At 39.5% G+C, this 555,562-nt stretch overlaps 4 protein-coding genes and 2 long non-coding RNA genes across 8 annotated transcripts; 2 read left to right on the forward strand and 4 right to left on the reverse strand.

The window, feature by feature from the left end:
- Positions 1-20,151: 20,151 nt before the first annotated feature.
- On the reverse strand, positions 20,152-29,486 carry LOC119485712 (nuclear factor 7, ovary-like). Its single transcript, XM_037765454.1, has 4 exons — positions 29,349-29,486; positions 28,589-29,239; positions 28,172-28,306; positions 20,152-20,270 (listed from the first exon to the last, which is right to left on the reverse strand). Exons 2-4 carry the CDS (start codon positions 29,220-29,222, stop codon positions 20,152-20,154), a joined length of 888 nt encoding a protein of 295 aa, XP_037621382.1. The 5' UTR covers positions 29,223-29,239; positions 29,349-29,486.
- Positions 29,487-33,755: 4,269 nt separating this feature from the next.
- On the reverse strand, positions 33,756-35,623 carry LOC119500473 (nuclear factor 7, brain-like). The gene is made up of 2 exons (XM_037790237.1): positions 35,512-35,623; positions 33,756-35,403 (listed from the first exon to the last, which is right to left on the reverse strand). Exon 2 carries the CDS (start codon positions 35,384-35,386, stop codon positions 33,998-34,000), a length of 1,389 nt encoding a protein of 462 aa, XP_037646165.1. The 5' UTR covers positions 35,387-35,403; positions 35,512-35,623; the 3' UTR covers positions 33,756-33,997.
- A 55,555-nt stretch (positions 35,624-91,178) lies between these two features.
- On the forward strand, positions 91,179-425,884 carry LOC119485726 (metabotropic glutamate receptor 7). 3 transcript variants are annotated; one of them, XM_037765486.1, is made up of 11 exons: positions 91,179-92,839; positions 205,662-205,878; positions 266,073-266,208; positions 267,518-267,672; positions 295,980-296,117; positions 323,445-323,645; positions 334,702-334,841; positions 364,158-365,093; positions 412,258-412,504; positions 414,677-414,699; positions 422,810-425,884. In XM_037765486.1, the coding sequence occupies exons 1-10, from the start codon at positions 92,315-92,317 to the stop codon at positions 414,679-414,681; spliced, it is 2,700 nt and encodes an 899-aa protein (XP_037621414.1). In that variant the 5' UTR covers positions 91,179-92,314; the 3' UTR covers positions 414,682-414,699; positions 422,810-425,884. The 3 variants fall into 3 exon arrangements, with proteins under 3 accessions (XP_037621414.1, XP_037621406.1, XP_037621422.1); XM_037765478.1 differs by lacking the exon at positions 414,677-414,699; XM_037765494.1 differs by lacking the exons at positions 412,258-412,504; positions 414,677-414,699; positions 422,810-425,884 and adding an exon at positions 366,404-366,532.
- Positions 253,901-264,584, reverse strand: LOC119485746. Its single transcript, XR_005206349.1, has 3 exons — positions 264,574-264,584; positions 257,225-257,228; positions 253,901-253,962 (listed from the first exon to the last, which is right to left on the reverse strand). It is a non-coding gene; the product is annotated as an uncharacterized LOC119485746 (long non-coding RNA).
- Positions 297,796-308,237, forward strand: LOC119485752. The gene is made up of 3 exons (XR_005206359.1): positions 297,796-297,985; positions 306,367-306,369; positions 308,227-308,237. It is a non-coding gene; the product is annotated as an uncharacterized LOC119485752 (long non-coding RNA).
- Positions 425,885-498,522: 72,638 nt separating the features above from the next.
- LOC119493596 (voltage-dependent calcium channel subunit alpha-2/delta-2-like) lies at positions 498,523-548,357 on the reverse strand. Its single transcript, XM_037779056.1, has 38 exons — positions 547,675-548,357; positions 534,259-534,340; positions 528,665-528,781; positions 527,009-527,068; positions 524,447-524,491; positions 524,056-524,191; positions 523,816-523,947; positions 523,674-523,731; positions 523,532-523,582; positions 520,748-520,847; positions 520,444-520,605; positions 520,205-520,315; positions 520,010-520,088; positions 517,278-517,327; positions 517,000-517,089; positions 516,793-516,858; positions 515,781-515,855; positions 515,589-515,663; positions 514,701-514,772; positions 514,466-514,537; positions 512,410-512,471; positions 512,185-512,261; positions 512,047-512,107; positions 511,854-511,951; positions 511,677-511,767; positions 511,514-511,576; positions 511,287-511,390; positions 510,015-510,113; positions 509,753-509,844; positions 509,597-509,644; positions 508,468-508,539; positions 507,880-508,032; positions 507,730-507,782; positions 507,471-507,526; positions 506,997-507,120; positions 506,792-506,901; positions 506,591-506,673; positions 498,523-505,299 (listed from the first exon to the last, which is right to left on the reverse strand). Exons 1-38 carry the CDS (start codon positions 547,788-547,790, stop codon positions 505,204-505,206), a joined length of 3,291 nt encoding a protein of 1,096 aa, XP_037634984.1. The 5' UTR covers positions 547,791-548,357; the 3' UTR covers positions 498,523-505,203.
- Positions 548,358-555,562: the final 7,205 nt, after the last annotated feature.

Genomic DNA, 555,562 nt, shown 5'->3' on the forward strand with positions numbered 1-555,562 from the left:
GTATGTGAGAGTATTGCAATGTCATCAGCAAAGTCAAGGTCCTCAAGATGTTCTGTCAGACTCCACTGGATGCCAGTCTTTTTATTGTTGGTTGTTTGTTTGATGATCCAGTCGATGCAGAAGAGGAAGAAGAAAGGGGAAAGCAAGCAGCCCCGTCTCACTCCAGTGTGCACTTCAAACTTGTCTCGTGCGCATCCATGGTGGATCACTTGGTAATGTTGATTTATTTCATGGGGATTCCATAGTGTGCCACGAGTTTCCATAGCAGCTCACGGTCTACGCTGTCAAATGCCTTTTCAAAGTCAATGAAATTTACATAAACAGGTGTGTGCCATTCTATGGATTGCTCAATGATGATTAAGAGGGTAGCAATTTGGTAACTACATGATCTTCCAGTCCTGAAACCCGCCTAGTTTTCTCTCAGTTCTTCATCAACCCCCTCCCGCAGTCTTTCCTAGATAATGTGTTTGAGCACTGTGCCTGGTGTTGATAGCAGCATGATCCCTCTGTAATTGTTACAATCCCTGAGGTCTCCTTTCTTGGGTAGGACAGCGATGAGCCCATCTTTCCAGTCTGTTGGAATGTTTCTTTCTTCGTCCCATATATTTTTGATCAGCTGGTGTGGCATGGTAGTTGAGATTTAAACGGCAGCCTGCAGATCCTATGCAGGGATCTCGAAATGACCCTAAACTTAACAGAAAACGCACTGGTAATTTTCTGCCAGTACATTATCTGTTTTTCTACGGATTTTTTTTTCTTTCAGTAATGATAGCTTACCAAACGAACATCCCTCCATGAATGGAAGGCCCGGCCGATGTTGATCCTAGTGTTAACTTCTCCTGCTTCAGCCTCCCGACCTTGGTCAGAAGACACAGGGGAGACACGGTAGTTTTGCGTTAGTTGCTCTGGAGTTATCCGCTGTCACTTCACTCAGCAGCAGGGAAACAAGACACAGGAAACCTCTGATGGTCTTGAGGAGCTGCAGCATTTATTTCTGCACAAACTGCAACATCCACTGAACATTCACTTGATTTTTCTCAGAGCTAAATTAACTCTCTTCTCTTCTGCTCGCTCGCTTTTCGCACACACTTGCCGTCGCTCTCTCTCCTGCTTCACCACACACGTCCTACATGCAGACACACTCTTTGCACTGGCTCTGCTATTTTCCTACAACACTAGTTTTCCCCACGACGACGGTCAAATTCCTATTTTGCAAGACGGGCTTCACTAGATATAACTTAGGTTTTTTTTGTGCTTCCGTGGAGTTTGTGCTGGAGTCTGAGTTATGGTGAGGGCTGGTCATTTATTTGTTAGCGGACTCCATTTCTAACCGAACGTTAGCTATGGTTGCACACTATTAGCTCTGAAGCGGAATTGAAGAGAGTAAAGGCACTTGCAAGCGCGTCGCAAACGCTGGATTTTCCAGGAAAAAACAGCCCGGATTTGTCACATTAAAAGCAGTCTACAGGCTGATAAGAGGAACCCCAGAAAATCACGGGAGGTCTCATTTCTTAGGTTAGGTTACTGTTCACACATTGGCAATAAAAAAAACAGAAAAAAAAAACGTACATACAGTACTTTTAAAGTTCACATTTCAATCCCGGTTGATTTGGCATCATCTGTGGTTACTATGGTAACATAAAGTGCACTGCAATACTGCAGCAAATAGTGGTTGGTTATATAGAGAGATAATTACTCAATGTAAATACATTAAATGCAAAAACAAGTTTTGCTTTCATTAAAAAAAATCTGCAGGATTCTAAATTCAATAAAAAAGAATTTAACTGTATTTGCGTTTCATCCCCTGAAGACTCGATGTTTTGAGAACAGCTTGTCCCCGTTTTTGTGCCGTAGTTACAATCCGGATCTCACATGGAGATGCATGCATTTTAATCACAATTTAATCTGACAAGGGGCTCTCACTGTATATCACGATAATAATGCTTTGTGGGCTCACAGAAAATCTATACAGCATTAGTTAAAACTCTGCTCGGGGTCATATGTTACGTTTGAGTAATCAACTGAAACATAGGATTAATATCATTAACCTGATTACATCGAAATGAAAACATGCTATAGAGTATTGCTCTTCAGAACAAGTAACCTGTGTGTGTGTGTGTGTGTTTGCACATGTCATATGACTGTATGCGCGCATGTCTTTGTGTACCTGTTTTTGAGCCATAGCACTTTTCCCTGTATAGTTAATTTTCATTTGAGCATTTGGATATAAAACAAATTATACCTGAAGGTAAACAACAACAAAGTCTTCCATTCCCTGGAGCCCAGTCATATAAAATGATTCCCAGTCACACAGCCAGCGCTTAAAGTGGAAAAACACAAGTGCCAGTACTCTCTTATTCACATATTGGTGTGCGTATCAGCCAGTATCAGCAATCTCTTGCGACTTATTCCTATTTATAAATTATTTATTTAAGCATGTTATACTGTGTCCGTCATAATCAGCTGTTTATTGCTATATTATTATACTTGGGCTTTGCATCTTCTATAGTAGGCCTATAATACTCCAATAATATTACAACTGGAACATTATAGGGTTAAGGTGGTGCGTTTAGTGTTAATAAAGTGTTTTCCTGTGTTATTTGTAGCCTATAGTAGGGTATCATTCAGGTCCCAGTCAGGATGCTCCTACATGTTATGCAGCAGGATAAAGAGACACATTCTGAATTCCTAGAGTATTGGGTTTGGGGTTCCTCCAAGACAATTCAAAAATTTTGGACTTAAAACTATGTAATTTTACATCATTTGGGGCCATTATTAAAGCAGCAGTAGGTAAGCTTGGAGTAAATATGACTAAGAAAAGTTATTTTTATAAAACGGTCACTATATCCGTCAACCATTGCTCCTAATGGCATCTGCAAGATTTCACAGACCGGAGGAAAACAACCAATCAGAACCGAGCTGGAGCCTTGTCGTCTCTGAGCAGCTGTCAATCACTCGCAAACGCCAATGAAACGGTCAAAGTAGACTGCGCTAATCAAATATGAATCAATATTCTGTTACAGTAATAACTATGTCTCACCTCAGATGTTTTCAGAAACATCTTGTAGTGTACTGTTTAGCTGTAAAATGAGAAAGTTTGTGACCCGGCAGCCATGTTGAGATCAGTTGAGGAAATACCAAGCATCGCCCACCAGGCGGAGCAAACATTAATTCTCTCTTCCTCTCTCACTCTCAGAATCAACTATCACAAAACTTCCCTCAATATGTATTTAAATTCATTGTGACCCTCTGCCCCTTACACAAAACAGCATAACCAAACATTTAGTTGTGGCAGCTATTAAAATCACTTGACTTGCAGATCTCCTGATATCACAGCTTAGCTTTGCCCCTGCCCTCGACCTTTGGAGTCGGGAATCATAATATGTTTAACCATTTTCACAACATGTACTGCATGCTGCTGGGACACACTGCTCTCGTTCTTCTGAAACTAAAATGATTTACTCCTCACACCATGAATTCTTTGGAGCCATGAGTTTAGTTTCACATTTTAAACATTTAAGAAATAATAGGATGGATTTTTCACAGATGACTTAACATAATCAACATCATCATCATCATCATCATCAACATCATCATCACAAAGTTTGGAACAGAATCATTCTTATACGTATTTTTTTAATAATTTGTTTACAGTAATCAAGTAGTCAATTTACAGTGTTCATGTTGTTCTCCATAACAACATATGTAAAAACATTTTAAAACTACATTAGACTAACTTTTTTTACCTTACTCCCTTACTTTGCCTCGTGTACCGCCTGCTTTCCAGCTGGATACCCTGAAGCTGATACTGCATTCACATTGATATCATGACAGGAAACAGAAAAGTCATCTCTGAATGAAAAACGAATGTGCATAGGGAAAGCACCTGTGGTTGAAGCCGCCCTTGTCAAGTGATTGATAATGCCTGGTCACGTAATGCCCCCAGAGTGAAACTTTTTCAGATTCTCAACCGGCTCTGCGGCACACATGCAGGCCGTCTCCCTCCATGCCGCTCCCGGGTGAGAGAACGAGGAGCCCGGCAAAGAGGCACTGTTCATCTGCAAGCACGCTCGCGCTGCAGAGCCGGCCAAAAACGGCAGGAAACAAATTGACAGGAAGCCAGTAAATAGCGAAGCGGCCCGCTTCATTACTTTGTATTCATGTAATAAATGTGCAAATGTCAATTAGAGGGTAATCTGCTTGAGAAATGATGCACAGTATTAAAATTTGGTAATAATAATCATTCACTTATTGTGATCAATTTGACCCGGACAGACGTGATCACTCTCAGCGATTTCCACTATTCTTTTTCAGCTTTAGTCAATGAAGACATATAAATGAAATGTTTAGCTTCACTAGAGGCAGAAAGCGACTACCGTTCAACGTATTGAAAAATAAAAATATTATAAGTATGCATACTATTATAACTATTTACTTACTTACTCATGTATTTATTAAACTTGTTTTGCTCTGCAGCTTCCCAGAGGAGCATATAGTGAGAGATGGACATAAATGGAAGTGAGAAAAATCCCGCAGACAGATTTTGAGAGCAATCTCAAACTTTTTTCATGTCAAGTACCTCCAAAATCGATGTCCAATAGACCACAGACCATGGATGTTTAAGAAGTTGTGTCCTGTGCTTTTGCCCGGTGTGTTAGTAAATAGCCTACAACTACATTAAATTCAGTTCATGTCATACTACTAGCAGTACTAGCTACTGGCCGATAGTCGGTTATTTGGGAACAGAGACGTAAATACATCCACCACGGTACAAGCGTACAGCATACAGCCCATGGGTGTATTAGAAGATAATAAAAGTGATGAATTACAGCCAATATATCCATTATTACAGCCGCATAAAGATAGCAGGAAGTCGGCAGAAAAGGATATGTCATATGAGCGTACAGGGCGGTGCAGTCCCGTGGGTCTGATGCACGTTCATTATGTCGAGGAAAATAATTGTGGATTATTTATTACTATTACATAATTTTACAACTTTTAGGACATAACGATATAAATGAGGGCTATTTCAGTGTTCATACGGGGAAGTTGATTTACCTAAAAAAAAACTCATTGCCGTTTTCAGTCCAAGATGGCGGCAGTGGCTGCTGTTCAAAAAACACAAGTTTCATCTCTTTGCTTCTATACTCTTTGGGCAGGACCTACAATTAAACTCACCACTGTTGGCGGTGAAACACATTTTGACAGAAATGTGCTGCAGATATTCAGATGAACACTAATGTTTTCGATGACCTCTCATCTCTCTTCTAGCCAAACCATCAGGCTTCAGTTATCATTTGTACACAAGCAATATCTACATGGAAGGTGCAGATTACTGTGACATTTACTAAACAATGATATGATGGTTGGGGTGATGTAGCACGGCTCACTAATCAAGGGATCTTATAGACAGGAGGTTTTCCGTGAATGACATGTTTAAGAGCTTGAAAATGAATACTTAATGACTCTTAAATGCATTGCTGTTTCTGTTTAAATCTTGCATTAAAAGCTAATTAACCCATGACCTGTGTGGTGCATCTGAAGAGCGTTGCTCAGTGCATTTCTGTGTACCCGCGAAGACAAGATTAGACTGCAGGTTCAGGGTATTATGGGTATTAGTGTAAAAGCTCAGGTGTCACATGAACATTGATCTGGGGTCAGCTTTTTAAATCCTTCCAACATCGTCAGGATTAAAGCCGTGAAAAGTGAATAAACGTGTCGTCTGCTCTGAAGGGCATCGCCATGACACACACACATATTAGGTACCAGTATAATCCAATATGATAGAGATGACTTGTGTTGCCTGGGGAGGAAGCACAGCCTTAAAGCGTCTATAATCAATATTCTTATTATAACAATGTATGAAATGACAATGTGAATTCAATATGAAAGGTGTATCTGGTAGTGCAGTCCATTCTCATTCCCAAAGACTAAATTACTTACGTTTTGTCACGCCCACCGGAGTGTGATCAGCTGTTTGTTTGTGTCCCGTGTTCACAACGTCAAGGCACATTTTCACTTTACAAACAGTAATTTTAAGCCCAACCAAGTTGTTTTTTACCTAAATCTAAGTAAGTGTTTTTATTTAATTCACCTAAGGCACGTGTTTACGGTGACCGAAAAGGGGATTTGACAAAATGTGAGTATTTTCTGATGACTTCCTATGTGTGAAACCCTTTGATTTGTGTTGATGTGGTATGTGGTCTGAAAGGGTTAAAATTCCAGTGAACCATTAGTGTAAGTACTCCCAAGGCTTCTGGCAAAGGTTTAATATTATCCGTCTTACTTATGACTTGAGAAAATAACTTCTACCTTAATTGATCATTCTTTGTGAACCCTTCAGAACCCCCCTGAGCTCAGTGCGCGACAGCAATCATAAACAAAGCGGTTAATCCGACCAAGAGAGCTGGAGCGCCCCATTAAATACGATGTTTTTGAACCAGGTTTAGAGCAAAGATACAAACAGGTAGTAATTAGTCTGGTCTGCAGGTAGGAGTATGTAAACACAAGTCAGTCATGAACATGAACGTTGCATATTTAAGTGTCTCCAAAGTGAAGTATACACAAAACAGTCAGGATGCATGACAAAAATAAAAGTAAAAGTAAGATCCCCAAATGTTTTAAGACAAATTAATATATTATGTTTTGAATAATAATTTGTGTCTTCTATAAAACAAAGTTCAATGACGTTGTTCAAAATTAAGTCTTCTCCCCCTCCTGCAGGTTTGTCCAGACATGCTAAATTTGAAATTCAGAGCATGTCTTTTGCCTCCACACGGCTCTCAACATGGCGACGGCTGAGCCGGCTCAAATTGTAGGTCGTGTCTAGAAGGGAGTCTCGCAAATTATGAAATATGATCTGAGTTCTGCAAAAACTTTTGAGAGACTCTCTGCCTGACAACCTATCCTAACTTAAACATTCAAGGTCAATGCTTAACCTTAACTCTTCAAGATCATTGCCTAACTTTAACTATTCAAGTTCAACGCCTAACCTTAACTATTCAAAGTCAATGCTTAACCTTAACTATTAAAGTTCAATGCCTAACCTTAACTATTAGAGGTAAATGCCTAACCTTAACTATTCAAGGTTGATGCTTAACCTTAACTATTCATGGTCAATGCCTAACTTTAACTTTCCAAGGTCAATGGCCAACCTTAACAATCTCATGAAAGTTTCCCCAGTGCTAGCTCCCTTCTAACCACTACCCAAACTGTATGACCAATGACAATGATCACGCTATTAGACAATCAGTTGGATTTCTGGCAGATCATAAACCTTTTGTCAGCTGTCTGCAGTTTGAGCTATTCAGATTTACAACATGGCTGCTGTCAAAATATGTCAAATGAGCTTGTTTTGATATTATGCAGTCATATTTTGCATGCTGTGCACATGGCCAAAAAGACTATAACAACAGTTGGAATATAGTGTGTGCTGTATAGAATTATTCTTCTCTAGGATGGATTTAGGACACACTTTATGTGTTTGATCCCGCTCTTGTTTCCCCTCATCATCCCTCCTCTCCCTCCCATACCCGGACACAATAACTAAAGTTGTAATTTACTGTCTTTGTGTCAGAATCTTCACTAAACTGCTTAGCAGCATCTAATTACCTCTATGTGTTTGGTTTGTCAGGGATGTTTTATTCTTATTTTTTTTTTTTAATAATCCAAATAAGCCTTTACAAGTGAACCACTGGGATGTGACATGTAGTCTGGTCCATAATTCTGAAAGAATTGTTTACCTCTGAGAATACGGGAGTGATTGTCTTGCTGGAGCCTTAGAGCTTATTATTGGTGTGGTATTAAGGGGGGAACGGTTGCTAAAAAGGGAAACCACAGGAACATGAACGATCTGCCTGCCAAAGAAAGCAATGAGGTTCACAGAGATAGAGAGACAGAAGCTGAGGGATAAGAAAGAAAGGAAAAGATATATTTAAAGAAAAACACTGTGTAACTACCACAGTCACTGTGAGGCCCTGCAATTAGGGCCAATGACTGAACACTCCACAAACGATGAAGAAAGAAGGAAAAACAAACAACCCTCTCTGCCTCTGGTGTTATTAATGTTACTCTATCTACACAGCCAGGAAGTGATGATTGAGGAAATTACATTTATTAGCTTTATGTTTAATATCATAAGAAAAGCTATAGTGAAGACACTGGCATCATATGAAACCTAAGGAATCCAACAATGTAGTACTAGCTCGTCGCGAAGGAGGCTAAATAACGCTTTTACCTGTTGGACTTGAGTTTGCCATGTTATGATTTGAGCATATTTTTAATGCTAAATGCAGTACCTGTGAGGGTTTCTGGACAAAATTTGTCATTATTTTGTGTTGTTCATTTTCAATAATAAATATATACTGTACATACATTTGTATAAAGCAAGCATATTTGCCCACTCTCATGTTGATAAGAGTTAAATACTTAACAAATCTCTTTCTAAGGTACATTTTGAACAGATACAAAATGTGCACTTCATGTGATTAATAGTGATTAAATATTTTAATCGATCGACAGTCCTGCTGCCACCATTTCACAACGTTAACCATGGGCGCAACTTCAGCGTCAAGAAACTACCCAAAAAGGTTGCCCCCTAAGCCAGAGGTTTCTGCCAAAATAATGAGTAGGGATGAGATCACATTGCTCAGTGATACCTCTCGTGGTTAAAAAGTAGATTTGGTGACAAAGATTGTTACAAATTGATAGATCACCAATAGAGTAAAATAATATAATCACAAATGTCCATGTACTGGCAAGCAACTACAGAAAAAAATCAAAACAAACAGGAAGAAGAAAAAAAACCAAAACAACAAAAAAACATTTAAATAAAAACCTCTGCGCCACCCCTCCACCCCCAAATCCCTCCCTTTTGGTCCCTTCCATCCCACCCACCCTAGACCTTGGGGACACGGAGAACAATTATAAGAAGGATTTAATTATAATGATTGCTTGTTTCCAATGTGATATATTTTCTCTCTTTTCCAAGCGCATGTTTGCAGCCCAGTGTTCCATACCTGCTATATCTATGAAGTCAAGAGGCCATCTTTGTATATTGACAGAATGTGGAGCTTTCCATCTGCAAGCTATTAGTCACTTTGCAGCTGTAAGGCCAGCTAACCAGAGACGTCTCTGCTTAACACAGAGTTCCAGGTTGGAGCTGTAATTAAGTAACAGGACTTCAGGTAAATAAGGAATTGTTTTCGACAATATGTTTGATAGCATCTCTGCAACCTTCTTCCAGAACTCTGCAACCCTTGGACACCACCAAACCATATGAAAAAAAAGTACCTAATGCATTTTGAATGTTTGGTGTATGAAAATTGGTGTATGAAATTGAAATGTATAACTTGATGGTTGGGGTTCCTGGAAGATAGTTGGATGTTCTGCCAGATTAGTTTCCAATTTAGTTTGAAGTTATTTGGAGAGAGGTCCGTCCTCCACAGTCTATCAATGGTTAGTGGCTTACAGGAGGCCTTATGTAAAATAGAGTATATTTTTGAGACCAGTCCAGTAGGAGTGGTCAGAGCTGTGTGAAATGCATGTATGGGAAGAGACATGTTCCAAGGCACACCATAAGTGCACATCGCTTTGCGGAGTTGAAGGTAGAAAAAGAATGATGTGCCAGGTAGATTAAAATGTTTCTGGATGTCTTGGAATGCTCGTAGGCCCTGAGGATCATAGATGTCACCACAAGTGTGCACCCCTTTACTTCTCCATTGAGAAAACGAAATTGGTTGGCTCCCCAAATGGAGGTTAACATTATTAAAAATGGGAGAGTGAAGATACCACTAAACACAATTTTGCAGTGCTTTTCGGCAAGACGCCAGGTAGAGATTACTTCGGTTATAATTGAGCCAAATTTCTCTTTTGATTGTATGAGTGGATTGTTGGAGTATATCGGGTCTTGAAACCTGTGAGGGTGCACCCAGTTTTCTTCCATTGGCCTCCAAGACACCCAAGAAGCAGGATTTAAGCATTTGGAGACAGGACGCAGTACAAACGACCAATGATACCACTGGAAGTAAGGTACACCGAGGCCCCCTTTCATCTTTTGGCATATAGAGAAATAAAGTGCTTGGTGTTATGCATATTGATAGGTTCATGTCTAACTGATTGTCGGACAGCCTGGGCCACAGGTTCCAGAGAGAGGGCAAATAACAAAGGAGAAAGAGGGCAGCCCTGGCGGGAGCTACGAGATACATGGAACTGTTTAGAACAGATGTTCCCCGTCAATACCATAGCAGTGGGATTTGAGTAAAGAACTTGAACCATAGTAATAAAATGATTACCAAAGCCCAAGCGGCGTAGTACTGACCATAGAAAATGCCACTCGAGGCGATCAAAGGCCTTCTCCGCATCGAGAGAAAGGACAGCTGTGAAGAATCAGTGTTATTAGAAAACTCAATGATATGAAGAAGACGGCGTACATTGACTGAGGCGAGGCGTTTTTGATAAAGCCTGTCTGATCCTCATGAATGAGATAATTCATATGCGGTTCCAATCGAGAGGCTAATGCTTTGGCATATAGCTTGATATCAGTATTCAGTAATGATAGTGGTCGATAATTTGAGCAATCCTGTGGAGTCTTGCCTTTTTTTTAAAATAAAGAGATAATGGCTAGGTTATTATTTTTACAAAATGAACCCTTAGAAATTGCAGAAAGAATCATATCCAGCAAGACAGGTCCTACTTGGGGCCAGAAGGCTAAATAGAATTCTGGAGATAACCCGTCTAAGCCTGGTGACTTGCCTTTGTTCATTGACAGGAGAGCTTTATGGAGTTCAAGTAAAGATAAAGGGGCATCAAGAATAACACGATCCTCCTGAGAAAACTGTGGAAGCTGCAGGGGGTTTAAAAAGCTAGAGCAGGATTGACTGTCATAATTTATCTCTGATGTATATAGAGATGAGTAGACGGCCGTGAAGTTATCATTGATTTATATTGGGTCTGTCTACAATTTACCAGTGGCGGATTTAAAAGAAGTTATATTTGCTCGTCTTTCGTTGGTTTTAAGTTTTAGTGCCAGCAAGTGTCTTGGTTTTGCACCATTTAGATAATAATTTTGTCTCGTTCTATGCATGACGAAGGCTGCTCTATGTGTAAGTAAACAATTTAGGTCTTTAATGAGTAACTCCCTCTTAAATACTAACTCCGGTGTAACATTCAAGGTCATCATGTTTTCAACTTCAGAGATGTCTTTTTCTAATTTCTGAATATGCTGCTGTCTAGATTTATTTAGATTGGAAGCAAACCCAATTGTTTTATCTCTGATGCATCCCTTCAATGCCTCCCACAGAACACCAGGATCATTCACTGACGGTTTATTAATTGCTATAATTCATCTAAATGTTCTTTCATTTCACTTAGGAAGATTTCATTCTGCCATAGTGTGGAGTTAAAACGCCAACGTGCTGCACATTTTGGGATAGAGAGAATGGTTATTTTACCATTCACAGCACTGTGATCTTAGAGAGACATGGGAAGTAATTTGAGATCTGAAATCTTATCATACAGCTGTGTAGAGACACAAATGTTGTCAATACGGGAAAAAGATTGATGTCGTGAAGAGAAACAGGTAGATTCTCTCACTGAGGGGTGTAACATTCGCCAAGCATCTACAACTGAACAATCTATAACCCATTTCATTAATGCACTAGATGCCAGACGTTGTTCTCTTGACTCAGTAATCCTAGTTCTGTCCAAAGAGTGTAGCCGAACTACATTAAAGTCACCCCCTATTATTAGAGACAATTCAGATAATTTGAGTATTGTATTGATTAAGTAGTTGTAGAATTCAGAATCAAATACATTCGGTGCATAAATAGAAATAAATGCTATTCTTAATCCATTTATTAATGTTTTTATAGCCTACAAGCAACTCTCCCTTCAGTATCTCTCCCAGATCCTAGATCCGTATATTGAAAGGTGCATTTGGTGAGGATTATTACACCTCTTTTCTTTTTTGTCTCTGAAGAAGATTCATAACATGGTAGAATCTAAGACAGTCTGGAAATATAGGGGAAAAAGAACCCACCTCACCGCCTCCCCTTAAGTTGATCCCTTATCTGAGTGGAATATAGTTTAACAAAAACAAACAGGGGCAAAATTGCCCATCTTCAAACAGAAATATCTTGCTATTAATATTTATACTCTGATAAAGTCTGGCATGAATCAGGAAAAACCTAAGTACTGAATATCAAACATCCAACATAAATTGGTATAATTTTGTTCCCATTAGAAAATAATTAACCAAATAGCAGATGGCAGACTTTAAGTGTGCAGCAAATTCCTGCAGTATGAGTTTGAGAGTCATACAACGTCATCTCCGTCATGCAACGTCACTCGTCACTTGACGCGGAAGTAAACAAACCAGCATGAGTACAGTGCAGTAGAGTTGATGTGGAGCGCTCAGATTGTGAGTCTTACCAGTTACGAAGATTGGAAACTATTCTTCGTGGGTTCGAGGGAATTGAGAAACGTCTCTGCCTTCGACGGTTCGTTGAAAAAGATGTTACTCAGTGCCGTGGATTAGTTTGATGATGGGAGAGTACAGCAGGAAAGCCTCGAAGCCCAGACCGCGAGCCCCGTTCGTGGTGTCTTCAGCGTTCTTGATCTGTGCCTGCAGCGTTGCAGTGATTGTGCACTGGGCCTTGATATCCTCAGCATGCTTGGATAGGGTCTCTTGTATGGTTCCCAGTTGAGTTTCTAGATGTTCGAATCTTCCTTTGGAGTTTGTCTCAGCCTGACTGAATAACTTTTCCAAAGTAGCTTCCAGATAGGCCACCGTCAGCTGGCCTGCGGCGGCGGTCTCATCATCATCCATTGTTTGTAGTTTGTCAGCCATCTCTTTGGGTTTGGAATTGCGGGATTGCGTCGACAGACAGGCATAAATGAATCTTCTTGTTTGCAAGTTCGATTGACTAAAACGAGGTCTGATCAAAGTTTTTTTAGGAGAAAAGTTTGGATCTTTTAAATGTCATGAAAAATATTCTATTTTAAATCCAGAATAACTGTGAACATTTATTATTATTTATTTATTGCATTTGAATCAATCATCCATCCATCCATTAATCAATTTTCTTCCGCTCATCCGGGACCGGGTCGCGGGGGCAGCTGGCTTAGCAGGGAATTCCAGACGTCCCTCTACCCAGCAACATTTTCCAGCTCTTCCTGGGGGACCCTGAGGCGTTCACAGGCCAGACGAGATATATAATCTCTCCACTGTGTTCTGGGTCGACCCCAGGACCAGTTGGACGTGCCCATAAAACCTCCAAAGAGAGGCCTCAATCATTATAGCAGCAATCATTACAACCAATGAGACATTTTTGTCAATGTCGTAGTTTACCATCCAAGGACACAACGCTGTCATAGAGAGAGACTATAGTTGTAGAGTCCTGGCCTGTTTCCAGTAGATGTGTCATCAGAGCTGAAATGAAAATTACATCCTTGATCACAGCTGACAAAACATGCTGTGTGTGTGTGTGTGTGTGTGTGTGTGTGTGTGTGTGTGTGTGTGTGTGTGTGTGTGTGCGTGTGTGTGTGCGTGTGTGTGTGTATGTGTGAGTGTGTGTGTGAGAAAGAGAGAGGGGGAGAGCGAGCGAGCAAGTGTGTTTTGTACTATACGTAACTACAATAGCATGTATCCAACACAATCAAAATAAATTAAAGTTTCATAATCTCCCAATTACTGTTATCATCATGTGATCTCATCTAATCAGATAAAACTTAATGAAACCTGTGAACAGTAATTAGCCTCCAGTTCTTTCCCCTTCATTTACAATCACTGTAGTTTGTGTTTAAACACACACACACACACAGTGTTGGGCAGAATCTTGCGTACACTTTTGGACCTGAACGTTACTGAAGATTGTCTCAATATACTGTGTAAATTTAAACTGCATCTGAAAAGTAATTTTAAAAATACACAAGACGCGTCAACCTAAATCACAAGGTGGGACTGATTTTCTGTCCCTCTCTTTGTTCAGAGATGCAATCAAAGTGTATAAACTAGGGCTGTCGAAGTTAACGCCATTATAACTCGTTAATGCAAATTTGTTTTAACGTCACTAATTTCTTTAACGCATTAACGCAAACAATCTTTCGGAGGTTGTAGCGGGCTAGAGTGAAGAAAAACTAAGGAATCCATTAGTACCAACTATGTCATACGCTGTCATGAAGGAGGCTAAATAACGCTCCAAACTTGCGCTAAGTTTTGGCGAGGAAAAACTGTCATGGCCATTTTCAAAGGGGTCCTTTGACCTCTGACCTCAAGATATGTGTATGAAAATGGGTTCTGTGGGTACCCACGAGTCTCCGCTTTACAGACATGCCCACTTTATGATAATCACATGCAGTTTGGGGCAAGTCATATTCAAGTCAGCACACTGACACACTGACAGCTGTTGTTGTCTGTTGGGCTTGAGTTTGCCATGTTATGATTTGAGCATATTATCTATGCTAATGCAGTACCTGTGAGGGTTTCTGGACAATATTTGTCAGTGTTTTGTGTTGTTAATTGATTTACAATAATAAATATATACATACATTTGCATAAAGCAAGCATATTTGCTGATAAGAGTATTAAATACTTGAAAAATGTCTCTTTAAGGTACATTTTGAACAGATAGAGAATGTGGGATTAATTTGTGATTAATGTCGACTATCTATGGACAATCATGAGATTAATAACGAATAAATATTTGAATCGATTGACAGCCGTAGTATAAAGACTGGCAGGGAATCGGTGTCCATATGTAGTGATCAATCAGGACTCCTCAGCAGCTCAAAGTGAACTCTCCCTCCATAGAAAGGTAGAATCACACATGATTTGACTGCACTCTCTTCCAATTGGTATTTTTTAGCATCACAGAACTGAGAGTGCTGTGTGCCATTTACTGACATCATAATACAACATTTATGGATATTCCGCATCAAACTGTTTTTATCTGTCATTTGGAACGAATGTTTGCTTTCACGCTCCATGTTTGATCTCTTTTAATGAAATATTATGTATTAAATATAAAACTTACAGTCATCTTTTTATGCATTATGATTTGCATACAGCATAAAACCCTGGGACAGAGGCTGCACTATAGGATGATGTTTAACAGTGAAAAAAATGAAAGTTTCTGCATCATTTCTAAGGTAAAATCCTGTATATTTACAAGTCATTCAAACTCCTTTAATAGCCTACTATTAATTACTATAGGCACACTGTGTGACATGTGGTGAAACTCAATAATAATCTTAGGACACACAAATATCGGCCAGTATTTTACAGGTAGTAGTAGTAGTTTAGGGTTGTCAATCGATTAAAATATTTAATCGCGATTAATTGCAAATTAATCTCACACTTTGTATCTGTTCAACATGTACCTTAAAGGGAGATTTGTCAAGTATTTAATATTTTTATCAACATGGGAGTGGGCAAATATGCTTGCTTTATGCAAATGTATGTATATATTTATTATTGGAAATCAATTAACTACACAAAACAACGACAAATATTGTACATAAAACCCTCACAGGTACTGCATTTAGTATAATTTTATTTTTTATTTTTTTTAAATCATAACATGTTAAACTGCAGCCCAATAGGCAACAACAGCTGTCAGTGTGCTGACTTGACTATGACTTGCCCAAACCATTTCATTCCATTTTCATTCACATATCTTGAGGTCAGAGGTCAAAGGACCCCTTTGAAAATGGCCATGCCCGTTTTTCCTCGCCAAATTTAGCACAAGTTTGGAGTGTTATTTAGCCTTCTTCACGACAAGGTAGTGTAACACGGTTGGTACCAATTGATTCCCTAGGATTTCTAGTTTCATATGATACCAGTATCTTCGCTCTAGCTTTAAAACCGATCGCAAGTTGCTTTCATGCGTTCAAGACATTAGTGGCGTTAAAACGATTTAGCATTAACGCGTTATCATTGCGTTATCTTTGACAGCCCTAATTCAAATACTTGAATGACGCACCATTCCTGTACAGTGTGTATGACTAGTGTGTATGACTAGTGTGTATGACTTGTGTGTAGGACCAAACATATGTAAGTTCTATCTCCACATTGTTAGTATTCCCCTCTGCATCGGCTCTATATTTAGAATACACATTTCTTTATGGCAGCATATATAGCATTAAAAAATACAGTTTTATGGCCTCCGATTCTCTTGCTACATAGATTTTTTGGGCCAAGGTTAAGGAATATTAATGTGATACTTTATCGCTCCCCACAGGGCAAATTCCTCAACCAGCACCAAGCAGCAGATCAGAGCGCGGGGTCAGTCACAGCACCCATAGCTGGCAGGGCTTCAGTGTCCATGGTCGTTTCAGAAGCACAGATGCTTGCTGACACTGGGTCATGAACTCAGTTTAAATGCAGACTCGCAGTCCAACAGGCTTTTCCTTCCAAGAAGGCTGTTCTAATGCTAACACCAGGCCGATGCATAGAAACAATGTGGAATGCTCTTAATTTTACTATGCCAAAAATTTGCTTAAAGTTCCTACCACAGGTGTTTTAATCTGTTTCGGCTGATTAAACGTCTGTTCATGTTAAAGTGAGGCAGAGCTATGCAGGTAAATGTGCACAGTCACAGGTAAGAGAAGTGTGTGTATATACTATACCATACACTGACAGACGGGGGGGGAAACAATGTCCAACACTCATTATAGGATGGAAGCTCAATATCCACATCAAAAATAAAAAAAACAATGCGTGGCATATTGGGAAAATAACAAAAAATATTAGTCTTTATTACATGGCTTTGTTGAATACTCAATTCTGATTGGTCAATCACAGTGTTCTATAGTCTGTTATTTCTTTATATCAGTCCGTCTCTATGTATAACAGACCGTTGCTATGGGCGCAGTTCTAATGGCGGACCATTTTCGTGTCAAATTATTGATTTCTTAAATAAGTAACTGTGTTATAAGCGGGATAATGTACAGTGAGCAGGTCATTGTTGTGAAATAAACCCCGACAGGGCGATACGATGCATCACTCTGAACAATGACCAGCTTGCTGTACATTATCCCTTACATAGCGACCTGTAATCACTGATGTTAAATGAGTATCAGTTCTGTAATTAATTTGGTTATTATGCTTTTCATAATAATGGTAGAATTAAAAAAATCCAAATATTAAAAACAAACTGTATTGTTAATACACTTACCTAGATGAAATCATGGTTGCTTTCCTTTATCAATAAATTATGTTAAGTTTGTTGCCAAGCAACCCTGTTTCTTACAAAATGAAGTTCCCATACAACTAAACTGCATTCTCAATTACGTTTCGAGGGAAACTTGTTTTCTACTGTGGTTAACATTGTAAATTGAAACAAAACAAAACAAAAAAAGTGCAACAAAACTACTTGGTTGGTAAAAAAAAATCATAGTTTGGCTTAAAATCACTGTGTGTAACAATTAGGCCTATTTGTCCTATTGGAAAGAATGTGATGTAATATTAATAACTATGTTTTATTTTGTGAGTAATCACCTGAAAATAAGAATCATTGTGTTTTCATTATAGCTTAGGATGAGCTTCTTTATATCTACATAGGGAGCGGGTCCTCTTCACGGAGTCCGCCATGTTTCTACATTAGCACAGAACGGACAAACCAAACACTGTTAACTTTTCGTGTTTGAGCCAGACTCGGTAACGTTAGTCGCTCCCGTCTCCTGGTTGAAAGTCCTTTTGTTTGTTTGTTCCATCTATTTGTGATACGTCAAAAACAAACGTCATCCGTAACCAAATACGTTTCCCTCGAAATGTAATTCACAATGTGGTTTAGTTGTATGGGAACGTCATTTTTAGGAGACAGGACTGTGCTGAATGCTCAACATATTAACTGAGAGTGACTCAGATGAGCATAACAACATTTTATCAACTCCTCTTTTCTCTCACCTGAATTTTGGCAGTTATACAGTCGAAGGACACGGTTTTAGAGAAATGTTTTTAAACCTGCAATAACTGATGTTTTTATCCACTTGCTTTGAGCAGAAACAAGTGGTGAACACAACATTAACATATCATAATTTTTTACATTGATATGTTAAACTTGCTGCTTATTTCCACATCCAGCAGTTCCAGAGCAACATGATGATTCATCAGAAGTCTTTGTGTTTGTGTCACCTGATGACTGGGGAATGTTGTTGACCGGTGTTTTATTTTGTAATTGACCTTAGTGACGTTTGTCACATGTCTTTTGTAGTTGTGTTGTGTTTTTTCCGTACGTATTGTTCTTAATTTACTTATTTTAAACCCAACCATGACATTTTTCCACCTAACTAAATGGTTTTCTTAAACTAAACTGCAGAGGTTTACGTGGCATACAAATCACACGCAAAAAAGCTAAATGCATACACATGACTAAGGATGTCACGAGAACCGATCGTACCAAATCGATGCTAAAAATAAAAAAAAAAAGTGACGGTACTCTTTTACTACAGTACCGAAGGTACCGTACGATGCCTGTAATGGTCGTTGGTAAGGATGTAACGGTGAGGAAAATTTTCCCACCGGTTAATTAACTTGTGTCAACACCGGTGTCATCGATTACACCGGACATTTTACAAGAAAGATTACGGTCAATATGTGCAAAGCGCTGACTCTGATCTTTACTGTCGGGTGACGGTGTGCCTGGCCTCTCCGGCAGCGCTTTTGCTGTGGGGCACCGCTGCGGAGGTCTACCTGGCGCCGCTGCTCCGTGCACACCAGCTGTGACGGCTCAATCCACCTCGCGGCGATTATCTCATTAATGTTATGGTTCCCTAATAGCATTGACATTAAACGTGAAATTTTCCCAAATAGGTGCGTTTGCTTTTCACTTTGACAACAAATCCTCTGCTCCTACACCTGCTACTCTGAGCTGACGAACCAGATGCATTCATGGTCAGTATAGTGTCCGTCGTCTGACTATCGATTAATAACATGTCGCTGATACGCCAAAATGAACAAAATGGGTCAATTATTTTTATGTATTACTTAAAGGCTACATGCCTTTGTTTTTTGTAATGTTCAAATGTTTTTAATAAAAGAGTATGTGTTGAATTACATGGGATTTATTGTTGTTTTGTTTTGTTTTTACCGTGGTATCGAGAATCGTGGAAACCTGTATTTGTATCAACTATTAGATTTCTGGTAACGTGACACCCCTACTCATGACATGTCCATGTAATGTAGTGATATTTATACACCTTCCTGTGAGACCGGGTTGTTTTTGCTGCAGTAAAGTTGTGGAACGGACAGATGAAAAATGAGCTGAAACTCACTATGAAGCTCTGTAAAGCCGAGGGGAGCTGCAGTTTTCGCTGATTATTATCTGGAGGTTCATCACTACCAGAGACTCCTTCTACATCGTCATATTGAATCATTGTCATTTAATGACTATATACATAGTTGTTTTATAATACAAACTTAACAAATATGAAAGCGACGGGGACATGTCCTCCCTGTCCCCAGTGGAAACGATGCCCGTGAATGTATGGAAAGTTGATGGCTGGTGTTGGGTCATGTGTCTCCGGTCAGTCTGAAACATAGCAAGCAAATGCGAATTAGCCTTTACTCCACGGCATCCGGGCTCCCAAGGCTAACATCCAGCCTTTACACTTGACTTACAGCCAGTCCCTGCGTGGCGTTGCCATGGCATCGGGCTGTAGGATGAAGGAATTCACCCACCATTGGTGGAAGTCTGCCTGGAGGCTCCTCAGGATTCTCTCATGCGTCACTCTCCGCAAGCTGCTCTGATTTCTTCTCTCTCTCTTTCACACCTAGACAGCTCCGACTTTGCTAGTTAGCACAAAATCATCCATTCCCTTTCAGCATTTGCAGCTCGCACATTCCTTCCCTCCATCTCCCACTCTCTTTCTTTTCTCACGTATCCCAGCTGCCGTTCATTCTTCCTCCTCTGTTCTGTATCTCACCATCACCATCACTGTCACTTTCCCTCTGGCTTCTTCTACACTTCCATCCTTCTCTTTCCAAATTTGATTTTGCTCCCCCTCTCTCATTTAGCTTCCTCCTTTCCTCATGCCTCACCTTCCATCAATCCATTCATCTACCCTCCATCTGCCTCTTGCTTTTTATTCTTTCTCCCTGCCCCTGCATCTTCCTCCGTGCGTGCTTTCATGCCTCCATCATTTTCTCCCGACCTACTCTTTCTCCCCCTCGCTCACTATCTCAGCTGCCGCCTCCGGCCTCCTCTCATCACGGCTAACACCCCGCTGAGGGTAGGAAGGGACTGTCACGCAGCCAAGAGCAAAGTAGCACGCTGGGGGAACAGAAACGTCTCATGAGGAATAAGAGGGGCATCATGGGAAAATCTCTTTTCGTCTATTCAAACTCCCTTTGTGCTTCTCTATTTTCTCCTCCCTTCATTCTTTTCTTCTTGCTTTATCTGTATGTTGTTCCATTTCGTTGTTTCTTAGTTTTAACCCGGTCTTTCTGGAGCAGCATGTGCTGTTATCTCAACATGTTGCCTTCCCACGCGTGCAAACTCTTTTTCTAATAAAGTCATGCAATTTTCATTTCTACACACTGCCTGGAGAGAAGTAACTGTGTTATCATTCAGAAGAGGCTTACACTTACACTTCAAGTTATTCCTCTCTTGATTTTTAAACCAGATGAAAGCTGATCTATCATTATACAGTCGGTACGGTGTTGTCTTACTGCTGAGTAGGATGTGGCTCAGAGTCCTTTATTGGTACATTTGATTACCCCAGGGTCTAAAACAGCCTTTCAAAAACTATCATTAAATAATCTGGTGCTATCTGCCTCTATTTCTTATCTCACAAAATATCTGTATTCACATTTATACCAGAAAAGGGCATACCCTGGAAGTTGTCCGTGCTTAGCTGCCACCAATATACAAAATAACATAATATTTAAAGCAGCAGTAGGCAGATAATATGAACATATGATTAAAACATATATTTGTACTATATCCTGACAGTAGTGCATGAGACAGGTAATCTGAAAAAAAATGATGTGCCTCTGTGTCCTCCGGTGTTCCTAATGGCATCTGCAAGATTTCACAGACTAGAGGAAAACAACCAATCATAGCCGAGCTGGAGCCTTGCCGTCTCTGAGCAGCTGTCAATCACTCGTGAACTTCGATCAAACGGTCAAACTAGGCAGCGCTGATCAAATATGAATCAATATTCTGTTTCTGTAATGCCTATTTCTCACCTCAAATGTTGAGTTTTAATTACATTACAGTTCCAAACCAACCTGTTCTCACTCCCAACTCGTCAAATACCACCATTTGGTCAGTGCCCCTCGGCATTGGAAACCGAAGCACGGGGGCACCCTTTAGAACCAGTACGTGATGAACCGGGCTTTGAACTCACGCCAATGTAAACCAACCTGCTTCATTATTCAACGGTTGAAGCAAGTGAATCAAAAACAGGACTTTTAACAAGGAGATCAGTGACTTATTTTGTCATGTCAGTCTTTAATCATGTGACTCGTTGGTATCGTCAGTCCTGTGAGTCATTAGTCAGTGATGGTAAAGTCAACCAGGACCATTTCTAACCCTACCTAAGTGGTTGTGTTGCCTAAACCTAACTTTCTGTGAAAACAGAAGCTAATTTTGAAAGGACACGTGCATGTAACGAGCGAATATTTGCAAGCCATCCCTGGACCGTCCAAAAGTACCGCAAGAGGGGTACCCCGTGCGTCGGTCTCGAAGCGCAATATTTGACGAGTTCGGAGTGAGAATGTCTTGGTCTAAACATTTCCTTATTTCTTCTGTCAAGTTCTACAGCAAAATAGACGCGCAGGAGTTCCCTGCTGGTTAGAAAGATTGGCCGGTTTGCCGAAAGGTTAAAATGTCAATCCCCTCCACGGCTGTATGATAAATTGCTCCGTCCATGACTCTGAGACTAAAACCCTACCTGCTCACTTACTGTGCAGCAGTCACCCACTGTAGAGTGTCAGCTAAATGTCATCAATTAAGTGTTCACATGTAACCCAACACCAAAATGCTGTACCACCTTGTAGGTGTCTGGATACTTGACAGAGCACCATTAAGGATGTAAAGGTCATCACCCGAAACACTCCAGCACCTCTTGGCCACAAGGGAATACGGGATGATATTAGCTCTCCTTTGGAGATGCACTAAACTGTAAATCATTGAGGGCACCAGTAAATCATCACATAATGGCGTGAGTGAGTACAGATTTAATGGGACACCATCTGGTTTACCTCAAATAATACACATTGAATTTGACACTTTGAAGAGATTTTACAGAGACCTGATAATCCGTCACTACTCTGTGACTTTTACATCATAAAGAGCCAAAGTTGATGGAACTAAACAGAGTGCAGGTTAAGCATCAACAGGCCAGACAGTATCATACATTTTAAATCAGATCTTTTTATGTGATGACCTTTATCTGATACGAGTTTCTGGTGTGCAATGTTTCATAAATCACTGAGGGTGTGACAGCCAGAGTGACAGGACATTTTACCACAGGCTATGAGTTCTTCATTGCCGTGTATCGGTTTATTTGGTACACATAGCTAAAACTAATATAGTCCAATACAACAGTCCTGCAATAAATCCTCCCTTCATGAAGGTTATAATGTTCAGTGTGTGTTGAAACTCTGTTTCAGAGAGGCGTTGATTCAACTGGATCATTTCAGAGGATGCAGTATATGTTGCTGCTGGACTGTGTTAGGTTATACTGTATTTTTTTTATTGTTGTATCACTAAGGGTATAGACTGAATAATAGAAACACATAAAAATAAAGTGTTCACAGCAGAGTGATGAGTCAGCCCATTCTCAATCCCAGGGCGTCAAATACAGAGGCTTTGTCATGGTCGTCGGCATATGATACTTATGCACAAGCCACCCTCTAGCGCCGGTGTGAGACGCACAGGGCTTTCCATTAACTACAATGTAAACCCATCCACGTCAATATTAAACTCTCCGGGAAAGTGCCCTGGGAGTGACTTTGGTAGTTTAAAGAGCAAAAACACACACTCAGGGCAGGAGGGAGGGGTGGTCGATTGGTCCAACAAAAACAAGGCTTTCATCCAGGAGACCGCTGTTGGTGAGAGTTTTAAGCCCAACCATGTAGTTGTTACCTAAACCTAACTACATGCTTTTGTTTCCTAAACCTAAAGTGACGCCAAGGGTTACTATAAACCTAACTGTGGCCGTTTCACGGTAACGATATGGCGTTAAAGGACCAGTGTGTAGCATTTAAGGGTATATATGGGCAGAAATGGAATACATTAGTAATAAGTATGTTTTCTTTCAACACACTCTCACTCCCAACTCGTCAAATACCGCCGCTTGTTCAGTGCCCCTCGGCGTCGGAGACCGACGCACAGGGTACCGCTCTTGCATTACTTTTGGACGGACCAGGGACGGCGTGTAAATATACTCTTGTTACATGAACGTGTCCTTTAAAAAAAAACGTCTGTTTTCACAGGAAGTTAGGTTTATGCAACACAACCACTTAGGTAGGGTTAGGAAATGTTCATTGTTGATGTTGATGATGACTAGCGACTCACGTTACAAGTGACTGACATGACAAAAGAAGTCAACGACACGAACACCAGTCTCCTGGTTGAAAGTCTTGTGTATGTTTGACGCATCCACCACCCTTCCCGGTCGCCCTTAGTGGACTGTCACGATATTAATAATACGTCATTTGCTATGATCGTTGAATAACGCGGCGAGTGGGTTTACATTGGAGTTAGTTGAAAGCCCGGTTCGTCACATACTGTTGCTAAAGGGTGCCTCCGAGCGACGGTTTCCTGGGGCACTGACCGAACGGCGGTATTTGACAAGTTGGGAGTGAGCACGGATTGTTTCTTTAGCTCATAATCACCTGAAAATAAGAATAATTGTATTTTTACTACCTTGGAATGAGCCCTTCATATCTACATAGGGAGCCGGTCCCCTCTCCACGGAGTCCGCCATGTTGCACCGCCATGTTTCTACAGTAGACCAGACTGGCTTGGGCCGAAGTCGATAATGTTACTCGTTCCTGTAGCCGCCTCTCTTTCTCTTGCTTCACCACTCACTTCCCACCTAAACACACTCTAAGCACCGGCTCTGCTCCAAATGACCTACGTTACTCGTACAAGCATCAATTGGTTGCAATAGGCAACCTCACCGCTAGATACCGCTAGATCCTACACACTGCACCTTTTAAAAGACATGCAAAAAGCCTAAAATGCATTATCATGACATGTGGAATGTCCTTAAAATGTCGTGCTTTTTATACGCCTTCCCATGAGATCATGTTGGGTGAGTAGGTTTAGAAGAAAAGCTTTGTAATATATACAGTATATACAGTATATAAAACATCAGTAAGAAAGTGCAAACTCCAAAAATTACAAAAAAAGATTACAACACATTACGAATGCAAACATTGTACAACTTAGATCAAGTATAATGATGTGCTGTTTCTGGCGTGTAATAAACCCTAAATCACTGTGGCCATGCTTAAAGTGGGATCTCCATTTAAAGGTGGTCACATTCCTCTAGCTAACCTCGTATCGTGAGATAACCGCTGATGCAGACTGACCCTTGGGCTGACCATGCCTCTGCTCGGCTCTAATTTGCTGCTTATCTGGTCTCCAGTGCACCTTCAGATGCCTGCAAGCTGTCCCGTATCTGTTAGCTAGCTAACAGGCGGGACACGAGGACGTAGAGATAAGATGCATAGCACCCTGGGGAACGTCCGGATCGGCGTGGATGGCCTTTCGCAGGGCACTTGTGTATTTGTACGTGTGTGAGCACACCCTCATTTGACCAAATGGCTGTTAGGTGTTGATGTGTTCTGCTGGCGTCATGATGATTGTATTTATGTGCACCCTTGTGTGTGTGTTTGTGTTTTCATTGAACATGGCAGTGTAAGCAGACTGTATCAGAGCGTCGGCCCTACATCAGAGATATTTGGCTTCGGGTCAAGGGAACCAGCTGATCTCACTGGTTTACAGAGACACAGCGTGGACAGTTGTCAGTAACATTGATTTATTACCCATAGTACAATGCTTGGCTGCTACACCGCATCGCTTAAACGGGATATCAGTTTATTGTTTCTCCTCTCTATTGGATTTCATGGCATTTTATTTTCACTACATTCAATGGATCCACACGGAGAAATGGAGAAAAACAAAATCAATAAGAGAAAGTATAACACACTCCCAGATTCTCCACCACACTGTTTCATTTTTATAGCAAACTATATCTAAGAAAATACTTTGTGTTTAACTCTCTCCACTGTCAACAAATGGATACCATATATATAAAAAATTATCAATTAATTTGCATAAAGTAAAAATGGCTTTGCTCCAGAGCTACTCCAAAGGTCTGTCTGTATTGGCCTATTCAGTGGGAAAGTCACGACCAGTCAAGATAATCCAACAGAAATTGTGTATCAACCCACGCTGCTGCAAATGTAGTTTTAGGGCAGTTTGAACTCCTGAGCTACGAGGTTGCATCGATGTTCTCTTCTGGTTGTAAAACTAGTACGCTGATTAACTGCTGTGATCTTAAAGCCTGCAAGAAAACATTTAAACTTTTTAAAGAAACAATTGTACTAAATGTCAGCATTACATAATGAATAAATAAATAATGAGATAGAAAAACGCCCTCTTTAGAACTTTCCTATACAACTTCCTCATGCTGCAGTCCCAATATAAGCACAAGAAAGACCTTTGGGAACACACTGGGTCTGTACCTATTAATGTTCAGGCTGTTCTCATACAACATTCGTAGATATACCTACAAAAAGTACTGTATATATATATATATATATATATATATATCCCCTGACTTTTCTTCTAGTGCCACCAGCAGGACAACTACTTATTCTGTGAAATATCTGAACATTGACAAGGTGGATCGGCTCAACATTTTGTACAGATATTTATAGTCACCAGAAAGTTAATCCCGATGACTTTGGTGATCCTCTGACTTTCCCTCTAGCGCCACCATGAGGTTGACATTCAGTATGTAGTTTTTTAGAGAAATGTCTCAACAACTATTGGATGGATTGTGATGAAATGTGGTTCAAACATTCCTATTCCCCTCAGGATGAATCGGAAAAACTTTGGTGATCCTCTGACTTTTCATCTAGCGCCATCATTTTAAACCAATACTTTGGTTTAAAATGCATTGGTTGGACCAAATACCTGCAGAACTAATGGCATTCCCATCAGCAATCAAACATTGATTAAACTCCGAATAGATGTTACTTGTAGTTATTGGTGTTTTGGACATTTTTCAGTTGTTTTCCTTTTGTTCCTATTAATTTGTGACAATTCTGTTTTAGTTTCCATTGCAACATTCTATTGTCGAAATTATTCGACTTATTCGGATATCTTTATATTCAGTGTGTTTTGCCTTTTCTCGTTTTATGAAGGGAGAAACAGCAGAGAACGATTCAGTCACCAACATTACACAAGGTCTGAACCCAAACTGAGACATCTACCTTACAGCTGAGATGTCCACCTTAAATAGAACAATTCTTCTTCTGAAGCAGAGAGCAGAATTCAACTGGTGGAAACTGAATGAAAACACGTTGAGACATAATCATATTTTCTTTATTGGATCTAATCAAACATATTTCATATATTTAGGATCATTTAAAACATATATTGTATAAATTGTAAACATTCCGTATATGTGACCTGCTCCATCATTATGAGTCACATTGACCCCGAAGCACATTTTGAGTTATCTGTCTGACTGTAAAGATGAAAGTCTCAGCTTTATGGCAATACCAAGATTATCTTTCTACGCCAAATATTCAATGAGATATGCTCTTTCAAAGTTCGACTGTCATGAAACATTACTTAATGCCCCACTAAAAAGGGCATTAAAGATAATAATTCATATTCAGCCATGTTTTGCATTGATTAAAACACATTTATTAAGACTCAAGTCTAAATGAACACAATATGTTTTGGTCAAAAGTGACACCCAACATTTCATAATGTAGCCTACACATACCTTCATGCATACATGTGCACGTAGCCATGTGCATGTGATGTGCACGTGGCCACGTGCACGCATATGACCACAAGCAGTACAGTAGATAGGGCTAGAAGTCCATGTAGAAAATAATCCAAAATGTATGGAATAAAATCGATAAAATATAAAAAAATATACTGTACATATGATATAATATATAGTATATATGTTTATTTCAATATAATAATAATTAGATAAATAATACATCATTAAAAATATTAAATATGGAGCCATGTGCACACAGGTACATGCACAAACTTGCAAGTCCATATCCAAACAATAAAAAACATACTAGAAAATGGATAGAATATGAACAAATATTATGTACATAATGTAATCACACATTGATTGTAATGTTTGGAAATTTAATAATCTGGACTAGAATTTAAAATAAAGTTTGTTGGATCTGAACAATTATTGGCTGATAAAACATACAGTTATTGAGAAATAGATTATTTCTTCTTCTATTTGAATCTCATCAGCTTCCACACAGTGGTTGTTGGTCTTCATGGCTCCACACACAAGTCCAAATAATCAATTTAAAATGAAACAATATCTCGAACAAAAAAAAGAAAAAAGCTAAATGAACCAAACATAAAGATCAGAAATAATAAGTGAAATCATTTTGTGAAAAGGTAACAATATAAACAAAAAGCAGATGTTAACCTAAATAACAGAAAACAGAAAATAATTATTTATAAAAATAGTAAGTGATACAAACATCAACATATCTTTGGAGTAATGAGACAGCAGGAGGACAGGTGCAGCTTAAGGGGTTAAATTCAGACACTTTTACCTTTAAGAAATAAACATCATGCACATAATCATCTACTTTATCTCTGACCGCTCTGCTCCACTGTCACACAGACCTTCAGTGGTAATATATTCAGTTTATCCACAGTGGTAAAGAATGGAAACATCCTCTCAGTGAAAGTGTGTGTGAAGGTGTGTATGTGTGTTTTAGTTTCAAGATCAGAGAACGACAGCTTTCCTCTGTTCCAGTCCAGATTCACTCTGATCCTCTGGAGCTTCTTCTGCATTAGAAGAGCAGTGGCTGGAGCTGATGGTGATATACGGTATTTACCTTTTAAGAGCCCTAATGTCAATAATCCAGACTCTAAGCGTGCTTTCCTCTGGACAGACTCTGCTGACACACCCAGTAACCAGCCTGTACTGTTTCCAACCTCGACATCCCAGCTGTGAGTCCCAGAGTTAAAGCCCTCAGAGCCCAGGACAAAGATGCGTGAATCAAACCTCTCTGAATTATCAGGAAGCTGCTGTGCCTCTCCACCTATCACACTGGTCAGATCTTCAGACAGGATGAGTTTTGGATGAGCAGTGTTTGGATCCAGAATCAGAGGAGTGTAGGAGACCATCTCCTTCAACTTGTTCCAGATGTTGAAGGTCAGGTTGCCCAGGTGTTTGGCCTCGTCTATCAGAGCTCCTGAGAGCAGCTGTGGATCCTCCAGCAGGGGGCGCTGCTGGACTCTTTCCACTGCAGCCTTGTAGTTGTGCAGGAATGAGACGTCTTCAGCTCTCAGCTCATCCTCTGTGGCTCTGACTGTGTCTGAAAGAGCTGCTATCTCTCTGCTCAGAGCCTCAACCTTCTCCTTCATCATCTGACTCTTCTGCTCCTCTTCCTCCCTCAGTGCAGAGATCCTGGTCTCCTCTTCCTCTACTAGAAACTGGTGAAGCTTCTTAAACTGCTCCTTAATATGCCTCTCTGTGCGTCGGACCTGGACCTTCATGTGTTCTGCTGTTTGATCAGACATCACTTTAACTTGTTCAAAAACCTTTAACTTCTCCTTTAAGGTCTCCAGAGTTTCCTGAAGTTCCTTCTTGTGTTGTCGTGCAGCTTCATCGATGGGTCTGAATCTGTGGTTGGTGTGTTTCTCTGAATCTCTACAGATGTGACACACTGGCTGCTGATGGTCCAGACAGAAGAGTTTGAGTTTCTCAGAGTGCAGACTGCAGAGAGCCTCTGAAGCTCTCTGATCTCTCTCCAGTAAAAAGGCCTCACACAAGTTCTTTAACACCCGGTTTAAAGGTGGTTCTGAGGTTGAAGATATCGTCTTACAAATTGGACACTCGCGTGTTAGTTTCTCTCTCCACCAGTTCTTCAGACAGTCTTTACAGAAGCTGTGGCTACATGACAGAACAACAGGATGTCTAAAGATGCCACGACAGACCGGACAGCAGAGATCCTCCTCTAATCTGGAAGCCATTTTGTCTCTGAGTGAAGCTGAAAACACAGCAGACAGAAAGTACAGTCAGTCATGGCTCCCCTCCCTCCTCTACTAGCTTCACTGACATTTACTTTCATTTTGAGTCGTGTTTTTAGTCAAACTCACCTTCAGTGTGTGGAGCGTCAGCAGGTTAAAGCATCAGTGTTGTAGTTTTCCACTTTTATCTCGTGTAGCTGAACTCACTCAGAGGATGCTGTTAGTTTGGTCTGAATGTGAATCTGATCGTCTGTTTTTCAGTCTGTGCATCTCTCATTAAAGAGGAAGTATAACAATGTGTTTCCTGATTTGTCCCGGGTGAATCTGGTGAGGGGTGGAGCTTCGTCACACATCCAGTGCTGAATGCTGTTCCTTCATCTATAACACAGGTGTGTGTTTCATTCCGGAGTACAGATCCACCACTGGGTGTAGACAGCAGGCTGTTTATGTTTATTTTCATAAGTAGTTTGAATGTAGGTTGAATATAGCAGAGGAGTTAAAATATAACTTAAACACAATAGAGTGAATATATAGATCAGCGAGTGGGGGGGCGAAGAAATTAATTAAATGTCTGTATGAGATCAAGTTTGCAATAGTTGCAGCCATTGTGACTCTTTGAGTAAACATATGTGTTTTTTATTCCTGTCCTTAATAGTCTAAATACAAACTGATATTAAACCAGAACCATCTCTATTATTTTTGCAGCTTTGTAACGTTGTTATCTGTCAGTCCACCACTTTGGTTCAGACTGAAATATATCAACATTTATTGGATGGATTGTGAAGAAATGTAGTTCATCATTCATGTTCCCCTCAAGATGAATTGGAATCATCTGACTTTTCCTCCAGTGTAATCATCAGGTCAACATTTTAATGTGTCCAATACTTTGGTTTATGACCAAATTAGCTAATGGCATTCCCATCAGCCTCATGTGTTTACTGCTAATTAGCAAATGTTAGCATGCTAACATGCTAGAGTAAGGTATTGAGGGTGCTAAACGTCAGCATGTTAGCATTGTCACTGTGAGCATCAAGCCCACAGAAAGAGTGCCGGTCGTTGATGCCAATGTTCGTAGTGGCCAAACGGTGGTACTACAACTTTTGTGTCCGTTACGTGATGCCATCAGGCCCAAAAATACTTCCTCCGATAGACTTACGTTGGGAAAGAGACGTCTGTAGCTCGGCGGATAATTTTTTTTGAGGTGAATCAATTTCTCAGTATGACCACTTGAATAGCCCTTTTTTTAAATCAGTAGGTCCTAAAAGTTGTAAAATGCACTAACAGACGAATCCCGAGTTATTTCCCTCCGTTCATGTGAATGAGACCCAGACCGAGGCTGGAGCGAGGGCTAGGAGGCAGAGTTAAAGGAAACGCTACTGCGCCTGCTCTATGGGCTCAATAGGATGCGGAAGATCGCCGGATGATCCGGGGACTTTATCACTGTCGAGCCATTTTGGCTTCATGTGCCACTTAGCAACTCTCATAGGAATGAACGGGAGCCCGCCTACAACGCTGCATCCACTTCTCTTTATGCATCCATGGTGAGTATGTTAGCATGCTGACATTAGCATTTAGCTCAAAGCACCACTGTTGTTGTGGACTAGTAGACCAGCTGATCTCACTGGTTTACAGAGACACAGCGTGGACAGTTGTCAGTAACATTGATTTATTACCCATAGTGCAGTGCTTGGCTGCTACACCGTATGCTTAAATGGGATATCAGTTTGTTGTTTTTCCTCTCTATTGGATTTCATAGCATTTTATTTTCCCTACATTCAATGGATCCACACGGAGAAATGGAGAAAAAAAAAAAACAATAAGAGAAAGTATAACAATCACAGATTCTCCACCACACCGTTTCATTTTTTATAGCAAACTAAATCTAAGAGAATACTTTGTGTTTAACTCTCTCCACTGTCAACAAATGGATACCATATATATCAAAAATTATCAATTAATTTGCATAAGGTAAAGATGGCTTTGCTCCAGAGCTACTCCAAAGGTCTGCCTGTATCTTGGCCTATTCAGTGGGAAAGTCACGACCAGTCAAGATAATCCAACAGAAATTGTGTATCAACCCACGCTGCTGCAAATGTAGTTTTAGGGCAGTTTGAACTCCTGAGCTACGAGGTTGCACCGATGTTCTCCTCTGGTTGTAAAACTAGTCCGCTGATTAACTGCTGTGATCTTAAAGCCTGCAAGAAAACATTTAAACTTTTTAAAGAAACAATTGTACTAAATGTCAGCATTACATAATGAATAAATAAATAATGAGATAGAAAAACGCCCTCTTTAGAACTTTCCTATAAAAGTTCCTCATGTTGCAGTGCCACTATAAGCACAAGAAAGGCCTTTGGGAACACACTGGGTCTGTACCTATAAATGTGCAGGCTGTTCTCGTACACCGTTCATAGCTATACCTACAAAAAGTAATGCACTGTAATTTGTATATATCCCAGAAAATCAATTTGTATGTAATCCGTATAGGCTAATCGTGAACCAGGAAGTATAAAGAGCAACAAATGATGCGAAAGGAGGAGGTCGGGGTGGTTGGGTGGTTGGGTGGGTCAAAAAACATAAGATTTGCGTCCAGGAGACAAGTGTTCATGTCCCATGTGAAACCAGAAATCTATGTTGATTATCTGTCACGTCTGTACTTCAGTGACGCCACTTCTGTAGTTATTTTAACCCTAACTTTGACTTATTTGTCACGTAACTTCTGTACTTATGTGACGCCACTTCCGTAGTTATTTGACAACAAGTTTTCAGTGAGCTCAACTAAGTAGTTTTAAGTCATGCTTGTGACAGGGCTCGATGTAAGGCTGTCCAACACATTCTCACTCCCAACTCGTCAAATACCGCCGCTTGGTCAGTGCCCCTCGGCATCAAGGACCAAAGCACTGGGTACCCCTATTGCATTACTTTTGGACAGATCAGGGACGGTGTGTCAATATGCGCTTTTTATATGCATAGTATCCTTTCAAAATAAAATTATGTTTGCACAGGAAGTTAAGTTTAGGCAACACAACCACTTATGTAGGGTTGGTCGTGGTTGATGTTAACCTCACTAAGTAATGACTCATGTGACTAGTGACTTCCGTGACTCAACGGACTGACGATATTAATGAGTCACATGACTATCAACTGACGTGACAAAATAAGTCAGTCTACGCTATTAATACTACGTCACTTGCTCTGACAGTCGAATAACGTCGCGGGTGTGTTTACATTGGAGTTAGTTGAAAGCCCGGTTCCTTACATACTGTTGCTAAAGGGTGCCTCTGTGCATCAGTTTCCGATGCCGAGGGGCACTGCCCAATCGGCGGTATTTGACAAGATGGAACTGAGAACGAGTTGGTCTGTCGGTCGGTTCACCACTGCAGCCCAGACTGAAACATCTCAACAGCTACTGGATAGATTGTCATGAAAGTTTGCTCAGACATTCATGTTCCCCAGAGGACGAATCCTACTGTCCTATCCTAATGAAATGCCTTGACAACTGTCAGATGGATTGCCACAACATTTGATTCAGATATCCACGGTGCCCAAAGGATTAATTTTACTGATATATCCCCTGACTTTTCTTCTGGTGCCACCAGCAGGACGACTACTTATTCTGTGAAATATCTGAACATTGACAAGTTGGATTGGCACAACATTTTGTACAGATATTTATAGTCACCAGAAAGTTAATCCCGATGACTTTGGTGATCCTCTGACTTTCCCTCTAGCGCCACCATGAAGTTGACATACAGTATGTAGTTTTTTAGTGAAATGTTTCAACAACTATTGGATGGATTGTCATGAAATGTGATACAAACATGCCTGTTCCCCTCAGGATGAATTGGAAAAACTTTGGTGATCCTCTGACTTTTCATCTAGCGCCATCATTTTAAACCAATGCATTTTAAACCAATACTTTGTTTTAATATACATTGGTTGAACCAAATACCTGCAGAATTATTGACATTCCCATCAGCAATCAAACATTGATTAAACTTCCATAGATGTTACTTGTAGTTATTGGTGTTTTGGACATTTTTCAGTTGTTTTCCTTTTGTTCCTATTAATTTGTGACAATTCTGTTTTAGTTTCCATTGCAACATTCTATTGTCGAAATTATTCGACTTATTCGGATATCTTTATATTCAGTGTGTTTTGCCTTTTCTCGTTTTATGAAGGGAGAAACAGCAGAGAAAGATTCAGTCACAAAAATTACACAAAGTCTGAACCCAAACTGAAACATCTACCTTACAGCTGAGATGTCCACCTTAAATAGAACAATTCTTCTTCTGAAGCAGAGAGCAGAATTCAACTGATGGAAACTGAATGAAAACACGTACAGACAGAATCATCTTTTCTTTATTGGATCTAATCGGACATATTTCATATATATTTAGGATTATTTAAAATATATATTGTATAAATTGTAAACATTCCGTATATGTAATCACACATTGATTGTAATGTTTGGAAATAATCAATTTAAAATGAAACAATATCTCCAAAAGAAAAAAGCTAAATGAACCAAACATAAAGATCAGAAATAATAAGTGAAATAAGTTTGTGAAAAGGTAACAATATAAACAAAAAGCAGATGTTAACCTAAATAACAGAAAACAGAAAATAATAATTTATAAACATAGTAAGTGAAACAAAAATAAACATATCTTTGGAGTAATGAGACAGCAGGAGGACAGGTGCAGCTTAAGGGGTTAAATTCAGACACTTTTACTTTTAAGAAATAAACATAATGCCTATAATCAGCTTCTTTATCTCTAACTGCTCTGTTCCACTGTCACACACACCTTCAGTGGTAATATATTCAGTTTATCCACAGTGAGAATGATTGGAAACAGCTTCTCAGTGAAAGTGTGTGTGAAGGTGTGTATGTGTGTGTTAGTTTCAAGATCCGAGAACGACAGCTTTCCTCTGTTCCAGTCCAGATTCACTCTGATCCTCTGGAGCTTCTTCTGGACTCTGATTTCAGTGGCTGGAGTTGATGGTGACAGTGCAAAGTATTTACCTTTACAGAACCCTACTGTCCATAATCCAGACTGTAAGCGTCCCTTCCTCTGGACAGACTCTGCTGACACACCCAGTGCCCACCCTGTACTGTCTCCAACCTCGACATCCCAGCTGTGAGTCCCAGAGTTAAAGCCCTCAGAGCCCAGGACAGACCTGTTTTCATCAAACCTCTCTGGATTATCAGGAAGCTGCTGTTCCTCTCCTCGTCTCACACTGGTCAGATCTTCAGACAGGATGAGTTTTGGATGAGCAGTGTTTGGATCCAGAATCAGAGGAGTGTAGGAGATCACCTCCTTCATCTTGTTCCAGATGTTGAAGGTCAGGTTGCCCAGGTGTTTGGCCTCGTCTATCAGAGCTCCTGAGAGCAGCTGTGGATCCTCCAGCAGGGGGCGCTGCTGGACTCTTTCCACTGCAGCCTTGTAGTTGTGCAGGAATGAGACGTCTTCAGCTCTCAGCTCCTCCTCTGTGGCTCTGACTGTGTCTGAAAGAGCTGCTATCTCTCTGCTCAGAGCCTCCATCTTCTCCTTCATCATCTTACTCTTCTGCTCCTCTTCCTCCCTCAGAGCAGAGATCCTGGCCTCCTCTTCCTCTTCTAGAAATTGGTGAAGCTTCTTAAACTGCTCCTTAATCTGCCTCTCTGTGTGTCGGGCCTGGACCTTCATGTGTTCTGCTGTTTGATCAGACTTCACTTTAACTTGTTCAAAAACCTTTAACTTCTCCTTTAAGGTCTCCAGAGTTTCCTGAAGTTCCTTCTTGTGTTGTCGTGCAGCTTCATCGATGGGTCTGAATCTGTGGTTGGTGTGTTTTTCTGAATCTCTGCAGACGACACAAACTGGCTGCTGATGGTCCAGACAGAAGAGTTTGAGTTTCTCAGAGTGCAGACTGCAGAGAGCCTCTGAAGCTCTCTGATTTCTCTCCGGTAAAAAGGTCTCACACAGGTTCTTTAACGCCCGGTTTAAAGGTGGTTTTGATGTTGAAGATATTGTTTTACAAAGTGGACACTCACGTGTTGGTTTCTCTCTCCAAGAGCTCTTCAGGCAGTCTTTACAGAAACTTTGGCTACATGACAGAACAACAGGATCTCTAAAGACGTCACGACAGACCGGACAGCAGAGATCCTCCTCTAATCTGGAAGCCATTTCGTCTCTGAGTGAAGCTGAAAACACAGCAGACAGAAGTATATTTAGTCCTGGCTCCCCTCCCTCCTCTACTAGCTTCACTGACATTTACTTTCACTTTGAGTCGTGTTTTTAGTCAAACTCACCTTCAGTGTGTGGAGCGTCAGCAGGTTGAAGCAGCAGTGTTGTAGTTTTCCACTTTTCTCTCCTGTAGATGAACTCACTCAGAGGATGTTGTTAGTTTGGTAGCTTGGAAGTATAACAATGTGTTTCCTGATTTGTCCCGGGTGAGTCTGGAGAGGGGTGGAGCTTCGTCCCACATCCTGTGCTGAATGCTGTTCCTTCATCTATAACACAAGGGTGTGTTTCATTCCGAAGTACAGATCCACCACTGGGTATAGACAGCAGGCTGTTTATGTTTATTTTCATAAGTAGTTTGAATGTAGATTGAATATAGCGGAGGAGTTAAAATATAACTTAAACACAATAGAGTGAATATATAGATCATATATATATGAGATCAAGTTTGCAATAGTTGCAGCCATTGTGACTCTTTGAGTAAACATATGTCTTTTTTATTCCTGTCCTTAATAGTCTAAATACAAACTGATATTAAACCAGAACCATCTCTATTACTTTCGCAGCTTTGTAACATTTTTATCGGTCATTCCACCACTTTGGTTCAGACTGAAATATATCAACAATTATTGAATGGATTGTGAAGAAATGTAGTTCATGATTCATGCTAAATGCTAAATATAAACTCAAACTACAATCTTTTCCTGATCATAACAAACTAGTTTTTGTGCATAAACGTACTCAACCATTAACCTTAGCGGTAACAGTTTTAGAAATGAGGTTGTCTTCCCAGTAAGGATGATGACACACTGCATTTTTTTTTTTGTTTAAAGTTACTACAAGGAATTTAATATTGTGTTGATTTTGGCGGTCCCTGTGGACAGAAGTGGTAGTGTTTCCGAGCACCAGAGTCCCTTTAGAAACCTCTTGTTTTACTGCAACAGCTCTGACAGTCTGCTTTACGCAGACCTGGTTCTGGTTCTCCTGTGCCTCTCTCTGATCATCAATATGGCCTGGCCCTCCAGCAGCGTGGTGTTGGTGTTGGCTCCCAGCGGGGACCGACGGAGCAGTGAGGCGACGCTCTGTTCCAGAGCAGAGCTCTCCACCTCCCGCCAGAGCCACGCTGGAGTCTGAAATGAAGGAGTTTCTGGTGACAACACATTCTCACTCCCAACTCGTCAAAAAACGGCGCTTGGTCAGTGCCCCTCTGCATCAGAGATAGATGCTCGGGATGCCCCTCTTGCATTACTTTTGGACGGACCAGGGATGGCGTGTCAATATACGTTCATTACATGCATGGTGTCCTTTCAAAATAAACTTCAGTTTTCACAGGAATTTAGGTTTAGGCAACACAATAACTTAGGTAGGGTTAGGAAACGGTCGTGGTAGACGTTAACTTCACTTACTAGTGACTCACAGGACTGATGATACAGATGAGTCATGTGACTAAAGACTGACGTGACAAAATAAGTTAATGGCAAGAACACCGGTCTCCTGGTTGAATGTCTTGTGTTTGTTTGACCCATCCACCACGCCTCCCACCCGCCCTTAGCGGACTCACGCTATTGATACTGCGTCACTTGCTCCGACTGTTGAATAACGCCGCTTGTCGGTTTACATTGGAGTTAGTCTAAGGCCCGGATCGTCACATAATGTTCCTGAAGGGCGCCTTCGTGGGTCGGTTTCTGATGCCGAGAGGCACACACACGGGAGTGAGAACGGGTTGCTGGTGAACCTGCATGATTTCGTCTGATTTTGTGCGGAATCCGACCCGGTGGCACCAATGACAAGCATTAAGAATCATCTCGCTGATGGTCTTGCTTATTTATGAAGGTCATATAGTGGGATTAGTATTATATTGAGACTGTTTTATAACCAGTTGTAGTTCCTCACAGTATATTTAATTCAGAGAGTTTGTTGAGCTTGGAGCTCTTCCTGGCTGGTGTAGATACAACTACAATTTTTGTATTATTTTCCCTTTAAAATTGAAAGCAGTATACCTTCAACTGAATATCTGTCAAGGTGTTTGCTTGAAATATCTGGAGACCCCTTAAAAGAACAGTGCGTAACATTTCGGGGAATCTATTAGCAGAAAGGGAATATAATATTCATATGTTTTTATTAGTGTTTAATCACCTGAAAGTAAGAATCACCGCGTTACCTTAGAATGAGCCCTTCATGTCTACATGGGGAGCGGGTCCTCTTTACGGACTCAGCCATGTTGCTCCACCATGTTTTTTACAGTAGCCCAGAACAGACAAACCAAACACTGACTCTAGAGAGAGCCTTTCACGTTTTTACGTTCCCTGAAGGCCACCGTAGTTCTCCGAGACACTTGTGAAACTGCGGTAATGCGAGCCTCAGTGTGCAAAACCGTAGTACCGCCAGCCGTCGTCTGACTTCAGTTTCTCCTAAAGTAGTGTTATTATGGTAAGGATGACCTTTGAGCAGGTCTAACGGCGTTACCACGGTTTTGCACTTCGCGGCTCACGTTACCGCAGTCTTGGAAAGGGAGGAGTGAGTGAAAGGGCACTGAGTTGGTTGCAATCTGCAACCACACCACTAGATGCCACGAAATCCTACACGCTGCACTTTTATTTGAAACATTCCCTTTAAAATCCAAAGCCAGTTGATTGCATACTGTTTGCACTCACCTTACAGAGCACAGATTTTCCATTTGAACCATCCACGCTCTTCAAGACTTCAATTTCTGGACTTCAATATTTGTCGGAGGGTGTGTTTATTACAGATAATTACCAGTAGCTGTATGTCATTTGCAGTGTGGAGGGGAATTTCCTGAATATGTTTGTGTTTTCAAAACCAGGAAGTCACGGAAATTATATTTGTTCAATTAACCTGCAAGCACCAAGCAACATTTCCTGTATAAAACCAACTGAAAGGAAGGTTTCCATTTTTTTATATTTAATATAATGAGTTCCAATTATATTTCTAATTAAAATATAGAACAGAATATGTGTGTTCCATTGTTGGGTGAAGCCAAGGTTTTTTTTTTTTGATGAGTAATATCTCCAAGTGAGAATGAGTCAGGCACAGATTCTGATAGAGAATGAGAATTAATTGGCTTTTGAGTGCAGTGGGACAACATATGATGTGATTCAGACCAAAAAATTACAGACTCAACCTTCTGATAGCCTGTAATATCAATTAGAAATACCTTTTCTTTAAAGTGATGTATCCACACTGGGATATTGTTCACAATGAATTCCCCTCGGTGTGTTTTCCAGACTACAAAATGACATTAGTCACTGTGGGCTGATATGAATCATCAAATTAAATCAAGAATGACCTCATTATAATCTCTTCTATATGTTTGAGTGTGGAAGTTTATTCTTGACCTTGGGAACACATATATGCATTTGTTACGTCTAGGCTAGATTATTGCAACTTCTTGTTATCAGGCTGCCCCAATAATTCCCAATTTAAGACTCTCCAGTTGGTCCAGAATGCTGCGAATCATATTTCTCCCGTATTAGCTTCTCTGCACTGGCTCGCTGTAAAACCCAGAATATAATTTAAAATCCTTCTCCTCCCCAAAGCCCTTAATGATCAGGCACCATATTATATTAAAGAGGTCGTAGTACCCTATTACCCCACTGGAACACTGTGCTCTCAGAATGCAGGGGTAATCAGTGTTGTACAAGTTCCCTCTTTACTAGAGCAAGCCCAAAGTTCAGTTCACACAGAATAAAGTGAAATAGTTCACGATCATAGTTCACAATTTCTAATTTTGAACTAAGTTCACAGTCTCAAAAAAATGAACTAGTTCAAGTTAATTTGTTCTGTTTTGTTTTTTGTTTTTTTTAATCTGGTCGGATGCTATGGCTTTACATTTTTATAATTTGGTTTTGTTTTGTTTTTCAGATTTATTTTCAGCACCTGGTACCTCAGCTTCATACCACAGACCTTACGACTTTTAACCTGTTGAGTTCTTGACATTTTACCCTCAAACTGTCTCTTAACCTCGATATACAGTGGAAACCGCTTATGGTAATCACATCTGTCCGGGTCAAATTGATCACTATAAGCGGACGATTATTATAACCACATTTTTGTTGTTGTCATTTCTAATGCAGATTACCGTCTACTTGACATTTGTATATTTATTACATGAATACCAAGTAATGAAACGGACAGCTTTTCTATTTACTTGTTCACTGCCAATTCTTCTGCCTTTTCCTTCACCAAGGGTAGTGCGAGTGTTCATGCAGATGAACGGTGGAAATATTAATTTACTGTAAAGAGGACCGTTTAGCTTTAGAATGAGAAAATTTGCTCCGACTGGCGGGCGGTGCTTGGTATTTCCTCAACTGATCTCAACATGGCTGCAGGGTCACAAACCCTCTCATTTTACAGCCAAACAGTGCACTACAAGATGTTTCTGAAAACATTTGAGGCGAGAAATAGGCATGACAGTAACAAACAATTGATTCATATTTGATCAGAGCTGCCTAATTTGACTTTTTGATCGGAGTTTGCGAGTGATTGACAGCAGCTGGACAGCAGACTCCAGATCAGCTCTGACTGGTTGTTTTCCTCCGGTCTGTGAAATCTTGCAGATGCCATTAGGAACACCGGAGGACACAGAGGCACATGACTTTTTTCAGATTACCTTTCTCATGAACTACTGTCAGGATATAGTGAACGTTTTATAAAAATAACTTTTTTAATCATATTTGCTCCATTTCCACCTACTGCTGCTTTTAAGGGGATGTCTTCATTGCCGTCGTTGCCCAAATGCTTTCTCATGGGGGAATTTGGGTCTAGAAGAGTACGATCTAGTCCACTTCTATATGAAAAATGTCATGAGATTACTTCTGTTGTGATATATATATATATATATATATATATATATTAGGGCTGTCAAAGTTAACGCGGCAATAACGCATTAAAGCAAATTTGTTTTAACGTCACTGATTTCTTTAATGCATTAATGTAACTTGCGATTTTTAGGTTGGAGCTGGCTCAGTTTTAAAGATAGAGTGAAGATACTGATTTATGAAACTATAAAAACCTAAGGAATCCATTGGTACCAACCATATCATACTAGGTTAAAGAGGTCCCTTGACCTCTGACCTTAAGATATGTGAATGAAAATGGGTTCTATGGGTACCCACGAGTCTCCCCTTTACAGACATGACCACTTTATGATAATCACATGCAGTCTTTGGGCAAGTCATAGTCAAGTCAGCACACTGACACACTGACAGCTGTTGTTGCCTGTTGGGCTTGAGTTTGCCATGTTATGATTTGAGCATATTTTGTATGCTAAATGCAGTACCTTGTTGTTGATAAACCTTCTAAATTCAAGGTTCACTAATTTAGCTCAAAGACTACCTGTTATCAATCACATGACAGAAGTCCCGTACTTTGGTCATGCGATGACACCTGAGCAAGAAGTAGAAGGAATTAGGATACGGTTGGAGGCATTTTGTCTCTGTATGTGAGAGTGGACAGTAAAGAGAGGACAGGAGAGATATGGGGAAGAGCCGGGAAACAAATTGACATTGTGGTTCATAGTCAGCACCATTTGAGCGCCCCCTGTTAAGATCGTTTGCTAACACTTCATTTTACAAGTCCGCAAATTTAATGATAATTAGGTGATAATTAGCAGGTAACCTGTTTGAAATTTCTCTGGACTTGCTGCCAAATTACCTCAATATTTACCTCAAAATTTATTGAAAATTACTTTATTATAAACATTATTTACTAATTATATTCCACTATTTCCCAATAACTGGTAATGTATTTAATAAATTTCCAGGAAAAGAATACACTCCATGAATCATTACATCACTTAAGAGGTTATACTGGTGTTCGTCAATAAGTCACACGATGTAGAGATTTGTGTCTGATCAGAAGTATCTTCTATTAGTTTTGGTTTTCCACCTCCGATGAAGAGCAGAGCACAGTCTGTTCTCAAGCCTAAGGGCCCTATTTTAACAATTACATGTTATTTTAGCATATAATTATTATGTAATGTTTATTATAAAGTAATTTTTTATACATTTTAAGGTAAATATTGGGATAATTTGTCAGTAATTCCAAAGATAGTCCAAATAGGCCACTTGTTCATTATCATCAAATTACCATGAAATTTGCTGACCTGTAAAATTAAGTGTTACCGATAGTTGTTGGAAATGGTCTGCATAGTAATACATCTAAATATAAAAATATTCAGAGCCATGCCGCTACATGAAGAATCCATACATTCACACAAGTCTGACAAAAAATCAGAAAGATTCAGCTCAAAGGAAACAGATCAGTGGAGGCCTTTACTCAACTTTATTTGCTCCCGTTTTGTTTTGATCGTGCTCTTTAAAGGAATCCACTCTCCAAATTTAATCTACTTTGATGTCATGTATGTCTGACACCTAACAGGCATAACCACATTTTCTCACGTCTGCCTTTTCACACAAACAGGTTTCCATCTCACTCTATTCTGGCCTTTAGCACCTCGCTGCCTCGTATCCTCCTCAGGGATGCTTGAGGCACATAAAGGTGCCGAGGTGGGGACCAAAACACACGGTAACAGGGAGACCTGATAATTGTTACAACACACATGTACCTGTTAGACAGCCACACACACACACACACACACACACACATCTAAGATTAGTGCTTTCAATATTTCAGTGAACACTGTACGCCATGAGAGTAAAATGAATAAATAAATCAAAAGGACTCCTCCTCTCCATTTCTCAATTCATGTCCTTATTCTCTCACTTTGCACCTCCTCCGCAGCCTCTCTGTCTCGGTGAGAACTGATACATAATGGCAGTGGTGGGACTGTGAAGTCAAAGTCTGCAAATAACAACACGTATATTGCCTGGGTTGCCATGGCGACGAACTCTGAGCCCACAAGGTGCGATGGGAGCTGCTGTAACAGCGCAGGTGATGTCACACGGGCCTTTCCCTTGAAGTAGTAGTGAGATTATGAATGTGAGTTTTGTTCTAAAACGCTGTATTTTGGAGGAAAGTAATCACCATTGCTGTTACAAATTGTCTTATTGTTTCAGGCATCCTGTCACGGTAACACTTAATTTTACAGGTCTTCAAATTATTGATAATTAGGTGATAATTAGCTAGTAACCTATTCAAAATTTCTTTGGAATTACTGCCAAATTGCCCCAATATTTACCTCAAGATTTATTGAAAATGACTTTGTTATAAAAATGATTTAATCATTTTATGCTAAAATAGCATATAATGGTTATAATAGGGCCCTCAGGCTTGAGAAGAGGCTGTGCGCTGCTCTTCATCGGAGGTGGAAACCCAAAACTAATAGAAGACACTTCTGATCAGACACAAATCTCACCATTGTGTGACTTATTTTCTACACAAATGTAACCTGGTAGCTGATGTAAGGATTCAGGGAGTTTTTTAAGAAATTTCAAAGAAGTTATTTGCTGATTATTTGACCTTGAGATATGTGAATGAAAATGGGTTCTATGGGTACCCACGAGTCTACCCTTTACAGACATGCCCAATTTCTGATAATCACATGCAGTTCTTTTGAATGCAGTATAAATGTGTTATTTTTGCCAATTCTCAAATGGTGTATTTGAACATTTCTGCATACTGGGGTCCCTAAACAGTCTTGGAATTACATCAATTGGTTTGACTGTAAAGCTGAGACTCTTGTGGATCCAATGAGCCCAACTGTATTCATGTGTGATGTTAGTCCCCATAGTAGTCATTTAATTGTCGTGAGACCATTTATTGAAACGTGACCTCACCGTGTAAAATGACCTGTTGTGACCTCTAGGATAATCGCAGCTTCATGAAACTTTACAGCCACAAACTAAAGACCTAAAGCATTCAGAGGATGGATGGCTTTCCTAAGTGGATTCACAATAAGGGGGTTTCTGAGCAGTTTCCAGAACCGAAGTGCTCGCCATATAGTCGCTGAAAAATGCAATTCTTGCAGAAACCTCCAAAAGTCAAAATATTTGAAATCAAATCACAGCATGGCTTTTTCCTATGGTGTTTCATCAAGGTCTTGGTGTCTTAATGTGGTAATTTGGAGGGATTGTTGATCATTTTTATAAATTCTCGAGTGATAAAAAATTATTAAATCAAGCACCAAATCTGTGTAACAAATGGTATCAACTCCAAACATTGTTCAACTTATGAGACATAATAGAGCATGGGGATCATATACTTATATCATCATTTTCTAAGCCCTTAGACACTTTCAAAATTTATGTTATTCATTTATTAATTAGATTCCCAGCTTTCAAATGATGTACATATCTTCTATGTGACATATGCTGACTGACCTGCTATCGCCCCCTCAAGACCCACTGTACCCCCCTAAAAAAGATATAAACAGGTCTAAGTGGGTGTCAGAGGGTTAATGGCTGAGTTTGATTACACTGACAACTACAAGGGCCCAGACCTCCGCCAAGGCCATTTCCTTAAGGGGAGACACCCCAGGCCAAAACATTGTTTTTCTTGCATTGGTATTTTGAGATTTTGGGATATTTTGAGTTGAGTTATTTTTCTCATACTCTGAGCCAGAAATCTCCACTTCAGTAGCATGTACATCCACCAAACTTTCCAGTTTAATTCTGAAGGTTTTTACTGAGGGGTTTGTTCATATATCATTCATAGCCCGATTTATCAAACATTTTATTCCTAAAAAGTTTCTTTGGGCTGTTAACGGTATTTTCTGATTTATGGAGTGATAAAAAGAGATCAAAAACCTTTGGTCAACAAAACTAAACTAGAAGTTTGAACCTGACTTTATCCAATGTTCAGATTTCTGTTCTGAAAATGTATGAAAATTAGCACATACTTAAGAAGAAAACGCCTCATTTACATATTTAAACATACATTTTCAACCAATAATTGTCTTAATGTAAGTAATGCAATGGGGAAGTTTCATGGTGTCATGGTCCTGGGTTTTTGTTGTCGTTTGTTTCTTGTTTTATTTTGAGAAGTTCACTCCTCTTGGGTCTTGTCAGGTTTTACTTCCTGCATCTGTTTGTTTCCCGCCTTTTGTGATGTCTGCCCTGCCCTGATTTTTTCCACCTGTGTTGAATCACCCTACTCTCCTAGTGTATTTAGTCTGTGGCTATATTCGAAACTGCATACTATACTAGTAGTACATACTGATTTGGCCAAAATGTAGCATGTAGTATGTAGTATGCAAACAAAAGCAAAATCTACTGTATGCCAAAAATACCCAGAAAAAAGAAAGAGGCGAGGGAAAGAGCTGCCTCTGACGGGGCAGAGAGATACTAGCTGAGACAATATGACTCTTTTACTCTAATATTTGTAGATTTATCAGTCTACTGTTTTGTTACTGTAACTGAAAAAGACGTTTGAATTACGTAAATTTTGTCGAGCAATGTTTTATATTTACCGTCTATCGTCGTTGATGATCCTGTTTGTCTTACCTCAATATGAGCTGTTAGAATATTTTTTATAAACCATTCTAAAGTAAACAAACATAACATAAACAACAAATTCAAAGTTGTATATTTTTGATAATATGCACTACTCTCAGGATATAGTGACTGTTTTATAAAAATAACTTTTTGTATTCCTATTTGCTCCATTTCTACCCACTGCAGCTTTAAGTACAGTTTTGAGTTACTTGTACTTTATGTATGCTTCTTCTTACTTCCACTCCAGTACATTTCAGAGGGAAATCTGATAGATAAACTGGTTGCATAATCACAATCTGTTTGGTTTGTAATTTCTTGCAAAAGAAAAAAAAAGGTGTCTATTTGTGTCTCTTGTTATGTTTCAGATGTCTCTGAGTTGTCGTCATTTCCACCCAAGAGACATTTTTGTCCTTTAAACTCCTCACATGATTTTATTTCAATAACTGTCCAAATCATAAATATCTATTTTTTTTCCTGAAACTGAAAACAGATTTGTATCAGAACCTAATTTAGTCTTTTTCTTCTCTCCCATTAATCATCTCACGACCCCCTCAGATTTATCCGGTGACCCTTTGGAGGGTCCCGACCCCTAGGTTTGGAACCACTGGATTAAACTAGCTAACTGTATAAAGCAGTTAAAACTAGCTCCACATGGAACAGCTACAACAGTAACAACCTGCTCTAACATTGATGCTTCACTATTAACGATCTAATAATATAGAACATAGAATAGACACATAGAATCAGATATCAGTCACACATCAGACATTTTACTGCACAATGAGTACTTTTACTGCAAAAACTGATAATAGGTGTATACTTTTATTGCTGATGCTTTAACTACATGAAGCTGATAATACTTGTGTATTTTTACTTTAACTAAATGAAACTGACAATACCGCCGTATTTTTACTACTCATACTTTAACTACTTGAAGCTGATAATACTTGTGTCTTTTTACTACTGATACATTAACTACAGGACACTGACGATACTGCTGTACTTTTACTGCTGATAATTTAACTACTTGAAGCTGGTAATACTTGTGTAATTTTACTACTGATACTTTAACTTCATGAAGCTGATAATACTTGTGTATTTTTCACAAATTTGAATACTTTATCCACCACTGAAATGAGTAAAAGTCTCCTCAGTTGAAGTGCTACTCACATTTTCACCTTTAAATGATGCAATAAGTCAAATTGAAAGCGCAGAGCTGTTGAGTTTGTCTTGTTCATTATGAAGGTGGAAATCTATGGTGATTTCTACCATATTGAATGATAATTGAAGGAGGATGGAACACTCACAGGTTTGTTTCCCGTCACTGCACTGAGTTATGGCTTTGTCATGAATTGATTAACGTTTCAAAAATAGCCCGTTAAGGACTGTAATTCAGCGGGGTCCGACTGGGCTCGCTGTGTGATGTGATCATTAATTTGTATTACAGAGATTCTCAAATGCCGATAATTCCCCCAGTTTTGTTTTTTGACAGTGAACTCGGAGGCAATCATAAATCATACTTTTCTCGTACGAGGCGGTACAAGATGTCCCGTCCAAAAGCAATTCATCATATTAATAAATGTGTCACCACTGTGCTCTCCTATATTCTCACTTTTTCTTCTCGCTGAACTCAAAGATGGAAGAGTTAATCTCCAGACGTGAGATTTAAAGTGCACAGATCAAAGTGAACCGAAATTAAAGCAGAAAAATGTAACTTTTATCCTAACTTTGCTCCTCTGTGACAACTTCAGGAACAAAATATTAGCAGATTGTTGGAGGAACAGTTGGTGCTTTCTTTTTCAGGTGGAGGGGAGGTCGTGAAAGTCGAGCACTAGGACCCAGGGAAGGGGCAGAGTTCATAAAAAGGGGCTGGAAGCTCACCTGGGCTCGTCTTCCTGCATTGAGACAAACCTGAGAAGCAGAAGCCGAGGCCGGCCATTGTTTGGTGTCAATTTGATGGGTACCTTTTTAATTTGGTTAGCAGCAAAATTTGAATATTTAATTTGGACCATTGGAGTTAGTTGAAAGCTGGGTTTGTCACATACTGTTGCTAAAGGGTGCCTCCGTGCGTCGGTTTCCGATAACGAGGGGCACTTACCAAATGGCAGTATTTGACGAGTTGGGAGTGTTTTTTCCTAAACCTAACTAAGTGGTTTTTGTCGCCTAAACCTAAGCAAGTGTTTTTGTTTAAATCAGAACATTAGGCATGTGTTTACTTTGACCAAAAAGTGACGCCGAAGGGTCTGATAAAGCGTCAGTATGAAACAAAGTGGGATGAGAACATGTTGACTGGTTGAGTACGTCTGTTGTAGAGATTCTGGGAGACGAAAACTCATGCAAAACAACGTATATCGGGGTGAGCTGTGAGAAATAAACCAGATTTTACATTTCCCTTTAAGCCTCCTCGATATTACTTAATCAAAGGAGAAACTCATTTGAATTAATTGTAAATAAGATATTTTGGTGTAGCAGTCTCTGGCTTTGGGCCTTGTCTTTCTGGGTACAATCCTTCATTTACAGGAAGCACTTTTTTTGTCTCAGTGTTTTCAGCAGACTTCTGCTGCTCAGTGAAAACCACTGTCTCCTGCTGTATTGCAATAGAGCTTTGGCCATCGCCCAAACCCACTGTGACTGACTGAAGGTTAAGTGACTTCCTCAAGGTCAGCAGAAACTACTTGTTCAATTTCCTCTCCGGGATTTCCCAGTCAGTCTGAGGGTTCAAACTGGTATCTGTGCTGTCACAAACGTACCACCTTGAACCCGAGTGTCGCGTTGGCTCACGGCTGTCATTTCATTTCACCGTGACTTAGCGCCTGATCACAAACCATAACGCATTAAGTCTGCACCCGCCTCTCTAACAGGCCGACTCATTCCCATTCACAACCTGCCGGAGGAGCATCACCCGGAGGTGTGATGATAAGAACGGCTGATTAACAGGAGTGGCATCTCCATAGTGACAAACACAGAGATTTCCCTGCCAACCCTTCAACGTTGTTGAAGGGTTTAGTGGATCAGTTAAGTGGATGTTTAATTCTTTATTATACATTTTACTAACAGCATATCTATTAGCAGTGGAAAAAAATCCTATGTATCACTTATATTAACATCATACCCGCTACAGTACTACAGTTTTGAGGTCTATCTGTAGAATATGTTTCGGAGATGAAAAAAAGTAAAGACTTATTTTTAAATCAACTCTTCCTGCTTTCATTTCAAAATAAAAGCCCTCAAGCGTTTTTTCTGTGGACAGAATTCCTTCATTTGTTAACACGAGGCTTTTATTCTGAAATGTGAGCAGTCAGTGCTGTGGAATTTGCAGTGACTTGGAGAGCTCCATGAATTGATAAAGTATGGGGTTTAAATCAACACTTCCTGCTTTCATTTCAAAATAAAAGCCCTCACGCGTTTTTTATGTGGACAGAATTCCTTCATTTGTTAATGAGGCTTTTATTCTGAAATATGTTCCGGACAGTGTTCTAGAACATAAAGTGACTTGGAGAGCTCAATGAATGAATATAGTACGGAGTTTTAATTGTGGATTATTACTATTATTTACAAATTACCCACACGTTTCTTAACCTTTCTCGGTCTACAATAAATATACATTTTATTTATAATGAAATGAAATGGTCATTAAAAGGCAAACTCTATGTAGAAAGAAAGGGCTGACAGCAGCATCAGAAATGCAGCACACGCGCAGCTGGTGTGAACGCCCGACGCGTGTATCATGCAGCCACCGCGCGACGCAGCCACCACGCAACGCAGCCGCCACACGCTCCTGACGTTCCATGTGTGTCCACAGCTTTAGTTGCATTCTTGGGCTCAGGCTTCAGCCACAGTGTATATGTGAATTCATAATCTCTAATATTGGGTAGAGAATTAAGAAAAAAAAAAGAAAACTATTGTGTGCAGAGTAATAATTACATCATTCCACAGGCCCTGACACTTATGATATAGCTGGGTAACTGTGCACCATTTAGCAGATTTGTTCAAGGTTTTGTCTTCAGTGACACAAGTATTGGAGAACCATAATGACCTTAGTTCTTAACAATATACCTGTCAGCCAAACAGTCATGTTTTGGCACACTACAGAGACATTCAGGGAAATCACTCTAAATGGAACAACTGTGACCTGCACGCTTCTTTCTCCCGCTGCTTTTCTTTCCCCCCATGTACCGAACACTGCAACGTTTGCAACAGAAGCTATAATCAGCAGTAGCAGCCGAGGTATTCTAACCAGATGATTATCAGCTCTGTCTTTCTAATATTGTATTCAAATGTTGGAACGAGCGCTCTGCAATTACAGCCAACCCATGTGGGATTATTCCGAATAAGTCAAATGAATTGTGTGAATAGCGGTGACGTGCCACCGCCCCCCTGTTCTGTGTGCTCCTTTCTAAAGGCTTATTTCATTTCCCCTCATTGTGGCTTTCAGTGTGGAACTCCTCAATGTGCCACGGTGGGTGTTTTTCATATTTATCAGGGATTCGAAGCAGGAAAATTACCGAATGAAAGGACAAAGCTCATCATTCAGACTTTCTATGATAAAAGTATTTTTTTCGGAGCATTAGAGTTGTCGACTATCATCACTGTAGTTTCTAAAATTGAAAATCACAAACCTCTGACCCTTTATTACCGAAGAGACGAATGTTGAAAGAATAAATCCGAAGCACTGCGCTATAAATCTAGTTTCTATAATTACACACTTTGTTTTTATTCAGTTATAAAGGAAAGTAATGATAAAGCAGACAGGTCGATAAATCGTATGAAATAATTTCTCTTCTAAAACATTTGAGAAAACATGACAAGTATGGGCGCCTACTTATAGTTATGTAAAAGTGGGTGCAAGACAAGTGAAAAGCAAGGGGAGGTATGGCAAGAACATTTTCATTTAATTAACACCTGGAAGTGTCATTTCCTGACATATAGTGCTTTCAATTACGATAAATAAACCAGCTCTTTAAGCTATGCACTATGTATTAAAATATTCCGTTTTCTATAGTGCTCTGTACTTTCAGCAGAGTTAGAGATGAAATTGTGTCTCAGAGTGTATAATGCATATATTCCCTAGTTTTTTCCAAGACAAAGTTAGCATTTCATACACAGTGCTTGAAGTGGAAAAAAATAAGGACTCTCTTACTCACATGTTGCCATGTGTATCGGCCGGTATCAGCAATCTCTTGCGACTTATTCCCATTTATTCATAATTTTGTTAAGCATGTTATACTATATCTGCTATAGTAGGCCTATAATACTCCAATAATATTGTGTGTTTACAGGCCATTTCTGACCTCCCCACTATGGCAGCAACGTTGAGGTACGATCCAAAGGCCAATGCGGCATCTATGCGTATATATATATACATAATTACTGTCAGAGATAGGAAGCAGACACAGATCCTAACCAAATACAGGCTCAGTGTCCACAAACTGGCAATAGAAACAGGATAGATATAAAAAAGAGAAGAGAAAACAGAATACGTGGAGACAAAGCACTAGACCTCACTGTCCTCTTCACTTTCCAAAAATGTCCTCACTCTGAAGGTCTAAAAGTCATATTGGTCGTCACAAAGATAGCTGTACCAGAATATAGCCACACACACACACACACACACACACTAATTAATTATAATACTGTATATATATATACATATATATACTGTATATCATTGATATATAAGAACTGTAATCTTGCTTTAATATTCATAATAATATTATTGTGTATTTGTGATTTGTATTGTGATGTTTTAGCAATATTGTTTTCTGAAACTTTCATGCCAATAAAGCCACTTTTAGGTGAATTGAATAATAATTACAATAGTAATTGGTTAGATTACAATAGTAGTTTTACCTCGTTTCACTTTGTACAACTGATCATATTTAACCAGTTTTATAATTTTTTCATAAAGTGACAATGCTAGTTGTTCACCTAATTTCTTACTCTGTTTTTAGCCTGACTTGGATGTAGAGGGACAGGAAGTTGTGTGTTTTCAGGTGTGTGATGATGTCCCATTAGCCAGTGAGCAGCAGCAGCAGCTCAGCTCAGAGCTTTGGAGACCAGCACCATCTGGCTCAGTGTCGCTGCCACACGATGGATGACACTGTTCGCCTGCCTGCTTCCCAAAACCTGACAGCAAAGGCAGGACAGCATCCTCACAGACAGTAACAGTGGGGGGATTTTACACATGTGCAGGCCACGTTACTGGCAGAGCACTAGAAGTGAAAATGAGACTGTTCAGCTGGGCTGGGAGAGCCAATTTTCCCACCTTTAAATTCACTGCCACATTTCTACACAAACACATGAAAGAGGAAACTGCTTCTTCATGTCATATCTGTAATTTGCACCATGACTACAGGGTGCCCCAGAGCAGGTGCAGTAGAGATGATGTCTGATTCATTACTGTCCTTAAATTATTACTGGGGATGTGAGTAACTCCAAGTTTCTGTTCAGTACAATTGATAAACTGGTTAATCCTCCACTTAGTGCCATGTTGCCAACACTCTATCTCTAGCTAAATTCTGCAACATCTGATCTTAATCCAGTGCCTACTAAGTTGTTCAAAACTGTTTTCAGCTGTGTGGTAGATGATGTCCTTGAGATTGTTAATGCCTCCCTACTTTCTGGAATTTCCCCCACGTCTCAAACATGCTATTACTACACCACTTTTCGAAAAGAGTAATCTTGATCCAATTGTTTTTGAGAACTACAGACCAATTTCAATCCTTCCATTCCTGGGAAAAATTCTAGAAAAGGTTGTACACCAACAATTACATATGAATATGTCATATAACGATTTATTTGAGGTTTACCAGTCTGAGTTAACCACAGTACAGAAACTGCCCTGGTCAGAGATGTTAATGATCTTAAAATTAACTCAGATAACCATAAAGTTGCTGTTCTGGTTCTTCTCGATACTGTTCACCATGCTATCCGTCTTCAGCACCTTGAACACTGTTTAGGCCTGCGAGGCACAGTTCCCAACTGTCTTTCTTCCTATCTTACTGGAAGATCTTTCTCTGTTTCCATTGATAGGTTTGAATCAGATGATGCCAGCATCCCATATGGAGTCCCTCAAGGTCTATTCTTGGTCCACTGCTGTTTAATTTGTATATGCTCCCACTTAGGTTCATCATTCAGCAATACAAGGTTTCATATCACACCTATGCTGATGACACACAGTTATACATATCTGTTTCTGTACATCATCTGAAAATGCCTTTATTTAAAAGCAGACTCAAAACATATATTTTTTCGTAAGCTTTTAGTTATGTTTAGTGTGTGGTTAATGGGTACAACTTTTATTTTAAAATTAGTATTATTATTCCATTTTAAATAATAATAATAATATATTATTATCTTATTCCCTTTTACTGTAATACCTTCTTATCGTATATGTTTATATCTTATACATTTTATATATGTAATACCTTCCTATCTTATATGTTCTTATTTTATATTTTTGTTTTATATGATCTTTGCCTGTTTTTTCAGTTTTTATTTGAAGCACATTGAGTCTACGTCTGTTGTATGAAATGTGCTATATTAATACATTTTATTTTATTTTGATTTAACTGTTGCACTACAAAAGGCTCACCTGAAAATAAAATAAAACTGTATTGCATACACGAAAATCAAATGAATTTTAACTTTGTGAAGGTCTCCTGCCATTTCTATCATTCGGGTCCTACAGCAAACTGCAGAAAAACACCGATCAAACAAGGTTTTACTCTTTTCTGCCCTTGAGCAAGGCAGTGCACCTGCAGCCTGCTTCAGAGGTGCTGCTGTGCTTTCCGTTGCTTTCAACTGGTCTGTGTTATGCATGCTGATCCAGCTCTTGTTAAAACCTTCCCAGATGAGCATTTAAAGCTTGAATACAGTTTAGCAGCAGTGCACTGCTAATGCATTCTGTGTCATTGTGAGGAAATGGAAGACAGCAGCGAAACCTTTCAGATTTTTAATTATGCATTTGAAGCGTTGGTGCTGTACACTCACACCCATGTGGATTCCATACTCTCTCCATCCTTTTAATGTTCTAAACAGCATGATGTCATGTTTTTTTTCTCCCACTGGCATTTATCTGTACACTGAGGAAGGAGGGCAGAGTGAAAATATGTTGTGTGACTATGAAACCTTTACTTTATGGAACAACTGTCCATGAATCAACATTCAATTGAAGTATATGTTAGTTTTTGTCTGACAGTCATCAGGCAAGCAAGACTGTAAATTCACTAGTAGTCATCCCTTTGGTAGCACGGGAGTGGTAGGGAGGTGGATGGTGGGCGTACAGAGTGCAGGACTTTGTCATCAGAGAACGGGATTCACATCCTGCAACCGTGTCCCCTACAAAATTGTATTCACATACAACTAAACTGCATTCTCAATTACGTTTCGAGGGAAACATATTTTCTCTCAGATTACGGTTGCAGTTTTAAACACGTGGTTAACGTTGTATATCGAAACAAATCAAAAATGGTAACAGCATTACTTGTAGGCAACAAAACTACCTGCTTAGGTTTAGGAGAAAAACATCATGGTTTGTTACGTTATTTAAAATAAGTGAACATTGACTTTTAGTTTCATGCGGTCTCTTGGGGGAAAGTCCTGTGTTTGTTTGACCCATCCACCATCCCATATTCCCACCCACCTGTAGTGGAGTTTTTTGCTTGTTATACTCGTTATTATACCACGTAACTTTCAATAACATTGTTTTACCACATAACTTTAATTAACAGTCGCTCGATATACTACGTCGCCTGCTCTGCGTGTCACTTGTACTACGTCACTTGCTGATGTCTTCCAAGGAATATCATTACAAACGTCAAAGGCCAACGTAATACGCGAAAAAAAAAAAAACGTTTCCCTGCAAAAATAATCGAGAATGCAGTTTATCTGTAAGAGAAGGTCATTTTTAGGAGACAGGGCTGCATCCTGAGTCCTTAAGCACAAACAGTTATCCACAGACAATTCTTTAAGTCAATGTTCTGCATGAGACAGTTTACTGAAAACATCATAGCCTTTTATACTATAATGCTGCATGTTTGGTGTCACAACTCTGAAGCTCTCGGGCAACAACACTATCTCCTTCTAAAATCAGATGTAGACTTTCCCTCTGGTTGTCATTGATTGGTTAACAAGATAATCACACACTCCCATTCATATTCCATTTCATCTGACCCTTTTGTGCTTAGTTCACATCAACTATATGAAGGACAATAGAGTGGGTTATTGCAGTAAATAAGCTCTGTGGCAAACAAACGTTTATGATACTTACAAGTTTTGTTCATTAAGATAATCTCCACAAATGAACACCACGTTGGACGAGTCGGCGTGATGATGTTTTGTAGTCTCATTTAGCCACTTGTTAGCAACCGCCTTTTTAAAGACACATAAAGGCTGCAAAATTCACGAGTGGGGATATTTACTGACATATTTTATATCGTAGAACCAAACAGTAAAATCTCTTAAGCTTGTGGTAACCACAGACTTTATTTCAGGCATCTAACTAAAAACCCATTGACTTCCAGACGAGGGAACCGGAAGTGTTAAAATGCTAGCTCATTTCCGGGTTTTAGGACTCATTCCTTTAGTGCTCTATAGCAGGTGGGATTGCATAAACCTTCATTGACCTTTTGCGCTGGTCTTCAGGATCGCATTAGTAAATAGAGCCCATTGACAGAGTATTAGACTCTCAATAACTGACTCATCACATGAGCTGTAGAGGATTCCCAAGTGCCTCTATTCCCCACAGAATATCAGCATCAGAATGATATGATAACACTTGCTACATCCAATCAATATTTTAAAATGTATCACTCACTAACCTCATCTCAGGTTCAGGCTATTACTGTGAAATTGACCTTTTTAATGGTTGTAAATATAAGTATTTGTGAGAAGAAATCAATGGTTGAAATTTGTTTGGCTGCAGTGAATCAATATCTGATACATGGGATGGCCCAAATAACGTCAGGTTAATGTTGCAGGCTGCAAAGATAATGCTGAATGATTTTTATAATCTCTTTTTAATCTCATATGCGAAGCATTCCAATCAAGTGAATTTAGTGTTTTATACATTTATCTGAGAAATGTGTTGCAGTGCATTCCCAGCCTGTTCTAATTTTACCACTGAAACGGAAAGTCAAGTCCTGCTCAAAGGCACAAAGAAAACAGAAACATTCACAGTAGTTACTAATGAAAATTACATTTGAATGCTGTAAAATGTCCTAAAATAGATAGACTCAGTGTTTCCAAGTTTTAGATTTGTGAAACATAGATTAAAGCATGCATGGTCAAAGAAAAGCAGCAGAGCCAAGGTATCCTGCCTTTTAAAGCTTCAAATTTGCTGGTTCCTACACTTCCCATAATGCAATTCACTCATTTGAGGCTTTTCATTAGACTCTTAATTGCTGCATGTTGAACACCTACACCTATAACACCTACTCTACTATTGTGTACCTGACTATCAAACTCGCCCAAAACAAAAAAAATAGATTTAGTTTAAAATGTCCGCTGTCTCGTCCCTGCTGCAACTGAGAGCAAGTGATGTATAAACAGGCTCACACATTTTGATTTGTTAGATATCTAAATTTGTGACCTAATCTAAATAGTGTAGGGTGGTTTGTGTGTGTGGTTATCAGTTATCAATTAGCGTGACCCTACTAAACACTATGGAGGAAACATTTCTAGCAACCATCAAAATATAGTGTGATAAATTATAATAAAAACATTTTACTTACATATTTGCTTACTCCGAAATGTTTAAATTGTTTATTACTTACCTTTATGTTTCAACTTTATTGAATTCAAATGTTGTTGAGTAGATTAATCCCACAGTAGGAAGAATATAAAATATGTGTCATATCTCCAGTCAGTAGGTCAGTGGAAGCACTCATGGGTCATTTCAGAAGGTATGTTGTTGTTTATGTCGTATGACTTTTAATGGAAAGAGGGCATAGAAGAAAAGCTCCGGTGTTACCTTAAACCTATGTGTTATTTAAATGAAACATATTACCATAACATGCTGATGTTAATATAGGTCAGGGCTGAAAATTGTGTGGCAAAGGCAAAACAGAAACAAGTGTGGACAAATATACAGAAATACATTTTTCTCTTCTAAATTACATTTATGTAGTCTTATTAAATGTTTCAAATTAAATATTACGTGCCACAGAAGACAGCCATACTATAAATCTCTTAATAAAAGAGGTGTACTCTTCTTGTCCCAAGCCATGAAAAATAAACACCAATTTTCAGGAAGCTGGCTGAGATCCATGGAATTAAAATCCCTGATGAGCATGTATTGCTAATTACGGCAGGGGCTTAGGGATTTCACATGGACGTGTAACATAAACTCCCCAGTATTGTACAGATGACTCAACATCTGAAATCAGTGTGTGGATTATGAGGGATTATATACAGTCCAATCATCTCACGTACACAGTCATACCTTGTCAGGGCTGCAGAATGCCATGTTTTGTTTTGCAGTGAAGCGCTGCAGAGGTACATGTACATACTGAGTCACTGCACAATATACAGTACAACCCAGTGAGAACTGGTTTAACTCCCAGTAGAATTATGTATTGCCAATTAGCCCATTTTAAAATGGGTTCACTGTTTAAGAATATCAGCTTTTTCTTTATAATAGGTCACCCAAAAATAACTCAAAATGTCATGGATCTCTATTTAGCCATGCTAGTGCCATAGCTCTGTGGATACAAATGTCTGTCTGTCCATTGCTTTGGTCCAGATTAAACAACAATATTTTAACAACTATTGGATGGATTACCATGATATTTAGTTCAGACATCTATGTTCCCCTCAGGATCTATTGTAATAATGTTGTTGATCCCACAAAGGCCCTGAAAACCTATTTTCTCAATCAGCTTCCAACTATTAGCATTCTTAGTGGAAAACACAAACAGTTTTCATTGAATTGGAAAAAGACAATGTCACATATGTCTGAGTACCAATCAGGGTCAATCAAAATCGGATGACAGCTAACTTGGCTAAAGCACATTTAGTAGGCCTAATTAATATTTAATTTCATAGAGAAATACCGTCAGACATCATTTAACTTTTCATCTAGTGCCATCATCAGGTCAACATTTTAACTTGTCCAATACTTTGGTTTATGATCAAATACCTGCAGAACTAATGACATTCCTCATCAGCCTCAGCTGTACTTTGTGTTTACTGCTAATTATCAAATGTTAGCATGCTAACACACTGAACTGAGATGGTGAATCTGGCAGAACCGGATATGTCATATGAGCGTGCAGGGCGGTGCAGTCCCGTGGGTCTGATGCACGTTCATTATGCCAAGGAAAATAACTCTGGATTCAGCCATTAGTTAATTTTACAACTTTTAGGACATAATGATTTATATGAGGAAGCGTTCGTACTGGGAAGTTGATTTACCTAAAGAAAAATGATCAGCTGATTTACAGTCGTGTCTTTATACATCCATGACCACAGACTCATTGCCGAGTCTGCCGCAGCGCCATCTAGCGGCTGTTGTCAAACTCTTTGCTTCTATACTCATTGATTTAGCTCTCAGGTATGGAACAACATTGTGAAAGGAGAGAGGGACCATCGTACTCGGGCACGGCACAAATCAATAGAACCTAATATGAAAACGCCCTACGTCACAAACTCTATATCGATGTTTGTATGCCCTCTCTGTATTCTGACCAGGCCAAATTGAATTCCCTGCTTCGACTTTGACCCCGGTGTTTACTTGTCCCTATCAATACTCCTTCCTGCATTATCTCAGCCTTCATCACCTCTCTCTCTTTTCCTCACCTCAATGGGTGGCAAATTAATCCTGTTTGCCTTGTTCCTTTTAATCAAAGGACCGTCACACACCGTGCCAGGTCGTCATTAAAGGTCAACGCAGTGGGCAGGTGAGAAGCACAGAAGCTGCTGATTTACAGCTAAATGATGCAGTTTGTGATTACAGTGTTCTCATTAATATGACTCGTTTGACAAACATAGAAAGTAAATGGTGATGATGTGTCCTGCTGTGGAAATGGTTCAAAGGAGTTGAATTGATGTCAGTCTGAATACACATACAGTAAATAATCTGATGTGACTTCTTTAGTCTTCTTTAGTTCTGACAGAGCTGACAGCATTTACCTGAGGGGGAACCGGAGGTTGGACAATACACTTCCGCGATGATCGACGGTCATAACGCTGTTATCCGCCGTATGAGAGCAGCGCTGTGTAGTGGCCGTGAGCTAGCCAGTGTGTTACACTCACATGCACTAACATGCACTAAAAGGCACTCGGGGCGGAGCTTGGATTACAACACACACAGAGGGAGAGTGACTTCATTCTCTGCTCAGGTAGACGTTACTCCTCTATATCTTTACATATACAATAGTTTTTTGCTGCTATATTAATGCTCTGGATATCACATAGAGAACTTTTAAAGTTTCTTATACACAAATCTGTTTTTCGTTGTTGGACTTTTCTGTTTATGTGAAATATTTAATTGTATTGTCTTGAAATGAAACCATGGGAGAAGTTTAGAGAGGAAATGTCTCTTTGGTGGAACTTGTGGGCCCCATTAGGCAATGCTGTCAAGGGTCACAATTTAAAAAGGCTGGGAACCACTGTTTTAATCTGTAATGCGTGTTATATATCTATATGTCTTTTTATATAAAATCTTAATCAGAGCAGTTAAAGTGTTCTTGAGCAAGATACTGAACCATAAGTGCTCCTGGTGGTTATGCAGGCAGCTTGTGTGTGTGTGTGTGTGTGTGTGTGTGTGCGTGTGTGTGTGTGTGTGTGTGTGTGTGTGTGTGTGTGTGTGTGTGTGTGTGTGCGTGCGTGCGTGCGTGCGTGCGTGAGAGAGGCCAATTGTAAAGCACTTTGGATAAAAGTGCTACATAAATACAGTCCATAAGTGTAGTGTAGTGAAAAGTACAGCAATATAATCATGGAGTAAAGGTATTGGCGCTTTAAATGGAAAATGCAAAGTCCATGTAAGTAAATGCACTTAGTTAGGATCCACCACTAAAGGGACAACACTGTCTCCTACGTTCCCATACAACTAAACAGCATTATCAATTACATTAAGGAGGAATCATATTATCTCCCGGATAACAGTCAAAGTTATAAACAGCTTTAAACATGTGGTTAACGTTTTAAATTGAAACGTCTCCTGTGTTTGTTTGACCCATCAACCCTTTTCTCCCACCCATATGCAGTGGTCTTTCTTATACTCGTTATTATACCACATACCTTTCATCGCTTGATATACAACGTCACCTGCTCTGCATGTCACTCGTTGTATTACGTCACTTGCTGCGGCCTTCTGCAGACTATCATTACAAACGTATTTATGATCACGTCAAAGATAAACGTAATCCACGACAAAATACATTTCCCTCCAAACGTAATTCAGAATGCTGTTTAGTTGTATAGGAACTAAGGCTGTCAAAGTTAATGCGATAATAAAGTGTTAACGCAAATTTGTTTTAATGCCACTAATTTTGGGGGTTGGAGGGTTTCTGGACAATATTTGTCATTGTTTTGTGTTGTTAATAGATTTCCAGCTATAAATAAATATATACACAAATTTGCATAAAGGAGCAAATTTGTCCACTCCCAGGCTGATAAGAGTATTAAATACTTGACAAATCTCCCTTTAAGGTACATTATGAACAGATACAAATATGTGATTAATTTGCGTTTAATCACGATTAACTATGGACAATCATGTGATTATTCTCGATTAAATACAATAGATTGATAGCCCTAATGGGAACGTAATTTTTAGGAGACAGGGCTGGAAGTGCACATCACAAACAAAATATTCAGTTAAAATCCTATAATATCACAAATTACACTCAATTCATAATGTAAATGATTTTTATATGTACAAATGACTGTACGTAGAAGGCCAGGACATTAAGATAAAACAGTTAAAAATGAGAGTGGGCAAGCACATTGCAACGCTTTGATAATTGAGACCAACGGGAAACATTTTCATCAGTCTACCTGCTGATTCTGACAAAGGATTTTGAAATCTTCCCCCCACAGAGGTCTTTTCAATCGGCAAACACAACAAAAGCTGCTCTTCCTCTTCTGAGAGTCTCTTTCTCAGTGTGAATGGCTGGGCAGCTCCCGGCTACCTCTTTGTTGACTTTTTGAGAGGCGCTGTGATCAACAGCGCTGCTGTGAGATCTCACCGAGGCGATAAAAGTGAAGCCTCATAATGATGTGATTATTTTTCAAATTGCATTTTAAGCTTCAAAGAGCAGCTGGAGAATGGAGGTGACATTTATTGTCACACTCCGATCACTTGCATGACAAACTGGACACTGCTAATGGAATAATGTGTTGTAATCTGCTGTTTATTCATTAAAAGTAACATTTCAATTAATCGAGCATTCATGATGAATTCCCTCATTGTTGCTCATACAAATATAACAGCGGTTCTTTGGAGTCAGCTGTTTCTTTCCTTCCTTCGATCATATTTGTAGTGTTTCTTGAGTATTCCTTGTTTTCATATTAGGAAGCCTACAGTGTGCCTTGCCCGAGTGATATTGATTTTTTTCTTTTTTTTCTCAGGTAAAGATGGAAGCTTTTGGGATGCCACATATAAACATTTAGACCAAGAAACCTTAAACAGAGTTCTCCATAAGGAATTTATCTGACCCCTCACCTCCAGCTGAGATGTCGAGAGGGAAGTAAACAACAAACTCAAACCACTCATGTTTGTGGAGAAGGCACACTTCAATATCAGGGTTGTATTTTTATTTTTATTTTTAAATGGAGTTTTCCTGGACTATTTCTGAGCTGTTGCATCACAAATCTTAAAGCCGAATTTGCCAGAGATGCATTAGAAAACTGTGTCAAAATAATGCCAAGATATTGACGACAACAGTGACCTTCTAAAACATCTCACAAGATTTTGATCTCTGATTATTTTCAAATCATTGGTCACCTCGCGTCTTCCTGTAGGATGCTCCTTATTTCTCTCTATGTCATTGTTGCTTCTGTGTATCTGCAGTCATCACAGTCAAATGAGTCAGGAGAGCGATATTCCTTCGCTTCTCACCCAAGTCATTTTATTACCCGTGAATGCTCAGATATAGTCCAAAAATGGACGTGGACACAGTTCTGTTTACAGTATAATACATTTGGTGTTTGCCTACACTGATGTGTTCACACATTTGTTGGCATGAACGTTCCAAGGGTACAGTCCAATCCTGTCTCCTACAAAATTATGTTCCCATACAACTAAACTGCTTTATTTTGGCTTAAAATCACTACGAAATTGAAATAAAACAAAACTACTTGGTTAGGTTTAGTGAAAAAAACATCATGGTTTGAGAATGTTGACTTTTAGTTCCACACCGGGCACAGACAGGGGCCTTCTGGGAGAAACAGCTGTGTTTGTTTGACTGAATGAATCAGTGACAAAGGAAACCAAAAAAAAACTTTTTTGCTTTTCAAGGCTGTTCATCATTTTGTGTCAAGTGCTGCTGGCAGAGGATACTGAGGAAGCGCTCACATGAATTCACCTGTTTGAGTTGTTGCGTTACGGAACTGAATTATTTCAAAGTAATGATATTGGTAGTCCTTAGCAAGTTTCTTCAAAGTGACAGTATATACTTGCTTGGAATTTAATTTTGGCTATGAAAACATTGATTACTATTTTCTACCCAGCCTAACTAGATGAAAAGCTTTTATTTTTTAGCCCAAATTTCTCCAAATATCACTGACAGAGACACATGTGTCAGATGTTTCTACAGCTGCTGTAATGTTTTATTTCCACATACTGTATATAAGAAGTGGACGTAGTCACCCTGACGTCACCCATTGGTTTGTGGACTGCTGTTTTGAAGCCTTGAGTTCGGCATTTTTGCCGTTGCCATCTTGTTTTTTGGCAACCAGAAGTGACATGAGAGGGTGGAGCTAAGAGCAACCGAACGCTGAATAAGACATTTTTAGGTGACCGAAATATTACAATTAACTGAAAACACCCTGTGAAACAACACGTGATGCTTTTTCCAGACCCCTCGGCGTCACTATTTGCTCACAGTAAACACATACTTAATGTTGTGAAATAAACAAAAACACTTGCTTAGGATCAGGCAATAAAACCACTATAGTTAGGTTTAGGAAATAACAACATGGTTGAGCTTAAAATGACTATGTTTGTTCAGTGAAAATGACACTGAATGTTGTGAACACGGAACACGAACGAACAGCTGATTGTAACGTAACGCACGGGACATGAACAGCAGTCTCCTGGATGAAAGCTTTGTGTTTGTTGGACCCATCCACCTACCCTCCTGCGTTTAGTATTGGCTGGGTATACATTGTAGTTAATGGAAAAGCGGGTGCGTCACATACCAATGCTAAAAGGGTGCCTTGTGCGTTGACTTGAACTCTGACGGCTGTGACAAAGCATCGGAATTTGATGCCCTAGGAATGAGAACAAGCTGTGTGAAAGGGTTAAAGTTCTTACACGAAAACACGGACAACTCCCAGACCTGACAATGCCGTGGTAGCGACCTGTCAATTACAAGGAGGCCACGCCCTAAAGTATACCCAGCTTTATGTATTTGACTCTAAATGGGACCATAATTTACTAAATGAACATCATGCTGTATTGAAGAAGTAGAAAATTAAAGATTGAGACCATCAATTCATGTTTACAATGTTTAATGAGGTAATAAATCAAGTGAGAAGTAGGCTCATTTTCTCATAGACTTCTATACAATCAGACTTCTTTTTGCAACCAAAGGAGTCGCCCCCTGCTGACTATTAGAAAGAATGCAGTGTTAAGGCACTTCCACATTGGCTTCCCTTTTCAGATCCCGGAGTTGCCCACTGCTTATATCGCAGGATTTCCTTGTGTAGATGTTGGGGGGTGCCTGAGGTAATGTCCAACATGACATGCAGGAATGGTAACATCAGGGTTGACATGTGAAGGACACAGAAAATCCTTCAAATAAATAAATAAAAAGATAAATGCATAAACCATGAAAGCAGATAGTGAGAACATCTTTACATGTACGCTCTGTAGCTCAGTAACATGCACCATGTGCCAGGATGTGTCTGTCATGATAAACATTATACTACGTGACAGTGTTACAATTTTTCCTATAAACTTGGAGTGGAAAGCCAACACTCCAATTACATGAAGCGTCACTTTAGTGGCCTCAGCCTAACATTATTGATGTCATGAAGTGCTGTCCTATTCCTCATACAGCATTTTGAGCCTTTATAGCCTCTCTTGCCCTCAGACATTTACGCTGAGCACGCAGGTGACATCAGTTAAAGTCTGTTCAGGTTCAGTGCTTTGGACCAAGAGTGCACAATGAGATTGGTCCAAAGAGTCTGCAGTATCACTCCACTCTAGTGTGTGATTCAGCTGATACAATGAGCCCAGGCTGCTGCTGTGGAAAGAAATACTGGAGTGGTTAATGAAAGAGAGAAAAAAAAAGAGCGAAAAAACAATGAGATACACAGAAAGAGAAAGAAATACTTCAACTGGCTGACATATAGCCATCAAAGCAGCTATAATTGATATGTTTAGCCATGCTAGGAGCATGTGGCTCTCAATGTCAATGTCTGTCTGTTGGTCAGTCCATCACCGACTGAAATACCTCAACATCTATTGGATGGATTGTCATGACATGGTTCATCTCTCCTGTTGCCTTCAGGATGAATTGTGATAACTTTAGTGATCCTCAGACTTTTCATCTAGCACCACCATCAGGTCAACATCTAATATGTCCAATACTTTGTTTCATGACCACAGACTGTATATTATAGATGGATGGACGACGCGTCTCCACTTCCTCCCACTGTACAAAAGTGAAGCCAAAATATCCCGTATACGGGAGCTGCCATCTTGAGATTTTCATGTAATTTGGATCCAGAGTCTGTGCAGTAGTGATCCGGGAGCTGGAGCGACAGTCTCGAGCTCCCGCCCACGCACACACCCGAGCCAAGTTACATCTCCTTTCTCGTACAATTCTCGAGCCGCCGCTTGCGACTACGTCACTCCGAGCAGCTGTCGATCACAGCTGTCAATCATGATGTGTCACCCCTTTTTTTATAACATCAAATAACTAATTTAAACCACACTTATCAGAAAAATTAAGACTTGAACATAAATCAGCATGATAAGAACTACTTAAAATGATAGAAACCATATTTGGGAAAATTTTATTTGATATGTACTTTGACTTTTTAGTTTCGCTCATGTCCCTTCCGCTAAATACATACTGCAACCAGCCACCAGGGGGCAATCCAGATGTTTTGGCTTCACTTTTGGGGAGCTGTCTTGTCATTCATCTTTTTGTACAGTCTAGGTTTATGATGAAATACCTGCAGAACTCATGGCATTTAAAGCAGCAGTGGGTATAATTGGAGCAAATATGATTACAAAAATGTATTTTTATAAAACGGTCAATATATCCTGACAGTGGTGCATAAGACAGGTAATCTGAAACAAATCATGTGTTTCTGTGTCCTCTGGTGCTCTTAATGGCATCTGCAAGATTTCACAGACCGGAGCCAATCATTACCAGCTGGAGCTTTGCCGTCTCTGAGCAGCTGTCAATCACTCGTGAACTCCGATCAAACAGTCAGACTAGGCAGCGCTGATCAAATATGAATCAATTCAATCGATTTTCATATTAGATCTAGTCGGTTCTGTAATCATTAGGGTAAGATTTAACTCAGTACACATATCTTTCAAGTCATCAGCTGCATGGTACATCCAATCTAATAAAATATCCTAGGATGACAGCTTCAGAGCTGATCAGAGAGAAAAAAAGCTCAAATTAACCGTTTAGTGCATCTGGACTAGCAGAGGGCGGATGGTATACGCCTCCAATAACCAGAGGACATCCATGATGACCCAGTTTGATGCTGATGGCTATTAGCTCAAACTGACCTGGGACAGAGGTGCAGAATTTTGCAGATGTGCTTAAATTGTTTCTACAACCCGTTCTCACTCCCAACTCGTCAAATTCCGCTGTTTGGTAAGTGCATCGGAAACCAACGCTCCGAAGCACCTTTTGGCAACAGTATGTGACGAACCGAGCTTTCAACCATCTCCAATGTAAACCCGCCGCAGCGTTATTCGACGGTCAAGTGACATAGTATTAATAATGTAAGAGTCCGCTAAGGGCAGGTGGGAGGGGTGGTGGATGGGTCAAACAAACAACACTTTCAACCAGGAGACCGGAGTTTGTGTCCCATGTGAAACTAAAAGCAACGTTGACTTATTTTGTCACGTCAATCGTTAGTCACGTGACTTGTCGGTCCGTATCGTCACTCCCGGGAATCACTTGAGTCAAGTTGGGAGTGAGAATGTGCTGGTTTCTAGCATAAATATCCAGGATTCTGAGATTACAATAATGTCAGCATCTGATCTTTGGTAAAAGGCTCCTAGCATTTAAGTGCACGATCCCAAGCCCTTTACAGGCTTTAAAATTATGAGCAATGTCCAATCCATCAGTACCCTTGGCAGGAACCCCATCATCAGACGAGCATGTGCCTCTCCATAGGCAGTGCACTCCTGAAGCAGTGGTGAGGAGCGGCTGCATAGGGGAAGGCTGCTCCCCAGAGTCTCACTGATCAAGAGTCTGCCTTTTAATTTCATTGACAGTGTTCATGACAGCGCCATTAGGTCTGTTTTCAGACGAGGCATGAGTGCATTTAGTCCAGTGACAATTACAATATGATGAATATTATATTGCATTTCTGTTGGGCTTGTGTGGTGTTCATTTATCAGCACACTATAGCTAATAAGCACCACTCCAATAATGCTTTAAACTAGGGCTGTCAAAGTTAACACGATAATAACGCAAATTTGTTTTAACGCAACCATTTTTTTTAAAGCATTAACGCAACTTTCGATTTTTAAGTTGTAGCGGGCTCAGTTTTAAAGCTAGAGTGAAGACCCTGGTAATATATGAAGCTAAAAAGAACCTAAGTAATCCATTGGTACCAACCATGTCATACTAGCTTGTCATAACGGAGGTTAAATAACGCTACAAACTTACACTAAATTTTGGCAAGGAAAAACTGGCAGGGACATTTTTAGAGGGGTCCCTTGACCTCTGACCTCAAGATATGTGAATGAAAATGGGTTCTATGGGTACCCACGAGTCTCCCCTTTACAGACATGCCCACTTTATGATAATCACGTGCAGTTTGGGGCACGTAATAGTCAAGTCAGCACACTGACACACTGACAGCTGTTGTTGCCTGTTGGGCTGCAGTTTACCATGTTATGATTTGAGCATATTTTTTTTTATGCTAAATGCAGTACCTGTGAGGGTTTCTGGACAATATTTGTCATTGTTTTATGTTGTTAACTGATTTCCAATATTAAATACTTACATTTGCATGAAGCAAGCATTTACCCACTCCCATGTTGATAGTATTAAATACTTGACAAATCTCCCTTTAAGGTACATTTTGAACAGATAAATGATGTGAGATCAATTTGCGATTAATCGGGATTAACTATGAACATGTGATTAATCACAATTAAATATTTTAATCGATTGACAGCCATTTCATTTAAACATATGAATATGCATTTAGATTGAACACAAAGCATGTTTCCACTTCATGTCATTGACCATAATGTTTTTTTTTTCGGCTGGTGTTCATTCACATCTAACAGCAGACATACTATACACGCTAACTGTGTAGTTTTGTGGAACAGCTCAGACTCAAAATGCAGGAACTCCGATTCTTTCTTTCCTCTCGTTATTCTCATGTATGAAGTGGGGCCCTATATGTTATATATTTGCATCCACTCTGGGTTTCATATGCAGTTGCATCATCTGTAAAATTTGCTTAAAAGGGTACTCGTGTGGTTTCATTAGAGCCCATTATGTTACATAATGTTTCATCAGTTAAAAGAAAAACAGGTTTTTCTGTACCGAAGCAGGTTCTCCCCACAGTAAAGATTCCATAACAGTAAATATAGATTACTATCATCACCGCTGTCCACCTTCATAATTCAATTTTTGTTCTGTTTATACAACTTTTTTTTTTCTTTTTTAACTGAAATAAATGTAATAATACCAGTGCTCCCACAACCCACACAAACTTTTTTCCTCTCCCACGGGAAGATGAGTTAGACGCTGATATGGGTTTTCTTTCAGACTCAGGAGGTTGAATAATCTGTGTATAATTATGTGCAAAAAGGCAGGGAACAGCGGTAATTGGCACCTGATATTCCCCTCTTCCCCTCCTCTAACAGCTGAATTTGAATAATCTTGACAGTAGGGCACAGACACAGGGAGATAAGTGCGTCTTGAGGAAAAGAGCTGGAAGTCTGGAGATATGAGAGAAAATGACACATATTCACTGTCATACACGCACTCAGACACTGATGGACACTAAATCCTTTCTACTGTAGTTTGTCATGTTTATTGCTTTTCCTGCTGTTTGGCTCTTACATATAAATACAGGAACACTGTCAGAGTGTAACCACTTAAAGATTTCAGCTATTTTGCAACTCTTGCTTGTTTACAGTAAAATGTTGTAATATGGGAACTGAACCTCCCTCTGTCTTATTTCCTCTGGATGCTTATTCGCATATGAAATCTGTCTAAAATATAAGTGCAAATACACGACAGACACAAATAAAAATACACAAAGATTCTGTACCCATATGCCAGCTCTGTCTCCTAAAAATGATGTTCCCATAGAAAAAAAACTGCATTACATTTCGAGGGAAATGTATTTTTTGGCGGATTATGTTTGTTTTGAAAGTATCACAAATACGTTTGTAATGATTCCGCGGAAGTCCACGTATGAAGGAGATCTTGGTGGATGACCAGGAGACCGCTGTTAGTGTTCTGTTGGAAACTAAAAGTCTGTAGCTTAATTAATGTGACAAACGGAATCATTTTAAGTCAAACCATGATGTTCTAAAAATCTGTGTTTTTTGTTTTGTTTAGTCTCAATTTACAACGTTAACCACGTGTTTAAAACTGTTTAAAACTGCGATCGTTATCCAGGAGAAAATACATTTCCCTCAAAACGTAATTGAGAACGCAGTTTAGTTGTATGGGCAACCAGAGGAGTCGCCCCCTGCTGGCTATTAAAATAATGCAAGTTTAAAGCACTTCCGCATTGGCTTCACTTTTCAGACCCGGAGGTATTGAACAAATTAAAACATTGACCTGATGATGGTGGTAGAATAAAAGTCGTAATCACCAAAGTTAGTAGGATTACCATTCTGGTACCATAATTGCCTGTACCAGATTTTGTTCCAATCCATTAGGTAGATGTTGAGATATTTTATAGGATAAGTGACAACCTGCTGGTGGCGCTAGGGGGAGCATCAGGGGATCACCAAGGTATTTAGAATACATCCGCTTGGCACCATAAATGTCTGTACAAAATTCCATGGTTATTCATCAAGTAGTTGTTGAGAATTGTTTTTAGTGTGGACCAAAATGCAGCGACGGTTTATGAAGCATCATTAGAACCCACACAAAGGATTTACACTCTTTTTAGAGCAAGCTTTTACAACTCCGTAAACGTCATCACGGCAGCGCTGGTTTTCTGCTTTGCCTCCATACTGGAGAGATTAGCACAGCGCTACAAGTCACACTGTACAAGGTTTTTTATCTGGCATGTGCACTTGTACAGGACTCCCTGCTGTGACAGCGTAGGAGTCCCATTGAAATGAATGTGGAAGCCTGTGGTTTGAGCTGCAGTGCTATTGTCGGCATTCAAGGGCATTTAAATTGCCCACTGTATGTGGCCTCCGCATTTTCAAGTGAAGTGACATATCTTTGTTGCATGCTGATAAGGTTAAAATCAGTCTCTTGGAAAATCCATCTTTCAATATGCTTTGAAATATATATTAAGTCTCCCAAGACCTTTATGAATAACAGCGCAGCAAGTTAAATCCATCAGCTGGGTTTGGAACAAATGTTCACATGAGGGCAGAAAGACGAGAGAAATCCCAAAGACATTTTGGTTGGTTTCATTTCTGATGTTGCTTTTAGTTTATCTCAGGGTTAATGCTGTTACTTTATTCAAATGAAACCACGTGAGGAGTTTAGAGGGAAAATGTCTCTTTGGAGGAACTGATAACAACTCAGAGACGTCTGAGACATGACGAGGAGACACAATTGCACACTGATTTTATAGAAGAGCTCACAAGACAGAAGGTTGAGAAAATCTGGTTTAATCCCTAACATGTTGTATTTTATACACTTATGTTTTCTTATTTAAAGGGGACCTGTTGTGCTTTTGTGCTTCCCCCCTTTCCTTTAGTGTGTTCTACAGTTTTTCGTGCAAGGTGTACAAAGTTACAATGCCCAAAGTCCACGCCAAAGGGAGTTACTCTCCCTCACAAAAACACTGCTCCTGAACTGCCTGAAACACCTTGCTTCAAGTCCCGCCTTTTCCTTTGTAACGTAGTGATGTCATCAAGTAACACATTTGGGTAACGGCTAATTTGGCATGCCCTCAAAGAAAGCTAGTTAGAGCTGGTTAGTGCGAAGCTGGAGCGAAGTCTGAAGAGTTTGGTCAACAGTGGGCCAGCTGGGTAAAGGACGTGCAGCAGGACAGCCGGAATGAGTAAAGCATTTTTTGAACATTAAAGCATGTAAACATGTTTTAGTAGAAACCCAAAATACAAGTATTCGCCTGAATATAAGCACAATAGGTCATCTTTAAACTCTTAATTTGAAAAGTAACTAGTAGCTATAGCTGTAACAAAGTACAATATTTCCCTCTGAAATGTAGTCAAGCAGAAGTATAAGGTAGCATAAAATGTATACTCAAGTAAAGTACCTTGAGTAGATGTACTGAGTTACTTTCCCTTTCTAGTGTTATTTTTCTCTTGTGTTGCCTCCCTTCTGTACTGCATATTTGGGAGATGTGTTAAAATAAATCAAATAAGGCTGTATGTGCACAGCCATAAAACTAGTTTTATAAGCATGAGCAGTAACAAAGAAGATTAATTCTGGCCTGTGGGGAAAGATTATTTTGAAATGGTTGGTCTCCAGTGAAAAACCCCCAATGGTTTCAAATATCAATTTATGCAATGTGCTAAATCATTTTGGATCAGAAGAATACAAATTACAAAATAATACAACTTTGTTCTCTTCCAATTAGGTTCTTTGGGCGATTCATCCATCCATCATCTGAAACCACTTATCCCGTTAGGGGTGGCTGGGGGTCTGGAGCCGATCCCAGCTGACATTGGGGGAAGGCGTGGTACACCCTGGACAGGTACACCAGCTAGTAGGTTACTCTGTGTAACGTTGTGAGAAACTTTATACTAATGTTACCCTGGCACAGTCAAACGATAACAGTTTAAAATCCAACCAAACCATCAGTGTACTAAATACAGGCCGGGAGCATCTTGGACAGCACAACGTGATCTCATCCCTACTGGTAGCAGCCTTTTCCATACTATGTTGACGCAAAAGGTTTGTGCATGGTTAATGTTGTAACACATATTTGATGTTGTCAATTGATCGCGGTTAGGTTTAGGCACCCGATTCGACTGTTATCAGGCCATTAAATAGCCATTATCGGTCGCTAAAAGCACCATAAACGTGGGTCATTACGAGCCCACTACGGCCACTACGTTGTAAAAGTGAAAGTGAAACTTAAAAAGCAACACGTTCTACCATGTAAAACTGAATGAAACACAAACAAAAAAGCTTCTTTAGGTTTAGGCAACAAAGCTATGTGTTATTCTGGATTATGTGTTTAACTTCTTTGTATTTATCTTTTATTATAGTTTGCTCTTGGTTTGTAAAATGTGCCGCTCTACTCACAGTAGACTTTTCCACAACAGCCAGATTGAGAAACCCTGGGTTGACTTACTGAGTTGATAACCACCATCGTTGGACCGCTTAGCGGGATCTCGTTGCCAGATAACGAGAACATAACCTGGGTTTGTTAAACTTGCTTCGTAGTACAGGCCTCGGGTGACTTCATTGAACCACACACCAAGTCAAATATTGTATTTATCTTGTTTTAGATAAATTATTGTTGTGAACTTCAGCCATATCTCTGAGTATCTTTTATTCACTGTAGAAATTCAAAACAAAGTACATAATGTGTTTTCCTCCACTTGTGCTATAGCAGTTATTATTTCATGAATCAAATGAATATATACTTATGTCTTTTCCCCCATTGTTTAGTATTTCTTTGAATCAAAACTACATTCAGCAGTTTGCAGGTCTCCACTCAGTTACCCACTCATCAATTTACAAAAACATCCATATTTCACAACAAGAAATAGCGGTTTGAAAAGCCTGCATTGATCGCCCACTCAGACATAATCATGTTCTCACTCTCAGTTACCATGAAAGCCATTGAAACGAGTTTACATCAGCACCCCTTATTGTCTCATATGCAGGAGACACAAGAGGGTTGGTAGTATAACAGCAAGGTCATTACAGAGCGCAGCGTTACCAGAAGATGACTGCAGAGTGGATATGAAAACAATGTTTACGCTGATCTTTGACCCCATGAAGTGCAATGATTGATCGGCTCCATCCTTCAACAAAACACCATCCATACAGTGTGGCGTCAGTGTCTACCTTCTGAATTCATCTCGTGAATAAGTAATGTTTTAATAGTGGGAGGTTGTTTCCCCCTCTGCTCTGTCCTAACCTTTAACACACACTCAGGCATGTATAACTATACGGTGCCTTTGACCATAGCTTCTCAAACTGCCTGCATTATTCACGATGTTGTTCCTATGCTACTTCAAACACTGATAGGCCACAATGCTTTAAAATATTCATCAGCGCTATAAAATAACAATCAATACAGGAAAATGTGAGAATACATCAGTAGACCCGCTGTATATTTAACTACAGCTGCACATCTTTTAGAGGAGGCCATGTTTATGAGATCATTTAAAATAGATAATATTGTGGTAGTAGAGATGCTTTACGTTGTTCCATATACTCCTTTGAATTGACTTTAAATATATATAAACTATTATACCATGGGCTGTTGTCGGATCAGGGGATATTCAGGCTCAGAATCTTTGAATGAGTCTGAGGTCATGCTTTGCTCAATAAATATTGCAATATAAACAAGTGCTATATACATAATTATTATCACTTCAAAGTTTTGCATCCATTAACGCTCTCAGACCCACAATAGACCCGTTTTTGTCTTTTTTAGGTGGTGCGGGGGTTCTTGAGGGGTAAGTTGTGTACATCATCTGAAAGCTGCGTATCTGAAGATTATTTAATTTTTTAATTAAAATAAATTATGAAAGTGTATAAGGACTTAGGACATTATGATATAAGTATATGATGGCTATCCCCATGCTCTACTATGTTTCATAAGTTGTTGCAGCAATTTTTGTGGTTGATACCATTTGTTACACTGATTTGGTGCTTAATTTAACTATTTTTACTGCTCAAGAATTAATAAAAATGATCAGTAATCCTTCAAAAATACCACGTTAAGACACCAAGACTTTGAGGAACACAATATAAAAAGTCATGCTCTGATTTGGTATGAACAACTTTTAACATTTGGTGATTTCTGCAAGAATTGCGTTTTTCGGTAATTGGATGGCGAGCACGTCTGTTGTGTAAACTGCTCAGAGACCCCCTTATTGTCAATCTACCTAGGAAAGCCACCCAGCTTCTGAATGCCCTAGGTCTGTAGTTTGTGGCTGTAAAGTTTAATGAGGCTGTTATTATCCTAGAGGTCACCACTGAATTACTTTATTTGACTTCCTTTTATAAGTTGGTATACCTTATGAATATTTTCTCCTCTGACCTCTCTGTTTAAAACACATTGGCAGTTCTGATCTGAGTTTAGTATAAAAAATGACACACGTGATGAACTTGGAATGGAAAGTATCTGGATGTTTCAACTATGTATCCATTACAGTTTTAGTTCTTTCGACTCTTTATCATGTGTTGTTAAAGCTGCCCTGTGGAGTTTTTTGTAAACACACAAAGTTACTGTTTGCATTCAGTTTCTCACCAGCATGGAGCATATATTGTTGACTGTAACTCTACATTATTACAGAGAATTCTGATCTCTGACTCAGGACAGAAGAGCAGAAACTGAAGGAAGAATACTAAGCTACAAACTGGTCAGTTTATGACCCCACCCTGGCCGGAACTCTGCTGCATGGACGTGCTGAAGGCCGCCATCCAGCAACTCTTGAAAGAAAAGAGACACTCTGAGTTGAACGAGGTCTGGCAAGAGCTGCCACAACTCCCCCCCCCCACCTCAGCTGAAGGGAGGGTGAGAAGATGACTCCAGCTGCCCGTTGAGAGAGAGAGAGAGAGACATGGAGAAGATAAATTCAAATGGAATCGCCAGGTGTCAGCCAACAATGTCTGAAAATGCCCGAGAGCGCCAGAAAGAACCTGCTGCCACTCCCACCAGCACAACAGTTTTGTTCTTCAAACACAACATGTCTTGTTTCTCAGCAAGAAATCAAATAAACATATTCACACAAACTATTCCTGTAAGGTTTTCTCAAAACAAACCTTGTATGGCCATGTGAGAAAAAAAATTCCACAACACAATGAATAATTAATATAGTAAAAAAAAAAGAAAGGCTGAATCAGAGATTTGATGTAAAGAGTAAAGAGCTTTGGTCTTTTCCTTCATATCAGCAGCTCTCAAACTGAACATGAGCATATTTTGACATGGCACAAGTTATCCTGTTGTGTGTCAATTTATAGATTGTATTTACCTTTGATGTTTTCCGGATCATCAGGACGGTACATTTCTACATAAATGAGAAAATTATGTAAAATCAAATTGTATGTCAAACCACACCCCATTTCTTAGTTTCTAGTCTACAGATTATTTTTCCTGTCTCTCGTACTAATCCACGCTTACATGTCTGAAAAGTATCTACCAAGTTTTTTATGATTATTGTGACGATGTTGTAAATTGTGTGGTTTTGCTGAAGTCTGGCAGACTGGAAACCATTTGGCTGCTTGTAGTTATATTGCTTCGGTATACTCCAGTCATGTCATGTGATGTCGTCCATACAGTCTATGGTACCAAACTTCATTTATCTTTTGCCAGCACTAGCTGAATGGCTGAGAGGTGTGGTAAAAGGTAATCCATGTGTGCATAGTATCTACTCAAACACACCTCCACAAGGTGCTTCACCTTTGTGTGACTGCTGAGCAGACAGTACAAACTCCCCTGCTAGATTAATACATTTTACATTATGGTTCAGCCGTGACAAGAAATTGATTTCCTCCACTTATGTGACATGAAAATTCTTCAAGTGCAGGTCTGTCAGGTAGGCAAAACGCTAAAGCAAATGTAACCTTTACTTCCCTTCATGTCACATTTATTAAAGTTACTCTCGAGCTATTAGACGGTTTGATGTTTCTGTAAGGTTGATACTGTACTGTACTTCTGAACCATTTCCTCTGTGACGTCCTGACACAGTTGTTGAGGTGAGTTTCTGCAGTGTGTTTGGCGCAGTTGGCAGCAGTCAGCCGACTGAGCATGTTAAATCAGTGGCTGAAGCAGTCTGAGCGAGAGAGAGAGCTGTCTGACTGTTAAAGACCGGGTCCATCTGGGTTTTTTTCCATTTATTTTTCAAATGGAAACGCCCAACACCCAATGGAAACTCCATTAGCAAAAAGCAGTGACATAGGCTACCAAAGTAAGCTAATCAATGATTAATTATGATTAATGTGAATGCTAGTACTAGCTGAGTCAAAGTTAGCTGTGCAAAGTTTGGAAAAAACTGATAGGGTTCATTTGAATTTTTTGAAGTGGGGTTATATGTATACTCCTGTGTTCGGTAAGGTAAAATTACTGTTTTTGAGATTCATGTCATGACAGATTGAAGAGAGCAATTACCCCCCCCGTCGGAAAGGGCTGTCTGACAGTGAAGTTGTAGAAGGGTGCAGCAGAAAAATATATTTTAGTCACCTAAAAAGGCCCACCTAAAAAAATCAATATCAGTTTTAGTGTATGCTATAATTCTAATATTTTCAGTTTTTTTTTAGGTTTAAACAACAAAACTGCAACTTATTTAGGTTTAAGCAAAGAAGAAAAACAGATTCAGATAATAAAACTACAACTTTTTTAGGAGAAACATTGTGTTATGGGTTGAAATAACTGTGAACAGAAAGACAACTACACATTGTTGGTTTCACACGGTATGCAAACTCTAATCTCCTGGGAAAAAAACCCTGTGTTTTCATCCAGGGTGAAAACCGTGTGTTTTGTGTCCCACCTATCGTCCCCGACCTCAACCCCATATGGGGTTTCATGCTGTCTATATCGCCTGACTTCCACTTCTGATCTTGTGAGAATTAATACGGTCGCTAGAGGTCGCTGTTTTGTTCTCTTATACCTTCTTTTGGTGATCTACCAGGTGAATATATGATAAAACCTACTGGTGTAGTAGCCCCTATTGACCCACATCTATGGGGCTTTAGCGACTGATAACACCTATTTAATAGTCTGACAAGTCTCATTGGCTGGATTTGTGTATCAGCACTGTTTTTATCTTCTTTCTCCACTTAAACAAGCTAACTGTATACAAAGTAGTTAAAGTAGCTCCAAAACAGTAACATGCTGCTCTAACATTGATGCTTCAGTATTAACTATCTAATTATGTCATATAAAATCAGATATCAGTCACAGGAGATATTTTACTTTTACTTGTGATGAAGTACAATTTGCTGATGATACTTGTAGTTTTACTTTGAACTGCTTCCACCACTGGTGACAATGTAAGTGCAAGCAAAGCAAAAACATTTGTATTATATACAGTATATTTTATGTATTCAGAATTTGTATTCTGACCATTCAGCAAGCAGCATAACATATTCACAGTGGTGTGAAAATGAAAGGCTAGTTTGAGTCCTACCAGTTTTCTCTTTTGTATGACAAACACAGAATACTGAGTACGTTTCCTCTCACAGCAGACAGTCAGCCGTCAGATGTTGTCTTTGTGATGTGTTCAAGTGCAACTTTTAACTGAAGACATGAGGTAACATGAGGTAATCTGGGCCGACGCAAAGCATTTGATCTGTCAGCCTTTGTCTGCACTAGTTCTTTGAGGTCGGCTCGGCGTGTCAGGGCTCTGACAGTGTCAATTAGAGATTCGAATCAGGAGTAAACGCAACATGAACGCGCCAGAGACGGGCAGGATGTGGCATACTAAAATCAATTTCAGGCACTGGTGTGTGTAAGAAAAGTAAATTGCATACACCTCTTGGCTTGTTCAGGATAGCTTTTAAGGTGACACGTTTAGCCGACAAGGTTGTTGGTTTGAGAATAGAAAAAAAATAGAAAAATGTCTTTAACTCACCAAAACATAAAAGAAGCACAAGGACATGTAACGTAGAGTAAAGCCAAGTTCACACTGCACGACTTTCAAAGTGGTCAGATCGCTGTACTGTTCACACTACACAACTTGCTGTCTTGCAATCGGGAGTCTTGAAGTCGTTGTGGTTTTCATACATGACTGACCAGCAACAGGGGGGTCACACACTACAAGATCTTTCACCAGGAGGAATCCACGATGAGTCTCGATGTCTGGTCTCCGAGAAGTGACATGTCATGCTTTTTGATGTTGTCATGTGTTCACCTGTTTCCACACGTCTTTACTATTTCCCCTATGTAGATCAGTCACTATGTTATATGTTATGTGTATTCATGGCCGCAGTCCCCGACAAGTCCAGATATTTAGCATGCTAGATATCTGGAATGTGTCTGAAAGGTGGGGACTGCCCATTCTTCCGACAACACATTATTCCGAAAAATGCACCAACAGCCCGTTATTCCAAAAACAAACACTCATTTGTTCCAAAATCCCGTTGTTCCGAAAATACACACTCTCTCGCACCGCTGTCTTAATGCACAGGCTTACCTGACCACATAAAAAGGCCCACGATGGGGAGAAAATATCAATATAATTCACAGGGAGAAGCGTTACCGGGCGCGCAACGGGATGCTCAATGCGTAAGACGTGGTGTTTTTTACTCCGACACAACCTGCCAGGAGAGAAAAATGCCTTTTTCTAGCAGCTGTACATCTGACTGAGATCTGTTTGTCTTACTGACTGACTGACTAACTGATGTGAAGGTTTCCGAGGGAAGGGCTTTCAAAAGGCCTGTAGCCAGAGGACCCAACGTAATATTAAGGATATTATATTATTGAGTAATAATGAGTATAGCCCTCACTCATATCACTGCTGCATGAAGCCAACCAAGAAGGATTGTTAGATTAAATATCATACCGCGAGGTCCGACAGCAGTTGCACCAGGAAGGTCCGATGACATCATTCTGCGTAATGAGTAGCCATGGACAGATGGAGAAAGATAAATCTGCTTTAGAGTACATTCATTTCATTCTAGTTATTATTGTGAATGTTTGTTGAAAAGATAGTTAACCTAATTTGCTGGCTTGTTTCATATAATAATGATCTGAGGACAAATGATGGGATTTAGGCCTAATTCATTTTATTTGTTTAGGATATTTCCTTGTTATTCATTTACTTTTTCTGTGTATCTCCAGCACATCAGAATGAATTGTAAATAAATAGTGCATGACTGCTGGCCCTGTCCATGGTGCTGAATCGGCAGGGGCCTTACACTAAACTACATTTCAAGCAATTTTACTGTTGCGGAAAAATTTCCAATTTCACCATTCAAAGATATCTGAAACTTTCACCAGTTTTTGTCAAAGCTGTCTGTTGAATTAGGCAGGTCCTGTCATTAAATCCTGTTTTTAACAACTAATCATTTCTTCAGTCTTGTCTGTTTTCATTTTATTTTATTCAACAGAATTGCAAAGTGTAAAGCAAAACAAAAGTCAATATCTGCCAAGTAGGAATTACGTAGACAACACCTTACAAGAGCTAATAAACATAAATGATTTTTCTCTGGACGTTTCCCTGAGGCACAGCGTGAGTGCTGCAGTAAAGAGGAACTACATCTGTATGTATATTTAATCTGCAGCGCTAACCAACCGTGACAATGTTCATGATGTCGGCACTTACCGTCTAACTGCTTCAGTGATGCTGGACTGCTGCTTACCCTGCACCCTGACATTTCTGTGAATCAATGATGCTGAATGTATTTGGGAAAGATATATTAGTCCTAACGTAACAACGTTCAGTACATAAGCTCATGACTTGTATTCAGAGTATTCAACCTGGAGCAGGTTATCACTTCATATCCACCACCGATTTCCTCCCTTTATCCGGCAGTCTCGTAGGAACGACGTCAATAAAGACATTTTGAAGGAAATGTATACTTGTGTACTTTTACAAGTAATGCTTTAACTACACGAAGCTGATAATACTTGTATACTTTTACTACTGATGCTGTCACGTGTGGTGTGTGAATTTACAAGGGGACCCAAAACGCAGAGTTACAGGCAGGAAAGTAGTTGAAAATAAAAGCGAGCTTTAATAATTACAAGCTGAAAAAATCCAAAAACAACCAAAGGCAGGGAGCTGAAAAATCCAAACAACAAAAGGCAGGGAGGGGAACAAAATACAAAAGAACAAAACCAAAAATCACAAACCAGGGAAACATCAGGATCAGAGCAGGAGGTAACAGGTAACACGGAGGACAAGGTAGACGGGGCTGGAGAGACAAACTAACCGACAAGGACAGAGGGGAACACACAGGCTTAAATACAAGACATGATTACACACAGGTGAAACAAATCAGGGCGGGGCAGACAATCAACAAAAGGCGGGAAAACAAACAAAGGTGGGAAGTAAAACCAGACAAGACACAGGAGGAGTGAATTACAAAATAAAACAGGAAACACCGGAATAATATAAAAGAAACCAAATCCAAAATCACATAAAAGTAAATAATAACAAGAGACATTCTTAACTATATCAAAAGGGAAAAAAGTTCAATGTTCTGGCTGTGCCAGAACATGACAGATACTTTATCATGAAGCTGATAATACTTGTGTACTTTTACTGCTGATATGTTTACTACATGAAGCTGATGATACTTGTATATTTTTACTGCTGATACTTTAACTACAATAAGCTGATAATACTTGTGTACTTTTACTACTGATACTTAAACTACATGAAGCTAATAATAGGTTACTTGTGTACTTTTACCACGAATACTTTAACTGCAAGAAGCTGATAATACTTCTCTACTTTTACTGCTGATACTTAAACTACATGAAGCTAATAATAAGCTACTTCTGTAATTTTACTACTAATACTTTAACTACAACAAGCTAATAATACGTGTGTACTTTAACTGCTGATATTTTAACTACATAAAGGTAAAAATAGGCTACTTGTGTACTTTTACTACTAATACTTTAACTACAAGAAGCTGATACTACCTACCTACTTTTACTTAAGTAGGATGTTGAATGCAGGGCTTTTACTTCCTTTTACATTGCTGTATTGGTATTTTTACTGCAGTAAAGGATCTGAGTATTTCTTCCACTACTCCATGCATTCCATCTGTTTAAACATATGGCTGAAAGCACAAACAGATATACTAAAGTTGATGTAATTATAGCCTTTTAGTTCCCCTTCTCTTTGGGGAGCCCTGGTGAAGAACCACCACAGGCTGCGAGCGCTTTATCAACACAAACAAGCCGTAAACATGGAGATGATAGATAGTATAGACAGTACTGCATGTTTGATAACTTTTGGGAGCATTTACCCCAGGAAGATAAGATAAGAAGTTGCTGGTGGCTCGGCTCCAACACAGCACTACAGTCGCTCCTCCTGCCATCTGATTACAACCGAGGTCTGCCAACAGAGCTGCTCTGTCTACCTTGAGACGTGTGCTGGTGATTAATTATGCTTATGTTTCATTTTACACTTGTTAAATGTCAGCCAACTGATCAAATAACAGCTACCTAATCACGATTTGAAGGCTTTTTATTCAGACTTAAGTTATGCATTAAATTAGTGTACTCAGTGAGAAGCCACCGGCTCCCAGAGCTTCCCTGACCTTTCATTGATAAAAAAAAAATGCCAGTAACCTTTGATTGAATGCAGGAATATGGGCAAGCTCAGCGCTGCCTCACAGTTAGCAGAATAAATGCAATTATCTTTATTTTGTGCAGGCGGCCAAATCATGAAGAATGACTTCAACAAGGAGTTAGAGATTAAATACATAAATAAATTATATAGAGTCATTTATTATGTTTATACTTAGCTGCCTTTAGAGATTAAAAGTGATATACAAACAAGAACATAGCGCAGGCCCAGAGAATGAAAAAATAACCTTCTAGTCAGTAATGATATGTGGTGATATTACGTATTTATAGAGCCCCATTCAAAATGCCAGTTACAAAGTTACCTCACAGATACAAAGAAAGCAACGAGACCAGGTTAAAATAAAGCTAGCAGCTCTGTGAGGCTCTACTTGGACACAGCACTTTTTAGAACTTTTTTGTTCTGTGACTTTTTTTTTACATGCCACTGTATACAATGAACTTTTTTGCCCTTTTTTGAACACACTCTGCTGTGTTTTTTTTCGACATACTATACTATGACTTTGTTTTCATTTTTTTTTACATACTCTACTGTGACATTTTTTTGCATTTTTTCAAAAAACTGAACTTTGACTTTTTTTTTTACTTTTTTTTCAACACACTACTGTGAATTTTTTCAACGTACTATACTATGACTTTTTACTTTTTTTTTGGCGCACTATATTGTGACTTTTTTTGTATTTTTTTGACCTACTATACTATGATTTATTTGAATTTTTTTTTCGATATATATTAATTTTCAACATAATATACTATGACTTTTTTTCCGTCATACTGTGCTATGAATTTCTTTATTTTTTTTTTACATATACAATGTTTTTTTGACACATTTTTATACAAACTATACTGTGATTTTTTTTTTTACATACTCTACTATGACATTTTTGCATTTTTTTGACATACTGCAGTATACTATGTTTGTTTTTCGACACACTATACTATGACTTTTTGCCATTTGTTTGACGTACTATACTGTGACTTTTTGGAATTTTTTGCGACACACAATAATGTGACTTTTTAGCATTTTTTTTTTACATACTATACTATGAAATTGTTTAGCATACTATACTCTGACTTTTTTGCATTTTTTCGACATGCTGTACTATTACCTTTTTTCAACATACTATACTATGAATTTTTTGCTTTTTTTTCCCGACATAAAATACAATGACTTTTTTTCACCATACTACAGTAAGACTTTTTTGCATTTTTTCGACATGCTATATTATGACTTTTCAAAAAAAACATTTCAACATTGCATTTTTTTTTTGACGTACTATAATGTGACATTTACATTTTTTTATTGACACATTATACTATGACTTATTTTGCAACATACTAACAAGGGCTATTTTTTGGCATAATATACTTTGACTTTTTTGATTTTTTTTTCTAGGTATTATACTATGATTTTTTGTAATGGCATATTATAATATGATTTTTTTCAAAAATTATGATGTGAATTATTTTTGACATACTACACCGTGAATATTTAGCAATTTGTTTGAGGTACTATATTGGGACTTTTAAAAAAAAATTATGACACACTATACTATGATTTTTTTTTAAATACTATATTACGATTTTTTTGTTTGTTTTTTTTTTTTTTTTTCAACATACTGTACTATGACTTTTTTTTTTGACATACTATAATGTTATTTTTTTTTTTTTTTCACATACTATACTTTGACTTTTTTTGGCATTTTTTTCGACATACTATACTATGACTTCTTTGCATTTTTGCGACGTAATATACTATGACTTTTTTGCATTTTCTTTTGACATACTATACTAAGATTTCTTTGCATTGTTTTCTATACACTATTCTATGACTTTTTTCTGACATACTACGACTTTTTTTTATGAAAAGTTTCGGCATTCTATACTATGACTTGTTTTCCATTACATTTTTCGACACACTATACTATGACTTTTTTTTATAAATTTTTTGACATAATTTACTTTGACTTTTTTTCCATTAACTTTTTTGACATACTATACTATAACTTTTTGTATGACATTTTTCGACATACTATACTATGAATTCTTTGTCCAAATTATTTTTTGCCATACTATTCTATGACTTTTTTTTCCATTTCATTTTTAGACATACTATAATATGACTTATTTTCCGTTACATTTTTCGACACACTATACTATGACAGTTTTTTTAATGACATTTTTCGAAATACTATTCTATGAATTCGTTGTCCAAAATATTTTTTGACATACTTTACTATGACTTTTTTAATGAAATTTTTCGACATACAATACTATGACTTTTCTTTTCATGAAATTGTTCGACATACTATATTATAACTGGTTTATGAGTTTTGCCGATGTACTATACTATGACTTTTTTTTTACATATAATAGTAGGCTTTTTTATTTTGTATTTTTTTGACATATTTTACTTTGTCTTTTTTGCATTTTTTTTTACTTTTATTTGACTTTTCTTTACATACTATACTATGACTTTTTTCAATATACTATATGACTTTTTTTTACTTTTTTCGACATGGTATTCTCTGACTTTTTTTTTTTTTTGATAAAAAATACAAAGCCAAAAAGACGGCCTGGTGCAGAAGGTTAGATAAACCTGAATGTAGCCAATAAAAAGAGACTCAACACTGCTGCTAAATCTACTCCACCCTCCTCTAACTTCATCCTGTAAATCTTGAATGAATGAATGACGCTGTATATCACTTCACTACATCATCATAATCATGTTTCACTCCATATTTCAGGGAAGCTGATTCTTCTGCGGATACAAGCAACCCCTCCATCTGGACAGAGAAGGAACAAGCTTGTATCCAGGGTGACCGGTGCAGTGAGCGGGCGGATCCGTCAAGGACACTCTGACAGGATGTGTGAAATATGATGGACTCAGCGGTATCAAACATGTGACCCATCATTTCTCTTACTGCTCCTGTAATTATACTGGGGCAGCTTACCAGCTTATACCAGCCCTCCTCTCTGTGTAGCTGTGAGCATCTGGCAGTAGTGGCTGTTCAAGTGAGGGGTTCATTATATTTCGTCTGATAGCTGAGTGCAGCAGTCTGACTGAAACTCAATACCACAATTCAATTACCAAGTAATGCGTTAACAAATTTGCACTTACAGCATTTTCCTATGGAATCAAACAAGAAACATTTTGTCTGAGATTTGACAGAAACACTTGTACCATTTATCAAATGTGTTTTGGCTCAGCGAGTGTCCTTGAGCGCTGAACTTGCTCACTCTCTATAAGTCACTCTGGCTGAGACCATCAGCCAAATGCCTAAAAGATCTAAATGGAAGAATGGCCTGTCTTGTTGTTGTAATATTATGGTGGCTCATTTTTCATTTCCTCGAAGGTCGTTTTTACATCTCTCCAGCTGCACTGTATGAATCCAGTGAAAAAGTGCCAGGAAGCAGGTGAAACACATGAAATGATGGGTCATGATGTAGGCCACGTTTGGACTCATTGTTACATAGTCTGACTCACCGGATGTAGACTGAAGGTGTAAGCCTGCCATCAGCCGCCTATTTCAGCCACCATTCTCCTCCCCTTCTGCTATCTGCACTATCTATTTAGCAAGGGACTTGCACTTCGCTGCATCCTATGCTTAGCGCCGCCCAAGACGATTGTGAATGGTTTAAAGAAATACAAACAAGCTAGAGCATTTTTTTATACCATACCAGAATGATAATGTTTGGAGCCAGGCACTGACAGTGCTGTCGAGATAGGTCTGGCTATGCAAGACTATTGTATTCGTGACGCATTTTACAGTTTTAACCAAACTGACTTCACCAAAAAACAGACTTAAAGCAAAAGGCGTAGGTTTCGTTTCCACATTTTCAAGCACATATTAAAGTTGCAGTGGGTAGAAATGGAGCAAATATGATTAAAAAAAGTAATTTCTAAATAAAAATACAATATAATTGAAGGCAGTAAGACTCCCAGGCATTAGATGTAGATAGACTTTTCTTATTTAATGTACGTAGAAACTACGCTACGTAACAAAAAAACGTATTTTAACCCAAACCACAATTTTTTCCTAAACCGAACCAAGTAGTGCCATTTCACAACATTAACCACGTGTTTAAAACTGCGACCGTTTCACAACGTTAAATAACATGGTCATATACGTTGTTTCAGGAGTCATTGGCAAACAATCTATATTCTGACGTTTAAATATGAGGACCTGTTGGTTTTAACTCACATACCTTTCAGAAAAGGGTTTCCTGTTGTAGAGCTTTCAATGTCAGGACACGCTGTACCAGCAATCTGTTGGCCTCCCACCAGACTGCTGATTTCTGATGTCCCCTGCTCTCCTGAGGTGAATCCTGGGGCAGCGAGTGTTACGGTAGCAAAGACAATAGAACAGAAAAGTGTCAACAGGAATTACAAGCGTTGAAAACATTTCCCGTGTGGAAGTGCAGGACTCTGGGGGTTAGGAACAAGGCTGCTACAATATACCTACAAGAGTTAAAGGGAAATTACAAAACATGAACAACTCTCTCCCAAATCCAAAAACTAGAGTGCTAAAACTCAAACGTGTGATGTCATAGGTATAAAGTGAGAAACTGCTCCATTGACAATGAATTGGGAGAGATGTTCTAGATGACACTGAGAGAACGCAGGGGAATGTTCTGAGTACATGGTTGCATTTTCTGTTTCACAACTGAGATCACTAGTATAGAATAAAGCTCATTTGGGTATAAAAAAGAAAACAAACATTCTGTGAGTCCATAAAACCCGTCTACTATTCATTGTCTATTGAGCAGCTCCACACTTTATACCCTATGACATCACAAGTTTGAGACAAAGGTTGTATTCTAAACCGCCTACTACATACTAATGAGTAATGCAGTGTGCAGTATACAGTATGCGATATACAGTATACTGTACATAGTGCATACGGCATTCCTCAGTAGTGTGCAGTATGAAACGGTTAAAACGATGTATCTTACTGATCCTTGTAAGGTGTCCTTGGGTGTCCAGAAAGGCGCCACTAAATAAAATGTATTATTATTATTATTATTATTTTGCAGTATGCTAGGCCTGGCTTTAGCCTTTTAATCAGCTCTTAAAGCGATGGACAGAAAAACAAACTCGTACCACTATTTCAATATTATCGAAAAATACAACTTTGATCTTTTGGTTCATGTTATATTTCTTTACTTTATAAGATACTGCAGGTTTAAACTATTTATTCTAACAGCTCATAGTGAAGTGGTGACAAACAGGATCATCAACGAGGGGAGACGGGAAATATAAAACATTGATCCACAAAAATTACTCAAACTGCTTTTTCAGTTGCAGCAACAAAACAGTGGAATGATATCCCTACAGATATTAGAGTAATATGTTCTCTCAGCAGGTATCTCTCTGCCCCGTCAGAGGCAGCTCTGTCCCTCGCCTCTTAGCCGGTCTGAGCGTCACTGGCCGGCTGGCGAGCGAGCTACGCCCGCAGGCAATTGTGGAGCTTTTCATCTCCAAAAAGACAGAGAAACACAGGTTCCCGTTCATTTCTAATGGACATTTGTGTTGTGATATTTAAACAAACCATCTGTCAACAAGGAAATAAAAGCCCCTTGTCCAAAAGACCGGTCTCTCTTGAGAGCTCCAGCCAGCTCATAGCGATCTGTGAGCATTACTGCCCAGCTGGCGAGGTAGCGACCCCGGCAGGCGCTAGCTAGCTGTCACGGCAGTTTGTGGAGCTTCTAAACTCTGAAAACGGTGGAGCAAATGTTCGATTAGCCTTCTAATATCGTTAAACTGCCAATATTCAAAATCTACAAGGTCGATTTCTCACCCCAATGAAATAGCTACAAAAAATGTAAAAAAAAAACTATCCGTTTTTGGATGCTGTTGTAACTGTAACCTGTACCGTTCCAGCGCTTTGCATTGTGGGATACTGTAGGCGTGGTAGAGTAGTTCGATGCATACTGGAGATTTTAACCTAATCAGTAAGACATCTGGGTATTTTTGGCATACTGTAGAATTTGCTTTTGTTGGCATATTGCAAACTACATGCTACATTTTGGCCAAATCAGTATGTATCAATAGTATGCCATATCACATACACAGATATCTCTGGTTTCTGGCTTTGAGAGAGAGGAGCTCATGAGCAAATATTGATTGAACTTGGGAATCGTATAGTTGATTTCTCTCCTTCCGTGTTTACATACACAGGCTTCTTGTATCTCAGACTTTCCATCAAAGAACCATATATAATATTTTTCTAACTCAAAGGATTGAGCTTATTGAGAACTTATTCTGATTTAGAGTGTCAATTTACATAAAAAAAATAAAAATGTTGTCCCTGATGGTTGAGATGATTTGAATGATTTAATTCATCAATAAATTGCCATAATTAGGATACAAACATGTTGCTGAACATAGTTTAGTGGTAACGAATGCACCTCCAGGGTCACAAAAGAATAAGGGAGGTTCTTGTTTCTTGGTTGGACTGTTATGTAGGAAAATGCCTTTTTGCAAAAATGTGCGTCATATATTATACACAATGTAAATCAGATTTGAACTCACAATGCTTCTTTCATCAAACATCCTTATTATTGTTATATTATTTCTGCTGTTAAAGGTGAATGTACACCAACTGAAAAAAAACATTCTAGTTGTTAATAACATGAAGTGAAAAATTGCTTTGTATTAAATCTAAATGCACATTCAGATCTAAACTATTAGACTAGGGCTGTCGAACGATGAAAATATTTAATCGCAATTAATCACATGATTTTCCATAGTTAATCGTGATTAATCGCAAATTATTCGCATATTTTGTATCTGTTCAAAATGTACCTTAAAGGGAGATTTGTCAAGCATTAAATAGTCTTATCAACATGGGAGTCTGCAAATATGCTGGCTTTATGCTAATGTATGTAATTAACAACACAAAACAATGACAAATATTGTCAAGAAACCCTCACAGGTACTGCATTTAGCATAAAAAATATGCTCAAATCATAACATGGTAAACCGAAGCCCAACAGGCAAAAACAACTGTCAGTGTGTCAGTGTGCTGACTTGACTATGACTTGCCCCAAACTGCATGTGATTATCATAAAGTGGGCATATCTGTAAAGGGGAGACTCGTGGGTACTCATAGAACCCATTTTCATTCACATATCTTGAGGTCAGAGGTCAAGGGACCCCTTTGAAAATGGCCATGCCAGTTTTTGTTTGCCAAAATTTAGAGTAAGTTCGGAGTGTTATTTAGCCTCCTCTTCGACAAACTAGTCTGACATGGGTGGTACCAATGGATTCCTTAGATTTTTTGTAGTTTCATATGATACAAGTATCTTCAATTTAGCTTTAAAACTGAGCCTGCTACAATCGTATGATCGCAAGTTGTGTTAACGCTTTAAAGAAATTAGTGACGTTAAAACAAATTTGCGTTAATGCGTTATTATCGCGTTAATGTTGATCCTTACCCATCTGAGGTATGAGGGCTTGCTGACCAATATGTGGAAAAAGTGTCCACATACTTTTGTCTACTTCTGTTCTGGGGCTTTTTGGGAAAGCTACAGCCTATAATAATATTTTAGACAAAATTTGCTCCCAAAGTTGGGGAAGCACAAAGCAACATCCAAGAAATGCTTTTAAGATTTCGGTGGGAAAGAACCTGAGTAAATGTAATTGATCCAGGTCACAGAGAACCTGAGCAGATGCAGTCGTCTGGCATGCACACTGCAGACCTGTAAGGAAATAATATATATATTTATATATATATATATATATATATATATATATATATATATTTTTTTTTTTTTTTTTTTTTTAATTCAATCTTTATATATTCAGGCAGTCTCATTGAGATTAACATCTCTTTTCCAAAAGAGACATGAGAACAAGAAACGTTCACACAATCAGCAAAACAGAAACCACACAACACAATAAACAGAAATTAAAAACAGTTACAAGAATCGTAAAAAAAACATCGGATAATAAAGCTTTAAAATCTCTAAGGGGTATGCAGGACTCTTACATTATTCTAAAGAAATAACATTATTAGTGAACATTGTGAATTAGTTCCTATTCACAATGAGCTGATCTCTTTTACACTCAGTGGCACTGAATCTTTAATGTGACTCTTGTCATTAATCGAATCAGTCATTCAGACCGGAGCTGATTTCAGCTTCAGGAGCAAAATGTGAAGCATGTATTGCCTCAGGGGAACCACGGCTGCATTCCAATACTGTACGGATGCACCCTTCCTTTACTGCCCTCCACATGTCCTACCATAGAAACAGAATAGGAGTAGAACGGAAAATAAAATAAAATGAAAATATAACTTCCATATAAACTAAACAGATTTACGGCAAGTCACGGACTCACTGAGGTGAGGTTTTGCAGTAACGACTAAAACGAGCAGTGTAGTATTAATGTTACGAAGCATAGAGAGCCAGAGTAAATGAGTCAAATTGAACAACAATGCTTCATCCACACACTCTGACACAGCGGAGGAAAGCACATTGCTATAGGGAATGGGAATGTGACCTCACGGAGAGCAAGTCGGACATTTTTGGAGGATAAAGGGTAAGAGTGACATCCACTGGCTGTTTAGTGCAAGTGTCAAAAGATATACAAAACACTACGCAGTGAATACTTATATATAGCGTACAGTCAGACACAAAGGTAGGCTAACGTTATGGGTTTCATTTTGCAAGATACCGGTAGATTAAATATGTAGTATTAGCCAATATTTTGTTAGTATTCCATTAGCATAACATTAGATAGTTTATCTTTGTCCAGGTTATTGTGTAGTTGGCATTTGGCTTGTATAATGTCACATACCTACATGTTTGTAAATTAGACATTGGCCTCCAAAGATTTACATCTTTTGAACTGCTGACAGGTGTTCACTAACGCCAAGACACATCAGTGACAGTAAAGGGTGGCAAACTGTCAAGGTCCTCCTAATTCGTAAGGATCGATATCATAAATTAACTTCAATTTTGTAATATATAGCCCTCTTTGTCTCTGTCAGCTTCTCTTTATATGGGCATTTGTCTTTCGCACATACTTTATACGTTGAATACATGAATGATTGACAGATGACAGATGAATAGACCGGTGACAGATAATGATAGTCTACCGTAGCTCCATACGTTATACCCTCCTAAAATGGCGGCGCACCCCAGAATGCTCTGCGACTCCCATTCCCTATTGCCAGATGAGCGACAACTTTGTTTGGCTCATTTACTGTAACCAGTGTAGCATTAAAGCATGGTGGAATTAGCACGCAATGTTCATTCTACTCCTGTTCTATTTCTGTGTCCTACTCTGTTCTCTGTCATTCTGGTTTTAGTGGTTAATAACGACGTCTGTCCTCTTGCGGCCTCGTATGAAAATATGTAATTGAGTCTATGAAGGCTAAAATCAATCATCAGCAAATCTTGTGCTCAGCCGCCCATTTCATGTTTGCCTCAACATTTGACACTGACTTTATTTCCTTGTTGTTTGTCACTGATATGTTTAAAAAAATCAATTGCAAAGTTAACTATTTCCTCTCAAATATTTGATATAGTTTGTTTTACTTCTGATCTCTTTAAATCACAATATCTAGAAAAGTATTGAAGTAATGAAGAGGTGACTAAAGCTTTGGTATGACCCCAAATTAGGAAACAATTCATATTTTATAGGTAATGTGGTATATGTATAAACTATTTATTTTGTTTGTCCAAAAGTAATTCACAGACACGTTACAGGATGAAATTATTTAAAGAGGGACATATATTATTTTGAAGTTCATACTTGCATTTGGGGTTTCTGCTAAAACATATGTACATGTTTTAATGTAAAAAAAAAATAAAAAATAAAAATATATTTTTCTCACACTGTCTGTCTTAATATACCTGTATTCACTCTCTCTCTGAAACACTCCGTTTTAGTAACCGTCTCTTTAAGGCCAGAAATATACATGTTTACAGCCTGGTACAAAAAACGGTTTTGGTCTCTACACAGAATAGCACAGGCATATAGCCTGTTGGCCTAGCTTCTTAGCTTTGCTTGTTAGCCTTTGCTGAGGCAGGCTTCATTCAGTCTGCCTCAGCTCTATCCATGCTCCACCCCTTTGCCCATTTTTGGATTAGCCGCAGTCGTCACTGTCAAGATGGCGATGCCAGAAGCGGTCCACTTTGAGCTTCATTTCTGCTTTTCAGAAACCCACCAGTGACGTCACAGGGACTATGCCCATATTTTCACGTTTTCTGATCTTTAATCTTATTTTATAGTTCTCATGTGTATTTGTATTGTACCACTCTTATCTGTTTTGTATGTGCTGCTTCTCTTTTCCCTGGATTCTTTGTGGCTTGTATTACAGCCCAGTCCCACAGCAGTTTGTGAAATAGTCACAAAATATAATGTATAGATTTGTGTACATAGACACGAATTTCACATTTTTTTTGTGATGTCAGCACAAAATCAATTTATATCCACGTAATCGTGAACCGGGAAGTATAAAGAGCGGTAAACGCCAGATGGGGAGAAGGTCAGGGTGGATGGGTGGGACAAAAACACAGGACTTTCACTCAAGAGACCGGTGTTCATGTCCCATCTGAAACCACAAGTCAGAGTTGATTTATTTATCACGTAACTTCTGTACTTAAGTTACAGCACTTACAGAGTTATTTTAATCCAAACCACAATATTTTCCTAAAGTTATCTAAGTATTTTTTTTGCCTAAGCATAACCAAGTCAATATTTTCCTAAACCTAACTGAGTATTTTTTCTTTTTTTTAAGAATGGAGTGGAAATTTACATGTGCGCCACATGTTGCTGGCCATTTGTAGGAAAATACATCAAAAATACTCTGTTGAAAGTCGTGCATAGAAAAAAAGGAAAATTTGTGTCTACTTACACAAATCAAATAGATTCAATTCATTGACTATTCCACGAACTGCCGTGAGACTGTCTAGTATATTATCATCTTGTCAATAAAAAAAAAGACCCAGGAAAAAAAAAAAAGTTGTTCTGATCTAGGCAGCCCACAAAAAAAAACAAACTGACTGGATTGTCATGATACCCTTTAAGTTAGTCTGACTCCATGTTAGAGACAGTATCTGATGAACACAAATCTCATTATTTAGGATTCATGGAGGAGGAGGAGGAGGAAGTGAGTCATTCTCTGTTGCTGACTTCTGAAATATGACATCAGGTTGATAAGTAATTCACCAAGTCACGAAGTATCAAGCTGATAAAAACAATATTATGTGTTGGAACAGAAGGCGAACGACAAAACATTGGAGTTATTTCTGGAAAACAACACACTCTATTCTATTACATTCTATTCTATTCTATTCTATTACATTCTATTCTATTCTATTATATTCTATTCTTATGAATGCAGTCATTCATAATAACAGGAGGAGATTTTTTCATTATTCAAAATGTGTTTTTTATTTTTTCAGTGTGCAAATTGTTTTGGCACCTTTGATAATTACGCGAAGGGCGCGTGGGTGGATTGTGCACGTGTGATTGCGTGTGAATGTGTGTAGAGAGAGAGGGTTGGTGGGTGGCAGAGAGAGAGAGAGAGAGAGAGAGAGAGAAGAGGGAAGATCTCGCTCTTGTTGTCGTTATTCGGACAGTTTCAGCGCAGAAATCCTGAACACCACACAACTACACTTCTGTGCTTCTTCTTCTTCTGCGCTGCAGACAGGTGACTGAGTGAGTGAGTGTGGACCCGGACTGCTGGAGGAAGAGGAGGAGGAGAGGATGAGGAGTCTGTCACACACACACTGGCTCGGCTCTCAGCAGAGTTATTTCGTTCACTCGGCAGCGCGTTTCAACGCCTTCTCTCCTTTTTTTCCTCTCCTCACATCTTCTCTCCGGGCTCTCTCAGGAAACTATTGCCTGATATTCATCTGCAAGGTGTGATCATTTATTTTTTTTAATTATTATTATTATTTTTTTTTTTAATATGACATCAGTGCCGAACGTGTGGGCTGGGTTATTATTCACATCTCCAAAGACGGAATATACCAGGATATAGGACTTAAACGGAGTGCGTCTTTTTCCTTCCTCTCGCTTGCTGCCCTTTAATGAACAACCCGATGGTGCGGTTTATTCTCTTTCTTTCTTTCTTTCTTCTCCTCTGAAATCCTCTGGAATGGGTGCTCAAGCAACAAGCGACCATGGCTGTGTGCAGCAGCAGCAGCAGCAGCAGCTCTGCGCACACTTCAGGATGATAACAACGCATTGGTGAATCAGTCGCTGGGTTTTGGTTTTTGGATGTTTGTGCGTGAGTGCATAACGCATCTGCTGCACCTGCGTGGATTTACAGGAGGTCTAATAATCTGAGACACCTGTGTTTATTGTTTCTGTGCTGGATCGAGGACAGGAATGAACAGTTGGATTCGTAAAACTCTCCTAAAAAAAAAAAAAGTGTCTCTACGTTTTTTTATTTCTAATCCTTATTTCTAAGCTTTTTGGTTGAAACTGCTGAACGTGAAAATCATGGGAAGACACTGTGCTCCTCAACTAAAACCGGGTTTTATTACATTCCGGGTGTTGTGGATGCTGCATGCTTTCCTGGACCTGGACCTTGCAGGCTCCCAGGAGATTTACGCGCCGCACTCGATCCGTGTGGAGGGCGACGTGACGCTTGGGGGGCTCTTCCCGGTCCACGCCAGAGGGGTGGGGGGGGTCCCGGGGATGCCGTGCGGGGACATCAAGAAGGAGAACGGCATCCACCGGCTGGAGGCCATGATGTACGCCCTGGACCAGATCAACGGCGACGAGGAGCTGCTGCCCAACGTCACCCTGGGCGCCCGCATCCTGGACACCTGCTCGCGGGACACGTACGCGCTGGAGCAGTCACTGACGTTCGTCCAGGCGCTCATCCAGAAGGACACGTCGGACGTGAGGTGCACCAACGGGGAGCCGCCGGTGTTCGTCAAGCCGGAGAAAGTTGTCGGGGTCGTAGGAGCGTCGGCCAGCTCTGTGTCCATCATGGTGGCCAACATACTGCGCCTCTTCCAGGTAGGGGAGACCGGAACTCATGGTACGTGTCCACAGGATCCGTGCTTTCCACTGCTTCCCATTCATTGTCTATGGTAGCGTAGCGTCGCGATTCGAGAAACGGAGAGTCACGACCCCTCTCCTCATTTGCATAAAGTTGAGGTCTATAGTCTACTTTATGCAAATCACGGGGGCGTCCGACGCGACTCGCCACCTCTCGAAAACTCCCGAGAATCTTTTAAAATAAACTTTGTCGGTCCAAAATGAAGGTTAATTGTGGACTCTAAATTGCCCGTAGGTGTGAATGTGAGCGTGAATGGTTGTCTGTCTATATGTGTCAGCCCTGCGATGGACTGGCGACCTGTCCAGGGTGTACCCTGCCTTCGCCCAATGTCGGCTGGGATCGGCTCCAGCCCCCCCGCGACACCTAACGGGATAAGCGGTTGCAGATAGATGGATGGATGGTCCAAAATGAAGACAGATTCAGCAACCGCGTGGCTTATTTCTCGCCTCAAATGTTCTCAGAAACACATTTCGTGAACTATTTTCGTGAAATAAGAGAAGAAAGTTTTCAAACGAGCCTCCATATTGTTTCTGGTTTGAAAGCTGGGAGCAGCAGCCAACAGAGGGAAAGCGTTCGTCCAATCAGGTGGGGAGAGCCTGTGTCTAGCAACGCGCCCACCAAGTGTCCAATGTTGGGAAGCGTTGTGTCCCCTCGCGATAAAAACGCCCCTGTGGACACGTACCAACAGGCTGTCCCCACCTGATTGGACGAAAGCTTTCCCGGCGAGAAATAAGCCACGCAGTTGCTGAATCTGTCTTTATTTTGGATCGACAACATTTATTTTAAAAGATTCTCGGGAGTTTCGAGAGGCGGTGAGTCGCGTCGGACGCCCGTGATTTGCATAAAGTAGACTAGGCCTCAACTTTATGCAAATGAGGAGCGGGCGTCGCGACACTCCGTTTCTCGAATCGCAACGCTACTCTACCAGAATGCATCACGCGGCTGCATACATAGACAATGAATGGGAAGCATGGAAAGCACGGAGCCTGTGGACACGTACCATTATTTACCAGCGTTATCATTATTAGTGGCAGCCCGCTTCTTATTATGTAAGCCCGCTTTTTCTCATGCAGCTGTTGGGCTCCAGCTGCACAGCATCAGATGCTGAAGGCTGGCCTGTTCTCTATACGAATCCTCACCCACCCAGTAATTCCTCCACAACAGAGTCCCCTCATCCGTTTGCACCGCCTGCAGTGTGAGCTGGTTTTAAGGAAAACCCTCTCAGAGGCACGCGTGGTGTGACTGAGAGGCTGGGGCAAGTTGGCTCAGTGGGCTGCTATAGCTGGAGGATTCCATCAGTGGCTTTAGCTTGTGTGTGTGTGTGTGTGTGTGTGTGTGTGCGTGTGCGTGTGTGTGTGTGTGTTGCCTTGCTATCCCTGTGAGACCTGTGTATATTAAGTGCTGGTTGTTGACTTCCAAAAAGAGGAAAGATGAACCATCACCATCTCCATCTCCATCGAATATCATCAGCAGGTTGAACTTGTATCCGCTCACACAATTTCTTTCACAAAGAAAAAAGCTAAATAATTGCCAACAACAACATCAGCAATGTGTTTCGCGTCATTTACCGTGTATTTCTCACATGTTTTGCTGACAAAACGTAGTTTGGAGACCTCATTGGGGATTCCTCCTGGTGAAAGATATTGTAGTGTGTGACCCCCTGTCTCCGGTGAGTCATGTGGGAAAACCATAACGACCTAAAGACTCCCAATTAAGACAGCAAGTTGTGTAGTGTTAACAGTACTGTGATCTGACGACTTTGGAAGTCGTGCAGTGTGAACTTTGCTTAGGATTTCTTTCGTCGATTATTTATTTATTCTAAGTTCTTTGTTTAATCTAAGAATTTCTTTGGTTTCTTCGGTCTGCTCTATTTTAGAAGACAGAGTAAGATGGAGAGGAAAGCACAGAACATGAATGTGTGTGAGAAACATGGACAGCATCGCTGGTTTTGCCGCTGCTGCTGGTTGAACACCTCTCCTTCATTCTGTTGCTCCGATGACGGTCCGTCAGACTGAAAGCTCAAATGCAGTGCAACACTGCATGGATCGGAGTATCTCTTTTATCAGTTTATCTCCTTCATTCTGCTGAAACCCTCACAGCTCTTCAGAGTCTTAATATGTCCCATAATTAGAGGATAGTACTTTAAGTTAAAGACCTCAAACAATCCTCTCTATCTGTCTCCTCAGAGCTCCTTATTTCTTATCTCTTCTTATTATGTCAAAGCTTCGTGATGTGCAGCCTTAAAGGGTAACTTTACGCCCAACCCACAATCTTTAAGTAAATGACATGTACAGTCACACAGTACGGTTTTACAGTGTGCATTTTCCCAAGAAAATCCAGTAATTGTGTTCTCTAGACCCCAAAAATCTATGATAAATCTACTGTATGACTCTCCAAGGTGACGTCATGTCCAGAAATGGTCTGACAGAGTGAGTGCAACACAATCTCACTGCAGTTCGTCAAATAGTCATGAATTTTGTGTACATAGACATGACTTTCCTTTTTTTTCGTGATGCTCAGCACGACTTGGAGCAACATATCTTTCATGCGTTTTCCTACGAATCTCCAAATCTCCAGTCTTTTCAAAGTCTTTTAAAACTACTTTGTTAGGTTTAGGAATAGTTTGACTTGGTTAGGCTTAGGCAACAAACTACTTATAGATCTACTAACTAGATCGTGTTTTGGGTTAAAATAACTCAGGACGTGCAGTAACTTAAGTACGGAAGTTACTTGACGAAAACTACTCAGTTTTAGGAAATGATTGTGGTTAGGGTTAAAATAACACCAGATTTCATGACTGATTCACAAACTGCTGTGCGACTGGGCTGGTGGTGTCGCAGCAGTATGTATGACAGGGGTGGGGGGTGGAGGTGAGGGTGTGTGTCACGGCGCAAATTTTTGATTTTATTTGTGAAGGTGGCGTGTTGAAGCTAAAACGGGGAGTTAAGTTCTGCTAAATTCTTCTAAATATTGCATTAACCCTGGTTGTTTCAGGCTCTGACACTCATCTTGTATTTCTTTAATTGGAGATACTGGTAATGTAATCCATTCTGACTTGCGTCAGATATCTCCCCTCCCACACACCTCATTTCCTCATCTGCTTAAGATACAGTATATATTCTTTATTTATTTCTGAGCCACAGCTTAGTGACTTTTGTAAGCTTTTCAAAGCTTCAGCTTCCAGGCCGGGCTAACTCTCACCAGTTAAAAGCTGATTTTGAAAAGAATTTAATGGCCAGGAAGCTTCAGAACTTAATGGTCGCCAAGCTCAGGATGGTTTTAATAACAGACTTTGAAAGGCTGTTTCTCACAGGGAGCTGGAAGTGTTTCTTTTATCACACATTTTTCAAAACACACAGCATGGAGATGGTGCTGTTTTTTTCCGCAGTGTGAAGGCCAATAAAAAAAAAAAAACGAACTAAACTGTGACCTCGAGTCAAATAAAGAAATAAACGAAAATGAGATTTATTTTCAGATGAGTATGCATGGTTGCCTCAGATTGTCCAGAGCCCCGTTTCAGAGAGCAGGTTTATCAAAGTCTGACTCTAACCCTGAACTCTGAGTTGATGAATCCTGAAGAGCTGATCAGAGTCGGTTCAATAAACACTGAGTAGGTTGAACCTAAACTTAAAAAGACATCATCAATGGAGCTCTGATACTACAATTCACCATGGCAATAGGTAAATAAAAGCCAAAGCCTCCATTTTAATCCAGTCGACGTAGAGATATTAATGCATGTTAATGCTGACTGTGCACATTTATCTTTAAAAAAGTCAGAGCGGGGAAAAGTGTCAATAATATAATACAGTTTTATTCAGTTGTCCATTAATTCAACAGACTGACATTTCCTTAATGGATGATAAAGTGGTGGAATCTGACTGTAGCCTACATTATCTTTTTAATGTATTTATTCAGCTTTAATCTGCCGGGGATAAAATGCACTGACGATGAACAATATAAAATATACTGATTAAAGACATAGAGACATGATTGTTAACTCACATTTTTGTGATGGTCATCACACAATCAATTTATATGTAATCCACTTAATTGTGAACCAGGAAGTATAGAGAGCAGCGAACGCAACGTAGCGAGGAGGTCGGTGTAGATGGGTGGGTCAAAAAACACAGGACTTTCGCTCAGGCGATGTTCTGTTTTTGTGTTTGTGTCCCGTGTGAGACCAGAAGGCAAAGTTGATTTATTTGTCACGTAACTTAAGTACTTGAGTTACGGCACCTCCAGAGTTATTTAAACCCAAACCACGATCTTTTTCTAAACCTAACTAAGTAGTTTTATTATACCCCATTGACAACTTAGTCGGGGGTATATAGCGCTCCGCGTGTCCTTCTGTCCTTCCGATTGCTCGTTCACGTGTCACACTCGTTTCCGGAGTAGTACTCGGAAACTATTTAACTTAGGAACTTCAAATTTGGTATGATGGCAGTGTGGTCTAGTTTTGCCTTTCATGGTAAGAAGTCCAGGGTGCCCAAAATTTCTAAAATTCAAATTAATTCCATTGCTTCCAAAAGGCAAAACCTTTGGCCCTACTTTAGTAGGGGTCAAGCAGTGAGCGGGGGTATGTGAGCCACGCTCACTTCTGCCGTGTTTTGAAAAGACTGGGGCAGAAATTGACACGTGTATTGCTGGACATTCGTAGGAAAACGCACTAACAATACATTGTTGAAAGTCGTGCTGAGCGCCCCAAAAGAGATGACATTTGTGTCTATGTACACAAATGAAATAGATTCAATTTTGTGACTATTTCACGACTGCCATGAGACTGTGTTGAATATTTGAATGTTCAAAGAAATGACTGACAGCAGATAAAAGCGGTAACTTTAGATATTCCTGAGTATCAAACTAACATCCAACCAGGATTTAGATTCTGACATACAGTAAACCTTTGATATGCGCTTTGATACAAATTGAAAGAATGTGGAAATAAGTCTAGCTCTGTAAGAGGGAGGAGACAGAGAGAAACGTGGGTTAGGTTCAGTTGCCATAGTAACTGACCCAGAGTTTCCCTCATCTCAGAGTTAACTAACTCAGGGTTTTCACTAGACACGGTTTCTGAAACAGGGCTCTGATATTTGACTGTAAATTTAAGTGTAAAAAGAATGAATGGAATGAATTGTTACTCTACTACATCCTCGTTTGTTCAAGAAGCCTATCGTCTAGCTCTAGTAAGAGTCTAAATGTTCCATTTTAATTCATACTACAAACAATTTGTATTAATTTTGCAGGTTTATTGCGGGGGTAAATGGGTCGGATATTGAGGACAATGGGAGGGGGGATACACCAGAAAGCCAGTAAGCTGAAGCCGTTTTTTTGCATCCTTTCAGCGTAACACTCTTTGGAATGAAATGGGAGGGAAATTAATTCCCCCTCTGATAGAACAGTCATCTGTTCAACAGCTGTTTTCACTTCATTACACCCCTGATGTTCCTAACTGGCCTAGTTGGCTCTGGAGTCACACCACAAACACATTAAGAATTCACTCTCCAGACTGCCCCCCCGCCTCCCAATTGGATAATGGGTCAGGTCTGAGCCAGAAAAAAAAAATATTTATACAGTACATGTAGGGCAATGGGGTGGCAGCAAATGGGGCGTGTACCAGTATCAATAATTAGACTGAAGAATTGTCACATCCTCACATCATTATTAAAGACGGAACGGCATCACATATTCACACTAAAATATCAGTGGCCACATCAGGATATTCCTGAAATACTATTATTAGAGCTGGAATGTAGTAAAAATACCTCACAATTTGCTTTGACATTCATCAAACAGACAACAAACCCTGAATTGAGAACCTTGAAACTTTATTGAAGGTAACAGGATAAACACTACTGTAGCAGGTTGGTTAAGTTCAGGACATTTGACTACTAATTACTTTGCAGAGCTGCATCTCTTGGATCTTACACGTCTATTATTTTTTTCACACATGTTCTGATTAGGGTTGCAACTAACAGTTATCTTCATTATCCATTAAGTTCAGTTATTTTCTCGATTAAACGTTGAGTCTATGAAATGTCAAAGTAGTGAAATCCCAGTTACTGACAAGTAAATGTTTGGCAGTTGATCAGTCGATTGACTGCAACTATTTTAATAATCGATGAATTGTTTCATTTTTTTCAGCTGCTCAACTGTGAGATATTGCTGCTCTTCTTTGTTAGAAGTGATAGTTAACTGAATATTTTTTTTGTTTTTGACCAAACAAACAATTTAAAGCAGGAGTGTGTTGCATTAAAGGCCCAGACACACCAAGCCGACGTCAAAGAACTAGCTGCGATGAAGGCCGACTGTTGCGTCGCCTCATGTCGCCTTTGTCTTGGCCGACAAGTTGCACTTGAACACATCGCAAAGACTACAGCTGACGGCCACTTAGCATGTACGTGCTGCGCCTGGGTGAGATGTCATAACTCCACAGCAGCATGACTGTATTTGTCATTCAAAAAGGGAAACAGGAAGACCGAGGATGGCGGATATACAAGCTGTTGTTATGATACGTACATGAAACAAAGCGGCGTCTGCCGACCATTTTCACACCACTCTCACTCACCACTTAGCTTCATTCCAGATGACCCTGTCGTTGTGAAAATATCCGTGTATCAGAATAATCAGATGAGATGACGATGAAACATGAGAAGAGTTATCTGTGTATGTCCTCTTGACTTTACTCGTTGGCTTGCTTTCCTCACTTCCGTTTCTCTTTTGGTGCACTGATTCGCAATTATAGTGTTTTCTTTCACTGACAATCTCCGCCGTCAATCTAGCATACTGTCCAATAACTGACCGTGGGCTTGGTGTGTCAGGGCTTAGAATGAGACGTTTATATCTACATAGGGAGCTGGTCCTCTTCACGAAGCTGGCCGCCATGTTTCTACAGTAGCCCAGAACAGACAAACCAAACACTGGCTCTAGAGAGGGCCAATAGCGTTTTCACATTTTCACGTTGGCCACCATAATTCTCCTACACGCTTGGCGCATGGTAGAAGTTTTAGTTGGGTTCAATCTGCAACCTCACCACTAGATGCCGCCAAATCCTACACAATACATCTTTTTAAAACGTCATTCTGGGCTCTGGGAAAATGTAATGGGCATGTTTTCTATCCTGTGACATTTTATAGACAAAACGATTAATCGATGAATCAAATAATCGGCAGATTAATCAATATTGAAAATAGTAGCTCGTAGCCAGTATACCAGCACGCCTCTACTCCTTTCTCACTTTTTCAGTTTTTCACCTATCAAGACTTTTACGTCCCTTTTTTTCTTTTGTTTGCTTCTCTTTCTCTCGGTTTGTCTTTCCCTTTCTCTCTAGATGCGCTTCATTAGTCCATAACACCGGTCGGCTCAGCACAGGTGCACGTTGACGAGAAGATACAGCGTCATTAAATCCACCTGTCACTGCACATTATGGAGTATCCCCCCTTTGTTGGCCATAAATTTTAGCGAGCATGAGAGAAAAATGAAAATGTAACGTCTCCCTGTCTCTCTTGTATAAAAACAAAACTATTTGGCTGCAGCAGCTTTTTACGAGTACTGCTGGTGTTGTTTTTTTTAATTGAGAGGCTGGGTATTGTTACTGGCCTTCCACATGTGCCACATAATGAGAGCGCTATGTGGGTTTGGTTGGATATGTTTTGGTAATGGGAGTTAGTGGGAGGGCTGTGGGCTGCAGCTCATTAGGTACCTGCACCGTATTATGACTCCACCATATGTGACCGTATTCATTTTCATAATGGGATATCCATGCTTTTTGCAGAAAAACACATGTAGAATCAGGATTGCTTTTTCCACTCTGTTCACCAAGAACAGGGACTGCGACTTGGCTAATTGCTTCTTGCACATAACGAGACAGTTACACATGATTAGACAGTTAAAGGTGCAAAGCAAAATGCAACAGACCAAATATGCAATTTGACAGAAGAGGAAATATTAGCAGGTGGACGAAGCACTGAATGTGTCAGGAGATTCATAATAATAGGGAGATGTTTACTAAGCCTGTCACAGATCAACATCAGTGGCGGAAATTGTTGTAACCTCAGCTTAGGAGGATATTCACTGAAACTGAAGCTGTTAATGAGACACATCCGATTTGTATAAAGTGACGCTGAATACGATCTGAAGATGGGCTGTTTTGACGCTTGAAAGAAAGTGTTTATGCAGCTGAACTATTGGTTGAAGAGAAGTATGACTGCAATGAAAAGTCAAGTAGTCAAACTATTTTTAGAATCAACATCGTTTGAGTGATATTTTAAGCAATAATGTGGACACAATGTAAAATGTGAAAAAAATGACTGCTGTTTATCATATATGACAATCCGTTCTCACTCCTAATCCATCAATTTCCACAGTTTGGTAAGTGCCCCTCGGCATTAGAAACCGACACACGGATGCACCCTATAGCAACAGTATGTGACGAACCGGGCTTTCAACTAACTCCAATGTAAACCCACCAGCAGCGTTATTCGACGGTCGAAGCATGTGACGAGATATGCATGGATGTCATGATATAAAGGAACTATAAACCAATAAGTTCATAAAGGAGTTCTTTATTTTAATCTGACCACACTTAATGAGAAAACTATGACTTTATTTACCGACTCTCGATGTCTGACCTGGATGATTCACCCAATGACTCATGTTGTGCTGCGCTGTGTGGAAGTTGAACTTACGGGTTTACTTTCGTAAAGCCTGAAGTTGCAGCTGCAGAAAATGACACTAATATGACTGTAAGCAGCAGCAGAGTTTGCGTCCTGGTAGGAGTATTTAAACTGCGTGGTAAGAAGATTCTCCATTCACACCACAACAAATCCTGTTAGCTGGCGTGGCTGTGACTCCAGGCAGGATAGCCACCCTGTCTGCTCAGTGTGGAGTGGAAACACTTTGGGCTGTTTAAAGTGCTAAATATCAGACCCGGGTCAAACATTATTTACATAATTCTGTGTGGAATATCCGACTGGTGGGTATATCAGCATAAATATTGAGTATCAGGCAGTTTAGCCTATTAAAAATGAGGAGGTACAGTTTTTGGTGGCTGAAATGGACCTGACAGTCGGTATAATGGCTCAGTTTGTCGCTGTTGCCTCACAGGAAAAAGGTCCCCGCAGGGTGAATCCCTGGTGGTGCTTTCTGTGTGGAGTCCTCTCAGTGCTCCAGTTTCCTCCTGCAGGCCTGCAGTATATGCAGGTCAGGCGTAGCAGACACTAAACGTGGGCCAAGCAGTGGCTGGAAAACAGGGCAAGGACTTTTTTTCCCCCCTAAACTTTGTTAAACATCCGGACGGAGCTTGGTGTAGAACTGCTGCTCCTTTGCGTCGAAAGGGGCCAGTTGAGGTGGTTTGGGCATCTGATCAGGATGCCTCCTGGACGCCGCCCTTTGGAGGTTTTCGAGGCACGTCCAACTGGTAAGAGGCCCCAGGGTAGACCCAGAACAGAGAGATTATTCAATTCAATTCAATTTATTTTTATATAGCGTCAAATCATAACAGACGTTATCTCGTCTGGCCTGGGAACGCCTCGGGGTCCCCCGGGAAGAGCTGGAAAACGTTGCTGGCGAGAGGGACGTCTGGAATACCCTGCTAAGCCTTCTGCCCCCGAAAGAGAATCGATGGATATCTGTGTCTTTCGGAGCGGTGGTCGTCCAATATGGGTCTACTTTGAGGGCCCCTATCTCCTAAATGGCTTGTCATTCTGGTTAATCAATCCACGTCTCTCATATGTGGGAAAAAATTAATTCAAATCGAAAGGGGTGACAATCGAAAGTGATTGACGGACTGCCATGTTATCTTCAGTATCAGGATTTTTGAGATTTGCCAGATATTTAATGAATTCCACATTATGTTAACAGAAAACATAATCCAGGTAGCATTATGTTTCTTTTAAAGCATATTTGCTGTTGTATATTAGTTGTATATAAACAGAACGTCTAGGAGACAGTTGCAGAGTGAGATCTAGGACCACCATTTCGAATTGACGACCATAGATTTTACCACGTTTCTTTCAACTGAGGCAGTTAAAATTCGCACAGTGTAGAGGGGCATTCCATGTATTATGAATGTGAGTGGGTTTTATCGATCAATCTGACTCCTCTGTTTGTCTGCTGTTTGATGGACTAGTGACTGTTATTTCCTTACAAGCTGGAACAGGCTGCAGCTCCCTGAGATCCTTGATAGGAATCAGCAGTTATGAACGATTGATGAGATGACAGAATTTGAATGGGATTGATCTGAAACACCTGGATGTGGACACTTCATCCAGAAAAATCTGCTCCCTCTACAGGCCTTTACACAACGGGGGTGTGACAAATACATGACACAAAAATGTGAACTACTCACCTGCGCATATTATATATCTAGTGATTTTATTGTGAAAGGTAAGAACGGAAGGAGTGGATCTGGTTTGCCCTGCCTTTGACAAGGTTGAAAGGAGTAATAAAGTTTGCTGTCCTGGGTTCTGACTACGGAGGCACCATGTTGTTGTATCATAAATATAGGTCAGTGGGCAACGGAAAAGTGAAGCCAATGCAGAAGTGCATTAAACTTGCATTCTTTCTTACAGTCAGCAGGGGGCGACTCCTCTGGTTGCAAAAAGAAGTCTGATTGTATAGAAGTCTATGAGAAAATGGCCCTACTTCTCTCTTGATTTATTACCTCAGCAAACATTGTAAACATGAATTTATGGTCTCAATCGCTAGTGTTAAGTCTTCTTCAATACAGCACGATATTCATTTCTTAAATTATGGTCCCATTTAGAGTCAAATAGATCATAAAGCAGGGGATGCTTTAGGGTGTGGCTACCTTGTGATTGACAGGTCGCTTCCATGGTGTTGTCCGGTCTGGGTGTTGTCTGTCTTTTCGTCAGTTCATGAAAGTTAATTATAACCTTTTTGGTTGCCTAAAAACGTCTTATTCAGCGTTCGGTTGTACTTAGCTCCAGCCTCTAGTGTCAAAAACCAAGATGTCGACTGACAAAATGCTGAACACTTTTTCACCGTGTAATATTCATGTTCTGTGTGAAAGTACTCATGACAAAAGCAACAGTTCTAAAAAATATATTGACGTGTGAATTAATAGCACAAAAAAAACAAAATCAAACCCCCCCCCGGTGTGTAAAGGCCTTACTTCACGCAATATAGCTAACCACGGCACTGACTTTGAGTAAAGGCTTTGCTACTTTCTGGGACTGTAAACTATATTTTGGGATACCAGACAAACTCGTAACTCATGGATACATTTTGTCTGACCTATATTCATTGAAGTTGCCCCAACAAGAGTGCTGACTCATTAAAACTACACTCGTGTTGGTTGTAGATGCCACATCTTTTAGTACTTTCCAGGTGGAAGTGGAGCCTCACTGCAGAGGCTGTGCAGAGAAAAAAGATAAAACCAGACTCAGAAAGGAGGCAGTCAGTAACATTTTTGAGGTCATGATGCATTTCAAAACAAATTTGGCAGCTGTGATTGGCAAAATAAAATACAAAATAACTTCCCAGGTAACTTCCTCAGCATGGCTGCTTTCATCGCACAGGAAGCTCCTGTTTCTAGAGACTGTTTGAAAGGAGTTTTTGATCTTGGCTCACTTTGTTGCCTGTACCTGGGAGAATTGCCTTTCTCCATGACTGAAAAAAAACCCCAGCATTAATGAATATGAATGACTTACGTTCCAAACGGGTACAAAACTCTTTTCTATGAGGCAACATTATGCATTAAATTTAGTATCCAATATTATTATTCCACACATCACAATGTTCCGCTAATGAAGTCGCTGCAGGTCTGTGGAACAAATCGTACATCATCCAATATCATAGCCCAAGTCCTCCTTTTATTATAACTGGTCAGAGGCTATTTTTGCTGTCATATTGGAGAAATTAATAAGAGGAACAGGGTATCTGCATGTCTTGGGAAGTCTTAAATTGCCTTGCATTTAGTTTCCTTTAAAACGGCTTAGAAGGTAATTTAAAAGTCTTGAATTTCATTTACAATAGTCTTAAATATTTTGTCTTGCCTGCTGTTGGCAGTGATGTTATATATCAAACTATAATCTATATTTTGTAATAACAATGTATACATGACAATGTGTTCTGTGTCTTTGGTAGTGTATGATCAGCTGACTAGCGATTGAGTCGCCCCCTGCTGGATATTAGAAATAATGCAAGTTTAAGGCACTTACGGCTTCACTTGTCAGAAGCGGAGGTTGCCACCTGGATTTCCATCATACTTTCATACTTTGGCTGGTATATTATGATGTCATTAGATTGCATTCTGTGAGGTATTAAAAAGGCCTTTAAGCCTTAAATTGAACTTGGTAAATCTTGCAGAAACCCTGGAGGAAGCAGTAGCAGAAACAGGTTCCTGTCTCCTTGTCTTCTCCCTCCTCTCCCCATTTCAACCCTCAGTCCTCTAGCCGCCACCTCACAAAGCTGCAACCCTCGCATTCTATTAATCCAACACCCAGGAGAGGCCGGTTCCACTCTCAGCTGCTTCTCTCCTTGTTTTGGGGCGTCTTTGTGTTGTTTCTCAGACTGTCACGGCTGCTTGGGAAGCCTCTTTCTCCTCGCTGTCTTTGCTAAGTATAAAAGAATCGCTGTGGTAGACTCAGTCAGCCCGCTGAGACACATGCAGCCACACTGGCCCATCTATTACCGGCAGGAAAGCTCCTGTGGGTCTGGACGCTCCTCAGACTCTATTTCCTTTGTTAGTTGGTGCCATTTTAGGATTAAAAAGCCTTGTTCCAGCTTGTTGATAGTGATTTGACATCGATGCAGGTTTGGGCTCCGATCTATTTAGTTCAGTGATTCTGAGTGTTTTTTTATCCTTAGGCTTAAATTGAGCAAATTAACTGTCACCACGGGACAGACTTATTTAAACATAAATTTAAGCTCCACACTTGTGTCTGTCTTCTTCAAACACATATTATATTACTGTTCGAGGATTGAGAGAATGAATTCCTTGTACAAAGACAACATAAGAGTTGCTCTTAATGGAGACCAGAATTTGTCTTTGTGTAGACTTACATGTGTCTGATTAATGTTGGTCCACAATGACCTTCATCTCTGAACAGTTGAAATCCATCACATTCAGTAATTAGTTAATTATATGACACAGAAAATACTGTGGAAGTGGTGAGACATTTTTCGGACATGAACATATATTCTTAGCCTAACGCATTAAATTACAAATAAATATTGTATGTTACAAACTCTACAAATAAAATCGGACAATTAAAAATGTTCCTCACTAAAACACAACTCGAATTTTGTTTTTTAATCATCCAAACAGAAGGGCTCATCAAAAATGTAATTTTACTTTAGTGTAGCCCTTAAATCATCAAACAATGAGCAATAAAACATGAAATGAACTTTAGAGTTTTCCCCCGCCCCTCCGAAAGAAATAAACTAAATATTGTATTTACCTAATTTAAGTGCACTCATTTCATTTCAGTATAGTGTGGGAGTCTTTTACTGCTTCTTCACTGTCATTTACTGTCCCGCTAGTTTCCTTCCTCTGATCTCTGTGTTTAACCAGCTTGTTTGCACAAAAAGGCGTATAAATGCCACGATAATGGGCAAGGCGTTTGATTTCCGAGTGTCATTTGTATGCTATGTATCCTGTACTGAATGCAATGTAAACACACAGTGGGCGGCTGGGGAGATGAATGGGTCCAACAAACCACAGACTTTTAACCAGGAAACCCATGGTCGAGACCATTGTTGACTGGTGTTTAGTTTTGTGAGTAAGTTTGTCACATGTTTTTTTATTGAAGTTTGTGACGTGTTTACTGTAGTTGTTTCTACACGTGTTTTTACTTATTTTAAGCCGCACTCGCCACTTCATCCCTGCCAACTGAGAAGTTTTTTTCCCCCCGATAACTTTATTTGAAGTTGTTTTTTTCTGCGCAGGCCCTTTTTGACTGAAAACTGTGAGGCTGTTCCCCATTTGTAGTGTGACAATAAAAGGGAGCCAAACTCTACATGAAAAGAAGCACACAATGGGCCTCATAACCTATTTCAAATGAAACGAACAATTCATACACAACCCGAACAGTGACTAGCGAACTGAACGGTTTTCACGGTTTTTCCCCTGAACTGTTCCATCCCTATATATATATATATATATATATATGTAAATACATATATATATATATATATATATATATATATATAGTTGTTGCTACATGAAAGCATGTCCCCAGGTGCGGGCCGGTGACCACCCACAGTTTCAAGCACCGTGCTAGAGTGTTCAAAGACAAAGTAGTGTGCCAGACTACGGCATCCCCTTGAGGCATGCAGAGCCACACAGGTTCATCTGTAACGGGCAGAAAAGCCTGTCTGTGTCAACGCTATTCATCTGAGAGCTCACCACAGGTTGGATCCTGTGTCTGGATAAAACCCCCAGATGGATGCAAAGATCAGGATCTGGCTTCAAGTTTGGTTGTAGATGTCAGGGAATCACTTTTATTATAAACTGGAGTTATTGGTGGTGATGTTAGTGTATATATATATATACATATATATATATATATCACACTACAGTAAAGCATAGATGATGGAGCATCTACTGTTGAGTTTTTACAGCTCGCTCTTGTGCACGGGTCGTGAAAACGCCAGCTAACGTGAACACTAAAATATACCTACACGACACTGGTGCAGCTGGACAAGCCAATCAACATCTTTCAGTAGCAGAATGTAAGGCACAAATATCGTCACACATTAATTTGAGCAATGGTCACTGTGGGCTCCTGGATCTGATTCTGTGGCAGCGCGAGAAAAAATACAGCAGTGAGCAGTGAGCTGCCAATTTACTGCTGTAAAAACTCACTGTGGTATTTTTTGCACATTATGTTTCTCTCAGTCAAAGATAGAGTAGTATACAGAGGACACAAGGGCTGCGGGACCAGATGATGCTTGTTGCTATGGATACCACTCAATGCTATAACCACTGCATCTTGTGCCACTTAATTACCAGTCAATATATGTGACGGGATCGCATCTCCTTGGCATTTCTATACATTGGTTTTATAGTGAAAACAGGGAGCATGCAGTAATACTATATGGTCTTGTTTTAGCTAATCTCAGGCAGTGATGGAAGAAGTACTACTGAAGTAGAAATACCAATACAACATTATGAAAATACTCTATTACAAGTAAAAGTCCTGCATGCAAAGTCCTACTTAAGCTGTCTATAGACAAGTTTTTTAGCTTTAATTTATAATTATGAAGTAAATGTTGATTGCACAATATGATGGCTATAAATAATGACACCAGATTATTTCACTGTGCAATTCCGTCTGCCACCGGGTACGATCTCCCGGGAAAATGAAGGCTCCATTTACGGCACAAAGGAAGTGCGTTAACGATTTCTCAACCAAAACAGGAAGAGGAAAGCGCTTTTGTTTTCCCCAGTAACTATCCCTTGTTACCAAAGAGCATCACTCTCCAGTAGAGGAAAGGGCAGACACCCGAAGTGACTGTGGAAAACTGAATGCAGTGTGCCCTTTGTTCTTGGTCAGCCCGTTCGCACAAAAAGGCGTATGAATGACACGATAATTTGCAAGGCATTTATGATGCAAAAAGAAGGACGTTCATGCTTTTGGCGTGTCATTTGTAAGCCAAGTAGTCTGTACTGACTGCAATGCAAACGCATCCATGTAAATATGCTACACTCAGAGCTAGTGATGTAGAATAAAAAGGGAGAGAGACTGCTTATGGTGTTTGGGAGAGAAGGTGGATGAGTCCAACAAACAGGACTCTCAGCCGGGAGACCTCTGTTTAGTTTTGTAAGTTACGTTTTTGACGGGTTTTTGTACTTATTTTACGTTGTTTCTGTACGTATTTTACTTATTGTACTTATTTTAAGCCCAACCACGGCGTTTTTCCTAAACCTAAGTGAGTGGTTTTGTTGCCTAAAACTAACTGTGTACATTACCGTAGTTTTGTTTCGTGGCGTACAAATGACATGCAAAAAGCTTGAAATGCGTCCTCATGAAACGCACAATCATGCTATATATAAGCCTTCCGGGCTGTGTTGGTAGTTGCAAGGCTTTGAGGTGGAATGAAAAGCGATCCAGTTGTCTTTGCGACATCGGCGCCAACAGTAATACCACTTGGAAACGCCGGAGAGATAAAAGTTGAAAAGTTGTGTTTCCACTTTAACTATATAAATCTGATAAAACTACTGTACTTTCACTTAAAGTACGTAAAGTAAAGTTAGTAAAGTAATGTAAATGGTCAAGTAAAGTACAACTACCTCAAAATTGTACTTATGTATTGTACTTGAAAAAACATAATTATTTATTTTGCACCACTGATGTGACATTAATATTTCTGTCTCACACACCTGTGTGTGTGTGTGTGTGTGTGTGTGTGTGAGTTGACAGTAGTAGTTCTTCTGCCAACACGCTGCACATCAAGTATCCTCTTGGTGTCAAGGATTTCAGGACACACGGAGCAGGGCCAGACAGATCTCCCTCAGACTTCTGGGTAAATAAGGTTTTTTGGAGGGGAAGCAGGACTGAAGTTTTGCCAGCTCAGTCAGTCAGCAAGTGAAGGACGGTTCAGAGGCTCTCTCACGCTGCTCTAGCCAGAGAAGTCCAGCTTGTCACTGCATGCACTGCACGTCTGACCTGCTGCTCCACTGGCGGGAAACACACATTTATTTGGGATTTCAGCAGTGAAACACCCGGCTGTCAGACATGTGGTTACCCACTGGTCCGTTGGATTTGTCTTTGAATATGACTCTGAAGTATTACATGTCAACAGCAGTGTAAAATAGCAGTGACCTTTGCTGTAACGACTATTTCTCTTTCCTTCTCACATAAATCAGTATTTGACCTGTTTGACTGACCTCTTTGAGAAAAGACCACAGAAACATAGAGGTGATTTCGCAACACATATGAACAATAAAGCCCCTTTCCCACTGGACAAAAAAACTTAATAACATTTGTTTTTTGTCCTTAGTGGGAAAGGTTACAATCAGAATTCATTCCCGGAGCAAATGACTAGTAGTCTGACATGATCGGCCGTTCGGCCCCTTTTCCGGTGCGATATTATGTGACACTTGTTGAAGTGAATATTTATAATGAATAAAACCAACAGGGATTTGGACAGTTATTATAATTTATCAGCATACAAAACATGCAATTATTGTGCTCTCTTCAAAGCCATTAGACTCCAGTCAGACAACAGTCATTATACCTCACTGATCGTCTTAAAACACACTTCATTCAAGCTCAACAAAAACACAATAAAACTCATCAAAAATGTCTTTGTTAGTATTTCCACAGTTCCAATAATCACCAACTCTGGTTTGGTTAAAATACACCCTTAATTCACCCAGTAAGATGTGAAAAGAAACAGCTTTTATTTGCTCTCCTCAAAGCCAGCAGACTCCATTGACAGAAACTATCATTTTTATCTTACTTATTATTGTAAAACATGCTTCATTCAAAATCGACAGAAACAATACTCATCAAAATCATCTCTTAGTCTTTCCACTGTTCCAAAAATCACCAACTCTGGTTTGAGAGTTTGAAAGAGAGACTGAATAAGTATCAGTTTTAAAAAAAGAACGCCTATTATTAGTGTTTTTTCCCGTGCTTAAAAACCTGCATCGCCTATACGTGCTAATTTTGGTGGGAAAAGGGTTTAATTATTTTCTTTAGTTCTATTTTAACTTTGCAGCAGAGCTTCCTCCTCCTCTTCCTCCCACTCTCAAGCTGCCTGTTACTTTGCCTGAGCTGTCACTGTTGTCACCACTTCCAAACACTGCATCCAGACTGCAGCCTGCATACAGATGTTACATGTTTACACTCTCCTCCCTCCCCCATTAAAGAAATGAAGTCAAATAATCTGAAACAAGCAGTCAAAAATTGAGACAAAGCTTTGAACAGGAGTGCGTGTTTGGTGCCTAACAGGTGGTGAGAGACAATCTCTCACATCACTGATATGATGAGGTAAAAAATTATGGCTGCAGCATTACAGTAGGCAGACAAAGCAGCCGTGTAATTATTGTGAGTGCATATTGATGTAGTTGTACCTGGCATGATTGCAGTTGCGAGGCAATAAACTGAGTGTGGAATTAACCTGTATCAAAACAGTGTTATCATTATAGTCTTTAAATCCAGGTTTATTTTGTAGAGCTGTTACAGAAAATTATACATGTATTGAGTCGCTTTCCTCCTGGTGGTAACAATTACAAAACAACACACTAGCAGCTTGAAAGTAGCTGTGTAATGTCTGAACAGCAAAACACTAGACTGTCAACATTAATAGTGCAATGTGTTCAATTTTATCAACATTAAATAGATCAATAGATTATTATTTTTTATTTCTATTTCTATTTAGTATTTGTATTTATATTAATCAAAGTAAAACTAAAGTAGAAAAAAATTGAAATAATTAAAAAAAAATGCAATTTATCCTGAACACATTTTATTTTAAATGTATGCTTTAATGCTTATAACAGGAATTAAATTTCACTTGCAAGTAATGGATATTTTTATATCACTAATAGTATTGTCGAAATCTGTTTTATCCAGTATTTTCTATTTCCAGAACATGCGGAGTCAGTCCACAGAGAAGGACAGTTTTTGGGTACTTATTTCCTATGTCTTTGTATCGGTGTCGGTTGTTTCGGATGGGAGCACGATAACTGACATGCTTTTATGGATGAATATGTTGAACCTTGAACAATCTGTAGGGGAGTGTGATCTTAATTTTGAAAAAAATGTAAAATACTACTGCATGCATAGCATCTTCTGAAAACAAACAACAGTAGCGGGTGCAAGGGTCAGAGCAAATATTCATCTGACTGAAAAAAAAATCATGCATGATAAAGCACGGTGGCATTATGCACAGGGAAACCTCTCTGGGGTCAAAACCTCATGTCAGCAAACATCATGTACCAGGTTCCAGGCTGACTGTGACCTCTGATCTCCACACTGATAAACCTCGGTGGATCAGTACCTCGTGGTAGATGCAAAAATTCATGTTTTAAGTGTCAAATACAAACACATAAGCAACAACACAAACAGTCTACAACCACATTACATTCAGTGTCAATGAACAGTAGTAATAATAATAGTAGTATTCTTCCCTGCAGTCTTTGCAAAACGCTCTGTTTGGATCTCGTAAGGCAGCAATGATCCATGGGTATTTTTCTTCCCACTCTTCCGCAACGCAACGTAACGCAACGTTACATAAAGATTTCTATTTTTTGGCTGGATGTTCACCAGGTCCCAGGTCACCGGGCTCCATGTCAGCAATGGAAGGTTTAATTTCTCTCTGTGAATGTTTTATTCAACGATGCCGCTATGCGTCGCTACTATGCATAGTTGTTTATCAATTTGTGGCACTACTGTAAACGGCTAAAAAAAAAGAACTACAACAGCCATAATTCATGTAGGCTACAGACATGACAGTGCCCGTCTATGGACAACATCAAAATAACGTCATAATTTCATGTTTTATTAGGCTATAACTAATCAAAACGCTGGTTTAGTCTCGAGCCCTGATCCCCGTCAGCTGCGGTAGGCTACTGTAGAAAAACGAGTATTGTCATGTTTGCAGAATTTTGCCATTGACTTGGTATTGGTTCTTGTGATTTCCCTTTTGGTCACCCTAGATGAACATGAATGTCTGAGCCAAATTACATCACAATCCATCCAAAAGTTAATTTTACATTTTGCTTTCACATTTCACTGAAAGTCAACACCAGAGTAAAAGTCAGGGGATCACCAAAGTCAAGATTTATCTTCTGAAAATCATGAATGTCTGTATAAAATTGCATGGCAATCCTCTGAATAGCTGTTGAGCACTAAATTTCAGTCTGAACCAAAGGATGCTGTTACCATGGCTAAAGAATACTCTGCTCTGGAGACATTGGTTACATAAATAGCTATAAAAGCAGCATAATGAACACTGGATGAGAAGAACAAAGGGGTGAAATTATAATGACATCACTGTATAATGAGAGAACAAGACAAAAAAGAAACATCAGCTTCAAACGTGGATGTAATGACTCAGAGAAATAATGAAATCGTTAATTAGACCGTGTAGCCAGGGTTCTGTCCCAGGTGATTATTCTGCATATCTGTTGGGACTGAAAAAACAATGACTTGCTGTGGTGCCCTTTTATGCTTTGTTCTTTGTCTTACATGCAGATTAATCCACTGTGGTGGTCTCACCATTCACACTGGACACACACTGAATTACTGCTGGACTTGCTGTTTGCAAAATTCAGACAAATTATTTAAGCTACTTCTTAGCTGTCAGCAGGCATATGCTATTGACAGTCCACTGGCTGATGTAGATTCAGGAGCTCTATGACCCAGTAATACCAGTTTTCCCTCTCTGAAGATGATGATTAAGGTTGTGTGCATGATATGGCTCCTGAAATGCGATCCTAAATTGATTAGTAGCCACAATAATGTCCCTGTTGCATGGTTGTGGGAAAAAGTTTGTGGGGTTTCTTTGGGTTTATCAGTTCAGGAAGTCAACATAAAGAAGTCAAAAGTAGAGCAACTGTGTACCTTGGGCAAAAGAGCTTCAGTGAATCAGTCAAGCAATCTGAGCAGCACTGACAGTGTGAGAGCTGAAATGTTGGCTGCCATTATTCTTCTGTTTGTGAACCCAAGCTCCTTTTAGCCACGCTAGTGGCAATGTTGGTCTTCTGGTCAGCCGGTCGGCCAGTTGGTTGGTTCGTCCACCACTTTGGTCCAGACTGGAATATTTTTACCTACTCGATGGATTGCCATTAAATTATCTACTGGACAGACATTCATGTTTCCAGGAGGAAATCTACTGAGTCATCCTCTGACTCTTCCTCTAGCTCCGTCTTCAGGTCAACACCTGCAGCGCTAATGAAATTCCCATCAGCCTCAGCTGCACTTTGTGTTTAGTACCAACTAGCAAACACACAAAACTAAGATGGTGAACATTATATCTGCTGAACATCAACATGTTAGCTTTTAAACCAATAAGTTGTACAGCCCTAACCTAAAGAGTAGTTTCAATGGGGACATTGCCTATTCATACAACTTGGGGCTTAGGTTCATAGTTTTTGTCATTGCTATCAGTTATAGTAACATTGTATTCACTAAGTTAATTGCTGATATATTTTTGGGGTGGAGGGGCTGATGGATGACATGACAGTTCCTCCTTTCTGAAATGTTTGTTTTAATTAGATAGTTGATGCTATAAAAAGAAGGGTGAGACGCCATGATTGTCGTGGAGCCAGAGGCTCGGGAATTGTACGAGAGAGGAGATGTAAATTTCCATAGCCTAACCGTCTGTATAATAGGACATGTGCCAATTTGATCATGAATATAGTTATAGAGATATTATGGTTAGTTGTTGTGTCTTTTTAGCCAAACAACTACCGCGGTGCTAATGTAGCAGCTAGGTGGCTCGCGCTAACAAGCTGTGGCCGTGCTCAGCTTGTGATTGGCTCGGGCGGGTGTGTATGCAGCACCTTTGATACTGCGGCTCCAGCCCTCTCGATCACTACAGCACAGACTCTAGCTCCAAATGAAGTCCAAATCTCAAGATGGCAGCTCCCGTATCCGGGATATTTTGGGGTCGTATCGAGAAGGCATCCCACAAATTGCGAAAACTTCCAAAAACTTGCGAGACTAGCTGCCCGAAGACTTATCCCAACCTTAACCATTCAAAGTCAATGCCTAACGTTAACCATTTGAGGTCAATGGCTAACCTTATCTTGCAAGAGTTTCGCAACTTGTTGATTACCTTCTAGACACAACCATATGTTAGCTTCACTTTTGTACAGTGGGAGGAAGTAAAGACGCGTCTTCCACCAATTTTATTTTTTCCGCCTATTTCTTTTGAGCTTAACTAAGATGTGTTAGAATTTAGCTTACAGCACAACTGTTAGCTATCACTTTAAAGGCATGCAAATGGCTCCATGTTTCAGGATCCTGTCCATGTTAACATGCTGAAGTAATGAGATAATCATTTCAAGATGTTCCATCATTTTCAGATGTTTTTTTGTTTTGCTGTGTATTTCTTTGCACTTCACACAAACACAGACATAGAGAGAAAACACAAAATGTGAATTGGTCTGGTCTTGTTCTTCCTCTGTGTTTTTTATCCCTTTATCTCCCACACAAACACACACCATCAACCTTTGTCTGCTCTCCCCTTCTCCCCTCTCTTGTTTCAAACAAATGCACACTTCACATAACCTCACTTTGTCTAGCCTCTTTTCTTCCGCTCATTAATGTCATAAACTAGGGCACTGGGACCGCTTGTCAGCCTGTCATCGCCTTTGTCTTCCTCGTTGGTGCCGTAACGAGGATCCCCCCGCAGAGGGAAGCTGCCAAAAATCGTTACAGCCCTCTGATCACTCAGCTCAATCCTCCAAGTATTAGCTGATGATGCATAATGACAGTAATGAATGAAGCATCTTCCCCTCCTCTCTTTCTGTCTTAAACATATGCACATGCACACACTCATACATTCCCACTCAGACTGTGATCAATAGCAACCACGGAGTCCCCGCAGACTGACTCCTTTCTCGCTCTGACATTCATCAAGCTCGCTCAAGTCGAAACTATTAATTTGTTTCTGCATTAATTCACAATGAGAGAAAATCACAGGGCTGATGTGTCCATCAGTGTGAGGCTGAGAGGACACTTAGGGGGAAGATTATTACCTTCATGTTTTTTTTTTTTCTTCTTGTTGTCAAAAGGTCAGTTGTCCAAAAAGGTTCACTTCATACTTGAAATTTACTTATTTTGTCAAATGAGTCGTTAGTCAGTCAAGTTAACATCAAACACGCTCTTTTCCTAACCCTAAGTGTTTTTTGTTGCCTAAACCTAACGTCCTGTGAAGACGGAAGTTTATTTTGAAAAGACAATACGCATGTAATGAGCAGAAACTAGACTCGCCGTCCCTGACCACTGATGTCACAAGAACCGATACTTCGGTACCAAGTCGATCCTGTCAGGGCTCGAGACTAATGTTGTCTCGTCGTCCCATGGACGATAAAAAATGTCCTTGATAATACTACATTGCGAACAACAAATCTGTGTTGAAATTGGCAGGAGGAGAGCTAGTAACGTAAGCTGTTAGCAGCTGATGGGCAGCACAGTCCTGCTTGTCTAAATAACGTAGCTAACAGCTAACGTATGGAGGTTACACTGAGTTACATTATGATGAAAACATGTTATTGGGCGAAGGTAAATTATAAAATGATCATGATGTGTTCAAATGTCATCTTGTAAAATGCAGGTCTGGGTGAGAAACTTTAAAAAAAAAATTTTATCGTGGTATTGAATTGGTATTGAGAATCGTGGAATTTCACTAGTATTGTATCGATTACTACATTTCTGGTATCATAACATCCCTATTCCTGACACGTTCAAAACTGACGCTAGAAGGGTACCTAGAGCGTCATAGTTTGAAGCTTAGGGCCACTGATCAAGCTGCTGTATTTGACGAGTTGGGAGTGAGAATGTGTTGGATATTGAGAGCTGTAGTGAAACAGGAAGTTCAAGGTTCTGTTTCAGAAGTAAGAAAACCTTGCTCATAATCAAAGTGACAATTGTAATTACTCTAATTACTAAAGGTCCAGCCTGCCAGAGGCTTTCTCAACAGTAGTGTGGTTCACTCCATATGTCTGGATAAGGACAGTGTTTATATAGACAGGAAGTAAAATGACAAAAAGACGTAGTTCCATGTTGCTGAAACACTAGTTACATAATTTATAGACCATTTGCAAATCCAATGCCATTTCACAGACTGGGATTTATACTGTGAATGAATTGTGCCATAATATTCTTGGATTGAGGCGGTCACTAATCCTCTGTGGAGCCCCGCGGTGCAGCTAATTTGGTGGAGAATGACATTAAAGGATAATACCGCTGTTTTAGGTCAGTGGAAGTGTTCCTGGTTTCCTCCTTTCCTTTATACTACTTCAATGGTGGAATGTAACCCAGTACATTTGCCTACAATACAGTGCACTTTTGAGGTACTGTTAAGGTACCAGTATATAATATTTCCATTTTATGCCACTTTATACTTCTAGTACTACACATTTCAGAGGGATATATTGTATATTTGTCCTTTACTACATTTATTTCACAGCTAAATTATCTACTTTTCAAATGTCTCCTGTGACTGATATCTGATTCTATTTGACATTATTAGATAGTAAATAGTGAAGCATCAATGTTAGAGCAGCTTGTTGCCGTTAGCTTAACTACTTTATACACAGTTAAGTAGTTTAGTCCAGTGGTTTCCAGCCTAGGGGTCAGGCCACTCCAATGGGGGAGAAAAGAAGAAGACACTAAGGTCTAAAATATAAATCTGTTTTCAGTTTCTGGACTTATCTCTAATCTTTGAATTGTAGTGAAATATTGATCATCAGTTATTGAAATGAAACCATGTGAGAAGTTCAGAGGAGAAAAGTCTGTCAACAACTCAAATTTTTATCGCGAGGGATTGCCTCGCTTCCCAACATGGGACACTTGATGGGCTGCCACTAAACACAAAGCACTAGGCACCTGATTGGATGAAAGTTTTTCCTCGTGGGCTGCTGCTCCCAGCTTTCAAACCGGAACCAACATGGTGGCTCTTTGGAAACTTTCTTCTCTTATATTATGAAAATAGTTCACCCAAATGTGTTTCTGGAAACATTTTATGCAAGAAATAAGCTCTGCAGTTGCTGAATCTGATTGGCAACGGTTAGGTTAAAAGTTTCTAGGGAGTTTCCAAAGGCGGCGAGTCGAGTCGGACGAGCCTGATTTACATAAAGAAGCTGAGACCTCAACGTAATGCAAATGAGGAGTGGCGTACATGAAACCTGCCTTGGCGGAGGTCTGCACTCTCCGAGTGCACGTCTAGTTTATAAAGTAAATAACTACAGCTGGTAGATATACTGTACATCTAGGTTATTCTCCACTACTAAATGTAGGTTAGAGTGTATCTGTGTTTGTCCACCACTCCAACAATGCCATTAGATTAATGATGAACACACAAATCCCATCTGTCACTGTCACATAATAACCAGATTTCAGGTACAGCTCAGTCTGGAAAAAAAACACTCTCAATCCCTCCGGAGCTTTCTGAACAGCACAGTTTCCATGGCAGTTTCTGAAATAGTCACAAAATTGAATCATCAATGATTAATAATCACAAAATGTTATGTACTGATTTGTGTACATAGACAAGAATTTTCTTTTTTTTCGCACGACTTTCTACAACTTATTTTTCGTGCATTTTCCTACGAATGTCCAGCAACACGTGATGAAGGTGTCAATTTCCGCTCCAGGCTTTTCAAAATAAAACTACTTAGTTAGGTTTAGGAAAAGATCAACTTGGTTAGGATTAGGCAATAAACTACTTTCTTAGGTTGAGGGAAAAGATCAACTTGGTTAGGCTTAGGCAACAAAACTACTAGTTAGGTTTCGGAAAAGATCGCAGTTTGGGTTAAGTTAACAACGGAAGTGCTGTATCTTAAGGATGGAAGTTATGTGACAAATAAATCAATGCAACTAGATTAATGATGAACACACAAATCCTATCTGATCACTGTCACATAATAATATGATCCAGATTTCAGGACCAGCTCAGATTTGCATTCAGTCTGGATATAAAACCATCACTCCGAAGTTTTCCGAAGCAGGCACGTACAGCTTTTGTCTTGACCCAAAACTTGCAATTAGTAAGGATTGTCTTTTGGCAAAGTGTCCACTGAACAACACAGTACAGCTGCCAGAGTCACCATAAATTATCAGCTGTGTAAGAACATGGCACAAGGCCATCAGCAGTCGCAGGCAGTAAGCCACTAGACTTGGCCCAAATTGAATTAACCTGGAGGAAAATGGTTTGATTATACATTCATTAAATCAGAATTTAATGAAGTAAGTGTAATCAATTTGTTTGACATTGATTTTCTTTCCATCGGAGCGCAGTCTGTGCGAGGCCCACCTGAGCTCTCCGGCTTGTTGATTGACAAACAAATAGTGCAAGTCTCTAATCAACGGGCCAGAACGCCACTGTGCTTTAATGTCTGCTAAATGAATGGACGAGAACAATGCGTTCCTAATTGGACATTGAAGAGTCGAGACCATGCACTAAATCCCCCCCTGGCAAATTCAAGGTTCATTTGCTCCTGTTTAACACCGGCGATGTGATGCGGTGTATTCCTGTGTGTGTGTGTGTTATCTTATACTTTCCACATGTGCACACACAAACACACAAAGGCACTTAGGGAAATGAGGAGGGAAGAGGAGCACTGGAGCGAGAGGAAGTAACTGTATAAACATGAGACGAGTGAGAGGGAGACGAGGGGGACTGGGACGAGATTTTCATGCACTTTTTCCCCCACACAGAAACACAGACGCCAAAAAACATCAGTTGGGCGTGTCGTCTTGGCCGGGCCAATACAGTCATTTGCACACTGTGCCCGTTCTTACATTCCAGTGTGACTGCACGTCTTAAGACGGTTCACTTGACAGTAGGGGTGACACACTTTCGATTCTAAATCGGAAATCGGCTTCCGATCTCGACCATCGAAATCAGAAGCAAGATTGACGATAATTTTTTTTTTATTCCTCTTCGACTCCACCCACATGTTTAGAAGGAAAGAAAACCCAGCTGCACTGAAGAAATGTAACAGCAATCTCTCTCAAGGTTTGAACTTAAAAGAAAATAAACCAGCACAAAAATCACTATTACCAACATAAGCCACCATGTTCTGACTAGACACATTACATTACAAACACTAACAAAAGTAACATTTGCATTTTGGAACATAACACAGCAAACTACTCAGTCCAGCACTCGGGACGAGGCAGGCATGATGGGAAATGTGGGCCATCCCTGTCGCTATGATACTCAGGACACTTCCTGCATTTGGCTATAGAGAGCCAAAGTCACGCCCCCCTCTGATGGACCCCATGGTGACCTTATTTCGGAAAACATATGAACGGCAGTCAATGGCGAGAGACAAATATTTTTTTGGATCCCATTTGAATTGCGCCAAAATATGATGTTTATCAATTTAACACATCATTTTTGCAAGTCAAGAAAGCACGGTTCGTAGCGCTAGCTATCTTAGCTATGTTCCACACACAAAAGAAACATTCTTACTTAAGTGTTTTATCCACTCCTGACTCCTGGTCTTTTTATCAGCCGGGAAGCTAAAGAACGAGCAAGACCCGTTTTCTCATGTGAGTAGGCCTACATCCCAGTAAGAAAACACACATGCATTGTAGCTTCAGAGAGAGAGACATCACTTATGCAACTTTTTGGTGTGTAGAATTTCTAATTATGTATTTTCACAGTCTGATACTTCAACAGTTTTACAACAAACTGCGACTTTCTTGACTTGCAAAATTATGCTGAAAATTGACAAACATCTTATGTGTGATTCATGGCGCAATTCAAACGGAATCAAAACATATTTATCTCTCTCCGTTGACAACCGTTAATATTTTTTCCGAAATAAGGTCCCATGGTGGTCGATCGGAAAGGGCGTGACTTAGGCTCTCATGAATTAGGCTAGTGACTAGTGGACTTTAGTGAGTTAGTTAGTTAGTTTCCTCACTCATCATAGCTCTTCTACTTTTACTTGTTTTAACTTTAAGTAACTGCATCTCCCGAGAGAACAACACCACGGTTCAATTTCAGCCTACATGCACGTTTTTTCAGCTCAACATTGTTGAATCAGAGCAGCTGATATTGGTAGTGAGAGCAACAAGCTAGCGGGCTGCTGAGTGTCGTCTCACTGCACACAGACTGTGTACAAAGCTACGCCTCCACCCTCAGTGACAAACAGCGATCAGGGGAGTTAGATAGAGGAGAGAAACAAGCGTGACAGTAAATGACAACAACACTGTATTTTTGTAGATTGCAGCACACTCTAATGCACTGCAGAAGGATTTATGGTTTTTATTTTGCAATGATTATGTACTGAGGTGAGTCACACAGATACTAATATTGACAAGATTCAGCTTTTTATATTGTAGACTTTGGAAGTCTAATTTCTGAAACACTTTCTAAATAAAAAGAGAGTTCAGTTCTCTTTTTAATGAATCATTTGAAAGTGTAAATGATAGTTATCAGGGGCATAAAACCAATGGTCTGTTTATCTTTACAAATCAAGACTCCATAGTCTAACAATGACATGTTTAAATCGAAATTTAATCGAATCGTGGATTTGGAGAATCGTGATCCCTACTTGACAGGCAGGTCCATGCTCCACCTCTGTAAGGTTCCCAGTCTTTTCGTGTTGCCTAAATAATTAAAACCAGAACAACACCTATTATCTCCTTCATCTATAAGTTACTACAACACTACACTAACACTGTTAAACATTCACTACTCCCCTTTTAATATGATATCCTTAAGAAATTATGAAAAATGTAATGTAGCCCTTGGCAATGAATGTCTGAAAATGCTAAAATGTTATGACTTAATAGTAATAACCCCTTGAGACCCGCCAGCGATCCCGACCGACTTTACTGTCTTTCAGAGGCTGTAGCAGGTTCAGTTTTAAAGGTTGAGTGAAGGCACAGATGTGAAACTAGAAAACCTAAGGAATCCATTGGTACCAATCATACTGCCTTGTCAGGATGGAGGTTAAATAACGCTCCAAACTTGCGCTAAGTTTTGGCGAGGAAAAACTTGCATGGCCATTTTCAAAGGGGTCCCTTGACCTCTGACCTCAAGATATGTGAATGAAAATGGGTTTTATGGGTAGCCACGAGTCTCCCCTTTACAGACATGCAAATATGGGATTATGCTAATCCCATGCAGTTTTGGGCAAAAAACATTTCTGCATACTGGGGTCCCTACACAGTCTTGAATTACATAAATTGGGTATCACTGTAAAGCTGAGACTCTTGTGGATCCAATGAGCCCAACGGTATTCATGTGTGATGATGTTAGTCCCCACAGTAGATATTTCATATAAAATGACCTGTGGTGACCTCTAGGATAATCACAGCCATATGAAACTTTACAGCCACAAACTAAACACCTAGGGCATTCAGAGGATGGATGGCTTTCCTAGGTAGATTGACAATAAAGGGGTTTCTGAGCAGTTTCCAGAAGAGAAATGCCCGCCTTCCAATTGCCGAAAGAAATGCAATTCTTGCACCAATCTCCAAATCTCAAAAGTTTTTTAAACCAAATCACAGCATGGCTTTTTATATGGTGTTTCTCAAGGTCTTGGTGTCTTAATGTGGTATTTTGGAGGGATAATTGATAATTTTTTTCAGTTCTCGAGGCATAAAAAAATGATCAAATTTACCACAGAATCTGCGTAACAAATGGTATCAACCCCAAAAAATTGCTGCAACAGCTTATGAGACATAATAGACATCATATACTTTGATCATAATGTTCTAAACCTTTAAACACTTTTCACAATTTATTATAATTAATGGATTAATTAATTAATTCCTGTTTATTTCTTATTAATGACTAGAACAACTTGACACACAGTGCTGAGCTGCATCTCAAATTAATCTTCAGGTTCTCAGCTTTCAGATGATGTACACCACTTCTATGTCACATCTACAGTTATACACCTGATATCGCCTCCTAAAAAAAGACAAAAACGGGTCTATTGTGGGTGTCAGAGGGTTAATGGCATGTATATGTTTAATTACAAGACCAAAAATTGTGCAGGTGTTCGTACTGTAAGTAAAACACATTTCGGTGCAGGAAAGAGATGAACAATTATATTTCCAAAGTCTTTATATCCAATGTAAGAGAAGAAAGTATTTTTTTTCTGAAGGTCGACATTCAAAATCTCTAACTTATTATGTATCCGGTCTATAAAAGGGCCTCTCTCAACCAAGGACGTCCAGTAAATGACCTGCACAAATCAATTCTCTTGTGTTAACACTCCGAGCAGGCATGACATTTTCAAGAAGTGGATGTCTCATTTTGGAACAAAGGGTTATGTGGGTGGAGTAGTACGGGAGGCCAGCTTGTTCATTATCGATGCGTGGATTTAAAAGTTAGATGTTACTGTGTGATCACGGAGAAAAGTCATGTCACTGAAGAGCCACTGATTACACACCGCCATGTGAACAGTAGCGATCCTTCATCTTAAGATAAATCTTTACATCTTTATCCTGCTGTTTCTGCCATTTAAAGTGGAAGTAGGCAGAATGTTTTGGCCTCATTAGGCAAAAATTCCATAAAAACCTTTCAGCATATTGTGTTGCATTGGAACAAACAATTGACTTTCACTTCTTGGCAATATTCATTCTTTGTCTTGGCTCTGTTTTCTGGCTTTAAAAAAATCGAGACTTTGGCCAATCACAGGTCATTTCAGAGAGAGAAAGCATTCCTATTCGCTGTTAGCTACGGAGGCAGCTGTCAATCACTGGAAAACTCAGATCAACCGGTCAAACTAGGCAGCGCTGATCAAATATGAATCAATATTCTGTTACTGTAATGACCAGTTCTCGCATAAAATGTTTTCAGAAACATCTTGTAGTGTACTGTTTAGTTGTAAAATGAGAAGGTTTGCTCCGGCCGGTGGGCGGTGCTTGGTATTTCCTCAACTGATCTCAACATGGCTGCCGGGTCACAAACTTTCTCATTTTACAGCTCAACGGTACACTACAAGATGATTCTGAAAACATTGTATGTGAAAGGATATAGTGACCGTTATATAAATTTTTTTAATCATATTTCTTCCAACCTGTCTACTTCAGCTTTAAAGCTAAATTCATCAGGAATGTTATTAGCTATTGAGTATAATCAAATCTAGTCACAATGACATTGTGTTTGACATTTTAAAGTAGGTTTCCTTGACCAGGATGCAGTATGGATGCAGGATAAATAGCACTCCGTCCAGCGTACACAGTGTTTTCATATTAAATATTAATGTTCCCTACAGCTTGTGCATTGCATGTGTATTGCAGTATGCTAGTTATGTATGCTGCACTGTTTACTGTGAGAATTTCCCTTTAGGGACAATTAAGTTTGAACTTGAACTTATGCTGTAATCTTTTTTTTTTTAAGTTATTTTTTTGGGGGCATTTTCCATTTTTTTATGACAGGACAGTGGATAGAGTCTTGAAAGGGGGGAGAGAGAGAGAGTGGATGCAGAAAGGGCCACAGGCCGGATTCGAACCCGGGCCGCCGCGGTCAGGACCAAGCCTTAATACATGGACGCCCGCTCTACCAACTGAGCTAACCCAGGCGCCCTTATCCTGTAATCTTATGTTTTCATTAAGTCTGTTGGCTCAGCACCAGGTGGCCTTGTTACAGAGCAGATAGTGACACCGTGATGTGAGGCTCTGTGTCTCTCTCAGATCAAAATGCGCCACCACCTCCAGCGAGTGAATGGATGGATGTGGATGAACAGTGGTTGTAGGATAGAGATGTGTACTCTTCATATGGAGGTTTCCATCATTACAAACACTTTTATCAACCTATGTTTCTCTCTTGGTTTTCTCTGTAAAGACGACAGTGTCTGTGTAGCTTCCGGTTGCAGTGAGTCAGCTGGCCTCAGATCACACTGCTGTGGCTTGGAATGTGAATCATCCTGTCAGTAATCATTTTTTCTGTCCGTCTGAATCAGGGGGGAACAACCCGGCGGTCTCACTCCCGACTTGTCAAATACCGACGCTTGGTCAGTATCCCTCGGCGCCTGATACCGATGCACCGAGGCACACTTTAGTGTGGGCTTTCAACTAACTCAAATGTAAACCCACCCACAGCGTTATTAGACAATCAGAGCAACTGACGTAGTATAAAGAGTAGGGTTGTAATGATACACCTATTTCTCGATTCAATACTATCACGATACTTGGGTGCCGATTCATTATTATTTATTAATTTATTAATTTTTTAGGTATTGCAATTCTACAAGTATTGTGATTTTTGTTCACTTTTTTGACCATGGGAAAAAGTTGGACTTTTACCTTGGAAAATATCTAAATTGATCCTTCAGTTTACCATCCATAATCTATGACAAATTGGCTTTCACTACAGCTCCAGCTATTATATATTAAAACCTTTGTGATTGAAACAAAGTGAAACAATTACTTTGTCCATCCATCCATCCCTTATCTGTAACCGCTTATCCTACAATTACTTTGTTTTCATACAAAATACGCCCATGACATTTACGTTTATGACAATATGACGGATAATTATGTTATTACTGGATGCAGGTATCTTGGTTGTGTCCATATCTCCATATGTGAACTAACCACAGACAGACTTGACTGTTCTGCTGTTATTACAGATGTGATTTTATAAATTAATCTTCAGATTATTTCATTCAGTACTTGTTTCTATAAAATGTCATAAATGCCTGTCAGAGTCTTCTAAAGCCTGAGGTGACTCTTCAGATATTTTGTATTCTCCGACCAACAGTCCAAAAGTCTAGTAGCCATCAGCAAGGGCTCCTAAATGCCATATTTCTTCAAGATGGAATAATCACATTCAAAATGATCTTAAGGCAAAGTCATTCTGCTCTCCAAAGAAGGGAGATGCCCGACAGAGACAGATGATAATATTATAAACTAAGAAAAAATAATGGACTGGAAAAAAGCGGTGCCAATGAACAAAATCCATACAGATGTACTTTTAGGGGATAGGTGTTTTAAAGGATTCTATATTGTTATTGATCAATTGTGTTCATGTGCAACCATCCATTCATCATCTAAACAATTACTCCCAGTGCTTTTTTTTTGCCAGAATAAAATACCAACTGTTTTCATTCAATAATTTATTCTTTAGGTTTAGAGCTCTGCAACCAATTTCAGGTCCGGGTCCATTCTCACATGCTGCAGGTTCGGGACTAAAATATAAATGTCAAAGTATGAAATAAAATTAGGGCTGTCAATTAATGAAAATATTTAATCGTGGTTAATCACAAATGAATCTCACATTTTTTATCTTTTCAAAATGTACCTTAAAGGGAGATTTGTCAAGTACTTAATACTCTCATCAACGTGGGAGTGGGCAAATATGCTACTTTATGCAAATGTATGTATATATTTATTATTGGAAATCAATTAACAACACAAAACAATGACAAATATAGTCCAGAAACCCTCACAGGTACTGCATTTAGCATAAACTATATGCTCAAATCATAACATGGCAAACTCAAGCCTAACAGGCAACAACAGCTGTCAGTGTGTCAGTGTGCTGACTTGACTATGATTTGGCCCAAACTGCATGTGATTATCATAAAGTGGGCATATCTGTAAAGGGGAGACTCGCGGGTACCCATAGAACCCATTTTCATTCACATATCTTGAGGTCAGAGGTCAAGGGACCCCTTTGAAAATGGCAATGACAGTTTTTCCTTGCTTTTTCTCTTGTTTTTCCTTGCTCCTTTAAAACCTGCTACAACCTCCAAAAGATTTATTGCGTTAATGTGTTAAAGAAATTAGTGACCTTAACACAAATTTGCGTTAACGCATTACGGCGTTAACTTTGACAACCCTAAATAAAACGGAATGAAATACTCATGTAAAGTGCAATTTACTGCAAAATTGTACATACTTTCACTACTGTAAAAGTAAATTCATTAGTTACTCTCCACCATTGCATTTGTTTTCGTCAATCAATTCCAGTGTGAGTGGATCAATCAGTGAGATAATCATCCCTTCAGTCAGTCAGTCAGTCAGTCAACGCTGTCCTCTCTCAAAGTCTCTCTGAGTTTCCCTCCGTTGACTCAGAGTGAATCTCATCAGTTCATCAGTTGACTGGTCTGCCACTGCACATTAGCCCTGCCGACCCCCCCCCCAAGGAGGAGCTGTACACGGCTGGACAGCGAACACACACACACACACACACACACACACACACACACACACACACAATGTTACCATTGAACAGAATTCCTCAGAGCCTGACATGCATTTATTCTCAATGGTCCTTATCTTGGCTGTTGAACCAGCAGTGTTATCATTTGCACTCCGAAAATTGTCGGTAATCACCCTGTTTACAGGGGAATATCTCGTCTTTTTGCGTGTGTGTGTGTGTGTGTGTGTGTGTGTGTGTGCGTGTATTCCAGCTTAGTCATACGCCATACACAGTTCACAGTGACTTATCCTGTCATCAGAAAACACACACAGTCACACGCCACCATTGACTGACTTGAGTATCTTGGCCCAACATTATTCACACCAGCATCACTCAGCGGATATATATTGATTTTATGTGACGGTGAAACACTAAAACAAATGTTACCTACAGTACGGATCATCAGGGAAATGTCACTAAGCAGGGAAAACAAACCCTGATGTTGTGTTTGGATCTCTTTAACAGCTCAAAAAACACACTTAAAAGGAACAGTGTGTAGCACTTTGGGGATGTCTTGACAGAAATAAAATATAATATTAAAAAGTATGTTTTCTTTAGTGTATAATCACATGAAAATAAGACTTGCTATGTTTTTGTTAATAAATCCTCCACACTAGACTCCCGACTGCAACAAACAAACAGTACAACAAAATGATAGCACAATACACTTGTTAAAAATAACGATAAATTCACAAATAATCACAAATCAGCTTTACAAACTTTCTCTTAATTGTGAATTAAGCTAACTTCTTCTCAGACCGTTGAAAACGAAAGTCTATCTTGATAGTCTGTCATTTGATTTTCTATTAATCTCTTTGAAAAAGATGATTGAATGTTAAATTTATCTTCTTGATTGAATTTTGGACTTTTGTAGTATTGTATTTGAGAATACATGCAGGATTTTATGAAAAAGCATGATCTCGCTAATAATAAACCCAAACTTATTGAGCACACTGCTTTTTTTTAACCATGTAAAAACTTAGAAGAAAGTAAAAAGTAGTAGCAGAAAGTGCGTTGTTTGTTATCCACACAGTTCACCCAAAACACAGTGCACAGAATTAAGCGAGAAAGAATAATGAATCCACTTATAGAGTTGCTGTCAGACACTGGTGGACTCCCAATGATCGCTGCCACTGATGTTTAGCATCAAATTCTGCATGATCAAATGCAAGAGTTTTTTTTTTTCTTTTTGAATCTGGCCTCTGAGGAGCACAGGGTCAGTCCAGCCTTCTTTAAGATCTGATAATATATAAATTACTATAAGACTACTGTATCCAGATGAGAGTTAAAGGGGACATATCATGCTCATTTCCAGGTTCATACTTGTATTTTGGGTTTCTTTTCGAACATGTTTTAATGTCCAAAAACACATTATTTGTCACATACTGTCTGTCTGAATATACCTGTATTCAAGCTCAGTTACACAGAAGTTTGTGAAATAGACAAAAAATTGAATGTATTGATTCATGTACACAGACACGAATTTCACATTTTTTTTGTGATGGTCAACACAAAATCAATTCTTATGTAATCAATGTAATTGTGAACTGGGAGATATAGAGAGCGACGAATGCCGCGTAGGGAGGAGGGCGAGGTGGATGGGTCAAAAAACACAGGACTTTCGCCCAGGAGACCAGTATTCGTGTCACGTGTAAAACCATAATTCAGAGTTGATTTATTTGTCACGTAACTTCCGTACTTAAGTTATGGCACTTCCAGTGTTACTTAAACCCAAACCACAATCTATTCCTAAACCTAAATGAGTCATTTTATTTTGAAAAGACTGGAGTGGAAATTGACACGTGTGTAACGTGTTGCTGGACATTCTTAGGAAAAGCACGAAAAATCCATTGTTGAAAGTCGTGCTGAAAGTCACGAAAAAAAAGCGAAATTCTTGTCTATGTACACGAATCAAATAGATTCAATTCCGTGACTTTTTCACGAACTGCCGTGACACTGAGTTGTGTATTCACCCTTTGTTTGAAACGCTCTGTTTTAAAAAGTCCAGTCTGCTCTGATTGGCTTGCCAGAAAAATATGGCACACCTTTGCAAAGGTAGTTCTCAAGCTGTGGGTGGTATATTTCAATGAGCCTGCATGTGGCTCATAGGAAGGGGAGCAAAATCTGAATCGCGTGTTGAATCACAAAAACTCTTACTGGGTTGTCTTATGTCACAGTTTGTGGGTTGGTAGGCAATCCAGATACACAAATGTATGAGCACAAGCACTGAAAAAGTGAGTTTTTCATGATATATCCGCTTTAAGATGCTTTCATTTACAATCCACTCAGTCAGTAGGTGTGTCTCTGTTGGTCAAATCATAAATCTGAATACAATTTGTCTTTGTTTTTTTCAGCTACATGTCTACATGTAGTGTAGGATGCATTTTTACCTTTTCAACATCTGGCTAAAATGTGTCTCAATCCTCCCCCAGAGGTGTTTTTTATCAGTCTCGAATGCTTCTCGGATGCATTTTCACTGAGCTTTCTTGATATCTGATACCTATCCGATCCAGGTTCCCGCAGGTTCTGCTTCAAAGGGCACTCTGTAAGTTGTGAAGGTCCAGTGAGATCAGAGGATCCTGTTGTGCTCCTGTGGACCTTTGATGGAATACTGTCCTGCAGCAGCTAATGTTTGACAAGCTGCCAGTCAGCTCCTACTGTCTCCTCTGACTGTGGTCTCTTAATGAATCGCAATGACTGATGCAACTGAGGGGTTGCTGTAGGGCATTTGGAAATAAGTGGAGTGGCACTGTTGGAAAAGGGGGGAATTCACTTAGTGTGTTCGTAACACAAACACCTCTTGAGTCAACAAAGTCTCACGGCAGTTTGTGAAATAGTCACAAAATTTAATCTACTTGATTCATGCACATACTGTAGACACAAGGGATGTTAACAATTAACCGTTTAACCGTTAACCAGCATTAAGAACTTCAACCGATTAACGCTATCGGTTAAAACGGTTAAAAGAAGTCTTAATAATTAATTAAAAAGCCGAGAAAAACTCAGAGGAGCGGCTTGTCTCTTTAAGGAGAAAAGCTGTCCATTGTTTTTTTATAGGCCTATCATAATACCAAGGTGAAATGTATTTGAGGAATACGGTTAGAATGGCACCTCACGAGGCACTACACACGTCTTTTATAAGTCACGAGTACCGAAAAGACTTCCGCAAAGGATACACCGATGTATCCTCGCTTATAGGTCGTCCGGCAAGCTCCTCGGTCCTCGCTCCTCGATATGCATTTCAGGAATTGGGATGTCTTTCAAGATGGAGCGCTGAGATCGATTTCCGTGTCACAAGCAGGAAAAGTGAGGAGACGAGGAGGCACAAAATCGGGAAGTGAGAATCAGCTCATGAACTACCCAAAAAACCTGTGCTTCTGCATCTACAGACTGTGTGAATGTCTCATTGTTGCTTTATGTTCAGAACTGAAATTTAGAGAAGATGCGTTCACACATCAAAATCGTGTCCGCATGCTGCTTTGTACTGGATGTGAAACCAGTGTAATAAGTGTTATCTGTGTGAGCCAGGATCCTTGTCCTGCTCCCGTGACGGCCAGCTGCGGTGTTGTCTGTGTTACTAGCGGAGCCAAATCCAAACTGCACTCTTAATTTGGATGAGAGATGGTAATTTCTCCCAGAGGAGTGAAATTAAGCATCAACTCCAACTGCAAAACAACTTTTCCATCCAGTACTCCTCACAGCGTGATAATGAGCGCATAAACACCAGGGAGGACTGTTGTTCTAGCTGAGGCATGCAATACAGAGATGGCAGGAGGATCCCGAGGATTAGGAGGGAAGGTAATTCAATAACTCTCTCCCCACACGCAGCAGCCGCCATCGGTGTGCCCCTGAGCCATGCGTGAAACCCGAATGTTAAACAGATCTGCTCAGCGGTGAGAACTAGGAGACTGCAGTTTGACTTGGCAGACTCCGGTTGTCCTGACAAACTTTTAAAAGCTTTATTTGATTTTTTTATGAGCCCTGTTGGCCCTTTGCATGGATTTCACAATCTGGCACACATCTTGGTTTATCTTGAGGTCTGTCCAAAGCTTGTGATGAGTGCTCTGGATCAGTGGCACCGGCCCAACAATGTCATAACAAAGCCTGGAGCGGGACTGTCAATGAGCAAATGCATTGGGACATGTATCATAATGATAAAGTAAATCAATAGGATAGTAAATTAATTCATCAATAATTATATTACTGTTGACAAAAGTTGATTACAGGCCTTGTTGCATTTTACGTGATATGAGATTATTATTTAATAATGACCTGGGTCCTAGAATTCAGTTAAATACTCATCCTGTATACATACAGTATATTATACCTGCTGTACATAAGATAAAGTGCACATCAAATACATGTTTTCCCAAAGAAAACATAACAAACATTCAGCAACTAGATTACGCACTCTGCCTCCCCTGTTTCATTGCATTCACTTCACAACAAGTGGTTGCCAGTTTGTTGCACAACCTGCATATTTTATGTTCGAGTGGAGTGAGACTCAGACATGTGATACCAACATTGTTTTACCATCAACTCACAAGCCTTGTTAGAAGTGGGAACCAAACGTTGGATATCTCCCACAGAGATAAACAAAACATTAATTTTGGACCCATCAAAATGTTCAAAATGCTTAATTCACAATCATATGATTTTTAGGATAAAAGCCATACTTTTATCCTGCACCTTTCTCAAAGCTCTTTGGATGTGTTGTCTTTTTTTTATAGATTATTTGTCAACATAAAAATGTTATCAATAAGACCTTTAATTGAGTCTAATTTTACCATATCATTAACAAACTAATTAAAACTAGTCAAGTGTTAAGTGTCCTTGTGTTTCTATTCATGATATACAGCAAAACAATTGCAGCAAATTGAAAACATGTTGATCCATGTCTTGTATTTGGCAGAGCGAGGTCTCTCTGTGTACCGCGGAGCAACTAATTAAACATGCAAGCATATTAAAGTGGGGTTGTTAAAAATATTTGTTATTTGAATTCAGTTTGACGTGCAGCACATCATATTATTGGGCAGAAACCACCCCAGCCTGCTCATATACAGTAAGCCAATTATACGTGCGATACCTACAATGATGCGTGTCCTGGCTTAGCCACGGTGTTAGAAATGAAGAGTCGTCTGATTAAAAGTTGCGACGCCGTCTGCTGTGATGAGCATATGCAACTGGGTCAGAGAGGTAGTGAGAGGAAGAGACAGAGGATGAGGGGACAGATTGATGAAGATGGAGGGAAAGAGAATGACAGTGAGAGAAGCTTGAATCCAGCCGATTAGACTGTTGTCAGGCTATTAAATTTAGTCGCTATAAGCCCCATAGATGTGTCAATAGGTAGGTATAAAAAAAACACAACAGCGACCTTAGTAATTATGACAGGAGCAGAAGTGGAAGTCAGGTGCTGTAGTATAGACAGTGTGAAACTTCTTAAGGGTTGGTGGTCAGGGAAGACCGGAGTTTGCATCCCTTGTGAAACCAACAATGTGTAGTTGTTAATTGTGTTCATAGTTATTTTAACCCAAAACACAAAGTTTTTCCCTAAACTTAACTAAGTGTTTTTTTTTTTGCCTAAATGTAAAGAAGTTGTAGTTGTGTTGCCTAAACCTAACTCTGTTTTTTCCTAATCCTGAATTTGTAGTTTTGTTGCCTAAGCCTAAAGAGATTGTAGTTTTGTTGCCTAAACTTAAAGATGTTGTACTTTTGTTGCCTAAACCTAGATAAATTCTAGTTTTGTTGCCTAAATTTAAAGAAGTTGTAGTTTTGTTGCCTAAACCTAACTCTGTTTTTTCCTAATCCTGAATTTGTAGCTTTGTTGCCTAAGCCTAAAGAGGTTGTAGTTTTGTTGCCTAAACTTAAAGATGTTGTACTTTTGTTGCCTAAACCTAAAGAAGTTATAGTTTTGTTGCCTAAACCTAAAGAAGCCTTTTTGTTTGTGTTCAAAATGTAATGGTTCATTCAGTTTCACATGATAGAACATGTTGCTTTTAAGTTTCACTTTCACTTTTACAACGTATTAGTTGTAGTAAGGCCATAATGACCCACATCTATGGTGCTTATAATGACTGATTTATTGGCCTGACAACAGTCGAACCGGGTGTTGAATCAGTTACAGCTCCATTCTGAGCGTCCTGTTTCTACTAAGTCGCCCATGAAGAGCTGGATTTCACTGTAGTGCCTTCAACTTTCCCAGTCAACTTTCCCAGTGTGTTAATGCTGCTCTTGTGTGTGCGTTTGTGAATTCAGCATCTGTTGTTTTTAGACTGCTAGCCTTAGGGCACGGGCCTGCATACTAATAACACTGCTAATAATGACGAAGCAAGCAAGCAAACAAAGATAGCAGAGAAGAAGAGGGCAGGCAGAGAAGAGTAGAACAAATAAAGAAACAAGGCAGAGGAAGGAACAATGAGGAAAGGAAGAACTGAATGAGGGGAAGAAAGAGTTGAGGAGGGAAGACAGGGGAGAATAGTTAGTATCATTGAGATAATGATGACGGAAACAAAAGCAGGCACTGATGTCTCTCTGAGTTTCCCCGTGAATGTAAATGCCCCCAGTGGTCTTTGTGAACCTACTAACAAAGAAAAATGTGGACTTTGTGGTGCATTCAGGAGCTGCAGAGTGACCTCTCTTTTCAATTAGAGAGAACAGGTGGAGAACAAACCAGGTAGAACTCTAAACCCCCATCATGCAGATACTGTAAACTTGTGCCCGTCTTTTCAAATAGGTAGGCTGAGCCATGATGGCAGCTTACTTTTAGGGTAATGGCTGTTATCATCATTATTTGGAGGGTTCTGATTATGTATTCATCCTCATTCAGCAGATCAAGAGAGGATGGTCAGAGCGGTGGACATTTTTTATGTGTGTCGTTGCCATTGCAAAGAACGTAGGGTGCTACTTCCGTATAAACTTACATATAAACCGACTTGTGGCAAATCACAGACTCCCCAGGACTCACTTATGTCGGCTTGACGTGCAACACAACAGTATCCGCATCTAGTGAGTGTGTTTCGGCAAGTGGGAAACCTCCGTGTCTAAGAAGTGAAGCCTGTGAGGAAGTGCCTTAAACCTGCATTCTATCGAATAGCCAGCAGGGGGCGACTCCGCTGGATGCAAAAAGAAGTGAGATTGTATAGAAGTCTATGAGAAAATGAGCCTACTTCTCAATTGATTTATTACCTCAGTAAACAGGAAGAGCGCCGGGCTTTGAAGCACATTTTCGTAATGGCCCAAACAGTGGTACTATAACTTCCATGTCCGTCACGTGATGCGTCTGACAGGGTTATAATGCTAGGTCAGTGGTACAACAGACTCTTCTCCATTCCCTGACTATAATGTTATATATGATAAAATGTTAAAATTGGAAAATGACTACAGATTGGAAATCAAAGTAGAATTAAAAAATGAACTTGGGGGTAATTCATTTTATCCTCATACAATGGTTTGTATGATATCTTAAGAAAAGTTATCCCTCATGTTTTCTGCGATTTCGACGAATGTCCAGCAACACGTGCCAATTTACGCTCGTTACATGTATACAGTCTTTTCAAAATAAACTTCCATCTTCACAGGAAATAACTTGGTTAGGTTTAGGTAATACAACTACTTACTTAGGTTTAGGAGAAGATTGTGGTTTTGAGTTGAAATAACACCAGAAGTGCCGTTACATAAGTACGGAAGTTACATGACAAATAAATCAACGTCGACTTATGGTTTCACACGGGACACGAACACCGGTCTCCTGGGAGAAAGTTTGTTTCCACTCACCCATGCACCCCGACTTCCTCCCTATACGCAGCGTTTGTCGCTGTTTATACTTCCTGATTCACAATTATGTGGATTACATATGATTTGATTTTGTGGGATATACACAAATTACAGTTAATTACTTTTTGTAGGTGTAGCTACGACCAGTGTTTGAGAACAGCCTGATTAATTTGACGCCTGAGTGGTTCTGTCTGAAACTGCCGTGTCGGTGACGTCAGATCAGTCCAATCACCATCAGATTTTAAAAAAAAGGGGCACGTTGGTCTGATTAAAAAGAGTTCCGTGGAGGCTGATCTTGTGTATCCTCGCTCGAGCCTCCCGAGAAGCGAGGAGTCATAAAACGTGGCAAAACGAGAGGCAGGCTATTTAGCTGGAGATCAAAACTAGACATGTTTGCTTTCAGCTAGTCTGTCATCCCTCCAACATAAACAGTGCCATGCATGAATCAAAAATATGAGTCACTGCTGTTGTCTAACAGTCTCTGTTTCCTGTTTGTATTTTGAGCAAAATTATATCATTCAAGTCTGCCAGGCAGCCAACAGTTTGAAGCCTTAAACCTCAGTGGGCAGATCATCCAGTATTGCAACGTCAAGAGCACCTCTGCCTTTTAGAGATAAACTCTTGACATGTGATGAAAGGAGAGGAGGAGGAGGGTGAGAACGGGAGGAAGGGCAAGAACAACCCGGGGATGGCAGGAGGGAAGAGGAGAGAGAGAGAGAAAAAAAAGTTATCTGAATGTATTTAAAGTCATCGTCGAGACAAAATTACCCACTCATGGAATGCAGCCCCACTGATTTTATGATGCCATCAATTCTGTGTGTCAGTGCCTCCACACCCCACTTCCTGTCTCGCTCATCCCCGTTCGCTCCTCTCATCCCCTCCTCCGTCTCCACGCAATATTATCTTATTCTCTCTATTCTCTTATTTATATATTTTCCCCGGTATTAAAGTGATTTATCTTCTGTGTTACATTTCTACAGTGGCAAATTAATTATAGATCACAGCCGTCATCACATGGCTTTGCTCCATGGAGACGGTGCGTGGACACGTGTGTGTGTGTGTGTGTGTGTGTGTGTGTGTGTGTGTTTTCTATCATTGTCACTTAGTTCTCTACAGTGGAATCATCCAGAAAATAAGGTGCGCCAAGAACAAGTATATCATGTCAGAGAAGCAGCAGACCCCGGCGCAGGCAGAGTCAAATAAAGCCCAGCTACCTCCAGCTGAATTTACATGAGCACACAAAGAGCTCATTCTCAGACAGCACGCATCTGATCCTTTCATGGCTGTTGAAACTGTTTGAAATTAATAAAAGAGTGTGAAATTGTCCCTTTGTTAAACATTCACTGTGAGGTTAAACTCTGCTTATAGATAGGTGTTCATGTGTGTACATATATCCATTGTTTGACATGGCAATGGCATAATATTGAAAAATCTGAAATAACTTCCTGAGGGTGAAAAGGTCATATGTAAATAAAGCTGCTACTGAGCTTTTTAGTAAATCCATCACAAATCAAAGAGACAATCATCAGATGGTTCAGACGTTCCGGCAGCACTGGCAGCATTGCTTCCAGGTCATGAAAATGTTACATTTATTGATTTAAAATGTTTTCTTTTAGTATAAATAATTCATTCAGGGTGAAAACTTCTTAGGTCAAACATAATTTATTTAAGTTGTATAGATTTCAGTCCTGGTTGCATTGGCAACACCTGTGGTTACCGAGGTAACAGCGTGTGGTTGAATCATAGAAATAAAATAGGAGTAGAATGGACATTCCCATTCAAAACAACTTAACAGTAGCTGGTGTTTCTGTTTACACTGCAGCTGAACAAACTCAAGTTGTTGTGACCCTAGACTGGCCCACTTTGGTTTTCTTGACTGACATTTTGAAGCCTTGAGTTCAGCATTTTGGCCGTCACCATCTTGTTTTTTTGCAACCTCAAGTGACACGAGAGGGTGTAGCTAAGTACGACCGAATGCTGAATAAGACATATTTAGGCGACCAAAATGTGACAATTAACTTTCAAGAACTGAAAACACACTGTGAAAAGGTTAAGGTTCTAAGACGAAAACACGGATAACACCCAGACTGGACAACCTGTGGTACCGACGTGTCAATCACAAAGACAGAGATCAATATTGGTGTGAAGTATCGGGGTCTTTGGACTGCACAGACAAATTGTCCTTTTCCTGATGTGACAGGAATGTCGCGCTAAGTGCTGCTTACCCAGCCTAGCATAAAGAAGGTAATTATACTGACATCTCATTGCCTCTGAATTTATGCTTGTGTAATGGCTTAGACACACTGATCCACTGCTGCAGAGACTGAGCCCTCCAAATGACACTTGGACCATTGTATCCGCCACTTTATTGTTATTTTCCACTCTTAGTTTTTGTCACCTTTAGGTCTCACTGTAATGATATGCAGTTAGCTCACCTGCACTTGATGATTGTGCTCTTTTTAACTCCGTGCTTGTGCACACTAAATGACTGAAATGTAAATGTGATTGCGATCACACATGCAGAGAGAACAATTGGCCCCACGGTTTGCATAAAATGCCTTCATTTGTGGAAGCGAACAACACCCTTGGTGTTAGCAATTGCTGGAATAAATGTTCAGAGGCAATTTCACACGTCAGTCAGTTGACTTTACTGTTTCTCTTTATTTGCATACTATAAAGATATGTGAGGGGAGAGAGGCCTAGAGAATGTGATATGTAACCAAGAGGTCACGTGTTTAGAGCCTCACATGAGCTGAGGAGTGTCCATTAACAAGCACGCGTCCTGCAGATGGATGTCTGAAATTCAAATGGTTCAGAATAGGGATGTAAATAAATAACCGTTTAACAGTTAACCGTTAAGACTTTTATCAGATTAACGCTACGGAAATCAACAAATGTACAAATAAAGAAGGAAAGAAAGAAATAAATACACTTTTCACCCTTGTAACTTTATTGCTCTCATCTGCCTGCCTGCACTTATTTGTTGATCAAAGTGTAGCTTGACAACTATAAAAGGGGGATGGGGGGGTTTCCACATCCAAATTTTGCCTAGGGCTAGAACCGGCCATGGCGCAACCTCTTATACCTCCACGGTCTGTGGTCTATTGGACATCCATTTTGGAGGTCCTTGACATGAAAAAATGTTGAGATTGCTCTCAAAATCTGTGTGCTGGATTTTTCTAACTTCCATTTATATCCATCGCTCACTATATGCTCCTCTGGGAAGCGGTCGAGCAAAAACAGCTTAGTAAATAAATAAGTACGGAAATAGTTATAATTGTTGTTCAACACAGGCCATTTCAGTATAGCTATTAAATAAGACAATAGAATACAAATAATTTAGTTTTACTTTTGTACGGCACTTTGTAGGCGGACGTTTTACTGGCGTCTGGTAGTCGCTTTCAGTCCAAAATTGCGGAACCGTAGCTCTGTTGCTAGGCGCTGATGTTGGAATGGAACGAACAATTAGCTTTCACTTCTTAGTAATATGCTGTACGTTCATTGCTAAACCCTCTCAGAACATTTTCCTCTGAAGAGTTGTTGATACAAATGTTGATACCTCGTGTCCTATAGCTCACTGGTTGAGGTTGTATGTAGCTATATAAGAAAAATGCAGCAGCAAATGCAATAGTTGTTACAATGAATGTTATATTATAAAAAAGACATTGGGTGCAGATGTTGGAGCAGAGTGGAGCCTGCTGTTTGACGCACAACTCATGTATGGGTTTTAAATACTCTCTGCTTTAACAGTGTGAATGAGACGACCAGACGCTTTCTCACAGTCTGTATTTTCACATCATGTGTTTAAACTGGGAACACACAGTGAGGCATCAGAACTCTGTCAGTCATTTATCTGCATGACATGTCTTCATGCCACGCCAGCAGCTCACATTGCACCAGTCACTGTTGAAACTAATTAAAGCCACAGCTAAATGTTGTGAAAGAATATGAATATTCTCCCCGGTTGATAACCAGACTCTGCAGCCATTATATGATACAGTGTTTCATCTCTATCGCAGAGTGGGTTCCCTCATATTTTACTAAAATCACTCCTGCTGGCTGCACACAAACCAGCAGCTTCCTCTCTGCTGCAGCTGCTGATTTGGCGAGTCCTGTTCGTTCCATGCTCCCAGTTTATTCCGACTTTTGTTGTTACTCTTTAATTGATGCGACATAAAATGTAGCAGATACGTGGATAGAATACTCCAAAAAATACAAGTACGCGAAAAATGGCAAGTAACAAGAATGTAATCTATGACTTACATACCTGTCTGTATTTAGATAATAGTAATTCTTCATTTTAATATTTAATGATAATAATAATTATGTTAAATAGTTATTTTTATACTTTAGACCCATGTCGGCTGCACAGCTCTGATCAAATCATACTGTATATAATGTATAGTCACTGTGATGTCGCCCATTGGTTTGTGGACTACGGTTTTGAAGCCTCGAGCATTTTAGCCATCACCATCTTGGTTTTTGCCTGTCGCCATCTTGGTTTTTGGCCATTGCCATTTTGGTTTTTAGCTGTCATCGTTTTGGTTTTTGGCTGTGGCCATCTCTGCTTTTGGTCCATAATTTACTAAATGAACATCATGCTGTATTGAAGACTTGAAACTAGCGATTGAGACCATAAACTCATGTTTACAATGTTTACTGAGGCAATAAATCAAGTGAGAAGTAGGCTCATTTTCTCATACACTCACAGACGTTTCATTTATACGCGGATGCGTTTAAATTGCAGTCAGTACAGGATACTTGGTGTACAAATGACACACGGAAATCAAGAAAGGCATATGGCGCGCTAAACGCCTTGCACATTATCGTGGCATTTAGATGCCTTTTTGTGTGAACGGGCTGGAAAGCCAATTGTGAGAAACCATAAAGGATCTCAGAAGTTAGTCAAATGGGTTTCCAGAGCACACTGGACCTCGTGTAACCACTTAAATGTACAGTGTACTCAATTGGTTTAATATTCTCCTTTGTCCCCACAGCAGTTTGTTCTTCTCAGGCTTACAATACAGCAAACAAACAGAAACACAGCAGACTTCCTTTTCTACTTCAAAACATGAAATACATGCCGTATAAAACAAATTACATGAATAAAGATGTTGCTTTTGTCAGCCACTTCACCTGAACCTCTCAACTGTGTTGGGACACATAATAGCAAAATTGTGCTCTAGGCAAGTTTGGCACCAAATGAATGCTGGCACTGAGTATCAGGAGCTCAATTATGCAGCGCTGCGACTCAAACTGAAAGGATTCTGTCATTCTGTCAGCCCCAGTTTGACATCACCGCCTACATGCGGGCCGACCACTTCAGCAGTACCTGAAAGGATAGTCATTTGCACACGGGACTCGTCGCAACACAAAAGTGTCTCTGTTGTTTTGAACAAAAACATGTTTGGTGTCAGAGATGAATATTACATTTTGATGTATTAAACCTAGCTTGTGTGATACTCCAGGGAGTTTTATTTTATCTTGTTTGAGTACCTCTGTGGCACCTGTTGTTTTTTCTTTTTCTAAATTTCTTCTTCTCTCTTCTTCTTCAGGTCTTTCCTTCTGTCTTTTCCTTCTCTGTAACTTCTACACAAACATACATTTCCCATTTTGAAAATATGTGTTGTTTGTTGACAGCAGGGAAGCTGCAGCGGAGACGTAATTTGCCAGCATGTGTGATAACTTTTTTAGGAACATGACAATTAAGTAATGGGATGTCAACAAGCGAACCTGCTATTAGTGTCTCTGTCTTGTCATAGTTGTCCAGCTGGAGACAGTGACACGGTGAAAGGGAGAGGAGGAGGAAATTAAAGGGTTGTGAGGAGGAGGAGGGAGAGCTGTAGAGGAAGACACTACAACAAGAGAAAGTTTCTTCAATTACAGACAAAAATATACATTGGAACCAGACTAGCAGTCGTGTTCGAAGCTTTGCCAGGCTGTACATTAGCTAATTAGCAGTAAACACAAAGTACAGCTGAGGCTGATGGGAATGTCATTAGTTCTGCAGGTTGTGAGGAATTTTTAACTGGTTATGAGGGAGGGAAGGGAGGCACGGGAAAACCAGAACCAGGACTGCATGGGGCAGACTGTCAGACCCTGTTGCAGTAAAATGAGAGGTTTTCTAAAGGGAAAACACTACTGCTTTTGTCCACGGGGACCGCCAAAATCAACACAAAATGAAAGTTCCTGGTAGTAGCTTTAACCTTTCCACTAATACCACAGATTTGGAATGACAGTAGTTATCAGCAATTATGAGTTGTGATGTTCCAATACGGAGAAATGCTTTCAAACACATATTGCATTTATTCCGTGATCTGTACACTGAGTACCGTGCAGCCTGTGCTAATAGTAGGTGTCTGTATTTACGACTGAGCATGTCATTTAGTGCACTTTGTATGTAATGATAGCTTTTTGTTTGTAAAGGTAAGCGTTCATCAAGTTTCTAAGAACATCAATAAGAAAGAAAGAAGGACATTACGTCAAAATTGGAGACTTAGTAGTGAATGGATTTAATCAGGACACGAAGAGACGGGGGAATAAACAGGAAGAGAGATGAAGGAGACGAGGAAGAGATGGGTGAGGGAGCAAAGTAACCAACCAACAGTCAAATCTTCAGATTTGAACCTCACAATATCTATGGAGGACTGAACCTGCCCAAATCAAAAAACAATAAATAAATTACTCGATAAATAAATAAAATAATATGCCATTAAACCTACCAAAAATAATTTTGTATTAATTCCCTTATTTATTTACTCCTCTGTTTAAATTTTACTTTTCATTTTTTAAATCGATTTACTTATTTTTGCATGTATCTTCTATTTATTTAATATTTATTTTTAAATGTATGTATTTATTTATATACAGTATTTATTTGTTTATGCATGATTTTGCATGAAACACCAAGATCAATTTATGTCACATTTTATCAATTAATTAATGATTACATTTACCTTTGATGCATTTAATAGTTTATTTATTTGTAATATTTAATATTTATAATGTTTATTCCATCATATTTATTTATTTATTTATTATCGAGTCATTTATTTATTTATTCATTTTTTATTTTGGCAGGTTCCGTCCTCCAGAAATGTCAGCTGACACTGATCAGCCACTAAACCAACACTTTACTTTCATTTCGTCGGAGTTCCACAGAATACTTAAATGGAGAGGAGCTCACTTCAGCAGGAGTTTTGTTTTTTCTCCAATTAGCAGCCTTGAACAATCTGCCTCGCTGACATTGCTGTGAGCCGTAGTCATAAATGAATACGTGAAGATTTGGTGTACTGTAAATATATATGTATGTTGCCATGTGTATACCTGTATGTTTCTGTGTACTGGCATTGAAAACTAATATCCCCCTGGGACGATAAATCTAAGTAGGAAACCTGCAGAGAAGGACAGGTGAGGAAGCGACGAGGCAGACACTCTGACTGGTCATTAGTGCTGGAGGTGTTTGTGTCAGAGCTGCTCTGGATTAGACGTCCTCCTCTGACACATCATATTTCCTCACCTTTTAATTGGACTGTCACGCCTCGGACCACCCACCCTCGGGCGCGTGGGCCATGACGTGCTGCTGGATGGGCGCCCGGTTGCGTTACCTCACCCCATCTTCCCAGTTTGACTTAAAATGATCACCAGCAATTCTAGAAACAACACTTTTCACATCTGCTTCCCTCCGAGGTGGCTGATTTGATAAATGCTTATTGTGAACCTGCACTCATAAACACACCGAACACGCATATGAGTTTATATTATAATCATACTCCTCCTGTTAAATCAGTTGATCAGGTCTCACAATTTCACTTGAATCAAGTAGCATCTTATTAGCTGCTAATAAGATATTTCGATTCAAGCGACATCTTTTCTGCTCTGATCTGTTTTCAACCTTTCATTTGAAGCAGGGAGGGTCTATCCTTTCGCCATGGTAAGAAAAAAAATATCGCGACCGGGAAGGTCCGATGACACAATCTGGCATAATAATTAGCCACGTGTTTCTGTTCAGGTTAACAGGCTGTCGGGAGATTTTTCAGACTATTACCATAAATTGCCGTCGAAGCAATGGCTTGGCACCATAACCAGTCAGTTCACACATGCATCTCCACATGAGGCTCAAGTGACCACTTGGGATCGGATCTCGCTTATATTCAAATAAACACATAGCCTACATCATTTCCGATTGCAAAGACCAAATATATTATTTTTAACCAATGGGAGACAGCAGTACACTACATATTCATGAATTTGGGTACATTTTCTGAACATAAAAATAGAAGGTTATTTTCTACCGGTGGTCTCCCCCTCCCCCTCCCGGTACCCGCCTTTGCCAAGCAACAGTGAGGCCTCAGAGAGCCTGGGATGTGAGTGGGCGGGCGGGTGTCAGATCTGTGCAGAGCACCAGAACAAGAAACACAGACACATCACCGACAAGTTATTAAGCTGTATAACTATTAAGCTATTTTGTTGAGTTGCCTCTTGATGCAGTGTATATGTCTAGGGCTTTTACTGTGAAAGGTCTAGGGATGCACTGATCTGACTTATTCAGTCCCGATAGCGATACCTGGACAAAATTAAACAAATAAATACATTTTATTTATTAAAATAATAAATCGTACACCAACAACTTGGTAAAAAATCTGAACAGGAATTACAGTTCAAGTGTAAACCTATTTAATGCAGCAACAAGTTGGTCAAACCTTAAACAGGAATTCAAATATCAGTATATAATGTATTTAGTATTTAAACATAGAATTGAATTGAATAGAGCGGCCCTATGTCACCGATATTCTATCCAGCTATTTGAGTCAGTATCGGCCCAATATCCGATCTGTCAGTTGAGTAAGGTGCACATTTGCGTACACACTGCTAAAAGAATGTGTTCATATGTGGCCCAGGGCACCTCCAAATGTGGCCTGAGCGATCGGATCTCCATGCATCTTGAGTGCATTCCCACCTTTCCACTTGTGATTGGATCCACAAGACTTTTCTTGTGATTGGATCCACAAGAGTCAAGTTTTTCAGCCGTTTTGGGGATTTGAACCGGTGCCCTCCCGGTCCCAGGCTCACTTCAGAACAAGACCAAATCACCAAGTCTCACATCAGAACAGCCTTTTAACATTTACCAGCTCTGAAACACAGAGAGAGATATTGAGAAATCGCTGGAGCGCACTCACACTCACACAGCTCGACCAACATTAAATGCCAAGGCTCAAGAGGGCACCACCGACTGGCCGCGCTCCTTCCAGGAAAATCAATTTTCACTTTTTGTCCTGGCTTTAAGTGGATCATAACTGTCAATCACCACACGGCCGCATGGACTTACTATGTGAACCACAAGTAATGCTCCTTCGTGTTTTCCACTACGTGAACCACAAGTAATATTCTTCTAGTGACATTTTCCATTTTCCACAACTCTAACCACTGTGTTGTACCAAAGAATCTGGGAAACATCCCTGAAGAATAAAGTACTAGAGTAGGCTACTGATAGTTATGATGTTGAACCAAACGGGAACATTGTTTTTCAGTGAAGTATACCTTCAAACATCAAGGTTCTTCGTCACATTGATGCAAATATGCTGTAAATCCAATATTGTCATATAGCAGTCATGATCACTTATTTGCAACATTGCCCGAAAGGCTGAATAAAAAGGGTCGGTGTAAAAGGTATGGAAAGTTGTAGGTGATTTCACACCTGTGTTGGTCCATTAAGTGCAGTTTATTTGGACTGGGGTCAAACCTGTCAATCAAATGCTGCTGTGAACGGACCAGCCACAGGATGATAGGATGTGATATTAGTAAAAATTAAAGTGCTAAACTGCCATAAAATCCATCTTATAAGCATTCCGTAGGCTTAAGCAGCGTCTTTGGCTATTTATCCAAGATCGATTTGTAATTCAGATAACAAGTATGACGTATAAGCGCCACAACATGAATGCAGGATTTGGTGTGTTGTGTTTGTAAATGTAAATCAGCTTTTTATTGTCACACATTGTATTGTACACAGCACAGCACATAGTTAAATTCAGTCTCTGCATTTAACCGATCCTAGTATTAGGAGCAGTGGGCAGCTACTATACAGTATTGCGATTCAATATTACGATTTATTGCAATTATTTTTTAGTGTGAGTTTACTTTTTTAACACTAGACCATTGGAAAAAGTTGAATCATATACTTCTAGGGACATTTACTTTGGAAAATATCTAAATTGATTCAGTAAAAATGTTTGATTTTCAGCATGTATGTAGTTAGAGAAGTCCTGAAGTCAAATATATTTGTCAGGAATTGTTTATAATTTTTTTCCAGCAACCCAAAAATCATAGAATAAAGACATTTCCCTCACAAATTAGTTGTATTTTCTTTTTAAATTATATGGGACATGTAATGTTTTATACTTCTGGTAAATATAATCCATTAATCTTATTTACATATATGTATTTTGTATATACAGTTCCCTTTGTTAACACCTTATTTTGAAAACCGGACTTAGTCCCACATGTAGACTTCCGCTAACTTTGCCAAGTCCGTCGCAACCTCTCCCGTCAGCTCCGTTCTCCTTATACATCCATGGTCAGCTCCATCGGGCCGTTAGAATGCGTGTAACATAAATGTCAGTATATGGGTGCTCTAAAGTTGTAGCGTTGGCCCATTTAAGCACGGAGATGAAAGTGACGGCTGGCTTGACCGCACGTTACCGCAATACGATAACTTTCCCTGTCCATGACAGAGTTAGCATGCAGCTTTAGCCATTATGTCTAGTTCTGCTTTTCCTGACGATGTGTGAAACCCAAAGTGTTTCTATACTTTCCTTTCCTTGATGGCTTTGTGTAAACACAGCAGTTGGAGACACTAATGGTGGAAACATCCTGTGAGAAATCAGCAGCTGGACCAGTCAGCAGACTGGGGAGTTCTATGGATGATGACCAAAACTAGCAGATGTGCATGTTGACTTTAGACTGAGCACCCACTCACTTCTCCACTTCTGAACCTTGTGAACAACTACTTAACAACTGCAGGAGTCCCTCTGTTATTGTGGAGGGTTTGGACCTGGCAGGATGCTTCAGATAGCACAAATCTCCTACACATTAAGAGGAGGCTATTTGTCCTGTCTGAAGCATCTGACAATTTGGCTTGTTATCTTTTTGACAAAGTGAATGAGTAGAGCTCCCCTACCATCAGTAACCGCTCCCGAGGGTAGTCTTTACCCCAAACTTCTTGTATAGAGTCTTTCTCCTCAGTATTCAGATTATTACAATGTTGTTTGTGTTAGTTAGTGTAGAGGCGGTGGTTTATGTGGGGTCATCACTTTCTCCTGCTGCAGCCTGGATGGTGCCAGAGGTTTTTTTTATGGTTTCAGGCTGCATGCTTGGCTCTTTAAAGATTAAAACCCTCTCCATTTGTCTCGCCCACGATGCCCAGTAAAGAATCCCCGGGTTCGAGGCTCCAGAGGATCAGCTGGAGGGGTACATCGGGGACAGCAATAATGAGAACTTCAAACTTTGTTTATAGAGCACTTTTCCAAACTTCCTTGTCTGGCAGCAAAACAGAGAAAACAGCACAACCACCCTAAACGGGGTAACTTCGGAAATGGGAAGTGTTAGAAGCTAATTTTACACAGACTGTTGCGTTCTCATAGCGTCGTTTCCAGAGAAAAAGCTGTAAAACTCCACAACACACGACCTGCTCAGCAGCAGACAGACACAGTTAGAGACTAACTGGTGAACATAGTGGAGCATTTAGCAGCTAAAGAGACAGATATTTCCCTCAGGGCTTGGTGGTGACCAAAAGCAGAGATAAAAGAGAGAGCATATTGGACTCACATTCATCAGGTGACACAAACACAAAGACTCCTAATGAATCATCATGTTGCTTTGTAACTGCTAGATGTGGAAATAAGCAGCTGTTTGCTAACAAGCTCAACATATCAACTATGATATGTTAAAGGGGACATAACATGCTCATTTTCAGGTCCATACCTGTATTTTGTGTTTCTACTAGAACATGTTTACATGCTTTAATGTTCAAAAAACACATTATTCTTCTCATAGTGTCTGTCTGACTATACCTGTATTCACCTTCTGTGTGAAACGATTCATTTTAGCGCCTGTCTCTTTAAGACCCCCTCCTGAAAAAGCCCAGTCTGCTCTGATTGACAGCCACTCCAGATACCCAAATGTATGTGCACAAGCACCGACAAAGAGAATTTTTCCCCTTTAAGGTTGTCAACAGTGCTGAGATCAGGATGTGAAACAGATATGTGGAGTTGTATATCATCTGCATAATAGTTGAAGCTGACAAGAGAAACAGAGTTGTTTTTCAGTGATATGTCCCCCTTTAATGCTGTGTTCAATACTTGTTTCTACTGAAAACAAGTAGACAAAACAATCAGTTATTGCAGGTTTAAGTACTTGAATCTGGCTCCACCTCGACCAACTGCAACAAACATACTGCTCATACATTAATGCATCAGTGAAAATAGTCTGTACTTTTACTTAACCTGTTAAGCCCTAGCCCTATCCTTTGGGGAAAAAAACGCCTAAAATAACTACCCAAAATGATTCAGCACCAGCTCCTCTAAAACAGGGCTTAGATGTATATATCTGGTCTCATTTGAAAGATAAGAAGCTAAGGAACAGGAATAAATTGTAAGTTAACTAAACTATATTTCCATGGAGATTACAATTGAGAAGCAATAAAAAAAGAAAAAGAAGATTTTTTATCCTCGCCTAGTATGAAATCTTAATTTCAAAGGCAAAATCACCATAAAACCAAAGGTCCCATAGACAATGTTGCAACTGAATGCAATCTACTACGCTTTACTACAACTGGGACTATAAATTTGATGAAAATACACTAAAATGCACCATTTATGATACAATTTATAAAGATATACTCAGGCGCTCTCTATGTTTTGTTCATGTATACGGTATACATATTGACTGTTTTCTGGGACTTTTACTTCAAAACACTATTTATTTGGCCATGTTACAAATAACATACATATCCCCAAAACTTTGAAATAGTAATAAACACAATGAAAACTGATCAATATTCCTATATGAGCAAAGAGCTTGATGCTATACTAGTTTTACTGAAGTAAAGAATCAGAATTATTTTTCCAACTCTGCTCATTTTATTTACTTAACTATTAACTTGGTGGTCCTTTGCGCTCTACTATAATGCTTTGTCCGACTCACTTCGACCACATGTATGTTTTTCCTCCTGACACCTAGAGAAATGAATGGACAGCAAGGTGATACAGTGTGTCAGGAGTGCTCCTATGTGTTTCTGACCGTTTTCTATACAAAAGGACAGTGACTTTAATTGTGTACTGGATGTTAAGAGTTAATCTGGCTGGTATACCTCAGTCCGACCAGCCCCGCACCACTGACAGCCCACTGGGATCTTTGCTATATGGGTTATAGCGGTGTCTATCCTGGCCACATAGCCCACCACAGCTAAATTATTCATTCACCTCCTGACTGCTGCCTGCCTTTCACTGCTACAGTCATGTGCGGAGATTATTGGCGGTGAAAGGCACGGCCACTGTGCGAGGTGGCCAACAGCCCACACAGCAACGAGAGCAGCCAGAGACCAGAGGAGATCAAGTGGAAGAGGACAGACTGAAGAGATGTCAACAACAGCAGAAGCAGTGAGACGGGTACAGAGAGTCCTCATTCATTCACATCGCTGCAGAGATCCTCTAATGGAACTGCAGATGACCTTTACTTTGTGTACTGTCACATAAAACATGTGGGCAATAGTTTATAATAACCACCATTTATACATGGTAAATTGATATTTAATTAAACATAGTTATTTTTTACTGTTAAAAAACAACAAAATGATAATTAATGTTTTACTAATTATTAGTAATGCTATAATTTATGTTGTCCCAACCGTTTATTGTTGCACACATTATAACATTTACTGTATATAAACGTATTTATTAATGATTAAGATATGATTTGTAAACCTTAAAAGAATTGTTTGTTAAACATCTATAAATAGACAGATATTTGTAAGATGTTGTTAATTGTTAATAATAGGATTGTAAACCATCTATAACATTATTTGGATGGCTATTATGCTATGGCTATTGATTACCTTGTTAAATACTTTGTAAAACATCTATACACATTATATAGATATATCTTTGTAACACTTTGTTAATTGTTAATAATTGGTTTAGAAACCATCTATAACATTATTTGGAGGGCTATTATAAAGTTGCAACTGATGATTATAATACCTTGTTAAATGGTTGTAAAATACTTTGTAAATATATAAACATTATTTAAATAGATAGTTTATTCTTTGTTAATGGTTAATAATTGGTTTCTGGTCCATCTATCTATGTAATGTTTATAGATGTTTTAAACTGATACAATAAATACTTTACTGATGTAATCAGAATGTAATTGTTATCGTCTCTCATCAGCTATGATACAATATAGAATGTATGAACTAATTATTAGATATTATAAAAACTACTGATAAAATAACATGAAATATAGCACTACTAATAATTAATTAACATTATTAATTATCATTTCATCTTTTGTTAACAGTAATATAACTATTGACTGTAAACTATCAATTTACCATTTATAAATGATGGTTATTATAAAATGTTACCAACACTTCTGGTGAGCCGATGAGGTTAAATGGGTAGCTGTGCAGCACAGGATCAGCAGCTCAGGGCCAACACTGTTGTCTTTGGGTGTTGATGGTAATTATGTTTCTGGGTGGCAGCAGCTATATTTTAGAAAATGCAGTTCCCTCAGTAGCTTTAAAGCCAAATTGAAAAGTTTGCTAAAGGCTTCTGGACTCCGTGAGCACTAACTCTGCAATTTATTGGTTTCGCTTCATAAACAAATATCCTAACTTTTACTTTGTCTAACATCCGTGTGCTGCTGACGTGGTGTGTGTGTAGTGATGTACTGTGTGTCCTGTTTGTTTAGTCACTGTGTGCATGTTTAATTGTGACCTGCTGGGACTGCAGATGAAAAAGAGCTTTCAGCTAAATCTGGTGCAGTTTCTGTTCAACGTCGTCCCACAAACTAAATAAATCAAACCGCTAGCAGCTGATGATGCTCGGTGTGCAGCAGAGGAACAGGCGTTTCTAGCTCACATTCCCTAGTTTAGTTTATTTTGCAGGACTTTTTCAGAACCCAACGGTCCATTCATTGTCTCTGTGCCCATGCACACTGTGATTTCTGGCTACTGATGTGCAGCTGTAGCAGCAGGCATAAAAACAAGGTGGGAATTCTAATTCTAGGAAAGACTTCTTATACAAATATAATTGGTATATTTATGGAATTTCTTTGAACAGGCTTGCTGGAAAGTGTTGATCTTAACTTTGAAAGGCTCCCATGAGATGAGTTGCAATTCTTTTTATGAATATCTAAATATGTGTCCAAATATTTTAATTGGTTGTTTTGTTGTCTCCATTTCAGCATAAGTACTATAACGACACAAAGTGTGAAGACGGAGTTGACTTTCCACATGTAAAACATTTAAACTAGCTATGACAGGAAGCAAAGATTGTGTGTGAGGTGAGAGGAACAGGTGCATGCAGGTGTTGTAAAAGACAACAGGAAGTTAGTTTTTGTTGTTTGGCTGCTGATTTGACCATTTACTACCACAGTCAGCAGGTGGAGCTGCAGCACAGACACACAGATCATTGAGGAGATCCAGATCATTTAACACATCGCCACAGTTTGCGTCAAAAATCAAACTCCTTCTCAGAGTCATAACTCTGAGACGTTTCAATCTACTCTGTTCGCAGTCTCATCCACCGCCGCTATGTTTACACAAGCACATGTTTGTGCTAGCTCGGCTAATAGCAAATTGTTACAAACAAGCTAAAACCAAAGCAGTCTGTATGTAGTCCAACTGTTTTGCTTAGTTTTCCACGTATCTTAGATAACTAATCAGAAGGACAGAGATGTGTCAGTCTTTCTTAACTTCAGTCAGAATATGATATATTTTATTGACATCCTAGATTAGTTTCTAGTAAGATATTATTGAGTTTGTATAGTGATTTGCTGTTGTAAACATTACTGTTGCTACTCTAAAACAACATTTAGTTATACTTAAAATATACATAAATTCTAATCCTGTTCTGAATTTAGTCTTTTTTTAAATAATATATTAATAAGCAATTATTCAGTAATGATCAATAACTGATGAGAGTATCGATAAAGAACCGAACTGATATGGAGTATTGATAAGAGTAGTAGTATTAATAAAATCCTAACGATACCCATCCCTAGTGGTCGACGCAAAAATGTGACTGGCTCTATATAGAGTCAGTGTTTGGTTTGTCCGTTCTGGGCTACCGTAGAAACATGGCGACCGGCTCCGTGAAGAGGACCTGCTCCCTTTGTAGATATAAACGGCTCATTCTAAGGTAATGAAAACACGACTCCTATTTCCAGGTGATTATACACTAAATAAAACACATTATTAATATTATATTCCATATCTGCCAATAGATCCCCTTACATGCTAAACACTGATCCTTTAATGGAGCCAGTTGTCCAAAATGTTAACGAATATAAAACATGTTGTCAGAGGGAGGGCCCACAGTGTCAGACTACGAAAACCCCTCTTCTAAGATTATTGTAAAACCAAAAAAAAGGAAGCAAACAGCAAAAAGGCTGAGCGTCCTCAATTTCACTCTAGCAATAATTCCATCTGTGAACATAACAATCAGCGATGAACATTGTTATAGTGATAATAAAAAAAAAAATTATCAGCAGCTGTTCTGCCGTGAGCTCTCCTGGAGACGTTGTGGAGTATGAGGTGTAGTTATAATCTCTCTGGTGGAGTTAAAGGTCACTGCAACTGTTTGAGAAATCATGCTGTATGAATGCACAATAGATGCACGCTGATGGGTATCTGCATTGGGACTGCTGCTGTGCAAAATTATAACTGTACATAAATACAAATGATAGCTGCTGTAGGCTGTGTTTGACCACATGTGGTTATTATTACTGCAGCTGCACACATTAAGCCCGCCCTTAGGTTATTGCTCAGTGTAACTACTGTATGCTGCAGAAGTGCTTTATGTTCAGTCAGAACATTCAGTGTCTTTGCACGATATTCAAGAAACAGCAAGGGGAGCAGAAACAGATATTAATTACCATTTTAGGGATGCTATTAATTAACAGTTTAATTGTTAACCGACATTAAGAACATTAACTAATTAATGCGTATCGTCAGTCCCATGAGGCATCTGAGTCGCTAGTCAGTGAAGTTAACATCAACCACGACTGTTTATTAACCCTAAACAAGTGGTTGTTTTGCCTAAACCTAACTTCCTGTGAAAACGGAAGTTTATTTTGAAAGGACTGTGCATGTAACGAGCAAATATTGACACGCCATCCTTGGGTCGAGTTGGGAGTGAGAATGTGTTGCAAATACACAAACACATGAAAATACATGGAGTCATATGAATACATATGAATATATGTATCCTGTCAGTCCACACTTGTTACAGAAGCACATAAAAGTGAGTGAGCATCCGTTGGATGTTCTTTAACATAAATGTAACTGTCAAATGAACTCATACATTAGTTCCCTTATAGCAGCATTTTTTTTCATCAGTTCCCCTCCTTGCTGCTTTTGATGCATGACTTATCAGCCTGCCAGATGGTAGAGTAGAATATTTCATCACTGTTAATTTCAGCAATACAGCAAAACATTAACGAGGGTTCCGACAAATCACATCTGGAGCAGGTGCCGTGCAGCGAGAATATTCAACTAAGCTTTTATTCAAATTTGTCATTTCCATGTTTGGTTGGACGAGAGCGTGTAGAACAAGAGGTCGGAGCGGCGGTGATGAGGGACATGATGGTGTGTGGGTGTGTGTTTAAAGCCAGTGTGTTTGTACGATTTGTCTTTCCCCGGCAGACAAGATCACTCATAGATCATCTTTGAAAAGTTGTGATGCTGTTTATAATATTCATCTCCAGCTCACAGTGTATTTTCAGTGTGTTTCTGTAGATCATAGTACACCATTTAAGTTCCAGTGGGGAGAAATGGAGAAAATATGATTAAAAAAAGTTATTTTTATGAAACGGTCCTTATATCCTGACAGTAGTATATGAGACAGGTATCTGAAAAAAAGCAAGTGCCTCTGTGTCCTGACCGGAGGAAAAGATCCAATCAGAGCCGAGCTGGAGTCTGCGGTCCAGCAGCCGTCTATGAGAGCTGGATGTCAATCACTCGCAAACTCCGATCAAATGGTCAAACTAGGCAGCTCTGATCAAATATGAATCAATATTCTGTTACTGTGATGCCTATTTCTCGCTTCAAATGTTTTCAGAACATCTTGTCGTGAACTGTTTAGCTGTAAAATGAGAAGGTTTGTGACCCAGCAGCCATGTTGAGACAGATATTTCCCTCAGGAGTTGGTGGGGACCAAACACAGAGCTAAAAGAGAGAGTATATTGGACTTCTATTCACAAAGACACGTCATCATGTTGCTCTGTAACCGCTGGATGTGGAAATAGGCAGCTGTTTTTTAATAAGATCAACATATCAACTTAAAAAAGTGATGACTTGTTATATTTTGAGCCTCGCCGTGGTCTTCAGAAAGCAACATTTTAATGAAGAGGAACTATACTCGAACAGTCAAAGGTAGGGGGATTATGGTGGGGGTAGGCAGTATATTATTTAATCGTTGGGCAAAAAATCCATAATAACTCTTCAGCATATTGTAAATCAAATGTTCTGAGAGATAATTCAAATTCTGCACCTCTTCATGGCTCTGTTTTCAGGCTTTTTTTCAGATTATCTGTCTCATGAACTACAGTCAGGATATAGTGACCGTTTTATAAAACAACTTTTTAAAATCATATTTGCTCCATTTCTACCCACTGCAGCTTGGCAGTTGGTAAAGGTGTATTGACACTAGCTGTTGCCGCCACTACCTCCAGTGTTCCCAGTATAAACATGACAGCAGGAGGTAGGCAGTGGTGGTCAGGCTTTCGTGTTTGTGCAGGCCTGTTTGCAGCCACAGAGGAAAGCTGCTTGTCACGGGCAATAAAAAAAGCAGGAGACCACGCAGACAATTCAGGAGTTGAGAGTGAGACAGTTAGACATGGCAGGTTAAAAAAGATGAGCTTGTAAACAATATATGAAACTTGTACAAAAAAGACTATGCTGTGTCTTTCGAAACCATATAGAAATGCCTCATCATGTCCCTGACAGAAGACTAAATATGAAACATGACACAACATTGTATTAAAAGGGCCAGTGCATCCCATCAGACACAGTTATCTGATGATGTTACATCTTATTAGGATGCTACGGATCTACTACTTCACATCGGACAGGATCACACATTAATTACCCTTAGCTGAGCAGGCAATTTGTTCCTCAAAAGCAGTTCAAGTCATATACATCAAGTGAAGTAGTTATCTATCCTTAAATGAAATATTTAATGGCTGTAATCTCATTATCTAAGGGAGGCAGTAGTGTAAATTGCCTCTAAGAGCATAGATAACCCTAACAACTGGGAGTCATGCTTTTAATTTGAAGCTCTACAGCTGAAGTTCCTGTTCTGCCATAACTTAAAGACACTAAAAAAGTAAAGTCTAATGGTTGCAGGTCAAAATATATCTTTCTGCATCGAGATGTCATTCTGACAATCAACTCCTTATAAGCCACTCCTGATACGACCAAACAATGACAAATATTGTCCAGAAACCCTCACAGGCACTGCATTTAGCATAAAAATATGCTCAAATCATAACATGGCAAACTCAAACTTGCTGACTTGCCACAAACTCTATGTGATTTTGGAGCGTTATTTAGCCTCCTTCACAAGCTAGTATGACATGTTGGTACCAGTGGATTCCTTAGTTTTTTTAGATTCATATGATACCAGTATCTTCACCCTAGCTTTAAAACTAAGCCCGCTACAACCTAAAATACACAAGTTACGTTAATGTGTTAATGAAATTTGTAGCGTTAAAACAAGTTTTCGTTAACGTGTTATTATCGCGTTAAATTTGACAGCCCTAGTACTAATTTTAAGCCCAATCATGATGGTTTTCCTTAACCTAACTGCAGCCGTTTTGTTGCCCATACATAACCGCGATTGTTTCACGGTAACAGCGTGGAACTAAATGACGCAAAAATCCGTTTCACAACGTTAATCCCGTGGCGTGTAAATTAAGCTTAAAATGTGTTATCATGACACTCGGAATTTTCTTATTAATGTGATATTTATACGCCTTCCCATGAGACCCGGGTTGCGTTCCAGCAGGTCAACTGATGTTCAGTCCACACTGACGGACAAACAGTGAAGCTGCTTCTCTTGGTGAATTACCCACACTGCACTGCACTGAGCTGGCTATTATTACCTCTTTCTTTCCACTCCTCGAGCCTCAAGGATAAATTCTGCTGCCGTGCATTTCATAATCATCACAACAAGAAGCTTTTCACCGCGAGTCGCTGGTTAACAGAGAGAGAGAAAGAAGCAGAGAGACATGGAAAATAATTGAGCGGGATACAAAAACGTTATATTCTCCTGTTACGTCTCACATAAGGAGTGCAGTCTGCTGAGAGATGGACGACACAATCAAACCAGTTTTAGTCAGAAGATCCACGTATTCATCCGCACACTATCACATACTCCCCTTCATGTCAAGAAAACACACACACACACACACATAGTATCCTCAAATAGAGTGTGTGTATGCATGTCCTGATGTGAATGATGGGAGGGAAAATCACCAGGGTCACAAGAAAGAAATGCATAATGAGAGATGACTGTATTTTTTACTCTCTGTCAAAGAGTCCCTGTAGAGACAGGCCATCACTCCATGTTGAATATTTGCACATGTTATGGCAAATGTAAAGGGACGGACACTAAGTGAGTTTCCATCAACCTGATTTTATGTGCATAACTTTGTGCAGAATGATGTATGGGCAGAGTTTGTTTTCACTTCATTCATCTGCTGAAGGGGAAAAGTTTATCTGAGCTCACCTTAAAGCCCCCCTCCAGCCAGTTTTACTTCCTGTTTTTTGGTTAACGTTCTTTCTCAAACAGAGAATGGGGGTGTGGTTAATAGTCAGACGTAATTCGTAACCATGGCAACCAGATTGCATCGTTTTTCAAACCAGTTTAGATGAAACCAGTTTAGATGAATTTACTGTTTATCATACCATAAATGAGACAAGATTAGCGCAACACAACAACTCTCTCTCACTCGCTCTCTTCTTTACCGTCTCCTCCTGGCGAGGCGGCCGTCTGCTCTCTGCAGACCGTCTGCTCTCACCTCAGCTCCAGCACCGACACAGCACCGGGCTGCAATGTGATTTGTTTATTTCTCTAACGGGACTTTTCGCTTGTTTTTGGGGGACTGAGAGTTGGGCGCTCCCGTCATTCAGACCTGTTAGAGGCCCGCAAACTTGCAGTATCTGCTGCTCTCCGTTAATTTATCACCGAGAGGAGATGGTAAAGAACAGAGTGAGTGAGAGAGACAGTCAGTGTGTTGTGCTAATTCTGCCGGTGGTATTTTGTGTAATTCACTGCGTTGATTGCACCCGTTCACCACGCCATTTTGAAAATAAACACACTAAACTAAGGTAGAGGAAACTAAAAACTAAAATGAAAACCCTCAGTTAGCTAATGCAACAAGTTGGGCTAGCTAGTTATATCTAACTAGCTAACTAACTAGAAAGACAAACTGACGGACAGATAAACAGATTTTGTGCCTGCACAAGTTTGGAGGATGACGTCTGAGTTGCAGCTTCTACTATAAGTCATATTCCCATTTTAGCAACAACCTTTTTTTAACTGTGAGCACAAAATTAAGCTCCATTGCAATGAAATTAGATTGTGAATTCTGTTTTGAGTATTTTGCCAAAAGTCAACGTTCACTTATTTTAAATGATGTCCGTAGCTAATAACGTAACAACTGTAGTCATTTTAAGCAAGCCATTTTTTACTAAACCTAACCAAGTAGTTTTGTTGTATTTTTTTTTTTGTTTTGTTTCAATTTACAACGTTACGTGTTTAAAACCACCCAATCTGACTGTTATCAGGCCATTAAATAGGCGTTATCAGTTGCTATAAGCACCATATATGTGGGACATCATGGGCCTACTATGCCTATTTTGTTGTAATGAGAAAGTGAAACTTAAAAGCAACACGTTATAACAGGCTTCTTCAGGTTTGGGCAACAAAACTACAACTTCTTTAGGTTTAGCCCAATAAAAAAACAGTTAAGTTTAGGGTGAAGTAATGTGTAACACGACTACACATTGTTGGTTTCACACAGGATGCAAAGTCCGGTCTCCTCACCCTCTTTTATTTATCATATGCAGCTGTAAAACAGAATTGGCAGTAATATTGCAATCATTATTTAAGGTCAGTTTATAGCACAATCTGAGCTGTTAACTGAGGGTTTACTGCTCGTTTTTGGCACTAAACAGTCAAACTTCATTTGTCTTGATTTACTAAAAGACCACACCCGTGTTGATGTTTTGCATAAGTAAAATGGAAGAAAAGCTGCCCAGGTGAAAATTGCATGTCTGGTCTCATGTAATATGTATTTCAAGGTGTTGCTATTGAGAGGCGCAAAATATGAGAGAATGGAATGTAAATTTATACAAATAACATCTGCAGGTGGAAAATCTGCAGCTCTGTTTCATTAGACAAACACAGAGGCTGAGAGACTGAACACAAATTAAAAGATACTTTATAAAATGGCTTTACCGCAGCTCCTGAACATCAGACAAAAGAGCAACAACTTGTTGATTTCACACGACTTTACCTTTCTGTTTCCCTCAGTGGCCTCTTTTTTGCTGAGCTGACAACCTCAGGCTGTTTACCATCCCCTCACAATAAAGACTGCAAATCAGATAACTGTGGCTCATTTACATCTGTAGTCTTAATACTGAAACATTTTACGTTGCAGTAAAATGGAAATTTGTGACAGGCCCATCGCAAACATCCCCCAATAAATCCTGGTCATAAACACAGGGAAGTAAAATGATGCCTCCAGTGTTCATTTGTTCATTACATTTGTGTGACCAATCTCATCATTCTTTTTATTAAGCTTATACGCGCCTTTGATTGCTATTTTACAGATCACTGTGTTGACTGCAAAGAAAATCATAACCAGTGAAATTGGCTAACAACCCGAACCACCAATCTTGTTTTATCATAATTTGCATTTCAACTTTTATCGCCGTCAAATTGTTTTAGAAAGAAATGTGTTCTCAGTCTGAAGTCTGGATGATAGTTTGCTTTTATAAATATCTGTTTATGTGTGGGAAATGATCCTACATCTGCCTCCTGGTCTCTCTATTAAACCTCGAAAACATCGTAGATGTGGATATACATCAGGCCGGCACACATCAATTTATATACAGTTTATATATATATCTATAGTATATAGATATATATATATAGATAGATAGAAAACTGAAGATCCCATAGACTCAGTCCTGCCATTAGGAATTATGGGCAGGGGGACAGACTTTCCAAATTGGGACCCTCATCCACCCCCCGACTCCGGGTCGCCCAGTTTCATATGATACCAATATCTTTAGCTTTAAAACTGAGCAGGTTTTATACTCTGATTAACTCCTCATCTTTATATGTCCAGCTTCCCCTGTCATACCTGGTGCTTCTGCAGGAATTTGGTCATTGCCTCTCTGATACTTTCATTTTTCTTGTTCTCTCTGTAACCTGGCTTTTATTTTTTGAGTCCCCGATCAGGGCTTTCCACAAGTATATGGAGTAGCAAGCCAGTGGTAAACAGTAGCCAGCTAGGGGGGTCCGGGGTCCGGGGTTCGGGGGCTTTAAATTTGGTGCCTGGCTGTGGTACATTCTAACACTACTATACACTTATCTTAATTATTACGTATTGTAATTAGTTTGCCTGCCTGATTGTAATCCAACAATGTGTTTATGTCCGTAGTTTTTTTTAACACAAAACACAATGGTTGTCCCTTAAGTTAAGTGTTTTTTGTTGCCTGAACCTAAAGAAGTTGTAGTTTTGTTGCCTAAACCTAAATAAGTTGTAGTTGTATTGCTTAAACTTAGAGAATTCTTTTTTTTTGTGTTCAAAACGTAACTTTTCAGATTTACAACATGTTAGAACATGTTGCTTTTAAGTTTCACATTCACTCTTACAATGTAGTAGGCGTACTAGGCCCCTACTGACCCACATCTATGGTGCTTATAGCGACTGATAATACCTAATTAATGGCCTGATAACAGTCAAATCGGGTGCATTTACCACACCGACAGTGCATATGCACGTATCGTATGTGCCTCAAATCTCAGTGTGAAAGCCTCAGTTAACCCACTACGCAACAGCTTTTCATAATTTTCTCTCCAGTGACAGCAAGTTTCTTTTCCCCAAAAGGGAGCACATCCTCGGCGATGACGCCATACTGGTCTGGTCTATAGTTTGGAGCTATAAAGCCCCTCTATTATATGTTTTTTAGGACATGGCAGGGGAACAAATGGGAAATCAGTGTTTTGGGATTTATTGTTGTTGCAACCAACTACACAGTAACTCTTGGGCATAGCGTTATTACTATTACCGGTTTGTTTAAAGTAGAAGTTTGGAGACATGTTTCAACTTCTTCTGTTTACTCTGTTACCATCTACGAGGGACACAGGATTGTTTTCCCCCAAAAGGGGGCGTGGTCATGAGAGCCTACTCTGGATGCGGTATTGCCGGTTCGATGTGTAGAAGAATGCTGAACAGCATGCAGCTGGAGATGGGATGGAATGAGACGGCTGATTTTAAAGACATCACATTCTTAACAAAAGCTTTCCCAGATCCCTGACGCTGTTGTGAATGTGCTGACGTAGATAATTAGCCGCAGATAAAGTATTACACAGTCGACAGCAGCTGAGATTATCCTGCCAACTCCTGATACATCACAGCCAGACCCTGCTGGCTCTGCCCGTCTCAGCGCCGGCTGTGTTTTCATGGTCTACATGGCACACGTCGGGTCATAAATATCAAACATGCGAGGTAGCATCGGGCCGGCTGGGATCAGTCTGTTGAGATTGAATCTGTAAACCTCTCACATCATTCAAAGCTAATTTATGCTGACCGTCAACCCCCGACTCTCTGAACGGGGGGTCCTGCTCCGATCTTCGGGTTTGGATAATCGACCATCCGTAGAATCAGGATTTCTCCAAGCGGCGGGCTTACACAGCACCTTAGACAAGGAGAGATTTGAGGCAAGCAGTTAGCCATTTTCCCACCCTCTTATCCACACACACACAAAACCGAAAAGAGTCGCCAAGTGAGCCTGCCAGCTACGGCTAATGACTCCTGCTGTGCCCCAATCCTCCAGACCCCACTGTCAATTATGCTCACTGGCTCAGGGAGAGAGAGGGAGTGAGACAAAGAGAGAGAGAGCGAGAGAGAGAGGGGTGAAAAGAGCAAGAAAGGGAGAAAGAGAATTATGATTGGCAGGCCGATGGCTGCAGCTTGAAACGTGTGTGTTTGTGTGACGGAAGCTTCCGTTCAATAATGTGATAAAGGGAGTGATGACAAGTTAGTGATGTAATGTTGATGTTATGGAGAATACGCATGTTACATTAAAGGGGAAGTGTGCCAATTTACCCTGCCTAAGTCCCGCCCCTCCTCACTTTGTGCTCCAATAACAGCTGAGCGAGCCTGGAACCTGGCTGAACCTCGGTCAACTTCCCTCATTCCGTTATACTTATGCCTCGTTTCCACATGTACTGTATACTGTGTACGTATGCGAGTCAACCGGAAGTTCATTCATTCCTATGGGAACCTCCGTGATCTCCGATGTGTTTGCAAGAATCAATTGATTGATTGATGAATGTAATAATACAATAGTAATTAAGGCCTATACATTTTTTTGAAGTGAAAAGTTTGACAGCATTTTTAGCAGTTTTGTGAACTACTTTGTTAAAAGATGTATAAACCACACAGCCAGCATGCAACCAATGTTAGATAAATATGCCGTCAAACTTTTTTCAGAGAGAAATAATGTGACGTTATAAATTTGACTCATTAGACTGGGAGGCGAAAAACAGACAGTAACTCATAGATATAACAACACTGTTTTACATATTTTATACAGTCGAAGGTTGTGAGCTGCTTTTCTCTGTCTTTTGTGATAGTAAAGTGAATATTTAAGTTTTGTGCTGTTGGTCAGGACAAGACATTTGATGACAATCCCTAAGGCTTTTAGGAAATTGTGATTATATGATATTTTATATGTGACTAATCGATTAATTGAGATTAATTGATAATAAAAAAAAAAGTTAGTTGCATCCCCAATCATGATGCATTTTCACCGCTGAGACCAAAATGCAGAAGCAGTGAGAAGTCATAAAGAGAGAAATATCCACAAAAGCTCCACAACCTCAGGCGTGCCAGTACCATGTGGTACGGCAGCATTGTCTATTAAAGGAGGAATGGTGTCTTAAAGGAGGATGGGTGTCTATTAAAGGAGGAATGGTGTCCAGTAAAGAACAGATAGACTTGAATAGAGAGCAGCGAGCCCTGAAGGCAACACCCAGCCACAGCAGGTCAGACGGCCCCACAGCAGCAGCACATTTGTGGGAATAATCCCGAGTGGAATAATGGAGGAAGAGGTGATATTGGAGGGGAGACGGAGATGGTGAGGTGGAGCAGGAAGGTAGTGTTCAGCCCACGGCAACATGCTGCAGCAAAGACCATCTCTAATGTACACTGCCTCTTTCACTGGAGTATTCCCAAAGGACGATTTGAGAAGGGAGGGAAGGGGGGGGGGGGCACACGGAAAATGTGATTCAGCCCAGAGCAGCACACTAACACATCTGAGGGGTGTTATTCCCCACATTGCCTTATTCACTGCAACTGTCCATCACTACATACCTCCTCTCTCTCTTCCAGCTCTCCCTCTCTTCCATCTCTCTCTTTCTCTCTCTCTCTCTATTTTATTTCCTAACAGTCTCATTCTGGGGCTCGTTAGTTCTTTCCAGGTCTCTAAGCAGCACAGGAGCAGTTAAAAAACACCTTTAGAATACATTTACATGAAGGCTTCTTCTTCTCTCTGTGATGAGATGCTCTCTCAAGACTTCATTTGTTTGCTTTATCCATCTAACCATCATCACTTTTATCTTTTTTTTGCCCCATTCTGTCATTCACTCATTCCTATTCCCTTTTTTATTTCTGTCTCTCTCTCTATCTCTCTCTGTATCTGTCTCTCCCTCTCTATCTCTATCTCTCTCTGTCTCTCTCTCTGTCTCTGTCTGTCTGTCTGTCTCTCTGTCTCTCTCTCTCTCTGTCTCTGTCTCTCTCTGTCTCTGTCTCTGCTTCTGTCTCTCTCTCTCTCTCTCTCTCTCTCCGTCTTTCTCTGTCTCTCTGTCTCCGTCTCTCTCTGTATATCTCTCTCTCTGCACTTTGAAGGCGTTTGTATTCTGATCAGCTCCTTTAGAAGGAGCCCACCAGGATTTCCATTTCCAGCCTGATATAAAATTTATTGCTTGTTGGCCGCTGAGATCAAATGCATGTTGCATGCTTGGCCCGGTCTTTGTTGGGCACAGAGTAATTCAGACACACTGAATCTATGCACACGCACAGCATACGCTGTGTACTGCAGCACACTTCCACTCATATAAACACATGCACACACACACACACACATGCACACTAACAGCTTCCACAAAGCACACATGTATCATACAAACACACAGATGACATGTCGTAATAAAAATAGAGCCGAGATCAAAGCTATTTCATGCCTCTTCCCTTTGACTGTGTGTGTTTGTGCGCCATTTACAGTGGCATTCAGTACAGGGCTGTGTGTGCCTGTGAGTCTTTGTGTGTTGTGTGTGTGTCTGTGTGTGTCCATTTGCATCTGTGCTTTCCTGTTATTGTGGGAATAAGAGGCAGCTCTAGTTTTTCCTCTACTGGGTAAGAGGGACGTGTCCTTCTTTGTTCCAATAATCTGTAGAATAAATGTCAAAGAATCAACAGAACAATCAACGTTATCAAAATGCAGCCCATTCACACAGTAGTACGTGAAATAGTCACGAAATCAATTTGTATGTAATCCACGTAATTGTGAACCGGGAAGTAACGCGGCATATGAAGGAGGTTGGGGGGGATGGGTGGGACCAAAGGCCAGAGGAAACCAGAAGTCAAAGTCGATTTATTTGTCCCATAACTACCGTACTTAAGTTACGGCACTTCAGGAGTTATTTCAACCCAAACCACAATCTTTTTATAAAGGTATCTATAGTTTTGTTGCCTAAACCTAACCAAGTTGATCTATTCCTAAACCTAACTGAGTCATTTTGAATGTTGAGCGGAAATTGACACGTGCATCATGTGTTTCTGGATTTAGTAGGAAAACGCACAAAAAATACATTGTTGAAAAACGCTTAGAGCGTCACGAAAAAAAAAGGAGAATTTTTGTCTATGTACACGAATCAAATAGATTCAATTTTGTGACTGTTTCACAAACTGCCGTGAGACTGTCTTGAGACTGTGTTGAAGCTGGAATCTGTGATTTATTTATTCATTCAATTCATTACAATTAATCCCAAGGGGGATATTTAACTGGAGATTGTACTGGAGTAAAATAATTAGTGAATTGTTTGGCATAACTTATTTTTAGTTATGAACAAATATAATTAATGAAACATTATTTAAAAAATGTTCTGAATCTGCTCTTATGATTTACAGAATATGATTTTACAGGGCAAACATTTCCAGAAGAATTAAATATTCAGAGGAAGGCTGTGATCTGTCTAAATAATAAAATAATTATTCAATGATAGCAAGGTTTGATGAGGCAAGGTCTTTAAGCTTTTTTGGAGTTATCTATGGTAATAATAATGGTCCAAAATAATTTAAAATTAGTTTTAAGTCAAAAACCTTCAAATGTCCTTGGGTGCTCTATACTATGGGTTACAGGAAAACACTTTAACTGTTAACACTATGGGTAAATACTGTATACAAACACACCACCTTAACCCTATAATGTTCCAGTTGGAATATTATTGGAGTAGTATAAGCCTACTATAGAATATGGATAGCCCAAGTATAATAATATAGCAATAAAACCACAGCTGGTTGTGACTGACACAGTATAACATGCTTAAAGAAATAATGAATAAATAGGAATAAGTTGCAAGAGATTGCTGATACCGGCCGATACACACACCAACATGAATAAGAGGAGTACTGGCACTTATTTATTTCAACTTCAAGCAGTGAAGTGTCGGAAGTATCTAAGTGGCAGCCGTGATAAGAGCTGGTTGAATTCTTTAAAAGCTAAGGAACAGTACTTCAAAGCTTCCTTTTTTATCTCCTTTTGCCAGCCTGGTCTCACCAAATGGCGTATGAATGACACAGCAATTTGTAAATCATTTTGTAGCAATAACAATGGCGTTCTTGCTTAGGTGTGTCATTTCACGCTGAGTAATCTGTACTGACTGCAATGTAAACGCATCTGCGTGAATATGCTTCGCTCAAAGCTAGTGACGTAGAGAGACTGCTTATTGAGGGAAGGTGGATGGGTCCAACAAACACAGGACTTTCAACCAGGAGACTGGTGGTTGTGTCCCTAAGTGTTGTTGCGTTATTTTGAAGTGACCTTAGTGTCGTGTTTTCCGTACTTATGTTACATTGTTCAAGTATGTATTTTACATCCTAAACCTAACTAAGTGGTTTTGTGGTCTAAACATATAACTGCAGCCGTTACTGTAGTTTTGTTGCCTAACTATGAACCGCAAAAAGCCAAAAATGCATTATCATGACATGCGGAATTGACACCGTCAATAACATCACCATTGCTGTTTAATTATACATTGTGGATAAATAGAAAACATAGTTACACCTTCTTAAGAGGTGTGATTCTGTTTTGGACAGGAATCCTTACCTGGATTGTACAACATTGAGTTTGTCAGTGTTCTCATTTTGTATGTGTTAAAAAAACAAAAAAGCATCCGCTTTCAGTGCAGTTCCATTCTTTTAACACCCCGGTTGTATTCTCCTAAATCTTCATGAATTTTCCCTCACATCTTTCCATGATCTCATGACATTTTCCATCAAGGTCAAGGAAAAGTGGTTAGGGAAAATCATAGGATGTCATATTTTTGACTATTCATCTGCAGCCAAAGCGTGTGAATTGCACTGAATTGTTTACCTCAATCACCAACCAGTCAACCCAGGTTCAATAAACCCATTCCTGGCTCTCGTTGTTCCAGTTCATGTTCTCACAGCAGTGAATTTGTTTACTTGATTTTATAATGGACTTTATAGAGCAACTGCCTTTTGCTTTGACTTTATAGCTCTTTCTAATTCTCTGAGCATCCTCTCTGACCCGTCTTACAGTGCACAGCATCCACACATCACACTAAACATCCAGTCCTGCCAGCTCAGAAATGCTTTCAGCACATTGCACTGCAGGAGAGGCGGGCAGGGTTTAATATTATCTGTCTCGGGTGACACAAAACAACATACAATATGTGTATTTCACTACTTGAGGTTGTCATCACTGACATCCTGTTGTTTCTTTTTAGTAGAAACCTCCACATGTGGTGATAGGAAGACATGTTGTGATTGTGCAAATGTCCAGACTGTTTTTTTTTTTTATATTATTTGAGTGTTGAGGTGAAGTACAATTTAGTAGAGGTGATTTTCAATGGTTGAGTGTTTTGACTGTATCCACTCTTTCCTTAGACTGCTTCCTGTAAAATGGAATTTGTTTTTAGTCAACCTGCCTGATTAGGATATGACTAAATGCCCTTATTTCTATATTTTACATGATGTATTTTGGTTGCGAAGGGAACAACAGAAGCAGCAGAGGTGAGGAATCCAAATTTGGAATCACGATATTTTGGCATGACATGTTGGCCCACCAGGACATGCTACATGCTAATAAGATGTATAAATAATGGCAGAGATTTGTAGAACAAATTTGGATGCTAGAAACTAGGGGTGGGAAAAACAAATGTATTCACCTGTGTATCGTGATTTTTTTTTTTAAGATTTTGAAATAGATTTTTTTAATGCCAGAATCAATATGTTTCCTTAATTTGAGTTTATGCGGAGGTAGAAGGAAGTTATCGCTTTTATTGTTGTAGTCTGAGTAACGTGACGTCATATCTGTTTTGTATCCCTCAATCAAAATAAACCACAGCCGGTTGCAAGAAAGTAGAAAACAGCAGAGGGTCGACATGGATACGACCTGCACCCTCACATGTTAAATCCAAAGTGCTATACATACAGTAAAGTATGGAAACACTTTGGGTTTCACACATTGCAGGAAAGCCGAGCTAGACATCATGGCTAAAAATGCATGCTAACTCTGTCATGTACAGGAAATGTTATTGTATTGCGGTAACATGCGGTCAAGCCAGCCGTCACTCTCATCTTTGACTTCACCTTGACTTCAGGACATCTCTGACTACATACATGCTGAAAATCAAACATTCTTACTATATTAATTTAAAAATTTTCCAAAATAAAAGTCCCTAGAAGTGTATGATTCAACTTTTTCCCATGGTCTAGTGTTAAAAAATATTGACAAAAAGTGCATTAATCGTAATATTGAATCGCAATACTTGTAGAATTGCAATATTTAAAAATCGCAATACACATCGAATCAGCACCCAAGTATGGGGATAGTATTGAATTGGGGGATAGGTGTAGCGTCCCAGCCCTTCTTGAAACATATAGATCTGAGGCTGAGAGAAAACACAATATATAGTTAGTTGCAGTTGATCCTGATTACAAGTTTGGAAATCTGCGATAGCGTTTGGTTGGTTTGGATTAAACTTTAGGGGTCAAAGCGTTTTCTCTTGTCAGCTTCATATTATATGAGCTTTATGCAGATGATATACAGCTCTACATATCTCTTTCACTTCCTGATCTCAGCACTGTTGACAACCTTAAAAGTGACATATCATGAAAAACTCACTTTTCAGTGCTTGTGCACATACATGTGGGTATCTAGAGTCTCCTACCAACCCACAAACTGTGAAATACGACAACCAGTTTTTTGGGGGGCTGCCTAGATCAGAAAACATGTGATTCAACAAACCATTTGGATTCGGCTCCGGTTCCTTTGTCACATGCAGGCTCATTAGAATATACCACCCACAGAAATTATGTGTTTTTTGAATATTAAAGCATGTAAACATGTTCCAGCAGAAACACAAAATACAAGTATGAACCTGAAAATGAGCATACAGTATGTGCCCTTTAACTCCATTTCAGATAATGGTGAATGGATGGCTCATAAACGCCATCAAGCAGTTAAATAAGGATTGATTGTTTATGGCAAACAGAGAATCTCATGTTTTATCTGATTGCACATTAGCTGAACACTAAATCTGGAACATATTTTTTACTGCAAATAATTGTACTACAATAAGGCATTTAACTGGCGCAACACACTGCAGCAAAGAAATGCACAGTAATTTGCATTATATTTTGCAGATTTTCTGGAAATTCTCTTAAAATTTCTACATGACATTTAATCACCCTTTGTTTTATCAATTTATGGCTTAATTGCTTTTACAATATGTTACAACATGCTTTTGGTAAAACAAAACTTGACACCAGAAAGAAACAGAAGCAGATGTCTCATACTTGACTAATAAATTGTCTGTATATTGAATCAGATTTTTTATCCGAGTCTTGAGGTTTATTTAAGAGTACACCCTTCCCTTCCTCCCCATGGCAGGCTTTTGTTCAAACAACGAGCTACAAGGTTGTAAAGTAAATGTGGAGGAGAGATTAATATACTGTGGCGCTGAGCAGTCTTAAACTTTCTTCATCCCAGGACCTAATTATGATAATTTATTCTCACCCAGAGACCAGGGCTCATTAAACCATACAGGTAGCCTTGTCAAGTCAAGGCCCATCACAAACAAGCTTGTGGCCCATTTTGCACCTCGACCCAGTGCTTAATAAATGCTGCCAGAGAGCAAGATATTACATTTTTTTGCTACATCCACCAGTTCCTTGTTAGTACAGTCACCTCAGTATGCTGTGCTGGCCTGTAGCACTGCTTTTTAAGTCCAGTAGTCAGGTATGAAGAGGGATTAATGCTGAGGTTACAAATTCTTGGGAACACCTGCTCTTTTCATAAAATAAACTGGGTGCAGAGAATCCAGATGACAATTATGAGCCGTTATAGATTTCATCCATTATAGCTACACTCAGCAAGATTTTTATTAAAAAAATACATCTGTCTTATCAGCCTCAACCACAAAGTGAGGCTGCAACAGAGACGAGGGCTCCGTCTCCCCTTAATGAAACTCTGTGGATTACCAGACGATCTCAAATTAAATTCAAATGTACTCAGAAGTGGCAGAAAACCAGGTTAGGACTTTTAGTATGTGTGAAATGCAGAAAAATAAAAGCTAAACAGCAGTTAGTGTTTCATTCTGACCAAGCTGGACTCACCAAAAATCTATATTATTTATTGAAGTTGTGTTACATGCTTTTACGATTTTGCCCTCACCTAAAGTATTTTTCAAATAATTAATTGTAGCTATTCTTAACATTGTGCTGAGTTCTCTAGTACATTTTAATAGAGCTCAGTTGATGTGGAGGTGGAGGTGGAGGATGTACTTGGCGTAATGTTTCACATTGTAACAACAACAACACACGTATCTAACAATTTTCTATTTTACATTACATTTCATTATATTACCTGTATCACTATATAAAAATACTGTTGTATTATTATCATATTATGTGATACGCAATGATCAGGACCCCTGGGTGTCATTTTTTTATGCAATGGCATCACTTTGGTTTAAAAAACAAAACTATTTGGTTAGGTTTAGTAAAAGATCGTGGTTTGGGTTAAAATCCCAAAAGCTCAGTAAATCATATAGCCTATGTTAAATTACATTTAGGGCTCTCAAAGTTAATGCAATAATAACACATTGATGCTAATTTGTTTTAACAGCACTAATTTGTTTAACGCATTAGCGCAATTTGCGATTTTTAGGTTGTAGCTGTGGTATATTTTCAGGTCTTGCACCGGATAGTGGGGCCCCTAATTGTAAACAGATGTGTGAGAAGCATACATGGAGACCTAGGGTCAGAGGATATGGCCAGGGGCTGAAAGATAAGCATTTAGGACAAAGGAGCCATACAGGGTCATATCCTCAGAGCAGATGCTGCATGACATGACCCCGTTATAAGGAGGTGCGAGAGCCCTGAAGTGCAGGACTTTCAGATTTGACTTGAGACCTCCGGACGCTCTAGACGTTCGTTATGACATTTGTTGCTTGTTTGTAATAAACTCTATTATACCAGCAAGAACAGTGTCCGCGGAGCATCCTTTCTCATCACTTCAACAGCACTGTCGCAGGCAAGATACTACATAGCGGACTCAATTTTAAAGCTGGATGCAAAATACTGGTATCATATGAAACTAGAAGAAACCTAAAGAATATATTGGTACCAACCATATCATACTAGCTTGTCACGAAAGAGGCTAAACAATGATCCAATCTTGTGCTAAATTTTATTGGGGAAAAACTGGCATGGCCATTTTCACTAACCTCTAGATATGTGAATGAAAATGGGTTCTATGGGTACCCACGAGTCTCCCCTTTACAGATATGACCACTTTATGATAATCACATGCAATTTGGGGCAAGTCATAGTCAAGTCAGCACACTGACACACTGACAGCTGTTGTTGCATGTTGGGCTCGAGTTTGCCCCGATATGATTTGAGCTTATGTTTTATGCTAAATGCAGTGCCTGTGAGGGTTTCTGTGCAATATTTGTCATGGTTTTGTGTTGTTAATTGATTTCCAGAAATATATATAAACATACATTTGCATAAAGCAACATATTTGCCCACTTTAATGTTGATAAGAGTCTTAAATACTTTACAAATCTCTCTTTAAGGTACATTTTGAAAAGATAAAAATCTGTGATGAATTTGCGGTTAATCTCGATTAACTATCGACAATCATGCGATTAATAGCAGTTAAATATTTTAATCGATTGACAGCCCTAATCACTATATAAAACTACTATTGTATTATTATCATATTATATAAAATGCCATGATCAGGACCCCTTTGAATACCCTTTTAAAGCACTGGTGTCACTTAGGTTTAGGCAACAAAACTACTTGGTTATGTTTAGGAAAAGATTGTGGTTTGGGTTAAATTTACATAATTTCAGTAAATTATGTAGCCCATGTTACATTACATTATGTAAATTAAGAATGTTACATCACATAGCCTACTTACGCTACTTGAAATAAGTCAATGTTGACTTTCACTTGGGGACTAAAAGTGTGAACAGCAGGGTGAAAGTCCTGTGTTTGTTTGTTCACAGGGGCCATTTTTCTGCACTGAGTACTTTTACTTTTGATACTTTAAGTTGCTTTTGCTGATAGTATTTATACTTAGGTTACATTTTCTATCCAGGATTTTTACTTGTAATGGAGTATTTCTACTGTCTGGTATTGCTACTTTTACATAACAGAGTTGTACTGTGGGATTTATTTTGCACAAATATGTGCGCAATTCACGGATATAGTCTTAGATATTGTAGTGTACATTTTTATCTGTTTTTTATTTCTTATTTTATTTTAATTTATTCAAGTCAAATAGTTTGTATGTGCTTTTTCTTAGCTTTCAACGTTTGCGATGCTATAACATATGAATTTCCCTCCGGGTATTAATTAAGTTGGATTTTATCTCATCTTATCTTAAGATAGTAAAGTGAAGAAGAATACCAGAGCTTTGTGACATGAAGTAAACAAAAGGAGGAGCAGTTCATCACAGATGCTCATCATGTTTTTTTTTACATTAATTGTGTCACTAAACCAGAAGTTGGAGATGACAGGGCAGGATATGCAATTTAACAGAGCCGTGTGTCAACACGTCATGATACGTTTTTTTCTTCTCTTCTCTCCTCATCAACCTCCATGTGTTTCTACACCTACTCCTCCTCACACACTTCATTAGTGAGAGAGATATATAATCAAAGAATGAGAGCAGTTTTGCTGTACCCAATTAAAATGTGCAGCACTGTAGAGTTAGAGCTGAGGATGCAGTACGACTCATTAGAATCTAAGTTCATTAGCAAGTTTTGTGTTAATGTCTTATGCGTGCTGTTGACTACAGTTTGTAGCAAACCATGACAATTCTAACTCACTTCAGATGGTCAGTTTGGTAGCATACTGTATTTACATTGGGATTATGGTTAATGGACTTGCATTCATATAGCGCCATTCTAGACTTCAATTTCACCATTTCATAACAGTCATTTGTCATTTCAATTTTCAATATGACCTCCTTTTCCTTTTTTAACATTTAATTATATTCTGATTATCCTGAGTACTAAAATATAATAAGTAGGACTGTCAAAGTTAACACGAGTGAAGATACTTATACTCATAAGATCATGAAACTTTAAAACCTAAGGAATCCATTTCATACCAACCATGCCATACTAGCTTGTCGCAAAGGAGGTTTAATAACGCTCCGAACTTACGCTAAATTTCGGCGAGAAAAAACTGTCATGTCCATTTTCAAAGGGGTCCCTTGACCTTTTACCTCAAGATATTTCAATGAAAATGAGTTATTTGGGCACGATTCTCCCCTTTACAGACATGCCCACTTTATGATAATCACATGAAATTTTGGGCAAGTCATAGTCAAGTCAGCACACTGACACACTGACAGCTGTTGTTGTCTGTTGGGCTTGAGTTTGCCATGTTATGATTTGAGCATATTTTTTATGCTAAATACAGTATCTGTGAAAGTTTCTGGACAATATTTGTCATTGTTTTGTGTTTTTCATTGATTTCTAACAATAAATACATTAATTTGCATAAAGGAGGCATATTTATCCACTCCCATGTTGATTGCAGTATTACTTACTTGACAAATCTCCCTTTAAGGTACATTTTGATCAGATAAAAAACGTGTGATTAATTTGCAAGTTTTTCTTTTAATTAAAATTGTTGGTGGAATGATCCTCCCTATAAATGCTGTAGAAAATGAGTCATGCTGGAATCACCCTTCAAACGTCGAACTACGTCAGTGGCGGCTGCTTTGGTGCATGAAGAAAGCAGGTGGTCCTAATATTTCCATGCAGGGACAAACCCTCATTATCAGCTCCAGTACAAGTGTCCTTGTTAGCGCCGTCCAGGCCCTGTATGTGTCTGCTCTGATGCTGGCGTGCTTCATGAGTGGAGTGAGTCAGGTACAGATGGTGGTCTCACCCCGCGGGTCACCCTCTGTTCCCGTTGGCTCGCCGGAGGGACTCGACAGCAAAGCAAATATAGAACACTTCAGAACTGGCGCTGACACATGAGTCCGAACGGGAGCCTCGGTGCAGTGTGAAGGCAGCTGTGTGGGACCAGTGTGAGTGAGAGGGGTTGCAGGTACTGTGTTATTTCAACGTCCATAAAGGAAGATATAAATTGTCATAATACATCTACAGGGGGTTAATTGATTGAGGTTTGTTGATTAATGACTCCATGGCTACTTGGCCAGAGACTCACTTCCCACCTGAAAGTCATTGAGCAGTTTAAACTGCACACAGGACGGCATCTCCTTCACATGTTCGCAGCAGGTTCCTCATCTGCTCAGAGATGGAGGATGATGCTGTGAACGACTCACACATCCTCACACACGTGTGCAGCACAGACCAACAAGCCTCATTCTTAATGCAAAAAAAGATCTGACGAAGCAGGGTAGTTAGCATGACAACATCTTTCTTTCTCTTTGTCCTGGTTTAATAAACTAGCTCACTCTTTTGTTGTGACGTTTGAGTCAATTATAGTGAGCAATGATGTGAGATGATGGGATGACTGAAAGTGTGGCGATGTGAGTAGAGTACACCAAAACATGCACCCATGTAACAGCTATGTTAGACGGTATGGATTTATTCCATGTGCATGCTATATATAATAATATGATGTGGTTATTTTTACCTGGGTTATAAGGACAGGTGTTGAGCCGTGTGCAAATACTCAAAGAACAAAGTAAACGTAATTTTCACAACCTAATCTAATGGGAAGGTGTGTAAATAGCACAACATTACAAGGACATTCCGCATGTCATGAGAAACTATTTCAGCCTTTTTGTGTGTAATTTTTTACACCATACAACAAAAGTACCGTAAGTTGGGTTTAGGCAACAAAACCACTCACTTAGGTTTGGCAATTAAACTACTTAGTTAGGTTCATGCAACAAAACCACTTAGGTTTAGGAAAAACATCACGGTTGGGCTTAAAATAAGTATGTAAACTATTTAAAATATGCTCGGAAACAACGTAATAGAAGTATGGAAAACATGTCACAAACTTAAAAACTAAAAAACACATCATATACTTCACTAACATGACTTCAAAGTAACTTAATAATAAGAATAGGTAATAATAACAACACTTTGGGTCTCCTGGTTGAAAGTGCTGTGTTTGTTGGACCCATCCACCTCCCCTCCCACCCACCATAAACAGTCTCTCACTTTTTATGTCAGCTCTGAGCGAAGCATATTCACGCAGATGCATTGCTGTCAGTACAGACTACATGGCGTACAAATGACGCGCCAAAAGCAAGAACGGCATTCTTATTGCACGGAAAATTACATTCATATGCCCTTTTGTGTGCCTGGGCTGGATTTTCCAAAGCGTCAGTACTGGCTGTATTACAGGAAAATCAAAACGCATCCAAGAGCAGTATGTAAGCTATTCAGACGCTGAATGCATGCAATATCATCCAAGAGTTTTTATAGTCTTAATTGTGATCAATGGACCAATAGACACCCTGAATCATTACCCAACCAATGGTGAATAAATCAGAAATCAGTGGGTACTAACAAAATAACAACAAATCGTGGATATGAAAAAATATAAGAGGAAATTTGTTCTTATATCACTTCCTGCATGAGACCCAACGATCATAGAAGATAATAGCACTTGTATATTATACATCACATACAATGACAGACTTGTATGCTATGTACAGTGCTTTCGGGGCATTCATTTATTAATGACATTTTTTTAACCTGTGAGATGCATCACTTATGTACATTCATAAATACACATAAATGAGGTCTGAAGCAGCATCCGCAGCGTTATACCAATCTGAGATTAAACATGTGGCTCTCCAGTATAATTGATACTCACCACACATCCCCTCCACTACTGGGCTTGTTGATTGATGTCTCCACCTACTCTGCTATGCTTTTATAAATAGATCACTTGGAGTGGAGTAGTTCCCCGATGCCTGAGCCTCCACCAGGGAATTTCCTCAATTAACAGAGAAGAATTAGCATATTAGTGCCACTTTAGAGCCAATCCCACAAACTGATCGTGCCAAGCCTCATCCTTATTCCACCGGAGTTGTGCCAGTGCAGCCAGCCAAGTAAGACAGAGAGTAGGACAGAGAGAGATAGAGAAGATCAGAGAGTTTCACTTCTTCCCATCTTCACCCACCTCACACACACACCCCCACAATGCTCCTCTTTTAGCATTTTCCCTACTGTCAGTGTGCTGCTTTTGTCCATTACTGTTATGAGCTTACAGCAAAGACATACAGCAGGAATTCCCTCCATTAGTGTAACGGAGCGACAGTTCGTTGCCGCAGCATTGTTGATTTAACTTCGGACAGAAGGCTCGTCTCTGCAGCGCCCGATGGGCTTATAGAGAGGAGCAGCGTCATTAGTCTTTGTGGTTGACTTGTTCATTTATCTGCCAGACTGTGAATGTGTGGTAATTCAATAGCTTGTCATTACATTTTCTCTCGTATTACATGGAGGGAATTCATAATTCATGTTTGAGTTTTAGTTTGAGAACAACTCTGCAAAGTTTTGGAATGACTTTCGGTCGGGAGCAAACAAGAGACGTTTCAGACATGAAGCGCTATCACGTGCTTTTCTTCATGACTCTGGAAACCAATATTATATTCACTGCATGTATTATTCTGCCTGCAATTCATGATTGATCTGCAAATAGAAGTGATCATTATCATGGCTGCAGCTAACATTTTTTTTTTCTTTTATCAGATATCAATTCATCTACCAATTTGTTTTCTATTTATAGATTCATTAGTCTATACAATGTCAGAAAGTAGTAAAAAAAAAAGCTCATTACATTTTTCTTAACTGTCTGAGAAAACTGACTTTATTATCTTTCAAAGGGTGTAGTAGGTTCAGTTTTAGAGCTAACCTAAGGAATAAATTGGTACCAACCATGTCATGCTAGCTTGATGGGAAGGAGGCTAAATAACGCTCCAAAGTGGTGTGGCCATTTTAAAAGGGGTCCCTTGACCTTTGACCTCAAGATATGTGAATGCAAATGTGTTCTATGGGTACCCACGAGTCTCCCCTTTACAGACATGCCCACTTTATGATGATCACATGCAGTTTAGGGCAAAAAACATGCAGTTTTTTGAATGCAGTATACATGTTATTTTTGCCTTTACTAAAAATGGTGTATTTGAATATTTCTGCATACTGGGGACCCTAAACAGTCTTGGATTACATAAATTGGGTATCACTGTAAAGCTACGATTCTTGTGGATCCAATGAGCCAATTGTATTCATGTGTGATGATGTTAGTCCCCATAGTAGCCATTTCATTGTAGTGAGACCATTTTTATTTTTAAAATTTGACCTCACTATATAAAATGACCTGTGGTGACCTCTAGGATAATCACAGCCTCATGGAACTTTACAGCCACAAACTATAGACCTAGAGCATTCAGAGGATGGATGGATTTTCTAGGTAGATTGACAATAAGGGGGTTTCTGAGAAGTTTCCAGAATAGAAGTGCTCGCCATCCAATCGTTGAAAAATGCAATTCTTGCAGAAATCTCAAATGTCGAAAGTTTTTGATGCCAAATCACAGAATTGCTTTTTCTATGTTGTTCCTCAAAGTCTGGGTGTCCTAATGTAGTATTTTGGAGGGCATTTTAATCATTTTTATCAATTCTCGATTGGTAAAAAAAGGTTAAATTTAGTACCAAATCTATGTGACAAATGGTATCAGCCCAAAAATTGCTACAACAACATATAATAGAGCATGGGAATTGACATCATATACTTCTACTGACTACTGACAAGAACAACTTGACATACAGTGCTGAGCAGCATCTCAAATTAATCTTCAGGTTCCAAGCTTTCAGATGATGTACACCACTTCTATGTGACATCTACTGTTGACCTGCTAAATCCCGCCAAAACCCCCCTGAAACCCCCTAAAAGAGACAAAAACGGGTGAATTGCGGGTCTCGGAGGGTTAAAGCCCACAGAGACTTTTTCAAAAATATTGAGTTTATTTATATGAGTCGAAGAAAGACCGCAGGTTCTCACATTTAGGAAGCACGAAAAATATAGTTTCGTATGTTTACTTGAAAAAAAGGGCGATTAATTATCTAAATGGTTGCTGATTAATTTTCTTTTTTGGCAGATTGTCCTTGTTATTTTATACATTTTTCAGAAAAGAGGATATTCAGATTTCCAAATAAGTGTTAAATATTTTCTTGCAGCTGAAAATTATTAATTTAAAATTCTTTCTCCTTGAACTCATCTCAAGAGTCTGATTTGCTTGTGGCGATTAAAGGAAAGGAAAGGTGACATTGGTATATCAGAGTGGAGACATCAGGAAAAGTTATTACTTGCAGAGCTGCAAAAGGGCGATTAGTTTTCTGACCTCTAATTGATTAATCGACTAATTGTTTCAGCTCTAGATATTACTAATACAGGAATTCTGTATGCTGTAGACAACATAACTAGAACATAATGACCAATTATCCTCAAATGGATGTTCTGTTATTGTATTATCATAATTGTTGTTTCTGCGAGTGGATGTTTGTAAAGCAAGTACTGAATGTCAGTATTTTCTTGCATCTGTTTTTCTTTCTTGAGGTTGTAAAAATGCTAATTGTCCCACGGGAAATGGCTTGCTTTACATCAGACTGTATATGTGTCTCTGTAGGCTAATCACTTCTTAGTCATTACTGCTCAAATGAAACGCTCAGTGATATTATTGTAAAACACTTTGAAGGTAACAGAATACTTTATTGTCCCCGTTGGGAAATCTAGTTGCAACTATAAAACACATAAACAGAGATAGCAATAAATAAAGATCACAGCCAATCCATACAGTACATAGGGCTTCAAGCAAGAACAAGTCGTATGAACAGATTTGTACGAGTGATCGTGGTTTTTTCAATTTGAAGTGCGGCAACTTTTTAGGCTTTTATTGGGAAATTTCCGCACCTTCTGTAGTTCAGAAGTTGTTAGGAAATTTCTCTCACCCGCTGTATAATATTATCACATCCAATACTTCAACTGTCGCTGCCTCCCATTAAGATATCTGTATGTAGATAAACATGTAGATCCTCTTACTTTTCATCAGGTCAGCATTTTAATGTGTCGAAACACTTTGGTTTATGACCAAATACCAGTAGAACTAATGACATTCCCATCAGCCTCAGCTGTGTTTACTGCTGATAAGCTAATGTTACCATGCTATAATGCTAAACTAAGACAGTGAACATTATACCTGCTAAACATCAGCATTTTCCTGCTGACATTTTCTTTTGAAGGTCCAGCAACATGTGATGCACGTGTCAATTTCCACTCCAGTCTTTTCAAAATAAAACTACTTAGATAGCTTTAGGAAAAGATCGTCTTTGTTAGGCTTAGGCAACAAAACTACTTAGTTAGGTTAAGGAAAAGGTTGCGATTTGGTTTAAAATAACTCAAAGTGCTGTGACTCATTTACCCATCCTGACCTCCTCCCATCATGGCGTTCGCCACTCCTTATACTTCCCTGTTCACAATTACGTGGATTACATATGAATTGATTTTGTGCTGACCATCACAAAAAAAAGTGAAATTCGTATCTATGTACACGAATCGATACATAACATTTCGTGACTATTTCATTAACTGCTGTGCAACTCGGCTGGACCGGCGGAGCAGTGAGGCGAAGCTCTGCTCCTGGCTGGAGGAAGAGCCACCGAAGCTCAAAAGGCGGGTCAAAGGCCGCAGCGAAACCCGATCTGGGTCCGTCCACGGTGGGCTGGTCGCTGCTGGAGGCCCCGCTGGATTCAGGGCTGAAGGAGTTTCTGGTAAAACTGAGTGATTTCGTCTGATTTTGCGTGGAATCTGACCCAGTGGCACCGATTACAAGCATTCAAAATATAGAAATAGCCAATCTTCTCGCTGATGGTCTTGTTTACTTATACGTCATATAGAGGCATCAGTATCAAATTGAGACTGTTTCATAACCAGTTAAAAGTTCCTCACAGTAACTGTATCTTGTAATATTGTTAATACCACCTGAAGATTGTGTCCTTTTGGACATCTGGTCAGAGATTTATGTATCTTAGTTCGGCAGTTAATAGTTCTTCTTTACAATATATTCAGTGCCAAATGTTCTGTCGGTAAAAAAGAACAGATGCTTGTGTTATCGTTCGTGCCCCTTCGGGGCTGTAGTCTGAGTTAGAAGTAAAAATGAGGTCGTATCTGAGAGTTCACTCGGGTACAAGCTCCTGTCTGCCGCTTCATGTTCCAACAAGGCACTAATATAAAGTGAGCTTGTTAGGCAAGAAGCCCGTCTGTGAACGATGTCTTCATTAGCCAAGCGTCGGGAAGAGTTCCTGTCTATCTCTATTTGTGTCTGTCTCTCTCCCTATCTCTGTCTCCCGTCTGTCTCTCGGTTATATTTGTCCCCTGCTCGGTGCCTCTGGTGCCGCTTCCCCACAGACACTCGGTGGATGATTGGCCATTCAATATTTAATCTGTCTGAATCAAACTTTGGCAGAGCTCTCACTGTTGTCTCTATCTGCAGTGCGGGCCCTCTGCCACGGCCTTCATTGTGAGCGGGAACATAAAGAAGGACAATGCCATAAAGAGGGGACAACTTGTATTCTTCGGTCTATAGCTCAGTGGAATGTGCCATAAGAAAGAGCCATTTGCTCCTCATTTAGAGGGATGGCGTAACAAGATCACCTTTACTTTTTCACTTGTAGTGAGAGTCGTGTGCAGTACAAAAGAAGATGCCTCTGCAAGTTGAGTTTTTACAATCACCAAAGAAGTTGGAAGTTAGTGATTTTTCATGTCTTTTTAGTCCGAACTGTTATGTTGCATTCAGTTTTCATGAAGAAAGTAAGAAATTGAGGACTTTCCTTTCTAGTCATTCAGTCAGTATTTATTTGAGAATTTCTCTCAAAATTGAACCTTTAAGAAACTTGAAGAAATCACTGACTGCACATATGCAAATTGGAAAATTTGAAAACTGATCAATTTTAGGTGGAGCTAGTTTGAACTACTTTATATAGCCTAAAATCAGTGGTTCCCAACCTAGGGGTCAGGCTGCTCCAAAGGGTCACCAGATAAATTCAAAGGGGAGGTGTGATGCTTGATGGGAGAGAGAAGAAGAAACTAACTTGTGATACACAAGTCCGTTCACAATCTTTGTGAAATATACCATATGTCCATACATAATTTCTCCAGGTTAGGATAAATATCACGCTACTGTGCTGGTCAATCAGTATGCTCTTTCCTTAAGTTAGTGTGAGTGGATATCCAACCTGGTCGCACCAAATGTCGTATGAATGACCAACGTATTCTCATGCAACAGTTCACAATATATCTTGTGAAAAAGTTATTTCTACTTTTTCGTGTCAATTTCACGAGAAACGACTTCCTTAGGTTTAGGCAAGAAAACTGTTTAGTTAGGTTTAGGAAAAGATTGGCTTGGTTAGAATAAGGAAACAAATCTACTTAGTTAGGCTTAGGAAAAGATTGACTTGAACCACCAACCACCGTGACCTCTTCCCTACGCGGCGTTCAGCGCTCTTTATATTTCCTATAGCTATGAATAGTGTATTAGACTAGCCTGGAATGACACGCTATTTCATTTTGCATACAATAAGAACGCCGTTCTTGCTTTTGGCGTGTCATTTGTACGCTATCTGTAGTCTGTATTGACTGCAATGTAAACGCATTCACGTAAATATGCTACACTCTGAGCTAGTGAGGTAGAATAAAAAGTGAGAGGGACTGTTGGTGGTGGAAGTTGGAGGTGGATGGGTCTAACAAACACAGGACTTTCAACCAAGAGGCAGGTGTTTGTGTCTCAAAGTGCTGTTGAGTTATTTTGAAGTTACGTTAGTGACATATATGTTATGATCAGATGAGGTTTGGACCCAGACGCAGACACAGACAACTGAGTGGAAGTTGAACAAAGGGCTTTATTGCCAAAAGCAGGAATGGTGGAATGTAATGTGGGAATGACAAGGCTGGGGCTGAGCAGAGCAGGCAGGAAGGCAGACAGCAGGCAGGCGATGATCCTAAGCACAGTAGAATACTGTTAGCACAGGAGAACAAAATCACACTGGAAACAAGATACTCAGACAAAACTTCAGCTGAACAGCCGAGACGAAACTACCACTTGAGTTGATGCAACGATCTGGCAAAGAGTGACTGGAGAACTGGGGTAGATATACTGTGGTTGATGAGTTGATGGCAAGCAGCTGGGCAGGTTGATCAGGTGAGTTGATACAATCAGGAAGGGAGAGAGTCTGCAGGGAAGGAGAACCTTGCACATACGCACACACCACAAGACACGCCCACACAGAGACAGAAACTGGGCACGCAGGGACAAGGGGAAAGGACACTCTGGGAAGGCTGATAGCACGGGTGGAACCATAACAATTTATTCCATACTTATGTTGTTTTCGTACGTATTTTACTTAGTTTACGTACTTATTTTAAGCCCAACCATGACCTATGTTTTTCCTAAACCTAACTAAGTGCTTTTGCTCAACCTCAAGACCGGGTGTTTCTGTCCCAAAGTGTTGTTGAGATATTTTGAAGTTCCGTACTTCATTTACATTGTTTCCATATATATTTTTTCTTAGTTTGCAATGCATTTTGCTTAGTTTACATACTTATTTTAAGCCCAGCCATGATATTTTTCCTAAACCTAAGTGGTTTTTGTTTCGCCGTTCCCGTAGTTTTGTTGTGTGGCATAAAAATGATGCAAAAAGAGGCGTTCAAATGGCACGCAAAAAGGCAAATGTGTGTTCTGATGACAGGTGGAGTGTAATGTGCTATTTTTACGCCTTCCCAAAAGATCGGGTTGGGATATCACTTTTCTCAACTTTGTATGCACTGAAAAAACACTGGAGCCTGAAAGCTTTGTATGTAAGAAATGTGAACACAATATCTTCCCGACTGAAGACACAGATGAGCATCAAACAGTCCAAAAACAGTTAAAAGCTTGTATTTCTTACCTTGAATAACACAAGAGTCGAGTCGAAGTATCAAAAGCTCAAAAGGGATGAGTCGCTTCTTCTTCACCCTATGTTATGAACAGCAAGAAAGAGGTTCAGTGTGTTTGTGGTGTTCCTTTGATTCAGTGATTTCATGCACAGTTTAGTTGTTTTCCCTCCCAGGAGTTTGTTTATAAGACATCTCCATTCACGAGGAAACTCGCAGGTCAAAAACAGAACAGGCAGTGTCTTAAAGTGTTTAGAAGGGATCTGTCGGGAATATCTCTGGAGACGAAGAGGAGAAGCTTTCCCTTCTCTTCCCTCAGTGATCTCTGTTGTCCTCCATTCCCTCCCTCTGTTTTATCTGCTCATTATACCCACCTGTTTCCCTCAGCTTAATCCTTGAGAGCCCTGAGACACAGGAGCGTACAGCAGGTGTTAAACATATTGAGCGCAGAGTGGAGTGAAACAGAATTGACTGTGGTTTGATCAGGAGGGGACCTGGCAAGGGACTTGTATGGGCAAGTGTATGAAAAATAGTCTGCATGCAATTATGTGAGCTGGAAAAAGCATCCCTTGCCAAGAGTCGTGTCAGGTCTGCACAGCATGCAACCTTTCGCATTACTTTTACACTTCTTCTAACTGGAAAATGGCCGCGACACGGGAGTTTGATTGAGCTCAAAGGGCTCTTACTTACACAGCAGGTGCAACACATTGACGAAAATAGGGCAGAAACGAGTGCTCTTTAAAGTGAGCATCTTTTATAAAGTCTAATTCTCACACACAAACAGGCACATCACAGACTTTACTTGACCCATTTCTGCAAGAGTCTGCGTAGTATTTACGTGTTTCATTAGACCTCTAAAGCTGTTCACTAAACCTTGGGAGTGCCTCCATGTTTGTGAGCCTGCTGCAGTAATGATGTTTTCATTAGGCGCTCATAAACTTGATAAAGCCCTCGGAGAGCCACAGGAGAATACATGTTTTTTTTACTAGACGTCTATAAATCTATGTTTATGTAGCCATGTTGGGAGCAGCGCTGATGGCTCATTCTGATGGGCAAACACGGCACATATGGTCAGGATAACATTCTCATAATCAATTTAACTCACCTGCTGTCATGTGTGTGTGTGTGTGTGTGTGTGTGTGTGTACGTGCGTTTTGGCAAATGGAGTATAATTTTGTTCTTAAAGTGTGTGTGTTGGTGTTGTGTAAAAGAGAGAGACTGAAAGATCCAAATGCCCCTAAAATACAATTAACTCCATATAACATACCCAGATATAGATGAGTAAAAGTACCAATACAACGATGTAAAAACACTTTATTACGAGTAAAAGTCCTGCATTCAGAATCCTACTTAAAGGGGCAGTGTGTACCTGGCGGAGTCTAGTGGTAAGGTTGCAGATTGCAACCAACTGAAACTTGCCAAGCGTGTAGATCTACGGTGGCTGAGGTGAAAACATGAATGGCCCTATCCAGAGCCAGTGTTTGGTTTGTCCGTTCTGGGTTACTGCAGAAACATAGCGGCTGGCTCCGTGAAGAGGACCCGCTCCCTATGTAGATATAAATGACTCATTCTAAGATACAAGAACAATTCTTATCTTCATTATACACTAAAGAAAACAAACCTAATAATATTATATTCCATTTCTGCCAATAGATCCCCCTAAATGCTACAAACTGTTCCCATAAGAAAGTAATAAGTACGTAACACCTGTGTATTAATTCAGAGAATAGGCAAACACCACTAACCAGCCAGAAAGTTTAGCGGCAGACGTGTCGCGCCGCGTCCATGCCCCATGTAGCCTTTTTGTTTGTGATCAAAATGTGACGTTTCATTCAGTTTTACATGTTAGAACGTGTTGCTTTTAAGTTTCACTTTCACTTTTACAACATAGTAGGCGTAGTAGGCATCTATGGTGCTTATAGTGACTGATAACGTCTATTTAATGGCCTTATAACAGTAATGAACACAATGTGGTTGTTTTATTGGTGCAAATGGTTTCCATCTGTAGATTTGCATTTTTTAATGATACAGCATGGTTTTATAATTTATGGCAAATTATGTCACGGATGCCTTGGCAAAGTGCCATGGACCCCTGAGGGTCCCCGGACTCCACTTTGAGAGTCACTGATGTACACCATCACTCACTCATTCTGCATTTGTGCCACTTTGCTTTCTTGTTAAATGTTAATTTCTGCAGAAAATTGTGTGAAATTCTCTTCCCTGTAGGCAAATCTTGAAGTCTTCATCGTGTTGTTTTTGAATTGTTGTCTTCACAAGAATACAACTACACACACACACACACACGCATGCACACACTCAGAACAGGTACTGCGGTGACAAAAGATCCAACCCAGATAAAATCACAGTGTTTCATCCTGTCATTTTCCATTTCAACCTTTTATCCGCCATTTACAATACCAGCAATTTAACACCGTCCACTTCTCAGCGCTGTGTCCATCACAGTGCTCTCCTGAACAAAGCGCCTCAGATTTCCAGGCCATCTCTGCTCTCTTTGTGAACTGCCGATGTTTCTGAGGGTGTAATCTGTCTCCGCTTTAGCCCGCGCGACAGGCAGGGGACCAAACTTAATCTGGCCTGTGATAGCTAGCGAGCTAGCTGCGTTCGAGAATGGGCCGGCATCACTAGAGCAAATCACTGAGGGGAGATTCATTGTCGGCGCTGCTGTGTGAAGCAACTATCTCCCTGAAACACGCCTGGCGCTGAGCTGAACGACATTTAAAAAGCCCGCAGAGAGCTGGATGCTGAGAGGAGTGTGTGTGTTTATGCGAGAGAGCGATACTGAGAGCCTGGAGCATATCCACTCAACAGTCAAGTGTTTCATTGCTGCTTTTAGCAGAATGCTGCTGCTCTTAACGGCACTTTGCGAGTGAATGCAGTGTACTCACACCATGAAACCGCTGGATCAATATGGATGGGTGCATGTGTTTGCGAGAGGCGTCAGAAACAAAATGAATGAATGAGCTGCCATTTTGTTGATGATTGCTTAATGGGTTCTGGGCAGACCAACAGAATGGAGAGTACGTGGCTTTGGCAGGGGAAGGGAGAGAATCAGAGAGAGAGAGAGAGAGAAGCAGAAGAGACTGGAGAAGTCAGAGGGCAAGAGGGATGCTGACGGGGTGAGAGAGACTGACAAAAGAGGCTGAGAGACGGAGCCAGAGAGAGGGATGAGCAGGAGAGGCTCTGAATGAAGGATGGAGCAGGTTGAGGCACATAAAGCCAAACGTATAATACCTCTTCAGCCTCCTTTATTGACTTCACAATAACTGTTTCATTACAGCAAAGCTAAAATGTGGTAGAAGTGACTTCAAAGGAAGAAGAAAATAAGATTTCTCAAATCATACCTCAGTGTCACCTAGACTCTCTGGGGGCCTTTGTCAAACCTGACCCTCCTCTCTCCCACTCCGTGACGGAGTGAACTCCGTTTGTAGTGAACTCTATTTGTAGTCACACTTACAGCTGAATGACGCACCCTTCTTTAAGGTGCAGGGTATACATACAGCGGCAAGCTTTGAAAATATTATATATATATATTAGGGCTGTCAATCAATTGAAATATTTAATCGATTAATTGCATGGTTGTCCATAGTTGATTGCAAATTAATCACACATATCTCTTAAAATGTACCTTAAAAGGAGATTTGCCAAGTATTTCATACTCTTATCAACATGGGAGTGAACAAATAGGCTGCTTTATGCAAATGTATGTATATATTTATTTTTTTAAATCAATCACCAACACAAAACAATGACAAATATTGTCCAAAAACCCTCACAGGTACTGCATTTAGAATAAAAAATATGCTCAAATCATAACATGGCAAACTCAAGCCCACAGTGTGCTGACTTGACTATGACTTGCCCCCAAACTGCATGTGATTATCAGAAAGTGGGTATGTCTGTAAAGGAGAGACTCGTGGGTACCCATAGAACCTATTTTCATTCACATATCTTGAGGTCAGAGGTCAAAGGACCCCTTTGAAAATGGCCATGCCAGTTCTTCCTTGCCAAAATTTAGCGCACGTTTGGAGCGTTATTTAGCCTCCTTGATGACCAACTAGTATGACACGTATGGATTCCTTACGTTTTCTAGTTTCATATGATGCCAGTATCTTCGCTTAAAACTGAGCCCACTAGAACCTCAGAAAGATTGATTGCATTAATGTGTGCTTTAAAAAGAAGAATTTGCGTTATAATCGCGTTATATATAATGTCACTTCTCATCATGCAGTTTTCACAAGTTACACATCTACATTTACATTACTATTATATATTTACTGATGTTTATATTCAAGCTCTATGTTTTAACTGCATCGTTTTATGCCTTAGATAATCATTTTCGCTTCTACTTTTACACGTGTGATTTCCCCTTTTATATATACATATTTTATGAGCATTGTTGAAGGAACTTGAAACCAAAGACTTTCATTGCCACTGACGGCTTTGCCAGAATTGACAAAAGACAAATAAAGAACCTTGCACTGTGTATACTGTATATGGCTTTTTCATGTCATTCCTCCCCTTAGTTTCTTATTTTATTTTATTTATTTCATTTAAATGGTCCATCATCTGTTTTTCTTAGGGATAATAAAACATTATCGCATCTTATTGTATTAAACATTTGAAGTTTAGATGGAAAAACAGCACCCAGTCAGCAGCATTTCAGTGTAAAAACTCCCTAAGGACTCGCTAAAATTTCACAAAAAAAACCCATTTCATACAAGTTTTAGTTTCACTTGTATTATTCAAAAAAGTAATTTTTAAGAAATATTAAATCCTAATTGTAGTTGAATCAAATCAGAAAGAATCTACTTTACTAAGATGAATTTTTAATGAAAAAATGAAAAACACTTTTTTTATCAGAGCATGTATGATTGTGTATCTGAATACAAATTTGCAAACATGGGTTAGTAATGATGTTCAACGATCATATTCTTTTGACCATTTTGTCAATATTGTATAACTTAATTTGTTCCTAAATGAAGTTGTCAAACCAAGCAGAGCAGCCATTACCACAGTGACGCTGTATCACTGTTGACACGAGACATTTTCTTAGTAGTAATGTCAAAATACCACGCCATCCAACCCCGAGTTCTCAGCCCTTCATCCATCCATCATCTCTTTCCACTCCTCCCTCCTGGTTAAGCCAATCCTTAGAGCATCAAACCGCTCCACCTCAGCCACAACCTCTACACACTCTCCAATAAATCATTGAACCCATCAGACGAGGTGCGGCCTTTACTGGTGTGAGAGAATTACGAGAGGAGATTTGAGGTGTGACCAAACAGCTTCATTTGGCCCAATCCTCACACCGTATATAGTCAGACACTATTCATCAAAGAGTTTATCAGTCGCCATGGATACTGCGCACATGTAAAAGCCCCCCCAAACTCCTACATAGGAGCAATACACCCAGATACCATTGTGGTGGTTTTGCATCTCTTTATGGCAGTTTTGCATCTCTTTGTGGTCGCTTTGCCTCTCTTTGCATCTCTTTGTGGTCATTTTGCATCCCTTTGTGGTAGTTTTGCATCTATTTGTGGTAATTTTGTGTCCTTTGTGGTAGTTTTGCGTCTATTTGTGGTCGCTTTGCCTCTCCGCTTCTCTTTGTGGTAGTTTTGTGTCTCTTCGTGGTCGCTTTGCATCTCGTTGTGGTAGTTTTGCATCTGTTTGTGGTAGTTTTGCATCCCTTTGAGGTAGATTTGTGTCTCTTCGCTTCTCTTTGTGGTAGTTTTGTGTCTCTTCGTGGTCGCTTTGCATATCTTTGTGGCAGTTTTGCATCAGTTTGTGGTAGTTTTTACCTGCTTGTGGTCGTTTTGCGTCCCTTTGTGGTAGTTTTGTGTCTATTTGCGGTCACATTGTATCTCTATGTGGTCGTTTTGCATCTCTTTATGGTAGCTTTGCATCTGTGTGTGGTAGTTTTGTGTATCTTTGTAGTTGTTTTGCATCTCATTGTGGTCACTTTGGATCTCTTTGTGGTAGTTTTGCATCTCTCTGTTATCACTTTGCATCTCTTTGGACATATTGCATCAGTTTGTGTACATTTTGTGTCTCTTTGTGTACATTTTGTGTCTCTTTGTCATTGTTGTGTGCCTCTTTCCGCGGCATTTTCCATGTGAAGCCCAGGGGCCCAGGGGCCCAGGGGCCCCCTAAAGCCACTGGGCCTGTGTCTGGTAGACCCGTTCAGTAATCCATCCATGTCAACAACAGTGAGTTGTGAGGAGAATAGTCTTGAGAGGAAGTTGTTTAAATGTATAGCATACATTTCAGTAATTGATGTAACTGTATGAAGATTAGATTGGGAATCAATGCAGTGAAAAACTGTTCAAAACTGGTCTTATTCAACATGTGTAAAGCCAGATTTACATGTCACAGTGTCCGTTATTCACACTGAGTAAACCTAGAGCAGCTCGAAGTCCAAATTTAAAATTTAGAATTCAAATGAATTTGAAGTAAAACAATGTGGGAGCCCCTTCCTCCCAGCTTTCCAAATGGGCTTAATTAAAATATCCATTGTAACTGGAAGTGTGCCATTCAATTACACGAGGTCATTCACATTTAATTGGCAGCTAGGTCATTACTTAAAAGTCTGAGTGGGTTTGGCCCCTTCACCTCGCCTCTCCTCTTCAATATCCCTCCTCTAATGACCTGTTCTCTCCTCTCCTTTATCCTTAAACCATGTCCTCATCTTCCTGTCCACCTCTTTCATCCTTCCTCCTCTGCCTCACCTGTGTTACACCCCCCTCCTCCTCTCCTTCTCCGTTTCAGGTGACAGCGAGGTGAGTATCGAGGGCGATGTAGGACAAATGAATTAACAACATCAGATTAAATAGGATTACTCCACTCAGTGACTTGGTGCTCCTAATGAATTATGTAAGCACAAAGAGTCATGACCAGATTTAATGGCATGCCACTGAGCTGCTGCTGCGATGAGTGTGTGTGTCTGGTGTCTGTAGGTGTGTGTGTCAGATATTAGAGGGCAGGTATCGGCTGATATTCTTTGTCGGAGAATAAAGTGATGGATTGGAGAACAGAAATGCAAGTGAGGCCATCTATGTGTGTGTGTGTGTGTAGTTTTACATCTAATCTGTATGAATCAGTCAACAGCGACTTATCTAACAACTCAGGCAGCACCCACTTGAGTCGACCCTCAAGTGGGTGCAACGAGGTATTATTAGGCTTTATGCAAGAATTAAAGTATAGGCCATATATATAATCCTACACAGACATGCAGGAGCTCACACACACTTAGCGAGCACTGGGACAGAAAATAGCACTGTGTTCAAATAAATGTCTATGAATGATTGATGCTAAAACACTGCACTTTGGTTTACAATAGGCTACTACGGAACAGTTGTATGCAACTGTTTGTGTTTAAAAGTAATCTACCAGGATTTGATTTAATTTGATTGTCAACGCCAGTGCTTCGATAGACCCTTTGACAGCCGACGACATGATTACGTCATGGGGCTGGATGCAAAACAAAGTAAAGACTGAAGGCAAACATGAATCACCTCAGAGTAATAGGCTAAACTTATACATTTATGTGCTGTGTTGTTGGGTTACAGAATCGACAAACTACTGAGCTTCACTAGTAATATACAGTTAATTTTGTTAACACCTTATTTGAAAACCGGATGTGTAGTAGTAATCACACGTGTATACTTGTAATTTCGCCAAGTCCGTCTCTAGCTCTCCCGTCAGCTCCGTTCACTTTATACATCCATGGTCAGCTCCATCGGGGCCGTTTGAATGCATTTAACATAAATGTCAGTATATGGGTGCTCTACAGTCGTAGTGTCGGCCGATTTGACCACAGAGATGAGGGTGACGGCTACGATAACGTTTCCTGTCCATGGCAGAGTTAGCATGCAACTTTAGCCATGATGTCTAGCTCTGCTTTTCCTGCAACGTGTGAAACCCAAAGTGTTTCCATACTTTACTGTTTGTGTAGTGTTTACAACTTTGGATTTAAATGTGAGGATGCAGGTCATATCCACGCAGACCCTCCACTGTTTTCTGCTTTTTAGTTTCAGCTCGCTGCGGCTGGCTTGTTTGTTTTGATTTTTGAAACGGATATGACATCACGTTACCAAGACTACAACAATAAAAGTGGTAACTTCCTTCTATCTCCGCATAATTTCAAATGAAGTAAATATATCAATTCTGGCATTAAAAAAAAAAAAAAAAAAAGGAAATTGCGATACACAGGATCAATTTTTTTCCCACCCCTAGTCTCTCCAGGAAGAGGTTCATAGGGTTGCCCTCAGTTGTTCACATGAAAAGTGACAGAAATAGTCATGGAAAGAATGACAAAACAGAGCTGAGAGAGAAGTTCAGACTCAGCCTCCTTTCTCACCTCCACACAGCCGCAATCACCGTGTGAAGTGGGTATGAATGTCGGATTGTAGGTTTCTTGAAGTGACAGAATTGGTCGGACACAGTCCCCCCGGTTCCTACGTCGAAACGACGTGGAATCCACTTTCATCCCGTTGTGTGTTGCCAAATGAGTTCCTCGCTCCTCGGAGAAACAGCAAGAAACTGAGACGAACGAGGAAGATTAGAAGAGGGGAGTGGGGAGTGGGTAGAATAGAAAGGGGATGAGTGAGGAGAAAGACACGAAGAGGATAAAAGGATGAAGAAAGTGAGCAGGGGGGGCTTTGTCAGACTCTTTTTCCTGCGTGAATCACAGTCTAGCTGAATGCTGATGCACTGTTTTACAAATATAATGATAATAACAATGTACCCACATGAAATGACACGTACAAACACACACACACACACACACACACACGCAGTGACTCAGAGAGTGTATAACCGTGCAGTAGCTTGTAGCTTTCTGCTTCATTTACCCGTCCGTCGGCAGGCTGGGAAAATAACAGCATGTTGATGAATGCATGCGCCTACGTGTGTGTATTTTTGTATGAGTGTGTTTTTGTGCCAAAATGTCAGACTGTGTGTGTGTGTGTGTGTGTGTGTGTTAGTGTGTGAGAGAGAGAGAGATAGAGTGAGAGAGGGGAGGAGGATATGACAGAAAATGAGAGGTTGTAATGAAATCAGTGATTGCTGTACCCCGAGCTACCAGGGTCACTGTAATTAAGTGTGATTAGGACACAATGTTTCTCTTCCCCCACCCCCCTCTCCCCCACACCTCTCTCTCTCTCTCTCTCTCTTTCTTCCATCACAGAAACAAAACACACTATGAGGGGTGATCCATGCCATTTTTTTCCCACACATGATTGCCTGCTTCTTTTCCTTTAAGGCCCCCCTCCAGAAAGTTGTATTTCCTCTTTTTTTTTTAATGTTCTTTCTCAAACAGAGGATGAGGGTGTGGTTAATAGTTAGACGTAATTCATTACCATGGCAACCAGATTGCATTGATTTCAACCCAGTTTAGATGAAACCAGTTTAGATGAATTTACTGTTAATCAGACCACAAATGAGACAATAATTGGCGCAACACGCCGACTCTCTCTCACTCGCTCTCTTCCTTACCGTCTCCTCCTCACAACACACCAGTGGACGGACAGACATGTTGCCGTGGTCTGCCGTTTGAAATGCTGTTTCGGGATATTTTTACATAATTCTGTTGTTTTTGTACATATTTTACTTAGTTTACATACATATTTTAAGCCCAACCATTATGTTTTTTCTTAAACCTAACTAAGTGGTTTAGTTGTCTGAACTGCGGCCATTACCGTAGCTTTGTTGCTTAAACATAACCGTGACCGCTTCACTGTAACGATGTGGCGTTAAATGACATGTGAAAAGATGTTTCACAGCGTTAACTCCATGGCGTGGAAGGGCACGCGAAAAGCCTAAAATACGTTATCATGAGGCGCAGAATGTCTTTAAAATGTTGTGCTATTTACACTAAGGCTGTCAATCGATTAAAATATTTAATCATATCATATTATAATGTGGGCATGTCTGCAAAGGGGAGACTCGTGAGTACCCATAGAACCCATTTTCATTCAAATATCTGGAGGTCAGAGGTCAAGAGAGCCGTTTCCTTGCCAAAATTTTGCCTAACTTTGGAGCGTTATTTAGCCTCCTCCACGACAAGCTAGCATGTCATGGTTAGTATCAGTAACAGGATCTTCACTAGCTTCGAAACTGAGCCCGCTACAACCTTAAAAATTGCAAGTTGCATTTATGTGTTAAAGAAATTAGTGGCATTAAAAATAATTTGCATTAACGCGTTATCACGTTAACTTTGAAAGCCCTAATTATAAGTTACATTATTGACAAATTGTCCATACTTACATAGTTTATGTACATATTTTACTTAGTTTACGTGTTTATTTTAAGCCAAACCATGATGTCTTTCCTAAACCTAACTAAGTGGCTTTGTTGCCTAAACTGCTTAAACAACTTTTTTGATTGAACACAACCGCAACTGTTTCGCAGTAACAACGTGGCATTAAATGACACGTGAACATTTTTTTCACAGCATTAACTCTGTGGCATGAAATGCCACATGGAATGTCTTTAAAATGTTGTGGTATTATACGCCTTCCCATGATATCAGGTTGCTGCAGGGCGATACTGTAGAGCCTTGTTGTGTTGAGTTTATGCAACCGTGGTGTAGTTTGTCTATACCCTAACGTTAGCTCTTTACTTCTGGTGATTGCTTTTACCCTTCAAAAATCATAAAAGTGGTGTTCTTTTGTAGAGATTATCTTAAAAAAAACGTGTAAGTATCAAAAATGGGTTTTTGCCACAGAGCTTACTTTCTGTAATAATTCCAGGGCGAAGCTAACTTCCTGTTGAGCCTACAAAAATGCGTCATCCCTGCAGCACTATTGAAACAAAACAACTTTAGATTTAGGCAACAAAACTAATTGGGTAGGTTTAGGAAATACGTCGTAATTACTACAGCCACTAGAGGTTGTCTGCGTTGTCTTGTTGTATTCGTATCGGTGATAAACCATGTGAATAGATGATAACGACCTTCTGAACCTACTAGTATGTGTAGCAGGCCCCTTCTAAACCAGATCTATGAGGCTGATAGCATCCATTCAATCAGCTGATAACATTTGTATCAGGTGTTTGTGACTCACTCTGTTGAAAAGGTGTAAATGAAAGTAAAGGTGTGAATGAATGCTAAACTGTTATTATTGTGCATCAATTCTTCTTCTTCTAGTGTTTTTGTCAGTTACCAAACAGCATCAGGTGCATCACCACTCCCTTCTGAACTGGATGAGGACCATTTTATCTGGTTATGAAACACTTGAAATGACAATTGGAGACTTCACACAAATTACTACTCATACTCAATCACACACACCCACGCATACACACACACATACATTCACACAGACGTTGACATAGCAGGATATCACTATATGAAGCAGTAATCAGCAGGGCTCTGCCTGTGTAGCTGGTATGTGTTCCAAGTAATTATAATTTCCTTTGACTGCAGTCTTCAAAAACACAAACAGTGAGCTACTGGAGCCTGCTGGGCCCAAATGTAGTCTCATAGATTTTTGATAATTTAGGGGAGAATTTAGTCTTTTGTATTCTTCTCATATGCTGTTATCACAAACATTTTATTAATTTATATTCAGGATTTGGATCTTCTGAATTATGACCAGATGATGTGTTTTAAACCTCTTTTCATCAATATGGCCTCCTACAGTTTAACAGCTGTCAATTATAATTTCCCTTTAACTATGATTTTAGAAAGTTTCCTTTTTTTATGTCTTTAGAATATTTTCTTTCTTTCTAAGAATTATAATTGACAGCATAGACAAACATTTTTGTAACTATTTTTTTATAATAAAACATTGACTATTAAATAACTTGCATTTCATTATGAAAGACAGACCAGACCATACCGTGGTAGCGACCTGTCAATCACAAGGTAGCCACGCCCTAAAGCATCCCCTGCTTTATGGTCTATTTGACTCTAAATGGGACCATAATTTACTAAATGAACATCATGCTGTATTGAAGAAGACTTGAAACTAAAGATTGAGACCATCAATTCATGTTTACAATGTTTAATGAGGTAATAAATCAAGTGAGAAGTAGGGTCATTTTCTCACAGACTTCTATACAATCAGACTTCTTTTTGCAACCAGAGGAGTCGCCCCCTGCTGGCTATTAGAAATAATGCAGGTTTAAGGCATTGGCTTCACTTTTCAGACCCGGAGTTGCCCACTGGTGTGTTTGTGTGTGTGTGTCACGGCTCTGGCTGTATATTGAAATGTATTTTTGTCAGAGTAAGTGTCTCTCCATCACGTGAGGATCTTTGTAGACTGTGTTTTGTGTGAGTGAGTGTCTATGTCTGGTGAAGATCTTTAATTTCCCATTTAGGTGCTCGCTCTCTGATTGGCTGGAGGTGTGGGTTTGGGCTGGGCTGTGTCGGCTGCTGATTGGTCCCTCCATCATCTCTGCAGTTTAAATGCTCTGGTGCCCTGCAGTCCGGTGACAGCTAACTGACAGCAGCCTCATTCTGTCCTCGGCCTCCAAACCTTATAGTTAAACTTGTTACTTAGAGTGTGTTGATTAGTAGCCTTAGTGCCCTAGTGGCTTTTGTAATTGTATGACTTGTAGTAGTTTTGAGTTTTAGTAATAAATCCTTTTTACTTAACTCAAAATCTAGTCCTAAAACTGTTGTTTGGGGACCGGGGAGGGATTATCCTTAATATTTTTATGTTGCGCTCCGACCCCCCTAGACAGGGGTGTAACAGTGTGTGTGTATGTTTGGTTGTGATGTTACACAGCTGGCTGGTGGAAGATTGCCAGGGAGGTGGAAATCGCTACTAACAACCTACTTGCTGTTGGCTACATCATTTCCAGTAAATATCATAATACAAAACATATTTTTTGTAAGGAAAATACCAAGTATTACCCATCTTTTAAATGGTTATGTTTCCAGTGTGATCTCGATAGGTATGTGGTTTGTTTACATGATGTAACAGAAGTACATATTTAATGGATTCAGAGTGGACAGGGAGCATGAAATGCTACGCAATATAATGCGATAGTTGGACGCTCACTTGCTGTTAGGTCGTGTTGCTGTCTGTCAATTTGACGGCAAAAAATCGGATATTTGAGACTGATAGGCTGGTCGCAGGCGGGCATTCAGAGGATGGATGGCTTTCCTAGGTAGATTGACAATAAGGGGGTTTCTGAACAGTTTACAGAACAGAAATTCTCGCCATCCAATCGCTGAAAAATGCAATTCTTCATTCTCAAGTTGTAAAAAATGGTTAATTTTGGTAAAGTGTTAACACTGTCCACTTGTGATCTAATCACCCAACACACATTTTAAAACCAAGTGTAAACAGGCTCTCCGAATGTCTCATTAACATGGTTCTTACATTCCTGGAACACTGACACTCGCCTTTCTCCACTCATACACAGATATTCATCCTCTATTGAAAACCTGTATAATAATGACACATTCAAACACACTCACTCACCACATTCACAGACGCCTATTACTGCTGAGTGACGTCCGGTCAGTGCATCAACACCATCCTCAGTGCTTGGTGCCATATGTGCTGCGTGGGCCCTGTCAACTCCATTTGGTTCAGAGATCACACCGTCTAACACTGTACCAGATGTGGCCCGCTGGCTAATTACCAGAGAACAGAGAGATCTGTCACAGATATAGAAGTACAGTGATGAGAGAGAAATCGGGGCTGTGAATAGAGTGATGTAACACACTATGTACACACTAACCCACACATGTACACACTTGTGAGCATTAATAGACAGTGTTTGATCAATGTAATTAATGTTCAGTTCTGCCCTTTTTGAGAGCTACTGTGGTTGCCGTGGTAATTAAAAACTCCCATTTTTTGATTTAGATTCTTTTTTTTTTTCATTTTTTGAGCTACACCACCCGTCCTACAAACACAGACACTCACACAAGCCGATAAGACTGGTGTCAGGCTATTAACTAGGCGTTATCAGTTGCTATAAGCCCCATAGATGTGGGTCAATAGGGGCCTACCACACCCACTAGTAGGTTTTATCATCTATTCACATGGTAGATCACCGAAAGAAGGTATACAAGAACATGCCAGCGACCTCTAGCGACCATAGTAATTATGACAGGAACAGAAGTGGAAGTCAGGCACTGTAGTATAGACTGTGTGAAACTTCATAAGGGTTGGAGGTCGGGGATGATGGACGAGACTCAAAAACAATGCAAAGTTGTTTTTGTGTTTGTAGTTATTTGAACCCAAAACACAATGTTTTTTTTTTTCCTAAACCTAAAGAAGTTTTAGTTTTGTTGCCTACACCTAAAGACGTTGTAGTTTTATTGTCAAAATTGAACTGTTTTTTTTTTTTTTTGCCTAAACCTTAAGAATATGTAGTTTTGTTGCCTAAACCTAAAGAAGTATTTTTGTTTGTGTTCAAAACATGATGTTTCATTCAGTTTTACAACATGTTAGAACATGTTGCTTTTAAGTTTCACTTTCACTTTTATAACATAGTAGGTGTAGTAGGCCCATAATGATCTATGGTGCTTATAGCAACTGATAACGCCTATTTAATGGCCTGATAACAGTCAAATTGGGTGTTTCCTCCAATCTTTCAGCTACCATTAGGAGCACTGGAGGACACAGAAGCACATGATTTATGTCAGATTACTTGTCTCATGCACTACTGTCATGGTAGAGTAGCCGTTTTATAAAAAAACTTTTTTAAATCCTATTTACTCAAATTCTACCTACTGCTGCTTTAATAGACACCTGCCAGCCAATAAAGGACTCCTTTCACAAGTCATAACAGCATAAACTGAAGTTTTAGAAAAGTCCAAAACCTCCATCCTTCCACCTGTTTTGTACCCAGAGCCATGCTGCGGCCACTAACACTGGGATCTGACCCCTCTTACAAACACACACATGTAAACTGAAAGGCCACAGGACACAAGCAATACCAGCTGTCACAAATCACACAGACAAACACACTCATTTAATAGACATCATCGTTCAGCAGAAGGTCAATAACTTCAAGTCCTGTGCCATTGAAGGCATGCGCAAATGTCAGATGGAAATGTCAATAAGCGTGTTCGGTGCATCATTGTGGCCACCCAGACTGTTTTCTCTCACTCCGTCTTCCTCTCTTTCTGAATGACTTTGTCTACTTTCTTATTCCGCTCAGGTACAGAGAAGCTTCTGGGCCCCTGAATCAATTTCGGATCTCTCTGTTGCATTGTCATTCGCGCTTTTCCTCCTCCTCCCCTTTCACTGTTTCTCCGTCCCCGTGCTTCCTTCTCTCTGCCGTCGATCCCTCTGTCTTCGATGTCCATCACTTCTCCCTCCTCTTCGTTTCTATTGCCATCTGTCTTGGATCAATGCGGCTTTAGTCGCTGTCACCTTCCAGCTCAGGTCATGTTTGCTTCCCTCAGACTGCTCCCCCCACCCCGCCTTCTGCCTCTGTGTCTCGGATCAATGCAGGGTTTAGCCATTGTCACATTGTAGCGCAGGTTGTGTTTTATTGAAGCTGTCAAGGTGCTGACCTTTCCGTGTCCAGGGGAAGAAAGAGGGATGCCAGCAGGCAGGTATGATCGAGGCAGAGAGGGACGACCGAGCCGCTTATGAGTCTAATCTATCAAAGGGGCAGAGGGTGGAGGGTTTGGTTGTCTGCCAAACTTTGGGCTTCAAACACACTGCTCCTTTTTATTCCTCACGTCACTCACCTCTATTTGTATTTGTTTCTGTGTCCTGTGTTTTTTGGAACGCACTGGGCTTATTCAACATCAGAACATGCACATTCAGTCTTAACCTTCAGTGGTATTGTTATTTTCTGTATGTAATCAAAGACACATCGCATGCACTCAGGATCAAGCTGTCTATAATTATCAAATCACATAATTAAAATGAAGCTCAAAGAAAGGCTGAGGATGAGGAGGTCCGGCCGTTTACATTGTTTTCTCTTTTTTTCTTCTTCTTGTAGCCTGTTGACCAACTTAAACAGAGGTTTGGGATGTGCACAACCAGACCAGTTGCACAGCAGTTTGTGAAATAGTCATGACATTTAATCTACTGATTCATGTACATAGACACGAATTTCACTTTTTTTTCGTGATGGTCCCCACAAAATTAATTTGAATGTAATCTACGTAATTATGAACCGGGAAGTATAAAGAGCGGCGAACGCTGCGTAGGGAGAAGCTCAGGGTTGATGGGTTGGGTCAAAAACACAAAGGGAAAAAAGGAAAAACAGAAGGATCTTCTCATTTTTCATCTTCATCTCATCTGATCATTCCAATAGTATAGAAGTTCAGTTCTTTTCTGACTAAGTTTACCACTGCAACGTTATTTTGGGGATCTTCTACATCCATTTGCATGCCACAATAAATAACATACCTAGTGTTAAAGCTGAGCAGCGGTCTTACCCATGAGTTGAGAAAATTGAGTCAGTTTCTGCTCACACTGGGGCTTCACAAAATGTGGAGATGATACCCCCCTCTGTGGACTCACCATGTGGGCTCCCACAGTAACCAGCACAGCCTTGATGAGTCCTCTCAGCTGTCCCAGGGACACCAGTGTGCTGTGTAAGCTCGCTGGGGATTTTCCAGAACCTCATTCCTGCAGGCCACAGTGGAGGTTTCAGCTTCCATTTATTAGATCAGAGAGAGGGAGAGACAGGTACAGAGAGAGAGAGAGAGAGAGAGGATTGTCCTCAACCTGAGAAAGACACCACTGGTGGACCCACGCACGATGATGTTTTTTGGACACTGGACGTTGCCACTTGTCAGTACAAAAATGAAAGACATCTACAGTATTTGACTCAACTATAACTCTCTTGATGCAACATATTCTTATACAACGGTTCGTATGATATCTTCCGAAAAAGTCATTCCTCCTTTTTCATTCGTTTTCCGATGAATGTCCGGCAACACGTGTCAATTTACGCTCGTTACATGCATAATCTTTTCAAAATAAACTTCCGTCTCCACAGGAAACAACTTCCTTAGAGTTAAGCAACAAAACTACTTAATTAGGTTTAAGGTAACAAAACAACTTAGTTAGGCTTAGGAAAGGATTAATCTGGTTAGGCTCATGCAACAAAACTACTTAGGCCTCAGAAAAGATCGACTTGGTTAAGTTTAGGCAACAGAACTACTTAGTTAGGCTTAGTATGTACAGACAACTATCACTGGATCAATTTGATACTGAAGAAAAACCCATGAAACGGAAGGTAAAGCGTCTCCAACTGATGTACTGTGACATATCTCTCAGTGAAACAGAATATTTAAGCGGTGTAAAGTTAATAGAGGGATTTAAATCAAATCGTTCGCATTCGATTGGGCCGCTAAAAAGTGGGCGTGCTTAGAGTTAACCTTGATTACGGCGCTACAGAGCCAAGGACTGTTGGCTCCACACACACACACACCTCCCTCACCTGTTGTTAGATCAGGCAGAGGATGAGGTAGAGATGAAAGGGAACGGCGCCCGGAGCCCCCCGCTCACCCACTGGCAAAACTCCAGCGGTCGCTTCGCGTCATCATCCAGTGGATAGTCACTGCATGTACTGACGCACTGCAGTGACACAGAGTCGGTTGAAAATTGGTAGAGTTTCTCTTGAATGAATTCGACCTCAGCCACATAGTTTTGTAAACCAGTCTTTTTGCCAACTGATATCCAAAAACACATCTCTTACTGTCTCTCTCCATAACTACTTTGATCAAAGAACGCATATTGATTCAATCCATAAACGATTGGCTGGCTTGTTGCCCAAAGTCTCATTTGATTGGATGATTTTTGTAAACGCCCCTGAGTGCAGGATGATTCTGAAACCGTTTAATAGGACAAGAAAAGACAGGGATTTTGATCCGATTTTGATGTAAAAATACTCTGATCTTTTTTTGACATATATTTGCCATATAACAAATGATAAATGAACAATTATTACAGGGACACAGGTGACTCTCATGATGATTGTGAAAAACATGATGATTCTCTGGCAAATTCTGCAGCGTCTTTTTTCTATGATTTCTACGTGGATTTATAGACGTTTATTCTGGATGGACATCAGAGATAATGATATCCTCGAGAAGTCACACTGACGTTTCTGTCCTCAGACTTGACTCAGTTATGACTCTGAGGAGAAGGAATGCGATTTTTGACACAAATTGTGGCAATCTGGTTAAAGCACATTAACGTCCTCCATATGTGTGTCTGTGTTGCAGCAGTCAAATCAGCAGCCAAACTACAAAAACTAACTTCCTGCATGCACCTGTCTCTTTCTCCTCACACAGTATCTTTACTTTACATCAACCCTCCGAGGTGCCTCACAGTTCGGAAACCTCTGGCTTAGCGCATTAACTGAGATGATAAATGTAAGAATGGTTTTCCTACCCTAAATCACTATTTTGGGAGATGGAGGTGATGGAGGTGCCAGCCCAAATTCAGCTAGCGTGAACCATCTACACTTGGTGACACTTGGACAGCTGACCGTCACTGGAGCAGTGAGAGAAAGAGATGAGGCTGTTCAACACCAAATCCATCAGCTCGAAAGGTTATTTTGGCTCCTGAAAGCATGGAGACCTGAGAAAAGATTATCTTTTGAGAGGATCGCTTGCAGGTGAGGAAATGACAGAAGAGTGACCGAGCTTGTCTTGTCGGGGATGAGGTGTAGGTGGAACATACAATATGAAAAAGCCTGCAATAGAGAGGAGGGCATCTTGGATCTTCGGCTACAGAATATTGCATTGTTGGTGCAGCAAGCGGACATACAGTAGGAGTTTACATCATTCCAATAAATTAGCATATAAACTTAATATTCCTGGCATAAGTTTCTATGACTTTACTGGTTTGCAGTATTGGGTTAACTTATATCGCTGCTCTATTTGAATGTGGCTGCTTGTTAATTGATGGATCATCATGCTGCCGCTGTTGGTGTTCTCTGCTTCAGGGTCTGTTCAGGTCGACTACATTTTTGATCGAGCCATTTAATACCTAATTATTATCGGATCTATTTGGGTCTGGCTGTGCTTGGGTCTTTCTTTTTTTTAAAAATGTATTTCGGGGCTGGGAAAGTTATCGCTTTTATTGTTGTAGTCTGAGTAACGTGACGTCATATAGGCTGTATTCCATTTCCGTCACCAACACAAATCGCAAAACTGATATATTTGACCTCAGGACATCTCTGACTATATACATGCTGAAAATCAACCATTTTTACTTGATTAATTTAAATATTATCCAGAGTAAAAGTCCATTGAAATGTATGATTCAACTTTTTCCCATGGTCGTCAAAATCACAATCAATCGTAATATCGAATTGCTATACTTGTAGAATCGCAATACATATTGAATCGGCACTTAAGTATCGTCACAGTATCAAATAAATGTGTATATAAATAATATAAATATATATATATATATATATATATATATACATATATATATATATATATATATATATATATATATATATATAAAATATAGTGCAATGTCCCAGCCCTATTTTCTACAGGTCAGTCTGGGCCGTGCTTATTCGGCTGAAAATGTATACATGGGTCGAGAGTAGGTTGTATATTTTGTCCTGAAATCAGTTTGTAGTCTGTAGTCTTACTTTCTCTCTGTCTTTGTGACAGGAACTGTGTTTCCATTCCCATATTTGAATGCCCATTTTGAAGCATTGCATTAGAAAAGCTGTATTGAAACAGCGAAATTTGATGAAACTTCCTCAATTGACCCTTCCTAAGTCCCGCCCCTTTCAGTCAGTTGAGCAAGCTTGGAACCTGGCAGAACCTCGGTCAACTTTCCACTTTTCTGTTGAATTGTACTATATGCTATGTCTGTTCAAAGGTGAGATTACTATGTATGTCAGATTATGGGGTTGTCACAATCTTCACAGATACATTACACTGTATATAGTGACAGTTACTACGAGGAACTTTCATTTTGTGTTAATTTTGGCGGTCCCTGTAGACAAGTTTACGGTAGTGTTTCCGACCACCAGAGTTCCTTTTTGTCAAGCTTGTCCTACCTAGCAACAGTAACTACGTTTTTATAGTTGCTTGAGGTGTTTTTTTGCCTTTGTTGAAAAAGAGTTAAATGGGATATGGAAACGCCTTTGCCGAATAAATTCTGATGAAGCAAACATTTACCTCACGTGACTGATCAGCTGTTTCCGCTGTTGCCATCTTGCCGGATGAATATTTATATTGTCTTCGTCTGCATGAAACATGGTCAATTCTAGCTGAAACAACAATTACAACTTGCCTAACTGAAACAAATTTCTGAAGACCTCTCTCCATTTTTCTCCCGTAGATGGTTAGATGGCCAAGGCGACTTGTTTTCTTTCCAGTTTGCAACCTCCACTTCTAATTTTACTCTGTTTAATGTTGGATTACAGCCATGCGTAGCCTATAGCGCCAACTTCTAAAAAACCTACGCTGTAGCCCATGTTATTCGCTATAAACCAGTTGATGGAAAGGCAACTTATTCACAATTCTGTTTTTGCGACATTTCAAAAGTTCACTTGAAATTCGCTTGACTATTGAATGAAATCACAAATATTAGATTTCCTCTCTCCTCTCTCTCTGGGACGATAATGGCCTCGGAAAGTGTCAGCGCTTCCAGTAGCTGTGATGAACCAGCACAAAATGTACATTCCTGAATGACTCTGTGTGTGTGTGCGTGTGCGTGTGCGTGTGCATGTGCATGTGCGTGTGTGTGTGAGGAGAGGAGCATGGTGCAGAATAAAGCAGGAGCAGCAGGTTGAAGGTGTTTCTGGTTCCCTGAGGTTTTACTGTGTTTTCATGCCGTAGGCCTCCACCCCAGATTCAGCAAAAAACTACCCCACACTGTGTGTTTGTGTGTGTGTGTGTGTGTGTCACATCTGCATATTAATGTGCTTGCATGCTTTTCTCTGTGCTCTGCGTGGTTTGTGCAACAGTACTTTGACTCAATGACTTGTTTGTGTGTGCTTTTCATTTTGTGAGGGTGTTTTTATGTGTTTGTGTTCAACGGAGTGTGTGTTTTTATGGCTGTGTGTGTGTGTGTGTGCGGGCATGATGCAGCATCTATCACCGCAGGCCAGATGAGGTGGCCTTTGTGACATGTTGAGTCAGAAGCCATAGAAGCCCAAACCCATTTCAGCTACGTTTCAAGGACATAACCACTAAAGCAGCACAGTTTGGTAAAAGAGCTCAGGGCTCTGCGACTGCATCACGGTGACAGGTGACTGTGAGCGTCACTGGAGCTTTGGAGAAACACTTTCATCTAACTTTGCTCTCCATTGTAAATGTCAGGCCTCATAGCATACAGTATGTAGACCATTTGAAGCACCTGACCTTAATTTGTCCTCCAACCCTAATTTATATATAGCTTCATTAGAACGCATAACAACACATAGCTTCAGAACAACACATAGTTTCATCACAACACATAGCAACACATAGCTTCATCAGAATGCATAACAACACATAGCTTCATAACAACACATAGCTTCATCACAACACATAGCTTCATCACAACACATAGCAACACATAGGTTCATCAGAACACATAACAACACATAGCTTCATAACAACACATAGCAACACATAGGTTCATCACAACACATAGCAACACATACCTTCATAACAACACATAGATTTACAAAAACACAAAGCCTCATAACATGACATAACACATAGCTTCATAACAACACATAGCTTCATAAAAACTCAAAGTTTCATAACAACACATAACAACCAGGGCTATGCAAATTCATTTTAACGCCACTATGTTTTTATTGTTTATTCTAACGCATTAACGCAATCAATATTTTGGAGGTTCTAGCGGGCTCAGTTTTAGTGAGTGAAGATACTGGTATCATATGCAACTAGAAAACCTAAAGAATCCATTGGGATCCATGGATTGATGGATAATCCATAATACTACCTTGTCGCAAAGGAAGTTTAATAACGCTCCAAACTTACGTTAAATTGTGGCGAGGAAAAACTGTCATGTCCATTTTCAAAGGGGTCCCTTGACCTCTGACCTCTATATATGTGAATAAAAATGGGTTCTATGGCTACCCACGAGTCTCCCCTTTACAGACATGCCCACTTTATGATAATCACATGCAGTTTGGGGCAAGTCATTGTCAAGTCAGCATACTGACACACTGACAGCTGTTGTTGCCTGTTGGGCCTGAGTTTGCCATGTTATGATTTGAGCATATTTTTATGCTAAATGCAGTACCTGTGAGGGTTTCTTGACAATATTTGTCTTTGTTTTGTGTTATTAATTGATTTCCAATAATAAACATATTCATACATTTGCATGAAGCAGTCATATTTGCCCACTCCTATGTTGATAAGAGTATTAAATACTTGAAAAATCTCCCTTTCAGTTACATTTTGAACCGATGAAATACAATATAAGATTAATTTGTGATTATTCAAGATTATATAATTTAATCGACTGTCAGCCCTAGTTTAAAGTATATTTGTTTGTACCTCCTGCAAAAATGACACTGATCCCCACAATTTAAAGTAAATGAGGTTCTGTGTTGATGTATGCAGCTCAGGAAATCTCTCTGGTCATAGAAACTGAATAAAAATAAGGAGAAAGTGCAAATAAGCTGCTGATTATGTTAAAGAAAAAGTGTTTATGCGGCAAATGCTATTTCCAAAATCCTATTATTCCCCAGATCTTTGTGTTATACATTTCATTTTTTAAATAAAAAAACAAACAAAAGTAATGAGCCGTCTGTAATACACTGTGGATTGACAGGAATGTGTCTAAGTGTTTAACCTTCCACAGAGAAAGAGCAACATTCTTCTGCATGCGTCAAACTTTCAACCCATACATAATGTGAGCGTGAGTGCATCTCCCAACAGATCAAAGGCTAATTGGAAGAAATCTCTAGTGGGGGGATTTGCAACTTTAAGAGTTTCTCAGAGAATTTCCTGAGGGATGGAATTTAATTTTGACTGGCCATTAGTGAACACTTTGATGGACAGAGATCAAATAATCCCTGACCTCTCACACATTTTGTGTAATTACCATTACCATTACCAACACATTCACTCTTTGCTGTGTCAAACTAATCTTCCAGCAAACGGAGGAAATCTGCTCTCATCTCCCACATTTATTATCAGCTTCTTACATATATTAGCACTGGCTCTGAGAAAAAGTTAATTCTTACCTGAACCAAAACTCAATTCCAGTTAAATCATTTAAGCTGCAGCTCCATGTTTTAAAGACCCATCTGTTTATCAGCCAACTTTCAAACAAAGTTTCTCTCTCAAATTTACTGTTTTCCTTATTTCTAAACCTTCAGGTTTCAGTCATTTGAAAACAGTTCAGTTTAGCTGGATAATGCTGTAGTGCTAGAATTAATTAATTTACTCAATAGTCTCCATACCTTGTTTTATTCCATCTTCTTGTCTGTACCTGTCAGTCACAGTGCTGCTCAAGTAGCAGAAATATATAAAAAAAATCTATATTTCAGTCCTTTAATTCTTGCTGTGGTCAACATTGTGACAGGATGGTGCCTGATATAAATGCTAGCTTTTTTCCCTAGCCTTTTTTGTTTTTCAATCTTCACTCATCCAGAGAAGATTTACTAAGCAACAACATCCTACCTCACATATATTAGGGCTGTCAAAGTTAACGCGATAACAACGCATTAACGCAATCGATATTTTGGAGGTTGTAGCGGGTGCAGTTTTAAAGTTACAGCGAAGATACTGGCATCATCCCGAAGGAGGTAAAATAACGCCCCAAAGTTATTCTAAATTTTGGCGAGGAAAAACTGTCATGGCCCTTTTCAAAGGGGTCCCTTGACCTCCGACCTCAAAATATGTGAATAAGAATTGGAGTTATGGGTACCCACGTGTCACATATTTTTTATGCCAAAGGCACAACCTGTAAGGTTTTCTGGACAATATCTGTCATTGTTTTATGTTGTTAATGGATTTCCGATATATTCCGAAATATATAGCTAAATTTGCATAAAGCAGCATATTTGCCGCTATAGTATTAAATACTTGACCATTCTATCTTTGTGGTACATTTTGAACAGATAAAAAAATGTGTGATTGATTTGCGAATAATCTCGAGAATCTTGAAATATTTTAATCGATTGACAGCCCAAATATATATATTGCAGTATTCTAAGTAGGATATGACGTTGTATAATAAAAACTGGAAAAAATGTAATTTGTCAATCGTGGATCAGCTCAGAAATTTTACTATACCTGGCAGTCCCTCTTATCTTATTTTGACCGACTGACAGTGCTTCCCTATGATTGAAACCACTTGTATTTTATTGTAGTATATTCTTTAATTTGAATTGGACGGAGTGTATTTGTGCAGTCTAATAGACTGATAGCATATGAGATGCATTTCTCTCCATCAGCAAAAATGTATGACATCATGAAGTTTGAATTATGCAAACAAAAATGACTACTAAGAGTCAATTTGTCCATTTGTATATGGTGCTTTGTACTTGATGTCACTGAGCCTGGTATTATGAGACGACTGAATGCATCTTGTTTGAAGCATTGAGTATTTGATGTAAAGTTGATCAGCCTATTTTATTTCTAGTTTGGGATTTATACTAAAATTATTATTACTGTCAATGTCTACTCTACTTATTATTATTTATTTTATTTGAATTAATTATTTTTTATCTTATTTTGTTTTGTTTCTTCTTTATTTTGATTTAACTTTGTTTTTTGTTCTTAATCCTTTTTGTATCAGCAATAGGTGAGGGTTGGTTGGGAGAGGGCTTTGGAGGGACAATCATTTACAGTTGTGCTTTATTTGTATGTTTCTGTACACCTGATATTATTTTCAATAATTATCATTGGAAAAAAAAGACAGTACTCTAACATTACAGTACTCTCCGAATCCCCCACAGGAACAGACTGATCCATCACGCTTCCACCGTCCTAACTCCTCATCCTCTTTCTCCCCTCTCTCCCCCCAGATCCCTCAGATCAGCTATGCATCCACTGCCCCAGAGCTAAGTGACGACCGGCGCTACGACTTCTTCTCTCGGGTGGTCCCTCCGGACAGTTTCCAGGCCCAGGCGATGGTGGACATCGTCAAGGCCATGGGCTGGAACTACGTCTCCACGGTGGCCTCGGAGGGCAGCTATGGGGAGAAGGGGGTGGACGCCTTCATGCAGCTCTCCAGGGAAGCAGGTAGGACTGGTGATGAGCCGTGACTTTCTGTATCAATCAATGGAAGAGTCTCTTTTATAATTTGTTTACCAGGTTTATATCTGAGTGGCATTTTGCTGCACTATCAATGGAAGAGCTCAGAATTTCCCATCGGGGGACGCAGCTGTCTTGAGTTTGTCTGAGGAGAGGCCACAGTGCTAAACCCCTTTATTAACATGATGGAGTGCAAATTGTTTAAAAGACTGAAGTCTGACACCCTCTCACAACTAAAGACAATGTGTCCAGCAGCGTAACAAAGTTGCGATTGGCCCCGGTGCAAATTTTTTTCTTTGGCCCTTGCTCCAAACACAAGCTCACGTTCATGCGCACACACACACATAAACACACAACCACTCCAGACAATTGCTATGCCGCCATGGAGCGGCTCACCCTGCAACTCCCATACTGCAAACCAGCCTTAGATCAGCACCACAGACAGCAGCCAGAGCGCCAATATATGAGACGTAACATTTACAGTGTTATAGATTTAAATCCCTGATCCCACTCCATAATACGGCACGCCGTTTTGAGCTGAACGTTTATCAGACGCCTAGCTGTTGGTATTTATTCTTGTCGCTCGCCTTGAAATTGCCACAATGGACCAGGAGCGGCTGATTGGTGAAGTTGAAATGAGGAGTTATTTATACAACACCTCCTCATTTCACTACCAAAACCCAAATAAGGTGGCAGGTGGCTGGAGGGAGATCGCCAAAGAGCTGAAAGTTCCCTACTGCTGTTGGCTATATTGTATGTCATTTCCAGTAAATATCACACTATTAAATGTGTTTTCTGTTTAAAACGAACAAACAAAGGAAGATAAGTTATTCCGTCTCCAGTCTGATCTCGAGAGCACAGCTGATAGGTAGCCCATGTGGTTTGTTTACGTGACGTAACAGAAGTGCATATAACGGATTCAGTGTGGACACGGTGTAGGAAGGCAATTTTTGGGCCCCTGACAGCTTCTGTGCCCCGGTGTTGATATTTACGCCACTGAATGCGTCTTAAGTCACAGAGTTTTGGTCACAGACTATAAGATTTTGCAAAGACTGGCGATTTGCAGGCTCACTATTAATAAGACAAGATTCCTTTTGAGATGATTTCCATCCTGCTCCTGGTGGAAATTTAAAAAAAATTGTTGAAAAAGTTCCTCCATGCTTACTTTCTACCCCGTTTGCTGCTTCCTGTTTGGCGCTGGAGAGAGCGCACCTATTGGTTGCTGACAATGTGTGCGTCATTGAACTTACGATATATTAAAGTTGTTTGATTTTATTGGAATTTTGAGACAAGAAAAAGACTTAAGACAGTTTGGACTGAGTTTTATGACCACCTTACACTAGACGATCAAGATCACGGGAGAGCGCCGCAACTCTAGCAGAACTCTCGTGATTTTATTCCGACATTGGAAATATATCTGCGACAGTGAAATCACTTAAAAAGTCGTTTGGTGTAAGGTCGGCATAACTTGAAATGATTGTCCTGGTCTTTACGCCCCCAAAACTCAGAAACATGTTTTTCTTAATGTAAAAGTAAAATATGTGCATATATACCTATAAATAAACATAAAGCAGATCAGATATAAATCGTTGAGTCACAGAAGCTTGAAAGGAATTAATTAGAGTATACAGTGGTGTTGATTGCTCCCCGAATAATCTCAGTGACATTTAGAGCAATTTGATGACTCTTCACATCTCACCAGTTAGGATGTGTCCTGACATTTATGTGCTGCAGTTTTTAGAGGATTATTAAAGGACACAGCGCTGCCAGGGTGCACAGAGGGCGCCCAGAAATCTTTTAACTGTGCGAACACCAAACAGTTGGCCAATATTTCCGCATGGATAAGTCCTTGATCATTGATCTGTGGCGGGTTTTGAACCTTGATTTGATAAAATGAATTGCACAGCAGACGTTCTCAGTGTCACCCCAAGCAGTGTTCACACTCTTTATCCTTCAACAAGTTCTGTTTGAAATGATATTTAGGAAATGATATTTGGCCTTAACCTCTGGCTGTATTCTTGTTTGTAAAGGTAACTCGAAAGGCACTCACAGACTGCAGACATCTGCCAAGGCTCTTAAAATAATGCCTGTATCCGTACTGTGATTCGGATCCCCTCCAAAATGAAATGAGTTCTTACTTGACCCATGGTACACTCTTCCTTCAAGTTTTACCTAAATTGGGCCATAATCCTGCTGACAGACAGACAAACAAACCCGATCGAAAACATAACCTCCTTGACGGAGGTAATGAGCAGATAAATCAATAACCAGACTATCACCTGTAAGAAAGTTATTCATGCATTCAAAAGATGGAAAAAAGCAAGAGAAAAATAGACCATGTATGGGAGTTATATAATCAAATTTTAAAGTTTAAGTGCAAATTGTTACTTTTGCAACAAGTACATTAATTTACTTGTTAAATTAAAGTTGATACAAAACTTTCAATAAGTGGTGTGTTACAATTTCTCCTTGATTGAAGTGTATTTTTAAGTATCTATATTGACTGCAGACATGCCATTTACCCCCATTTCATGTTTGGAACACGTCATACATTCCTTAATGTAGACGACTGAGCATATCTGCTACAGTTACATATCATATATTGCTGGATTCAGCACAGTCACACCATTCCAGCAAACCCTGATTGGTGATATTGAGACAATCACAGCCAAAGCTGCCCAAAAAGTAAATTAATATATTCATCATATACTTTCATATTTGATATTTCCACTTATTATACTTATGTGTTTGTAGTATTGTATTTCCTCAATGCATCAATATATTCACATTCTGTTTCTTTACACATGTATAGTAACCCCCTGGCCACTATCACACTACATTTGGGATCAATCGGAGATTGCATTATGAAATGACATGAGTTTTGGTGTATCATCTCCCATTCAGCCTGGCTTTATTTCGCATTTCTTTTATTTATGGGGTGTGTCACAATATCTGTCAATTTAACCGCATTTTCTGTAAAATATTTTTATACAATAATCCATTTCATAATAAGGAGACCTAAGAGAATATGAAAAACATTGTTGTGCTTTGTTCTATCTCAAGATTTTGGGTGTCTTTCCACTAGCCTATTATTGTGAGAGCACACAATAACAAAGACAACTTTACAAACAGCCACTTAGTGTTGATGCAAATATGAACAGAAAATGTTTGCAAACTTTTGTAAGGATAATTGCAGAATTAATTATTTTTTGTTTTATCAGTGTGGGTTCCCAATATCAGGGCAGTGAAGGGAGAAAGTGGTTTCCTTTAAGCTGTATTATTTGATTGGCTATATCGTTCTATGTTATAAATCAAATTTGATGTTCTTCTATTCACTCAAGAAGGCAGTATATTTTTGGCATCATTGGGCAAAAATTCCACAATAACTTTTCAGCATTTTGTAATTCAAGTGTTCTGAGGGAAAACTAGACTTCTGCACCTCCTCTTGGCTCTGTAATTTCCTCCTCAGGTTTTAAAAAATATAGCCTGTGATGGGAGACTTTGGCCAATCACAGATCATTTCAGAGAGAGATCGTTCCTATTGGTTGTTTTGTTTGTTTGCATATGCGTGTGTATGTCCCTTTAGATGGTGAAAGCAAGCCTCCAGGAAGAGCGCCGGGCTTTGAAGCAAGTTTTCGTAGTGGCCAAACTGCGGAACAACAACTTCCGTCATGTGATGCCATTGGACCCAAAAATACTTTTTCCCATAGACTTACACTGGGAAAGAGACGTCTGTAACTCAGAGGATAATATTTTTAGGTAAATCAACTTCCCAGTATGAACACTTGAATAGCCCTTATTTAAATAATTAGGACCTAAAAGTTGTAAAATGCACTAAAAGCCAAATCCAGAGTTATTTCCCTTCCTCCGTTCATGTGAATGAGACCCAGAACGAGGCTGGAGTGAGGGCTGGGAGGCAGAGTTAAAGGAAACGCTACTGCGCCTGCTCTATGGGCCCAATGGATGCAAATGATTCGCCGGAAGATCCGGCAGTCATGCCATTTTGGCTTCATGCGCCACTGCGCAACTCTCATAGGAATGAACGGGAGCCCACTTCCAACACTGTAGCCATTTCTCTTTATACATCCATGGGTTAAAGCCTGATTCTGTGGCGGAATATCCTGCAGGAAAAGTTGGCATACAGGTTACTCTGCATCCCTCTCCACAAAGTATTTGTCCACAGTTAAATCATCATCGCTGGTGTTACTGGATCCTTATTAACTCACATGCCATTAAGATAGCCTCTTAAAAGTTTAACATCATTGGGTTTTTACAAAGCGTTGGAGATTCATTACCTGCAGCAGCCGACTGACAGTGAGCCCGGACTGGACCTCTAACTTTCAGCTACTTTTAGCCTGAGGATGTCTTGTGAATATGAACTCCTGATTTTGAAACAATGGAAAAGACATATATTTTTTTCTCTACATGCACAAATACAGCTGCATGCATACAGCACGTCAAAGTGGCCACGTCTCGAAAGGAACAAAAGGACATCACACACAGTATAAAGGGACAGTAGAGGCCATACTGTTGACAGTAGACCAAACATCCAGTCACCGTACTGTGTCCCTGCAGGCAGTGTGACATAACACATGGTTATATGGTTACAATTCTGCAGCGTCCAGTAGTACAGGCCACTATCAGGCAGTAAGGAACAGGCTGAGATCACAAAACTAATGTTAAATCCATGAGAACTGCATTATTAAGAGAGTCTGGTCATTGAGCAGGTCTTGTAATTGCTCCTAAATCCCCTTATTCCTGATGCTATCAATCGTTCTACGCCTTCTTAGTTGACTATCCAGCTGATAAATATCTGATAAAAGAGCTCTCTGTGTGTGTGCGTGTGTGAAATGTAGTCAGGTCTTTCTGGGTTATCTACAGATTTGTGAGTAATCCACCATGTATTGATTGCGGGAGGTTCCTTCTATCAGTCGACAGACACACATCCACACGTTAACTCTTGCACACACACCAACATGCAGAGCCGGTAATATAATTAGACGCGTTCATTTCCAGCGGGGCGTTGAAGATAGGAGCCTGCACACACTGGTACGCACCCACACACACACACACACACTGGCGGTAATGCAGGGAGGACACATCCAGAGTGATTAGTCAGGTGGTAGGAGACTGATTAGCAGGGAAAGAGTTTCTCTCTTATCTAAAGTTTTCTCAGGCTTCTCTCACAACTTCTCTTCGTCTCTGCTGTCGACTCTAAACTAGCTGGATCCTGCAACAGCAGAGCCTCAAGTAAAAACAAAGTGTCAGTGCAAACCCACGGTACATGCACTGTGATGACAAACAGGAATTTCATATTTAGGTTGCCATTAGGGCTGTCAATCGATTAAAATATTTAATCGCAGTTAATTTGCTTGATTGTTCATATCGCGATTATGTGTAAATTAATTACACATGATCTATCTGTTCATAATGCATCCTAAAGGGAGATTTGTCATGTATGTAATACTCTTATCAACATGGAAGTGGACAAATATGATGCTAAATGTATGGATGTATTTATTATTGGAAATCAATTAACAACACAAAACAATGTCAAATATTGTCCAGGTACTGCATTTAGCATAAAACATATGCTCAAATCATAACATGGCAAACTCAGCACTTTATATATATATATATATATATACAGTATATACGGCATATGGCATATACTGTATATATATATATATATATATATATTTATATATATATATATATATATATTGCATATGGCATATATATATATATATATAATAATGTGTGCAACTGATAAAATAACATAAATCATAGCATTACTAATAATTCATATTATAATTATAAGAAAGTTGCCTGAAGTTTTTATTGCAGAAGAAAAGAGAATCTATATTTTCAAAAACTGTTCTTTTATTTAGATAGAATGTGTTCCAAAACCAATAAATAATATAATAAAAGTATACGAGACATCGGAGAAGATGCGTTCTACTTTTAGTGGCGACATTTTATAGCCGATATATACACCCACTTTATGAAACCTCTTTTTCTCCAGTGCTAGAAATATTGACAGGTTGACATGGAAGTACCATTTTCACGCCAGTCTGTTGTTTTATGTGAAGGCTAAAGCCCTGAAGATTTCATCTTCGCAGACCGGGTGTGAGATAAAAACGAGCTCATGAAGCACAGGAGTCGATACTCGCCCTAGTTAGGATGGAAGTATATGCTGAACTGTCTTGTTGATGTAAGTAAGTACTCCATAAGCTTGCCCATAGATTTAATTAAAAATAAATGAGTACACAAATAAAGCCAATTTCAGTAGGAGCCACAAATTCTAACTGGATTTCTTGTCCCAACATCCACCTTAGTCGGGCCGAAAGTTGTTCGTTAAATCTCTGAGTTTGGACTCATTTAACCAAACATGTCTCAACTGTCAGACCTTGGCTTTAAGTGCAAAGCATTTACCAAGATAAAAGTTCAGATCAGTTTGTGTTTGTTCGTGAAATAAAAGCTAAACTGCACACATGGGGAAGAATTTGTGGAGTCTCAGAGAGGCTTTCTGATCAGGGGTTATTATTCTGCAGCTTCCAGAATACAGACGCATTTCAAAAGACCCTCAGGAACCTGCCCTTAGTATCTCTGAATCAGCAGGATTGTGAAGAAAACTGCTGTGAGATATTTGCTTTTCATTCCTTCAGAGGTTGAGAATGCTGACTGGGTAACTGGGCCCCTGAATACCATTTGAACTGAGTACTGGCAGCAGATAGCAGGAGGGAATAACGTCTCCCAGCTATTTACCATGTGAAGCATTAGAGTGAACACTAACAATCACATGAGGGGTGAAAGACTACCTGCCGCTACTGTTTGGTTTGAAAAGAAACTGTTTTCATTGTTAGGTTTCTTACATGAGCAATACTGCCATTGTCAGCATTATTTATATCATCAATCATACATCTCACAATAGGCTGCAATATCACAGTGTCGACAAATCTGTCGTGATATCTGAACGTTGAGCTTAAAATCTTTGCAATTTCCTGTAAAAAACTAAAGCTACTCAAATAAATCTTTTGAATATAGCCAAAGAGTCAACATATAGACTGAGTTGCTACTAGTGGTTTGACTTTGCATCTTGTAGTGACTCTGAGGATACATGTGCAACCCGTTCTCAATCAGACCTCGTCAAATACCGTTGATTGGGCAGCGCCCCTCGGCATCGGAAACCAAAGTATCATTGAAAGTGAGTCACGTGAGTCATTAGTATCGCCAGTCCTGTGAGTCGTTAGTCCCGTGAGTCGGTAGTCCTGTGAGTCGTTAGTCCTGTGAGTTGTTAGTATCGCCAGTCCCGTGAGTCACGTAAAGGAAAATAAATCGCCAGTCCCGTGAGTCGTTCGTATTGCCAGTCCTGTGAGTTGTTAGTATCGCCAGTTCCGTGAGTAACGTGAGTCGCTAGTCACGTTAGTTGCTAGTATCGTTTGAGTTTGTAGTCACATGAGTCGTTAGTCATGTGAGTCATTAGTATCACTAGTCCCATGAGTTATGTGAGTTGGTAGTCACGTGAGTCGTTAGTCACGTGAGTTGCTAGTAAGCTTTTGATATATGCAGTTGATATTTATGTGAGTCATTAGTATCGTCAGTCAAGTGAGTCACATGGGTCGCTATTCACGTGAGTCACATGAGTCGTTAGTATTGTCAGTCACGTGAGTCATGTGAGTCATTAGTCATGTAAGTGGTTAGTATCATCGTTCCATGAATCGCTAGTCAGTGAAGTTAACATCAACCACGACTGTTTCCTTACCCTACCTAAGTGGTTGTGTTGCCTAAACCTAACTTCCTGTGAAAACAGATGTTTATTTTGAAAGGACACTATCCATGTAACGACCGTGTATTGACATGCTGTCCCCGGTCCGTCCAAAAGTAACACAAAAGCGGTACCCCGTGCGTCGGTCTCCGATGCCGAGGGGCACTGACCAAGCGGCGGTATTGGATGAGTTGGAAATGTGTTGACATGAGAGACTTTAACATTGGTTAAACCCCACCCTCAATTTCAAATTGTTTTTGTCTGTATATCCACGTTTTTAACACGGAATATATCTGTAAATGAGTGTTGGCCTATAGAGGAGATTGCTAATGTTACTGGAATATAAGAAGAAACAAATCACAGTCACTCATAAATAAAGGCTCTTTCTTAGTTTATTATGGGCAAACAAACAAGCGTGTTTCAGCTAGGTGATTTGTTTCTTCTAATCTTACTACTACCTGGCATCCGATACAAGATTTGGAGATGTGCTCGCTGCTACTTTCTATTTTAACTGGAATATAAGAACTAACCAAAAAGTACATATTGATAGTGCAACATAAGGTAATATGAATGGATTTTGTCACTTCTATAACGTTGCAAAGGAGTCAGGTAGGTGTTGGCTACAATTTGAGCCCCATGTTTTAGCCTATATTTGTTTACATTTAGTCCAACTGTCACCATTAAAAGTATGCTGAATGATCTATAAGCAGCTCCTGTTTGCAGTGTAGCCATGGATGTACAGACAACTATCACTGGATTACAATGATACTGAAAAAAACTTTTCTCAGAAATCTAGAACAAAGAAGCTCCTTAGAATTGCAGAACTTGCCTGAGTGTATTTATTTATTTACGATGGACATCAGATGATCAATGATATTCTTGGAAAGGATAAGTCGCACTGAATCAGAAGAAATACATAAATCTGAAACACGTGATTCTGTAAAAGTTGAATGTCGGCCAGACAGCATAGCACCGTCGGCCCAGTGTAGGCAGACGGCTCGGTCTTTAGTGCTCCCTGCTCGGTAGCCCATCAGCATGCTGCTCAGAGGATTAATGGAGATGAATAGAAGGGAAATTAATTTCATGGAGCAGAGGCTTGTGGATTTTGGGTCCATTCCAAGTGTCAGTTTGTTGTTGGAGCAGCTGATAACAGCACACAGAACAGAGAAGACGTCTAGTCCTCTGTTAGCCATTTTTTGAAACTTGCCCGCACTGCATAAAATGAGCTGTTGTGACATTCTACTTCTATCATAAATTATCAAAGTGTTTTCATAATTTGTTTTAAAACTGGACCAAACTTCATTGAAAAACTAAAGATTTTTACATTATAACATTATAACCTGAGGGTGGGTGCTATGCTTCCGCGACGGTTATCAGCTGTAACCGTGGTATGCAACACATTCTCACTCCCAACTCGTCAAATACCGCCACTTGGTCAGTGACCACATACGGGGTACCCCTCTTGTGTTACTTTTGGATGAGCCGGGGACGGCGTGTCAATATACGCTCGTTACATGCATAGTGCCCTTTCAAAATAAACTTCTGTTTTCACAGGAAGTTAGGTTTAGGCAACACAACCAATTAATTAGGGTTAGGAAATGGTCATGGTTGACGTTAACTTCACTGACTCACAGGGGTTTATGATACCGACAAGTCACGTGACTAAAGACTGACGTGACAAAATAAGTCAACGTTACTTTTAGTTTCACACGACACATGAACACTGGTGTCCTGGTTGAAAATCTTGTGTTTGTTTGATCCATCCACCACCCCTCTTCACCGCCCTCAGTGGAGTCTCTTGCATGCTCTCTCTCACTTGCTCCAACCGTTGAATAACGCGGCAGGTGGGTTTACATTGGAGTTAGCTGAAAGCCTGATTCGTCGCATACTGTTGCTAAAGGGTGCCTCCATGCATCGGGTTCCGATGCCGATGGGCGCTTACCAAATTGCGGTATTTGACGAGTTGGGAGTGAGACTGGTTTGCCGTATGAGAGCAGTGCAGAGTATCGGCAGTGAGCGAGCCAGTGGGGCACGCTCACATGCACGTATATTCCTTAAAAGGCACACATGCCAGGGATGTCAACAAAGCAAGGAGAAGCTCTGATTATAACACAAACAGAGGGAGAGTGACTTCATTCTCTGCTCAGGTAGACATTACTTCTCTATATCTTTACATAGACAAGAGTTGTTTGCTGCTATATTAATGCTCTGAATATCAAATTTAGCACCTTCAAGAAGTGACACATCACAGTGTTATGTACAAATCTTCAGTGAAGTTCCGCTGCAGTGATGTTGGCTTGTTTACTGCCTCCTACAAACCACATTTGTCGACATGGACATCAGTAGCGTGCTGTTCGGACTCCTTTGGTTTTGTTTCCATGGTGGCTCCATAACTTCTCATCTCTGCAGCTGTTTGCCTCTTCATCTTCCTTCCATCTTCGTTTCAAACAACCATCCCCCTCAGTGTGTTTATTTATAAATTCATTAGTCTGGAGGAATATTAGAAGCAACACACCAGTTAATGCAGCGCATAATTAGCCTATTTGATTACCTTAGAATCCCGGATGGCATGCATGAGACATTTATTAGCCTCTTCTGCTCCCGTAAACACAGAGTGGTGACACATACTTATCACTATAGTAGGAGCTGCAGGGTGTGTGTGTGTGGGAGGGTTTGAGTGGGTGGGGATGTAAAGAAGGATACTAAAAAAGGAAAGAGAGGTGGTTTCACTTTACTTCATCAGACCATGGTGTGTTACTCCGGGAGTGATCGCCAGTCTGAAACGATTCAGGGAGAGATCAGTCAACGAGAGGAAACATATGGCATTGGTGTTCAGTAATACAGTTCATCGTTGCACAGCCTGTACTAATGTTTCCTCAGATTATCTCAGTACAGCGCGGCTGCCATTCATCAAAATAACTTGTCTGCTTCCCTCTAAATATTCCATTTTGTAAAATAAATCCATCCCTTCTTTTTCTGTCTTCCACACAGCTCAGTCATGATCACCGAACAGCAATGAGCAACACCGACTGATCCCTTTTCATGCTGCGCTCTTGTTTCAAACGCATACGCAAATATTCCAGATTTCATTCTGAGTAATTTCAAAATAAGCGTTTCAAAGAGGAGGTTGGCGGCGTCCCGCGGGCTGCGGTATTGAGTCGAAGCAGCATCAATATTTCAAGGTGGAGTCTTCGTGGGAACTGTCGTCATTGTGTAAAATTCGAGGAGGTTGCTGCTTTTGATGCACATCAGCTCAATATCAGGTCGACATCAAGGACTTTGAAAGAGAAAAGAGGCAGGAAAGGGAAGACAGATCAAGTTGTTTGTACTGGAGTGTACATGTGTGTTTAGTGGTTAGTTTAGCCCAATACAAATCTGCATCTTCCCTACTTCCTGGTTCACAATTACATGGATTACATACAAATTAACATTGTGCTGACCATCACGAAAAAAAATATGAAATTGTATCTATGTGCACGAATCAATACATTGAATTTCGTGACTATTTCATGAACTGATTTGTGACTGGGCTGATATAGTACAAAGTACTTTTACACCAGCATCCCATAGTCTACATGGGAGCTAGTTATAGCAGTTACCAGGTTATGAAACCGTCTTGTCAGTCACTCCATCAAAGTGCAACTCACTGCTTTAATGACTAGCACCGCGGGAGGCTGCCGACAGAGCGTCAGCCAAGTCCCAGGTCATTAAGAGGAAGGTGTAGTCTCGCTCAGTGACTCATCTGCTCAGCCACTGTGATTCGTGACTCGTCTGATTTTAGCTCTCGCTGAACAACAGCAAACCAAGAAGCCGAGCAGCACGATGTTGGATCTCATTACTGCCTTTAAAAGTTTGAATAGTTTCAATTCCAATTAAATCCAGTCCAAGTCCTTGAAGAAGTTCTGCACTTCCTGTATGTCTTGCGTCCTACAGTTAGTCTGACTGAACGCGGTGATGGGCTTCAGTGACTGAACTGCTCTTTGCAGCGCTGAGTTTCTCTAGTTTGGCTGTGGAGCACGACCTACTGAAATATCCTGTTGTTGTAACATTCATATTACAGCTGGTAGACTGATACATTCACACAGACTTAGACAGTTTATCCAAAATGGCTTCTAACCAACAGCTACGTCGTTTGTAACAGTGTAGTGTTATTATGGTAAGGATGGCCTCTAAGGCGAACAGCGTTAACACGGTTTTGCATTCGGCGGCTAACGTTCCCGCAGTCTTGGAAAGGGAGGAGTTAGCTGAGGGGTACTCAGTTGGTTGCAATCTGCAACCATAGCGCTAGATGCTGCCAAATCCTACAGACTGTACCTTTAAATCTTCACACATTTTGATGCTCAGCTTCCAGTTTCTTTCACCAATGATTTCTTCTATTCTTATTCAACTGTTGCTCAGAGGGATCTTTGTCTTTCTGCCCTTTCAATTATCAGTCTGGTTGAACCATTGGACAGCGTTTTGTTCTCCATGTACAAAACAAACCCTTCACACTAAATAACATGTATTTGTAAAGAGGACTTTCTACAACCTCAAAGCATGAAAGATCAGTCAGACATATAGAGTAGTCCTCTCAGACATCTGCGGTAAAACGAGTGACAACTTTGGTTTTGTTGTGACATTTAAAACTGTACTCACTACAGATGTGTTAATCAATAAATGCACCATTAAACATGTTGTAGATTTATGAGTAATAGTGATGACTATATTACTATATACTACTACTATATATATACTGATGACTCAAAAGCTCTGTCTCTGAATCTCGGAGTGCATCTCTTATGTTTGTGCCACATAATTCACTCTGGATGGTTGTGGGCCAAAGTGAAGGAGAAGCTCTTCCACAATCGCTCTGCATCCGTCGCGACTCTAGGCCAAAGAGGAAAGATAAGTGCAAGACAACATCCTTTCAAATCAGCCTGTAGGCCTTCCTTCAGATAAGCTAAGGAGCTTAAAATGGGAGTCAAAAGACTGGAACTGGGATAAAGTAAGCTAATACAGCACTTTTCACAGCAACAACATTTCCTGTTTTGCAATGTGTAGTACACACTTTCCTGTAAAACCACATCAGAAGCTGGTGTGAGCAATTTAAAATGCCGCGAAGCAGCAGCATATCTTCTAAGTGGTGGTGGTTTGTTTCAGGACAACAATCGAGACACTGATGTCATGTCCTCCATACTTATGGGCAGAGGTGGGAGCAAGTCACTCATGTGCACATCACAAGTCTTAACCTCAGGTCTCAAGCAAGTCCCAAGTTACTGTGGTGAGAATCAAGCAAGTCCAGTTGAATCCCTGCTATAAGTCCAACAAGACAAGTCAAGTCATATGAATTTTTGTCTACCCTAATTGAACCCATCCCAAAGTAAATGCTGACCGCCCCAATTATAAAATGACTGTTTTTCTACTATAATAGTATTTCAGCAATTAAAAGTGATGCGCGGCATGAATGAAACACAATGGAAATGATTAAATTGTAAATTTCATTAAAATATTTGTTACATAATCCTATACATATTCATTGATTTGTTCATATCTCTTGCACTCACTTCAGAAATCAACAGGGTTTTCTTTTTTTATCCTAATATCTGTCAACTTTGCGTTACTGTTTTTATCTTAACATTTGTAAACACTGTTGGTTTGTGCACATGAAAGAAAGAGACACACAGAAAGAGAAAGAGAGCACATTTGGACATTGTTTCCAACTGTTCTGTTCTGTGATATGCTTTGTCAGTTGAGCCGCCAGTGAAACCAGAAAATGTAAAATTCCACCACGCTTCAGGATGCCATTGTAACTGCCTGACAGCAGCGGTTCATCTCCTTGCTGTGTGTGCGCGTGTTTAGTTTAGTTTATTAGGATTCCCATTAGCTGACGCCATGATGCCAGCTAGTCTTCCTGGGGTCCGACAAAGAAATCACAAACAATTTTATACATTATATACATTCAAACAACAGTGTCACATACAAAAATCAGGAAACATTTCAATTTAAAGGTCCACAAATGTCATGGTAATTAGGTGATAATAAGCAAGTAACCTGTCTGAAATTTCTTTGGAATTACTGCCAAATTACCCCAATATTTACCTCAAGATTTATCCAAAATGTCTTTGTTATAAACACGATTTAATAATTATATTCCGTTATTTCCCAATAGCTGGTAATTTATTTAATACATATCCAGGAAAAGAATACAAAGTTAATTTATATGCTTTATGTCCATGTCTGCTGGTAAAAGATGATGTTTATCAAATAACATATTGGAAATTTCTTAAAAAACTCCCTGAATCATTTCATCAGCTACCAGGTTACATTTGTGTCGACAATAAGTCACACGAAGGTGAGATTTGTGTCTGATCAGAAGTTTCTTAGTTTTTCTTCTATTAGTTTTAGTTTTTTATCTGTTCAAAATGTACCTCACAGGGAGATTTGTCAAGTATTTGATACTCTCACAAAACAATAACAGATATTTTCCAGAAACCCTCACAGGTACTGTTTAGCATAACAGGTTTAGCAGGTTTAGCATAAAAAATATGCTCAAATCATAACATGGCAAACTGCAGCCCAACAGGCAACAACAGCTGTCAGTGTGTCAGTGTGCTGACTTGACTATGACTTGCCCCAAACTCCATGTGATTATCATGAAGGGGAGACTCGTGGGTACTCATAGAACCCATTTTCATTCACATATCTTGAGGTCAGAGGTCAAGGGACCCCTTTGAAAATGGCCAAAATTTTGCCTCGGTTTGGAGTGTGATTTAACCTCCTTCAAGACAAGCTAGTATGACATACCAATGATAGTACCAATGGATTCCTTAGGTTTTCTAATTTCATATGATGTCAGCATCTTCACACTAGCTTTAAAACTGAGCTCAGTACAACCTCCGAAAGATTGATTGCATTAATGCGTTAAAGAAATTATTGGCGTTAAAACAAATTTGCGAACGCGTTTTAACAGCTCTAAAAAATGCTAATATTTAGTACATAATAGTCAAGTCCTTTCGAGTCATGCCTCAAGTCTAAGTCAACTCTCAAGTCCTCAAATTTGCGACTGGAGTGTGACTCGAGTCCCCCATCGCTGCTTATAGGACAACAAAAAGTCCAAGATTAAGTATTTCCCCACCAGAATTGTATTCCTTGAAGTTTGGATTTGGTTTTGAAGCAGCATTTTCATCTTCATGTTTGGAAAAAAATACAGAAATCACAATTGATTAGTTAAAAGGTAGATTTTTTGGTGAATTGGGGAAACTTAGACTCAGTATTTCTAAATCCCTGCCTATACTCCTGCTCTGTATTGTACATAGATGTTCTCATTAAAACTTGGTGATTCCAAAAAAGACCCAGAGATATGTACAAGCTGAGAATAACCTCATTTATCAGTTCATATGCTACAGTGACAATGCAGTCATAACATCACATATTAGTCTATCCATCACCCTGACATACACACACACACTAGACACACACACACACAACACACTGTTTTGCTTGTACATTACCTCCTTTATCCAAAATGTATTTTCTACTCAGGATAATTTGTGAGCTGGCGTGATCAGACCGAGCCTAATAAATGATTTAGTTGTTTTCAGGAAAAGTTTTCACAGCTTTGGTTACTGTGAAAACAAGTGGAAAATTATGATTCTCATTGCAAATTAAGTTAAAGTGTGAAACTGCAGGAGACGGCTCGAGTGGTGCTGCACTGATCCATCGGCTGCTCCCCGCGGGTCGGAGGAGTTGCACTGATTTCACACACTGATTTCAACATTTGGATGCCGTTCCACATGAAGTAATACAAGCACATGTTTGCCACTAAGAGACTCAGTAATTGGACAAGGACCATGAACTAACAAGAAAAATAAAAAATAACCCACACTGCTATCTGTGATATATTCACTGTATATACTATATATACATTATAGACTGGAATAATTTGTATTCCTGTTTAAGATTTGACTAATTTGTTGCTGCATTAAAAAGGTTTAGCGTACACTTTATTTGTAATTCCTGTAATTTTCAAAGCCTTTCAAGAAGTTGCTGGTTTGATGCATTATTATTTAAATAATAAATAAACAATCTATGAAACTATCTATGTATTTATTTGTTACATTTTGTTTTAAAAAGTTAGTAAAGCAGTTTAAGTCAAGCCTGATGTTGCTTTACACATAAAATAATTATCCCATTCACTTCCACACATACAGATTATTAATTAAACACTGGTATCGGGTCGGTACTCAGTATTCCCAGGTATCGCTATCGGTATCAGGACTGAAAAAGTCAGATTGTTGCATCCCTAGATTTTGAAGCTGATTTACGCCATTGGATTTAGTTGAAAGCCCGGTTCGGCACTCATCAAACAACGGTATTTGATGAGGTGGGAGTGAGAAAAGGTTGACTTTGTCACAATACACATCAGAGATAATAATATCCTCAGAAAGTGTAAGCCACAGTGAATCTAAATATACAGTATTAGTATAATGTCTGTGATTTAAAATTTGACTGAGTTAAGACTCCTAGTAGGAGAGAGATTTTTGCGCGAATTGCAGCAATCGTGTGTCTCTTAAAGGAATACTTCAACCAAAAAATTACCATTCGATGTCAATTACTCACCATATCTTACCTTGAATTCCTGAATTCCATGTCTCCACAGTGTCTGCGCTGGCGAACAACTCACAAGCGCGTCTGTGCAAGCAAGAAACGGTAGTGGCAGAAGTGTTTTAAATAGTACGATTTTGGCGAAAATGCATGTTTGTGAAGTAGTGAGCATACAATTAGATAAACAAGACGTGGAATATACTGCAGGAGTTGTGTGAGAGTTTGTAAATGGATGTTTGATATAGTTTTGCTGTTGTTAAACCTGGACCCAATTTACATAAATTCATGAAGGGTTAACTCTGTTTTCTGGATACTTTGTTCCCCGTGGAGGCGTGCGAGAAAAACTTGCATGCCTCCACCACATGTTCTTTCTTGAATTCAAGGTAACATGCGGTGAGTAATTGATATATAAATAGTCATTTTATGGGTGAAATATTCCTTTAATTGCCTGCCTGAGCTGTGTGTCTCAGCCATTGCTGCTGCTCCAGCAATTACTGAAAAACTCAGACTGAGAAGTGGACGTAGTCATCGTGACATCACCCATTGGTTTCTGGACTGCTGTTTTGAAGCCTCAAGTTCGGCATTTTGGCTGTCGCCATGTTTAGACTTCTTTACAACCAGACTTCTTTTTGCAACCAGAGGAGTCGCCCCCTGCTTATTATTAGAAAGAATGCAGGTTTAAGGCACTTCAGTATTGGATTCACTTTTCAGACCCTGGAGTTGCCCAGGGGAAAAACTAAATATTAACTTCCTGTTGATTCTAAAACAATAGTGACAAAGTGATTTTTTTTTTTTTATTGTCATATAATCAAGTCAAACTTTAAGAAGATTATTTTGCATTCAAAATGAACCACATGTCTGTGAGCCAAACTGTATTTGGTGGGACCAGGACAATACTGAAATACTGAAACAAAAACAAAGGTGTTGGTGATGGTCACTACTCATACTACACAGTATTAGAGAAACGCTCAGAGCGCACTGTTCCATTTTTATATCATATAATTATTTCACAATGATTTTCATGGTTTGCATGTCATAGGCTACATACCGTACGGCGTGTACCTCCACTCATAATGGGATATGTAAACAACCTCAAAGCACGGTAACTAATGCGTGCTGCAGGCATGTAATAATTTTAATCTGACTAAACAGATGAATAAATCAACAGTGCTTCATGGTAAAAATGACATTTTGGCATTTCTTAAGCATTATCTACGCTCCTCAGATCACACAGCATCAGGACGCGATACAATCATTGTGAATGCTTTGTTATAGAATGTCTCATACTATGATATTAAGATATTGAATTGAGTATTGAGTTATAGATATTAGATGACACAAAGTCATGGATATTGAACCTGTAGCCCCAAAATATCTGAGCTAGCCTTTAAGAACACATATCAGTCCAACCATAGAGAATATGCAGTTTTACTTAATCAAAAGATATATATGTATATATATATATATATATATATATATATATATATACCTTAAAGGGAAATTTGTCAAGTATGTAATACTCTTATCAAGATTAGAAATCAACGAACACAGTTGTCAGTGTGTCAGTGTGCTGACATCATAAAGTGGGCATGTCTGTAAAGGGGAGACTCGTAGGTACCCTTAAAACCCATTTTCATTCACATATCTTGAGGTCAGAGGTCAAGGGACCCCTTTGAAAATGACCATGCCAAAATTGAGTGTAAGTTTGGAGCATTATTTATCCTCCTGCAAGTGAGCATTACTTGGTTGGTACCAATGGATTTCTTAGATTTTCTAGTTTCATATGATGCCAGTATCTTCACTCTAGCTTTTAAACCCGCTACAACCTCTGAATGATTGATTGCGTTAATGTGTTAAAGAAATTAGTGGCGCGTAATTATCACGTTAACTTTGACAGCCTTTTATATGTATACAGTATATGTATATAGAGCTGAAATCAGAGTTGTAAATTGAAAGGTTCCTGCTGTAACAGTCTTATTCACTTTCCTCATTGATGATTTTAGGTGACTCACAGCTGGAGCTCTTCTACGGCTTCAATCAGCCTGAAGGTCTCAGTTGAATAAAGATGAAAATACCTGGTTGTTTGAAAAAAAGTCAAAGACACATGAAGCCTGTGGACAATGGTGTAAATATCAGTGGTGCATCCGATGCAGCTGCACAGAGGCCCATGCAGGACAACAATTTTTTTGCAGCTTTATTATTGTAGCTGGGCCCTCTTGCGCATCAACTGTCTTCAACGATAATGCTGAAAATACTTGAAAACAAGATAGCTTACTATACCACCTTCCCACCTTGTGTAAAACAATCAGGGTTTCTGTCTGTTGTTTCTGATCAGTGGCCGGTGTGTCCCTGTGTGCGCAGAAGAGGCGCTTTGGCTGCTGTCCATGGTGCTGATCTGAGGCTGGTTAGCAATATGGGAGTTGAATGGTGACATTGCCATTGTCTGTAGTGGTTGTCTGTGTGCACATGAGAGTGTTCTTAATTTTAGGGGTGAGCGCCCAAGAAAAGAACATTTCACAGCCATGTTACGCTGCTGCCTGTGGACAGTAAAAAAACTGAGGGACAGAAGTCAACTACGACTCCCAAGGTGCATTTTGTCAAGAGCCATCCAATCACAGAGCCTCAAATTCTGTGATGTTCGCGCGTCAGTGTTGAGAAAACTGAATTTTGTCAATTTTGGATGAATTCAATAACCATGGCAACATGTTTCGTTCTCTACGAAGCTTTTAAAATTACCTTGTTCTCCATAGCAAGTGCAGCTGAGGCTCATGGGTAATGTAGTGTTTAGGGCCGCCCACCAAACTGACAGATAAATACTTATTAATCAGAATCAAACTTTTGGTCGGAACATGTATGATGGTTACGTGATCCTGGAGAGTTTCTGTGGTCAGCAACACTGAGGAGGTTGTTTAAAGAAAAAAACAAATGTGAACACAGAATGGTGGAAAAAAACAGTTATGTAATGTAACTAAGTAAATTTACTCAAATACTGTATGTACAATATCGAGGTGCTTGTTCTGTACTTAAGTATTTCCATTATATGCTACTATATACTTCACTGGTTTCACTGGCAGTAGGGGGAGGTTGTTACGGGGCTGAGGATATGTCCATGTGTGTTTGTATGTACAGTGGTTTGTGTTTAAAGGGTAGGTGAGTGATATTGATGAATGGTGTCCAACATCTGTGAAATTAAGTTGTTTTTAGTGCTATTTGTCTTTATGTTGAAATGTACTCAGATAGTAGAAATTGCCACTGGGATGTTGAAAGGTTAATTCTGTCGTTCCAGTTAAGTAATATTATTTTTTTAGTGAACACCTTGTTTAAATCATTGATCAAGCACAAAACATGTCAAACATTTGATGGTTCTATCCTCTCAAATGTGAGATTTAGCCTTTTAGATTAAATAAACTGAATATTTCTGGGTTTTGGACAGATGGTCGAACAAAGTGAGTCATTTGAAGCTGTCACTTTGGACTCAAGGAGCATCCGATGGGCATTTTTCACTATTTCCTGATATTTTATGGACCAAACAGTTGGTTAAGTATTGAGAAAACAGTAGTTACTTGCAGCCTGAGTGTATTACAGTAAATGTGTAATGCTTATATAAAAAGTAGCATGGTGTGCCAGTGAGGTTTCACTGTATCTACGTTGTATCTGCAGCCGTTGCTTTGAGTTTTGGGGCCTCTAAGTGATGAATGGGAGATTCCCATTATCCCTTTTTCCCCCAAGGCACAAGACCTTGTCGTGACCTCAGTTTGCCATATGCTTTGCACTCAATCAAATGAAAAACACCTCTCCATCTCTCTCTCTTTCTCTCTCTCACTCTTTGTGAATGGTAAACATGCTTTCTCTCTCAGCTCCTGTCTCCGTCTCCGATCCCGTTAGTGTTCCTGTGTGGCTGTCCTTTTCTTACTCTATCGTCTTCCTGCTTTCTCAGTTTTACAATCTTCAGTATGTTTATCTGTGCTGAGTGGAAATCTTTCACCTGTTTATCTTGTGTTCATCGCCGGTCATTTTTGCCTCATGCTGTTATTAGCTGTTATTTCCCCCCTTTTTTACTCACTGTGTGGCACACCCACGTAGAAAATTGGTCACTCATTAACCCATTTGTGCCCGTAACTGGTGGAAGTGTTCTCTGGGCTTGCCTAAGCACAAATGTGACTTTGTGAAATAGGTTTTTGCTTAAAGGTGAATTTTTTTTATCATACTATATAATTTGGGCGCATTATATGAACAAATTCTAGCTGTAGTATGAGAAGAAAATATATTTATACAGGATGGTCCAATGATGGCAATTCAAGATCTTTTGCATGAGCAACATATGTTCAATATACTGAACCCTAATGGCTGTGCTATGTGAGCGTGTGAATGTTTATCCTGATGAGCAGGTGGCACCTCGTATGGTAGCCTCTTCCACCGGTGTGTGAATGCCGGCTTATGTTGTAAAGTGTTTTGAGTGGTAGCTTAGACTAGAAAAGTGCTACATAAATGTAGTCCATTGACCATTCATAGGAAAATAAAAGCAAACATCCAACATTTAGACAACATTAAAATTTGCAAAACTGCCAATAACAAATAAGTATACAATTTACAAAAGACTTCAAGCCAGGATGAAACAAAATCTGTAATAAAGGGAGAAAAACAACAGCATTCGTCGTTTCAGCAAATATCCAAAAATGACATCTATAATTCTACAATTTCATTTAGCAGACGCTTTTGTCAAAGGCGACGTACATCTGAGAACTCGTACAACACAAGTAAGATCTAGATAGGAGGGAACAACGAGAGTAAGCTTCAAGTCCGATCGGACACAGATGCCGACAAGTAGTGCACAATGGCAATGCACAGGGTGGATAGAAGCAGATTTTGTGTTTGTTTTTTGTCATCATCATCATCAATTAACAAAATCAACAATGTCATCAATGTCATCATGAATATCCTAATCAACATCCTCAATATCCTCATCATCAATATCATCATCATCAACATCAGTGTGCGGAGGTGTTCATGAAAGAGCTATGTAATTAGCTTTTTCTTAAAGGTGGAAAACGACTGAGTTTGGTAACTCATTCCACCACCGGGGGACTACAGAGGGGAAGAGTCTAGCTAGTGACTTAGGGCCCTCTCACTAACCAGACCAATAACTTTCCCTCAGCCTAACAAAGATACAATATGTGTATGCCTAAACGGGAGGAGGTCCGGTCAAATAAACACAGGCCTTTCACCCAGGAGACCGCTGTTTGTGTCCCGTGTGAAACCAAGACAACTTTTACTTTTCTGTACTTTTGTTTCATAAATTCCTGACTTTATTAATGCCAGTTACGTAATGTGTAGTTATTTTACATAACAAACATACTTATTTGACACAATCGACAATCTTTTCTGAAACCTAACCACATAGTTTTGTTGCATAAGTAAACCTAAAAACAAAGTAAACCTACGTTGGAAGTTTATTTTGTATAGAGACTGTATGCATGTAACAAGGGGAAACCATACCATTCCTGTGAGCTCGGAAGATTATTTTGAAAAGACACTATTTAAGGAGAAGAAACTTCACACGCCGACCTGGGTCCAAAATTGACACTAGAGGGGTACCTAGAGCTTCATAGTTTCAAGTGTAATGCCACAGATATGCGGTATTTGACAAATTGGGAGTGAGAATGTGTTGTGGAGTTTCAGTGACCAGGTTACTACAGTGATCTAGACTAGCCCAGACTAGACCAGATGTTCCCATTCAACAAAACTGCATTGTGAATTACATTTCGAGGGAACATATTTTGTCTTGGATTACATTTGTTTTATCACAACTACGTTTCAAATGACAGACTGCAAACGTCTGTGTAAGGAGGAGGTCAGGGTGGTGGACGGAAACAAACACAGGACTTTCACCCAGGAATCCGCTGTACACGTCCCATGGGAAAATAAACGTCAACGTTCACTTATTTTGATTTATAACCGTAGCTGAATCATAGCCTCAACCGGTGGGTGTGAACTTCCATGTTCAACCATGCAGAATCTGCGAAGATTCAGAAGAAACCTGAAGGAATGCTGCTTCAGGTTTTGTTGTCTCCATTTGCCAACAAAAGAACAGACCTCGGTGCTCGCTTTAGGGCAGAACTAGTGTGAGACGTATGATGGCTGCGGCTGTGTGTGTTTGTGTTCACAAAATGGCAATTTCTCTCATTCTCTCTCTCATTCTCTCTCTCTCTCCCTGAGCCCTGGAGAAAATAGAAATGCTGCTTGTTGTGTCCCCTGACTATCAGCACCTCATCAGATGTTCATTTCTCTGGTCAATAATTGACTCTGGCCGTTTATTAGCCTTATGTTAGCAGAAAGATTAGAGAAGGGATCTGCTGTTGAGCATCTCCTCTTTCATTAGCAGAGATGAGGAACAGCACGGGATTGATTACAAATCCAGAGCTGTGTGTGTGTGTGTGTGTGTGTGTGTGTGTGTGTGTGTGTATGTGTGAGTTCGGAGTAGGGGGTGATTGTACATCCGTGCCCATCAGTGTATCTATGCTCTGAATGGGGTATTATTGTATGTATGAACTTTTAGTATAGCATTACATGATGAAGAAATATTAATATTATGTCTGAAGCCATGACAAATGCATTCATGATGTAATCATTATTCGCTGGATTTTCTGCTGAACCGTAGAAAAAGCTGTGCAGCTGACATGGATGTACATCACACTCCATTCAATTATTATAAAGGAAACTTGTCAGAGTAAATTGGCAACACAGTCTCACGGCAAATTGTGAAATAGTCACACAATGTAATCTATTTCTTTCATGTTACGCTCAGCATGTCTTCCTACAGCGTCATTTATTCTTTGTTTTCCTACAAATGTCCAGCAAAACGTGACGCACGTGTCAATTTCCCACTCCAGTCTTTTCAAAATAAGGCAGGCACGGTGGCGTCCGCTAGGTCACATTGCTCGGTCACGGGGTCACAGCCGTCACGCTGTCGTCATGGCTTGCTAACTCCGCCTCCCAGCCCTCGCTCCAGCCTCAGTCTTGGTCTTGTTCACATGAACGAAAGAAGAGAAATAACTCTGGATTCATCTATGAGTGCATTTTACAATTTTTTTTTTTTTTTAATTATTATTTTGGGGGCATTTTTTTTTAAGCGTTTTATTGATAGGACAGTGGATAGAGTCTTGGAAAGGGGGAGAGAGAGAGATGACATGCGGAAAGGTCCACAGGCCGGATTCGAACCCAGGTCCACCGCTGCCAGGACTGAGCCTTGGCCACACATGGGCGCCCGCTCTACCGACTGAGCTAGCCAGGCGCCCTGCATTTTACAATTTTTAGGACCTAATGATTTAAATAAGGACTATTCAAGTGTTTGTACTGGGAAGTTGATTCACCTAAAAAAAAAATATCCGCTGAGTGACAGACGTCTCTCTCCCAATGTAAGTCTATGGGAAAACGTATTTTTGGGCCCAATGGCATCATGTGACGGTCACAGAAGTTGTAGTACTGCCGTTTGGCCACTACGAAAAAATTTGCTTCAAAGCCCGCCGCTCTTCTTTTGGGCTTGGATCATATTGGACAGGTAGTGTATGTGAGGGCATATCTAATGGTAATAAAACCCAAACCATTGACAGTGATAGGATTTATACTGAAGTTCTTTTTTGCTCACTAACATGTTGGAGAACAGGAGTTTTCAAATTCTGACACTGGGCCCAACCTTGGACACAATGCGCTACACAACTTATTTAACTTTTACTTGAGTATTTGTAGTTATCTTTCCATCCTTGGTTAAAAAACAACTATTTAATAATTGAGCCACTCTTAATCAAAAACCCAGTGATTTGTCATGTGAGTTATGTTCTAATGCTTCTTTCAGCCCTTCAGGGGCTTTCAGCACATCATTGCAGTGTATACACTACATTATCTACTGTATATACTGTGTTTTTATGTGCAGTCTTCCATCAGCTCTCTCATCCCTGGTCCCTGTGTGTCAATATGAATGGTAGTTACTGTGAGATGGCAAAGCCTGAATGACTCTGTAGCAATTTCTGTAAACCTCTACAGTCTTCTGTATGAAATACACCCATAATTTCCCTAAGCTATGTCTGCCACAGGCAAGATCCCAACTACACAATATGAAGCCTTCAGCTATACAACTGCAGCCAGGGGCCAATTCTAGCAGGAATGAAAGAGGATGTGATTTTCCCCGTGAATACATGATATGGAATTGATCCCCTCTTTCGAACAGTGCACTTAATGTAAATGCCAGTGAGGAGCTGATTCTGCCTTATTTTCAGACAAGAATATTTTACAAATACATTGTTTAGGTGCAGTATTGCAGTTCTGACATGGTGACGTTTATAACCTGGAGAAATTAGTCTTTAGTTACGATACCAGAAAGAGATGACAGCAGGATTAGTTAGGGCTCAACGGGATCTCCTCCTCCAAGAAGAAGATTTGTAAAAAAAAAAAAAAATGTAAAATGTTTTTCAGAATGCATTTGGATTTAGACAAATTATAAATTTGTAATTAATAAAATCCTGTAGCGTACAGTAGTTGCTGTTCAGGGCCACCATGTTTTGCTGCAAAACATGCTGCACAATAAAATTAAATTTAATGAACCTCTTTAAGTCTTCATCACCAGCATTTAAAACAGCAAAATGTGGTGGCAACTTCAATTAATTCCAATGTAATCGCAGCAGGGATCAAGTGTGGTGTATTATCATGGTTGGGCTTGAAATAAGTACGTAAACTAAGTAAAATACATACGTAAACAATGTAACATGAGTACAAAAAACACGTCACTAACGTAACTTCAAAATAACTCAACAATACACAAACACCGGCCTGCTGGTTGAAAGTCCTGTGTTTGTTGGACCCATCCACCTCCCCTCCCCTCCCACCTGCCATAAGCAGTCTTTCTTTCACTTTTTTATTCTACATCACTAGCTCTGAGTGTAGCATATTCACACGGATGACTTTACATTGCAGTCAATATAGACTACATGGCATGAAATGACACGCCAAAAGCAAGGTATTGTGATTGGACGCAAAATTACTTAACAAATTGTTGTGTCATTCATACGCCATTTGGTGAGACCAGTCTTTAAAATACATATATATATATTGTGACTAAGTATTTGGCTCTATAGCGTGTTTGCTGTCACCAGCGACAGTAGTTCACCAATTAGAGAGAGTACAGTTGCTATATGTCATGACGCCTCTGAAACCAAATTTAACCCTAACCTTCCTTCTTTAGGTCCTGCACAAATACTCAATGTAATGCATGATAATTTTGTTTAAGCCCTAATACTAAAAATAATAAATTGAACAGGAAAAAATGTTTAGAACAATGATTACTGTCTTGTTCATAAATCTATGGCTTATATGATTATGCAGGCTATTAGGAATGTGATGACTAATGCTCTGAATTTCATTATCGCCAAAGCCACTGAGACACCAGCTCTGCCATTTGAGTCATTATATTTTTATTCACTGGTAATAGTCCTAATTAGCTGTGATCATTAATAAAACTACATTAATGAGAAACTAGTCCGTTTTAAATATAGCACCTGCATTCTCCACCAAAAGAGACTATAACTGTAACATGACACACTAACAAAGACAATCAGGAGACACTCGCCTACTTGAAAGAGATGTAGGTTTGTCATGGAAGCTCACAAATGCCACAGTAGAACAAACTCGACATCTGCTTGCAGCATACTGCACCTGCAGACTGTTGGGCCACTGCGTAGCTTGCAGCTAATGTAGCCTGTAGTTATTTACTGCCCGGTCGCACGAAAAGCCGTGTGAATGACATAATAATGCAAAAGCGTGTAATAAGAACACCGTTCTTGCTTTAGGCATGTCATTTGTACGCCATGTAATCTGTACTGACTGCAACGTAAGCGCATCTGTGTGAATACGCAGCCCTTTCTCATTCCCAGGGTGTTAAATACCAAGGCTTTTTCACAGCCGCCGAGTTCAGTACAAGGCACCTTCAGCGTCAGTAAACAGTAAACGCTCCGGTAAAGTTCGCCGGGACTGTGGTGATGTAGTTTTACAAACCGCTTTCACGCTAAAGCGTGTAATAGACCATAGAGAACCAGAGGATAGCTTGTCAGTGTCATGTTTTGCCTCACCGAGACATGAATATTACACACCTGTATTAAAGTGCAGTACTAGCAGGGGGCAACAAAGCCATGGAAAACCACTTAGTTAGGTTAAGGGAAAACGTCATGGTTGGGCTTAAAACGTATGCAAATACGTACATAAACAATGTAACATCTGTGCGGAAAACGTTTGTCATCTGACAAACGTCATTAACGTAACTTACAAAACAAAACACGGGTCTCTCTGGATTATGTTACACCTTAGTGACGTAGCATGAAAAGGGAAAAAGACCGCATATGGTGGGCGGGAGGGGAAGTGGATGGGTCCAACAAACACAGGTCTTTCAACCAGGAGACCGGTGTTCGAGACCGGTGTTTTGTTTTGCAAGTTGCGTCAGCGACATTTGTAACGTGTTTTGTAGTGACGTTTGTGATGTGTTTTCCGTACTGATGTTTTACTTAGTTAACATACTTATTTTAAGGCCAACCATGACGTTTTTCCTAAACCCAACTAATTGGTTTCATTACGCCCTGCTGGTAGCCTACTGCACCTTCATACATTGTCTGATATGAATGCCTCGCCGAGGTGAAACCTGACACTGACACGCCGTCCTATGGTGGACAGGCGGGTCTTTTACACGCTTTTGCGTGATAGCAGGTTGCTATATAAATACATGCAAGAATAACGTTAGGTATGCCAGAATCTAACAAAGTGTCCAACCAGTTGGCATCCTCAGGTCTGAAAAGTGAAGCCAATGCTGAAGTGCCTTAAACGTGCATTCTTTCTAACAGCCAGCAGGGGGTGACTCCTCTGTTTGAAAAAATAAGTCTGATTGTATAGAAGTCTTTGAGAAAATGACCCTACTTCTCACTTGATTTATTACCTCAGTAAACATTGTAAACATGAGTTTATGATCTCAATCACTAGTTTCAAGTCTTCAATACAGCATGATGTTCATTTAGTAAATTATGGTCCCATTTAGAGTCAAATAGACCATAAAGCAAGGTATGCTTCAGGGCGTTGCTACCTTGTGATTGATCGTTTGCTAACACGGCGTGGTCCGGTCTGGGAGTTGGGTGACGTCATGGGGACTACGTCCACTTCTTACAGTCTATGTGTCCAACAGAAGGCACTGCAGTTTTCTAGCCACCTACTAGCTACACACAGCCTGCCCTAAAGCCCTGAACTTGATTCAAATTCACTGGGTACCTTCTGGCTTATCGTGCAGGATCCACAGGAACATCCCATGACACTGGAGCACAATAGAGACTCCTAACTACTTCAAATGACCATTTATCACGCTAGCTTCCTCCATGTCATCCCATGCAGCAGAGGAGCGTGTAACCAGCTCTTAGATACTGAACCAGAACACTTTGATGCAGGACACGTAGGCCGTGGGGAGTTTACAGTCCCATGAGCTGATAATCACAAGCACAATTACACAGCAGTCCATTTAACATGACCTGCCTCCACACTCATTCAGGCTGCAAACATGCACACTGCTGGAAGCTGTTAGCCTAACCTGCAGACTGAAGACTTAAATTAGCTTCACAAATTAAGATCATCTGGAGACTGCAATGTTTGGCTTACTAAAATATGCATGAAAAGAAATGAATGTGGGCAGGAAGGAAAACACTCTCCGATGCGCAAGTTCTTTTTGTGTCTTTTGTATTTTTAGACTCAGCAATTAACACTCAGCAGATTCACTCAGAGAAAAACCCATTACAAAAGAGACTGAGGCCAGTTTCTCAACCAACAGCAGCCTGTGTGTACAGTAGAGCTGCCGCCCCTGCAGTAAAAGTCTCATTCATTACACTAGACAGTGTGGTGATGGACATGAAAGTCTGCTGGTTGAATCATCACAACAAAAGATGAACAGCTGTGTTACAAAATATCTGCTTCTTTGATAAAAACCTACAAGAAGCCTGTGGGCATAAAAACTGAAGGGGAGAAGTAAACTACGACTACCATGGTGCATTTCGGCAAACAACATCCAATCACAGAGCTTGGAATTCTGTGACACACACCCGTAACAGCAGGTGGAATCTAAAAATTAGAAAAACGATTTTACAATCTCAAATCAATGTACTGTTAGATTCTAAATCTTTTTTAAAACATTTTTTTATGAACTCAATAACCATGACGATGTGTATTGTTCACGTCCGAAAGTCCATACTAACATGCTATTTAGTAGGCTAAAACACTACGCGCAAATTGTCAGCTTGTTCGTCGCTAATGTTACTCGCTACCGCCGCCCTCTCTCTCTCTCTTGCTTCACCACTCACTTCCCACATACACACACACTCTACTCGCTGGCTCTGCTCCAAATGACCTACGCTACCATAACAAAAACTGGCTCTAGAGAGGTTCCATTCGCATTTTTGCGTCGGCCACCAAGTGATGCTCCATGCTTTGCACACGGGAGAGGCTTCAGTTCAATCTGCCACCTTACCGCAAGATTCTGCCAGATCCTACACACTGAACCTTTAAATCAGACTTTGATTCTCACAAATCAGAGTTTTGGTCTCATGAGGTTGGCATGAGTTACCATGGTTACATGTCTCCAACCAGCAATGAGGCTCTCAGGAAGTGAGGACGTAAATTACTACTCAGTGCGTCCGAAAAGATACATAATACTGTTTATTCGATAGTACACCTATTGGGTATGTATAGTGCATAGTATACAATTTGTTTTTATTTCAATTGTATTTGAAACACCAACAAAGCATTTAATTTGCTACAGATTTGTGCCTCTGACTGGCTTCTTCTCCATAGCAACAGCAGCTGAGGCTCATGGCTGTTAGAGTTGTTGAAATAAGTAAAACTGATGGCCAGAACATAAACATTTATGATGGTTGCATCCTCCAGGAGAGTTTCTGTGGTCGGTAGCACTGAGGAGATAGTGTAAAGAAGAATCTGAAATGGGAACACAGAACGGGGAGAAACACATACGAAGCCATATAGGTTGAAATTGACTCATATTCTGAGTAAGAACCTGCTGTTTGTCTGTTAGTCACACAATTTAAGAGTGAAATACAAATTCCATCTGTGACTGAGCAAGAAAATCAAATCCAACACCAACAAATGTAAAACACCTACAGAGCACTCCAGATGTTTTTTCTGATGTCAGCAAAGGTTTACCACTGACTCATTTTCTTTATTTAGCACCCGGTGTGTTCCCATAAGACATGAAAAGAGAACAGAGCTGATGCAGATTTGCAGCACTTCTCCTCCAGAGTGCTTCTCGCAGCCTGAACGGGAAAATCCAGCACAGAGCTGAGACTGATAGAGTATACTTTATAAGGATGGAGCCACAGAGAGCAGGTGTAGATCTTTGAGGTGAGGCTGAGCATCAAATCCAGCTTTAGCACCTTCCACAGGGGCTCCAATACTCACCTGAGTGTCTTCTGATGGAGATCTACAGGTTGATCCACGACAGATTAAACTTCTGAGCTGCAGCCAAGATATATGATCTCGCTTTGTTTCAAATCTCTTTTCATGTTATTTCTAACATTTTACAATTGTATTGATTCATTTCAGCCCAGTCGCAAAGCAGTTCATGAAATAGTGATAAAATGTAATGTATTGATTCGTGTACAAAGACACAAATTTCGAATTTTTTTCATGATGGTCAGCACAAAATCAATTTGTATGTAATCCACATAACTGTGAACCGTGAAGTATAAATAGTGCCATGTAGGGAGGAGGTCAAGGTGGATGGGTGGGTCAAAAAACACAGGACTTTCACCCAGGAGACTGGTGTTTGTGTCTTTACTTTTAAACACAATCAAAATGTCTCCCACTTGTTGAACTCAAAGCTCAGTTAAACATTTAGTGTGAACATTTTAATCCGTGGCAAAGTGATACCTTGATTTTAATTTAATTCTCCTCATCTTTGGCATAGTTTATGACTAATTTAAGTCCAATATGGGAGTAATATTAAAAAGGTCAGTGGTTAATTTAAAGTGTGAATTAGGTCTCAGATGAGAGATGGTTTGATATTACTCACTCCTTACATTTAATCAGTGTGACTGCTCCTTTCAACTGATTTTTTATTACATATAATTTATTCCGTACCGTTGTATTATTGTGTCAAAGATGTCATAATTTAACAGAACCATTCAGCTGATGATTTCTGCTAAAATGTGTCCATCACATCCTGAGTGGAGAAATCTCCCAGTATCTCTAGAGCTCTCGTTATCAACAACATAGGCATCATCACACATCATTAATCCATATTGGTTCACAACCCAGAGGGGGCTGCTAGAAATGATAAAGATCATCTTTTTATGGCAGGTTGTTACATTAGTGACGCTTGTGACGTTTTTATTGACGCTTGTGACGTGTTTTCTGTAGTTGCGTTACATTGTTTCCATACGTATTTTACTTAGTTTACTTACCTATTTTAAGCCCAACCATGATGTTTTCCCCCACCCTTACCCTCGTGGTTTTCTTGCCTGAACCTGAGTTAGTGTTTGTTTTTGCCTAAACCTAACTGCGGACGTTTGCGTGGCGTACAAATGACAAGTGAAAAGCGGCGTGATTTACCATTGCTCTCCTATAACACAGCAAGACTCATGAAAAACAGTTTTATAAAATAGATCCAGCAGCTACAGGAGTTGCCCTAAAGTTTAGAGGTTTATTTAATGATCTTTACGTTTAAACGTCAAAGAGAGGCGAGTGAACAGAAGTACCAATAAACAGAAACAGTCACAAGTAAAAATGGTTGTACTTGCCCTTTAATCTTCTCCTTTCCTCTCAATATTTGTTGTTTTTCCACATTCAGAGGTGGTCTGGGCCACATATGGTCACATTGTTTTAGTAGTTTGTACATAAATGTGTCATGGGCCACATTGAGGACTGCCTACTCAACTTACGTCCCACTTGGGGTCTCACTCATACTTGCCAACCTTGAGAACTCAAAAAAGGGGAGGATCTCTAAATCAAAGTAGGGGATCTGGAAAATCCAGAAAACTTTGAGATTTAGAGACTTTTTTCCTGCATTCTGGTGACTCTTAAAGAATGAACTAGCAGAAATAATCAGCTACACTGCAACTGCATTTTTAAATATTAAATACTTTTCATTTCACTTTTAATTATCAGGAAAGAATGCAGAATAATTTGCCCTTTTGCCGTGAACTTGAATGAAACTCTTTCTCTATTTATCAGTTTTATTTTTCATTAATTTTGTGCCCCTACTTTAGTATTTCTTTCTCTTAGTACTCTCCATTTCCCTCTCCCTCTCTCACTCACTGAAGGTCCTTTCAGACACAACGTGACAATGGCACCACTGCGCTCTGAAACCAATTTTTTTTACATTGGCTTGTGTTTTGCGCTTTTCCCTGCGTCAAGCAAAGCCAAACTTTGGGTGCTGCGTGTTGTGATGTGCGGCAAGCGCAGCTTAAACCACATTGTATTGTGAGCGGCTCTCTTCTGCCAGTAAACAACATCAGGTGTAGCTGTATTGTTGTTCGGGTGGAAACAGTAGAGCTTATACAGACTGTACAGTGCCAGGAACAGGTTTAGATGAAGAAAAAAAAAAAAAGGTGTTAACATTTGTCATAAATCGGGAGAAATATGGGATAATTGTGACACCGGGAGGAAACCGGGAGAGAGCAATGAAAAACGTGAGTCTCGTGGGGAAATTGGGAGTATTGGCAAGTATGGTCTCACTGCACCCCTCATGTGAGTAGACAGGCAGACGCGAGCGCTTGTCTGCCTCGCTGCATGGAAACGGCCTATGTGTTCTACTGTATCCTGTCGGTACAATTGTATTTTGTTAAAATATATCTTATCTATAGGCTACATATGTACAGACTATCAGATTAAGGACAGGAAATGCATTATTATTATACTGTCGGATATGTTTCTGTGGTTTTGTTCCGGTGCTCTGCACTGATCTGACAGCCACCCACTCACCGCTCTCATCCCCGGCTCTCTGAAGCTCTGTACCCCACTGCTATCTGGCAAAGGCAGCGGTGTCAGCGCCACAGAGGTCCCGCTGGTACAATAACCTTATAATTCTATGTTAATAAAATGTACCTGGTTTCAGGAACATGTAGGATATCACTACTGACGTTCATGTAATATTACATCCCAACGTCTGTTGTGATAACCGTGTGTTTACTACGTGTTTATTTGCATATAGAGTGGGGAAGTGAGATTCGATCCCAAGTGGTCACTGGAGACACATTCTAATGGCAGGTGTGAACAGACGTACTTAAAGCTGTCCACTTTCGATCGGATCGATCAGGACGCATGTTAATGCCAGCTCTGAACACGGCCAAAGATCATCGCACACACACACACACACACGCACACCCTGCAGTGTGACTCCCCCAGAGTCTGTAAACTTTCACTTCATCAAACGTCTGTGGGTCATTACCACTCTGCCTCTCAGATAAAGCCTGTTAAAGACAAGGAGCTGGAGAATTGATCAGGCTGTCAGGCAGCTCCTTTAGAGATGGATCTATGAGGTGCTAATGTGTCTCAACTGTGCGTGGGTGTGTGTGTGTGTGTGTGTGTGTGTGTGTGTGTAGGCATTTGTAGTTCCGCTGCATGGATGTTTTAGAATTGTTATGAACAGCCAACATGCATGTCACAACTTCTGCGTGTGCGTGTGTGTGTGTGTGTGTGTGTGTGTTGGTACAGGTGTTTTAAAGTGTATTTAAACCCAACCTTAGGAGTCACAGCTGCTGTTTGTGTACGTGTGTGTGTGTGTGTGTTTGTTTGCGACTCCAAACCAGGGGGCTCATTCTTCTTGCTGGCATTTATTGCAGCAAATTCAGTGTCAATTGATGAGCTCCCCGGGGTGAATGGCTCTACCGGGGTGGGGGGATGGTTGGCTGGGCCCGGGGCCCCCAGAACTGTTTATTTCTCCCCACTCATCACCAGAAGCACCGAGACAAAGTAATAAAGGAGAGGAAGGAGGAGGAGGAACAAAGGAAAGGAAATGTTAGAAATTATGAGGAGGAAGAGATGGAAGAAAGGAGGAATGAAGAAGAAGAGTAAATAGCTTTGCTTTGTTTATTTGAGATTCGGATTTTGACCTAATTTAAAACAAATCTCCATCTTCTGTGCAAACAAGCGAATTGTGCTTTGAACAACATGAATATGTGATACAAGATAAAGATGAAAAAGCCTAAAAAGCATATAAAGAGATGTGACATACACCACCATTCAAAAGTCTGGAATCAAAACAACCAGGAGACCGGTTTTAAAAAACGTTGTTGACCGGTGTTTTGATTTGTGAGTTACGTTAGTGATGTTTGTCACATGTTTTTTATTGACATTTGTGACGTGTTTTCCATAGTTGTATCTGTACTTGTTTTACTTAATTTACTTACGTATTTTAATCCCAACCATGACATTTTCCCTTACTCTAACTAAGTGTTTTTTGTTCCTGAAACTAACTCCGGACGTTTGCATGGCGTACAAATGGCACTCGAAAAGGCTAAAATGCGTAATCATGACACGTGAAATGTCCGTGTAATGTTGTGGTATTTATACACCTTCCTGTGAGACCGGGTTGGAAATGTCAATGATCGTCGGCTAGAAATGAGAAGCTGCTTTTGTCTTCCTTTGTATGAATTCAAGGACCCATTGTGTCAAACATCAGTCTGAATTATGATGCTAAATGGGTCACCGTTATCACAGTAAACGTTATAAAAGAGCAGGCAGAAGAAGGATTTATTCATTTGTCTTACGGTGTTTCACTGTCTGAGTATGCAAATGTAACAATTCAATTGTGAATGAAAAGCATCTCAATATACATTACGTTTTACTCAAATTACCTGCATTAATGCAGATGTGTCCTGGATATGCGAGTGTCTGTGTGTGGGGGGTGGGGGAATATTAAGAGTGAATGGAGCTGCAGTGGTTTAACTTAACTGGTCGTCTGCCTCCCAGTGCTTCTCCCCATTCATCATCTCTAATGAGGCAAAGCCCTTTCTGAGACCCAGCAGCTTCCTCAGCTATGAAAGGCCTCGTGCCCTTATGGAGTCCTCCACCCTTCATGTATGATGCATCTTCCCTGAGCCTCATGGGAAATCAGTACTGGCACTATTTGTACAAAATGTCTGTTTTGCAGTGGATATGGGCAACAATTCATGGACTCCACTAGCAAAGTGTTCTACTTCAAATCAAGCAACCCCACGACCAAAAGCTTAAACTCAGATTATTATTATAACCTTTATTATTAGGTAATGAGACCTGAGTCACAAAACTGTAGATAAATCAAATCCATTACAGTGTAGAAACTGGACACAAGCTAAACTCTGAAATAAGTGTAGCTTCTAGCTGCCTACAGTAGCTAGTACAGTCTTCACTGGCTTGCTTGGCGCACGTGAGCATAGAAGAACGCAAGCCACTGCAACTCAGGCAGACGTTCAACTAACGTCAAGGTTAAGAAATGGTGTGGTTCACTTTATGACAAGATTTTTCCAGGCATGATTATGAGAAATGTATCATAGTTAGGGTTGTCAATTGATTTAAATATGTAAACGTGATTAATCGCATGATTATCTATAATTTTGTACAATTGTGCATTTTATATCATTACATGGGGGTGGGTAAATATGCTTAATTTCTGCAAATGTATGTATATATTTGTTATTGGAAATCAATTACCAACACAAACAATGACAAATATTGTCATGGCAAACTCAAGCCCAACAGGCAACAACAGCTGTCAGTGTGTCAGTGTGCTGACTTGACTATGACTTGCCCCAAACTGTATGTGATGATCATAAAGTGGGCATGTCTGTAAAGGGGAGACTCGTGGGTACCCATAAAAAACATTTTCATTCACATATCTTGAGGTCAGAGGTCAAGGGACCCTTTTGAAAATGGCCATGACAGTTTTTCAAATTTATCCTAAGTTTGGAGCAGTTTTTGGCCTCCTTTGTGACAAGCTAGTATGACATGTTTGGTACCAATGGATTTCTTAGGTTTCATAGTTTCATTTGATGTTAGTATCTTCACTCTAGCATCAACAGTGAGTCCAGCACAATGTAAAAGTCCTGTCAATGTGTTAAATAAATAAAAGCTGTTAAAACTCATTTTTAAACGCTATAATCGTGTTAACTTTGACCGTCTTAATATATATATATATATATATATATATATACAGTATACTGTATATACACACAATAACCTCACACAATAACTGCTCATGACTTTTTTTCCAGATTTTTTTCCAGCTAAATGTGTGTGTCGTTGACAACTTCCACTAGTAGAAATATAAAATGGCTGCAGATGGATTGTGGCAGGTTGTTTTGCCCAGTTATAGCAACTCGTTTCAGAAAGGCTATAACTAATATCCTGCATCTGATTTGTGGGTGTCCTTGTGGCTATGCCATTGAGCTGTCAAGCTAGCAGCTTGTGGAAGAGTCCGCTGATGCACAATGAGTGCATTGACAATGAAATGATTGGACAGGTTTATTAAAGTCCTGGAACAGCAACAGATACCGGATTTTTAACTTTTTTTCATCAGAGCATTCGATTTATTGATTGCTGTTGGGATGTAATGAGAATTTATAACAAAAAAAATGTTTTTGAAGAACATTACCAACCCCAGCTTTAATCTGTATCAATTCCTCATATTTACAAAGTTATCAAACTCTGTCTCATCTCAAAACCTATTTACTCTCAAAGGTATTTTTTATCGATGCTCCTTTCCCTAATTTGTTATTATCCTCTTATCGGTTTTTGCTTGTGTTTGTTTTAATTATTTATTCAAATGCCTTTATTCTCTTTTTTGTAACTGCGAAGCACTTTGTTATCAGGGTTTATAAAAGTGCAATATAAATAAAGCTTTATATATATATATATGCTTCAGCTGTTCTCAGTAACTACAGCTATAAAATAAATGTAGTGAAGTAAAAAGAACATATTTTCCTCTCAAATGTTACTAGAATTAAAATAAAATTAAAATACTCACTTAAAGTACTAAGTAAAAAATATAGCTTAGATATAGGAGATTGCATGGGAGTGACTACCTTTCAAGTTACTTATTGTTTCTGCTGAGAGCAGAGAAACTGACTAAATAGGACTTTTCATTTAGAAATGTTCCTCCTGGGTAAAGCAGCAGCAGTGCAGCAGTAGTTCATCACTGTGTTTGGAGAGAGGTGGGATTTCCAGCACGGCGAGCATCTGTGGTTGTTTGTGGTCCCATGTGACAGAACCGGGTTGGAATCTCTTTGATCGCACAATAAAACTGAAAATAGCTGTAAAATCCCCAGTGCTCACCAGTACCATGTAGCATCCCGAAGACGCCTACTCTTCCTTTAGCATGCAGTGTTGTAAAGTCATTATTAATCAGGTTTTTTACACATAAAAAAACACAGATTATTTTGCATATATTTACAGTACATGTACACGTGAATTCACAGAACCCAACAGTAATGTTACCCATGCATGCATCTTCAGTAGAGATATCCATGGTGAAACTAAACCTCATATAGACTGCATAGGAATGTAATCAGGTGTGATGTAGAGATTTAAAGAAGATGATGATGGAAAGAAAAGAAATGAGGATCAGGACTCTTCATGATGTTAGAGGGAAAATTTGCCACCTTTTATATGGATGTCCGATCAGTGCTGATGGTTAATGTAGTCCACTGAAGAAATAAATTCCCTAGTTTGTGCTATAATGACTGAGAAAAGCTGATTTCTCCTGCTGCAAAGCCTTGCCGGCTGTGCCTACATGTACCAGGATGCATTGCGCCATTGGCGATCTAGACTCCTTTAAGGGGCCGCGTCTTTTGCACACTCAAACCCATTGTTGTCAATGTAGACATGCGCTCAAACGCGGGGCACAAGCGTTCCCGAGCATCTTTTTTCGCGGCTGCACCACAAGATAAAAATAGTTCAACTTTTGAGACGCTGCAGCGCGCACCACATGTCATGTGACGAGGAACAACCAATCACAGCCGGCAGATATCTTTTTTCTTTTTCGGAAATATCCATCTACTGTAAATATATGGAGGAGAAATTAATCATTTTACTGCAGGGCTACCCAGAGCTTTATGATCTGTCCCACGGACTATTTTACTTCTTCATCCTATTCGAGGACGTCACAACATCCGGTTGAAAGGTCAGCTAGACTGACACAGAAAAATCAAGAAGAAAAGCAACTGTGAGGGATTCACGGTGCTGCAAATGCATTTATATTTGTTTTGATTTTGTTTAATTTAGTCAGAGAGGCTTTTCCTGATGAATCACCCTAACTTCATCATCATCGTCATTGCAGTGCGGTTTTGGTTGCTTAGTAACGGCAGGCACAACAGTAGCGCAACCTCCCAAGCACCTTGGATAAAAGGTTGAAAGCGGCACAGCTGGCGTTTTCCACATGTTTTTAGATGCAGCATGTGTATGGCCAACCTAAAAATCACATTTTGTGTTAACGCATTAAAGAAATTAGTGGCGTTAATAAGAATTTGCGTTTACGCGTTGTTATCACGTTAACTTTGACATCCCTGATTCTCACACTTAAGCAGAAAAATACAACTGTCACCTTCTGAATTCCAGTTTGGAGCGGCGTTGCACCCCACAGCTACCTGCAGTAGCACTCCGGAAGAACAACAGATTTTGCAGCTGGAGAACAGCAGCTTTCTCGATCAATATAGCATGCACTGAGGAATGATCTGATTCAATCGACTGCGTTTACCATCAATTATGGTACATTATGGACATTTCTCTCGCTTTTAAACATGAGAAAGAGAGGGCAGAGAGTAATAAAAGATGAAATGAGGTGAAAAGAACCAGAGACGAGTAGAGCAGGATTGTAAGAAAAGGAGAAGAGGACAATAAGATGAAAGTAGACAGGGAGGAATAGAAGATTTGGTTAAAAACAGTGTGCGAGAGGACCGTTTGTAGAGGTCTCTTCAAGAAATGAGAGGGAAAAACAGCTCCTTCCACACTAGTGTCACACTAAATCACTCCTACAGAGTGTGGAGAAAGCATGTTGTCTCCACTAGTTGGCAGGAGGAGCAGGGTTATTAGACTGGCTGCAGTTTAATTTCCATACGGTGTTATGTTGCTAGAGAGCAGGGCTTCTTGATACCTCGCCTCTCATCTCTTCCCTGTTTCTCCGAGCCTCACTCTAACGGGCTCCTTCATTGATGTTTTAACTCCAGAGCAACTCTGCTTCTGGGAAATGTTTGTAAAACCAAAACTCCAATCTGCAAAGGTGAGTATAGGATGGAAGCTTTGGGAGGAGAGGCTGCAGCGGGCAGCTCAAGGGAGAAAGGGGATGAAGAGGCTAATAGCATGATGGACACCGAGAGGTGGGAGGATGAAAGTCACATTGAGCCGCTTCCTCCCAGATCTCCCTCAGTGGGTGAGAGAGGACGAGAGGTCTTGATCTTGACCGTCAGCTGTCACACACACACACACACACACACACAACCACAGATGTAGTCTAGCCACACTCACACACATATGGACATATCTACCAACACAACCACATTCCCGACTTAGTTCAAACTTTGCAGCTCATGCACATACAGTGTGAAACACTTCCATAAACACTCAGCCTATGGATACAGCATGATGGGAGTGGAGTTTGGAGTGGTTCCAAACTCCACTTTTGTGAAGCTGTTTTGTGGAGGCATAATGTGCCTTCACTTGATAGCTAACAGCAGAGTGATGATAGGAAAAGCTCTCTGGCTGGTCAGTTTATGGTCGGTGCTTTAACCCCTCGGCCACCAAGGTGCCCCGACCTTGCAAGCACAGTTCCCTGCTTCCTAGTGAGTATCGGCGGCCGCTACAACATGTTTACAGTACAAGTAGCCGATCGATCTCTGTCAGTCATGTGGCCTTCTCTTCACAAGTCTGGTGATCGTAACGTTTTTCCAGAGTGTCTCCTGCTGGTAGCAGAAACTAGGGCTGGGCCATTAAACAAATTATATTTTCAACTACACTTTTGGCTTCCAATGATTGTATAGAAGTCTATGAGAAAATGACCCTACTTCTCACTTGATTTATTACTTTGGTAAACATTGTAAACTAGTTTTAAGTCTTCTTCAATACAGCATGATGTTCATTTAGTAAATTCTGGTCCCATTTAGAGTCAAATAGACCATAAAGCAGGGTATGCTTTAGGGCGTGGCTACCTTGTGATTGGCAGGTCATTATCACAGCGTTGTCCGGTCTGGGAGTTCTCCATGTTTTCGTCTTCGAACGTTCGATTGTACTTAGCTCCACCCTCTCAAATCACTTCCTGTTCCAAAAAAACAAGATGGCGACGACCAAAATGTCCAACTCGAGGCTTCAAAGCGGCAGTCCACAAACCAATGTTTGATGTCACGGTGACTACGTCCACGTCCGCTGAATACCCCTGAATTAGTTGTACCTAATTCATCAATGCTTAAAATGTTTTCTTAAATGTTTTTTTTTTTTATTGCTCTGTTGCTGCAATGCGTCAGTGGTAGATGGTCGAGATCAATGTCCAATCCACACCTGTGCATATTTAGGTGAAGTCTACATAAGTGTGGGATGTACTGAAGTAACAGCATTTCTAACAGTTTATTTTTTTTAGATATATACACTTTGCAGCATGAATGTGAAGAAATGAAAAGGAAGTAGATGAAACCAGAGGGGAAGAAAAGGAAGAGAGAAAAGAATAGAGGCAGCAGAGAAATACAGTATGTAGGCTACAGAGAAAAGGTATGCAGTATCATAAGCATAACAAGATACAGCATGCATGTTTAAATCATGTTCTTATTCCATTTTTTTTGGTGCCTCATCATTAATATTTCACAGTTCAATCTCCCGGATGCTTGTTGTAGCACAGCAGAAGGGCCTCACACTGACACAGAGAACGACAGCACGGCTCAAGTCCTCAAATGACACCATCAACCCAGAACTAAAGAAGCTGCATTAGATTCAGAACTAATGAGTATTTGGATCATCAGTTGATTAATTCATTATGAATATATTAATTGTGTGGTCTATAAAATGACAAAAACAATCAAGGTCTCAATGCCAAGGTGACATCTTCAGATTATTTGTTTTGTCCGACCAAAAGTAAATGGACTTGCCTTTATGACCTTGCTGCCATCTTGAGATCAGTTGAATAAATACCAAGCACCGCCCACCAGCCAGAGCAAACTTTCTCATTTTACAGCTAAGCAGTACAATACAAGATGTTTCTGAATGGAATGACCTGTGATTGTTTAAAGTCTCCCGTCACGGGCTAGATTTTTTAAAGCCTGAAAACAGAGCCATGAGGAGGTGCAGAAGTCTAGATTCCTATCAGAATATTTGAATTACAATATGCTGAAAGGTTATTTGGAATTTTTGCCCAATGATGCCAAAAATATTCTGCCAACCTGTAACTCCAAGGTCTTTGTTTTGGGTCACATTATACTCCACTGTTAATGCCCACCCCTTTGTCTTCTGCCATCTATTCTTTATCATGCAGTCTGTCCATTTGGCTGTCTGTTTCTGTTCCCATCCCAGCCTCTTTCGTTACGCTTTCAGTCGTATTTAGACACTCTGACCCACTTAGGCCAATCTCTGCGATTTACTGCCTCTTCAGCTCGTAATTTATCTTCCAATTTCCCAGCTTCTGTCTTTTTACTTTATTGCCTGTTGTTTCATCTCCACGCCTCCCTTTCCCTCCCGTTACCACAGCAGCTCAGCTCATTGTGTCCAGAACTACATTCAATAGAACTCTCTTTTTTCCCAATTCCTTCTTGTCTCATAGTCTGACATTAACTACCGGTTTATACTTATTTCTAGTCAGCAGAATGAAGCCGTTCCTGCTATAATAAAGAGTCGTCCGGTAGAAGGAGAGAATATGAATCACAAGTATCTTTACTATCTATTACTTAGTAATATTACTGAATGTCCAGATCACAATCACCCGCCATGCTGAGATTCTGCTGAGCAATTTAAGCTTGCTGATTGTTGGATGGAACACCAGTGATATTTCATGACATGATAGGTGATGCCAGTACATGATGAGCTTTTGATGGGAAATGGTATCAAACTATTCTAAAAGTTGTAAAATGCACTAATAGCTGAATTCCGAGTTGTTTCCCTTCCTCCGTTCATGTGAATGAGACCCAGATGTGATTGGCTGATTAGCTATTTGTATTAACAAGCAATTGAACAGGTGTGCCTAATAAAGTGGCCGGTGAGTGTATATGATGTGACAACACTGTGGTTAAGGTTTGGTTAGGTTTAGGGAAAGTAGTAGAAGTAAATGAGCAATGGTGGTTAAAGAACACATCTTTGACTGTTGACTGTGAACAGTGGTCTTTGCTGTTAAAGTATGATGTTTTCTTGACCTCCTTCCTCAAAGGACTTTGTGTCTCTATAGCGTCAACTGACATCCTTTTTAGCGATTAATCGTGATTAACTACAGACCATCATCGATTTATCATGATTAAATATTTTAATCGATTGACGGCCTTAATCATGTTACCTGGCACAATTAAAAATGCACAGCTTTAATCAGTATTGGCCTGATACAGAGGATAAATGCAGTAGACATGCTTGTACTGTGGAGCAACATCTCTCACTGTGTCACCCTCTTCTTCTTCTGAAAGGCAAAGGAAAAAAAGATGTAACATAAATACACAAATATATATTAAAAAGCATTTTTTGGTGGGGTAGATGTGTTTGGGTCGGCTGGCCAAACATATTGTCTGCATAGAAAACACAACTGATATGTACAAAATATTGAAGACTTTTATCTGATTATGACTTAAAGCAGATTTTGCAAAATCCAGATTTCAGATGTTTCAAAGCCTAAAATCCTTCCTCTAACTCTTGTGCATCTGTTTATCTGCGTAGCTCCTGCTACGGGATTCACTCGGATCAAAAGAAACCAACTAGGCCTAATTGATTTTTTTACTCTCCTTCCATCTGTTTAAGTGATGAAAACGTGTCTCTAATATTTGTGTGAAGTGAAACCGAATGTTATCCGGCGTAACATTAACAGCTGAAGCACAACATCTGTGTTTACAGCTGAGAGTAGTCAGTGCCCTCCGTTCGGTAGTGAATTGTCCAATATCACTGTTCTTTTAGCGCTCAGTGTTGTGACATTTTGTAAATTGTCACCAAATGCTGTGAAGTGCGGTATGTAAATCCATTTGACCTGGAGTTGACCAGTGCTATCGCCTGCGTATCACTAACAAGCGCAGTCAGCCTGTTATGGCTTCTCTCTCAGTGTGAATACAAATGCAGAGCTTTGATATTCTGATGATGGCCGGAGTGTAAAATAGCTCTGGTGATGAAAGAAAACGTATCTCTCTCTCTCTCCGATTCATCCACACTCAAAGCAAACCATTCATAACTCATTTGATCAAACACTGTAAAATATGCATGATGTTTCTACATATTTCTACATTTTTAAAGAGAGAACATTGCAGACTTTTTACACGGTTTCAGTCCATGTTCTGGACCAAATTCTGACTTGATTTAATCCAATCAGCTTCCTCAAATATTATTTAAACAAGACCTGAAATCAAATTAGCCTTTTCAGGCTGTAACAATAATCTAATCTAAAATGATTTCCCCAACTGCAATCAATCTGTGCTAATCCTGATTGGAGTTATTTTGTCAAAGGGGAATTTATCAGAACTTAAAACTGCAGTAGGCCAAATATTTTTGGCATCATTGGGCAAAAATTCCATAATAACCTTTCAGTATATTGTAATTCAAGTGTTCTGAGAGAAAACTAGACTTCTGCATCTCCTCATGGCTCTGTTTTCAGGCTTTATAAAACCTATTGGCTGTGCTCCGGCTGGTGGGCGGTGCTTGGTATTTCCTCAAATTGATCTCAACATGGCTGCCGGGTCACAAACTTTCTCATTTTACAGCTAAACAGTACACAACAAGATGTTTCTGAAAACATTTGTTGTGAGAAAGAGGCATGACAGTAACAGAATATTGATTCATATTTGATCAGCGCTGCCTAGTTTGACCGTTCGATCGGAGTTTGCGAGTGATTGACAGTTGCTCAGAGACAGCAAGGCTACAGCTCGGCTCTGATTGGTTCTTTTCCTCCGGTCTGTGAAATCTTGCAGATGCCATTAGAAGCACAGGAGGACACAGAGGCACATGATTTTTTTTTTATCAGATTACCTGTCTCGTTCACTACTGTCAGGATATAGCGACCGTTTTATAAAAATAACTTTTTTTAATCTGATTTGCTCCAATCTTGCCTACTTCAGCTTTAATGCTTCTGAAAACTTGGTTTAAAATCTAGTGTTTTTCTGTAACATGAAATATGTGTGTCTAAATAAGCAAGAATCAAAGTTAAAACGCAACTGTAAGGTTTTGAGGGCGGTAAACCTTCACAAACAGGATGAAAGCCAGCAGGATTAAAGTGTAAAGCGTAATAGGCAACATAATAAACTCAAGAGATACCAAAAACAACTTATCAAAGAAGCCTCTCGCCACTCCTCTCTCTCTTCCCTGGCTCTTGGTTCAGCCTAACAAGCTAATTGAAACTAGCTGGAGACCCGTGTTTTCAGGTGTGTGCTTCTTTATCCATAAATAAAGAAGTACTCTAGTATCGATTTAGGAGCATTTTAGAACGAGGGGAGAACATGTCTCTTTGTCTGATAACATTAAAAGTAAAGTTCTGCTGTTGGCTTCCTGATTCATTTAAAAAAAAGACATAAAAAGAGAGAGAGATCGTACGAGCGAGCTGAGAGGGTTAGCGGTAGAAGAGAGAGACGTAGCATAGCGGAGCTGTGAATGAGAGAAAAAAAAGGGATTTTCTCTGCGGTTACGTTCTCAAGCACAAATACATAACCATCAAACACTCAACAGATGATTTACTGTGGAGACCGACGTTTCATTTTCCTCTGCTGCATTTCATTCATTACATCCAACGTCCATCAGTAAATATTTGCAGCAGTAAATATCGTCGCAGTGAGACAAAAGGTAATTATTTTCAACGTGTTTTATAGATGAAACAGGCAGACACACTGAACTGCAGGCTGCAGAGTGTGTTTGCCAGGGACTAAAAAGTCAGTTCAGCTTAACTGAAACCAGCTGGAAACCTGTGGCTCAGTTTTCAGGTGTGTGCTCCCGGAAGTAGACCTCAAAGAGAGAGTGACTAGTGGAGTTTCCAAAATAAAAGCACAACATAGTAACATGAACTTCCTGTATTAGTCCTTTTTGTTGTTGTAGTGAGGGAGATGATTTCCGTTTCCCTCAGAGCAAAAAAAAAAAACTAGTAGTCAACTGGAATCTCAGTGCCTAACACAGATGAAGTTATGGATTGCCAGTTCCAAGTAAATGCTACAGGACCATCAAGCAAATCAAATCAGAAAAATAACAACGCCTTTTTGTCATTTGTTGTTCCTACATCCTCAAATTTTAAACAAACTTTTGAAATGTCACCAAAAAAGACATGCGAAATAGGAGCGTTTCCATCAACTGGTTTGAAACTGGGCTAAAGCGTAGTTTGGTCAGAAGTTGGCGCTATAGGCTACGCATGGCTGTAATCCAAAATGGAGTAAAAGAAGAAGTAGAGGTCGTGAACCAGAAACAAAACAAGTCGCCTTGGTCATCTAACCATCTACGAGAGAGAAACTGGAGCGAGGCCTTCAGGAATTTGTTTTAATTGTCCTTTCACGTATTGGTCATGGTTCATGCTGTCTAGAGACAAAGACAATGCAGACCTATATCTGGGAAGACGCCAACAGTGGAAACAACTGCAGTCGTATGAGTTAAATGTTTGCTATGTCAGAATTCATCTTGCAAAGGCGTTTCCAAAATCCATTTAGTGCATCCACTCTTTTTCAAAGTTTTATCTAATTTTGCCGTTTCCATACAGCTTTTCTAATGCAATACTTCAAAACATGCATAACAATATGTGACGGCTGTCATTTGTACAATTTGCTTTCCTTTACATCAGACTCACATATTGTATTTCTTCTTTTTCCCTCAAAGAGCTCTTTTCTTTTGTCAGACTGATGTTCCTCATGTATTTTGAAACAGTTTTTTATGTTTTCCGGAGGGAAACTTTACCAGGTACATTCTGTGGAACACAGGAAGTACATCAGAGGGAAAGTTTTAAGTGCTTTCTGAGTCCAGACTGAAAGATTAGTATGTGTCTGTACCGCGTATAGTGTGTTTGTGTGTGTTGGGTTGAGGCACAGTTTCCATGCTACAACAGACACAGAGATAAGGAGAGTAACAGAAACACAGAGTGACACATTCACTTTCTCTGCTTTGGATTTGGTTGTTTTTCACCACGACACTAAAAGAATGTGACTTCCTTTTAGCTCAGAAAAGAAGATATAAAGGTATAAGACTCGAGGTCAGTGGATCATTCCTTTGAAATGGGCTCCCTCAGGACCAGAACAGTCATAACACTGAGATCCAGTTTTCTTTCAGGTAGATGTTTCTGTCTGCAATCTGCTGAAGTCCACATTGGCATTTAGAGTTCCCTCCTTGACCTACACTATAAAGACTTAAGTGGCCTGGCTCCATCAGTCTGTGAGCCCTCACATGTTATTTTTTTCCAGAAAATTTCCAATAACAGACGTGCAGTTGTGAAATTGGTATTTTTGAAAGGGTACACATCTCAAGTCATTACTTTATTTCATCTTTGAAATGATTGTGGAGACGTTTTTAGAAATATTTTTTGTAAGAAAAATGCTAGTCTCTTCTAAAACAAGAAGCAAATATTAGCAAAATTAAAAATGCACTGCTTTCCCAGAGAAGAAGAGGCTAAAAGAACGACAGAAATTGAAGAATTTCAGGGACAAAATGACATCAATGCTCCTCAAAATATGTTTTTGATTTTCTTAATTCTTTAGTAATGGTCTTCTCTGCTGTTTGGTAGAACACATTTGAGTTGTGATACCTTCTTAAAAATTGCTTGTACTTGAAGTTTCTAACAAGGAACACTTTAAAATAACTATCATTTCTAAGTTCTAATTTCTAAATGGTAAAATCATAGTTAATTAAAATGTAGTTAATAATTAATTTACTGTTAACAAACAAAGAAATACTAATTTGTAAAACATCTATAAACATTAGACAGATATTTGTAACACTTTGTTAATGGTTAATAAATACTTTGTAAAGCATCTATAAACATTATTCAGATAGATAGTTAATACTTTGTCAATGGTTAATAATTAGTTCCTGGTCAATCTGTCTATTTAATGTTTATATATGTTTTACAAAATATTTTTTTTCCCTAAACTGTTTTTTTTTTTTGCCTAAACCTGAAAAAGTTGTTGTTTTGTTGCCTAAACCTAAAGAAGCCTTGTTGTTTGTGTTCAGAAGGTGATTTTTCATTCAGTTTTACATGTTAGAACTTGTTGCTTTTAAGTTTCACTTTCACTTACAACATAGTCGGCGTAGTAGGCCCCTAATGACCCACATCTATGGTGTTTATAGCGACTGATAATGCCTATTTAATGGCCTGATAACAGTTGAAGATGGCCCACCAGATATTAATAAATCAAAAATTATTACAACATAACAGATAATGGATGGATAGATTATTCCAGCGTGTATTTGTTGAAAGTATTTTATCAACATTATCAACAATTTTTCAAAGAATTTACAGTGATAGTATAGTTAAATCCAGGGTGATTAAAGCTCGATAACAGTTGTTATTGACCACTTCCCTCTGATCACTGGGGTGGAGGAACCTCTGCCAGTTGGCCTCGTGTTATACTGAACCGCGACAGCCTGATGAGGGTGTGATAAGGTGCTTTGGATCCCGACATTGTGCTCCCTTCCAGCAGTCGTTGTGACCATTCAGCCCTGACAGCACCCCGGCAGTGCCTCACACTTCGACCTTGCAAGTTTTGACACTCGCCGCCATAACTTCAACGCTCGGTGGTTGGAGTGGAATGAGACCATAATTCAGTCCAATGCACGGCCCTGCTACACACACTCACCCCGATGTGGACGTACTTTAAGCGAAGAGTGATCACCTGGATCAATATTTAGTCATGGGTAACACAGATAAATTCAAAGGATGGCTCCGAGCGGAAGTGTCGTTAGCGTGTGAGCTGCTGAGGAGGCAATGAGTCATTGTTGGTCTTTGTGAGCGCTGCCTGGCTGGGAATCCTCTAGATCGCAGAGTACAGTATAGAAGTAGTGGTTGTAGTAGTGATCTGCTATTTACTGAAAGACATGTCCATCTGAGAAGGACATTAAAGAGGGTTTCTTTGGCTGTAGATTCATGATGCTTGCTGGAAACTTTATAGGATTGTGTGTGACTTACGGCCAAGTTTTCTCCAGGAAGCTGATTTGTTAAACGTCATGTAAGAGGATTAGAAAAACCTGACTTCCAGCTTTTTGTCTCCTGGAGAAATAATTTCTCTGTCATGTGTACATGTAACCAGGTTTGTTTGAAAGTGAGCATGTGCAGGACAAAAGACTGCAGACAGGGAAAGTAACAGAGGAGCAGCTGGATGAAAGGAGATATAATCAAACCCAGAGATGCGTTCTTGTGTTTGTGTTTGACTCAAAGTGAAACTAACAGAGTAGCTTCTACAAGTCTAAGTACCGTACATTGTCAAATAAATGTATAATAGTATAATCATTTGAGTGTTGGGAAGACTAAAAAAGCGCTATATAAATGCAAGTCCATTTACCATAATAATAAATTGATATATAAGTGGCAAGTAGCACCAGTCCTTTCACACAGAGTCCTGTTTCATTCAGCTGAGACATTTAACCCTGATCTTTCCATGGTCATTACTTTTATTTGCAAATCTAGAGAAATTCATCCATACTTTTATCTCCTCCAGACTTGACTATTGCATCGCACTTTATTCTAGTCTGAGCAGGCAAAATGTCCTAATTCTAAAAGGTATTTTGATTACTTTATCTTATTTAATCTTTAATTTTCATTTTATCTTTTATCATAACCCTCTGAGATACACAATGCACATTTTTTGTCTTTTTTAAGGGGGGTTCAGGAGGTATTTAGGGGGGAGATAGCAGGTCAACAGTAGATGTCACCTAGAAGTGGTGTGCATCATCTGAAAGCTGGGAACCTGAAGATTAATTTGAGGTGTGTCAAGTTGTTCTAGTCATTTATAAGAAATACAAAATAATTATTAATTGAAATGAATTGTGAAAGTGTATACGGGTTTAGAACATTATGATATAAGTATATGATGGCCATTACCATGCTCTATTATGTCTCATAAGTTGTTGCATTAATTTGGGTTGATACCATTTGTTACACAGATTTGGTGCTAAATTTAACAATTTTTTACAACTCGAAAATTAATAAAAAATTATCAATAATCCCTCCAAAATACCACATTAAGACACCAAGACCTCAAGGAACACCATAGAAAAAGACATGCTGTGATTTGGTATCGAAAACTTTTGATGTTTGGAGATTTCTGCGAGAATTGCTTTTTTCGGTGATTGGAAGGCGAGCACTTATGTTGTGTAAACTGCTCAGAAACCTCCGTATTGTCAGTCGTCCTAGAAAAGCCATCCATTCTCTGAATGCCCTAGGTCTCGAGTTTGTGGTTGTAAATTGTCATGAGGCTGTGATTACCCTAGAGGTCACAGCATGTAATTTTATACAGTGAGGTCAAGTTTAAAAAATGGTCTCACTGTGAAATGACTACTATGGGGACTAACATCATCACACATCAATAATCTTTGGATCCACAAGAGTCTCAGCTTTACAGTGATACCCAATTTATGTAATTCAGGATTTTTTAGGGACCTCAGTATGCAGAAATATTCAAACACACCGTTTTAGAATGGGCGGAAATCAAACATTTATACTGCATGAAAAAAACTGCATGTGATTATTATGAAGTAAGCATGTCTGTAAAGGAGAGACTCATGGGTACCCATAGAACCCATTTTCATTCACATATCTTGAGGTCAGAGGTCAAGGGACCCCTTTTGAAAATGGCCATGCATTATGTAGCCTCCTTCCCGACTAGCTAGCATGACATGGTTCTAAAACTGAATCTGCTCCAGCCTCTGAAAGACAGTAAAGTTGGTCAGGATCGCTGGTCTCGAGGGGTTAATTTTTGGAATTTATTGACTTTTTAAAGCCTTGTTTTATTGTAAAGCACTGTATGTTGAAAAGAAAGCTTTCACTTAAAATGAACCTCAGCACAGCTTTGTAATATAATAAATACATATAGATATTTAATAATATTTAGTTTATCCCTGAAATTAAAATCTGTTAAAGACAGATTTTAAATATGACCTTTGGTGTATGTGATATATGTACATTATTATAAAACTACAGCATCTCCCACCAGACTGATGGAGGTATTTGCCTGTCATAAGATCTACAGTGCACCGCATCATACAGCAGCAGCTGATGGATGGACGACAGACATCCAATATGTGATCGGGGGGGACATGCTTTTTTATACTCAGTTTGATTGGACATGACACCACAGCATACTACTGATCACTCTGATGGATTCTTCATGCTTGAGAGAAGAGATTACAGGCTGATCAGTAGCGTTGTGTGTGTAACTCTCCCGGAGACATTATGACAGTAATCTATCTGGACAAGTCAATCTTACTGGAGCTCAGTGGTTCCGCAGGTTGCTGCTGCCGTCGTGACTTCTGTTTCCAAACAGACGCTTGGCTGTGAGCAGCACGGACAGTAGGGATGGAAACAAATGAAGTATTCAGAACATCTTCTGAATTCGTTTTTCAGTTGTTTGATGTTCACTGCAGGATGAATTTTGACTGATGTTCCACAGGTGATCTGATGCTTCACACATGATCAGACTTAACTTTACAGAAGCAAAGAAGCTGAAGTTAGGGACTGTCTCAAAAGTGCATGCAAATAAGACAAGGGCACCAGTGTTTCGGTTATCAGCTGACTGAATGGCCATTATCAGTGGTTATCAGCCTCATAGATATGGGTTAGACGGGACTTGCTACACCTACTAGTACGTTCAGAAGACCGTTATCATCTATTGACATGGTTGATCACCGATACGAATGCAAGAAGTCAACGCCAACCTCTAGTGGCAGTAGTAATTACGACAGGAACAAAGGAGGAAGTCAGGTGATGTAGTATAAAGAGCGACAAAGGCCGCTTTGGGTGGTGGCCTGCGTGGATGGAGGGGTCAAACAAACACAGGACTTTCACCCAGGAAGCCGCTGTTAGTGTCCCGTGTGAAGCCAAAAGTTAACATTGACATATTTTACCGTAGTTTTGTTACGTAACTTACATTACTTTTTTTAACCCACTGTGACCTCACCCATTGGTTTGTGCACTTCTGAGTTGTGGTTCTGTTGCCTAAACCTCCTGTGAAAATGGAAGTTTACTTTGAAAAGACACAATGAATGTACCGAGTGTATATTGACACACGGTCCCCGTCCATCCAAAAGCAACGCAAGAGGGGTACCTCGTGCATCGGTCTCCAATGCCAATGGCGGTTGTATTTGATGAGTTTGGAGTGAGAATGTGTTGATCTGCACGAGACTCGTCTGACAGTTCTGACCACTTGGGAATATTGTTCGTATTTAAGAGAACATTTTAAGTAAGTTCTCTTAAATCACTCATACGTGGCACTTATGAACACATCTGTATCCATGAGTGGTTCATTTATGAGGTCCATTGTACCGCTGGGTCATTGAGAAAAGACACTCAGATCCATATATGATCAATTTGTAAAAGCAATCTGTGCTTTTATTCACACTTGAGTTGCAAAGACTGGAGAATAAACTCACCAAGACTTTTATGCAAATTCTTATCTGTAGCATAAGTAAGCCCTCAAAAAAAATACATAAAGTAAATAGCCTCCTTCAGCACCACCAGTCTACCCCAGTTGGTCTCACAAGACCAATCAACCAAACATACCAAAATTCGCTTTACTAAGTGCACTGTTCTCTGATGTAATTTGAGATTTGTGTATTGAAAATCATCCTGTTTGCTTGCCTGACTTCAACCTCACTGAGCCAACATGTGGAACGATTCCAGCTGGGATGCTCAGAAGCATAAAGTAGGCTATTTCTACCTAGTCCAGTAACTTCTTTGAATCAACTCACGAACCAAAGCAGAAAAGTCTCAAACACAAAAATATAACGTTCTTACATTGTGCTCCTTCACGTAAGAAAAGATAAAGATAACATCAGGTGTTGGAGCAACACAATAACACAAAGTACAGATAAATAGATACAAATAAAAAATAAATAATTAGAAGTATATAACATAAAAATAAAGAGGAAATTAAACTCAAACCTGCTCTTGTATCAAAATAAAGCAACAATGTTCAAACCACATCTATTTTAATGTCTTTGTAGACACTTTGGGACTCAGTCTTTCTGTCTCTGTCTTTTACTGATTACAATATAATCATGATATACGATGTATAATGTGGTCCAAATAATGTGATTCACTTAGAATTTAAATATTAAGTCGAGCAAAATGAGAGTCTTCGGATTCCCTCAATTTTTCTCATCATTAAAGATGTGTATATACACACAGGCAAGTATAGAACCATGTTCATTTTTTGAAATGCTGTAACCCTTTTTAAATTTTATCGACCATGAAAGACTGTTCTATTGTCTGGAGGCGTGAAGGTAATTTAGTCGTGATGCAGAGATGTATTTATAAAGATTCAGTATAAATATGAGTTCTGGGAGGATTAGCATGGGTTTGACCACAGCATACCCAATGCCAGATGTTTTATTCATAGATTCCCTTTTCTCGTACATATATTTGATCTAGCACGCTTCACTTTTTCAATTGAATTTGAGATGAGGAGTCATAGCGATTTATTATGAAGGCTTGCGTGGAGTTTTTAACAGATGGAAGGAATATTCTTTCATCTTCTTTTGTCCTTGGTCTGCAGCCAAATGAATGATTTGGAGGCACATACGCATTTCAGTATTATCACATAAAAATAACTGACACAATTCTGACATTTAATCTGTTTTGTTTGTAAAAGACCAGATCTTCTGTTTTCAATCTTAAACATCAGAAATAATTCATCTCTCAGAAAATCTAAGATACTAGTCTCTTAGATTGTGTCATTAATCATGCAGAACATGTTGTATATTTATATAATACCAATGTATGAACTGTGTCTATGTGTTGTGTGTTTCTGGTAGTGAATGATCAGCTGAATCTTCACGGAGCTTTATAGTGACTTTCAGCTCATTGTTTATCTGTCCGGTCCACAACTTTACTGTTCTGGTTCACTCTCAGCGCTCTCATAGCGTTGTTTTCAGAGAAAAATTGGTAAAAAGCCACTATACACTACAGGAAACAGCAGACTTACACATTTAGATTCTAGCTGGTGAACATAGTGGAGCATTTAGCAGCTAAAGAGACAGCTATTTCCCTCAGTAGTTGGTGGAAACCAAAAACAGAGCTAAAAGAGAGAGAATATTGGACTGACATTCATAAGGTGACTCAAACAAAAAAGACTCCTAAGGAATCATCATGTTGCTCTGGAACTGATGGATGTGGAAATAAGCAACTGCTTGTTAACAAGTTCAACATATCAGCTTATCTACTTAAAATGTGATGATGTATTATGGTCACTACTTGTTTCTGCTAAAAAAAAAAAGGCACAACACCATAAGTTATTGCAGGTTTAACACTTTAAAGCTACATCACAATAAATGTTAATACTTCATTTTATATGTCTGCAAATTTGTCTGAAATTTTCAATACATTTTGAGGTAAATATTGGGGTAATTTGTCAGTAATTTCAAAGAAATTCTAAATAGATAACTTGCTAATTATCAATTAATTACCATGAACTTTTTGGATCTGCAAAGTGAAGTGTTACCCAATAAATATCTTCGTCTGGACTTTACCATTGCCACTTTACCTTCACTTACATCATACTGTTGTAATCAAACTATTACAACTGTGTGTATGTGTGTATATATGTATTTTTTACTTCTCTATACATACTACATTCCAGTTCACACCCCTGTATATATATATTTATACTCCTCATTATTACATACTACATCTTCATGCCTGTTTACACCTCTGTGTACATGTATTACTTCTCATCATGCATATATATACTACATCCTCTTTACATTCAGTTTTCCCATCTGAAATACTGTCGTCAACTAAATTACAAATCTACATTTGCATTACTATTTTATATTTACTTATATGTATTTTTATTTTAACTGCATTATTTTATATTTTAGATTATCATTTTGCTTTTACATTTAATTTTGTGATTTCCCCTTTTATATATACATATTTTATGAGCATTGTTGAAGGAACCTGAGACCAAAGATTTTCATAGCTTTAGTGGAATTGACAAATGACAAATAAAGAACCTTGAACCAAATCCAGCTTAAAACCACAAATGACTTATTCATGATTGTTGTTTCTAATCCCTCATTTGATTTTAATGTGTACTCCATAATGGATGTGGCCATGGATCTAGGCAGCATCGCTTTAAATTTAGAATATGACTGCAGCTTCCTGCCACATGTGGGAGCAGAGCACATATAGATCAGCTAGTAATGATGAGAAGTATCCGGTACGATAAACATTTGTTTTCCCCGAACACTGTGAATGCTACTAAAGCACCGTGATAAGGTAATACATCAACAGCCAGTGAAGAACCTAATTAAGGCGGGTTGTCTATCAACTTAATGTTTCTCTCTCACTTCACTGCCAGCTACACGAGGGTTGTAAATGTGTCTTTCCTGCATTAACAGATAAGCTCTGTGCTGCAGCAGAGGAATGGGGTTCGGTATCTAATCAAATGATAAAACTTGAGGTAAAATAACGTCGTCATGAGTGACAGCCATATTTTACAGTGAGTTTCACCAACACACATTGGTATTTGTTGACAATGGATGATGATAAACCTCCCCCGAGTGAAATACCAAGGTTTTAGGGAGTCCCCTGTATCGACAGCCTGTAAGATCATCAACTACTGACAGGCAGTAAAATATATATCTTATGTGTACAGTGTGATTTCAGTTTTTAATGAAACCATCACAACGCTGGGAAATCTTCCTCTTCTTCTACTCCAGAAAATAAGAGAAGCTCTCCGTTCCTCAGCTCAGTTTTTCTTCCCTGATGAGAGAAAAGACTTGATGTAGCAGTCAAAAGCTGAAAAAGATGTTTCTTCATTCCACTGCTGGAACAAGCAGATACAGAATGGATTGTGCAACACAAAGATGTAACTAAGAATATAAATCACTTATCAGATGATGTTGTTTATATGCAACTGTGATGCAGAGATGAATCTTTTTACAGAAAGAAAGAAAGAAAGAAAACAAGAAAATGAACAGAGAAAGAGGAGAGAGAACATGAAAGAAGCAGAGAAAGACAGGAAGGATGAAAAGAAAGGAAGACAGGATAGAAGAGAACAGAATAAGGAGAAACAATTTACTTAAAGGAAGAAGAGTCAGAACTTAGAGGAAAGAAGTAGAGGGAGATAGACGGAAGGGAGGGAGGAAGGAAGGAAGGAAGAAAGGAAGAAAGGTAGAAAGAAAGAAAGACAGGGCAGAAAAGGACAGAATGTACTTCAATAAAGTAAAAGAAGAAAAAAAAAAAAACTGAAGAAAATGCAGAATAAGGAGAAACATAATGTACTTGAATGAAGAAGAGAGTGAACTAACATGAAATAAGAGAGGGAGGAAGAAATGATGGAATAAAAGAATGGCAGGACAGAAAAACAGAAGAAAACAATAAAATAGAGAAAGAATATACCTTGAAAAAGTACAAGAAAGAAAGAAAGAAAGCAACGAAAGGACAGGAAAACAAAAGAAAACAGAATAAAGAGAAACATGATTTACTTGAAGGAATAGGAGACAGAACTAACATGAAAACAAGAAAGACAGGACAGAAAAACAGAAGAAAACAATAAACAATAGAAAGAATATACCTTGAAAAAGTACAAGAAAGAAAGAAAGCATGAAAAGGACAGGAAAACAAAAGAAAACAGATGAAGGACATTATCCTGAAAGAAAGGAGTGACGAAAGTGCCCCTAAATGAAGGAGATGAGACAAAGTGACTCAGGTTTGTTTCACATTGCTGCTTTAGTGCGAGTGATAAAGCTGTGGACTCCCCGTGAACATTGTATTAACCTCTGAACACTGGAATGAAGTTCCCAGTTGGTGGTTCATTGCAATCCGCTGGCACATGTTCTTTATTGATAGAAGACAGAAACGGAGGAGCGGAGGTGAAGAGGCTAGTGAAATAAACATTTCTCCTCCTGAGACAACTTTCTGTTGTTTGATTTGTCATGTGGACACCGACCATGCTGAGAAATGAAGGACTCTTATTGACCTTGTATTGTTATTGTGTCTTTTTAACTTCCTGCAAGTGAGAATGTGTTGTATTGCAGCCTGTTCGCACAAAAAGGTGTAGAAATGCCACGATAGTGCGCTAGGCGTTTAACGTGCAATAAGTACGCCTTTCTTGATTTCTGTCTGTCATTTGTATGCCATGTATCCTGTACTGACTGCAATGTAAATGCGTCCGCATATATTTTTATCTTTTATTTTTATTTAACCTTTATTTAACCAGGTTAGTCCCAATGAGATTAAGAACCTCTTTTCCAAAGGAGACCTTGCCAAGACAGTCAGCAGCAAGAACACAAAGTTGCAGACACAAATAAAGACAAAATACAATTCACAAACACTAAAAGCACTAAACATTTCCATTAAAAGAGAACTATCTTAAAACAAATGGGGGGACAAAAATGAACTTTTCTGGGAGTCAGCTGTACAACAAGCGAGCTAAAAACATTAGCATGGCATAGAGTCTCCTTCTAAAGCCTTCATTCTAGATTTAAATAGTTTAATGATACCAGCTCCTTGATTTTCAGGTCATTTTGGAGCAAATTCCAGGATGAGGGTGTAGAATATGCAAAAACCCTTTCCCCAATTTTTGTCCGAGCTTTTTTGACAGAGAGCACAAAGAAGTCCTGTGAGTTTAAATGCTACGATAAGAGTTAGTGACGTAGTATAAAAAGGAAAAAAGACCACTTATGGTGGATGGGCCTAACAAACACCAGACAAAAACCCAATTTCGAGACAGTTGTTGACAGGTGTTTTGTTTTTATAGTGACGTTAGTGACGTTTGTCACATGTTTTTTTGTTGACGTTTGTGACGTGTTTTCGGTGGTTGTGTTATGTTGTTTCCGTACATTTTTTACTTAGTTTACTAATCTATTTTAAGCCCAACCATGCCATTTTCCCTTACCCTAACTAAGTGGTTTTCTTGGCTAAACCTAACTGCGGATGTTTGCGTGGCGTACAAATGACACGCAAAAAGGCTAAAATGCTTCCTCATGACACGCAGAATGTGAGTGTAATTTTGCAGTATTTATACGCCTTCCTGTAAGACCAGGTTGTGAATTGTGATTATCTTTATCTTAATTTTTTTTCAAACATCTGATCAGTTTTATAATCTAACATACAGCGTGAAGGACTGAAGGAGCTCTGGGTTCAGCTGAGCACAATATCTGATCTAATTTATGATTCTCGGAGGACTGAAACCCTCTGACTCTCTGGCCTTGCCCTCCTCTCACCACAGTGACAGTAGCTGCTCTTAAAGGCCAAACTCTTTGTGCAAATTCCTCACACTACTTTGCATTAGATCCTGCGTGAGACAAATGTCATTGGTGCACGCGGGTGTTGCAAAGAGTTAGTGAATGGGTCAGAATGTGGATCTGCATGACTGCACGAGCACATCTTTCTGAAGTGGGCATGTGATTCAAATATGTATGATCAGTGCCGGGGAGATGACAGCACAAGAAGTGCCATTTTCAAACTGCAAATCAAAATGTTTTTAGCCATGTTAGCAGTGTGGTTCTATTGATGGTAATTCTGTCTTTAGTCCAGACTGAAATTTCTCAACAACTACTGAATGCATTGTAATGAAATTGTGTACAGACATTCATATTCCCCTCAGGATGAATCCTACTGACGTGGTGATCCTCTGACTTTTCGTCTAGCGCCATCATGAGGTTCCCATTTGTGGTTTTGAGTGAAATATCTATACAATGTAACAACTATTGGATTGATTGCCACAATATTTTGGATGCGAAAATGCTGGAGGGATTAAATCAGCCTGCATTACTCTACCATTTAACATATAACAAAACTTGACCATGATTTCTGTCATTTTAATCAGAAACAAATACATAATTTATTAATTCAAACCACACAATGCTGTAAAAGTGGGAACATTTGAGAGTACCAAGCTAACAGAGATCAGCACGGTGGTGGCTTACCATCAGCAGACTGATCGTCTTTAGCGGCCCCCCGTTGGCCCGTTGTCGGCATGCCATTCAGAATATAAACATGAGGATTTAATGGAGACTTATAAAATAGTAATTGATTTCATGAATCAGAGGATTGTGGGTTTTACTCTCTGATTTTTCTGTCAGTTTGTTGTTGGAGCAGCTGACAACAGAGCAGAGGATGTCAAGCGGTCTCAGGTTGAACTTTGCACTCTGGACTAAATTTCACTGAAGACTGAAGTTTTGTAGATTATAAACTTTATTATAATTCGATGACTATATTTTCAACATGTAACACGTCAACGTATTCTCATACAAGAATCATATGATATCTTACGAGAAAGTTATTTCTCGTTTTTTCGTTCATTTTCCTACGAGTGTCCAGCGACAAGTGTCAATTTACGCTCGTTATTGGATACAGTCTTCAAAATAAAATTCCATCTACACAGAAAACAACTTCTTTGGGTTTAGGCAAGACAACTACTTAGTTAGGCTCAAGAAAGGATCGTGGTTTCGCTTAAAATAACTAAGTACGTAACTTACGTGACAAAATAAATCAACGTTGGCTGATTTCACACGGGACACGAACGCCAGTCTCTTGGGCAAAAGTCTGTTTTTTTTTTGACCCACCCATCCCCCCCAACCTCCTCCCTATGTGGCATTTGCCGCTATGTATATTTCCTTGTTTACGTAAATTACACACAAATTGATTTTGTGGGATATTCCTGATTTACAGTGCATTACTTTTCATAGGTATAGCTACGAACAGTTTATGAGATCAGCCTGATCAAGTTCTACAGGATTTCCTTGACAGATTTCTGAGCAAAAACAGTTCAAAAATTAAATCCTATACAGATGTTATAACGTGTATAGTGTGTACGCAGGTTTAAAACTGCCAAGCCATTGCAGTAATGGAGGGTTAGGGTTAGGTCTAGAGTGCAATATCCATCATGCATGTGAAGTCAGAAATGATGAATTCATCATACTGATCAAGACGTTTAGAGTCTTCATTACAAGTTGTCAACTCTGGATATGTAATAAGACCTATAATTTACAATGATTATGCACTCGAGTGCGTGCTGGCAAATGAGGCATGCTCAGAAAAGAAAAGTTAAAAAAAAAACTGCATACTTTCTTCGTGCAGTTGAGTGACATTTATTGAAACTTGCGATGTCACAGCCTGGAGCTCCCACAGCCTTTTTCCTCACACTTTTAGGACGGCTGTGTGCAGAAATGTCAGACAGCTCTCTTTCTTCTTTTAGGTTCTTCGATTGCAGTAACTTTCACTTCAACCTTTAGGACAAACGCTTGGAAGAACCTTTTAAAAATGTTTATTGAACATTAAAGTCACTGACAAGAAAAACAAATGAACAAATACCACATCTTTTACTTTATGTCCCACCAGCTCTTAGAAATAAAGGTGCTATCTAGAACCATGTTGGGTTCTTTGGCTTGTTCCCATTGGAGAACCCATTTTGGTCCCTGATAGAACCTTTTATAAAGGTTCCAACTGGATCCCTTTCAGAGGGTTCTACCTAGAACCCAACATAAGGGGTTACACTTACGTATAACCATCTGCGAAAAGTTTAATCGAGAACCCCCTATGAGAGGTTCTACAGAGAACCCTTCTATAGTGTAATGGTTCCATCCAGAACCCTCTTTGGAGGTTCTATCCAGAACCTTTCCACCTTTTAAGGGTGCCAACAAGAACCCAGAGGGGGTTTTACCGATGACCCTTTTATATTCCAAGGGTTTCATCTCGAACCCACCCAGTGTTCTGGCCTGAGGAAAAGGAACTTTCAGTTATTTTTCGCAGCCACTAGGGGTTGCTCTTTATTTTTACTAAAGGCTTTATCTCTTGTCCTTTGACCCTGGTGGCCATCTTTGTTTTTCATCTTTGTTGGAACTGTCTAGTCAGCATCTACATCCATCTTCTTTTGGTATCATTTTTAGAAGCATTGTCTGTAAGCACTGCTTTTATAAGATGCCCATATTTACATCAATGTTTATATTTTGTGTGGATGGCTAAATTAAACCATGTTTTTTATGTGTTATGCACTACTCATTGTTCACAATGTAACCAGTTCTGTTAATGGCTTTCCGCTAACTATATTAATAGCCAGATATATCATATAGGCTTTATGAGGCATATGATAGGCATGATGGAAATGTACATTAATGAGGCTTATCTCATTCATTGTTTCTTTTATTTCTTTTTTCATTTCAGTTTTACTCCATTCTCATGTTGTCAATAATAACGGTGGTGCACAATAAATCCATCATTTATTGACTACGGTGTGTTGAAGAGTTATCTGTCTGTCTAGTTAAGGAAGGGGACTCTTTGATGAGGGCAGAACACCCAGGGTTCCTAATGAAGAACTCTTTTGATGTAAAGCATTCTTAACGGAACCTTTAGTTCTTGAGAAGCAAATGGTTCTTGGTCAAACCTTAGCCCTTCACGAAGAACCCTTTTGGAACCCTCATTGCTAAGTGCAATGAGGTGAGATGGTCTGTGATTCACTGTATTTACTGTATTTGTTTTGTGTCTACTCAGGTGGAATCTGTATCGCTCAGTCACTGAAGATCCCCCACGACCACAAACCCTCCGACTTTGATAAAATCATCCGTCTGCTGCTGGACACTCGGTACGCCAGGGCAGTCATCCTGTTTGCCTCTGATGAGGATATCAGGTAAATAATCCACTTTATCAAACACCATTGAGTTTGAATTATAGGTATAATGTTGACAGGTATAGGCTAAAGCTTGGATGATGGAACTGAATTGTTTGACTGTGCAACGTAATTAGACAGGACAAAGTACATTTGCCAAGAAATGTGAATACAACTTTGACCGTATAATTCACCTTATTATTTATTTTTTTGTTTTGCTTTTTGCTGCAGTGCTTCATTAACTCTAGTCTACTAACTTTACTCAGTACCTGTGGTTAGAAAACCACACTAAGACAAGACAATGGCCTTATCCCAAAGTCCACACTCAAAGATTCACTATGAGGGTTTAGGGCTGTGCCACTGTCAAATCGTCAAGTCCTTGAGGACTCTCTCTCACAGACATTTAGAGCCCTTTATGAACACTTAACATAAGTCCACATTCCTGCAGACTTTGTCTGAGGGAATTGCCTTCAATTTATAGAGTTGTCACATTAAAACAGGGTTAACACGGTTACCAGGGGAAGCCCGTAGGCGTAAAAAAAAAAAAACATAAACAAGAAGGACGGCACACGGGTGTTCAGCCAGGCATACTTAAAATGAAACAGAAACATTAACATTAAAGATTTAAAATGGAACATAAAAAACACAGGAAATCAGCGTAATGCAAGCATTAGATTATATTACACATCTGGTTTATTCATCAACCACTTCTTTTAATTTTGCTGAATGAATTTTGACAAAAACAAGTAAATTGATTTTTCGACAGTTTGGGTAAATTTGGGTAAATCGGATTGGGCCAATGGCTTGTTTTGACCCAGTGTTAATGTTATTTTTATTATATTACTGTTGTTGTTTACCCAAACTAAAATATGGTTGTGACTAACATGTCACAATTTGATATTGATTGTTAATATTATGTGTATCCTTTGCACACTGTTTTGTTGACTAACAATAGATTTGTGGCATTTTTAAGGTAAACAACCCCTTGGTACTCGATGAAGTTGACCCTGTATTGTGTCGGTGCTATATTGACCTCAACCCGGTCTCACAGGAAGGTGTATAAATACTACAACATTCAACAGACATTCCACATATCATGTGGAATTTTTGCATTTCCGTGTGTCATTTATACGCTACGCAGACGTCTGCAACCACTCACTTAGCCTTTTCTTGCGAATGGGCTGATCGACTTACTGTAGACACAAAGATTTTTTTTGTGTGAAACATTGATTAAAATCTCAGATACATTTTCAGTACCATGATTAAAACTTCCTGTGAATTTGTAAGGCTGCCTGCATGTGACTCAGTGATGCTGTGTGTTTGGATCCAGGGGTATCCTGAATGCCAGTAAGCGAGCGGACCAGGTCGGTCACTTCCTGTGGATCGGCTCGGACAGCTGGGGGGCCAAGAACAGTCCCATCCACCAGCTGGAGGACGCTGCTGTGGGAGCCGTCACTATCCTGCCAAAGAGAGCCACCATCAGCGGTAGGTTCAATTACAAATCTTTTATATTCATGTCACCTAACTGGTCACCTGTAGGAATATGTCAAAATGTGCTTATTTTTTCCTTCCTTTCTTGGTTGCTTGCACACTTTCATGTTCTCATCTCGGGAGTTGTCTGACTGAGCAGAACGCTCAATCAGTTAGAACATTCACTTTTTCCCATTTTGTGGTTTCCAAAGACAAAACATTGCACACAACTTTTTTAATCATGATTTTATATCATCATCAGCACTACTGTATCTGCACTAAATTAATATCTTAGTCAGGCATACAGGGATTTTATTAAATTTGTATTCCTTGAAGGATGAAGAAAAAACTTATTGTTGTTGTTGTTAGTTTAAAGGCAAAATTGTCATCTGTAAATATATAAGTCCAAAACATATTTATCTAGTCATAGAAGCTGTAACCAACCAGAAACAGGCCACACCATTGAAAGCAATATTTAGTTTGCCATTTTGGGAAATTATTCAGATTATTGCTGAGACTTAGATTTTCATATCTGTCCGGCAAAAATGAAGCTACAGCCGGCAGCCAGTACAAATTAAGCAAACTAGATATAACGTGAGCAAACTAGATATATCGTGAGCTATATATAACGTGAGCTATATATAACATGACCCCCCCCCTACATATTTTCTGACATCATAACCCTAAAAAAAATTCCAAAAACTCTAACAAAATCCTCAAAGTGATTCAGTGTATTAAAATTAGTTAATTTTATTTTTTAATAAATCAACTTCGGCTGTGAAAATATTGTGTAGCCTGATCTTTATCTGACACTGTGCACAAATACTGGGTTCAAACTCAATTTGGCCTACTAAGTAACAAAAAAAAAAGAAGCTTTAAAATCATTTTATCTAGACTTTTGTATAACTGTTTCAGTATGTGTGTTATTATGATTTTAGTTGTACATGTGCAAATCTAATTTTGACAACCTCAGAGCAGACAAATCTTCGCAACATCCCCTGTGATCTTTGGCTCCCCAGGCTGGCCCGGACCCCAGATTGGGAAGCGCTGCTTTTAGGTGCCAAAGACTACAGTGAAGAGAGATTTACAGAATACTGACCTTCTGTTTGACTCTTGTGTGAGAGACGACACTGACATCATAAAGATGTACAAAATGTAGATCAGAGAAAACATAACTTATGTTTCGGCTGTATTCTAGTATACACAGAATGTTCCTGTCTGCCGTATTCATGCTAATGACCGCCTTTAGATTAAGATGCATCTGTAGCACTGTTTAGTAACTACAGACACCTCGGAGCGCGGCTGTCATATCAAACAAAGATTGTTGACAAGGATATAAAACTGCTTTTGCTGTGGCAATTCAGTTAAAATGAAGATTTTCACTTCAAATAAAACATGAGCCCTTTGTTCTTTTTTTCTTGATACACAACAGTGAGGAGCTTAATGGGAAGCAGCCAAAATCAGATTTTCTTTTCACGAATCAAAATCCTCCTGCACACGTTTAAAAGCCTCGCTAATCGTGTTGCCAATGTTTTGTTGTTACATCAATTTCTGCCCTTTTCCTCGCCTCGGAAACATATTTCACAGACATGCGGTGCACTTTCAGAAACACAAGGCCTGCCAGGAGCAGCTCAGTGTGTAACCTTGGATCTGCCGTCGGTGGTGCACTAATAAACATTGTTCCCTTCGATGTGCTCTGTGATACCCTCGTTTTTGACAAGTGATTGATGGAAATGGGCATTTTCTGGGCATAAAGACAGTAGGAGAAAATACTGGGCCGTGACGGGCAGTCTGGGTAACTCATGTATAAAGGCAGCAGACCCATTCCATCAGAGTGTGTAAGACAAAACAGAAAGGTGAGCGGGGACGAAGTGTGCCTTTATGATGAGAGTCATGACCAGATTAACTTGCTGCAGGGCTCCCATCATCTCCTCCCACTCTGCACAGATTGTCTTTGCTAGAACATTACCTGGCCACAAAGGTTGTGTGGTAAATTGATTAAACACAGTTTAATGTATCAATGTGCACCATGTCAGCACAAAACTGTAATAAAGAAGGTCTTAAAATTAGATTTTGACACAACGATCCTCCTCAAGACGGCCCTTTAAGATCAGAACTTACGATATTGTGCTGCACATTTCCTTTTTGTTTCCTTTAGTTTCATTGTTGCAGTCAGTCTTTGGTGAAGGTTTTGTCTGCAGACATTTCAATTAGAGGTTGACCGATTATTAGTTTTGGCCCATTGATTGGCTCCGATAGGATGTTTTACAAACTATCGTTAGAAGTAGGGGTTATTTTAACCCAAACTGATCTTTTTAACTTCTTTAGGCTTTGTAAGAAGTTACATAACGAACGCAGTTCTTTTAATCCAAAAGGGAGTTTTTTTTTTAACTTGCGTATAGGCTACGTAAGAAGTTATGTAACAAACACAGTTTTTTTTAACCCAAACTGATTTTTTTAACTTACGTAGACTACGTGAGAAGTTACGTAACAAACAAAGGTCTTTTGACCCAAACTGATCTTTTTAACTTACGTGACTACGTAAGAAGTTGCGTGACAAATAATCCGTTTAACCCTGATGTTTTCTTTCCAATACCTAACCAAGTATATTTGTTGCCTAAACCCAACAAAGTAGTTTTATTGCCTAAACGTAATGTTAAATTGCTTAAAGTAACAACGTAGTTGTGTTGCCTAATCCTAACAAAGTAGTTTTAATACCTAAACTATGCGTTAAATTATTTAAGCTAACAACATTGTTTTGTTGCCTAAACCTAAATTGTTTCCCTGGTTGCAACATTACATTTTTTAACACAATACAAACCACCACCATTCAATAAAGGTCGTGGTCATTTCATGTATTTCTGGGAAATCATGTTGTACAGGACAGTATCTGTGGCAGTACATTTATTTCTATTGTTTCAATTTGGTTTGAAATGTCTTGCGGTAATAAAACCCAGAAAGGTTGACTTTAATTGTCTTAACAACAGAAACATAGTTACTTTGGTACATTTGGGAAATGTCTTTGTGTTGCACATTTTAAACAAACAGTAAGCCTTGAGACTTCAGGGCTCTGGGGCAGTCTGATATCACAGCTACATGTCACTGGCTTGCTTCTGCATGTTCAAACCATACTGGCACTTGGTGTCATAACTGGTTGTCAGTGTGTAATAACGATGCAGATGTGAAGAAGTCTGGGTGCCTGCAACAGGTTAGTATGGAAATGTATGCAGTGAGAGGAAGGAAAAACTCCTCATTTATCCAGTCCTCATTTTTCTCTGCACACTCTCCCTCTATGTTAGTGTTTCTTGGCTTCACTAATCATAGTGTGTGATTTTACATGCATTTCAATATGGGGAGCAAGGAACAAAACATTAAATCTAGTCTGTTTTTTATCAGACTGTGATTATAGATAATTCAAAATCTATTCTCAAATCTACTGTGAGTTTTTTTTTGGTTTTGATCCAGACTGCAAATGTCACATTCCCTTTCATTGTCTTCTCAGACCTCTGAAAATTTATGTTTGTCATGTAAATGCAAATTTGAGCAGCCTGTCTGAACACAGCCATGGTACAGTAGCTGTTAATTGCTGAGACTGAACCCAAGAGAGAGAGCGAGGGAAAGATGGAAAATATGAGTTTGGAGGATGAAAGTCTGATGGAAGAACATGGGGAAAACAAAAGAGAGACAGAGGAAAGACAAAGGAGCTAAAATCCAGGAAGAAGAAGAAGAAGGAGATAGCCAGAGATGAGGAGAAGCAGGTGGATAATGAGTTGAAGATGAGGCAGGATGAAGGCTGCAGGCTGTGGGAAGTTTTCCCCCGTGGCAGATGATCCCTGCTGAGTCAGAGGCCTCCAGCTGAGATGGATCCACTTCCCAGAGTCAATTATGCCCTCTAATCCACAAATCTCCAGCTTTTAATATCAGGCTGCTGAGAAACTACTAAACCAATGGACTGTATACAACAACAAAGAATAAATTAACACATTATTATATAGTGGCATTTTTATAAAACGTTGGAAAACATACATAAACATACTGAGTTGTTCTGGTTCTGGGGTATTAGCCCTCTTATACCACGTAAAGAACCAAGATGCCACAATAATTTGCTCATAAGTAGTTTTGATCACGCTTTTCTGTACATCTACAGGAGCTACACATGAAGGGGTTCACAAGGCTGAGATTTGAGTTGTTAAAGGACCAGTGTGTAACATTATGGGGGATCTATTGACAGAAATGCAATATAATATTAATAAGTATGTTTTCTTTAGTGTATGATCACCTAAAACTAAGAATTATCGTGTTTTTGTTACTTTAAAGTGAGCCATTTATATCTACATACAGTACAGAGCGGGTCCTCTTCACGGAGCCGGCCGACATGTTAATACAGTGGCCCAGATCGGAAAAAAACACTGTGTTAACTTTTCCTGCTTTGGCCGGAGTCGATAACATTACTCGCTCCGGAGTTAACCCGAATTACTCCACTCAGCCGCCAGGAAACAAGACACGGGAGACCTCTGTTGGTCTTGAGGAGCTGCAGCATTTATTTCTGCACAAACTGCAACTTCCACTGAACATTCACTTGATATCCTCAGAGCTAAACTAACTGTCTTCTGCTCTACAGCAAACAATCTCTCTTTCTTTTACTACACTGCTCACTTCACGTACACACACTCTACACACTAACTATGCTATTCTCCAAATGACCTCCACTACTCTTACAACAACTGGCTCTACAGAGGGCCATTTGCGTTTTCTCGTCAGCCACCGTAGTTCTCCTACACGCTTGGCACATGGAAGAGGTTGCAATCTGCAACCTCACCGCTAGATGTTACAAAATGTACCTTTAAATCCCACACGGCATATTTTAATATTGGCTAAAATAAAGCCATCCAATCCTGTTATTGTTGCAGTGCTGCTCTCCTTTATGAGAGTGCAGCATTTCACTGCATATGAGAGTAAACATTTTAGTGTGTGCATGTTTCTTTTGTGAGAAATGAGAAATAAGATGTTAATCAGTGAGGCCCAGACACACCATGCTGACATCAAAGAACTAGCAGCGATGAAGGCCGACTGTTGCATCGCCTCACGTCGCCTTTGTCTTGACCGACAAGTTGCATTTGAACACACTGCAAAGACTACAGCCGATGGCCAGTTAGCACGTACCTTCTGCGCCTGCGTGACAGGAAATAACTCTTCACACCAGCAGGTGATGATAGTCTGTATTTGTCATTCAAAAAGAGAAACTGAAGACCAAAGACACGGATATACAAGCTGTTCTTATGATACGTATGTAAAACAAAGCGGCGTTTGCTGACCATTTTCACGCCACTATCACTCACCACTTGGTTTCATTCCAGATGGCCATGTCATGGAAATATCCGTGTATTGGAATGATCAGATGAGATGAAGATGAAAAATTAGAAGAGCATTCTGTGTTTTTTCTCTTGACTTTACTCGTTGGCTTGCTTTCTTCACTTCCGTTTCTCTTCTCGTGCACTGATTTGTTTAAGCTGAACAGCCAATCAGAGTGATTTCTCTCACCGACGAGCTCCGTCGGCGATTCAACACGCTGAATTGGCTGAAAAACCTCTGACACAGGCAGACTAGAGAAGCGGTGCGGTAAACACTGCAAAAACTAGGCCGACAGACGCTCACTGACGGCCCCAAACTGTCCGACGGCCGACCGTCGGCTTGGTATGTCAGGGTTTTTAGAGGTGTTGGTAGGTTTCAGTTCCCTTTTGAACAGAGCCAGGCTAGCTGTTTCCCCCTGTCTCCAGTCTTTATGCTAAACTAGATTAACAAGCTGCTGCCTGTAGTTTCATATTTAGCATACAGACGTGACAGTGGAATCAATCTGAACACATAACTCTCACCTTTGCTGTTTAACTAATCCACAGTATGGATGCTGAGGCCGGTCAGTACGTGCCTATTTATCTACAGCTATAAGAGTCCAGAATGATTTTGTTTGACTCCTCCACCTCACAGGAAGGCAAGGTACCAAACTTTGTGCGACTTTTGCTTTCAAGCCTCACTTCACAAATTTGAGTCTGTGTGAGACTAAACAAACCAAATCTAAAATGCAGCAAAGTCAACTCTTCCTCTGCGGCTCAGTCACGAGAAAACATAACTGTCGGTGTGACTGCAGGCAGAGACGAGGAAGAGGAAATGAACCAGAGAGAGGATAGTGAGGATAGATGTAGATGCCCACACGCCTCCCTCCCTCCCTCCTCCACCCACTCCTCTCCATCTTCTTTGTTTGAAACACAGAGATGGTGGGTTTAGTGTACCCATGTGTACGCGGGAGATAGGAGGATGTGGATTTTAATCTGGCACTATGTTTAAAACATGATCAGTATCCGTCAAGATGGATGTCCTCCTGCACACATTTGCCAGAGAAAACAGGAAGTGACTGTAAGCTCACCGTAAGCACAGAGAAAATACGTATTCTTGATATTATGCATGAAAGATAGGCAACCACAGAAATAAAGTAGAAGGGTCATTGAACTGGTAATTTAACTAGTACAAAAGAAAATGGCGATTGTTGTTAGGTGTTGTGATGACAACAGAACCCATAGTCAGTCTGCTCCAATGCCACACTGGTTACAGAAAAGAAGCCGAACAAAATTTTCATTCATCTGGCGATAGCAATGTACTTCCCTCCACTGTGACAAGAGTGTGTGGATGAAGCATTAAGTTGTTAAACTGAACTCATTTACATTTTCTATGTGCCTCGTAACGTTACTACTCCACTGCTCGTTTAGTCGGCGTTACTGCAAGACTTCACCTCAGTGAGTCCGCAACTTGCTGCAAGTCGGTTTAGATTATGTGGAAGTCAGGCCGCTACGACGGTCGCTATTGCAAAGGTACATATAATGTTGATTTGAATGGGAATGTCCGTTCGACTCCTACAACATTTCATGGCTATAGACTTGAGGTGCAAAATTCCAATCTCTTCTTACTCCCAACTCGTCAAAATTAACATTAACTTGTTTTTTCATGCCATGCCATGTCATGTCTTTAGTCAACTCGTAAGGTAACTCGTTTGTATCGTCAGTTCTGTGAGTCGCTAGTCAGTGAAGTTAGCGTCAACCATGACCGTTTCCTAACCCCACCTAAGTGGTTGTGAACCTAACTTCCTGTGAAAATGGAAGTTTATTTTGGAAGGACACTATGTATGTATATAACAAACGTATATTGTCACGCTGTCCCCAGTCCGTCCAAAAGTAACGCAAGAGAGGTAACCGTGCGTCTTTCTCCGATGCCGAGGGGCACTGACCAAACGGCGGTATTTGACGGGTTTAGAGTGAGAATGTGTTGAAAATACATGAGAATAGAGGGTTAGTATTACTCCATTTATGACATTTTATATTGCACCAAAATTTGATCGGTACATGGTGCAAAGTACATAGTACATAGTGACTTGGATGTCTCACCGTCTGTTTGCTCAGACAGCACAGTAGTTCATCTTTTCACTGTTCAGTAAAAAAGCAATATTTAGCTGCAGAGGACAAATGACAAAATTATATACATTAATCTCATACGAATGCCCCACAGGGGATGCAGCATGACCAGCATTTTACAGAAAAATGAAGACTTAATGTAAGATACTGAAGTTTCACAGTTTGACAAAGAGAGTTTTAAATGAATGTGTCCAGGAACAGCAGCTCATCCTCCAAACAATGATCTCCTGAGTCTGACAGCGCTGCATATTATAAGTGATGCTTTATAATTAGAGACTATTTATCTTGCACCGCTGCCTCTGCTGTCAACATCTCTTACTGTTATTTAACTGTGGAAACTGAATGGAGCCTCATGCTGTTGTAACCGTCCTGTAATGCAGCATTAGCAAGTGTATTAGAGAACTAGTGCTATCCAGGCCATTATTATCGCAACAGTGGTGCTTTAACTGTGACTAGTTTACCAGTGTGTTTCACATCAACACCAGTCTAGTTTGCTCTGTTAGTTTTGTGCTACACTTGAACTATTCTGTTGTGTATACATCATAGCTGTAGTGCAAACACGTCAGCTTTCGGCAGAATGTGCCGTTTTGGATGTAAAATATAGACGCGTGATTCGTGTAGATCTCAGGAGGGTTTAGGAGAGTGTCTGTACTTCGCCTGGACAAATCACAGACACACCTGCACTTGATTCTGCTTGACCTCATGTTTGTGATGCAAACTGTTTAGTTAGTTGAAATGTGTTCTGACCTACTGTAATGTTATCTTCTCCAAAGTAATATCTTTGTCTGGTTGGTGACCTGCTGAAAGCAGCGTGTTGCCAAATGAAGTTCGCTCCCCTTTACAGGGTATGACACACAGCGTATGATACGCATGGCCGTGCCCTATTGTTTTCTGTAAAAAACTCCACACAGCAGTGGCTTGTCAACACACTTCAGAAAAACACTTATTTTATCACATCCGCTCCCAGGATCAACATGCGTCAGCTACTCTGCCCTGACTGGCGCTTATGTCTGTGCAGTTCGTTCAAGGTCTGCGCAAGGCATCGGTAAATGACGACATGACTCTCCGCAATGCAGTCTGCAAGAGAAAGAGAGTGCGAGAGAGGCACATGGCTAGGCCCTTGAAATCTTGTTACAGGTCAAAAGACAGAGAGACTGATGAGGGCTGCAAAGGTCAGATAATAATAAGTGAAAAATGTCCTCCATAAATTCCCAAAGTCTAAGGTAAGGTCTTCAAATGTCTTGTCCAACCAATAGTCAGTTTACTGAGATATAAGAAAGAGAAAAGCAGCTTCTCATTGGAGAAGCTGGAACCAGATAAATGTTGGACATTTTTGCTGAATAGATAAATAATCTAGTATAATTGATAATCAAAATTGTCGGTGATGGTTTCAGTCGTCACCTATTTCATCCTTGTGATTTCAGCCCTGTGAGGTCTTGTGCATGAGCCCCTGTACGGCCCTGTGTATGAGCCTGTGTATGAGCTTGTATACGGCCCTGTGTACGGTCCCGTGTATGAGCCTGTGTGTGGCCCTCTTTGGCCCTGCTTGGCCTCCGTTGTAACAGCGTCTGGATGGCCTGTTTCCTGGAGAACGTATCTAATTCAGTGGGAATACTCTCTGGCAGCCTGTCACAATGGATTCGTGTGGCTCTGCCGTGAGACTGAACACTAATCTGACAAACGGCAAAGAGATGGGAGGAGGAGACGCTTAGCCACTGACACTGATCATGCTAAGCATCCTCTCTCCTGCTTCACACCAAAGTCTTTTTCTATCATTACATCTTTTATTTCTTTTTTCTTACATTGAACTGTCACTTGTTCAACGAGCCTTGTTACTTTACCTTCCTCTGCCCTTAAAGTGTCCCCGAAACCTCCTCCGTCTACTCCAAGTGTTGACTTTTTCTCTTTTTAGATTACACTGTAATTCTTTCTTTTGCTGGGTCCCTAATGGCTATAACTACAATATACTTTGTTATTTAGATCTAAAACGGTTACTTCAATACTTGAGAAATTGTACTTAGTGATTTTTCAATTGCCGAGGTGTAAATGATTGTATCCATAAAACCCCCCGAATTATGAATCCACCCCTGTTAGCATGGGTCTCCAAAGAGTGTAATGGCACACTACATAAATATGGCTCCAACATATTATGTGGATTGTTTTCTAAAATAGTATGAAAACATGAATTTATATTTCGATGGTGCATCACCATTGTCCTGTTCATGTAGGAAAGCCACAAGTAAATCTTATTACCAGTCTTGTTTTTGTCTCCTCTTCCGTCCTCGTATGAAACCACTCTCACCTCACAATCTTCTGTTTTCCTCTCAAACCAAGGATTAGTCTTATCTTAAATAAGGGCATTAAACGATTTTTTCCCATTGTTGTCCCCACTCAAGGCACAGCTAATTTAGGGCCAGTAATTGACTTTTTTCTCTTGTTTACTGGCTGCGGCCCCAGCAGCAGTTCTGGCTGTTGCTAGAGCCCTTGGCAGTTTGTTTTAATTTTGGCCCTTAGAGTCGGAGCTTGGCTGCAGCTTTAGCTGTGACCCCTCATGGCTTCTGTTTTTTTGGCTACTTATTGTTTTGTAGTTTTTGGACTATCCTGTACAGCAGTGAAGAACTGTGTCTTACAAGGAAACATTTTACCCCACATGAGATAGCTAAGAAAGAGCTCAAAACACAGATCATCAGCATGAGCACAAGATCTCTGAAAACACTTCCACACTGCTCCAGGAAGCACCGATGCACCAGTCCCACAACACATCTAAGGTAGCATTTCTACCAGAGATACTGTGTATCATGCCAGTTCTGAGAAAAGGAAGCCAATGCAGAGCCCTAAACATTATTTCTAATAGCCAGCAGGGGGCGACTCCTCTGGTTGCAAAAACAAGTCTGATTGTATAGAAGTCTATGAGGAAATGAGCCTACTTCTCACTTGATTTATTTTACTACTTCTTATTCTATTTTATTCCATTTATTGCCTCCCGTAATGGGTCGCCGCAGCGGAACATCTGTTCCCATCTTTTTGGTAACGTGGTACGGAAATCAGATGTTATGATACGCATATTTGATTTGGCATAAGTTTTACGCCGGATGCCCTTTCTGACGCAAAAACCGGAATCCAACATATTACTTCAGTTAATATTGTAAACATGAGTTTATGGTCTCAATCTCGAGTTTCAAGTCTTCTTCAATACAGCATGATGTTCATTTAGTAAATTATGGTCCCATTTAGAGTTACATAGACCATCAAGCCGGGGATGCTTTTGTGATTGACAGGTCTGGGAGTTGTCCGTGTTTTCATCTTACAATTTTAACCCTTTCACAGTGTGTTTTCAGTTCTTGAAAGTTAATTGTAACATTTTGGTTGCCTAAAAATGTCACTTCTGATAGTAAAAAACCAAGATGGCAATGACCAAAAACAAAAATGGTGTCGGCCAAAAAAACAGGTTGGCGATGGCCAAAGCAAAGATGGCGACAGCCAAAATGACGAACGAGAGGCTTCAAAACAGCAGTCCACAAACCAATGGGTGATGTCACGGTGACTACGTCCACTTCTTATATACAGTGTATGGTTAATATGTATATACTGTACATACAGTCATGCACACAAACTAGGAGTGTAAAAGGACACAAATATGTCACTCGGATGATGCACTCTGATTAATATGATTTGTTTGCAGTCATATTAGTAGCAGAAACGTTTTAGAGTTATTTTCCGTTTTTTGAAGGTGAGGTTCAAACACATATCACGCTTTATTATTTGATGTATTCAGAAAAGATAATATTCTTTTGTTGGCAGCTAAACCTTTGTGACATACACCGATAGAAAGTAGCTTTGTGTTGCACTCCTAATGTAAACACAGCTGGACAAGCACAGACAACATCTGTTTCTCTGTGACACACCCATGAGACTGTGGTCAAGTCATGCGTAAGAGGATGTTTTGTTTGCTCACTTTTCAGGCACAGTCTTGAAACTTGCTAATAAATTCTGCTGCAAGACCTGCAGAGTGCAGAGCCATATAGAGCCTGCCCCGAGCAAACACTCCGTTCACCAGTACACACATCCAACGGTATGAGCGTGACACATGTTTGCAAAGCACATATTTTCCCGCGCTGTTAAAATGAACTCTGGGACCTAAAGCTTGCCTCATCCAGCCGGTGTTAGCTGAAGAGGTAAGCTTCCCTCAGGAGCGTGAAGGAGCACTTCTGCCTTCGAGCCTTTCAATTCAATTGGCCGTGGGTGGAAATGTTTCATCATCAACCCGCTAAGAGAGGAAATCTCCGAAGGGCTCCAGATTGTGCCGTTCACTCAAGGCTTCCACATTCAGAGATGGTGTTTATGTTCAAAAATAAAATGAGGGAAGATGGTAAAATGCCCCCGAGTGAGGTATATATTTTCATTTTAAAGACACCGCTACAACCTCTTAAAACATTTGTCTAACAGTTTTGTGAAACGGAACATCTTCAGCAGCTACACGGCTCGTGGCGGCAACACCTTTTTTTGTGTGCGTTCCCCCACCACTTCACAAAGGCTCTGTACCCGGCAACACAAGCACTACACACCCTGAGAGATAAATCACGTACCCTGCAGCACCAAATACCGTGTGAGCAAAAATATGCACCCACTCGTAGATTCCCCCAAACACTTCACAAAACCTCTGAGCAACATTTGGATCTTTGCACAACTGAACTGCTAGCCTCACGTATATACTGAGACATGCATCAGGTATAAATACATCCGCTTCTATGGATCTAATAAAATGCAGCAGAGGCAATACATTTGTTTACAAGACTGTGTACTTCACCCTTCTCAAAAAAAGTCAGTATTTAAGAAGAACAACGCCATACTAAAAGGAAAAACGCTGTTAGATTTGAATCGTGATATATATACAGTATATATATGGGCTTAATGGAAGAAGCAATCTATCCAAACCGTTATTAACCTGCTTTGGTCATTCTAGTGATCAGCTCTCCGTTGCATTCCTCTCCTTCTCATCACAATGACAACATAGACTACAACCCCCAGGAGAGGGTGTTATCTTTGTACTGCAGAAAACTACCAAAAGAGAGGAAAGAACAAATGAGGGAAATTAAACACACTGACACAGGTTTGGTGCTGTTTTCTAACATGGTTTGCATCCAGAATATCCCTCGAATGTTAAAAAATGTCCAACTTAACAGTGCCCTGGTAGTTTCAACTTTTTTTCCTTTGTTTTTGCTTTACCCAAATACCCAGTTCCCTAATGGCTTTAAGGCCCTGACAAACCAAGCCGACGGTCAGCTGTCGGACAGTTTGGGGCCGTCGGTGAGCATCTGTAGGACTAGTTTTTGCGGTGTGTCGTCACCGTCGGCTCTAGTTGTAGTGTCAGTTCAAAAGCTAGAGATCCTATTATCATATGTAACTAGAAAACCTAAGGAATCCATTGGTACCAACCATGTCATACTAGCTTGTCGCGAAGGAGGCTAAATAACGCTCCAAAATTGTGCTAAATTTTGATCGAGGAAAAACTGTCATGGTCATTTTCAAAGGGGTGCCTTGACCTCTGACCTCAGGATATGTGAATGAAAATGGGTTCTATGGATACCCACGAGTCTCCCCCTTTAGAGACATGCACACTTTATGTTAATCACATGCAGTTTGGTGCCAGTCATAGTCAAGTCAGCACACTGACAGCTGTCGGGCTTGAATTTTCTCATGTTATGATTTGAGCATATTTGAGCAATTCATTTGCGATTAATTGCCATTCAATATTTTAATCAATTGACAGCCCTAGTTTTAAGATTCACACACTCTGAAGACCGTTTTGCAGAAGCTCAAAGTTTGGTCGAGAAAAGAGGGCTGAGACTGAGAGAAAAAGCTTAATTTATAAATTTATACACACAACCTCCCTACATGTAACAGTATCCCACGTTAGCACAGCTGCCTCCTCCACCTGGCTCTAACCGTCTCCTCAGTTTAGTCTTTTCCTTCATGAACAGGGTTTGATCATTTAGACACACACACACATACACACACACACATTCACACACTACAGCCTCTCATCTACACTCATGCTCTAACCAGGAGTACTGGGGCATGCTGGTGCTTACCGATGATTACAGCTTCTGCCTCTGGGAGCGTTTAAAGAAAAACTAGCTGCACACTTCAATGAGCAAAATGGGCCCTTAGCAAAGATTTTCTGTCAGATTCATTATGATGTTCTTCATATCCCCCAAAACAGCACGCTGCACACATCAACACGCAGATTAGTTTAAGAAACTGTTGGAGTTTTACAGCTTTCAAATACAGAATGATGTAAAAACATAAAAAAAATTGACTTGTATTTCATTCTGTTTTAACCTCCTGTGTATTTCCACCATTAATTGTTACAGCTTTTATTTAGACACTATTTAGATTTACTTGTTTTTCTTTGAATGTGTGCATCAAATAAAAGTGATGATTTATGACCAATGATAAAAATATCAAAGTAATTCAAGTAAAACATAAAGTACACATGAAGTGATGAAAAGACTAAAACTCTTTAGCTTTTTCAGTGGAGTTCTACATTAAAAACAGAAAAAGTAAAAAACATGTACAAAGTGGGTCGTCCAATCAGATGAGCCGGCTGCTTGCATGGTGAGCTGTGATTGGTGGATGAAGCTCTACAGCGTTAATTCAGGTACATGGTTACGGTTATTTTGTAGGATTTTGTCGTCAACTAAACTTACGTCCTGTGTATATAAGATGAGTGTATCAGAATCAGAAATACATTATTGATCCTGGGGGAGGGGGGAAATTGGGGCATTACAGTTGCTCTTGTATAAACATAAAGAACTCAAAGAAAATGGAAATTAAAGAGTATGTACATAATGCTACAATATAAACAAAATATGTGTAAAGAAATATAAGTACTAAAAATAAAAATAAGAATATAAAAACTATGAAATATGTACAAATATTTGCATTAAGACGTGCAATATAGAGCATATAACCACAGTGCAAAAACAATGAATACAAAATGCTTATTAGGCAGCAGAGAACAGTTAACCATGGAAAATGAAGCAGACTACTTTTGGCATTCATTTGAATAATAGACATTTTTGTGACATAAACAAATACAGACTGTGTTACACCCATAGTGTCTCCTGCCCACTGCTTTATATGCATAAGAAACATTTATAACCAGCCTACAAACTCTACATTACAGCATCTTCTGGAGAACAACAGCCCTGTTGTGTTTTGAATCCTAAAGGGCAGTGCCCACCAAAACTCACATTACAGCGCCTGCATTACAGAAAAGCACTACATGTTAGTTTTGGGTTGCAGAGCGTGAAGTTGGACGGGCAGAGCGGAAACAGGTTGGCCTCTCAGCACCAGATGGCTACTCGTGAAGCTAGCCACAGCAAGCAGCGATCATGTTGTAGCAGGGATTTGATGGGACACACACACACACACACATATACACACACAGAGGTTACGATGACATGGAAATGGTTTAACACTGCCCTGTGCCCCGCAGGTGAGAGGGCTAGCAGAGCAGGTCGCTACACAGCAGTGATAACTGCACACACGTCACAGCCTATTCTAGGATCGCTGCCTCGCGCTCGGCGAACAGCGCTGCTGCCCAGGAGTGACCTCGGCTCACAAGGTCTTTTCATCTGTGTGAAAGTACCCTCTGCCTTTCCAGATTTGAAGCATGGTGGAAGTCCTTTTACTCTGTTATCAGGAAAGAAAAGGGGAAGGGAAAGACAGGATGTGTTAGGTCACCAGTTAGAGTCAGACCTCAGCCAATAGTGAGTCATCTTAAATTCTCAAAGAGACTCCAAAGGTAACATGTTGATGCTGAATCTCACTCTGATTTCCCTGTTCCAATTCACCCTTCACTAACTCCCGCCCCTCGAACGCAGACTGGCCAATGATAGCGTAGCATGAGCCAGCTTCAACCAGGGTCCAACAACTATCTGTCTCTGCTCCATAGAATCGCGTACAATTGTTTACAGTTTTCTTCATTTTCAGGATGATTTTGTGGATTTCGAGTGTGATTATTATTTCATGGCACACAGTATTGGCCATGTTTCATGTTGTCTGGAGACAAAGATGAGCATTTGTACGATATGGGAATATACGAGGACGCCGACCGCGGAAACAGCTGATTAGCCATTTGAGTTAAATGTTTGCTACGTCAGAATTTATTCGACAATTTGGTTTTTTTTCGGTCACAAATGGCAGGGGGCAGGGACACGGCTTTCCACAATTACTTTTACCTTTACCTTTTTTGCAACAACATTTTTTAAACATGGGAAAACACACTAAAATGGGCCCATTTCCCGTAGGCGAGTATTCCCTTCAGTTTTTTTTTTTTTTTTTTTTCTGGTTTGCCATGTCACATCTGTTAGTTATTCAGTCTCTCAAACCAGATTTGGTGATTGTTGGAACAGTGGAAAAACTAACAGACGGTTTCCGTGAGTTTTGTTTCTGTCGAGTTTGAATGAAGCATGTTTTACAATAATTAGCAAGGTAAAATGACTGTTTCTGTCAATGGAGTCTGGTGGCTTTGAGGAGAGAATGTAGCAGCTAATTCAAAAACATCTAATTTGGTGAATTAGAGTTTATTTTGACCAAATGTTTTCTGGTTTTATATGATGCCAGTATCTTCACTCCAGCTTTAAAATGGAGCCCGCTACAACCTAAAAATCGCAAGTTGCGTTAATGCGTTAAAGAAATGAATGGCGTTAAAATTAATTTGCATTATCACGTTAATTTTGACAGCCCTTAATATCAAAGTTATTTCAGCGTTTCATTTTCTGTGTATTGTGTTTCCCAATTTAGTTACTGTATGTGAATATATTTGTTTTCCACATCATTATTTCTTGTATGAACTTTAATGTGTTCTGATCTGTCACCGTAAACAACAGAACACATGGTTTTTCCCAGCTCGAATCCAGCTTTCTCTCAGATCAATTGTCAACAGAACTGAAAATGTATCACTCTGCAGAGTAGAAGTTCACAGTTACAGTCAAAGGGAAGCTTCACAGTCATTATTTGTTGTTGTTTGTGTCACAATTAAGAGCATGAAAAGTCCTCTTGACAGAAGAGAGACGGGAAGGTGGCACTTAAAGTGAAAGAGGCAGAGAGCTGTGAAAGACGAGAGGAGTCAGAGAGGAACGCCAATTAATGGCGTCATTAAAAGGCAGACGACGGAGGTGTGTGTGTGTGTGCGTGTGTGTGAGAGAGAGAGAGAGAGAGAGAGAGAGAGAGAGAGAGAGAGAGAGAGAGAGAGAAGCTGGGTTGTTCAATCAATAACTCGGCAGCAGAGAGTTCAGATGAAACTCCTCCCGGTTCTCTTCAGAGACTTCTTCATTATGCATGTGCTGCAATTACCTGACGTCTGTGAGGAAATGTAGCGAGCCAAATTACACTCTGATTAGTTGTTGCAATCACAGGGTCAGAGTGGCAGCTTCACTCAACATTGGAGTGTGGAGACACACATCTAACTTCAAGACTGATGGTGGCTTCAGTGTACAGGAAGACACTGCCATCGTTATACCTCTTCTTTTTTCTTTTTCTTCTGCTTGTTCTTCTTCCTCTTCTCTGGAAGATCCGATGTGAATACAGCTCAGTGTAAATGCAAACAATAAGCATTCAAGACATATTGAAAACACCTCTGGAGGAGGTTTGACTCTCATTCAAGTCAGGTGTTGAAATGATGTAAATGCATTTGTCTCTCCACGACGCATAGGTCATTGTTACTCCGCCAACCCAATCTCATGCAAGGCGTATAAATAGCACGACATTACAAGGACATTAAAAGATGCATTTTAGCCTTTTTGTGTCATTTCTACACCACGCAACAAAACTAACAAACAAAAAACATCCGCAGTTAGGTTTAGGCAACAAAATCACCTAGTTAGGTTCAGGAATAACATCATGGATGGGCGTAAAATATGTACATAAATTAAGTAAAATATGTACAGAAACAACGTAACAAGTCAGAAAAACATCTCACAAACGTCACAAAAAAATACCGGTCTTGGACACCGGTATGGTTAAAAGTCCTGTGTTTGTTGGACCCATCCACCTCCCCTCCTGCCCAGCATAAGCAGTCTTTCTCAATTTTTTATTCTACGTCACTAGCTCTGACTGTAGCATATTTATGCGGATGCATTTACATTGCAGTCAGTATAGACTACATGACGTACACATAACATACCAAAAGCAAGAACAGAATTCTTATTGCATTGTTATTGCAAATTATCGTGTCATTCATACACCTTTTCAGCCCAGTCTCACAGCAGTTCGTGAAATAGTCAAGAAATTTAATGTATGGATTTGTGTAAATAGACATGAATTTAATTTTTTTTCGTGATGGTTAGCACGAAATCTATTTGTACGTAATCCACGTAATTGTGAACCGGGAAGTTTAAAGAGCAGAGAACACCCCATATGGAGGAGGTCAGGGTGGATGGGTGGGTTAGAAAATACAGGACTTTTACCCAGGAGACCGGTATTTGTGTCCCATGCGAAACCAGCAGTCAACATTGATTTATTTTTCACGTAACTTTCGTACTTCTGGAGTAATCTTTTCCTAAAGCTAATTAAGTATTTTGTTGCCTAACGCAAACCAAGTCGATCTATTCCTAAACCTAACTAAGTAGTTTTTATTTTGCAAAGACTGGAGCGGAAATTGACATGTGCATCAAGTGTTGCTGGACATTAGGAAAACGCACAAAAAATACGTTGTCGAAAGTCGTGCTGAGTGTTACGAGGAAAAAAAAGGGAAATTTGTGTCTATGTACATGAATCAAATAGATTCAATTTCATGACTATTTCAAGAACTGCCATGAGACTCTGTTGGCCTTTTTTGTTCGACCGGGCTGGCATAGGTAATCTTTACCCCTCCAACAGTGTAACTACGTCATTCCTCCATGTGTTTGTGTTAGCTTATGGATAATTGTTAGCTCGCTGCTAAACCATTGCTGTTGTTGTTGTTGTTTTTGTCAGTTACCAAACAGCTTCAGGTGCATCAGCACCTCTTTGTGGACAGGAGGAGGACCGACCCTAATTTACATGCAACCCAGAAAACAAAGACGGACTGTAATCCGATCTGTGAGACACATATAAGTGTCTTCAACCTCATCTGGATTTGATCTGATACGAGACATTTGAAATTACAAGTGGAAGTTAAGCCTTTGATTAGAATTGTATCTTCGAGGACAGAAGCTGCTGTGAGACTGTGTGAAACCCTGCTGCTTTATTACGAGGGTCCCAGAGGTGTCACTGCTCCTATTAGTGGAGCACTTAAAGCTTGATAACTGGCAGCAAGGCAAGTAAACAAACTCTTATTGGTTTGTTTCCTCTCTCAGCAGAAACACCCTGTTCTCACATGTGATATGTCTAAAATATTGAGTTGGTGATGGCAGCTATAATAAGAGAGTTTCAGATTGGTGTGAGGGCAGCAAGTTCACCAGATCATCACAAGAAGTTCAGAGGAGCTGTCAGCTTTTTAATTCATAGTTTTATTGCATTCTCATATTGTTTTCTAACAGTTTACTAATCCACTCTTGTGGCAATTTACTTAACACTTATAACACTGCATCTTCATGCACACTGATATTCCACTATTATTCCAAATATGACAATATTGTAAATTTGATCATGTAAGCAGTATATTCCGTTTGGATATTCTGAATGAGGCCTTATTCTGAATGGAGCATTTTCTGATAAAGACATGTGGGATATGGATACATTCTTTCACTTGTGTACAGCACATTCAGAATATGCGTCTCAGTTGGGCTTTTTACGGCAGGTTGCGGCACACGGCCTCATGCCTGTTTGCAGCCAGCACTGTGTGTTGTACACAAACTAACTAGCCAACAGTTTGCAGAGATGCATGCCCAAAAGAAAAGCCCTATTTGGGATTAAATATCCCAATCTCTATAAATGTGCTTCAGTTACCACCGACTCTTTGCTAATAATTTCACTGTGCAGGGCATTTCACACAGAATGGGGCAATGGCACAACTGCACACTGCACTGTGAACCCAGCGGCGAGCGCAGCGCAAACCACGTTCTGTGTGAAAGGCCTATAACTGGGTGTGGTTATTAGCGCTGGTCTTTGTCAGTTGGACTCAGCAGTGTAACATAATTGTGATTGTTGCAAACTTTTTTCTTGGGCCTTCACTCCAAACACAAGCGCATGCTCATGCGCACACACGCAAGTACAAACACGACCACTCCAGACAATTGCTGTACCACCATGGAGAGGCTCATCATGCAACTCCCATCCTGCAAAACCAGCCTTAGATCAGCGCCACGGAGAGCAGCCGAAGTGCCAAATTGATCAACGCTAACTTAACAGCCTGCCCTGGACTCAGCGGACAAATGTTATCCTACAGATCTTGTGCTCTGCAAATTCAATAACACTAATAAAGAACCTTTTTTTATTGGGATGTCCTGGCAGTGAGCAACGCAGCGCAACGTGGCAGGCCGTTTTTTAGCTTAACTTAGCTGTTTCTATGTATTCCTTTCGCTCCCCTTGAAATCGCCTCAATGGACCAGGAGCGGCTGATTGATGAAGTTGAAATGAGGAGTTATCTATACGATACCTCCTCATTTTACTACAAAAACCTAAATAAGGAGGCAGCTGCTGGAGGGAGATCGCCAGAAAGCTAAGCATAAACGTCTTTTTCATAGAGAAAAGCCTTCAGTGCCGTTTTTTTCTCTATTTTCAATGAAGAAATATTCTCCAGTTCTGATATAATTGATGCTATTGCAACATATACACTAACTTATTCAGAAGCCGCCATTGTCGTTTAGATGTGAATGCTTTTTTTTTTCTGTACTTATATATTTCAATCAAATAACACTGTATTATGAAATTAGTTGTGAGACTTTCCAGATTGATGATAAACATCAATATAATACATTAGAAATGCTTTGCACATTGTGGTAATATTACATTGTATCATACATTAACGCCAATTAAAATCACATTTAGTTTTCATTGATAGAGACCGAGCACTGTCCTTTACTGCTGTATCTTTGACTAATGTCCACTTCTAGCATAATTAACCGGCTATTGACTGTTGTAAATAGAAAAGTGATTATTACAGCCCCGCGGTCTTCCTCTCTCTGCTGTTACAACCTCAGTAACCTGTATGTAGCTCTCTACCTGTGTTTGTAAAGCTTCATTATTGTGAGTGTAAGGTAATAATAAAAACTGACGGAGCAACGTTTTTATCAGCTCCGCTCTCGTCTGAATTACAGCAGCTGGCCAGTCGAGCACTTCTTTTCTGGAAACTGCTCAGAAACCCCCTTATTGTCAATCTAGTTCTCACAATTCTCGCTACTATGGGGACTAACATCATCACACATGAATACAATTGGGCTCATTGGATCCAGCTTTACAGTGAAACCCAATGTATTCATCAAGACTGTTTAGGGACCCCAGTATGAAGAAATATCCAAACACCATTTCAGAATAGATGGAAATAACACATTTAAAAACTGTATGGTTTTTGCCCCAAACTGCATGTGATTATCATAAAGTGGGCATGTCTGTAAAGGGGAGACTCGTGGGTACCCATAGAACCTATTTACATTCACATATCTTGAGGTCAGAGGTCAAGACACCCCTTTGAAAATGGCCAGTTTTTCCCTCGCTAAAAATTTTGCCTAACTTCCTAACCCTTTCCCGACAAGTCAGCATGACAGAGGGTTAAACTTTATTTTATGTGTTTCCTCTGCAAAATGTAATTTATAGTGAAAACATTTCAGGTACACCTGATGAAAGGAAGTTCAAAACAGCACATTTTAGCTTTCATTTTGAATAGCTGTTAACTATCAATGTTCCTTTTCACTTTTGTTCCATATTTTCATCAACACTTTGTCAGGGTCTCCGTTAAAATCAAGGATAAGTTTTTGTTTTCCAGCGCTGTGCCAGCTGGAAATAAATTGCTATTTACTCCCACGCTGGCATGGCTTTCAAAATAAAATACAATTTGCTCAAAAGTGGATATTTCTTTCAGAGTAAAACCGAGAAACAAATCAATAGAAGGTGACATTGTTGTCAGGAACAGAGACTGCTTCGCCAACCGCAGCAGACTCCGTATCTGACCCTGAAAATGTCAGACTTTGTTCTCCGCAGTGGGTGACACTGTGGTGGTGGTAACTCACTGGGATAACATGCCACAATAGTCTGACACTCCTTCACACTGTCACTGAAATCCCTGACCCAGAAAATGTTAGACATTTCTCAGCAAACAAGAAGTGTAAAAAAACAAACTGCAGACAGGTGGAATCACTAACCTCCGTTGTCCAACATGGATATCTGGCTTCACTCCTGATTCCTGTCAAAACAACATCTACTCTGTTTCTCTTTAGACCAGCTATTATTGTACATAACAACATTACACCTTTTTAAATAATAAAACATTTTTGTTCATGTAGAACATTCGACCCAACGCTTTGGGGGGATGTAAACAGGAAGTATCATTTACAGTGATTTAGCCGTGCACTTCACCTGCGTGGGGCCCGTATTCTTTACAGCCTATATTTGTTTACATTTAGTCAAATTAGGCTCCATTAAAAGTAAGCCGAAATATCTCTTAGCAGCTCTTGTTTGCAGTGTAGCCATGGATGTACTGACAGCTATCACTGGATGACTTTGATACTGAAGAAAACTTAAAAACATGATGATTCTCAGGCAAGTTCAGCAGCGTCTTCTGTGGATTTATGGACATTTATTCTGGATGGACATTAGAGATAACAGCCCAGTTGCACAGCAGTTCATGAAATAGTCACGAAATGTCAATTGAATGTATTGATTTGAGTACATAGACACAAATTTAAAAAACATTTCGTGATGGTCAGCACGAAATCAATTTGTAAGTAATCCACGTAATTGCGAACCAGCAAGTATATAGCAAACACCATGTAAGGAAAACACAGGACTTTGCCCAGGAGACTGGTGTTCGTGTCCCGTGTGAAACCACAAGTCAAAGTTGATTTATTTGTCACGTAACTTCCGTACTTAAGCTACAGCACTTCTGCAGTTATTTTTACCCAAACTATGATCTTTTCCTAAATCTAACTAAGTAGTTTTGTTGCCTAAGCCTAACCAAGTCGATCTATTCCTAAGACTAACTAAGTAGTTTTATTTTGAAAACACTGGAGCGGAAATTGACACGCGCATCACATGTTGCTGGAAATTCTAAGGAAATTGCTCAAAATATATGTTGTTGAAAGTCGCGCTGAGCGTCAAAAAAAAAAAAAGGGAAATACGCGTCTATGTACAAGAATCCAATAGAATACATTTCATGAACATTTACCGAACTGCTGTGAGCAGGGCCGGACTGGCCATCTGGCATACTGGGCGTTTTCCCCGCCGGGCCGACGTCCTTTTGGGCCGACGTATGTCTTTTTCTTTTTTTTTTGGGCCATAAAACAGGTAAATCGGCCCATTTATTTTCCTTAATTGACACTGGGCTGGCCCAATCGCTCTGTGCCGGGCGGCCACAGTGAGGAAGAGAGGAGTGCTCAAAGTGGGCCGGTACGTAGCAGTACGCAGTACTTTACTCATTTTACTCCTTGGCGTGGCATGACTTTTTCATGCGTACCAGAGCTTCTCACAAGCTGCCGGTATTCTCGTCTACCCTCCCCATATCAGGTTCTCTGAGAGATTCATAATGGTGATACATAACGGCGCAGAGCCAGCGGATTTGCGCCACGTGCGTTCCCATAGTGAACGGAAGCGCCGCGCTATTAATCTCAGCACAAGCTGAAGCCTGGCTGTTCACATCATTGGCAGCATGGCATCATTTAAGCCAGAGGGGCAATTTATTCAGTCTTCTTTCCTGAGATTTAAAGGTAAAATTAGAAGTTTACCATAAAAATGCTGTTGCAGTGTACTTATTATTTTGTTATTTTCATTGTTTTAAAGTCACCAGAATTCAGGAAACAAAGTCTCTGAAACTCAAATTTTCCCAAACGCAAACCACAAAACGTGGTACACACAGCACAAATGGGCGGTGATGGGGCCGGTCTGGGCCAAAATGCCAGGGCCGATTATTTGTCCCAGTCCAGCCCTGGCTGTGAGACTGTGTTGGAGATAATGATATCCTCGGGAAGTGTAAGTCGCACAGAATGATATCAATATGTGTTTCATGTCTGTGTGTTCACATTTCACTGAGTTATAACTCGGAGAAACAGTGCAATTTTTGACTCAAATTCACCTCCTGCAGTATCTTTGGCTCCCCTTGAACTCTTATGTTCTCATTTTTCTTGGAAGGACAGTCTCGTGAGAGGCCTTACAGGAAGCAGGGAGGGGGTTGGGTAAGAGTCTAGGTGGTTGATGCACATATAATAATAAGAATAATAATAAGAAGAAGAAGGAATAATACTGATCATTATAAGGGATGTGCACCTTGCAAACAGACAAGTACGAGTCAATTTTAAGGATGCTGCTGCAGATATGAAGCCTCTCTCATACAGGCGATGGGGAAATCTGAATAACTAAACAAGAGCAGAAAAACCTGTTTCACTGTGCAGCCTGTTAATAAAACAGCTCTTAGTGTTTATCGAACTATAGTCGGAGTGGTTGTTATTGTAGTCAGCGCTACGGCAGCTTCTCCTCGGGACCCAAAGACAAACTCCGATCTGACATTATATGCTCCATAAAGTAGGCTAAGCCCCATCAGGGATTCATATAAATTAAGATCAAACACCGCGTTCGCCCTTCAGGGTACATCCAGATGCAATTATTGTTGAATCCCCACTTTTTCAAATGCATGCTCTGCGTTCTGTTGCACTAATGCTCCTTTCCAAAGAGTAATTACAAGGACATTTCTAATTTAGTTTTCTTTCAAGCTGCGAGGAGATGCCGCAGGAATAATCTGCCCTTCAGTCAGACAATTTAATGTCGATTCATTTGTTCTTTGTAGCTTCGAGGAGAGAATAAGCCGGCTGAAGAGCTCATGGAGAGTAAATGCATATAGACTACTATAACAGAAAGTACGGTGAATTTAGGAGTGGAAATCATGACATTACATCATTGTCCTCCTGCTGTTTAAGGTTAGCTGAAGCATAAGCTACCATGGCATGTATCAGAATACATCAGTGTGTGGAATAACAGCTGAGTTTTTCTGTTAACATTCATTATTCATCAACTCAAAAAAGAGAAACCTTTAAATAGATGTTAGCAGCACAGCTGTCCCTCTCCAGCTCGTCGAGACTGGGACTGAAAACCGTGTCAGTCAAAGTATCTTGAGAGATAGTCATCATTTCTGCCCTAGTTTCTGCATCCACGCCGCCTGTCTGTTGCATTGAAGCTCCACTCACAAGAGGGATATGAAGAAAAGCCCGCAGAAGCATGAGATGGATGATTTGTTTCTCCTGGAGAAAGGGTACCATTTTGATGATTGATGTGTGACAGATGCAGAGCTGGTGTGCGTCTAACGTTACGGCAGTGATTCCTAAACAGGTACACGTTAGGAGCTTCTGCAGTTGCCAGGGGAACATGGTAAGATTGCACTTTAAAAAAGAAAAGTAATAATTAGACTCTACTAGAGTACAGGTACTGAGTAACAGAGTACAGAATGAAATATAGAATAAACAGTAAGGGGTATAAAAACGCTATATATACAGTATGAGCAGTATGAACAGCAGTTACAATAAGCAGTGTAGGTAGAAGTATAAGTAAAGTGCGCTTGACCCGCCTTCAAGCGGGTCGAGGTGATGTCTCACTTGCCGCAGTGTTTACCTGAGGTGGAACCAGAGGGTGGGCGCTATGCTTCCGCAACGCCACCGTCAGTCAGGATGGCGTCATCAGCTGTTACCACCGTGCGCGAACATGTACTAAAAGGCACGCGTGGCCGAGCTCAGATTACAACACACACAGAGGGAGAGCGACTTCATTCTCTGCTCAGGTAGACATTACGCCTCTATATCTTTACATACATCAGACCGGCAATACATCATCCATAGTGGGCTTGCATGACCACGCCCCCTTTTGGGGGAAACCAATCCCGTATCCCTCGTAGACAGTAAGAGCATAACCGTAAGAAATCAAAACATGTCTCCAAATTTCTACTTTAAACAAAGCGCTTATTGTAATAACGCTATGCCCAAGAGTTGCTGTGTAGTTGGTTGCAATAAATCCAAAAACGCTGATCTCCGATTTGTTCCCCTGCCATGTCTTAAAGAAAGATATAATGCATGGCTAGCTTGAGTGGGAGGCTGCTGTAGTTATACAGTCATACATTAACGTTATAGCAGCATCAGACTGATCTATAGGCTGAGATTTAGTTGAACACGACAAACAGTTGGCTATTAGCATGTTGGTTATTTACAGACAACACTTAGCCTAACTTTGTGAGGCTTGTGATTCAAATTGTGATTCAATCAGATATGTATATATGTCTGGATAAGCAATATCCGGCCACTGTGTTGGACGGGGGAAGACTGAAGGGACATGACGGTGATCAACCTTAATTTATTAAGTTATCGCGAACGCTCAGGTTCAGGTAAGGTCGCAAAATGATTCTGAAAAATATGTATAAAACAGTCGTTCGTATAACAATAGATGAATGCATACAAACTTGTCAAAATTACAATCCAAACATACGTCAAACTGCATTGAAGTCTATGGGTTCTTCAGTTTTTTATCCTCTGAAAGGGGGCGCGGCCTTGACTTTTTGAAAAGTACCCGTAAATGCCGGTCTGATGTATAGCAAAGAGTTGTTTGATGCAATATTAATGCTCCGGATATCATATAGAGAGCCTTTAAATCCATTCAAGTAAACACATTTGTAAAATGTCGGTCTACTTGAATTCATCTGACAGGGCTGTGGGGGTCCGTCTGTCTGCAGTATATGAGATACCACTCTTTGTAACACACTGGGTGTGTTATGCAAAGGAAACATGGGCGCAGGCTGTGAGAGCTGTCCGGCCTCAGAGTCCCTCAGATGAAATGTGCGCCCCTGGCAGGAGGAGGAGGAGGCAGCTCACCAACTTCCCTCCCAGAGTCACTGTCAGCCCGTCTTACAGCCACATCACTTCACTGACTGAATTATGAATTACATCTCTCACTGTAATGGAGTCCTTTCAAGTTTTATTCTCTTGTCGTCTTTTCTGTGTTTCTCTTTTACGTGTGCCTTTAACCCCCATTATCGTCAGCGCCGCTTCCCTTTACAAACCTCCCCTGACGTCCTCCACTCTGCTGACTTGGAGCTCCACGCGGAGAAACTTATAGAGGTCAAGATCCTAATTTTAGACTGTCAGAAATTATTAAAATGCATGCATCAGTGACAGGGTGTCAAGGACATCTCAGCAGCGTTAGTGATAGCGAGAGACTGCCTATCATTTTAAACGCAATACTTAGAGGGAGAATAGAGACATGATTAAGTGCAGTTCTTAAGATAAAGGACTCTTCTCCTTATAACTCAATTTCCTGTTCTGAATATTGTGAGGATCTGAATGATAGAGTGCAGGAGACGAGCTGTCAACAGAGAAAGAAAGAAATTCTGACTCGATTGCTAATGCTTTTTTGAAATATTATCCATTCTCCAGGCTGAAGTGATTTGATTGGAAGGACTTGGTTTTAAAATGATCACAGAGAGCAGGTTGGGAGTCTGTCATTATCGGTCAAGCTCTTCTAAAACATAGTCATAACCCATACATCATAAAAAACATCTTCTCTACCAACCCTGTCATATAAACATTCCACATGCTAAAACATGAAATATTTCCTTATTTGGTGTATGGTCGTGTCTGGAAGGTAACCTGCAAATTACAAAGCTTGCAAAAAATCTTGCAAGACTCGCTGCCCGACAACCTAACTTTAACCATTCAAGGTCAATGTCTAACTTTAACCATTCAAGGTCAATGTCTAACTTTAACCATTAGAGGTCAATGCCTAACCTGAAGCATTAGAGGTCAATGCCTAACGTTAACCATTAGAGGTCAATGCCTAACCTGAAACATTAGAGGTCAATGCCTAACCTTAACCATTAGAGGTCAATGCCTAACCTGAAGCATTAGAGGTCAATGCCTAATCTTAACCATTAGAGGTCAATGCCTAACCTTAACCATTAGAGGTCAATGCCTAACCTTAACCAAGTTCATAATGTATTATATAATAGCTTAATACTGATATAGTGTTGTTTTGGTATTGCACATGATTTTATAATTTGTGTTATTTGTTTGAGGTTGAATACATTTATTTTATTGCATGTGACCTGTTTTGAAGTCTGTTTATCGTCATAGTTACCCATAATCTCTTAATAGACTTATGTGATTAGAAACCTACACACCACCTTCTACATTCCCAGGCCCATTGGGATTTATGCATAGGTTATATGTTTGCAGCTATTTCTGGTGATCCAGAGCTCCGTTTCTATTCATTCCCCCATAAATCTTCATGTCCTGCCAAACATTTTGTGACCATATGTGAAGCTTTACTGTTGTCTTGGCATGTGTTTGGCCAGCGCTAAACAAGGCAACGTTAACCAGTAAGAGAGCTTAAGGTGCTGTCTTAACATGGATTGTTTTTACATCTACAGAAGGTGCAGAAGACATTTTTGAACTTGTACGCTTGTTGTTGCTGGGGAGGCCGACCCTCCACTCTGATAATGTTTACTCATGTTATTTGTCTCTCTTGGCGAGGTGAACCTGTCTCTGAGAGCACTTTAGATGTATTACATAAAAGCAGAAGAGATGAGCAGACTAACACGTCTACATTAAGGAACACATCTTGTTTGTTGTTGCCGTTTACGCTCGAGTGCTGCCGTCACATCCAGCGCTGGCACGATTGGGATTGTTAAATCCTAATGAATGAAGCTCTTTTAGTTTTGTTGACCTGTTTGTTTGTTTGTTCGCCCTTCAGGGTTCGATGCGTACTTCACGTCACGGACTCTGGAGAACAACAGGAGGAACGTGTGGTTTGCTGAGTACTGGGAGGAGAACTTCAACTGCAAACTGATGAGCTCCTCCAAGAAAGACGAGAGCAGCAGAAAGTGTACAGGTAAGGTGTGAGTGTGTGTGCATGACAATATTCTAATACTTTTTTGTACGTCTGCAAAAGAAAGCCCTGTTCTGTCCTCCTTGCTTAAATTGTTTCTGGTTGATTTTCTTACTAAAGTCTCTCTGAACGATGTCCAGCCCTCATGGTCCACATGAGAAAAGAACTGAGTTGATAACATTCACCAGAGTCCCGATCAGTTACTGCCTACGTCCACAGCAATAAGCCAGTGTTGCCAGATCTCGCGAGAGAAACAAGCAACCAGGTCTATAGAAACAAGCCCAAAAGAAGCGACCTTACCTACCTACCACAATATGAGAGAGAGAGGCTGCCACTTATATATATATGTATGAATTTATTTTGGATTGTATGCATTTCATTTCATTTTTGCATTGAATTTTTATATCCATTTTTAGCTTGTAACTTTACATTTTTCTTGTTATGAACTTAAAGAAGTTGAACGTTTCAGCCAGGTCTTTGGAAAAAGCCTAAAACAAGCGACCTTACCTACCCACCACAATATGAGAGAGAGAGGCGGCCACTTTATCACTTCATGTATGAATTTATTTTGGTATGCATGCATTTCATTTTTGCATTGCTTTGCATTTTATTTTTCATTTATTTTTAGCTTGTAACTTTGCATTTTTCTTGTTAACTAAACTTAAAGAAGTTAAAAATGAATTGTTGAACACAAAAACTGCCTTCAAATCGTCCCCCGCTTGAGGGCAAATCCAATCTTTAGGTATCTCCTTTTCCCAGTCTTTGTTGTACTTTTTGCCATATTTTACCTATTTAACTTAGAACCTGGCATTGTTAGCTAAACTTCATCAACCCCACGAAGATTTGACTGCAAAGACAACACTCTGAGTGGTGGTGGCGACAGTGGCGGTGAGCAACTGTCAGTCATCTGTGTGTGTGTGTGTGTGTGTGGGGTGTGCTTTGATGGCTTTTCATTCACAGTTAATATTCTCCGTAAAAGACTCCAGAACTGACCACCAGTAACAGATAAGACAGGAAAGCACAAAGCTTTATATTGTTTTGTTGTTATTATAGAAGGCACAATAAGCAATTTTATCTTAATCTGCTATTCACTAGATTGATTTAAATGCAAATGCAGGAAATAACATATATATATTATTACATCTATTTGCAGTACTCTCAGTTGCTGCTGAAAAACTGCTGAACTTCAATAATTATACCGGAGATGATGAGAGGTTTCAATATGAAGAGAAAAAAATCAACAGAAACAAATATTGGATTGGAATTAATTGGCAAATACTCAATGTTAATGGACTGATCTGGAGGAGTTAAAAAAAAAAAAAAACACCATCAGGACCTCCCTACTTTTAATATATTTTAATATAAGATACAACTCTATTTATGCGGAGGGAAACAGCTATGCTGCATTTGCAATACAAAGTAGGAGCAGTGCATTAACAACTAGAGGGGCACTCGGAGAGCGCAGACTTCTGCCAAGCCCAAATGTCCTATCTCACAATGTTAACAGTAGTGAAAAATAGTGCGTGTATCCGCCCCGTGAGCTGGATCCGCTCCAAAATGTAATTGGTTCTTCCTTGACCCATGCTACACTCGAGTTTCATGACAATTGGGCCAGTAGTTTTTCCCTAATCCTGCTGACAAACAAACAAACAAACAAACCAAACCGAAAACATAACCTCCTTGTAGGAGATAATAAGGTTAAAATCCAAAATATATACAATGCCAAAATCACAGTATGATACAACCACAACGTTTTCCCTTACCCTAACTATGTGGTTTTCTTGCTTGAACCTAACTGTAGACATTTGCGTGGCGTACAAATGACACGCAAAAAGGATAAAATGTGTACTCGTGACACGCAGAATGTCCATGTAATGTCGTGGTATTTATACACCTTCCTGTCAGACCAGGTTGGCGGATACAGTCTTCCAGCAGAGAACAAAATGAGTGCTTTTTGAATTTCCAACAGAAAGTGAGAGGGAGGCCAGTGTGGTGGAAATGATCCACTACATCCTGAGCTGGACAGGAGAAAGACTTAGAGAAAGACTGACTTCAGCCAGAGACAGGGCCAATATCACAGCTCTAATGAACACTATTTATCACATATTGACTTTTTGCATACACTTGGTCTTTTCCTTGTAGAGGCTGTTGGGAACGTATGGCTGTACTTGCAATGGTAAACAGAAACTCATATGTCTCCCTGGTCTACAATCAATAATGCATAGCAATTAGTGACCCAATATGATAGTGTGGACCAGACCTTGAACACTAATGAACCTGTTCTATTAACAGTATCGATTGAAGCCACAAAAGAAGATATTATCTTGTCTCACTTGTTATTTGTTAGATTTGTCTCATTTCATGTCTCCAACCTTTCACTCTCCTCTCTTATTCCTCTGATTAATGATACTATTATGATTGATATTTAACCCCTTACCATTCCGCCCTCTTTTTTAGAGGGGTATGGGTGGGACACAGAGGATGTTCAGGGGTAAATAAAAACACAGCAGTATATGTCACATAGAAGTGGTGTTTCAAGTTGTTCTAGTCATTGATAAGAAATTAAAATACATTTTAACAGTGTATAAGGGCTTAGAAAATGATGATATAAGTATGTGTCTCATAAGTTGTTGCAGCAATGTTTAGCTTGATATCACTTTTTACCCAGATTTGGTGCTGAATTTAACCTTTTTTTTACCATTCGACAATTGATAAAAAATCATCAATAAACCCTCCAAAATACCACATTAAGACACCAAGACCTTGACGAACACCATAGAAAATGCCATGCTGTGATTTGGTATCAAAAACTTTTGACATTTGGAGATTTAAATTTTTTTGGTAATTGGATGGTGAGCACTTCTGTTCTGGAAACAGGTCTCTAGTTTGTGTTTGTAAAGTTTCATGAGGCTGTGATTATCCGAGAGGACAACACAGGTGATTTTATACAGTGACGTCAAGTTTAAACTACAATGAAATGGCTACTATGGGGACTAACATTATCAAACATGAATATAATTGGGCTCATTGGATCCACAAGAGTCTGAGCTTTACAGTCATACCCATTTTATGTAAATAGGCAAAACATTACACATTTATACTGCATGCAAAAATAAATTGCCTGGATTTTGCCCAGAACTGCATGTGATTATCATAAAGTGGGCATTTCTGTAAAGGGGAGACTCGTGGGTACCCATAGAACCCATTTTCATCCACATATCTTGAGGTCAGAGGTCAAGGGACCCCTTTGAAAATGGCCATGAGAGTTTTTCCACGCCAAAGTTTTGTGTATGTTTGGAGCGTTATTTAGCCTCCTTCCTGACAACCTAGTATGTCATGGTTGGTACCATAGATCCCTTATGTTTTCTAGTGTCATATGATACCAGTATCTTCACTCTAGCTTTAAAACTGAGCCCACTGCAACCTCTGAAAGATCAATTGCGTTAATGGGTTAAAAAATTGCCTGGATTTTGCCCCAAACTGCATGTGATTATCATAAAGTGGGCATTTCTGTAAAAGGGAGACTCGTGGGTACCCATGAAACCCATTTTCATCCACATATCTTGAGGTCAGAGTTCAAGGGACCACTTTGAATATCACAATGCCAGTTTTTCCTCGCCAAAATTTAACGTATCGTTGTTACGTTATTTATCTTTATCTTTCCAACCACGTAGTATGACATGGTTGGTACCAATGGATTCATTAGGTTTTCCACTTTCATATGATACCAGTATCTTCACTCTAGCTCTAAAACCCGAGCCCGCTACAACCTCTGAAAGACAGAACAGGGCTGTTGGAGTGTTAAGGGGTTAAAGATATGAATTTCACCAACTATCCAAATACATTTCCAGTCCCTAATTTATCGTCACATTGTAACTCTTTGTTCTCCTTTCTCTGCCTTGACTTCCTCCCCCCACACATTATGATTTCAACCACAGAGACGGCTGGGATCATTTTTGCCCCCTAGAACTAAACCTTCAATTACATAATGAACACGCCTTCTGTGCCATTTCACAATGACTGACTCCCTCTGTACCCTCAAAGCAGCAGGCGTGGAGACAAGACACACCAGCAGACAGCTTTATTCTCTGAAACTACCCTAATGGCTCAGACAGGGAGAAATTCAGCCAAACTCGCTAAGTAGTAAAGGTACGGCATGCTGAGGAGGTCAGGGTTTCTTTGTACAATCAAAGGAACACAAAGGAATGATCATTATTTCCCTATATTTGCAGAGAAATAGGATAGGATAATACTTATACCTTGACATCATGCTGTTCTTTAAAGCTTTTTAGTACCAAGACCTTTAAAGGCATAGTTGGACCCAGTGGTAACCCACTCCTGCAGAGTGAAGTGCTCTGCTTGTTCCAAGTAACAGTCCCAGACTGTTAAAGACTCAAAACTTTGTTCATGCCTTTGTCTCTTTGTAGTTGTTTTGAGTTTCTTTGTGGTAGTCTTGCATCTTTTTGTGGTTGTTTTGTGTCTCTTTGACATAGTTTTGCATCCCTGGAGTTGTTTTGCATATCTTTGTGGTCCTTTTGCATCTCTTTTTAGACGTTTTGCATCTATCTGTGGTTGTTTTTTGCAATTCCTTGTGGTCGTTTTGTGTCTTTTTGTGGTTGTGCGTATCTTTGTGGTCATTTTGCTTCTCATTGTGGTTGTTTTGCATCTCTTTGTGGACATTTTGTGTATGCATCTGGTTATATTGCATCTCTATAGTTGTTTTGCATCTCTTTGTGGTTGTTTTGTATCTTTTTGTGGTCGTTGGGTGTCTCTCTGTGGTCAATTTACGTCTCTTTGTGGTTGTTTTATGTCTCTTTGTGGTCGTTTTGTCTCTTTGTTGTAGTATTGCTTATCTTTGTGATCATTTTGCATCTCTTTTGTGATCATTTTGTGTCTACTTGAGTCATTTTGCATTTCTTTGTGGTAGTTTTGCATCTCTGTTGTCATTTTGCGTCTCTCTCTGTGTACTTTTTATGTCTCCTTGTGGTTGTTTTATGTCTCTGTGTGGTAGTTTTTTGCATCCCTGTAGTCGTTTGCATATCTTTGTGGTCATTTGCATTTCTTTGTGGTTGTTTTGTGTTTACTTGGCGTCATTTTGCATTTCTTTGCGGCAGTTTTGCTTCCCTGGAGTAAGTTTGTGTGTCTTTGAGGTAGTTTTGCATCCCTGGAGTTGTTTTGCGAATCTTTGTGGTCATTTTTCATCTCTTTGTAGACATTTTGCGTTTCAGAAGTTGTTTTGAGTCTCTCTTTAGTCATTTTTGCAATTATTTGTGGTTGTTTTGTGTTTTTTGTGGTTGTTTTGTGTTTACTTGGCGTCATTTTGCATTTCTTTGCGGCAGTTTTGCTTCCCTGGAGTAAGTTTGTGTGTCTTTGAGGTAGTTTTGCATCCCTGGAGTTGTTTTGCGAATCTTTGTGGTCATTTTTCATCTCTTTGTAGACATTTTGCGTTTCAGAAGTTGTTTTGAGTCTCTCTTTAGTCATTTTTGCAATTGTTTGTGGTTGTTTTGTGTTTTTTGTGGTTGTGCACATCTTTTTTGTCATTTTGCGTATATTTGTGGTCATTCTTTGTTGTTGTTTTGCATCTCTTTCTGGGCGTTTTGTCTCTTTCTGGTCACTTTGTGTCTTTTTGTGGTCGTTTTGCATCCCTTTGTGGTCATTTCATGTCTCTTTGTAGTTGTTTTGCAACTTGTTGTGGTCATTTTGCGTCTCTTTGTATTTGTTTTGTGTCTCTTTCAGTGGTATTCTGCAGGTGAATCAGAACTCTCAGCTACTGCTGTTGTTAGTTCAAAAAACGGCGGCTAAACTTAATTTTCCATACTGGAGATGAAGAGACCTACTTTTAATTGAGTTCTATGCCTTTTTGAAAAAATCTGAGCAGCCACTTCAAACAGAGGCTCCGGCCCAGGGGCCCCGTGACCCCTCGGGCATGTGCCCTGTAGGCCCGTTCAGGATTTTATAGCTTGCAGTGTTTCTCAGCTTTACCATTTGAAACATTGAAGATGTCAAAGAGGTGGCATCAAGTGTCATAAATTAAGTTATTTTGGTAAGTCAAACAGGAAAATGACAAATCAGTATTGTTGAACATTATAACATTGCCTCTTCACTTAAAGTTAGATGTTTGCTCTAATTATCTGACTTAGTTGTAACTTCTTAGCTGGAAGCCTAAAAGTAACTCTGGTAGCTCGTTATGGACAGAGACCAATCAGTATTTTGGCATTTCTCAGTGTTCACTGAAACGCATGAATAAAACATGCAGCTGTGTGGCAGCACTGTGTCTCAGCAGTGAGCACTGTCGCCCCACAGCAAGAAGGTTCAAATCTGTGCCCTCATCATATCTGTGTGGAAATGATAATGAATCAACACGCTCAGCTTCAGTATGAGTGTCGAGTTCTCACAAAGAGATAAACATCCGGACAGTTTACTGCCTACAGTTACAAACAGCACGCTGGAATCATTTAATTGGAGTTCTGTCTCATAGTGATTCATATATCTGTGTGAAGTTTACATGTTCTATCTGTGTCTGTGTGGGTTCCCTCTGAGTTTTTAAAGATGAGAGAGAAACCCAACAGACCTGTTTGAGCAAAGGTAACAGGTCATATACAGATGGATATATAGATGCATGGATGGTGGGATGTATAGTAATCTCTGTAATAGGGATCAAAATGGTGCAAAAATGAATTGCATCAGGACAAAATTGCCAAAAGCTAGTTGGTTTAGGGTGACCATATTTTCAAACCCCCAAACCGGGACCCTTAAGTGTCCCGCATTAATGCACGCGCTAATATGCACGCACCATAGGCGTTTTCATCAGGATGGCTAACTTGGCGCATTTGAGCATGGAGTGGGATCAGAAAGAAGGCTTTATTATAGGGGGTTCATTGGAGTCTGTGACAGTCATGATTTATCACATTCACTACTTTCTCCCTCTTTAATCACAGGGCTATCCCCCTCATGACGCACTGACAGTTTGGGAGTCCTGTAGAGAGTTTTCCTCAGAGGAAACTTATTGTTGTCTGGGACTAAGGATATTATTATTCAACTTTGGTTTTGAATCCAAACAATCTCTATCACATAATGTTGCTTGCCACAACCTCAGGCTATTATAATAAACAATTGTGGAGCTCAGACAACTTTTTGGCCGGGATGGAGACACCGGGTGAAAGACTGACAGGAACGGACGGTCCTGAGGAGCGGAGCGAAATGCCTGTTGATACGCAGAAGGAACTGTGTAGAATAATTAATCAAAATGACACGTTTGATGTGCACATAAGCACGGGGGGTTCTGTGATTCAAAATTGCACAAAATGTAACCAGAAGATCTGCTGTGTCCGTGCGTAATTGTGGCTTGACAGCGTGCAACATCACTCTAGTTAGAGACTGCAGTGGGGTGCGCTGTGCTGGCTTCATGTATACTTATCTCATGCGCACAAATTAATTAATGAGTGGAACACGATAAACGTTTATGGAAGTATAATATTGTTATTATCATAATTGTAGTGAAAACTGGGACAAATTAATGTTATTGACAGTTAAAAACCGGGACATTTGAGTGTTTTACAGATATTTGTTGGGACTCGGAACATCCAGCTTGAAACCGGGACAGTCCCGGTCTCTCCATCTCTGTAATAGTTTAGCCTTCTGCGCTGTGGTGCATCAGCCTTGACTGCTTATTACGGATAGCAGAAGGCTTAGCTAAACTAATAGCAACATTTTCTCTCCATCTCTGAAACACTTCACCGATATTGTAGCTCAGTAGAACCTCGAATCACAGTTTGTCATCTCAAACGTAGGCTATTTGATATCAATTCTGTCACCCAAAAAATCAGCAAGATGGCATTTTCAATGTGTAAGTTTAGCCTACTACTCTGAGGTGATTCGTGTGCCTCCAGTCTTTCCTTCGTTTCGCCTTCAGCTAACATTGTGAAGTAATCATGACGCCGGCTATAAAAGGGTCTATACCACTGTTCCCTTCTGTTGTCCTCGAATAAGTCGTTGACCTGCAACGTGAGTTTTATTGACGGTGTGATTAAGTTTCACACCACAACATAACTGGGAAAACAAGTTAGTAGTAAGCACCATTTCAGGGTTGTTACCATGTATCAGCAGGGACAGACTCTGGGTCGGTGATCAGCACTGCCACCGGGACGGGGATTTGAGTCGGCTGACTGGAGACCTTTCTGTGTGGAGTTTGTCTCCATCACCCTTTGGTTTCCTCCCACAGTGCAGAGACTCGCATTTTAGGAGAATTTGTGACTGCAAGCTGAACTCTAGGTGTGAATCTGAGTGTGTGTTATCCCTGTGGTGGACGCCCTGCCTCTCCCCTGGTGCATCCTGGGATAATCCCAAGCCCTCTGCGACCCTGAACAGGATGAATGGATGGACGTTTTCCCCCCTTTAAAAACAGCCCACATGCTTTTACAAGCCTTGTAGAAAATAAACATGACAGCCTCAACAATGCTGTTTTATGTATCGTGGTGAGTCGGTGGCCACACATCAGCGTCATGCCCATAATCTCAGTAAAGGACAGTCCATCAGCTCTTATTGGTGTAATAAAGCTGCCACATGCTGCGGCATTGGGAGGCTGGCTCCTGGTTTGTTTAGAGGAGGTGGCAACTTTACAATGCACCGTTAGTCACACTCAGTGGCTTTATGTTGCTTCGATTGACGCTTTGTTATCCGCATGAAAAGATGAAAGTAATTGTATTTGCCAATATGATGATGTTTTGTACTGTACGATTTTGTTTATTCCATCTGATGATTAAGGATAAATACACGGTATATGATTCCAGTAATCCAGGATGGAGTCTGATAAAATATGTGATACACCACCGGGGTATAGTCCGCACCCATCTGCGAACGGCAGGTAGGGAGGAGGTCGGGATGGGTGTGTCGGTCAAAAAACACAGGACTTTCGCCCAGGAGACCGCTGCTTGTGTCCCGTGTGAAACCAGAAGTCAACATTGATTTACTGTTGCTGGACATTCGTAAGAAAATTCATGAAAAGCATCTTGTTGAAAGTTATGCTGAGCGCCACAACAAAAAAGGACATTTGTGTCTATGCATACAAATCAAATAGTTTAAATTTTGAGACTATTTCACAAACTGCCGGTAAACTGTGTTGCATATTCAGACAGACAGTATGAAAAAAATAATTAGACCAGTGTTCCTGAAGTTAACATTGATTTATTTGTCACGTAACGTCCGTACTTAAGTTACGCCACTTCAGATGTCATTTTAACCTAAATCGTGACTTTTTACTAAACCTAAGTAGTTTTGTTGCCTAAGCCTAACCAAGTCGATCTTTTCCTAAACCTAAGTAGTTTTATTTTGAAAAGACTACAGTAGAGTGGAAGTTGACACGTGCATCCCGTGTTGCTGAACATTCGTGCTGAGCGTCACAAATCAAATAGATTAAATTCCGTGACTGTTTCACAAACGGCCGTGAGACTGTTCTCATATCATTATGAGCACATAGCCTACTTATATAGTTTATGTAAAAAGTAACTAAAAGTATCTAATGTAGTGAAATAACAAGTATAATAATTACCTATGAGATGTAATGGAGTAGAAGTATAAAGTAACAGAAAATGAATACAATCAAGTAAAGTACCAGTACGTCAAAATTGTACTAAAGTAGAGAGTGAATTTATCTACCACTGGTATCTTGCTTACGTCTCCCCAGCTTATTACGACTATCTATAAAGTTAAAGACAATCACTGTTAATATGTCATTGCAATATATATAAAGCAAGGAATCTTTCCATGCTGCTATAAATGGATGATGAATAAATGATGGATGATGGATGGGGATGATGCACAGCAGGTTGGCCGCCCCTCAGGCAGCAGCATGGTGACCTGTTTTCTTTACTGATGCCCCCAACTGAATTTCACTACAACAACTGGGGCAATTATTTGCGTTATTAACCCATTTACCAAAACTGTAAGGGGGGGGGGGGGGTTATATGAACTAAAATCAATGTGGCATCTGGTTAAAATAATTTAATTCTCTAGACATTAACTTCTTCATTAGGATGTTTTTTCTATGCATTTAGAAATTGCATGCGTGCTTTCATCAATCAGGGAATGAAACCTCAAATGTATCCAGGAAAGCTATTGATCAATTTAGTTATTCCTTAAGAAGACTTACTGTATTGTGCGCTGATATACTCTCCTAAATATGAGGCTTCAAAAACTGAATGTAGCCATTCACTTCATGTTGTGTCTTGCTCGTTAGCACAAGAGTCCAAAACAGCTGGTTTCCAATTTACCACTAATACAAATGATGATTGGCTAAAATCAGCGGTAAATCACTCAAGAGCAGGTCAGCAACAGAAACAGGCTGCATGAAGAGTCTCTTGGGGCTGGAGCCATGTAGCTCTTTTCCACTGCAGGAACGTAGTGATCCACAACCTGGAGCTTCATAACCTGAACCAGTAAGGTTCTAGGTTCTGCCTTGTGTGTCCTCTGTGTTCTACAGACCAAAAGGTTTTGTATTTACGCCACCGAAAAGGTTACAGATGGAAAAACGTCGTCATTTTTACGTTGTATTTGGTTGGGGAGAGCAGCTTAGTTGTGAGACCAACACATTCTCAATCTCAAATTGCCAAATACCGCTGAATGGTCATTGACCCTCGGCATCGGAAACCGCGCAGGGTACCCCTCTTAAGTTAAATTAGTTTTAGACAGACCAGGGACAGCGTGTCAATATACACTTGTTACATGCATAGTGTCCTTTCAAAATAAACTTCTGTTTTTCCATCCGGCATCTGAAACCGCGCGGGGTACCCGTCTTGCGTTACTTTTGGACGGACCAGGGACGGAGTGTCAATATGCGCTCGTTACATGCATAGTGTCCTTTCAAAATAAACTTCCGTTTTCACAGGAAGTTAGCTGACGTGACCAAATAAGTCAACGTTACTTTTAGTTTCACACAGGACACGATCACGGGTCTCCTAGTTGAAAGTCTTGTGTTTGTTTGACCCATCCTCCACCCCTTCTCTACGCCCTGAACGGACTCTTACGTTATTAATACTACTACTACTATTACTAATACTATGTCATCAGCTCTGACCATCAAATAACGCCTCAGGTGGGTTTGCATTGGACTTGAAAAGCCCCGTTCCTCACATACTATTGCTAAAGGGTGCCTCCGTGCATCGGTTTCCGATGCCAAGGGGCACTGACCAAATGGTGGTATTTGACAAGTTGGGAGTGAGAACTGGTTGATGAGACAGACAACAGCAAATACATTAATATCATATTTTTCTTGCGATTACTTTTAAACATCTGTATTGTAAAAGTAATAGAACATCACCAGCCACAGAACGGAGCAAAAAGAGAGAACACGAGATTGACTCCAGACCAGCTTGATCCTTCAGGAAAGGTCAATGTCTATCTGGCTCTCAGTCTGCTCTGAACCATCAGACCAGCAGCAAACACAGGACTTTCACCCAGGAGACCGCTGTTTATGACTTTACGCTTGTTATGTAACATTACTTAAGAAAGTCTGCTAAGGGCGGTTAATGCTACAGTAGTTACATTACATTGTTACGTTATCATTTCAACATGTTTTTTTTCTAACCATAACAAGTACTTTTGTTGCCTAAACCTATCTAATCATTTTGCAACGTTAACCGCGTGGCATTGCGTGTTTCTGCAAGCATAAAGGTATTTCTAAAACCTTTTTTGGGGGGGGTTCAGAAACGTCAACATTCAACGTATCCCATGGTTTGCAGAAACAGTACAATGCCAAAAAAAAATGCTGGCGACTGGATTGATGTCCTATGTTATTAATAGCTGTGTTTTAAACCAGCTGTTGCATTTGTTCCCCCTGAGAGAATCTGAACTTGGATTTAGAATATCTTCCTAATCGTCCTCAGAGCGGTGGGGGGAAAACACAGGAAACAAAAGCAGAACCAGAGGCAGAAGATCCACCTGAAGTTACAGGTGGAACAGGTCTTATAGCCTGCAGTCGGTGGGTGAGGACAGTTTACACACAACAGTAGCTGGGGGCAGCAACAAGCTGTCAGGATAACATTATGCTCTAGGTGCCTTTGAAGGCTGGAGCCTAGATAAAATTATGCCAATGGGGTCCGACGGGCATCCTGTTTAGTGTGTGTTTGTGTGTGCTTGTGAGTGAGAGAGAGATATGAGCAGGTCATAGAGAGAAGAGAGGGACTGAGAGACTCCTGTTTATAAGATAACATAAAGCTCTAGGTCCCTTTGCCACAGGCAAGGAAATAGAGAGGGGTTAGAGTATAGTATAGTCGGGGCCTCCGGAGGCCTCCTAACAGGAGATAGGAGGACTCCGATCAGCGTCTGCTCAGAGCTGCAGCCACATGGCAGCAGATACCCAGAGTAATTATTGGTGCTGTCAGTGCAGGGAGCCCGTTGATAGCTGAGCTGAGAACAGTCTGCTCCCCTCACACTTTAACTAAAACAGCTTCTAACAATGTCACGGCACAAGGCGCTCACAGGTCAGTAGGAGTCATTCTTTAAAGCAGATGGCGTGGCTGTTATTAAGGATAACAATTAGTGCTGAGAGCAAAGGGAGCCAGTTGTTAAATGGGTATGAACATCTGCTTCTGGTGTTACAGCACATTGTATTTCTGAGCTGGTTATTTATAGTAAATCCTGGTTATTGTGTCTTCAAAAGTTGTTTTCAGGTTTGTCAGGCACCAATAACAGTTTTGTATTAGTTGAATTCGCCACAGGCATCTTCTGCTATGCAGGGTGGAATGATATTATTTAATTACATGATAGTGTTCAAGCTACATTAATGTTCAGAGGCTGGAAACTCACTTCCATCTCAGAAACCTATAAAGTGTATCATCCTGCACTGATGTGAAGTCATGGTGGGAATATATGGAGTTGCTAACACAAAATAAAAATAAGGTTTTACAAAAGCAATACTTTTGTCGGAGGTGAAAACATGCTCTGCTGTTTAAGCAGAAATTACTATTCAATTAAATTTCAATTAAATGTATTTATATCGCGTCAAATTATCCCTTTTAATTGGTAGAAACCCTGGGCAGTATCTCTGCCTCAACCGATTGGGTTGAGAGAGAGAGAGAGAGAGATGCACAGCAACAACAATAAGAGCACAACAGCTATAATAATAATACAAATAAGACTAATAACAATAATAATAGTAGCAGTGGATATAATAGAATGATTTTAATAGTAGTAGTAATATTAATAGAAGTATGGCTGATAATAATGATAGTAGCAGTGGATATAATAGAATGATAATAATAATAGCAGTAATAGTAGCAGTAATAATAATAGAAACAGGACTAATAACAAAAAATAATAGTAGTGTGGATATAATAGTATGATGATAATAATAATAATAATAGCAGTAATATTAGTAGAAATATGACTAATAACAATATAATAGTTGTGTGGATATAATAGAATGATAATAACAATAGCAGTAATAGTAGCAGTAATATTAAAAGCAATAGGAGTAATAACAATAATAATAGTAGTCTGAATATTATAGAACGGTAATAATGATAGCAGTAATATTAATAGAAATATGGCCGATATTGATAATAGTTGCGTGGCTATAAAAGAACGGTGATAATAATAGTAGCAGTAATAATAATAGAAATAGTTCTAATAATAATAATAGTAGTGTAGATATAACTGAACAATAATAATAATAATAGCAGTAACATTAATAGAAATATTGCTGATAATAATAGTAGCATGTATATAAATGAACAATAGTAATAATAGCAGTAATGGTAGCAGTAATAATACTAGAATTAAGATGAAAACAGCACAGAAAAGAAAAGATGTAACCTTTATGTTAAGATAAAGGATCCCAACATCCTTATTACTGTTTGTTTGTGGTGAAGAGTTGACTACTCTGACTTGAACCTTGTAAACCAGATGAAGATATTACAGTAAGGTGAGGATGAGTATGAATACTGTGTGGTAAAACATCAGCACAATAATAATAATAATCAGTATCAGAGTGAGTCAGCTGGAGCTCCCTGTTGGAGCTGTGATTTGTAGCGCTAACGGGCTCCTGATGTCGTGCCATTGGCTGCCTGGCTAGCTCTGCTGCTCCTGTGCCTTTAATGGGATTATTTGGGAGCGGTACTGATAGCATGTCTCCTTCTGTGTTTCACTCATCCTCCGCCAAACTGCTTCTTCCATTTTATTTCCTCTCATTATTTATGTATGAGACTGCACACCAAAGACAAATAAAGAACACAACAAACGGCGTACGCCGCTCCAGCTCTGCCTTTTGATTTATTTTGTTTTTTTGTTTTTCATTTTGTGTGCTGCTCATCGTGTGCTCCTCCAGAGGCCATTTTCATTCAACCTGTTTGATGGAGGGTGAAAGTTTTGAGTGAAGTTGAATTGAATGTAAATGCAGGTTGTTTCGCTGCCACATTCATCCCAGCCTCCTTCAATATAAAGTATTTTTTCAGCCAACAATTCACTGTGAAAACAGTCATCTAGGTTTATTCAGTAAAAATGATAAAAAATAAAAATAAAAGTCTTGGTTTAAGGCTGTTTATTTTTTTATGTTTTTCCTCTCTGATTCCTTCTATCCTCTGCTCTCTGCCTCCTCTGTGTGCGTGAAAATGCCTTATGCTATTACTGTGAGCAGGTTATTATCGTTCATATTTTATGCATGAAGTAAATAAAGTATATCTGCTTCCCTGGTTACTGTGGTAACAGCTGAATATAAGCTTAGAATTAACATAGGGAAAGATTTTTTTAATTCTCAGAATGTGGATTTTCCTCACTTAATTCATTTGCATTAGTTTATGTAATGCATGATAGTGCCTTTGAATCATAGTTATTAACTACTTACCATTCCGCCCTCTTTTTTTTAGAGGGGTAGGGGTGGGGGGACAGGGGTAGTTCAGGGTTACATAAATAGTCAACAGTACATGTCACATAGAAGTGGAGTACATCATCTGAAAGCTGGGAACCTGAAGATTAATTTGAGATGCAGCTGTATCGAGTTGTTTTAGACATACACATTATGTCTAGAGCTACAAATCAATTACTAAATGAATTAATCAATTAGAATAAATTGTGAAAGTGTATAATGGTTTAAAACATTATGATAGAAGTATATGATGTCCGTCCCCATGCTTTATATTGTCTCATAAATTGTTGCAGCAATTTTTCACTTGATACCATTTGTTACACAGATTTGGTGCTAAATTTAAAAAAAATTTAACATTTGAGAATTGATAAAAATGATCAATAAACCCTCCAAAATAGCACATTAAGACACCAAGACCTTGAGGAACACCATAGAAAAAGCCATGCTGGGATTTGGTATCAAAAACCTTTGACCTTTTGCCATATTTTTCTCGCAAGCCAATCAGAGCTGACTGGGTTTTTTCAGGAGGGCCCTCTTAAAGAGACAGGCGCTAAAACGGAGCGTTTCAGACAGAGGGGGAATACAGGTATATTCAGACGGACAGTATGAGAAAAATAATGTGTATTTTGAATATTAAAGCATGTAAACATGTTCTAGTAGAAACCCAAAATACAAGTATGAACTTGGAAATGAGCATGATATGTCCCATTTAAAAAACTCTGACCAAAATGACTTGATTGGGACATCCCTTGAATAAAAGTAGTCACGTTTCTTTCCTCACTACGACACCACAACCGTTCTTTTGGCTCTTCATTTCAGAGGTGGAAAATTTGAGTAACTCCAGCGGAATACATAATCAGCCTCTGTTAACTTTTCTACTGCTATTATTTGCAAAAAGCAGAGGGATGCACTTTCCAAACACAAATCACACACAAACTGGTGAGTCTGCTTGATGAACACACCACGTGTCTGGAGAAGAACCATCACATCTGCACCTGAAAAACCAACACTTTAAGCTGCAGTGAATCTGTTTGACCTCGTTCCATTTATACCAGCCTTCACATGTCTATCCACACACTGCGCTGCCATGTATATCTCTGTTGCTCAGGCCAACAGATCCCACTCTCTCACACAATGCTGCCATTGTTGCGAGCATTAACAAAGCCATGCGCTATGTTTGTATGTACGCATAAAGTATGTACCCAAATTCTTAAGAATATGCTTAATTTTGAACTGTGAGAGTGAGAGGTTTGATATACATGTGATACAGGTATCTGTGTTAAAATGATGATCTTACAGTTACACAATATGCTGAAACAGCAAAGAGACGGAAGGTGTATAATTACCATGACATTGAACAGACATTCTGCATGTCACCAGTATGCATTTTAGCGTTTTAGCGTATCATTTGTATGTCACGAAAACGTTAGGTCTAGGCAAAAAAAACACTTAGTTAGGGTCACACAGGGAATGTCGGTAGCGTGCTGCGGAACCTATTTTTTATTTCGGCAGCAATGTTAACAGGTTAGAGCAGCCACACAGCCCGCGTGAGCAGCGCGGCTTGGTTGCGTATCAGCTGTGTCTCTTCTAGAGATTTGAGGTTTTGCCTATTTTTACCGCGAGCCAGTGAAAATGATCATTTTGACAGTGTATTGACATCATGCCAGCAATATTACTACAGTTTCAATGTCTAGACATCTGTAGAATATCTAACAGACACAAAAAAAGTAAAGATTTCTTTTTATATCAACATTCATTCATTTCAAAATAAAAGCCCTCAAGCATTTTTTTTCTGTGGACAGAATTCCTACATTTGTTAACACAAGGCTTTTATTCTGAAATATTTGCAGGACAGTGTTGTAGGAAATGCAGTGAATTGCAGGGCTCCATGAATGAATAAAGAACGGGTTTTTAATTGTGGATTATTACTATTATTTACAAATCAGCGCAGGCTTCTTATACTTTTTCTGTCTAGAATAAATATAAATTATATTTATAATGAAAAGAAATGGCCATTATGAAAGGCAACCTCTATGTGGAAAGTAAGAGCTGGCAGTAGCAGCAGAAATGCTGATTGTGTGGACACCACACGTGAGAGACACACAGCAGTTCAGCGAGGCAGCCGTCATGCACTACTCACGCGGGAAAATGTCATGGATGGGCTCAAAATAAGTAAGTAAACTGCAGATAACACGTCTCAAACGTCAACAAAAAACGACTAATGCCACTAACGTAATTTACAAAACAAAAAATGGTCAGCAATGGTCTTAAACACCGGTCTCCTTAAAAGTCCTGTGTTTGTTGGACCCATCCACCTTCCCACCTGCCTTTTTTCCGCAGTAATCAATAAAGCCGTACTTAGTGCACATTATCGTGGCATTTATACGTCTTTTTGTGCGAACGGGCTGGAAGGACAAGTCTATTGTTAGCAGATGAAGTACAAACTAAGATACAATGCTGGTTTGTTTACAGTTTGTTGCTTTTCAACTTAAAGTTCGAGTTGGCACATTACATGATGACTGATGCAAAGTGTTTCCAGCGGCTCAGAAATGTCTTGTGGGATTTTGTGCGCTTCAGTTCACAAGGGATGTTGATATAAACAGAGCAACACCGAAATCAACATGAGATTGTTCTGCAGGCTAATCTGCTTTTTCCTGCCTTTAGTTTTGTGTTTTGGTTGCCGGCGCTACAATAAGAGTGCAGTCTTTGTCGGATCATGTTGTGGTGCAAGCAAGCCCTCTACAAATACATTGTATTTAATACAGTAAAACAACTTGCGTCATCGCTCGCTGAGGGAATAAATAGTGTCTGTGAACTGAGATTAATCCTGTATAATTGGAGCCTTCTCTGACCTTAGATTCTGGGATGGAAAGTCTCCTTTGACTGCTGCAGCTACAGTTCTGAATAACAAAATGCTGTTTGGAAACATTTTGAATAAAACACAATAATTGGGTGGCAATTGAATTCTTTGCAGTCTTGATTTACATGGCTCCATCCGGAAAGACAGTCCGTTCAAAAGGCATATACATGCCCCAATAACGCGTAAAGCGTTTAGTGTTTAACTTAGTTTACCTACCTATTTCAAGCCCAAACACGACGTTCTCCCTTACCCTAACTAAGTGGTTTTCTTGCCTAAACATAACTGCGGACGTTTGCGTAGCGACACGCAAAAACACTAAAATACATATTTTAAAACAAATTTTGTGTTAACACATTAACTTTGAAAGCCCTAGATTAAATATGTAAATGAGGCATTATCAAATGCTAAATTTTGATGAATTTAGGAGAAATCTACAGATGCAAAATTAACTCCTAGATATATATCTTGGAGTAATCTGTACTCTAAAAGAATTATGGACACAAAATAGCCCAAAATCTCCAAATTGATGAGGGCATGAAAAACATGTTGTCTCCCCTTAATGTAACATTATCAATGTTTAGCAGCTCAGGTAAAGGGACAATTTTTTACCTGATCTTTTTTATTTAGCCTCGTCTCTCAGCTTTGTGAAAACATCTGAAGAAGAAGCTCTTAGTTCAGAACGTTTAGTGGCCATTTAGGAGTTGGTGAGATCAGATTTTTTGGTGTGTTTCACATGTTCATATATCAGGCCAAGACAGTCTCACGGCAGTTTGTGAAATAGTCACGAAATTTAATCTATTTGATTTGTGTACAAAGACACAAGTTTCCCTATGTTTCATGACCCTCGGCACAACTTTCAACAACGTATTTTTAACAACGCTCCAGTCTTTTCAAAAGAAAACTACTTAGTTAGGTTTAGGAATAGATTGACTTGGTTACGCTAAGGCAACAAACTACTCAGTTAGGTTTAGGAAAAGATCTGTGGTTTGGGTTAAAATAACTCCGGAAGTGACAAATAAATCAACTTAGACTTGCTATTTCGCACAGGACACAAACAACAGTCTCCTGGGCGAAAAGTCCTGTGTTCGCCGCAAAGGGAGGAGGTGGTTCACAATTCCATGGATTATATACAAATTGATTTTGTGATGAAGCTGGCTGTATCTTAAATTTTACATTATTTACTCTGGACATTTATCCCTTAGTAATATTCTTTTTTAATATTTCACAGGATTCTGAATATTCTGGAGGAAAATGTGTTTATGAGACGAGCAGAGGTTAAACTGGGATTTGTTTGTTTGGAGGAGAGAGGGGGGTTCCATACATAATTCAGCTCTTTTGTGATTATTCAAGAAATATATTCAGTGATACAGTGCGATGCATAGTTGACAGTGTCAGTTAATGAGATCCCAGCTGAGGCTGAGGCTCTGAACAACACTACATATTTGTCTGCATGCACACCATTGCATAATTATTGTTTTTTTAACATATTTTGTTTTGGTTAAAAACTAAACACAACTTAAAGATTCATTGTCCCAAATGTCTTCTCAGCTCAGGGGACATGTGGTATGTCTGTCTGCTTGGTGCTTGTACAAAACCCTCTAATATCTACATGTAAAGAGTTGGAGGGAATGAAAGCATGAATAACATATTGAAATAATTCCTTTTGGAATTTATCTTCAGGTGAAGAAAACTGAAAATAAAAATACAATTAAATCAGCGCAAATGAAGTAGCGCCTCATTTATGTAGAGATCATGGATGTATTAATGAGAACTGCCTTCAAACATGGTGCTTCAGTCATGAAAGTTGCTCACTGGGCGTATTCACTGAAGAAGCCTCTGTGAGCTTCTTCACGCTTCCATGTTCTTTGAGTTCCTGTAGTCTCCCCGTATACATGAATAGTATGAAAATAATTGAATCATACTGCGTACCATTATTCCAAAGCCCTAATAGTCCAAAAAATGTCCCGACACCCCGTTATCCCGAATAGAAGCCAATGGACCTTACCCTGATATTCTTACCGTACAACTAATCTCACTCCTCATGATTAAACCTAACCAATCCAACCAACAAAGGCATTTAAGGCAAGGAGACGGGAAGGTCCGATGATGTCATTCTGCATAATAATTAGCCATGTGCTTCTGTTTGTTGCTTGGAGAGTGTATTTTTGGAACAATGGGCATTCCCCAATGGAACCTTGCATTGAAATAAAATGCTTTTCCTTACCTTTTACTTGATTCTGTCTATTTGTTATTGTGTCCAAGGACTCTTTCCAAAATGTGAGACAAAAATCAGAGCCCGTCATGTAAAAAAAAAGCACTTTTAGTAGACGTAAATGACGGTGCCAGCTTGCCCCAAAAAGATTACATTGCCGCCCATGAGCGGCTGCCGTCTACAGCACTCTCTCTCAATACTGGACCAATTTCAGAAACTGTTGTCCCTGTAAGTCAGTTACACACAAAAACATGGGAAAAAAGGGTCCAGGTTGAAAAATACCAAAGTTGACCTTTAAGACCCTCAGATTAAGTGCACAGTCTAACATTTCTAAAGCTTTTTTGAATGAAACGGAGCATCTGAAGGAGACCAAACCTCTCAAGGACTTTTGCTAAACATGTTTTTGAGATTTGTCGGAAAAAATACAAAGAGCCGGAGGGTCGAGGGTTGGTCTTTGAAGGAGTGATTATACAACTTCTTTCTGTGAAATGTGTCGTGACAGAACTGTTGAGAAATGGCAGAAAACTTCCATCAAATGTACAAAACTCATGTGTGGAGTCCAGATGGAGCAAGTTGTCAGTGTTTCACAAGTGTCTGAGGGTTTCTAAGAGAGAGAGAGATGATCCAGATTACAGATATTAGCCGGTTAACAAACAGACGACCCCCTCATTTCTAGTGTTGAGCTCACCTCTCTGAGACTGATGGTGTCTGTCTGACTGTAGGAGACAAATGTAGCACAATCAACTTTATGCGTCTCAGCAACAAGGAAGAGCGGATATTCCGTGTGTCATGGGTGCGCATTTTAGCGTTTTTGCTTGTCATTTGTACGCCACGCAAACGTCCAAAACTTTAAGCAAGAAAACCACTTAGTTAGGTTATGGGTTATGATAATCACAAGCAGTTTGGGGCAAGTCATAGTAAAGTCAGCACACTGACACACTGACAGCTGTTGTTGCCTGTTGGGCTTGAGTTTACAACGTTATGATTTGAGCATATTTTTTATGCTAAATGCAGTACCTGGGAGGGTTTCTGGACAATATTTGTCATTGTTTTTTGTTGTTAAATGATTTCCAATAATAAATATATACATACATTTGCATAAATCAAGCATATTGGCCCACTCCAATGTTGATAAGAGTGTTAAAATACTACAACGAATCTCCCTTTAAGATACATTTTGAACAGATAAAAAATGTGTGATTAATTTGCGATTAAAAGTGATTGGGCAATTATGCGATTAATCGCGATACAATATTATAATATAAGCATGTGCATCTGTGTGTGTGTTTATAGAAGAGATAGTGTTGGGGGTTGAAGAGAAAGAAAGAGGAGGAAGACAGATACAATGAAAAGAGATTGCATGAGAGAGAGGGAGTGATGAAGAGACACTGTAGCATGAAAGCAAATTACAACTGGGAAAAAAAGGGCACACAAGAAAGTTAATGGGGTGGATCGAAAAAATCCCAGCAGTCTCTGCTGCTCTCTCTCTCACATGCACACATGATCTTAATGAACTCGTATATTTGCTCCGATGCTGCTGCCTTTCCTGCATGCCACCAAACACCAGCCATCACGTAGTCTCACTCAGATGCGTGTGTTGCTCAGCTGCTCGTTCTTCTTCATTCTTTCTTAACACCAACAGTTCTCACTAGTTCACTTTGAAAGGCCTGTTGGGTATGCAGGGGATCAAAGGGAGAGCTGGGGCGAGGACATATTACCATGGAGATGTGGATGGGGTTTTCACATTCCTTGGCTTCAGCCAAATTTTTCCTTTGTTTGGCGTTATTTATGTTTTTTTCATACAAAGAAGCATTCATTTGAGGTCAGAGGTTAAGGGACCCCCTTTGAAAATAGCCATGCCAGTTTTTCTTCAGCAAAATTTAGCCTAACTTTGGAGCGTTATTTAGCCTCCTTCCCGACAAGCTAGCATGACATGGCATCTGAAGGACAGTAAAGTCGGTCGGGATTGCACGCAATCCTGCGGGTCTCAGAGGACACGTAAAAGCTTCAAAATGACTGGTGTATTTACTGACGTATATAACAAAACAAAACGTAGAACAAACTGTGAAAGTCTCTTAAGCTTGTGTTAACCACAGACCTTATTTCAGGCATCTAACCAAAAACCCATTGACTTCAAAACGAGGGAACCAGAAGAGTCCTAAACCCTGGAAATCTAAACTCATTTATAGGGTTTAGGACTCATTCTTGCGGCACTCTATGAGGCCGCAGAATAAACTTCTCCTTAAGTGTGAAATAACAAAATATCAAAGTCTTTTTTCTTTTTATTGTTTTAGAACCCAGTCGTTTTGTGTAAGCTGAGGCCTGGCAGATGCTGCCATTTAAACTGCTTCAGTTATTTTGCTGCATAATGTTTCCACCAGTCTCATGAAACACCATGAGAACAATTCTAAGTAATTGTGCATCACAGTAATATGCGCTGCAATTTCACCCAGCAACAATCTACCCCACTGTCTTTGTGATTGTCTGAATTTATTTCTATCTCTCCCTCTCGTTGTCATCATTAGGCAATTTAATCATCACACAAGCTTCTTGGTTTTCTTTTTAATTACGTATCTTTTGCAAAGATTACCAAAGGCTCTGTCTCATTCTTAGCAAATTGTGAAGTTGTAGTTAAACAAAGTGGTTGTGGTTCTAGCCTCATCATAAGATTTCTATTTATTTTCATCATGCTGCTGCTTCAGTATTAGAGACGCCAAAACAGGATTACCTGGATGTTCTAATCAGGCTTTTTTATGCAGTGCTAAGGTCGACTAGCTTATATTTGACATAAAAAGTCCTGTTTGATTTCCTTTATTTGGCTGTTTCTCTCATTCTCCAGTTGATTCAGTCTAAAATAAAACCCCAAATCATAAAACCATTACACATTGGAATCCAACACGTTCTCATCCCAACTCGGCACATACCGCAGCTTTGAACAAATAAAAAATGTGCAATTAATTTGTGATTAATCACGATTAACTATGGACAATCATGCGATTAATCGCAATTAAATATTTTAATCGATTGATGGTATTTACTAGTACCCTAGTATTTACTCAAGTAAAGTGCTATTCAATTGGCTTTGGTTATAAAATGCATCGTTTCACCATAAAACAACCGTCAGGAACAAAACCAATGAAATTGAGAAAGTGAAGGCTGAGAGAGAGAAAGAGAGAGAGAGAAAAAGGGGTCCTGGCAATGCTGTTAGCGATGTTAGCTGGCCGTTAGTGACATTAGGAGGCTGTTAGCGATGTAAACTGGCCGTTAGTGATATTAGGAGGCTGTTAGCAATGTTAGCCGGCCAATACCAGTTCTCATTGAGCTCTGATCTGGGCAGGATTCTTAAGCCGGAGATATACAGTACTTGCATTTAACTACGTGTGCACATGATGGTGTTGGTTATGCACATCCTCAGAAATTAACGCTACGCGTCTGTAAGGTGCAATATAAACATGAACAGTAAGGGCAGTGTAGGGGCGAGTGAGAAAAACATACGTGCTATCGTCACAACATGCTTGGTTTAGGAACCCTACCATCTACGATGACGCCACTGCCGCTTTTTTGGGATTTGCTTTTTTTGCAAATCCACAAGTTCTATATGGTCTGAGTTCTCTGGTGCGCCCTCTAGTGGAACCCTCCAATAACACATAGGCAAGTAGCCTATGTTAACAATTCCGTTCACGATGCAGCTGGTTGTATACGTGGCGAAAAGTGAGTATATCTCCAGCCTTAGCTGGAATATTTTGTTACTAAAGATTAAACTTTTTTGTAGACATTTCCCACAGTCGCTGTCTGTGCTTCTCGAAATGTGAGCGATGTAGTTTCTCTGTTATTCTGTCTGTAGTTTTTCAAGCAGTTTTAAACTGTTGTCTATTTCCACATCTGCCTGTCCCTCTCTCTGCATTACATTTTTTTTTACATAAAAGAAGTATGTTTGAGTGATCAGAAGTGTTGGTAGTAGGTATAGGCTTATGATGCTGATGATACAAATGCCAAAAATCTTGAAACAACTACTGATCAGTTTCATTTACATAAATGTATGTAATATTTAAAACAACATATAACAGTGAGTGTCAGAGAGGCCGCTGTGTCCTATCAGCATGGACCATATGTCCAGCCAGCAGTTAATAAAAGGCCTTTTTATTGGCCGACTGACACAGCAGACATCATAATCCTGTTATCGGACTCTACATGAATGCAAACTGCTGCTGTTTAGGGAGCGTGTAACTTTGGCCACGCTCATCTTTTCTGCTGAGACAGGCTCAGGTTTCACTCCCTCGGGCTTCACCACCAGCCGGGAGAACGGCACTCACGTATAAAAGCTTTAATGTCTCACCAGGCGGCTCAGCACTTCTCTCAATGCTCTGTTCAAGATTTTATAAATGTCTCACTTTTGCACTTTGTGCTCACAAAAAGACAGAATAATATACTGTATCAATGCCATTAATCTGAGGAAGGAGAACACTTTCAATTATTCTTTAAATTACACTTATGTCATTCCTATTCACATGTACAAGTATTGATATCTCTATTTCCTGTTAAGCCCAGTCTCACCAAATGGCGTATGAATGACACATTTTTTGTGCAATAACAGCGCCTTTGTTGCTTTTGACGTTTCACATGTAGTTTGTACTGACTGTGTGAATATGCTACCCCCAGAGTTAGTGATGTAGAATAAAAAGTGAGAAAGACTGCTTATGGTGGGCAGAAGGGGAGATGGTGGATGGGTCCAACAAACACAGGACTTTCAACCAGGAGACCGATGTTTGTGTCCAAAGCAACATATTCTCATACAACAGTTCTTATGATATCTTACAAAAAGTTATTCCTCATTTTTCACACGTTTTCCTACAAATTTCCAATGTCAATTTCCGCTCCAGTCTTTTCAGAATAAACTTCCGTCTTCACAGTAAACAACTTAGTTAGGTTTGGGCAACAAAACCACTTAGTTAGGTTTAGGAAAAGATCGTGGTTAGTTTACGCCACACCGGAAGTGGTTACGTCGCACCAGAAGAGGCGTAACTTAAGTACGGAAGTTCCATGACAAAAACGACTTAGTTAGGTTTAGGAAAAGATCGCGGAAGCGGCGTAACTTAAGTACGTAAGGTACGTGACAAATAAGACAATGTTGACTTCTGGTTTCACACGGGACACGAATGCCGGTCTCCTGGGCGAAAGTCTAATGTTTTTTGACCTGTCCCATCCACCCCAACCTCCTCCCAATCGCTGCTCTTTATATTTGTTCACAATAACGTGGATTACATACAAATTGTTTTTGTGGGATTTATATAACTGTATAGCTACAAACAGTGTATGAGAACAGTCTGTTGTTCAACAAATGTTGTTGAGATATTTTGAAGTTACGTTAGTGATATTTGTGATGTTTTCCGTACTTATGTTACATTGTTGAAAGACATACTTTACTTAGTTGACGTAGTTATTTTAAGCCCAACCATGATGTTTTTCCTAAACCTAAATAACATTTACAAGTTTCACAACGCTAAGCCCGTGGTGATAAATGTGTTATCATGAAATGCAGAATGTCCTTTAAATGTTGTGCTATTTATACGCCTTCCCATGAGATCAGGTTGTTCCTGTTATAATGTTGTTATAATGTTAATATTGTACTTTTTACTGCATTATATATATTTGACAGCAGCAGTTACTATTCAGATCAAGACTTTACATTCAAAATATAAGATTACAAAATAAATCACATTGTTAAAGACTAAACCAGAGGTTCCCATCCTTTTGACTTGTGGCCCTTTGCAGTAAAATGTCTTTTGAGGCCCTCTGTCATGCTTCAGATGTCTATGAGTTATTGTTTTAGTATTTAAAACAATTTGTCTAGAGTGAACATAAAACGCTGTCAAAGCTTTTTTTGTGACAGAGAATCTGGTTTGTTTGAGATAAAAGTCGAGTCAGTATGCATGACAAAGTACAACAGTCTTCTCATTTTTAGCTGACTGATGATATCAGCTGTCGCTAATTAACGTTAATGCTGTGAGTCAGCCAAACTACTTAATGAAACGCTTGGCTGTTGTCTCTAAAATGAGCTCTGGAAGCCGGTGTGTGCAACATTAACATTCATCCAAAGAACACAGGAAGAAACAACACTACATCCATGGTTTAGTCGCTCTACTCAGTACTTGTACTTTATTTGAATCTTTACTTTTCATGCCACTTTATATTTATACTCCACTACATTTATTTCACAGCTATAATATATACTTTTAGCTAATAAATATTATGTTTTGTTTCAAATTAATATTAGATTAATCGATTCATCAGTCGATTGACAGAAAATTAATCAGCAACTATTTTGAAAGTTAAAGTCATTTTTAATTTAAAAACATTTCATGGTTCCAGAAGATTTGTTGTTTTTCCTGCTATTAAGATTGCACCAGCCATGTTGCTGCAGCTAAGATGACCTATTGAATATTGATACATAGTAGGGCTGTCAAAGTTAAAGCAATAATACTGTATTAAAGCCAATTAGTTTTAACGCCACTCATTTCTTTAACGCATTAATGCAATTGATCTTTCGGAGGTTGTAGGGGCTCAGTTTTAAAGCTAGAGTGAAGATACAGGCATTATATGGAATTTAATAAACCTAAGGAATCCATTAGTACCAACCATGTCATAGCTTATCGCGAAGGACGTTAAATAACACTCCAAACTGTCATGGCCATTTTCAAAGGGGTCCCTTGACCTCTGACCTCAAGATATGTGAATGAAAAAATTGGTAATATATATATACATGTATAAATATATACATACATTTGCATAAAGCAAGCATATTTGAATGTTAAATGCTTGACAAATCTCCCTTTGGGGTACATTTTGAACAGATAAATCGAATAATAATGATGGAAAATCATGTCACTAATCGCGATTAAATATTTTAATCAATTGACAGCCCTACTATATAGACTATATAATGAAGGCCACATAATGGTCTCATAATTAAAGTGTTCTTTATACTACAAGTGTTGATGGAGTTTTGACCTTTGTCTCTTCTCCATGCACCTCGGAAGTTGGTGAAATTGTACCAGAAACACCTAATCTGGGAAAATTCCCAAACTTCCTGATGGCCAGTCCACCCCTGGGCTGATGGGAATTAGAATTATTTGGTCATGAACCCAAATATCACCAAAGTTATTACAATTCTTCCTGAGAGAAACATGGATGTTTTTAAAGAATTCCAAGGCAATCCATTAAATGGTTGTTGAGATATTTCAGTCTGGAACAAGTGGACAGACTGTCAGGCCGACGTCACCATCCATGGGAAAAAGACTGTTTTAAAATGTGTTTCAAGAGAAGACATATATGGATCTATGATTATATTTCCATTTCCCCAGTTTATATATTGAATCTATCATCTCTTCCTGTGTCTCTCAGGTCAGGAGCGGATCAGCATTGATTCCAAGTATGAGCAGGAGGGTAAGGTCCAGTTTGTGATCGATGCAGTGTACGCCATGGCCCACGCCCTCCACAACATGCAGAGGGACCTGTGTCCAGAGAACTCCGGCATCTGCCCCGAGATGGACCTGGCTGGAGGGAAGAAACTACTCAAGTACATCCGCAGCGTCAGCTTCAATGGTGAGTGGACGGATGGTTATGTCCTTCTGCGGCCCATAAAGTGTGCTTTTTACAATACATGCTGTGTAATCCAAGGCCAAGATACACAAGTGAATCTTTGAGACATGAGCAGCTTCAGATGGAATCAATTCTAAATCTACCAAAGTAGCCAACTGACGCTGATCATAAAAACACTCCCGGTTATAAAATTGTCTTGATTGTCTCATAAAATTGCCTCTGCATCATGGTCTTAAGTGTTTTTATCGTCCATCATAACCACACTCTTCATCATGCCTTATATGGAGTTGTTTTATTCTCTTTTTTTATGAATTTACATCAAAAAAGCAAAACTCCGTCATGTAGACTGAAGTTCAGACCGTACAGACTGAGGCTCATGATCTATTCACAGAGTGAAGGAGCAACGCTGCAATATATGGCCGTGTGAACTACATGTTACTGTTTGATCTCACAATGCAACTCATGTTTTATATAACACTGAATATCTGCATTGGTTTTAAGATGATCAAAGCTGCTCTGTCCTGAACGTCTTATTTTAAATCTCAGAAAAAGAGTCTTATCTCCAGCTGAGAGCAACTTTATATCCTCTGAATTAGAAATACACGCTCAGTTACTGTTGTCCAATTTTGACGTACTTGTACTTCGCTTGAGTATTTCCATTTTCTACTACTTTATACTTCTACTCCACTATATCTCAGAGGGCAAACTGATGTCATGAAGGCTTATGAATAGCAAAACATTACAGGACATACTGTGTGTCATGAGGACGCATTTTAGGCTTTTTGCACGTCATTTGTACGCTACTTTTTGTGTGTCAATTGTGCGCCGGAGTTAGGTTTACACAACAAAACAATTTAGTTAGGTTAGGAAAAAAAAAATGGTTGGGTTTAAAATAAGTAGAAAACCCTAACCCTACCTCAGTAAAATACGTACAGAAACATCATAAACGTAGTACGAAAACACACCAAAAACGTTGTTAAAAAACACGTCACTAATGTAACTTACAAAACAAAACACCAATCTCTTGATTGAAAGTCCTGTGTTTGTTGGGCATCTGAAATCTGATGTTTCTACCACTTCTGGATGATGTTTGAGACTCATTCGTGGACACGTCTGTAATCTTTACTCCTCTCATATGTCAGCAAGCAGCCTGTGGAAATAACCTCTCCAGGGTCTGTTACTGCGATAACAGGAGCTTAAAGCTGTCGCTCTCTCAGTCTCATTAAAATCGCTCCAGTGATTTCAAGACAGAAGACGCACTGAGCTGCTGTAGCGTTTATCCGTTCCCTGATCAGTTTTATCATTGAATGATCTCTATTGGTAAGTGTGCACAGGGGCGTTTTTGGACGCAAAGGGCCGTGCCGCTTCCCAGCATTGAACGCTTGATGGATGTGCCACTAGGGACTAGGCACCTGAATGGACGAAGGCTTTCACTCATGGGCTACCTGTTCAAGGATTTCAAACTGGACCAACATGGCGGCTCGTTTGGAAACTTTTTGTTTCTTTTATATTACAAAAATAGTTAACCGGAATGCGTTTCTGAAAATATTTGAGATGAGAAATAAGCTACGCAGTTGTTGAATCTGTCAGTTTTTGAGAGTTTCCAAAGCAGCAAATTTATGTAAATGAGGAGCGGCCAACGTGACGTCTCTTGAAATGCAACACGGCGCTACCAGAATGCATTGCACGGCTGCTTACATAGACAATGAATGGGAAGCCTGGAAATGATGGATCCTGTGGGCACGTACCATAAAAAGCTGTTTCTCACCAGTGCGATGTGAAAATGCGGAACAATTTGCATCCGGATTTTCTGCATTCCCGTACCGCATTTTCAACAACTATTGACAACTATACATACCAGATCCGGTGTCGTGTTCCATTTTCTCAATGAGTTTCCTCCTAAATATTTCTGTTTCCACTCCACACAACAGGAACCTATCCAGACAGAGAGTGTCTAATGGGCTAACGTTAACTACACAATACATGAACTAATCAGACCCCAAATGTGATGCTAACGCTAATGTAAGCTGTTGTGGCTAGCCTCCTTCCGTGACCAAAATATAACATTATTAAGTGCATATCAGCTACATTACCATCTTCATCGTATACCAGGTGCTGAGCAATCTCAAGCAATACATTGTCCTTTATTTGGTTGTTGAGGCAGTAAAAACGGCCATTAATCCAAGGCCCCAAAAATAATCACTCTCCTTGCAACAAACAGAAGCACATGGCTACTTAATATGCAGAATGACTGTGATCAAAGGATTTTATTGGTCAAAAATATATTTCTGCAAGCAGAAATACTCTGAAATGTTCCGCAGGAGTGAGCAAGAATTCATATGAACTAACGGCTTTAAAAGTGAGAGCGACGTGAGTTAGAGCCATGAAGACGATAAAATGTTTGTCTAACTCATAGATTATGTGTTTTTTGTTTATGATAGCTACTAAGGATCAGGAATTCTTCTTCTTCTGGTGTTTTTTGTCAGTTGCCAAAAAAGAACTTAAGGTGCATCAGCGCCTCCTTCTTGACTGGAGGACTAACCCTGATTTACATATAGCCCAGAAAACAAAGACTGTCTGTAATCTGATTAATGATCTGACCAACAGTGTAAAGTGAGTGTAAACTGATTTCCCTTCTGGGGATCAATAAAGACTCATCTTATCGTAGAGTCCATAGACTATTATGGTTTATTCAGATTCAGTATCTGGAGGGGCCAAGGAGTACAACTCTCAGAGAAAATAAAAGTGAACACTGAATTTGGGTCACAATTATGCTTGAAGCAACAGGCCTATATGGAATTGAACTAATTTAATGCTATGTGCTGCAACATGTATAGTGTATGGTGCAGTGGAATGTACATGTACATACTGGTATCACAGAGAATAACACATTATTCATCCATTTAATTTCTAACCTTGTGAAATGGCCGCCCGGTCGCACAAAATGGCGTATGAATTTGCAGGGGCATTTAGCATGCAATAAGAACGCCATTCTTGCTTTTGGCGTGTCATTTGTACGCTATATAGTCTGTACTGACTGCAATGTAAATGCATCTGCTTAAATATGCTACACTCAGAGCTAGTGATGTAGAATAAAAAGTGAGAGACTGCTTAAAGTGGGAGGGAGGGGAGTTGGATGGGTCCAACAAACACAGGACTTTCAACTGGAGACTGGTGTTTCGTTGTATAGGTTTTAACTCACACAAGCTCCACCCTCCACTTGACTGGGTAATACTCTCCTCCAATCACAAGCACGCATTCGCCCACTGAACTTCGCATGAATGTACCCGGCCAATCAGGATGTGCCTACCCGAATACGTGTGGACCCAACAGTATATATGGCAGAATCCACTGCTGTCAGACCATCCCACTCCCTCTTCAGCTAGCGGCGCAGGAGCAACAAGTCATCCTTGGTAGAGGGCTCCCCTCTGTGCTTATAGAACTAGGGTTACAACATTGTAACCTTCGTTACCTTAGTGACATTTGTGAGGTGTTTTTTAGTGACGTTAGTGACATGTTTTTCATACTTAGGTTACGTTGTTTGTGTACGTTTTTATTTTGCTTAGTTTACATACTTACAGTATTTTAAGCCAAACCATGAAGAGACTCCTAAACCTAACTAAGGGGTTTTGTTACCTAAATCTAAGTTTGGACTTTAACAATAGTTAAATAAACAATAGTTTTTTTGGGTGGCGAATGACACGCGTGAAGCACACAATCTCACTCCCAACTCCTCAAATACCGCAGCTTGGTCAGTGCCCCTCGGCATCGGAGATCGATGTACAGGGTACCCCTCTTACGTTTGGATGGACCAAGGACGGCGTGTCAATATACGCTCGTTACATGCATAGTGTCCTTTCAAAATAAACTTCTGTTTTCACAGGACCTTAGGTTTAGGCAACAAAACCACTTAGTTAGGGTTAGGAAACGGTTGTGGTTGACGTTAACTTGGGACCCACGGGACCTACGGGACTGATGATGCCGACTAGTCACGTGACTACGAACTGATGTGACAAAATAAGTCAAAGTTACTTTTAGTTTTACACGAGACACAAACACTTGTCTCCTGCTTGAAAGTCTTGTATTTGTTTGACTCATCCACCACCTCTCCCGCCTGCCTGCCCGGTTCGTCACATACTGTCGCTAAAAGGGTGCCTCTATGCCTTGGTTTCCGATGTCGAGCTGCGCTTACCAAAGGGTGGTATTTGACGAGTTGGGATTGAGAACAGGTTGAAAATGGAGTATAAAATATATATTAAATGTGTAGTGGTGCATTAATCTAATTTACCATGAGGAGGTTCTACAGACTTAAGATGCACAGAATCAACTGAGCAGTGGTGGAACTCCATTTTTAGGGCAGAAAGTGTGTTGGTGAACAGGTGTTGTAAAGTGAGATGATGTATAGCTTTGGTCTTAAAGGGGCAATCATTAAGACTTTTATAGCCCCATAGCACAAAATGACTGCTCTCTGAAGTCGGTCATTAAGTCAGTGGCTGACTGTGCCAGGTGGTAAGATTTCTCTTTCCTAACTTACTTTCCATGCAGTACACAGTTTTGGAACATAAACCGCCCGAGGAACCGCTCCTCTTTTCAAATCTCCAATAATGGAAGAGCGAGCTCTTTAGTGAGCAAGCATTGGCCTTCGAAGACATTTCTTTCTCCAGCCAAAATGCAAATGAAATGCAGAGTTATTACAGCGTGACATTATTGTCTTTACTTTGGCAGCCTCGAGCTGAAGGGGTGAGGTGTGTATTTTTAACCCTGCCTCCTAAAAATCACATTTCAATATTTCTCATTTGCGTTACCTTATACATTCTGAAAGGAGCATTGTGCCGTCTGGATTATATCTTTTATCAGCATAATTAGGAGATGATATTCAACACATAATGCAAGCTGTTGCAACTAAAACATTATTACACTTTTTATGGTTTTGTTAAGATACTCACAGGACTTTAGTTACGATGAGGGAAAGATTGTTGTCTGCAGTGATGGAGGCATGAGACAAACGTTCATTAAAGTGTTTTTGTTGCATAAACCGAAGGGACTGTACACAAATTATTGTTGTGGTGAGAAAGACTGAACCTCACGTTTCACACTGTAAGAAAACAGCTGCTTAGACTGTTGTCAGGCCATCAGTCTAACTATAAGCCCCATAAATGTGGGTCAGTAGGGGCCTACTACACACACTAGTAGGTTTTATCATCTATTCACATGGTAGATCACCGAAAGAAGGTATAAAAGACACCTCTAGTGAGGGTAATAATTATGACAAAAGCAGAAGTCAGGCACTGTAGTAAAGACAGCATGAAACTCCATAAGGGGTGGAGGTCAGAGATGAGGGATGGGACACAAAACACAGGACCGAGAAAAAACTCAATTTAGGATGAAAAAATTCGAATATCGTCAGTTTTACGAAAATTGATGGCAAATCCAAAATGTGCTGGCTGGATCACATCTGGTTTGTGGAGCTTCTCAACTCCAAAAATGTTGGAGCAAATTTTACAACTTTTAATTATATAAAATATAATATATATACATTATTCAAAGTAGAGCAGCTCCACAAACTGGTGCACCAGATGAGATCCAGCTATCATTTTTTTGTAAAACTGCCAACATTCTAAATAACACAGTTAATTTCTCACCTCAAAAATTCTCAGAAGTGAATTTAATGATGAAAAATAGCATATGAAATTGCAAAAAATGTACCGTTTTTGGTCATTTCTCTGCAATTCTTGGTGCTCGGCCCATTGGTATCTTCGGACTGGCTAGCATACCTTTGGACCACTGGGAATATATATATATATATATATATATATTATGGCTATCAGTCAATTTAATTATTTAATCGTGATTAATCGCAAATTAATTGCACATTTCTCATCTCTTTAAGATGTACCTTAAAAGGAGATTTGTCAAGTATTTGATACTCTTAACAACATGGGAGGGGGAATACCAGTGGATTCCTTATGTTTTCTAGTTTCCTATGATACCAGTATCTTCACTCTAGATACTCAGCCCGCTAAACCTAAAAATCACAAGTTATGTTAATGCATTAAAAAAATGTGTGACGTTAAAACAAATTTGCGTTAACATGTTATTATACCTTTTGACAGCCCTGATATATACAGTATATAAATATATTAAATGAATAAATAAATAAATTAAAACATTAAATTTGTTTATTTATTTATGGTGACAATTAAGCATTACAATACGTAATTATTCATGAATTTAATCGTTTAATTATATAATGAGTTATGTATTTATATATTTAGTTTTGGCCCTTTTATACCCTCCAAAGTAATAAGTTGTAACAGGTAATATAATGTAATATATGCAAAAGGTTTAACACTAATTTTCACAATAAGCTATTTTGCAGTTTCACCTGTTTTATTATTTGCATAGTTTTATAGCACAAGACAGGGCTGCAGAAATGTGCCTCTCCAGAGAGATCCGTTTATCAGGTAATTAGCAAAGCCTGCAGTGTGCTAATTTAAAATCAAAGTGGCAGTTGAACTGCTCACTCACCGTTTATTAGAGTCTTAATAATTACAAAAGAAGTGAAGGAATCAGCCCACAGCATGTCTGCCTTCACCTGCTGAATGTTTCCTGCCTGACCTTCTTTATAAACAGATATTTTCTGAGATAACAATGTATTTCTGTCAGATCACAATCAATTAAAAAATTGATTACTATAAAGAAAGAAAATTATTGATACAAAACATAAAACTCTCCATTTTCCACCAGAGACAGAAGATTTCTTGCCTTTTGTTTTTTCCCGGCATCCGTATTGAAACAAACATGAGCCAAATATCGACTGAGAAACAAAATACATTTTATATCAAGAGGTCGGCCCGTGTTGCCTGTGGTAGCTATTAACCTGAGTATTGATCTGAAGCAGTTGTCTGGTCATGGCAGGAATTAGTAATTGAGCTACTCAACAGCAGACAGACAACAGATAGACTAAAAAGTCTGCTTTTCTCTAAGATTGGGGGTCTATTTCTTTGTGATCCCAGCTGTCGATCAATCTCTCTGTTTGACACAGTAAGAGTTCTGATTAAAGGCAGTCACATTTTTCATTAAACTGAAGCACTTTGAGCCGGAGACACCAAGATAGAAGATAAGATGTGGAAGCTCGATCATGAGACTCAGATTCTTGATAACAGTTATTAAAACACTCCATGATGCTTTTTACCCATAAAATGTCAAGTTATAAAAGGTTTTTATTCTTTTACTTTCTTCTGTCTTTGCTCTTGAACCCTCTGAGACCCACAATAGAACTGTTGTTGTCTCTTTTAGGGGGGTACATGAGGTCTTTAGGGGGAGTTAGCAGGTCAACAGTAGACGTCACATAGAATTGGTGTACATCATCTGAAAGCTGAAGATTAATTTAAGATGCAGCTCAGCACTGTGTGTCAAGTTGTTCTAGTCATAAATCATAAATAAACATTAATTAATTAATTAATTAATTAATTAATTAATTAATTATTTGAAATAAATTGTGAAAGTGTATCAGGGTTTAGAACATTATGATAGAAGTATATGATGTCCATTCCCATGCTCTATTATGTCTCATAAGTTGTGGCAGCAATTTTTGGGTTGATACAATTTGTTACACAGATTTGGTGCTAAATTTAATAATTTTTTACCACTCGAGAATTGATAAAAATGATCAATAATCGCCCCAAAATACCACATTAAGACACCAAGACCTCGAGGAACACCATAGAAAAAGCCATGCTGGGATTTGGTATCAGAATTTCTTGACATTTGGAGATTTCTGCAGAAATTGTGTTTTTCAGTGATTCGATGGCAAGCACTTCGGTTCTGGAAAATGCTCAGAAACCCATTTTTTGTCAATCTACCTAAGAAAGCAATTCATCCTCTGAATGCCCTAGGTCTCTAGTGTGTGGTTGTAAAGCTTCATGAGGCTGTGATTATCCTAGAGGTCACAACAAGTCATTTTATACAGTGAGGTCACGTTTCAAAAAATGGTCTCAATACAATGAAATGGCTACTATGGGGACTAACATCATCACACATTAATACAGTTGGGCTCATTGGATCCTAACCACTCTCAGCTTTCTAGTCATATCCAATTATGTTATTCCAAGACTGTTTAGGGACCCCAGTATGCAGAAATATTCAAATACACCATTTTAGAATAGGTGAAAATAACTAATTTATACTGCATTCAAAAATTGCATGTGATTATCATAAAGAAGGCGTGTCTTTTAAGAGGAGGCATGTGGGTAAACAAAGAACCCATTTTCATTTACTTATCTTGAGGTCAGAGGTCAAAGGACCCCTTTGAAAATGTCCATGCCAGTTCTTCCTCGCCAAATTTAGCCCAACTTTGAAGCATTATTTAGCCTCTTTCCCGACAAGCTAGCATGACATGGTTGGTACCAGTGGATTTCAATATCTTGCCTCTAGCTCTAAAACTGAATCTGCTACAGCCTCTGAAAGACAGTAAAGTCGGTCGGGATTGCCCGCGATCCCGCGGGTCTCAAAGGGTTAAAAATATTTCCAATTCAACTCTTTTCGAACAACAGTCTAAGTGACTTTTTCAAAGGTTTACTGACATAACCTGGACAGCACTGGGGAGGCAATACAAGGCTAAAAGCTTGATGAAAAAAGCTTTTTCTTTCCGAACTTCGCAATGTCACATATATAGTAAGCCCCATGCTACCTGTATGTACTGCAACCACACATGTTCCGTTATTGCTTTCCACTTTAGATAAATAGACGGCCACTTTGCTTTAACTTCAGTCTGCTACTCTAAAAGCACTCGTACATACAGCCCATCATCTTCATCCTCAGCAGCAGCATCATCAGCTGTAGTTGTGTCATCTGAAAAAAACACACATAAATGTATTGAAATGTGATGGATTCAGAAGGAACGGGAGAGGCGATTAGAACCAGTTTGCTGTTTCAGATTCATGTAGACCTGCAATCCCAGATAAGTGCTCCTCTTCTGGGAACATACGTAATTGCTTTCAATCTCCAGTCCTGGATGAGTGGGATCACGTTTGGAAATTAAAAAAACTGGATGGGTCCAACAAACACAGGGCTTTCATCCAGGAGACCGCTGTTGGTTCATTACATTTCACTTTCACTTTACAATCAGCTGTTCGTTTGTGTCAAGTGTTCAGAATGTCAAGTCACATGAAGTTTATTTTGAAAGGACACTATGCATGTAACGAATGTATATTGACATGCTGTCCCTGGTCCCACCAAAAGTAACGCAAGAGGGATACCCCGTTTGCCGGTCTCCGATGCTGAGGGGCACTGACCAAGCGGCGGTATTTGATGAGTTGGAGTGTGTGTTGAATGAACACATTCTCATTAATGTCACTGAAAATTTGCTGCACAATTCATAAAAGACAATATAAAATGACGGAAGTCGGTGTATCGATAAAAACTAAATGTGACAAAGTGCAATGCAAACAGATCAATTAGACATTTAAGTGGTTGAACAGGAAGCAGACTGGAGTTAACACACGGAGAGAATTCATTCTTGTGTTATGTGGGATGACAGTCTGCCTACATTAATGCAGAGATCTCGGTACATTAGCATGAGCCAGCCATCCCACCAAACACGTAAGCACAGAATCATAACCATGGCTGCACTAATGCATGCATGCATGCTCTCATACACTTTATTCTTGCAGAGATGAATAATGCGTCAAGCAAACAAATAAGATCCACATCTTAGCATGTATCATTAGACAGGGAAAGGCACGCACTATCTGGCTCTCTGTGACATGCAAGTATTATACATAATGCTGCAAACACAAAATATGAAATGTTTTAAAAGTAAATTCAAAGCATGGTAAAATATTAAAGAGAAAAATAAAAAAAAGAGTTAGTTGTGTTAGTGTGTAGGTGCTGAGGACGGTTCAAACTTCAGAAGAGAAAAACATAATAATAAAGGAGCTGCAGAGTTTCCTGCCAAAACAGTTATTTTTGACCGGAGGAAATTTCTCTTTGTGTTTCATTTTGAGCAGAGGAAGCCCAACACTATCTGTCCCCTCTCCTCCGCCTGTCAGCCTTTTCCTGCTCTTTCTTTCTCTCTTTTAACCACATTTCTATTTTCCTCTCTATCTGCCTCCCACCCTTTCACTCTAAATTAAATGCAGACTTGAAAGAGACTCCTGGCCCACACCAAAAGCCACGACGAGCCAAAGTAAATAAACACAGTGTCTTTCAGGGCGGCTCGCAGCGTCGCAGAGTAGAAAGAACAGAGGAATAATAAAAGAGAAAGAGAGAGAGAGGACAGGGAGGTCAGAGAGACAACCCATACTGAGAGAGAAGTCTGAGAAAGTGCCAAAAACTATTTACTGTCAGGTGTTTACCACGCTACAGGCTAGAGGGGAGGCTGGTATTCAAACTAACAAGCTATTGATAAATAAAGCCATGTTAATTATTCTTCCATACACATTCATTCAGTGCTTTTATCCACTTCATTTAAAGTCATGAAGTCCCATTCATTTCTCCATAGACAGTGACTCAGTTGGAGCTCTTCAAACAGTCCTTTCCAACGGGGAACTGAAGTGTTACATCAGTGTCTTCTAAGCCACCTGACTCCATTCACAAAAACTGTTATTTTACCTGCATCAATCGGTTAGTTTGTTTGTGTTATTGTGTGACTTTAGTTTTCAAACTAACGTGGCGTCCACACTTAGCTTCCCTGCTGGTTCTCCTGTCTGCTTCTCCAAACAGGGAGCATGCCGACCGCCATCTAAGTTAATGTAGGGAATACACACGGACTATATTATATACACACATACTGGATATATATCACCATCAAACTTGAACAGTGAACCCAAAACCTCTCCTGATGGTCATCCTTTGCAGGGTAGCTCACTGCCATCAGTACATTAAAGCTTAAAGCGGTTTGGATATACGCAAGCTATAAATGCAGTCCATTTACCGCTTAACCAATCTACGTGGTGACCTTTAAAGTGTGGCTTGATTGACTGATTTATTGATTTACCGGTTGGCTGATTTATTGCTCAAGTGACCCAGTAACTAAATGGCTATTTGTCCTCCACAGGAAGTGCTGGTACTTCAGTGACCTTCAACCGTAATGGCGATGCCCCCGGACGCTACGACCTGTTTCAGTACCAGTGGAACAACGCCACCGGGTCGGGCTACCGCGTGATTGGACAGTGGACCGAGACCCTGCAGCTCAATGTGAGTTTATATCACATTTAAATATTTGGTTGTTTTTAAGTGTACATGAACTAAATACACATTAGTGGGCAAAAAATGAAAATCTAAAAAAACAACAACAATAAAAAAAGGTTCTGTATTTATACTGTGTATAGATCAATGGAACCACAGTGTGTAAATTACTTCAGGCTTCCGATGCATTTTTAAAATTTGAATGAATTGCGGCTAGATTTCTTTATATTTTCTTTGTAAATTCATTATTTAAAGGGCGGCTCCCTCTGCATTGTTTTTTTTTTTCAAATGGAAAAAGCTACTTTACCTTGCACGGCAGCTGTATTCTCGTAATGCCACCAGATTACGTGAGATTCGTGGGATCACATATCACACGAAAATCCATCTTGTTAGACTACAAGGAGTGCATTTGTGGCCGGCAAGCCAGACCACGGACCAATCAGCATCTTGTGAGGAGCTACTGCAGCTACAGGCGTGGTTTAGTTGTGTGTGTGAGGCAATACAGAGAGGCGACTATTTGTTCTAAACAGCAATGGTGGCTCCTGAAGAGGTTAGCATAGATGCTGCAATAGCATCAGTTATATCAGAACTGGAGAGTATTTCTTCATTGAAAGAAGAGCAAAGAACTGCACTGCAGGCTTTTCTTGATGAAAAAGATGTTTTTGCTCTTCACCCGACTGTCTTAGGCAAGAGTTTGATTTACAGATGGTGTGTCCAGTATTTTTTTGAAGTGCCTGCCCTTTTCCAAACAGTTTACAATGACGGCTTCTCAAATGGTTCTGTAACCATCTGGTGGGTAAGGTTAACACCAATTCAGCCATTAGCAAAAAGCAGTGACGTAGGTTACCAAAGTAAGCTAATCAACAAGGATATGAACAATGTGGACTATAGCACTAGCTGAGTGGAAATAACTGAAAGGGATGGTTCGGATTTTTCAAAGTGGGGTTTTATGTATACTACCGTGTTCAGCGAGGTAAAATTAATTGAGGCTTGAGACAGCCCTCTCTGACGGGGAACTGAAGCTGTTATATCACTGTCTTCAAAGCCGCCAGACTCCATTCACAAAAACAGTAATTTTACCTCGCAGAGCAGGAGTTGCTGGTCTATCTCGGCATCGATAGGTTAGTTTGTTTGTGTTATTGTGTGACTTTCCGATCCAAACTAACGTGGCGTCCACATCAATATATTGCTTAGCTTTCTGCTGGTACTCCTGTCTGTTTTTCCAAACAGGGAGCATGGCGACCGCCATCTAAGTTACTGTATGCAATACACTGACCATATTGTATATGTAGCAGTATCATGCAAAAACCTACGTCAGGTCACGTGGGGAAAGCGTTTTTTGAAGGGCTTGGGAAAATAGCATTTTGACGCTAAAACCTACATACTTTGACCAAAATTTGAATGTTCGGATTTGAATACAAACACCACTGTGAATGACATAAAAACTTAAAACAAACTCAAAAATAATGGACGATCAGACTATAATGTCTACCCGATGTGCGGATCTCCAGTCATGTTAAACTGCTGAATGGAAATGGCGATGGAGAATTAAAATATGTTTTTGCTGAAAGACAACACTCTCCTGCTCTGCCTGACTGTAATATTATCCATGTCGTAGGTTAAAAAGAAGAAAAAAACAGATCATGATGAGAAAAATCTTTCCAAAGATTGAAGACAGTTGTTGGTTCTTTTGTTGATCAGATGGCAGACTGACGGGAGGAGAGTTAGCAGAATGAAAAACACCCACAGATGTATGACACCTGATCCATAGGACAAAAATATACCTTTGCTTATGCACGCAGGTGCATCTATCAATGCATTACATGTGTCAATTACTGCAGTTTTAAAGGGGAACAGAGCAAACATCCCTCTCACCAGATCTAAACTATTTGCATCCAACTATATTAATAACTCCCTTTGAAATACTGACTGGTGTTACATTTGCTTTCCCTGTAATGTGTTTTTATCCGAGCCAGACTGGGACACACTGGAGGATTATCAGGCCAGTTCACACCACATTCGTCCATCCTCACATTTCCTAATTGGCGGCTTGCTCAGGACAGATAGTCAGAGGAGATTATCTGATAGTGTGAAGGGTTTACAAATTTATTAGTCTGTTTGATCCGGCTCGGCACAACGGAGCCAAATGGACCACACTAAAGGAATGTGTTCAGCAGGGAGAGAACAAAGTATAAAGTGAATGAAGGAATAGAACACTACATTTCAGACGTATTTACATTGGTTGTATTTATCATCCATCGTCCACCCTCTAAACCGCTACTCTTGTTCCGCTCATGGACGTAGTAGAAGAACTGGGTTGCAGTTGACTGAATTGGCGTGTTTACAGTGGAATCTAGATACATCCTATGTCAAGCCGTTTTAACATCTAATAGCTAGACAGGATATTCATTAGAGATATCTGCAACATCACTTTGACTAGTAAAAACTCTAATTCAAGATATCCCTAATTTTATTTTGACTTGGCAAAACTCTAATTTTAGATATCCGTAATCAAATTTGGACTAGTATGATTCAAACTGCTTTTGCCATTCAGATGTATGGGGTTTCTCATTACGGATATCAACGATTCAGTTGTGGATATCCGTAATTCACATTGCGGATATCCGCAACTGAATTATGACTAGTCAAAATTCCAGTTCAAAATATCTGTAATTCCCTTCATTTGTAGATATCTATATAGTCTTTTTTAGATATCTAAAATAAAATTTTGACTAGGCAGAATAATGTTGTAGATATCTTGAACTGGAATTATGACTAGTCGAAATGACGTAGCAGATATCTCAAACTGGAGTTAGGGATAGTCAAAATGTAATTACAGATATCTTGAATTAGAGTTTTGACTAGGCGAAATGACGTTGCAGATATCTGTAATTACATCAGCAGCAACAGCAAGTGGGAGGCGGAAGCTATTCAATCATACTATGGCGTTGCACTGCAGCCGTGTGAATTTGTAAAGTGTGTCTGGAGACAATAAATCTACAATATGCTGTAAATTGCTACCACAACTCTTAAGCAAACAGCTCTCGTTCGCTACAAATTCCTTGATTCAGATGCTTTGTTGGGCCAATAGCCAATGGGAACAATTCTGACTAGTCATAATGACGTTTGCGGTATCTGTAACTCTTATTTAGGATAGTCAGAACTGAATTATGGATGTCTCTAACTGTCGTTTTGACTAGTCAGAATAACGTTATAGATATCTTGAATACAAATTCTGACTAGTCACAACGTAATTACAACTAGTCAAAATTAAATTGTGGATATCTCTAATGTTAATTCCGGATAGTCAAGCTTAGCTATTCAATTTTAAAATGGTTTGCCATACACACCCTGTCTGGAAACAGAAGGGGGGGACTCCCAGCGGTTTGGATCCGCCTGGCGTTCGGCTGGAACAAAGCTGGGAAGGGAAATTCTAGGTGGCTGCATCTGTACATTGAGATGACGTCACACACATTAAAATAGCTTTTCTAGAAAGTTTTACGAATATAAAACCTACATGGATAGAAAATGTATAATACAAAAATTAATAATTGACTTGCAGTTTGTCTTGTTCACAGATGTGTCTTTTATAATGGAGTTCTATGGGGGAATGTTTTTTGGGCCGCAGAGAATTTTTTTATTTGCAGTACAATGCGTAGCATCTGGGACAAAATATTAGCATGCTAACAGGCTAAACTAAAATGATGAACATGATAAACATTATACCTGCTAAACATCAGCATGTTGGCATTAACATTATGGGCATATTAGCATGCTGATGTTGGCATTTAGCTCAAAGCAGCGCTGTATCTAAGTACAGCCTCACAGAGCTGCTATAGCATGATTGTAGGTGGAGTCTTTGTTTTGTCAGTAGACATTTGTTCAGTGCATAGACAGAAAAGCAAAGGAAGCAGAACAAGTGGATGTCTGCATTTGTTTAAAGTCTATTCTGATAAAACATGTACTTAAAACATCCATTTTCCTCAGTGAAGAGACGAAAAAGTCAGAATTAGGAAGAATTTCCATTTCTTCACCTGTGGAGTAGCGTCTGTGTTTTTAAGCTTCCATATACTCGCAGCTGATAGTGTTTGATTATTCTACTCAGAGGCTCGTGTTCTGTTTTTCAGTTTCCAGAGATACTGTATGCTCAAAAGCAAAGTGATGTTGAATTATTAACCAGAGTTATCCTCCAGTAACAGCCGCTGCGTTCCAGAAAGTTGGGCTAAGTCCCTGTGTTGCTCTGGAGAATACAGTTTCTCGAGCAGCATCATTCATGAATCTATCTGAACACGCTGGTTTCGGCTGTGTATATGAGTGCGTGTGTGATCCCAGCAAGAGTTTACAATGTGTTGAATCAGAGGAGATCAATCTGCAAGAGAACTGCATTCATATTATGGGATGTACACTGATGTATAGTAAAACTGTGGAGGTGTGCACAGCATGAAAATCCTGCACATGCATAGTGAAAACACATAATAGGCTACCAAGTCGTGTTGATTCCACATCCTAATAGATACCAAAGTATGACTTCAAGCCAGTACAACACTGGTGTGTTGGTAGGTGGGTCTACTATGGATTCACTTTGTTTTAGATGAAACTACTCAGTAGTATAAAGCCTACATTATCTAAGACTAGTTCCACCTCGACCAGCTACAACAATAAAATTGTACTTATACATCAATGCATCAGAAATAAGAAGCCAATAATATAATACAGACTTAAATAGTATAACACTGAAAAGGGGCATTTTTGTAGTACTTTTACTTTTGACACTGCTAGCTGGAGTATTTCCTGAAAGATACTGCATAGGCTATATACCAACCCGTTCTTACTCTCAACTTATCAAACACCGCCGTTTTGTAAGCGCCCCTCGGCATCGGAAACCGACGCACGGAGGCGCCCTTTAGCAACAGTATGTGATGAACTGGGTTTTCAACTAACTCCAATGTAAACCCACCCACACCATTATTCAACGGTCGGAGCAAGTGATATAGTATTAACAGCGGGGCGGGGTGGAGGGGTGGTGGATGGGTCAAACAAACACAAGACTTTCAACCAGGAGACCGGTGTTGGTGTCCCGTGTGAAACTAAAAGTAACGTTGATTTATTTTGCCACGTCAGTCTTTAGTCATGTGACTCGTTGCTATAGTCAGTCCCATGAGTCATTATTCAGTATAGTAAAATGTCATCCACGACCATTTCCTAACACTAACTAAGTGGTTGTGTTGCTTAACCCTAACTTCCTGTGGAAATGGAAGTTTATTTTAAAAGGACACTATGCATGTAAGGAGCGTATATTGACACGCCATTCCTGGTCCGTCCAAAAGTAACTCAAGAGGGGTACCCCGTGCAAAACTGGAAAAATTAAAATGGGTTCTATAGGTACCCACGAGTCTCCCCTTTACAGACATGCCCACTTTATGATATAGTCAAGTCAGCACACTGACACACTGTTGTTGCCTGTTGGGCTTGAGTTTACATGGTATGATTTGAGCATATTTTTAATGTTAAATGCAGTACCTGTGAGGGTTTCTGGACAATATTTGTCATTGTTTTGTGTTGTTAATTGATTTCCAATAATAACTATATACATACATATGCATACAGCAAGCATATTTTCTGACTCCCATGTTGATAAGAGTATTACATACTTGACAAATCTCCCTTTAAGGTACATTTTGAACAGTTATTAATTTGCGATTAGTCGTGATTGCCTATGGATAATCATGCGATCAATCGCGAAGAAAAATTTTAGTCGATTGACAGCCCTAAATTATAAGTATAAAAACTTACATACAGTCCCTTTAATGTGAAGAATGCGGGCCGTTTATGAATGTGATGTCATGGAACAGTCAAGGAATAAAAGTCAGCTAACACAACAGATTACATGAAATGTGGTCAGTATGCACTGTATTCATGCGTATACACACCTCTACACGTCTGCTTTAAACTTTCAAAACTTGTTTTAAAATGTTGATTTCAGTTCCTTACTCTCCCACCACTGTGTATTGTTTTCTTACAATTGTTGAGGATCAAATATTCTGGTGTCGGAGAGAAAGATATCACATATGCGTCATGTGTCACTCCTGTCGTTGTGTCCTCAGCAGGTATAAAGCAGTCATGTTTCCGAACGCTATAGCTGTGATTGGATCCGCAGCATTCTTATGCTTCTGCATTCAAGGCCATGCCTCTGCTTCTTCACAATACTAAATTATTCACCTCCATAGCCCCCGGTAAGCCAGATGTGGCAGAGCTGTTGCTATTAGGCCTCCCATTATTGCTCCTTTCCCTCTATCCCCATAATTCCTTTGTGTGCATTTTGTGGTGTGTGCTGCTCTCCACATTACAAAGGGGAGCTATTACTGAAACTATATGTTCAAGCGTGACAGTCGAAGCTAATATGATTTAGCCGAGGTACATGTACACTGACTTTCCGTGGCAATTCGAGATCAAGGCGCAGAAGAGCAATCAGCATATTTAGAAGATTAGTAACCTTTGTTTGAACTTGCTGCTAACAGAGTCGGAGAAGAAGGAAACCCCGGCCCTGGGGGGGCTTTCTGCCATGTTATGTATGAATCAATTATCCTAATGTACCACACTGACATACATGATCTGCCCTACATGTCCTATTATATCATGCGTCTGGTGATATATTCATGGACTAGAGGGAAAAAAAATGTCAAGTGATTCTGCTACATAAGACTATTTCTACACATTATATGTTTTTAATAATCCCAGTCGCACAGCAGTTCGTGAAATAGTCACACAATTTAATGTATTGATTCGTGTACATAGACACAAATTTAAAATTTTTCCGTGATGGTCAGCACAAAATCAATTTGTATGTAATCCATGTAATTGTGTACCGGGAAGTATAAAGAGTGGCGAATGCTGCGTAGAGAGGAGGTCGGGGTGGATGGGTGGGTCAAAAGACACAGGACTTTTGTCCCTATGCCTAACCGAGTCGATCTTTTCCTAAGCCTACCTAAGTAGTTTTGTTGCCTAAGCCTAACCAAGTCAATCTATTCCTAAACCTAACTAAGTAGTTTGTTGCCTAAGCTTAACCAACTCGATCTTTCACTAAGCCTAACTTAGTAGTTTGTTGCCTAAGCCTAACCAACTTGATCTTTCACTAAACCTAACCAAGTCGATCTTTCACCAAGCCTAAGTTAGTAGTTTGTTGCCTAAGCCTAACCAAGTCGATCTCTTCCTAAACCTAAAAAGTAGTTTTATTTTATTTTATTAAGACTAGAGCAGAAATTGACACGTGCATCACGTGTTGCTGGACATTCGTAGGAAAACGCAAGAAAAACACGTTATTGAAAGTCGTGCTAAGTGTCACATAAAAAAAGGGAAATTTGTGTCTATGTACATGAATCAAATAAATTAAATTCCATGACTATTTCACGAAGTGCCGTGAGACTATTGTTTTAATCCTTGAAAACAAAATAACTTCTAGTAAACTGAGTTTTACTTGTTACAAATGTAGAAAAGCAGCATTTTATTTCTCCCATGCACACGTCCTTCTTCTTCTCTCTGTCTGTAGTTCCCTGCTGGCAGGGCTTTGCTGTGGCTTAATGGGTCAATCAGACTAGGTTTCGGTCTGATGGGTCTCTGTCAGGGTTTATGTGGCCATAATCTGCACCAGGACAGCTCTCTCACTCTGCTGCTAGAATCCACCCAGGACCACTCTTTTAACTTTGTAGCTGAAAACTCCTCAGGACAAATCACATGTATTAGTATATTCACACACACACACACACACACGCACACACGCACACACACACACACACACACACACACTTCTGTGTTTTTTCTATCCCAGCTAGATTGTGTTATTCATAACCTAACAGTCATGATAATGTTTGAATGTTAAGTAGAATTTTAGGATTTACAAACTCAAAAAGAAGGAGAAGAGGTTTTTTTCTCCAGCCTGGTCTCACTCCCAGTGGGCCTCAGCGTCTTGATACCGACGCATATGACACCCTTTGGCATCTGTATCAGACTAACTCCAACATGACTCCAATGTCAACCCACCGTGTCATTATTCAACCCGGTGTATAAATAGCACGATATTTCCATCCATTTCACGATAACACATTTTAGGCTTTTCGCATGTCATTTATACGCCACAGGTTTAACGTCGTGAAACAGCTATTTGTGTGTCATTTAGACGCCACATTGTGACTGTGAAATGATCGCGGTCAGGTTTAGGCAACAAAATTACAGTAACGGCCGCAGTTAGGTTTAAGTCCGTCTCTAGTCAAAGAACTAGAGGCGGTGAAGACCAACTGTTGCGTTACCTCACGTCGCCTTTGTCTTGACCGACTAGTTGCATTTGAACACACAGCAAAGACTACAGCTGGCGACCAGTTAACACGTACTGTACGTTCTGCGCCTGCGTGAGAGGAATAAGTCTCCACACCAGTAAATGGCGGTAGTCTGTATTCGTCATTCCAAAAGGGAAACAGGAAGGCAGAGGACGGCGGATATACAAGCTGTTGTTGTGATACGTACATGTTAAACATTATTTAATAATCATATTCCGCTGTATTTATTTAATACATTTCTAGGAAAAGAATACAAAGTTAATTGATATTCTTTATTTCCATGTCTGATGGTAAATAGATAATAATTAGCAAATAACTTCTTTGAAATTTCTTTAAAAAAGCTCCCTGAATCATTACATCAGCTACCAGGTTACATTTATGTTGACAATAAGTCACACAGTGGTGAGATTTGTGCCTGATCAGAAGTTTCTTCAATTAGTTTCATTATCCACCTCCGATGACGAGCAGTGCACAACAAGCGCACAGGAATGCATATATTTTAACAATTATATGCTATTTTAGCATATGATTATGAAATCATGTTTATTATAAAGTAATTTTCGATACATTTTGAGGTAAATATTGAGGTAATTTGGCAGTAATTCCCAAAAATTTAAATAGGTTACTTGCTAATTATCACCTAATTACCATGAAATTTGCAGACCTGTAAAATGATGTGTTACCAAAGTATTCATTCATGAGTTGACAGCGCAGCAAAAGTCTGGTAAAACAAATAAATTATGGAAAATCTAAGCGGACAATGAAACTAGGAACATGTTGGATTACCTCGTCAAAGCTGCCACAATGTAATCTCACTCACTGTGGAATTTATATGGGAGGATTAAATTGTTCATATCCATGATACAGGATTACCAGCTTCATTTAGAAAATGGGAGCTTCCGATGATGACTCTGCACATTCCTACGACACAACAAAAGCCCTGTGGAACTGTGTTTAGTATCCACAGCCCTGGATAGGGAAACAATATAACATAGAGATAATGCGTAATATGAAGAGTTTGCACTTTGTCAGTCGCAGTAGACTTCCTGAAGTCTTTAAACTGTTCACAAAGGGGGAAGGTGTAATTTCTTATCATTAAAGAGAAGGACGCCACAGGACACAGACAATATTTTTGCCTCATTCATTCCCCTCCTCTCTCTCTTGACATCTGCTGCTAATCCTCTCCAGGCTGGAGACCCCGTTTCATCCCATTCCCAGCCTCAATTGAGATTAATTCAATTCATCAGTTGTAATTTCTTTTCCCCCTCAGTAAACGCCTTGTGTATTAGCCTGGCAGTTGGTCTCTTCAGAGGGCCAATGTGATTATGCATGCTACGTGATACTTTGTGCATTCGGGGTATGTTCATGTGTCGTCTGAAGCAGCGAAGGCCGTGAGGCGACGGGAAGTCTTCCACATGGCTCTCGTTGCCACTGAATGAGACACAAATTACTCTGCGAGCATCTGCCCTAGCTCCCCTCCCTCACTGTAGTCCTTAATGATATCTCTCGGTTTGAATATATTCAGTTTATAACACTGTAATCACCTATAATAGATATTTTGTATAATAACAATGTCTCTGGTAGTGTTGAACCTCCAGAATGATCAGCTGAATCTGCAGCTCCCCTCAGCTTCTCTGAGCTTTATAGTGGCTTTCAGCTCATTGTTTATCTGTCCAGCCCACAACTTTACTGTACTGGTTCACTCTCAGCGCTCTTATAGCGTCATTTTCAGAGAAAAATCTGTAAAAAGCCACTGTTCTCATCCCAACTCGTCACATACCGCCGCTTTGGCATCACTTTTTTATTTAATTTAGGCAATACAACCACTATAGAAATAAATACATGGTTGGGCTTAAACTACTAGGTTTGTACAGTGAAAATGACACTGAACGTTGTGAACACGGGACATGAACAGCTGATTGTAATGTGAAAGTGAAACTTAGTGCACGGGACACGAACAGCAGTCTCCTGGATGAAAGCCCTGTGTCTGTTGGACCCATCCACCTCCCCTCCCGTCCGCCTGGTGTGTGTCTTTTCACTCTTCAAACTACGTCGCCACACTCCTGGCGCACTTTCTCGGAGCGTTTACTGTTGCCGTGGATGGGTTTACATCGTAGTTAATGGAACGTGCGTGCATTTCTTACCAGCGCAAAGGGTGCCTTGTGCAGCGGTACAGAATGCCGACGGCCGTGACAAAGCCTTGGTATTGAACGCCCTGGGAATGAGAAAGGGCTGGCTCAGCTGCAACCAATATAGATAGACTCAGTTAGAGACTAGCTGGTGAACGTACTGGAGATATATAGCAGCTAAAGAGACAGATATTTATTTTTGAATTGCTTCTCCTTTCACTTAGGCAAATCAAAAATGTGCATGAAACGTGGATGGAAATACCGACATATCCCCTCTAAACTTCTCACATGGTTTAATTACAATGTCAACTCTTGAACCAGAAATAAAATAATCAGTTTGAGGCCCAAACCATCACAGTGTGGCGCAAAATAGTGATATTTATAATCATCTTTCTTGATCTGATGCTTTTGTCCAAGACAAAATAAAACACTGACTAAGATCAGACACACAGACGGAAGGAAACCTATTTGGATCTTAGCTGTCCTACCGTGTCCTCCCTCCCTCCCTCTGTACTGTAGCTGGGAGAGACAGAAGCTGTCACGATGGCACATCAGTGTCACTTCAAGAGACGAAGGTCACTGGAAGCAAATGCCACAAAGCAGACAATGAGAAAGTGGGAAGAAATGGAGAAACAGACAGAAAGGGGGAGAAATATGATGAACTCATCTCCCAACAAGTCCAGGCCTGTCTGTATATTCATGGTGTGGAAGATGGAAAATGAAAGTGTCGGTGAAATGGTGTAAAATGAAGGAGAAGCAGAGGAATCTTGCCTTTCTATGACCCTAAAAGCCTGCATGCTTCTTGCTATAATTTTGGCAAAAGCATTTAGACGGCCTATCAGATGCAGTTTAGGAAAGGAGGATCAAGGATGGGAGCTGCAATGCAGACAATAAGCTGGGGCAATAAACGGGCACACATTATGGTATGGCATCTTCTATGCCTGTGTGATTAGCTTTATTGGAGAAGAAAGAGATTAAAATTCTCCTCACTTTTTGTGTGAGGAACTATAAACTTTAATACCACTGCAGCTATTATGATTATGTTTATATAACGTATTTGTGGAAATAGTTTTTTCCCTCTTTATTTACAGGCTTTTAGCAGAGTCACTACATGTCTTAGTTGAGCATGACATATATTATTTTAACAGTAAGTAAGGCTACTCAGTTTATATGGAAAACAAAATAGTTCTATGTGATTTAAAGGTAATACTTTATAATAGCTATCATTTATAGATGGTGAATTGGTTGTTAATAAAGAAGAAGAAGAATAAGGCACTTTTATTGATCCACTGAGGGTAAATTAAATTTTAAAGTATGCTGAATTATCTATTAGCAGCTCCTGTTAACAGTGTACCCATGGATGTACAGACAACTATCACTGGATCACTTTGATACAGAAGAAAACTTGTGATGTTTCTCAGGCATGTATGCAGTGTTTTTTCTATGATTTCTAAGTGGATTTATGGACGTTTATTCTTGATGGACATCAGATATAATGATATTCTTGGAAGGTGTAAGTGACACTGAATCTAAAAATGTGTGTATCAAGTCTGTGTGTTCAAATTTCACTGAGTTATGACTCCGAGAAGGAGGAGTGCAATTTTGTTTTTTAATTTTTTTAAAATTTCGTGTTGTGCTACTGACTGGAGAATCATAGATGTGTATAGGGGTGGGAAAAAAAATGATTCACCTATGTATCGCAATTTATATTTTTACGATTTTTTAATTTATTTTGTAATGCCAAAATCAATATATTTGCTTCATTTGAGTCTATGCGGAGGGAGAAGGAAGTTAGCGCTTGTATTGTTGTAGTCTGAGTAACGTGACGTCATATCCGTTCCGTATCAGTTAACCATAACAAATCGCAGCCGACTGCAGTGAGCCGAGACAAGAGAGAAGAAAACTGCAGCACTAGCTCCAAAAGTCCCTAAATCTAGAGAGAAAGTCTCCAAGTTGGAAACACTGACAGTCCGTCCCTTCAGGCCTCCCTCCAAAGCCACTCCCCAAAATGTATCATTATAAACAATTAACATGGCCATTGTTAGTAATCACAGCTGTCAAGCTAGCAGCTTGTGGAAGACTCCGGTAACGCGCAATGTGTGCACAGGCTTATTACAGTCCTGCGACAGCTACAGACACCGGATATTTTTTTCTTTTGTCAGAGCATTTTATTTATTGATTTTCCGATTGAGATGTAATGAGAATTTCAACATTTATAACAAAAAATATTTTTGAAGAAGATTACCAACACTAGTTTTAAGTGAAACCAGATACAAACTGTGTATATATTATTTTAAATTAGATTTAAACAGAACCTCAGATTGGAAAACAGAGGGAAAATGCAGACAGAAACAGATGGACACTTCAGCATGGGACCTTGTCTTTCCTTAATCCTACATGTCTCTGTCAATAATGTGAGTAAATGAGTAGAGAAATAAACAAGCATCTTTCTGGATTTCACTGACGGCAGATGACAAAAGTAAATGCCATAGTATAAGCATTTAATCACGGCCTTCTGACTACATGTTTGTCTGTAAAGTATGATAAAAGCAACTGAATATCACATTGTAAGTATGAGGTTATAAGAGTGTTCGAAACAGAGCTGGCTGCTGGTATAGCTGATAATACTTTTGTACTTTTACTCAAATGGCATTTTTAATGCAGAACTTTAACTTCCCTTACGAAACAGTAGTATACTTCAAGTTTATTTTATGAAGTAAACTTAAGTAAAGTTCAAGTATATTTCCCCGAAGTATCCTTTATGTAGTAAGTACACTAATATCAATGTACTAGTAGTATACTGTACTTGTAATCATGGTTGGACAGTGAAAATTAAACCTAACGTTGTGAACAAAGGACATGAACAGCGGTCTCCTGGATGAAAGTCCTGTGTTTATTGGACCCATCCACCTCCCCTTTTACCCACCCCGTGTGTCTCTTTTCGCTCTTTAAACTACGTAACCACAATCCGGAAGCACTTTGTCTGAGCGGGTTGTTTATATTGTAGTTACCTGAAAGCCTGATGCGTTGTTATTTTACGCCCAGGGAATGAGAACGGGCTTGATATTTTTACGTAAAGGTGCAGTCTGTATTTAGCTGCATCTAGTGGTAACTAAAACTTGTCCTGTGCGCCAAGTGTATAGGAGAACTACAGTGGCCGGTGCAAAAACTTGAAAATGCGAATGGCCCTATCTAGAGCCAGTGTTTGGTTTGTCCGTTCTGGGCTACTGTAGAAACATGGCGGACAGCTCCGTGAAGAGGACCTGCTCCCTATGTAGATATAAACGGTTCATTCTAAGATAACGAAAACTAGATAATTGCGTTACCTTACGTTATTCGCTGTTTCTTTAAAGGGAATTTAACTAATAGATATCACCATTAAACTTCCCCAGTTGTTTACCTAGATTAAGACAACATATATTTTTGAATTACAGGCTTTCTGAAACTGTATGTTTAAATATGCAAATGAGGCATTATCTTCTCAAATGAATATTGGATAAAGTCAGGTTCCAAATTTGTGTTTCATCTTGTTGACATATTAGAGTCAAAAGTTTTTATGGAGCGAATTTTGGATATCTCTTTTTATCACTCCATAAATCAGAAAATACTGTCAACAGCCATAAAAAAATCAATTTTCGCCATGAATTTAGGAATGAAAAGGTGTATAAATCAGGTTATGAATGATATATGAACAATCCCCTCAGCAGAAACCTTTAGAATATAGATAGGAATGAAACTGGAATGTTTGGTGGAGTGGAGATCTCTGGCTCAGAGTCTAAGAAAAAACAAATTTAGAGAAAACGGCCTTTAAAGATATGGATTTTAAAAATTACATTCATTTGGTGAGACACTCCAGGTGAATAAGGTACAAAATGTTAACTAATAGATATCACAATGAAACTTCCCCAGTTGATTACCTACATTAAGACAATTAGTTTTTGTATTACAAGCTTTCTGAAATGTTATGTTTAAACATGCAATTGAGGCAGTATCGAATGCTTAAAGCAGACAATTTTTAGATGTAGCCCTCATTGTTTTCCAGAATAAACCTGTACACATCATGTGCACACTGAGAAAGGTTCCCTGACATCTTGTTGAATAACATGCTGTATATTAAGGATGCACCGATCCGACTTTTTCAGTCCCGATACCGATAGCGATACATGGGCTTTGGGTATCGGCCGATAATGAGTACCAATCCAATACTAGGGGTGTAAGAAAATATCGAAAAAATCGAAATATACTATGTTTTGTGAATCCGTATCAATTCTCAAAAACACTATCAATTTTTAATTAATATTTTACATGCAAAGATTAACTCAGTCAATACTTTATTTCACTGGCAAAGAGATGTCCCATCTCAAAGTAGTACTATGATGTTGGATGTTACAGGGACTGTGATAAATGCAATGAAGATCCCACTGTTCTAATTGCAGAAAAAAGTAAACTTTTTTAACTCAGATTTTATGCATATGGTGGTGTGTTCTTTATTATGTGACAGTTTCCCAAAAATTAGATTAAAAAAGTGCAGTATATCGCCTTGATTACAGTATTACAATATCATAATATATTGAATAGTAACCCCTGTATCGTGATACGTATCATATTGCCAGATTCTTGCTAATAACACAGCCCTATCCGATACCAGTGTTTAATTAATAAGCTGTATGCCTCACTGTGTGGAAGTGACCGGGATCATTCTGTTATGGGTATGGCAACATCAGGATTGTCTTAAACATTAATGTCCTAACTTTCTAAAACAAATGTGACCAATAAATATATAGATAATAATAATAATATGTAGATAATAATTTATTTGATTGGTATTTATCATTAAAATGATAAATTGTACACCAACAACCAAAATACATAACATTAACAGGAACTATAATTCAAGTGTTAATCTTTTTATTACATCAACAAATTTGTCAAAATTTAAAAAGGAATTGAAATTACAGTATATAATGTATATAATATATAAACATAACATTTTATTGAATAAAGCGGCCCCATTGTCACCGATACTCGATCAAGCTATTTGAGTTAGTATCGGCCCAATGTCCGATCCGGTATCGGTGCATCTCTTCTGTATTTTATTAGTAAATGGATATTATTTTTAGCTTTTGATGAGGGTTAGATCCGGCACTGGATAGACAAAGAGCGGTGATATGACCTCACTGCTTTATGAATCTAAACTCGACACATTTCTATAATGAGAGCAAACGTAAAGCTAACTTTAGAGGATGAGACACGACACATTTTGATGTCCTGAGATTCTCCAATCTCCATAACGTCTGTACAGCTGGTGATGGAAACACATGCTCCATGCTTGAGAAACACACAATCTGACAGGATGATTACAGCATCTATCAAAGAGGACTGCTGGAGCTCAGCAGGGAGACACATAGAAATGCACACATGCATACTTGTATATATATATATATATACACACATACAGTACACCAATACACACACACCCTAGGCACGCAAATAATGACAGCATCATAGATGCATTTCCTGTTTTGACAGAGAAAAGGAGGTAGTTTATTCAGACATTAATACTCTACATTTCATTTTCTTGCAGAGCAGAAAACACATTATTCCTGAAATTACACACAATCTCATTTGCTTGAAATTACAATTTTCTTAAAAAGCTTTTGGGGCTTCTTTTTTCTTTTTTTTTTAGAAGAGACTGGCTAATGTTGCGGCAGGAAAACAACGTCTTTACTCTGTCTTCAGCTTCTGTTCTCAGAGATCAGAAATACCCGAAACTATTTTCAAAAGGGGGGAAAAGTCTCCAGTGGAATGTACTTGACAATTAAAGGTGATTCTGACCCAGCAGCAGTGGCAGGAGTGTTATCTGTAGCGGCTCAGAAATGTGCTGCTGCTTGTCTTTCATGTCTGAGAGCCAGAGAGAGATGGAGAGGAGAGATTCTGATGGGTGCTAAGCCTCATTAGGAGTAATGGAATTTGACCTTGATCTCTGCATGAGCAATCCCTCACAGCCCCTCTAGCTGTGTTAGGAGTCAGATGGAGAGATTTGGACTGGAGAGAGATCACCCTTCGTCATCCCTGAACAGGTCCAGGGTCAGCCAGGAGGGTTAATGAAGCCAAGTCCTTCCACTGATTAGCTGAGAAAATCTCTCATGGCGATTTTCTGACTCTAAAACTGAGCTTTTACAAAACAATGATGTGAGCCCCATAGACCTCTAGAATTGTTTTTTTTTAACAAGTGTCTGACTTCTTATCTCAATGTAATAATAATTCATTTATTCATTATTCGTAACCGCTTATCCCGTTAGGGGTCGCGGGGGGACTGGAGCCGATCCCAGCTGACATTAAGTGAAGGTGGGATACACCCTGGACAGGTCGCCAGACTATCACAGGGCTGACACATAGAGACAGACAACCAATCACACTCACATTCACAACTACGGGCAATTTAGAGTCAATAATTAACCTAAACTGCATGATTGAACTGTGGGAGGAAGCTGGAGAACCTGGAGAAAACCCAAGCTAACACAGGAAGGTGCTCGAAGCCCGATTCGAAGCTGTGACCCTCTTGCTGTGCATTTTCAAAGGGGTCCCTTGACCTCTGACCTCCAGATATGTGAATGAAAATGGGTTCTATGGGTACCCACGAGTCTCCCCTTTACAGACAAGACATTATGATAATCACAAGCAGTTTTGGGAAAGTCATAGTCAAGTCAGCACACTGACACACTGACAGCTGTTGTTGCCTGTTGGGTTTGAGTTTGCAATGTTATGATTTGAGCATATTTTTGATGCTAAATGCAGTACCTGTGAGGGTTTCTGGCCTTCAAACAAAGCTAGTTAGAGCGGAGATGGAGTGGAGTTGGAGCAGACTGGGCTTTTCAAGAAATACAAGTATGCACCTGGAAATAAGCATAATGGGTGAATAAAATACCCCGAACACAGTCAAATCTACAAAAAAAATACATAAAATTTAGTGGAACTGGAAAAATAAACAACACATTCTCACTCCCAACTCATCAAATACTGCCGCTTGGTCAGTGCCTCTCGACATCGGGTACCGCTCTTACGTTACTTTTGGACGGACCGGGGACGGCGTGTCAAAATACGCTCGTTACACGCATAGTGTCCTTTCAAAATAAACTTCTGTTTTTACAGGAAGTGAGGTTTAGGCAACACAACCACTTAGTCAGGGTTAGGAAACGGTTGTGGTTTACTTCACTGACTAGAAACTCATGTGACTCACGGGACTGACGATACCGATGAGTCACGTAATTAGACTGACTTGAAAAAATAAGTCAATGTACGAAATTTACTGAACCACAATAGTTCTCATGTCCGCTCGATGGGAAGAAATCAAAAGTGTTTGTATGTATTGATTCATTGATTTTATTTCCCCGTCCACCATAGCGCGTGAGGGGAATCTGCCTGTAGTGAAACAGGCGAGCTCACAGACAGACTGGGAGCCTTGATCATTCAATTTAGATACGGTTAATAAGTTCAAAACCCAAATACAGCGGGATATTTGTGTAGTCAAGTCAACATCAAAAGAGCAACAGAGGAGGGATCCCCCTTCCAGGATGGACAGACGTGCAATAGATGTCTTGTGTACAGAGTAACAACATAATGAAAATACAACGTAGACAATCCATATGACAAAAATTAATGCATATAATGTGGACATATTTGAGAAGGTGGATCCAGGAGGATATCAAGCAGCCTCCTCGTGTCGCCAAACAGATAGAGCCAGAGCAACCCGACCTCCTCTCCATCATGGAACCTAGAAAGAGGACCAGAGTTTTGCTTTTAGGTCACAGTTGCTTGGTAATGTAAACGTATGTTCCCCATGCCAATAAGCCCCTTTGGACTGAATGAAATTGATAGAGAGGCTAAATCTCCTGATGGAGAGAGTAGGTGTGAGGAGTGTAGGGTGCCTGTAAATAAAGAAAGCATGGTAAAGTGGCCTCTAGGGGGCCCTTCCAGTAGAGAACACATGATGCAGTGTCATATAAGCTGCCCTATATGGTAGAAAACTCTCTATGGTGGTGCTCCACCGTATGCAGCTGGTGCCCTTTTTATTTTTTCCGCCCCTGCCCCTCAGACAGCCTGAGTCCACCCCTGCATACATACATACATTGTTTTCCAGCGTCACTTTTCAGCTATATTGTGTCGCTCTTTCTGGAGTTTGTCTTGCCCTGTTGTGTCTTGGGAATGCAGCTGAAAGGAATATAATTATTTAAATTTTCTTGTTTTTTTTCCCCAACTGTAACTTCTCTTTGAAGAAGGGTTAGAAGAGTGTTTTATTCAGATTTATTCAACGCCCGAATGAAAGAACAAAGGCAGTCCATTTCTCACCTGTGGAGGCAAAACACTGCACTTCCTTCCAATTAATGTACACAACGTTTTCATCATCTCCTTTTAAATAATCCTGAGTCACAGAAGGTCATCCAAGACTGCAGCATTTAACACTTGAAATAATGTTGAAATAAAAGTGAAGTAAACCTCATGCGTTGCCCCTGGGATTATGATACAGGCTGAGGTGACTGAAGATATTTTCATCTCCGTTGTAAATTAGTTTTAATCCCCTCTGTTCAGAAAGTATCGCAGTTGTTAAAGAGAAGATCTCTTGTTTTAAAACTCACCGTGTGTCCAACGTACTAAACAACTACATCATGTCTCAAAGGATTCCTCCTGGTGCTGGAGAGCATTCAAATGAGTTGGCACTCCTTTGCTATATTAAAGCAGCAGTGGGGAGAAATTAAGCAAATGTGATTAAAAAAAGTTATTTTTATAAAACGGTGTCCTCCGGTGCTCCTAATGACATCTGCAAGATTTCACAGACCGGAGGAAAACAACCAGTCAGAGCTGATCTGGAGCCTGCTGTAAAACCTAAGGATTCCATTGATACCAACCATGTCATACTAGCTTTTTGCGAAGGAGGTTAAATAACACTACAAACTTACACTAAATTTTAGCATTTTCAAAGGGGTCTTTGACCTCTGACCTCAAGATATGTGAATGAAAATGGGTTTTATGGGTACCCATGAGTATCCCCTTTACAGCTGTTGTTGCCTGTTGGGCTTGAGTTTGCCATGTTAAGATCTGAGCATATTTGTATGTAAAATGCAGTACCTGTGAGGGTTTCTGGACAATATTTGTCATTGTTTTGTGTTGTTAATTGATATCCAATAATAAATATACATATATTTGCATAAAGCAAGCATATTAACATACTCCCATGTTGATTCGAGTATTAAATATTTGACAAATCTCCCTTTAAGGTACATTTTGAACAGATAAAAAATATGTGATTCATTTGTGATTAATCGCGATTGGCAGCACTAAATAATGTTAACGCTATTTATCCTATATGGTCAGGTTTATAGTTTACATTTCACAACGACCACATGTCCTTTCTGACACATATGATGTCCATAGCATAACGTTAGTTAATGCACTTGAAATAAAGGGTTCTCCATACATTACCTTGACCCCCGTTTTTAACCTTCCCAAGATGTTCTCTTTATGTTCGTTCTCTTTATAATATGTACTTTTTCATTTTGTCACAGAAATCAGTCGATTAATATCCAAGTCTATTGTTGTGTGACAGTATGAATAACGGAATTATGACTGGTCACAATGATGACGTCCGAGAAAATCTATTGATCGCGTGAGCAAAAGTAAGCATTTTACTGGCTGGCTTGTTTTTCTCGGCACCCGGAATTCGCAGCAATAAAGCCAGCTGGGAAATAGGAAAGTTTCGGATTCGGTGTGGATAGGCTAAGTGGGTTCCAATTTTTAAATCATCATAATCATAACAAATGTATTTGGATATTTTTTTATTATTATTTTAGCCTTGTACTGTTCTGGTCTTATTTTATTTCATTATTACCCCCCCACCCTCTCCACACACACACCAGAGCACTTTCACAGCTAATCATAATGACGTCTGCATGGAAGGAAATTGGTTCCGTGCTGTGTATTTGTCATATGATTGCAGCCAAACTATGTTAAAATGTATTGTTGAAGCATGCAATGACGCAGTCGCCATGGTGATGCTGTTGGGGCGGTGACATTTGTCTGATTAGTCTGTTTCTCATTTGGTTCTGCTAATCTGCTAACTGTGTACATTCCAGTGCACACGGCCTGGCAGGGAGCCGGGGGATTTATTTCCTTTTCCATTCAATTAATCAATTTAATCATGATCCACAGTCACCACGTTAACGACTGTGGCACACAGTAATGGGAAGGAAGCTAGACTGTGTATGTGTGTGTGTGTATGTGTATGCTGATGAGATCTCAGTTGACTCAGCTGAGAGATGCCGGAGTTTTGACGACTTTTATAATTAAAGGTGCTAAATGCGAGATTGGGAGCATTTCTGTTGCCTCCGCACAGCTCTCAACATGGCGACGGCTGAGCTGGCGGCTAACGGTGCTAACAGCACTAACAGTGAAAACACAGACAACAGTGCTGACAGAGCTAACAGGGATACCAGAGGGGGAACCGGTGGGTGGGTGATACGCTTCCGCAACGACGCCATCGGTCGGGATGACGTTATCAGCTGTAACCGCCGTTTGACAGCAGTGCAGAGCGGCGGCAGGGAGCTAGCCGGTGGGACACGCTCACATGCACGGACATGCACTAAAAGCATGCACGGCCGGCCCAGCGCTGTCAACAAAGCACAGAGAAACTGGGATTACAACACACATAGAGAGACTTCTTACTCCTCTATACTCTGGGGCGCAGCAGTAGCTCAGTCTACACATGGACCAAGTATGGATTGTGGACTGGTAGCTGGTGAGATGCCAGTTCACTGGCACTGCTGAGGTGCACTTGAGCAAGGCACCAGACTCCCAAACTGGGGGGTGCTATATAGTAGCTACAAACTATGATTTAAAAAAATATCCACATATTTGTGATAAGGAAGAATATATACTAAACAAGTATTAATGCAGATTAGTGTTAGATGCTTAACCAATGAACCACCAGCTACTATAAATCAGCTGTAAGACCAAAAACACCATGAAAATGTTATTTTCTTTCTATTAGACAGGACATGTTTGGTTATTCTATAAGAGATTTATGTTTTGTCTTTGTGCTTTTCTCACCGGTTTGAAGTGGAAAGGTGACATCACATACGTCTATGCACCAATCACACACAAACATAATCCTGATGAAGCAGATTCATTTTTGAGTGTTAAACTCTTAATTAAGTTTTGTGTTGTCTCATGGTTGCTTATTGAGTCCTGAAAATTTAATGTCAAAGAGACACACTTCCTTTTCATGGGCTTTAAGGGAAAGACAGCACATTTTATTACTCCTTTCAACCTTGAAAAAGACAGCGCAGACCAGAGCCACTCCTTTGTTTCTTACCTTTCACAATAAAATCCCTAGACATATACACTGCATAACTGTTAACCAGAGGCACATTCACTCAGAGCATTTTGCTAAAAGGAAACTCAATAAAATAGCTCACAGTAGTTTAGGCTGTACAACAGCTTACCTCAGACAGACTGCCAGACACTGCTGTGGGTCAACAGGATCCGGTAGTTCTGCCTGTGCCGATCTATTCAAACCTTTTACTGAAAAAGTGTTGCACATTAATCTGCGGAAGTTTCTCTGAGCTCCCTTAAAGCTGAAGTGGGCAAGTTGGAACAAATAGGATTTAAAAAGTTATTTTTATAAAACGGGGTCACTATGAGGAGTACATGAGACAGGTAATCTGAAAAAAATCATGTTCCTCTGTGTCCACCGGTGCTCCTAATGGCATCTGCAAGATTTCACAGACCGGAGTAAAACAACTAATCAGAGCTGATCTGGAGCCTTGCCTTCTCTGAGCAGCTGTCAATCACTCGCTAACTCCGATCACGGTCAAACTAGGCAGCGCTGATCAAATATGAATCAATATTCTGTTTCTGTAATGCCTATTCCTCTCCTCAAATGTTTTCAGAAACATCTTGTAGTGTACTGTTTAGCTATAAAATGAGAAAGTTCGTGACCCGGCAGCCATGTTGAGATCAGTTGAGGAAATACCAAGCACCGCCCACCAGCCGGAGCAAACTTGATCGGAGTTTGCGAGTGATTGACAGCTGCCTCTGTTGAATGAACAGCCAATAGGAATGCGCTCTATCTGAAATGACGTGTGATTGGTCAAAGTCCCCCGTCGTGGGCTAGATTTTTTAAAGCCTGAAAACAGAGCCATGAGGAGGTGCAGAAGTCTAGTTTTCTCTCAGAACACTTTAATTACAATACGCTGAAAGGTTATTATGGAGTTTTTGCCCAATGATGCCAAAAAATGTCTGCCTACTGCAGGTTTAAATCTCAGTTTAACACATGAACGTAACTGCATCATTTAGAGCCAATCAGGGTCCAGTATGAAACGCGAAGAGACTGGACTTTTCAGTGCAGTAGGAGACATCTTGTGTCCAGATGTTGAACTTCAGAAATGAACAATATTTGCATATTCAATATATTCTGGATTGTACAATGAGGAGTAAATGTCATATTTAGAATTTTGAACGAGCTGATCGAACATTTTATCAGACAGAAATTACGATTTAATGCGCAGTATCTTTATATGTCTAGAGGGGGTCTTTAAACTCTTTTGACAGGATTGAGGGGGGGTACATCAAATAATAAAAAAGGCTGCACTACAGCATGTGTGGACAGAAGGAAGGAGGAAAAAAGGAAAACAATTATCCGGAAAAGTCAGACGCCATATTTTAGCAGTTTCCTGCAGTTGTGTTGTAATGAACCAACAGCGGCAGGATGGAAACAGAGAGCAAGAAGGCAGAAGGAGAGGCGGTGGGGGTGCGGGGCAATGAAGACGAGATGGATCCTGCATCGTATCCATGGCAACGCTGCGTCGATGCGCTCTCTGTTTCCTCTGAGGTTTTCATGACCAGCTCAGGGAGCGGGGGCCCCCTAAAGGCTGGATAATGAACTGCTGCGTCTGGTTGGCTGCTGTGTGAAGAATGGAGGAGGAGGACGAGGAGGCTGCTAATGAGCGCGTGGATTAACAGCTCCCAGCTAACAGTCAGCGGACGGAGAACAGCCACCCACATGCACCAAACACAACCCCGTTTGATTAGGTTTGACCCTTATTGGAAGACTTGTGCTATTGTTGATTCATTATTGAATTTGATAGCACAAACACGTGCGGAGTCCCTGGACAATACTTTGAGAAATAGAGGAGCATGTATACATGACAAGAGACAGAAAACAAGCGGATTAGACGGATGTGACAGGACTTCACACAAACGCGGTGAAAGAGATGCTGAAAGAGAAGCTCCTCCAGTAATCTGCAGAGCCAGGACACGTTTCCCTTTCTTCTTCCTCACAGGTGGTCGGTTTGTTCTGGACAGGTTACAGCGTCTTTATTCACATGGAAGCTAATGTCGGCCCATGTTAAGTGCTCACCCGACCCGCGGCCTATAATGACATCAAGGTGGGCAGACGGTTTATCGACAGCAGAGCGGAGGAGCAAAGCGGAGGAGCAAAGGTCTGCCCGGGACTGATAAGAAAAAACAGAGGGACGGAGGTAGAGAGAGGCCGACGCAAAGAGAGAAAGAGACGGAGAGCGATGAGGACAAACAAACATCGAGAACCCTCACTTCTCTCATCCTCTGCAGAATACTACTCAAAGAAATACATAATCTGCTCCCGTTTCTTGCTTTTTTTTAGTTTTGCACTTTCTGGTTCTCCTAATCCTTCACTCCTCTGCGTTCTCTCTCCTTTTGTGTCTTCCCTTTAATGCTGTCAACCGTCCTCCCAAGGAAAAAAACGACAGCATCAGTCATTTCAGCAAATTCCACAAAACTTTTTTACACTCCCGTGATAGCGCCCTCTAGTGGCTGTAGGAACAACCTGGTTATTATCTTTCCTTAAAGCTCCAATTGGTAACTTTGAGAAGTCATGATGAAAAGGTTATTTTGGTAACACTTCATTTTAGAGTTCCGCAAATTTCATGGTAATTAGGTGATGATTGGCAAGTAATCAATTTGAAATTTCTTTGGAATTTCTGCCAAATTACCCAAAATGTACCTAAAAATGTATCAAAAATTACTTTGTTTGGCTGTCTTGACTTGGAAACTGGCTCTGGACTTTTATTATTATCATTTTATATCTATTGTAAACATTATTTAATAATTATATTCTGCTATTTCCCAATAAGCCGTAATAAATAGCTGGCAATTTATTTATTTAATAATTAGCAAATAACTTCTTTGAAATTTCTTTAAAAAACTCCCTGAATCATAACATAAGCTACCAGGTTACATTTGTGTAATCAATAAGTCACACAATGGTGAGATTTGTGCCTGATCAGAAGTTTCTTCTATACAATTTGGTTTTCCACCTCCGATAAAGAGCAGCGCACAGCCACTTCACAAGCTAAAGGCCCTATTTTAACAATTATATGCTATTTAGGCATATCATTATTGAATAATGTTTATAATCAAGTAATTTTCGATAATAATTTTGAGGTAAATATTTGGGTACGTTGTCAGTAATTCCAAAGAAATTCCAAATAGGTTACTTGCTATTCGCACCTAATTACTTTGAAATTTGCAGACCTGTAAAATGAAGTGTAACTGTTATTTTTATAAAACTTTCACTATAAGTAAATCAGCTTTTATTGTCACACAGTACATTGTACACAGCACAGCACATAGTGAAATTTACTCTCTGCATTTAACCCATAGTATTAGGAGCAGTGGGCAGCTACTATACAAGTGTCTGTACTAAAGGTCTATGCTAAATGTAACGTTGACTTATTTTGTCACGTCAGTCTTTAGTCATGTGACTCGTCAGTATTGTCAGTCCCGTGAGTCACATGAGTCGTCAGTCACGTGAGTCACTAGTCAGTGAAGTTAACGTCAACCACAACTGTTTCCTAACCCTAACTTGGTTGTGCTGCCTGAAACTAACTTCCTGTGAAAACCAAAGTTTATTTTTGAAAGGACACTATGCATGTAACGAGCGTGTATATGACACAAGAGGGGTACCTAAAGGACTTATTACAGTCGTCTGATATTCAAGCTATTGAAATCATATAGAGCAGCCGTTGTGCTCCTCGTATTTTTCCTTTTAACCTCTGAGATGAAGTCCATGCCGCAACACACAGTTCTCCTCATTATTTTCATCTCTTTGACAACGAATGTCAGAGTATAGGCTGAGTTCAGGACCCTGGGACTTAATCACCTGCTCGGACTGATCTTCAGCTGAAGGGGAGAAGGAGCATGTGGACTTTTGTACGGGCACCTAGTCAGAGATTTAAAACCATAGAGACCTCTCGTCCATGTCCGTCTACCAGCTGAGACACTTCTTCAAAGACCTGAGTGAATTATTGAACACGCCACAGTGGCTGGCAGTCCTCCTGACCGTTACGGAGGCGAGAAGACGGATGGCGTTTCCATTTAAATGACTGACCCGACGTTGCTCCTGGCATTTTGAATCCCATTTGAACCTCAAGTCTGAAATCCTTTTGGATTTGCGAAGCCGTGAGTCATTCTATAACCAGGCACAAGTCTGCCACTCATCAATTCTGTGTTGTAATGCTTGCTTCTTACATGACAGATTTTAATACATTTCATATGCTAAATGGGGAAGCGTATTCACCTGGCTTTGAGCTATTACTGAGGAGGAGCAGCGGGGATTTGTGTCAGCCAGTCATGTAGTTTTTGATGTGTTGTTGTGTTCGGTGTACAATAAAACGCTTAGTGTGAAGTGGATACAGAGTGATGGATGTGTGGAAGCAAGTGCTGATGAATGTGATCAGATAATAGAAAAGAGGTGAAGTAAAAGAAATAGTGTGACATGTGCCAACACATTCTCACTCCCAACTCGTCAAATACTTGGTCAGTGCCCCACCGATGCACGTTGTACCCATCTTGCGTTACTTTTGGACGGCGTGTCAATATACGCTCGTTACATGCATAGTGTCCTTTCAAAATAAACTTCCGTTTTCACAGGAAGTTAGGTTGAGAACAGGTTGCATGTGCAGCAGATGTCTTCTCCTTCTCCTCAGAGTCAGCCTGCCGCCTTTGGGAGGGAGGACGATTAGAGGGCTGTTTGGAGTTGGCCTTTTTGTTGTGGTGCTGAATCCTCACCGTGGCCAAAGACAAGCCTTGGGCTGACTCAGGCTGTTAGCTCCATACAGCATTTTATAGCCCGACCGTCCCAGGTTATCAACTTGGCTTTTTGGTGGCACACAGGGTGCCCGGGGAGAGTCTGGTTGATAGTGGGTGGCGATAACATCCAGTGTCAATTTTTTTTCTTTCTTCTCAAGCGTAGCCTCCGGCTGCTGGAACCAAAGACTGATTCAGATTGGCCTTTGTAGATAATCTGTTTGAGGATGTCCTTAGCACTGTGTAATTGATCGGCTCTGGGTCACAGTAGCATTTGAAATCTCTCCAAGTCCTTTCAAATCCTTTAAACAGAAAGCAGCTATCTGCCAAGATAATCAACATCAATACACAATAACAGGGATTTTTGGCCACCGTCAGTCACTGGAGCTCCTTCCAAGGTCTGGGCATAGTTTCAAGAAGCGCCTAGAACTGTTGAGAGGACGTGAACGGATTTACTGAGCCTTTTGACACTTTAGCTAATTTCCCATTTCACAAAATAGCATATTGAAATTGTAGTATTCTGGATACTTCTGACTAATCGGATCAGCCCCCTTTCAAATGTAATATTAAAAATAATGTAATGCTTTCTGTGAAGACTTTTTATTCCTGTTTGTTTCCAGAGGTTTAGTGGAGTTTATATGCAGCTATAATAATAAGCATACCTCCTCACAAATAGCCACATGTTGAAAGGTAAGGATGCAGCCAATCATATTACAGTCTTTTCATGTAATCTGTGGTGTTTACTGTGGACAAGAGACCTTTGTTCCTTGACTTCGGTCTTTAAGACGGACATTCAACTGTTCGCCGTCGTCATTTGATTAGTTCAAAAGAAAAAGGTGATTGTTGTTAGTTGCTATGGTGACAGCACACGTAGGTGGGGCCGTAAAGTGTGTCACACGTAGCCGATGTCTGTGTGGCGGGACTAGAAGTTGATTTATACAGAAGTTGCCCGCTACATTCTTTGCTATGGTACACATAAAAATGAATGTGAATATCCGTTCTACTCCTATTCTATTTCTATGCAGGCAACATAAGTTTCTGGGTAAAATGGCTCTAAGCCTGGAGACATTATTGAACTATGTGTCACAGTCTGGCTCTGTTCCCTGAGGTCCTTGGGCTTTTTGTTATGTCTTTTTTTAGAACTTTAAGCTATCTTGTTTTTATCTTTTTAGTGGCCTCTATTTTGTCTAATGGATTTTGGTTTCTAGGTTATGGGTTTTTCTGTTATATTCCTTGTTTCATTCATTTAGTGTTTTGTGTTCTATTTTTATATACTCACTGTGTATCATGTATAGTATTACTTCCTGCCTTTGTATTTTATCGCCTTTCGGATTGTCTGCCCCGCACCGATTGGTGTCACCTCCCAGTTTATTTAGTCTGTGTGTTTCCCTGTCTCTGTGTCAATTCCTCATATCTAGTGTTTCACTCTTCTTTTTCCCAGTGTTTGAGTTTCAAGTTTATTTCTTGTGACTTTACTTTGTGGATTGGCTTTTTTTGTAACCTGTCTGCCGGACCAGCAGCATTTTTGTATGTTTTTCTTAAATCATTGTACTCTACCTGCTGCCTCCTCGTCCTTATCTGCATTTGGGTCAAAACGTATTATCCGGAAAACCGTGACACTATGTCAACAAGAAAAAACAGTCTGAGAACCATGATCTAGAGTTGATTAGGAGATAGATATAACGTTAGATAAAGTCTTAACTACAGGTGATCTGTTGTCGAGGAAGTGTTATGATCCTGAAAGCACCAATGCTGCAGTATAACAATACTTCATTTATACTTACAAGTAAATGTGGTGCATTGGAAAAGTCAGAAAAATGAAGAAAAAAAAAGTCCCATAATTCAGAAAAATGGTCCCTGTGGTTCAGTGGAGGCTGGTCCATAGAGGCAGAGGAGGTTGCTCCTTCTCTATTTTCTTGAGAGGAAAGAAGGAAATCAAAATATAAAATAGAGTAATTGGATTATTGTCAATGATGCATAAATGTGGGAGCAGCATTTTTGTATGTGATCATTTTGTATGTAACCTCTCAAACTAGTAACTAAAGTTCATTACATTATATAACTTGCAAATGTAGTATAAGGTAGACCGTCTGCTTCTTTATTAAAGTCTGTCAGCTACAGACAGGAACTTCTCATCCTGGTTAAACTCCATACCTTGCTCGAAGACTCCTTGAGTAGCAGGGTTGGTCTTGAAAAGCTCATTATCATCATTAAATGGTGGAAATTGCAGATAGCTAAGATGTCCACTCAGTGCAGAGCTATGATCCAGGTGGAATTTATCCATATCGATGTTCCACTAATAGAGTAGTCATTACTCATTAGCAGCAGTCAAACTGTCAAATCAATGAGACCTTTGATTCAGTAACAAGCCAGAGCCAAAGCAAGCCCCTTGTTTAACAGCAGCGCTACACACTACAAGATAAAATCTCAGCTATAAATCTGAGACTGAGACAGCAAAACCTCGGAGTCGATTTCTTACAATGTCATTACTTAAAACTGTTTTTTCAGTGAAGTTTGAAGTTTTACAGTGTATGGGATGTACTCACACACAAAGCAAATATTTTTGTTTCAGATCATTTTTTCCCCTTCAGTTAATGGTCAAGTTGAAGAAAATTGCCATTTTCGACCAAGTTAACATTTCAGAAGCAGACAAGATCTTTATTATATTCCTGACTAGAGGCTCTGTTTAACAAAGTTTGGGACCCACTGATCTAACCATTCATTGTCTCATGCTCTCTCTCCAGATCGAGGACATGCAGTGGCCTCGGGGGGAGCAGGACATGCCCAGCTCCGTGTGCAGCCTTCCCTGTAAAAGTGGTGAGAGGAAGAAGGTGGTGAAAGGTATGCCCTGCTGCTGGCACTGTGAGCCCTGCGACGGCTACCAGTATCAGTTCGACGAGTTCACCTGCAAGCTCTGCTCCTACAACATGAGGCCCAATGCCAACCGCACAGCATGCCAGCCTATACCCATCATTAAGCTGGAATGGCACTCGCCCTGGGCAGTGATTCCGGTTTTCCTGGCAATGCTCGGCATAATCGCTACAATCTCCGTCATGGCTACGTTCATACGGTACAACGATACGCCGATTGTCCGAGCATCCGGCAGGGAGCTGAGCTACGTTCTCCTGACTGGGATATTTTTGTGCTATATCATTACATTCCTCATGATCGCCAAGCCAGATGTAGGCGTGTGCTCGTTCCGAAGGATTTTCCTGGGTCTGGGTATGTGCATCATGTACGCCGCCCTCCTCACCAAAACCAACCGCATCTACCGGATCTTCGAGCAGGGCAAGAAGTCGGTGACGGCACCAAGGCTGATCAGCCCCACCTCACAGCTGGCAATCACCTCCAGCCTCATCTCAGTCCAGCTGTTGGGGGTGTTCATCTGGTTTGTGGTGGATCCGCCAAACACCATCATAGACTATGATGAGCAGAAGACCTTCAACCCGTATCTAGCACGAGGGGTGTTGAAATGTGACATCACGGATCTTCAGATTATCTGTTCGTTGGGTTACAGCATCTTATTGATGGTGACGTGTACTGTTTACGCTATAAAGACCCGCGGGGTCCCGGAGAATTTTAACGAGGCCAAGCCCATCGGGTTCACCATGTACACCACCTGCATCGTATGGTTGGCTTTTATACCCATCTTCTTCGGCACGGCGCAATCTGCAGAAAAGGTAAGAACCAATGGATGAATGGGCGACAGGGTGGATGAAAGATCTGCAGAGATGGATGAACTGCTGGATGGTTTGATGGCTGGATGGTTACAGTATTTTATCTTCATTTGATGGTAGAGTCACATATTCTCAATACATATTCTCATATTCTTGCTTTTATTTCCAATAATACATCAAACCAGTGGAGACAAACTGTAAAAAGAAAGGCGATAATAAATGTGGAGGGTTATGTTTCACGTCATAAAATGTGTAAACTCCCTTTAGCAAGCCTCTTTAGCTCCGAGAGCTTTATTTCCCCCTTCAAAACTTCTTTTATTGAACTAAATGGTAAAATGGGGAACAAAATGTCAGGGAGAGTAAACAGAACAGTGCAGAGAAAATAGAAAGAAGCTCAGTGAGCTATTGTGACTGACTAGCAGTTAGCAATTAGCTCGCCAGCTAAGGTAGTTCACCAACTGGCCGTGCAAATAGTCACTCAGTCACAGTCCAGAAACAAATATTTCGGGAAGACACGCCGATTAATTTCGCTGTGACCAGGACTTTACGCCTCATTTCAACACAGTTTTGTTATGTGTCCGTAAATCCACATAGTGTACAGATTCCGCCCCCTAGTGTTCAACGCAAGGAAATGGATCTCTTTACGGATGGATAGAAACACCAACGCAGATATGAGAGAGAAATTACTACATAGATATTTTCTATGAGTTACTGTTTTTCGCCATCCAGTCTAGATGAGTCACATTTATAACGTTACATGTTTTCTTCCAGTTGATACGCATACGTACACAAAGCTATGTGGAAACGAGATGTTAGCATCAAGTCCATGACCTCTGACTGTGACATTGACATGAGATTAGCGTTTGATTTGTTTGGTCACATCTTGAACTGCTGCACTACAGTCTGAACAGAAAACTGATATTACCTTATTACTGATATACCTTTTTTTCACACACTCCTACATCACAGCTGGTTTCCCTACTCTCTTTGCATCCGTTTTGTCTTAGCAAATTCCAGGTAACCAACATGCAGCTACTCTTTACATGTCACTTTATACTGATAATTGATTATGGAGTCAAAGGCAGGGGCCGGTACAGTCCGGTACTCCGTACCACTATAAAATTCTGGTACGCAGTATCAGGAAAAGGGGACAGCAGCTGCCTGCCAAAACCTACATACAACCCATCCCTCAGGATCACATTTCCAACAAGAAAACACATCTGCTAACATCAGGTCAACATACAGTTAGTTACCTCCGCCAAGGAGGTTCTGTTTTCCGTTCGGTTTGTCTGTTTGTTTTTACACGCATTAAGGTCTTTTCAGACGGGGATCGACACTCCGCCTGCATACTTGCTTGGATCCGCAGGGTTTGACTGCGCTCCTCATGCAGACAAGTGCTCTGCGAGTAAACGCCAGGCGTTCTGCGTGGCAACCATGGAAACAACATCTGAGCACTACTGTAGGCTTTGTATCCCTGCCGGTACAACTGTGTGGTATATCAAATATCCCTAATAACAGCTTGATTTGTTGACACATCTGCCAATGCTGTTTCGCTTTCATTAACATTGCCAGATAGGGCATTGGTGCCTCATTCATGTGGTGTCGAAATAATCTTAAATACGAGTTTTCGACTGGTAAAATTCATGTGAATGCCCCATTAAGTAAAAACAACAACTCAAAACTTGAAAAGTTTTGTCAACATTTACAAATGATTCTGCAGCACTTTCACCATTTAAATAAATCATTTGCTATACATGATGTCAAGAGTTTCTAATTTCTTTCTCCACCATAAAGGCATTGAATCGTGTTCAGAGACGCATGAAGCTGGGGGGTGGGAGGAGAACAATATCAAGCGATCAAGGTTGGGGTAGCCTAGTACTACCGACAAGAACTTCAATCTACTTTAACCCCTGGTCAAAGGTTTTGTACCTTCAGTGAGTCTTGTTCCACAGTCTTCATAACTCCTATTATCAGCCACAGAAAATATCCTTATATAACAACATCCCTGTTTCCCTCGGTTTTAAAATAAGAGAATCAAGCACACGCTCTGTTATGCTGCTATTACAAATCACCAGCAAATCATAATAGAGAAAATATCCATGTCAACAGAGCACTACTGAATCATTCATAATGGGTGACGATCACTGTTGTGTCCCATTTTATCAGCTGAAAGGCTTCCAGACGAGCCTGATCTGCCACTAGAAAATAATCTCATCCCCATTCGTGCAGAAAGAGGAAGGCTTTGATATGAAACTCAATGATCCACATGTTGCAGTGAAATGATGTGAAAATTATGTTCTTGTGTAGGAATCCTGATGAAATTTAATGTGCATGTGGTTGGTAAAATATTGCATAAAGAAAGCGTCACATTTCTTATTATCTGTTTGTTACAACCCCGGGCGTTGTTTGTTCTCATCAGCTACTGGGTCCTGATGAAGCAAATGTAGTGTGGAGATTTAATAAAGGACAACAGCTGCAATCCCCAGGTGTTAACACTCCTCAGAGACTCAGTGTGATCGTGTTGCCCCGGTTGTTTTGGGGTCACAACAGGTTATAAAAGCACCCGGAAGCTGACACAATTAGCTAATTTTCCCCAAAGGCTCAAACTGAAATGTGTTATATTGTGAGGAAAGTTACATGTTGGCAACTTGTTAACAAAGTTTAAAGGTTCTTGCCATAATTGTGTGACCTTTAAGTCTTATCAAAATGTTATGAAAACTATTGCTAAACAAAATGAGTCTCTGCATTTAGGCGTCAGTGAAATGTGGAATGCAATCTGCTCAACGGTGTTAATAAGCTTTAGCAAAACTCCATCATGCACTGCAGGGATAAATAATGATTATGTGTTGAACTGGTTTGTGTCCCCAAAGATCTATTTAACTTCTGTTTGTTATTCCAGGAACTAAAAAACATTAATTCTCCTTGTTGTATAACTGATTAGGAGGAAACGACAAATACTGTACATCAGTTTTTGCAAGGATGTATTAATTCTATTTTACTAGGGCTGCCAATCGATTAAAATATTTAATCACGATTAATCACATGATTGTCCATAGTTAATTGTGATTAATTGCAAATTAATCACGATGGACAAAATGTACCTTAAAGGGAGATTTGTTAAGTATTTAATACTCTTATCAACATGGGAGTGGACAAATATGCTTACTTTATGCAAATGTATGTATATAGTTATTATAAGAAATCAATTAACAGCACAAAACAATGACAAATATTGTCCAAAAACCCTCACAGGTACTACATTTAGCATACAAATATGCTGACCATGCTGGCCATGCCAGTTTTTCCTTGCCAGAATTTAGCGCATGTTTGGAGCATTATTTAGCTTCCTTCACGTTCGGTTGGTATCAATGGATTCCTTAGGTTTTCTAGTTTCATATGATACCAGTACCTTCACTCTACAGTAGCTTTAAAACTGAGCCCACTACAGCCTAAATTATGCAAGTTGCTTTAATGCGTTAAAGAAATTAATGGTGTAAAAATGAATTTGCGTTAATGCGTTATTATTGTGTTAACTTTGACAGCCCTACATTTTACTGAATCCATACAGAAAAACTGGATACCACCTGAATTTGCTTTCAAAACTCTTCACAATTTTCAAAATGTTGAAAAGGTCTCTCTACCAACATGCAGCTAAGCACAACAGTTAATCTCATGTAACACAACCAAAAACACTTTTGTACCAGAATATTTGTCAGTCATAAGTCAAATGTATTTAAAGCACATTTATTAAAAACAAAAGGTGTTAACCAAAGTGCTTTACAGAGGAATTTAAATGCAATAAAACATTTCAAACCAAAATAGATGAAAAGGTAACATACTAAATTTAAACATTGTCATTATTATATTAACAATTAAATAACTAAAATGCAGTTTTAAGGTGTGTCTTTTGGATTTTGAAGTGGTGAGATGAAAAAGATCTGACAGTAAACTTTAAAGGTATAATATTTTACAGTTATCGGTTGATGTTTCTAAACACACAGTCATACACACTCACACATCTGACGACCCTGCAGGAAAGTGTTGAGTTGCTGGATTTTTAATGAAAGCAGCTGAGGGGCAGGCTTCATCCTGTCCTCTCAGCTTGGTGTGTGCACCTTGGTCAAACTGACACACCGATATTGGCACACAGCAGAGGAGAAAGCGAGGAGCACGGGAAAAAACTGATGAAAACACACAGCGATGTAACAACCCATTCTCGTCCGTCAAATTTGGCCGCTTTGTATCTGACAGAGCAGTGGTATTTAACCTGGGAATGGGACTTGGCTGCACACCATGTTTATTGGCTGGGGGTAACACCCCCACGTGGGGCACAAAGCCTCTTTGCTGATGCCCTAACACATTCTCATCCCAACACTTCACATACCGCTGCTTTGTCACGCACCTTGGCATCACTTTTTCGTCATCAAAACCACTATGGTTCCCCTTGGCGTCATTTTAGGATTAGGCAACAAAACCACCATAGCTAGGTTTAGGAAAGGAACAAATGGTTGGGCTTAAAACTACTACGTTTCTACAGTGAAAATGACATTGACCATTGTGAACATGGGACACGAACAAACAGCTGATTGTAATGTGACACACGAGACACAAACTTCGGTCTCGTGGAGGAAAGCCTTGTGTTTGTTGGACCCATTCACCTCCCCTCCTGCCTGCCCGGTGTGTCTCTTTTGCTCTTTAAACTACGTCACCATACTCCCGGCGCATTCTCTCAGAGCGTTTACTGTTGCAGCAGATGGAACGCCTGGTGCTTCATACCGGCGCTAAAGGGTGCTTTGTGATCGAACGCCAGTGGCCGTGTCAAAGCCTCGGTATTTGACGCCCTGGGAATGACAATGGGCTGGACGCCCAGAATAGTCCCGTCTACAGCAAAATAAGAAGAAAAGAGAGGGATGCCACAAGCTTGTAGTGGGTCAGAAGTGATGACTGTGAGGGATTATTTTTGTATGAGTCTATACATTGTTTGAGGAAAATGTTGCATAGTATACCTTTAAAAACAAAATTAATTATATATTTCACTGGTAACCAGTGAAGGGAGGCCAGTACACTACTACAGGGGAGATGTCGTCTCTGTTCTTGGTACCAGTGAGGAGAAATTTTCGTTCCCAATAACAGTAACTTAAACTTTTGGCCATCCAGCATTTCACATCCTCAGGACAACTTAAAAGAGACTGAAGATTCTGTGTTTTGAGGAAGTATAGCAGCGTGTCATCAGCATAGAAGTGAAACGTAAGAACAAAGTGGAAGCCCAACAGCAGTCAGTGTGTACTACACTGTGGAAAACCTTTCCCCGCTTTGACACAAAATGCATTCAGTGGCCAAACATTTAAAAATTCATGAATTACTTTCTGACTCAAAACTCAACCACCACCAAACCTCTGTGTATTTACACTCCGTTTTACATGTTTACTATTTTAAAAATGTATGTTGTGAGGTTAACTGTTGTCCTGAGCAGGTTGTTACATACAGCAGTGTCTTCTCATCCACATCACACCTTCTGTCCTCTCTTGGCTCCTTTCTTCACCTTTCACTCTTTCACAGATGTGATGGGGAAACAAACATATGTGTATATATGTTTAATCTCAATACTCATATGAAGATGACATGAACATAGTAACTGTATTGTACTGCAAACAAAACACACTATATTGCAATTGCAGTCCTCTAACAATCTCTCCAAAATTGTCCTCCATTGCAACCCGTTCTCACTCCCAACTCGTCAAATATCTGGACAATATTTGTCATTGCTTTGTGTTGTTAATTAATTTCCAATAGTAAATATATACATACATTTGCATAAATCAAGCATGTTTGCCCACTCCCATGTTGATAAGAGTATTAAATACTTGACAAATCTCATTTTAAGGTACATTTTGAACAGACAAAAAATGTGCGATTAATCGCAATTCAATATTTTAAAAGATTGACAGCCCTAGTAAATACACAGAGGTTTGGTGGTGGTTGAGTTTGAGAGAAAAATCAATTCATATCATTTGTTTGAATGCATTTTGTGTCAATGAAAAAGTTCTCCACAGTTTAGTTCACATTGATTGTTGTTGTGCTGACTGTGTGAAGAGTTTTGACAAATTTTAAAAATCTGCTAAATAAAGTAGAGTCAGGCATACACGCTGTTCTTGATCGATGAACTTCTTCAGCAGTAGAGTGGATTTAAATTTTGAATGAGCACAAATACTTTTCGAATACCTAAGTTGCCAATGATTGAAGTTTTGGTGAAGAGCTGTAAACCCAGCCAGTGGCAGAGATTAAGAAGTTTCTGCTGTTCCCCACGTCCCTCAGGCCCAGGTAAGAGTGTCCGGCCTGACACTGTGAGCTCCGGGGTTTGATCCCGTTTGAAAGACTAAGCTTCTCTGCTCGGCACTCGGCATTGAAGAAATGGATTGGAGTAAACCCCTCTGATGGACTTGTGTCCTGTCCACAGGGATACATTTGTCCACCTAAACTGCTTCAGGCCACAGAGGTAGCTGATAAGCTCCCAGCCTCTGAGCTGCCTAACAGGGCTGTCAGTGCACGGCGAGGGGAATCCTGCAGCCTGTGGCACAGAGCTCCAACGGCATACAGTTCATCAAGAAAGTTTTTAACCTTTAGTACTCACTTATATATGAAGCTACAAGAAGCCACACATTTTCCTAAAGGGAAAGGTGTGTTCAAACAAGATGCTTTCTCACCTGTAGTTGAGTTTGGTTCAGACAAAAGAGCATTGTTAGTTCAGTTCTTATTCACACTGAATTCTAACTAACTCACTGATTGGACAGTCTTCGTGATGTCATCCTGCATCATCAGCTCATTACCCACAGAGTTAAATCAGACTCAGATATTGGCGTTAGATGTCATATTAAACTACTTGCACCGGCTGAATTTGTGTTACTAGAGCTCTGCTAAGTGAAGGTCCATCTCTCAGGGCAAGTCTCCTGCTGGCGTGGAGGACGAAGCGAAAATACAAGTAATTTTCTCATTTATGCCACTTTGGATTTAATGCAATAAACAATCTAACAAAACCTACACGGACCTTATAGCCCCGGTCAGTGGCGCAGTAAACACACAGATGCTAAAGTAAACTATATATTAGGGCTGTCAATCAAAAATATTTTATCGCATGATTGTCCATAATAATCGTGATTTATCGCAAAATGACTGCACATTTGTTATCTGTACAACATGTACCTTAAAGGGAGATTTGTCAAGTATTTGATACTCTTATCAACATGGGAGGGGGCAAATATGCTGCTTTATGCAAATGTATGTATATATTTATTATTGGAAATCAATTAACAACACAAAACAATGACAAATATTGTCCAGAAACCCTCACAGGTACTGCACTTAGCAAAAAAAGATATGCTCAAATCATAACATGGCAAACTGCAGCCCAACAGGCAACAACAGCTGTCAGTGTGTCAGTGTGCTGACTTGACTATGACTTGCCCCGAACTGCAAGTGATTATCATAAAGTGGGCATGTCTGTAAAGGGGAGACTCGTGGCTACCTATAGAACTATAGACATTTTAAAATGGCCATGACAGTTTTTCCTTGCCGAAATTAAACGTAAGTTTGGAGCTTTATTTAATCTCCTTCCCGACGAGCTACTATGACATTATCTTCACTCTAGCTTTAAAACTGAGCCCATTACAACCTCCAGAAGATCGATTGCGTTAATGTGCTAAAGAAATTAGTGGCGTTAAAATGGTTATTAACACCTTAACTTTGACAGTCCTATTATATATATGAAGATTATAAGATAGCAGTGTTATTTTGACCGTCTCTCAAAGTTTCAGCAGTTTGGGTGAGTTTTCGTATTCTTGCCCTGCTGTTAATTAGTAGTTGGCTGTAAGCTAACTGTAAATTTAGATTGTATTGACCAAGTAGTAGAGGTGAAATGCTGCACCCTATTTGTTTGGAGCATGAGGCCATATCTTATACGTTGCACCGTTAAAGAAGTTAGAGAATCAAAAACAATCATATTACAAACAAATTATTTTCAGGAAGCTGGAAAATGATCCCTGTATACTATAGGACAAATATGAGTAGGCCTAATGGTGTTTGTGTCATGTGTTTGGGTTTCTTGGTTGCATAAATGACATAAGGAATGTTGTTTTATATTAAGAGTTGGATCTGTATTAGAAAAGGATCTTGCCGTCTACAAAGTAAGCAGGAGGCAGATAAAAGATATGTGGGGAAGCCAGAGATAAAGCAAGAAAGTACAGTGTGATCTGCAGTGGAGTAAATTAGGAGACTGGGGAGAAAAAGGAAGGAGAGCACAGTGTGATCTGTGGCGGGAGGAGAAAAGACAGGAGGTGGAAGAAGAGAATGACAGGGAGACAAAGAGAAACAGAGAAGACAACAGAGAACAAGAGAGGCAGAGATTGAAAGAGGAGAGAAATATGCGGACATGTCTGATATCCGGATGGCTCCGAGGCTTTTTCCTTCAGCCCCGCGGAGCTGAAGACTGAAAGTGTTGCTGCACTCAAGGAGGTGAGAGGCTGCATCATTAGGATGGAGAAAGACGGGGGGGGGGGAGAGAGAAAGAAATCTTTTTTATTTAATTTCAAATGTTCTTTATTCGCTCACATCACATTAAAAAAAAACTGCAGCAAAACCCAGGAAGAAAAAGAAATATGTTAAAGACACCTTTCTTAACCCAACCCCAGTCCAAAGAGCATCCCAAATCTTTATATCAGCAGATGCTTATGAACGTCTCCACATCATTCATCATACTGTAATTATTGTTCTCAACTTTCCACAGAATGGTGTGGAGATGCGGAGTGAAACAGCCCAGTCGCACAGCATTTCATGAGATAGTCATGAAATTTATGTATTGATTCCTGTACATAGACACAAATTTCACTTTTTTTTCGTGAAGGTCAGCAATAAAGCAATTCGTATGTAATCCATGTAATTGTGAACCAGGTAATATAGAGACACAGGACTTTCACCCAGGAGACCGGTGTTCATGTCCTGTGTGAAACTACAAGTCAATGTTGATTTATTTGTCACGTAACTTCCATACTTAAGTTACGGCACTTCCGGTGTTATTTAAACCCAAACTGCGATCTTTTTCTTAACCTAACTAAGTAGTTTGTTGCCTAAGCCTAACCAAGTCGATCTATTCCTAAACCTAATTAAGTAGTTTTATTTTGAAAATACTGGAGCATAAATTGACACGTGAGCGCCACGGAAAAAAAGGGAAATTAGTGTCTGTGTACACAAATCAAATAGATACAATTTTGTGACTATTTCATCAACTGCCGTGAGACTGTGTTGCGTGTGCAGGTGTGTCTTGATTTGTCATTGTCTCAGTCACTCATTTCTCTATTGACTGCTCTACTCTTCTATTATTGAAGAGTTCAGAAACTTGGATCAGTTGTTTACATGCCAAGATTTCCTGGTTCCTATCAGAGTACGGCAGGTAGCATATCCTGGTTTCTCACAACCGGGACAAGGTCTTATCCAGGTTTCTGAAACAAGGATATTGTGTTTACCACCAGGATACTAGTGCACATGTAAATGCACTCATTGATGAACTGTAACAAACTGTATTTAATGTGGATCACATCTGCTCAACACTAAATTTGAATTTATTGTATAGGGATGATGCAATTTAACATAGTTCCAACACAGATCATGAAACCGATGTGCTGCACAGATAGTTTATAGCTATTGCTTAATGTTCAACTCTTGTACAGTGTAATGAAAATACACAGTGTTCTATATCATAAAACCATAATACACTACAAATATGGAAATACAATAAAATAAACATCACACAATATACCAATACATACAGTATACACCAATCAGCCAGAAATGGGTACAGCTCTGGTTTGCTTTTAGCCATCACTTAAAGCTGAAGTAGGCCAGATTGGAGCAAATATGATTAAAAAAAAGTTATTTTTGTAAAACGGTCGCTATATCCTGACAGTGGTGCATGAACAGGTAACCTGAAAAACACTCCTAACAGAATCTGCAAGATTTCACAGACCGGAGGAAAATAAGCAGTCAGAGCTGAGCTGAGGTCTACTGTCCATCTGTTGTCTATGAGAATAAACATAAACATAAACAATCTCCATGTTCAAATTAAAGACTATCAGATCTGTTATTTTGTCACATAGACCTTCAGTGGTAATATCTTCAGTTCACCCCAAATGTCAATGTATGGAAACATCCTCTCAGTGAAAGTGTGTGTGAAGGTGTGTATGTGTGTGTTAGTATCAAGATCAGAGAACGACAGCTTTCCTCTGTTCCAGTCCAGATTCACTCTGATCCTCTGGAGCTTCTTCTGCACTAGAAGAGCAGTCGTTGGAGCTGGTGGTGACCATGCACAGTATTTACCTTCATCGAACATTATGCTCCATAATCCAGACTGTATGACTCCCTTTCTCTTGACAGACTCTCTTAACACACCCAGTATCCAGTATGTACTGTCTCCAACCTCGACATCCCAGCTGTGAGTGCCTGAGTTAAAGCCCTCAGAGCCTAGGACAGAGCAGTAAGACTCAAACCTCTCTGGATTATCAGGGAGCTGCTGTCCACCCCCTCGTATCCCACTGGTCAGATCTTCAGACAGGATGAGTTCTGGATGAGCACTGTTTGGATCCAGAATCAGAGGAGTGTAGGAGACCACCTCCTTCATCTTGTTCCAGATGTTGAAGGTCAGGTTGCCCAGGTGGTTGGCCTTGTCTATTAGAGCTCCTGAGAGCAGCTGTGGATCCTCCAGCAGGGGGCGCTGCTGGACTCTTTCCACTGCAGCCTTGTAGTTGTGCAGGAATGAGACGTCTTCAGCTCTCAGCTCCTCCTCTGTGGCTCTGACTGTGTCTGAAAGAGCTGCTATCTCTCTGCTCAGAGCCTCCATCTTCTCCTTCATCATCTGGCTCTTCTGCTCCTCTTCCTCCCTCAGAGCAGAGATCTTGGCCTCCTCTTCCTCTTCTAGAAACTGGTGAAGCTTCTTAAACTTCTCCTTAATCTTCCTCTCTGTGCTTCGGGCCTGGACCTTCATGTGTTCTGCTGTTTGATCAGACTTCACTTTAACTTGTTCAAAAACCTTCAATTTCTCTTTTAAGAGCTTAAGAGTCTCCTGAAATTCCTTCTTGTGTTGTCGTGCAGCTTCATCGATGGGTCTGATTCTGTGGTTGGTGTGTTGTTCTGAATCTCTGCAGACGACACAAACTGGCTGCTGATGGTCCAGACAGAAGAGTTTGAGTTTCTCAGAGTGCAGACTGCAGAGAGCCTCTGAAGCTCTCTGATTTCTCTCCAGTAAAAAGGCCTCACACAGGTTCTTTAACACCCGGTTTAAAGGTGGTTCTGAGGTTGAAGATATCGTATTACAAACTGGACACTCGCGTGTTGGTTTCTCTCTCCAAGAGCTCTTCAGACAGTCTTTACAGAAACTGTGGCTACATGACAGAATGACCGGATGTCTAAAGACGTCACGACAGACCGGACAGCAGAGATCCTCCTCTAATCTGAAAGCCATTTCGTCATCTGAGTGAAGCTGAAAACACAGCAGACAGAAGTATATTTAGTCCTGGCTCCCCTCCCTCCTCTACTAGCTTCACTGACATTTACTTTCACTTTGAGTTGTGTTTTTAGTTAAACTCACATTCAGTGTGTGGAGCGTCAGCAGGTTGAAGCAGCAGTGTTGTAGTTTTCCACTTTTCTCTCCTGTAGATGAACTCACTCAAAGGATGCTGTTAGTTTGGTAGCTTGGAAGTATAACAATGTGTTTCCTGATTTGTCCCGGGTGAGTCTGGAGAGGGGTGGAGCTTCGTCCCACATCCTGTGCTGAATGCTGTTCCTTCATCTATAACACAAGGGTGCGTTTCATTCCGAAGTACAGATCCACCACTGGGTGTAGACAGCAGGCTGTTTATGTTTATTTTCATAAGTAGTTTGAATGTAGGTTGAATATAGCGGAGGAGTTAAAATATAACTTAAACACAATAGAGTGAATATATAGATCAGCGAGTGGGGGGGCGAAGAAATTAATTAAATGTCTTATGAGATCAAGTTTGCAATAGTTGCAGCCATTGTGACTTTTTGAGTAAACATATCTGTGTTTTTTATTCCTGTCCTTAATAGTCTAATTGTCGTTATTCGTTGAGGCCAATTTTCGTAGTGGCCAAACGGTGGCCAACTACAGCTTCCGTGTCCGTCACGTGATGCCATTGGGCCCAAAAATACTTTTTCCCATAGACTTACATTGGGAAAGAGACGTCTGTAACTCAGTGGATAATTATTTTTGAGGTTAATCAACTTCTCAGTATGAACACTTGAATAGCCCTTATTTAAATCATTAGGTCCTAAAAGTTGTAAAATGCACAAACAGACAAATCCAGAGTTATTTCCCTATGTTCATGTGAATGAGATCCAGACCGAGGCTGGAGCGAAGCTGCGAGGCGGAGTTAAAGGAAACGCTACTGCGCCTGCTCTATGGGCTCAATAGAATGCGGAAGATCGCCGGATGATCCGGGGACTTTATCACTTTCGAGCCATTTTGGCTTCATGTGCCACTTAGCAACTCTCATATGAATGAACGGGAGCCCGCCTACAACGCTGCATCCACTTCTCTTTATGCATCCATGGTGAGCATGTTAGCATGCTGACATTAGCATTTAGCTCAAAGCACCACTGTTGTTGTAGACTATTAGTCTGGTATAAACTCAAACTACAATCTTTTCCTGATCATAACAGATTAGTTTTTGTGCATAAACGTACTCAAACATTAACCTTAGCGGTAACAGTTTTAGAAATGAGGTTGTCTTCCCAGTAAGGATGATGACACACAGCATTTTCTGTTTTGTTTAAAGCTACTACAAGGAATTTGATTTTGTGTTGATTTTGGCGGTCCCTGTGGACAGAAGTGGTAGTGTTTCCGAGCACCAGAATCCCTTTAGAAAACCTCTCATTTTACTGCAACAGCTCTGACAGTCTCCTTCGCGCAGTCCTGGTTCTGGTTCTCCTATGCCTCTCTCTTGCGTGGTGTTGGTGTTGGCTCCCAGCGGGGACCGACGGAGCAGTGATGCGACGCTCTGTGTGGAGTGTCAGCAGGTTGAAGCAGCAGTGTTGTAGTTTTCCACTTTTCTCTCCTGTAGATAAATTCACTTAGATTAAGTTGTTAGTTTGGTCTTCCTGGTTTGTCTCAGGTGAGTCAGGTGATGTTTGCTTCACCAACACAGGGGTGTGATTCATTCCAAAGTTCAAAAGAGAACGCATACCAGTGAAAGTAACAGCTTAACAGGTGTAATTTCTTTTCATCCTTCAAGGAGCTTATAAAATATCATTCATTGGGGCTGAACAGGGAATGTCTGGCTGAGGCCCCTGTCCACGAGGTCTTTAACTCCCACCTCTGGAAGAATTGTTCATGCATCCCGGAGGAGACTGGGGACATTGAATCTGAGTGGGTTATGTTCAAAACCTCCAATGTAGAAGTGAGTGCTAGGAGTTGTGGTCAGAAGGTCATCAGTGCCTGTTGTGGCAGCAACCTAAGAACCCACTGTTGGACAACAGCGGAGGCTGTCAAGCTGAAGAATGAGGCCCGGGGATCTCCGGAAACAGCAGACGGGTACTACAGCTGCGGCGGTTGCCAAAAGCAAAACCCTGGGTGAGGATGGAGCTCGGGGAGTCTATGGAGTATGACTTTCGGTTGGCCTCATGGAAGTTCTGGCAAAACCGACGACTCAGAAAGGGAAAGCAGGGCTTGGCTCGGGCTCTCTTTCAGCAAGGGAGGAGAACTGCGGACCCGGACTGGGGATATTGTCGAGCGGTGGAAAGAGCACTTTGAGGAATTCCTGAACCCGACCAACACATCCTCCCTCGCGAGGCTGTTGGAGGGGTCATGGGAGTTTTCCCATCCAGGCTACTTGTATTTTGGAAAAGGCTTATGACTATGTCCCCCAGAGAGTCCTGCGGGTGTCACAAACTTTTGCTAAAGGGTGCCTCCGTGCATCGGTTTCCGTTGCCGAGGGGCACTTACCAAACGGTATTTGAAGAGTTGGGAAGGAGAACGGTTTGGGTGGACAGATCTAGCTCTTCTTTCATCCCACAACCGAATGTAAACAAATACAGAATAAAACACAGGGCTCAAGTTGTAGCCCACAGCATACCTCACTGAATCCACAGCAATGTTTTACTTCCCAAAGCATTATGGGAACTGTAGTACCAAAACTTAGAGCATGATTATCCCCCAGAAACAAGACAAAGAATAATAATAATAGATGTGACGAAATCAATTAATATATTTTTTTTTCATGTTACACTATCAATATATCTTTTTGACATTTCTATGATTGTCTCATCAACATAGTTTTTATATTCCTGGAACATAATCTCCTCTATACATATTGTTATACAGATATACAGTGTCAAAATTCAAAAACTGTTCCTTCTAATAACACAAATATTCAGCTACAATAGTTGCATGCATCCATGTGTGGGTTTGTACAGTACATGTGTGTTTAGTGGGTGTGTAAGCTGCAAGGGTGTGTGTGTGTGTGTGTGTGTGTTTGCAGAGGCTTGACGTCAGCAGGCAGCCAGCCGCTGAGTGGAGCGGTGACATCCTGGCCTTTGCTGCTTGTCATTACCTACCTGGTCCAAGAAGAGCAGAATACAAATGAGGAGAGAAGAAGGGGATACACGCGATGCGCACACACACACACACACACACACACAGGCTGAGACACACTGAAGCGCATAACTTACACATGCAAACATACACAGAGGCAGACAGCGAGGCCGAGAGCAATGCAGTCGTGAGGGAAGGAAAGAAGAGCTAAGAGACAGGCAACATGGACGGAGTGATGCAATGTATGATGGAGAGAGAGGGAGGGAGGGAATGCGGGTGAAGAGAGGAGGATGTGAAGGAGGCTTGTTGCTGCGTTCAAGAGGCCAGTTTGAGGAACAAAACACAAAAGCAAACAGAAGGAAGGGAAGAGAGGCACAAATATCCTCCCACGCAGAGCAGGTGCAACACTTAGAAGTAACTGACACTAATGAATGGGAGAGAACCCATATAGAACATGCACTCATACCGCCTGTATATTTATGTATGTACACACATGAACATTCACATGTATAACACTGACACAAAAAGAGAACGAAACTCCATTAAAATCTAATGCAAGCCACATGAGACATAATAAAGATGATTTGAGGATCAAGATTTAAATATTTAATAAGGTAAACATAACTAGAGTAGGTTTGGAGACAATAGGATTAACAGCAGGATGTGCTTATTATATATCTGCTGGAACCTGCTTCATTATTTTCATGTAATTACAAAGCAGCAGAGTAGAAATGAAGCATACAAACATGAAATAAACTGATTGGTGTTGAGCTGCAAACGTAGCTGCCATCGTCACGTGCTACGGTGTAGTAAAGTACATTTAAAGAGGTCGTAACTGTTGTGTCCTGGTTCACCCTGTATTCACATACAGTGCCATTGCACTGAATCTAGCAAGCCACACGTCGCTACTGCAGTATGAACCCAAAATAAACAGATTGTGCTGTGATTAATTCCAATATACGGATCAAAAGGATGCAGAAATAACTAAATAATAATGTATTTGTAAAAAGTATGACTTTATGCTTCGGCAGGTCTGTCAGGTCTGTCTGCAAGACGACAAGAAAAAAAACTTAAATTGCTTGTTTTGTGAATGGAGTTCGGATTGATAAGTGCCAGGCTATGAAGCTGCTGTATCAATAATCAGCATAAAGTCATCTAGGCATAAATACGGCAGCAATGGTGTTGTTTATACCATAGACAATTATAGGTTTATACACATACATTTATACACAGAGTTTTGTCCGGTCTATGTCCAGATATGATGTACTATCATAGATAGCTCCGGGTGACCACAGACAACTATATGTTTTTCCTCCATTTCTGATTCAACAACGTCAGGATGTCAGTGACGACAGCAGGAGAATGTCAACGCTGATAAGCTTTCACAACACAGCGTCACACAAATGTCTTTCATAAATGGCCATTCGGGTCTATTCACATCTATTTGCCTCTTTGCATTGTCTTTGTATGTAATTGCGCCACATGAAAAGTTCACTTTGCTGTCTTGGTGTGATTGTGCCATAAGCCCTGAGGAGAGGTCTAATCAGGAAAAACATGTTAGAAACATATTTGTGGATGTATGGGCCACAACTTAAACCCACATTACCACACAACAATAAAACTTTACAACAAACATAACTTTTAGATAAATAAACAAAAACACTTTTTAGTTAAATGCTTTAAATGTAAAATGTAACTGAGGGAACCTGAGTGTTTCAGGTTTTAAGTGATACACAAGACCTGAAGTGTCTCTTCTTTTTTTGGGATTTGAAAGAGCAAAGTGCCCCTGGCTTTGACTGCAACAGGAGGTGAGCTATTGAATATTTGATCTGCTGAATTTGAATCAGAATACATAAAGCTTGTGCACCCACATATGTACGTTTCATCTTAGCTAAGTGGATCATACATTTTTTACGCTGCTTCACTTGTTTCGTAAACCTCAAACAAACTTCTGCAGTTTATTTTCCACACATAACTCAACTTTTTTGAAGTTAAACACACAAACTCACGCACACTCCCACAGATGCATAGACGTCCGCCTCTGTGTACTCTAGCGCAGGGTTTGTAATATCAAATAATGTAGAGGGATTAGCCCCTGTGTGCTTAACAGGGTCCCATTCTCACGCTGATAAAAGCTGTTTGCTGTACTCTGAATGGGGATTTGCTGTATCTAAATGTAACAGAAGTATATTGTGTGCATTCTCTGATGTGAATGCAATGGCTGACTCATTCAGGATTAAGCACTGAAAGAATGTGCTTTAAGTTCAGGGTCCCAGGTGACACAAGGCATGTAGGCTACAATGGACAGGTGAGATGTGTTTGTGTGTGAAAGGAAATACGCCTCACAGCCGAGACGGAAAAATCCTCCCTCAGATCAACATATTCTGACATCATATTATTTTGTAGCGTTACCTTGAATAACAGCAGTCCAAATTCAAAACAAGAATCATGTATATCCCACAAAATCAATGCATATTTAATCCACTTAATCATGAACAAGGACGTATAAAGAGCGTCTAATGAAGTGCCGCCCTGTACACAAATCAATACATTAAATTTCGTGATTAATTCACAAACCACTGTGCGACTGGGCTGAAACAGATGTTTAGGCTGAAATGACTGATGCTGTCGTCTTTCTTGAGAGGACAGTCTCGATGTTGTTAAGATATCCACCTACCTTAGGGTTCCCTCAGCCTTTCTTGTCTACATCACATTACATCGATCAGTCCTCAGTGAGTAAAACAAGAAGCACACACACGTGCATATCAACGAACTTCATGAATATTGAGTACGCCTGTTAGTATTTCAGATAAATGAGTAACAGCTGCTATCAAACTCCACTGTAGCTGCTGAAAATATCTCAACATGATGTCATCTACACGCACTTTTTATGAAAACATAAATGATTTACCATCACAGGTTTCAGAATCAGTTTTATTAGCGTGGCGTTTTAATGGAGAGCTCTTGTATACGGTGACATCCGAGATTAGAAGACAGAATCTGCTGTGATACGTACGCACTTCATGAATTAATCAGCAGAGGAAAAGTGTTTTCTTCAACCCCTCAGAATAGCTCATTTCCCAGGAGACTCATGCATCTCCTTATGTGAAATGCCAAGGTCAAACAGCAGACACTTGTTCTAGTCATTTCGGCTGAAACTGCCACCGTCCGACTTGATTAAACTGCATGTTTTAGAAGGTAGATCCACTGGTGTATAGAGACACCAGTGAGCAGGGTGGAGGAGGAAGAGGAGGAGGTCAGAGGGGAGGACAATATTTGCAATGCTAATATCATTTCTTCATGCAGCATGCATTTTATGGCACCTATTAATGTTTGTGTTTTCCACCCGTCTATCCTCTCCTCCTCCTCTCCTCCTCCTCTCTCCTCGCTTGTCTGATTTCCTATTTATTGTCTTCTCCTCTCTCATGTGTTCTACCTTTCTTTACTTCTCTCCTCAAAGCATCGCTGTGTCTCTGTACGACCTCAGAGCTGCTAGCACGGATGGAAACTCTCAGTCTGTGTTTTTTTTCAGTTGCCATGACTGTCGCTGTGTTGCTCCGCTGACATTTGTAATACACAAAAGTTTACACAAAATCCATCTAAAGCTAAAATGTAGTTTGTGAAAGAACCTTCTGATCACTAAAATTACAAAAAAAAGAGAGAATAGTAACTCTTTTCTATCTTCCGAACATTTATTGGTATCTAGTCAGGATTTTCTGCCTTCACCCCGACACAATAGAAGTCAGTGAAATTGGGTTTGTGCTGCCAACAGCTCTGAGAAAAAGTAAATTAAAAAACTTTAACAGCAACATTTCTTTTCACAAAAAGATTGACCTCACTGTTTAATTGCTGACCTAGCTTTCTACTATTTTGGTAGAAAGAATTTCCAATGAAAACTTTTCACAGCAAGGTCGAAGAATTATCCACCGAACCAGAACCAGGTCATTTTCTCTGTCAATGCTTTTTGCGTATTTAAAGGGTGAAGTGACCCTTTTTACATGTAAAATACATGTTTTCTACATTTTGTTGTCATTTTTGCTATTTATGTTGCCTTATTCATAAAGATCTTTTCATCATTTTCTTAAAGGGACTATTTGTAACTTTGTACACGCATAAATGTAGCGGGTCGTCACACATGCGCGTTCGTATATGCGTGCTCGCGTGTGGCTGGAGCCTCGTCTCCGCTGCATGCTCTCCTTCACTCAGAATGCGCGCGCGTCCTCGCTGTCTCGCTCCACCTCTAGACGTGAACACGCGCTCACTACACACTGCAGAAGAGTTAGTTTAGCTCTGAGAATATCTAGTGAATGCACAGGGGACGTTTGTGCAGAAATAAATTCTGCAGTTCCTCCAGACCAACAGAGCTTTCCCATGTCTTGTGAAGTGACGGAGCTCTTCAGAGAGTTATGTTACCCTCTCGTTACCGACCGGGTGCCGGTGTCTCCTCTGGTCTCTCCGGCTGCGGGCGGAGAGAGCAGAGGAGACACGCTGCAGAGCCCCGCTGCATCAGCCTGCACTTAGGCAGGAAAAGCCAACACTAGGACCAGATCTAAATCATGTTCATGGAGAGACCTTCGTCTGGTCAGCTAACATTACTGCCAAGCAGCTGAAATATAGAGTGATATTGTGCTTTTAGCTGACGTGTGTCGCCTCACTGTTTTGAGCGATGCTCGTTCAGGTATATTTAGAGTGAGCAAGCGCGAGCCCGACGCTGACTTTCATTGATTTCACGGCCACAGGTGTCGCTGTTAAGAAGCATTTCTGAAAGTTACAAATAGTCCCTTTAAATAGCAGTCTGTTGAGCTTTCAGGGCAACTGTACAGTTGCGCTGGATACTGAAAACAGACAACACACACACACACACTTGTAAGGGGTGCAGCTGCTGCCTGTGATCTGAGGTTGTATTTAATATTATTGCCAAGGTAAGGAACATGACCTCTTGGTTGGGGCCCAGCTGTGCAGCGGCTTCACATAAATCAATGAGTTATTCATCTCTGCAGACATAGTCTGGAGTCCTGTACTGTACATGTGCTGCTGCTTTTTAAAAGGGACATATCGAGAAAAAGCTCACTTTTTCAGTGCTTGCGCCTAACCAACCCACAAAATGTGAAATATGACAACGCAGTCATTTTTTTATGGGCTGCCTAGATCAGAAAACATGTGATTCAACAAGCCATTCAGATTTGGCTCCCCTTCCTATGTCACATGCAGGCTCATTGGCATATATCGCCCACAACTTGAGAACTACCTTTGCAAAGGTGCACCATGTTTTTCTCACAAGCCAATCAGAGCAGACTGGGCCTTTATTATGAGGGGGTCTTAAAGAGACAGGTGCTACAACAGAGCGTTTCAGACAGAGGGTGAATACAGGTATATTCAGACAGACAGTATGAGGAAAATAATGTGTTCTTTGAACATTAAAGCATGTATACATGTTCTAGTAGAAACACAAAATACAAGTATGAGCCTGAAAGGAGCATGATATGTCCCCTTTAAAAGTGTCCAGCAGCTTTCCTGCCTTTTAAGCATCTGAATGGAAACATGGAGATGAGCTGCAGGACTGTTCGAGTGGACCATTTGTTAAACAATATAGTTGTACGGCGTAACATTGTTACGTTATTATTCAAACATAAACCATGATCTTTTTTCTAACCTTAACCAAGTAGATTTGTTGCCTGAACCTAACCAATCATTTCACAACGTTAACCACATGGCATTGTGCATTTCTGCAAGCATATGATGCTAATGAAAATATTCATGAAACATATTCTTGATTCAGAAAAGTTGACATTCAACGTATCCCGGGGGTTTACAGAAATGTCTTTTGCCAACATTTTTCTGGCAATTGGGTTGTTTCGTCCTTATCTGAACAAGGGTCTGAGGTTTGAGGGTCTCGTTGGGTTGATTGCAAAGCCCTCTGAGACAAATTTGTGATTTGGGGATCTATAGATAAGTTGACTTAACTGTTTTGCATACAAACATATAGATAAATGCAGCAGTTGTCTGGTACTTACAGTAGTCACCCTGCTGATGAGATTTTTATAGCTAAAGGGTATTCAATATGCAATGAGAGGTTGCAGAAGAGGAAGAGGGGGTGGCTGAGTGCTTCGAGAGAGGATTCAGTTATAGAGACTCGTTGGTTGGTGTGAGATGGAGATTATTTCTGATGTAACAGAGTGAAGAGATGAAAACATAAAGAAGGCAGAGAGATGGAGAGACTTAGACAGATGTCAGAGACAAAAAGAAAAGCAGACACACTGAAGCGGGGAGAGAGAGAGAGAGAGAGAGATGGTTGTGGCCTTTTTGCACTGAGGTGTCAGTTTGCAGCAGAAGTCCCTCCAAAGTCAACTTCTAAAGCTGTCAATCTGCAGCTGCACACAAACAGAGGGTGAACTGTCTGCACTGCCTTCTATTAACTGTGGTTCATCTGGTTTCAGTTTCAGGTAGAAAAATGAGATGCGTCAGAGGATAGCTCAGAATAGTATAACACATACTTCCCGTACTACCAGTTGTCCTGATCGGGGACGGCTGAAAACTTTCAAGGTGTTATTTAAGTGGTAATATGTTGTTATTGGGGCTGCCAATTTAATACATATTTAATTATAATTAATCACGATTGTCCATAGTTAATCGTGATTGATCGAAAATTAATCACACATTTTTTATCTGTTCAAAATGTACATTAAAGGGAGATTTGTCAAGTATTTGATACTCTTATCAACATGGGAGTGGACAAATCTGCTGCTTTATGCAAATGTGTGTATATATTTATTATTGGAAATCAATTAACAACACAAAACAATGACAAATATTGTCCAGAAACCCTCACAGGTACTGCATTTAGCATAAAAATATGCTCAAATCATAACATCGCAAACTCAAGCCCAACAGGAAGATTGTTTCTTATAAAATAACAAAGTGTCAAACATCAGCAGGCAAACTGTTCCATTCTTCAGGTGCATAAATGCTAAATGCTACCTCACCAGACTTTCTGTCCTTTAAAAAGCAATTGTAAGGGGGCTGCATCAGGTATTTAGAGCTAACAGCCCTTTAACCCTAGATCACCTCCTGCTGCAACACACAAATGAACACAAGCGAGGCTCCGCTGGTGTCACATCGACCTGCGATCCAACACCGTGTAATCTGGTGAAACAGTCCATCAACATCATCCACCGACTTTCTCTAACTAAGGTGTATTGATTATATGCCATGGTGTGTGCGTGTGTGCGTGTGTGTGTGTGTATGTGTGCGTTTGCGTGTGTGTGTGTGTGTGTGTGTGTGTGTGTGTGTGTGTGTGTGTGTGTGTGTGTGATACTCGTACAGCTATCTTTGTGGGGACCATTTTGGCCTGTTTGAGGGTTCAGACTTGGTTTTATGGTTCAGGTTATAATTAGGTTTAGGTTAGGGTTAGGGTTAGGGTAAAGGTCAGGGTCAGGCATTTAGTTGTGATGACACAGTTTGGGGAAAGGGGCTAGGGAATGCATTATGTCATTGAGTGTCCTCACAAAGATAGTATAAGTACAAGGTTGTGTGTGTGTATGTGTGTCAGTGAAAGACACTCACTGCTGTAAGTAATGCAGATAATAGTTTAGAACAAAACCAACACATGTACACACACCCCTACACTCACACACACACACAAACACACACACACCCACGCCTACACTCTCACACACACACACACACACACATACACACGAACACACACACTCATGTCCTCACTCTGAAGGTCTAAAACTTAAAATGCTGTACAAGAAACACAAGCACCCACAAACACACACACACACATTCGCACAACCTCTTAAAACTCAAATCAAGTAAAAACACTGATAACACACACACATTTATAACAGCAGACACAGACCTATACTTGTGTACTTTTACTTTTCTCTCATTTTAATATATATTATATATAATATATATTATATAATAGATATATTGTACATATGTCTGTATGTATCGTATATATATTTATTGTAATTTCTTCCTATTCTATATTTTTCTTTTATTTTCTCTTACTATTTTTCTTGTGTATGCACCAAACACCAAAGCAAACTCCATCCATCCATTATTTGTAACCGCTTACCCCATTCGTGGTCACGGCGGGGCTGGAGCCGATCCCAGCTGACATTGGGCGAAGGCGAGGTACACTCTGGACAGGTCGCCAGACTATCACAGGGCTGACACATAGAGACAGACATCCATTCAGGCCCACATTCACACCTACGGGCAATTTAGAGTCAACAATCAACCTAACCTGCATTTCTTTGGACTGTGGGAGGAAACCGGAAAACCCGGAGAAAACCCACGCTAACAGGGGGAGAACATGCAAACTCCAGCTGGATTCGACCCTCTTGCTGTGAGGCGATAGTGCTAACCACTGCACCACTGCCCAAAAGCAAACCCCCTGTATGTTTTTTATTCTGATACTTTTACTACATGAAACTGGTAGTACTTGAAGTACGATTTTATATGCAGGAGTTTTACTTTTGATGTAGTATTTTTTACATTGTTGTATTGGTATTTTACTTCAGTAAAGGATCTAAGTACTAAGTACAGACATTCTGCACATGCAGAGAAAAAACACAAAGTCCAATGCAGACACACACACACACCATGTGTGGTAAGCAAGCTCCAGCAGAGACGGGGGAGGGTGGGAGGAAAATAGGAGGAGATTTAAAGACTCAACCTGCAATTGTGACTGTCGTCCCCCACCAACTGCAGCTGAGGGATGTGTTGGGGCGGTCAGCTGGAAACACTCCTCTGCTGGAAATAATAAAATAATTAGAAAAAAACTCTTATTTTCTTTTTCCACGCATTCTCGTATGATGGATTGCCATTTTTGTCAAATGTGTCCAAGCTTCAGGTTTTATGAGTCCATGAGTTCAGAAAACTGTAGGGGACGTTGTCGATTCTGCGTCCAGAAACACCAAATGTACACAGCATCCGGCCGGGTCGTGTTAAGGCTGTGCTCCGGCTCAGTCCCGCTTTAAATGTCCACAGGAAATGTTTCAGGACTGGAACTTCTCTTATTCAGAAGACACATTTATATAGTTTATAGGGCTGTCAATCGATTAAAAAATGTAAAAAAAAAAAAAAGTGTAATCGTGATTAATAGCAAATTAAGAACACATTTTTTTTTACTTTAAAGGGAGATTTGTCAAGTATTTAATACTGTTATCAACATGGGAGTGGGCAAATATGTTGCTTTATGCAAATGTATGTATATATTTATTATTGGAAATTAATTAACAACCCAAAATAATGACAAATATTGTCCAGAAAACCTCACAGCTACTGCATTTAGTATAACAAATATGCTCAAATCATAAAATGGTAAACTGCAGCCCAACAGGCAACAACAGCTGTCAGTGTGTCAGTGTGCTGACTTGACTATGACTTGCCCCAAACTGCATGTGATTATCATAAAGTGGGCATGTCTGTAAAGGGGAGACTTGTGGGTACCCATAGAACCCATTTTCATTCACATATCTTGAGGTCAGAGGTCGGTCAAGGGACCCCTTTTGAAATGAGCATTACAGTTTCTTCTCGCCAAAATTTATCGCAAGTTTGGAACGTTAACAAGCTAGAATGACATGGTTGGTACCAATGGTTTTCTAGTTTCATATGATGCCAGTATCTTCACTCTAGCTTTAAAACTGAGCCTACTACAGCCTACAAAGTTGTGTTAATACATTAAACAAATGACTGGCTTTAAAACAAATTTGCGTTCCGGTGTTATTATCTTGTTAACTTTGACAGCCCTAACCGTTTATAATTAAAGTTAAAGACATTTTTCATATTTTACAGCATAAATTCACATCTGCAGCTCATTTGGATGCTAACAGATGTTTTGTGGCTTAACTTAACCTTTTGTTGTTTTTCTCAAATTGGAAGGCAAGAGGCTTTCTGTTCTTTAACCAACATTTCAGTCATGTAATTTTGCCTTCTCATCACATCTGCAAGAACATTGCTGTTGGTAATTGGGACACTTAGTTCTGCATGAGCATGGCTGTTAATCGGGGCAGCAATTGGTTTCTATTTTCAATGAACGGCGTTTTGTCAAGGGTCCCTTTAAAGATAATGGAGCCTTCTTTGGTTCTGGTGTTTCCTGTGTTTCAGCAGAGGAGGGTTTAGATGTGGCAGAGTGCTGACTTCTTCTCTCTGACATCCTACACAGTGAGCCTGTTTCAGATTGTCTCAATATTATAACATGCTATAACTCTCATTTTAAATGTCAGCACCGTCAGTCTCACAGCTGCTTTTATTAAACTGAATCTATGTTATGTCTGTCTGACGATGTTCCGTTATGTAAAATAATGATTTCATCTGCAGCTCAGCAGCTCGTTAATGACCGCTGGTTGTCTGACAACAGAAACAGAAATATATGATGAAATATAATGTTGATATATAATGTTGAATTGAGCTGCATTAAAGCAAGAGGAGACATTTCATTCCACTGCTTATTTTCTTTTCCTCCTCTCTTGATAATTATGAAAACAAGGCTACAACTACAAGAATAAGTGTATCATTTAAAAGTAATTTAATTCAATTGCCAGTGAATAAAGGCATTAAGTAAGTAAGTTAGGAGTGAAACTGGGTTGCAAAAAACGTTTAATAAATGTTGCGTATAGTAACAACGTTGCATGTAACAACATTGCGTTAAAAGCATAACAAAGTTATCAAAAACAATTTTATGTAAAACAACTTTCCGTAACAACTTAGCGTAAAACAACTTAACATAAAAGAACTTAATGTAAAACAACTTAACGTAAAACAACGTTGCGTATAACAACGTTGCGTATAACAACGTTGCGTATAACAACGTTGCGTATAACAACGTTGCGTATAACAACGTTCTGTATAACAACGTTGCATATAACAACGTCGCGTATAACAACGTTGGGTAAAAAGCATAACAGCGTTATCTAAAACAACTTCATGTAAAACAACTTCACACAAAATGTTACGTAAAACAACTTTATGTAAAACAAAGTTACGTAAAACGTAAAACAACCTTGCGTAAAACAACCTTGCGTAATACGTTACGTAAAACAACGTTACGTAAAACAACGTTACTTAAAACAACGTTACTTAAAACAACGTTACTTAAAACAACGTTACGTACAGTGACAAGTGACGAGTCAAAACATGTTATGTGTATTTGTGAGGTCAACAAACATGTTGAATGCATTTCCTTATCAAGCATTTGCTAAGCTTATATTTTTAATATTTAAAATCATGTATTGTTTACATCCATGTTTATTTGCCAGCAGTGTCTGCCTTTGTTGCTGCGTTATGTTACAATTCTGCTTACCACCACCAACTGTTGGTCAGTGGAGCGCGAAACATTCATAAAAACATTTCTCCACAGCTCTCCTAGTGGTCAAAAACTCTACAGGGTACCTTTAATTAAAGTGGATGGACTTCTTGAAAGGGGTGCCGTTTATTTTTTGAGATGACATTATTACATACTGTTTAGTTTATATTGAAAATAGCCAAGTTACATCTCAGTTGTACGCCTGTAAAATACATTGAATTATCACTGTAGATCTGAGTAGTTTTGTTATTTCCAATGCTCACGTTGCTTTTTGAAACATAGCTTCATTAAGCCTAAAATGAAGAAACAGCTCTCTTGTCCATTATATCTTTATCTTTTTTATTATCTTTCTCTACTGTGTGAGAAGAAGCTCATCAGTGTTACCAAGTGAGAGTCACATGCTTTAAAGAAGATATGCAGTCGCCCAAACCCATCCCTGAAATTTGTGGTCCGTTAATGAAAGTAAATTCCTTCTCCAACAGAGCCTTTATTGCATTTTCAATGGAGTCGATCACACAAATGATACTATGCGAACAAACAGTGATTGCCGTAAATTGCCTTTTGTTGCTGAGCAGTTCACCCGCAGCGAGATGAAAAAGAAGCTGCCAAAATATCCCTGTGATATGTATGCTGTGTATTTCTCTAGCAATTTAATGGCACGGTAATTATTGTGTCATCAACTATGTTTTTTTCAAAACATTTTATTGGAAAAAAACACATTATGCCAAGAATTTAATAATAAAAAGTACCATGATTAATTTCCTCTGTGAATTTATAATTTGTAATGTTTATAGCTTTAGAACAAGCTTGAATTAAAATTAATAAAAGAGGTAGTGTTTTTCTGTGTTTAACTGTGGTAGATTATCAGTTCCAAACGGCTGTGTATAATATCATACTTTTAAAACACAGATGGTTTTACTTGTTTTAGCTAAACCTTATTTTTTTGTTCTTTGCTGGAGATGCAGATGTGTTACAGTGTTTACCACAGAGGAGAATATAATTACTGTCAGAGAAACACTGGACGTTTAGTTTTCGTTCATCAGAATGACATCTTGATGTGAAATTGCACGGATGTGTTAAACCTGTTCCTTTGGGGAAAAGTAAATACTCCTGCAGACGTAATGTGACCCAGGTGCTCATTAATGATGCTTATAAGAGCAACTGAACACCCTTCTTTTAGCTTGAACATGCCCCCTACCCAATTTAAACAAGACTCGGGTATAAAAAACGAGTTAATGGCTGGACTGTGTATGGTCCGTCTGGGAATTTGTGGCTAAATTGTAAAACAAATAGTCAGTGGTCATGCCTATAATGTTTCAATTTATCTTTACAGTGCTGCCATTGGTCACCAGTCCGCTGGTCGGACGGCTGGCTACTTAGCTAGCCTGTTAATTCCGTCATGCTTTCATGCAACACTGGTTACAGAAAATTAGCCAAGCAGCGGGCTGTTGGCCAGCAGCAGTCCTGGGTCTAACGTCCCTCTTCCTCACTCCTCGTCACTAGGAGACCACTTTGCTGGAAGGAGAGCAGGCTTTAGCTATCTTTTCATTGTCTGGACAAACTAGCTAACGAGCCAGTCGTCCTCTCCTCCTGAAGAAACAGTCTGTCAGTGGCGTATGGGTCAGCTAATCTTGTCCAATTGGTTAGTGTTAACTTTCTCTGAGTTCTGAGTTTTCTCTCTTAGTGACAGTTGGCTACATATACAGAGAAACTAGTATTTTCTTCAGCCATTGTTAAAAAGACAAGCCAACAAAACTTTCTAGCCAGTGTTAACTAACATGTTCAGAGAATGATTCTGCCTCCACTTAACGCTCCGCCCACAAAATACGTCATCATGTTTAATAACAGAAAAGAGTTCTATTGACACCCATCCCTGGTCCGTCCAAAAGTAGTGCAATCGGGGCACTGACCAAGCAGCGGTATTTGACGTTGAAGTTGTGAGTGAGAATGTGTTGTCTGAGCGAGGCAAACAGCGTCACCATGGTTCTGAACTCTGCACGTTACGCCTTGGAAAGGGAGGAGTGAGCGGAGGGTTGCAATCTGCAACCACACCACTAGATGCCGCCAGTTCGTACACACTGTACCTTTAAAGAACAGCTCACAACTGCTTCCCTATGGGAACCATCTGGGACTGTCTCCCATGCAGTAGATGAGATCTTTCCTCCAGACTGTCCCGCTATCGCTCACTTCTTTACTCACACATTAATAAACTGATGTTTTAACATGCTCTCATCTTCCCTTTAAATCTATTATCATTCTCTCCCGTACTTTCCCTCTCTTTTCTTTGTGTTGAACCCATTCCTGCTCCTCCTCCTCCTCCTCCCTCTCTCTCAGACATTCCTCTCCCCTCTGCTGCTCCACCTCTCTCCCAACCTCTAACACCTCCACTGCTCCTCTCATCTATCTCTCTCGACACTCTCCAACATCTTTTTTTATCATAAACGACACTCTGTGACTTTGCCATCAATCTTCCACTGCTGTCCGAAGCCTCTTAAAAACTTTCCAACCTCTCCTCTCCTCTCCCTTTCTTTCACTCCTCACCTATTCTCTCCTCCATTCATCATTTACAGCTCTCTTACCTTACCTGCCTTTGCACTCACTATTCTGCTGCTGTCTCATCCCACTTAACCTTTTCTCGCCAATCTCCCACTCGTCTCTCCTTCTTTCTCCAACTCTTTCTCTCTGGGCCTTGCCAACCTTTATTTCCCTATCTCAGCTCTGTCATCCCTTCACCTCCTTACTTCTCATTCCTCTCTCTCTCACCATCACTCTCCTCTCACCTGTCTTTCTTTCCAACTCGTCCTTCAGTCACAGCGTTCTCTCATATACCATTTTATAAGCTCCCTCTTGTTATACAGCCATGGTCTACTCTCTTACCAACTCTTACATAGTTCTTTCTTAAGATCTTACTTGATACCTCTGTGGCCACTGTATGACCTTCCTTTCTCCATGTATCTGCTGTATAGCATGGAGCTCTTCGTTCATAGCAATATTGCTCAATATTGATTGTGTTTATTACTATTTCAATGTTTTTTGAGATATTTTTGTTATTTATAATGTGGTTATATGGAAATAAATAGTTTTTCTAAGTCCCAGTAAACAAAAAGTATGACCAAAACATGGAGAGCGTCTGAGTATAAGTTGTATCGTAAATGTTGGATTTTAGTGTATTTTCATCACATTTATAGTAACAGTTGTAGTCAAAGAGTAGTAGAACACATTCAGTTACATCATTGTCTATGGGATCTTTGTTTTAATGGTGATATTGCCTTTGAAATTAAGATTTTATACTGGGAGAGGATGGGAATCTTATTTTTTTTGTCTTTATTGCATCTCCATCATAATCTCTATGGTAATATAGTTTATTATACTTACAATTTATTCATATTCCTTAGATTTTTACCTTTCAAATGAGACCAAATATATGCATATAAGCCTTATGGTTGAGGAGCTAGTCCTGATTCATTTTGGGTAAGTATTTTAGGTGTTGAATGAAAATATACACACGTTTTTAAGAGGTTAAACATCTGCTGCTGGTTCATGTCGCCGCTGTGTTCACCACTCTTCAGTCATTTTGTTCCTTCATGTGGTGCTAGAGCGGCATTAGTATAACTGTTATAGGTGAACTTTAGAAGTTACTACAAGAAGGTTACAGTTCAGGTTTAAGGTCAGCACAACTGAAGCACAGCCATCACTTCTTACCCCTCCTGTCTCTTTGTGTAACAGTGGTGCACATCAGTCAATCATTTCAATTATGAGGGTGGATTTGTGCAGTCTTTCATCTGATGACACTACAGGTGGAAATGCCTTCAGTCAGTAACATAATGTGAATCCATTCAGGCTCAAATTTGGAGATTACTTTATCAAAAAACATCCACCCAAAAAATAATATGTCAGCTCCCTCGGAGGCTGGCCGTTCAATTCCCAGAGTGTAAAATACAAACACTTTCACGCTCCTTAGAGTGTGATAGCAACATACTAGACACCCTTTGGCACCTGTATGAAACAATGTAAACCCATCCACTGAAACAGTAAACGCTCATAGAAAATGCTCCAGGAGTGTGGTGACGTAGTTTAAAGAGCAAAAAGACACACACCTGTCAGGCAGGAGGGGAGGGGAGGTGAATGGGTCCAACAAACACAGGGCTTTTATCCAGGAGATCTGTTCGGCTGTTCGTGTCCCCTGCACCACGTTATAATCAGCTGTTCATTTGTGTCCTGTGTTCACAGCTTTCAGTGTCATTTTCATTGTACAAACATAGTAGTTTTAAGGCCAACCATGCAGTTCTTTCCTAAACCTGGTGGTTTTGTTGCCTAACCCTAAAGTGACGGAACCCGAGGGGAACTATAGTGGTTTTGATGCTGAAAATAAAGTGATGCCAAGGGGCGTGACAAAGCGGCACTATGTAACGAGTTGGGATGAGAACGTGTAAATTTTCTAGCCCAAAAATGTTGTTTTTTCCTAAACCTAACCTAGTGGTTTTGTTGCCTAATCCTAAGAAGGTGATTTTGTTTAATCACAACTTTAATCATGTGTTTACCGAGACCGTAATGTCACACTGAGGAGTCTGACAAAGCGTTAGTATGTGATGAATTGGGAGGGACCCCTGAAGGGAAGGAAATTTGTCTTCACAATGTGCACATGCTGAGGTCTCACAAGAAAACATTACACATTCAGTGGACATATAGTCCTCCCTGTATCCCCCACATATACTTATACACACAAGCTCACATATTTACCCATATCTACACAGAATATTCAGTGTGGTATTTTTTAATGAAAATTCCTATAACTTTGTTTGGGAAATTAACCCGGAAGCTATTATTCAGACCTGCATGCATCACCAACGCGTTCTCAACTCAACTCGTCATTAACTGACCCTTTGTCAGACCCCTTGGAGTCACTTTTTGGTCGCATACTACCCAGCATTTTCATGTCATGTGACATAAGCCTCGGATGTTTTCCAGACTGCCATCCTATACGTATAAAGGACTTCCTTTCAAAGTAAGCTGGACAGTCACTGTTTATTTATTGTTAACTGTTCAGAGATTATGGCTGACAAAAAGTGTAGCCCACTGACCAACGAGCACCTAAAAACTGCAAACGGTAAAATCATTTAAAGAAAAAAAAGACGAAGCCAGCAAAGTGATTGATTAATAATTGTAATGCTTTAGTTGTTTTTCTGTCTGTTTGGACGTTGTGTCCTAAAGGTCTCATTGCAGCCCTTTAAACACCATCCTTCCGTAGTTGAGCAGCTGAAACTGAGACAGCAGGTAGAAGAAGGAGACTGGAAGTGTTTCATTTTCACCAGGCAGTATTGTTGTAAACAGATGAAGAAAAAAGATATCCTCCAGCTTTAAGTTCAGGAGGACGGCCCTCCGACACACTCTGCAAAATACACTCTGTAAAACAGTGAAACAGACTCTGAATCTCTATCTTGTCTCTAACTCTAACTCTTCTGGCTGAATCTGAAAACTGTACCAGTCCCATCCTCACCCAGTCACTACCAACACGGTTCCATAATCTGACTGTGTGCTGAGCTCTGGTTTTTTGGACTCTATTTAAAGCTCTTAATACTTCACAAGCAATTGTGACGCAGACTAATAAGCTCATATTATCATAAAAAGCAGCTTTTTTATATTCTAGTTCTTGCACAGATGCTCTTAAAGATTGCGAAGCTTTCAGCCGGATCAGAAGGATGTGTTCATAACACCGCTGCCCTTGACTCCATGTAGTCTTTATACTTTATAGGAGTGAAGGAGGGCGACAATATAAAAGTGGAGCCATTAGGAGACAAATATCCACTGTGAATATCCTAAATGCCTGCAATAAATCTAAACACAGGTAGCATAATGTTGACGGTGACAGTACCAGGCCGTGTCCTGAGGGATATTAATCAGACATGAATAATCATTAATCAGCCAGGGGCCATAGAGGACCTCGGGATGACCATCTCAACCCACAAGCAGCTCGCGAGGCCACTCGTGATACATGTCGCTGAGAGCCCATGGGGACATCCTCCGCACTGTGTGTGTACTTCAGGGACAGTTATTTCACGTCACCTTTGACCAAGCAGCGGCGGTCTCGTCATCCCATTCATTATCCACCAGGGACAGAACTCACAGTCCAATTAAGAGCTGCAGGCAGACAGCATCCTTATGTACAGTCAGCACGTTGCCCTCTGCTGGTGATATTTAAAGCATGTGTGGAACATGCATGGATTCTCCACAGATAGATTAACATTTTATTTTCAATCGTGTCTTAAAACAGCAGTCAAACACCAACATTTTTCCAACACAGAGCAATCGCCTGACTTTTATTAGACATAGATCAACCATGTTTCTTTCTCTATGAGTGAGAGAATTGTCTGGATAAATGCTCAATATATATAACTGATAACTTAATGGTATTGGAGAAGAAGTAATTTGAGAGATATATCGTATCACAGAGGTCCAAAATCGCTGAACCTCCGCACTTTCCCACAAGCAATGATATAAACACTTATAGCATTGGTCAGGGATATTCGCATCAAATTTGTTTAACATTACAGGGGTGATGTATGTTCTCATAATCCAGTTATATTGTATTAATCTTAGTTGTGTGTTGATGGTTTGTGTATGTACCTTTAAACATATTATACCCCATTCATCCACTAATATGTCCTCTTGTAAAGGGATTTTAATGGAAGTGATGTGATATCAAATCCACACTGTGTAACAATCTAATATGAGGCTGCAAACAAATCAAGAGGGTTTTTCTACTTACTGTCTGTTGAGTATTAAGTTTCCAGTGATGCATTGTAATGAAAAGGGGGGAATTTAAGATAAGATAATATAAACCTTTATTGATTCCCAGTGGGGAAATTTGGTTGTTGCAGTGGCCCAAAGACAGAATTAAGTTCAGATAAATAGAGAAAGTAAAAGAAATAAATAAGTGCTATATAAAAAAAACTAAAATAAGAATAAAAATAAAAAATATAAAACTATTCAGAGCATATGGAGACAACGATTTCAAGGTAAAGTGACAGTAGTATTAAATTTGGCAACTCTGTAACTTAATATTAATAAGAAGAATCTTTATTTGTATGACACTTGAATTACAATATGCTGAAAAGTTATTATGGAATCTTTGTCCAATGATGCCAAAAAAGTGTTGCCTATTGAAGCTTTAATGTATCATGTCAGCCTTTGCTTGTCTCCTTCATAATAATTTGTATTTAGTGCATGCAATGCTTTTAAATCTGAATTATAATATCCCTCATGTTCTTTGACCCACGCATATATATGTACACATGAATATTAGAGTAGTCATCTGCAGCTGGAGCAGGACTGTGTGTATGTAGGTCAGTGAACACAGGTTCCTTCATGTAAATTCAGTCCAACATCCATAAAGCACGCAGAGCTCGTCAGCTGGCCGACCAGCAGCAGAATTCACCGAGCTTTAAAAAAATAATAGAACCATGCACGGCTTCATGCAAACCCTCTGCTGCAGCTCCAATATCCTAATGGTGGCTCGAGCCTTTACTCAAATCATACAGAGAGAGAGGCTGGTGCATTTAGATCAATACCGACTCTACACGAGATGAACAAATAGAGCAGATAATCCTCATTATCTCTCCTTTCAAATAGAACGGGGGCAGCAGAGAACATCCAGAGACATCGACACCAATATACCAACACAGTCTTGGTTCATGAAATGGACACAAATTTAATCTATTTGATTCGTGTACATAGACACGAATTTCCCTTTTTTTTCGTGATGCTCAGCACGACTTTCAACAACTTATTTTTTGTGCGTTTTCCGATGAATGTCCAGCAACATGTGACGCATGTGTCAATTTCTGCTCCAGTCTTTTCAAAATAAAACTACTTAGGCTTAGGCAACAAATAACTTGGTTAGGTTCAAGAAAAGATCGACTTGGTTAGGCTTAGGCAACAAACTACTTAGTTAGGTTTAGGAAAAGATCGACTTGGTTAGGCTTAGGCAACAAACTACTTAGTTAGGTTTAGGAAAAGATCGACTTGATTAGGCTTAGGCAACAAACTACTTAGTTAGGTTTAGGAAAAGATCGACTTGGTTAGGCTTAGGCAACAAACTACTTAGTTAGGCTTAGGAAAAGGGTTAAAATAACACCAGAAGTGCTGTAACTTAAGTACGAGAGTACCCACCCACCCGCACAAAATCAATCAATCAGTACAAACTCAATTTGTCTGTAATCCACATAATTGTGAACTGGGAAGTACAGAGAGCAGCGAACGCTGCGTAGGGAGGAGGTCAAGGTGGATGGGTGAGTCAAAAAACACAGGACTTTCACCCAGGAGGCCGGTGTCCGTGTGAAACTAGAAGTCAGAGTTGATTTATTTGTCACGTAACGTTCGTACTGAAGTTACAGCATTTCCGTTGTTACTTTATGTTACGGTCACATCCGGGCCATCAGCCTTCCTAGTGTGTCTATTCCCTTTTTCCCTGTTTCCCTATTCCCTGTCTGTCTAGGCTGTCTGGCTGTTTGTGTGTGTGAGGATCTCCTCCTCTGCAGGCTCTGCTTCTGCCGCGCTCTGAGGCAATCAACCCACCTGATCAAATCATGCACGGCTGCTTCCAATCAGATCATTAACTCCAGTTCAAATAGCCCGGTTCTCCAGTCACTCATCGCCAGATCGTTGACTCAACCCAAGTGGTAGTTTCGCCTCGGCTGCTCAGCAATATTTCTGAGATATCTTGTTCCTAGTCTTTTTGATCTTTGCTCGACAACTAATGTTTTTTTCCTGTTTACAATTCCTGCTTTTGGCAATAAAAGCCTTTTTGTTCCACTGCAACTCCGCTGTCTGTGTCTGCATTTGGGTCCAAAATCTTACTGATGGTAACACTTTAACCCAAACCGCAATCTAAGAAGGTTTATTTTGAACAGACTAAAGCGGAAATTGACACGTGTTACCTTTTCCTGGACATTTGTGTATCAAATAGATTAAAGACTGTGTTGTTAAATGTGATGAGCAATATTTCATAAATGTTGGTGTGGCCACATCTTAAAGCAAACATCCCTGTATTCTTCTCCCTTCTTTTGTTTTTGTTTCACTCTCTTTGTCACACACCTCTTTTCATCCTCCTTTTCTTATATGTATTTTTTCCTCCCTGTTCATGGCTTCATTCTTTTACCCTTTTAAAGTTTTAAATATTATTTCCTTAACATTTGCCTTCTGTTTCATATCTTTTTCCACATCACCTTGTATTTCTCTATATCCATTCATCTATATTGAATGGTTTTGAATGATAACAGAAAAGATAATGTGAGCGGACATTTTCTAAATCACACATTGTTAGTTGTTGAATGTAGTTTTTCTCTGGAAGCCAAATTAACAGTGTTTTCTCTGGCAGGTCGATGAGATATTTAGTCTCTTCTCTTTGTTATATGTTCCGTATATATTTCAGACATCCAGCTGAGCAGACACATCATTACGCCCCCCGCTGCCCTGATATTGTTTTGTTACATCATTGTTGTTACTGTAGATTGTTTGCCTCCATATTGGGCCAAATGCTGTGTTCCTCCTATTGCTCTCATAAAATGACACGGTGTCCTCCTGCGAGCAGATTCAGCCCACGCCGATGGGATGGAAATAATTTTAAAAAATTTACTCTGGAATAAAACTGTGCAGCACCATATTCACTTATTATTATTATTATTATTATTTATCAATAACTAACTCCAGACAACGTTATGAATAAGAATAAGTATAGTTTACTGATGGCTCAGTTGTGAATTTTTTATAATATTATGCCTTATTCATTTCTAATTGAACAAAAATAAATTCCAGAACAATGCAAATTAGACCTGTTTAAGACAAAAAGAGAAATACAAATAACCTAGACTATCTGTAAACTTCACAGTAACAAAATATATAAATAAACGTCAGCAATCATTATAATAAAAAAAAAGTTAAGCTCATTCAATATTTCAGTTTGATACTTTCTTTTTGACAAATATGTTTATTGAAATTTTTCACATAACATAAAAAACATACGCACATAAAAGGTGCACAAAAAAACAAGGGCAAATCTTAAAACAACAGATAAAGGCACTTTGAATATAAAGTAATTAAGGCACATTCTGCTGTTGTACTTGCTGACAAGGTACTAAGATCACATCTCGGTGAAAAAAAAAAATCTGACTCATATTAATAACAAAACCACTCATAATTAAAAAAAAATGAAATATATATAAAATAGGAAAATGAAATAAAAAAAGAACAGTAGATCACTAGATTGATATATTTGGATGTAAAAATGTGAGTTTCTTCTCTGACAGGAAACAGATGTGATCAGCAAGTGTTCACGTTGTTGAGTTTTATTTGCTGTTTCCTCGATCAGTTAATTTTACAGTCAGTCCTGCAGTGACACATAAAGTCTGTTTCCATCTGTTTTTATGGACATTTTCAATATGGGCATAAAATACCAGAGTGGAAACGTTCATCTGTCTGAAGTGTAAAAGCTGTTGTGTATAGATAAAAGCAGAAACAGATCATGTTCTCCACATGGTTCTCCATAGTTTGAGCTTCAACTATAGCTCTTTTAATCACCTCATCTCATTGTGTCCTCTTCTTCGTCTGCGGTGGTTTAATGGCACTGACTGGAGAATTAGCTCCATCAGCTGTTTATATAGGTTAAACTAATATTCACACAACAGTAGTGGATGGAAACGAGCATTCAGTCATGTTTCATTTTCATGATTTTCTGGTTAAAATCTGCGCTACGTTTGGATGAAACTTGACTAGAGAGAACAGGTACTTATTAATTAATTTAACTTATTCTGTGTACATTACAATCAAATACCTGCAATTGGTCTGTCAATCGATTAAAATATTCAATCACAATTAATCGCATGATTGTCCGTAGTTAATCGCGATAAATCGCAAATTAATCACAGATTTTTTATCTGTTCAAAATGTACCTTAAAGGGAGATAGTATTTAATACTCTTATCAGCATGGGAGTGGACAAATATGCTTCTTTATGCAAACATATATATATATTTATTATTGGCAATGAATTAACAACACAGAACAATGACAAATATTATCCAGAAACCCTACTGCATTTAGCATAAGAAATATGCTCAAATCACAACATGGTAAACTGCAGCCCAACACGCAACAACAGCTGTCAGTGTGTCAGTGTACTGACTTGACTGCGACTTGCCCAAAACTGCATGGGATTATCGTAACGTGGGCATGACTGTAAAGGGGAGACTCGTGGGTACCCATCGAACCCATTTTTATTCACATATCTTAAGGTCAGAGGTCAAGGGACCCCTTTGGAAATGACCATGAAAGTTTTTCATCACCAAAATTTAGCGTAAATTTGAAGCGTTATTTAACCTCCTTCGCAACAAGCCAGTATGACATGGTTGATACCAATGGATTCCTAGGTTTTCTATGGAATCTTAAGTTTCATATGATACCAGTATCTTTATTCTAGCTTTAAAACTGAGTCCACTACAACATAAAAAATAAAAAAATCACAAGTTGCCTCAATGTGTTTAAGGAATTTGTGGCATTAAAACAATTTAGCATTATTTTTTTATTATTGCGTTGAATTGACAGCCCTAATTTATGCCTGACTTGTTTTCATCCATGTTGTTGAAATGAAATGGAAATATATATATATATATATTTTTATATATATATATTTATTTTTATAAGTCAGATGCCTGTCCAATTAGTTTCCTAATTGGCCTATAGCTAGGCAGTTAGTATACATATTCCTGTTACCTTAGAAGCTAACAAGCACACATGTTCAGTAGGTTACAAATGTCCGTACTGCACAGGGACACACAAGCACCAACATCCAGTCTGATGAGCTGAAATAAACGAGAGAAAAGTGGATCTAAACCTACTGCTGCTATTCCTTCCTCTTAAAGTTACAATATTGCCAAAGACAAATAATTGAATAATTACGTTTTAAAACAAAATAGATTGTCACAAGTTATCTCTAATTAGTTTATTTTGACAGCAGCTAAAAGTGGACAGAACAGAAGAAGAATGTGTAACTGTTGTTGGCGAGTTATCATGAACAACAAGTTTGGCCCACTTTCCCAGCATGCTGCAGTGTTTTCTCCTCCCACACTGAATGGTATCTGTCACCGCTCCAGAGCAGAGTCATAATGAGTCCTCCCCCCTGTTTAGAGATCCCAGGGAAGGCTAATTAATGGACTTTGTTTGCGCCCACGCCGCGGCTCCCCGCTGAGACAGTTTGACACACAAACTCTTCAAACACAAAAGATGAGACATGATATGAAAGCCTTTGACGATGTGAGTTATGTACAAACTGTGATTTTAGCAACAGTTGGCTGATAAAAATGTGTTTGGCTTCTTTGAAATGGGATCAAAGATGTTTTACTGAGGTGTGCAGCTGGATGAGGCTTTGCTTGGCTTTGTTTGTGTCACGTCAGTGTTCTCTCTTTTAATGCAACATAAACCAAACAACAGAGGTGATCTTAAAGCTGTCGACAAAGCAGCAAAACAACATGTGTCCACATTATGAGAGTCTTGAGACGTTTGTCCACAGTGAGACAGACAGGTGAGAAATGAGACAGGTCTCGTAGAAAAAGCTGTAAAAAGCCACTGTAAACTATCTGCACATCAGCAACCAGCAGACAGACACAGTTAGAGACTAGCTGGTGAACATTGTGGAGCATTTAGCAGCTAAAGAGACATTTCCCTCAGGAGTTGGTGGAGACCAATAACAGAGCTAAAAGAGGCAGATTTTAGCAACAGTTAGCTGATAAAAATGTGTTAAACCTTTTTGAAATGGGATCAAAGATGTTCTACTGAGGTGTGGAGCTGGATGAGGCAGATATTTCTCTCAGGAAATCGGCTGCGTGTCAGCTGCATCTCTTCTGAAGATTCGAAGTCTCGCCTATTTTTACAGCGAGCCGCGCAGTTTACAGCAACAACAGCCAGTGAAAGTGATCTATTGACTGTATATTGACATCATACCAGCTAGATTGCTACAGTTTCAATGTCTAGATATCTGTAGAATATGTCACAGACATGAAAAAAAGTAAAGATTTATTTGTAAAACAACAATTCCTGCTTCCTTTTCAAAATAAAAGTGCTCTCGCATTTTTTTTCTGTGGACAGAAATCCTTCATTTGTCAACACAAGGCTTTTATTCTGAAATATTTACAGGAGAGTGTTGTAGAAAATGCAGTGACTTGCACGGCTCCATGAATGAATAAAGAACAGGGTTTTAATTGTGGATTATTACTATTATTTACAAATTACCACACTGTTCTTAACCTTTTTCTGTCTAAAATAAATATAAATTAGATTTATAATGAAATGAAATGGCCATTATGAAAGGCAAACTCAATGTAGAAAGAAAGGGCTGACAGCAGCAGCACAGCAGCAGAAACACTGCCAGTGTGGACGCCACACGCGTGAAACACGCAGCAATTCAGCGAGGCAGCCGTCACGCGCTGCTCACACGGGCAGTGTGGCCAAGCGTCACACTCATCAGGTGGACACAAACACAAAGGGCCCATTCTTCATTGGCATTGGCAAAGCGGCACACAGCACAACAGTCATTGCTAGTTTCAGACCGTCACGGTTGTCATTTTCACGCCCACGTTGTGTAAGCAGCAGATGTAGATCTAACGAATCATAATGTTGCTCTGGAACTGCTGGATGTGAAAATAAGCAGCTGTTTGTTAACCTCAACATATCAATGTGAAAGGTATGTCAGTGTTGTGTCCATAACAATCAGTACAGTATGTACAGGTTTAAGTTTAAGATACATTTTAGTATCCAGTTCCATGCTATGGTTTGCTAATTTACAGTAATACTGAAGGGAAACCAGAGCTCCACATTGAACTCCTCGATCCACTTCAAGGTTGGATTTTGTAAGTTTGTGATGTCTCATCGTCTTTGTTGTCATCCCACTGTGGATTATGCAGTACGTGTGTCATAGTCTCTTATTTTACAACTTAGTCAGAATCCTATTGATTCATTGAAGGACACTGTAATGACTTCCTCCAACTGGATTTATTTACTGAAGAACCGCAGAGCTGTAAGTGATTAATAAAGATTAGTTATGGTTTCAGTCTGAACTTGAATGTGAGATGTGCTGTTGGAATCAACTTGAATGAGATGGTCCTCATCAGAGACGAGCTGTCTGCAGGAATAAGCAGGATACATGTGGAATATATTAATGAAAGAGGATGGCAGCTCTGACTGCTGTTCTGTGAAACAGATATCATTCTCTGTGACATGGATTATATTCAAGTCCTGATTCTGACGGAACAAATGATTCAAATGTAATATCTTTTATTGTTGTTTTAATTGAGAGTTTCGTTCAGGGAAGTCACTCAGTGTCTGTGGTCCTGAGAGGAACTCATTAACGTCATAATAAGAAGTGTTTGTTACTTTAATTTGAATGAGCGGGATCATTTGTATCTCACAATTATTAACAATAATTTGCACTCATTTACACAACAGAAGGGAAGTTTATTTGTACAGCACCTTTCAATAACAAGACAATTCAAAGTGATTATATTAGACATAAAAGGCACGAAGAAACAAAAGATTAGAAATGACAGTTCAGTGTAAGATATGAATAAATAGTCACACTGAATGATTATTAAGGCTTTCAAATGATTAAAATAGTGGAGTATTTGTGAGTATTTAATACTCTTAACAACATGGGAGTGGGCAAAAGTGCTTTATAGTGTTGGAAGCCAATTAACAACACAAAAAAATGACAAATATTGTCCAGAAACCCTCACAGGTTCTGCATTTAGTATGAGAAGTATGTTCAAATCATAACATGGCAAACTCAAGTCCAACAGGCAACAACAGCTGTCAGTGTGTCAGTATGTTGACTTGACTATGACTTGCCCCAAACTGCATGTGATTATCATAAAGTGGGCATGTCTGTAAAGGGGAGACTTGTTGGTACCCATAGAACCCATTTGCATTCACATATCTTGAGGTCAGAGGTCAAGGGACCCATTACAGTTTCATAATGAACCGGAAATATTTTTACACTTCTCAACTGGTGGACTGGCCCTCGTTGCGGCCGAGCTCTGCTTGGAAAGGCCAGTTTTACAGCAACCCTCACCCGGACCTCACCGCTGCCCGGGACCATTGAGTTCTCGCTGAGCAGTGCGCCCTCTCTCCCGTTGGGGAGGGACGGGGTTCCCGGCACAACTGTCAACCGGGTTGGACTGTACTCAGTGTGAGGGGTCTGCAGCGTCTCGTTTACCAAGCTTATGCTGGGTGACTTTTTGCCATTAGCATTCATAACCACCTTATGATTAAATTGTTTACAAGAGCACCAAGTTCTTCAGAGATCTAGACTCGTAATTTTGCTTTGAAAGTGATCCAGATTGATGCATTTAACTTTAATATCTTCAAAATTCTCTTCTGGGGGAGCATGCCCCCGAACCCACCTAGAGGGTCTGAGGTCATCCACCACAGTCTCTCAAAGTCATTGTATTACGTCATCCAAAGCTGGGCCCCCACTTCAAAACTTATTCTAGCACCACTGTCTGGGTCTGTTTGCAGTGCACTGATTGCTGCTGGAGGCCCCGCTGGGTTTCTGGTGAACCTGCATGATTTTTTCAGAATCCGAACTGGTGGCACCGATGAGCATTATGAATAACTATATAGAAATAGCCGATCTTCTCACTGTTGGTCTCGTTTACTGATAAAGGTCATATAGAGGCATCAGTATTACATTGAGACCGTTTTCAGTAAATGAAAATACAGTACTTGAGTAGATGTACTTTTTTATTTAATCCATGGAATTAATCCTGTCTTCTTCCAGGAAAGAGCATGTTATTTAATCTAATAATTACAGCCCAGTCGTCCTCGTCTGTGTTTTTTGATAAGGACCTGAGTAACTCACAGGAGGAGGCTGACAAGATAAATGATCCACTTAACCTTGCCTGTGGTCCAGCTCTCAGCTTCATCTACAATCTCACGTAGCCTTTATCGTCCGATAACAAGGAAACAATGAGATTAGGTTTGTTTTCCCCCCTCAGATCCTGCAACGTGCTGCGTCAGGCCTCTTCTGTCTGACATGATGGAGGGAAGGAGACTCCTGATTACAGCCTCTTGCTTCCTCTTCACTTTCCATTTTTCAATCTCCTTATCTTCACATCCTGCTTGCTCTCCCCAATCTAGTTAACATTTACTGAAAACTTTGAACATACATGCACCGTCAGAAACCAGCAGACTCACACAGTAAAATGCAGACGTACAAAGACACAAATTATAAAAAGATGTGATATGATTAATTGAATCCTGAGGTGATGTGTTTCTGTATCTGACAAGTCATCTTATCATCGTGCTGTTGTCTCATCACACTGATTTATATCAGACAGACAAACAGCTGCTGTGTTCATAGTGTTTATTGTGCTGCTGAGAACTGATGGGAGATACAAGACACTCTGCTTCCAGTCAAAAGTGTGCGTGTGTGTATCTACATATAGTTAAATCAAGTTGGGTCAATTTTATTTGTATAGGCCAAAATCACAAATCACAAATTTGCCTCACGGGGCTTTATATCTGTACAGGATCTATGTTCACAGAGGGTCATACTGTAAAAGATAGAGGGTGTCGTCCTCTATCTTTTACAGTACGACCCTCTGATCGGATAAGGAAAAACTCCCCAAAAAAAAACTTTCATCAGGGAAAAAAGAAAAAGATGGAAGAAACCTCAGGAAGTGTAACAGAGGAGGGATCCCCCTTCCAGGATGGACAGATGTGCCGTAGATGTCGTGTGCACAGAGTAACAACATAATGAAAATACAACATAGACAATCCATATGACAAATTGAATACATGTGAACATATGTGAGAAAGTGGATCCAGGAGGATGTCAAGCAGCTTCCCGGCGTCGCCAAACAGATAGAGCCAGAGCAACACGACCTCCTCTCCACGCCAAATAGATAAAGCCAGAGCAACACAACCTCCTCTCCACACCAAATAGATAGAGCCAGAGCAACACAACCTCCTCTCCACACCAAATAGATAGAGCCAGAGCAACACAACCTCCTCTCCACCATGGAACCAAAGAAAAAACAACAAAACCAAAATACGGCAGTGGGCTATGAATTCCAACAAGTTTCACCAAACACATGTGGAACTTCCTGGAGATTGCACAATTGAGAAAAGAGTGGTCGATAACTGGCACCCAAAATTCCAGGACATGAGTTCCAGTATTTCCCTCTCAAGTAGAAGTATAAAGAAGAATACAATGGAAATACTACTTACAAATAAAGCACAAGTACCTCAAAATTGTACTTAGCTGTACTTGGAGCCTACATTCTTCCAGTACACACGTGTGAAATACAGAGTATTTAGTTTAGTTACTCCTGCTGTTTCTCCAGGCAGCACTGTGTTCGTTTTCTGTAACAAAGTCTTTTAATTAACACATTTACCAAAACATCTACAGACACGAAGAGAGAAAACATCTGATCCTTTCTGCTGGTTTAATCCCGTCTAGACACCACTGCTGCTATCTTAACTCCCACATCGGTTCCCTCTGAACCTCCTGTAAGTCGGCCTGGGACTTCTCACTGTAAATGGCATTCATCAGACTGTGACAGCAGGGCCATAACACATAAAGACAGTGAGACTGAACTCTGTGAAACCCACTCTGGGAAGCCCATTACACTACAGCACGGCCCGAGCCTCTTTATGCATTCATCCCAGGCCGATATTGGGTTCAGAGGGCCACGGCTTCGGATGCAGCTGCAATATACACAGCCCATAAAACATTTACGCCGTGCCCCAGCTGTCTGCTTCTGTTCCCTGCTGTAGGTGAGGGTCGGGAACACACAGGATCATAAAAAAACAATCCTTCATCAGCTCATAAAAAGTGTCAAGAGTTTGGTTGTCAAACAAATCTCTGTCCGGGATTATTACTGCAATGTTTCCCGGGTCAGCCAGGCGCTTTTATTGACCAAAAAACAGATGGAGTTAGTTAAAATAGGTCTTTAATGCAGAGAGGATAACAGTCCGTTTCTATTGTGTTGTTCACAAACATGGCTAAATACTGACATCGGTTGATCCATTTTTTGAGAGCACTAATTTTTCTGCAGAAGAAGCATCCTAAAAAGCTTAAAATCACCTGTTTGGTTTTATTGATTTATTTATGGCCATATTTTATTACTTAATGAGTGCACTGACGGTGTCCACCTGCTGTTTTGGTTCATGTAGATGCAGGACAACAAAGTGTTAGCGGACTGGGTGAAAGTGAAGATGGATCAGAGGGATTCATAAATATACTCTCAGACAATCACATCACTGGCCTCATCGCTCTGAAACACCCGAGCCAATCCAACACATTCTCATGCCAAACCCATCAAATTGGTCAGTGCCCCTCAGCATCGGAGACCGACGCACGGGTTACGTGCCTAACGGCTCACATGACTAACAGCTCACAGGACTGACGTACTAACGACTCACGTGATAAGCGACTCACGTGACAAGTGACTCATGTGGCTTGCGACTCGTGACTTACGTGACTGACAATACTAAGGGCTCATGTGAATAACGACTCACGTGATTCACAGGACTGACGATACCGACCAGTCATGTGACTAAAGACTAATGCGAAAATAGGTCATTACTTTGAGTTTCACATGAGACACAAACACCGATCTCCTGGTTGAAAGTCTTGTGTTTGTTTGTCTCATCCACCATCACTCCTGGCTGCCCTGAACGGACTCTCACGCCATGAATACTACGTCACTTACTCCGACCGTCGAATAACGCAAGGGGTGGGTTTACATTGGAGTAAGTTGAAAGCCTGTTTTGTCACATGCTGTTGCTAAAGCTTGCTTCTGTGCGTCGGTTTCCGATACCGAGAGACACTTATCAAACGGCGGTATTTGACGAGTTGGGAATGAGAACGGGTTGAAAGGACTGGGTGAAAGTGAAGATGGATCAGAGAGTGTTAATAAATACACTCTCAGCCAATCACATCACTGCTCTTATCACTCTGAAACAACCGAGCCAATCACAGTGAGGCATGATGACAGCAGCTCAACAAATTAAAAATCGCTTCTTGAGGATATCATGTTGTCTGGATGTTGCAGAGTGGCACGGTGAACAGCAGAGGCAGATGGTGTTTTTATTAGTACGATGACGATGAAAATAATAGTTTGGTGAAGCAGGTTATATGATCGCATTAATCCAACGCTGTTTCGGTCATAATTCTAATCTCAGCTCGTAAAACAACACATCTTATTGTAATTGATGTGACACGACAGTGTTTGCATAGTAATACTTTTCAGGAATAAAACATAAATTGGAAAGAAGGCAGAGGATTGATGATCCTGTTAATCTGGTGCACCTAGTTATAAACATCTGATGTGTGTGTGTGTGTGTGTGTGTGTGTTTATTCTGTAGTAGCAGTCAGATATGAGCATGTACTAGTTTAGCCTCAATATCACTTCACTTAACTTTAATAGCCATGTGACTAGAGTAGGTAGATTTAGTTTTCAGTACAGCGTGGGAGAAAAAAACTCACAGTACACAGTACTGTGTCATAACATATGACACAATAAATGATAATTACCATATTACTAAACAATGAAGAGCTGCATGTATTACGATGCGAGGACTAGAAATGATGAGGCAGAGTTTGATTTTCCTTTGTGGATTCATCCTGGATCTTTAAAGAAATAAATACTTTATACAGTACTTCTGCTCAACTACATTGATTTTTGAATTTCTGAAATTGAGTCTGAGTCTGAGGTTTTATTTGAAAAAAAAAAAATCTGCCAATGTACTGTAGTAGGAATACTTCAACCTGTTTCTGTTTCTAAAATCAACTTTATCATAACTCCTTTTTTAACCTTTTATTTATTGATTCATTTAATCAATACATGTACTTTGTTCTCCAAGATACAAACTCATTTCATCATAGAATATAAATAAAAAAGACGTAGAACATAACATAACATAAGCGTCATATAAAACATAAAACACAATTTTTATTATACTTAATGGTCACTTATACTGTATATTATAGCATGTACTGTGTTTTTATTGTCTATTATAGAATATCTATATCTATATTTGCCCTTGTTTGAATGTGTTTTCATTTTAATTTCTTTTGTAAAGTCCTTTGAAATACATCTCTTGTATGAAATGTTCTCTATAAATAAAGTTATGATAATAATTATTATTATCCCGTAACATTTGAAGGGCAAACATCTGGTAGTCTAACGGGGCAGCCGCTCCTCCTCCCCCGCGGTCACAACAACAAGCAGCTGTGGAAGCTAACGTTAGCTAATGTTCGGTTAAATTTTAATCGGACATATTGTATTGACTTTTGTTACGTTTCCGACTGAGGGCTAACTGCTAACGTTAGTTAAAAATGAGCAGCATGTTATCTCATAGACAGCTGTCAGGGGTCTATGTTAATGTTCACCTGCCCAACATACAAAGAGCTGCAGTGTGACTGGTTGTACCAATAACAACACCAAAATCCAAGACTCCAGTTTTATATTGACGTTATACCTGTTGAGGAGTCACTAGGGAAAAAGTGGTGGCCATCAAGAGGGACTCACGTAACTTAAACTGCGACCAGAGTGTCAACCAAACAGTCCCTGGTCCTCCAAGTCAAATCACACTTATGTCTGATCTAACGTCACCCATTTTATGACAGGTGATAATATTTAACAAATCTCATACAAATACGTCATGTGATAATGGTTACCTGGTGGTCGGACTCTGCAGCGGTCTAGTACAGTCAACAAGAATGTACAAACAATGTGATATTTGCGTTGATTACAACGACTACCAAGGCGGTTTTGCCCCCTGAATGGGCATGCATCTAGTAATGTATCTATACAAGAAACCCGTCAATCACACATTACATTAAATCAAAGAATGCTTGTGGTGATTGGCTGCCAGCAAAACCATACAAATAATTACTTTTTTGTAGATCTGGGTACAACAAGTATGGAATGCAGGTATCGTTTGACTGGAGAAGTTTCGATACCAATTGGTACTGGGTTATTTTGGTTGATAACTTAAAGGTATCGAGTACGATACCCAGCCCTAGTGTCCAGGCTGCCGTACCAAACTGTCGCAGGTGAAGTGAGGATACTTTCACTGATGGTGGTATACATCTGTAGTGTTTCAGCATTAGTGTTGTCTACACACTAAACTATACAGAAACACTATGACCTTTTTATGTTATGTTAATATAACAGATTTAATTTCTTTGTTCCCCCCCAGCTGTACATCCAGACGACCACACTGACCATCTCCATGAACCTGAGTGCGTCCGTGGCCCTCGGGATGCTCTACATGCCCAAAGTCTATGTCATCATCTTCCACCCGGAGCTCAACGTGCAGAAGAGGAAACGTTCCTTCAAAGCCGTCGCCACAGCCGCCACCATGTCATCCCGACTCTCCCACAAGGCCAGCGACAGACCCAACGGAGAGGCTAAGACGGAGCTTTGTGAGAACGTCGACCCCAACAGTAAGTCCACATCTGCTCAATGTCATGTCATTCAAAACTGGGATCTTCATTAGGAATTTGAAAACTAAATGAAATGAGTCTAAAACACTGTATATTAACTCTGCAGTTACATATAGACTGTGTTAAATGAGCTGTAAAAGTGGAGCTGAAATCAATTGAAACGTAATAAAGCATGTTATTATTTTACTCATCCAACCATATATTTATTTCACCTCCTGAACTAACTGGATTTTAATGTGGCTGTTTGATGGATGAGATGTAATACTGTGCCAGCACTGTTTTAGGTCTTATTTCCTGGACTGAGGCACTGAAACACCTGAAGTAGTTTAAAATAAAAGGAGTCCCTCTTAGAGTTAGATGTTCAGATTGATTTCACTGACTGTATGTTCAATATGAGGCGACAGCCAGTAGCCGCTTAGCTTAGCTTAGCATAAAGACTGGAAACAGGGGGAACAGCTAACCTGACTCTGTTGAAAGGTAACAAAATCCAAGAAACAGTCCAGCACACTTAGATTTTTGTACAGATTAAACAAACAAGATATAAGATGTTTCCCAACTAAATGTAATTGGGAAAACAAATAGTAGTAGCCTATATGAACTTAACTTCTTACAGATTGATTGATAGAGGTTGATTCATATGAAAGGAGTTTATTATGGGAGCCCTTCCACTGATGTTAATCTTTGTACAAACAGAATTCTATAGGCTAAAAAGGTGTCTTAAGGTGCAGGAAAACGGTCCTGTCTAAACATGTACAGATATTTTTGAAAAAAAATGTCCTCTCTTTTTAAAGTAAAAATTCTGTTGACATGACTTTCTTTTTACAAAATATCTCTGTCCACACTAGAACGCAAAAACGAATCAAATCACCAGGGTCGTGTCTAGAAGGTAAACCCACAAGTTGCAAAAACATGTGAAAACTCTTGCGAGACTCGCTGCCCGACGACCTATCCTAACCATAACCATTCGAGGTCAATGCCTAACCGATCGAGGCTAATGCCTAACCTTTACCATTCGAGGCCAATGCCAAACAATTACCATTTCGCAATTTAGGGATTACCTTCTACACACAAACCTGGGCCAGTAGGTGGCGATGAAGGCTTCTTCAACGATACGTCAAATATTAGAGAAGAAGATTCTGAGCATGCATAGTTAGCTTATTTTCCTTTGGCGGTAGTAACAAATCAAACAAAATTATAACTAGTAGCTGATTATTTATTTATTTATACATATTTGTTACCTATTTATTTAAACTGTTTCTGGTACACGGCCCAAGGTGCTATGGCGAATTGTGACTCGTGTAAACGGACAAGGAGCTGGAGTTGCTGCTTAGCTTCACCTTACAAGGTGCTTATGATAGAATTGGGTGCAGCCGTATGTCCGTGAAGTGGTGCAGCAATACTAAGTTAGATGTAAAGTAGTGATTAAACCTAGCAGTGCAAACAAAAAAACCCTAAGCAAACCGGTAGTTCGCCGATGTTGTTGTTACTCATTACACAAAGCAACAACCTGTATGTACGAATTGAGGAGATCGTTTCCGAAATACTCAGTTTTTTTTGTAGAGGAAAATTTCTAAAAATATCCGTCTACGTGTAGACAGGGCCAAAGACATTGAGGTGTCTTCTTTTAATGACTTCCACAAAACACCCACTCAGCTGTCACCTCAATCCCATAATTAGGTTATACACTCTTTATACACTGCATGTCTCATTGCTTATGTTCAATGAGGATTTGTGAAATCAAATGTTGTTTCTGTATTGAAGGTTATTTGGGTGTGAACAACATCACATGAAGATTTACATATGGCACATCTGGGATAGACATCAAATTTAGTGTCTATAAACCTCCCACATCTAGCTCTGTGATGCTCAATCCATAACTTCTTCTATGCTGAATTTCCAAAACAAAGACAAGCATGCAAAATTGCAAAATTAAAGCATGCATGCAAATGTTCTTTGAAATGAAAATAAAATCACAAAACTTGCGCTCATGCTCCACAGGAAATCAGAACTGCAATAAAAGAGATTTTTAAAAAATAACTTGAATGTTCCCAGAAATAAAAAGTGCACAAATTGAAATTACATGGCATGTGATCAAATTACCACCTCGCAGTGGGATTCCCTTTGGGGCTCTCAGGGACAACTCACCAAATAATGTTTTTCTCCCCCTGACAGGCTAATTTCATAATTTATCAGAGGTAAGAGCAAATTAATCTTCTACTTCTGCTTTGCCGTCCTGACCTTGATCCATTTTCTTCTGGAGGTTTGAGGAGATGGGGAGAGAGCCGGTCCAGAGAGAGAGAGAGAGAGAGAGAGAGAGATAAGGGGAATGCGTTTGAGTGGGAGAGAGGAGGGAGTGTGTGGAGGGAATGTTAAGTATACTTCCACAGCTCTTTATCGCCATCTTTCAATTGACTCATAACTTTTACATGAGGAGGGAGAGATGAGTATAATATGACCATTTGAGTGGCAGATTTACAGTCTGTCTCTGCTGCTGCGTGCCTGCTATTTTGGGTGGCATTTTAACAGCGTTTGACCCCCAAGACCTCCGATTTTATTGCACTGCTCCTGCACTCGTCAGTGCATTAAACTGTGCATGTGGCAATCCCTTTTCCAACACTTGTGAGTGATATCGTGAGAGAGAGGACGAACCTGTTGAGATATTCCTCTGTGGATCCTGTACAGGCAGGGCTAACGTGGGGTTAAGGTGGGGTTGCAGCATCTTTATTCGGCCGCTGTTTCTCCAGTCGATCCGGCCCAATCGTGCCCTAATCACCGTAACAACCCTCTACACAGTGGAGACACCTGGATGAGTTCAAACTGCTTATGTCACATGTGATAAAATGCATTGTTTCATCATCAGACAACCTTGACCAGAGGAACCAGAACTAATGAACGAGAAAGTGAAGGCAGAGAGAGAGCGAAGTGGTGTGTGTGTGTGTTTGGGGGGGACAACTCTCGACATTTAAGCCGCTGCTTACTCCTGGCAGCACTGTTAGCAATGTTAGCAGACTCTTGGCAATGTTAGCAGACTCTTAGCGATGTTAGAAGGCTGTTAGCAATGTTAGCAGACTCTTAGCAACGTTTAGCCGACTGAAAGCAATGTTAGTCAGTTCTTAGCGATGTTAGCAGACTCTTGGCGATGTTAGCCGACTGTTAGCGATGTTAGCCACGTGCTTCTGTTTCTTGCACGGCGAGTGTGCATTTTCGGAAAGGATAGGCCATCAGAGCAACACTTCCTATCGGTGCTAGGGGCGGCACTTGACGTGCGTCATATGATGCGCAACTGCGCTGCAGCACCAATGTGCGTTGCACTTTAGTGAATAAATGATGATGTACGTACATGAAGAATGAAGAGCTGTAAACATTAGATCGGTTTGAGCGATGAGGAGACTAGTAACCTTCCTCACATTAATACATGAAACAAAGAGAAATGTCATATTTCCATCATTTTCTCCACATGGTTTTCCATCATTTGAGCTTTGACTGGAGCTCTTCTAATAACACCATCTCGTTGTGTCCTCCTCTTCTTCTGTGGTGGTTTAATGGCACCGACAGGAGAATTAGCTCCACCATCGTCCATCAACCAATGAAGTCATCTTCACACCACAGTAGTGGATAGAAACAAGAAATTCATTCATGTTTTATTTTGATTTTCTGGAATTGTTTGCGCTACATTTGGAATGAAACTTATGATACTTGAAATTGACTTTCAAATGCCAAAGATCTGCACATATCCTTGTTCATTGGTGTATTTGAGTCTCACCAATAAATAATTAAGACTCTGAAAGGAAAACCTGCCTCTGGGATCTTGATGATCACGGCTCATCAGTCACTCGATCAGTTGTTGTTGGGGGGTTTCCCGGTGTGTTATCAAGATTGCAGGGACTCTGGAGCACAGCGTGTTTTACTATTCAGAGTCAATTCACGGTAGAGGAGACACAGCAGTACGGGAGCGTCGTTGGCAGACTGCAGCTCAGTCATGACTCCCTGAAGACATGCAGAGCCATCTGTCCACTCCCCCCTCGTTTCTCACTCCATTTCTCTCTTTCTAAACTCGTTCAGCCTCAGGTTTACTGGTTTTCCCCCTCACTCGATTTTTAAATCCTCTCTCTTTTCAATCTCGCTCTCTCGCCTCCCCTCACCTGCTGCCGCTGTCCCCCCCTTTTCTTTCACCAGTAATAGCCCTCAGTCACTTATGATGGCTTCATTTCTACTTCTCTGCACTCATGGCCCTCTCTCCTTCTCCTTCCTCTCTGCTCCTACAGCTGATTCCCCGACAACAAAGACTTCTATCTCTCGCCGTTCTTCTGGCTTCAGTCGCTCTTCAAAGGCCAAATCTCTTTGATTCTGCTCTTATAAGGCCTCTCTGCCTTTCTTCAAAAGCTGATTCTCATACAACAAAGGCTTCTATATATCTCTTAACACTCATATGGCCCTGGCTGCTCTCAGAAACAATCCCTATACAAGAAGTATTCGCAAATCTCACCCCCTTTCTTAGCGTTGCCCCGGATGCCAGCAGCAGTGAAGTATTTCTGCTACATGTATTTCTTTGGGGATTAGCCTTTCTAACGTACATGTGACACTAGCTTCAAATCCTTTTTTGAGGAATGAATGTAGGAGTGCAGCAGCAGTGAGTTTAAAATGTCAACAAATGAATTCACCTGAAAATAAAAATGTAATAAAAGTAAACTAATAGAGCAAAGCGGTTGCAAAATATTCCCAAAGAAATGTGTCTGTTATATTCAAATATCCTACGTGTACACAGGGGAAGATGTGGGAAGATGCCTCTCCATGTATAAAGAAAGGCAATTTAGAGAATTAAATGTAGTTCTTAAAGGTTCTCTATATGATATTCAGAGCATTAATAGAGCAGCAAACTATTATTTCCAATGTAAAGATATAGTGGAGTAATGTCTACCCAAGCAGAGATTTAAGTCTCTCTCCCTCTGTGTGTGCAGCCCGTGGATGTATAAAGAGAACTGGATACAGTGCTGGATCCCATTTATTCCTATGAGAGTTGCTCAGTGGCGCATGAAGCTAAATTGACTCCACTGCCGAGTGATAAAATACCCGGATCATCCGACGATCTTCCGCATCCATTGGGCCAGAACAGGCGCAGTAGCGTTTCCTTTAACTCCGCCTGCCAGCCCTCGCTGCAGCCTTGGTCTGGGTCTCATTCACATGAACGGAGGAAGGGAAATAACTCTGGATTCAACTATTAGTGCATTTTGCAACTTTTAGGTCCTAAGGATTTAAATAAGGACTATTAACGTGTTTGTACGGGGAAGTTTACCCAAAAAAAAATGATCTGCTTAATTACAGACGTCTCTTTCCCAATATAAATCTATGAGAAAAAGTATTTTTGGGCCTGATGGCATCACGTGACGGACTTAGAGGTTGTAGTAACACTGTTTGGCCACTACGTAAATTTGCTTCAAAGCCTGGGGCACTTCCTGGGGGCTTGGTGCAGCCATGTCTCCTGAAAATTTCATTCCCATAAAACGAATCTGCATTGTGAAACATGTTTCGAGGAAAGATATTTTGTATATACTGTATATGCGGATTATGCTTGTTTTTGATGTATCAGAAATATGTTTCTAATAGTCCGGTTGCACTAAATGGCGTATGAATGACGCAAGTCATTTCGTGTGCAATAGGAACTTGCTTTTGCCGTGTCATACGACAAGTAATGTGTTTTACTGCAATATGAATGCAACCGCGTAAATAGAGTGTTCCAGGGATGACGTATCTTTGTAGGCCAACCAGGAAGTTAGCATCGTCGTGGTTCCTTCGACAAAAAGCCAAAGGGATCTTTTTCATTGGGTTTTGGCTTAATACCGAGGAGGCAATAGATATGCTCTGAATTTCAAATTTAGCACCTTTACAATGATTACAAAAAATAACCTAATTGGTTGTCCTGCTCCCAGTAAGATGCCTCCAGGAGGAATTTTGATTTTAAATATCTACAGATTTTATAATTTACGTAATGGTTATTATTTTATCTAGAGCATTTGTTTTTTATTGGTTTCTCTTTAATACTGAGTAAAATAACATTGACATTTTAAGATTTATATTTAAAAACACTCCATTACTGTGAGGGTCATTTGCCACTCAGCAGGCTGGTTGGGTTAATTATCTCTGAGCAGAGCCAGCTGTGGAGCCTAATTGTCCCTGATGAGGATCAGGTGGTTGAAGCCTATTATGTACCGCTGGTTTCAGTGCTCAGATTCTGACTCATTGTCTCTTTGTCAGAGGTAGTGAGAGTGCTGTCCTGTTTTTGCTCTATCTCTATATTGGTGTGTGAATCTGCAGAAGTACCATGTGAACCTATCTGTGAGATTCACTCACCATTTAGCTTCATCTCAGAGCTGGAGTCTGTGTGGCCTGCCTTCACTGGTTCTTTTCATTCATTTATGTTCTAGTCAGCTGCTGCTATGTTCTGAATCGCTTGCGATTTTAGTGGTTATCCTTTGGGATTAACTTTAAGATTCCCCTGATCCGCAATTGCATCCCTCCCCCTGTTACCCTGACAATTACAAGTCATTCAAAAGTGTACGCCTACTGTAAGTATTATCAGCATGTTATTTTAGTTAGCTAGTTTAGTCCAGTGGTTCCTAACCTAGGGGTCAGGGCCCTCCAAAGAGTCACCAGATAAATGGGAGTGGTCGTGAGATGATTAATGGGAGAGAATAAGAAGAAACTAAGTTCTGATACTGGGCTGTCAATCGATTAAAATATTTAAGCGCAATTGATCACATAATTGTCCATAGTAAATCGCAATTAATCACACTTTTTTTATCTGTTCAAAATGTAGAGAAACTAGTCAAGTAAAGGGAGATTTGTATTTAGTATTTAAGTATTTAATACTCTTATCAATATTGGAGTGGGCAAATATGCTGCTTTATGCAAATGTATGTATATATTTGCCAGTATCTTCACTGTAACACTTCTACCTGAAAGATCGATTGCGCTAATGCGTAAACAAAATTTGTGGTGTTAAAACAAATTTGCATTTACCAGTTGTTATTATCACGTTAACTTTGACAGCCCTATCTGATACATAAATCTGTTTTCAGTTTTTGTACTTAATTTGAAAAGTAACTAACTTTAGCTGTCAGATAAATGTAGTGGAGCAGCAGTATAAAGTATAAAATCTTCCTCCATCTTCCCCTGTTCATCCTAAACACCTCAAGAGAAAAAACACGTTTTAATACAAATCCTCTCAAATCCCAACCTCAGGCTGTAGGATGTAAATGGCTGTCACCAATCTGTCAATCCAATAAATTGAGCTTGTTGTCAGTATACTGCTCAGGGATGTATAACACAGTCCTGATTGGACAGTTGGGCCTGTCAGACTCTAATGATTTCTCTCTCTGTGAAGACGACACATTATGACAAAGTCAGGGAGGTTCACTGACACTTTCAGGCCTTAATATGCATATTATGCCATTTTCTCTTTTATCTCCCTGCCATGATTGATGATGGGCTTTTGGCTTGAAGCCATTCGTCACTGGATGAACACCGAGGGCCAAGTGGTGTCCAGTAAAGGGGGGGAGGGTTAGGTACAGCTGCAAGGGGGAGATAGGAAGGTGGTCATAACTAAAAGGAGCATATACCACCTGTTCTACCTGCTCATTTGACATCTGAGGGTCTTATTTTCATATCGCCACAACGACCAGCACAAGCCTCGACCTTGAAATTCTGACAGGCGGCGCAAAGAGAGCTGTATTTTGGTGGAAATCGGCTCATAGACGTCTCAGAAGCAATCTGATGATTTGGTCGACGACACCAACATAAATGCTCGCTGCAGGCACACAGAACCAACTGAATAATGCTCAACAAATAAATGTGTAAACTAAATTTACAAAGCCCAAAGTCCATGACAAAGGGAGTTACTCTCCCCCACAGAAACAATGCTCCTGAACTGCCTGAAATGTCTTGCTTTAAGTCCTGCCTTTTTTTCCGTAATGTGGTGATGTCACCAAGTAACATATCTGCATAAAGGCTAGTTTGGCACGCACTCAAACAACAACAGTGAGCCAGCCGACCAATCAGAGTAGACTGGGCTTTGTAAACAGTGTTTTAGACAGAGCATGAAAAGAGGTGCTGCAGCGCAGCCGGTATGAGAAAAGCAAAAAGTTTTTTGAACATTAAAGCATGTCAACATGTTCTAGTAGAAACCTAAAATACAAGCATGCACCTGAAAATAAGCATAATAGGTCCTCTTTAAATTTCAGTTTATCTTCCGGAAACTGAAGAAGGTCTCCAGCACACCTCTGTGCATGTGAGGAGAAAAACGTTCATGCATGCTAACGCACACAGACTCTCTCTCGAGGTTAAGTGGCGTCGACGACAGCATCCAACAAAAACTGCCCACGCTGATATTCATTGCAGCAGAATGATTCAATTTCCATTGGCATCGGAGCGCAATTTGAGCAAAGGCTCCACCAGTCAGTGTTTGATCTTGAAAGTTCAGGTTCTGGAGGCTCCCTGCAGGTCACACCCTGGACGTTGCAACACGGGACACGAACATTGGTCTCCTGGATGAAAGCCTTGTGGTTGTTGGACCACCTCCCCTCCCTCCCGCCCGCCCTGTGTGTCTTTTCACTCTTTAAACTATGTCACCACAGCACTTTCTCTGAGCCGCGGATGGGTTTACATTATAGTTAATGAAAAGCCTGGTGCGTCACATACCAGCGCTAAAGGTTTCAATAAGTTCAATAAGTATGGAACGCCAATGGCAGTGACAAAACATCGGTATTTGACACCCTGGGAATGAGAACGGGCTGCTTATTCTCTGGTCAATCTGTGCTGGTTGTTGCGATTTAAAATATGGCTCTTAACAAAAGGTTCTTGTTCTGCAGGAGCTGAAAGTTTTCTCAGATAGATTTGGATTTTCTTTCCTTTTTTTTTCTTCTGCTGCAGATGCTTTTGCTTTTGAATTACTCTATACTGAGTAAACATCCCATCCCCACATTGCACGGAATTATAAAAGAAGAGAAGCTGATTCTCTTAGTGATGAAGCTGTGCTGTCAGTCATCTCAGACACTGCACACCGGCCCTGTCTCCTACAAAATTGCATTCCTATCTAAACTGCACTGTGAATTACGTTTCCAGGGACATGTTTTTTCTGCGGTATTACGGTCGCACTTTTGCACAGTTTTAAACACAGAGTTAACGCTGTAAAGTTAAACTAAACAAAACAAAAACGCAACTAATCTACTTGGTTAGGTTTAGTAAAAAAACAAAAAAACAGTGGTCTCCCAACGCGGTATCACGGGAAGGCGTATAAATACCACAACATTACACGGAAATTCCGCCTGTCATGAGTTTGCATTTTAGTGATTTTGTGTGTCATTTGTACGCTGCTTCTTTGCGTGTCATTAACATGCCGCTCAAACGTCCGCAGTTAGGTCCACGCAAGAAGGTTAGACGAAGCTCCTGAGGATATGCTACTTTCAAATTATGCTAGCTTTCCAACATTGTCGTCCCTATCTTTAAGATAAGGGAAAACGTCATGGTTAGGCTTAATATAAGTAAGTAAACCAAGTAAAACACGTACTACGTATGGAAACAACTATGGACACGTCACAAACGGCAACAAAAAAGACATGACAAGCGTCACTAATGTATTTTACAAAACAAACCACCGTTCAACAACGGTCTCGAAAACAGGTCTCCTGTTTTAAAGTCCGCTGTTTGTTGGGCCCACTCACTTCCCAACCGACCCACCATAAGTGGTCATTCTAGCTCATGGCGTAGTATTTATACATGGATGCGTTTACATTGCAGTCAGTACAGGATACATGGCGTACAAAAGACGTGGAAGTCAAGAAAAGCGTACTTGTTGCACACTAATCGCATTTATCATGGCATACGCCTTTTCCTGTGAATGGGCTGGGTCTCCAGGGCAAAAGTCCAGTGTTCGTTGCCCCATCAACCACCCCAACCTCCTCCCTACAGTATGCGGACTTCCGCGGTCTATCATTACAAACATATTTGCGAAATGTCAAAAACAAACGTAATCTGCGACAAAATAAGTCTCCCCCGAATCGTAATTCACAGTGCAATTTATGGAAACATAATTTTTCGAAGACAGGGCTATTGCAAACACTCCAAACTGCACTATCATCACTCTTCGAGAGTTCATAATTCAAGCCTTCTTTTAAAACTTTGGGATCATTTAATTTACGTCTACCATTAACTCTCATTTCACCTCGATCACAACATTAACCTTCAGCTAAAAGAGAAAGCCACAAGGACTGAAGCTCATCTCTGTTTTGTCCATTGTCTCTCCTTTTTCAGGTCCAGCAGCAAAGAAGAAATTTGTGAGCTACAACGACCTTGTGATCTAACGGCATCAGAGCGAGAGACTGAAAAGAGAGTGATAGTCGGAGATGTCTGGTTTCCTGCCCCGCTGGCTAAAAACAAGAAAAGTGAAGGAAAAAAGAAAGGAGAGAAGTATGTTTTTTTTTCTTGTTGTTTAGTTCTTTGGTCTCATGTGCTTCATTGCCAACCACAGACTTTCAGATTCTGAAGCAAAGCCTTGTGGGACTTTCCTCTGGGCAAAGACTTTGGGCACACACACACATTCAGTCCGTCAAAGAGACCCGAGGAAGCAAAGAAAGACAAGACGTGAGGATGTTCAGTAAATTAAAAAAATAAATCCAGAGTATTTTTGTTTGTGAGGCGGCGATGATGATGATGGTACTGACAACAAACATGACGGACATCTTGCAGCCTCACGGAGCTCCATGTTGATCTCTCTCTGCCGTTGATGTCAAACCAAGCCGCCGTTTCGGCCTGACGTGACCTTTCTACGGAGCCCGCCTCCTCTTGTCTTTTAATGTACTTCCAAACTGCAAGTTTTCCAACCCGTCCTCCCGCGTGTGGTTCTTTATGGCTTATATGTTACTTTGGTTGTTGGTTTTGTTTCTTTTCTTTTTGTTTTCTTTCAAAGGCGACGATGGTTATGACGTCGATGATGAATCTATTTTGCTCTTTGCTTCTTGGATGCACATTGTTTTTTATTAAAGCCATATTCTTCGCTTAGAGATTTTGAGGGCTTTGCTCACGCTGCCACCTGGAATCTGATTGTTGCCACTAAAACGTCCTTAAAGGCCCTGAAAACATGTTTTCTCAATCAGCTTCTTGCTATGAGTGATGGGATCCTACATGAAAACACTATTTTCATTAACACTTTAGATTAGGCCTACAGTGTAATGCTGAAGTACAGGGGATCTCAAAACGCTGCCTATATTTGTCAATTAAGTCAAATAGTCTCCATTAAAAGTATGCTGAATGATCTTTTAGCAGCTCCTGTTTGCAGTGTAGCCATGTATGTGGACAACTATCACTGGATTACTTGATACTGAATAAAACCTAAAAAGTGATAATTCTCAGGCAAGTTCTGCAGTTATAAGGAGAGTCTTTGTTTCTATGAATTCTAAGTGGATTTATGGACATTTATTTGTAATGGACATTAACGTTAATGATATCCCCAGAAAGTCTAACCACCACTGAATCTAATAATAAGTGTATAATGTGTGTGTGTTTAAATTTGACTCAGTTATGACTCGGAGAAAGAGGGTGATGTCTGATTTACATTGTAGCAATTAGGGTGCTGAAGTGCTGACAGGAAACCCAGAATCGGGAATTTGTGGGGCTTAATAGGTGTTAATTATGTATGTTGTCTTGCCATCTTCTATGTTGTTTTTTTAACCTGAATTTTATCATCTCTATTATCTGTTTTAAGCCTGTTTGGCAAAGTTCCGTCACAGGGATAAACTTGTGTGTGTGTGTAGCTCCTAAATCATTTCCCTGTAATTTAAAAGTCTCTTAATCTCCTCCATGATCTGTGTGTCTCTGCTGCAGCTCCACCTGCTGACAAACAATAGTGTACAATACAATAACTAACTTCCTGTTGTTGTTACAAACGCCTGCATGCATACGTCCCACTCACCTCACACGGTATCTTTCAGCCCAGTCGCCCAGCAGTTCGTTAAATAGTCACGAAACTTAATGTATTGATTTGCGTACAGAGACACAAATTTCAATTTTTTTTCTTGATGTCAGCACAAAAGCAATTTGTATGTAATCCATGTAATTATGAAGTATAGAGAGCGACGACCACTGCGTAGGGAGGAGGTCAGGATGAATGGGTGGGTCAAAAAACACAGGACTTTGCAACAAAGTTGATTTATTTGTCACATGACTTCTGTACTTAAATTACAGCACTTCTGGAGTTATTTTAACCCAAACCGCGATTTTTTTCCTAAACCTAACTAAGTAGTGTTTTCACGTAACTTCCGTACATAAGTTATGGCACTTCCGGAGTTATTTTAACCCAAACCGCGATCTTTTCCTGGAATTTCTTAGGAAAAAGCACCAAAAATATGTTGTTGAAAGTCGTGCTGAGCATCACGAAAAAAGGAGAAATTTGTGTCTGTGTACACAAATCAAAAAGTTTAAATTTCAGGACTAGTTCACAAACTGCCGTGAGACTGTGTTGTATCTTTACCTCACTATGTCTCTCCTCAGGGTTTAAAAGCCTCTGTTTTAAAGAAACACTTAGAATTGAAGCCATGTTTTCAGGGGCATTAACTATGTACGATTAGGAATGTGGATATAAGACCAGGTTGCTTCCAGTGTTCTCTTAATTATGTGACTGGGAATGAGATCTGAAGGTACCCGTTTTCTCAGAAACTTGTAATAAATCCGGGCTGTGAACTTTGCATGGCTAACCCAAAAAAAAGATGAGATGTCGAGCAAAACATCAGAGATTTGCTTTCTATTGAAAGGTCAGCAACGTGGTAAATATCAGATTCCTCAGCAGGCCGCAGACACAAAGCCAAAAAGAAAAAGAAAAACAGGCGTGTTTTTAAAGGCTTTTTTGTTTGAACTGTTTGAAATGTTTGTGGTCCCATGATGAAAGCATTATCATCCCAACATGTGTGTTCCTTCTCCACATGCACATACATGATGACTTCTCCAGTATTTTGTAGGTGTATGATGATGATGATGATGATGATGACCCTTAACTGTGTTGTAGCCGACTTAAAAAGAACCTAATGGGTCCAGACTTCACTGGACTACTGATACAACAAAAGGTGTTGATGTCGAGGTTGTCAATGCATGCCTGATATGTTCGATGTTGAATCAGAAAAAAAAAAAGTTTCAAATAATGAAATTCTCACAACACAGTTGATTCCACCTGTCTGCTCTGAATTGTACTGTTTTTGATTTCCTTTCTGTTTCTTTATTTCACTGATACTTTCTCACACAGCAGAATATGGCTTTGATTGGTTTCTTATTTTCCTGGAAACTATGGGAATTGGAGAAAAAGATGAATATATATTTAAAAAAAAAAAAATACTTGTTTAAAAAAAAAAAGGAAGCATGTATGTTTTCTACTGTTTGTACTAGGTATATTCATGTTGCCCTTGCTGCTTATGTGCCAATGTTGTGGGAGAGATTTACATTTGGCCACTCATGCAACTATTCTGTGGTGTTGTCCAAGAATGTATCAACATGAAATAAAAAAAAACATTTGGTTATTTTTTTATATATATTCCCTGAGGAAACGCAGTTTGGTGCTCGTGTCTTACTCACTTGATTTGCCTTGAGAGATATGTGATTTATTTCAGCCCTCAGTCACTGGAACAATGAAACCAGTGTGATCTTTGCCTGAAAAAAATGGTCTTGTCTTCATTTTATTTGCTCTAACTGAGATTTAGCATGGTTGCTTTTGTGGAGAAAATAGGCATTGAAGAAACTGTTGGGAATTTAAAAAAAAAAAACTCAACCGCATGGGTGATTTTCAGAAAATGAGCCACTCGATCTCAATTCCTAAGAAGCTTGTTTTTCATTGAATGTCATCAATAAAACAAAACCTACAGATCCTGAATGCATGGCGGCACAGATAACTCTGCACACTCACCTGGCCCTTTGTGCTATATATTCTAAAAATGGTTACCCTTCACATTGAGATAAGTTGGTGTTACATGGGCAGAATAAATGTGGAGAGGAGAGGGAGCTCTGTTAAATGAGTGCATCTGTTTTGCTCACACTGGCCATCTGCCAAACATGGTGGTCCAGAGGCATCCAGGGCAGGACGAATATTGTATGCTAGTAAAAGTGGAATTAGTTGGATAAAATATACTCAGGTTAAAAAAAAAAAGTATGTCAGTTAAAATGTACTCTGAGTAAATATTTTTAATATATACAGTATATATATTGTAAATCACTTTGAGTAGTTGGAAGACTAGAGAGGCGCTATATAAATGCAAGTCCATATTTCTGCATTATGTTTTTAAAACGGATGAAGAAAAAATTCTATATATAAATACTAAAGTAAAAAAACAACAACACACATTTAAGCTACAAAAAAAGTTCATTAGGCTATAATCACAACACATGGTCCTGTGGATACCTGTGATTTATTTAGAGCTTCAGTAGATATCCAGGGCTGAGGAACGGAAACGCTGAATTAACTATACTGGCACATCTCCACAGTGGGAGAGCCTCTGGTAGTACAGCCGCTATCCGAAATGTCTGACTGACCTTGGTTTCCTCCTTCTTTTACGGTCAGCTAAGCAGCTGGCTGCATTGAGTGCTACAGGAATCGGTCCTAAAACCCGGAAATGAGTTAGCATTTTAGAACTTACTGTTCCTTCGTCTGGAAGTCAATGGGTTTTTTTAATTAGTTTTTAGTTAGTTGCCTGAAATAAAGTCTGTGGTTAACACAAAGTGAAGAGATTTTAACGTTTTGTTCTATGACATAAAATACACCAATAACTATCCCACTCGTGAAGCCTATAATTGTATCTTAAAAAAGGCTGTTGCTAACAAGTGGTTAAATGAGACTACTTAACGTCATCACGGCGACTCATCCACTATTACAGCCTCGTTGTGTATACTCACATTCATGTGTCTGTAGTGTAGTTCGTTTATAGCCTAACGTTAGCTTTTTACTTCTGGCGATTGCATTCACGCTTCAAAAATAAAAAAAGTGGTTTATTTGTGAAGATTATCTTGATGAACAAAACGTTTAAGTATCATAAACGTTTGTTTGCCACAGAGCTTATTTTCTGCAATAATCCAAAACCCAATGGAAAAATCCCATTGGCTTTTTGTTGAAGGAACCCAGGGCAATAACTTCCTTATTGGCCTGCAAAAATATTTCATCCCTGGAGCATTATATGTGTCAAATAAATGTTAGGAGTAAAAAGTGCAGTATTTACCTCTGAGATGAGTAGAAGTAAAAGCAGCACAAAATGAAAATACTCAGGTAAAGTATCTCAAAATACATTACATGGGTAATTGTACATAGTTACAATTCACCAGTGTTTTTTACTGTTAGAATAGTTACCCAAACTAAAATATGGTTTTGAACTAATCTACTCTTGCAGTTTTGAAAGTCACATTATTTTGGACATTTTTTACAGTATTAACGTCAAACATGTTGTGTCTAACGCTGGGTTGAAATAACCCATTGGCACTGGGTAAAGTCAACCCAGCATTGCATTGGTGTTATATTGACCCAAACCCAGTGATTTTTACTGTGTAAATACTATTTTTGTAAAATCTTGTTGACAAACCGTCGGTGGTAAAAACATAAGCTCTGATGTGGTAATAAAATGACCCTAAACATAGTTGGAAATGAGTCAACACCACTACCAGATAGTAGATTCCTTTGTCAGAATGAGTTTGGTGCACATAAAGTTGCTTGAAAAGCACTATAATAAGTATTCTAACACATTAATCTGACACAGTGATTCTCGCTTCCATCCAGTTTTTGCTTACAAGTGTGGTTTTCTCGGGATAGGAAATGCATTCCAGATCCTCAGACTAATTAATGCCAAAGGTTGCAGTTCCACCCAAATTTTCTCTACACTTTATTTTTGTTCCTAGTTCAAAAACTTTTTTTCTATTATTATGTTAGCAAAAAAAAGACAGCATTTTCCACTGCAGTGGCTACTGAAGAGCTTTGTCAGCATGTTCAGAGCACTAATACGACTACTGGCGTCTCATCCCCCCTCCCAGTTACAATAATTGGTTTGGCGGCGACTAATCTAATTGGACACTGAAGGTTGGTTATGTGAATCCACACAGCATCCACACACTCCCCATCATAGCTTATCGCTCAGAAAGAGGCTCAGAGACAGAGAACCCTTACTGTATAGAGGGGGTGAGGGACGAGGGAAGAAGAGTGAGAGTAATTGTACAGCAGTGGGAAGGGACGGTCATGGAAAAGACAGAAATGTAAACGTTTGTTTACGGCAGCTTTTATGAACACAACTGGTTTCATGTCAATGTAAAGTCTTAATGATCCCCTCGGGTAATATTAATCCTCTAAAATTGTCCCAAAGAGAAACTCAACTTTGATGTTGTTTACATATAATCACATAGACTGATGTATTATATTAATGCAAGGCATGCTTCAACAATTAACATACTGTGTGGAAAATTTGTTTTAGAAAGCTCGCCTTATTAGAGTTGTTTTGTAAATCTGTGGAGTTTTTTTTTTTTGTCTCTTTATGGTTGTTTTGTGTTTCCTTTAGGTCTAATTGTCAAGTCAAGTCATGTTCATTTTATTTGGATAGCCCGAAACCAATTTGCCTCAGGGGGCTTTAAAATCTGCATAGGATACGACACCCTCCGTCTTTTACAGGGCGACCCTCTCATTGGATAAGGAAAAACTCCCTACCAAAAAAAAACCTTTTAACAGGGAAAAAAATCTCAAATTGCATCTCTTTGTGGTTGTTTTGTCTCTTTGTGGTCGTTTTGTGTCTCTTTGTGTTCATTTTGTGGTCACTTGGTGTCTCTTTTTGGTTGTTTTGTGTCTCTGTGGTCGTTTTGTGTCTCTTTGTGTTCATATTGTGTCTCTTTGTGGTCACTTGGTGTCTCTTTTTGGTTGTTTTGTGTCTCTGTGGTCATTTTGTGTCTGTTTGTGGTCGTTTTGTGTCTCTTTGTGTTCATATTGTGTCTCTTTGTGTTCATATTGTGTCTCTTTGTGGTCACTTGGTGTCTCTTTTTGGTTGTTTTGTGACACTTTGTGTCTCTGTGATCCTTTTGTGTCTCTTTCTGGTCGTTTTGTGACACTTTGTGTCTCTGTGGTCATTTTGTGTCTCTTTCTGGTCGTTTTGTGTCTCTGTTGTCATTTTGTGTCTCTTTGTGGTCACTTTGTGTCGGCAAAATTACTTTTGCACCAATGATCAACTGGTTTCCAACCTTTGAGGCTTGTGACCCTTTACAGCTCAGCTGTTACTCACAATCCCTTATTACAGGCTGCGTTATGTTTCGCCGGTTCAACCAAAGAGTGGTGTTTTTAATGAGTCTTCTAGAATGAATTCCAGTATTTCAAAATGAAGCTAAGGTTTTAGAAAACACTTGGGGAAAAAATATATTTTTCTACAGCAGCAGAAATGTTCTTCTCTCCTGTCTTGTTAACCATCATGCAGCGTCCTCCCCTCTCTGGAGCCACTGCCAGAATCCAAAGAGATATATTCACTGGGTGCTTGTTAGAGTTGTTGATCAATACCAATGACTCACTGATTACTTTGCCAAGTGCTGACTGACTTTTAAAAATAAGAACAGTGAGACATATTCTCTGGCAGACGGCACACAAGAAGAAAAACAGCAAGACGGAATGAAACCTGTGTTCTGAATTACTCGCTGGACTCAACGCTGTTATTGAGCCACAGGGCGTACAATCCCCTCTCTGTCTCTTTCACACCGTGTGTAGTCGGTGAATGATGGAAACGTTCACAGACAAACACATTCACTGTCTGACACTTTGCCAGCTCAGTCCGAACACTCCAAACTGTCAGAGGCTGATTCGATTGCATCTCAGGATGAGAAACAACAGATAGGAAGAGGATATGAGGAATTATAGAGGATTCCTCACTCCATGACCTTGATGTTCAACTTTTGTGTCAAATTGCAGCTCTCTGGTTCTTTACTGTTCCTTTCACTTCCCTCTCACTCACACACTCACTTTTTTTCTCACATAATTTACTTAAATCTACAAGAAACTTAATTTAGATTAACATTTCTTCCATATCTTTTAGTAAATCCTAATCCCCTCCTTTTGATCGATCCTTGCTCCTCAATCCGCAGGTACAGTAACCTGGAAATTGTTCCAGTCCAGACTTGCGGTCCTCTGAGGAGAGATGATACATGAGAGTAGCCTTCACCAAGGTCTTTTATCAGATCAAATCACACCATTATTGTAAATCTGTTGATAGTGGGTGAGGATAACATATTCTCATTCCCAACTCGTTAAATAACGCGGCTTGGTCAGTGCCCCTTGGCATCGGAGACCGACACACAGGGTACCCCTCTTGAGTTACCTTTGGACGGACCAGGGACGGCATGTCAATATATGTCTGTTACATAGTTTCCTTTCAAAATAAACTTCTGTTTTCACAGGAAGTTAGGTTTAGGCAACACAACCACTTGGTAAGGGTTAGGAAACGGTAGTGGTTGATGACAACTTCACTGACTAGCGACTCACGGGACTGACGAGTCACGTGACTAAAGACTGACGTGACAAAATAAGTCAACTTTACTTTTAGTTTCACAGGGGACACTAACAGTGGTCCAGTGGTCTCCTGGTTCAAAGTCTTGTGTTTATTCGACCCATCCACCACCGCTCCTGCCCGCCCTGAACGGACTCTCACAATATCAATACTACGTCACTTGCTCCGACCGTCGAATAAGTATAAAGAGCGACGAACGCTGCGCATGAGGAGACCTGGGTGGATGGATGGGTCAAAAAACACAGGACTTTCAACCAGGAGACTGGTGTTCATGTACCGTATGAAAGCAGAAGTCAAAGTTGATTTATTTGTTACACCACTTATGGTGTTATTTTAAACCCAACCCGCTATCTTTTCTTAAACCTAACAAAGTAGTTTTGTTGCCTAAGCCTAACCGAGTCAATCTTTTCCTAAGACTAAGTAGTTTTACTTTGAAAAGACACGTGTGTCACCTGTTGCTGGACATTTGTAGGAAGATGGACTAAAAAGACATTGAAAGTTGTGCTTAGCGTCACGAAAAAAAGGGAAATTTGTGTCTATGTACACAAATCAAATGGAATAAATTTCGTAACTATTTCACAAACTGTTGTGAAGTGGGCATTTTAACATGGGAGTCTTTGGGGATTGACTCGCTTCTGGAGCCAACCTTGAGTGGCCATTGGAGGAACTGCAGTTTTTGGCACTTCTTCATTGGCTTAATTTTTCAGCACTCGAGGTTGCCACTTGTTTAAAACCAAGTGTCTGAACCAGGAAATAAATATGTAAGTAAAGAAACAACATAAGAGCAGTTAAGTCAATGGCATTAACTCCGGACTATTCTAAAAGATGATGGCACAAACACACATAGAAAGCACATATTAAACTCCATGAGTTTCCTGTACCTTTAACTTTTTCCTCCTTTTTTTACTTTTCTCTCTCAGCAGACATCCGTCTCTTCCTCTGCTGCCCCGCGCCGGATTATCTTTCCTTTCTGACAAAAGAAGAAGCCAGATAATGACATATATTTCAATATTTGAACGTCTAATTTGAGATAAGCCCAACCTCGTGGCAAGGCAATTAAAAAGCGTGAATGGAAATGAATGGTTTATCTTAATAAGGCATCGAAGGCGGCTGAAAAGTGACGGAGACACAGAACATCATCACCGGAGGAGGAACAAAAGTCAGGGATTTGACATGGCAACAATAAGAGCTGCGTATATATGGAATGGAAGTTATTGCTCTACAGTGGGTTATTTGGCTCCCCGCCATCGGTGTCTTTACACTTGATGAGGTCCTCTCTGCTATCTACTGAGAGATAGCAGGTGTCAATGGAAACCAATTTAAAGCATCCAGAGCAAAGCAAGTTATTAACCCGCCTGCCTCTCTCTCTCTTCTGTATGTTGGGAAGAGCAAGAGAAAGAGAGAGGGACAGCAGAGCAGGGCTGAGCTGCTCAAACTGGAGTTAAAGTAGAAGATTAGTCGTTTGACATTTTGCATTTTCAAATGACTAAAAGCTTCCCAGAGGAGACGGATGCAGCAGGACGGAAAGACATACAGAGGATGGAAAGACATGCTTGTGTCCTTCAGACACCATTGCCAAGTCTCTGAGATTGACATAACAGAGGTTTGTCCCTGCACAGCCCAAAACTGCCACTTAGAATACAACCATGGTTCAACTATGGTTCATAGGAATAAACTGAGAGGACACAAGTCTTGTTTAATAAACACACCTCCTATTTGACATATTTCATATTTATTTAATGTCTCCAGTCAAAGTTGACTGCTGTACTTGCTGACCAGCCCTCACTTCTCTCTCTCTCTTCCATTTTTACAAAGAACATCCAGTAATCTGCCTTTTTTTGTACATAGTGTTTATTAATTTACCTATGCTGTTTTTAGCCATTTTCTCATGTGTTTGTCATACTGTATTGTATCTGTGCTGTTTGTGTCACTTGTGTGGACTATGCTACTGCCTCTTGGCCAGGTCATCATTGTAAATGAGAATTGGTTCTCAATTGATTTTACCTGGTTAAATAAAGGTCAAATAAAAAAAAAATAAAGACTTACTGACATTTTTTCTGGGTTTCAGCAAATATAGTCCGTTCCAAATTAGTGCTGGGAAGTTCAATCAAAGAACGTGTATTGCTAAGTTAAAGTCAATTGAACGTTCCATTGCAACATCAGCACCCAGAAGCAGAGCTACGCCACCGCCATTTTGGACTGAAAGCGACTACTGGACGCCAGAAAAACATACACCTACAAAGTGCTGTACAAAAGTAAAAATAAATGATTTCTGTTCTATTTTCATATTTAATGTCTCTACTTAAATGTCCTGTGTTGAACAATAAAAATAGTATTAATATGCATACTATTATAACTATTTACTTACTTATTTATTAAACTTTTTGGCTGCTTCCCAGAGGAGCATAAAGTGAGCCATGGACATAAATGGAAGTTTGAAAAATCCAGCTCACAGATTTTGAGACCAATTTCAAACTTTTCATGTCAATGACCTCCAAAATGGATGTCCAATAGAGCACAGATCATGGATGTATAAGAGGTTGTGTCCTGTGCTTTTTATCTGCGTATTAGTAAGTAGCTTATTGTATAGTTTATGTCATGATACTAGCACTACTAGCTACTGGCCGATAGCCGGTTGTTTGGGAAGAAAGACGTTAATACATCCAGCACGGTACAGGCTTACAGCACACAGCCCATGGGTGTATTAGAAGATAATAAAAGTGATGAATTACAGCCAATATATCCATTATTACAGCCACATACAGCTAGCAGGATGCTGGCAGAACTGGATATGTCATATAAGCGTGCAGGGCGGTGCAATCCCGTGGGTCTGATGTACGTTAATTTTACAACTTTTAGGAAATAATATATCCTCTGATTTACAGAAGTCTCTTTATATATCCATGGCCATGGACTCATTGGCGTCCAAAATGGCGGCAGCGGCTGTTGTCAATAAAGCACTGGAGTTTCGACTCTTTGCTTCTATACTCTTTGGTTCAACTGTTAGGTTGCCTCAGTCAGCAATGGAAGTGAGATAGGCGGTGTCTTGGCATCAGGGCCAATCATACACCAGGGATCACACATTTTGATTTACATAGTACACGCTAAAGACCAAAGGTCAATTAGTCACACGGGGCACCGGCAGAGACCTTAACATGTTTATATGATTATTTTTAACACGTTTATATAACTATTTTTACTGTGTTCACTGAGCATCTCTTTGTGATTAAGGATTTGGGTAAATAGAAGAATCAGATGTTATCCGCAGGTCAGGTCCAAAAAAAATACCTGTTGGGGAGCTTCGCCAACTATGCTTTTTATTATTAATTTTTATGTCAAAGGCAAGTGGAGCATCTGACAGCTGAATTATTGTTTTCTCTGTTGACCTTACAGTGTTAATGGCTTACAGGTGTTTAGTGTGCTTATGGAAATGTCAGACAACCTGCTGCTCAGCTGCTGCTCGTGTGACATATTGTCCCAATGCAACAAAATTAGCCTCCGCCAGGAGCTCAGCGAGAGAGGAAGACACCCGGAGACGACTCAGGGCGTAATCATCATTTTCTGCTGCGGGTCCTTTTACAGCCAACACTGGCTCTAAAGAATATCATGTGTCCATCTAGACTGAACAGGAGTGAGAATGTTGCACCACATTAGCATGTTGTCTTTAAGGTCTGGTCTGTTTCATGTTCACATTGACTTTACAAACAAACCAAGAGGAGCAAACAGGAAGCCCAACCTGGTCTCACAGGAAGGCGTATAAATACCAAGACGTTACACGGACATTCGACGTGTCATGCGTACATAATTTAGCCTTTTCGCGTGTCATTTGTACGTCATGCAAACGTCCACAGTTAGTTTTTGGCAAGAAAACCATTAACTTGGGTTCAGGCAAGAAAACCACTTAGTTAAGTAAAACATGTACGGAAGCAACATAACAAAACTACAGAAAACACGTCACAAACGTCAATAAAAACACACGACAATCGTCCTGTGACAATAAAAGTCGAAGTAAAATATCAGCCGAAATTAAAAGTCTTGATTTAGGAGTCATAAAAGCCAGATATGATTTACATTATGCTTTATATGTTATTTGTGAAATTGAACAATAAGGGAGTCTGTAGTAGTAAGGCTGGCAGTCACTGAACTCCAACCCCAGGGTGTGTATTTTAGGAGCAACGGGCCTTCGGAGCGGTGGGCTTTTGTTTTTGGGCATAACAGGCTGTTGGACTATGTGGGCTTTCAATCCAATAGGACACTTTTCAAACTATTAGGGTTTCAGAGTAATGGGCCTTCGGACCAATGGGCAGTACCCAGCTCCTTACTAACTGCGGATGTTTGTGTGCCGTACAAATGTCACACAGTGTACAAATTATACGTGAAAAGGCTCAAATACATACTCATGACACGCAAAATGTCTGTGTAATGTCATGGTATTTATACGCCTTCTCGTGAGACCATGTTGGTAAAAACAGGATAGTGCAGATTTGATGTTTGCTTAAATGAATTGTCCACTGACAAACTATAGCAATAGCAACATCAAAATTATGTTTTCTAAATGCTGTAATGAATTCATAAATAATTAAATGAATGAATGACCTCATGTTAATTTAAATCATAGCTGGCATTCCTGTCTCTTTTCTGCAGCACACAGTGAAGAAGTGAAATGTCCACAAGCATGAAAGATTTTATTTCGAGACAAACAAACAATATTTAGAACTCGATCCATCTTGCCACTTTAAATGTACAACCTGAAACAGCAGTAATTCTCTAATCAATCAATCTGCGCTGTCGCTTTCAGTGTCTCACAACATGCCCAAAAACCTTGGAAACCTCCAAAAAAAACACATCACATTTAAAGCACCACACAGCACCATTTCATTCCACACACTCCACTCTTTTTGTTCTCAACATTAGTATTGACAGATTTTCTCACCGAGCAATATCAGGCAAACCAACGCTGCACATTCCCTGTAAAAGCCTTTAAATCTTACAACAAAACCACAGCATCAGCCGACCCCATTTCATCCCAAAACTCCATTTTTTTGTTGTTGTTATTAACATGAATATTGACAGGTTCTCCCAGCGAGGTGCATCCAGCTCGCCGGCGGCCGCAGCCCCCTCATCCATTCTCCTATCCTCCCAGTGCACACATCATCTGTTTTGGGCTCCTGGGCTATACATCAATGTGGCGGGGCAGAGAAAAGCTCTTTAAGTTGCATAAACACAATGTCGCCCGGGCACCCACCGGCTGCTGGTGATGGATGGGGACCGCACACAGAAAAGAGAGGGTGGGATTCTTCCAGAAGACCAATTGACTGTCACTACTTTACACTTTTAACTGGAGAGGCCGCTCTGATCGCTGCTGATGGAGGGAAGTGACAAGAGGTGGCCATTAGTAGGTTTATAGCTGAATATGACACTAACAACTCAATCTGATGCTATAAACTAGAACCCCTTTTAGACATGCAGTTCGATACATTGATCTGGTGGCAATCTTACCTTTCGGTCCAACATATTCTCACTCCCAACTCGTCAAATACCACCGCTTGGTCAGTGTACCTTCCCTGACAAACGACTCACGGGACTGACAATACCAAAGAGTCACGCCAATAAAGACTGACGTGACAAAATAAGTCAACGTTACTCTTAGTTTCACACAGGACACAAACGCCGGTGTCCTGGTTGAAAGTCTTGTGTGTTTCTTTGACCCATCCACCGCCGCTACCTCCCGCCTTGGCTATTAATACTACGTCACTTGCTCCGACAGTCGAATAACGCCGTGGTGGGATTACGTTGGAGTTAGTTGAAAGCGCAGTTAGTCACATACTGTTGCTAAAGGGTGCCTCGGTGCATCGGTTCCAAACGGCGGGATTTCACAAGTTGGGAGTGAGAACGGGTTTGCCGGTCACATGTCTTAATGAGCTGTTTTTTGTGTAAAAGTCACGATGGCAATCTTGATAATAACAATAAAACGTATTCTAGCAAATTTCATACAAAAAGATGCCAACTGACATATAGCATAAAAAGGCAAGATTTTTCAAAAGGAAAATGAACCAGTGGAAGTAATAAAGTTTGAGGAGCCAGCTGTACTATAGGAGTTATAGGAGTTAATGTGTTGGGAACCACAGATAGAAGAAAAATGAATCAGTAAAATATTCACTGATAACATATTTCACATTTTTCCAACAAAAAAAATCCAGTCTTATACAATATCCATTAGTGGCTTCAGCATTATTCTAACTTGTTCTGGTCATGAGACCCTCGCAGCTCTTGGTTAAGGTTATAAGGAAAAATCGTTGTCTGTTTTAATACAGACAAACTCTGCAGCGACTTTTATTAACATTCAAACAAACCCACAGACAGGATTCAGCATGTGAACCTGGTCTCTGGTGTCCTGAACTCTTCATTCACTCTGAAAAACGTTCCTTCTGAACATAATTACTTTTCACTACAACGTAGGGGGAACAAATCAGAACTACATAGACGTAATTTCCAGGAGATAGGATTGTCAGTCTATAAAAAAAGATTTGCTGAACAAAAGAGATTCAACTAATAAATGATAATTGAAATGAAAATGTGTTTGAGGCTTGACTAAAGAGGGCAGGAACAGTCCAGACACACAGCAGTTTGTGAAATAGTCATGAAATTGAATGTATTGATTCGTGTACATAGACACGAATTTCACATCAATTTGTATGTAAGCCACTTAAGAGACGTATGGAGAGCAGCGAACGCTGCAGGGAAGCGGTTGGGGTGGATGGGTGGGTCAAAAAACACAGGATTTTTGCCCAGGAGACCCGTGTTCATGTCCTGTGTGAAACCACTAGTCAGAGTTGATTTATTTGTCACATAACTTCGGTAGATAAATTTTGGCATTTCCGGTGTTAATTTAACCCAAACCGCGATCTTTTCCTAAAGCTAACTAAGTAGTTTTTGTCACCTAACTTGTACTGAAGTTACGTCACTTCCGCTGTTATTTTAACACAAATCCCAAACTTTTCCAAAAACTAAGTAGTTTTGTTGCCTGATCCTAATTAAGTTGATCTTTTCGTAAACTCAGTAGTTTTATTTTTGAAAGACTGGAGCGGATATTGACAGATGCGTCACGTGTTGCTGGACATTCATAGAAAAATGCACAAAAAACCTGTTGTTGAAAGTCGTGCTGAGCATTACAAAAAAAAAAGGGAAATTTGTGTCTGCGTACACAAATCAAATAGATTACATTTTGTGACTATTTCACAAACTGCTGTGAGACTGTGTTGACACGAGTGTCATTAATCAAGGCTTCAACGGTAAAATAAGAGCTGCAGTCTAGGAGGGAACGCAAAACGTCTTCCTTCATATCATTAAACTTTTGAACTGCTCCTCGCACACCAGCTGACAAATATCACTCAAGCATGTTGCTGTTTCTGTAAATATCCTGTCATGTCTGAATGAAGCCGCACGGACCAGTGACTTGGACAGCTTGATGAAACCAGCAGTGTTTCATATTCCACGGGTTAGGGCTCCACCACCAAGCCCCCAGGAAGTGCGCCCCGGTCGTCGATCCCAACTTACGTAGTGGCCAAAAGGCGGTACTGCAACTTCCGTGTCAGTCACGTGATGCCGTTGGGCCCAAAAATACTTTTCCCCATAGACTTACATTGGGAAAGAGATGTCTGTAACTCAGCGGATAATTTTTTTGGAGGTGAATCAACTTCCCAGTACGAACACCTAAATAGCCCTTATTAAAAAAATTACGTTTTTAAAGTTGTAAAACGCACTAATAGCTGAATCCAGAGTTATTTTCCTTCCTCCGTTCATGTAAATAAGACCCAGACCGAGGCTGGAGCGCAAGCCGTGACGACAGCGTGACGAAGGGCCCCCTGTGACCGAATCATGTGACCGAGCAGACGCTACTGCGCATGTTCCGTGTGCCCAAGATCCGGGTACTTTTCCAGACGGAAGTCGAGCCATTTAGGCTTCATGCGCCACTGAGCAATTTTCATAGGAATGAACGGGGCCCCGCCTCCAACGCTGTATCCAGTTCTCTTAATACATCTACGTCCACCACAGGTACAGATTTAATACCGTCTCCTCGGCAGCAGCACCTGGAGACAATGCTTTCAGAGTCAAGTGCCTATTCAGTGCAGATACTCATGTAAATATTTATAGGTCAGTAAGTATGTCGCCCTTTTTCTCTTCTTCAATTCAATCCAAAGCCAACGTCTAAAGGAGCTGCAGTTACCATGACAACACAAGCCTGGCTGGTGTGTGGTATGTGCTTTTGTAACATAGGAGATCCTCGCACACAGCGAGACATGTGAGTGTAGCTATTCATAAAGCACTTTAATGTGCAGTTAATGCGAGTCTGCTGGCAGACATATAAAGTGTGAACTCAGTGAGTGTGTGAGTTGTGTTTGCACAGTGGAGGTAAATCCTGAGTAGGTTGCTGAAATGATTTCATGCAGACAGGGATGTTGCAGTGAATAATAAAGATCCCTTTAATTTCTCACTATGGTCGCACAGCTCTTAATCCAAATCACAGCACAAATATGACACATTCATTTAAAGACAAATGTACATGTGTTTGTGGTTAGAAATCAGTATAGATATCCTCAGTGTAATTATTTGGCCAAGATTCTAATATACAAAAAGAAGAAAATTAAGTTTGATTCTTTTTTTCAGCAGTGATAGCGCCCCCTACATTACTGTTCTCCAAATTTTTATAGTGGATAAACGGTGGTTCTACAACTGTCCATCATGATGCCATTGGGGCCAAAAAGACTTGCACTGGGAAAGTGACGTCCGTAACTCAGCGGACTTTTTTTTTTTTAGGTGAATCAACTTCCCAGTACGAACACTTAAATAGCCCTTATTTAAATCATTGGGTCTTAAAAGTTGAGTTGAGTCCAGAGTTATTTCCTTTCCTCCGTTCATGTGAATGAGACGCAGACCGAGGCTGGAGCGAGGGCTGGGAGGCAGAGTTAAAGGAAACACTACTGCGCCTGCTCTATGGGCCCAATGGATGCGGAAGATTGCCAAAAGATGCAAGTACTCTATCACTCAGCAGTCAAGCCATGCTTCATGCGCCACTGAGCAACTCTCATAGGAATGAACAGGAGACCACCTCCAATGCTGTATCCAGTTCTCTTTAATACATCCATGGTCCTCATCCCAGCTTGTTACATACAGACAGCAAATGGCATCACTTTATTTTTGGCATCAAAACCACTATAGTTAGGTTTAGGAAAGAAATACGTTTGTATAGTGAAAATGACACTTTACATTATGAACATGGGACATGAACAAACAGCTGATTGTAACGTGACGCACGGGACAGGAACAGCGGTCTCCTGGATGAAAGCCTTGTGTTTGTTGGACCCGCCTGCCCGTTGTGTTTCTTTTCCCTCTTTAAACTACGTCACCACACTCCCGGCACACCTTTACTGTTGCCCCCATTGGTTTACATTACAGCTAATGGAAAGCCCGGTGCTTTTCATACCGGCGCTAACGGGCGCCTTGAGCGGTGGTAACACACGAAAAATCATGTGCCTCTGTGTCCTCCAGTGCTCCTAATGGCATCTAGCTGATCTGCCGTCCAGCTGTCGCCTCTGAGCAGCTGTCAATCACTTGCAAACTCCGATCAAACTGTCAAACTAGGCAGCGCTGATCAAATATGAATCAATAATCTGTTACTGTAATGCCTATTTCTCGATTCAAATGTTTTCAGAAACATCTTGTAGTGTACTGTTTAGCTGTAAAATTAGAAAGTTTGTGACCTGGCAGCCATGTTGAGATCTGTTGAGGAAATACCAACATCGAATAGTGAGGAAGTTGAGGTGGATGGCTGGGTCAAAAAACACAGGAGACCAGTGTTTGTGTCCCGTGTGTACCCACACGTTAAAGTTGATTTATTTGTCACGTAACTTCCGGATTTATGTTACGCCACCTCTGGTGTTAAAACCGCGATCTTTTCCTAAAGATAACTAAGTAGTTTTGTTGCTTTAAAGCCTAACGAAGTGGATCTTTTCCTAAGCCTAACTAAGTAGTTTGTTGCCTAAGCCTAACCAAGTCAATCTATTCCTAAAATTAATTAGGTAGTGTTGCTGGACATTCGTAGGAAAATGTACGAAAAATAAATTTTTGAAAGTCGTGCTAAGCATCTCGAGAAAAAAGGGAAATTTGTGTCTACTGTATGTACACGAATCTAATAGGTTCAATTCCGTGACTATTTCTGCCATGAGACTGTGTTGAGCATTCACAAAGCTTTATGTCACCAGGTACATACCATTTATTTTTGTTTGCATGTAAACTTACGAGTCCGTTGTTTCTTGCCCCCATGTATTTTCTGGAGCTTGTTACCACAAAGACCTAAAATCATTCAGTTGTTACACAACACAAACAGTGTGTTAACGTTCAACATGCCTCCTCTCAGCGTTCACAGTAATACATGCAATTATGTGTTCAGTCAATAGCTGCCAAGTGGAACACCCACCCAGACGTTTAAAGCTGTCTCCACTAATATGTTCAAACAGGTTTTTATCCTCTTTGGAAAAATATGCACAATAGCTGTCATATGATTATAGTTTATATTTCCACACAAAAGGTGAGGAGAAATGTTGGTGTTATTCACTTATTTATTGTCTTTGGAAGGACGCCTTATTATGTTATTGTAGAATTGAGTTTGCGTATATGTAGGCCTACTTGCTGTTTATATAAGTGAGGAAATGTGACTGCCGGCTGAGGTTCTTTCAGGTCTCTTGCTGTCGCTCTGCTGGTAACTGGCTTAGAGACTGATGTATTCCCTCATACGAGCTCAGGGGGTATTACAGAGTATTACTAACTGATTGGTAAATACTTTGAATCCAGTCGGTGTTAGTGCAGCAGAAGTGACACAACTCTCATTAACAGAGTCACGAAGGAATTAGTGTTCAGAGGGGAGTCCTTGAATGGCAGAGAGACTTTTTATCTGTAACACAAAAACAGAAAGCTTTACTTCTGGCACCTATAAATGCTCAGCGTGTTACATCCTAACAGTTTCCTTAATCGGATCCAGTACTTGTAGATCATCCAGCTCTTTTTTAACTAGTTTTATCGAGGTGCTTGTCCACACTGTTCATTCTCTCGGCGCATACGCTGCTCACAGGGATCCATTACCATACATTCTGTAATAGCGATGGGTTTCTAATTCTACTAGTTTACAGGGTAACAGGTTCAATCAGTCTTATAATTCGAGATGGGCCATATATTCCCTCTGTTTCATAAGGGTCTGTTATAATATAGCAAACTCCCGGTTGCACAGGTATTCTCGTACAACATCATGCCGTCATAGCCTACAATTATCACTTGCATCATTCATAAAGCATCACACTTTATGTGGTACTTGCAATATGTGTATTGTGGTAAATCCATAAGCTGCAAGGTCTCATGCTTTCATCGCTGTTCCATCTTGTGGCACTCGTACGTTCCTACGAGTTCTGTTGGATGGGAATTAAAGGACCAAGCGTAATCAAATACAATGTTAGTTAATACATTATGGTCCTTATATTGATGTTGTTGAATATTGATAAGTATTGACTAAGCAATAGAAGGACTTATGCCAAATGGTATACATTCACTACATGCACAGAGTTTATCTACCTCGTTCAGTGCAGCTTATAAAGCAAATCACCCAGTAACGATAAGCCGGTGAATGATAGCGCCTTGAATGTTAAAATTATTAAATAAATAGTAATAATGATCAAAACTAATAATTAAAGATGGTTAGCCGACTTGATTCACACGGGATGGTCTAATGTGATCCCACTCTTTGCACTGGTCCCACTTGACTTCTCTTTGCAGTTTTCCCACTTGATCTAACTCATTGCAAATGTTCTATACGACATCACTCATTGCACTGGTTTAATGGATCCTCGTTCGCACATCGTGGGGTTATGCAAGCATAACTATAACTGTTTTACTTTTGAAAGTTTTCTTCCATGTCTAATTTCTAATTCTGCTTATGAATCCACATTTACAGTAAGGTAATGTATTAGTGTAGTGCAGAAAACACTACATGAATATACCTAGTCTCACCACGGCATCATTACCCCTTTTGATATACTACGTCACGATGGAGTCTAATCGACTTTGCCCTGTTCTTCTTATCATGCACCATGTAATAAATTATTTTTCATTTCATATGGGGTCTCTCCTGATTGAACTAATTGGCTACAGATAATTCCCTGTTGAAAAAATGCCTTTGTGGATTAGGGTGCAATCAAGTTCACACGACGAGCAGTTTGTAAATGTAGGTTTCAACAGTTTATATATGAATGTTACAACATCCAAATATGTTTTGGATGAAAATTGCAAATACTTTTAAATTCAGATATTTGTGGATTTCTATTACATTTATTTAATACAAGAAAGATTTGTGTGTGCATCAGAAATATATTTGTGAAACTTGTTTTTTTTAATGTGGATTTTTTTTTTTTACATTTAGATACAACGCTAATTATTTTTGTGTGCATTGAAAAATATTTTTGTGGAAAGAGTCATTTATATATACATCACAAAAACTTCTGCATGCATTCATTAATATTGAGACTGATCTGACTCCATACTTTCTCATGTTTTTGTAAGTGCCGCAGTGAAGGCCGAGCAATGATCCGAGGATCAGAGACTCTGCACAGTTGGTAAGTGAGTGTAAGTGCGCGCATAACATACTGTAGGCTTTCCTCCCCGGGATGATCGAGTGTGTCTCTAAGTCCCACATTAAAGCTAGAAGCTGTGAGACATTGCATACCAATGTGTTTTTACTCCTTCCTTATTCCCCCTTTACATCATCTACTCTGCTGCTTTACTTTGTTGCCTTTAAATAACTTTTGAACTAACTTCAGAAACGTCTTCTTCACTCAATTTTTCTGCCAACCTTCGCTCTGATATACAACGCTGATAAGGGCAAACATTTCAACATTTTCTGAAGGGAAAAAGCTTTGAGGTGTTTCAGTGATTCAGAACAGCGTTACTCGAGCAAGAGAAGGGCCAGCCAACCACTGCTAAGTGAAAGTCATGGATACACACTGTATACAACACAGTCTCACAGCAGTTTGTGAAATAGTCACAAAATATAATGTATTTAATTTGTGTACATAAATTTCCCTTTTTTTCATGATGATCAGCACGACTTTCAACAACATAGCGTGTTCCTACGAATGACCAGCAACACGTGATGCACGTGTCGATTTCAGCTCAAGTCCAGTCTTTTGGGGGAAAAAAAATGTCATTATTGAGTAGAGTAGAGTAGATTTTAATTTAAAATTAGGCATTATAACGTTATTCATATACAGAATGCTCCAGTTTAGTTTTCCTTTTGTTTTTATTTTAGCCAATTTTGTATTATTTCATTCTTATTTATGTGTTTATCCTTTAAAAATGTATTAGATTATTGCTATAAATCATTACATTTTGTGGGGGAGATGAAGTTTAGATCGTTATCTCTGATATTTTTTTTTCTTTTTCAGCACAGAGTATACATATAATTATAGGAGTAGTCATTTTAAGAGGTTATTAGTCAAGTTTCTTGACACTGACCTGTAATGCGATGGATAAAAGGCACATTTATATTGGTGTGAACTTGAGGGTTTGTTGTGACTTATCTACTGCTGCACGTTGGTTTGTGTGTTGGAAAAAGTGTGTTTTTGTTTAAGCTAAATAGTTGGTATGACAGACGTGCTACGATACCACCGGGAGCAACAACTCCGTTCCAGTCAGTGTTTATGTGACAAAGTGACTCCACTGACTTCAGCAAAAACTCAGATGTTCCACCGCCGCCTGATACAGTTCAGTCCGCTGGGAAAACAGTAGCCACCCCGAACCTGTCAATCCAGCCTCTGTGAGCACTGCTGATAGACTGTGAAATATGACATAATGCAGCAGCATGGAGAAAAGAGCAGTGCTGGTTGAAGACTGTAGAGCTGACTCAACAACAGATCGAACTGGAGCTCATGTGAGAGGAACGCTGCATTATACTTCTTTTTACAAGATTTGATTGCTGATAAAAGTTGTAGTTTTAACAGTAATCACTGCTATTTCTTTAATCTGATGCCTGCTTTTCACATGTTCAAACATGTATAAGTCTTACTAATAGTGCTAGTGTTTGTCCAGTGCTTGAAAACAAGATTACTTTGAAAGAGGTGCTTTCTAGTGGCAGCAAAAAGTGATATACATCCAGGTGAAAGATATACAACATCACACAACGACATCAGAAAAACAACAATAAGAAATATTAGGAATACAAATCAGGTGTGTGGGAGTGCAAGTCTAAGTGTTAATTTACATAACTTGCTCACACACATTTCTGTACCTTGTGTTTAGAGCATGGATATATAAAGAGAATTGGATACAGCGTTGGAGCCCGTTCAAACCTACGAGAGTTGCTCAATGGTGCATGAAGCCAAAATGTCAATTAAACTTAAATTAATGTTCCTTATTGGTTACAATGCTATATAAATCTTTTAATTAACTCAAAATGTTCTTCTTTGTATCACTTTGCTGCTTGTTTTCCCGACCTGCTGCTCAGCAGTCAGCCATTGTGCATGTAGTTACATTTACACATATCTTATGTTCTCCTTTACCTCAAGAGCCTTGAGGAAGATGCTGCGCCACAGGGTCTTCATCATCCCAATTGCCCTCTCCACCACACATCTGGCCTTGGAATGATGCCGGTTATAACTCCCCTGGACTGGGTTCTGCACCGGCTCCCTGTATGGGGTCATCAGGCTGATGGGTGCAGCCAGGCATGGGTGCCCTCCATCCCCAATGATGCACCAACCAGGAGGCAGGTAGAGCTGCTGCACATAGCTGGAGCTCAACCGCAGGACCCGTGTATCATGCACAGAACCAGGTAGTCCTGTAAATGGTCATTGTGAAAAAAAGAAAAGAGAAACAGCTTTTAAAAAAGGCTGGAAAAACTTCCTGTTGAAAAAAAATTATATAATGTAGTCACTGATAGTTGACATTGATATGAGATTAAAGCAGGCCATTATATATTTGTGTAAAGTGGCAATTTGTATGCAAAGTATCTATTCAGGTAGGGTCTTCCTTGTTTGCTGCAGGTGGCTTGATTCTGATGTGCGTTCCATCTATGCTTCCAGCTACTCGACGGAAGGCACGGGAGCCAGCCAGCTGGGCAAAACCTTCCCAAATCCCATCCAGCTCATCTACAGCAGGAAAATGAACCACTCTTTTATAGCTGGCCATGATGCTGCCTGCGACCCGATGCACGACATCATGGACCGTGCTGATGGGGACATCAAATGCCTCCGACACCACGCGATAGGAGGTGGCACTCGTCAGCCAATACAAATAAAAGGCAACCTCCAGGTCATTTCTCCATCCATGGTCCTTGGCGTACCCAAGACACTCAACCAAGGCATTTGCGGTCTGCCTTGAAAGACGGAAGTTTTTTTTTTAAGTCTTCCTCTCCCAGGCTGAGGCGGACTACAGGGATGTGGGCATTTCATTGTAAATACTGCCCTCGTAGCGCAGTAGGAGGAGAAGATGTGTTAATTTTTCCAACGTTTTTAAACAGTTATAAAATGTTATTGTTTGTGTGTACTGAAAATCTATAGTCTATATATATATATATATATATAAAAATGCAAATAAAATTAATATAATGTTTTTTCTACTCTCTACTGTAACAGGTTTTTTTTCCACATAGTTCACTTTCATTAAGGAATAAACAGTTTTCTAATAAACATGTTTGTCAGAGAATATTATTTATTGACTTATCCGATAGTAGCTACAGTATGTAAGGTTAAGAGCCCAAGTCTACCACTTTACCTAACCGTAGCTAACCTTTAAAGAAAGCTTGATATGAACTTACATGGGATTCATATTCACTTATGATGGCCAAAATACTTCTCCTGGTGGCATCCTTCTATCGCCGTCTTATGGGCATTTACCAAAGACAGGTATGACATTTTTAAAATTCTGTCTACTAGGTTGCTATACATTTCCCCCTTATCTTTATCTATCGTTTTTTTCTTTCTTTATTTCAATCTTTCTTTCTTAGCAGAAGGGGTTGCTAAAGTAGCGGAGGTTTGCTGTTGTCTGTGCTGTTTACTTCCATTTTTCCAAAACCTGAAACCCGCGAAACTCTGCCTCACGTACTACAAAATAAATAGATTTACGTTCCGTACTACTGACGAATGCAGTATACAGTATACAGTACATGCTGCATACTGCGTTCTTCAGTAGCATGTAGTAGGCTTTCAGATACAGTTTAAGTAATGTATTTACGAATGGCTGCCTCCCGATGAAGGATGGCATGTAATACACTGACCCAAACATTACTGCTGTTTTTAAAAACAAGGCTTTAATTATTTTTCTTGACAGTTGGATTTCCACCTTTTAGATGTAGAAAAAGAACCCCAGTTCCAGCTTGATGGTGATGGATGATGAATGGATGGAGACACTGATTGATGACAGGAACATTTGAATGTGCTGTTTTCTTCTACATTAATATTTAAAGGACAAAGCCTTTGTCACAGTTATGTAATGTCGGCTGAAAAGCACTGACGGATGCACCGTTGACAGAGAAGAATCAGAAGTGCATGTTTTTTGTTGGGTATATGAAGCGCTGTAGTGATAAACTTTGTAAACTATTTGTGTGAGGAAGGAGAGAGAGAACATGCCAAAAGTCATTAAGCTTTGTGAAAGTTTCCAGCAGCCCAAGGTCAGGTGCGTTCCCTCTGTTCAGCGTCACACTGAAAGGAAAATAGAAAGACATGTTTTAAAAACAGTCACGATGTCAGAACAGGCTGGGAGAAGTGTGACGGCAGGATTTAAAGGATTTGGGCAGCATCGTTTGATGGTGTTCGTCTTTTTCAAAGAACTTAAATATTTCTGACTGCTTTGGGTTGTTTTTTTTCAGACATTGTTCGATTTTTGGAATGCTTTGGTCTTTGACGGATAAAGACCTTGGAAAACATACGAAACAATATAATAATATAACACCACAACATTCATAAATGCAATACTTTCTACTAAACATGGGACATTATTTCAACCTTAAATGTCAAGTTTATTTCTTAATATATATAAATTTATTTATGTATTTAACTGCTGTTCAAAATGTCCCTTAAAGGGAGATTTGTCAAGTATTTAATACTCTTATCAACATGGCAGTGGGTTAATATGCTGCTTTATGCAAATGTATGTATATATTTATCATTGGAAATCAATTAACAACACAAAACAATGACAAATATTGTCCAGAAACCCTCACAGGTACTGCATTTTGCATAACAAATATGCTTAATCCATAACACGGCAAACTGAAGCCCAACAGGCAACAACAGCTGTCAGTGTGTCAGTGTGCTGACTTGACTATGACTTGCCCCAAACTGCATGTGATTATCATAAAGTGGGCATGTCTTTAAAGGGGAGACTCGTGGGTACTCATAGAACCCATTTTCATTCACATATCTTGAGGTCAAGGGTCAAGGGACCCCTTCGAAAATGGCCATGCCAGTTTTTTTCTCAGCAAAATTAAACGTAAATTTTGATTGTCTTTTTGCCTCCTTTGCGACAAGTTAGCATGACATGGATGGACCAATGGATTTCTTAAGTTTTTTATAGTTTCATATGATGCCAGTATCTTCACTCTAGCTTTAAAACTGAAAACTTTTACAACCTAAAAATCACAAGTTGCATCATTTATATTGTGTAAATGCGTTATTATCGCGTTAACTTTGACAGCCCTATTTATTTATTATAAAACATAAATGAATCAATATTTCTTCGTTTGTCAGGCCTCAATATAATGGTGGAGGAAACACTGGAAAGAGATTATATTTCTTTTGCAGACCGTCGACAGAAAAACAGCAGCCTCACCGTTTGTTCAAACACTTGAAATGACAGCTTTGTGTTTTCTCTGTTATCTGTCAGAATCAAAAGAAAAACAAGTGTAACAATCTCTTTCGGTGAAGGCCCACTGGAAGCAAACAAATCACATAACTTGGCCTACATCACTTCATCACTGTGGGGACACGTGTAAATACTTCCACCAATAATTGATAATTTTCTCCCAAGCAGCACCTTTTTTTTGTTTTTATCCGTGAACCAAAGCCTTTTCCCAGACATTAAATACGTAACATTACTAGTTTCATCAAGCTTTTAAAGTGACACCATTTTATGCCTCCGTGGCCGGAGGCATAAATAGCCAGATGGAGAAACCCTGGGTTGGTTTACCGAGTTGATAACCACCGTCGTAGAACCGCTTAGCGGGATCTCGTTTGTTAGGGTTAGTTAAACCAGATAACGAGAAGATACCATGGGTATGTTGAACTCGATTTTTCAGTACAGGCTTCAGGACTTAAATACAAACTCATCTGACGAGAGGCTGAAGTGCAGGTGGAGAGATGAGGCGGAGAAGCTCAGGTGAGGGGAATGAGGTGATTGAATGAGGCAAGTGAATGGGCAGGGGAAAAACACTGGGAACAGGAAAGTAGCTGATTGGTTTGGAAGAACTAACAAGGCTGATTCAGAGGAGGTGTGTAGATGGGCAAGGGAGAGAAATCCAGTACATGAACACAAGAGGAAAAACCCCAAACACAGAAGTCTGTATACACAGTCCGGTATACAAAAGGTCTGAAATCACCTGGACACAGTGCCAGACTGTGACAACTTTGGTGTTAGTTGAAAGCCCGGGTCGTTACATGTTGATGCTAAAGGGTGCCTCTGTGCGTCGGTTTTCGATGCCTAGGGGCAATGACCAAATGTTGGTATTTGACGAGTTGGGTGTGAGAACGAGTTGGATAAAATGATGAAGTGATGACATTTTTTACAGACATGGATGTAAACTGTAAGTTGACTGGTTGGCGAAGACATACAACCATATGGCGGTAGTTCTAGTTGTCATTCAAACAGCTGACTTCTACGCTAATGTTCCTTATGGCTTTATTCTGACGTAAAAGGATATTAATGGACACAATGTTTGGTCGCTATTTATCAGCTGGTGAGAGAGAGAAACCTCTTCTGCTCCAGTCTTTACAGACTGATCTGAGAAGAATCTCAGATTTTTTGCACAAGAGATGATAATTGAGATAACCTCAGCTGTTTCCAGATGTCGCACACAGTCGTGCTCGTCATAATACATTTAAAAACAACGTTTTTTTTCCCTCAGATATACCTGTGTATCAGATATGAGGGGATATTTTCTTCTTTAAGAAAGTACTGAATATCTAAAGATGCATTTATGTCCTCATCAGATAATAGACATGGTGTGAACAGATATTTTATATAACTAGCAGCATTTGTGTTTGTCTTTGTGTGTGTGTGTGTGTGTGTGTGTGTGTGTGTGTGTGTGTGTGGGCTGCTGTGATGCATTGGGACATTGATTCTCTTAGTCTCTTTTCATTCACTCAGCAGGGAGGCAGACAGTCTGCTGCTGCTAACAGCTCTTTTCCATCCCATCAGGTGTGACTGTGTATGTGTGTGTGTTTGTGTTCCGTGTGTGTGCGTGTATGTGTATGTGTGTGTGTTTGTGTTCCGTGTGTGTGTGCGTGTGCGTGTGTGTGTGTGTGTCTAACCCTAACCCTTGGGACAGGTTTCTACTGAAGTGTTTGAGACTGTTGATGTAAGTATGAGATAAGTAACAAACAAACACACCTCCTTCTTCCTTCCTTCCATCCTTCTCAACATCAATCCATCCGTCCATCCCTCCATCCATTCTCCCAACCATCCCTTCATCCTTCCTTACATCCCTTCATCCCTCCCTCCCTCCCTCAACCAATCCCTCCATCCTTTCTTCCATCCTTCCCTCACTCAATCCCTCCAGCCTTCCTTCCGTCCTTCCATCCCTCCATCCATTCATCCCTCCCTCAAGCTATCCGTTTTTTCATCCCTCCATACATCCCTTCCTCAATCCCCCAATCCATCCCCCCTCCCTCAATCCTTCCATCCATCTCTCTTCCTTTCCATCTGTCCGCAGCCTCCTGTGTCTTTCTTTTTCAGTCTCTGTTCAGCTGGTATTATCTCCGGGTCTCCAGATGAGCTCCGGTGTAAAAGACTTTAGAGCCCAGCAGACTGATGACGTCTCAGTGTTTTAGAGAAACTGAACTCTCTCATTCTCCCTGTTTCTGTGTGAAGACGCGTATACATCAGTGAGGAGAAGAGAGACAGCCAGAGGATGGCTGCAGCAGCAGTTATTTTGGGTAACAGATGGCCTGAGCAGCTTAGAAGTTTGATAACACTTTTGCTCATAGCTTTGCGGTCGGCAGGAATGTTTCTTGGCTGCATTAAAAGGAGATTTACAGGACAAGAGAATAACATTATAAAGCAGTCTGGGTTGGCTGGTGGCTTTACACTTATTTACAGAGTTGTCAATGATGGAGAAATAAAATGTTCTGTCAGCTACTGAAGGTGGTTAGAGTTGGGGATGAATTTGTTCTTCCAGGTCTTCCCGATCTTTCACCTGCAGTGTTTCAAACATGAGAAAGTAATGGGCATCACATTTATATACACTTCAAACTAAATTGTATAGAAGCAAAGAGACGAAACTCCGGTGCTTTTTTGACACCAGTCACTAGATGGCACTGCGGTAGCGCTGCCGCCATTATGGACTGAAAACACCAATGAGTCCGTGGCCATGGATGTATAAAGAGATGTCTGTAAATTAGAGAATAATTGTTTTTTAGGTAAATCAGCTTCCCAGTTTGAACACTTTAAATCATTATGTCCTAAAAGTTGTAAACGTAACTAATAGCTGAATCCAGAGTTATTTTCCTTGACATAATGAACGTGCATTAGACCAACGGGATTGCACCACTCTGCACGCTCATATGACATATCCAGTTCTGCCAGCTTCTTGCTGGCTGAATGCGGCTGTAATAATGGATATATTGGCTGTAATTCAGCACTTTTATTATCCTATAATACACCCATGAGCTGTGTGCTGTAAGCCTGTACTGTGGTGGATGTATTAATGTCTCTGTTCCCAAACAACCGGCTATCGGCCAGTAGCTAGTAGTGTTAGTAGCATGACATAAACAGAATTTAATTTAGTTGTAGGCTATTTACTAACACACAGGGGAAAAGCACAGGGCACAACCTCTTATACACCCATGGCCTGTGGTCTATTGGACATCGATTTTGGAGATCCTTGACATGAAAAAGATTGAGATTGCTCTCAAAATCTGTGTGCTGGATTTTTCCAACTTCCGTTTATGTCCATCGCTCACTTTATGCTACTCTGGGAAGCGGCCGGGCAAAAAAGTGTAATAAATAAATAAGTAAGTAGACAGTTATAATAGTATGCATATATATAATAATTGTATTGTTCAACACAGGCCATTTTGGTAGAGACATTAAAATATGAAAATAGAATATAAGTAATTTTGTTTTACTTTTGTACGGCACTTTGTAGGCGCACGTTCTTCAATGATTGAGATTTATAAAACAGAACCAGGCATACATGCTGCTTTATAAATCTGATGAAAATGATGTGTCTTCATATTTCTGGATTTGTGTTGTTTTTAATTGTGAATCCACAGAGCTGTATGCATCTGTCCCCGGGTCTATTTATCCCAGAGCAGCTTGAATCTCTGAAGCGTGAAATTCGCTTTTGAATTCATATAAATGTCTGTATTTGAAAACAATTGATGTGAATCTTATTGCCATGCCTTCATTAGTTATTGATGTTGTCTTTATGTACAACATCAGTTGTTCTTGTTTGTATATGCAACCTTTCCGGTAAGGTCTGTGAAGCAGCAGAAAGGATGCTGCAGGATATACCGTTGCAAGAGAACTAAACCCACACAAAGAGAATACAGAGAAGACGTGTCTCATACAGTAAAGTGAAAAGTGTTACCAAATCCATCATAAAGAAGCTGCCACCATTCAATATGCTTAACACAAGACTAGGAATCTGCAGTAGTGATGGGAATTCCGTCTGTTTTTAATGAGCCAGATCATTTGGCTCAGCTCTCCTCTGGACCTTAAACGGAGGGGAATGTAACACTCCTGCAAAATACATTGCTTTAACTTGCATACTGCATACTACTCAGGAACGCAGTCTGCAGTATGTACTGTATACTGCAGACTGCGTTCGTCAGTAGTATGTAGAAGGCGGTTTCGAATACAGCCAATCACAAAGACACAAGAGGAGTGAACTTATAAAAATAAAACAGTACAAATTGGAATGAATGAGACCAGGAATATAACAGGAAACTCAAAACAGAACTAATAGTATAAGTCACCAAAAGATATAAACACAAAATAATCTATATATATATATACACACACATTGGACCACCTGTGTGAGCTGAGGATTGGTGATGCAGCTGCCAACCATCTACAGATAAACATTCTAGTATTTTCATGCACAGCTCAGGCTGCCGTTCACGAAGAGGAAACGACTTCTCCCTGCTCAGCCCAGATAAGGCCCCACACTGAGCCACTGTATGGGGTACAGCAGCTGCTGTATTTTGGTCCAGGCTTTGATCTCCTGCATCCCCATGTTCTGACTACAAAATAGGGTCCCGACAAGGCGGCCACATATTCCCAGCTGGAGGACTGCAGCACAGGGAAATACATAAAGACAGCTAAAATCAAAGTAAAAAAATGAAATACTTATTTTTTCTGTTTTAAAAAGCAAAACATGTCAGTCAAAACAGAAAAAATAATAATTTGATATCTCTGTTTATTATTTATATTTGTAGTAATGCTAGTGGCATGTCTGTCGGTCCAACACTTTGGTTCACACTGATATACCTCAACAACTACTTTCATGAAACAAACATTTGTGTTTCCCAGAGGATGAATCCTACTGACTGAACCCCTGACTTTTCCTCTACCGCCATGTTGAGATCAGTTCAGGAAACACCAAGCACCGCCCAGCAGTCGGAGCAAAACTTTCTCATTTTACAGCTACGCAATTGTTTAGATGTTTCTGAAAGCATCTCAGTCGAGAAATAGGCATTACAGTAAAAGAATATTGATTCATATTTTATCAGCGCTGCCTAGTTTGACTGTTTGATCGGAGTTTGTGAATGATTTACAGCTGCCTCTGTTGAATGAACAGCCAATAGGAACACTCTCTCTCTCTGAAATGACCTGTGATTGGTCAAAGTATCCCAACCCGTCAAAGCCGGAAAACAGAGCCAAGAGGAGGTGCAGAAGTCTAGTTTTCTCTCAGAAGACTTGAATTACAATATGCTGAAAGGTTATTATGGAATTTTTGCCCAATGATGCACAAAACATTCTGCCTACTGCAGGTTTAAATATCTCCATTTTCCATATTTTTATTAGCATTTCAAGTACATGACATTTATGGGGCAACCTAACTAACACTGGAAACATAATACATCCATCCATCCATTTTCTTCCGCTTATCTGGATATCGTTCGCGATATATATATATATACTGTATATCGCGAACGTTTCATCCCACCCTTAGTTCCGATGAGTAAAACTGAACGCAAACATCACTGTTTGTTTACAAGAAATCTCCACGGGTGCCCTGTGTAAACGCTGAGCTGCAGACTGTTCCAGTGACCCTGTCTAACTGCTGATTAGTGTTCATACCACATGAGTCTGATCAGCACTGTGTCGGTACATCTGAGGGTCAGTCTGTGGTGCACACAGAGCAGAGAAGAAAGAGAGCCTGTGTTGTACTGTGTGTCTGCTCAGACTCGCATGCTGCTTCCTGTCTGTCAGAGTCAGTGATCCACCAACAGACCGGGTCAGACGCAATCAGCTGGGAGAGCTCAACCTGCAGGAGCTCCGGGTAGATTGTGTTACAGGCAGCAGAGCTGAAGTGAAGACGAGGAAGAGTGAAGTTGCAGAGGGGTGAAGTGAAGTTTGCATCATGCTTGGATGTGTTGACCTACTGTAGTAGAGTGTTCTAGGAGAACTACAGGGGGTTCATTCTCTTATTTGATAACTCCTCTGTCATCATTCGGTGACTGTGTCCACTTCTTATTTACAGTTTATGGTACAAACATCCACTTGGACTCAAGGATGAACTGATTAGATTCTGGTGGTCAAAGATCAAGGTCACTGTGACCTTATAAAAGAATTCATATGACAATTTCCAACACAGCAAACTTTGAAATCCCCACACTTGACAAAACACATCTGTCAGAAAGCAATACACGGAGGTGCTCTCCCTCCTGTTGTTTCCTTCATATCTCAGACGTACCTTATCTCTGTTTCACTCGCTCCGTCACCCCATCTGGCTTTTGTGTTAAACCTTTAACAATTACATATGAGAAGCTGGATCATGTTATCTGTGAAAGCCTGCAGTGTGTGAGGTGAGATAGATTCAGACACTTCAGAACCCGGATAAAGAACAAAGAGGCTGACACACTTCACTGAGAGGTAGGAGAGGAGGATTATTGTAGCTGGAGATCTGGATCTCTCTAAATGTAAGTATATCTATTTGAACTGGAGACATCTGACATTTATGGTTTTCCCCTTTTCACGTGAGTGGCTGCAGTTTATTCCAACATATTCAGCAAACAGCAGAACACCAAGGGATAGATGCATAAAACTCTGTAGATTCACGCCTAAAACAATTATGCACAAAGATAGAAAAATGCAGACACATTTTATTCCTCAGATTTATAAACTTTTATAAACTTTTATAAATGTTAATCATTGTGGAACTGGGTGTACTTGCACAAGCCTCATTTCCACTTCCACAATTTGCCATAAATGAATGTAGAAATGCCCTTAAACATCTGCCCCACCTCTCTTTAGACCTGCCAATGAGAAATACCAACGCAGTCTCACAGCAGTTTGTGAAATAGTCACGAAATTGAATCTATTTGATTCATGTACTTAGACACGAAGTTCCGTTTTTTTTTTTTCGTGACGCTCAGCACAACTTTCAACAAAGTATTTTAGTGCGTTTTTCCTACAAATGTCCCGCAACATGTGATGCACGTGTCAATTTCCAATCCAATCTTTTCAAAATAAAATTACTCAGTTAGGTTCAGGAATAGATTGACTTTTTCGACTCAATACATTCAATTTCGTGACTATTACACAAACGGCTGTGCGACTGGGCTGGAAATACGGCAAAGAAAGTGCAATTTCACCGACTGTGTCGCATCAGCAAGGTTCTCCTTATTTATTTATTATTTCTTTAAGCACGTTATACTGTCAGTCATAATCAGCTGTGATTTTATTGCAATATTATACTTGGGCTATGCATCTTCTATAGTACGCCTACAATACTCCAATAATATTCCGACTGAAACTAATGTTATAGCCTACTTTTTATCTGTGTAGACGCGTAAAGCGGTGCGTTTGGGAAACGATGACGTCCTCTCCTCATTTCTTTTTTCCCATTTTGTTAGCGCTGCTCGGACTGATTACTACTTTACATTTGAAAAATGTTCCATTGAATGTCCTTTTGGGCGATCGAAGGTGAGGTTTGGAGCACACAGAAGGGTTACGGACATAAACCTGAATGACCTCCCTTTCCTCATTTATACATAAAGAGACAGTTGATGACAGCAGTGATGACAGTCATGCAGTTGGACCAGTCTTGTGGACAGATGCGTTTTTAAAAATATCTGTATTTGTGTAGACAAGGCCTAATTTAAAGGACGTTAACATTGTATTGATAAATTACAGCACCCTCGTTGTCACCCTCAGTTCTGGTGAGTACCGATCCACTTCGAGCACTGAGTTTATACATCAAAAAGCACATATAGACCATTTCTTACAAATTAACTACACATCAAAACAGAATGTGCTGTAAAAGTGTGGCAGCTCACAAAAATGGTTTACTGAAGCGATCAGAGGCGGATATGATGAAGAGTGATGAAATATAATGAGAGACAGAATCTGAATAATAAAACACTTTTTGTTTGGGTTGATTTTACTGATGGTGTGATTTTATCGCAGTCAATCAAAGGCTCGTTTATACAATTAAATTAGATTTGTTTGTGCTCAGTTTTATATCGGAGGCATAATTTTTCATTTTATCTTGTTGTGGAGCTCTTAAAGTTTCAGCACTGAGGAAGAAATGAGGGATTACCTTTGTGATGTTTGGTTATGATTGATGAAGATATGAGTGGTGCATGTATGTGTGGTGAATATATTAATAGCCACAGTCACATATGGCAGCCCTGTTGTACAGCCCTGTCTAAGTGACACAGTGGGGGAAACTGCACTTCTTCTTTGCTGTTGTTTTTCATTGACATAAGTATTGTCGTGCAAACAGGTGATCATGTAATGTCCCCTGTTTCAGCCTTTACAATGCTGCAGCTTCACTCTTGTGAGCTCACAGTTCACTCTGAGTTCTCTTCATGTCTGAGCCGCTGAGACCTGAAGTGCTGATGTCATGTAAACTCTAATGATTATGGGATTTCATTGAGTCAGCACTCCTCCTCCTCAGAAGGTTACTCTATTCAGACTCTCAAGTTAACTCATGCAACTTGGTCAAAGTGAGAATAGTCCTAAATTCCTGCATCGCCAACATTACACTATGGAAAAAGCACTCAAGAGTCAGAGCAGCTGCTGCTGTATGGAAACAAATAATAAGCATTGAATCTTATAAGACCTGAATACCTGTAATCAGGATTAAATACTCTGTTCAAATTTAAATACTGAAAGATTTTACTTTGAAAACCATCTGTCGGAATTTATGTAGTTGGAAGTTATCAAAAATCAATTTCAAGTTCAAAAACGTAATGTTGTGTGTATATCGAGGGCTTGGAGCCAAATGGGCGGAAGTGCCATGTTGGGCGAATAGGAGTATTATATATTAAAGCGGCATTAGGCAGAATATCTTTGGCATCATTGGTCAAAAATTCCATAATAACCTTTCAGCTTATTGTAATGCAAGTGTTCTGAGAAAAAACTACACTTCTACCTCCTCATGGCTCTTTTTTCAGGCTTTAAAAAATCTAGACAGTGACGGAAGACTTTGGCCAATCACAGGTCATTTCAGAGAGAGAGTGTTCCTATTGGCTGTACAGTTTATAATCAGAAGACTTTAGATATTCAGCTTCTTTTTTCCAAATATTTATAGTAATACAGCAGTTTACCATTAATGGGAATTTCTACCAACATGGAAAATGTTTTTGAAAAGAATTATTGCAAAATCATGAGAGTTCTGGGCTATTGATTTACACAATTTTGTCCAGTCAGCCCTCTAAAACTAAACAACAAAAAAAACGATATAAAAAAATATATATATAATGAGTTATGGATCTGAAGAAAACAGTGCACACTGGAGGTTTAATGTCCAAAACCCACATTATATCATGAAAAATTGTGTGATGATTCTGTTAGTTTTGTTTTTGGTTGTTGGATTTTTTTGTGTTTGCCTTCTCTCTCTCTCTCTCTCCTCATCCCCTCTGTCTTTTCCTCATGGAAGGCCATGTGTGTGGCAGTGGGTGTGGCTGGCTCTGCCTTCAGCAGCAGACGAGGCACACCAGGTTCCCCTCACCTCATCAACCTCCCCATAAAAGCCCGGTCTTCACTCCACTACGTTGCCAGATAATTCCGTCTCGTTCGGTAGTGCTTCGCGATCCTTCTTACTTAGTGTTTTTTCAAGATTGCTATTTTTCTAGTGTCTGCTCGTGACCTCTTTACTTACCTGTGTTTTTCCTGTGCGCAGATCATCCGGTTTGCCTCGCTACTGCTGCTGCTTCCGCGTCTCCAGTGGCCGAGATATCCCATGTGCTCAGTCCTCGTGTTCCATTCTCTACTCGCCAGGAGCCGGCCAGCCCCCTGCCCTCCTGCTTGTGTTTTTCCTCTTCGATGGAAAATAAGCTCTGTTTATGTCTTTACTTACCTGTGTCAGTCTCTGCTTTGGGGTCCAAACGAAAACAGATTGGCTCAAATGTGATTTTTTTGTGACACATAATTAAAGTATATGTTCCTGTGATTGTTTGGGAAAACTGACAGTATTATAAACTCCATATAGGCCTACGTGCCACGCTGCAGTAACTCTACTTGACCCATATCTGTAGTCCTCTTCACCCCCTGCTGTTGCTCATCTTTGTCCCATATGGACAACATGCAGGTGCTGGAGGCTGCAGGACCTCAGCAGCTCCACAAACCATTAAAAAGTGATTATGAGGGCGTTAACACGATGAACAGCAGCCATCTAAAAGCAGCCAGGAGTGAAATAGTCTGGATCGGATGTTCACTGCTTACTCTCTGCTTTGTTAGGTGGCTAAGTGAGCCTGTAAACTGAAAGATTTTAACAACTGAAATCATTTAGTAATGATTCAGTGCACAAATAAGCTACTGACAGAAAGATATCCTGAAATTTAGAGAGGTTTTAAACAAAAAAAAAGTTATTTTGTTGTTTAGTTAGTTGTTTTTAACACTTAAACCTTTTAAACGTCACAGTTGTTTTTATGACCCATTTAACAATGAATTCATGCTTTCTGTCAATACAATTACTTTTATTGCCTAGAAGTTTATTTATAACTGATCAGCTTTTTAAATCAAACTCTACCCATCACACAGTCAGAAGTGACAGAAAAGAAGCTCTGTGGATTTGTGGTGCAGAAGAAAAACACCTGCAGAAACTGTAGGCCTATACAATGTTTAATATTTAATGCCACAACATGTCAGCTTCAGTGTCTCCATCATCAGTTATTGTGGAAGTTATTGGAACTAATAACCTTTCTACACATGTATGTTTGTATTCAAGTCTGATGTTTACTGCGACTGCCTCCGTCATTCAGCTGACTGATGACTTGAACATGCTGTCACCAGAGATTAAATATCAGGCGAGGATATCAGAAGCAGTAATGGTCCTTCTTTTTTCGTTTTCTCCCTCTAAAGAAAAAAGAAGACAAGAGCTCAGCAGGTTAAAATAAAATTTATTGTGAAAACTTTTCAGACATTTCTTAGGTTTACGTTGTTGCCATTATTTCCTCATGAAAAAAAAGAGTAATGTAACTTTTTAACCCTTAATCCCAGGTTTACCGTCATTGCTTGTGGTCCCTAATTTAGAATTGCAAAATCAACCAATTCTTTTCCATTAAAGGGGAAATATCATTAAAAAAAACTCACTTTTTCAGTGCTTGTGTACATCCATTTGAGTATCTGGAGTGCCAACCTACCCGAAAACTGTGAAATAAGACAACCCAGTCAGTTTTTTGTGGGCTGTCTAGATCACAAATCCTGTGATTCAACAAGCCATTCAGATTTGGCTCCCCTTCCTATGTCACATGTAGGCTCATTAGAATAAAATCCCCCATAGCTTGAGAACTACCTTTTCAAAGGTGCACCATATTTATAAAGCAAAGAAAAAGTAATTGGGTAGGCACTACACTTGGGGGTGAGACATTGTTCTCAGCAGGCTGGTTGATCCCTTCCCCTCTCCCTTAGGGCTTTGATCATCTTCCCTCTACATACCAGTCTTGGTCTGGTATCTGACCACTCATGGTTCGCCCTATATTTTACAACTTCAATAAAAGGGTGAAAGCCCGGTGTGTAGGGGGCTGTGAGAGGTCATCTTTATGCTGTCCTTTTGTTCTGCTCAGAAATATCCTACAGCCTTTTTCGTGCGAACGGACTGCAGTCTGTTTCATTTTGAAGCCCTGCGCTCGCACAGCAATGTGGATAAGAATGTTGTTTCACTAGAGTTGCAGTAGAGAGCAGAGGATGTTCTTACTGCTGGAGACATTAAACGTCACAGCAGAGCACTCCACTGTTTCACAGACCAACTTCTTGGTCTTTCAAAAGACATTTAGCCGGTGATGCTGGACAGTAAATGACACTTTCATGTCATTATTATCCCAAAAAATGTCCACCCCAAATACATAACAAGAACAGCCACGCTGAGGTGTCTTGCACACAAAGTCCTTGAAGGTGCTCAATGCAAAATTCTGTATCTATTGCCTCTAGTGACGTCATGCTCTGCTCAGGTAGACATTACTCCTCTATATCTTTACATAGACAATAGTTATTTGCTGCTATATTAATGGTAGTGTCTAGAAGGGAAACTCTAGAGATGGTTAAGGTTAGGCATTGATCTCAAATAGTTAAGGTTAGGATAGGTAGATAGATTTCAGATCAGATTTCGCAATTTGCCATATCGCCCAGCTCTACTATAATCATAGAGGTGACATATCAGAAAAAAAGCTCATGAGTTTGTTTTAGAACGAACACATGGATCACAAAAGACACACACCTGCATTGGTCAGGTGACTTTCTACACACTCCTGGGCTCTGATGGACAGATTAATTTAAGACATTATATACTGTCGACACTTTACTAGAGTACAACATGTACTGCTGAAACACTGATCCTGTAATGTCGTCATGAAGCTCTGCGTCATAGTATGTGGCAGCTGTCTGTGTGTGTCTCGTGTTGGACATCTAACCTGCCGTCTTTTGTCAAACACCATCAATCAGCAGCCGACTTGACAAAAGGCTGCCTAACAGAGCACCGACTCTGTTACCGTGACTCATTAAAAAAAGACACAGAGAGAAAGAGAGAGAGAGAGAGATCATGCGAGCGAACTGAGAGGGCGACCGGTAGAAGTGAGAGAGACGTAGCGTGGTGATGCTGTGAATGAGAGAAATAAATGTTATTTTCTCATTGTTTTACGGCGTTAACGTTCTAAAGCACAAATAAATTACCATCAAACACTCAACAGATGATTTACTGTGGAGACAGACACTCTTAGTTTCATTTAACTCTGCTGCATTTCATTACATCCAACGAGCAAAAATATTTTTTTTTTCCCAGCATGTTTTTTAGAGTAAACAGACGACACACTGAACTGCAGGCTGCAGAGTGTGTTTACTGCTGTGACCACCAGCAGCCCTCGTCACATGTCGTATTGCTTTTTCGTACGTCAGCGGACTAATTTGGCTAATCCTCTCAGCTCTTTAGACTGCGGTGGAGAGTCAGAGAAAAGTGGACCGAAGAAACTTTTTAGCTCCTTGAAAAGTAGTTCCAGGGACTAAAAGTCCTGCGAACTCTTGGTGGAAACCCTCAATAACCAACTTCAGCTCTGCTGAGTCAGGGGAAAAACCTGTGGACAAAGAAATGAAGATTCTTACATCATTTATACTGTAGTTGAGCTCTGGTAACTAATGTAGGAAGTTTCATGATTCATTTATTTGTTCCTGTACAAAGTTTCACTCCTAGACTACCACTGAAGACTTGTTGTGCAGGAACAGTTTCACAGGAACCCCCAGTGTATATAACTAATATAAGATATAACAGTGCTAAAGTGAGACCATTTTTTCTTTTGCTTTTTTGGGATTATTAACAAACAGTTCAGGTGAAGAGGAAGATATAAAGAAACAGAATCCTTGAGTTGGTTTTTAGGTGAAGGAGTTTCTGCTGACTCTGGGTATGAGAAGACTTTTAAGAAGTGCAGAAGGTGGTGAAGGAAGATATCGCTATGAAATATTTACTGAATATGTCTCTGTGAGGAGGAAATACACTCAAAACTTAACAACTTATTTACTGGAAATGTCAATGTTTATAGTTCAAAATGGTGAAGTGCGGTTATGGAAAAATCTCTGGGGGAAAACAGCTAAACATTTGCTAATAAAACTTGAGAACTGAGAAGTGATGGCAGCCATCTGTAGCTCGGGGCATTTTACATTTGGCTTCATCACATGCCAACAAAAAGAAGAAAGCTTCTCTCCACAGCAGGAACATCCCCAGTCTGTGCTGCTGTCGGTGCTGGTGTATCATCACATGACTGGAAAACTGAAAATGAAAATGAAATTACATAACAAGGAAGCCAAGTCAGCAAAAATGTGAAGATCTTTCCTCTTTATTTTGAAGGCCTGATGATGCTTTGCTCATCTCATTTGGACTTAGACAGTATGTTCTGCCTGTTGCTGTGCATGGCTCCACCGATATGACACCGTTGACAATTGCGCCGCATGATGTAGCATTGGATGCTCTCTGTCCACACTGACTACGTTAAATATGCACATGCTTCCTTCCTACGTTTGTACTTTTTAAACAGAAAACACATTTTATATTGTGATATTTACTGGAAATTACATACAATATAGCCAACAGGTAGGTTGTTATTGAGCGATCTTCCTCAAGCCAGCTGCCACCTTGTTTAGGTTTTTCAGGAGTGAAGTGAGGAGGTATTGTACCGATAACTCCTCAGGCCCATTGTGTATCTTACTCGTGCCCGGGACATTACCTACAATACTAAGCAACTATGAACTAAAAACAAAAATCTGGTCCTCTCTCTAGGTTCCATGGTACAGAGGAAGTTGTGTTGCTCTGGCTCTATCTGTTTGGTGATGCCAGGAGGTTGCTTGACATCCTCCTGGATCCACCTTCTCACACGTTCACATTATATGTATGAATTTTTGTCATATGGATTGTCTATGTTGTATTTTCATTATGTTGTTACTCTGTACACACAACATCTATTGCACATCTGTTCATCCTGGAAGGGGGATCCCTCCTCTGTTGCTCTTCATGATGTTTCTTCCATTTTTTTTTTTTTCACCAATTGGAAGGTCGGTGGCTCGATCCCCGGCTTCTCCAGTCACATGTCGAAGTGTCCTTGAGCGAGATACTGAACCCCAAATTGCTCCCGAAGGCTGTGCCATCGGTGTGTGAATGAGTATTTAGATTAGATCCTGAAGGCTGGCACCTTGTATAGCAGCCTCTGCCATCAGTGTGTGAATGTGTGGTTGAATGGGTGAATGCTGACATGTAGTGTAAAGCGCTTTGAGAGGTCGGAAGACTAGAAAATCGCTGTTTACATGTAAGTCCAATTACCTCCAATAGAAAACAATGTAACAATGCGGATTTTGTCGCTGACGCACGCTCGCGTCCAGTTACGAGGTGGTGTCAGACCTACATAAAACCCACTATACAACCGCACACATCACCGGCTTGTCAAAGTGCTACAGTACAATAAACACTTGCAGTGATTCAGAGCTGACTCATAGTTTTGGTGACATTGTCAAGCTGTTCAGACACTGTATTTGTCCAAGTTGTTATTAATAATTCCTGCAGGACAATTTCTTTCCATTTCAGAGGCAACAAAGGAGATAAAATCTGCCCCCAAACTTCCACTCAGACAGCTGAGGAAGCTCTTTTCCACCGTCATCATCTTCTTCTTCCTCCCTCTTTTGCTCTTTTCGGCTTTTCCATGCTTTTCCTCTGAAGTGGCTGACTTTGTGTTTGTGTGTTCGTGCGTGTGTGGGTGGAAGAGATGAGTTGTTTGTGCCATGCTCCTTTAAATCAAAGGCGAGGGGAAGGCTGTGCTTTAATCATATTTCACGCCGACCTCACTTATCTTCCTCGCCTGTTGTTTAAGGCCTGTCACTGCAGATATATCGGCCTACGTTTGACTGCTACAGCACGGGGAGTTCGGAGGCTATACCCACACAGAAATACACACACACACACACACACACACACACACACACACACACACAGCCTAGAGTGCATGCATTTTCTGTATTCATGTCTTGTGAACAAATTATGTAAAAACAACAACATAAGTCCAAAGTGCAAAATGGCTGACAGGACGACAGCCTGTTAAAGTCTCGTACCACGGAATGTAAAGAAAGCAGAATGTGTTAACATTTTCTTTGGAAATGCCAAGGTCTAACATTTTTTCACATTTCTGTAGTGAGCAGGAGGTCATGCCTGCAGTTCATTACGGTTTTCTGTGACAGCACACAGTAACACACACAAAAAAAAACCCGAAGGTTACAGCGACGGGGTTCTGACCTGAAAGCTGCTGATTCGAATTCCACAGAACATCCTTGAAAATAAAGATGGAGGCAGCTGTGGTGCTCAGGACAAGATGGAGAGCAGGATGGGAGGCAGAGTCCATGTCTGATCGACGGCCCACAGAGCTGGGGGGTTTTTAAACTGTGCCGCCTCCACAAAATCAAGATCTGCAGCTGTGAGCTTCAAGTTTAGCCCCATTTTTGCCTATATCTTTTACATTTAGTCAACTGTCTCCATGCTGAATTATCTATTAGCAGCTCCTGTTTGCAGTGTAGCCATGTATGTACAGACAACTATCACTGGATTACTCTGATACTGAAAAAGATTTAAAAACATGATGATTCTCAGGCAAGTTCTGCAGCATCTTTTATATGATTTAAGAATAGATTTAAGGACATTTACTCTAGATGGACATCAGAGATAATGATATCCTGAGGGAGTGATTTACAGTGTTGCCATGTATGTACAGACAATACATACATATTGAATCGGCAACCAAGTATCGTGAATCGGGAGATAGGCGTATCATCCCAGCCCTGATTATTATGCCACATAACTTTCAATAACGGTCGCTCGACACACTATGTCACTTGCTCTGACTGAATGCAAAAACGTTGACATTCGACGTATCCCATGGTTTGCAGAAATGTACAATGCCAACATGTTTTCCTGTAGACTGGCCTGGTTTATCTGCACGACAGTCTGTCCTTCTCTGCATATTGTAATTTTTCTTCTGTTGTACAAATGAGTCCCATGAGGCCGGTAGTCCATCCCAGCACTGCTCCTTAACCACTCAGCCATCTTTCCTTCATGACTTATTGAACAGGCTGCTCACTGGTATTTCCTGTGTATTTGCTAGTAATGGTAGTGAAAGCCATTTGTCATAACAAGTTCACCGTCTGGAGGAAAACTGAGGGTGAAAAAAGGATGTCAAGAAATAAATGATTGCCACCTCGATCCCAGCTGGCCACCAATCTCCCTCCTCACCTCCTTCTGAAAAGCCGTGGCACAGACAGGCCACGGAAATCCATACATTTCAAATGAAACAGCCGTTGTTCCCCCGAGATTAAAGTGTCTCGCCGGTAGTAACACAGGAAAGCTTGATGTACCTGTCAAAAGTGGGCAGAGAAATAAACGACAGAGAAAAGAAACAAGTTTGAAAATTATCTTTGAGTGCAGCAAAGTGCACAAGCTGTGTTCAGCTGCCTGTGGGCCGGATCTCTTTAACCGTGGAGCAAAATTAATCCCCGTTCTGTGTCTGCATGTGCAGAGATATTACCACGAGTTTTAAGTCTTTTCTAACACTATTCGTATATAAAGAGTAAAGATAAAGATGCAGACAGTAGAAGCAGTAAATATTATCATCGGTTGTTCACAGACTCATGGAAGTTAATTGTAACATTTTTTAACTAAAAATGTCTTATTCAGTGTTCAGTTGTACTTAGTTCCACCTTCTAATGTCACTTCTAGTTGCAAAAAAACAAGATGGTGATGGCTAAAATGCCAAACACAAGGCTACAAAACCATAGTCCACAAATCAATTGGTGACGTCCCGGTGACTACGTCCACTTCTTACAGTCTATGGGTTTAACAAATGTTGATCGAGAAAGAAAGAAGAAGTAGAACTCTAACCCTAAAGGAGGAAAACACCATAAATCATTCTGATATTGTTAAAAAAAAAAAACTGTTGTGAATTTACCTCACACCTTTGGTCCATTTTGTTTTTGTTATTATATTTTTAACTGGCTGAATGTAGCCAACAAGTCCTCTTGTGATGATTTCCAGTACAGATATAATTAATCATAAGACCAAATTAATCATATCTCAAACTCAAACATTACAGATTTGACAAGACTTCCATTCAATTGTGAAAGGAAACTGAAAAAATAGCATCAAAAGGTGTGAGGAGAGGAAGTTGAGAAAGGTTTGAAGCACTTGGTGTTTGCTCAACTCTCTCTCTTTTCATTATGACAGTGGGGTCACAAACTTTCTCATTTTACAGCTTAAATATGTTTCTGAAAACATTTGAGGAGAGAAATAGGCATTACAGTAACAGAAACCTGATTCATATTCGATCACAAATATAGAAACAAAGAAAAAAACATCAGATAAATCATGTGGTTTCTCTATGTCGTAGTGAAACGTTTGTTTTTTAAAGGTCACCACCAAAAGATCCAGACCTGCACCAACAGTTACACACCTACATTTATCATCTGTCACCATCAGCATCAACAATAACAAAAGAAAGCACATGACATTACACTGAATATTATATTCATATATGTATATATAATACATGTGCAACATCTCCTGTATGAGCTTTTATTTTGTAAACCAATCTTAGACTAAGATTTGTCTCTGTTTACTCGACTGTTTGATTATAATTAAATTCTCTCCAGGTCTAAATATTTATATTGCTGAACAATATTAATTACAAGGAAGAGAATCTGGATGGGAAATTAGCAGCGAAGGATTTATGGACCTCCTTCATTTGTACATATATTTGTGTTTGCTTGACTGTGTGTGTGGTAATGAGGGGTGTAAATGACTGTGTACTCAGAGTCTCAGAGGTCAGACGGTGTTTTTACAATAAAGTATGGAAAACATGCCGCACTTTTAGTAAAACAATCGACAAATCAATATTACATCTAAATAATAAAACAGACGTGATCGAGGTAAATTATAATGTAAAAGCATAACAAGAAACAAAGATGGAGTATAAAATATTGAATACATGATTAGATGCTTTAGCCTACACCACATACTGTAACAGACTGGTGACATGTTGCTAGTTGCCTTGTTCAGAGGAACTAAACACGTCCCAGTTTGTGCCTCTCATGTGTCTTCCAGTCACAGTGGTAAACATCAGTTTCTCTGAAAGACAATTAACCGCTGATGATTAAAAACCCAGAAGGTAGAAAGTGACTAAGTGAATTTAGTAATGTATTTAAGTACAATGTTGAGGTACTTGTACTTTACCTGAGTACACCCTGCGCGCGGTTATTCGCTGGGGGTTACAACCCATGGATGTATTAAGACAACTGGATGCAGCGTTGGAGGCAGGGCCCCCTTTGTTCCTATGAAAGTTGTTCAGTGGCGCATGAAGCCAAAATGTACTGGAAAAGTACCCAGATTATCCGGCGATCTTCCGCATCCATTGGGCCCATAAGAGCAGGCGCAGTAGTGTACGCTCAGTCACACGGCTCGGTCACGGGGTCACAGCCGTCACGCTGCTAACTCCGCCTCCCAGCCCGGGTCTCATTCACATTGGCATCACGTGACGGACACGAAAGTTGTAGTAATGCCATTTGGCCACTACGAAAATTGGCGACAACGACCAGCACTCTTCCTGGGTACTTGTCACACCCCCAAGTGGGGTTTGCAGATGCCCAGAAGAGTCCCGAATACAGCAATATAAGAAAAAATGAGAAAATCCAGGATTGAGAGGGGTTATATTTGTATCAGTCTATATATTATTTTTTGGGAAATTGTTACATATTATACCTTTAATAAGGCTGATAGAAAGCCAGCAGGTAAAGCAGCTTTCTGAGTCGATCAAAGTCAGAAAATAAACCCAAAACTAGACTGTCTGCTTCTCTGACTGCATCCAATACTGGGTGGGTGTTTGGTCTGGTTAGAAATGAATGACAAGATAATATTGTTTCAGGTTTTATTATGGGTAAACCATAAATAATACTTACTACACGTTATTCTTCCATTATTATGGAAGGCACAAGGACCAATTGTATAACAACGAGCAGAGTTGATAAAGAAATAGCTTCATAGTATCTTTTTTTTTTTTACTCCTGATTTTCTGATATCAAACATACGCTACCTACTTTGTGTCAGTGTGTGGTCAGCTCCGAGTTAATCCCAGTTATCAGCAGCAGCTACAGTAACTGGAAAGTCAACTTCCTCTCATTAATGTTTTTAAAAGCGCTACAACGGTGCCATTGATTTCCTTCTTTAGAGAACACCTGCAGCCTAAATTGTTTTCTTTGATATTCTCTAAAGTCACATGCTGACACGGCGATCACGACAAAGTGTGTTCGTCTCCAATGTGTCCTTCATTGGAATAAGCCTTTTCATTCCTGGCACAAATCTCTGTGTGAGTAATCTCCACAGAATGTCAGAAAAATGGATTTCATGGTGTGTAATGACGCTCGAACACCAAGCGCAGAACTGTTGAATGGCAATAAAGAAAAGATTAATTTTAGTTTCTATGAACTTCTGTTGTGGAGTTCAGCTATCAAAATCATTTACATGCACGTCAGATTCAAGCACACAGACATTTTATTTCCAAGCAAACATTTGTGAACTCTGTGATTTGAGTTGCTGATAGTTCCACAGTTAACTGATTTAGAGAAGTTTCTAGAAAAATTACATTTTGTTAATAAACAAGTCGACAAACATGCAGTGACTATTTGAGGACAGGTACCTTCAATGGACAAAAGTGTCAGACAGAGAAGACTGTGAGATGTATGACTGTACGCAAAGGTATAAATACTGCTAAAAAGAGAGACTCAGTTCTCTCAGCCTTGAACATCCTATGTTGATGGTTGTGTGCGCACTTTCAAGTGTGTAATAAAACTCAAAAAGACGCTCCCTTGTTTTTGAGTCCTTATTAAACAGAGAGAGGGTTAAATGTCAAATGTTTTCAGAAACATCTTGTAGTGTACTGTTTAGCTGTAAAATGAGAAAGTTTGTGACCCGGCAGCCATGTTGAGATCAGTTGAGGAAATACCAAGCACCGCCCACCAGCCGGAGCAAACTTTCTCATTTTACAGCTAAACAGTACACTACAAGATGTTTCTGAAAACATTTAAGGAGAGAAATAGGTATTACAGTAACAAAATATTGATTCACATTTGATCATCGCTGCCTAGTTTGACCGTTTGATCAGAGTTTGCGAGTGATTGACAGCTGCCTCTGTTGAATGAGCAGCCAATAGGAACGCTCTCTCTCTGAAATGACGTGTGATTGGCCAAAGTCTCAAGTCACAGGCTAAATTATTTAAAGCCTGAAAACAGAGCCATGAGGAGGTATAAAAGTCTAGTTTTCTCTCAGAACACTTGAATTACAATATGCTGCTGGTTTAACCTCAAACACCTCTCTGTATATGTATGTATATATGATAAACCTAAAACGTGTTACACAGAGAGAGAACTTCTCTGCCCTAAACTTGAATAAACTCTGAATAAAGACACTCTGCAGCTGGAGTAGAGTTTTGATGAGTTATATTATTAACTACAAACGGATGTGTTCTGGCTTATGTAAGTGTTTTGTTAATCATTGAATATTCCTGTCCTTCTACTCTTTTTTGATTCTGGATTTAAGCAGAAGTAAATCCCTTTCCTGCTTAGTCAGACTGCCCACTCCTCCTTTCAAAATAAAAGCCTGCACATTGACAAAACCTGGGTGGTGAGCCCTCCTGTGTGTGTCCTCTCTCTGCAACAAGTGTGATGTACAGATGCTGCTGCACCGCTGTATCTGCTCAGCTCTCAATGCAGCCTCTCTCTACCAAAACTGCCTCTTTTTCCCCCGTAAGAAATTGGAACATAAACACTCGGCTCCAGCGGGGGTTTTCTGGCCCATTTTTCTGTGTACACTCCTCAGCAGTTGTTGTTTAACAAAAGCGCAGCATCCTGAGGAATTAGCATTGTCAAGACTGGGCGCCGCTGGCAAACAGTCAAGGTGCATCGTGCAGCTGATAAATAGTTATTAAAGGCAGAAATAGCCTCAAAGGTTAAGTATTTTTCCCTCCGGCTGTGGGGATTTAAACTTTAATAGCTGGGTTTAAAAGATAGCATGTTTTTATGTATCAAAGGTCCAGATGTCCTTCAACTTTATTAATCCTGTCCTCTCTCCTCATCACTCTCTCTCTCCTCTGCAGCATCCCTCCAGCTCCTCTCTTTCTGTTGCCTGCTCTTTCTCTTCTTCTCTCTATCTCACTTCTTCTTGTCTGTCCTTCCTCCTCCTCCTCCTCTTCCTCCTCCTCCCCTCCCTCCTCTCAGTGTGTAGCCCTGATGCAGTAATGGGACAGTCTCAGTGGATCAATGACCTGGAGGAGAGAGAGAGGAGAGGCAGACAGAGACAGAAGAGCTTTTCAGGAATCAGCCTGCAGGAGATAAAAGAGAGGAAGGTGAAGGAGGGGAGGAGGAAGGTGAAGTAAAGGAGAAAGAGACAGCTCTGTTCATTGCTGTATCTGTTATCATCACTTGTGCTGTTCTTTACACATTGTGTACTGCAACCATGTTTATATGATTTGTTGTGTGCACCTTGGTTCAGGTTAGAGAACTTGTGCCTGAAGTCACTGTCGTTTTTAATATGAAACGAAAACCACGATCATTCACTGACTTTAACCACATGCTGCGAGTGCCTTAACAGAACCGGAAAATGTTAAAAAAAGCTGTAGTTTCTACAAGCAGATGTGTTGTGAAATCAGACATACTGGCTGAGTGAGATATATTTTCAGTGAACATTATGCAGACACCATAAATTCTTATATAGCCTACTTTTCACAGGCCTTTATTTCTCCTGTTCTCCCGTTGATACAAACTCAACTCTTCCTCCATTTGTCTTGATAAATCCAGTATAATGTTTCCACAGCTCTGATTCATCAGTACAACAAGTAGTCAGATGTTCACTTTGACTTGTGAAGCCAACATGAATGAAACTCAACACTTCCTCCATAAAGATGTAGAACATGATAAACATGCTAAACATCACCATGTTAGCGTTGCCATTGTGAGCATGTTAGCCTGCTGAATTGCAGCTTCAGGCATAAATGTTTTTTTGGGTTTTTTTAAAGTTATGCTTATTTCAACGTTTTGACTCTCTTCAGTAATTATTACATTTTTAATTATTTATAAAAAATACATTTAAGAATATTTCTTTGAGAACTTGTTACATACGGCTAAAAGCTTTGTGATATTTTACACTTTTTGAGGTTAGTGTGGCTGATGATGTAGTTCACATTGTCACCATTAATGGTCTTTAACTAAAGACCTGGTGGTGTTTTCTGAAATAAAATGATTTATAATGGACTAATGATTTAAATATTTAAAAAATGTCTTTGTGCAGTAACTCTGACAACATCTCCTCTTACAAAGGTTCATATGATATCTTAGGAAAATGTTTGTGTCATTTTTGTGCATTTTCCTATGAATGTCCAGCAATACGAGGGATCAGTGCGCCTGCGCAAGCAAGCCCCAGCGGTGTTTAGGCAACAAAACTACTGGGTTAGGTTTACGAAAAGATCATGGCTTGGGTTAGCAAAAAAAACAAAACAAAAGTAAGTTAAAATAAGTCAGCGTTGACTTTTGGTTTCAAACACACATAAACAGCATCCTGCCTAATGGCAGAGTGAACGACACCATTTGCGATTGATTAACTAGTGGCACCCGCCATCGTCATGTCCAGTCCGTAGCGTGTTCTCCAAATCAGCAGCTGGTGATTGTTGTCCGAGGATCGACTGCAAATAACCAACACAATATTTAGCCAGCGCAAAAGTGATGCAACACAACAGATAAACATCGGCCACTGCCATTGGTGAATGTCATCTTATTTGCTGATAGGCCGATGGCAGTCAACAAAGCGAATATTGGCCGATACATCGGCGCATCCATAGTCATAGGCCTTTTCGTTGGTACAAACAGTGAATGAGAAAAGCTTGACTCTGAATCCAAACTTGTCTCAGACTTTACAACAAACTTCTGAAAAGAGAGAAAAAAATGACATTATGTGTTTTCAATTATGGAGTAAACCACATATATATAGTGTTAAGGCCAATGTCCACTGTATCCGCTATCTTTTCACGGCGGGTCCGTTTCTTTTGAAGCAGCTTGCATCTCTGATGCCTGAAATTAATTTGTAAATGTATCTAAATATGTCATATATCTATATTTATTGTCAATTTACTTGACTTGAATATAGCTATTGTTATCTAAATATTTCACGGTTTCTGTCGTCAGATAACAGAACGAGGATGATACATAAACACATGTTGACCAGCAGTTATGACCGAGCTGCTGGTGAAATCATTATTTTATGATCACTGAACATCATCTAGACAGAATAAACATAGATCCAGGTTAATGACAGCAGCTGTGCTGTGAGATCGACTTTACTGGCATTTAAAATAAGAGATGACAGAAAGTTAAAAATAACAAAAGATTATCACATTTAAGTTCAGCCACAAAACATTTGTTAGCATCTAAATTAGCTGCAGACTTGTATTTATGCTGTAAAACATGAAAAAATGTCTTCAAAACAACTATAAACGATAATATGTACGTGTCTCCTAAAGAACAGATGCTTCTGAAATGTTTCGAAGCAGTTAGAGTAGTCCACCTTAACTAATCACTAGAGTTATTTTGGCATTTTGAGTTGTTATTGTTTTTCTGTTGAACAAACTGAACTAAAGTGGTTGGTTTGTTTTAGAGGCTGGAATTGCTGGAACAAACTTTTGCTTGTGTATTGGATTGTTTTTTAATTCCACACTCTGAAATGTTGCACCTCATCCTCACAGACTTTCATCAACACAAAGTGAGCTACTGTTTTATTTATTTTGTTGCCATTTTTTGGGATAGTTTTGTGCGCTGTCATCATACAAAGAGAAAAACAGTTAATAACATACACAACACAGTCTCACGGCAGTTCATCAAATAGTCATGAAATTTAATCTATTTGATTCATTGACACAAATTTCCCTTTTTTTTCGTGACGCTCTGCACGACTTTCAACAATATATTTTTGTGCATTTTCCTACGAATGTCCAGCAACACGTGACGCACGTGTCAATTTCCGCTTGAGTCTTTTCAAAATAAAAGCACGACTTGGTTAGGCTTAGGCAACAAAAGACTTAGTTGGTTTAGGAAAAGATGGCGGTTTAGGTTAAAATAACACTGGAAGTGCTTTATCTTAACTTCAGAAGTTACGTGACAATTAAATCAACTTTGATTTGTGGTTTCACACAGGACACAAACACCGGTCTCCTGGGTGAAAATCCTGTGTTTTTTGACCCACCCACCCACACCGACCTCCTCGCTTCACGGCGTTCGCAGCCCTTTATACTTCACAGTTCACAATTACGTAGATTACATACGAACATACAAATTTTTGTGCTGACCATCACGAATTTTGTTTTTAAATTTGTGTCTCTGTACACGAATCAATACATTGAATTTCATGACTATTTCACAAACTGCTTTGCGACTGGGCTGAAATAGATACGTACTCAAGGAATAAACAGCATATTTATGTTTAAGGGAAAATCTAACCTGATCAAGTGCGAAATTAGAAGAAAGGAGGGGGATGCAAGAAGAAAAGTGACAAAGAAGAGAAGATGGAGAGGGAGGAGGAGGATGGAGATCCAAAAAGGAGAGAAAATCACTTTCAAGCTCCAGATGGATGTCTGGGTCGATGGGGTCTGCAGAGCCTCACAGCGGTTCCTAAACACGAATCCTCCATGATAGGCACCAAAGGGAGAAACAACACACACACACACATCACCCAGCACCCAGAGACGGATAGTTATCAGGTCCTCCTGTATTGATTTCTTTTACAGAGGTATTTACGGTGAGAAAAGAAATACAGTTATTGTCCACGGGGCAGCGGGCGTATTTATCTCCTTTAACTGGCCCGCGGTGCTTTTTAACCGCTTCAGTGCCGGGACACCTCATCATAGATGTCAGAGAGGTGACGGTGAGTCCTGGGAGAGCTCCGGCTTTATAGAGAGAGCTAATGATCCGTCCGCTGATGGTAGGAGGCTGTAGTCAGTGTGAAGAGTTTGTCGCCTCGAGCCAGAGCTGCAGCTGAGAAATGATTGTGTTGAGGGTATCAGTCCGCTCACTGGTGTTTGAGAAGGATTCTTCATTGTCTAAATGGCTGTCTGCATTTTTGTTTGCTTTTAAACTCTATTGGATGGACAGACTGATGGTGATACATGATATATTGTGACTGATTCTGGATTTTTGAGATTGTGATATATATATTCAACAAAGTCTGTGTTGGCGGTCTGTGAAATAGTCACAAAATTGAATTTGATTCGTGTACATAGACACAAATTGCCCTTTTTTTCGTGACGCTCAGCACGACTTTCAACAACATATTTTTTGTGTGTTTTCCTATGAATGTCCAGCAACGAGTGACGCAAGTGTCAATTTCTGCTCCAGGCTTTTCAAAATAAAACTACTCTTTAGGAAAAGATTGACTTGGTTAGGCTTAGGCAACAAACTACTTAGTTAGGCACTGGTCTCCTGGGCAAAAATTATGTGTTTTTGACCCATCAATCCTCCCAGACCTCCTTCATGTTTATTTAGACGAATCAACACATTCAAGTTTGTGACTACGAACTGCTGCACGACTGGGCTGATATATTTTGTAAACAAAAAATGTTGATACAGGTCTCTTCGATTTTTTTTAAGGGGAAATATCAAACTCATTTCCAGGTTCATACTTGTATTTTAAGTTTCTACTAGAACATGTTTACATGCTTTAATGTTCAAAAAACACTATTTTTCTCATACTGTCTGTCTGAATATACCTGTATTCACCCTCTGTCTGAAACGCTCCTGTCTCTTTAAGAAACCCTCCCGAAAAAGTCCAGTCTGCTCTGATTGGTTTTTGAGAACAATATGGAGCACCTTTGCAAAAGTAATTGTCAAGCTGTGGGCGGTCTATTCTAATGGGCCTGCATGTGACAAAGGAAGGGGAGCCAAATCTGAATGGCAAATCCTGCTTTATTTTGAACAGATATTTAACTAACATTAAATTAGCATTTTCTAAAATGTCCTTGCGGAGCTCTGGTACTTGTTGCGCTGTTTGCTGCTGTACTAACAACCAGACAAAGCTAAATTTGTGGCTTCAACAACATTGAACATGCACCCAAAACAAAACGTGGAGAAACTGGAGAAGAGATGTCGGGTCCTCTAAAGGACCAGCGAACAGTGCCAGGAGAACATCAGGTATAATTTCATGTGTAAAGAGGACACAGCATTGTAGCGTTGGTTTGACGCAAGGCATCATGGGGGCTAGGAATAAGGTGGATAGGCTTTTATAGGACACTATAAGCGTTTTACACTTTAACTGTATTTATTATAATATTCAGATGATGATGATATAAATAAACAATTTGTCCCTGATATTGTTGGCTTAAAAGTATTTAGCCAGTTTCACTACAACGAGAGTTACAGGAGCGAAAAGTGTATTTCTTTCATTCTTTATTTGTTCATTTGTTACCTCAATGCAGAAAATGAGGAAGGGTGTTTTGTTGTTGTTTTAGAGGGCGACCAGCGCCCCCCAGAAGGTGGCATCCTTGTCGACCGCCTATATGGCCTAGTAACTTGCCCAAAACTGTGTGGTGAAAGCCCACCTCTGAAATCAATGCTGCATCAGATCAGACGATGAAAACTTTGATAACTCCATAAAGCAAGCCTTCAGTTATCAGCACAAAAACTGCCCCGCTACTTGTTTGAATCCACCTCCCACAGTCGATATCATGGAGACTCAATAGAGTGACCTACGGTGGAGGAGACTCACGGTGTGTGTTGTATAGTTTGCAGTGAATGTCTTGTTCAGTCTGCAGGTGTGAAGCTGAAGTCCGTTTGTGGAGGTTGTGTTCCGTTCTGTTCTGGATTAATCCTCCACAGCCGGCACGTCAAACCTTCAGCAGGTTACTGCAGACAGCGACCGTCTGTCTGACTGTTTCATGGTGCTGTGACTTATTACACTCACTTGTAAATAGTTGCAAATTTATTACCCTGAGTTGTTTCCTGCTTTTATTTTGTGCCATTTCCTTGATTTTTGGTGGTTGGGTTGGTGGTAAATCCCAGAGTGGCATTTTGAGTTGTTGTTGTTTTTCCTGTTGAACAAACTGAACTAAAGTGGTTGGTTTATTTTAGAGGCTGGAATTGCTGGACCAAACTTTTGCTTGTGTATTGGATTGTTTTTTAATTCCACACTCTGAAATGTTGCACGTCATCCTCTCAGACTTTCATCAGCACAAAGTGAGCAACTGTTTTATTTATTTTGTTGGCATTTTTTGGGATAGTTTTGTGTGCTGTCATCATACAAAGAGAAAAAAAGTTAATAACATACACAACACAGTCTCACGGCAGTTTGTGAAATAATCATGAAATGTAATCTATTTGATTCATGTACATAGACATGAATTTCCCTTTCTTCGTGATGTTCAGCGCGACTTTCAACAATGTATTTTTCGTGCGTTTTCCTACGAATGTGCGAAGGATGCACGTGTCAGTTTCCACTGTAGTCTTCAAAATAAAACTACTCAGTTAGGTTAGGAATAGATCGACTTGTTTAGGCTTAGGCAACAAAACTACTCACTTAGGTTTAGGAAAAGATTGCGGTTTGAGTTCTAATAACACCGGAAGTGGCGCAACTTACGTACGGAAGTTACTTGACAAATAAATCAACTTTGACTTAGGGTTTCACACGGGACACGAACGCCGGCCTCCTGGGCAAAAGTCCGACCCTTCCATCCACCCCGACCTCCTTCGTACTCTTGATTCTTCCCGGTTCACAATTACGTGGATTACATACAAATTGATTTTGTGCTGAATATCACGGAAAAAATGTGTAATTCCTGTCTATATACACGAATCAATACATTCAATCTCGTGACTATTTCACGAACATGCTGTGCGACTGGGCTGACGCACAGCATGTGTAAATAATCATTGTAAGTTATTATGATGCACAGATGGAGGTGAAATATGTACAGAAATTACCAACATACTGTATGTGCATCTCGTTATAAAATGCAAAGATGGAGGTGAGGAAAATATTATACAATATTAAACACGGATGCATGACGTGTATGCAAATATACAACTTGTCGACAGATCTACAGAGATAAGTAGAGGAATAAGCAGGTTTAGAGGTCAACGCTGTGCAGCAGAGCAGATGTCTACAGCAGCTCACCGCAGGCGAGCACGGAGAACAGATTATAGAGACCAGACACCACCTCCCTGCTTGCTGTCTGACACTGTTGTGTCAGGAAGCATCGTGCAGCCAGATGGCAATGACATAACTTTCCTTATTTTGCTATAGTCTGTAGAGCCTGTAGACACCCCCTGCCTTCTTGTTTCTTCCCCACAACAGCAAAGAGCAATGGGTAGTACCAAGAGTAGTCTTCAGCACACTTTTAATGACTTCTACCTCCATACTTTATTGTAGAGCAGTGATTCCCAACCAGGGATTAGCCAACTCAATTCAACTGAAAAAATTAAATTGTGATTTGATGCTAAAAAATGAATCCATGTATAGAGTCAGTTTTAACACCTGGACAGTAAGACCATTCTCATTTCAATGGTGTCAAATACTGCTGCACAATCACCTGTAGCCGGCGCCCCGGGCGTTCCATTAACTACAGTGTAAACACGTCTGCGGCAACCAACACATTCTCACTCCGAACTCGTCAAATCCTGCTGCTTGGTCAGTGCCCCTCAGCATCGGAGACCGATGCACGGGTACCCCTCTTGCATTACTTTTGGACGGACCAGGGACAGCGTGTCAATATACACTTGTTACATGCATAGTGTCCTTTCAATATAAACTTCTATTTTCACAGGAAGTTAGGTTTAGGTAACTCAACCACTTAGGTAGGGTTAGGAATCAGCCGTAGTTGACGTCAACTTCACTGACGATACCGACAAGTTTTTAGTTTCACACGGGGCACGAACACCGATCTCCTGGTTGAAAGTCTTGTGTTTGGACTCATTAAGCCTTGTATTAATCATAGTTAAACTACTGAGGTGACATGTGGTGCTGTGCGCAGACATTATAGTCCAAACTCCAAATAATGAACCCGATGAACTAAAGGATTTGTATTTCGGCTGAAGGAGCCTGTGATGGGATAACGTCCTGTCAGTTACGGGACAGCGAGGTAAAGAAACAGAAATAAAAGGATTGACTCTGCTGGTCTTTTTCTGCAGCGGATCAATGAGCTGCCTCAGAGGTGATCCAAGAAACAGATACAACGTCTGCAGAACGAGACAGAGACCCAAACTTATCTGCACCGTCAGACCTTTCTCTGCCTCACACTCCCCAAACACACACACACACACACACACACACACACTCAAGCAAAGACACACACTTTTAGTGAAGCACATACAAGAACTCTTGAGGCACACACACATCTCTGTCCCTGGATGATTTGACTCTTCGTTATACAGTATTTAAGTTTCCCTTTTTCCTCTGGTAGCTAAGTGTCTGTGTCTGTGTGTGTGTGTGTGTGTGTGTGTGTGTGTGTGTGCGTGTGTTTGTTTGTGTGAAAATGCAGATTCCATTTTTGTTGATTCAGTAATCAATACAACCAGGCTGTGGGAAGAGATACACTTTTTTTTTTAATTAGAACTGCTAGCATGACTGTAGACTCTTAGGGCCCTATTAAAACCATCTATAGCGCATGGTCTAAAATGCATGGCGCAAATGCATTTAGGGCGTGTCCAACTCCACTTCTGCTACATAAGCGGCGTATAATCTGGGCGCAATGTAAGGCGGAATGGGCAAAGGGGTTGTATTTAGTCTCTTCATTAATCATAAGTGTGTTTTGGGCGTAATAGGAATCAAACCAATCAGAGTGTCATCGCTCATTCCCTTTAAAAGCCAGGTGCGCTTGCAGTCCTGCGCCGTTTAAATATCAGGAAAATACTGCGCCACTAAAAGTGCTTGAATTTGCCATCGACAGGCTCAGACTGTTATTAGAAGGGTCTGACAACATAAAGGACCCTAAAGAGAAATAAAACCTTTCCTTACTTTTTGAAACCTTTATGTGTCTCAAAAAAGGCGGTTGCTAACAAGTGGCTAAATGAGACTACTAAACGTCATCTCGCTGACTCGTCCGCCTTTACAGCCTCGTTGTGTATACTTGCGTTCATGTGAGCGTAATGTAGTTCGTTAATAGCCTAATGTTAGCTTTTCACTTCCAGCGATTGCATTCACACTTCAAAAATCATAAAAGTGGTGTTCATTTGTGGAGATTATCTTGCTGAACAAAACGTATCGTATGGCTTTTTGTCGAGGGAACCAGGGCGATGCTACCGTCCTGGTTGGCCTACAAAAATACGTCATCCCTGGAGCACTCTATGACGGACCCTTATGATATCACAATGGTATTAGTGGAACCAATCAAGAGGCGTATCCTCAATATCAACCCACTGTGTGAAATTGAAAACAGAATCAATCACAACATGTTGGCATTTACCTTAAAGTGGATTCGGGATCGGTTATCTGTGACCCTCTCAGAGGTTTCAGCAGCAGCCTGTCGCTCACAGACTGATAATGTGGATGAGAATTGCTGCCAGGCTGCGATCAATACGGAGTCATTTAGGCTCCTAACCTTGTGAACAAACACAGCAGGTAACCAACTCCATCTGAAGCGGCTGATTGACAATTAAATGTCTGGGACTCAGTACGACTAATGTTTCATGAGTTAAAGAGTGAGTCTCGCACCCACATCACTGCACACGTCCAACACAAAATATAAATATAGAGCAATACACATTGTTGTCATTGATGAACAGGAGTTAGAAATATTTTATATTACCTGCCTCCTTTTCAAAGTCTGCTTCCAACAACCTTTGAAGACACCTGTGCACACTAATGACACAATATTCAACGTAAAACATCACTTATTAAGTTCACATCATTCATTCGATACATTTTCTTAAACTGAATAACAGATGATCTCAGTTTATTCACAGTTTGACTAAAACATACTATGTACCTAAAGGCCACTGTAGTTCTCCAACATACTTGTGAAGCTGCGGTAACGTGAGTCACAGAGTGCAAAACCGTGGTAAAAAGTTGTGTTATTATGGTGAAAATTACACGTTTCCTTTATGTTTCACATGAAGGAATTTGTATTCAGGCAGGAATAAAGCGAGTTGTGAAGGTTGGAGGAACTAAATGTAGGAACATGTTTCGGTGCAATTATCTTTCCCCTTACATCAAGGCTAAGGTCAGCATTAAAGATGAATGAGGAGATCCTGTCAGCTGCATGTAGTCATGCTGAACTTCTGTGAACATAATAACTCGATCTCTGATTTTTTTTTTTATCTGTTTTTAACTTCTACTAAAAGTGTTCAGGCGATCTGAATCTCCTGATATCATGTTTAACGTGAGAAGAGAGGGGCGGGGGGGAAAACGTTATGGTTTTTGCTAGGGGGAATGTATAATAAGATACACAACAGAATTTATATTTCTAAGAAGTGAAAGTCAATTGATCATTCCATTGCAACATCAGCACTTTGGACTGAAAGCGACTACCAGACGCCAGTAAAACGTCCGTCTACAAAGTGCAGTAAAACAAAATTATTTCTGTTCTATTATCATAATTTTCATGTCTCTACCAAAATGGCCTGTGTTGAACAACACAAATATTATAATTATGTATACTAGTATAATTATTCACTTACTTATTTATTTTGCTTCCCAGAGGAACATGAAGTGAGCGATGGACATAAATGTAAGTTAGAAGTTGGTTCCCAATTAGCTATCGTTCTTTCCCACGTTACAATAGTTTCCATGTTTTCAATGTATTTATGAGAAACAAATACACAAACTGTACTTACAGTGTGTTACAGATACATACTTTGAGTTTCTCTTTTAGACTAAATACACTTTATACTGATGTTTTCATTGTCCAACATTGTTGAATAGCAGTGATAACAAAACAAATTTCCTGCTAATACATAAGACTACAACACACACAAACCCACACACAAACATTATTCATGTCAATATGAAAATAATCGCAGCGATTGAGCCTTCCCGGGAGGTCTACTCAATCTTCACTGCAATCAACCTCCTCTGCATTGTTTTCAGATCTCAGTGAATCAGAAACAGGTAATAGAAGTATGTGTTTTTTCTGATTTAAGGGATGTGATTTACTATGGGAGATTTGAAATTGCCATGTATCACAGTCTGACTGATGGCTCACCGCTTTCTGAAGATGATTCAGTTCATTATCTTCAGTGATTTGACTGACAGAATCCACTTTGATTTTACAGCGAGATTCTCCATTGCAGTGTGTTAAGTAGGAAATCGAGAGAGATGCAAATTGTAATGCAGCGTGGATTGATTTGCACTTTGAAGAGGAGGTGACATAATGACAGAGAAGAACAAATGACATTTTAACACATTTTAAAAAAACAAAGATAAAAAGGGAGAGAATAATGGAGGCAAACATAGCAGCAGAGAGGTCGAAAACTCATCATCATAAAGTCATGACAGCGTATAGGTGGACATTTTGAAATTGATTTTATTTTATTGTCAGATCAAGTCTGAAATGTTCTTGTTTCTCAGCCGCTCCATTGCAACGGACATAAAAATGAAGACAGGAAACAAGCAAACATACATTTAAAATACCATTACAATCACCGCAGACAATATATCCAAGACCCTAGGCTCCATATTTAATTTTAGGATTTACTGGTGCACAAGGTGCTTCAGTCTAACCTTATTAAATTGTGCAACCCTGTATCTATATTTGTATTCACTGTTCAGGACATACTGTAGTTATGGGTCAGAGGCAATGCTGTTTGCCAGCCTTAGTATGTTATTATTGTAGGCTGATTCATTGAGTTTCTCAAAGGGTTAAACTGCAATTTTTGAGCATATTTTTTTGCACAAAATGTAAAAAGCGGATCTGTAATTGTGGCTTGACAGCGCGCATCATCTCTCTAGTTAGAGACTGCAGCAGTACGCTGTGCTGGCTCTCTATATATACACTTATCTCGTGTGCACAAATTAATTAATGAGTGCAACATGATAAACGTTTATTTAAGTATAATATTGTAATTATTTTTATTGTGTTGAAAACCGGGACATTTGAGTGTTTTACAGATATTTGTCGGGACTTGGGACACGTCAGCTTGAAACCGGGACAGTCCCGGACAAACCGGGACGTCTGGTCACCATACCCACAGCACACACACAAGGCTTTAATGGGATTCAAGGTGCCTTCTGATCGATTTAAGGTCCCGTGGCTGTTAGTGAATCCCTCTGTACCACCTTAAATCACTAGAAGCAATATCTCTGAATAATAAAAAAGGCTTAATTTTCATCTCTATTTACAGAAGAGCAGAGCCCACAGCGGGCAGCTGTATTGACAGGTAGACCGCTGGTCAATCTGTCAATCAACATGATTGATTTGTGCTGCGAGGTTGATGAATACTGGGTTATCCCTGAGGTATGCTCTGCATATGTTACAGATTGAACCTCTCTTGGAGGCAGCGTTGTGTGTGCGCTTCTCCCTCACTTTGCACACAGAAACCAACTGCTAGAAATGACCACAGACAGATGTTGTTTCCTCCCTTTCTTCATCACACCGTTAGTCTTCTTCACTCTCCAAAATGTCTCCCCCACCTCCCTCCAGTGTGAGACACCAGCTGAAGCTCACTGTACACATCATTAGTGAGGACTATTGATTGTTTCATTAAGGAGCTTCTGGGAAATCAATGTCTTTGTGTCGAGTTGATGACTGAAGGGACATTAAAGGCCCTGACATACCAAGCTGACAGTCGGCCGTCAGACAGTTTTTGCTGTGTGTCCCGCGCTGTCAGCTGTAGTCTGCCCGTGTCACTCTGATTGGCCGTTCAGCTTAAGCGAATCAGTGCACGAGGAGAGAAACGGAAGTGAGGAAAGCAAGCCAACGAGTCAAGTCAAGAGGACACACACAGAAGGCTCTTCTCATTTCTCATCTTCATCTCATCTGATCATTCCAATGCACGGATGTTTTCACAACGACATGAAGCTAAGTGGTAAGTGAGAGTGGTGTGAAAATGGTCGGCAGACACCGCTTTGTTTCATGTACGTATGGCGTGTTCAAGTGCAACTTGTCGGCCAAGACAAAGGTGTCATGACGCAACAGTCGGCCGCCGCTAAGTATTGCGATTCTACAAGTATAGTGATTAAATATTGCGATTTATTGCGATTTTTGTTAACTTTTTTAACACTAGACCATGGGAAACCACCATGCAGCCTTGCATAGACTCAAATGGAGCAAATATATGATTCTGGCATTAAAAAATCAAATTAAAAATCGTTAAAAAAAAAATCGCTAGAGGAGAGCAGTGAGGGGCTGCACGGTGGTGCAGTGGTTAGCACTGGCGCCTCACAGCTAGAGGGTTGCAGGTTCGAATCTGGCTTGGGACCCTTCTGTGTGGAGTTTGCATGTTCTCCCCGTGTTAGCGTGGGTTTTCTCCGGGTACTCCGGTTTCCTCCCACAGTCCAAAGACATGCAGGTTAGGTTAATTGTGGACTCTAAAATTGCCCGTAGGTGTGAATGTGAGCGTGAATGGTTGTCTGTCTATATGTGTCAGCCCTGCGATGGACTGGCGACCTGTCCAGGGTGTACCCTGCCTTCGCCCAATGTCGGCTGGGATCGGCTCCAGCCCCCCCGCGACCCCTAACGGGATAAGCGGTTGCAGATGGATGGATGGATGGAGAGCAGTGAGTTTATAATCTGACTCTTTAAATAGTCATTAAACATAAAGTGGAAACATCTCATCTGACAGTCCCATTCATTTCCTACATAGAGAATACTGGAGCTCCTCCAAGATCCGAACAGGCGTGATGTTATATTGATATATGACGAGCAGCTTCAACGGGAAGTGGAAGCTAAAGTTGATCAAAAAACATTCAGCACTTCCAGATTCTGATGACTTAGAAAACTGGTTATTGTTGTAACCATGACGACGAGAGTCACTGCTTCAGATACAGACAAACATAATGTTAATGTTATGTTTGATCAGATTGAGCAGCTAAGCTATGAGACAGAAGACGTGGAGCTGATATAGATTTTCTTCAGGTTGTTATTTGACGTGCACTTTGACACCTCATTAATCACCTGATCGATCAACAATCTGTTGGATTTCTGGCAGCTCTAACATTTTGTTCAGCTGTCTGCAGTTTGAGCTGTTCTGAGATCAGATTTCCCAACATGTGGATGATATAAACTGCCTGTTTTAATATTACTGCAGCAGTATTTTACATATAAAACTGTCATCAATATAAAACTAAACTTTAATGCAGAACAAACACATCTTCCATACTTTACTTTTGTCCTTACTTTCTGTTAATGGTAGAATCTCACAAATTAAAGCTGCTTTTCTCTCTTTTTGGTCTTCTTGTTTGAATAAACTTTAATGGAATTATCAGTGGACAAACCCGTCCAGGGGTTCAGTGTTCAGTGTGAAGCTCAACACTTCCATCTGCTGTCAGAACAGAAGCAGGACAGAGGAACGTTTCCATGGTTGAACTCAAGTACACATCTGAGGTACTTGTACTTTACTTGAGTCTTTTTTTCATGCTACTTTATACTTATACACTACATTTATCTGACCGCTTTAGTTATAAATTAAACTCCCCAACAGTTCATGCAAGTACAGCTGAAACCATTAATCAATTAGTCGATTGACAGAAAATTAGGTTTGGACTGTTGGTTGGAAAAAACAAACATAGTGAAGGTGTGACTTTGGGTTCTGGGTAACTGTGACGTAGGGGTGGGCGGTATACCGGCTTCATCACCACCACCGGTGTCACGTTCGGCCTCGACATGGATTTTGCAATACCGTCATTACCGTGATAAACGGAGTCTCTGCTGAACTCTGCTCCTCTGCCTGCTTGCCTTCACTCACATCTCGCTCCACTCTCACGTGCATGCGCGCACACTACACACTGCAGAAGGGTTAGTTTAGCTCTGAGAATATCTAGTGAATGTACAGTGAACGTTTGTGCAGAAATAAATACTGCAGCTCCTCCAGGCCAACAGAGGTTTTCCGTGTCTTGTGAAGTGACGGGGCTCCGCAACGAGAAACGTTATCGTCTCCGACCGGGTGCCGGTGTCTCCCCTGTTCCCTCCGGCCGCGGTCAGGAGGCTGAAGCAGGAAAAGCCAACACTAAGATCAGCAGTGATTCATGGAGAGACCTCCGTCTGGTCAGCTAACATTACTGCCCAACAGGTGAAATATAGAGTGATATTGTGGTTTTAGCTGACGTGTGTTGCCTCACTGATTTGAGCGATGCTCGTTCATGTCTATGTAGAGCGAGCACAAGCGCGAGCCCGACGCAGACTTTTGTTGACTTAAAGGGACTATTTGTAACTTTCAGAAATGCTTCTTAACAGCGACACCTGTGGCCGTGAAATCAACGAAAGTCAGCGTCGGGCTCGTGCTTGCTGGCTCATTCTTCTAGAACCACCTTGTACACACACACACACATACAGTGAATCAGATGCTGGTGTGACCTTGGTATGGTAAACTCTGCAGCACGAGCAGCAAATCAGAGCTCAAAGAGCCGACCAATCATCCTCCAGCTGCAGGGAAATGTGTGTTTGTGTGTGTGCGCTCATTACATCAGTGGCCTTGGCGAACATAATCAAAATTCAGAACTGGAAATGAATCACAACCTGTCTCTCACAAACCCAAATTCTCACACACACACACTTAAACACGTAATCCAGTTGTAGAGTGTGTGTGTGTGTGTGTCCTCTTCAGAACAGAATAAAATGAGCTGTCAATATGTCATTTTAAGGTGCTCAGCAGAGGAAGGAATGCAAAACTCAGTGAGACACACACACACACATACAGACAAAAGACAGGATACATCATCAGATGACGGTTACAGGGCCGGCTTAAGGCATAGGCCATATAGGGGATCACTGGTCGCCCTTGAAAAAAAATGGTGGTGGGTGCCCTTCTTCATTTTCTGCATTTAATTAACAAATGAACAAACAAAACAAGAAAGAAAGAAATACATTTTTCACCCCTGTAACTCTTTTTCTCACACTTTTGTCATCTGCCCGGCCGCACTTACTTGTTAATAAAAGTGTAAATTGTAGTGAAACTGACTGAACCCTTTTAAGCCAACAATATCAGGGACCAATTGTTTATTTATATTATAATAAATACAGTTATTTATGAATAACAGTTTTCATTTTTTATCTTAAAACCATTGTGATGTCGGATGTGTGTTGAACAGCAACATCAATATCAGGGGAGTGGGGGGTAGAACCGTCCCTGGGCCGACATTTGTTGATTGGACTGCTCTCACACACGAACACAATACATGCATGTTACACCTGCAGGCACACACACATATACACACATTTACACATGTATACATGTACATATGTACACTTAAATACATGCATGTGCACACAGACAGAGAGGAGAGGGGAGGTACACCCAAACAAACAGCAGCGTTGACAAATTATTCAGCAAAAAAGAGTTTTTGTGCCTCAGTGAAGCTCAACACTTCCATCTGCTGTCAGAACAGAAGTAGGACGGAGGAACGTTTCCATGGTTGAACTGAAGCACACATCTGAGGTACTTGCACTTTAATTCTTTTTTTTCTTTTTCTTTTTTCTTTTTTTCATGCTATTTTATACTTATACACTACATTTATCTGACAGCTTTAGTTATAAATTAAACTTCTGCTTCTGCTATTAAAATGTATGATTGAAAACCCCTTGAAATTGAGGTTATTAAACTGATTCTCAGAAAAATATTCACAATTTGATTTATAATCATAAAAATGTGCCTCTGGATTAATGTTATTTTCAAAACTAAATGATTTATGTTCAGTCAATTTTAGAAATCTTAGATTTAACTCCTCACATTTTTTCTTGTTACAACATTCTCAAACAAGAAATTTTCATTAGCAGAAAGATTATTACTATAAATTTCTTCAACATGGAAATGAAAATCTTCAGTCATATTGTGAAAGGAAAAAGTGGTTTAATATTAAAATGTGCAGAAATTTCCACTGCAAGCGACATTCTGACTCTGTATCAGGGCATCCTCCCCAACATGACATGACCAAAACAATTTTCAAACATGCCCTGAACTGACTCAAACTATAAACATTGTCACTGATATTGATCCAAATCGCTCATGTTCTGTACCACAACCACCTTTGCTTGCTCTGGTGGTCCATTTAACCTTATAAACACTTTTCCATTCCTTGTCCATGTTGCTTAAATTTCGTTTTGCTTTCTAAGGACACGGCCATTCCTTGCTATTTCAGCATTTCTCTTCGTCAAGTGCTCATTGACATACACCCCAGTACCCATTAATTCTTAATTCTCTTAACACTTCAACCTTATACTTTCGATTAGTAAGCTGGACAACACTCATGGGTTTTGTTTTATTATCCTTGCGTGGGAGAGTGTGACAGGCTGACACTTGTTAGGGCTAACTTAGGGCCCTGTTGTTATGGGAGTACCAGGCGCCTTTCATTGGTAGAGCGTAGTGGGTCGGAGGGAGTGTAGACCTGGATAAGGGAGTTCAGGTAGCTGGGAGCCTTTTTGGTGCTGTTTTGTAAGCGAACAACAGGGTTTTAAATCTGATGCAAGCGGCAACTGGGATTCAGTGGAGGGATATAAACAGCAGCGAGATGTGAGCTGTTTTGGGTTGGTTGAAGACCAGTTGTGCTGCTGCGTTCTGTATCATCTGCAGAGGTTTGAATGTGCATGCAGGGAGCCCTGCCAATAGGGAGTTCCAGTAGTTAATGCGTGATATTACAAATATATATATATATAATATTTCCAAATATTCTTTATTGCTGAGATCCCGGTTGCTCGCCAGTCAGCTACAGTTTACTCACAACTGAAAACAACAGCATGACTGTTGTTATTAACTCTGAATGAATCACATTTACATTATGGGGCAGGCTACTCCTCCCAAAACACATGTAGGCCTATAACTCATTTTCAATTTGGAGCCAATAAACACACTGTTAAAAAAAAAAAAAATTTCAGACTTTTCTTGACATTTTTCATACTTTTATGTCTGGACATTTTTCAGAATTTTTTTTACACAACATTTTCCGAACTTTTTTTCAAACATCTTACAGAATTTTTTTTTGACATTTCTCTAAGTTTTGTTTCTGGAAATTTTTCAGAATTTTTTTTTTTTTAATTTTTTCAGACTTTTTTTATATATATATTTTTTCAGACTTTTCTTGACATTTTTCAGACTTTTGGGTCTGGACATTTTTTTGGCTTTTTTTTTTTTACATAACATTTTTCAGACTTTTTTTTGGACATTTTTCAGACTTTTGTGTCCGGACATTTTTCAGACATTTTTTTTTACATAACATTTTTCGATCTTTTTTTCGAACATTTTTCAGACTTTTTTTTATATATATATATATTTCAGACTTTTCTTGACATTTTTCAGACCTTTGGGTCCGGACATTTTTTTGACTTTTTTTTTTTTTACATAACATTTTTCTGACGTGTTTTTGGACATTTTTCTGACTTTTGTGTCCGAACATTTTTCAGACTTTTTTTTTTTTACATAACATTTTTCAGACTTTTTTTTTTTTACATCACATTTTTCAGACTTTTTTTTTTTAATATTTTTAAGACTTTTTTTATACATATATTTTTTCAGACTTTTCTTGACATTTTTCAGACTTTTGGGTCCGGACATTTTTTTGACTTTTTTTTTTTTTTACATAACATTTTTCTGACGTTTTTTTGGACATTTTTCTGACTTTTGTGTCCGAACATTTTTCAGACTTTTTTTTTTTTACATAACATTTTTCAGACTTTTTTTTTTTTACATCACATTTTTCAGACTTTTTTTTTTTAATATTTTTAAGACTTTTTTTATACATATATTTTTTCAGACTTTTCTTGACATTTTTCAGACTTTTGGGTCCGGACATTTTTTTGACTTTTTTTTTTTTTTACATAACATTTTTCTGAAGTTTTTTTTGGACATTTTTCTGACTTTTGTGTCCGAACATTTTTCAGACTTTTTTTTTTTTACATAACATTTTTCAGACTTTTTTTTTTTTACATAACATTTTTCAGACTTTTTTTTTTTTACATGACATTTTTCAGACTTTTTTTTTTTAATATTGTTAAGACTTTTTTTATACATATATTTTTTCAGACTTTTCTTGACATTTTTCAGACTTTTCGGTCTGGACATTTTTTTGACTTTTTTTTTTTTTTACATAACATTTTTCAGACTTTTTTTTGGACATTTTTCTGACTTTTGTGTCCGGACATTTTTCAGACATTTTTTTTTGCATAACATTTTTCGAACATTTTTCAGACTTTTTTTTTTATATATATTTGTCAGACTTTTCTTGACATTTTTCAGACTTTTGGGTCCTGACATTTTTTTGACTTTTTTTTTTTTACATAACATTTTTCGATCTTTTTTTCGAACATTTTTCAGACTTTTTTTTTATATATATATTTTTCAGACTTTTCTTGACATTTTTCAGACTTTTGGGTCCGGACATTTTTTTGACTTTTTTTTTTTTTACATAACATTTTTCAGACTTTTTTTTGGACATTTTTCTGACTTTTGTGTCCCAACATTTTTCAGACTTTTTTTTTTTTACATAACATTTTTTTCAGACTTTTTTGTTTTTTTATATCACATTTTTCAAACTTTTTTTTTTTGAATATTTTTAAGACTTTTTTTATATATATATTTTTTCAGACTTTTCTTGACATTTTTCAGACTTTTGGGTGCAGACATTTTTCAGACATTTTTTTTACATAACATTTTTCAGACTTTTTTTTGGACATTTTTCTGACTTTTGTGTCCGGACATTTTTCAGACATTTTTTTTTACATAACATTTTTCGAACATTTTTCAGACTTTTTTTTTATGTATATATTTTTTAGACTTTTTTTGACATTTTTCAGACTTTTGGGTCCGGACATTTTTAAGACTTTTCTTTTTGTACATAACATTTTTCGAACTTTTTTTCAGACATTTTTCTGACTTTTTTTTTTTTACATCACATTTTTCAGACTTTTTTTTTTTGAATATTTTTAAGACTTTTTTTATATATATATTTTTTCAGACTTTTCTTGACATTTTTCAGACTTTTGGGTCCGGACATTTTTTTGACTTTTTTTTTTTTTACATAACATTTTTCAGATTTTTTTTTGGACATTTTTCTGACTTTTGTGTCCCAACATTTTTCAGACTTTTTTTTTTTTACATAACATTTTTCAGACTTTTTTGTTTTTTTATATCACATTTTTCAGACTTTTTTTTTTTGAATATTTTTAAGACTTTTTTTATATATATATTTTTTCAGACTTTTCTTGACATTTTTCAGACTTTTGGGTCCGGACATTTTTCAGACATTTTTTTTACATAACATTTTTCGAACTTTTTTTTGTACATTTTTCAGACTTTTTTTTTTTTACATAACATTTTTCAGACTTTTTTTTTTTTACATCACATTTTTCAGACTTTTTTTTTTATATATATTTGTCAGACTTTTCTTGACATTTTTCAGACTTTTGGGTCCGGATATTTTTAAGACTTTTCTTTTTGTACATAACATTTTTCGAACTTTTTTTCAGACATTTTTCTGACTTTTGTGTCTGAACATTTTTCAGACTTTTTTTTTTTTACATAACATTTTTCAGACTTTTTTTTTTTTTACATCACATTTTTCAGACTTTTTTTTTTTAATATTTTTAAGACTTTTTTTATATATATATTTTTTCAGACTTTTCTTGACATTTTTCAGACTTTTGGGTCCGGACATTTTTCAGACATTTTTTTTACATAACATTTTTCAGACTTTTTTTTGGACATTTTTCTGACTTTTGTGTCCGGACATTTTTCAGACTTTTTTTTTTTTACATAACATTTTTCGAACATTTTTCAGACTTTTTTTTTATATATATATTTTTTAGACTTTTCTTGACATTTTTCAGACTTTTGGGTCCGGACATTTTTAAGACTTTTCTTTTTGTACATAACATTTTTCGAACTGTTTTTCAGACATTTTTCTGACTTTTGTGTCCGAACATTTTTCAGACTTTTTTTTTTTTACATCACATTTTTCAGACTTTTTTTTTTTGGATATTTTTAAGACTTTTTTTATGTATATATTTTTTCAGACTTTTCTTGACATTTTTCAGACTTTTGGGTCCGGACATTTTTCAGACATTTTTTTTACATAACATTTTTCGAACTTTTTTTCGAACATTTTTCAGACTTTTTTTTGGACATTTTTCTGACTTTTGTGTCCGGACATTTTTCAGACATTTTTTTTTACATAACATTTTTCAGACTTTTTTTTTTTTTTACATGACATTTTTCGAAGTTTTTTTCAGACATTTTACAGACTTTTTTTTTTTTTTATATATATTTGTCAGACTTTAATTGACATTTTTCAGACTTTTGTGTCTGGACATTTTTTTGCCTTTTTTTTTTACATTACATTTTTCAGACTTTATTTTGGACATTTTTCTGACTTTTGTGTCCGGACATTTTTCATACATTTTTTTTTACATAAAATTTTTCGATCTTTTTTTTGAACATTTTTCAGACTTTTTTTTATATATATATATTTTTCAGACTTTTCTTGACATTTTTCAGACTTTTGTGTCCGGACATTTTTTTGACTTTTTTTTTTTTTACATAACATTTTTCAGACTTTTTTTTTTTTACATCACATTTTTCAGCCTTTTATTTTTTGAATATTTTTAAGACTTTTTTTATATATATATTTTTTCAGACTTTTCTTGACATTTTTCAGACTTTTGGGTCCGGACATTTTTTTGACTTTTTTTTTTTTTTACATAACATTTTTCAGACTTTTTTTTTTTTACATCACATTTTTCAGCCTTTTATTTTTTGAATATTTTTAAGACTTTTTTTATATATATATTTTTTCAGACTTTTCTTGACATTTTTCAGACTTTTGGGTCCGGACATTTTTTTGACTTTTTTTTTTTTTACATAACATTTTTCAGATTTTTTTTTGGACATTTTTCTGACTTTTGTGTCCCAACATTTTTCAGACTTTTTTTTTTTTTACATAACATTTTTCAGACTTTTTTGTTTTTTTATATCACATTTTTCAGACTTTTTTTTTTTGAATATTTTTAAGACTTTTTTTATATATATATTTTTTCAGACTTTTCTTGACATTTTTCAGACTTTTGGGTCCGGACATTTTTCAGACATTTTTTTGGACATTTTTTTGATTTTTGTGTCCGGACATTTTTCAGACATTTTTTTTTACATAACATTTTTCGAACATTTTTCAGACTTTTTTTTATATATATATATTTTTTAGACTTTTCTTGACATTTTTCAGACTTTTAGGTCCGGACATTTTTAAGACTTTTCTTTTTGTACATAACATTTTTCGAACTTTTTTTCAGACATTTTTCTGACTTTTTTTTTTTTACATCACATTTTTCAGACTTTTTTTTTTTGAATATTTTTAAGACTTTTTTTATATATATATTTTTTCAGACTTTTCTTGAAATTTTTCAGACTTTTGGGTCCGGACATTTTTCAGACATTTTTTTTACATAACATTTTTCAGACTTTTTTTTGGACATTTTTCTGACTTTTGTGTCCCAACATTTTCCAGACATTTTTTTTTACATAACATTTTTCGAACATTTTTCAGACTTTTTTTTTATATATATATTTTTTAGACTTTTCTTGACATTTTTTAGACTTTTCTTGACATTTTTCAGACTTTTCTTTTTGTACATAACATTTTTCGAACTTTTTTTCAGACATTTTTCAGACTTTTTTTTTATATATATATTTTTTAGACTTTTCTTGACATTTTTCAGACTTTTAGGTCCGGACATTTTTAAGACTTTTCTTTTTGTACATAACATTTTTCGAACTTTTTTTCAGACATTTTTCTGACTTTTTTTTTTTTACATCACATTTTTCAGACTTTTTTTTTTGAATATTTTTAAGACTTTTTTTATATATATATATTTTTTCAGACTTTTCTTGAAATTTTTCAGACTTTTGGGTCCGGACATTTTTCAGACATTTTTTTTACATAACATTTTTCAGACTTTTTTTTGGACATTTTTCTGACTTTTGTGTCCGGACATTTTCCAGACATTTTTTTTTACATAACATTTTTCGAACATTTTTCAGACTTTTTTTTTATATATATATTTTTTAGACTTTTCTTGACATTTTTCTGACTTTTGTGTCCGGACATTTTTCAGACATTTTTTTTACATAACATTTTTCGAACTTTTTTTCAGACATTTTTCAGACTTTTTTTTTATATATATATTTTTCAGACTTTTCTTGACATTTTTCAGACTTTTGGGTCCGGACATTTTTTTGACTTTTTTTTTTTTTTACATAACATTTTTGGAACTTTTTTTCAGACATCCTATAGACTTTTTTTTGTACATTTTTCAGACTTTTTTTTTTTTACATAACATTTTTCAGACTTTTTCTTTTTTTTACATGACATTTTTCGAAATTTTTTTCAGACATCTTACAGACTTTTTTCAGACTTTTTTTTTTTTTATATATATATATTTGTCAGACTTTAATTGACATTTTTCAGACTTTATTTTGGACATTTTTCAGACTTTTGTGTCCAGACATTTTTCATACATTTTTTTTTACATAACATTTTTCCATCTTTTTTTCGAACATTTTTCAGACTTTTCTTTATATATATATATTTTTCAGACTTTTCTTGACATTTTTCAGACTTTTGGGTCCGGACATTTTTTTGACTATTTTTTTTTTTACATAACATTTTTCAGACTTTTTTTTGGACATTTGTCAGACTTTTGTGTCCGAACATTTTTCAGACTTTTTTTTTTACATAACATTTTTCAGACTTTTTTTTTTTTACATCACATTTTTCAGACTTTTTTTTGGACATTTTTCAGACTTTTGTGTCCGGACATTTTTCAGACATTTTTTTTTACATAACATTTTTCGAACATTTTTCAGACTTTTTTTTTAGATATATTTTTCAGACTTTTCTTGACATTTTTCAGACTTTTGGGTCCGGACATTTTTTAGACTTTTTTTTTTTTACATAACATTTTTGGAACTTTTTTTCAGACATCCTATAGACTTTTTTTTACATAACATTTTTCATTTCAGACTCTTCTTGACATTTTTCAGACTTTTGTATCCGGACATTTTTCAGAATTTTTTTCAGACATCTTACAGACTTTTTCTGGACATTTTTCAGACTTTTTTCTTTCGAATATTTTTCAGACTTTTTTTTTTATATATATATTTTTCAGACTTTACTTGATATTTTTAAGACTTTTGTTTCTGGATATTTTTTTGACCTTTTATTTTCTTACATAACATTTTTCGAACTTTTTTACAGACATCTAACAGATTTTTTTCAGACTTTTTTTTTTCAAATATTTTTCAGACTTTTTTTTTCTAATATTTTTAAGACTTTTTTTTTTTTTAATATATTTTTCAGACTTTACTTGACATTTTTCAGACTTTTGTGTCCGGACTTTTTTCAGACTTTTTTTTTTTATATATAAAAAAAATAATATATATATAAATATATATATATATAATTTTTTTATATATATAAAAAAATATATATATATATATATATATATATATATATATTTATTTTTTTATTTTTTTTTTCAGACTTTTCTTGACATTTTTCAGACTTTTTTTTTTAAATAACATTTTCGAACTTTTTTTCAGACATCTTACAGACTTTTTTTTGGACATTTTTAAGAATTCTTTTTTTACAACCTCCAGTATTCCAACCAGATATCTACCACCTGAGCTATTAGAAAGTCATATATACTGTAGCATGTCAAAAAAAGGGTACTAAAAAGTCATAGTATGTCGAAAAATGTCATGAAAAAAAAGTCATTGTATAGTGTGTCGAAAAATTTCATGAAAAAGTCATAGTATTGTACTCTATGTAAACACATTTCATGAAAAAAAGTCATAGTGTAGTATGTCTAAAAATGTCACCAATAAAAGTCATAAAAAAATGTCATGAAAAAAAGTATAAAATATACTATATCCAAGTATAGAATTTTATGACTTTTTTGCATTTTTTTCGACATACTTTACCTTAACTATTTTACATTTTTTTGAACATACTATACTATGACTATTTTGATGATTTACCTGATTGAACACTGATGTTGTACAGTATTTCATTTTGTATTTGACTTCTTCATTTGAAGTAAGCTCTCAAAACTCATTGTGTCACATAAGGATTGAACCAGTATTCCAACAAGATATCTACCACCTGAGCTATTAGAAAGTCATATATACTGTAGCATGTCAAAAAAAGGGTACTAAAAAGTCATAGTATGTCGAAAAATGTCATGAAAAAAAGTCATTGTAGTGTGTCGAAAAATTTCATGAAAAAGTCATAGTGTAGTATGTCTAAAAATGTCACCAATAAAAGTCATAAAAAAATGTCATGAAAAAAAGTATAAAATATACTATATCCAAGTATAGAATTTTATGACTTTTTTGCATTTTTTTCGACATACTTTACCTTGACTATTTTACATTTTTTTCAACATACTATACTATGACTATTTTGATGATTTACCTGATTGACCACTGATGTTGTACAGTATTTCATTTTGTATTTGACTTCTTCATTTGAAGTAAGCTCTCAAAACTCATTGTGTCACATAAGGATTGAACCCACAACCTCCAGTATTCCAACAAGATATCTACCACCCTGAGCTATTTCACAAATCATATTTAGCATGTCAAAAAAAGAGTACAAAAAAAGTGATAGTATAGTATGTCGAAAAAAAAGTGATAGTATAGTATGTCGAAAAGAATGCAAAAAAGTCACGATATAGTATGTCGAAAAAAATGCAAAATAGTCATAAAATAGTATGTCAGAAAGAAATTCAAAATAGTCAAGGTATAGCATGTCGAAAAAAAGTCATAGTGTAGTATGCCGAAAAAAAGTCATAGTATGTCGAAAAAAATGCAAAATAGTCATAGTATAGCATGTCCAAAAAAGTCATAGTACAGTATGTCCAAAAAAAAGCAAAAAAAATCATATTATAGAATGTCCAAAAAAATGCAAAATAGTCATAGTATAGCATGTCAAATTTTTTTTAGAATAGTCATAAAATAGTATGTCGTAAAAAAGTCATAGTATAGTATGTCGGAAAAAAAAAGAAGCAAAATAGTCATAGTATAGTATGTCAAAAAAATGCAAAATAGTCACAGTATAGTATGTCGAAGAAAAGTCATAGTATAGTATGTCGAAAACAAAATGCAAAAAAGTCATAATATAGTGTGTCGGAAAAAATGCAAAATAGTCACAGTATAGTATGCCGAAAAAAGTCATAGTATAGTATGTCGGAAAAAAAGCAAAATAGTCATAATATAGTATGTCGGAAAAAATGCTAAATAGTCATAGTATAGCATGTCGAAAAAAAGTCATAGTATAGTATGTCGAAAAAAATGCAAAAAAAGTCAAAATAGTATTTCGAATAGAAAATGAAAAATAGTCAGTATAGTATGTCAAAAACATTTTTTACGACTCACTATTTTATGACTTTTATGACATTTTTATGGCATACTATAATATGACTTTTTATGATATACTATGTAATGATTTTTTACAAAAAAACATTTTTAATATACTATCATAATAAGAATATACTATACGCTTGTTAGGGGGTGCAGTTTGATGCAGCAGCTGAGTACTGTGCTAAATGTAAGGTATTGATAGTAAAGCATTGAAATGGACCGCGGATGATTAAAATATAATGCATGTATTTCAAGTCTGTGGAGGACAGAACCTACCAAAACCAAAAATAAATGAATGAATAAATATATAACTCAAAAAAATATATATTTATCATTAGATGTAACAAAAATAATATTAAAAACAAATGTAGCCATCAATTAATTGATAGATTGTGGCATAAATTGATATTACGGTTTTAATTTGCTTCTTTATTTATTTATGTATTTATGCATTCATTTATTTTTGCACAATTTTCCCTTTGCATTTCACCCGTTATTTATTTTCCCAAACTTATTTATTTCTGTATTCTTTTCTTCATACATTTCTTGGGGCTGTCACTCAGCGTGAGTCATTATAGGGTCAGAGTGCATAGATCGACTATATGCAAGCCAGTTAGCTGCACTCCAGTCTTCATTCCCGGCTCCGTACAGCGGGTCGTCAGCCTGTTGCTGCTCCTCACGCTGCTGCCTCGTACCGATACAACCGTGAGACTAACAGTGGGTCCACAAAACAGTTTCAGACGGTTGATCTGCACACCTGTACCAGAACGACGAAGACTGGAGTTGATAAACAGAAGCAGACACCGTTTAGCTAACTAACATTCATGCACCCCTGACCCCATGATGACACACGCTGAGTGACAGCCCCCTCATTTGCATAATGATACAGAAAATAAATACATAAATTTAAAAATGTATAAAAATAAATTAATAAATAAATTAAAGTGAAAACTAAACAGAATAAATTAATGACTAAAAAAATATATATATTTATCATTAGATGTAGCAAAAATAATATTAAAAAGAGATGTAACCATCAATTAATTGATAGAATGCGGCATTAATTGATATTTAGGTTTTATTCCTTTTATAATTCATAAATAAATAAAAGGGAAAACTAAACAGAAGAGTAAATAAATAAGGGAATTAATCAAAACATAAATAAATAAAGAATTAAATTAAAACAGAAATATCAATTCATGTCACATTTTATCAATTAATTAATGGCTACATTTATTCTTAATATTATTTTTGCTACATCTAATGATATATTTATTTATTTATTTATTGAGTAATTTATTTATTCATTATTTTTTTATTTTGGCAAGTTCCATCCTCCATACATGTCATGTCATGTCATGTCATGTCATGTTTCTGAGGGCCACCATTGGTTTGCAAACCACACTTTGAGAAACTATGGTCTAAAAAAATAGATCAGTTTAGAACAATAAGGATCAGAGCTGAAGTGAAAAATATCAACAGCATTTAATCACCAAAGATATAAACATTTAAATATCCATTTTTGTAATGTGACTGACAAAATCTTTACAAAGTTAGCCTTCATCTTCTGCTGACTGCTTCACATCGTCTGTACAAAAATGAGGTGGCATTGGAGACTGGCACAAAGAGAGGAAACTGTCCCGAGTTAACGACAACGTCAGCAAAATGAAAAGCAAAGTCACACAAAAAACATTAACATTCTTATGTTTTGATATTCAGTAAATAAAAGGACATGGACGTACAGTATATATATATATATTTCTTTTTTTTTTGTCTGTTTTGCAATTTTTCTTGTAAACTGCTTAGTGTGCCCACGCAAGCTTCAAACACATTCAATTCTTTCCTGTTCAATACAAATATTATTCACAATATCCAAATAAATAAACAAATTAAATAATACATAAATAAATTAAATAAGCAACACTATTTCATAAACAAAGTTAATTAATAAAGGGGTGTCCCCACACATGCCACTGTCTTATTTATTTGTTATACAGCCTTTAAATGCATAAATCATCTCCAGCGGTTTTATGTCACTTGTTTCCTAAATAAAGTTTAATCAGGCAGTATGTTGCTCATAACTCTAAACTTCTCTGTGCTTTTACTTGCTGCAAAGAAATTGCAAACACTGACAGTTATTGTAGGCTTCACTGAAGTCAAACTTTCAGCTTCGTTCAGTTACACACAGCAAAGAGCTCTGAGGCCTCCACATCAACCCAAATATCCACAGAGGGCGCCCTCACTCCTCCCCACAGTACTGGAGAGCCGGATGTGGACAGGAATGTAAAATATCCATCAGACTATGTACACAGATCTGTAAGTTGTTCAAAATATCATGCAAATAAATACCGGTAATTCAAAACGAAACTACAACACTGACCTCAACAGTAGTAATATATTGTAGGCTATAAAGAGTTCCACAAAATGTCTTTCCTTCAATGTACAACAGTGTTGTTTGAATAATGCAATATGACCTTATTAATACTTTTTTGAAAGCAGTGATTTTGCTGAGGTCCCCAAACAGTGTTGAGCTTTTATCTGCGTCTCCGGGTTCCCACCATGCTCGGGTACAGCAGAGATGCACAACAGTAGGTATTACTGTACATAAACATTCACTCGTTTCAGTCAGTCCCAATGGAAAAGTACACGTTTCCGACAGGCTTCAAATATAGAATATACAGTGTGCAGATGGGACGAAGTAAATCTATGAAAATGGACAGTGTCTGTGCTTTGATTCAAGGCTGAACCACAGTGTAGAGATAAACGACACATAGTAGAAGGGCAGCAGGGTTCGTACTCGTCGCTTTGACAAACATTTGTCCAAGAGAAGGCAGGACAGGAAGCCAGCTGCTCGACACACGTCTGTTGTGCTCTTTCACAACTGTGCTGTGCTCTTTTAAAAAGGCTTCATGAGTTCACGAAGAGCATCTTTTTTTTTGTTCCCTGACCGAGAAGTCCATTTAGAGCTGAACCTTTGCAAACCCTTGAAATTGAGTCTTTCGCATGGCCCTGTAGGATGAATGTCCACAAGTCTAAGAGCCAAATGTTCCTGCCATCCAAAATGAGTGCAACAAGGCACTGCAGGGTGGAACACCAGGCAGACGGAGAGAAACAGCATTTTACAAATATTTTGTCAAAAAAAGCTTTTTAAAAATATCCTCCATTAACCAGATCAAATGATCAGAAACACAAAAAGACATCAGGGGCTGATGAATCACTGTGGGGAAATGATTTGAGGATTTTATCATGCATAACTCCTCACAAATATGATGGTGATACACTGTTAGGCTACAAAGACTCCAGCAATGTTCAGTCTTCTTCACTATGATTCACTTGAATAATTGAAATAAATAAGTCCCCCGCAACTCAAAAACGTGTTTTGCTTATTGTTACATCACTTGGATTTTTGAGCTTCACTTTGCTGAAAGATATATTTGCCGAGTTTTCACATTTATCTCCTGAAAGGGGTAAAGTTTCTCTGTGCTCGCCTTAAATCAGAGTTTAACACGCGTTCATACCAGAAGGATTTGTGACATCACAAATAGATCAGTTGTGGTCCAACATGCAGTAGGAGACACCTTGTGTCCAGCAGTTAAATCTTTGTAGATGTAATTTTAAGAATTTTTAACAAGATAATTCATCTCTTTTTGTGGAAAAAAAAAACATATATTTTTGTCTTAAAACATGATTTTTAATATAGCACAATAATGAACACATTTAATGTGTTTTAACATCACATATGCTGTGGACTTGTTTGTGAAAATTAAGCAATAGATGGAGAGTTTTAGTGAAAACAGCCTGTAAGGCTACTGAACAGCCTGCTCACCCTTGGAACTTGAAATAAAGCATATGACCTGAATGTCTTACAACTACTGAGCTTTATATATAAAATATGTTAGAGCTGAAACGATTAGTCAATTAGCTGATAAGTCGATCGAGAGTAAACTAATTGGCAACTATTTCAATAATTAATTAACCATCAAACAGTCAAAAATGCCAAACATTTGCTTGTTCTAGCTCGTGCAGTTTGACACTTTAAATGGAATATTTTGGGTTTTCGGACTGTTTTGACATTTTACAGACAAATTAACTAATCGTTGATTATTTGAGAAAATAATGGGCAGAATAATAGATAATGAAAACAATCATTATGCAGCCCTAATATATGTTTTTGTGTATTATATTTCTGTTATGGGCTTAATATTGAACCTGAACAAAGAGTTTTAACCCTAGCAATCTAAAACATTTTTAGTGCAACGCTCCTAGTAGTAATGATCCCATACATAAAGTACTGGGCAGACATTTCATTGTGACTAAATTACTAAATCTTACAGCTTAATAATTTCGCAAAAAGTTGAATCAGATATCACTGCCATGACGAGGTATGCATGATCAAATTTAAATATTCTGCCACAGCGAATCATCACTTTCAACGAGACATCAGGGGAATCTCAACAGAGGGTCAAAAAGCATCACATACTGATAACATATATTGATAACACCGAAAGCTGTTCAGAAGCTACATTCCCCATACAGAAGCATACAGAAGTGCATAAATTCAGGTTTGACAAATAGTGGCGATACAAGATACAAAAAAATGGACAGAGAGCTTCCCTTCCATCAAACAACTGATGTTTAAAAACAGGACGGCCACACACTGACGTCTGCGCATGTTTTGTGCTATAAGACTACAGAGATAACAGATAACACTGCATGGAAATCACTTAAACTCTTGATTTGATGATAAATTGATGGCCATGATAATTACTGCTAAAATAAAGTCATCAGATTATCACAGCATTATTGCACTAAACCATGCAGTGGTTTGGAGGATTCACTACTACAGTTTTGTAACAACATCACGACTAACATTTGATAATTTTGGTCTTTTTTTTGTCAGATTTTACACCCTTTAACAATTCTTATCAACTGGAAGCACTTCAAGATCATACCGAGTATCTGTGGAAGCATTTCAGCAAAACAAACCTTGACTTAAACGGTCCTTTTATCGAAGAATCCAAATCTTACTGGAGGTCTAACACTAGTATGTTTCCTCATACTGGCTTTTGTCTCATCTATGGTCTCATTTGTCAAAGTGCTCTTTTTAGTGGGGGAAAAAAATACTTCCGGTTAGATTTAAAGATTTAAGAGGCAGGGCGTACTTGAGACGGCAGAGGGGAATCATTCTGGGTCGTGTCATGTATGATACAATTTATAGTACTGAAACTGTCTTGGCAAAGGTCAGAGGTGGATTGAAAGACACTGAAGTGAATGTGAGGTTAAGGCCCGGATCTACTGTCATGTAAAAACTGCTGAAGGTTAAAGGAGCTCCTTTATGTGCAAAGACATTAACTAGGACCGGACATGCAAATGAAAACTGGCGCAGATAATTCATTTTGAATTTCACAAAGCCGACAAAAGCAGAAGTTGCAGAAGCAGCAGCGTCTGAGCTCAGCAGATTCTGTCCATCTATTTACATTTTCATGCTGTAGCAGTTTGCTTTATGTGAAGTGGTCACAATGTAAGAGTTGTATAAATGCTTTGGATAGCTTTACCCAGCGGCTGTATGGAAATTGTAAATCCATATAAACTGTCAACTATTAAGGTGGGCCTCATCTAATGAGTCATCCCAAACACACACACATGCTGTTAAACCAACAGCTGAAAAGTCATATAACTATATTCAGAGCTGTTCAACAAGGCGTCAGACAGTGACAATGACAGATCTAAAAACTCAGAATACTCTCTCCACAAAGTTGCACCTGTGTTCGGCCAATCATGGAGCTCCTCTAGATAAAACCCAGGGCATGTGCAGCGTTGTATTTGGATAAGTAATTAAGTTTTCTTGTACTTTACATAACTAATTCCATGTTTTTTTACTTAAAGGTACCCTGTGGAGTTTTTGACCACTAACGCTTAAGGTTTAAGGTTGGGGGTTCACAAAAAAAATTTAGAGGGAATATAAACAGAAGCTTTGTTTATGTACACGAAAATGAATAACCAGGCACCAGCAGGTGCATTTTCATATCCCGACTATTATATCTAATGAGTGATGGAATATTGCGAGAATTATCATAGAAACTGAACTCACACAAACCGCAAAAACCCATCAGTAAACCGAAGATGAGCCTTGCAGGCTTGTTGATAAACCTACAGCAGGCTGACCCCGGCGTCTATGAACGTCTGAATATGTCAAAACAGAGAGGAGTGATGCGACGAGAGCGAGGGTCAAAGACAAAATTAGTTTTGATTGAATTGTTTGGCCGCGAGCGTCGCAGGGCTGCACAGCGCGACACCATTTTGAGCTGAACTTTTATCAGATGCCCTGTTTCTACTTATTATCCTGTCGCTAGCTTTGAAAGCGCAGCAATGGACGAGGAATGGCTGATTCGTGAAGTTAAAATGAGGAGTTATCTAAATGCTACCTCTTCATTTCACCACAAAAAAACCTAAATAAGGTGACAGCTGGCTGGAAGGAGATCACCAGGAGATCGCCTCAAAGTTGACTACTTGCTGTTTGGCTATATTGTATGTCATTTCCAGTATATATCACAATATGAAACGTGTTTTCTGTTTAAAAAGTACAAACATCGGAAGATAGCAAGTATCACCCATCTCTTAAGTGCTCAGTTGATACTGTAGGTACGTGGTTTGTTTACATGACGTAACAGAAAGTGCATATTTAATGTATTCAGTGTGGACAAAGAGCGTCCTATATAATTATAAGTCAATAAAAAGACCACCAAAATGTATATAGCTGGTTTCTTATTCTGTCAAAAAGATGATACAACAATGTTGATATTATTCATCTTTGCAATAAATTATGAGTTATATGTTATTATAAAAAAATGTAGACAATATATAAATCCCTACATGCATTTTTGGTCAGGGCCACTATGGGCTTCGTGAGCCCCTTGAACCAACGCTAACTGTGCCTGTGGCTGTGGAGCAATGTTTTTGTAAGTTGGTCCACGTTTAGCTGCTCTTGAGTACACTCATACCAGTCCACTGATCTACAGGTGGCAGTAACGCGCCAAGAAACGTTGCAATATGGCAGGAAAATGCAGGGAAGAAAAAGACTGCAAGCAAGTAAACACGGATGTAAAGAAAGCGGTTGCAACATTTTCAAAAGATTAATCAAAATGGTTTATGAGGCAGGAAGTGGGTTCAACTCGTTTGTTAGACCTCAAGAATACACACAATGTGTTTTGAGGAGAAATATTGATTGTAAACAGAACCATTGCTTGCAAGAAATTCCACAGAGCACCTTTAATACCTCCGACTCCACTATATCGTAGTAGAGGGCAATATTGTACTTGTTACTCCACTACATTTATCTGACAGCTGTAGTTACCTTTTATTTTAATATTTAACGTAGAAAACCTATACTGAATTATTAAAATGATTGTTTTAGATAAAACTATGCAACAGTATCTAAAGTAGTGAAAACGAGCTCCATGTTGACGAGCTACAACATTACAATGCATCCTTAATACATCAGTAATAATTATCTGATGATATAATGCCTGATTTGGTGAGATAATACTGATAGGATTTGTACTTGAAGTTCATTTTGTTGCTAATACTTCTTTAATTTACTTAAAGTCTTGTATGCATGACTTTTAGTGGTATTTTTAGAGCAACTTTACTTAAGTAAAATATCTGAATACTTCTTTCCACCACTGTGTATTTACCACAAAGCAAATAAATCCAACTGAGTTTTTAGATCTGTTATAATTTCACCACCACAATCCGACCTAAAATTGTGATTGACGCCTGTTCCTGATCATTTACTGGCCTGTTAAAAGTACATTTCAGCTGCCTCCCTGTCTTTTTGGTGGTTGCTTACATGGCTGAGCACATGTGCAAAAATGTTAAACATGCTTGTCCTAGTTTAAGTAGCATGCACACTCAACACATTCTATATTTTGCACTCAAGCCCTGAAACACCAACAAATGCATAAGCGATAAGGCAAAAAACACTAAGAGCTGATCCGCGTATATTTATCAAGCACAAATGCACTGTGTGATGTTTGTAGATCAAAAAAGAATAATTTTGCAGTTGCTGTTTAATCTGACCTTCAGTAGATCCGAGCCTAAACCCAAAGAGATGAAAGATGTCAGTTAGAGTGTTTGCACGTGTCAGAGATGAATAAGAGGCAGAATAAGCTGAATAAAGAGGAGGACTCCTATAGAGGACTGCAGTGCATGACCCCGTCCACACTCTGACGAGTTTTCCTGCAACGAGAGTTAACAATAAATCTTCTTTTTCCAAAGCAAATGATTCACCACTTCAGAAAATTCTTGTGGTTGTTTTTGCACTTCATATATGAAATTTGTGCCTCATTTCTAAGTGTGCGATGGGACATTTTGAACACAGAAACATTGTTTTTGCAAGCATATAGTTTATAGTTTGTAATTATAGTTTGTTTTGTGCAACCAGCATCAGACTGTTCTGAACCACAGAGCCCCAACGTGCTCATGTGACCATCAAACGTGTCGTTTTGATTAATTATTCTACACAGTTCCTTCTGCGCATCAACAGGTGTGCAATTATGAATCACTTAAAGCTGTTCGCTCCGCTTATAACTCCCTCAGGACTGTCCCTTCCTGTCAGTCTTTCAACCGGTGTCTCCATCCTGGCCAAAATGTCGTCTGAGCTCCACATTTTTAATAACAATAGCCTGAGGCTGTGGCGAGCGACATGATGTGACAGAGATTGTTTGGGTTCAAAACTAAAGTTGAAAAATAATTCCCGTAGTCCCAGACAACATTACGTTTCCTCTGAGGAAAACTCTCTACGGGACTCCCAAACGGTCAGTGTGTCATGACGGGGATAGCTCTTTGATTAAAGGAGGAGAAAGTAGTGAAGGCCTTCTTTCTGATACCACCACGTGTTCAAATGTGCCACAGGTGCGCCAATTTAACCATCCTGATGAAAACGCCTATGGTGCGTGCATATTAGCGCAAGCATGAACACATTTACACTTAAGGGTTCCGGTTTGGGGGTTTGAAAATATGGTCACCCTAGCCAAATAAGCAGCAGCTTAGTCACCTAGTTGGCTTGATAATTGTCAGCTATACGGCATAATGATCATTAATGTAATTCTAGTACAACTGGTTAACCACGTTAAAGCGTACTTTTAAAATCAGATGTAGCACATTCTGCTGCAGCGACACAGTTAAACTTATTTTTTTATAATTAACTACATTAATGATTAATACTTTGGCTGTGTAGTTAGACAACTAGCTTAGTCAACTACTGTTTATCTGGTGAGATTAGTAAGCTACAGACCAAGTTAGCTAGGTAGAGGCTAATTTAGTAGAATTTCATAAAGATTTGTGAGTGCAAAGAGAAGGCACAATTATGTTTGTTAAAAATCTAATTCTTCTTTGTGTGGTAATAATTTCTCTATAAAATACAGTTTGTGTGCTTACAAAAAATATTTTTCTGCCCTCAAAATGTCCCATTGCACGCTCAGGGATTGAGGCACAAATATAATGGTGTACTTAGAGTGTATCTACTTACTAAGGCACTGTAGTCAAAGCAGGATGTCGGGCCTTTACGATATCGCGCGTTGCTCAGTACTTCGCATGGATTCTCCTCCTGAACTGTTTGTTTTTAGTTAAGGGAGGTAACGGAGAAATTACCTGCCACACGAGACTGATGAGATTTCCACCTTCAGCACAAATGAAAGCAACGCAGGGTGTGTGAGCATGAAAAGGATACACTCTGTCCTGATCTGTGTCAATCTCTCGATCTCACATGAGCTGCATGGGAGCGTCTCAGCGACCACAAAGAGGAGGTTGGTGCCTTCTATCCGCTTCGCATGGAACAGCCTGTGGGAGACAGTGATGGATATTTAGTCCACTTCATACGGTATGTACAGTACAGGTACAGTATGAGATTCTGCTGACGCTCCAGAAAAGCACACCGTGAGCAGTTTCCACAGTCCTGCAGCACATTGTAGGAGTTGGTGGTGTTTGTAAAGTAGAACTGGCTTTGAATGGTCACACAGCTGCTTTCCCTCGTCTCAAAACCTTCAACCAGGAGATCATCTAGAACACAAACGCATCCAAATTCAACATTTTATATAATGTTTATGCCATTCTTAAAGCTCATTTTGGTTTTTAACTGAGACTAAGATGTTCTAAAAAGGAGCAAACTGGTTTAAATTGATATTAACCCAGATTTTATGTACACATTCATCTAAATGTTATTGTTTCCAGGTGCCCTGGTACAAGAACACACTTCGTTGTTAACAAAATCCACTTTTAATAGATCTAATAGTTTCATCTTGTATCATTTTTAACATAAAAACAGTAAAGTAATGAGCATTAAAAATTCCTGAATCCATTAATCCTCAAAGATATTCATGTGCACACACAAAGATTATGTTAAGATCCACCTTGGTAGAGCCAGCTGTTGTAGGCCAGTCCATACAGTAGCTGCTGGGTCACAGACCTGAAAAAGTGTTCACACTGCACATCATTAAAAAATGAAATACAATCTGTAAACATTAATACATACCAGTTAACACATGACACCGCTACAACAATATTGAGCTTACAATAACTACCCTGGTTCCATCTGTCTGTACACAGTTGTGATTGTTTTAAAGGGCACCTCACATGCTCTTGGTGTCATTACAGTTAACAAAGTCTCACCATGCCACCGTGGATGTCCACCAGGCCAAGCTGAGGACATCAGCGATGGACGGCTGCAGAAACATAGAGGAGTTACAGATGAAAGCTTTCCACCATATCAAAACGTTATCAAAATGTCCCATAAACTAAAATCTGCAGGTTGTCTCTCACCACAAAGATGCCCCTCGGTGCTGCACCAGTATGGCTGCTGCTGATTGGTTCACATGCAGACTGGTAGTGGAACGACTGACGGCGATTGAAGATTGAGTTGTTGTAGAGTGCGTGCATCAGGTAAGGGTCCACATCACCAAAGAAAAGGCCGATCTGTGATGGATGACAGAAAGGAAAGACAGTCACACACATGAAAAGAAATTGCAAAAGGGAAACAGTGGCTCAACATGAACTTTATTAATGTTGTCCACCTTCTTCTCTGTATTGTTTCATTATTTGGCCCTGCTGTAACAAACTGAACTGCTATAAACAGAAGGACATTCAGATGACTTCAGATTCATTTAGCTGAGTTACATACAAAAACTATTTTCAAAACCCAGCTAACATACAACATATGATGTAAAACATGCAATAACAATAACACCATTAACTACAGCTAGGATGATCAAAACCTCAGAAATTCACATCTGCTTACAAAACAGGACTTTTAAAACATAGTGAAGAAGACAAACTGCATATTTTCTTCTAAAAGTAAACAGTACATGATGTATGATATAAGAGTAAGCACATTACCGCACAAAGACGTACCTTTTTCCAGTGATCTCTCTGATTGGACATAACCAAGAATCCACCGTCGTCGAGGAGATAGCAGAGGAGGTCCTACAGACAACACAGCACAGTTTATATCAAGTGTGCAGCTCTTAACTATTTACTATCATCACTATCATCACTGAACAGCAACAGGACAGAAAACCTCAAGATACAGGTTGATCTTATAAGAGGAGATCAAGTGCAGGCAAGTGTAAAAAGCTGAAAACTAATAAAAGTATAATATGTCTTCATACATGCTAAAGGTAGAGTATATGAATATTTTCTATGTAGAATATAAAATATAAAAAATATAATAATAATATAAAAATAATATAAAAATATATTAAATTGCAAAAAACATTTGGTCTTAAATGAAGTATGCCAGACTCGTCAAAACAAGCATATTTATATTATATAAGTTATAATTTATATGCACTTGTTCCAAGTTTTCCAATAATTAAATGCCTTTTTCAAGAAAATATGATTTTAGGGCTCAAAATCTGACTAAATTAGTGGGTAAGAGAGAGATTTTTCACAGTGTGATATCCTACATGGTCCAAGTTGAGCTCACAGCCTGAATCTTAATCCTAAATCATACACATAGGCAGCACAATGGATTTTGTTAATTAGACTGGACAAGTCTTTTACTGAACAAATCTTTTACAAGTATCTGTAAGTTGACTGACTGAAAGAGAGACGAGAGACAACAGCTCTGTTCTGGTCTATAAACTGAATCACAAGAGTATTAATTTAAGAACTCATTTAACCACAATCTGGGTCGATATATCGATTCAATGATCAACGGTCCGGTATCATTGATGCAAAGTGAATACATTGGTACATACTGTATCATCATCTTTAAGACACTCTTTTATTTTGAAATTCCCATGGCACGTCTGTGTCACCATTTCCGTCCAAGCACACCCCCTTCCTACAGGGCCTTTTTGTGAGTTGATATATAAATGTAACTGATTGTGTTAAATGGGCATATGATATCATCTCATAAATGTTATCGTGGCAAACTTTGTGATATCAGCAAATATCGTATAAGAATCAATATAATATTGTATAGAGATGAAACTTGGGATACACCCCTATAAATAATGCAATTGTGGTCAGTTCTTACGTCAGTGTTCACTTCACAGTCCATCTCACAGCTTCTGGATGGTCCACACTGTTTAAACAAAATGTATAATGAGACAATAACGTCAACTTTGTTACAGTAAAGTTAGTGTTATTAAGTAATTAGTGATTATTAGTAATTAGTGGCTACATGCTGTACCTTGTGTGATCCCTGTCGACTGTCTGACACGTTGCTGGCCAGGATCTTAAACTTGTCCACCCACGCCTCCAAGTCCAGCTTCACTCCGACCACTGAGTGACAACATCCACCGGATCAGAGCAGAGAGAGAGGAAGAAGAGGGCAAGAAGCAGTGTTTTGGTGAGAGGAGTACAAAACAGAGATAGCTGAAAGATCTGAAAAAATACTTAAGATAAAAAACATTCCCAGCAATAGAGTAAAATAATAAAAGCATTTTTCTTACCTGAAGGTTTGAGCAGTTTGCCTCCTAAATTAACCTCCACAGCTGAACTAACCAGAATTCCCACGGTGCCGTTTTCTGCGGCTACAGGGTCGTCCAACGCTGTTAAAAGACAAAATATGATTTAAAAAAAACAACTGATGTGAGGTCACAGTCTGATGTCACACACGTACGTACATACTGAATTTATCATTTCACAATCGTGACCCCTGTCTCAGTTCAAAGACGTCCTGAATACACCTGAGATAGTTCATCAATTAAAACTGTGAGATTATTTCGTCCCACATGCTCGTCCAAAATTAAGATAGTTTAAAATGATCACTAAACATTTACAGTAAACTCTCATTCGATGAAATCAAGTCTCGTACATTAAACCTGCATTAGTGTTTTTTGTTTATTGCCACGTTAGGCCGGAGAAACAAGCTGCGAACACAAAATGTACTTATGATTACAGTTGATATGGTGAACTTGTTGGCAAACAGTTGCTTATTTATACATTCACCAGTTAGAGAGCAACAATATCATTCATTTAGATCTCTGTAAAGAAGCGTGCTTTGTTTTATGTATTGTTGTCCTTGTTTTATAAGTATTTCATGTGTTTTGATGTACAGTATTGCTGTTTCTGTTTTAATGTAGTTCATGTGTTTTTTGTCACCTGCCTAGGGACTGCAGTTGAAAATTACCAGACACACAACTCCTAATTTATTTATTTATTTATACAATATAAAGTTACAGGGACAGTGCACTTTAATAAACATTTCTGTAAATGTGCCAGTTTTAAAACTGCCACATATTGTATAAATAAATAAATAAATTAGGAGTCGTGTTTCTGGTCACCTGACGAATGTGAGTCCAATATTCTCTCTCTTTCAGCTCTGTTTTGGTCTCCACCAACTCCATAGAGAAATATCTGGCTCTGTAGCTGCTAAATGCTCCACTATGTTCAACAGTTAGGCGCTGACTTTGTCAGTTTGTCGGTTGTTGCTGAGCAGGTAGCATACGGTGGGTTTTTAGAGCTGCCTGCTGTGGCTGAAAACGATGCTGTGAGAGTGAACCAAAACAGTAAAGTTGCGGGGCGTAAAACCAAAAACAATGAGCTGAAAGATCCCATAAAGCTCTGCAATGCTAAAGGAAACTGCAGAGATGGGTGGGAATTATCTGTGTGTTCATCACTACTACGAGTGACCCATTTCACATACACACGTCATTTGATCCACTGTTATTGTAAATATCGTGATTGTAGCCACTTGAAGATGCGTTTGCACAGTTACTCACCGGATCTCGATGGAGCTCTGAACATGTAGCCTTTGTTGTCGAGGCTCCGTCTGTAATAATTTGAATTGAAGGGTTCAGGGTCCTCATCCCATAACTCAGCAGCTCTGTACAAACACAACACAGGTGATTATAAATGTTCTCTGGGGGGAAAAACAGCTTATAGACAGAATATCTGTGCGATTACTATATATTAAATCTGCTTCAATAAGTGCATTAATCTTACTCACATGTTGGGAAAAACACGTGTTATTCCTCCATCAGTGGACGCAAATACAGCCAGGAAGCCGTACCTGTAACAATTAGTTTTCACTTAGCCAGCCCAAATAATTTTTTTTACCATGGTGGATGATATGTGAGTACGTTGTATAAAGCAACAACAAGTTGACTCACGAATTCAGGTCCTTGTTCTTCCAAACACGAGAGGCCAGCTGCCCGATAATCCTGGAATCCAAAATCAGGTTGTGGATGAGGCCTTGGTCACCTGAGACAAAAAAACATAAAAGTATATTACAATATCTCAACTGTACATCTGCAGCAGTAGCAGATATTGCAATTTAACACACTCACATTCATCAGATTCTGGGGAAATGTCCAGCATGAGCGAGAGGAAGTTCTGCAAAAACTGTGTGTTGTTGTCAGAGAGATGCAGACGTTTGCAGTATTCCCTGGAGAAAGAGAGGACAGAATTAATAAGAACTTTCCCCTAACTAACACATTCAGAATAAATTAAATCCAGAGAGGGAAGAGAGATGGTAGTCACCTTGGAGCCAGAAACACGTGTCCTGAGGATTCAAAGGAGCTGGGCAGCAACGACTGCATATCTGTAACAGAGGCAGTGGGTGAGGTTTTCATCTCCTCTTTGAGGTTACATCTTAATAAAACATAAAGCTGTACTCACACTGGAGCTGCAGCATCACATCACTCAGGTCTGCCTGGATGAAGTACTCGTTGTAGGGGGGTAATACCAGACCGAGACTGCAGGTGGCAGCATCACAACAGGGAGAAACATGAAAGAGGAGACGGAGAGAGAGGAAGGGAGAGTGAATCCATCTGTGTGTGCAGTCCTCATCAGGCAACAGCTGCCTGGTTGTCATTTGTAATTCATAACGTTGTAACTGCTCACCTGTAATCTGTGCCGTTGATAGGAGTCCAGGTGTAACTCCTGAACACCTCATCAATGTATTGCTACAGTGAAGGAGACATTTGAGGACAATCCAGTTAACCAAAGTAAACAGGCTACAGTTTACTCGCTTTTACTTCATGTAACATGTGTGTAATATGGTTATGTGAGGTGTTTGGATATGAGGATGCAACAGTTTACTACTCAGCCCTCAGAACACAATCCTCAGAGAGTTGAATTTTAAGGCCTAAACTAAAATGCAAAATATAAATCAGTTATTATAAAACAAATTTCAACCCTGTTTCGTTGATTATTATTTTATCTTATCTTATTTGTATTTTATGCTATTTTCTTGTATGTTCTATAATTATATATTTTCTTAAAATGCAAAAAAATGAATAGAAATTCAACATAGGATTGGAACGTGTTATCACTCTTTTAATACAGGGGCTAACACCAACATCTAAATTTAATAAAGTTATTCATATTTTCAGACACCGTTACAGTTTTCTTACACCAATATTTTTTGTAAACACGCAAGAAAACTGGTTCATATTTTAAACTATAATTTGTAAAAAAGAACTGCAACTAAATGGACCTTGTGATGTGTGATTGTGATTTTTCAGATTACCTTCATAAATAGTATATGGATGAAAAAAAATAAGAATTGAGCCGTTACCACAGTTATTTAAACTACTTATTTGGAATTAAATACATAGTGAAAGTGAAAAGGATTACTTTAAATGTCTATAATACTCATTGTATTGCAGATGTACTTTCTGTATAAGCCTGCATAATCATACGGATTATGTGTCTCATGTTCACAGTATGCTGCACATTACTGTCATAGTCTGATAAATAAGTGAACAGCAGGTTTACTTGGAGTTTAAATAATAACTTATTCATGTAGAAATAGAATGAGACTGTGAAAATGGTGCTGAGCACTGTGCACTGATCATAGAAATATAATGAGTTAGCCCACTACAACAGTCACAGTACTTTGCGATGGCAACAATATACGTACATAAAAATGTATGCTGCTTTGACCATCCTGCTATGTTGACTTGAATGGGAATGTCTGTTCTACTCTCATTCTATATCTATGCTTACTCAACATAGGGCTGCACAATTTGGATCAAATATTAATCACAATCACGATTTTGGCTTCCCACAATTAAATTAACATGATCGATTGCAATATTGATGTTTAAAATGTGTGCTCCGCTCATAAAAAACCCTGCTGCATAGTATCTCAAATTTCAAATCAAGCGCTTCTTAAAGTAACAGCCAGCCACCAGCCGGCGATCAAAATGTTTTGGCTTCACTTATTTAAAGACTTATTTTGCTGCAAAGATTTGTTAATTAACAGGTATGACAGGCATGTAACACAAAGTTAAAGTGCACACTGTTGATTTAATTTTGAATAAAAGTTTTGGTACAATTTTATTTTGCTTGAAGGAGATGCACTGTGAATAAGTGCTGGTCTTATTTTGATGCAAAGATTTGTACATTAGCAGGAATGTAGCACAACATGGAAGTAAAGCAGCGCTCTGTTTATATAAATGTGCGAATAAAAATATTTTGTCCCTAAAATGTATGAATAATCATGATCTCAATACTGATAAAAATATATTTTTTTTGATTTTATTATGATTTTGGCTATAATCGTGCGGCCCTAACTCAACACAGAGTCATGTGCAGTGGTAAGTAGAGTAAAGTTAAAAGTTGTTGTACAGTGATTCATATTTCTAGTAAAACATTAAACATTTTCTTTTAACTTCCAAATATGTAGTTTAGATGACAAAGTTAAATAAGACTTGTTTTAACTGTCTGAGCAGCTCGTTTCATGGACCTTAAGTTGTAGAGTATGTGTGTCACCAGGTCTACAATCTGTATAATGAAGCCAATGAGTCAAATGTAATGGTAAACAATTGAATCGTAAAAAGAAGAAACGGGTTGTCAAAGACCTTAGGATTAGATCTGATCATTGAACATGACGGCTTCAGTCAGACTAAAGAGGTGAAATATGCAAAAACTCTCAGAAACACAATTTACTTGCCTCATCAATCGACTTGACGAGAGTTTTGACCTGCATTTCACCTGGTCTTCCATCAATCATTTGTCGACGGATCTAGAAAATGAAAACGCAAAGCGTTTTTTTGTGACTGTCCTGAGGCAGATAATGTTGTTCACTGGCCCAGTAAGAACTTTGAACAACAACAACAACAACAACAAAGAACAGAAAATGCCTGAAACCAGAAACTCTTCAGTACCACTTGGCACTAAGTGCTCACCTCCTCTTTATTGCTGTCCTCCACTTCTGCATCCAGAAAGTCCAGCGTTACAGGCTCAGGGAGGTTCACCGGCTGAGAGGAGTCGAGGGAGAAAAATCAATTTACAATAATATAAAATGTAACAGGTATACCAGCATCATAAACTATATATAAACAATCAGAATTTGAAACCCCAAAGGATCTGTATTCTCCATATGTCTTCTCTTTTCTGCAACCTGTAGTAAAATAGTTAATTTGGCAAGTTAAATATTGTAGAAGTAATCCCTTTTTAACTATATCAAAATGTGATAAACAATGATAAAAGTATTAATCCTATAACCTTGTTTTTACTATTGAAACAGCATATATTCCTAGTGCTGCTGTATAGACCCCAGTGCTGTAATACTCACACTTGCCGCTGTAACTCACAGCTCTAATGACGTAATGCAAACGAACTTCAAGTCGCTTCATAGCTGTGTAGAAAAAGATGCCACACCAAGAGGCCCAAAACAGGGATCTCTAACATAACGGATGGCAGGGGAGGACGGGTATATGCTGATTTGTAGGCTAGTTTGACGGCGACCAGTAGAATTGGAGAACGCTAAATTTATGATGGCAAGATAAGAGGGATGTGTTCTTTGTTCCAAGTATATAGGGTTATGATGTTAAGCTAGCGGTCAGTCGCGTTACGGATCGGCTCGGGTTTGGTTGTGTTTTGTCTTCCGATTTTTAAAACACAATAAAACTCTATTTTTCTTGCAACATACTTGTACAGCATCAAGTGATTCATTTGAGTAACCTGTGTTGACTTTCTGACACTATTAGAATTGAACATTGAGAACATTGAGCTGTGATCTCAGCCGTCTAGGCCCAAGGCCTGAGATTTCCAGATTCAACAATATACACCACCTTTGGCTGAAGATTAGGGTGAAGGAGAAGATATCCGTTTGGATCAATGGCAAATATGTATCCATTGGCTCCGAGCTGTTTAGGAGATAATAAAAGCAAAGAATAGCAGTGATGTGTCAGTCTGCATCTCTCCATCAAGTACAAAAATGAAGAAAAATGTTTCTAATAATGGTGCTAATGAGATGTACATACATTGTACCGTGGTGTTAGTCGCTTTATCTCGTCAAGATGCACGTCGACTCCCATGACACCTAATATCAGCTGATTCTTTTCAGACAAAATACATACAGCTGGTTAAAGATAATTTGATATTTTGGGAAATATGCTTATTTGCTTTGTTGTTGAAAGTTAGATGAGACAATTGATTCTCCGCTAATCCGCTCTCATGTCTGTCTGGTTAATATTTAACTGTAGCCAGCAGGAGTTTAGCTTCGAAGTGACTACCCCCAGCCAAGAAATAGTCGAGGCACATATCCCGCCGTAAAAAAACTAAAATGGAAAAAAGGCCACTTCAAAAATAAGTAAAAAACAATGAATCCAAGGTGTTTTTTTGCTTGTAATAAGTAAAATCTGTCAATGGAACAAGTCAAAATTCAGATTTATTGAAATAAGATGTAATATTTAGGCCTTTCAAGGTAAAAACACATCTTGAAATTTGCTGGGAAAACTCATTTTGAGCTCTATTTCACTATTAGGAAGTGTATTTTTTCACTTAACAAATATTCAAGATAGATGTATTGTCTAAAAATAAGACCCTATATCACACTGAAATGTTACTTGTTAGGTGATTGTGTCTTATATTAAGTGTTATGATATATTTTGACGAGTAATTAGACAAAAAAACATGTTAAGTAGTGAGCTTTAGAGGAGCTGGTAGGTGGATTGTGTTACCTTTGGACAGAGCCATCTAGTTGTTATGCTAAGCCAAGATAACCCCCCTCCCTTCCAGTAGCTTCATATTTATACTACCATGAGAGTGGTAACAATCTTCTCATCTAACTCTTGGCAACAAAGCAAATAAGCTTATTTCCTAATAATGTCTAACTATTACTATACTATTCCTTTAAATGTGGATATTTAGTATTTTACGATATTATAGAACAGAGCTACAATCTGCCTTTGAAAAAGAAAAAGTCCCCATAACCTGCAACATAATAACATAATAAAAACACTCAACCTTTCGTATAATAACCAACTTTGTTACCTGTGAGTTTCCATCCATGGTGAGATTAAATACAGGCAAAGTCCCAGTTACCACCATGCCAAGACCCTACAGAGTCCAAACATAAAGTCCCAGATCATATCGATTATGAACTTGTTTATTCAGTGTGTGTATGTGCGCTGTATGTTTGGTGCTATATTATATATTATTTGATCACATGCAACCAACCAAGGTCATGCAAGGTCTCACCAAAGCATCCTGATACACATTGGTCCACTGAACCTGCTTGGCATCGCTGCCTGCCAGAACCATGGGGCGCCCCAGCACGTCCAGGTACTCCTGACAACAAAACAAAGGAGGTACGTGACCAGCTGCAGATTCAACACAACCTACAACATCAGGCCACGGGGAGAATGGGTGTGCAAACAAATGGAAGTAGATGTTTCTACAGAGAGAGTGAGCACCACAAGGAGCATGCCAAACAGTGAACAGGGATCAGCTGTGTCAGAGGCACTAGACGAACCCACCTGGGTGTTAATCCTTATAGCACAGATGGAACGGATCTCAAAATAGTAACCTGGCAAGCGACAGAGAGAAAAGACAAACAGGGAGAGGGAGAGAGAGAAAGAGGAAGAGCATGTGTGAGCGATGCTATCAGAAAAAAACCCCACAAGAGCGGTGCTCATAAATATTCCAGATTATACTAGATGTTACTAGACCAGTGACTCAGCCACTTGACTTGCATAGATACTGTAGGAAGCTAAGAGAGGAGCACCACTGAGCTTTTACACAGATGTATCTGTATCTGCACATTTAAATCGACACCATTAGATCAGTTTAAAGAAAACTATTTTTATGTGATATTAAAAAAGAAAAAATACAAGATCTGGTTTGCCATCATGTTTCACTGCAATAGGGCTGCTAGTAATTCTTACATTCATTATCAATTTATCTGCAGATTACGTTCTCAATTACTCTATTAAATATTTAATATAAATTATGCTATAAAATGTAAAAAAAAAAGCATCTTCAAATGTTTTGTTTTGTTCAATCAAGAGTCCAAAACCCAAATATATTCAGACTATAATCATATATGACAAAGAAAAGCAGCCCAACAATTAATAAACTGGAAGTTGGTAATGTTTCGCATTTTTGTTTAAAAATTAATTATCAAATTATCAAAATAGTTGCATATTAATTCTATGTTGATTGACTAATCATATAGTATACTTCCTATTTTTATTTTATTCTTATTTTAATTTATGAACCCCTTATTATTCATTTCTGTTGCTTTCTATACTTCTGTATTCTTTTCTGTCCTCCTTACTGCTGCAGAGACCAAATTTCCTCGCTGCAGATCAAAAAAGGTTTATTTTATCTTATGTAATCGGCTAATGGTTTCGGCTCTACAATGCAATCCAATTATTTTTTAATATATAGACTAGAATTTAACAGTAATGGTCTCATACGGTTGCTAACATGTCTCAGGCTATAATCTTTAGCGATCAATAACAGTGAATTTGTGATTTATGCATTTCATAAAATGGCAGTATTCATAATCCACGGACTGCATGTGTCATGTTGGGCTACGAAGTTCACTTACTGGAGGTACTGATCTGAGACAAATTGATGATGCTTTATTAGGTAAAAACATCATTCGATGGACATAATCAGATGAACATTTAGTTTTATTCCAACTCATAAAACAACATATCCCCTCTCAGAAACAACTAGTTCTCCCTCAATCTGAATCCAGCCTATCGTATCAGAATAATAACAAAACCTGCACTCAAAGAAAACTGCTCTGTGTGAACAAAAGTAAAACTCTTGTGCTTTTTGCTCGTGCAGGGACGGTGCCATTAAGTCACCGTCCCTGCACGAGCAAAAAGCATCCTCACAAACATGAGTTCTCCCGGGAAGATCGGTGCTGATCTGATCTGATCTACCCGAGTCAAAGTGACCTCTGCGTGAGCAAACAGAGCCTCGTGAGAACCAACACTGGTCTGCTCAGAGATCTGACAGGCAGCCCCATTAGTAGGGTCAGTGCACTGTTCTGTACATTAGGCTCAGTGATTTATTTATTTGTCCCTCTGTCTCAGAATTGATTCATTAATATACAGCAGACAACTCTTTTAAAGTGCGGACTGAGTGGGGCTATTACAGCAATGAATTTAAAGATTATCTGCTAAGCTAAAAATACCTGTGCTCAGGACGGCACAGCCATTATGAACAAATGTTTTAAAGTCCAACTTACAACAATGATCCTGTTTGGACACAGGACAAAAAGTAGGGGCTCTGTTATTAGCTTTTGATTATTCTTATAGTTTGGTTTTGTAAATGAACTACAGACAGCAGTCTTAACTTCTGAAAACCTTTCTTCCAAAACCTTAGTATAAGTTTATTATAACATGGGGAGATTTTATTTGTATTGTGTAATTTCATGAATCTACTGCAGTGGTTCCCAACCAGGGGGTTATGTGGAAAGTTCAACTAATTAACCAAACTCAACAAAAAAATAGCAATTTTGACATGATTAATACATATATTTACATATTTCACTGAGGAAAATAAACAGCCAAATATTATTACAAATTGATTTTAGCTGATCTTTAGTAAAATCAGTAAGCAGTAAGATGCTCATCAAACAAAAAGTGTGAAAACTAGTTAGCAAGCGAGCAGAGAAGTTGAAATAGTAAGCTAAAAGTAATAAATAGGGCTCTCAAATTAATAAAATATTTAATCTCAATTAATTGTGTGATTGTCCATTAATGATGGCAATTAATCGTACATTTGTGTACCTTAAAAAGTACCTTAAAGGGAGTTTTGTCAAGTATTTAAAACTCTTATCAACTTTCAACAAATTATTGGTGAAATTGAAAGCGTTAAAAACGAATTTGCGCGAACACGTTATTATCGCATTAACTTTGACAGCCTTAGTAATGAAAGAACTGTTGAAACTGTTATCTTAAACTACTGGATAAATGGTTAAAACATCCAGCTTCTGCCACTCCATGTAGTATGAATGCAAACTTGGCCAAAGCAACCTAAATATTGACAATTTAATTCTATGAAAAAAAATAGTACACAAGAGAGTAGAGTAACAATATCCAGTTTTGTATAATTAATAGTGTTAAATAACATCCAGATTATAATCTGCTAATAACATATTTGAAAGACGACGGGTGGTACCAATGAAGGGCTGTTGGGTTGCATCAGACTCTACTACAGTATGTGATATGGGGAATAAAGTTCAGCTCACCTTTATTGGTGCATGCGATCCACTGTAAAGGTGTGACATCATAGTTGTGTTGACCCACAGAAAAGGTGAAAACTCGAACCTTGGGAGGAACAAATGGAGAAAGAATTAAACTCAGAGGGTGATTAAGATAGCATAGTGCAAAGATGATGCTGGATGTAACTGAGAAGGTGTCTGTTATGATCAGAAGAAACCAACCGTCTTGTTGGGCCAGTTGTATTGAATGAAGACATCCTGAGCTCTGTCCTCTCCTCCGTCGGTAAACAGCATGATTATTTTATTGCAGTTGGCCCGAGGAACATTTGTCTTCTGAAAAATGCATTTAAAATGGGGATGAATGAGAGTGAACAGTAGGGCTGGTCAATACATTAAAACAGAGTGTGGAGACGTCAGAATTGACATAACCCCAAGTCGATGTAAATCAATATGTAACTTACATTTAACAGCTGGTTGAAGGCGAAATGAAATCCAGACTTGTAGTCAGTGGTGCCTTTAGCCTGCATCTGCTGCACTGCATCCTTGAAGATCTTTTTGTTGCGCACGTTAGCCTGGACGAGATGTTTGAAGCAAGGAACCACAGCCTCGGCCTTCTCGTTAAACTGAAACACAGCAGGAGACACAGTTCGGGCTTAAAATATGTAAAGACTGAAGTTAAGGAAACAAGTAAAACGAAGATAGAGAGATGTGATGAAATGATGGAGAATCAGTGATGGAGAGTCAGTGAGTGTGGCAGATACAAACCCTGGCCACGTTGACGTAGTCATCATCAGACAACGTGTCCAGCATTTCCATCACGGACGCTTTGATGAGTTTCAAGGTGAGTCCACTGACGCTGCCGCTCCTGAGGAAACACACACAAGTATCGTAACAATCACATGCTCAAATACATATGTAAGGGATAATGTACAGCCAGCCGGTCATTGTTGTGAAAGAATACCAGAAAGGGCGTTGCTGTGACGCGAAGCAGATTGGTCTCTCAGCGCCCTGAAGGTTTTTTTTTCACAACAATGACCCGCTAGCTGTACATTATCCCGCTTATTACGCAGCTACTTACTTAAGAAATCAATATTTTGACACAAAAACAGTCAGCAAGAGTCTGACATCAGAACTGTGCCCATAGCAACAGTCTGCTATACATAGCAACGGTCTGCTATACATAGCAACAGCCTGCTATACATAGCAACGGTCTGTTATATATAGCAAAGGTCTGTTATATAGAAATTACAGACCGCAGAACGCCGTGATTGACCAATCAGAATCGAGGATTCAACACAACCGTGTAATAAATAGGGATAAAGGCAAAGGCACAAGCAAAAAGATGATTTTAAATAAAGTTCTGAAAAATTACGCAGCAGCATGTGTTTCAGTTCAGCAGAGTATTTACGAAGTGTACAGTTTATGAGCCCAGCTGCAGTTGATATGAATAAAGTGCTACTAAATAGGACCTAAACTTGTGCTGTTTAAGACACATTTGGTGCAAATGAGTTGTACATCTCCCTACAACAATCTTGGAAAAAAAGAAAAAGCAATTAATGTAGAAGTTTTTGTCACATTTTTAAACTGATATGGTTGCTTAGACAGATTTTTAAAAATCTTATAGGTCTATTTAATAAACTACTTCAATCACAATGCACACTCTCTCCCTCCGAGCGGCCGAGTCTTCAGCAGGGCTGAAAACTTTACTCATGCTTCATCCAGATGTTCAATCACAGACATGATTTCCCCTGCCGCAGCGATTAATCTACACCGATAAATCCTTTTCAGCGGCTATTTGTTTGTATTTCCTTCCCCACGTTTTGCAGTTCACAGAGGAATCCACTAATGCACAGGTTGTAAATGAACTGTTTGTTTTTCCCAAACACAATTTTCAGCAATGCTGCTAAAATTACAAGCACAAAAAAACCTGAATGCAACCCCAGTGAAAATATGGACAAACACTATTTAGTGAACAAACACTGAAGTCCCTAAATACTGTCTGAATGAATAAATACAGAGTGAATGATTTTCAGGTTTTGGGCCATTCAGCAGTATTTCTTCACTATGGGTGAAAAGTAATACAATAGAATTATCATAATTAAAAAAACAACACGCGTTCCATTGTTTATCACTCATTGTTTCCTGTTTGTACATGAACACATGGCCGCCTCAGTGTCTATCTTGATGTACATGTGATGAACCATGTTGATGAAAGGTCTTCCATGGAGGCTACTCTCCTATTTTCCTCATTCAACTCAATAATAGGGTTGTAAAGAGTGCACCATTACCACCACAATGAATAGCAACCATGGGGACAGTACAGTGACAACAACAGGCTGCTGTACTCGATGACCCATGACCATGAGTTTGACTACACTCAGCAAAACAAACTCTGATCTACCCTAGTAACAGGAAGCAAAACTTGGTCCGATCATGCTTAAGCTTAAAGCAATAGTTTGACATTTTGGTAAACATACATATTCAGAGTTAGATGAGATGATTGTATGTATACATTTTTTGTCATATGGATTGTCTGTGTTGTATTTTCATTATGTTGTTACTCTGAACACACGACATCTATTGCACGTCTGTCCGTCCTGGAAGGGGGATCCCTCATGTTGCTCTTCCTGAGGTTTCATCCAATTCTTTCCCTGTTAAAAGAGTTTTTACAGCTAGACTGGGTCTGTCCAACGCTCACTAATTAACATGTTATATTTCATTAGTTTAATCTCTACAAAAACGGAACTGTAAAAACGACAACTTGCTGTTTTACGGGGGGTTATGTGCCGGACTATTTCTAGCTGGGAGCAGTAACTTCCTGGAGATTCCTCCGGCTAGCTCTTTCTTGTTCCTAGACTTTGTGCAAACCTAAGCTAACCGGCTATAATCTCATATTTAATGGAGACACATAAGCGTGGTATCAATCTCCTCATCTGACTGTTCGCCAGAAAGCAAATAAGCGTGTTTCCCAAAATGTCAAACTATTCCTTTAAATTGGTAAAGCTCATGTCTCATCACATTTTATCTACTGTATGTTCTGCTGTTTCTCCAGTTATAGACTACAAAACAACATCATGTCCATTTAGATTTTGTTCTTGTGTCATCATTGAATCATATGTAACTCAACCTTTAGGCTGTTACAACATGATAAGCAATATGAGCTGCGCTCTCAGCTGGTTTTGGTGCAGAGTCAGTACCAGGTGCACTGTTTTTCCACGACAATACAACATGAGTCTGGCTTCTTCCTCTAGTTTTGCAGCATGAAGAAGCTGCTCACTTATGTGAAATAACACCATAGATGGTCTCTTCACTTCACTTCTGAGTGAGAAAGAAGTGCTAGGCAGGCTGAGGACAACTTCACAGATGGATTTCAACACCCATTATTTATTTAAAACTGCAAAGAATGGGACAGTTTTGTATGCTTTTTTTAAAAAAATTCACAGTAGTAGAAGCAACATGCATATACTGTTTGCCAGTAGACCTGTTTCTACATTCATATATAAGCCAATTACTAAACCCAAGGAACGTTTTGAAACATGAATTACTTACACATCAACAAGAATGACCATATCTTTTGGGGATGAGGCTCCCTGGATGTACCTGTGATAAAGGACAAGAGAGGATTCAGTACATGTACATGTACATCTGTGATAGGCCAACATGAAAATGTGTTTTAAGCAGCATACTGTACCAGGGTCTCCTCCTGACGTCATACAAGTCGATTTTATCGGGGGCTTTCCAAGGTGTAGCTGAAAAAACAAAACGCCACACCAAATTCACCCTTCATATTCAACATCAGATTACGAAGCACAGGGATGGTTGTTAAAATCTACCTGGGTAGTAGCGTGTGACACCCGTTGCACTCCCGAACGCTTGCCACAGCAGCGACGGATCCTCCTGACTGTTCTCCATGAACACTTTCTCCAGCGCCTGCGTCCAGTTCAACTCGTTCAGAATGACTGGAGCTGATGGGAAAAGAGTTTAACTTCTTGGATATGCTTGCTAAATCACAAGCATTATGACATCTTTCCATGTTGCTGAGTGATAAATAATATAATCAGAACTCCACTTGCCTCCTTTATAAATATCTGTGGGAATCTGAACAGCTGTGTAGGAATAGTTGACGTTGTTTTTGAAGTTTGGGTCATAAACAAACTCCAGCTTGATGTGCGAAGGATTTTCCACCTCTCCTTCTCCATCCATGGAGTACTACGAGAACACAAGAAAGCACGCATGTCACATTAACTTTCAACTTTTCATCCGCACAATCATAACGGCCACTTTCTAAATTGAATTTTGGTTTTTTAAAGTCGATTTATTTCGATTAGATTCAACACATCAAATATTATATAATAATATGCACTTTCCCTGTCAAATAAAGTAATAAACCAAACCAAATAATCTTCCTTCTGTCGAATGGCCTCAGTAAATATAAACAAATCTGTTCATTTGTCTCTTACTCACATAATCCAGCTCTGCCTTGGAGTCATAATAAGCCATGTCCAGCTCCTAGGAGACAACAGATGCAGAGATGAGGAGGCTGCAATGTTGGCAAATGTGAAACTAAGATGAGGACTAGTAGTCATTATGTGTGTGCAGGTCAAGTCAACCTCTCCACAAATGCAGGCTACTTACAGTAATTAGGATTGCAACAAAAGATTGTTTTGATTAATCATAATTAATCTTCACTGACAATTAACCATATCAGTCCTCAAAACTGCATTTTTGTACTTGCACTTTCATTTATCTGCCTCTCAAAGTCTCTTATTAGCTTCAAATATGGACCCAATGCACATTTTCTTTCAGGATATCTATGATGGATTAAAGGAATGTAATATTTAGATTTTGCATTGAAAAATCCAGTTACAAAATGCATTTTATTTTAATTCTAAAGGTGTCAAAATATGGCATCTCATTACAGAATAGTTACACAACTAATCAGTGAAATCAGTATGTTTTTTTAACTGACAGAGACTATGGGCTTACAACAGCATCATGTCTTATAAGTAACATAAAGTATGTTAATATTTACAATAATGATAATGAACTTTTCCCTCATTTCAGCAGAAACGGACACAAACAAAGACATATAGCTTGGATCACCATAGCAACACTCAAAGAGGAGTCTAGGTCTATTAATGTGTTGATTGACAGTTCATGCATAAATCTCACATAAACTGATACGGTTACTCTCAATCAATTTTGTGCAATGAATTAACCCATCTGTAAAATGGCATCAAAAGTTACCACATCCAGACATTATCTTTCAAAGCTGCTCATTTAAAAATGTTTAGTTTACAACGATACACAACGGAGAAAAGCCTCAAATCCTTGTATTTGTGAAGCTGCAACCACCAAATGTTTGCTATTGTTTTCTGCTCAGTACTGTCACATTATGAATCAGTAGACAGGCTGTAAGGCTTGGATAGAGCATCGCCATCTGGTAGTCTTAGTTTCTGAAGAGACCTAACATACTTCAGAATAAGCGTGACATCTACTCGGAGGCTGCTGTGCTCCTATTTTTGGCCTGTTCTGATTACCAAATCTTATCTCCAAAGAGCGCCTTAGCCTATATTACATTTCAACTAAATTTGACACGTCTCTCTCTGTCGGCTGTTTGTCTTCTTGCTGTTAGTAATACGGATCTCCCGTCCTCAGAGGAGTACGGCTCGGAAAACATCCGGCCGTTATCAGCCAGTGTTTTTTATCCGTCGGTCCAGAGAAGTGACATTGCTCTTCCTTCATGTTAACTTCTGTTTCACCTGTTTTATATAAAAAGTTAAGCTAACTGTTCTTGATGAGGATCATTGTCTGACTAACAAAAAAAAACAGAGAAAGGTGTGAGCGCATGCAGCTTTTTTATTTAAGGTATTTAAATTAACTGCATTAACTTGGAAGCATTTTACAGTCTTCTTCAGGTACGAAAATAACAAAATGAAAGTGTGATTTACTGCCCAACATCACTGGTTAAATGTTTCTTAAAACTCCTGTTGGTTTGTGTCTTCTGTGATGAGAATTGTGAAGAAATATCTAGTTATTACTCTATAATATTTTGTCTCAGATCCTCTCTGGAATCAGCTTTTCAGTCATCATACTGTACCCTTACTCTTAAATAAAGCAGTACAGTAACTCATGATTACTGACTTAAAGCAACAGTTTGAGATTTTGTGGAATTGCAGTTGTTCACTTTCTTGCTGAAAGCTGGATGAGAAGATTGATACAGCTCGAGCCAGGGACAGTGGTATTGATCTTCTTCTTCTTCAGCCAGAAAAAAACATTTACAATTAATTTTAGGTTGATTTTCATATCATATCGTATCTACTAGATACTTATCATATCCAGTAGATACTGGAAAACTCACCGGATGGTAGAAAACCAATCTAAAACCTGATAGCATGCTTTGGTAAATGGTTGATAGTGTTGAAATGTCTTCACCATTTACCACGAATGGGCTAAAACACGCGAAACCACCAGTGTGTTTTAAAATGACAGAGGGCTTCAGTGCCTCGGGGAAGGCTGTGAGAGGCCATGTGAGAGGATGAGGTTAACCCCATCTCATTTTGTTGGGCAAATGAAGTAGACCGAGTGGAAAAGTGGAATGCCAATGTGTGTAGGACTCAACCGAAACCGCACGGCTCAGTGCACTCGGTGTCATCTGTTTCACCCAGCTGAGCGCTGAGGGATGTGCTCAGCTGACTGGTGGAAATGTTCTGTCTTTCTCAGGTCGTCCCATTTAGAGCCACAACGCTCAGAGACATCAGACCCATCTGGTTTGAGTTTACATCAGTGGTTTAATTTGACTGCGTAACGTTTCCAATATGGGAGGAAATGAGGATAAAAAAAAACAAAATCCTAAAAACATAACAGTTTTGGGGTTTGCATACATGAGAAAAAGCAATATACTGATCAGATACAGTATTGGGCTGTAAGTTCTCAATAATGCTGACTATAGTCCTGTAATATTAACTGTGATCAACATTTACAAATGCATTATTTCAACAGTAAATATGTTATTTAAGATCTTACCTTGATTCCATCCTGCCATAGATGCTCTCGCTGCAGCCGCTCTGCTTCACTGGCTAACCTCTACATGTTGAAAACAGAGAAACACTCACATTAGAGGAGCAAGTACTGTAGAAGTAGAACTGTTCAGACAATATCAGGAATGCCGTCAATCAAACGCTTTTCTATTAATGTCTAATTTTACAAGTTAAAAACATCTACTGTATTTTTACCACCTGGAATAAAAAAAACAATGACGGACCTTTTACAATGTATGAATTACTGTTGGCGAGTAATATTTTAATCCATTAGCTGTCTTTATTAAACTTAAATGAAAGGATCACAAGTATTGTTTGCTGTGTTCGCAAATTCATCTTTGCAAGATAAAACAAATAAAATTCTCATTTTCTCATCCCACAGATCTAACACTTACATATCCGATCACTGGCCATGCGACCGCTGTGAGAAAGGTCATATTGGAATTCATGTGTGGTTTTCCACGTTATACTTCGCTGCACAGGTGCAGATCACTCACCATACAGTGTCGGAGAAAGAAAAAGAACCTCTCTCTCCACAGAACAAGTGCGTCAGTCAGACACCGATGATATTTGTTACCTGACAAAGAAGACTTTTTTTATATTACCAAGTTCTTCTGCTAAATTCGGCATCATGTTTCACTCAGTAGAACTAAAAAATAATCAGTTACTCAGTTACAAAAATGTGTAAACTGTCATTAAAGCAGGCGAACTTTATCTGGGGATAAATCATTCACTTTACATGGAGCTAAAAATGTTAAAACATAATCGCCGCATGAGTTAGTGTCTGTTTATGAGTCGTAAGAAATCATAAACTATCTTTTAGAAGCTCGGCTCCGTCAAATTTAACAATATGTCAACGAAAGTTTTCCTCCGACAGTAGTAAACAGTTGAAGACTGTCTTTGCTATTCACTCAGTTCAGATGAATTCGTCATGTTTCACAAAGCAGAACTCTGACTTAATAAAATTACATGTTATAAAAATTACATGGACGTGCTGACTGCCGGTGTTTCAGGATGTCAAACAGTAACGTCACACATCGTACTTTAGTGTATTTAACTTGAACTGTTAAAGTTAAATATCAGCCGAAATGAAAAGTCTTTCTTTAGGAGTCATACAAAGTCATACGTTATGATTAAGGAGTAACAACTGTGTAAAAGCGAACCCAGATCTGTTAAATGGAGCAATATGTTAACGGAGTCTGGCTGTCACTGGAGACAAACAGCTTCAATGTTTCTTTTCGGATCAATGGGCCGTTGGACGGCAGTACTCCGTGTGTGAGTGATGTTATTGGTTGCATGTGAGGCATTTCGGGGCAGAGATCCGTTCACACTGATGTCAGATACGAGTCACTTGAAACATGAATGTGATCAGTCTGGGCACAAAGATCGGATATGGGCAAAAAAACTGAGCATTTAGCCCTGCGATGTGAACATAGCACATTATTATTATTACATGAAGCACATTAGATCTACACCTAAACATTAAATTAGGAAGAAGCCACTACTTTACTTTCAAAACTGGACAAAGTAGTTCTTCACTTGCAGAATAAAAAACATTTACAGTTAAAAACATAAGAGGAAATAAAATAGCAGCAGTCAGTTGTGTCAAAGTATTTCATATTAGTCAGAAACATATACTTACATCGAGTGCTTTGCGCTTCTTAGCCAGGAGTTTCTCTATATCTGAGGCCACCTTCTCCACAATCTTCCGGGGTTGATTCTTCACCAGACTAAACCGTCGTCTTTCTTCATTGTATATCTGTACATTTTTAATGGACAAGTTAGAAACTTAAGAGCAAAAACAGCTGAACAATCATTCTATTAAGTCAGTTTCTGCTGACCTAATGACTTCTGCTAATGACAATTTGTAACCTCTGACATATTGTCTGAGCTGACTTAACATAGATCTGTATTACCATTAGTGCAGTTGATAGTTATGGGCAGTATCTCTGTGGTGTTATTAGAAAATAACAATTTACAAGTCTGTCGTTTGTAAAACTAAAGAAACAAACTCTTAAGGAAACGGCTGATGAGAAGTTGGAACATCTCAGAAACAATCCTGGTAATATTAATAATATAATAATCCAAAGCTCATGAATTTGCAAAAGCAAATCCTTTTTATATTTAAATACTGAGGACACGGGGGAACAGTAACTTGTTGTGTCTATGTGTTCAATCCAAATCTAAATATAGATCATTTCATGTAATCTATTCACACACAATGTTTGTTGTCTTTGAACAAAGTTTCACTGAAGAATCACATTATTGGAATTTCATACCGAAATGACACCATTGGGCATTTATTCTCTCAGCCATGAAATAATCTAATAATAATCTTTTACATACCGGAACAATTAATGAAATTGCTCTTGAAAACAGATAATGGAGCATTTTGAAATCAAACATAACACATCAACCTAAAAACTACACATTGTCCTGCGTGACTGCTACATGTTGTTTAACTTGATATGAAAACTCACTTAAAGCTGTTAACTGTGGCTTATAGCAAATGGTAAATGGACTTTCATTTATAGTAGAGGATTAATCGATTAGTTGTCAAATATTATATTAATCGCCAACTATTTTGATAATTGATTTAATTGGGTTGAGTCATTTTTTTAAGAGAAAAAGTCTAAATTCTCTGATTCCAGCTTCTTAAATGTGAATATTTTCTGGTTTCTTTACTCCTCTATGACAGTATACGGAATATATTTGAGTGGTGGATAAAAGACATTTGAGGACGTCGTCTTGAGCTTTGGGAAACACTGATCGACATTTTTTACCATTTTCTGACATTTTATAGACCAAACAACTAATCGATTAATCAAGAAGATAATCAACAGATTAATCGGCGATGAAAATAATCATCAGGTGCAGCCCTAATTTAAATAACACCGTTCTAATCTTCAGCACTTTACAATACAACATGCGGACTGGAGGCGCGGGGATTGAACCGCCGATCATCTGATTAGTGGAAGACCCGCTCTACGTCCTGAGCCACACCCGCCAACAAAATCACAACACAGAGACAAAGTGTGTCCAATAAAGTTGGTGTGAGATTTACAGGATGATTATGAGGTTTAAACAACATTACAAATAATGCTGACCTGGCCTGTTGATGGTGACACATTCAGCTTTGTTTCCTCTGCAAATAATGTCTTTCAGTGAAGTTGAAGATTGAGTTGTATTATGTTCTCATCTCACCTCAAAGATGAAAAATATTCTGAATAAGAGGCTTATAGTCTATTTATTTAACCCAGAGGACTACAACAATCTATTTTAATGAATGTAATGTAAAAATAATGGTTTCCTGTTTTCATGACATTCTGACTACGAGTCTAAAGTTCACTGATTCACCCAGATTCTGCTCTTAATGATCTCCTCCAGAGGACCTGAAGTTATATTAGACCACACATGGAAACACATCAGTTATCTTCTGAAATGTGGCCTTTCAACATGATCACAAAGTATTCCTTATGATTTCTTACTCCAGAGGACTTTATGGGTCATCAGGAGGCATGTGGGAATGAGCTGCATGAACTGCATGAGCAAACGTCTTCTACTTTCTAGAGAAAGTTTGGTACCTTTTGGCATGAAATGATGCCTGTTTGCTCCGAACTCGACAATTCACCAACAGGAGCACAAAGAGGAACTTTCAAAGCTTTAGTTGGCAGCTGCTCATACTCAGACCTCTCCAAAAACAAATCGCACCTTTTATTATATGCTTGGTTTTGCCTGTAATATCTAACTACACAAACATTGTCTTCAGCTGTACATTATTACACACATGAACCAGAGTAACTGGGAGTTCAAGTGGTTCATTATCATCAGATCTAGAGTATCTGCTATAGGCTTCGCTGTCTGATGGGTTTTAGGCCATCACACTCTCAACCTCGTGAGGAACAACGTCAGAGAGAAGATGACAGTGACCTGGATGAATATATTAGGCAAACCTGCATACTGTATGACAGCTCCCTCTATAAATGGACTTCACCAAAGCGTGTTTCTGTGAACTGGGTGCTGTCTGAGAAGAACTACATTTAGCAAACCAGCCAGGAATGGGACCAGGAAATGTCAACGGTATCACTCCACTAAATTAAAATGTCTTGCAATCTCAATTCAGATATTAAGGCTTATTTATTAGCCATGCTCGCTGCGTGGCTGTTCGTTAGTCTGTCTTGTCCGGACTGAAAACTGAACTAGAACGGCATTTATTTTTTGTGCCAGGTAGGCTTATGTTACGTTGATGTGAATGCGTGGCAGGTTAGTATGCATCTTCGCATTGTGTTGAGTTGAACTATGGTGAACTTTCAGGCAAATATCGCCTCGGCCACATGTGTGACTGAGCACTGAGGGTGAGGAAGAGACAGGCCCAGCTCTACGAGGGTGTGACAGGATGCATTGCACCCTTAGTTCAATATTGTGCACCCTCATTTGAATAATAAATGCCAAGTGCAAGGTGGTAGGTCTTTTAGGCGCACAGACTCCGTGCTCCATACCCACATTTATTTATAGATGCAGACTAATTTATTGACTTTCCTGCTTTCACCACATTAAAGATTATTTTCTGTGCCAATTTTGATTGGGGGGGGGGGTTAAGTAAAGTAATATTGTATTTCTTTTTAAAGGAGTAATAAGTAAAAAGTAACTTATTACTAGGGCTGTCAAAGTTACGCCACTAAATTCTTTAACGCATTAAAACAATTCGATCTTTCGGAGGTTGTAGCGTTGTTGCTCAGTTTTTTACTAGCTTGTCGCAAAAGAAGTTAAATAACGACCCAAACTTCAGTTAAATTGTGCTAAAAACTGTCATGGCTATTTTCAAAGAGGTCCCTTGACCTCTGGCCTCAAGATATGTGAATGAAAATGGGTTCTATGGGTACCCACGAGTCTCCCCTTTACAGACATGCCCACTTTATGATAATCACATGCAGTTTGGGGCAAGTCATAGTCAAGTCAGCACATTGACACACTGACAGCTGTTGTTGTCTGTTGGGCTGCAGTTTGCCATGTTATGATTTGAGCATATTTTTAATGCTAAATGCAGTACCTGTGAGGGTTTCTGGACAATATTTGTCATTGATTTGTGTTGTTAATTGATTTCCAATAATAGATATATACATACATTTGCATAAAGTAGCATATTTGTTCACTCCCATGTTGATAAGAGAATTGAATACTTGAGTAACTTCCCCAACACTGATTGTCATTGTGAGCATGTTGGCATGCTGTTGTTACCACTGTCCCCAAGTACAGTCTCACAGAGTGGCATGGCTGTGTTGTTATTTTGACAATAGTTAAGGGGCACCTTAAGGGTTGTTAACTAGCATTACAGATGTTCCTAAACCTCCAGATAATCATGCTAGTTTTCTTTGGAATTAAAAAATGTTAAATTGAAGTTCTTTGGGATCAATTTCATCAAAAAACATTCCTGCCAAACTGCAGGCAAGCAGACTAAGTGATAATAAAAAAACTGATCATGGAGGCCATCAAAAGTGTCGGCAAATGTAAAATTGCGGCTTCACATTGGTTGAGGAATTGAAAATGACGTTTCATTTAAATTAAAAGCGTTTCCTCGACTAGAGAAGATTGCACTGAGCTTTCCGGGCAGCGAGGAACAATTTCTTTAACAGATCCAGAGTGTTTTCAGGAGCATGGAGGGATTAATGAGGACTGAATGAACAACTGAGCCTTAAATCAAGGCATTACTGCAGGCTACAGGCTGACCATCTGCTCTGCTGTGACACAAACAGAGAGGACACGTGCCGCTGCTCTCTGCTGAGGGAACGCCCCCACACATCTCTACAGAGCGGGGCTCGCTTGCCCCCTACAGATGATCTCTGGTCCCGTTTTTGGCATTTGTCCTCTCAGGGACAACCCCTTATTCCCAGCCACCTGTTACAGCCAGGATGTGGAATAACCTCGATGATTTATTAGCTACGACAGGTAAATAGTGATATTTTAATTATTTGAGTATGCAATGTATTCCCAACAAGACTACATTTACATGCACACAATAAAACCAGATCACTGTGTGAAATGAGGTGAAAATAGGGAATTGGACATTTATATGCAGTGCAATAGTTGGTGTATTAGATAAGTCTATAAGTTTACAGTACATACACTTGGTTAGATCTTCCACAAAGATCGATACAGTTTATCTCAGTTTCAGATTTTGGATTAAATTATTTTAGGGCTGCAACCAACAGTTTCATTATCAATTATGCAGATTATTTTCTTGATCAATCAGTAAATGATTTTGTCTATAAAATGCCAGAAAACAGCAAAAAAAATAAAGTTTTCACTGGGGCTACTTTTTACATAAGAAATAGTCCCCTTCAAAAAAAACAGTTTGACCATTTACCCTTTATAAAGAAACCAGGTTTCTCATTTACAGGGTATGACAGTTTAGAAATGAGGTCACTGCAGAGAGCCATGGATCAGAATACCTTAATGCATGTAATGTTAAATGTGATGTAAAAATGCATCTGATTGAGAGCTTGATGAAAGATACCGGTGCATGAATACAAAGTAATGAAACAGTTCATGAAAGTGAATTGTTCCACTGGTCCGACGGTCCAAGGACAGATGGTGTCGTATGCTGTGCAAATTTGTGATTTGTTATATTGGGCTATAGAAATAAAATTGACTTGACACTAGTAACAAAAAAGCACATAGATTACATGATCATCTTACGAAAGACCTGAATCAGTATTCATGAATGTAGGTGTTATTAAGCTCATGACTTCCTGAAACACAATACTAGATATTCTAAATCTAACCACTGTAGGCGTGTGTTCAGGCATCTCTTTTTCAGGAATGGTGCAATGTGTGCAACATTGATAATTATTGCAAACAATACACAAAGTGCCAGCAAAATTTGGCTACGGCATCTAAAAAAAAACACAGCATACATTCAGGAAACTGATGAATAAAAAAGCTATTAGAAAGAGAGTTTTATGTCTGTCCAGGGAAAACAAAAACATTGTTATTGGCTGCTCATGTCTCTGCAAGGAGTCCCAGAAAACAATGAAGAAAAGAAACAAAGTGGTTTCTGGAAGGCAAGCTGTAATTGTTTTCTTCTTTTATGCACCTATTTAGCTTTAGCTCTTAAACTTAATGGATTTACAGCTATTTTGCACGCTGACCTCTCCGCTCGGTGCATTTCTTGTTGGGTTTATGCAGCACTGTGATGAGTAAGACCTGTGTACTATAAAAAGAGAGCGACACACTCACCCCTTTCAACTGCTGAGCTCCAGTGATGTGCTGAAAGACTCTGTCAATCTCCTGTTCGATACGCCGGGCCCAGTGCATTATCCTGTGGATAAACATCACAGGCTGACTGTCACACAACACAAACAATGAAAAAGATATGTGTGTGTGTGTGTGTGTGTGTGCATGCATGTGTGTGTGTGTTTCACAAAAGTAAGCTGTGACGTTACAACAAAAATAGCTTTTACCTGGATTAACACACAAATTATGAAAACTTGCTTCATTTAAAAAAAACTAAAACACATTAACAGTATTATTTATTATTATGATCTTATTAAAATAAATAAATATTGTTTCAATATGTACTAAATGTATAAAAAATGTGCCTCCACACTGCAACACAATTAAAAACGGCACCAGGACTTTGCAGGACGGAAAAAAAAAAATAGAAGCTGATCATGTCGGAGAATTTCACACCTCTTTGATACAACAATATCTTTTCAAGGAAAAAAAATCACTGATTACACCAATTTAGCAGTGAATTCACCAATTCATTGAACAACAACGGGAATAGAAAAGACGCTTAGACAACAGGCCGCGGTTGAGCGTAAGCCTTGAAATGTTAGTAACGCTACCTAATCAGCTTTGTTGACTCATCATCATAATTCTGTGAAAGGATATTTCCAGAGCAAAGAAAAATATACAATTTTCTACATCATTATTATACACTAAGTACGTAAACAGCTTTTAAAACCTGCTGCGACAGCCAAGATCACTTGATGCAACTGGAATTTCTTGCAACATCCCCAAAATAGAGCAACTAATGAGGCAGGATAAACAAAACATCCACTGTGAGTGTTGTGAGTGTTAAGAGTAACAATAACAGAGGCAATTCAATGAAGGAGAGGGATGTGTGTGGCTCTAGAGCTGAGTAACTGTCTCTGCCAACAAATTACAGTTGAAAATGTTTAATATAAAGAGAGTTACATTGATATTCATGAAGAGCAGCGGCTGTCTATGAATGTGGCTTGGAGCTCTGATGATCTGTTGTGTTGTGAAGCTGCTCTTTAGACAATGAACTGCAGTCAAATGTAGATTCTGTCCCTGTTTTCGTTGTTTGAGTGCATCTCACTGTGTTTTCACTTCTGAACCCGAAAATGTGGCTTAATTCCTTCCACAACAGCTTTGATTTATAGATCTGAGTTGGTCATTTACAGTATAACTTTGCAGACTGATGCGGTGACATAGAGCCATTTAGCCCGAACCAGATCCTAGACAATTCTGCCTTGTGGTTAGTTACTTTAGTGGAATACAAAAGTGTATTTTGAATCTATAGTATTTTGTCTAAAAATATATATTTAGGGCTGCACAATTATTACAAATTTTATCAAAATCGCAATACGGCTTTCAGCATATGGCGCATTATTTGTTAAATGCAAAATGAGTGTCAAAATAACATTTTAGATTTAATATTGTCGTGCTGCAGAGATGTCCTAGTCTGTATAAAGAACATCTTTGTTTAGTACACATCATTAATTTATCACAAATTAATATTTTAATATGTTTTTCAGTGAAAATAAGAAATTATGTAAAAAATATAATTCCCTCTTATATCGCAAATCATATTGCTATTGCAATATCAGTCAAAATAATTGAAATTAGGTATTTTCTCAAAATCGTGCAACCCTAATATAAAATGCTTAAACCTGTAATAACTGCAAGTTACACACACTGACATATCATCACATTGATTTCTTTACATTGATATGGCAAACGTTTAGCAAACAGTTGCGTATTTACACATCCAGCAGTTAAGGAGCAACATCATCATTCATTTAGAGTTGTGTTTTTGGTCTCCAACAACCCCTGAGGGAAATATCTGGTTCTTTAGCTGCTAAATGCTCCACTATGTTCACCAGCTAGTCTCCAACTGTGTCTGTCTGCTGTTTGCTGCTGAGCAGGTAGAGTACTGTAGGTTTTTAAAGCTTTTCCGCTTTCCGAAAACGACACTATGAGAGCACAGGGAGTGAACCAAAACAGTAAAGTTGTGGGTCGAAAACAGCTAATTTGTGAGAGAAATGTCTTTATTCTTTGATTTTTGGGTTGCTGGAAAAAATCAAATAAATAATTCCTGACAATTACTGATATATTTGACTTCAGGACATCGTTGACTGCATACAGACACAAAATCCAGCTTTTTACTGAATCAATTTAGAGATATTCTCAAGTAAAAGTCCCATATTTGTACCTTGAAATAGCTTAATTTCTGAATGCTTGTGGTGATATAAAAACACATACTGTAGCTCCATAATTCCTGACATTGACAAATTATATATTTGACCTCAGGACATTTCTGACAACATACATGCTGAAAGTTAAAAGAGAAGTTAAATTAAAAGATTTTCCAAAGTAAAAGTCCCTAGAACTGCATGATTCAACTTTTTCCCATGGTCTAGTGTTAAAAGTAAACAAAAATCCCCAATAAATCGCAATATCGAATCGCAAAACTTAAAAATCCCAATAAATATTGAATTGGCAGCCAAGTATCGTGATAGTATTGAATCAGGAGATAAGCGTATCATACCAGCTTTATTAAACAATGCGCTGAAACTCACTTTAAAGCTCCGTAAAGTGTGTGCATGGATTGTGTGCTCGATAGGGACGTCAGTTCAAGGTCAAGTCATTTTTTGTTGCGGTCAGAGAAATATTCACACAATATTTAGAATGACAATAAAACAAATGATTAAATTCTGTAGTTTTCATTTAAACAAAAAATAGAAAGCAAAAGGATTCTTCACCCGGCTACTGTGGACTGATACTAGATGCTGATCCTATACTAACAATGGAAGTCAATATATCGATCCTTGCCTTCATTTCATCTTATTGATTTTGTTTATGTCTCAACAACATTCCAGCATTTTGCAACATGAGCTGTATTTGTTAGAGGCTCCACACTGGGTTTGTGAAACAGTGCAGTTGTGTTGCAAATACATCAAAGTCAGCAGCAGAAACACCAGTGATATCGACAACTACTGTGCCCGATGATGGAGGGCTGCCAGCACCAACACACATTTTTTGTGAACTATGTTAAAAAGAGAAAGTTTTACTGGCTGATAAAAGGTTTGGGTACCATGCACTCGGCAGTACCAGCGCTCTTACCAATACCTCTGAAATGTCAACTCCAACGCAGAAATCACAACCACCATCGGCTGCGCACAAGAAACACTAGAAGAACTTGTATGAGCACATGTAGTTGCAGCAGCTAATTCCCTCCCAGCCCACGCAAACCAATGCAGGGCTTCAGGGCTTCTACTACAAAACAACAAGAGGAAGAAGAAGAAGCTTACTGAGCATTTGAATAGAGCGTGTATTTTGCTTTGGGACACTTTTACATTCAGACATGCAAAGAAACACATCCAGAAAACTAAACATGCCTTATTTAATGTGTATGGATTTAGTATCTCCTTCAGAAACACAGGGCCCTATTTTAACAATCTATAGCACTTAGTTTAAAGTGTTTGGCGCAAGTGCATTTAGGGCATGACCAACGCCACTTTTGCTAGTTAAGCGGCGCATAATTTGGGTTCAGAGTAGGGCAAAAGGGGCAAAGGGGTTGTATTTAGTCTCTTAATTAATCACAGGTGTGTTTTGGGCGTAACAGGAATTAAACCAATCAGAGTATCGTCTCCCATGCCCTTTAAAAGCCAGGTGCGTCTGCACATCGGCGCATTGCTATTTAAAAGGTGGATTTGGCAAATTGGAGAAGCAAGCAGTTTTCTGCTGAAGAAACGGATCTGCTCATGCGTGAAGTTAAAGTGCATGAGCCAAGTAGATGTATGTGGTACTTAGCCGGTGGACCCACTGCCTCCGCCGTCTCAATAAGCACTAGGTTAATATGATAAAACACGTATTGATTAATAATGAAAACCGTATTACTTTCCGATGCAACCGACGGGGGGCTCGGACTAGCTGAGCACAGACTTGCAGCTGGGCACTGGGCATGACGTAAAACAAACTCAAGATTAGGGATACACCGATCCAACTTTTTCAGTCCTGATACCGATAGCAATATCTGGGCTTTGGGTATTGGCAAGATGGCGAGTATTGATCCGATACCAGCGTTTAATTAATAAGCTGTATGCCTCATTGTGTGGAAGTGACTGGGATCATTATTTTATATGTAAGCTTGACTTAAACATCACTTTCCTAACTTTGTAACACAAAATATAACAAATAAATACATAGATAGAAATGTATTGAATTGTTATTTCTTATTAAAATAATAAATCGTACACAAACAACTTGGCAAAAAAATCTTCAAAATGAATTCATTAATGCAGCAACATATTGGTCAAAACTTAAACAGGAATTAAGATTCCAGTATATAATGTATATAGAATATAAATTGAACTGATTGTCTCCATTGTCACTAATATCCTATCCAGCTATTTGGGTCAGTATCGGCCCGATATCTGATCCGGTATCGGTGCATCCCTACTCAAGATGAGTCTTCAGAAGTGAACTGCATCCTTGTAATGTCAGGAAAACAGAAATTTGCAGAGGAAGCATTTCTCTTGTTTTGATGAGACTGCTGATATGATTCTACCCAGAAAGAGTCCAAACTATGGAAATTTAAATAATCTTCAGAAAACTGTCATGCTGCTACTGATTAACAAGCTTTCAAAATTTCCTTGACTCTGGCAGCAACTCGTGTCTGAGGTGAGGACTCTTTCTCTAAGTGAGTACTGGTTAAACACAAGCTGAGGTCAGATGGCAACGGGACAAAGCAAACAACAGACGGCTTGTTCCGAGGCTCCTAGAATATGGTCCAACACGAAAAATGTTTATTAATGTGTTTTTTTAATGTGTTTCACTGCAATGAATTATTCATAGGTAAAATAAATATAGTAAAGTGCTATTTTATGTTTCTTGTCAACACTTTTCAGGGTTATGTTCTCAGTCTCTCCGCTCCCTCCAGAGCCACAGAAGACATTAAACAACTGCTTCACAGGCTGAGTCGTGCTGCTCATGAATAGTGCCAATTTTAAGTAGATGGTGTGGCTGTAAGGTGGAAGTATAGCAGCTGTTTACTGCCATCTTTAGGCAGGGGGCAGCCCTCTCTAATGCAAGAGGCAATCAACTGTTTGGAGACCGTATAATGTTAACCACTAAGCCAACCAATCACAAAAAGTGGGGTTTCAGCTGTGACTCACCGGGCCAACTTCAATGTTTAGACCTAACTAATCAAACGTTTTTCAATATGATTCAAACATCTGTGTGGAATATTTGTTTGATAAATAAGTCAGTTCACTAATTAATTTAACTTATTAAACAAAAAAACGTGGAAGTCAGATGAACAGTATCAAACCACCTTCACTTAACTGATTATTTGACATAAACTGTATATAAGAAGTGGACGTAGTCACAGTCACGTTACCCATCGGTTTGTGGACTGCTGTTTTGAAGCCTTGAGTTCGGCATTTTGGCCATCACCATCTTTTTTTTTTGCAACCAGAAGTGACACGAGAGGGTGAAGTTAAACACAACCAAACACTGAATAAGATGTTTTTAGGCGACCAAAAAGGTTAGAATTAACTTTAATGAACTGAAAACACACTGTGAAAGGGTTAAGTTGTAAGACAAAAACACGGACAACTCCCAGATTGGACAACGCCGTGGTAGTGACCTGTTAATAACAAGGTAGCCACACCCTAAAGCAATCGCCTGCTTTATGGTCTATTTGACTCTAAATGGGACCATCATCTACTAAATGAACATCATGCTATATCGAAGAAGACTTGAAACTAGTGACTGAGACCATAAACTCATGTTTACAATGTTTACTGAGGTAATAAATCAAGTGAGAAGTAGGCTCATTTTCTCATAGACTTCTATACAATCAGACTTATTTCAGCAACCAGAGGAGTCGCCCCCTGCTGGCTATTAGAAAGAATGCAAGTTTAAGGCACTTCAGCATTGACTTCACTTTTCAGACCCGGAGGTTGCCCTCTGCTATTTGACTAAGAATCTTTCACACTAATAAACCTTAAACTTCACTTTTGCTTTAATGGTCACACGACCAGAGTCGGCGGAATTTGTTTTTTAATACAGCATGGAAAAAAATGCCCAGTACACAGTGTCAGCAATACAACACAGTACAGTATGTGCTCTGTATGTCTTCTTCCTAAATGCATTGTCAGTGATAAACAGCATAATTTCCTCCCAAACTGCAATTTCAAAGCAGCACACACATCAGAACAATGCAGCATCTTACAGTATAAGAAGAACTAGTTCATAGTCAGTGCGTCAATGCCATGTTGAAGCGTGCAGTATGCTATTCGCCTCAGAGAACATAGTTGCTTAAGATGCAAAATATGCTGTAAAAGACTAAAACTAGACTCCCTGTATGCCCAGACTTTGCCACCCTATCCTCAAGAGACCCCAAGGATCACTGAATGAATGCAGTCTCAATAAAGTTTTCCAAACTCCCTCTGTTCACCTGCGACACTTCACTGGTTCAACCTTCATTCACTGCTGTTGAGTCTGGCCAAATGAATAAGAGAAGACTCAACATTTATTTGCGCTTTCTACCTAAATTAGTTAGAACTAGGAAATAAATCTCAATACTCAGAAAATCGCACTGGATCCTGTAAGTGCCCCGAGAGTCCATTCATTATCACTCACACAGCTCCCAGCAGAGTTACGAGACAACATCACAGATTAAAGTCTTGTTGGGCTTGTTTCTAGTGTTGGACGAGCTACAAATCTCCACTCAACTGTCCAGATCCACAGAAAGGCCCTATATTTGAAGAGTGTTTGTTTCCCCGCTTTTGGATTTTATTATGAGCTGAACATGAGTAAATGACTTTTAGACCTGATGATGAATAGACTAGTACTATGTATGCTTGACTTGCCAAGTTAAAGGAGTGGTGTGGAAAACTAAGATGTAAGCTATTTGGTTCTGGTTTTTTTTACCTCCAGCAACATCAAGACACAACATCACTACATCAAAATGTCACGCCATTGAAGAGATGATAGAATGCCTGACAAAGTGTCTTCGACAAGCACAGCACTATTTAAAAGTGAAATTATTTTCAGCTTGAGGCAGTCGAGGCAGAAAAAAGTGAGGAGTGCTCTGAAAAACAGAGCAGCAGCAGCAGGCAGGACGTTTTATCTCTCTCCCTATTGACAACTGAGAAGGTAAAAAAAATATGTTTTGAGTTGGGGTTTTTTTTAATATAAAACTCTTTTAAAAATACATTCCGGTTGTCATTAGGCTTGATTTTCAATGTGTTAATGTGATTACTACAGCCCTGACACCAAGACCACCTTGGCTGATCAAATGAAAATGTTTATGAAAACTATAACTGAGCAGTTTTTTCTTGCTACAGAGACACATTTCAAAACATAAAACATTATGCAGAAGAATAGTGAGTCAGCATCTTGTGATTCTCACACAATTCGTATAAAATAGGTAACATAAAAACATCCCTGATAATAAAAAAAGACAGACTTGCATATGCAATTTTGGGATTATTCTCAAGACCTTAAATCAGTCTGACTTTATACATTCTGTCGCTCTCTAATCCCATTATGTTTTCAGATGTATGTTTTAGGGATACCAGTAGTGATTCCCACAAAGGAGCAACACCCCAGGGGTTACAGGTGCAAAATGTGAGACTAGGAGCATTTCTATTGCCTCCGCAAGGCTCTCAACATGGCGATGGCTAAGCCGGCGGCCCGTAGCTAACGGTGCTAACAGTGCTAACAGTGAAAACAACGGCAACACTGCTGACAGAGATAAAAGTGTTAATCTGCAGCCGTGTTTCCGCAACGGCGCTGTCGGTCGGGACAGCGTTATCAGCTGTAACCGCATATGAGAGCAGTGCAGAGTGGTGGCCATGAGCTAGCCAGTGGGGCACGCTCACATGCACGAACATGCACTCAAAGCATGCACGGCCGGCCCGGCGATGTCAACAAAGCACAGAGAAGCTCTGATTACAACACACACAGAGGGAGAGTGACTTCATTCTCTGCTCAGGTAGACATTACTCCTCTATATCTTTAGAAAGCAAATAGTTGTTTTAATACTGTGGATATCATATAGGGCACCTTTAATGCCTGGTGAATCGTAGCGTTGATTTAAACTATTAAAAGAACATGCAAGCAGAGACGCGTCATCAACTCACGTCATCCATCTGCACCGCTCATGTTTTGAAAATGCAGGAAAAGAACATTTTACGTCATTTCATGGCATATTTTGATTTGTTGGTTTGTAGATGTGGTTTATATCAGTCACATTGAGAGAATTTGGTCCTTAATTTCTGACATTATCAGAATTCTGACACATTCCAAAATATATTTAAAAGACCAGTGTCAATAAGATTGTTGCATCACAAATTCATTTAAAATGCCCTTGCAAAGCGTTGTAAAAATCCTGTGTGAATAAATCAGGTTTGTTACATGACTGTAGCCCGCAGATCTGCAGAGCAGCTTTAACCATGTGAGTCAGTGCAGCTGAAGCACAAACCCAAGTTTTTTAGTGTGTGCTCCATTTCCCCTCCTCTCGAGCCCTGTGGGACGTCAGAAAACAACTCTGTATCGCAGTGCTGCGAGGAAGCGGCTGAAAAGCACAGCGCACTTGTGCCTCGACTCTGTTACCTGCTATACGCACACACCCCTGGGATGAGATAGAGAGAAGCACTATGCGATGTGACCCATATATTCACTTACAGCAGAGAGCGAGAGGTTGAGAGGGTGGAGCAGCAGAGCGATAGGTGGAGTATAAGAAGCAGAGAGAGCCAAGAGACATTTATAGCTTTATGTATACAGTATATGAACTATATCTACCTATCTGCAGTATCAATCTACAGCACAGTATATATCCATCCATCCATTCATCCATCTAGCACCGTAGTCTCCTAGAAATGCTTCTCATATACAACTTATTTGCAATAGCAAGTATATTTTGTAGGACACATAATGCGTATTACATTTTTAGCCATCCAAGCAGCCTGGCTCTAGGGATGGTAATGTCGGTCTTTGGTCCAGGCTGAAATATCTCAACAACTACTGACAGGATTGCCAAATTTTGTACAGACTCTCATGTCCTACAGAGGATGAATCTTAATGACTCTGATGATCCTCTGACTTTTCATCTGGCACTACCACGAGGTTCACGTTTGTGGTTTTAAATGAAAAGTCTCAACAACTGTTGAATGGGTTGTCATGAATTTTGTTCAGGCATTCCAACCCGATATCACGCCAAAGAGTATAATAAACTCGCCCGTCCACCAGAGGATAGCCTGTCAGTGTCACGTTTTGCCTCGCCGAGGCGTGAATATTAGATGCGTGTGTGAAGGTGCAGTACCAGCAGGAGATAACAAAACCACTCACTTTAGGAAAAACAGCATGGTTGGCCTTAAAATAAGTATGTAAACTAAGTGCAATATCTACGGAAACAACTTAACATAAGTACGGAAACATCTGTCACAAACATCACTAAAACACAAGTCCTGTGTTTGTTGGACCCATCCACCTAACCTCCCCTTCCCACCATAAGCGGTCTTTCTCCCTTTTTTATTCTGCGTCTCTAGCTCTGGCTGTAGCATATTCACACGGATGCATTTAAATTGCAGTCAGTACAGACTTCATGGCGTACAAATAACACGGTGTTCTTATTGCAGGCTTTTGCCTTGCTCATTATCGTGTCATTCATACGCCTTCTCGTGCAACCGGGCTGGACATTCATGTCCCTCTCAGGATGAATTGTGATCACTACTGTAATACTTTGTTTTACGACCAAATACTGGCAAGTATAATGACATTCCCATCAGCCTCAGTTGTACTTTGTGTTTAGTGGTAATTAGGAAATGTTAGCATGCTAACACATTAAACTAACAAGGTGAACATGATAAACTTTATATGTACTAAACATCAGCATGTTAGCCAAAGGACAGATGGAGTTTATGAGCTGCTCGCATGGCTGTAGAATTTTGTTATCAAATTTTTGGCAACACAAACAGACATTTTGGGCTCTGCCTTCCTCAGCACATATGTTATGTTATTTCATTTATTTCCATTCAACTGCAGTGTGATTCACATTTTTTATGGTTATATTTAGGCACCTCAAAGCACTTAGACAAAGTAAGAGAAAGACCATGTTTGGGTTGCATGTTAGAAAACTGGTTTGAACTGCAAGACTTTTTAAAAAATATTCAATAAAAAACAAGTAATGCTGACACAATTAGTAGATTAATAGATCAGTCAATCAATAAGAAACTAATCGACAACAGACAACAATATGAATCAGTTCAGGTCAGTTATAAAGCAAAAATTCCAAAAAGTGAGGATCTGCTGCTCCTCTCATTGTAAGTTCATTACATTTTGGTTTTGGTCTGTTGATCCTACAAAATAAGATGTTTGAGGAGCTCCCATTGGGCTTTTTTTTTTGCTGTTTTCTGCTTTTTCACTAACGATTAATCCAGTGGTTCTCAAACGTTTTCCTTCATGCCTCCATTTGGAAGCAAAGTGATTAAACAGATGTCATTTAAATGAACATTTTCCCCAGGCGCTTCACAGCAACCCACTGCTTCTAAATGCTTCGGATGGGTTAAATACAGAGGTCAAATTTTATGCATATACCTGTATGTATGTGACAATCAAAATTGAAATTAAAAGAAAAAAGAAATTATTATATTGATATAACATTATCTAGAAATGAGTGATTCTTTTCATGTATGTTTCTCACAAGTTACTGCGGTGCAGAAGTAAAATATTTATCAAAAACAATAACACAAAAGACACACGGCTTTCCCGCTCACACTGACAGTGATCTTGACAGCATGACAGGCGTTTGTCATATTTCAGACTTGACTCGATGATACTGGATGGGCATCGCCAGTTTTACTTTCCTTCCCTGTTAAAAATCCACACGCTTTGCACTTTATATTGTTTTGTTATAATAAATCTTGCCACACTTTTCCCATTAATGGTCAGTTAGAGAACCACTGGATTATTAATCGGAAAAAAAAATTATAATAATCAACTGATTAATCGCTAATGAAAATAATCATTAGGTGCGTGCAGCTCTAGAACTGTGATATTTCTCTAACCTTGACCAAGTGCTTTGGTAGCCTAAACCTAAAAACATGAGGAAAGCAGGATGCAAACTGCAACCTCTGTGAAGTATAAGAAGGTCACACTTCCTCGATTAGAAAAAACATCTAATCCAGGCAGCAATTACATTTCCTCCACGACTTACTTGGAGAGCAATATAGAAACATATGCGGTAGGAGACAGGGTTGCTATCTATCTATCTATCTATCTATCTATCTATCTATCTCTCCATCTATCGACAGACAGAGTTGAGGCAGAAGAGGCGGGAGTGAAAAGGGTGAAGTGAGGGAGGGTGAAGGAGAATAAATCCTCACTGCTGCAGTATTAATTCTTAATTGGAAAGAGATGCTGTTCTTCAGCGTAGCGATTCTGCTTCATTTAGCTTACATGAAGAGACCCAGGGCAGAGGGCTATGTAGCTGTTTCAGAGCACTCAGCAGAAAAATCAGCCGTGAGGAGGAGGAGGAGGAGAAAGCAACGGCTATACCCTACTTGAAATAACCCAATTCATCATAAAAACACTCCCATACACACACCCACACCTCCCTGATTTATACACCCCGTTCCTAATTGGTAAATACACCACGAGTCTCCAGTTGTGATTGGCCAGGAATCCCTCACTGTGTGCCCCGAAGATGAGTGGACCATCTGGCCTGTTCCTCCCTCCAGAGCGGAGCCTGGAGGAGGGCCCAGATAACTGGAGTCTCGAGTTAAGTGTCAGCTGTACTTAACAGCAACGGGTTAAAGGTTAATAATTAAGAACTAAGCACGGGATTGATTAAAATAGAGAGAGCAGGCTCATTTTAAAGTCGCTTTCAGCAGGAATTCACAGTAAAGCCGATCCTTACTCCTTCTATGCAACAGGGTTGTCCTGATTACTATTTCTTGGGCTTCGAAAGCTTCGGTGAGAAATAGTCGAAGGTATTTGAAGCTTTGCGGTGCAGCGTGACGCCGCAGGCTGACATGTTCTTCCGTCTGTCTGTCTCCATCTCCCTCGTTTTCAGAGCCCAGGACAGCGCCAAGCAGCGATATCCATCAGAGAATAACTAATAACTATTCATGATGAATATGAATAATGAATAATGTTGTGGGATCATTCCTTATTTCATGGGCTATTTGGGGATTTATAGGCCTACGTCATTATTACATATATACAGTATATACTGTATATTAAAAAAAATATATATATATACATATATATATATATATATGTATATATACTGATTTGGAGGTCGAATACCATGGCAACGGTCAAAGCTTCAAATCATTCGGGTCAGTCTTACCATGCAACCTAGTAGGCCTACAACTAGTACTTGCTGAACTACTAGAGGCTTATTACTGCGCTGTTGGTTTTCTCAAGGTAGAGAAGCGAGTGTTTCACCAAATAAATAAACTTGAAAGCCTGCATGGAAAAATCTAGTAGCTATACTGGTGCACAAGAACAGCAGGGGGGAGATGAAAAACAAAAAAAACCTTTTCAGTTTCACAACAACTGCTGCACAGACTTAATGTTGCTTGTCAAATAGGATGACTGCTTTAACTAATAACTTCACTGACGCTACTTTAAAGAGTCACAATGAAAACATCTCTCCATCTTTGCCATTGTTTTTTTAGACATCATCTTATGGACATCTGATTTGAGGCAACTAGATAATTAAAAAAAATAAAAGGCTATAACTCATCATATGTTAATAGAGATGCTACATTATTGTTCAAATAATATCTCATATAACTTGATTAATAAGAGGGTCTTCTGTTTAACTGAGACACATAAACTTTAAAGTGTCACAATGAAAACATCTCTCCATCCTTGCCACTCTTTTTTTTTTTAAAAACAGAGTAATGAGAGTCATTTTTGCATTATAGACATCTGATTTGAGGCAATATACCACTAGATAATTAAAAAAAATATATAAAGGCTATAACTCATCATATGTTAATGAAGATGCTACATTATTGTTCAGATAATAACTTGATTAATAAGAGGGTCTTCTATTTAATAACTGAGACACATAAAAATCACATATATAAATATAAATGATGGGAATAGCTTTCCTATATGCATGCAGAGTCATACTGTATGGACTACACCTTTTACACCAGCATTAACTATACTCAACGTTTACATTAATGCAATCAAGCCAACACACAAGTCAAATTATATAACAGCAGAAAAAAAAACACACACACAACAGGATGACTGAAGTGATCTGAGTGGTGGACAAAACCCCAAAGTTGTCTCTCCCATCCAGAGCTGCAGAGCATCCCGGTGTGTTTTCCTCCCCATCATCAGAGTATATATATATATATATCGGTGACTTACGTGTATTGCTGTGGGAACGTGAGAGCATCAGCTCCAGGCCACGATGCGCTGAACATCAAGATAATCTGGATAGATACCAAGCAGACGATGCTGCAAGACCTTTTGCCTATCGCCATTTTCCATTAACAATTCTCGTCACGGAGGGTTTTTGAGTGTGCGTAAAATGAAGCGCGTCTCCGGGTGCATACAGCTATAGAGCTATATTATTATAGTGTCCGGTGGCTCAGTATCCCGACGACTTCATGTCGGTGTGTGTTGTCAAGTGGACGCGGAGGAGGAGGAGGAGGAAGAGGAAGAGGAGGAGGAGGAAAGCATTGGCCGCGGAGGCATCGCTGGACGGTGGGAGATGCACTAATAATGCAGCTGCCAAGACACTGCAGAGTCTCTCCTCCTGCTCCCACATATACACCACCACCACCAACACCAACACCACCAACACTATAACACACAGAGCCAGGCGCGTTCACGACAGCCCTCTCTCTCCTCTCTCTCTCTCTTCTCTCTCATCAGCACCAGGCGCGTTCACGCTCACCAGGCAACAGAGGAGCAGAAGATGAAGATAAATCTAGTTTTGGGTGCTTTATTTATCTCTGCAGAGCCACGTGGGATTTGTCAGAGGCATAAATTTAGTTTTTTTTTTTATACAAGAATGACCTGCTGCTCTTCTTCTGTGCACTGTAAACAATTGCTGTTAATTTACAGCAGGATTTCAACAGTATTAACCTGTTATTGCTAAAAACAGTGCTTTACTGTTAATACAAAAGAAAACCTGTTTTTAACTGAACTATAATGCATTCTTAAAAAACAGCACTTTACTGCTGATCGACTGTCTAAAGTATCATCAGTAACAGTTTCATGCAGTATTTCTTTAATTCTGGGACCTGATCTGCTCATGTGAGGCTTGTATATTGTACATGATTGTAAAATCAGTGAATTAGCTTTATTGTTCTTCACTCACATGTTGTTCTGGTTTGCATTCTGTGCTTGTAGCCAGCTATAGACATACATTTTGGGAAAAGTGTCAACAAGTCTATTATAGCCTTTTTCCTAAAAAGTGCCTTTAATTGTATTTAGTGTGACTATTCCTGTCTGTAACCTGCTAAGTCTATTCATCTAGGCCAAAAAAATAATGTTTATTAAAATGTATGTCAAAAATATAACCTAAATAGTGCATTAAAACAAATCAGTAAAATAATGTAAAAGAAAGGTGAAAAACAGCTATATAATGTATCTTTAAACAGTAAATTAACTGTAAAATACTGTGACATTAATAAAAAAAACAGTTCAAACTGTATTTTTCATTAACAGTACAAAACTGTAAATTTCAGCGACAGTATAATAATGCTAATTTTACAGTAACATAAAGGCGACCCTGCTGCCAGTTCTTTACTGTTATTTTACTGGGAAATTCTTAACAGCATGTGGGGTATACTGTAGGCCAGAAGGAGGAGGATGCAAAAGGTCCCTGAATGCAACACAATGAAGAAAGTGTTTCCCCTCAAGGCTGCATGCATCACACACCCTGACACCTGCAGGGGCCGCCAGGAGAAGTCACCTGGTGGTTTTTGGTAATTTAATTAATATAGTTAGTGTTAAGAATAAACCAGTGGGCAGAATATTTTTGGCATCATTGTGTAAAAGAATATATGACAACCTTTCCGCATATTGTAATTAATGATATGAGAACTATGAGGACTTTAAGAACTTTAAACACGCACTATCTGCAACCATCTTGGACTCTAACCACTGGCGCACTTTACACTATACATCCTATATACCACTTTATAGACTGCACATATGTACATATTACATTTATTTATTGACATTATACACATTATGTTCACCCATTCACTCTGTATCTCTTATATCTCTATTTATTGTTTTTATCATTTTTGTATACCTTTACCTCTCCTGTGTTTCACTCTGTTTGCTGATGTTTGCTGATGTTGCTGCTTTGACACCTGAATTTCCCTCCGGGGATTAATAAAGGTTCATCTTATCTTATCTTATCTTCAAGTGTTCTGAGAGAAAACTAGACTTCTGCACCTCCTCGTGGCTCTGTTTTCAGGCTTTAAAAAAATCTAGTCTGTGATTGGAGACTTTGGCCAATCACAGGTCATTTCAGATAGAGAGCGTTCCTGTTGGCTGTGCTCCAGCTGGTGGGCGGTTCTTGGTATTTCCTCAACTGATCTCAACATGGCTGCCGGGTCACAAACTTTATCATTTTGCAGCTAAACAGTGCACTACAAGATGTTTCTGAAAACATTTGAGGTGAGAAATAGGCATTACAGTAACAGAATATTGATTCATATTTCATCAGCGCTGCCTAGTTTGACCTTTTGATCGGAGTTTGTGAGTGATTGACAGCTGCTCAGAGACGGCAGGCTCCAGCTCGGCTCTGATTGCTTGTTTTCCTCCAGTCTGTGAAATCTTACAGATGCCATTAGGAGCACCAGAGGACACAGAGGCACATGATTTTTTTTCAGATTACCTGGTATCTCTGGGTCATCAGTTAGTGTGGAAAAAACGGATAAATGGCTGAGGTTGACGGTAAATGCCTGGCAACTACTTGTTGTGAAGTAAATGCAATGGAACGAGGAGGGAGAATACAACATCTAGTGACTGAATGTTATCAATGTTATCAATAGCACCTTCAAGATTTGACATTAAAAATCATATGATAAGTAGGGCTGTCAAAATTAACGTGATAATAAGGCGTTAACGCAAATTTGTTTTAACGGCACTTATTTAACACAGGCAGGTAGGTTGTAGCAGGCTCAGTTTTAAAGTCTTGAGTCTTGAGTCGGTCATTGTTGTGAAAGAAACCCTGACCCTGAAGGAAGAAGAAATCAATAATTTGACACAAAAACGGTCCGCCAGAGTCCGACATCAGAACTGCGCCCATAGCAACGGTCTGTTATAAAGAAATAACAGACCGCAGAACGCTATGATTGACCAATCAGAATTGAGTAAAGTGTTCTCAAACCATAGGATGTATACTGGATACAGTGAATTTGTGAGTGTGCTGTCAAAACTATTCTTAGAAAAAACAAATGAAATGGAAGACCTACTCACAACTGAAAAAAAAAATGATGGGTTGTTGTGACGCAGATCCAGAAAGGAAAACAGTAAATCGTAAGAAAGACATTTTGACTGTCTTTATTAAGTTTATTTGGCAGTGACATTTCACAGTTTTATTGAAGTCCGATGTCGCACATACTGATCATTTCCTGTTCGTATAAAATAGTAAAGTATGTTGATATTTTTGTGTACTACCTAAAAAAAAAGCTAAAACACTAGCCTATACCGTGACAATTAGTGATAGGTCTATACTACATATGATTAATATGTAGTATGGATTTGGGACATGGTATAGGCCTTTTTTTCACAGCAGAGATTGTGACTTATAGCTGGAGTAAGTAAGAACTGAATGCAGTCATTGTTAGTGTTACATGTTGTGCTTCTCCTACAATGACATGTCAAAATGTCTGCTGTGAAAATGGACTATTGAAGCTGCTATGTATAGTCTGCTCTGGGCATTGTACTAAATGGGAACATGGAGGTGACAGGTACATACACAATGTGGTAGGCGGGGTGTCAACAGGAGGCCCAGCAGCTAATTTCTCTCCTGAGGCTCCCTAACAGCTTATTCCACCATGCACTCCTCGGGGGTGAGCACTAAATTATGGAGCCCCAGATGTGTAAAAAAGCATGGCTATTTAAAGTGAAAAGTATGAGCGAATGCATAAGTGCATATACAGTACATTGCTTTTCAGTCCAGTATGGTTGTTGAATCCTGCATCTGGCCTAAATATAGGATGGGATGTGCACACAACTACCCTTTGCATTATGACGTATAAATACATAATAGATTGTGTTAGATAATTTAAGGAGATTTCAGAACTTCTGGAGGAAAATAAAATAAAATTCATAAATAGCATGGTATAGAAGTACAGTATATTTCTTCCTTTACTTGCGATCACTTAAAAATAAATTAGTTTTCTCTCCCATTTACTGGGTCTTTTTATTATTTCTCACCCTCACTTTTCCCAGCATACTTTTAATCAGCCTTCCTCACAGCAGACAGTCCGACTTGTTAAACACACTGTAGCTGCGACAGTGCCTCTGCGCTGGTGTCAAGCAGGTTGGCTGTGCACCTAAATGGAACAGAGACATTGTGAATATTATTAGTCACACCTGTCTATTATCTGTCTCATTTTGCATATATATCATTATATTATAAAATGTATATATTCTGTTAAGAAGGACACATTCTGAGTATGTATCTCATGTCCAGCCTGTTAAAATCAAAGAGAATACAGATTGGAGCAATTGCAAGAGTGATGAAAGAGGCTGACACCATTCAGTTGAATATTTAGCCGATCATAAAAACATATGACTACATATTAAGACGTAGTGGCTCCGATAGTTGCACACAATGATCTCTCTGCTGTGCAGGAACAACAAAGTAAACGGAGAGATGAGTCGGGCAATGGGAGACCTCAAATGATGTAACACATGACGCGCTGGCCAGACATTTTAGACATGCTCTATATAAGCAAGAAAGAAACTGAGAAATGTTGCATGGAAAATAAGAAAAAAGAAATGTGTAGCAGGACAGAAAACAGGAAAACAGAGGAGTTGAAAATGAACAAGAGTGAAAAACAAGTGTGTGAACATGAGAATGACAGTTATTTCATCATCTGCTTGGAGGTTATAGAGAAATATAAATCTGTTTTGACTCTTTACAACCCATTTAGTTATAGAAGTCAACTAATATACTTTACTATTGACTCATTATGTGATCAATGACTGAGGATGGAGCTTCACTCCCATCTGTCAACCCTTTACAAACAGTTATGTAATCATGAAGCCTAACAAGTCACATCCTGTCTATATATACATTTAATTAGACGGGATTCAAATGGTAGTCAGTAATGCTTCACATGTAAAGATTAATACCCTCTTTATTCCAGATCTAATCTTCATTAAACCCTTCTCTTTTCCTGCTGTAGACATTCAGATTATGTGCAAAAATAAATATCCTAAATTAAACAATAATGAAAAACAGGACAACAGAATGTGTCGACCACAGCATAGTTATTGTGGCACAGACAACAATTAAATGCCACTTAATGGAGAATGATGCGGCTATCATAAAAGGGTTAGGCTGTAATTACCTTCAGAGGACAGTTGCACAGCAGGACAGCAGAGTAAAGAGAAATGGCATTCAGCTGGAAGATATAAAGACAGTATACACGTTCAGTCATACACTGCAGCATCTGTGAATATAAACAGCTCTCCTCAGAAGCATGAAAACCAGAGAGCCGAGACTCAACACTGTGATATTGAAGAAAAATAAAGCTACAGTAAGGACAGTGAAATGGAGATTGATTTTGTCGATTCACAGATGATTTTTGACCTATTTTATTATAAGAAAGTACACGTATTCTCCCTCTCCATGGTGATTTCTTACCTTTTCATTTCATCTATTTAATACAGGTCACAGCCATTATAGGTGCAAGTCAGTCCCTGTCTTTGAGAGCTTGTTTGTTGTTGTATATTATGATATTGAGGCTGATAAATCCACAGCAGGGTTTGTGGGGAGAGAGTGCAGGAGTCAGGTTAAATCTCTCCATGTGGGTAAGCTCCCTGCTCAGGCGTCCTTGAACGAGACTTGAATCCCCACCTCATCTCGCCTCAAATTTGCTGTTATTGAATCTGATCCTGACCCCTGATCGAGGGAGCGAGAGCAAGAGGGAGCAACTGTTATTTCCTGAGAAATAACATTCATATAAATGACTTCTTTGGCCTCAAAGCAGAAGGACCTGGCTGCAATTTTACAGTAGAATTGCTTTTGCTGTACCAAATTCATGAAAAGCTTTCCTGAAACAGAGAGATGTGGAACTTTACATCAATGAACTGGTTAACAGCACCTGTTTTTCCGCAGCAAGGCATTCAGATGCTCGACAGCTCGCTCGCTCGACAGGATGACTGCACCTATTCCAGCCCCCTCTGGGAGGAAGGATGTGGGTTCAGCTTTTAGTCGTCTCCCTGACGGCCCCATGTGCTAATACTGCTGTCATGTCCTGGGGAGAGAGAAGACTAATTACTGACTGCACAGTCTTCCTGCCAGTCCCCCTCGGAGAGCCGTACACTGTTAATTGGACGACAACTCCAAAGGGAGCTGAACTGTGGATGAGAGCGACCTTTGTCTCATGTAAACAGCATTACATATGAAAAGACATCTTTAATTTCCCTTATTGCGTCTCCATTACACAACATCCTTGTTTACAACAATTCTCCATTTCTTCTACCTAATTAAAGGCAAGTTCTCTCAAATAAATGCAAATAACAAGAAATAATATGATAGGGTAGCACATCCCAGATTTCAAAATCAAGGAGGACAAATACTAGCATTTCCCATATAAACAAGTGAAATGCTAGTATTTTGTCCTTGATTTTTAAATCTGGGATGTGCTACCCTATCATATTTTTTATGCTTATTGGAATTTGGACATTGTTGAAGTGCAACCTCCTTTACCAAAACAAAATGCAAATAACCTTTTGTTTAGGTGATTTGTTGTAGAAACACAGTTTTAGCTACGCTAAGCATTGATGCAGGTCAATTTTTAGGCTTTGTCTTGTTCTAATAGATTTTAAAGGTCCCATATTGTAAAAAGTGAGATTTTCAGGTCTTTTACATTATAAAGCAGGTTAAAGTGCTGTATAAATACTGTTAAACTATCAAAACACTCAATATACGGAGAAATACATATAGCCCGTATTCAGAAATTGTGCTTTTGAAACAAGCCGTTAGGATTTCTGTCCATTTGTGATGTCACAAATATACAATATACGTGGTTTTAAACATAAACATTCTAAATGTGTCGCAGTTTATTTCCTGTTGCAGTGTATGTGAATAACATCAGCTGACAGGAAGTAAACATGGACCCAAACTGTTGCCTAGCAACACAATTCCGTTGCAATTCCATTGAAATGCAGTAAAACGGAGCGTTTCAGACGGAGGGTGAATACAGGTATATTCAGGCAGACAGTACGAAGAAAATAACGTTTTTTGAACATTACAGCATCAAAACATTTTCTATTAGAAAAACAAAATACAGGTATGAACCTGTAGTATGTCAAATGCAGTATGACATAAATATCAGGATGTCCTACTACATCTGGTCGCATTTTGCAAGCCAGCATGCTTTTCTGGCTGACCTACAATCCTCTGCACAGCGGATATAGGAGCAAGAGGGTCAAAGTATGTCCCAATTGTATGCATACTGCATGCAACAGTACTTTATAAGGGCAGCTGCAGTATGTACTAAAAGTAAAAAGAAAAAGTATGCGATTTGAAACATAGCCATGTTTTCCATGTTCAAAATCTTTGTTTAGCGTGTTAGCATGCTAACTTTTGCTAAATAGCACTAAAAGTAGGTTACAGCTGAGGCTGATGGGAATGTCATTAGTTTTGCAGGTAATTGATTATTAGATTTTATTTGAAAAATTTAAATTTGGGCAAGATGATGGTGCTAGATAAAAAAAAAAAAAGTAAGGGGGGGATCACTAAAGTGATTACAATTCATGATGAATATCTATATCAAAGTTTGTGTTGTTAATCCATCCAGTAGATATTGAGATATTTCACTAAATGCCAAAAATGTCAACCTGCTGGTGGCAGAGGAAAAGTCAGTGGATCACCAGTCAGTATTGTAGGATTCATCCTCTGGGGAGCATCAATGTCTGTTTTTGGCAACCCATCCAACAGTTGAGATATTTCACTGTGGTGGTGGACCGATCAACCGAATGACCGACCTTGCCATCGAGCCATTTCGCTAGAGCAACGTTGTATTCAGCCTCTTTGCCTCCTTTAGGACAC

This window comes from Sebastes umbrosus, chromosome 1, assembly GCF_015220745.1.
Source record: "Sebastes umbrosus isolate fSebUmb1 chromosome 1, fSebUmb1.pri, whole genome shotgun sequence".
Lineage (NCBI taxonomy): Eukaryota > Metazoa > Chordata > Actinopteri > Perciformes > Sebastidae > Sebastes > Sebastes umbrosus.

Bases quoted from the DNA above. Each gene is read 5' to 3' on its own strand.
- LOC119485726 (XM_037765478.1), top strand. From the start codon at position 92,315: ATGGGAAGACACTGTGCTCCTCAACTAAAACCGGGTTTTATTACATTC. The intron at 323,646-334,701 runs GTGAGTGGACGG...TGTCCTCCACAG, and splicing joins CCGCAGCGTCAGCTTCAATG to GAAGTGCTGGTACTTCAGTG. The intron at 365,094-412,257 runs GTAAGAACCAAT...GTTCCCCCCCAG, and splicing joins CGGCGCAATCTGCAGAAAAG to CTGTACATCCAGACGACCAC.
- LOC119493596 (XM_037779056.1), bottom strand. From the start codon at position 547,790: ATGGCGATAGGCAAAAGGTCTTGCAGCATCGTCTGCTTGGTATCTATC. The intron at 527,069-528,664 runs GTAAGTATATGT...TTCAACATGTAG, and splicing joins AGAAGCGCAAAGCACTCGAT to AGGTTAGCCAGTGAAGCAGA. The intron at 508,033-508,467 runs GTACGTCTTTGT...CATCCATCACAG, and splicing joins AGAGAGATCACTGGAAAAAG to ATCGGCCTTTTCTTTGGTGA.
- LOC119500473 (XM_037790237.1), bottom strand. From the start codon at position 35,386: ATGGCTTCCAGATTAGAGGAGGATCTCTGCTGTCCGGTCTGTCGTGAC.
- LOC119485712 (XM_037765454.1), bottom strand. From the start codon at position 29,222: ATGGCTTCCAGATTAGAGGAGGATCTCTGCTGTCCGGTCTGTCGTGGC. The intron at 28,307-28,588 runs GCAGAGAGATAG...TCCTGTCTGAAG, and splicing joins GGAGAAGGTTGAGGCTCTGA to ATCTGACCAGTGTGATAGGT. The intron at 20,271-28,171 runs GTACAGGCTGGT...CTGTTCCCCCAG, and splicing joins GGATGTCGAGGTTGGAAACA to CGTGCTACTTTGCTCTTGGC.